The sequence below is a fragment of the Mobula hypostoma genome, chromosome 4 (assembly GCF_963921235.1).
Source record: "Mobula hypostoma chromosome 4, sMobHyp1.1, whole genome shotgun sequence".
Classification (NCBI taxonomy): Eukaryota; Metazoa; Chordata; class Chondrichthyes; order Myliobatiformes; family Myliobatidae; genus Mobula; species Mobula hypostoma.
This window is the reverse complement of record NC_086100.1, coordinates 26685955-27262670: the sequence shown is the minus strand read 5'-3', so window position 1 is coordinate 27262670 and position 576716 is coordinate 26685955. Positions and strand designations below refer to the sequence as shown.

The 576716-nt window shown below is 41.6% G+C and overlaps 3 protein-coding genes and 1 long non-coding RNA gene across 19 annotated transcripts in view; 2 read left to right on the top strand and 2 right to left on the bottom strand.

Moving 5' to 3' along the window:
• Positions 1-23533, bottom strand: part of LOC134345196 (F-box only protein 36-like) — a 73505-nt gene extending 49972 nt beyond the window's left edge. Inside the window, exon 1 of the mRNA XM_063045457.1 lies at positions 23196-23533. Within this exon, the coding sequence (XP_062901527.1) occupies positions 23196-23291 (96 nt within the window). The 5' untranslated portion in view covers positions 23292-23533. The remainder of the gene's footprint in view (positions 1-23195) is intronic.
• Positions 23534-23627: 94 nt separating this feature from the next.
• On the top strand, positions 23628-184867 carry trip12 (thyroid hormone receptor interactor 12). 15 transcript variants are annotated; one of them, XM_063045449.1, is made up of 46 exons: positions 23759-23961; positions 24564-24797; positions 25604-25650; positions 26670-26745; positions 57857-58019; positions 63197-63343; positions 63802-63915; positions 65193-65995; positions 66806-66911; positions 82776-82909; positions 83937-84020; positions 85130-85225; positions 85942-86093; positions 86879-86914; positions 87010-87105; positions 90708-90800; positions 91748-91909; positions 94475-94543; positions 106892-107057; positions 107584-107701; positions 108286-108442; positions 110617-110770; positions 115056-115284; positions 115898-116016; positions 116186-116384; positions 118177-118277; positions 121060-121234; positions 122738-122879; positions 127817-128008; positions 130264-130415; positions 131815-131972; positions 135245-135318; positions 139658-139857; positions 150289-150416; positions 151067-151218; positions 151872-152014; positions 158139-158295; positions 159770-159868; positions 159987-160101; positions 161461-161615; positions 167677-167841; positions 168314-168478; positions 169804-169917; positions 179404-179498; positions 182446-182549; positions 183444-184867. In XM_063045449.1, exons 6-46 carry the CDS (start codon positions 63246-63248, stop codon positions 183638-183640), a joined length of 6168 nt encoding a protein of 2055 aa, XP_062901519.1. In that variant the 5' UTR covers positions 23759-23961; positions 24564-24797; positions 25604-25650; positions 26670-26745; positions 57857-58019; positions 63197-63245; the 3' UTR covers positions 183641-184867. The 15 variants fall into 15 exon arrangements, with proteins under 15 accessions (XP_062901522.1, XP_062901514.1, XP_062901526.1 ...); XM_063045444.1 differs by lacking the exon at positions 57857-58019 and having other exon boundaries at positions 23755-23856; positions 24567-24797; XM_063045454.1 differs by lacking the exon at positions 57857-58019 and having other exon boundaries at positions 23758-23961; positions 110698-110770.
• Positions 184868-221681: 36814 nt separating this feature from the next.
• Positions 221682-551631, top strand: dner (delta/notch-like EGF repeat containing). 2 transcript variants are annotated; one of them, XM_063045439.1, is made up of 14 exons: positions 221682-222284; positions 350105-350407; positions 412506-412606; positions 420946-421112; positions 451068-451213; positions 479500-479598; positions 488810-488963; positions 493774-493887; positions 510651-510875; positions 517455-517577; positions 523362-523475; positions 545977-546108; positions 546764-547010; positions 549134-551631. In XM_063045439.1, exons 1-14 carry the CDS (start codon positions 222105-222107, stop codon positions 549243-549245), a joined length of 2217 nt encoding a protein of 738 aa, XP_062901509.1. In that variant the 5' UTR covers positions 221682-222104; the 3' UTR covers positions 549246-551631. The 2 variants fall into 2 exon arrangements, with proteins under 2 accessions (XP_062901509.1, XP_062901510.1); XM_063045440.1 differs by lacking the exon at positions 479500-479598 and having other exon boundaries at positions 221686-222284.
• Positions 379916-434570, bottom strand: LOC134345193 (uncharacterized). The gene is made up of 3 exons (XR_010017632.1): positions 434481-434570; positions 408395-408721; positions 379916-380046 (listed from the first exon to the last, which is right to left on the bottom strand). It is a non-coding gene; the product is annotated as an uncharacterized LOC134345193 (long non-coding RNA).
• Positions 551632-576716: the final 25085 nt, after the last annotated feature.

The window sequence follows — 576716 nt, the reverse complement described above, 5'->3', positions numbered from 1 at the left end:
ATAGGGATGGAACTGGACTCTCTCACGGTGGTGTCTGAAAAGAGGATGCTGTCTAAGTTGCATGCCATCTTGGTAAATGTCTCCCATCCACTACATAATGTACTGGGTGGGCACAGGAGTACATTCAGCCAGAGACTCATTCCTCCGAGATGCAGCACAGAGTGTCATAGGAAGTCATTCCTGCCTGTGGCCATCAAACTTTACAACTCCTCCCTTGGAGGGTCAGACACCCTGAGCCGATAGGCTGGTCCTGGACTTATTTCATAATTTACTGGCATAATTTACATGTTACTATTTAACTATTTAAGGTTCTATTACTATTTATTATTTATGGTGCAACTGTAACGAAAACCAATTTCCCCCGGGATCGATAAGGTATGACTATGACTAGCACAGAATTCAAAGGGTTAAAGCTCCAAATACCACCATGTCACTCTACCATTACAGTCTTTTATTCTTTGAATCCATGTCAACACTCTGTGGTCTGTGTAAAGGTTAAACTTCCTGCCAAGGAGGTAGTACTGGAGTCTGTCAAGAACTCACTTAATAGCCAGGCACTCCTTTTTATTGGCAGAATGCTTGGTTTCACTTGGGAGGAGTTTTCAGCTCAGGTAAAGGAGAGGTTGCTCTTCTCCAGGTTCTCCTTGTGCCAGCACTGCTCCAATGCCCATTTCTGAGGCATCCACCTGGACAAGGAATCATTTGTTAAAGTCTGGGCTATAAAGAACAGGTGAAGATTACATGTGAGCTTTAAGGGCTTAAAAAGTGTTCCTATACTCACTTGTCCACATCAGTGGGTTGCTTACAAACTTCTCAGTAAGTTTAGTCAGAGGTGTGGCTAGAGTTGCAAATTGGGAAATGAACCTGTGATATCACCCTACCAGACCCAGGAAGGTCTTCACTTCCTTCTTGATGCGAGAATGAGGACTGTTGCAGATCACTTGCACTTTGTCCACTTGTGCTCGAATCTTCACACATCTAATTTTTGTTGTTTGAGGGTGAGACCAGCAGCATGAATATTCCCCAGGATCCTGCACAAATGCTCCGGGTGCTCTGACCACATTTGGCTGTAGTCAACCACATCATCTAGACAGGCTGCACTGCAGTCCTCACAGCCTTGTAGCACCTTGTCTATCAGCTACGGAAGGTTACTGGTGCACTATGAAAACCAAAGGGGATCACTGTGAACTGAACCAGACCCAGTGGTGTGCGAAAGGCAGTGAGGGGTTTTGATTGGTCGTCCAAGGGAACCTAACGGTAACCTTCACTAAGGTTCAACATAATAATGTAGTTTGCTGTCAAATCCTTTCCAGTAGGTAATCACTGCTGGGTATAGGATAAGCATCAAATTAAAAAATGGCATTCATCTAATGGAGATCAATGCATACCCTCAGAGTGCCATCCCTCTTGGAGGTGATAAAGATATGACTGCTCCACTTGCTACTTGAAGGCTCGATGACTCCCAGCTCCAGCATGGTCTGAATCTCATCCTTCAGGGCCCCAAAGTTGCTCTGGCATCTATAGCAGTGTTGGTATAGTAAACTCTGGTTGTGTCTGATCGTGATGGAATATGTTTGGACCTTTCTCAGTTCTGGTCTCTGCTGGAACAGCTGTGGAAAGTGACCAAACACCGTCTCCAGCTCCACTGGTTGATGGTCATCAAGATGGAGAGGCCAACCTTCCCAGGCCCCTCCCAAGTCTCCATGTCCTCTTCCATGTCATCCTCAATGGGTACTTCATCTGTGCAAATATCAACAGAGGCAGGAGAACCAGATATTCCCCATGATTCCATTGCCAGTGTATCTTTCTAAGCCTTTTGGTTCCTCCCTCACACAGACTAACATTCAAGACAGGCAGAGACCATAAACTGGCAGTTGCTTTAGTTTTAGCATGAGTCATGTCAAAATATGAAATAACACTATCTACGCCTGGATTAACAAGGGATGTGATTGGCCATTTCCCTTCCTCAGTAACCCTCATATAAAACAGGCAAAACTCTCTCTAGAATCATGACAGCTGGTAGTTTCTCCAGCACATCTACTTTCATCAAGTATTTATGGTCATCCATCTCCATAGTGAGTTCTGTCAGTGGCTCAGACTTCCAGTCACCATGGACATATTGAATAGGTGTTTGGTAACTGTAGTCAACACCAAAACTAGGGGCATAACTTTTCTTAATAAATGACAGTGGACTATCAGAATCTAAAAGAGCTTTAACAGGTTTCCCTTTAACTTTGACAATTATAAACATAGGCTCTTTCCCCTCACATTTTGCTTGTTTTTCATTACCATACAATCATCATCATCATATTTTCCCTCTCTTGGTACATAGCACATACCTGACAATTTGGGCTTTTTGAGAGGACACACAGAGGACTTATGACGTGGCTGCTAGCAATGGTAGCAAATAAAAGTTTAAGAACAACCTACCAAGATTCTTTGCCCTCGATTCCCTCACTGCCCAGTTACCCTCGGAGTCTCTTGGAGAGTCAAAGTCACTGTTGCTTCGGAATGATAGCTTGATGCCCCCTTGTGGGCACTGAGGTACTGTAGGGCAAGTCAGGCCACAGTGAGTCCATCCACCGGTCCATGTTCTGGTGTCCGGAGGAAGAACCTGCAGCAGCTGCTCCAGAACAATGGCCTCACCAACCTCCCCTTAGACTTCTGCTCTGATCGATCCATCACCAATAGAGACACCACAGGCAATAATAGGTCTTTGTGGGCGACTCTCCTAGTGGTACAGTACTGGAACAGAACTGTTGACGATAGGTTTCTATTGAGATATCAGATTTAGCCGGAAGTGCCTTCTTCAGCTTAGGATAACTGTTGGATCTCTCTTCATCCAATGCAGTATAGGCTTTGAGAGCTTTACCCATCAGTAGTGGCACTAGTTGGCAGGCCCACTTCTTTTCTGGCCATTGCCTTATCCAGGCCATCCTCTCAAACCTGTGGAGATAGTTTGCAATATTGTCACCTTGTTGATAAGATGGCATCTTGGGATTGTTCTGCAGGCTTTGGAGTTCCTTCCTAAAAGCATTTTATCTCCTCTGCTGGGGAAACAGAAAGTCTTGGAACAGATTTTCTAGTGAGGGTTCAGAGAGTTTTGTTCTGGGCTGAAGTTCTTCCTCCTCTGAGGTCTCCGCCATTTCCCAAGCATCTGCTTCATTTTTTTTTGTCTTAAGAAGTTTCCCGACTTGGGACCGCAATCCCACTTTTCTCCAAATTGAACACTGTTTGTGACTGGCCATCCCACCGCTGCCACCATATGTTATGCTATGTGGGTATTGACCGAAGAAAAAGTTGCTTAGCTCTTTTGTACAAGGATGTTTATTCGGTACATCAAAAAAAATGAAACATACAAAACTTAATGAAAACAGCGAAAAGAAAACTGCCAATATTTACAAAAAGATATCTAACAGAAAACACAATAAATAGCTCCATACTTTGCCTGGCAGCTTGATCTTTCTCTCTCCCTTCTTCTGAGAGCAAACTGCCCTATTATTTATGCACTAGGACATACCATCTTTAATTATCCACAGAATTAACTTAAGACTACAAATGCTCCACCGTGTATAGTGGGAATGGCACCATAAAGCCAACCCATTATAAGAATGCATCGGCAAAAGGCATTGAAGTATGCACACTCAGTGCAATGACAACAGAATGACAAGGCTATGTGTGTGTGTGTGTGTATATATACCAAGCATTCTGTGACATATATACACATATACATCAATCGAAAGAAAAAAATAATTTAAATTTGGTAGCATTTGTAAAACCATGATTCGTCAAAACGTTCCCTAGTAGTTGACTTATTTTTTACATGGAAGTTCAAAATTCAAAATAAATTTATTATCAAAGTACATATATGCCATCATATAGAACCCCAATAATCATTTTCTTGTGGGGATACTCAATAAATTCATCATAGAATTACCATAATAGGATCAATGAAAGACCGCACCAACTTGGGCATTCAACCGATGTGCAAAAGTCAACAAACCGTGCAAATACAAAAAGATGGAAATAATAATAAATAAATAAGCAATAAATATTGAGACCATGAGATGAAGAGTCCTTGAAAGTGAGTTGATAAGTTGTGGGAACATTTCATTGATGGTGCAAGTGAAATTGAATTAAGTTATACCCTTTGGTTGAAGAGCCTGATGGTTGTGGGGTAATAATTGTTCCTGAACCTTGTAATTATAATACAACTTTATAATGTAATACTTACAGCCTCCAATCTTTTCATGCAAGTTTTACAGACAGTGATGTTATAATAAACAGTTGTGATTCAACAATGGTGTTTCAGGTATAGATGTTTGTTAAGACACGGGGGGGGGGGTAAGGTCCCATTTTTTAAAACAGTGGGACCGAATATTTTTCATCCAGTGATGTCTAAGGAACCATATAATCAACTGCAAGATGTCAACATTAATGTGGTATGTAAATCTGAATGGGCTGGGTTGCATTTTCAATGTTCCCTCAACTTTTTGAATGTACTACATGCAGGAGCAGTGCTGTGACACAAATATCCAGTAGTTATATGCATCTATATTAAACACCCAGTATTTTATATCTGAATATTTACGTTTCAACAAGATACTCCTGAACACCATGTTTGCCTTTTTGAGCTGATCAGAAATATTCAGCTCCAACGATTCTCTAGATGGATTTATTCCTTTCTGTTTTCAAGCCATTTGTCAGTAAGTTCAAGTTCAAGTTCAGTTTGTTACATAGAACATAGAATGGTACAGCATAGTACAGGCCCTTCAGCCCACAATGTTGTGCCGACTCTTAAACCCTGCCTCCCATATAACCCTCCCACCTTAAATTCCTCCATATACCTGTCTAGTAGTCTCTTAAATTTCACTAGTGTATCTGCCTCCACCACTGACTCAGGCAGTGCATTCCACACACCAACCATTCTCTGAGTAAAAAACCTTCCTCTAATACCCCCCTTGAACTTCTCACCCCTTACCTTAAAGCCATGTCCTCTTGTATTGAGCAGTGGTGCCCTGGGGAAGAGGCGCTGGCTGTCCACTCTATCTATTCCTCGTAATATCTTGTATACCTCTATCATGTCTCCTCTCATCCTCCTTCTCTCCAAAGAGTAAAGCCCTAGCTCCCTTAATCTCTGATCATAATCCATACTCCCTAAACCAGGCAGCATCCTGGTTAATCTCCTCTGTACCCTTTCCAATACTTCCGCATCCTTCCTATAGTGAGACGACCAGAAATGGACACAGTACTCCAAGTGTGGCCTACCGAGAGTTTTACAGAGCTGCATCATTACCTTGCGACTCTTAAACTCTATCCCTCGACTTATGAAAGCTAACACCCCATAAGCTTTCTAAACTACCCTATCTACCTGTGAGGCAACTTTCAGGGATCTGTGGACATGTACCCCCAAATCCCTCTACTCCTCCAGACTACCAAGTATCCTGCCATTTACTTTGTACTCTGCCTTGGAGTTCGCCCTTCCAAACTCACACTTCTCCGGGTTGAACTCCATCTGCCACTTCTCAGCCCACTTCTGCATCCTATCAATGTCTCTCTGCAATCTTCGACAATCCTCTACACTATCCACAACACCACCAACTTTTGTGTTGTCTGCAAACTTGCTAACCCACCCTTCTACCCCCACATCCAGGTCTTTAATAAAAATCATGATAAGTAGAGGTCCCAGAACAGATCCTTGTGGGACACCACTAGTCGCAACCCTCCAATCCGAATGTACTCCCTCTACCACGACCATCTGCTTTCTGCAGGCAAGCCAATTTGAATCCACCTGGCCAAACTTCCCTAGATCCCATGCTTTCTGACTTTCTGAATAAGCCCACCGCGAGGAACCTTGTCAAATGCCTTACTAAAATTCATGTGTATCACATCCACTGCACTTATCTCATCTATATGCCTGGTCACCTCCTCAAAGAACTCTATCAGGCTTGTTAGACACGATCTGCCCTTCACAAAGCCATGCTGACTGTCCCTGATCAGACCACAATTCTCTAAATGCCCATAGATCCTATCCCTGAGAATCTTTTCCAACAGCTTTCCCACCACAGACGTAAGGCTCACTGGTCTATAATTACCCAGACTATCCTACTACCTTTTTTGAACAAGGGGACATTTACCTCCCTCCAGTCCTCTAGTACCATTCCGGTGGACAGTGAGGACATAAAGAACCAAGCGAGAAGCTCAGCAATCTCTTCCCTCGCCTCATGGAGCAGACTGGGGAATATTCCGTCAGGCCCCAGGGATTTATCTGTCCAATGTATTTTAACAACTCCAACACCTCCTCTCCCTTAATATCAACATGCTCCAGAACATCAACCTCACTCATATTGTCCTCACCGTCATCAAGTTCCCTCTCATTGGTGAATACTGAAGAGTATTCTTTGAGGGCCTCGTTCACTTCTACAGCCTCCAGGCACATCTTCCCACCTTTATCTCTAATCGGTCGTATCTTCACTCCTGTCATCCTTTTGTTCTTCACATAATTGAAGAATGCCTTGGGGGTTTTCCTTTACCCTACTCACCAAGGCCTTCTCATTCCCCCTTCTTGCTCTCTTCAGACCCTTCTTAAGCTCCTTTCTTGCTACCCTATATTCCTCAATAGACCCATCTGATCCTTGCTTCCTAAACCTCATGCATGCTGCCTTCTTCCCCCTGACTAGATTTTCCACTTCACTTGTCACCCATGGTTCCTTCACCCTAACATTTTTTATCTTCCTCACCGGGACAAATTTATCCCTAACATCCTGCAAGAGATCCCTAAACATCGACCACATGTCCATTGTACATTTCCCTGCAAAAACATCATCCCAATTCACACCCACAAGTTTTAGCCTTATAGCCTCATAATTTGCCCTTCCCCAATTAAAAATTTTCCTGTCCTCTCTGATTCTATCCTTTTCCATGATAATGCTACAGGCCAGGGAGCGGTGGTCACTGTCCCCCAGATGTTTACCCACTAAGAGATCTGTGACCTAACCCGCTTCGTTACCTATTACTAGATCTAGTATGGCATTACCCCTGGTCGGCCTGTCAACATACTGTGACAGGAATCCGTCCTGGACAAACTTAACAAACTCTGGCCCATCTAAACCATTGGAACTGATCAGGAGCCAATCAATATTAGGGAAGTTAAAGTCACCCATGATAACAACCCTGTTATTTTCGCACCTTTCCAAAATCTGCCTCCCAATCTGCTCCTCGGTAACTCTGCTGCTACCAGGGGGCCTATAGAATACTCCCAATAGGGTAACTGTTCCCTTCCTATTCCTGACTTCTACCCATACTGACTCAAAAGAGGATCCTGCTACATTACCCACCCTTTCTGTAGCTGTAATAGTATCCCTGACCAGTAATGCTACTCTTCCTCCCCTTTCCCCCCCTCTCTATCCCTTTTAAAGCACTGAAATGCAGGAATATTGAGAATCCATTCCTGCCCTGGTGCCAGCCAAATCTGTGTAATGGCCACAACATCATAATTCCATGCAACACACATCAAAGTTGCTGGTGAACGCAGCAGGCCAAGCAGCATCTGTAGGAAGAGGTGCAGTCGACGTTTCAGGCCGAGACCCTTCGACAGGACTAACTGAAGGAAGAGTGACTAAGGGATTTGAAAGTTGGAGGGGGAGGGGGAGATCCAAAATGATAGGAGAAGACAGGAGGGGGAGGGATAGAGCCAAGAGCTGGACAGGTGATAGGCAAAAGGGGATATGAGAGGATCATGGGACAGGAGGTCCGGGAAGAAAGACAAGTGGGGGGGGACCCAGAGGATGGGCAAGAGGTATATTCAGAGGGACAGAGGGAGAAAAAGGAGAGTGAGAGAAAGAATGTGTGCATAAAAATGAGTAACAGATGGGGTACGAGGGGGAGGTGGGGCCCTAGCGCAAGTTAGAGAAGTCGATGTTCATTTGGATTCCAGACCTAATCAGTTCCCCTCTACCACCACTCTGCTCCGTCTAGCGGAATTAGTCCTTACTCTTAATAATTTCTCCTTTGGCTCCTCCCACTTTCTCCAAACTAAAGGTGTAGCTATGGGCACCCATATGGGTCCTAGCTATGCCTGCCTTTTTGTTGGGTTTGTGGAACAATCTATGTTCCGTGCCTATTCTGGTATCTGTCCCCCACTTTTCCTTCACTACATCAACGACTGCATTGGCACTGCTTCCTGCACGCATACAGATCTCGTTGACTTTATTAACTTTGCCTCCAACTTTCACCCTGCCCTCGTTTACCTGGTCTATTTCCGACACCTCCCTCTCCTTTCTAGATCTTTCTGTCTCTGTCTCTGGAGACAGCTTATCCACTGATGTCTACTATAAGTCTACTGACTCTCACAGCTATCTGGACTATTCCTCTTCTCACCCTGTCTCTTGCAAAAACACCATCCCCTTCTCGCAATTCCTCCGTCTCCGCCGCATCTGCTCTCAGGATGAGGCTTTTCATTCTAGGACAAGGGAGATGTCTTCCTTTTTTAAAGAAAGGGGCTTCCCTTCCTCCACTATCAACTCTGCTCTTAAACGCATCTCCCCCATTTCACGTACATCTGCTCTCACTCCATCCTCCCACCACCCCACTAGGAATAGGGTTCCCCTGGTCCTCACCTACCACCCCACCAGCCTCCGGGTCCAACATATTATTCTCTGTAACTTCCGCCACCTCCAACGGGATCCCACCACTAAGCATATCTTTCCCTCCCCCCCTCTCTCTGCATTCCGCAGGGATCGCTCCCTACACAACTCCCTTGTCCATTCGTCCCCCCCATCCCTCCCCACTGATCTCCCTCCTGGCACTTATCCGTGTAAGTGGAACAAGTGCTACACATGCTCTTACACTTCCTCCCTTACCACCATTCAGGGCCCCAAACAGTCCTTCCAGGTGAGGCAACACTTCACCTGTGTGTCGACTGGGATGATGTTCTGCGTCCGGTGCTCCCAATGTGGCCTTTTATCTATTGGCGAGATCCGACGCAGACTGGGAGACCGCTTTGCTGAATATCTACGCTCTGTCCGCCAGAGAAAGCAGGATCTCCCAGTGGCCACACATTTTAATTCCACATCCCATTCCCATTCTGACATGTCTATTCACGGCCTCCTCTACTGTAAAGATGAAGCCACACTCAGGTTGGAGGAACAACACCTTATATTCCGTCTGGGTAGCCTCCAACCTGATGGCATGAACATCGACTTCTCTAACTTCCGCTAAGGCCCCACCTCCCCCTCGTACCCCATCTGTTACTCATTTTTATGCACACATTCTTTCTCTCACTCTCCTTTTTCTCCCTCTGTCCCTCTGAATATACCTCTTGCCCATCCTCTGGGTCCCCCCCTCCTTGTCTTTCTTCCCGGACCTCCTGTCCCATGATCCTCTCGTATCCCCTTTTGCCTATCACCTGTCCAGCTCTTGGCTCTATCCCTCCCCCTCCTGTCTTCTCCTATCATTTTGGATTCCCCCTCTCCCTCCAACTTTCAAATCCCTTACTCACTCTTCCTTTAGTTAGTCCTGACGAAGGGTCTCGGCCTGAAACGTCGACTGCACCTCTTCCTACAGATGCTGCTTGGCCTGCTGCGTTCACCAGCAACTTTGATGTGTGTTCCTTGAATTTCCAGCATCTGCAGAATTCCTGTTGTTTGCATCATAATTCCATGTATGTATCCAAGCTCTCAGTTCATCACCTTTGTTCTTGATGCTTCTTGCATTGAAGTACATGCACTTTAGCCCTTCTACCTTACTACCTTTACACCCTTTATTCTGCTTCTCTTTCCTCAAAGCCTCTTTATATGTTAGATCTGGCTTTACTCCATGCACTATACTTGCAGTTCTCGCATGACCTTTATCCTCCTCCACCTCACTATCTGCTCTAACACTCTGGTTCCCCTCCCCCTGCAAATCTAGCTTAAATCCCCCCGGAGCAGCACCAGCAAACCTTCCCGCAAGGATGTTAGTCCCCCTGCAGTTCAGGTGCAACCCGTCCCGTTGGAACAGGTCCCACCTTCCCTGGAACAAGGCCCAATTGTCCAGAAACATGAAGCCCTCCCTCCTGCACCAACTCCTTATCCACATATTTAGCTGCATTATCGTCCTATTTCTAGCCTCACTAGCACATGGCACTGAGATTGCATCCCTGGAGGTCTTGTCCTTCAGCTTTACACCTAACTCCCTAAACTCTCTTTGCAGGACCTCCTCCTTCTTCTTATCCACGTCATTGGTCCTTATATGGACTACGACATCTGGCTGCTCACCCTCCCTCTTGAGAATACTGAGAACTTGATCTGAGATATCATGGACCCTGGCACCAGGGAGGCAACAGACCATCTGAGATTCTTGATCTCTCCCGCAGAATCTCTTATCTGTCCCCCTAACTATCAAATCCCCTAACACTACTGCTCTCCTCTTTTCCCTCCTTCCCTTCTGAGCTGAGGGTCCAGTCTTGGTGCCAGAGACGCGACCACTGAAACTTGTCCCTGGTAGGTCGTCCCCACCAAGTGCATCCAAAACGGTATACTTATTATTAATGGGAACGACCACAAGGGTGCTCTGCTTATTCTGTCTATTCCCATTCCCTCTCCTGACAGTCACCCAGGTACCTGCCTCCTGACTTTTAGGGGTGACTATCTCCCTGAAATTCCTATTTCTGCCTTTGCCTCACGAATGATCTGAAGTTCATCCAGCTCTAGTTCCCTAACTCGGTTTGTCAGGAGCTGCAGCTGGGTGCACTTTTTACAGGTGTAGCCATCAGGGACAATTGTGCTGTCCCTGACATACTGCAAACGGAGCATTCGACTGCCCTAACTGCTGCCTCCATTACCTACTTCTAAGGTAATTAGATTAATTAAAAGAGCTTACCCAGCCTTCCCTTACTGGGAGCAAGCTCGTCCTCAGCCGCTGCTCTCCAAAGCCTCTCGTGCCAAAGCCTTCCTACTCTGTCTCCCACTACTCCGTCACCCGCTCCATTAATCTGCTCGCTTTTAAAACTCTCCTGCTGTTCTCACAGGCCAACCTACACGCGCTTGCGCAGTCATGCCCCGTTCAAACTTCCGAAGAAATGACTTTTCCCTTCTCAATCTGCTCACTTTTTAAACTCTCCTGCTGTTCTCACAGGCTGACCTTCACGCGCTTGCGCAGTCGTGCCCCGTTCAAACTGCCGAAGAAATTACCTTATTTTATTGCTATTCAACAGTATACATGTACAGCATATTGCAAAATGAAACAATGTTCCTCCGGACTAAAGTGTACAACACAGTAAATATGACTCACACACACATGTAAAGTAATATTATCACAAATAAATAGATAAATAGTAAGTTGCATTTATGATACAAGTTAAAAAGTAAACAGTATAACGCTACTCGTGCTTCATATGTGATGAGACCTGTGTGGTAGCAGTGAGTTCAGTAGCCTGGGGGAAGGAGCTGTTTCCCATCCTGACAGTTCTTCTCTTAATGCTATGGTACCTCCTGTCCTGATCTTCACCTCCCCCAGCCTCCAACTTCCACCAACTCCCCAATCATCATGGACTCACCTTCACTACTGAGCAGGTGAGCAGGGCTCTGGGGAAACTCAGACACAGCAAAGTATTGGGACTGGACGATGTTAACTCCAAGGTCCCGAAGCAGTGTACAGCTGTGTCGAGTTCTCCAGCGCATTTTCAATCTGAGTCTCAGCCTGGAAAGGGTCCCAACTGTGGAAAACAACACGTGGGTCCCAGTATCCAAAAAGGGCCAACTGAAAGTCTTGAATAACTACTGTCCAGTGACCCTGACACACTTTATGAAGACCCTCAAGAGGCTAGTCCTGGCTCACCTCTGATCCCTGGTCAGGTCGGCCCTCAATCCCTGCAGTTTGTTTACCAGGAGCACTTTGGAATCGATGATGCTGTTGTCTACCTGATGAACGGAGCCTACTCCCATTTGGATAAGCAGGGCAGCACTGTGAGGATCATGTTTTTTGATTTTTCAACTGCCTTCAATACCATACAGCCCTCACTGCTGGGGAGAGAAGCTCCGTTCAATACAGGTTGGCACTTCTATTGAATCTGGATAATGGACTACCTGACTGCCAGACCGTATTTTGTGTGGCTTCAGAGCTGTGTGTTAGACATGGCTATAAGCACCACTGAGGGCCTACAGGGGACTGTATTGACTCCCTTTCTGTTTACCCTGTATACCTCAGACTTTAGATACAACACCAAGACATGTCATCTGCAGAAATTCTCTGATGACTCAGCAATAGTTGGGTGTATAAAGGGAGGACGGGAGGATGAATACAGGGCCTTGGTGGAGGACTTTGTCAAATGGTGAAAGCTGAATTATCTGCAGTTCAACGTCAGTTAGACAAAGGAGATGGTAATGGACATTAAGAAGCCTAAGCCTGCACTGTTCCCTATTACTATTGATGGTGAAGGCGTAGATGTTGTGTGGACCTACAGGTACCTGGGGGTGCTCCTGGAAGACAGACTTGAGTGGAGCACTAACACAGAGGCTGTGTACAAGAAGGGCCAGAGTCGCCTCTACTTCCTGAAGAAACTGAGGTCCTTTGGAGTATGCAGGCCTTTCCTTCATGTGTTCTACCAGTCTGTTGTCACCAGTGCAATCTTCTATGCAGTGGTGTGCTGGGGCAATGGCATCAACACGGGTGATGCCAACTGGCTCAATAAACTGATTAGAAAGGCTGGCTCTGTTATAGCAGTCAAACTGGGCACACTGGAGGCTGTGGTAGAACAAAGGACTCTACGGAAAATCCTGGCAATTCTGGCCAATGTTTGTATGCCACCTTGGCTGAACAGAGAAGCACTTTTAGTAATAGATTAAGACAACTGCACTGCTCTAAAGAGCACTCATATGAGATCATTCTTTCCCTCAGCCATTAGGCTCTATAACGAGCCAACCTATCGCCTGGGAAATGATGCCCCCCCTGTTAGACTGTTTGAGGTAACTTATTCTTAATTCTTTCTTACTTATCTTCCAATATTTATATACTTGTATATCTGTGCACTTGTAGCGCTACTGTGACACTGTAATTTCCTTCAGGATCAATAAAAGTATCTACCTATCTATCTACAACGTGCTCCCAAAGGCGTGCGCCTCAAATAGCCTCTGTCAACCAAGTCCAGCTCCTGGCCTTCACACATGACTTAGCTACTAAGCCCGGCGGATCCGTTCCTATCGACAGGAGAAGGGGAAAAGGTGGGTTACTGGTCTCATAAAACCAGTCGCTTTGGGAAGATGGGGCTTGTTAGCCATGGTTGGCTCATCTAGGAGAAGCAAAACTCTAATCTCAAACCTCCGCTGCCTTGCAGCTATACTCACTCATGAGGAAGGCTTCCAGAGTAGATCCTGAGGCAAAGATCTGGAGCTGGAGTCCCTAAGGCAGTCCTACATTGAGTTAAATGTTGACTGGCAACTCCTGCAACACTGCTGGTACCAAACTGTATCGATCTATGCTCTATCTATTCCTTTGGGTTCATCAGATGCTTGGAGAGGGGAAGCTTGCTACCTGGGCAACAGCTTGCTCTCCATATCGTATTGCCCAGGCTTGCTTATCTAGACAGCTAGGACACAATATCCACAGTCATCTCTGATCGACAGTGGCCCTCACCTCACAACATGTGACAAAAGTGCAAGTACAGTGCCGCTTTACCTACAGTTATCTTTAAGCTTTGGCAGTGGCTAACATTGACAGCTGAAAACTATATGCAGAGCAGAAATAATTATGGAGATTAATTAGTCAATAAAATTTAAAATATTGGGATCAATAACAAATTATAGAACACTGTAGATTAATTTAGGCAACAAGATTAAAAAGGATCAGAAGGACACACACAGTATGTCTTAAATACAGTCTGTTGAAGTTGCAGATAACTAGTGACGTAGAACACAAAATACTAGAGCAACAGGAACTCTTCAGACCCCATGTCTAAACCAGTTATGGCTTGAACTAATCCTATTTTAATGCACGTGGTTTATATCTCTGTATTCCCTGCCTGTTCATGTCTCTAAATGCTTCTTGAAAGTTGTTGTCCTATCTGCCTCCACCACTTCCTGTGGCAGCACATTCCAGGCACCTACTAGCTTCCGTGTAAACAAAAAGCATCATGCCTCACAAGTGTCCTTTAGACATTCCCTCTCATTTTAAAGTTTGAACTTAAGCCTCCTAGTGCATGACTTTTCCACCCTATGAAAAAAACTTTTGACTATATACTTCATCTATGCCTCTCATAATTTTATGTACTTTAATTAGGTCACCCTTCAGCCTCCTGTGCTTCAGAGAAAACAATCAAAGTTTGTTCATCCTTTCCTTATAGACAATAATTTACAAACCAGGTAACATCCCAGTGGAACCTGTTCTTCATCTTTCCAAGGCCTCCACGTTTCCTATAATGTGGTGACCAGAACTGTAGTGCATTTAGTATCTCAGTAATATTGCTTAAGTATTGTTTGTTTAAATAATTCATTATGGGTTATATGCAAGAAGTATATAAATGGAATATGGCATTATGCCACCACATCCTATGTGAGTGCCTCACTAAAAACAAAAGGAGGGGAAAAAAAACCAAGTAGACCAGTATCCTGGCTCCTGTGCTTTTCTTTTGATTACTTTCTGGTGTTACAAAGCATAACAACATTGATGAGAAACTTTAAAATGAACCCATCATGACTACCTACCTGTTGAAATGCAACATAGTTTTCTTTAGAAGGGGAGAGAGATGTTTGAGTTAAAAAAAGCAGAAAACAGATGAAATTAACAAGCAATGAGTGTGGCCATGGATTCATAAACAGTGAACCCGAGTGATAATAATAATAAATAAAGAAGAAAAGGCTGGCTACATCTGAAAGACAGATGTATTTGATTGCACAACGGAGAACTGGATGATGTATACTGAATGAATTGAACAGTATTTTGAAGCAAATGAAATAGCCGTTGAAAAATGAGTGCCAGTGTTGCTGAGTGCAATAGATGGAAGAGCATACAGTTTGCTCGGAAGTTTAAATGCTCCAACCAAACAGGATGAAATGAGCTTTGCTGTTACTGTGAATTTAATGCAGGAACAGTTAGAACTGAAACCACTGTTGATTGCAGAATGCTTTTGGTTTCATAATTGGAATCAAAAGGAAGGGGAGTCCAGTTCAGCTTACATTGAAGAAATTGTCCGAGCATTGTCAGTTCAATGATGGGTTTAATGATACACTGAGAGATTGCTTAGTTCATGGAATCTTACAAGAAAACATTCAAAAACAGCTCCGAACTGAAGCACAACTCACATTAAAACAGCAGTTGAAATTGCTGTATCAATGGAACAGCAGCCAGAGTTGCAGTCAAGATGAGAGTAAGTGAAAACAAAATTGTAACATCTAAACAGAAACCTGCTGGCTGAACAAACTGTGTTACTGTTGTGGCAAGAACTCACATACACCAGGCCAATGCAGGTTTAAAGGTGAAACTTGCATAAAATGCAACAAAGTAGGATATGTGCAAAGAGTATGTCAGGCAGACGAAAGTAAATGGACAGCACAGGGAAGAGAAAAAGCTAAAAAGACAAGCTGCAGTTTCAAAAAGAGCAGTAATCGCCATGCTGTTGATGAAAAATTCAATAATATAAGCATGATAAAGGAATGGGTAGCATTGAGATTTATATTGTAAAAATTAACAAGAGACAAGCAATATGGCTTACACTAGAAATGAACAGAAAATTAATGAAAATGGAATTGGACATGGTTCAGCTGCTTTAATCGTTACACAAAATAAGCTTGAGTGGCATTTCAAAGATACTGAACTTGAGAGCCACCAGATATCAAACTGAGAACTTATACAGGAGAAAAGATAACTCCTGTGAGGATGACATTTGTAATAATGAACTACCATAATCAACAAGCCGCATTGGGCTTGTATGTGGTAAAAATAGGAGGGCTAGCATTGTGGGGTTGTGATTGGCTGAGACAACTACAACATGATTGGAGATATATCCACCGTTTGCATGCCATATCCCCTGCAAAACAGTCAACTGAAAGCAAGTTAAGAAAGGTACTGAACGATGCCACAGCAGTCTTCAAGGATGGCAGTGGAAAACTCAACATATTGAGGATAAAATAGTGTTAAATGAAAATGCCACACCCAAGTTTTACAAAGCCCATCTGGTTCCTTATGCTGTCCATGATAAAGTAGCCAGTGAGCTAGATCACATGGAGGCTGAAAGAATTCTTTCCAAGATTGAGTGGAGCCTATAAGCAAAGCCAGTGGTCCCAGGAGCCGAGAAGAATGGGTCTGACAGGATCTATGGTGAATTTAGGGTCACCATCAACTCAGGACTGAAAATAGATCAATACCCTCTACCCAGGATAGAAGATACCTTTTGCAAACCTTTCCGTATGGAAACACTTCAGCGAAGTGGACAGCTGAGGCCTACCTACAGATGTAAATTGAAGAAGAGTCCAAAGTGTTTCTCACCATCAAGACTCACAAAGAATTTTATCGCTATAATAGGTTTATTTCTGGAGTAGCATCTGTACCTGTATTCTAGCAGAAAGCTATAGACCATGCATTGCAAGACTGTCCGGGCACTCAGTGTTACCTGGATGACATCATTGTTACTGGTGGGGACGATAAGGAACATCTCAAAAATCTCAAGACAGTGTTAAAAAGATTAGAAGATTATGGGCTCAGTGCATGATATGCCAAGTGTGAAACCCCAAAAGACACCGCACGGTCTCTGGTCTATATTTGCAACCCAAAATCGGGGGAAGGTGCAGCAGAAATTCTAGTTTCCCTATTTTACCAACACTAGGATGAATTTGCATTTGACAGGGGAAAGTGGGTGTTTGCTTTATATGGGGATTGAGAGTTGTTGTACCATCCAAGAGCTAAAGTGTTGAAGGGGCTAGTACATGCCAGGTCATCTAGGCTTAGTCAAAATGAAAGTGTTGACTAGAAGCTTTGTCTGATGCCCTGCGATAAATCAGCAGATACAGCAGCATGCCATGCACTGTTTGGGATGCCAACATGTTCAGAAGATACCAAGAGCAGCACCTCTCCATCCCTGGGAATGGTCTGCATTGCCCTGGCAGAGGATTCATGTGGATTTTGCCAGACCGTTCATGAGCACAAATTTCTTGGTAGTAGTGGATGCAGCTACAAAGCAGCCAGAAGTGTTCCCAATAGCCTCTAGTAAAGCCTGACACACCGTTGGTGTGTTAAGAAGCCTCTTCCCAAGGACTGGTGTTCCATCACACTTAATCAATGACAATGGACCACAATTTGTTACAGAACAGTTTCAGACATTCCTGAAAATGAATGAAATAAGACATATTAAATCTGCACTGTACCATCCAGCCACAATTAACTTGGTGGAAAGGTTTGTCCAAGTCTAAAGAATGCACTGCAAACAACGTCAGCAAAACAAACTACACTGAATCAGAAGATCACCAATTTCCTTCTTGCATATTGCAATACAGCACACTCTACAATCCACAACACACCAGCTCTGCTGTTCCTTGATTGTCTCTTGTCCTCATGCTTGGATCTTGTCAAACCCATTCTCAGGAGTATGCAGGACAAACAGCTGAGACAAATTGAGGGCCCCTAAAACAAGGAGGTTTGATGTTTCACTCCTGAACAAGCAGTCTTGGCAAGGGACACAAGAGATGATTAAAAGTGAGTACTTGGAAAGATTAAGGACAGAACTGGAGATTGTGTTTTATGTTATCTGGAGACAACACATCGATTAGTTGAAGACAGCAGAGTCAATTGTTGGAGAAGAGAGGTGTCCAAAGCTGTAGGAATCAACTCCGTGGAGGAGGCCCAGAACCTGAACCTGTTTCACAGCCATAAGTCTCACCTGCCAAGTAGTGATCCCTCGTCAGGAAAGATGTTTTCAAGTCAAGTCAAGTCATTTTTTATTGTCATTTCGACCATAAACTGCTGGTACAGTACACAGTAAAAACGAAACAACGTTCCTCCAGGACCATGGTGCTACAAGAAACAACACAAAACTACACTAGACTAAGTGATACAACACAAGGCTACACTAGACTACGTAAAACAACACAAAAACTACACTAGACTACAGACCTACACAGGACTACATAAAGTGAACAAAACAGTGCAGGATAGTACAATAAATAATAAAAAAGACAATAGGCACAGTAGAGGACAATTACAATATAATAATAAATGATGTAGATGTCAGTCTAGACTCTGGGTATTAAGGAGTCTGATGGCTTGGGGGAAGAAACTGTTGCACAGTTTGGTCGTGAGAGCCCGAATGCTTCAGTACCTTTTGCAAGATGGCAGGAGGGAGAAGAGTTTGTATGAGGGGTGTGTGGGGTTCTTCACAATGCTGTTGGCTTTACGGGTGCAGTGTGTGGTGTAAATGTCTGTAATGGCGGGAAGAGAGACCCCGATGATCTTCACAGCTGACCTCACTATCCGCTGCAGGGTCTTGCGATCCGAGACTGTGCAATTCCCACAATAGCAAGAAATTTTCCACAGTGGTTAAATCTTAAGGCCTATATAAGATGACTAGAGGGCACTATGTTACAATATTAGAGTTGTATTATACAGTATACTGTGTATGACTGGAGCAATACGTTACATATTTGAGTCCAGATGCATTCTATATTGAGATGGAGTTTATAGCTAAGCAGAGAGGAGTGTTGTGTATTTAATATTCCAGTAATATTTGAGTAATATTGTAAATATATTGTTTGATTAAGCATTCTTTATTTGTTTACATAATTCATATTGGATTATATGTAAGAAGTATGTGAATGGCATACATCATTATGCCACCACGTCATATTTGAATGCCTCACAAAAAAAAACAAAAACGAGGTAAGCTAGTATAGCAGCTCCTGTATTTTTCCATTGATTAGTTTCTGGAGTTACAAGACATAGCAAAAACTGCACACATACACCAAATGTGGTCTAACCAAAGTTTTATACAGCTGCAACATGACTCTCCAACTTTTGTACTCGGTCCTGGCCAATTCTCACCAGCCGTTTTTGTCATCTGCTCAAAAAACTCAAATAGATTTGTGATACAGGAATTCTTCTGTGCAAGGCCTTATTGACAATCCCTAATAAGCCTGTGTTTTTTCCAAATGCAAGTAAATCCTGTAGGGCTGATGTAAGGTTCACCAGACTATAATTTCTTGTTTCGTCTCTGTTGAGTTTCTTAAAGAAGGGAATAATGCTGGCTATTCTTAAGTCTTCTGGGACTTCAACTATAATTTATACAATTAGGCAAAACTGGAAAGGCAACAAATTATACAATATCTGTAGAGGACGAAAAAAAATCGAAGAATAGGTTGATGTTTTGGACTACACCCTTGCTGAAATATAAACCCAATTTTGTCGAGCACTTCCACTACATCTGCAAAAAGTGGGATTTCCCAGTGGTCAAGCACTTTCATTCCAATCCCCATTCCCGTTCTGACATGTCAGTTCATGGCCTCCTCTGCCACGATGATGTCACTGCAGGAGCAACACCTCACATTAACCTACAACCTAACGGCATGAACATCGATTTTTCCAACTTCCAGTAACTCCTGCCCCCCCCCATCCCTTTCCTCTTCTTCAATTCCCCACCCCGGCCTCTCACCCCTTCTCCTTACTTGCCTATCACCTCCTTCTCTCTCTTCTCCCACGTTCCACTCCCCTCTATCAGATTCCTTCTTCTCCAGTCCTTGACCTTTTCCACCTATTACCTCCCAGCTTCATTCCCCCTCGCCACCCATTTGGCTTCACCTATCACCTTCTAGCTTGTCCTTCTTCCCCCGCTCCTTTCCAGTCCTGATGAAGGGTCTCAGCCTGAAACGTTGGGTATTTACTCTTTTCCCTAGATGCTGCCTGGCCTGCTGAGTTTCTCCAACATTTTGTGTGTGTTGTTGATTATGCTAGTATGCTTGGGCTTGTTAAGATATAGAAAGAGGTAGTACTGAGACTCTCAAAGCAAATTAATGTGGATGTCCCCAGGGTCTGATGGGGTATACTCCAAGTTATCGAGAGAGATGAGATTGATGGGCCTTAAACAAGATTTTCATGTCTTCTCGAGCCTCAAGTAAAATCACAGAGCTGATCTTTTTTTAAAGAAAGAAAATAGAGATAATCCTGTAAACTATAGACTGGTGATTCTTACATCTGTGGCAAGGTGGCTATTGGACAGTTTTTCTAAGGATAGGATTGATCAATATTTGGAAAACCATGGTCTGATTAGGGACAATCAACATTGCTTTGTGCAGGATTTATCACGTCAAGCTAACTTGATCGATTTTTTTGAGGAGGAGATGAAGGTGATTCAGGACGGTAGAGCTGTGGTATTGTCAACATAGATTCTGGTAAGGCATTCGTCAAAGTCCATCAAGGCATACTGATACAGAATACTAAAATACACGGGATTCCATGTGACTGGGCCATTTGGATTCAGAATTGGCTTGTTAACAAGACAGAGGACAGTGGTTGATTGGACTTACTGGTGAGATGTCCACTTTGTTTCAGGAAGGCTCTTAGAATAAGCCAGGAAATTTTATCAATACACACGAAATGCTGGAGGAACTCAGCAGGTCAGGCAGCATCTATGAAAATGAATAAACAGGTTTATCCTACAAAATGCTTTGGATTTCTAGCATCTTCAGAATTTCTCATGTTCAGCAAATTGTAGTTTGGTGATTCTGACATTTGTGGATAAATTACTGAAAGATATTCTAAGGACGAGCACATATAAGTATTTGGATATACAGGATCTGATTAGGGATAGTCACCGTGGTTTTGTGCATAGTTTGTAATGTCAAGTCAAATTTTTAGATTTTGTTGAAGAGGTTCCAAGAATGTTGATGGAGGAAAGGAGCTGAACGTTGTCTACTTTAACTTTAACAAGGTTTTTACAAAGTCCTGCAAGGAAGGCTGGTCTAAAAGGTTAAGTCACTTGGCATTCTGGTTGAAGTAGCCAATTGGATTCACTGTTGCCTTAGTAGGAGAGGCTAGAGAGTAGTAGTAGATAGTTGCTTCTTTGACGGGAGGCCTGTGACTAGTGATGTACTGTATCAGTGCCGGATCCATTGTTGTTTATCATCACTGTTAATGATATTGATGATAGTGTGATAAATTGGATCAGAAATTTGCAGATGACACCAAGATTGGGGCATAGTAGACAGCAAAAAAGACCTTTAAAGTTTGCAGTGTGATCTTGATGAGCTAGTAAAGTGGTATAAAAAATGACAGATGAATTTTAATGCAAAAAAATATAAGATATTGCATTCTGGGAGTACAGACAGGGTAAGACTTATACGCTGAATGGTAGGGCTCTGATATGTGTGGTAGATCAAATGGAACTGGGAGTACAGATCAAAAATCTTTGAAAGTGGCATAGGTAGATAGGGTCACAGAACTTTTGGGACACCGGCCTTCATAAATCATAGTACTGAGTACAGGAGTTGAGATGTTATGTTGAAATTGTACAAGATGTTGGTGAGGCCAAATTTAGAGTATTGCGTGCAATTCTGGTCACCTACCTATGGGAAAGATATTAATAAGCTTGAAAGAATGTAGGGAAAATTTACAAAAAATGTTGCTGGGACATAGAAACTAAATTATAGGAGAAGGATAAGTCTTTATTCCCTGGATTGCAGGAGAATGAAGTGAGATTTGATAGAAGTATACAGAATTATGAGGAGTTTAGTTAGAGTGAATGCATGCAGGCTTTTCCCCTTCGGGCTGAGTGAGACTAGAACTAGATGTTTAGGGTGAAAGGTGAAATATTTAATAGGAATCCCAGTGGAAACTTCCTCACTCAGAGGGTGGTGGAAATATTGAATGAGCTACTAGTGGAAGAGGTAGATGCAGATTCATGAGTTTAGATGGGTACATGGATGGGAGAGGTTTGGAGTGATATAGTCCAGGTTCAGGCAGATGGGACTGGGGCGGGAGAAGATCAAGTCAGCATGGACTAGACGGAACGAAGGGCTTTCCTCTATGCTGGACTACTCTATGACTCTAAATAACTTGAATGAAAACGGAGATAGGTAGGTCGGTAAGTTTGCAGACAATATGAAGATCGGTTGTGCTGTGGATAGCAAAGAAAACTACCAAAATATATATAGCGTGATCATAGATCAGTTGCAGATGTGGGTGGAGAAATGGTAGATGGTGTTTAAGCCAGCCAAATCTGAGGTGTTGCACATTGGGAGATCAAATGAAAAGGAACAGTACATCGTAAGGCCGTTAACAGTGCTGTTGTACAAAGATATCTTGGGGTCTTTGACAATAACTCCATGCAACTGCACAAGTTGATGGGTTGGTAACAAAGGCATAAGGCATGCTTTCCTTTATTAGCCCAGCATTGAGCTCAAGAGACAGGAAGTTATGTTGCATATTTTAAAAACTTTGGTTTGGCTGGTTCATTTCTGGTCACCTAGAATGTGGAGGGTTTAGATAGCATGCAGATCTAGCTAGCCAGAATGCTGCCTGGATAAGAGAAATGGGCAAACTTGGATTATTTTCTCTAGTGGCGGAGGTTGAGGGAGATGTATTTGAAGCATAGATAGAGTAGACAACTATTCCTGATGAAAAGTCTCTACCCAAAGGTTGCTTATTCCTCTCCACAGACGCTCTCTGACTTGCTCAGCTTCTCTAGCATTTTGTGTGTGTGCATTGCTCAAGATTTCCAGCATCTGCAGAATATCTTGTATTTAGAGTAAATATCTGGTATCTTTTCCCGAACGTTGAAAAGTTTAATATTAGAGGTCATGCATTTAGGTGAGAGGCGGCAAGTTCTATGGAAATATGCAGGGCAAGTTTTGTTTTTACACGGGGAGTGGTGAGTGGATATTATGTAGGCTGAATGATTCGTTAAATTAGGTGCTTACCGAACTGGTTTACTCAGTTCAAAACCGTGGACCGAAGAGCCCTTTCTTGTTCAGTACCGTTTGTCCTATGCTAAACTTCGCTAGACTTAGAATAAATAGCATCGTTGAAATAGATTTTAACTCGGGGCGTAATTAATGCTATGAAACCAATAAAAAAACTGATTCACCAAAAGCAGATTCCAGACATTTAATACCGGGAAGAGGACTTCGGGGTCGAGAAGATGTGAAGTTGACATCGCCCCCAAACTTGCTGTATTGCACCAGGCTGACGCAATAAATCAAAGTCATTTGATTAATTCAACGTACCTCCTTTAACATACTCACCGATGAATTGGTCACCGAAAGCTGATAATAATCCTTACTCGGTGGTGGAGCTTGTGCGCTGATTTCAAAAATTGTGCCCTGCAATAAAGAGGCCATCTTGGACGCTTCTTATTGCCAGAGCAACGGCGTCGAATGTAAACAAGAGCAGCCACGACTAGTTTTACTTTACTCCGAGTTCGCGCAATGCAAATTCGTCAAAGCCGCATCAACAAACCTTAACGGTGCATTTTTTGCTTTTTGTGGAAAAGCTTTAACCGGACCGATTTAAAATACTATTTGCCCCACAAAAAAACCGACGTGTGCAACTGCCAACGTCAACTGGTCTCTGTGACGACCAATTTCCCAGGACGTGGGGGGGTCATGACCCCGCGCAATGATACCCCTTAAGGTGGGAGAGCAAGAAGAGTTAATTAATTGTAAATTATAGCTGATCGCAGGAGTATATTTTCCCTCAAAGAAAAAGGAAGGGAGAGTGTAATTCCGAGGTGGCAAACACGGAAAAGGAAGCCGGGAGAGTGAAGAAGGCGGGTTTAATTTTTTTTTGGAAGCCGTCACACGTATTTGTTCGGTTTGTGGGGCCCGGAAAGGAGTGACACCAGCTCCCGCTGGAAACAACGGGAAGGAGGCCCGGCGGTGGGGAAGGATACAGGCGCCACGGAGGGTGAGCGGGCGGGCCGGTTGGCCCAGTGGAGTCGCCGCGGTGCCCGACAGTTTAGTACAGGCACTGGGTGAGCTGGTGGCAGGCTGTAGAATTGGAACAAACTAGGTAATAATGTTTATTTCCAACAGCTGCAAAAAAAGGGGGGAGAGAGAGAAAGAGGTAAAAAGATGATACTGTGAATCCTTTATCATTACAGCAAAACAGTTCCCAGTTTTTTCCCCCCCTCCCCTCCTGGCACTAAGTATGAATTCCTCAGCCTTCTATCTCTTTCCAGGCTGAGCAAGATCTTCCCTGCCCCAACCACTGCCTCTAAACGTTGTTTAAATAATTGAATGCCGGGGGTGGCAGGGCTAAGTATGTCAGTTTTCTCTACTATTGTATCCGAGAGCGTTGATTTGTTTCACCCTCTGAAAATGAGTGAGCACATTTTGGCTTCTCGTTCTTTTTCCTGTTTATGGCGAGGATCATAGGGAAGAGGCCTGTGGCTGAGCCTTATCCAGAGTCCAAGGGACAAAATAGCCGTCTCTTAAAGTTGTTATTTCTTGAAGGTTTTTGTTATTTCCTAAGTATTTTCTTGATGACTTTCATTGTTTGTTTTGGGGAGGAGGGAAAGGCGAGGGGAGGAGGGAAAGGCGAGAGAGGGGCGGTAGAGGAAGTTTATTTTAATAATTTCCTCTTTCTCCCGCCCCCCTCCCTTTCCTTCCCAGCAGCACTTGCTGTTTGACGTTCACACATCCGGCGACAGCTGTAACTCCGACAGCGGGGATTGATGCTGAAACACAGGCCTGGACGCTGACACCCCACTGTCTTCCCCTTTTCCATAGTCTTTAAAAAATGCCTTTATGATAAAGGAATAGAGGCAGCTAAGCTCGAACCTGACAGGAACTATAGCTGCTTCAACCCACTCCCTGCTGATTGTTGGGCTTAAACCCCACTACGAGGTAGGCCGCTTATAACCATCACGAACGCTGTGAAATAAAAGACCTGTTGTCTAGGCCTGATTAGTAATATTTTCCATGGCCCAGTTTGGAGGACAACAATGACCCCATTCTACGCCTACTAATTTTGGCTTCATGGGTTAAAGATATACTTAGAAAAGCAACTTGTACATTTACAGCGAAGAATAGCGGTGGTGCTTTCCTGTGATATTTATCGATGACAATAAGTTAACCATTTCGTTTCTCCCATGGCGGTACAGTAGTTGTATATGTAGGCCGCAAAAATAAACAGGAATGGCTAGCGCATTTACGTATCTCCCATAAGCCTGTTTGTCTTAATTTCAACAAAGGCTGTAATACGTTTAGATTATTTATCAGGGATTTTATGTAGAGTATCAAAAGTTCTGTATGGTTTCATCAACGTTTGTTCAAACTGCAGCGCTTTCGTTTTCCTATATTTCGTTAAACAAGTGAGCTTAATTCAGTCTAGGGAAGTCTGCGAGTTTTGCCACGGATATTAAAGTATTTTGCGAGAACCTTTGCTATTGAATTTGCACTAAACGTTCAACCTCGTACTTTATCCACAGTTTAAGTAAGTTATTTCAAGAAAGCTTAACTTTTTGGCAGGGAGATGTACTATACTTCCTGCTGCTGGATTATTGTGCAACTGACAGCAAATTGGGGGAAATAGAGCTAATGTGTAATATTCAGACACTAAGGCATTTGTCTCAATCTAGGATACATTAGTTTTAAGATATATTTTTCCTCCACCTTGAAGTAAATTGTTTTTCCATACATTTTTTTTGTAGATTTTTTGGTACCTTACTATCTTGAATCCAGAGGAATGTTATCGAAGGTATTTTTCATTAAGTATATCATGACTAAGTTTGATCTGATTTTCCTTGCAGTTCCATGTTTAAATCTTCTTGTCTGTTGGGTTGGGGTAATAATTAAGTATTTGTTTTAAAAGCTTTGGTACTTGGGGGGGGAGGAATATAAACTTATTTTGCAAATCTACTTGTCTGCTGATTGCAGTGAAAATTCTATTATTAACAAGCAACTGATTAACACCTTATGTTAAAGCTTTTCTCATCATTTGAAGGAATAAGGGTTTTATTCAATATCATATTCTGAAGTAATTGATAATTCCCAGTATAGGTAGAGATGTTCCCTCATAGCATAGGTGTGAAAGTTTTTATTTATTGAGATACAGCATGGAATAAGCCTTCAAGCCGTGCCGCCCAGCAACCCCTGTTTTAACCCTAGTCTAATCACAGGGCAATTTACAATGACCAATTAACCCACCAATCGATATGTCTTTGGACTGTGGGAGGAAACCGGAGCACCCAGAGGAATCCCACATGGTCGCATGGAGAACGCACAAATTCTTTACAAACAGCGCCAGGAATTGAACCCAGGTCATTGGTACTGTAAAGCATTGTGCTAACCACTACACTACTGTGCTACTTACAATCTTGATATGCAAGAGACTTAAGGTGGTTTATTCTGCATTTCTTGTCCTTTATAGTGCAATATCTTATATGAAATTAAAATTGCTTTGATAGTTTAATAATAAGTTGAAATGTTGACCACAAAGATGAATAATCAAATCCTTTGATCATGGTTATCTGCAAAAATTCTTTTTACAGGTGTTTTTAATTATAAGGTGGGAAATGTGTAATTTAATTCATATTTCTGGAGATAAACTGACTTTTTATCTAAAAGGGGAGTAAATGTGAGTTGTTAGATTTATTTACAGAAGTTAAAACATGTTCAATGTTTGGTAAGGAGTACATGTACAATTTTTCCATTCTCATCTTATTCCAGATTGAAAAGTTTAAAATGGCTGCAACTTTTTTTTTCCTGTGCTTACAGGTCAGTTTCACGTGATGTTCCTGCTCAGGGTGCATTGAGGGTTATATAATCTGGCACTGATGTCCTTGCACAATTTGTAAGTAAACAGGGCTAAGATTTGTATTGATGGCCTGGAAGCAGATACATTACTTTTTAAATGTTGAATTCTGGGAATGTTATCATTCAAGAAAGAAACTGTTTAATGAGCTTAATTTGTCCGCCCTTCTAACTCTCAGTAGTAATGGGTGAAAAATCTGGTGAACCCAACAGTGCTTTGAAGCATAAATGAAAGATTAAACATGACTGTTGCCAATGACATCTTATTTACCAATACTGTTAATTTGGGTTCATGGAAGTCTAAATTACCCGCTACCTCCACCCAAGTAAAATAGAATTAATGTTAACTGGCCTGTGCTTGAGGGAATTCTGGGTGGAATTTGATTTTAAAAATGCATAATCCTCTAATTTTAAAAATGCTGGTATAATCTTTCATTAAAATTCATAATCTAAGTTGACATCAGACAGGTTGTCCTATGCTGAAGGCTCTTCTGGTCTAGAATTTGTGGATATATGGAAGCCAAATACAAAGGAAGACTGAGGTCATTTGGCATGCATTAATCTTGTGTTTCTGAAATATATTGTAACTTAAGTTCATTGTTTTAAGACATTTCTGTCATTACCTATCAAAACCTGAAAATTGCTTACACTGCAGATAACAGTTGTGGCAAGTGATTATGGATGAGAAACTTAAGATTGTTTAGGATTGAAATGATAATAGACTCATTCAGAACTTTGGAGGTTTACTGAGTGGAATGTATTTTGAATCTGAACAGAACCATTTCTAAAATTTCTAAATACTTGAGTTTTATTTTATATAATGTGGCTACTGGCTAATTAGAATTTGTACAAAACATAGCTAATTGAAGCCCCTTTTGTCCTTGCACTCCTAGACAAACAATACTAATTTAATTAGTTTTGAATCACAATCATTCTAGTTTTAGGGCAATGTGGTATTTTACAAATAGCAAGAATCTGCATAAATTACAATAAAATTGATGTCTATATTTACTTAAGGGTCAGTCTGGTTAGGAACCTAAAAAAAATCTTCTGATCAATTTTGAGAAAATGAGGGATCATCTGTCTGAATGTGAAGAAATAAGGTTATGCAGCAATTCATCAGATGTAGACTGGTGTAAAATGTCGGTGAAACTTTGTTATGGCTTGAATTTGCAACTTTTCTAACTATGTTTGTCATGAATAAGGGAAACCCATCAAATATTTTGCAAACTGCTTTTTGATTTTATTCTCCTAAGCGTCTTCCAATCTACCTTTTTTTAAAAAAAGCGCTTGGTATTGGGTTAATTGTTGAAAGAAGGTAATGAGAGGAATAGATTTTGATATTAGCACAGCATTTGAGTGTAGCATTGTGGAAGCTAGGGAAAATTGAAGCCATTAGAGGTCATGGGGAAAACTCTGTGCTGGCTAGATGTACCAAGTATAAAGGTTGAAGGCATTAATTGAAATGCCTCGTGTGTAAACTTGAAAAACTGCCAACGGTTTTAATATTTCACTGAAGTATTGCATGTTTCATAAGGAAATATTTCATATGAGCATGGCATCATATGCTGAAATTAGAAATAGCATATAAAATGCAATGAAATATTTGGTAATGATGCTAGGGGATTTTGTTAATTTGCATAATTGCATCCATGTATGTTAAAAGAATTTGGAGGAAAAAAGATATTAAAGCATAGTACTAAGTTGTGCTGTATTATGAAAGGACTGTTGAAAAACTAAAGTGACATCTGTAGGAAATGAGAAAGAACCAGTTGAGGAAACTTGATCTGTCATTTTAATATATGTATCAGAATATGAATGGAATTGATTAATGGAAAAGGTGTTTGCAAGTATAATCTAGCCAGCATAGATTTCAAAATGGAAAGCCTTGGTTAATCAACCTTGTATGCTTTGCAGACAGTATATGGATAATGCAGTAAATAATTTCTATTTTCCAAAAACTTATTAAAGAAATATATTGAATTTATAAAAGAATGGAGAACAAGCTGACTTAAGGCACAGTGTGTTAAGGAGAGCTATTCAGAAAAGCATCAAGTAGAAAAAGGATCATTTGAGGCCCATACTTTGCAATTTGCATTAGAGATAACAGCTTTGGACTGAAGAATATAATTCAGCTGATCAAATGGCACAAAAATGCCTGGATGTGGGAAATGGCCAATATTATAAAGGATTGCAACAGATGGCAAGGATGCATTAAATAAATTTCAATGGTCAGATTATTGAAAGCTTTTGAGCATGTATGAGGTGTTTTGGTAGGAAATGTGTCACTTTTCTGAAAAGTCATAGAAATGTGTGGTAGGATATCAAAGGAATTGGCATCTCAATGTACTGGACAAGGTAGCGAAACTGCTTTGTAGCCAATTTTTAACAGAAAACCATGCATTAGGATTTATTGGCACATGCAATTGATAGTTTGTACCATACTTTGTTTTGATATATTTGGAGGAATGGACATTGTTCTCTAGCCTCTATGGAAGGATTATGAAAATACTAGAGAATGCGCACTCAAAAACAAAAAGTGCAAGGATGATATTGTTAGAAAAATATATTCAAGTTTTGTTTTTGCACTGGTATAGAATTGTCTGAAGGAAAACTAAAAATATAAACAGCTTTCTCTGAGAGCAGGGGTTCCCAATTTAGGGTCTGGGGTCCACTGACCTCTTGGTTAATGGTAAAGGTCCAAGGCAGTAAAGGGTTGGGAACCTCTGGATGAAGGGCAGAACTACTGACCATCAAAAATACGCTATTGAAAATTTACACAAACTATGGAACTGAGAATATGGAGCTTGCTATTGCAGGAGGTAGTTGAGTCTAATGCATTCAGGGAAGGGTGGTTAAACAGTTGAGGAATGCATCAGTTGAATGGTGCAAAACATGAGGTGTACATGGAATAATTGGGCTGAATGGCCATATACAGTGTATCACAGAATGTGAATCTTTGTCCTGTTTCATGCAAATGGGTATGTGAAGAATACATGACACTCCTTCCTTGATGGGACTAACAGTGATTCAGCTTTTGACTGGTTTATCATGGTAGTTGTCACAATGAAGTTAAGAGAAAAAAATTCTCCTTTATTTAGGTATCCTTTCTGAAAATGTTAGGATGATGCTTTTATATGGAGTATTTAAAATGGGTTTCCCTTGTATGGATTAATATTGGTAAGAAATGGTGAAATTTGGAATTGTTTTGGGTGAAAGAAGTGGCAATGCAAAATTAACATTTGAAAATATGGCTTTGAAGCTGTTGGATTGAGTTGAACCCTGATGTCTTTTGCCCAGATTAAATGTGACTCCCATCCTGCTCGGGTGTCCTCACCAATGTAAGCTAATTGGGCTTAATGACTGCCGCAGTTCTGTAAGCTTATCAGTAGTATCAAACTACTACTGGCATTTAAAGCTAATGCAAATGAAATTTAATAGTGGAGGAAAATTCAATCATGGCTCAGAGAAATTGGATCAATATTTGGGTAGAGGAGAAGAAAAGACTGGTCTTTCAGCAATTGGTAAAGATCTGAAGTACTGCCATATGTATTAGCAATCTTTTTGAAAGAGAAAGCTGAACAATTATGTCAAGGCAACTAAGGATGGGCAATAAATTCAAAGAATGAAAATTGTAACTGCTAAATAGTGCTCCTGAAGATTTAAATCTTGTTTATAGGATTGTTTATCTACCCAGTCAACTGAGATGTTCCAAACATAATTAACCCTTCATTTACAACTCATTGAACAGTATGCAGTAAACAAATTCATTTACTGCTTTTGCCAAGTGGTTGTCTTACAGAGATAAATGACATACTGTTACTTCGAACATTGAAATATTTGTTGCCAGTTAATTAGTACTGCAGAAGCTGCTGGTAATTTGAGTTTTAATAATATTCTAAAACTATATGTAACCTTTCAGTGGGTAACTGAGACATGTATGACTAACATTTTCAAATGTTAGTCACACAGGTCACAGTTGGCCAGTTGAAAGGTTAATTAAAATATTGTGCAAGATCTGAAACTTTGTGGGTCTAATTGTTTAATTTATAAAGGCACAGCATACTGTAACATACAGGCTATATTCTTTCGTCTTATTTGAACTGAAGTATCCAGTGACCTGAGTGTGGGGGTTGAGATCAGATTTTAACCCCATAACTTCCCTTTATGATCTAGTTATCAGCTAGCACATGATGAAATATCTGGAGCTAGTACCTTTGAAATCATGCGCCTGATAATTTAACCCTTATAATTAAAGTTACATTGCTGTTACTTCAAACCTGAGACTAAAGCTAATTTTTCTGATAATAGTGCATTAAGAATTCAATGGTGAAACTAGCAAAGAATTTGTTCAAATTGTTTTCTACACTGGACTTAAGTGTTGTAGTTTGATTCTGAGCTTTGTGTTGTGTAGCAAGGGATTCAGCTTGATTTGTGCTTAAATTAAACACTAAGCTTCACTTCAGATATTATCCATAATCTGGTACTCTTGTATTTAACTAAACTTGAGAGTCTAGGAGGAAGAAAATTACATGTTATGTATAAGGGAAATAAAATTTGTGTTCTGGCTAATTGCATGCTGAATGTCCATGGTTTGCTTGTTGCTGGAGGCAGTGGTGATCTGAATATTTTACAATTTTTTTAATGTTTTTGGTTACCTACATTATCAGATTTTTGGCATGCCCGTGCAAAGATGTAATATTTTGAAAAGGATATTTGAGGGGATGGGTTTGGCAGTTGTGGAAATAGTGGAGGCAAGTGAAGGAAAGGTTGTCAGTACATTAGAAGTTAGTATATATATTTTGAAGTTTGCCTGGTTTCATTGCTTAATGGTCAATATGTGCAGTAAACCTAACTTTAACTGTTCGTTGGGCACCACTTAACTGAATAGTTAACCTGCTTTACAGTAGAATTTGAAATCCATTCAGGTACTGTGGAAGAAGTTTTAAAATTGTGAAACTTAATCTTTGTTTTTAAAAAAAAATAAATCAATCCATGCTTTTGTTAATCTGTGAGCCCGTATAGTCATGATTAAGAGTCTGTGTGGAAATCAAGCTAATTTATCAGTTCCAAAAACAGCAAACACAGGTTTTAAAATTTTAGATGTGATGTTATTTTCAGTGTATGTCCTAATAAATCCCCATCAACTGGCTTCTAAGTATGTAATGGACAAAATCAAAATTGGGTTTATTATCACTGATAAACATTTGTTTTTTGTGGCAGCATTACAGTAAAATATTACTAAAGGTTATAGTAAGAAATAATAGTGCAAAATAGTGAAACAGTTTTCATGGTCTCATGAACCATTCAGAAATGTAATGGTGGAGGGGAAGAAACTATTTCTAAAACATTAAGTGTGTGTCTTCAGGCTCCTGTACCTTTCCCTGATGGAAATAATGAGAAGAACTGGGTGGTGAGGGTTCTTAATAATGTAATTTTAGATGAGGCTTGTATTTAGTTTAGTTTGGAATGAGATGCACACTATGGAAGTATTGTGTGACAAATTTGGCAGTGGATTTTTGCCACATGCTCTACATATTGGGAAATATTTTCAGCTTAACCTGATTGTTAAAGCGAATGTTTTTAACAGAAAGCATTTTTTTCTCACATCTTTGTTAATTTTCTTCATGAAGAACCACTAGATGGCATGTAGCAGATACGATTAGATCAAAGGTGGAAACAGTGTAGTCCTCAACTTGAAAGGATAACTAGTTTGAGCTTGATCTGAGTGTTTCCTGCACTTGCTGTTTTTAGTTGAGCTTTCCAACAAATGCATTTAAAAAAAAAAATCACACAGGCACTAAGTGATGCATGCTATGCTTGTACGTGTCTCGTGATTTTTGTTCATCACATTTTGTTTTTATTCTCTTCGCTATCTAGTTATGATTTTTACTAATGCTAAACTTTTCAATCTCTTTGTAATAGTGCATTGAGTCATTTTCAAAATGTCTTTTCAGAGGCAAACTATTGTAAGTTTAGACCTGAAGACCTGAGGAAAATATTCAGTCAGCACCTGTGCAGTGAAATGGTGAACTTTCAGGTCACTCATCCTTCAGCTCCTGGATGAACAGGGATGGGGATGGAGGAACACAATTTGAGGGGTGGAAGGGGACATGCTGTAGATTGGAAAGCAGGAAAGGTGAAATGCTGGAAGATATGGTGCAGGATGAAAAGTAGATTAGGATATGGTGGGAAAGGAAACTATCGAGAGAAATTTAAAGGAATAAATTCGTTAATCTGAAGTGTTGTTGCTGCAATACGAAGGTAATAAACTGCCTTGTCAGAAGAGAGCATTGAATTGCCATAGAATAAAGTCGAAGTCAAATAGTCCTATGCACATCTATGTAAAAGGGCAATGAACATGCAGCAGTGTCAGAAGTACATAGTATCATATAAGCAACATTCATAAGGTTATCGTGTTGCGAAAGTGTAGTGATTAGGGTTGTTCTATTTGGTTCAAGAATCAAATGGCTGAAAAGAGGCTATTGAATATGGTGGTGTTGGGACCAGGCTTCTGTACCTCCTGTCCGATGGTGGTGATCTTTGGATTTTGTTTTCTTGAGAATCAGGTTTAATATCACTGGCATACATTGTGAAATTTGCTATTTTGTGGTAGCATTACGTAATACATTAAAACTATAAATTGCAATAGGAAATATATAAAAAATTAAGTAATGCAAACAAGAACAAAAAAAGGTAGTATTCATGAGTTCATTGTCCCTTCAGAAATCAGGAGGAGGAGAAGAAGCTGTTCCTGAAATGTTGAGTGTGTCTCCTCAAACTCCTAATGAAATGTGGTTCTGTCTTTGGAGCCCAGGATAGATCTTTAGAGATGTTAACACCTAGGGACTTGAAACAGCTCACACTTCCAACATCTGATTCCTGGATGAGGACTGGTGTGTTTTTACTGGACTTCCCCTCCCCACCCCAAAGTCTTACTGTTGAATGCAAGGTTGTTGCAACATCACTCAACCAGCTGATCTATCTCACTCCTGTATCCCTCATCACCATCTGAAATTCTGCCATGAGCAGATTTATAGATGGTATTTAAGCTGTGCCTGGAGAGTAGAGCAGTAGGCTGAGTGCGTATCTTTGAGCTGAGCCAATGTTGATTGTCAGCGAGGAGGTGTTATTTTTGATCCACACTGGATATGGTCTCCCAGTGAGGAAGTCAAGGATCCAGTTGCAGAGGAAGGTACAGAAGTCCAGGTTTGGGGGCTTGTTGATTAGAATTGAGGGTATGATTGTGTTGAATACTGAGCTGTGGTCAATATATAGCAGCTGTTGTCCAGGTGACCCAAGGCTGAGTGGAGAGCAGTGAGATTGCATCTGCTGTAGACTTATTGCAGCAGGTCCATTTCCTTGGGCAGGAATTGATCCTGGCCGTGATAGACTTCTCAAAGCACATCACCACGGTAGATGTGAGTGCAACTGGGCAATAGTAGTTGGGGCAACTTGCCCCTGCTCTGGAGCACTGATATGATTGTGACCCTTTTGAAGCAAATAGGCACCTCCAATTGCAGCAGTGGGAGACTGAAGATGTCCTTGAACCCTGCCCTACCAGGTTTTCATTGCCCTACCAGGTACACCATCAGGGCCTGATGTCTTGCGAGGGTTCATCCACTTGAAAGATATTCTGACATTAGCATCTGAGACATCACAGGGTGACCAGGTGCTGCAGGAATTTGCAGAGGTGTAGTTTTATTCTGCCTTTTACTGTGCTTAAAAAGCATTGAGCTTGTGTGGGAAGCATCACAGCCACTTCTGATAAGATTTGTCTTGTACGAAGTGATAGCTTGCAAACCCTGCCAGAGCTAACGTGCATTGGATTCTGTCTAACTTATATCGGAATTTTTTTTCCACCCTTTAAATAACCTTCTCTAGGTCGTACCTGGCCTACTTAGTTCTGGTATAGTTTATGTTCAGTGGTCTTAAATGCCACTGGTCTAGCCCTCTGCAGGTTACAAATCTCCTTATTCATCTACAGTTTTTGGTTTGTGTATGCTCGGTATGTTTTCGAAGGCACACACGTGTCTTAATGAAGTTGGTGACAACTGTGGCATATTCATTCAGATTTGAAGATGAGTCGATAAATATTGTCGAGTCCCCAGACTCAAAGCAGTCCTGTAAGCACTCATCTGCCTCCTTTGACCATACTTGGTCCTCACCACTGGTGCTGTGGTCTTTAGACTCTGCCTAGATGCTAGGAGTAGAAGTACAGCCAGGTGTTCAGATTTTCCAAAGTTCCTCTAGTACTGCAGTCTTGCTCTGAAGTCTACAGTTTTATTTTTCAGAGAATGTACATTTGCCATCAGGATAGTCTGGAGTGAGAGTCGAAAGTTTCTGTTTCAGTCACACTTGTAGACCTGCTCAGCTTGCGTGCTCCAGTTTTTTTTTGTAGTATGCCATGTAGATATTACTGATGGGACAGTGGAATCTGCCTGTGATATATTGGGTAGAGTCCAATACACTGCAACTTTGTGCTTTTCTGTGCATTTGAATTGCCATACCAGACTGTGATGCAACCAGTTAGGATACTTTCAAGAGTACATTTCCAGAGGCTTTCTGAAGGTTTTGGTGACTAGCTGAACCTCCTTGATGTCCAAAGAAAGTAAAGACACTGGTGTACATTCCTTGTGATTGTCTATATTCTGGGTGTGAGAAATGTCATCTGATATTATAGACCCAAGGAATTTAAAGTTGCTGACTTCATCTGCCACGTTTCCTATCTCTATCTGGTATGCCTCATCACGTGATTATTCTTTTTTTCCCTTGTGTTTGTGCTCTCTTCCTCTCTTTTCTCCCCCCACCACCACCACCACCCTGGCTCAACAAGAGTGGTGTCATTGGCTTATTTGTATAAGGCAGTAGAACTGTTAGCCACACATAGATGGAACAAAGGAACGGGCACAAATAATATGGCAAGTAGCTAATTAACTTGAGAGACTTAAGATGTGGTCCATAAAGTGAATGTACTTTTGTTATCCACATTGTAAAGAATATGTTGAGAAACAAGGACAGCACATTAAATTAAAAATAGTCCAGTTGAATTGCCTGGGGGGAAAAATGTTTGAGACTCGAAGTTAAGGTTCCTATGTGCTTGCAAAGGAATATGGATTATAAGTGTTAGTGCTGGTGGGGACATGGTTGATTGAGGAGGCCAGGATGTTTTGGTAGAGAGTCTTTGTTTTGAGAAGTATGGTAATATGGAGATGTTTCATCAAAGGTAAAGCTTACTGGGTCAAAGATGAACAGTATACCTGTCATCTGACTACATGTACAACTAAATGAAACCATGTACCTCTGGACCATGGTGCTCCCACAATACATACATCTCACACAGCACATAAACCAAAATAATACCATGAGTAAGCTAATAAAATTAAATTATAACGTATGTTAAGTGTGCAGCACAGATAAACAGTACAGTAAACAACTTGCTGTCCGAGTGATGAGACCTCTGGTGGCAGGGTATTCATTAATTTTACGCCCCGCGGGAGGACGCTGTAACCTAGTCTGGAATTTCTAGTCCAGATGTACCTGCACCTCCTTCCTGGAACTTTGAAATAAAGAAAACATAATTGAGTCATGACTGGATCATTTTGTGGTTGTTCAGGAAAATGTCATTGTGCACTGTGCTGTATAAAAATGTGGCACAGGAAATATAAAATGTGTTGGAATTATAGATCTAGTTTGGCTTCTGTGTTTGTGCATACTTAGACTTGAATATCAATAAAAATTTTTCATGTTTCCATGGTTCAAAAGTATTCAGGCAGACTTAAAAATACTTTCTCGCCATTTGATCTGTTTTACTTGGCTTGTGGTTCTCAAAGATGACTTGTCCTAAGGTCCTTTAACTTTTTAGTTCATGTATTATTCTTGAATATTTTTTGACTTTGAAGGCTGAGATGCACTGGGACTGAAATTGGACTTCTACAGTACGATAAGTTGATAATGAAGTGACATTAAGCATCTTTAATTTTCTTGCATTGAAAATGCAAAGCTAATAAATGATGTGACTGATAAGCTTGATAAATAACAGAATATTGTCCCAGTGCCTACTAGGAATAGAACAGCAATGGTGAGTAGAATTTCTGTATGCTGCAATAATTGGGCAAAAATAGTAGAATGTGCTCTTTTGTAAGCAATTACAAATCTATGACTTGGCTTATGCTTTGTATCTTTTAGGGTTGGATTATTCATTGATCCTTTGTTTATTTTGTACTTTGGTTTCAACAAGTAAAGCTAAGCAGTTGGAGTGACAGATACTTTCCTATCTGATATATTGTTAGAAAAGAGAGGATGACCAATCAAAGTTGTGAAATCTATATGAGGTAAAGATAGTCATGGGCGATACCGAGTTGTTACTTTTGAGTGTCATTTCTGCTTTCTAAAGTGTATTACTTGTAGTGTGTCATGCGCCATATGTGTGTGACAATGTTCTGTTATCTATCAAGATCTGCCAAAAGTTCATGCAGAACCTGTCTTTGGACTTTGGCACAAATACTGTGAGCTGGAGGCTGGGCACTGGCACGTGATTGTCTGCTACGCCACAGATGGGGTTTGCCTGTGAATCCAATTATCAGTGAATGGTTAAAAGGCTTGATTACATTTACTTGGAGTGCACAGAACGAAGCATTTTGATTTTTAAATTATTTTCAACTTTTTAAATCTATCAGGCATTTTAAAAAAATCTTCAGGTTTTTGACAATGGTGAGTTCTCAGTACTTTACAGGAGCAAGGCTGAAGTTTAGTATCCATTGAGGACCTCACCTCCCAGTGTCAGCATGATTGAAACCATGCATGTATACAATGATGGTATCAGACTGCAGGGGATAAGTTGAGTATTGTTCAGCTTATTGATTAGTGATGCATAAAATTATGAACCTGCATAGAATTAGAATTGAATTTAGAAAACACCCTTTGGCCCAAATCATCCATGCTAACCAACTTGCCAAACTCAGCTATTCCATTTGCCTGTATTTGGTCCATATCCCTCCAAAACTTATTGATGTACCTGTCCATATCTTTAAATGTCATAATATACTTGCCACCTCTACTCCTATCAGCTCGTTCCATATGTGCAGCATGTGGAAAAAGTTGCCCCTTGGATCCCTTTAATTTTCTTCCCCCTTCTGACTATGCAGTCTAGTTTTGGACTGACTCACTCTGGATAAAAGATTGTGGCTATTTATCTGATTTATCCCCCTCATTTTTTTTTTAAACCATTTTGAAGATCATCCCAACTCTCCAGGGCAATAAGCGCTAGCCTTTCGAGCCTCCTCTTGCAACTCAAATTCTTCAGTCCTGGTAATCTCAAATCTTTTCTATGTCCATGGTTGTTTAATGATATGCTTCTTACAGCTGAGTGACCAGTACTGTGAACAATATTCTCTGTGCCATAACAATGTCTCATGACTATGACATGAAACTCCCATAATCGGCATCCTGACTGATGCCTGTATACTTGCTGGTGTTGCAGAATTTTACATACTGTCAAAAATCAGTCATAGAGCACTACAGCACAGACATGTCACTCATCCCATTTCGTCTCTGAAGTAAAAGCAAGATAGACAAAGTATTGGTGGAATTTGTGTACGTGGATTTTCAGAAAGTCTGACAAGGTGCCACGCATGATGCTGCTTAACAAGTTAAGGGCCCATAGTATTATAGGAAAGGTGCTATCATGGATAGAGCTTTGGCTGATTGGCAAGAGGCAAAGTGTGGGAATAAAGGGAGTCTTTTCTAGTTGGCTGCTGGTGACTGGTGATCCACAGGGGTCTGTGTTGAACTGCTTTTTACATTATATGTCAATGATTTGAATGATAGAATTGATGGTTTTATGGCCAGGATTGTGGATGAAATGAAGATGGGTGGAGGGGTAGGTAGTTTTGAGGAAGTGGGGGGGGGCTACAGAAGAACTTGGACAGATTAGGAGAATGGGCGAAGAAGTGGCAAATGGAATACAGTGTCAGGAACTGTATGGTCATGCAGTTTGGTAGAAGAAATGAGAGGGTAGACTATCTTCCAAATGGAAAGAAAATTCAAAAATCTGAGGGGCAAAGGGACTTGGGAATCCTCGTGCAGGATTCCCTAAAGGTTGATTTGCAGCTTGAGTTGGTATGAAAGGCAAATGCAATGTTAGCATTCATTTTAAGAGGACTAGAAAGCAAAAGCAATGATGTAATTTTGAGACTTTATAAAGCAAAGGTGAGGCCTCATTTGGAGTATGAAGTTTTGGGGGCCCTTATAGAAAAGGATGAGCTGACCTTGGAGAGGGCTCAAAGGAGGTGCATAAAATGATTCCAGAATAAAAATGATGCATATGATAGGCATTTGATAGCCTGTACTCACTGGAATTCAAAAGACCCCATTGAAACCTATCGAATGTCGAAAGGCCTCAAAAGAGTGGATGTGGAGAGGATGTTTCCTATGGTGGGAGAGTCTTACGAATAGAACCTCAGAATAGAGGGGTGTCCTTTTGGAACAGAGATGAGGAGTTCTTTAGCAAGACAGATGAATCTGTGGAATTCATTGCCACAGGTGGCTGTGGAGGCCAAATCATTGGGTATATTCAAGGCAGAGGTTGATGGATTCCTGATTAGTCAGGTCGTGAAGGGATATGGGAGAATGCAGGAGATTGGGGGTGAGAGGGAAAAGGATCAGCCATGATAAAATGGTGGAGCAGCCTCAATGGGCCAAATGGCCTAATTCTGCTCCTGTATCTTGTGGTCTAAATTGGGCTTCACCAGCATCTTATAACTTCAACGTAGCTTCCCAACTGACCCTATCTAATTGTGATGCCACTTTTCGAGGGATTATTCCCAGATTTCTATTCTACTGCGCTCCTCAATATTCTACCGTTCACTGTTTTAAGTTTTACCCTGCTTTGACCTCGGAGTGCAACACCACACAATTGTCCACATCAAATTCCATCTGCCTTTCTTCAGCTCACTTTTCCAGCTAGTTTAGATTCCACTGCAAGTTTTAATAGCCTCCTTTGCTGTCCACCACGCCTTCAATCGTGCTGTCATCCACAGAGTTGCTAATCTACTTTACTACCATGTTATCATCCAGATTGTTGATATACATGTCAAAACAATGGACCCAGCACCACCACTAGTTATAGAGACAACTCCAGTCAGAGACGACTACTACTACTACTCTAGTTTCTCTTGCTAAGCTAATTTTGAATCCGATTTACTTCATCCTGAAGGCCAAATGACTGAACTTTCTTGATCTGCCTATATGGGGGACTTTGTCAATGGCCTTGCTAAAGTTAAAGTTTGTTATTGACAATGTGCACAGCCTTTTTGTGATCCACTTTCCTGATAACCACCTCAGAAACCTCAAGATTGATTAGACATGAGTTACTACACACAAAGCCAGGCAGGCTCTGTCTACCCAAATACTTGTATATTCTGTCCATTTGAATACCTTCCAATAATTTACCCACTATTGATATCAGGCTTCCCAGCCTCTAATTTCCTAGTTTATTCTTTGAGCCTTTCTTGAACAACAGAACAACATTACCTATCCTCCAGCCCTCTGGCACCCCACCCTGTGGTTAAGGACATCTTAAATATCTCTGCCAGGGCCCTGTTGAAGAAGACCAATTTAACCTCATCACGTATACCTTGATGTGAAGTTATAGTAATTTTTGAGAAGTTGGCATTCTTAAGGCTTGGAAATAACCATGCTGCATCAGAATTATTTCAGAAAGCCAAGTCTGCTTGTATTTCATTATACCAAATGTCAACATCAAATGCAGGTGAATTCCTAAATGCATGTCAGCAATAGTAAACTTGCTCTTTAAGTTTATTTATTGACATACGGTGCAGAATAGGCCCTTCCAGCTCTTTAAGCTGTGTTGCCCAGCTAATCCCTGATTTAACACGAGCCTAATCATGGGACAATTTACAGTGACCAATTAACCTACCAACCAATACTTCTCTGGACTTTGCAAGGAAATCCGAGCACCTGCAGGAAACCCATGTGGTCACGGGGGGTGGGGGGGGCGGTAGAGCGGGGTACAAAGTCCTTAAAGGCAGTGGTGGTAATTGAATCCAGGTCACTGAAGCTTTGTGCTAACCACTACACTACCATGCCATTTATTTGGTAATTATTAAGCTTTATCTTGCAGAGAGCTTCATTTAGGTGATTAAATCATTCACAACTTGGTAAAACCTGGTGCCATTGGTGTGAACAAAATAATCCTTTGAATGCATAGCTTAGAGGAATCAACTAATTTCTTCCACAGAATCATAAAAAAAAATTGATTCAGGTGATCAATGGGGCACATCTGTAGACTTTATTTGGAGTCCTGCAGGCCTACAAGTAACCATCCAAATACAATCCCAAATGTGATACTCAACTGCCCCTTAAAGCAGTGAATTTCTGACCTTGCAATCCTGACTGAAAAGATTTTTCATCTATTATCCTGATAATTTTAAATCTGTACCATGTTATTTGTTTATTATCCCCTTGGCGAAGAATGTCTTTGTTTGTTCTCTTGGGTCCTCGTGTTTATATATTTTAATTATATCTCCACTATTTCTGTTCCTGAGAAAACAGCCCAGTTGCTGGCCATGTGCAGTCAATTCCCCTCACATCTTAAGTACAAACACATTCTTGTGTAACCCTCGCCGGGCGCGTATACAAACTTGGTGGGTTAGCTAGCTCTGCCAACAGCGTAGTGACTCAGCACTGCGAAGGCCACCTTTCATAAACTATATATATCGAGGGTCTGTATGATTTGCAGTTCATCCGAACAGGAAAATAGTGTTGTTCTGATTAAAGAAACCTGTATTTGAGTGAATGCTGTGTAAATGCTGCCCATGCACAATTGTCGATTGGCAAGAAATAACAGATCGTACACAGCAGAAAAATTTACAAATTTCAGCTTTCACAAAGTTCAGAGGAAAGAGAAAATAAAAGGGCACAATACAGTTAAACCAGTCCAATGTGCACACAAGTGTTGGAGCTGATACTGGAATCCTCTTTTACTCGCATGCTGGACCCACAGTCTGTGTGAAAGCATAGGCCACATTCCGAAATTCCTTCGAAATCCATTTTGAACAACTCGCGCTCTCGCTCTGTCTTATTGGCCCTTCTGCCGTGGAGGCATTTACCTGCACAAAGCACTTTGTGCAGCGAGGATCTCTTTTCCAACGCATTCTGCAGCATCTTTCCTTCTATTCCACTCTGCAGCTCTGGCCAAAAGACCCCAAACTGGACTACTGTTCGTCACAAAACTCTCTCTGCCCCACTCTCTGGAACTTGCTCCCAATCCCACCATCCTGACACAACATTCCTAAGTTGAGCAACATGGTGTCGTTTCAGTAGCCGAAATCAAAGCATTCTACCAGCAGGACCCACTGTTTTTGTAGAAAAGTGCTGAAATGAAATAACCTGCAGCACAGTAGCAGAAATCTGAACCAAGGCATTACACTTGTAATTCATTTGTCTCATCAGTTAACTTTCATTTCTGGTGTGTATAGCTTACCGTGTTCAGACTCTCATCTCTAATTTCTGTATTTGTCAGGTGATATTGTAAATAGTCTTGAGGTTATTAGCTTTCAAAAAGTTGCTTTTTAAACCTTCCTGGCTCCTGAAATCGCCTTGTAGGACCTCATCCTACCCGTGTCATTAGTGCCAATGTGGACCATAACTTCTGATTCTACATATCCCCTTTGGAAGCTCCAGTCATCTCCTTTGGTAAAAGGAATGAAGGTTGATTATTCTGTTAATGGATCAAATTCAGAAATCGGGTGTGCAAAGGGACTTGGGATTCCCTAAAAGGTGAACTTATAGGCTGAGTTGGTAGTAAGGAAGGCAAATGCAATGCCAGCTTTAATTTTGAGAAGACTAGAATATAGATGGAATGGTGGAGCAGATGCTTCAGACTGACTGTAACATCGAAATAGTGACTGTTGTCTTCTCTTTTGCTGTGGAAGGAGTAGTATCTGTCTCTCCCTTGTTAGACAGCCTGTGAGATGTCAAAATGTTGGAGTGAACAGTTAGCTTGTGATGGATTGTAAACCATGGTCTTGTTGGGGGGCTTTGCTGTTGCTTGCATGGTGGCTGGTAATAATATGTTAGAATAACCTTGAAGGGTTGATGCTGCTTGTGTGTGGCAGGGGGATTTGGAGTTCTTGCATTTTTTTTTTCTGTCATTCACTCTTTGGGGTATCTCTGGAGGATGTCTGCATAGAGTAAGAATTTCTGGTTGTAGATTGTATACATTCATTGATATTAAATGTAACTATTGAGCTATTGACTTGATGGTGGAATTCTGCTCCCTTCTGTTATGGTGTCTGTGACTCAAGCATCAGGGCAAGGCTATACACCTTGGAGTCCAGCCTACTGCCGCAGAAACATATGCCTCTTTCCCTACTGAATGTCCTATTTTTGCTCTTGCCTTTCCTTCCACCCACTCCCACATAATGCAACTGAGCCACTTTCAGAGCCAGACTCCTCACTGTCAGGGATAATCTGTTACTGAATGAAATTAATACAGGACTCTTGGATTGCCCATTTGCTCCTTCTGGTCTGCCTGGCATTCAACTTTTAACCTTCTGTGTAATTCTATTATGATTACTCTATTATGGATTTATTAAGAATACCCATAAGAAAATGAAGATCGGGGGTTGTATATGATGACAGCAAGATATCAAAGTACGATCCCAATCAGCAAGAACAAATTAAAGGTAGGAGCAAATGGAGTGGATAAAGTGGAGATTTTGAGGCTTAAGCAAAGAGGCTTCAGTCAGAAGGCAAAAACAAAAAGTTGTAGGTGGTGTTCTCCCCCTTTTTACATTCTCTCAGTTAGAACAGTAGATTTGCCAGGCAGGATAGTGGAATTCTCCTCTTGTGGGGTGTGGGAAGGCAGGAAGACCTCCAGTGTCCCCGACATCCAGCTGCAACTTCTAACAATCTGCATTAAGGAGTTGGGGCTGGAACTGGATGAACTCGGGATCATTCGAGAGGCTCAGGGTGTGGTAGAAAGGACATGGAGAGGTAGGTACACCCAAGGTGCAGGACACAGGGATCTGGTGATAATCAAGAAAGGGTTTAAAGGGCCAGTGCGGAGTACCCCTGTGGCCAACCCCCTCAACAATAGGTATGTCATTTTAGATCCTGTTGAAGGAGGATGACCTAACAGAGTAAAGTCACAGTGGTCAGGTGTCTGGCACTGAATCTGACTTTGTGAAAGGAAGTTTGCGGCGGGGGTGGGTGGAGAGAAGAGACAAGCTCTGGTGATGGGGGATTCATTAGTTAGGGAAACAGGAAACTGTGGGTGAGAATGAGTTTGTTGGATGGTGTGGTGCCTCCCAGGTGCTAGGGTCTGGGACACCTTGGATAGTCCTCAGTATCCTTAAGTGGGAGGGTGAACTCTCAGAGGTAATGTTCCATGCAGATACCAGTGACAAGGGTAGGACGAGTGACTAGCTTCTGCCAAGAGTTCAGGGAGTTGGGTGTTAAGTTAAAGGGCAGGACTGCCAGGTTGTGATCTCAGGATTGCCATATGCTAGTGAGGCCAAAAATGGTAAAAATACAGTGGCTAAGTAATTGGTGTAGGATGGAGGGCATAAGATTTTTTGATCATTGGGCTCGCTCTTCCAAGGAAGTGGGACCTGTACCTAAGAGACAGTTTGCACCTGAACTAGAAGGGGACTAATATCTGAGTGGGAAGGTTTATGGTGCACAGTGGGGTTTTAAACTAGAGTTGCGGGGGGGGGGGGTGTAGGACTAGAGTGCCAGAACAGTTGGTGGCGAGGCTGTGGAGGCAGATGTTGATAAGACCTCAGACAAAGTGAGGAATCAAAAGGTTGAGCATGGTGTGACTGGTTTCCTGAGTTCCACATGTTTCAATGCAAGAAGTATCGTAGGAAAGGTGGATGAGCTCAGCATGGATCAACACCTGGAATTATGATTGTTGTAGTCACTAATGAGACTTGGTTGCAGGAGGAGCAGGACTGGCAATATGTTTTAGGGATGCAGGAGGGATTAAAGGAGGGGAGTTAGTCGGGAGAAAATGCCATGGTAGTGTTCCATCAGGACAGTCTGGAGAACTTGTCCAGTGATGGAACTGAGAAATAAGAAAGGTATTGGGGCTATATTACAGACCACGCAACACTCCTAGGGATTTGGAGGAACACATTTGTAGAGGGATCACAGACTGTTGCAAGAAACAAAGTTACTATAGTAGGTGATTTTTAACTTTCCACATACCAGAATCAGGTTTATTAACACCGGCATGTCATGAAATTTGTTGACTGGGGCTCCCAAACTGTAAAAGGACAAGATGGGATAGAGTTTGTCAAATGTTTAGAAAAGTTACCTTAATCCATACATAAGTCCCAGTAAGAATGTGCGATACTGGATCTGCTAATGGGGAATGAGACAGGGCAAGTGACAGAAGTTTGTGTAGGGCGGGGGTCCACATCCTTTTTTTTTTGCAAAGTGGACCGGTTTATTATTGACAATATTCTTGTGGGCCGGCTGACTGGGGGTGAGGTAGGGTTGCCAACGGACAAGAGTAGCAGTCAAATATGTTGTGTTTACCCCGAGGGGAAAAAACTACAATGACCATGAAGCCTTGCGCGGGCACCAGTGCGCATGCGTGTACATACCATTTTTTTCTACAAATTGTTTTTGGCGATTCTGTACGTGGGGGGGGGGGTGGTGGTGGTTAATCATGACCGGAATATCGGTGATAAGCGGCTAATACACTGAAGTTTGTTTCTAAAAGCGTTTATCAAACGCACTTAATAGTAAACACACATCGCATATTTTCCTTGCATGAATATAGTTATAAGTCAATTATCAGGGGAGGACAGGGGAGCTTGAAGTAAGTGTTGAATGAACTTCCAGTAGAAGTGGTAGAGGCAGGTTCGATATTATCATTTAAAGAAAAATTGGATAGGTATATGGACAGGAAAGGAATGGAGGGTTATGGGCTGAGTGCAGGTCGGTGGGACTAGGTGAGAGTAGCGTTCAGCACGGACTAGAAGGGTAGAGGTGGTCTCTTTCCGTGCTGTAATTGTTATATGGTTATATAAGTAAGTCAATAGCATCATAACATTTTAAGTAACGTTTGGATATTAAACACAGCACATATTTTCCCAGTATGAACATATAAAATCATTGCAACACGCCAATATTGCTGAATCATTGAGAGCCCTGGGCTGAATACTTGTTCCCTGCAACAAGACGGTGCTATTGAGGGGTGATGGGAGACAGCAATACTTGAAGGGGGGTCCTTAAGTCCAGTCTATTCCGCAATTTAGTTTTCGCTGCATTCATTGCAGAGATATGTTGGAAATGGAAGCAATGTTTTCATTGCTTTTGTGGCTATCTCAGGCTATTTCGCCTTGACTTTGATCTAGAATGCTGGCAGAGATGTTATGTCAAACATACTTTTCGGCCCACTGTCATTTGCCAACTTGAGGAGTTGATCTCCTTCCCACGCTGACATGGATGACACGCAGGTAATGACCTCGCGTGCATTCAAGCTCAACAGTGCGTGACAGGGAATGAGGAAAGGTGCAGCTGACTCATATCACCAAATCACATCACTTCCTTGCGGCTCGGTAGCACATGCTTTGCGGCCTGGTACTGGTCTGCAGCCCGGTGGTTGGGGACCGCTGGTGTAGAGGAACACTTTGCATCCAGTGACCACAATGTTATTAGTTTGTAGGTAATCATGGAAAAGGATGGGTGTGGTCCTCTGGCTGGGATTCCAAATTGGCAAAAGGCTAGTTTTGGTGGCATCAGAGGATCTGGCAAGTGTGGATTGGGATAGGCTATTTCTGTACTTGGTAAGTGGGAGGCCCTCAAAAGCAATTTTGTGAATATGAAGCTTGTATGTGCCTGTCAGAAGAAAAGTAAAGGTAACAAGTCTAGGGGACCTTGGTTTTCAAGAGATATTGAGGCTTGGGTTAAAAGAGAAAAGGAGGTGCATAGCAGCTATAGGCAGATAGGAACAATTGAGTTGCTGGAAGTGTCTAAGAAATGAAAGAACACTTCAAGAAATCAGAAGGGCTAAAGTGAGGCATGAAGTTGCTCTAGCAGACAAAATGAAGGAGCATCCTCAGGGATTCTACAGATGTTAAGGGTAAAAGGATTACAAGTGACAAAAATTGGTCCTTTAGAAGATCAGAATGGTAATGCATGTGAAGCGAAAACAGATGGGGGTGATCTTTCATAAATTATTTGCATTGGTATTTACTCAGGAGATGGACTCAGTCTGTAGAAGTGAGGCAATTTGGCATCAACTTCATGGATCCTGTGCAGACTATGGAGGTGTTTGCTATCCTGAGGCAAATCAGTGTGGATAAATCCCCAGGGCCTAACAAGGTATTCCCTCGGACCCTGTGGGAGACAAGTTCAGAAATTGCCAGGCCCTCAACAGAGATATTTAAGTCATCCTTGGCGACCAGAGAGGTACCAGAGGGTTGGAGGATAGCCAATGTTCAGTTGTTTTAAAAATGGCTCTAACCCTAATCCAGGAAATTACAGGCTGGTGAGTCTGACATCAGTTGTTGGAAAGTATTCTAAGGGATAGATAAGTATTTGGATAGACACGGACTGGTTAAGGATAGTCAGCATGGCTGTGTGCATGGTAGGCCATGTCTAACCAATTTTCGAGTTTTTTGAGGAAGTTACGAGGGAAGTGGATGAAGGTGAGACAGTGGATATTGTCTACAGACTTTAGTAAGCTGTTTGACAAGGTTCTGCATGGGAGGTTGGTCAAGAAGGTTCAGTCACTCAACATTCAAGATGAGGTGGTGAATTGGATTAGGCATTGGCTTAGTGGGAGAAGCCAGTAGTAGATGGTTGCCTCTGACTGGAGGCCTGTGATGAGTGGTGTGCCACGGGGATCATTGTTGCTTGTTATCTATATCAATGTTCTGGATGATAATATGGTTAACTGGATCAGCAAATATGCAGTTGACACCAAGATTGGGAGTGTAGTGGACAGTGAGGAAGACTATCATGGCTTGCAGAAGGATCTGCATCAGCTGGAAAAACGGTCTGAAAAATGGCATATGGAATTTATTGTAGACAAGTGTGAGGTGTTGCACTTTGGTGGGTCTTGCGTTGTGAACAGTAGGGCACTGAGGAATGTGGTAGAACAAAGGGATCTGGGAATGAGGGTCCATAATTCCTTAAGTGGCATCATAGGGAGTTAGGATCATAGAGAAAGCTTTTGGCACATTTACCTTCTGAACCAATGTATTGATTACAGGAAATGGGATGTTATGTTGAAGTTGTATAAGACATTGGTGAGCCCGATTTGGAGTATTGTGTGCAGTTTTCATTGCCTTCCTACAGGAAAGATGTAAATAAAGTTGGAAGAGTGCAGAGAAAATTTGCCAGGGTGTTGCTGTGTCTGGAGGATCTGTTATAAGGAAAGATTGAATAGGTTAGGCTTTAATTCCTTGGAACATTGCGAGGAGGTTTGATAGAGGTATACAAAATTGAGGGGTATCAATAGGGTAAATGTGAGCAGGCTATTTCCACGGAGGTTGGGTGGGACTACAGCCAGAGGTTGTTGGTTAAGGGTGGAAAGTGAAAGGTTTAAGGGGGAACATGAGGGGAAATTTCTTCACTCAGAGGGTTGTGAGTGTGGAATGAGCTACCAGCACAAGTGGTGCATGTGACCTTGATTTCATCATTTAAGAGAAGTTTGAATAGGTACATGAATAGTAGGGGTATAGAGGGCTATGGTCCTGGTGCAGTTAAAATGGTTTCTATGGACTAGATGACCCATAAGGCCTTCTGTGCTGTACTTCCCTATGACTCTAAAATTAACTTCAAACTTTGTTCTTCAGCTTTGAAAACTGGGATGTAAGCTGCTGGAGCCCGAGAATTCCTAATGGCTGTTGTACAGGTCATGAATGGTTCATGACTTCCCATGTGGCACAGAATGTACTTTATGATCAGTTGATCTGTCTAGGCATGCCTCATCTTCAAAGACAACATTATGTTGTTTAGAAACTTGACAGGGAATACTTGCAATTAGCAGCCTTCTTTCTGCCAACATCTGACTTTTAAGCCAGTCATCACATTTCAAGCCAGTGTGCATGCTGAGTCATTTCTAACCTCTCCTTTACTCTATCTCAAAGCTCTCTTGGCTTCCTGAAGAACACAATCTGAGAATCACTATATTCAAACAACATTATGCTTGAGAAGACTGCTGTTTAATTCCAGATCCTTTTTCCAGAAGAACATGTCAGATGATGCATGGTATCGGCCAAGCCATTTTCCAGGTTGCTCTTCGGAATGTTATGCCTAAAGTTAACTTGGAGTTTGCCATAGTTAGAGATCTGGGCTCTCCACTTTAGTGTTTTTTTTATTGAATTGTTAAAGTGGACTTCATACACCAATAGAAATATACAGTATCACATTAAGCAAAAGGATTTAATGTTTGGTGATAAGGTAAGTGAAAGATGATTCAAATTAGATTAGATTATGAGGACACTCAGTCCTCATTTATTGTCGTTTAGAAATGCATGCATTAAAAAATGATACAACGTTCCTCCAGAATGATATCACAAGAAAACACATGACAAACCAAGGCTAAAACTGACAAAAGCACATAATTATACCATATAGTTACAACAGTGCAAAGCAATACAATAATTTGATAAAGAGCAGACCATGGGCACGGTAAAAAAAAAGTGTAAAGTCCTAATAGACTCATCTCACACAGGCGGCAGAAGGGAGAAACTCTCCCTGCCATGAACTGCCAAGCGCCGCCAACTTGCCGATGCAGCACTATTGAAAGCACCCAACTGCAGCGGACTCTGAGTCCATCCAAAAACTTTGAGCCTCCAGCCAGCCTCTCTGAGCACCATCCTCTGCCAAGCACTTCGATCTTGCCCTGGCTGCCAAGCAACAAGCAAAACCGAGGACTCAGGCCCTTCTCCTCCGGAGATTCTGGACCACACAGTAGTAGCAGCAGCAAGGAAGCAGGCATTTCAGAAGTTTCACCAGATTTTCCTCCGTGCCCTCACATCCGTCTCCATCAAATCAGGATTGTGCATGGCACCTTACTTGACAAATAACAGACATCACCACTGGAGTGGCCACTGTGAGCTGCGTCGTGCCGCCATCTTCTCCTCCCTATATAACCCTAATGACTATTTTTCATGTGGCTTGGAGGATGAGTGGGTTGGTAATTCAATGAAGATTACTTTCTTATGTGCCGTTTTTGGAAGTGTGTTCTTAACCTGTGGTTGTAATCTGGGTTAGGAAAAAAGGATGGGTTTCTACTTGGCTAAGAATTTGTTTAACAGCCATCCAGTTGGAGATTATGCCATGTCTATTAGAGCTTAAACCTAGCACCTGCAGTTTTTATTTAGATACCTCATTCTGAGGTAGAGCTCAGTTAAAGTTGAGGTAGAGTAAGTTAAAGGAAATGAGAGAAGAAACTGTGGGTGAATTTGAAACCAAGGGGACAACTTTCTAAATCAGAGTTGCTTAACTATTAGCAAACTTGCAAAAGTGATGAACAAATAGAATGATACAATCTGAGACATCACTAAAGACCTGCATATCTAAAATTAGGATGGAAATTCTATAACTTGTATACTGATGAGGAAGTAAGTTTAATTATTCAGTAGCTTATTTACTTTTGAGACAGATCTTTATTTGGTGCTCTTCATGGAAATTCAACAGGGGAATTTTTTTTTCCCTGTCTGAGACTCAATACACCATGGAGACTCTCAAGAAATCTGCTTGATTTCTCCAGTAACTTGTCTTCAGTCAAAACATGGAATCCTGGGGAAAAGCAGTGCAGGTAGCTGCTAGGAAGGTACTTAGCTATAGAATCATAGAGAAAGTAATGCTGGTGACCGCCTAGGAAGATGTGTACATAAAAAAAAAAGACAGTTACGAGAGTAGCTGTGAAGCTAAATTTCTGACAATGAGGATTTATTATTTATTTAAAAGAACTCTTGAAATGGAGAAAGACTCAGAAAGCAAAGGGGATATGGAAGATGTTGTGCATGAAACAGTGGTATAGCTACAGCAATTGGGAAGACCAGTGGACTGCTGACTTTTATTCCAAAAAGGGTTGAGTATAAAAGTAGAGAAGCTTTACAATGATTAATCATGATGTGAATTGAACATCACAGTAAGTTCTGTTGTAATACACATTGGTTGTAATATGATTGAATTGTGGAACACTTGCATTACATGGGCTGCAGTGGTTATAGTGTGTTTAGGAAAATTTGTTTAAATCCATGCATTGAATGTAACTGTAACCTGTTCTGTTTGAACATCATTTCCTATAACATGAGGATTCTTAGGAAGATAACTATCATATTATAGCCAAACTCTTTGTACTGAATCCTTAAAATGTATATTATCAGCTACGACAATTCAGATCAGGTTAAGTAGGCATGGATCTTGCCTGGTCCCTCAGTACTACCAGTTTGGTTACAAAAGCATACATTCTGAGGTGTACAGTTCCTGGGGAGATTGAGGCAAAGAAGTCTCTTTTTCACACACCCCCTCATTCCCATTCTAACCAATTTTTACTAGCACACCACTGAGGGTCCTGACCAGCTCATCATTGGTACTGACATTGTAAGGCATACAGTTGCAAGACACTACAAAAGGTTGTGAGGACTGCTGAGAGGATAATCAGGTCTCTCCCCCACCATGGAGATATTTATCAGGAGCATTGCATATGCAGGGCCCTTAGCGTGGTCAGTGATCCCTCCCATCTGTCCAACAATCCCTTTGACCCCTACCATCAGCCAGAAGGTACCGGAGCGTTAGGACAAGATCTGTTGGGATGGGAAATGGGTTCTTCACCTGGCTGGCACTTCTAAACTCCCTGTCACCAGCCAGGTCTCATAATGTATGAAGCATCGGTAGTGTTACTGCATACTTTTTAAACTTGTCATAAATGCATATTTTTTGCTAATTATTTTGTGGTAATATTACTTGTGTTATAGGTGAGTTTTATGTACTGTTGTGCAATGGTCCAGAGGAACATTGTTAGAATGTATACATGTGTATGGCTCAATGACAATAAACCTGAAGTTGTTGATTGGTTTGTCCAATAAGGTTGAACAGGTTGTGTACTTCAGGCCGGATTGAAGTAGTAGGGCCTGGGCCCAAGAGCAGAAAATGAACCGACATTTAGCCAATTTAAGCGCTGAGCCAGATTTGAAGATTTTAAGTTGTCATGGCTGAGGGCAAAGGACAAACTGTTCGGCTTACCACCCTGGTGAACTGCCTGCTGCCATCGGGCTCCTGCATCGGCTGCAATACTGAACTGGCTTCTTGATTCTCTTTCGGGGTCTCTGTGGTTCATGATCTGTTGTTATTTGTTTGCACAAGTTGTTTTTCTTTTTGTACTGAGTGTACTCTGCAGCTGTGGCCTGTAGCCATAGATAATTGTCTCATCACTGAACTGGCTCTGTGACTGTGGACTTGCTTTCAGAAATTGTGGTTCATGTTTGCTTAACTTTTTTATAGCTTGCAAAATTTTTTTATAGTCATTGGATGTTTGTTTTTTTTCATAGATTGTATTGTTTTTTATTAGTTGACTGCAAGAAGATGAATCTCAAGGTTGTATATGGTAGACTTTGTTCTTCAAACTTTGAGTCTAGACTCATTGGAATGTCCGTTGATGTGATTGAGACAAATATTTTGGAGATCTGACAAGTTAAATGCTGGGAGGATTTTTCTACTGTGTGAATATGACTAAAATGCATATTTTCAGAATAAGGCAACACCCCTTGAAGACTAAAATGAAGAATAATTTCTAAGATGGCTGTCCTTTGAATTCTCTGCATTCAGAAAGCAGAATCTTTAATATATTCAAAACAGAGATGGTCTTAATCCAGGATAGTGGAAATATTGATCCTGGTGGAGCATTGCTTGTAGAATTCATTTCTTTTGGTGTTGTTTGCATGTTCTTTATCTGTAGCTTTGTATTAAATGTATGATCTTTGTCTTGTCAACCATTGGTAAAGAGAAAGTTGAGTTAATTTGTTCCTTTTTTTTGTGGGGTGGGGGAATATTAAGAATAGAACTCCAGGAATACTTTTTGTTTTCCAGCTGTGCTATATAGTAAGGAGGATTTCTTCTCTCCCCCCCCCCGCCCTCCCCAAATTATTCTAACTTCCTGATCATTGTGCTAAGATTACTTTGGTTTTAAGCATTCATGAGGTTGCGTAAATTTTTCTGACACTTTCTGGTATTGATACTTGCACTTTAATTTGGACCACTTCAAAATTTGTCGTCATAAATCACTGTCAGCCATGAGTTTGTTTTTCAGATGTTCTATGATCCAAGTATTTCTGGAGCTAGTTATTTTATTTCAGGCTTGCGGGCAGTTCTGTAGTTGAGCAGGGTTATCAAGATTCTACAAATCATGTCCTGTATTCCTTACTGTACAAGCTGAAATCAAACATGGTTTCAGAATGATCATGGATTTGGAATGGTTCATGTAACATTTGGAATGATTTTGGGAGCAATGGATAGTCATAGCAAAGGCAGAGCTTTCAATTGAATTATAATTACACCATTGAGGAGAGGAGTGAAAGCAATACACATCAAAGTTGCTGGAGAACGCAGCAGGCCAGGCAACATCTCTCGGAAGAGGTACAGTCGACGTTTCAGACCGAGAAGGGTCTTGGCCTGAAATGTCGACTGTACCTCTTCCTAGAGATGCTGCCTGGCCTGCTGCGTTCACCAGCAACTTTGATGTGTGTTACTTGAATTTCCAGCATCTGCAGAATTCCTGTCGTTAAAGGAGTGAAAGGATGGTTTTAAATAAATCAGTATATGTGCATATTCTTGCAACAGAGAAAGAGGGTCAAATTTAAAATTAAATGAAGGCAAGGCTAGTATTCATAGAAATATACATTAGATTTGGACCAGTTACTATGTATGAGGATAATGAGATAAATTAGAGAGCAATGAGATTATTATTGTGATGGGGTAGAGAGCTTCAACCCAAACTGAATTGGGGACTGAGTGAAAACATGAAACTGTTCTTTAAGAATATTGCTATGAAGGAATGAAAATAAGTGTTCAGAATGGAAGTATTAATACTTTGAAATATCAAAGTAATGACTTTTTTTTACAAAACTGGGGATATTTATTTGCCAATTTGGTGAATGATCAGGGAAAGTGAATCTGGTGCTGGGTAGGTGACTTTTGATCCTTGGTATTTTGCAGCTCATTGAAAAACAATGTTTAGATGAAACTGGACATAGAAGGCTTGTCATATTGTACTATCTATGTATTTGATAGTTCAGAAGATTGCAGGTTTATTATACAAAATTTGGTGTTGCATTGTGCACATGGTAACACTTCTAGATTAAGAAATTGGGGAATGCAATAGTAAAGTTTTGAGGAATTGAGACACTTGCACTGTGACATTCAAAACTCTACAATCTTGGAAATTTGGGAAAGAAATAGATAAATGAGATTACACAGGATGCATCAGTTTAAGAGCACAACATGGTAGGATGTTCTAAATAAGATGTGGGCACAATTTCTATGCTGCAAATCTGATTGTGATACAAATCTGGTAAAACCAAGTTTGTTGGTACCTTAAAGTTTGAGGAGGTTCATGGATGGGTGTACTTGCCAAAGGCCGAGGATATCAGAATCTTTCAGCCATGCTTGGTGCCAGATGGTAAATGTCACAAGGATCAAGCATTTAGTCAGATTTTGTCATCTCCTGGTTCCCAAGTTGAGAACTACAGATCCACTCTTAATTCTGTGCTGAGAAGTAGTGTTCTCGAAGATTAAGGGCAATATCCAACTTGCATATTCTAAGTTATGAAGTGAAATGCCATATTAATGTTTCATGAATGTTGGTATTCACAAAGTTTGACACTAAAAGCTAGGAGATATTTGCAGACTTGACTGATAGAAACTTTCAGGTTAGTGAGGTAAAGTAAGGACCAGCGTGTTTCAGGAGCTGATACCACTTTTAAAGCTTATCAACAGTTTGGACTTGGAAACCCATTGTTCAGATCTGTGGGTGGTAGCTGTTTTTTTTGTGTGGCTGGAGAGCTAGTATCACAAGGCTCAGAATTTGGTTCTTTGTTTAATATGCAAATGTGATAAATCAATCTTGGTGTGATCTTAAAAATTGGCTATGTGTTTGGCAGAGGGGTTAAGCTTTAATATTAATGAAGATTTTGTGATCGTTTGGCCTAAATAGCAAATAGAATTTAATCTGTGTGTAAGGAAATCCAACTGGGAATCTGCAACAAAGTATGAGACCAATACTGAGCTTTGTGGTAATAACTTTCCTTATTATTTTCTGTTCTCCACTGCATTCCACTCATTTCTTTTTTGACCAGTGTCAGGCTTCAAAATATTTGCGGAAATAACGTACTATTTCACATACGATGTCTTGATTGACCTTCCTTCACAAAATTTAGTCAAGGCAGTTAGATCTGACTGCAACAAATCCATGCTGATTGCCTTTAATTTGTATTTATAAATATAATTTTATGCTGCCATTCAATGTGATTTGAATAGTTCATGCACCACCTTAGTTAAATTAACTGGCCTTTTTTTTTACTTTTTTAACAATGGTTCAACATTTTTTTCACCTTTTTTCCATGCTTCCCCAACACTTGTCCTGCAGCCAAAAATGATTGAAAATGATCAAAATACTTGCCATTTCCTCCCTTTTTGTCGAGAAAAAGGTAATTGTCAAAGAACCTTTCCTCTGACCGTGCCACGGGGCCTATTATCTAATCAGATAAAAAAGCAGATTTTACCCATTTAGTCTTCTGTGCAAAAGACTATACTGACAGTACAGTAATCTGGCAGTATGGCAATAGGGTGTTGGTATAGATTTATTGTACTCAAGTCATTGGAGTGGTATTTGAATCCATAACTTGGTTAAGAAGGCTGCAATTTGATCCACAGCTGAGAGCATTTGTGCTGCTACCAATAAGGTTATGTTTGGAGGGGAAGATCTTGGACCAAAAATAGCATGAGCCTTCTCTACCTGTGATGGGATTTGAATAGGAGTGTAAGACAAAAAAAAATTGCTGATTTAATTCAGGCCATTTTGCATCTTAATTTCATTTACTCACTTTTCTCCATACTCTTAACATATAACCAGCAAACGTGTCTTAAATTTGAATTAATTTAGTGTAACTTGTACGTACAGAGATGAGCTAAATTTACAAAGTGAATGTTAAGGTGTAAATTAATAATGCTGCAAACAAGTAGGAGTTGTGGACTTTTGCTAACACTGACATTAGAAATTTGATGTAGAAACAGAACAAATTTGTTTGCTCTGCTAAAAGGGCCATCGGTTCTGTGTGACACATAGCTATTTTTGAGGCTCATTCTTAGGGTATGAGCTACAGGACCAAAAAGAAGCCATTGCCTTAAATGATAGGCATATGTGCTTAAAATGAGAGCCATCTTTTGTTGCTGAGGATGGATGTAGGGTGTGCTAAGGAATTTTGAGTTAAATAAATGTTTGTTTTAGCTCTTAGATGCAAGTTCTACTGAATAGATCCAGTTTGTATAAAATACTGTACTGGTGTTGAGGACCAGTAAAAGTTGGGACAGGACACTTGCTGAGTAGTTTCTAACTAGTGACTGGAAATGAAAGTAATACACACTAAATGTTGGAGTAGCAATTAAGATATAATTTGCTTAAGTAAACAAAGTGGTCCTGAACAAGGTTAACCATGTGAATTTTAGGGCTAGTGATTCATATAATTTGCTACAAAACAGACCAAATGGATTTTTATTGTAAGTATCTCCATGTCTATTTGCCATCATTTAATTGGGGCAGCTGATTGGGACAACTCCTTTATACACAAATTGAAAATAGCTGGGATTCCCTCCATTTATTTGGGACACAATGCCGCTCAATTGGGACAGAACACGATTGCTGAACAGTTTCTAACTAGCAAGAGACAATCTGCAGATGCTGGAAATGAAAGTAAAGCTCACTAAATGCTGGAGGAACTCAACAGGCCAGGTAGCATCTATGAAAAAGAGTAAATAGTTGATGTTTTGGACTGAAACCATTCAACAGTTCTGATTTTGTGTATTGCAGTTTCTAACTAGTATCAGTTGTGTGCATGTCATGTGATTATACACTACACCATGCTTAGACAGAGCACTTTTAAGTATAGTCAGATTTATGTGTTTGTGTTCAAAAAGCTGTGATTTTTGTCAGTTATTGAGAAATAAGCAGAAAGACAATTCAGAACCGCTTTGCTCACTGTGGTTTCAAGCATTCAGGTTTGGAGATGTGAGAAAATTATTTTCCTGTTTCAAGTTGGAAACTGAAGGATTTGAAAGTATTGACACGTTGTCTTGGATGTTATAATGAAAATGAAGATTTGGTGGATGTAACTATTGAAAGCATTGTTTGAAGGTAGTCCATTTTCTGCAGTAGGTGTCTGATTTTTCACTTAGTCGATCAAAATAATATGGCAGCACATTCTGGATATATTTTTCTGTCATTAACTACTAGAAAATGACTTTTTGTAGTAGTTTTGGTAGTCTAACTTGTTTTTCATTTAAATAGATAATTTGTTGCTCAGTTACAGCAGTTTGTCTTTTTTAAACCTTTTAACTATTTCCATGAAAATTTGGCTAATGGGGGCAGCTGGTTAATTGGGCCTAATTGAACTGGTCCTGATGAGTTCCAATTAACAATCTATGTATTAATTAACTATATTTTATCCAAGGACTTATGAACTGCAGCTGAGCACTAAAAGTGGCACATTTGAGGTACCCTTTATGTAAGATTTCCATCCAGTTCTATTTGACCTGGTTTACTGTCATGTCACAGTATTCATGTAGAAAAGTACACTTCGCCTGAAGTGAATTATGCTTGTTTTAGTTTGGGTCCTTTCACATTTCAGAGTAGAATGCTCTTCCTGACATGTAACAACTCTTCTGTTGTAAGCAGTTGCAGATTTCCGCTATAATGAAAAAAGCTTCAGTCAATATGTCTGTCACATTGTAAGTGTTTTTATTTGACTACAAGTTACTGGACATGACTGGAAATCATAATCATTATGTGCTGTGTCATATGACATAGGCGATCATAGTCTTTGACCATGATTGTTGTTAGCAAATTTTTCTACAGAAGTGGTTTTCCTTTTTCTTCTGGGCAGTGTCTTACAAGATGCGTGACCCCAGTCGTTATCAATACTCTTTGGAGATGGTCTGCCTGGCGTCAGTGGTTGCATAACCAGGACTAGTGATATGCACCAGCTGCTCAACCAACTGTCTACCGCCTGCTCCTATGGCTTCACATGACCCTAATCAGGGGGCTAAGTAAGTGCTGTACTTTACCCAAGGGTGACCTGCAGGCTAGTGGATGGAAGAAGCTCCTTGTACCTCCTTTGGATACACATCTTCACCTCGCCACCCAACTACTAGGTATACTCTACTGTCAAAACATCTGTGGAGAGGAGTGAATTGATGACATTCCATTAGAGCTAGGAGTAGAAACGTGTTAGAAAACATGCATTTGTAAGGAAGAGAGGGTGGAAAGAACAGAGGTGATGTTGATGTGTTATCACTGGTTTGGAGATTAATAAATTTAAAATTTATGTTGGTGAGGCAGGTGGAGTTTATTGTAGCTGATCTGCATGGATGAGGTATAAATGGGCAATAAGGATGGAGAGGAAGAAAATTGTTGGAACTGAGATGCAGAATTTGGAAGTTTGTATCTGTCATAAAAGAATACTGGAAATACTTGGGTCAGTCAGCATGTGTGAAGAGGGGGCAAAAACTTGAATAAACAGTTTTGCATCCTAACTTTTCCATGTTCTGATAAGTTAGTGTGAAACATTAACATTGTTTCTGTTTCTACGGATGATCCCTGATCTGATCATTTTCTTTCTATTTTAGACTTCTAATATCTGCAGTTTTGTGTACTTGGAAAGCCATTACTACTTAGTCACTCAGAAGTCTGAGAATGACTAACACACATCTGATGTGTTTTAAGATTTTGGTTTGGCACCTTCAGCTTGAGCTGCCACTTGTTTGACTTGGTAAAGGAATGGAGTAATTAGAATGGCAAACTGATATATTGCCAGTCCCTGGGTCATGTAAGGGTTCTGTATGTAAGCTGATTTTACTTTAAATCAGAAATGTCTATTTTCTGCAACTACCCATTTCGTATTATTCTAATGCCCTTGATCTAACTTAATTTTGTTAAATATTCTCCCAAATACTGCCTATAATTAAATGGAACATGTTTCTAGTTACTGAATACCATAAAACATATTTCATTATTATTTTGAAAAATGCTTTAAGAATCGATGGGAAACTCTAGTAAAACAAGATTACCAAAAGTCATATCATCTAAACCCGGGGAGCCTCTGTATGACCTATTTGAAAGGATGGATTACACCTGAACTCGAGGTGGGCTAACATTCTTGTAGGCAGGTTTGCTGGAGCTGTTGGGGAGGGTTTAAATTGGCAGGGGTGTGGGAACCAGATAATGAGGCTGAGGATGCAGCCAGTGGTAAACAAGTTACAAACTGCATCTACAAGGCTCAGGAAGGGCAGGCAGATAGGGTGAAATTGGAGTCAGTGGGACATGAAGTGTAACATGGGGGTAAAATCAAAATGTGAATACAGGACTGATGGTGAATGAATGCAGTATACAGAGTAAGGTAGTGCAATTGGAGATCAGCAAGTATGATGTGGTCATCAGAGTCGTGGCTGAAGGTGGTAATGTATCCCTAATATCCAAGGGTACACCTTGTATTGAAAGGACAGGCAGATAGATGATGGGGTGGCTCTTTTTTATATTAAAAAAAAAATCTAATCTTGAGGTTACATGGTATCAGAAGATGTAGAATCCTTGTGGGTAGAGTTAAGAAACTGAAAGGGTAAAAATACGCTGATGAGAGTTGTATACAGGCTTCTGAACAGTAGTCAGAATGTGGGATACTATGGGTGATAGCAAAGGCATGTAAAATGGGTAATGGAGGCTTCAATATGGAGTTAGATTGCAGAAAATCAGGTTGGTGCTAGATCCAAGGTTTGTATACTGCATACATACTTTAAGTACTTTGAATCTTTGATCCTAAGTAAGGGAATTTGTAGAATGCCTGCGAGATGGCTTTTTTGAAGGGTCTCAGCCTGAAACATCAACTGTACTCCATAGATGCTGCCTGGCCTGCTGAGTTCCTCCAGCATTTTGTGCGTGTTGTTCAGATTTGATTAGGGAGCTTAAGGCAAAGGAACCCTGAGGAAGCATTGATGTTAATATAATAGAATTTGCCCTAAAATTCAGATGTATCAGTATTACAGTGGAGGCAAGAGAGGAAATGGCCAAAGTTGGTTGGAAGGGGACATAAATAGGGACGACAACAAAACAGCAATGGTTCAAATTTCTGGGGACAATTAAGAAGGCGCAGGATAGATGTATCCCAAAGGTGAAGTATTCTAAAGGAGGATGAGGCAACTATGGCTGACATATGAAGTCATTAGACAGCATAAAAGCAAAAGAGGGTTTGTAATATAGCAAAAACAACAGGGAAGCTAGAAGATTGGAAGCTTTTAAAAAGCAACAGAAGACAACTAAAAAAGCCATTAGCAAGAAAAGAAATGTGAAGAGAAGCTAGCCAGTAATATAAGAGGATGCCAAAAGTTTTGTCAAATATGAGTAAGTGAAGAAATTGGATTCCATAACGCTGAAAAATGACGTGGAAAAGAGGTAGAGGGGTGGACAAAGAAATGGAGGGCAAACTGAATAAGTATTTTGTTTCAGACTTCAGTGTAAAGTTCAAAGTAAATTTATTACAAAGTACATATGTCACTGTATTCAAACCTGAGGCCCCTGCACCTTCCTGATGTCGGCAGTCAGAACAGAGAATGGCCTGGGTGGTTGGGTCCCTGATGATGGAGGCTGCTTTTTGTGACGATGCTCATTATAGATGTGCTCAATGGTGGGGAGGGTTGTACCACATATTTGCTAGTGGTATGCCGGACATGCAGAAGTGGGTGTTGCTTTTACTGAGAAGGTGATTGGGAAGATGAAAGGTCTGAAGGTAGATAACCTGGACCAGATGGTGTAAACCCAGGGTTCTGAAAGGGGTAAATGAAGAGATTGTGGAGGCATTAGTAATGATCTTTAAAGGATCACTAGATTCTGGAATGGTTCAGGAGGACTGGAAAATTGCAAGTGTCACTCCACTTTTAAGAAGATGGGAAGGCAGAAGAAAGGAAATTATAGACCTGACTTCAGTGGATGGAAAGATGTTGGATTCCATTATTAAGGATGAGTTTTTGGGGTACTTGGAGCTGTATGATAAAGTAGTCCATGGTCAGCATGGTTTAATTAAAAGTGAAATCTTCTCTGACATCTGTTGGAATACTTGGAGGAAATAACAGGTAGGATAGAAAGAGTCAGTGGATGTTACTTGGATTTTCAGAAGGCTGTTGACGAGGTGCTGCACTGGGGGGGGGATCTGATTGAAACGTATAAAATCCTAAAGGGATTGGACAGACTAGATGCAGGAAGATTGTTCCCGATGTTGGGGAAGTCCAGAACAAGGGGTCACGGTTTGAGGATAAAGGCGAAGCCTTTTGGGACTGAGATTAGGAAAAACTTCTTCACACAGAGAGTGGTGAATCTGTGGAATTCTCTGCCACAGGAAACAGTTGAGGCCAGTTCATTGGCTATATTTAAGAGGGAGTTAGATATGGCCCTTGTGGCTAGGGGGATCAGAGGGTATGGAGGGAAGGCTGGTGCAGGGTTCTGAGTTGGATGATCAGCCATGATCATAATAAATGGCGGTGCAGGCTCGAAGAGCCGAATGGCCTACTCCTGCACCTATTTTCTATGTTTCTATGAGTCTGCTAAACAAATAGAAGATTAGCAGACTGGCATGAGGCAGAGTGGGATTGAAGGAGGACTTTTTTCATTGGCTGCTTGTGGTGCTGTGCACGGTTGGTGTTGGGATCACTACTTTTCACATTATATGTAAAGGATTTGGAGGGTCTCAAGAATAATTAATGTATGTGGAGCATTTGTCTCTGGGACTGTACTTGATGGAGTTTAGAAGAATGGGGGGGTGGGATCTAATTGATACCTGTCAAATATTGAAGGTCGAATATTGAAAGGTCTAGATAGAATGGATGTAGGGAGGGTTTTTTTTTATATAGTGGGTGAGTCTCAGACCAGAGGGCACAACCTCAGAATAGATTGTCAATTTAGAACAGATGAAGAATTGCTTCATCCAGGGTGTAGTGAATCTGGAGTTCATTGCCACAGGTGGCTGGAAGCCATTGAGTATAGTTAAAGGGGAAGTTGATGGGTTCTTGATTAGTCAGAGCGTCAAAGATTATGGGAAGAAGGTGGGAAAATGGGGATGAGAAGGTTAAATCAACAATGATGGAATGGTGGAACAGACTTAATAGGTCAACTGGCTTAATTCTGCTCTTGTGTCTTGTGTTGTGTATTTGGTATGTTTATGCACAAACACAAACTCAGTGGAGTTTCAAACATTGTGCATTTTTGAGTGCTTTTCTGCATTCAAGTTTTGAATTTATTTCTGTTTTGCTGGACAGGAAACAATTTTTTCCACAAGCATAGGTGATATACACAAGAAGTATTTAATTCATTCTGATATTGATTTTAAGGGAATATATTGAAGAGGACACAATGCTTTGACTAATCTACTGTAATGAGACCTGTCATTTCTGACAAACCAGTCACATTAGTCCTTTGGTGTAATATTTCCTTAAGCGTGTACTTCTAATTTTTCTGGTTTAGCTTTTGTGGTGGGGCGTGAATCCACAATCTCCTGATGAAACACTGCTGCCAGCTGAATCAAGCTGATGTATAAACAAGCTATAGTTATAAACTATATTTTCTGCATTTATGTTTTAGTATGAATGATCTTAATATTTAAGATGCAAAGCCAGCGCGTCCAGATAATTAAAGTTGAAAGGTGAAGTCTTATAAATCTGACCCTGAACTTAAATACGGTAAAACTGCTGCCTAGTTGTTCAGTGCTGGCTCTAAACTCACTAGGATCCCATTCCCCTCTGACTTACAAACTTGCTGTGTCCTGCATCCTTAACTCAGTAAGGCCTAATTCCTATGTTTCTTTTAACTATTTGCCCTGTTTCTTCACCCCCTTTAAACTCTCTGGGCTTTCTTTCCTCGCAGCATTTTAAACTTGCCTGATTTGCTGAAAACCTCAGTAGGAATGGTATCAATATGTGTATAAATGAATACTCAAGAAAATCTGGCATGCTGAAGGTGCTGAGTTATTGGTGTTCATGGAAAGCTGGAGTATGAATTTCGATATTGGGTTGAAGCTTGCAAAATGGGCTTGTGAATTTAGGTACTTAATGTAGTGAAGAGAAATTCAGATTAGTTTAAAATTTAGCTATATCAAATTATAAACTGATTTTATTGCTACTAAGTAACTGAAGGTAAAATTATTTCATTACCCTATCTATTCTGACTTCAATGTTTATTTCAGTGAATGATAGTGTCTAGAAAGGGTATGTCCCTTCAGGAGAGAGGTGCCAATGTCCAACCGGCCTAATTACAATACAGGGGGGTCACTGCGACGTTCACAGAGGAACACTGCCGGGGCCCATCCACAAGACGAAACAGCAGGAGGAAGGCAAGTAAAATACATGATTTTTAAAACATCTTTACATACTGTCGTGGATTTTTGTATTCTGGCAAACCCATGGTAGTTGAAAACTCTTGATAGCCTGTCATAGGTACTTTTTTTTGACAATTACATTTTAAAGTGGACATGACCCCATTTGAGCTCTCATTTAGCATTAAATTGGCACTGTCAGCTCAACATACTTTATTAATGAAATGCCGAATGGTAAATAGGTAAAAGAAGCAGCACTCTTAATATTTAATCTGAGTAAAAGTTTTTAAGTGCACCATCTCAAGTAATATATTTTATTAGTACTGAAGAAATGAATTACAAAGGCAGAATTTCTAAATCAGTTTGGTGAAAATGATAAAAATAACTTTGACATTTCTTTTGAATGAGGCTATACAATCTGTCGTGTATTTGCAATACCTAACTGAGGAGTTGGTTTATTTGATTCTTTGCAACAGATCACAGTCAGAGGAGGGGAAACAGAAACAGATTCCAAGTAGTACAACCGCTAAAGCAACAAAATTGCAGTCAGACACAACCTCTGGTCAATCCAGAGGGCGTGTGTCGCGGAGGTATTGAATATTTTATTTTACAGCATAAATGTTCATGGCTTGATGTTGGTTTGAAATTAAAGTATATTGATGATCGGATGCCTTATTCCATTCATGAAAAAGGCTGCCTTTGATAGGAGCTGGGCTGGAATATTCACAGATTAGAAGTTTTTGGGCAGTTAGGTATTACAGTAAAGTATGCCACCCCATGGTTAGCCTACTACCATTAGCCACTTAAATATTGTTTGACTTTTTTCAGTTACAGTAAAGAATAACAATTACCATTACAACCTGCAGCTTATTGAGAAGAGGTTCTGGGTAATTGCAGTAATCTGGAATTTTTAAGTATCTTCTAAAAGTAGATCATCATGCTCTAGGCTTGGCTGTTTGTGTCACTTCGCTCACGATATGACCAGAACTTTTAGTAATACTACTTATCTAAATGTTGAAGTGTACTTTTCGAGGTAAAGCATGCAGTGAGTTCCTGACTTCAATGTTTAAATCTTTATTATTGCAGTATGGTAATGACAAATTTGATCTAATTTTCAATTTTTCTTGCCTGTGGTTTACTTTTGGCTTTGGTTTCTCCCATCACTTCCAAGTGCAGTCTCATATTGACTGGCATCCCAAGTCAATGTACCACCACTTCAAATATGAAAACTTATTTTGCGCCACTTCATATTTCCAAAAAGTAAAGCAGATATAGATGATTGTATCCTCAGAAAAACGTTGTGAAGGTGACTTGGATCTAATCCTAAGTTAATGTAAAATTGGGGCTTGTATTCTAGGAAATCATTTGACAAGATTTGGTTAAATTTGAGACTATTAATCACATACAAGTAAATGTACCTGTTTGTGAACAACTTCCTTACACCAGCAGCATAGGTACATTGTATACCAACAGTTATGGAAAAGAGAACATTATTTAAACAATTTTGACAAGAAAGAACACAGAACAGAAAATTTTAATCCATTTAAGTCCCAAGTGATCAAACTGGTCATAGTGTTGTGAAACTGTGGTGATTAGGATTTTGCTATTTGAAACGAAATAGCTGTTATTGAACCTGGATGTCGGATTTCAGGCCTCATGTAAGGTGGTAGTTGCAAACGCGTGTTAGTTCCATGTACAAACATTGTACTTTAGAATTTTGACATTTATATAGCAGAAGTGAAATTATTTTAAAAATTGTTTTAGAGAATTTGTGGTCTTTTTGTAGTCTGCCTGATGATGAGTTATTTGAGTTTATAAAGTTAAATGTACAAACAATGTTCTCTGGCAAATGTTATTGTATTTTCAGAAATTCCAGGAGTTGCAGTTCTTCATCAGTCGCATCTGTGCCACAGCAAGAAGATCGAATTAGGTCAGAGAGACCCAAACCAGGACAACCTAAAAGGGACAGCTCTAAAAGCAGCTTAAGAGGCGTGAAACGTGGTCCAAGTCCTGATCACAGCAGTTCAAACTCTACCTGCTCTGCGAAAAGATCCAAAGCACTTCAATCTAGTGAGAATCCTGCTGAAACGCAAAAACACAAGCTGCAAACTAAGTCCCCAAAGAAAAGGAAGCCTGTGCAGGATCAGATAAGGACTGCTCCAGCAGCATCAACAAGTAAGACCCAGAGCAGAAAACAGACTGGGTCTGCCAGTGCCTCCCCTTTTCAAAAAAGGAAAAAGATTGAATCTGCTGCATCTATCAGTGATTCTCTGGCTGACTCGTTCAGTGCTGAAGAGAGGTCTGCTAAACCAACCAAGCTGGCTTCAAAATCAGCGACCTCAGCCAAAGCTGGGTGTAGCACTATCACTGATTCTTCTTCCTCTGCTTCTACATCATCTTCCTCCTCTGTTGCTGTGCCTCAGGGAGCCAGGCTAAAGCAAGGAAAAGATCAGAATAAAGCTCGTCGTTCGCGCTCAGCCTCTAGCCCCAGCCCTCGCAGAAGCAGCCGGGAAAAGGAGCAGAACAAAACTGGTAGTTCCTCCAAATTTGAGTGGGCTGCTCGATTTAGCCCCAAAGTTAGCCTGCCAAAAGCAAAACTGTCACTCCCAGGGTCTTCTAAATCGGAGACTTCAAAGCCAGGGCCTTCAGGCCTCCAAGCAAAGTTAGCCAGTGAGTGGTTGAAATTGTTTTGATGTATACAAGTTAAGAAACGTGGTTAAATGTCCTGATATGGAGTCAGTCAATTAAATAGCTTGCTATCCAGATGGTGAGAAACAACTGAACATGCATTGCAGGTTCTAATCCATAATGAAATTGTTACAGGTATCAAATGTAAATCTTACCTACCAGTTGTGCTCCTTTGTGTATTTAAAGCAAAAGAAAAAGCAACATTCTTCTATGCCATGTGACTGGTATTTTTCTGCAGCCAATAAATTGCGGTTACATAATAGGAAAGAATTTACAAGAATTTCTTAATGCCTGTAACCCTTGTCTAAGTGTACCTGGGGTGGAAGAGAAATAGCATAATTCTGAGAGTATAACAGGACTTCGGCTAGATGGGGGGAAAAAAGTTTGAATATGGCCTTTTTCCAAGGTGGCAAATTTTCCCTCTATAATAGCTGCATTCCTGTCCCTGGCTCGTGCAGCTAGTTTGAAATGTTATGGTTAAACTAAGCATCATTGTTGTATCATAAATCAAGTTTTGATAAATTTAATTTTGAAAGGGGACTTAGTGCTCAGTTTACTCTAAAATAATGCCACAGGACCCATCTATTTATTTAAAAAAAGGGTTTCAGCATATCTTGTTAAAGTAGCAAATAAGCAGAAGTAAAATTGAAAGATTGCAGAATGTAAAGCCCCTTTTTTTAAAAAAAAAATTCAAAAGTTTTCATGACTTTGTTTTTGATAATCCGCCATCTGAATTAAATTACTTTCAGTTATTAGAAATCAACATGTACCCTTACTTTGAAATTTTTAAAGGTCTGAGAAGGTCTACCAAGAAGCGCAGTGAATCGCCACCAGCAGAGCTCCCCAGTTTGAGGCGGAGCACAAGGCAAAAGACCACGGGCTCCTGTGCTAGTACCAGGTAAATTCTTTGGAAATAAAGTTTTAGGTTGGAACTGCTTTAGTGCTACCATTCTGGTGTTTAAGATTTCTTATCCCAAATGTCTGAAATTTTGAGTCTTTTGAGGCAAGTTTATTGGATAGAAATAGGCTTATTTATTGTGCTGCTTTAGTTATTTGACTGTCAACCAAATTATCTGAATTGGTTTGATAATGAGATTTCCTATGGGTTATCCAGTGGCGTGGCTTTTTTTTAAATTTGTGAGGTTCTGCATGAATTAATTTACTCACCAGACTTGTTTGTTCAGCTGTCTTCAGGCCAAATTTGTCTCCATCTTCGATTCAAGATACTGGTCAGTTAATAACATTCGTAAAAGATTTGGAGTTATGAGGCAATTCTCTGCCTTGAATAATATTCTTAGTGCAAACCAAGGCCATATGGCCAAAATGTCTATTTAAATGACATAGAAGAGATGTTGAATGCATTAAATGTTAAATTGCCGTGTTGAAGTTGTTGGAATGGTGAGAAAGAATGGGAGAAAGCATCATGAGCATTAACTTCCACCTGCAGATTTCAAAAGAAGAAAGTTAATTTTTCAAAATAAAAATGGCGGAAAAGCGGGGGAAAAACATTGTCTACCTGTAATATTAAAGTAGATTTAATCTCAAATTGCTGTGAGACATGTATTTAGATTGGATATTGTGCACTGTTGAAGATTTTACCCATGCTTGCTGTAGTACTCTGGAAGGTAAAAAGTGAAAAAATGCAATGGCAAAACTTGGCCTTTGTCATTTGTCAGGATTGTAATAATTGTAAAGAACGATTACAATTGAGTTGGTATTATGGCATCTTAGTTTATTGATGGGTAGGTCCCACTAAAATATTAAGTGTGGTCACCACAGGTTTTTAAAAAAATTGCCTCTTTACTAATAAGCAACTGCCATGGACATTTTCAAATGAGCTACCAAAAAATTTCTTCCGGTACAATTGCTTGGAAGCAGCAATACTTGACAAAATTAGTTTTTCTAGATCTAATGGAAAAAACATTGACTGCAAACTGTAACCTTTCCTCTCCACAGCTGCTGTCTGAAAATTTTCAGAATTTTGGTTCTAATTTTATCAGTATCTTTTTCTACTCGTCCTTTGGAAGGGTATAGTTGTGATTGAGGTAGTGCAGCATGATTAATTTCTGAAGTGTTTGTTTGCCTTATGAGGAGAGATTAAGCAGGCTGGATTGTACTCTGCAGTTTGGAGAATGAGGTGATGGCATTGAAATTTACAATGTTAGCGTGGGGCTTGTCAGGATAAAATAGTTCATGATTCACCAGGCTGGTGAAATTTCTTCACCCAGAGGGTAATGGATCATTAATTCTCCAAAGCCTGCTTAGGAAGAGAATTTCAGTCACACATTTTTCAAGACAAAGGTCAACAGATTTCTAAATATTGAAGGAATTGGTGGATTGGGATTAGTAGAGGAAAGTGGTGTTGAGGTAAAATATCAGTCAGAATTTTTGTGAATACTTGATCAAGAACAAGGAGATAAATTACATGCTACGATTTCTAATGTCCTTGATATCAATTGAGTGGTTGCTAGTTGACTTGCAACATCATTTGAGTTTTTTCAGGTTTACTTGCAAAATGTTCAGACTAACTTCATAATTCTACTTGAACTGGTTGTAAATCTTCCTAGTAATCAAAGTTGTGTTCTTGAACTTTTTGCCTGAAATGCATGCAGGTTTTATCTGCTGTTGAAGAATTAAGCTGTCAGAGTGCAAACTAATTTATATTGCGGTTGCGCCAAAAAATTTACTAAATTTAGACCTTCAAGGTACCACCTGAAACTTTTTTAAAAAAATAATTTAAAATGTATAGACTGAGTGGGGAAAAGAGAATGCCTTTGATTTGTTTGACATGTTCACAATAACTGAAGCAATAATAGAAAGGGTTCCTGATGTCCAGGTCTCTAAAAGTTCAAAGTAAATTTATTATCAAAGTACATATGTCCCTAAACACTACTCTGAGATTCACTTTCTTGCAGACGTAACTGTAGAACAAAGTACAATAGAAGAGCTACATGCAAAGGCTGGCAGATTGTGCAAATACAAAAAGAAACAAGTAATAAAAATTAAGTACATTTCAAGTACTAATGTTCAATAGCATTGGTGCTTCTGTGCTACACTGTGGTGCATCCAGTCATGATACTCCTTATGATAGGAGTTTGTCAAAGTTTTAAATGACACGTTGCACAAACTTCAAAGAAAGTAGGGGTGCTGCCATGCTTACTGTGAAATGGCATTTATAAGCTGGTAAATATAAAAGTGCCCAGGAAGTTAAATTAACTGACCTTCTTTACCTCTGATCCCCTGATGAGGACCGGCTGATGAACCTACAGTTTCCTCTTGCTGTAGTCAATAATCAGCTCTTGGGTATGGCTGATGTTGAGTGAGTTTGACCAATCAGCCAGATTTTCATTCTTCTTCCTATATTGAGCTGTACTTGGCTCGAAGTATCTAGTGAGTAGAGCAGGTGGTTTACCTATGCTGATGGTGATTATGGATGAGATGTTGCTGCCAATCTGAGTTCTCAAGTGAGGAAATTGAGAGGTCTCTAAGAAGTATGAAAAATCATATCAGATGTATTTGGAGTACAGTGCCAACTATAATTCGTAAAAATGCATTGCAGTAGTAGAACCACAGTAAATGAGAAAATTAATTGCTTCCTGACAGCCTTGATCAGAGCTTGGCATTTTCATGCAAATGATAATTCCATTGTATAAGCCTACAGATAGATTGATGTGCCACCAAAAAGTTGGCTCCTTTTCAATTATGAAATACTTCAGAAAGTTCTTTAGTGAGCTTTCAGCTTGGGTTCAATGGGTATGTGGATTGTTTGAGGCTTCCTTCTATTAATTTGCTTTTTAAATTAGAAATCTGTTCTGAACCAGGGTAGTGCTTTTTTAAAAAAAAAAATCCTGATTTGACTACAGTAATTTGATGTAGCTTTATTAATATAGACAAAGGTGGGCATATCTCACACTACTGCTAAATTTAGTATTGTATTAAATTTCAATCTACCACCCAAGATGCATTTCAAAACTGTTGAAAGTGAAAGCTCGCATATTGGTTTGCTCTGAATCTGTTAAAATGTATCTTTTGGCATCCAAAAGTAAAAAGTGTAATATTGAGCTTCATTTAAGTTCTGGCAATCATTAAGGAGGGCTATGGTTCTGTTTGTATCACAAACAAGAGAAAATCTTCAGATGCTGGAAATCTGAGCAATACACAAAATGCTGGAGGAGCTCAGCAGGCCAGGCAGCGCCCATGGGGTAAAAAGTACAGTCGAAGCTTCAGGCCAAAACCCTTTGGCAGGACTGCAGATGGGGGGAAGGGAGAGAGAAACACCAGGTGATAAGTGACCTGGATCCCATCTAGCTCATCTTTCCCTTTTAACTGTACTTTTTTCCATAGGTGCTGTTGTCCTGCTGAGCTCCTGCAGCATCTTGTGTGTGCTTCTGTTTGTATCAAATGTTTTTACATACTTGTGTGATCATAGGAACAGTCTGCATCAGATATGATTAAATCTTGAAACAATAAAATGTATTCCATTGCATACACATTTGGATGAAGTTAGCAACCTACAACAGAACTGAAATTCTCCTGATAGATATTTAGTAACATGACCATATTTGTTTATGGACATCAAATTAATCTCAGTATTGCAGTTTTTGAATTGCTAAGTATCAACAAGTGGAAATCCTTAATGTTACAGCCTGTGGATATTCAGTTATGTGTGTAATTAAAACGGGCTGATATTGCTTCATACGTAGATAGAATCAACATGTATGAGGAAAATGTGCTAAAGAATTATGAACAGCCTTGATCTTGGTAAAACTTAGGCACAGAGTGGAAACAGTGCATTTCAATCTATGAAGGAATCTATATCTCACATAAGATTTAATGTTTACTGATACCATTTCCATAGTAACAATCTAGTTGTTAAGTTGTTTGGTGCAGGAATACAGGATTATGGCTTGCAAACCCTTGACTAGACAGAAATTAAATGAGCTAAAAAAGTAGTTTTATTGGAGAAGCTAGTTTGTTTCCTTCTGCAAAGTAACATTGATCTATGGTTATTTAGAGAAAAGCTGGAAGAATATTGGTTTCCATTAATAGCAAAATCCCAGAAACACTAGGCTAGGCAGGACTTGTTCAAAGACCCTTTATTATTCTGATGCTGCCTGTCTTGTTGAGTGTATCCTGCATTTTCTCTTAAATTGTAGTTATCTAGCATTTGCAATTTTTAGACTAATTTACCAGCCTTCTGGCAGGCCTGCATCTCTTGGACTTAGTTAAAAGGTTCAAAGGTCCAATTTAATGCCAGAAATGTATACAATATACATCCTGAAATACTTTTTTCTTTGCAAAACATCCACGAAAACAGAAGTGCCCCAAAGAGTGAACGACAGTTAAACGGGAGAATCCCAAAGTCCCCCTCCCAACTCCCCCTTCCCACATGGTGGTGAGCAATAATACCCCCTCCTCTCCCCCCCACCACCAGCAGAACAAAAAGTACACCAGCTACTGAGCTAGGCGATAGCAAAGACACAGACCTTGCAGTTACCCCAAAGACCATCGTAATTCATCTGGCATTTGGCAACCCACAGGTTCTCTCCCTGGCAAGGGAGAGGGAGGTGTCCCCCATTTTCAATACATTTTCATTTCATTACATGTTCATACTTTAATGGCAACTTTGTAGCCAAAACAGCAGCTTCATGGTTCAAATCCAGACACACATGAACAAAATGGAGTACTGTTTTGATTGGGTGGTGTCTTTTGATTGAAATGTGAAATTAAAGGTGAACTTTTTGGTAATAATTTCTAGTCACCATTATGAAAAGCACATAAATTGATACAATGTATCTGCTTTATCATTCATCAATATTTATTCCTTGATCAAGGAGTTTAACTTAATTAATTTTCTTCAATTCTGATTGCATATATAGAACAGTGGGGATGCCATGCAGGATAGTGGAATGCTTTCGTGGGATATGGGAAGGCAGGGATACCTCCATTGTCCTGCTGACTACACCTGCAGGAAATGTATCCAGCTGCATACGGTGTTAAGGAATTGGATCTGGAACAGAATGAACTCGTATTATAATTTGGAAGACTGGGGGGTTGATTAACAGGACTTGGATTCAAGATAGATGGTGACCGTCAGGAGAAGGGATAGCCAGCCAGTACAGAGTACCCATGACCATTCCCCTCAACGGGTATACACTTAGGATATTGAGGGTGGGAGGTGTCCTAGCATAAGGAAGTCACAGCAGTTGTGTCTTTGGCATTGAGTCTGACTTTGTGGCTTAGAAGGGAAGGAGGGAGAAGACGTGAACTGTAGTGTTAAGGGTTTGGAAAGGAGGTTCTGTGAATGAGACTGAGATTCCTGGATGGGTATGTTGCCTCCTATGTGCCAGGGTCAGGTATATTTCAGATAGAGTCCACAGCATTTTTAAGTGGGTGGGTGAGCAGCCAGTGGTCATGGTCCATATTGGTACCAAAGTCATGGGTAGGAAAGGTGCTGAGATCTTTCAAAGTGAGTTAGGTGTCTAGTTAAATGACAGCATCTCCAGGGGTGATCTCGGGATTGCTACCTGTGTCAAGTGGTAGTGAGGCTGGAAATAGGAAGATCATACAGGAGATGGTGCAGGAGGGAAGGCTTCAGATATTTGGATCATTGGGCTCTCAGGGAAGGTGGGATCTGTACAGAAGGGACTGTTTGTACCTAAACCGGAAGGGGACTAATCATTGTGGGAAGGTTTGCTGGAGTTGCCGTGAGGGATGGGGGTGTTAAAACTGGAGTTGTTGAGGGACAGGAACCAGAGTGCTAGAGCAGGTAGTGGTGGTGTGGGGAAAGATGTTGTTAAACCGATATGAAAAGTCAGGAATCAAAAGGTTGAGCATAGTGGGAGTAATGTTCTGACTTGTGTATATTTCAATACAGGGAGTATTGTAGGAAAGGTGGATGAGCTTACAGCATGGACCAGCCCGTGGAATTATGACATTGTAACTATCAGTGAGACTTGGGTGTGGCTGGGGCACGACTAGCAGCTCAGTGTTTAAAGAAACACAAGGTTGTGCTAGGTGATTTTAACTTTCCACATAGTGATTGGGAATCCCTTATTGTAAAAGGACTGGATGGGATAGTTTGTCAATATCTTAAGAAATCTTTCCTTAAGAGGCCCAAGTGGAGAGAGTGTGGTACTTGATCCTCTATTAGGGAATGAGACGCGGTAGGTGATAGAAGTTTGTGTAGGGAAAACTTTGCATCTATTGATCATTAATTATACCATTAGTTTCAAGATAATTGTGGAGAAGGATAGGTCTGGTCCTCTAGTTGAGATTCTAAATTGGAGAAAGGCTAATTTTGATTGTATCAGGATCTGGCAAGTGTGGATTTGGACAGTTTTTCTGGCAAAGGTGTACATAGTAAGTGGGAGGCTTTCAAAAGTGAAATTTTGAATACAGAGTTTGTATGTTCCTGTTAGAATGCAAGACAAGGACAGCAGGTTTGGGGAACCTTGGTTTTCAAGAGATCTTGAGGCCCTGGTTAAGGAGAAAATTTATATAGCAGGTATAAGCAGATAGGAACAAAGGAGGTACTTGAGAATAAGAAATGGAAAAGAACACAAATTGGGGCTAAAAGAGAGCATGAGGTTGCTCTAGCAGACAACCTAGGAGAGTCCCAAGGGCATCTATATATTAAGAGCAAAGAGATAGTAAGGGACAGAATTGGTCCTCTGGAAGATCAGAGTTAGCATCTATGCATGGAGCTGAAAGAAATGGGGATCTAAATTGGATTTTTTGTCTCTGCTTGGGAGACAAACAAAATCTATATAGAAGTGAGGCAAAGCAGTGGTGAGATCAAGGACCATATGCAGATTACAGAGGAGGATGTGTTTGCTGTCTTGAGGCAAATTAGGATGGATAAATCCCCAGAGCCTGACAGTGTGTTCCCACTGAACACCTTGTAGGAGGCTGGTGCTGAAATTGCAGGGGCCGGGGCCCTACTGGAGATAATTAAAATAGCCTTGGCCACGGGTGAGGTGCCAGAGGATTGGAGGATAGCTCGTGTTTAAGAAATGTTCTAAGAATAATCCAGAAAATTTATAGGCCAGTGAGCCTGAAAATTAGTAGTGGAAGGTATTCTGAGGGACCAGATTTAAAAGTATTTGGATAGAAAGAGACTGATTAAAGATGGTCAGCATAACTTTGTGCATGGTAAGTCGTGTCTAACCTATCTTGAGTTTTTTTTTTGGAAAAGTTGAAGTTAAGGCAGTGGAAATTGCCTGCAAGGATTTTAGCAAGACCTTTGACAGGTTCTCCCGTGGGAGATTGGTCAAGAAGGTTCAGTCATTTGCCATTAACAGTGAACTCTTAAATTGGATTGACTTTGGCTTCATAAGAGAAGGTAGAGAGTGGCAGTGGATGGTTTCTCTGGTGGCCTGTGGGATGCCACAGGGATTGGTACTGGTTCCGTTGTTGTTTGTCATCTATATCAATGATCTGGATGATAATGTAAACTGGGTCATCAAATCTGTGGATGTTAGCAAGATTGGGGGTGTAGTGGACAGTGAGGAAGACTCTAAGCTTGCAGCAGGATCTGGATCAGCTGGAAAAATGGGCTGAAAGAAGCCAGATATAATTAAATGCAGACAGAGTATGAGATATTGCCGGGGGACTTCCGGTAGCGCTCATGGAGTGAAGTCGCGTTCTTGACTCGCTCCATTACCTCTGAGTTTTTTTTTCTATGATCAGCTATACTTTAATTAACCATTAAGGTATCAACTCTTACAATACTTTGAATTAAATTGAACTCTCTGATAACTGGATGGAACTTAGATCTGCTATGTCTAAGAACGGGAAAGACGGCAAGGATGGTAAACCTCCGGTTAAACCGAAAGGCATGGATTTTCCTCCGACTGAATCACCGGTGACTTTGAAAGCTATATCGGAGTTAATTCAGAGGGAAATTTCAACCTCTGTTAGGGAGATGATTCGTACGGAAATTGCAGGTTCTGTTATGGACCTGATTCATACGGAGATCTCAATTAATCTCCAGAAAATTGCCGATTCAATCGATAAGATGCAAACATCCATTGTGGAACATCAGTCGGCTATATCTGATCTTCAAAAATCTGCGCAACAAAGTGAGCTTAAGATGGGGAAAATCGAAGAAATAATTAATGTAATGAAGAAGAAACTTGACTTTCTGACTTTTAAAAACTCTGACTTGGAATCTAGGATGCGTCGGCAGAATTTACGAATGATTGGGGTGCGTGAAGCTGTTGAATCTAACAACCCCATGAAGTTTTTTTCTCAACTTTTAAAAGATGCATTCCCTACTGTATTTCCTGACCAACCACCGCTACTGGATCGTGTTCACAGAATCCCATCACACTCGTCTAGGTCAGATAGACCTAGGCATGTTATTTTACGTTTTCATTACTTTCAAGATAAGGAGAGACTGTTTCGATTCGCTCAATCTAAAGGTTTTATTGATTTTTCGGATCTTAAGTTCCGATTCGTGGAAGATTTCAGTAAACCAATCTGGGACCAACGGGTTCGCTACAGATCTGTGATGTCGGAATTCTATAAGATGGATTTAAGACCAGCGCTGCTGTACCCTGCACGTCTAAGGATTCGCATGTCAGATGGAGTCCTTCGTTTTTTTGATTCTCCATCGGATGCCCAGAGTTATCTGGATCAATTGTCACCTTCAACATCTTAATTGCTATTTTTTAAAATTATCTCCGTTGATTGGAGGCTGTGAATTGGTTGGTTTTAACTTTTTCGTGCCCTATTTGGGCAGAAAAGTTTATTTTTTTGATTTCTTAATATGGTTGCTAAACTTTCTTTTTAACTGCGTCATTTCTTTCTTTTCCCAGGGGATTTTGGGTGGTTACTTCCTGTTTGTCATCTTACGTATTTCCTGTGTGGCCTTAAATTTTGTAGTTTTTTAAAAAATTTTATTTTGTTTTGCTTTTTATAACTAGTTTATGTTAATAATCTTATTTTTTCTTGTTTTTTTGTTTATTCATGGGTTTGGGGTTTATTGTGGTTTTTTTTTTAATATATATTTTCTGGCTTTTCTGTTGTGTGTGTGTATTTTAATTGAGTTACCTTTTTTTTTACTTTTTTACTGTTTTACAATTAGCTGATCTTTTTCATATTTATACCTTTTTTAGAGAGCGTATACCGGAAGTCATGGGGGTAGTTTTAGCGCTTGCTTCTTTCCGGCGGGTCTGTTTTAGATTTTGCCTTGGGGTCTTGGGGTGGGGGGTGGTGGGAGGGGCTTCACGTTTTAGTTTTTTTCTCTTTGGGCTATATACATTATTGAAGTACTGGTTGCGTCCTTTTTCCCGGTATCTTTTGTATGTTCTGTTTCCTCTCCGGGTTCGTGGGTCGAGCCTATCGTCAATCCCCCTCGATGTGGGTTGACTTTAGGATTTATGGAGTCTATTATTAATTTTGTCTCCTGCAATACTAACGGTCTTAATCATCCTATTAAAAGGAAAAAAGTTTTTAAAGTGTTCCGGAGACTTAAAGCACAAATTTTATTTTTACAAGAGACCCATGTACGGAGGGGGGACAGACTACGTTTTTTTAAATTCTGGAAGGGTCAACAATTTCATTCGAACTCCAATGCTAAGATTCGAGGCATCTCTATTTTTATAGATTCCTCAGTTACTTTTATACAACAGGATATTATTTCTGATCCGAATGGTAGATTTTTATTGGTTAATGGTTTACTATTTAATAAAAAAGTAGTTTTGGTTAATGTTTATGCTCCTAATATGGATTGTCCGGAATTTTATAAATCATTGTTTAATCAGTTTCCGAATTTGAACGAGTTTTCATTGATCTGGGGCGGAGATCTTAATACCTGTTTGTCTCCAGCTTTGGATCGTTCGGCTCCTTTACGGACCTTACCTAATAAATCTGCAACTTTGATTAACTTTTTCCTTTCTGATTCTGGGTCGACGGACATTTGGCGTTTTCTGCATCCTCAGGAAAAAGATTTTTCCTTCTTTTCACATGTTCATCATTCCTATTCAAGAATTGATTATTTTTTTATTGATTCTCGTCTTATTCCTTCAGTGATTAAATGTGATTATGATTCTATAACCATTTCGGATCATGCTCCACTTAAGCTTTCTATTAAAATTATGGCCAATGTACAAAATAATAGACAATGGCGTTTTAATTCGCTGTTGCTTCAGGATTGGGACTTTGTTAACTTTATGAATGAACAGATTGAGCTTTTTTTTACAATTAATCATACAGAGGATATCTCGGTTAACACTCTTTGGGACACTTTTAAAGCCTATATTCGTGGTCAGATTATTTCGTATTCTGCTGCTTTGAGGAAGAAACAGAAGCAGGAGGAGATGGCAATTGTGGACAAGATTAAAGAAATTGATAAGAAATATGTTATGGCTCCTTCTGAGGAGTTATACAAACAAAGAACTGAACTTCAAATGGAACACAGTTTATTAATATTGTCCTCGATTGTAAACCAATTAAAGAAAACAAGAAGTGAATTTTATGTTCACAGTGACAAAATTGGCAAGTTGCTGGCTAATCAATTGAAATCTAATTATGTTAAATCTCAAATCAATCAGATTTATGACCAAAATGATCGATTGATACTGGATCATGTGGGGATTAATCAAACCTTTTGTGATTTTTATTCTTCTTTATATCAATCAGAGTCTCCTCGAGATTCTAAATATATGAACGATTTTTTAGATAAGTTAGACTTCCCTAAGATTTCACAGGATATGTCTTCTATATTAGATACTTCCATTACTATGGATGAGATTAAGAATGTTATTTTTTCTATGAATCTGGGGAAAGCTCCTGGCCCGGATGGGTTTACCGTTGAATTTTATAAATGTTTTGCTTCTTTATTGATCCCTTGGCTCTGTAGGGTCTTTGAGGCTTCTCTGAAACTTGGTAAACTTCCTGAATCTTTTAATAGAGCGTCAATTTCTTTAATACTAAAGAAGGATAAAGACCCTGCTCAATGTGCATCTTATAGACCAATATCTTTATTAAATGTTGATTCTAAAGTTTTTTCTAAGTTATTAGCAAATGGACTAGAAAAAGTACTTCCTTCTATTATTTCGGAAGACCAAACGGGTTTTATTAAAGGTCGTTACTCTTTTTATAATATTCGTACATTGTTAAATATTGTTTATACTCCCTCACAAAATGTTCCTGAGTGTTATTTCTTTAGACGCCGAGAAAGCTTTTGATAGAGTAGAATGGCCCTATTTATTTAAGGTGCTTGAAATGTTTAATTTTAGCTTGAAATTTATATCCTGGATTAAACTGTTATATCATTCCCCTGTAGCCTCGGTCCGTACTAACTCTTTAAACTCACCTTTTTTTCCTCTCTTTCGAGGTACTCGACAAGGCTGTCCTCTTAGTCCCCTATTATTTGATATTGCATTAGAACCTCTTGCAATTGCTATTCGAGAATCTTCAAATATTACTGGGATAACTCGGGGATTAAAGTCCCATAAATTATCACTCTATGCTGATGATTTACTGTTATATATTTCTAATCCTGAGAAATCCATTCCTGCTGTTTTAGAGTTATTAGCACAATTTGGTTTTTTTTTCAGGTTATAAATTAAATCTTAGTAAGAGTGAACTCTTTCCGATTAATAAACATCTTCCCTTATATTATAAATTTCCATTTAAATTGATTGATAATTATTTTTCTTATCTTGGGATTAAAATTACTTGTAAATATAAAGATTTATTTAAGATTAACTTTTTACCATTAATAGACCATATTACTCAACTTTCATCTAAATGGTTTCCCTTATATTTAACTTTGATTGGTTGTATTAATGCAGTTAAGATGTTTTTTTTGCCAAAATTTTTGTGTTTCAGGCATTACCAATTTTTGTTCCAAAATCTTTCTTTGATAAAGTTGACTCTAAAATTTCTTCATTTATTTGGCAGAATAAGAATCCGAGACTGGGTAAAATACATTTACAGAAAGCTAAGAGAGATGGAGGTTTAGCATTACCTAACTTTAGATTCTATTATTGGGCTATTAATATTCGACATATGAAATTTTGGTTACTTGATCAGGATATACTATCTATTCCTAAATGGGTAACATTGGAACTACAATCTGTTCAGGGTTATACACTTGGCTCTATTTTAGGCTCCTCTCTCCCTTTTGATTCGAAACGCCTTAAGCAGGTCTCTAACCCGATAGTTAAATATGCTTTGCGCATTTGGTTTCAATTCAGAAAATTTTTTGATCTTAATCAATTCGGGTTAGTGATTCCTATTTTAGGTAACATTTTTTCCTCCCTCTTTTACGGATCGCGCTTTTCAAACCTGGAAGACTAAGGGTATTTTACGGTTTTTGGATTTATTTTTAGATGGTTCCCTTATGTCTTTTGAACAATTATCTGATAAATATAATTTATCAAGAATACATTTTTTTAGATACTTACAAGTTAGAAATTTCCTAAGTACTATACTTTCTTCCTTTCCAATGCTTCCTCCTACATATATTTTAGATTTGATAATTAACCTCAATCCATGTCAGAAAGGTGCATCGGCTATGATTTATAATATTATTATGAAACTTAGGAAAGCTCCATTTGATAAGATTAGGGTAGATTGGGAACAGGAATTGGGGCTTACCATTTCTGTGGATGATTGGGGGCAGATTTTACAATTAGTTAATACTTCCTCTATTTGTGCTAAACATTCCCTAATTCAATTTAAAGTGGTTCATAGAGCACATATGTCCAAAGATAAGTTAGCGCGTTTTTACTCGCATATTAATCCTTTTTGTGATAGATGTTCGGGGCAGATAGCCTCTTTAACTCACATGTTTTGGTCTTGTCCTACTTTGGAAACTTTTTGGAGAGATATTTTTAATATTATTTCTAAGGTATTAAATATAGATATCTCTCCTCACCCTATTACTGCTATCTTTGGACTTCCTAAAATTTCTAGTAATCTTTCCCCTTCAGCCCGTAGAATGATTGCATTTCTTACTTTAATGGCGAAAAGGTGTATTTTACAACATTGGAAAGAGCTTAATGCTCCAACTACCTTTTTTTGGTTCTCTCAGACGATTTTATGTTTGAATCTGGAGAAAATTAGAAGCAACCTTTATGATTCTTCATTTAAATTTGAACAGATTTGGGGACCTTTTATTCGATACTTTCATTTAATGTAATACATACCCTTCTTGTTTTTTTTCACTGTTTTTAAAGGAGGTCGGGATTGAGGACGTGATTTTAAGTTTAACTCTGTTTGGTTTCAAGTTAGCCCATTGCTTTGCTTTGCTTTTAGTTAGTTGCACGGTGGGTTTTTTTTTGGGATTTTTTTTTTCTTTTTTTTTCCATTGATATATATATAAAATTTAGTATACTATTATGTTATCTTGGTTTTTTATGTTTAAATTACATTGTTTGTAGTATTTTTTTTTGGTATTGATACCTTCTGGAATTCTATTATATTTTAACATTGTATTAATGTTTATATGGTTTACGTTTTTGTATACTTATTCAATAAAAAGATTTAAAAAGAAAAAGAGATATTGCCCATTAGGAGGGCAAATCAGGGCAGGACTTGCATGGTGGGCAGTAGGGCACAGAATGCTTCAAAACAGAGGTCTGGGAATACAGATCCATAGTTCCTAGAAAGTGACATCACAGATAGGGTTGTGAAGAAAGCCTTTGGCACTTTGGTCTTTGAATCAAATTGAGTGCAGGAGTTGGAATGTTGTGTTAAAGTTGTATCAGATGTTGGAGTGGTTAATTTGGAGTATTGTGCAGTTTTGGTCATCTACCTAGAGATAAGATGTCAAATCAATAAGATTGGGATAGTGCAGAGGAAATTTACAGGGATGTTGCAAGGACTTTGAAAACTTGAGGTTTCGGGTAAGGTTGAATAGATTAAGACTTTATTCCGTATTCTGTAGAAGAATGAGTGGAGATTTGATACAGATATACAAAATGGAAGTGGGTAAATGCAGGCTTTTTCCAATGAGGTTGGTTGAGACTAAGGGTTAAGGGCAAAAGGTGAAATGCTTAAGGGGAAGAGGGGAGAGTCTCTTTTAGAGGATGGTGAAATTAATGCAATGAGCTGCAGAGTAAATCGTGGTTGTGGGTTTTGTTTTCAACATTTGAGAAATTTGGGTAGGCACATGGAAGGGTATGGAGAACTATGGTCCTTGTGTGGGTCCATGGGAATAATAGTTAGGCATGGACAACATGGGCCAAAGCGCCTGTTTCTGTGCTGTAGCATCTAGCTTGGAAACCATTAATCTGGTCAAAATCATCACTGCATTGGCATACAACAGGAATTCTGCAGATGCTGGAAATTCAAGCAACACACATCAAAGTTGCTGGTGAACGCAGCAGGCCAAGCAGCATCTATAGGAAGAGGCGCAGTCGACGTTTCAGGCCGAGACCCTTCGTCAGGACTAACTGAAGGAAGAGTGAGTAAGGGATTTGAAAGCTGGAGGGGGAGGGGGAGATGCAAAATGATAGGAGAAGACAGGAGGGGGAGGGATAGAGCCGAGAGCTGGACAGGTGATAGGCAAAAGGGGATACGAGAGGATCATGGGACAGGAGGTCCGGGAAGAAAGACGGGGGGGGGGGTGACCCAGAGGATGGGCAAGAGGTATATTCAGAGGGACAGAGGGAGAAAAAGGAGAGTGAGAGAAAGAATGTGTGCATAAAAATGAGTAACAGATGGGGTACGAGGGGGAGGTGGGGCCTAGCGGAAGTTATAGAAGTCAATGTTCACTTCACTTCACCTGTGAGTCGACTGGGGTAATATACTGCGTCCGGTGCTCCCGATGTGGCCTTTTATATATTGGTGAGACCCGATGCAGACTGGGAGACCGCTTTGCTGAACATCTACGCTCTGTCCGCCAGAGAAAGCAGGATCTCCCAGTGGCCACACATTTTAATTCCACATCCCATTCCCATTCTGACATGTCTATCCACGGCCTCCTCTACTGTAAAGATGAAGCCACACTCAGGTTGGAGGAACAACACCTTTATATTCCGTCTGGGTAGCCTCCAACCTGATGGCATGAACATTGACTTCTCTAACTTCTGCTAGGCCCCACCTCCCCCTCGTACCCCATCTGTTACTCATTTTTATGCACACATTCTTTCTCTCACTCTCCTTTTTCTCCCTCTGTCCCTCTGAATATACCTCTTGCCCATCCTCTGGGTTCTCCCCCCCCCCCTTGTCTTTCTTCCCGGACCTCCTGTCCCATGATCCTCTCGTATCCCCTTTTGCCTATCACCTGTCCAGCTCTCGGCTCTATCCCTCCCCCTCCTGTCTTCTCCTATCATTTTGCATCTCCCCCTCCCCCTCCAGCTTTCAAATCCCTTACTCACTCTTCCTTCAGTTAGTCCTGACGAAGGGTCTCGGCCTGAAACGTCGACTGCGCCTCTTCCTATAGATGCTGCCTGGCCTGCTGCGTTCACCAGCAACTTTGATGTGTGTTGACTGCATAGGCATGATGTGTGCAGAATGCCACATTTCCTTCAATACAGTGTTGATTAGACTTGAAAGAAAAAAGCTGTTATGGCTGAAAAGAATTGTGGAGTATTCAAAGTTGACAAGGAAAATCCAGTTTTTAGTGAGTGTTGCTAAAAGGTTAGTCTGCAGTGCCTTATAGTACTATCAAATTCCTCTACAAGGCATTTAATCACTAATTCTGCACTATTTTGAATTGGCACTTAGAATCATGTTAAACCCAGAGAGATCTGCTGCTTAGAACTTTACTGATTTCTATTTTCTCGTTCCTACATTCGAATAGTCGGCGAGGCTCTGGCCTGGGCAAAAGAGGAGCAGCTGAGGCTCGCCGACAGGAGAAGATGGCAGATCCTGATAACAACCAGGATGGAGCAAATTCTTCTGCACGCACAGAAGATGTACCTCAAGGAGCATCAGGTCAGAAAGTTGTTCTCTATTGGTTTAAGGTATTGACTTGAATAAATCGCAATAGGTCTTTCCATGAGAGGGAAGCCATTCTCAATGCTTCCAGATTAAAAATTTGAACACCTGTACTTTCATTTGGTTTGGAATATGCAAAGTGATTTATGCTTTGCTTCAGTACATAATGCTAGTCTCAACAGTTTACTTGTAAATGTTTAAATATGGCATGCTATGGCCATTCCCTTGAAGCATTTGAGTCAGAGTAGGTAGTTGAGTAAAGTTTGAGGTTTTGGGCACCTGAAATTTTTTGTCTTAAGTGGCATATGTTCCCCTGTAACCCAAGTAGCCAATGAGTCTCCAGTCTTCCAGTGAATATTTTGAATCTTATTCTGTCATATGTTTTGAAACCTTTGGAATTAAATGTATCTGTTCACTATCCAAACATAAATCTTCACATTTATGATTACCTCATTCAGATTCTCTAAAATGGCTGCATTTCTTCCCCTGGGATTTGCATGTGAAAATCAGCTTTAATGAAATTTTTATAGAGGGCCAGAATATTCAGATTTTGGTCCATGTAGTCTTTTGAACACAATCTGGATGCTTATTTAAAAAGTTCTTTGTAATTACTCTTGCTCTTAACTCATGTAATTAGAGCATTGATTTTTTTGAAAAGCTGATTGCATACATGATAGCTAATATGCAGATTACTTATCAGAGGGAACAATTCATTTAGATGTTGACTCCTGTTGTGGAAGGTGAGCATGAACAGTAGATTGCCTTCAATGCTTGCAGTAGTATTTGTTAGAATATTTGAGATATTCATAGGATGTTACTGAAATGATTTATAAGTTAGTCATTGCAATCATTGTGAACTGTTGAATATATATTTTGCATAGACAGTAGGTTTTAAGTTGGAGCAATTGTATCCAGTTGAAGTGTTGTTGCCCATGGAAAACTTGTCTGCATCCTTTTAAATATTTTAAGAGCCTTCAGTGAAGTCTTGATTAGCAAAAAGTAGTGACTGTTTTATTCACTGCAGCTTCTAGTTCTGTGGCTGGAGCTGTTGGAATGCCAACCTCTGGGGAGAGTGAGTCTGATGATTCAGAGATGGGTCGATTACAAGGTAAGAAATCTTCCACTGTAATGTGCTGTTAAGGCTATGCACTTGTATTCATGAATTCACTTCTGTGAAGTCAGAAGATGTCCTTTCTTAGTAAACTTTAGGAGAAATTGCCCTTCACATATTTTGTTTGGGGGGAGGGGGTCTTTTATACAAATGGTTCAGTTGAAATACTTGTGGAATGTAATTGCTGTGCCTGAGAATAGGATAAGAGTCCATAATGGGAAAGGCATTGAGTTTTATAAGTATATTTGCATTAATATAAAGTGAGCTGTTCCTGAATTTGATCTTGAAGCTACAAAATTTAAACCTTGGACATGGCGGAAGATATTTTTAAATCCGCCATCTGGGCATCAAACTGACATCACAGTATTTGATTTTATTTTTTGTATAATTGGAAAATATGAAATTTTCCTGGCAGCATGATTTCTTCGTGCTTGATAATAGCTTGTGTCACCTTCAAATGGAAGACAAGTGAAAGAGCTCAGTTGCTGTCAGAGAATTATATTCCCCTTGCAGTGGAAAATGGTGAAATGTCTGTCTGCAGAGCATTTCATCACAGTCAATCTAGAGGCAGGAAGCTGGACATAGTAGTTGAAATGCCTCATAGTATTTGAGGTTTAGGTGGTGAAGACATTGTTATTGTGTTCCAACTACTTCATAGTGAAGTTTATAAATGTTAAATAGGAACTTGCCCTCTTTTCCATATCTTTTGACTATTTGTTCCAGTTTCTTTGAAGTTTCACTTTGTCTTCTCATAATTTTGGTTCCTCCACCACCTCCCAAAGCTGAAATAGTTGCAGCTTTGCTGTAAATACAACCTTGGGCTGATGTTGCTCATTATACACTGACATTTATATGTGGAAAGCAGGTGGGATTTATTTACACTAGTTGGGAAATGCATTATGCCTTGTATCTATTTTGTGTAATCTATATACTGCAAGGATTAATTTCCATAAATTTCTCGGCTTTTTCTTAGAAACTTGCTCAGTCGTATATTTTTCAAAACAAAAATCAAAATGGGTTGTAATCCTCCTAGAGTTCCCGGTGAACTGAACACTATTGTACTTGGAAAATGTTTTACCAGACCAAAGCTTGTCCTTGTCTTCCAGCTTTATTGGAGGCACGTGGCCTTCCACCCCACCTTTTTGGTCCTCTTGGTCCACGAATGTCCCAACTTTTTCATAGAACAATTGGAAGCGGAGCAAGTGAGTAACCACATGGATATTTAATTCATAGAATAATTTTACTATAAATTTGTCAGACTTCAAAAAAAGTTGTATTTTTGAGCCAACAGCAATGTGTAAGATACCCATCCTTGATTTTGCAACTTTTCATGTTTGTACAGGATGTATAACTTTTCCTTTGAATGTAAAGTCTCTGCTTCAATTACTCTTGGGTTAATTACTGCATGAACCAGATGCTGGGGAAATTTGTAGTTTACTCCAACAATGTACCATGGTGTTCAGTTAAAAATGTCCTATTCTGGCTGATGTAATTTCTTTCTTTAACATCATCCAATTTGCACACCAGCTACTCTTCTAAAAATTGTACATATTTAACAGATTGCTAAGACATTTCCATTTATTTTTTTATCTAATGGATTTGTATATTTTGGAATTGGCTAGCAATTTCAACTTGAAGCTTTCAATCTTACTATTTTGTCATGCCACCCATCTGCACACATGGCCAAGGTAATGGACAGTGTTTTGCAGTGACGGTGCTGCATATTGGTATGGTGTGGACTTGTAGCTTTACTTCAATCTGGATGGTTGAAAGAATTTTATTGCAGTTAATGTTACTAATTCTCCTCTGCATAACTAATCTGCTGTATTGAGAGATATGATCTTAAGGCAGCTACAAAATGCAGTTATAATACTAATTCAGTTACACAATTGCATTTGAAATTCATTTTATTTCTAAGGTTCCAAGGCACAGCAGCTTCTACAAGGTCTACAGGCTACTGGAGATGAGAGTCAGCAACTTCAAGCAGTTATTGAAATGTGCCAGTTGTTGGTAATGGGCAATGAAGAAACCCTGGGAGGATTTCCAGTGAAGAGTGTTGTCCCAGCTTTGGTTGGTATTCTGAAGTGTCTGGTTTTTTTTTAAGCTGTGTTACATTCAAAAACTGATGCCTCATTATTTGATTATGTACATTTACGTAACATCTTAAATATTGATTTAAATTCCAGGGTTTTCCAATTTGAGTTCAGCCCACAAGGAATATCACGTTAATGACTGTGGTTAAAGTTCTTGACATTTTTAGTTGTGCTGAGGAGCAGCTTTCATTTGTATCTATGTTAAGTTGTAACCCAATTTGAACTTTGTTTCATTTACAGTTTGCTTTTTGCACTCAGTTGGTTGTCCATCTGAACAACCAGTGTGTTAATGTCCAAACTCTGAAAGAGCATGACAAACCCTGGGTTTAATATAATGGGTGGGAACCTCCAAATAAAGGAGATTATTTTTGAGCAAAGTTGAGACATTAAAAAGTGAAGCAACCACAGCAGTTGTATTATGTGGGTGACTTGCTTTGAATGGCACATCTTCTAAATCTTGACCGGAAATAGATTTTGTGAAACTAAATATTTCTACTTGGAGAGGATGCAGGTTCAAAGGAAATCGAAACACTTCCCACTGGGAAAATTAGGAAGGCCATTTGTCAATTTTAAATCTATAAGAGTTTTTTGTTGGTTTTTTTTGTCACATTGTATAATTGAATGGTGGAGTAGTCCCGTTAAATAGCTTAATGTTTTTACTGTCCCTGGATATGTTGTCTCGTTCAGTTTAATATTTTGTATGCCCTTGATCCTTGAAATATATACATGAGCTATCATTAATAATTTCTTATTTCCTTGCAGATAACTTTGTTGCAGATGGAGCACAACTTTGACATTGTGAGTATTTTGTATTGCAAGTATTGGAGTAGTTGCTAAAATATTTCCCAAGCTTGTTCATTTATTAAAATGGTTTACCTGTTTTAATATGATAGATGAACCATGCTTGCAGAGCATTGACTTACATGATGGAAGCTCTACCTAGGTCATCGGCTGTGGTTGTTGATGCAATTCCAGTCTTTTTGGAAAAGGTGAGATAATTGGGCCAATTGCAAAAATGTCACTATTGGTTCCTTTTGTTGGTGTTCTATTCTTATACTGATATTAAAATGATATCTGATTTGTAATAGCAGGAAAATGTATTTCAGTAGTAATATTTTTAATTATGACCTTGACTGTTAGCTAAGGTTTAACAGTTGTGACTTAAGCCATTTTTAATTTGGGAATTCAAATGGCTTTCCCTTTTGGTGAAGGGAGTATTTTGTTACGAATAGTTTGAACAAACAAAGACTCCTAACTCTGCTTTCTCGTCCCCTTTCCTAAAACTACATTTTCAGGCCATTTGTTATTTTCTCTTGGCAAGTGTTGCAAATGTCAAATCTTAACTTTGTAATTAATTACCTTTTAACTGCTGTGAAATGTTTAGCATCTTTACAAGCTCCTGTTGATTTCTGAAAATCAGGAGTTTTCACTTTACATCAGCAAGCCACAATATGATGCTGACATTTTTATTTGCAACAAAATGATTTAAGCATTTTATTTCAAATTTAATTCTAAGTATTGCCACTTGACTGCCTCTGGCTTCTTTAATCCACCATTATGCTGTCAGTCAACAAAGTACCTGAATTCCCTCAATCTCTATCTCCCTGCTTTAAGAAACTTCTTACAGTGGTGTTCAACCTGCATGAAAAATATGAATGCATTTTGAAGATTTTCTAAATCTGATCTTGTTACATAATTTCAGGGATATTTTAAGAATATAACTAGTCAGGGGTTGAGTGCAAGAGTGGTGAGGTAATGTTGCAGCCATATAGAACCCTAGTTAGACCACACTTGGATCATTGTGTTCAGTTCTGGATGCCTCATTATAGGAAGGATGCTGAAGCTTCAGAGAGGGTGCAGAGGAGATTTACCAGGACGCTACCTCAATTAGAGAACATGTCTAATAAGAAAAGGTTGAGTGAGCTTGGGGCTTTTCTCTTTGGAAATGACTTGACAGGTGTACAAGATGAGAATCATCGATAGTAGCTAGCAAGTGACTTTTTTAAAGGTGGAAGTGGCTAAAATGAGAGAGCATAGTTTAAAGATGATTGGAGGAAAGAAGAGGGAGACATCAGGGTTTTTTTTGCACAGTGAGTAGTGAATGTATGGAACATGCTGCTGGGGTTGTAGAGGCAGATGTCTTCAGGACTTTTAAGATTTTCTTGGATAGAAACACGATGAAAGTGGGGCTATGTGGGACAGAAACATTAGATTGATCCTGAAAGGTTGGCACAATATTTTGGGCCATTTGGCCTGTAATGTGCTATACTGTTATGCTCTAGCAATGATACTTCCTCTCTGTTACAGATATTCTCTGAAAGACTTTATGCCATCTTGTTCTTGTGCCATGTGTCTTGGCAATTCAATCACCAATGTGGAAAAGTGACATTTAAATTGAATCTCAGCTGCTGTCTTTCTCCATCTTGATAGTGGTATTCTCCATGCTGTTAAATTCATTGGTTATTTTCTAATAATAGATTTTGTTGACAAGGGTTTTACACATAATTGAAAAGGTAATTTTGCAGTTGCCGCTATAGATGGGCAGTTTTATATAAAAAAAATTAACTTCATAACTTGTTTCTCTCCCAAAGGCTCATCACAGTTTCTGTAATTTCAGTCAGTGACCTTTGGCAGTTGATTTTTCTGATTACTAGTGAGTTGGCCATAATGGAAAACAGCACTAACATGTGTGTGCACATCTGGTACCAGCGTGAAAGGAATGGTGAAATGTATCCAATGCATGGAATGTATTCCTCAACAGTGATAGAGGGCACTGGCTTTCACTTTGAAGATGGTTAGTAGCCCTCAACAGAATATGAGCAAGCCAAGGACCAGGTGACCTCAACAGATTAGGGCCTAAACCATGGAATATCCCAGGTCATTTTCCCTGCTACAGGAGTCATCTTTTCATTTGGATCCACCAATCTTTGACATCTGTAAATTCATAAAAATTGGCAGACTGGTTATCAGAGTGTAAGGCTTTTCATGTTTCAAAGGTACATGTAATGTCAAATGTGTAAAGTAAACATCCTGAAGTGCTTTTTCTTTGCAACCATCCACAAACACGGAGAAGAGCCCCCAAATAATGAGTTAAATGTAGGAACCCCAAAGTCTCCCTCCCACGTGTAAGCAGCAGCAAAGCGGCGGTCCCCCTCCCCCACCAGCAGGAAAAAAAGCATTGATACCCCTCCTCCACCCCCCCCCAATAAGGGAGAAAGGGGTGTCTCAGTTTCACAGCGAGAGGGGAGTCATAACAAACAACAATGTTTAAAAAAAAAAAAATCCATTGTGTCACTTTTTCCGAGGTTTGTTCCCAAAGATCTTGGGTCTCTGGGCACACAGCCGGAGATCTTCCATCTCCCATGACACACGGATTTCCTAATGGGACACCGACCTTCGGTACGCCTGTCTCCAGAGCCATGAGATCCCGGGACTCTGAAAATGTTAATCTCTTAAGCCACATCCTTGGCATATTGAATAATGGCCAGTCATACTAAGATCATTAGTTTTCATATTCAGTGGATAAGGAATTCACAGCAACACACAAAATACTGGAGAAATTCAATGGACCAGGGAGCATCCGTGGAAAAGGTAAACAGTTGACATTTCGGGCCGAGACCTTTCATTAGTCCTGATGAAGGGTCTCTGCCCGAAAAATCGACTGTTTATTATTTTCCATAGATACTGCCTGGTCTGTTGAGTTCTACCAGCATTTTCTGTGTATTTGATTACCAGCATCTGCAGATTTTCTTTTGTGAGTGGAGTTCACAGGCTGAGTGTAGAATTTGCAGGCTTGGCCAGCATTTAATTACCCATCCTTAATTAGCCACAAAGCTGCTTGTGATCTGCCTTTTAAACTGCTGCAGTAATTTCAGAATTATTGGAATGTGGTCTGTGAACTCCTGGTATTGACTTTGAAATTTAAATCTACTTGTAAATTACATTTGGAATATTTTATTTTGAAATTGATGTTTCCAAGTGAACTGAAGGTTCAGTATTTTGCGTGCGTTAGAATCATTTTGCATTGCAATGGATGTATCATCTTTGCTTAAATCAACAGTTTGCCAAAAACTGAAGATGTACGATGGAAGTCAGTTCAAGAGCGTTACTAATTGAGTAATCATGATTGTTTTGGTTCACATTTCGTACTGCAGAGCACTTTTAAAGACCAGCTAAAATTTAAGTATAAAAAAAAATTGCTAACTGATCTGTCATTGGAAACTCTCGTAAACATTTTATGAAAGTAACTTACATCAAAGTTGCTGGTGAACGCAGCAGGCCAGGCAGCATCTATAGGAAGAGGCGCAGTCGACGTTTCAGGCCGAGACCCTTCGTCAGGACTAACTGAAGGAAGAGTGAGTAAGGGATCATTTTGCATCTCCCCCTCCCCCTCCAGCTTTCAAATCCCTTACTCACTCTTCCTTCAGTTAGTCCTGACGAAGGGTCTCGGCCTGAAACGTCGACTGCGCCTCTTCCTATAGATGCTGCCTGGCCTGCTGCGTTCACCAGCAACTTTGATGTATGTTGCTTGAATTTCCAGCATCTGCAGAATTCCTGTTATTTTTATGAAAGTAACTTCTATGTTTTCTAGCTTCAAGTCATTCAGTGCATTGATGTAGCTGAGCAAGCTTTGACTGCTCTGGAAATGTTATCTCGGAGACATAGTAAAGCCATCCTACAAGCTGTAAGTACTGCCATAAGTGTCTTTGGTGTGCTGAAGAAGATGTTACTGAAATTCTTAAATGACTTTATATCATGATAATGATGCTTGGCTGTAAACATAAGGCTAGCATCTCTTGGTTTAGCCAGAACTTGTGATCCCAGGTAATTTGCAGATGAGATTTTTGTTCTCATCTGAAAATTTTAGGATGGAAGGCCAATATGGGAAACCAATATATGTCAGAATTTGTATTGTAGCCAACTTTGTTACCCAATTTTCCCTCATTTTGAAATTACACAACAGTATCTCCACCACCTTTTGTAGTATGGATTGAACAGCTGAACACTTCAATCAAAAATAAAACTATGCTTAAACCTTTTTTTTAAACCCATGTGGAAACTGCACCAGGTGTTAGGAGGCTTCAGTTTTAGTAAAGTTTAATTTTGGTAATCTTACCAGTAATTGATCAACTATTTATAATGGTCTATAATTATACCATTGCATCATTGAGCCAAATAATCATGGAGAGAAAGGCAGCACCCAAGTCATAGAAAAATCTTGGAATTTTCCTTGATTTACCTTTTAAGTAATCAACTTGCAATAACCTGTTTTTGCCAAGGGGGACAAAAGCTACTCATTGTATCTGGAAGTGTGCATTTCCCTGTGGGGCATCTAAAGGACAGGAATAATTCCTTGGCTACAATATTTTGAAATACTAAAATAGAAATACTATAAGTAAACAAAAAGCTGGTGCAAGCAATTTATTTGTGTAACTAGATTAAATACTCCTTGCTTCATTTAAAAACTTCCACCTTGTCCTTTTTTGACTTGTCTTTCAGCAACCAACATTATATCCATACTTTTATCAAAACTTTTTGTTTTTAGAGTAAATGAAGTTTCAGAAGAAGTTTTGTGAATGATCTTTTACTTTTTTCCCAATCCCCTCTCAATGCATTTTATTTATTTTAAAGGGTGGATTGGCTGATTGCTTGCTCTACTTGGAGTTCTTCAGCATCAATGCACAGCGAAATGCTTTGGCAATTGCAGCAAATTGTTGCCAGAGTATTACTCCTGATGAATTTCACTTCGTTGCTGATTCATTACCTTTGCTAACCCAGAGACTGACTCATCAGGTATGAAAGAAGCATTTACTATTGCTAATGACAGATAAGACGTATCAATTTTATAGAAATTTTGTAATTTTGAAGAACAAGGAGTAATTTACAAAACCAAGCTACTGTTTGCTTTCTAAGCCTGAGACTCCATGCTTAAATTCCTACAGCTATTGGTGACAATTGGTGTTCTCCTGATGGATATCTTTTGATTAGTTTAGATTCCTCTCCCTTTTCAACCCCTCTTCCTACCAGTTAGTTTCTCACTCATTTCCAGAAAATTGCTTCCAGTCTGCACTTGTACCATTTTGGATTTTGTGTAGATATGTTGCTTTCAGTGGCATAAGTTCATGTGGTTTGGAAGTGAACAGGCTGCAAGTCACACCAGAGAACACTGATCAACTAATCTTCGAAAATTTAAAGTGAAGCAGGGTTTTTAAAAGTTCATTGATTATAAACTGAATTCTATTTATTATAATTTCTTAATCCATTTGCTCCAAATTCTGAATCAGTTGAGTCATGAAAGTCCTTGAGCTGCTGCAAAATGTCACCTGGTAGAAGACCAAGGGTTTTTGTCTAACATTTACCGAATGAAACTTCAAAATAGGTTGTAACTGGCCACTGTTTCTTACTTTGCAATTCATCATTTTATAATGTGCATTAAGGTCTTTGATAAAGCTGAATATCATAGTATGTTGAGTTTTATTTTGGTAATTCTAGTAGAGCTTCCACAATATATATTGTGGTTTTACCAAGGATTAATCCAGTAGTAAAGATACTGCAAAGCCCGTGAAGGCCACTAAAAGCAATATATCTACACTATAGGTTTTGTCTATCTCTTTTTTCGCCATTTATAATGAGGCATTGTGTCCCAGTTTTCTCTCAGGATGAATTAGATGATTATTTTACTTATTGGTCATGATAAAACAAGTGACATGGAAGAATGCTGTAGTGTTGAGGCATTTGGAGGAACAAACATTATGGAAAGAATAAATTTGGCATGCAGATTTATGAACTCTTAAACTATACTGGTTAAGTTTGACTCAAATAAAAGCTTTATTTGATTGTTCACTACAACAATTCTGAAGTTACAGGATTCAGTAAAGTAGATATCTGCATTTACTTTCCTGCTCAATTCATATCATAGGCAGTTGTCAGGAGGTTGATTGACTTGTGCTACCTCTGCAACTGACCTATCAAATCTTGCTTATTTCTAGTAGTGTCAAATTTCCTTTTTATGCATTTTGTTTCAGCGGCCAATTTTAGTAAATAGTTTGATCAAATAAACAATTTTTTATCCCTAGAGCAATTGTGGGTTTCTAAAAGCCAACAGCAAACTTGCTGGTTTCTTGATCATAATAGAATCCACTTGTGTTGGTGAGACGCATGTAACTTCATCCTCCCTTTTAAACTTAACTCTGTATTTTGAGTTTTAATATTCTTGTATCATCTTCAATGGACAAATTTAACACAACTAGTGACCACATTACCACCAGGTTCCCATTGGTGGGGGACACTTTTGACTCTTTCCCTTTTAAGAGAAAGAAATTTCTTCCCCCTGGCATTCATTTGAAAATGCATCGACAATTACTTGGTTAGCTCTGAAAGCGTAACTCGCAGTCTACTCAGTCATTCCAAATTGTTATCTCAATAGCATAGAACAAGACTCATAATCTGGTAACACACAAAATGCTGGAGGAACTCAGCAGGCCAGGCAGCATCTATGGAAAGTACAGTCAATGTTTCAGGCACTATTTTGGCCACAGACATCTCGCGAGTATTTAGCAGAGAATTTTCAGAACTAGACATGTATGCCAAAATTGTTTAGGTTGCTCACTCACTGGGTAATTGCTCACTAGCACTACTTGGGCATTCTCTCACTCAAAAGAATCATATTTCAGATTCAAGTATTTGCAGTATTCTACTGCCTACATGTAGAAGCATTTCTGTATTTAACCGATCATCTTCCTTGTCAACAAGAATTAAGTGAGATAGTAGGAATTCTGTGCTAAGTAGCTCTTTCTGGCTCTCATAAGCCTTTACAACATTTACAAATGATCCTCCCCTTTTCCTTGAATGAGTGGAACTCTGACATCTTAGAGAAAACAGTCTATTTGTCACTCCACCCACTCATCTTTAATGTTGACTCCCTCCACCATTAGTGGGATATTGCTCCTGCAAATCTACAACATGTCATGCAGCAATTTTCAAGACATTTACTGAGTACCACATGCAACCTGAGCCACCTGGGAAAATCAAATCTTGGGAAAAGTAGCACAGCAGAACAAGAAAATACTGCTGCTGTACAAGAGTCCTCCAGTTGGTTTGTCAACTTTGTGTGGAGCACCCTGCTACAAAGTAGTCAAACTTTGCCATTCATGTTCTTAAGGACAATTGGGAATTGTGATTGTAAGCCCTGCATGCTGAGTGAATGAAGAATTTCACTTTTGAAAGTGAAGCTTTGTCAGTTATTTCACTTTAATTTCATTTTGAAATTTTGGTCCTTTAAGAATGAAATCCTGTGAGTCAAAGTTTTGTAACTATAAATTAAAAAAAAATAAGAGAAACTTCCTTGTTTTTGATTAGGACAAGAAATCTGTTGAAAGTACTTGCCTGTGTTTTGCCCGACTGGTTGACAACTTCCAACATGAAGAAGTAAGATCTTTTATTTGACAATTTTATGGAATGCTGTTCAAAATAATGCTCTTGAGAAACACAAAAACTGTCATGTCAGACTTTTCAGTGTTGAGTAAAATGTCCATGGGTAAGAAAATTTATCTACAGAAGGCCATGGAAGAAAGAAAAGGAGAGGCAGCACTTCAGGGAGGCGATGAGCAGGCAAGGAGATGAGGTGAGAGGGGGGAAAAGGAATGGGAGAATAGTGAAGGAGAGGGGGATTGGCATTACCAGAAGCTCCAGGAAATCTATGTTCATGCCATCAGGTTGAAGGCTACTCAGATGAAATACAAGGTGTTGTTTCTCCAAACTAAGTGTAGTGACAGTAGACGAGGTCATCAATTGACATATCAGAATGAGAAGTGCAATTAAAATGGGTGGCCACTGGGAGATTCTAATTCTGGCAGATGTAGCACAGGTACGCAGTGAAGCGGTCTCCCAATCTGCGTCGGGTCTCACCAATTATACAGGAGGCCACACGAGGAGCACCAAACGCAGTATATGACCCCAACAGACTCACAGGTGAGGTATCGCCTCACCTGGAAGTACTGTTTGGGGCCCTGAATGGTAGTGGTTTAGGGGTAGGTGTAGCACTTGTTCCGCTTGCAAGGATAAGTGCCAGGAGGGAGATCAGTGGGGAGGGATGAATGGCCAAGGGAGCAATCCCTGCGGAAAGCAGAGTGGGGGTGGGGTGGGGAGGGAGGGAGGGAAGGACATGCTTGGTAATGGGATCCTGTTAGAGATGGCAGAAGTTACAGAGAATTGTGTGCTGGACACAGGCTGGTTGGGTGGTAGGTGAGGACAAGAGGAACCCTATCCCTGGTAAGGTGGTGGGAGGATGGGGTGAGAGCAGACATGCGTGAAATTGAAGCGAGTGGTTGAGGGCAGCATTGGAGGAAGGGAAGCCCTTTTTGAAAAAGGAGGACATATCCTTTGTTCTGAAATGAAAAGCATCATCCTGAGGGCAGATGTGGCAGAGGTAGTCATAGTCATACTTTATTCATCCCGGGGGAAATTGGTTTTCGTTACAGTTGCACCATAAATAATAGTAATAGAACCATAAATAGTTAAATAGTATTATGTAAATTATATCAGTAAATTATGAAATAAGTCCAGGACCAGCCTATTGGCTCAGGGTGTCTGACCCTCCAAGGGAGGAGTTGTGAAGTTTGATGGCCACAGGCAGGAATGACTTCCAATGACGCTCTGTGTTGCATCTCAGTGGAATGAGTCTCTGGCTGAATGTACTCCTGTGCCCACCCAGTACATTATGTAGTGGATGGGAGACATTGTCCAAGATGGCATGCAACTTGGACAGCATCCTCTTTTCAGACACCACCGTCAGAGAGTCCAGTTCCATCCCCACAACATCACTGGCCTTACGAATGAGTTTGTTGATTTTGTTGGTGTCTGCTACCCTCAGCCTGCTGCCCCAGCACACAACAGCAAACATGATAGCACTGGCCACCACAGACTCGTAGAACATCCTCAGCATCGTCTGGCAGATGTTAAAGGACCTCAGTCTCCTCAGGAAATAGTCGGCTCTGTCCCTTCTTGTAGACAGCCTTAGTGTTCTTTGACCAGTCCAGTTTATTGTCAATTCGTATCCCCAGGTATTTGTAATCCTCCACCATGTCCGCACTGACCCCCTGGATGGAAACGGGTCACCGGTACCTTAGCTGTCCTTGGGTCTACCACCAGCTCCTTAGTCTTTTTCACATTAAGCTGCAGATAATTCTGCTCACACCATGTGACAAAGTTTCCTACCGTAGCCCTGTACTCAGCCTCATCTTCCTTGCTGATGCATCCAACTATGGCAGAGTCATCTGAAAACTTCTGAAGATGACAAGACTCTGTGCAGTAGTTGAAGGCAGAGGTGTAAATAGTGAAGAGAAAGGGAGACGAGACAGACCCCTGTGGAGCCCCAGTGCTGCTGATCACTCTGTCGGACACAGTGTTGCAAGCACACGTACTGTGGTCTGCCAGTCAGGTAATCAAGAATCCATGATACCAGGGAAGCATCCACCTGCATTACTGTCAGCTTCTCCCCCAGCTGAGCTGGGCGGATGGTGTTGAACGCACTGGAGAAGTCAAAAAACATGACACTCTCAGTGCTCACTGGCTTGTCCAGGTGGGCGTAGACACTTTTCAGCAGGTAGACGATGGCATCCTCAACTCCTAGTCGGGGCTGGTAGGTGAACTGGAGGGGATCTAAGTGTGGCCTGCCCATAGGCCGGAGCAGCTCCAGAACAAGTCTTCCAGGGTCTTCATGATGTGGGAGGTCAATGTCACCGGTCTGTAGTCATTGAGGCCACTGGGGCTTTGGCACAGGGACGAGGCAGGATGTCTTCCACAGATAGGGGAATTGATAGTACAAAGTAAGCATGGTTTCCTTAAGGGAAAATCCTGCCTGATGAACCTGTTAGAATTCTTTGAGGAGATTACATGTAGAATAGATAAAGGGGATGCAGTGGATTTTGTATATTTGGACTTTCAGAAGGACTTTGACAAGGTGCCACACATGAGGCTGCTTACCAAGTTAAGAGCCCGTGGTATTACAGGAAAGTTACTAACATGGTGAGAGCATTGGCTGATTGGTAGGAGGCAGTGAATGGGAATAAAATTATCCTTTTCTGGTTGGCTTCCAGTGACTAGTGGTGTTCCACAGAGGTCAGTGTTGGGACCACTTCTTTTTATGCTTTATGTGAATGATTCAGATGATGGAATAGCTAGCTTTTTTGCTAGGTTTGCAGATGATACGAAGATTGATGGATGGGCAGGTAGTGTTGAGGAAACAGGTTGTAGAAGGACTTAGGTTAGGAGAATGGGCAAGAAGGTGGCAAATACAATGTTGGAAAATGCACGGTCATGCACTTTGGTAGTAGAAATAAATGTGCGGACTATTTACTAAATGGGGCGAAAATCCAAAAATCTGAGATGCAAAAGGACTTGGGAGTCCTTGTGCAGAACACCCTAAAGGTTAACTTGCAGGTAGAGTTGGTGGTGAGGGAGGCAAATGCCATGTTAGCATTCATTTGAAGAGGTCTGGAATACAAGAGCAGGGATGTGATGCTGAGGGTTTATAAGGCACTGGTGAGGCCTCGCCTTGAGTATTGTGAACAGTTTTGGGGCCACTCATCTTAAAAAAGGTGTGCTGGCATGGAGAGGGTCCAGAGGCAGTCCACAAGGATGATTCCTGGAATGAAAGGGTTATTATACGATGAACGTTTGATGGGTCTGTACCCACTGGAATTCAGAAGGATGAGGGGGGGATCTCATTGAAACCTTTCAAATATTGAAAGACCTAGACAGAGTAGATGTGGAAAGGATGTTTCCCATGGTGGGAGAGTCTAGAACAGGAGAGCACAGCCTCTGGATAGAGGGGCGTCCATTTAAAACAGATGTGGAGAAATTTCTTTAGCCAAAGGGTGGTGAATATGTGGAATTTGTTGCCACATGCAGCTGTAGAGGCCAGGTCACTGGGTGTATTTAAGGCAGAGATTGTTAAGTTCTAAATGGAAATGGCATGAAAGGTTACGGGGAAAAGGCCGAGAACTGGGTTGAGGAAAAGAAAAGGATCATCCATGATTGAATGGTGGAGCAGACTCGGTGGGCCAGATGGCCTAATCCTGCTCCTATGTCTTATGGAATTGAGAGAAGGGGATGACGTTTTTATAAGTTATGGGGTGGAAAGAGGTGTAGTCCAGGTAGCTGTGTGTCAGTGGGTCTGTAATAGGCATCAATAGACAAGCTGTCTCCAGAGATAGAGATCAAGAAGGGGAGGGAGGTGTCAGAAATGAACCAGGTAAGTTTGAGGGAAGGGTGGAAGTTAGAAGCAAAGTTGAAGTCAATGAGCTCTGCGTGGGTCCAGGAAGCAGCACCAATGCAGTTGTTGATGTGGTGTAGGAAAAGTTGGGGATGGACACCAGTGTAGGCTTGGAATATAATCTGTTCCACGTAGCCGACAAAAAGGTAGGATCACTGGGGCCATGCGTGTGCCCATGGCTACACTTTTGTTTGAAGGAAGTTGGAAGGCCCAAAGGAGAAATTAAGAGTGAGGACAAGTTCTGCTAGATGGAGCAGAGTGTTGATGGAGGGGAACTGGTTGGGTCTGGTGTTCAGAAAGAAACGGAGAGCTTTGAGACCTTTCTGGTTGAGGATGGAAGTGTATAGGAACTGGACATCCATAGTGAAAATAAGATGATGGAGACCAGGGAACTTGAACTCGCTGAACAGATTCAGAACGTGTGAAATGTCACAGATGTAGGTAGGAAGGGACTGAACTTTGGGGGGATAAGACAGTTGAGGTATGCAGATATGAGTTCAGTGGGACAGGAACAAGCTGAAACAATGGGTCTACCTGAGCAAGTGGGTTTGTGGATCCTGCTGAGTCTTCATTGAATCCACTTAAATTCTGAAATTTGAATAGAGCAGTTTACCATAGGAACAGGGTGTTTGGCACTCAAGGTCTGCACGAAACATTGACGAATTAAATTTCTGCTGTCTGTCCATGGTCCATGTCCCTCCATTCTCTGCATATTCAAGTCTTTTTCGTAGACTCTTAAAGGCCACTATTGTATGCTTCCACCACTACCAATGGCAGCCCATAGACACCTTCCACTTTGAGAAAGTTTTATGTAGAGTTGTGGGTCTTTGGATTTCTCTACCATAGAGCAATGGGTAAAGCCATTTAGTATGTTCACATCAGAATTTTCCTGATAGAAACAATGGCTCTGGTGATCAGGCAGGTAATGTATTTCCCCCGGGATCAATAAAGTATGACTATGACTAAAGTGGAGTATCAGCCGTGAATTTGAAGGATGGAGCATGCGTGTGGCCTGTGTGTCCAGCTTTAATTTTATTCATCTTCACAAGACCCTGCTGAAGTCCAGACTATTCGTGAAGCTTAAATTGAAAGGCAATTGGATTTGTTTTTTATACTTCAATTTTCTGAAATAAAATGGTGGTACCGTCACAAGAAATGGGGTGGAGGTGGCAGAAGGAAAGTTCCATGTGTCAGAATGAAAGCTTGAAGTGGGGGTGTAGGATTACCAAGTTGAGGCCTCTGCAGAAGACTGACTATTCAGTATAAGAGGTGATAAGTTTTTTAGGTTGAAATATTGATAAATGGCTGGGGATGAAATGTATTGGCAAACTTTAATATGACACATTCTTTCAAGCCTAATTTGCTGAACAGAATCAAGTATGATTCTTCACTGCTTAAATGAACTGCAATATGGGGAAAATCTGTATAAAGACTTCATAATAAAAAGCTTTGCATAGTTTGCATTTTGTTAATTTACCAGTTAAACTCCATGTTGAACAAGAAATTGAAATAAAGCCCACATATCAAAGCTACAAACATTCTGGCAGTAATGGTGTTTTTTTAAAAAAAAAAGTACAACTGCTGTAAAAAGTGTCTTGTAATTGTAATCAGTGTTAAAGTTATTATTCCAGTTCTAATGTGCTATGGGATCCTCATGTAGAATTTTGCTGCATCTTTCTTGCTTTTCTACTTGCATAACTAAAATGGTTCCAAGTGATATTTTTGGCAGCAATATTTGTTCTGTCTCAGTTTAGGCCGCATCACATGCCAGCTGGCTATGCCAAAGGTCTTTGGGTTCAAAGCTGTTAACTGTTTTTAAAAATCCAGAAATTAAATTTTTTCCATAAAATTTGCAATGATTTTGAATTAATATTGTAAGGATAGTGATTTTTGATTTCCGGTATTTAGCTTGAGTAGTTTTTGAACCACACAGGCCACACACATACTCCATCCTTCAAATTCATGGCTGATGCTCCACTTGAAATACACTACCAGCCTGATCACTAGAGCCATTGTTTCTATCACAAAAAATCTGATGGGAACATACTAAATGACTTTTCCCATTGCTCTCTATGGTAGAGAAATATCCACAAAGATCCACAACTCTACATGGAAACTTTCTCAGTGGAACATGTCTATGGACTGCATTAAAGTACAATGAGATCTAGGTGTCCTTGTTCAGCAGTCACTGAAAGTAAGCATGCAGGTACAGAAGGCAGTGAAGAAAGCTAATGGCATGTTGGCCTTCATAACAAGGGGAGTTGAGTATAAGAGCAAAGAGGTCCTTCTGCAGTTGTACAGGACCCTGGTGAGACCACACCTGGAGTGTTGTGTACAGTTTTGGTCTCCAAATTTGAGGAATGACATTCTAGCTATTGAGGGAGTGCAGTGTAGGTTCACAAGGTTAATTCCCGGGATGGCGGGACTGTCATATGTTGAAAGACTGGAGCGACTGGGGTTGTATACACTGGAATTTAGAAGGATGAGAGGGGATCTGATTGAAACTTATAAGATTATTAAGGGATTGGACATGCTAGAGGCAGGAAACATGTTCCCGATGTTGTGGGAGTCCAGAACCAGAGGCCACAGTTTCAAGAATAATGGGTAGACCATTTAGGACGGAGTTGAGGAAAAACTTTTTCACACAGAGGGCTGTGGTTCTGTGGAATGCTCTGCCTCAGAAGGCAGTGGAGGCCAATTCTCTGGATGCTTTCAAGAAAGAGTTAGAGTGCTTAAAGATAGCGGAGTGAAGGGATATGGGGAGAAGGCAGAAAAAGAGTACTGATTGTGGATGATCAGCCGTGATCACAGTGAATGGCAGTGCTGGCTCAAAGGGCTGAATGGCCTACTCCTGCAGCTATTGTCTATTAAAAATCCAGTAGAGGGTATATCTGACAACTTGATTGTTGCCTAAATTGAAGTTGACATTGTTAGTACTGCTAGGATATTTCCCTGAAACACTTGAGATTTCCTTTCTATCAATATAGAAAATGTGTTAAGCAGATTATGGAGATCCTGTCTTGGATTGCAGAGTGAGATGGAAGCCCTGTTCCTCCTGGATCACCCCCATGTAGAAAATAAGATTTTTAATCTTCGATGGTTCAATTACAACTCCCTGGAGCAGAAGCAATTGGATGTTTGGAACTGTTCAGAGCAAATGATTTTAATCCTCTTCTCCAATGGTGCTGAGAATTCAGTCCACAAGAGGGCAGTTACAGCTTTGCTTAAAATCTCATCTAACTTGTATTATTTCCAAAATAAGGCACTGATCACCCAGATTATATGCCCTTGTATGTGGAGTGATCTAAGAGCCCATTTTCTTCTGACTGCTGTTCAGCGTACACACTAGCTGGGGTGTACCCCCCCCCCCCCACCAATCATACCTAAAGATGATATTTCCAGAAGATTAAAAAACAATCTGAAATACCGAACAAGATGAAACTATAGACTTGATCAAGATGTTTCTGTAATTCAAACATACTGACTGTTTCATCAATAGTAATAGTTTTTGTAAATAAATTCAGTGAAGAATTGTGTTGCCAAAACACGGCACTGAACAGTGTACATTGGCTTTCAATAGTTTCAAGCAAAAGTGGATCCAATAGATACTTTTCTCGTTACTTGTTTTCTTCTGTGCATGCTACATTGACAATTGAATAAGGAGAACAGAATTGAGAACAAGATCAGTGATCTGTAATACTAGTCAAACTAATCGCCCTCTGTGTGCTCCATAACCTTCTGTTCCTTGTTTGTGTGTCAGTCTAAATGCCCTGTTAGTGGCTTTGGTATTTTAGTATTGTGTTGGGGCAGCAGTCTGAGAACAGATTCATTTTGGTAATTAAAGTGGGGTTAAAGTTGTTGTTAGTATTTGAGTGAGTAGTGTTGCCAGGCACTTGAGTACAAGTCATGTGCTCAGCTTGATTGAAATTATTTAATTTCTGGTGTTAAGTATTTAATTGCCACCTGGAAAGATGTTTGGATTTTAAGTGTTTTAGCACATCCAGCTTTCCTGCTGAGAAGTAGTAAGCTAACACCACCTGCATGAACTTCGATGGAATCTCAGTTAGCAGCAAGGTGGTGGGTGTGCAGGAGAGAGATCAGCTGGTTGGTGTCATCACAACAACCTTGTACTCAGTGTTGGCAAGACCAAGGAATTGATGGTGAGCTTCAGAAGGGGGAGTTTGGGAGAACACCCACCAATACTCATTGAGGGTCAGTGATGAAAAGTGAGTTAAGTTCCTGGACATGAGCATCCTAGAGAATCTTATTCTGGGTCCAGCAGATTGATGCAATCAAAATGGCACACCTTGTGCTATTTTGAAAAGATTTGGTATTTCACTAAAGGCTAGCTTATTTCTACAGAAGTGTTGTGGAGAGCATTCTGACAGGTTACATCATTGCCTGGCATGGATGTTCCAATGCCCAGTATCAAAAGATACTGCAGAGGGTTGGAGACAGGTTGCTTCATCGTGGGCACAACCCCCACTGTCAAGAAATATTCAAAAGCCTAAGAAGGTGACATCCTTAATTAAAGACCTGCACCATCAAGAACATGCCCTCTTCTCATTATCATCTAGGAAAGAGGTACAGGAGTCTGCAGGTCCACACTCAATGTTTCAGGAGCAGTTTTCTGTCTGCCAAAGAATTTCTGAACGATCCATATCCCCGTGCCACTGGCTGCAACACAAGCCCAAAGCATGATTGATCTGCCCCCATGCTTAACAGTTTGAGAGGTGTTCTTTTTATGAAATTCTGCATCCTTTTTTCTCCAAACATACCTTTGCTCATTGCAGCCAAAAAGTTCTATTTTAACTTCAGTCCACAGGACTTGTTTCGAAAATGCATCAGGCTTGTTTAGATGTTCCTTTGCAAACTTCTGATGCTGAATTTTGTGGTGAGGATGCAGGAAAGGTTTTCTTCTGATGACTCGTCCATGAAAGTCAGGTGTCGCTGCACAGTAGAACAGTGCACCACCACTCCAGAGTCTGCTAAATCTTCCTGAAGGTCTTTTGCAGTCAAACGGGGGTTTTGATTTCCCTTTCTAGCAATCCTACCTACCAGCAGTTCTCTTGGAAAGTTTTCTTGGTCTTGCAGACCTTAGCTTGACTTCCACTGTTCCTGTTAACTGCCATTTCTTAACTACATTACAAACTGAGGAAACGGCTACCTGAAAGCGCTTTGCTATCTTCTTATAGCCTTCTGCTTTGTGGGCATCATTTATTTCAATTTTCAGAATGCTAGGCAGCTGCTTAGAGGAGCCCATGGCTGCAGATTGGGTGGGACAAGGTTTGAGGAGTCAGGGTATTGATAAAGCTTTGAAATTTGCATCACCTGGCCTTTCCTAATGACAACTGTGAACAAGCCATAACCCGAACAAGCGAATTAAGGTCTGTGACCTTGGTAAAAGTTATCTGAGAGCTCAAATCTCTTGGGGTGCCTAAACTTTTGCATGGTGCTCCTTTCCTTTTTTTTTTACTCTAAAATTGTACAAAACAAAAATAATACACTAATCTTGCTTAAAATGTTGAAAAGAATGTTTCATCTTTAACTTAATAGCTTTTGGGGATCAGTTCATCTTCTACTCAACTATTCGCAGTAACAGAAATTTTGACCGGGGTGCCCAAACTTTTGCATGCCACTGTATATCAGTGATAGTAAATGTGATCCTGAGATTCTAATTGCATAAACTAGGGTGATGAATAATTTTAATGAATAAGTTATTGTGGATATTAACCCTAAGATGGTGCCAATAAACAGTGATTCTCTGGATTTCAGCTGCAGTAGTCCTAAACAGGAATATTTGATGATTCCTAGAGTTCCCAAAGATGCATACAGAGTCTCAGCCATGCTTAATTCAGTAAGCAACATCATTTTAGGCATTTAAGGAAAAAATAAATCCATTGATCCTCAAAATCGACAGATCTTGGATGACAGACTCGGGTTGTGAGTGTGGGTCTCATTTAAGAAAACAGAAGCGGTAAAGGTGCACTCTTTCTCAAAACAAATGAAATGCATGTGCCTTAGACTCCCCACTATCCTCCTGGCAAATGTCCAGTCTGGAAAATAAAATTGAAGATCTGAGGGAGATTGCAGTACCAGAAGGACTGTTGTGTACTTTGCTTTGCTGAAACATGGTTAATTTCTCTGCCATCAGATGAGTCTTTTAAAAGCACCGGAAGGGGAGTAGGCTTCATGATTAACTCATTGTGGTATACAGACATGGTTGTCTGTTCTGCTCACCCGACCTGGGCAGTTTAGTGGTCAAGTGTCGTCCATTTTATATGCTGAGGGAATTTTCTGCCATCATTCTGGTAACGATGTCAGGCAGGCACTGGAAGAACTGGGCAACAGAGTCAGAAATCAGGAAACAGTGCACCCTGCTGCCTTGCCAATCACTGTGATGAATATCAACCAGGCCAGCTTGTAGTCTCTGAAGAACTTTCACCATCCAACATGGCTCCTCTGGTTCCACAGATGATAGCACAGTTGACCACTGTTACATCACCATCAAGAACGCTTACTGTGCCATCCCATGCCCACACTTTGGAAAGTCTGCTCATCTGACTCTACTTGTACTCCTGGTGTGTAGGCAAAGACTAAGGACCACAGCACCGGTGGCGAGGATCAAGAAGGTATAGTCAAGGAAGGCAGAGGAGCACTTACAGGACTGCTTTGAGTCGGTGGACTGGGCAATATTCAGGGACTAATCCTTGAGGCTGAATGAATGTGCCACAATTGTCACCAACTTCAAGACCTGTGTGGATGAGTATATGCCTTTGAGAACATATTGGGCATTTCCAAACCAAAAGCTGGGGATGAACCAGGAGACTTGTGGTCTGCTAAGGGCTTACTGTGGCATTCAAGACCAGTGATCCAGAACTATAGAAGTCCATGTATGACCTATGAGAGGCTATTTTAAGAGCAAAAAAATAATTCTGATTGAGGTTGGAGAAGGAAACGGATGCACATCAGCTCTGGCAGGCTTTGCAGGCCAGTACTTTCTACAAAACAAATTCAAACATGATGAATGTCTTCATGCACAGATTAGCTCAATGCCTTTTTTGCCCATTTTGAAAGGGAGACTAAAACTGCACCTGTGCAAATTCCTGCAACATCTGGTGACTCATCTGTCTTGGAGGCTGATATCAGGACCTCTTTTCAAGAGGGTGAAACCTTGCAAGACATCAGGCCTGATGGAGTACCTGATTAGGCACTGAAAATCTGTGCCAACCAACTGTCAGTGTTCAGACATCTTGAATCTCTCACTGCTTCAGTTGGAGTTTCCCACCTGCTTCAAAAGGGCCACAGTCATACCAGTGCTCACAAAGAGCAGGTTGAGCTGCCTCAATGACTGTCACACAGTGGCACCCAACATCTGTGATGAGGTTGGTCATGGCTGGAATTAACTCCTGCCTAAGCAAGAATCTTGACCTGCAATTTTTCTGTTGCCACAGGAAGTCCACAGCAGATGCAATCTCATACTCTCTCTACTTGGCCTTGGATCCCCTGGACAATAGCAATACTTGTGTCAGGCTGCTGTTTATTAATTACAGCTCAAGTTTTCAACACCATCAATACCCTCAGTACTAAATCAGCAAGCTCCAAAACCTAGGGCTTTGTACCAGACTTTGCTTTCTGCATCGGGAGAACACAGTCAGTGCAGATCAGAAATAACATTTCCTCATTGACAGTCAACACTGGCACACCTCAAGGATGCATGCTTAGCTCACTGCTCTACTCTCCGCACCCAATACTGATGGGCACAGCTCAAACACCATCTATAAATTTACTGATGATGACTATTGAAGGCATACTGGAGTGAAATACGTCAGCTGGTCGAGTCGTGTCGCAACAAAAAGCCTTCCAATCAATGTCAGTAAAACCAAGGAATTGATTGTGGACTTCAAGCAGGTGAGCTGAGGGAACACACCCTAGGCCTCGGAGGGATCAGTAGTGGTAAAGGTGAGCAGTTTCAAATTCCTGAATGTCAACATCTCTGAAGATCTATCCTGGACCCCAACATATATTGATGCAGTTATAAAGAAGACACAACAGTGGGTCTATTTCATGTGGAGTTGGAGGAGGCTTGGCAGGTTATCATCTGGTAAAGGAGGGTCCATACAGAGGATCAGGGGAAACAGCTGCAGGAAGTTGCAAACTCAGCCTGGGCACTGGCCTCCCCAACATCTAATTCTTAGATCTCCAAAAATCACTTTCAAGATGCAAGGGTTTTTCCATTTGGTTGTTTGAGCAATTTATTTGGTTTCCTATTGACATTTGCAATTTAGTAATAAATGAATAGGCTGCTCAGCTGTATAATATAGTGTTAGAAATGTGTCCTTTTATAATTGCCACTAACATATATTGAGAAATGATTCTGCTGGTTGTGTATTTAACTTGTTAGGGTGGTGTAAATATAGGCCATAAGTGTTTGATTTATCATGCATGTCTAATATGCTGAGTGTATGGTTAAGTGATTTTTTTTTTCTCTCTGTTAATAGAACCTGCTGCAGCAAGTGGCATCCCGGGATTTACTGACAAACATACAGCAGCTCCTGGTGGTGACTCCCCCAATTCTCAGCTCTGGCATGTTTATAATGGTGGTCCGCATGTTCTCCTTGATGTGTTCAAACTGTCCTACCCTGGCTGTGCAGCTCATGAAGCAAAGTGAGTGATCTTTTCATTGGGAACAAACGATTTGCCTTTAAGTGTACTCAGAGAACTTACTAAGACATGTCATCATAACATTGGAATGCTTATCTGAACATAGGATATGTTTAAAATTGGTTTGTAGCTTGTGTTCTGAAGTGTCACTAGTTGAGTTGAGAGCTTATTCAAGCGATATCCTTTACAATAAAAGTAGTGAAGCGTTTGTTTCCTCTCATTCTTTGGTTAATTGAGCTGCAATTTTGTTTCAAATTGCATCTTTAACTGTAGTAGGTTCTGAAAATTGTTCAAATGTTGATAGGCATGCAAACAGGTAAATACTGTGCACCTCACTCTGAATGAGGACAGCTGGATAATTATTTTCAATAGTAAGGCTGATTGAAGCTGTGATGTCATAGCCACATGTACATTTGGGTCTTTCAACTCTAATTAAAAATGGACTGTGATGAGCGGGAATGGTGTTTTTGTATCTCCAGGCTACTATGAACTAAAAAGTAACAGCTGTTCTGTTTTACTTTTCCTCAAGACATTGCAGAAACACTGCGATTTTTACTTTGTGGAGCTTCAAGTGGCAGCTGCCAAGAACAAATTGATCTTGTACCGAGAAGTCCCCAGGAACTTTATGAGCTTACTTCTCTTATCTGGTGAGATGTTTTGTAGAATATTATGCGCCATTTCAATCTTGGCAACAGTTATTGCCCCATTGAAATTTAAACCCATTTCTTCAGTAATCTTGAGTATCCATGATTGCTTAGTTTTGAAGCTGATAGTGGTACTTCACAGTAAATTGCAATTTAAAATAATTGAGTTTTTAAAAAAAAAAATGCCTGTTCCATTCTGACTGCCACACAGCTACTTGTCCTTTTCCATAAAGAGGAAAGTGCAAGAATGTGGAATTAAGTGAATAATTTTTTTAAGTGAGGTGAGAAAGAGAACCAAAAAAGTCATATAATTGAAGAACCTCCTTCTGAGTTATACGCTTCCATATACTGAGTTATTTGAAAGAGCTGTGCATGTGATAGACAGGTGGTCACTAAAACTTTATTGCTTGTCATAACACTTTTTACTTTAACACTCCTGCTTCCTCACTTTTAATGATTTGCAAATGGATTCTATTGATACTGTAATTATATTTTCCTTTTTGTGTTTAATGTGGCTGTGCCAACAACATATGGATAACCATATAAAAATACAAAGTTAATTAGAATCTGGCATTTTTCTCTTGCAGTGAATTGATGCCTTGTCTACCCAAAGAAGGAATTTTTGCTGTTGATACCATGCTCAAGAAGGGAAGTGCACAAAATACAGATGGTGCAATATGGCAATGGCGTGATGACCGAGGTCTGTGGCATCCATACAACCGAATCGATAGTCGCATAATAGAGGTATAATATTTTAGTATATGGTATCAGCAAGGGGGAGGGATGAAAAGGAGTGGGTTGAAATGGATAGGATGTAAATAGTGAGAATTGCCATATCTTTATTGTTGTTCTACCATAGTAGTCAAGTGGTTCTACAAAACTGGCAAGCCTTAGATTTTGTCTGGGTTTTACAGCAAACAAATAAAAACTATCAGTATTTATTGAAGAGTAAATAGCTTGGCTTCAAGTAACTGACTCCGAACCAACAATTCTAGAATTTTATTCTTTTGGATCTTGTTGGAAAATTTTAAAGGATGCTTTCCTTGCCTGCCAAGTTCATTAATTTAAAGCAAACTTTCCCATGTATCTGTGGACCCCTCTACCTAATTTGACAGAATTAAATATTTAATTGACAGTCTCTGCTTCTAATGCAGGCATAAATCTGATGCTGGAAATCAGAATTGTAAGCATTAACGTTTCAGTGCGTTAAACTTTATGACAGTGTAAAGTAACTATCTGTACAGTTAAGGAAATGCATACTACTTTGATCACAAAACCTGTATGGAGAGCTACTATTCGCAATAAGTTCCATTGCATTAGCTCATTAGTCTGCTTAAGAATGATTTGCTGGCACTAGTTAGTGACAAATGGTTGTAATTTCAAGAGTATGTTCTAAAATTCAAGTCAGTAGGGGATAATACAATTTTATCAGCTATTAATAAAAATCCCTATCATTTGGTTTAACGTTGAGTTGATTATAACCCTTCACTATTGTGTCTTTAAATGTTCAGAACACCGGTTGTTGATTTACTGGTATATCACTTTACCAAGCAGCATTTAAAGATCTTGAAGATCTTGAGATTTTGAAGGTTTTCTTTTAAAAATGTCATTTGAAACCTTCACAATTCCGTTTCAAACTATCTGCTTTGCAGCTCATTTATTACAGAAAACCACATGGGACTAAAATGGCAATATTCAAATTGTTTTCTAGAAATTGGTTGTTACTAGCAAGCGTTGTGAATTATTGATCCGTTTCTTTGTGATTTTAAAATGTAACTACAGAAATGAAACAAAGTGCTGGTGTAAGTTAAGTGCTAAATTTGAATTTGAATTTTAAATCGATTTTCTTTAGCGTATCTCAGCTTTTAAATACTGCATTTGCCCTGGGAGCAAAAGGCAAATTTGGGCAAGTAAATATATCTAACCAAAGTGAAAATTTTGTAAGAACAGTGAAATTTTTGAGAATTTTGGGGAATAGAAAGCCTTCAACATTGAAATTCTCCTGAAATGTAGTTGCTCTAATTTGAGACACAAGTCGTGCAATTTGTGCATTTGAGTACCTATAAGCAACAATGTAATAAAGGCCATAATTTGAATTAAATGAATCTGGGAGAAAACTGTTTCTGAGGGGTACCTCTTAGCTCTTTGTCAAACTAGTGCCAGAGGATTGTTTCCAAAGCTTTTTCCAACTGTCCTTGTAGTGGTCTCACTACAATAGTAGTGTGTCTGGATTTTTGTGCTCATATTTATAGATTGAAACTTGAACCTCCATAACGTAATGAAGTTGAGATTGTTATCATTTGAGCTGCAGCTTGTCTTTTCCTTATTTGTTGTCACTAAATTATAAGGGTATAAAATTCCAGTTAACTTCAATATTCTTTAGTATAATGTCGAGAGCTATAGAATTTTGTCACCACGCTGTGTTTCATATGGGATGCCACAGTAGTGTAGTGGTTAGTGCAACACTATTACAGCTTGGGGCATCGGAGTTCAGAATTCAATTCTAACGTCATCTGTAAGGTATGTTTACCCCATAGAATGTGTAAGCTTTCTCCAGGTGCTCTGATTTCTTCCCACAGTCCAAAAACATAACAGTACATTGGTCACCGTAAATTGTCCATTGATTAGGTTAAATTGGCAATTCATGGCCGGCATGGTTTGGAGGGTTGATTCCATGCACATCTCAAAATAAATAAATATGCATTCCTATTAATGTATCAGACTTAACAAAGCGTATCTTTACATGCACAGGCATGTATATTATTTGCAGAGGGTAGATGTAGGAAGTAGTGAAGCTGAAATGTCTCTCAGTTGTAAGTATTGACCAAAGTACCTTGGACACACTGGCAAGCATTCAGATCTTAGGTCTGCAGTAATCTTTTTTGTATGCTTTGACAGTCTGTTCACATTGTTCACAGGCAGCCCATCAAGTGGGTGAGGATGAAATAAGCTTGTCAACATTGGGTCGAGTTTATACTATTGACTTTAACTCTATGCAGCAGATCAATGAGGACACTGGGACAGCCCGTGCTATTCAGAGAAAACCCAATCCATTGGCCAACACAAATACAGGTAAGTACTGCCTTGTGAATTTGACTTAAGCTTATCACTCAGGATGTAATTTAAACTTTTGAAAGTGCACTTGCATTAACTCGAATATTTTAGTCTCTAAAAATTCTTTGGCACATGAAATAGTTGAAAGTTGATTAGGAAACAATATCAATATGTATAACACTTTCCTGGAATTTTGGATAGTACATAGTGCCTTTACTCTATACTATAAGACCAGAGTGAGCCTTAAATCTGCAATGAATTGTAAATAGCTTGTATCAGTTTTCACCAAGGAGGGAGGACATAGAGGATATTGAGAGCAGTGTGAGGCTTCCTAATGTGCTAAAGCATCTTAAGGTCTATAAGATGCTATTGGGTCTTCTGAAGAGTATCAAAGTAGATAAGTCTTTTGGGTCTGTTGGGATATATCCCACATTTTTGAAAGGGGGGGGGAGTTGCTGAGGCCTTGGTAAAGATTTTTGTATCCTCACTGGTGACAGGTGAGGACCAGGAGGACTTGAGAAATTGCCAATGTTTTTCATTTGTTCACGAAGGAGAATAGGAATAATCCAGAACATTATATAGGCCAGTGAGCCTCCTATCAGTGGTAGGAAAGCTATTGGAAGGGATTCTTAGGGATAGAATTAGTGTGTTTGGGAATAACATGGCCTGATCAGGGACAGTCAGCATGACTTTGAGGAGGCCAGGTCTTGCAGACTTTTTGAGGTGATAAAGGTGATTCATGAGGGTTGAGAAGTAGACTTGCACACTGATTTTCAGGCATTTGACAAGACTAATCCAGGTTAAATGTATGGTATCCACAGTGACTTTGTATATTGGAATTGGGAGTTTGCTTGCCCGTAGAAGAAAGAATTGTAGGTCATTTGGCCTGATTTTAGTGATTAGAAAGATTATGAATGAGGTTTCAGGGTACTTGGAAGCACATGATAAAATAGGCTAAAGTCAGCATGGTTTTCTCGAGAGGGGTTCCCAACTTTGCGAGGACCTGGACCAATACCATTAAGCAATGAGTCTGTGGACCCCAGACTGGGAACCCCTACCTTAAGGGGAAATCTTGCCCTACAAATACCAGGCAGGATAGATAAAGGAAAGCTATTGGATGCTTTTTTCTTGGATTTTCAGGAGGCCCTGGACGAGATACCACACAAAGCTGCTTTACAAGATGAGCGCCCAGTCTTCCATACTAGCATGGATAGAAGATTGGCTGACTGGCAGGAGGCAGGGTGGAAGTGAAGGGACTTTTTTAGTTGGCTGCTGTGAATAGTGGTGCGCCACAGGGGTTCGTGTTGGGACCGCTTCTTTTCACGTTATGTGTCAGTGGTTTTCGTGGCAACATTTGTGGACAAATGCCAGTGGGTGGTGAATATGTGGAACTTAGTGCCAGATATCTCTGCAGGCCAAGTCATTGGGTATATTTTTAAGGTGCAGGCTAATAGTTTCTTGATTAATCCAGTTTCAGAGGTTACAGGAGAAGGCAAGAGAATGGGGTTGAGAAGGGTAATGAATCAGCCATGATTAAATGGCAGAGCTGACACAATGGGCTGAATGGCCCAATTCAGCTCCTCTGTATTATGGTCTAATGTAAGGAGGTGGCTAGTAGTAGAAAGGTTTTATTCTGGCTAGTAGTACATGAATAATGATTTGCAGTGGTTGATGCTGGGGCTTCTGTTTATATACAAGTTACATGAATGAAAATGGGGATGGGTGAGTGATAAAGATTAGTGGAATTGTGGACAGTGGAAGGCTGTTGAAGGTTACAGCAACATATTGATCAGTTGCAGGTATTGGCAGAGAAATGGCAAATAGAATTTCATCCAAGTTAGTGTAATATAGTGCATTTGGGGAGATCAAATGTAAGGGGGAAAGCCTGAAGTTAATGGCAGGTCCTCCAACAGCATTAATGTATACAACACACAAAATGCTGGAGATGTGCCTCATGCATGGAAAAGAGTAAACAGTCGATGTTTCCGGCTGAGACCCTTCATCAGCATTGATGTACAATTGAATCTTGGGGTCCAAGTCCATAGCTCACTGAAAATGGCCATGCAAGTATATGGAATGGTAAAAAGTTATATGGAAAACTTGCCTTCATTGGGCATTGAACATGAGATTACAGCAGCTTTATAAAATTTTGATTAGGTTGCACTTGGGATATTGTGTGCCATTTTATTTATTGAGATGTGGCATGGAACTGGTCCTTCCAGCCCTGCAAGCTGCTCCGCCCAGTAATCCCCCATTTAATTCGAGCCTAATCACAGAACAATTTGCGATGACCGATGAACCTACCAGTTGGTACGTCTTTGGATTGTGGGAGGAAACTAGAGCACCTAGGGGAAAGCCACACGGTCATGGGAAGAATGGTAAAACTCCTTGCAGACAGCGGCAAGAATTGAACCCAGGTTGCTGGCACTGTAAAGCGAGCGCTAACACAAAGGTACTCTGGTGCCCCAATTTTGATTGCCACATTGCAGGAAGGATATATAGAGGCTTTGGAAAGGGTGCAGAAGAGGTTTACACCCAGTGCTGGCTGGATCAGAAAGTATGTTCTATAAGGAAAGGTTGGACAAACTTGGGTTGTGATGAGAGGCGATCTGATAGAAGTTTATTAAATTGAGAGGCACAGTCAGAATCTTTTTCCTATGGTAGAAGTGCTGGCAGTGGAGGGGTTAGTGGAAGAGGCTGTTAGGAAAGGCACATTAATATGGAGAGATAATGGATTATGTACAGGCAAAATTTTTAGTTTGGTTCTGCATCCTGTTTGGTACAGACATTGTGGGCTGAAGGGCTTCATGCTGTGCTGTTCAATGTACAAAGTTATGATTAGAGGTCATGGTTGATAATTTACTCCAGTATTTGGTTAAATTAGTGATTTTTTTTTGTTCTGTTTCAAAAACCTTGTAGGCTGTAGATCTAGCGCTAGCTGAGAAAACATTTAACAAATAATGGAATTGCTCACCAAAAGAAGGCCATGCTTTCAATTGTGTCTCTGTAGGCCTGTTGGAAGAGTTGTTTGTCCTGATTCGCAGTCTTCCCTCCTTCCAACTTTGTAAAACTTTTCATATTTAAGAATTTTTCCTATTTTCCCTTTGAAGGTTTTGACTGCTGTGTATGCACATCAATAGGGAATGCAATTCATATTCCAACCACTTATTAGAAAGTAGGAAGATTTTTTCTTTGGGTTACTTCTGATTATACCCTTAAACCATTGGAGGGAAAAAAAATCTCTAAATCCTCCAAAAGTATCTTCTGAAATTAGACCAGATATTTCACACGTAATTGCAATCCTTCATACTTGGGATCATTTTTGTAAATTGCTTTATCCTCTCAAAATATTGCATTTCTAAAAAAAATTCGTGCCTAGAATTGATGGTCATAATGCTTCAGTCAGTTTGCTGTTTGATGTAGAGTTTTCTATAAATGAATAATTTCCTTGCAGGAATAGGAAGTGAGGAAACAGTTTAATCTGATTAGCACCTTGCCAAGATACTGCAGTACTGAAATTAGTTTTAAATTTGATTTCTGCATGTGTTTTAGTAGTTTCAATATTTGTATGAGGGAATGGGAAAGCCCTTGCATTAAGGATTTGTTAATTTGTTTTGTTTTATCTTTTTTTTTAAAGAGCTATCTGTCTTTAGTGTCCTTCCATATTGTAGTTCGGGGCTTTCTAGAACGACACTTAATGCCCTTTCATACATCAATAGCCTGGTTGTTATACAGTCCAGAGCAAGAACAAGAATATTTTTTCAGTAATAACTTGCAATCTCTACAGCTTTATTAGATAAATTCAATAATATGCTTTGGCAGAGATTTCTAGAGATTCGTGTTTTGTACTGTGACATTCTTGTCTAAAGAGACCCTTAAGAATCAGCATTCCTGATGCTCCTTTGGATTTATACAGCTTGCATTTAACTATGCTTAATAAAGTTTCTAATGTGTACAGGCTGAAAGATTAGGTTTAATTAAGCTAAGTCATTAGCTTAATTTGCACAGCATGGCAGGCTCAAGGGACCTGTTCCTTTGCTATTCCTTTATATCTTATTAAATCTCCAACTCTGGATTTAAGAAACTATGTAGTTGATTGAGGCAGATAGGTCATGCCAGCCTGCTTCGTACATGTAACTAAGAGACACTTGATGCTTCAGGAAGAGGTTGCTATTTTACCTTCATTCCTTGCCACTGAATAGAACTTTCCAGAATTCTGCAAAGTAACTGAACTATTATGAAGCTTGATGCAAATGTGGAAGCTGCCGGAGTAACAGTCTGATGTTTGATTTTCATTGCGTAGGTGGTCACTCTGAAACCAGGAAGGATGATGCACGTGCTCAACTAATGAGGGAGGATCCAGACCTGGCTAAATGCTTTATAAAGACATTATTTGGTGTGTTGTATGAAGTGTATAGTTCATCAGCTGGACCTGCTGTCAGACACAAGTGCCTTAGAGCAATTCTTAGAATAATTTATTTTGCTGATGCTGAACTTCTAAAGGACGTTCTAAAAAATCATGCTGTTTCCAGGTAGGTATTAATTGTAGACTCTTTTGTACTTCGCTATAATGTACACAACTTTTCTTTTGAACATTTCGGAATTGAGTATTGAACATTTGTGAGAAGACTAAGTATCCTACTGTTGAGTTTTATCCTTTTTTTAAAAAAAAGAGGACCAGTAATCAGAGATGTAGTTCCAATTTAATTGGCAAAATAACCAGAGGTAACACAACCTAGGGGATAAGCAAGGAACAATTTATATACAAGTTGAATGGTGCTGTACTGGAGACATAAGATATCTGAAATAGAAGCTGTGTTGGAAACCCTTATCAGATAAAGCAGCATCTTTGGAGAAAAACATTAAATGTATTCAGTATCCTTTCATCAGAGGTAGTGGAGTGGCTGAAATGGGCCAATACTTCAAGGTGTTAATTTTTAGGATTGTGAAATCATTTGCAAAAAGAATAATGCCTTTTCGTTTGGCTGTATGGCTGAATGACAATTAAACTTGAACTATAAAAGCTGGCATGATGGTGCTTCAATGTGGCTGTTTCTTAACCTCAAAGTAACAGGAACTGATGATGCGTTTGTTTCCTCTTCCTCCCTGTCCTCACCACCATATCCCACCACCAAAATCCAACAGCCACATCGCTTCCATGCTATCAAGTCAAGATTTCAAGATCGTAGTAGGAGCACTTCAGATGGCAGAGATTTTAATGCAGAAATTACCGGATATTTTCAGTGTTTATTTCAGAAGAGAAGGTTCAGAATTTTTTTTATTGCATCTTGTGGGCTTTATTCATGGGACTAATTGTTACAGATTAATGATCTTATTATTTTTGGGTTAAACACTTTAATTTCTACTCTTTTCTGTAATTAAAATTTGCAATCTTGAGTGAAATATGAAATAACTTCTGCATTTTGGTCAAAGGTGTAATGCATCAAGTGAAAAATTTAGCGGAGTCTGAGACCCTGTTGACCAGCCCTCCAAAGGCATGCAGTAGTGGGATTGCAAGTCTGGGTACAGCGGCTACAATTAGCACAGCCACAGCTGCAAGCAATACCATTCCTGATCTCGGATCCCCCAGCTTCCAAAGTATGGATGACTCTTTGGATTTGAGCCCCCAGGGGTAAGTTTGAAGTTTCTGCTTTCAAGTAGCAAAACATTCTTGCATTCCAATCAAGTTGGAACTTAATTGGTTCACAAATAGATTAATGATACTGGATATTAAGTAGATGAACTTAACAGTTTCTACCTATCCTTAAAAGCCTTAAATTTTGTTCTAAGCTTATTGAAAGCAGCACATGGTGTGGAGCTTACATTGAGTTGCTACTGGTTGAATCCTCATCGTTTCTGTGTTCCATACTTTATTAAACAATCCACCCACAGCAGGAAAGGTTTATTATGATCCTGGTAGGCATCATGTAAATCTGAAGTGCAATTAATTGCTAACAGAAACATGTGCTGTAAAACATCACCAGGTATTAAATTTTACTAAAGCTACTTGAGAAAATATTATAAGCTACTAGTGAAACCTGTATGTTAAGGTTCTATTTCGTATCTCAAGACTACCTAACGTTGATAAATAACAAACTATTCCGATCAGCGATGTGGAAGGTTAGAATCATCAGCATTTAATTTTAACTTGATATCGAAATTGACTAACATAAGCTAACAAAAATCTGCGCACACAAATTCACCCTTGGATTCATGTGTATGGTCAGTACTCTTTGCTGTCCAAATGACAGGCGCATTCTTTAAGGAAAATGTATTCTGTGTACCATATCTAAGCTTTTAAGGGTGGCACAAGGTTCACCATTTAATGCTTTTGGTGGAAATGCTGAGTGCCAACCCAGACTCCATGTACATTGACTTGCATTCCCAATGTTCAAAGTACATTTATTATCAAAGTATGTATGCAGGCTTGAGATCAATCTTCCTGCAGGCACCCACAAAAACAAAGAAACAAAATAGAGCCTTGTTTTTTTTTAAAAAAATCTCAAGGCCATCAAACGGCCAATGTGTGAAATAACAGTTTGTGCAAACAATGAAAAGTAGACAAATAACAATAACCAGAGTCAGTTCAGCACTGAAGCGCTCTGATCGAATTGCAATCTAAAGTAGTAAACAAAAACACAAGAAATATGAACTGCATAGTCAAAAGTGAGGCCACAACTGTGGAACCCACCAGCCTGAAGGCTATAGGGCAACAGCCACACCTAAACCCAGCCTAAGACATCTGTACATTCTGCCTGCCAGCAGACAGCACTGAACTCCTATTTTCCCTTTCTCGTCCTCAACAATTTTAATCGTACTTGGCGCTTTAATTGGAGCAGAGTAATGGAGCCAGCTACAGGTTTGTGTTCTGCCATTTGGTGCTGTGTACAACCCCAGCATGCCCATAGTTACACTTGGCTGCAGTGAATCCCCCAGAAGATTGCAGAAGTGCCAGATCACTCAGTCAGCCCAAAGATGCATTCTTAAAAGGAAATTGTAGGCTGCAATCTTCCGCCAGTCAGAAGCAGTATGTTCAGGAGAAGAGTATCCAATAGTTTTGTAATCTGTCTGCAGGATGTCACCTTTATCATTCTGTTCAACTAGTGAAGACAAAATGAATATATTACTGCTTTCGGAGTCAATGTATTAGCAGCTATAAGACGTAACTACTTTCTGTAATACTGGCCAAGACTCTGAGGAAACAAGTGCGTCGGTATCTTGGCAAGTACAAGCACCATAGAAGCTGTTAACTGATGATCTGCTTCATTGCCCTTGTTGTGGTTTACTATGATATTTTTCTATTTAAAAAATGCTCAATTTGCCTGGTGATTGTAAATGACATATTTGACTCTTTCTGATATGCATTGGAGTTTTCAGGAATGCTGCCAGGGCCACTTACAGGAATGTTTTTTTTCCCTTTCCAGGCGATTAAGTGATGTCTTAAAGAGGAAGAGATTGCCAAAACGTGTAACCAGGAGGACAAAGTATTCACCTCCAAGAGATGATGATAAAATAGACAATCAAGGTATGATTCTTAGATGGTTGTGGTCTACTTATGAAAATGGCAATTTTATTTTGCTATTACAGGTTGCGTACTCCTTATCTAAAATGCAAAAAGCTCAATTTTTTGAGCACTAACATAATGTCACAAATGGAAAACTCCACAGGGTGCTGGGAAGGTTCCCAGATGACGCACAGGTCTCTGTGCACCACAGACAGTTCTGAGAAGTGACCTCATAGGTAATGAACAATGGTACAGTGGACTTTTACCACTGTACCATTGAGAGCATACTCACCAATTGCATCTCAGTTTGGTATGGCAATTGTCCCGTATCGGACCGCAAAGCACTCCAGCATGTGGTGAAAACTGCCCAGCAGATTATTGGCACCCAGTTGCCCACCATTGAGAACATTTACCATAAATGCTGCCTGGGCAGGGCGAAAAGCATTATCAAAGATGCATCTCACCCTAACCATGGACTTTTAACTCTCCTCCCATCCGGTCGGCGCTACAGGAGCCTCCACTCCAGCACCAGCAGGCACAGGAAGAGCTTCTTCCCTGAGGCTGTGACCCTGCTGAACCTCACATCACAGCGCTAAGCAGTATTGCACCCATATTGTACTGTCTCAGTACTTCTATATTTGTGTGCTGTAGTACCTTTTTTATTTGCAGTTATTTTGTAAATAACACTATTCTTTGCATTTCTGGTAAGATGCTAAATGCATTTCATTGGCTTTGTATCTGTACTCGGCACAATGACAATAAAGTTGAATCTAATCTAATCTTGGTGAAAAACAGAAAAATGGTGCATAAGGCGAAAAATGAAGATCTCAATCGTGTACGGACAGAGTGAACACGTGCTTAATGTGATGATCATAAAACTAGCAAAGATCTATAACGGCGATCTAAAAATTGAAGGCAATTGTGAATATTCAACAGGCTGGCTACAGAAGTTTAAGGAAAGGCATGGCATTAATTTTTTTTAAAGAATCTGTTGATCGCAAAGCTGCAGAGAAATTTGCCAAGATCACGAATGAAAATCTCAACAGAAAAAGTCTACAATGATTGTTCTTGTACCCTAAATAAAACTTAAGCAAATACTGTACAAATACAGTAATGTAACCTTTTAATCAAAACACTGCATCATGGGTGGAAACTGAAAGGCTGGCTTTGTTTGTTGCTCATTAGATGATTCAGGTATTCTCCTGTTGCTGCTTTTGTTACCCTGCACATTATGTTTTCATGATATTAATGGTATGTAATCATTTTTACTGTTAAGTATGTATGTGATGAACAAGTGTAAGACAAAGATGAACAAGTGTAAGACAAAGACTGCTTACTGGTAGCACAAATTAAGAGTTGGAAATGATGGCGATCCTTGGCTATCATTATATATTCCAAAATCTGAAACTCCTCTGGTCCCAAGCACTTTGGATAAGGAGTACTCGCCTATACTGTGTACATAGTAACAAATATGTGGGTAAGCAATTCAGAATCGGGTTTAATATCACCAGCATATGTTGTGAAATTTGTTAACTTTGCAGCAGCGGTACAGTGCAGTACATAATATAGGAACACATGATAATATAATTTACATGACAATTTTGAAGGAAGTGACTGGTTTTGAAGTTAGCCAAGGATTCTGAATTCTACTTTTGTAAATAGCACTTGCATTTGTGGGATTAACAAATGTGAAATATTCAGAACTGAAATAATTTTGCTGTTTATCCATTTAAAATACTGCATAATTTTGCTTTCTACACTGCATTTTCTAACTTGTCCACTTAACCAATCTACCTTGCATTTCATTTTCCCACCCAGCATTGTCATCAAATATTTCATGAAATCGTTATTCATTAATGAAATAGATGAGGACCTACAGAAATGACAATAATTTGCTAATATGCAAATAATGTATTTATTGCCCTTTTAAACAATCCCCTAAATTATCCACAGAATGTTACTGCCAAACTTGATAAGTGTTAGCACTATCCCATTGTTTCATATTACAACACTTTTGTATGACATGTTATTAAATGCAACTATAAAATCCAAAGTGCATTGATTCCCTCTTTTACATCCTGAAGTCCCTAGGTTTGTCACAAGACATAAGAGCAGAATTAGGCCATTCAGCCTATTGAATCTGCTCTACCATTCCATTATGGCTGATCCCAGATCCCAAGTCATGTTTTGTTTATTTACATTGATTTTTTTGTACTTAATTTTTGGCACTGCACAAGTCCTTAATAATCGATTCTTGCATTTTCCTGACAGTTGACCGGTGTATAGTATACATGAAGGATAGTAGCTATATCTGTGACTGTTTTGCAAACTGTTCAAAGGTATATTTGAAAGTCAGTGTGTTAAATTCTAGCCAATCATGTAATTTTTAATTTCAAAGACGAGGTTTGTAACTTTTGTGCGTGAGTTTTTTTTTGTCCCAGTGTGGGTGGATTATGACTGTTGGTTGGGTTTGTGAACTTGTTCATGTACTTCAGAGTATGCTGCAAGTTTTCCATCTTTGGTTTAGTTGAAAGATATGAAAGCTGTATTAAAATTTGTTTTAATCAGATCAGATTATTTTACACCAGATCACCAATGGACTGTTGAAATGCTGGATATCAGTAGCTGTTTTGGTTGTACTTGGGCAGAGTTTAAAATTAGGCTGCAATGTTGTTGAAAGCACTGCATAATTTCATAACTTCACTAATTCATCTTTGAAGAGAAGTTTGAACTTTAGAAAATATCTCTATAATGGAATCTTGTGCATCTTACTACCTTTTACCAGCTTCTGTTTTTCTTACAGCAAAGAGCCCCACAGCTGCCCAGTCTCCCAAATCTTCCTTCCTTGCAAGTTTGAATCCAAAAACGTGGGGAAGGTTAAGTACACAGTCAAATAGCAACAATGCTGAACCAGCACGTACTGCCGGAGTAAGTGGCATTGCACGGGTCACCTCAAAGGATACAATGTCAAACAACAGGTATTACTCTATAAGAAATGTGCAGGAAACTAACTTTACATTGTCTCAGATTGTAGAGTTAAAATAACCCGACACTTTAGTTCTTTTAAGTTTGCTTTATTTGGAAGTTTGCTCAACAGTACTGTTATTGGCCAATTTAATTTGTATGGCATTAAGTTTATTAAAGTGATTGGATTCCAATCTGTAGTTACACGATGTGCATAATTGATAACCAGATGTTTAGTATATATTCCAGGTAATAGCTGTATTGATAGCTGTGAAATTTGTTTTCTAGCACAGAGTGCAGTTTCCTAAACCAATGTCTCTCATTCAAACATTCACTTATTTCGGTGCTGGAATGGCCTTAATTCCCCAATTATTTAATGCTATTTGCTGTCCGAATTCAACATTTCAAAATCAAGCTTATCAATTGTATATGAAATTGTTTTGTGTCTGCAGTACAGTGCAAAGACACAAAATTTACTATAAATCACCTAGAGCAAAAGAAGGTACTTGTTCATGGAGCATTCAGAAATATGAAGGTGGAGGGGAAAAAACTGTTCCTAAATCATGGAGTATGAGTCTTCAGCTCCTGTATTTCATCCTTGGTGGTAGTAACAAGAAGAGGCTATGTCCCAAATGCTGAGTATCCTTAGTGATGGATGTGAGCTTCTTGATGCATTGCCTCTTAATGTTCTCAATGGTGGGGGAAGTTATACATAGAAACATAGAAACATAGAAAATAGGTGCAGGAGTAGGCCATTCGGCCCTTCGAGCCTGCACCGCCATTTATTATGATCATGGCTGATCATCCAACTCAGAACCCAGCCTTCCCTCCATACCCCCTGACCCCTGTAGCCACAAGGGCCATATCTAACTTCCTTTTAAACATAGCTAATGAACTGGCCTCAACAGTTTGCTGTGGCAGAGAATTCCACAGATTCACCACTCTCTGTGTGAAGAAGTTTTTCCTAACCTCGGTCCTAAAAGGCTTCCCCTCTATCCTCAAACTGTGACCCCTCGTTGCAGCGATCCTGTGGATTGGAGCCTCCATACCAGGTGGTAATGCAGCCTGTCAGAATGATCTATATAGCATCGCTGTAGAAACGTGCAAGAATCCCTGGTGACATATCACATCTCCTCAAGCTTCTAACAAAGTAGAACCGCTGGTGTGCGCCTTATGATTGTATCATTGTGCTGGTTCTAGGACAGATTCTGAGATGTTGACATCTGTGAACTTGATGCTGCTTGTCCTTTCCACAGCTGACCCCTCAATGACTGCTGTGTTCTCCTGACTTTGTTTCTTTCAGTTCTAGCTTTGCATGAGCACTCTACATAGGTCCATGTACTAGCAGTTGGATCTTGTAAGAATATTCAGATGTTGTCATTTATTACTGTTGCTTCTGAGGCAAATTTTATATATAGGGGTAGAAAAGATGAAGCTATGTGCCATTTTATTTTGTTGATTGTGTGGTACCTTGCAGATTTTGCCATTTGTATTTTGAACAAACACTTGCCTTTCAGAGAGAAGATAAAAGTGTGGATAAAGGAACAAGCCCATAAATTTGTTGACCGTTACTTCACCTCAGAGAATGTGGACGCAAGTAATCCTGCACTGAATGTACTTCAGAGACTTTGCTCTGCCACTGAACAACTAAGTTTGCAGGTGTGAATCAGTTTTTTTTGAAAACCACTAAATAATTATTTAGTTTATAGACTATAACTTAGAGATTTTAACTGGATGTCTTGGTGTCTGGCATTCATATGATAGATTGAATTCTTTATATAGTAAAACTGGGCTAAGTTGTAATCGTTGGTCTCCATGCCCTGGTTCCCCAACATAACATTGCTTAACAGGCAAGAATTGTCCTGTCATCTCATTTCTCTTGACTGCAAGAGGTGTTGAACACTTTCCATCCTTTGTACAAAAAAATCTATTACTTCAATTTAAACTTCTAATTAACTAGATGAGATGAAGACGGGTAGGAAAGTTGTAAAGAGGACACAAGACTACAAAGAGATTGATATTTTGCATGAGTGGGCAAAGGTCTTGCATATACAGGTTTCCCCCACCATCCGAAGGTAGAGCGTTCCTATGAAATGGTTTATAAGCCGGAATGTCGTAAAGTGAAGAAGCAGTTACCATTTATTTATATGGGAAAAATTTGTGAGCATTCGCAGACCCCAAAAAATAACCCCAAACAACTACCAAATCATACCGAATAACACACAAAACCTAAAATAACAGTAACAAATAGCAAAAGCAGGAATGATGTGATAAATACATAGCCTATGTAAAGTAGAAATACTTTTTTACAATTATTGCTGCACTGTTCTCCGTAGCGAAAATCTCACATGCTCTTGGCAGAAACACTCTCTCCAGTAACCTTTAAGCTATGAAGCTGCCAAATCATACCAAATAACACATAAAAATACCCAGCCTATATAAAGTAGAAATAATGTATGTACAGTATAGTATCACTTACGGGAATCGGGAAGACAGCGCCAAGCACACTGATGGTGTGTTAAGCTGAGTCATCAGAGGTTGGGGTGGTGCAGTGGTCCCCACCCTCCAGGCCGCCGACCAATACCGATCCATGAAGAATGCAGCGGTACAGCGGTGGCCGGGACATACCCAGCATATCTTTAAGAAAAAAGCTGAAATAAACAAGCTAATTGATTAGGTGCCACCCGACAGGTAAATGTCGGCCCAGATCAGAGGCGACGCAATCAGCAATCGCCTCTGAGCTGGGCTGACATTTACATGCTGGGCGGCACCTAATTAATTAGCTTGTTTATTTCAGCTTTTTTCTTAAAGATGTATTGGGTGCGTCCCGGCTACCACTGCATTCACCGTGGCAAAGTATCGGTCTGCAGCCCGGGGATTGGGGTGGTGGGACATTGGGGTGTCTTCTCATCGTCGTCTGTTTCCATCAGGGCATGCAGGTCATCTTCTATGTCTGTCTGCCTGCCTCGATGTCGAAGGTCGAGGTTCGTCGTCTGCTGTGGCTGATGTGGAAGGCTTGAAAAACGACAGTATGCTTGACTGCTTATCCTCGCACATTTTTCTGTCATCTCACGCAGTTGCTTCACGTTCAGTTCCTGGACGACTTCACTTTCGGTCTATTCGCTACTGCATTCGGTTTCGATTGCTATCCTTTCCTCTTCCAATTGCATCAGCTCTTCATCTATCAGTTCTTGGTCCTGGGATGCCAAAACCTCTTCAACATCATCTTCGTCAACTTCCACAAGCCAAACTCACTTTGTCCTTACTTCGTTCACCACAATCGAAATGTTTAGTTATGTCTAGTTTTACGTTAAGTGTAACGCCCTTATGAGCTCTTTTAGGCTTTTCCGATACCTTAGAACTTAGCTTGCTAACGGCTGCTCACAGACACGTGTTTAAGCATTGCTGGCTAGAATGCAGTTCCAGAGGAGGAGCTTGACTGCTCGGGGCGCACGCTGCTTTTTTCGTAACACTGAAAACACCTTCTGTTAGCGAAAACAGGTAACTAATGTAGGTCTTTCATAACAGCGAGGTTTCATAAAGCGAACGTTCGAAAAGCGGGGGACACCTGTAGATCATAATCGGGGGGGTAACTTTTCTTGCATTAAACTGATAAGTAAGCATATTATCTAAACAAAAATGAGTGCAGAGCTCTGAAATGGAGGGTTCTGGATGTCGTAGAAGTGATTGCAAAAGGCTTTGCAGATTTGGCTAGTAGTAGGAAAACGTATTAGAAAATTAATGTAAGAATGGAGAGGTCATGCTTTGTTTTTGAGGCTTGTGTCTACTGGGCTACAAGAAATTTAGAAATAGAGATTAATTACTTTATTTCACAGCCTTCCAAATGTTGGTAGGAACTTGTGTATATGAAATCAGATGGATGTAGGATTTAAAAGGTTGTGATAGGTGATTATAACTTCTATCACATTGGCTGTAAATGCTTTGCTTCTAAGTGATTAGATGGAGGCAGAATTTGTAAAGTGTGTCCAAGAAAGTTCTTCGCAGCGATATGTAGATGCCCCTACTTGAGAAAAGGATGCCTTCAACTTCTGCTTAGGAAAAAAGGCTGGGCAAGTGGATCACCTGCCAATGCAGGAGTGCTTTGGGCCAGTAAGCATAATTCAAGATTCTCTGAAGATTATTGGACTGGTCCTCAAAGTCCTAAATTGGGGGAAGGCTAATTTCACTGGCATTAGACAGGAACTTTCAAAGTTGATTTGTGGGTAAAGGGATGTCTGGCAAGTGGGAGGTTTTAAAAGTGAGACAAAAAGAGTTCAGGGATAGCATGTGTCTGTTGAAGTGAATGGAAATGATGGCAAAATTGGGGAACCTTGGCTGATGAGAGATATTAAGGAGATTTGGTCAGGATAAAGGAGAGATTGTATATGTGGTATAGGCAGCTGGAATCAAGCAAATCCCTTAAGAGTATGCAATGTTGGTATACAGAAATTTGGAGGGAAAAAGGGACTACGAAACTTTCTGATAAGAATCCTGAAAGTAAACTACAAATAAAAGGATAGCTAGATAGACAGTGGGTTTCCTTGAGGATTAATGTGGAAATAGGTACGTGCAGCCATGGGAAATGGACCAGGTCTTAAGTGAATACCTCATATCTGTATCTACTGTAGAGAAGGACATGAAAGCTATTGAGTCAATGGGGGCAGAATTTGTAAAGTCAATATCCTGAAATGCATAAAGATGGATAAATCCCCAAGGCCTGATGAGGTGTATTCTAGGGTATTATAGTTAGCAGGGTGGAATCGTGGGGGTAAGATTGTCAGGGTCCTTGCAGAGTTTTGTGACAGTGGTCACCACTGGTGAAGTTGCTGAAGTTGAAAGGTAGCTAATATAAAGTAGTGTAGCAGAGGTTTTCTAGGGAACTGCAGTCTGGTGATCCTTGTATCAGTGGTGGCAGTTTGTTGATGGCTTTCTGAGATGTATTTGGAAAGACAAGGACTGATTGAGATTATGTAGTAAAGGTTAGTGGGAAGTCATGTCCCATGAACTTGGGTTTCTTTTGAAGAGATAACCAAAGGACTTGAGGGCAGGGCAGGAAATGTCAAGTGAACTTACAAGGTTTTTGACAAATGGTTTGCCTGTCTTCAGCGGCTGAGACATTGAGTACAATACTACAAAATATGGTTAGGCCATGCTATAGATGTCTAAAACTGGATGCTTAAGGTGAAGGAAAAGATTTTTAAAAAGTGGATCTGAAGGAATACATTTTTCATTGGTTTCTAGAATGAGGGGCCAGAGGAAGTGGTCGAGGCAGGAACAGTAGCAACGTTTAATTGGCGTCTGGGCAGGCAGTTGAATGAGTTAAGCATAGAAGGATATGAAATTAATTCAGGCAAGTGGGATTAGTATAGATAGACATGACTGGTTAGCATAGATAAAGTGCTGTATTGTCAGAAGGTTAGAACACATGGAATCTAGGGAGAGTTCACCAAATGGATAAAAAATTGGCTTGGTGGAGTGAGTCAGTTTTTCTTCTGATTTGGGGGTGAATGGTGGTGTGCCACAGAGATTGGTACTCGATCCTCTTGTATACATTAATAATTTGTATGAGCATTTGGGTAGCATGATTAGTAAACTTGCTAATGATCCTGAAGTTAGTAGAGTGGATAGTGAATAAAGTTGCTTAAGTTTATAGGATATTGGGGAAAGAGGGTGAAGGAATGGCAGATGGAATTTAGCTCAGACAAGTGTAAAATAATGCTTTTTTGGAAGTTAAACCAGGACAAAACATCCAAAGCAATTGGCAGGGCTCTGGGAAGTGTTAATGCCGGTCTTCCATACAACCTTGCCGAGGCCTGCGCCCTGGAGAGTGAAGACTTCCCAGGCGCAGATCCATGGTCTCACAAGACTAATGGATGCCTTTAAAATTTTATAAATGAAGCTAATTGGCATACAACTAGTAGGTTCTATGATGAATATCCTTCAAAATGACAAAGCAGAGTTGATAAAAATTAAATAGAAGTTTGAGTAACTTAATGTCTTGGGATAGGGAATGGGTTTCAATGGTAAAAGGTTTCACCCAGCTGATGCAGCCATATTAGACTGTTGCTTCTGATCTGATTCCTGCAAAGTCCATTTCAGTTTGTATATTTCAATGCCGATTCCATTTCTCTTAGAATCTACCTGGTTCATATAATTCTAAATGTCTACAGGGCTTTAAATTTCATCTCAAGAGTGTAACATTAGACTCCCGCCCCCCCCCCCCCAGTTGCTTCCTTGATTGTTTTGCAATCAGGCCTTTGCTCTATCTACCCACCTATTTCCTCTGAGTGTCATTTGTCCAATGCTATACGTGATGCATATACTACACGTTTCACCTTTGCCTTTGATCAAGTCTAAAGCTGAAACTTTGATCTCATGTCACATAATATTAATTTTAAGACAGATTATTTAATGAAAGCACGCTATGAGGTTGTCTAAGAATTACGTAAATCATGAATATTTGTATAAAATGTGTGCTAGAATAGCATTTGCACTAAATTTTTGAAGCAGTTTTGTTATAATTGATATCTTACAATGTTTTAACCTTCCTCTCTCTTCTCTCTTCCTCCCTCCCTCCCACACCTCCCAAATAAAAGGTGGATGGAGGAATTGAGTGCCTTTTAGAAATCCGCTCAATAGTCTCAGAGTCTGATGTGTCGTCCTTTGAAATTCAGCACAGTGGTTTTGTAAAGCAATTACTGTTGTATTTGACGTCTAAAAGTGACAAAGACCTTGTGAACCGACATGTCAGATTGAAAAGGTTTCTTCACGTATTCTATGGTTGTCCTGTAAGTGGTAACTCTTGATTTCATACATTTATTTTTTCCCTTCTGACAAATCTTGCCGATTTGATAACTAGTAATACCAGATCTAGTTCTGTAAGATCATCAAACTGATGAGTCGCTCAAAAAGCACTTCAATTTTTCATTACAGTGTATATATTTAAATTTCAGAAAGGTTAAAATTCTTTATGAACCATCTTGACATCAAATAGTATTAGTCAAAAACTTTGTAAACAATTTTGAACCTGAAGCACCCAAATGTCTTGCGGTGTGTGGGGAACAGTTGCCACAAAAATTAGAACAGTTTATATAAAAAAAAGGGCTGCAAGAACATTCAATGTAAATGGGTATGGGTAGTAGGGAATATAGCCATGGAATCAGAGCAGGTGCAGTGGAAGTACCGTCTGCTTACCACTTTTATCATATTCTTAAGTTGATTATTGCTCAGGAAACAAATAGTTGGAGTACTGTACATCTTGAAGTTCAGTAGTCATATTATAATCTGTGATTGTATACTCTAAAGGAAGATGCTGTTTTCTTTGGGTGACTGATCAGAGTTGGAAGTTGTCCTTTCATCCTTGCATTTCCTATGTAACCCATGACATTGGTTATATTAAAAGCTGTTTCCTCTTTACTTTATGGATTTGCTTCTATTAGAATATTTGACAATGCCTTTTGGCCTTGAAGATTAATTTGTTCAACCAAATTAACCATTGCAGAAATAGGGCAGGGGTTAGAAATTCTCACATCTCATCCCAGCTAGTTACACTTACCTATGCCTGGAATTTAATATAATAGTTTCACTATTCTATTGGATAAGTAGAATTGCAATGATATTGGAAGGTCTGCAGCATTCAGGTCCTACGATTTACTGAAGCAAGGTCCATGCCACCAAAACTTACGAACTTCTCTGGCAGTTTGGCTACAGATTGTATTACCTACAGGATAGAGTACAACATATAATTACTGTGATAGCACTTCTCCCTTTTAACCTCTAGCCAGTAATATCGTGCTTATTCTTCAGTGGTAATTTTCATGCTGCATGTCTCACTTTGATATATCTTGTTCATTGTCGCTGTATCAAAATCTTAGATTCACTGCTTAAAGATGTCATTGGAGTGCTGCAGAGAGGTAAAACTAAATTATTCTTCATGTCAAAGCAATTGGTGTCTCAACTTTTAAGGGAGATTATAAGTAACAATTTTTTTTGGTAGATTATCTTGCCTCCAACTAAGTAAATTAGCTGTCAATTTAATGTAATTTATTCAGGTACATCAACAAATTAACCACCAGGAGCAGTATTTCCAATAAGCACTCATCCAATTATTTGCTGTCTCAGCTCTCCTAAGTTCTGTCCCTACCAAATGAAATAAAACAAGAGAAAAACGTAGTTTTAAAAACTATTGGTCTCGAGAGGAAGTCAGTATCTTTATTAATCGCTAAATCCTGGTAACTTTTTCTGGAGCACTTCACTTTAATTTGGTCTTCAGCGGTGCGTAAGCAATTGTATGGTAAATTTTGCTTATGAGAGGAGAAAAGTCATGATTTGGTGAAGTTTTGTTGATTTGTCTTTGGCCAATGAATGTGAGGAGTAAGAGGATCAGAGGATATGAGGAATTTTTTTCAACAGATCATTTGAATCACCAACATGAGGTTATGGACCAAGTGCTAGTAAATGGGATTTGTTCATTTGGATAATTTGGTGGCATGGGCATAGTGGGCCAAGAAGCCCATTTTTGTGCTGCTTGATACTGATTCTGAACATGAGATGTTTCAAAAACTTTTTGTATAATTGCAGAATAGATCTAAATATATAGATGCATTGCCATTGTGTTAATAGTTATGTTGTCTGCACTATTATAAACCTGTTATGTTGCCAATGCTGAAAATATATCTGCCTATAATAGACTTAAAAAAAAGATCCAACTGATAATTATTTCTTTTGTTGGAAGCTGGCTTATAATGTAACGTGTTTAATCGCTCTCCAACACTAAATGATATAAATTGTGCACACAGATTGAAAGCTCATTTTCCAAGTAGCATCTCTGATATAGGTCTGTTAATCAGTTCTATCTCAGAGGTTTTGCTAAGAGAAATTCTGCTGACCAAGCCACTATTTGCAGAATGCCTTGTGCTGAATTAAGCTTTGGTGTCATTTGCCTTTACACATTTAAAGTAAGGAGGAAGGAAAAAATCAATTTTCCAAACCTGGATGAATAGAGATAATTCTCAGGATTGCTATGTATTTTATCTCTTTGCAGCCTCCAGGAGATGAACCTCTTGGTAGACTTGAACCACTTGGAAACGGGCCATTGCTGGCATTGGTGCACAAAATGAACAATTGTCTGAGTCAGATGGAGCAGTTTCCAGTGAAGGTGCATGATTTCCCAAGTGGTAATGGAACAGGAAGCAGGTATGAATAATAAATAGAAGTATCAAGAATTTAAAGGTGTGGAAACTGCATTTTTCACTCTGTTCCCTTGCTGTCTCCACCAACCTGCAGGCAATCTAAAAGAAAGCCAGCCATTGTTGAGAAACATTTACAACCTTTAAGGTTAATATCCCTGGATTACAGCAACTTAATTTTATGATTCGGATATTAGAGATTGATCTTTGGGTGTGGTTTGATTTAACTAAATCATGGAAGTCCTATGACTGGGTGTGTGGGTTTTGCTGGAGTGTTTGGCATATCATGGTGTTGTTCCATACCAACTTAAAAATGAACTCAATCTGAACTTTATTTAGCTCCAAGCTGAAATAGCATCCTGTTGCTGTAAGTTTTAATGAAATGGGAAGCTATTTCCCCTATTAATTCCACACTAGATCTCAGTGACAATCCTACTGGTTTTATTTCCGTGTACTCTTGCTATATGTCAAATGGTGGTGTAGTGGCATCAGCATCAGGTGAAGGGTCACGGGTTTGAACCCATCCTGCCCCCTGCCCACTTTCCATCCATGCTGGGTTGATCATCGAGCTGGCAACTCGGCCTTGTGAAACAAAACAGACAAATACTCAGGAAATGGCAAAGAAAATGCCTCCCAATGCACCACAGTTTGCAAAAAGGAACAACTCTTGCTATATGTTTATTGTAGGCCAATCAATATTAATTTTTGATTTATTTTGGCATTAACCTATATTGAAGAGTAATTTACTGAAGTCACCTTGCCAGTCGTGATGTAGAACCAGAGGAAACACAAGCAGTCACACCAAAATGTAAATTTTGCACAATGTCATCATGCTGCACCTAGTGAAGAGGTTCTCTTGGAGTTCAAAAAAAATAACTAATATTTGGAGCCTATGTCAATGTTACGTGTTTGGGTAGATTATGTCACTGTTACCCATTTTAACTTCTAATTGTCCGAGGCTAAGTTAGCCTTCAGTTATAAACACCTGAGACTTTGCAAATAATACTGGAATCCAGAGCAACGCACAATACTGGAGGAATTCAGCAGGTCAGGTAGCATCTATGAGGGGAATAAATAGTTGGTGTTTTGGGCTGAGACCCATCATTGGGTTTCAGCTGGCCCTCAATTATTTGGAATTTTTGAGACTCATGTATATAATCAGCATCGGATAATATAGTGATGGTTTTTGAAATAATGTAAGCTTTTACTTTCAGACTCTATCCTGCACTGCTCATGTACATGTTTACATTCGACCTCTGCATTTAACCTGCTACTCTTGCATAAATCTTTCCTGATTGGGGTGGGGGGCCAGGGCAGTGTAATAGTTTTAGTTGCCTGTGTATCTCTGGAAGTTAGTTTTCCTTTTCCATGACAATGTACTTTCATTTGATTCTTTCTTTCATCAGGGGATCACAGGCTCTGAAGTTCTTCAATACACATCAATTGAAATGTCAGTTACAGAGACATCCAGACAGTACCAATGTCAAGCAGTGGAAGGGTGGTCCAGTGAAGATTGACCCATTGGCTTTAGTACAGGCCATTGAGCGTTATCTTGTTGTCAGAGGTAATGGCTGTTTGATATGAGTTGAGCAGTAAAATTTTCTTTCAATTATGTTGTGGTGTTGGCAATAATGTTCAAATTTTACCTTGGATTAAAAATCTACTGTATTTTGTCAAACAATCGAGGCTTTGTCTAATTTACACCAACCTGGACATTTCACTTAAATTGGCTTAACTGTCTGGGACAAATTAATTTTATTTGAAAATATTTAAATATCATTAGTTGGACTCAATGTTTTAATGCCACCTTATTTAAACCTTAATTTAAGATTGTTTATCATTCCTCAGTTCACAAGTGTAAAGAATCCATTTTCCAATTGACTTGGCTTAACAAAATTAACTTTTAAGAGTCCTCAATTAAAATAGCAACACTTAAAAAGCTAGGCTAGAATTGAGGTTATCTGTTAAGTTTTATTTTGTCAAGGTGCAGCTTAGAAGCTGAAGGAAATCAATTCACTATTGAGAAATGCAACATGTTTTCAATCACCCAGCTGATTTGTGGCTTTGCTAAAAATCTGAGTACAGACCACATCTATTATAGATGAAAAGCAAAAGACACCAACGCTCTTGTCTACTTTATACTGGAAGTGGATAAAAGTGAGCTGGATTGACTTTAAAGGAAGAATGAACCCCAGTGGCTTGTTATGAGGAAAGCAATGTCACTAGTATAGATAGTAATCTGCCTATAAAACATCAGGAATACTTCACAAAAGTAGATCAAGCATTCCATTTGAAATTTTGATTTTATTTTGCTCAGATGTTAACTATTCATCTTGCAAAGAGAAGAATGTTAGAAAAACAAATCTTAATGGTTGAAGGCAAAACAGATTGAAGAAAAGGAAGAAAACAGATTGCATGTTTAAAGCAAGGGCAGAGGAAAGATGAGAAAAAATTGCCAATGCTTCAAAATTTTGCTTGTGTACTGAAGAATGACCAAAAAACCCTATTAAATGTGATATAAAAGTAGATTAATTTAGGCCTATTTGTCCTGGGGTTCACGGACATCTTGGTTATTGGTAAGAGGTGCATGGCATAAAAAAAAGGTTGGGGACCTGCATTAGTCTGTCATTTCTTCTGACATTTATGTCTCAAAGGATGTGTGTGTGTTTGTATAGATATAGATAGTTAAAATTTCCCAGCATGGACTTTGGAATGGATAATTTTGACAAATCACAATTTTTTTTCTAGGTGACAACAACCATTATGGTTGAGGCAAATATTGTGAATAGGATTCAAGACGGTTTCAAGTAACCATGGAAGTGCCTTTGAAATTAGCGTTGGGATGCCAAATTTAATTGTAAATGGTCAGAGAAAAATGTACAAGACAAATATTAAAAACTGTGGTTGATACAGTCAAAAACATATTAAGAAATGGTATCTTTAGTTAAAGAATAGTAGGTGCTATATTCTGGAACTAGTGCCGTGTTCATTTTGAAAATATAGGTTCAATAGAAATTAATGTCATGTGAAGAAAAAGAAAGAAATTCTTATTTTCATAATGGGAAATGTGAAAGTTTTAATACTAGAAGACCCAAATGCATGGTGTACACTTGAGTTCCGCATTATAGGGAAGCTATTAGGAGGGAGTGAAATATAAATTTGCTCTGCTGCCTTGTGTTAAGAAATAGAAATACTTGAATTCTTGGAGTTATTTCCATTAGCTACATGCAAATTTTGTGGTAAAAGCTGGGCCTTGAGCCATTGAGGAGTTGCAGGTTATGCTTCCTTCATATACCGGCATGTTCTGTTCAGTTACCTGATGAGGTAACTGTAGCCATGGCCAGAAACAGATGTCGTCAGGTGGTACTCAACCTTCATAGTATTTTCAACCACTACACTCTCCAGTTGGCGGGTCAGCAGTGGTAGCCAAGTCACTGCCTATTTGCTCCTGACTTCCAGCTCAACTCCTCTCACCTGCTTCATATTCAGTAAGAGACTCTTTCTGCTTCCCCTCCATCCTGTGAGCTGCTTGGTTCTTGCTCTTCTCATTAAGGCCCGGCACAGCCTCCATGCTGACCTTGCCGGGGAACCCTCTACAGCCAATCTCCACAAGGAATAGCCAAATCAACCGTTCTTTGTTCTTGCACTCCTCTATTGAGGACTGGTACTGAAGGGCCTTCCTCTTGTGAGCCTCCTTGCATCCTTCCTCCTCTGGTACTATGAGCTCCACCAGGATGATTTTCTTGTGTTTGGTGGACCACAGTATGATGTCTGGCAAAGTGTGGTTTGCATGGCTTCTGGGAACTGCAGCTTCCTCCTCACGTTGATCTTCATCTCCCATGGTTTGACAGTTTTCAGCAGATCAGATTCGGGCCACTTTGATATGACTGGCGTGGCTCTCTCCTTGATGAAAATGATGGCCTTGTTTGCCCCTCTGCCGGGTGGTCTCTTTTTACACCTCTGCTGCTCCAGTGTGTTAGTAAGAGACAGCAGGACCTTGTTGTGGTGCCACGTATACCGTCCTCATGTTAAGGCTGTTTTGCATCTTGACAGTATGTGTTCCATTGAACCCCGCTGACCACAAAGCTTGCAGTTTGAGTCCTCTCTCAGCCCCCATGTGTGCAGCTGTGACGGTGTAGGGAGAGTGTTATACACGGACTGTGGGAGGAAAGCAATGCAGAAGGGTTCCAGTTACCAAAGCTCTGCCAGAGTGATCTTGTACTTGGGAAGATCACCTTCCTTCCAGACGCCCTCGTGACCCCAATTCCACTGCCTTTCATCCTCGTGGTTCCATACCTCTGCCTGGACCATGTCATGCCTATCCCTTGCATTTGCACTCCCCCATTGTTTGAAATGTGCAGAACCAAGGCCTTGCCATCCCGGGCATGGGTTGCCAGTGATGTCTGTCAATTGCAGGGAGCTCACTGTAAGATCTATGGCCGAGTTGGAGACCTAATTTTGTCTTAATTTTGTTGTGACTCTTGCTTAGTTTATTAGCTTGTTATCAAAACCCCCCAATGTCAATACAGCTCTACACTTTGCCACCTTGAACTCCTCCACTACCATTGAAAGTGGCAGCTGTAGCCAGCCTTATCTTGTGTAGAGCCCCACTGAACTTAAAAAAAAAATCTCTGCCACCTTAATGAGGTGCGAAGTTCGGCTGATGGAGAAAGCGTAGAGGAATGAAAAAGAATAGAAGGTAAGTAAATATTTAGAACTGTTGGTACTTGTGCTTTTTTTTTGCACTATAGTGGTCATGATTTTTAATTGCATTTGTGTTCTCTATTGTGCTGGTCTGAAATTCTGGAGCTAATATTGACATTTTTCTGATTCAAGGGTATGGAAGAATACGTGAGGAAGATGAAGATAGCGATGATGATGGCTCAGATGATGAAATTGATGAGTCATTGGTGAGTTTCTCTTAGCTGGATCTTACAGAAGTGTTTATCATTGTCAGCTTATTCTATTAAAACTAATGGTTACCTGTTAAATGTTCACTTACAAAATCAGTTTGTTTTAGAAAATATATATTTCTATCTACAAATTTACTTTATTTGATCACAATATAAAATTTTCTCATAAAAAGAGAGAAACGTTCAACCAATATCCAAAAGAAGCCATCAAATGCTTAAATTTATGTTGTATGTCCATCTGAGTATATCCATCCACATTTCCATGTATTGCTTTCCGCTGCAAATTCAAGCACCATCCAAGCTTTGGAGAATGTTACACCATTATATAACATTTACCTTTGCTATGATTATTTTCTACTGTTGAATAATTCTGTGTGATTTATTAAGGATTGACTGTTTTATTTAGTCTCAATTGGCTGAATAGATTGGAACAAGCTGTTCTCTTGTTATTGTTCCTGGTTGTGTTGTTTTTTTTTTAGCTATTACCTCGTACTGGAATGTGATAACGATTGATAATTTGTTAAACAGTCTACTCTTGCAAAATCTTAGAGCTGGAAGTTAAAACTCAGGAACTTGAGTTATGCTTGAAGAGGCATGCAGTTTGGACATTTAAATCAATTTATAAATTGAAATTATATCCATTATGAAATATCCTTTATATTAAGCTTTCTCAGAATATTGTTTCACAGAGAAAAAGGTGTAAAAACAATAACTCTAATTCTTGTCCTTGTGTTTTCATACTTTACATGAAAGTACAATTTGCAGCTTTGGCATTGATCTTTAAACCTGAACAGGAATAGGTCACACATCCTGCTTTCAAGCTTGTTCTCCCTCAGCCATGACCATAGCTGTCTGTGCCCAGGTACTGATAAGGTATTATTCAAAGTACTAAAATCTAGAATACTCCAAATATCAACCACATGGGGGGATGGATGGAAGAGAATTTTCTCAAATCTCTACCCTTAATCCTCTGGTTGTAAATACCACTTTCTTCAATGCCTACCATTTCTTCGATCCATGCTGCTAATCTGGTTTAAAGGTATATTTTATGTCGAAGAAATGTATACATCCTGAAATGCTTTTTCTTCGTACCCATCCAAGAAAACAGGAGTGCCCCAAAGAATGAATGACAATTAAATGTTAGAACCCCAAAGTCCCCCCAGCTTCCCCCCCACCAGCAAACAAAAAAGCATTGCCACCTGCCACTTGGCACTCAAGTGTGCAGCAAAAGCAACAGCAAAGACACAGACTTGCAGTACTCCAATGCTATGCATTCATCCGGTATTTGACATACCACAGGTTCTCTCTCTCCCTAATAAGGGAGAAAGATATCTCTGTTTCACAGTGAGAGGGGAGACATAACAAACAACTCGCTAGTTTATGATGTTAAAAGTCCATTGCGTCGCTTTTTCCGAGCTCTGTGTCCAAAGATTTCAGGTCTCTGGGCACACAGCCAAAGATCTTCCAGCTCCAACGACACACTGGTCCAAGACACTGACCTTCGATCTGCCAGTCTCCAGAACCCCAAGATCCTAGGCCTCCAAAGGTGAGCTGAACTCTTAGGCTGCGCCCTTGGCATGTCAGATAACAGCCAGTTGTAACACCCCCAAGAGCGGGTCCCATTCCCGCAAAGAACCAAAGTCAGCGTGTAACTCCAGGTCAGTGTCTTCAAAAGAAACCTGAAAGGGAAAAATAGATATTAAAGATGGAAATAGAACTGTTTCCAAAGATGCAAACAAAGGAGTCACCGTTTAGTGCCATCTTGACTAAGCTCTTGTTTATATTCATCAAGTCGCCACCTGCTAGCCCCTACCTCCATTGAACTACTTCAGCTCCAAAAGAATACAAAACTGGCCCTTCCAGTCACTGGTAGCTGAAATTCCTCCAGGTAATGTATTGATCAATTCTATAAAAATTTTGCATTATATTTAGTGTCCCAAGCTACTGAATGCTGCTTAACCACCTCATCTGTATGTTTCTGTCTTCAGGGATTTTTGGACATGTACAGTACACCCAGGTGTCTCTGTTCCTCCATACTTCCTAGGGTTCTTCCATTTGTTATTTGTATTCAGGTTTTATTAGTTCTAGCATTATTGATCTCAGTTTTCAGGGTTAAATTCCATTTGCCATTTCTGTCCATTTCTCCAATTTAACGTTGATCTGTTGCCATTGATGACCTTCATCAATAGTTCAATTTAATTATTAGAGCATGTATACAATATACATCCTGAAATTCTTGTTCTACATGGGCACCCATGAAAACAAAAGTCCCCAAAAGAATAAGTAACAGTAAAAACCTTAGAACCCCAAAGCCCCCCCCATGCACAAGCAGCAGCAGCAAAGCAACGACCCTCCATTCCCCCAGTTCAGCAAAAAAGAAGCATCAGCACCCACCAAGCAGGCAATAGGAAAGCCCCCAAGAAAGACCATGATCTGCAGTATAACAAAAACTAATTTTTCAGCCGATAATTTGACACACCACAGGCTCTCTCCCCTCCCCAATAAAGGCACAGAGAGGTGTCACCTTTCACAGCGGGAGGGGAGACAGAAACAACTTTCTGATTAATAGTGTTGGTCTGCACATTGCTTCTCCCCCCAGAGTTCTCTAACTGACAAATCGGCAGCAAACTCTTGCCCCCACCAGCAAGAGAGAGCAAGTACGGAGCCCCAGACAGCTGATCTGATGTTTCGTTTTCTCCCACGATGCTTCACTCGATTCCGCTGGCATCGAATCTGCTCATTCCCAGGACCGCAAAGCCTAAAAATCCCAAAGCTACGCTAGTCTTCTCGACTATACCCTTGGGATATCAAAAAAACTGCCACAAAGGACCAAAGTTTGAGTGTAGCTCTGTCAGTCTTCAACAGAACCCTATCCACTTTGAAAAGGAAAAAGACATTAAAGGTAGAAATTAAGCTGTTTCCACAGATGAGCTTGAAGTTGTCGCTGTAGAGTGCCAACATAGCTCTGTCCATTATCAACAATATTAAACTGCAGGTCATTTGTGAACTTGCTAATTGTTTGTCCTACATTCTTATCTATATAACTAAATTATCTACATGTGCTGATCTTCAAGTAATCTAACCAGACGAATCACACTTACACATTTCCATCAATTTACCTGTCCTCATGATTTTCCTGCCACCCACCTACATGAGGGAATTTACAGCAGTCATTTTAACCTGTTAGCCAGCATGTGGGGGGCGGGGGGAGAAAACAAAGAGTAACCATGAGGTCATAGGGAGAGTATTCAAACACCACAGTCAGGGTCAAACCCAGGGCATTTGCTACAAGGCAGCAGAACTAACTGCTGTGCCAGTAGCACAGACCTTATGTACACGGTTCTCACTGTGAATGCCTTTGAAAGTGTTTAAATCTTGTATGTTTTCATATTTTAAAATCAATCTAAACTTTATTTACACCTTCCATTTAAAAGTAAGTTGTTTCCCATGATGGGGGAGTCTAGTACGAGAGGGCATGACTTAAGGATTGAAGGGCACCCATTCAGAACAGAAATGGGAAGAAATATTTTTAGTTAGAGGGTGGTGAATCTATGGAATTTGTTGCCACGGGCAGCAGTGGAGGCCAAGTCATTGGGTGTATTTAAGGCAGAGATTGATAGGTATCTGAGTAGCCAGGGCATCAAACGTTATGGTGAGAAGATGGGGGAGTGGGACTAAATGGGAGAATGGATCAGCTCATGATAAAATGGCGGAGCAGACTCGATGGACCAAATGGCCTATTTCTGCTCCTTTGTCTTATGGCCTTACGGTCTCATCTGTCAATTATATTGCTTTCACTAAACTTGCTGTCTAAGAATTCTTCTGTCAAGCTGATTAATTTGTTTAACTTGCCTGTAAGTAGAATTGCCCAGTAGGTGGGATCAGATTCCAAGTTATGCCAGAAAAGGGAGGAATAGATACCAAAGAAAGCATTGTTAGCATTTTTTTTTGGTGACTGAAGATGCCATTTCTTCAATGCAATCAATGCAAAGTCCTGACCAATTAGCTGTAGTTGCTACCTTTGCCTTGCTGCAATCTAAATCTGTGCTCTATTTTCTATCCCAATACTTGCAACTCACTAAGCTCAATGCAGGTTTTTTTAATTACATGGCATAGGTATGTTCTAGCTATTGCACTGTGTATCATGGTTTATAATTGAACACTCACAATATCCTTGATGCTACTAAATTCAGCATACTTAATACTTAATGTACAAAGGAATAAATCAATAGTTTTTGAAGTTTAAGTTACTAGGTCAACGAATGATTTTTATTCTTGAAGCAACTGTACTTTAGAGGATGAGTATACTAAACCTTGGCCTTTATTTTTATCCTAGGCTGCCCAATTCTTGAATTCGGGGAGTGTAAGGCACAGACTACAGTTTTACATAGGAGATCATTTGCTACCTTATAACATGACTGTTTACCAAGCTGTCAGGCAGTTCAGTGTGCAAGCTGATGAGGAAAGAGAATCCACTGATGATGAGAGTAATCCATTAGGAAGGGCAGGGATATGGACAAAGACCCATACAATATGGTATGTATGAAGTGCACTCATTGCATGCAATGAAATTTATTCTAATAAGGTTGCATGCTTCCTTTGTATCAAAGCAATTGTAAAAGCATTATTCCACTTCTATGTAACTTTCACAGAAAGTAATTGTATTTTTTTTGTGTAATTGTTTCTTTCTTTCTTTTTAAATCTTTTTATTGAGTAAGTATACAAAAAAGGTAAGCCATATAAACATTAATACAATGTTAAAGTATAATAAAATTCCAAAAGATAACAATACCAAAAAGAAAATACTACAAACAATGTAATTTAAGCATAAGAAACCAAGATAACATAATAGTATACTAAATTTTATATATATCAATGGAAAAAAAAGAAAAAAAAACCCCCAAAAAAAACCCACCGTGCAGCTAACTAAAAGCAAGGCAAAGCAATGGGCTAACTTGAAACCAAACAGAGTTAAACTTAAAATCACGTCCTCAATCCCGACCTCCATTAAAAACAGTGAAAAAAAAACAAGAAGGGTAAATATTACATTAAATGAAAATATCGAATAAAAGGTCCCCAAATCTGTTCAAATTTAAATGAAGAATCATAAAGGTTACTTCTAATTTTCTCCAAATTCAAACATAAAATCGTCTGAGAAAACCAAAAAAAGGTAGTTGGAGCATTAAGCTCTTTCCAATGTTGTAAAATACATCTTTTCGCCATTAAAGTAAGAAATGCAATCATTCTACGGGCTGAAGGGGAAAGATTACTAGAAATTTTAGGTAGTCCAAAGATAGCAGTAATAGGGTGAGGAGAGATATCTATATTTAATACCTTAGAAATAATATTGAAAATATCTCTCCAAAAAGTTTCCAAAGTAGGGCAAGACCAAAACATGAGTTAAAGAGGCTATCTGCCCCGAACATCTATCACAGAAAGGATTAATATGCGAGTAAAAACGCGCTAACTTATCTTTGGACATATGTGCTCTATGAACCACTTTAAATTGAATTAGGGAATGTTTAGCACAAATAGAGGAAGTATTAACTAATTGTAAAATCTGCCCCCAATCATCCACAGAAATGGTAAGCCCCAATTCCTGTTCCCAATCTACCCTAATCTTATCAAATGGAGCTTTCCTAAGTTTCATAATAATAATATAAATCATAGCCGATGCACCTTTCTGACATGGATTAAGGTTAATTATCGAATCTAAAATATATATAGGAGGAAGCATTGGAAAGGAAGAAAGTATAGTACTTAGGAAATTTCTAACTTGTAAATATCTAAAAAAATGTATTCTTGATAAGTTATATTTATTAGATAATTGTTCAAAAGACATAAGGGAACCATCTAAAAATAAATCCAAAAACCGTAAAATACCCTTAGTCTTCCAAGTTTGAAAAGCGCGATCCGTAAAAGAGGGAGGAAAAAATATGTTACCTAAAATAGGAATCGCTAACCCGAATTGATTAAGATCAAAAAATTTTCTGAATTGAAACCAAATGCGCAAAGCATATTTAACTATCGGGTTAGAGACCTGCTTAAGACGTTTCGAATCAAAATGAAGAGAGGAACCTAAAATAGAACCAAGTGTATAACCCTGAACAGATTGTAATTCCAATGCTACCCATTTAGGAATAGATAGTATGTCCCGGTCAAGTAACCAAAATTTCATATGTCGAATATTAATAGCCCAATAATAAAATCTAAAGTTAGGTAATGCTAAACCTCCATCTCTCTTAGCTTTCTGTAAATGTATTTTACCCAGTCTCGGATTCTTATTCTGCCAAATAAATGAAGAAATTTTAGAGTCAACTTTATCAAAAAAAGATTTAGGAACGAAAATTGGTAATGCCTGAAACACATATAAAAATTTTGGCAAAAAAAACATCTTAACTGCATTAATACGACCAATCAAAGTTAAATATAAGGGAAACCATTTAGATGAAAGTTGAGTAATATGGTCTATTAATGGTAAAAAGTTAGTATTAAATAAATCTTTATGTTTACAAGTAATTTTAATCCCAAGATATGAAAAGTAATTATTAATCAATTTAAATGGAAATTTATAATATAAGGGAAGATGTTTATTAATCGGAAAAAGTTCACTCTTACTAAGATTTAATTTATAACCTGAGAAAAGACCAAATTGTGCTAATAACTCTAAAACAGCAGGAATGGATCTCTCAGGATTAGAAATATATAAAAGTAAATCATCAGCATAGAGTGATAATTTATGGGACTTTAATCCCCGAGTTATCCCAGTAATATTTGAAGATTCTCGAATAGCAATTGCAAGAGGTTCTAATGCAATATCAAATAATAGGGGACTAAGAGGACAGCCTTGTCGAGTACCACGAAAGAGAGGAAAAAAAGGTGAGTTTAAAGAGTTAGTACGAACCGAGGCTACAGGGGAGTGATATAACAGTTTAATCCAGGATATAAATTTCAAGCTAAAATTAAACATTTCAAGCACCTTAAATAAATAAGGCCATTCTACTCTATCAAAAGCTTTCTCGGCATCTAAAGAAATAACACACTCAGGAACATTTTGTGAGGGAGTATAAACGATATTTAACAATGTACGAATATTATAAAAAGAGTAACGACCTTTAATAAAACCCGTTTGGTCTTCCGAAATAATAGAAGGAAGTACTTTTTCTAGTCTATTTGCTAATAACTTAGAAAAAACTTTAGAATCAACATTTAATAAAGATATTGGTCTATAAGATGCACATTGAGCAGGGTCTTTATCCTTCTTTAGTATTAGAGAAATTGATGCTCTATTAAAAGATACCGGAAGTTTACCAAGTTTCAAAGAAGCCTCAAAAACCTTATAGAGCCAAGGAATCAATAAAGAAGCAAAACATTTATAAAATTCAATGGTAAACCCATCAGGGCCAGGAGCTTTCCCCAGATTCATAGAAAAAATAACATTCTTAATCTCATCCATTGTAATGGAAGTATCTAATAAAGAAGACATATCCTGTGAAATCTGAGGGAAGTCTAACTTATCTAAAAAATCATTCATATATTTAGAATCTCGAGGAGACTCTGATTGATATAAAGAAGAATAAAAATCACAAAAGGTTTGATTAATCCCCACATGATCCAATATCAATCGATCATTTTGGTCATAAATCTGATTGATTTGAGATTTAACATAATTAGATTTCAATTGATTAGCCAGCAGCTTGCCAATTTTATCACTGTGAACATAAAAATCACTTCTTGTTTTCTTTAATTGGTTTACAATCGAGGACGAGAGTAATAAACTGTGTTCCATTTGAAGTTCAGTTCTTTGTTTGTATAACTCCTCAGAAGGAGCCATAACATATTTCTTATCAATTTCTTTAATCTTGTCCACAATTGCCATCTCCTCCTGCTTCTGTTTCTTCCTCAAAGCAACGGAATACGAAATAATCTGACCCCGAATATAGGCTTTAAAAGTGTCCCAAAGAGTGTTAACCGAAATATCTTCTGTATGGTTAATTGTAAAAAAAAGCTCAATCTGTTCATTCATAAAATTAACAAAGTCCGAGTCCTGAAGCAACAGCGAATTAAAACGCCATTGTCTATTGTTTGGTATATTGGCCATAATTTTAATAGAAAGCTTAAGTGGAGCATGATCCGAAATGGTTATAGAATCATAATCACATTTAATCACTGAAGGAATGAGACGAGAATCAATGAAAAAATAATCAATTCTTGAATAGGAATGATGAACATGTGAAAAGAAGGAAAAATCTTTTTCCTGAGGATGCAGAAAACGCCAAATGTCCGTCGACCCAGAATCAGAAAGGAAAAAATTAATCAAATTTGCAGATTTATTAGGTAAAGTCCGTAAAGGAGCCGAGCGGTCCAAAGCTGGAGACAAACAGGTGTTAAGATCTCCGCCCCAAATCAATGAAAACTCGTTCAAATTCGGAAACTGATCAAACAATGATTTATAAAATTCCGGACAATCCATATTAGAAGCATAAACATTAACCAAAACTACTTTTTTATTAAATAGTAAACCACTAACCAATAAAAATCTACCATTCGGATCAGAGATAATATCCTGTTGTGTAAAAGTAACTGAGGAATCTATAAAAATAGAGACGCCTCGAATCTTAGCATTGGAGTTCGAATGAAATTGTTGACCCTTCCAGAATTTGAAAAAACGTAGTCTGTCCCCCCTCCGTACATGGGTCTCTTGTAAAAATAAAATTTGTGCTTTTAAGTCTCCGGAACACTTTAAAAACTTTTTTCCTTTTAATAGGATGATTAAGACCATTAGTATTCCAGGAGACAAAATTAATAATAGACTCCATAAATCCTAAAGTCAACCCACAACAAGGAGGATTGACGATAGGCGCGACCCACAAACCCGGAGAGGAAACAGAACATACAACAGATACCGGGGAAAAGGACGCAACCAGTACTTCAATAATGTATATAGCCCAAAGAGAAACAAACTAAAACGTGAAGCCCCTCCCACCACCCTCCGCCCCAAGACCCCAAGGCAAAATCTAAAGCAGACCCGCCAGAAAGAAGCAAGCGCTAAAACTACCCCCATGACTTCCGGTATACGCTCCCTAAAAAAAAGGTATAAATATGAAAAGGATCAGCTAATTGTAAAACAGTAAAAAAAATAAGTAAAAAAAAGTTAGCTCAATTAAAATACACACAGAACAGAACAAAAGCCGGAAAATATATATTAAAAAAAACCACAATAAACCTCAAACTCATGAATAGACACAGCAACAAGAAAAAATAGGATTATTAACATAAAGTGATTATAAAAAGCAAAACAGAATAAAATTTAAAAAAAACTACAAAATTTAAGGCCACACAGGAAATACGTAAGATGACAAAAGGGAAGTAACCACCCAGAATCCCCTGGGAAAAGAAAGAAATGACGCAGTTAAAAAGAAAGTTTAGCAGCCATATTAAGAAATCAAAAATAAACTTTTCTGCCCAGATAGGGCACAGAAAAGTTAAAACCAACCAATTCACAGCCTCCGATCAACGGAGATAATTAAAAAAAGGCAATTAAGATGTTGAAGATGAAAGTTGATCCAGATAACTCTGGGCATCCGATGGAGAATCAAAAAAACGAAGGGCTCCATCTAACATACGAATCCTTAGACGTGCAGGGTACAGCAGCACTGGTCTTAAATCCATCTTATAGAATTCCGACATCACGGATCTGTAACGGACCCGTTGGTCCCAGATTGGTTTACTGAAATCTTCCACGAATCGGAACCTAAGATCCGAAAAATCAATGAAACCTTTAGATCGAGCAAATCGAAACAGTCTCTCCTTGTCTTGAAAATAATGAAAACGTAAAATAACATGCCTAGGTCTATCTGACCTAGACGAGTATGATGGGATTCTGTGAACACGATCCAGTAGCGGTGGTTGGTCAGGAAATACAGTAGGGAATGCATCTTTTAAAAGTTGAGAAAAATATTTCATGGGGTTGTCGGCTTCAACAGCTTCCCTCACGCCGATCATTCGTAAATTCTGCCGTCGCATTCTAGATTCCAAGTCAGAGTTTTTAAAAGTCAAAAAGTCAAGTTTCTTCTTCATTACATTAATTGTTTCTTCGATTTTCCCCATCTTAAGTTCACTTTGTTGCGCGAATTTTTGAAGATCAGATATAGCCGACTGATGTTCCGCAATAAATGTTTGCATCTTATCCATTGAATCGGCAATTTTCTGGAGATTAGTTGAGATTTCCGTATGAATCAGGTCTTTAACAGAGCCTGCAATTTCCGTACGAATCATCTCCCTAACAGAGGTTGAAATTTCCCTCTGAATTAACTCCGATATCGCTTTCAAAGTCACCGGTGATTCAGTCGGGGGGAAATCCGTAACTTTCGGTTTAACCGGAGGTTTACCATCCTTGCCGTTTTTCCCGTTCTTAGACATAGCAGATCTAAGTATCATCCAATTGTCGGAGAATTCAGTTTAATTCAAAGTATTGTAAGAATTGATGCCTTAATAGTTAATTAAAGTATAGCTGACCATAGAGAAAAAAACTCAGAGGTAATGGAGCGAGTCAAGAACGCGACTTCACTCCATGAGCGCTACCGGAAGTCCCCCAGTAATTGTAGACCACATGACACCCAGCGAGAACCAGCTGCCATCTTTCCAAAGACCCACCATGCCAGGACGCTAATGCTAATTTGTTCAGTGTTGATCAGGAAAATGCTTTTTATTTGACTGAACTGAACAAGAAAACCTGAAGTGCTGTAAACCACTGGCAGTCTTCTTTGACTCCAGAGATCTTAATGCTAATTTGGACTATACATGTACAACCCCATTCATCTGATGAATCTGTACTTTGAAAAGTGCATTGGAGGTGAAGGCTGTTCAGTTGGTGGGAAGGTATGTCGGATTGTTAGAATTCAAGTGGTGAAAGAGAGAAGTCAGAAATTGAGGGAGTCCTGAGGAAGTGCTGGAGGTGAGGAATTCAGGATGAGTGTACAAGACAGTGAAGCCCCAAGTGGATAGAAAGAAAGTAAGAGTGAATTATGGGAGAAAAATGAAGCTAGCAACCAGCAAAAGGTTTGGATGGCAAAGTAGTGCTTTCTTGAACACAGAATTGAATAAATATTAGATTTGAAAGGAACAACTTGTTGCCATAACATGAAACATTCCAGTTTCATTCCATTTACAGGAAAACTTGCAAATCTTACATGGTATATTTCTGCTTCCGGAACGCTTTCCATAAAGTGCGTGAAGAATTATTCTACAGGTTCTTCCCAGTTTAGGAATGCCTGACTTATTGACAGCCTATACATGCAAACAAGCATTTGTAAGGTCTGAAAAGGTTCAAAGGTGCAATTTAATAGCAGAAATGTATACAATATACAACCTGAAATGCCTTTGCAACCATCCTCGAAAACAGAGGAGTGCCCCAAAGAATGAACAATGGTGAAATGTTAGAACCCTGAAGTTTCTCCCCAGCTCCCCCCACGCTTAAGCAGTAGCAACAATTCCCACTCTCCCCACTGGCAAAAAAAAAAAGCAAGCATCGGTACCCACCACCAGGCACTCAGGCATGAGCAAAGAAACAGCAAAGACACAGACTTGCAATTACAATAGACAATAGGTGCAGGAGTAGGCCATTCAGCCCTTTGAGCCAGCACTGCCATTCACTGTGATCATGGCTGATCATCCACAGTCAGTACCCTGTTCCTGCCTTCTCCCCATATCCCTTGACTCCGCTATCTTTAAGAGCTCTATCTAACTCTTTCTTGAAAGCATCCAGAGAATTGGCCTCCACTGCCTTCTGAGGCAGAGCATTCCACAGAACCACAACCCTCTGTGTGAAAAAGTTTTTCCTCAACTCCTTTCTAAATGGTCTACCCCTTATTCTTAAACTGTGGCCTCTGGTTCTGGACTCCCCCAACATCGGGAACATGTTTCCTGCCTCTAGCGTGTCCAATCCCTTAATAATCTTATGTTTCAATCACATCCCCTCTCATCCTTCTAAATTCCAGTGTATACAAGCCCAGATGTTGCATGATTGGAGCAAATGACAGTCCAGCCATCCTGGGAATTAACCTCGTGAACCTCTGCTGCACTCCCTCAATAGTAAGAATGTCCTTCCTCAAATTTGGAGACCAAAACTGTACACAATGCTCCAGGTGTGGTCTCACCAGGGCCCTGTACAACTGCAGAAGGACTTCTTTGCTCCTATACTCAACTCCCCTTGTTATGAAGGCCAACATGCCATTAGCTTTCTTCACTGCCTGCTGAACCTGCATGCTTACTTTCAGTGACTGATGACCAAGGACACCTAGATCTCGTTGTACTTTCCCTTTTCCTAACTTGACACTATTCAGATAGTAATCTGCCTTCCTGTTCTTGCCACCAAAGACTACATTGTTAGCCTGGCATTCGATATACTACAGGTGCTCTCTCCCTAATAGGGAGAAAGGGGTGTCTGTGTTTTCACAGCGAGCAGGGAGACGTAACAAACAACTCACTGGTTCACGATGTTAAAAGTCCGCCACGCCACTTTTCTCTGTGCCCAAAAACCGGGGGACACAACCACAGAGATTCCGACTCCCCTGACGACACACAGGTCTCCTGTCATGACACTGACCCCCTATCCACCTGTCTCCAGAGCCCCAAAATCCTAGGCTTCCAAATATGAGCCGGAGTCTTAGGCAGAGCCCTTGGCATACCAAACAACAGGGCCGATTATGAAACCCTGAGAGCGGGTCCCATTCCCGCAAAGAACCGTAGTCAGTGTGTAACTCCGGGTCAGGGTCTTCAAAAGAACTCAAAGGGAAAAATAGAGAGATTAAAGATGGAAATAGAGCTGTTTCCGAAGATGCAAGCAAAGGAGTCGCCATTTAGTGCCATCTTAACATCACTCCGTCTTCATCCTGGGATACATTTGCTGGCAGCTGCAGACAATTTCTGCTGTGCAGGAACTTGATTCACAACAATCATTGTCTTCCAGAGAAATCCAACCAAGTCAAATGCCCTGGGTTAATTATGCATTGCCCGTTGTTGGCCTATGTCTCCAAGTATATTGCCATGCAGCTGCTTTTCCTAATTGTGAACCATAGTGGTTATGAGTAGTTCTCAGGAATGGAAACAGGACATAAGGACTTCCAATATATCATAGAATTAAGTCGATTGCAGATCCCATCAGGATTCTGTAGATGGAGATTAGAATACTTTTTAACTGAATGGTGTACAACTGAAATTTTGGGCACTTAAAAAGTCTTTTGTTAAGTTTTATATCAACAGAAAAGTGAGGGAAGGAATCAAGTTTGCATTTCTCCCTGGGAGAAGATGATCCTGCTTGGAGCATGGATGAGCAGTGTTGTGCGGTGTGAGAGTGACTTCATGGTTCACCAAGAACTGTTTTAGCATCATTTTATTTACTTATAATGGGCATGAATTTGTTTGAGAATCTGGGTGAAAGTTGACTGAGTTTATAGAAAGGGGAAGAAAGCTAGTTGATGTTTTGGTTTGGCAGGTGCTACAATGTGTAGCAAGCATAATGGCATGATTAGTCTTAAGTGCTGTCTGTGCATTTGAGAATAGGCCTTTCAGAAATGCCTTAATTCAGGATGAAAATCTGGCAGGAATGTGTTCAAGCAATGCAACTGTTAGTGGTCAATTATATTAACTTCAGCAGTTTCAGTGCATTTATAAACCTACAGCACAATACAAGCCCCTTGGCCCACAGTGCTGTGCCTAACGTGTATACTTTAGAAATTACCTAGGGTTACCCATAGCCCTGAATTTTTCTAAGCTCCATGTACCTATCCAGGAGCCTCTTAAAAGACCCTATTATATCCGCCTCCCCCAGTCGCTGGCAGCCCATTCCATGCTCTCACCACTCTGTGTTAATAAAAAAAAACTTGCCCCTGTCATCTCCACTGTACCTACTTCCAAGTACCTTAAAACTGTTGCCTCTCGTGTTAGCCAAGTTAGAAGTGGGTAGTATTTTTAATGTGGGTAAGATGCAGCTGAGATAAGGTCACAAAAAATATTTGTAAAAAGGCTGCTATCCAGCAAACCTTTTTTGATGGCAAAGAAAATCTCTGCATTGCACCTGAAATGTTCTGACTCATTTTGTGCTCTTACAATCTTTACTCACCATCGTAATATGAATAAAAGCAGAATACTGGCAATATATCACAGTTCAGTCAACATCTGGAGAGAGAACAATTAATCTTTAAGGTTAGTGAACTTTGTTCAGAATTGGAAAAACAAAACAAGTTGCAGAGAAGAGATGGGTGGAGTATGGTGGGAGTGGGGGGTCCAGGAGAAGATGAAGGGAATGTCTGGGAGAGAAGTGGAGACCAAGAAACTCTGGATGACACAAATATATCAGCATTTGGTCTGGTGCAGGTATAATTGGAGGAAGATTAATGGATGTGAGAGGGGGTGGAGTACCAGATCTGAATTGCAGAACTCAGCAGTGACTTATTTAGGTTATGATGGGTGTTAGGTTGCACAGACTATTCTGGAAATATGCGGTATCTGTGGAGAAAGATAATAAATCTAAACAGTGTTTCCTTTAACAGATGACCTGAGTATTTTGATCATTTGCAGTTTTTTTCAGTTTCAAAATTTGCAGTAATTTGCTTTTGGGTAGATTATTACATTCTTTCTTTAATAGCCTATATTCTGTATAGCTCTGTCAGCAAACGTGCTTTTAAGATTAAAGACCTAAATTAAGGTTTTGTCAAGCTGCTGAGCAAGCCTTTGTTAGTTAAGATAGCGAACAAGTGGAGCAATATAATGACCTTTTTCATTATTTGTTGTTCCTTCTCATGAGAACTGAATCTGGGCTTCTGTTAAACTGAAATTTTTTAGTGAGCCCTGTATAGGCCCATGTTCTGTCAAATATGGGGCCAGTCTCCCCTCAACATTTACTACATTACTTTTAATTGCCACACATGATGGTCCACATTCTCTGAAATGGTCTATTTTAAATAGGTACAAGCCTGTTAGAGAAGAAGAAGAAGGAACGAAGGATGCAGTTGGTGGGAAAAGAGGAAGAGCTCAGTCTGCACCTACAAAAACCTCCCCCAGAAATGCAAGGAAACATGATGAACTGTGGCATGGTTAGTATTCGGGATACAACATTTCAAAACTGAGAAGCAGCTAAGTAGTAGTGTTCTTCTGGGCAAACAAATGCGTTAATGTGGTGATTATTTAGGCACTGCATTGATTTAATGCACATTTTATAGTTTTGTGTGAACAGCTTCTAAAAAGAAATGGTGAATAAAAATGCTGCTCTGTGGTGCATATTCATTTTCATCCTCAGCTTTAAATTGCTGTCTCTGACTTCTGCACCAATTTATGGTGCATTGCATTGGGACCCAGTTTAACATGTTCTGTTTTTTCTTTAACAGTAGCTCTCTAATATTTTTGCAGTAGCTCTCTAGTATTTTCCTCATTCTTAAAATACCACAATTCTCTCCCATTTCTTCAATATAATCCACATTTTCATTATGAAAATTACTCCTCTCTCACCTCTTTGATCCTATAGTTTTTGCCATCTTCCTTGAAAGAGTCTTTGTTGTCAAGCATGTTGTCACACTTCCAAGCTTTAGCAAAAACACTTAGCAGGAAGTCTTCTGCTCAATAATTATATAGTATTTTGTTACATGCAAGTTGAAGCAAGGTTATGCAATTCACTATGTGCAGTGAGGAAATGGCCTCCACTTGCATCAAAATTAAAATTGAACTGTATAACTCTTTTTGTATCTAGACGGTGTGTGTCCTCCAGTGGGAAATCCTTTGGAAACCTATCTGATTTCAGTTCCTCCTGATGGTATAACATTTGAAGACCCATCACTAGATGTAATTCTGCTGCTGAGGGTCCTCCATGCTATCAGTAGATACTGGTATTACCTGTATAATGTGAGTACCACATCATATCAATAGAAACAGATGCTAGAAAGCGATTGGAGTAAAAATCTAATGTACTATCAAGTCTGAATGTTCAGCGACTCTGAAATTAGCAATAGTTTTTCCATGTATGCTTTGAGTTATCATTAAAAGACAAATGATGCATACTCAGCAAGTCAATTGGCATCTGTGGCGAGAAACAGAAATTAATCTTATCGTTAATGTTTTGTCAGAACTTGCATTTCATTTGACCTTATGTGGATTGTAGTAGTGCTATTGTTTTGGTGAAACCTACATTCTCCAGTACATTTTCCTATTTTATCCAGAGCCATGTAATGAGCTAAGCAAATGAATGGATGCATCCAGACTTCTGTACAAATGTTAACTGCTCATGACAATCATTCAAAAGCTAGTGATAGAATCTAGTTACTGCAATTGGATCAAGCTTCTGAGTGCATCTATGTAGTTTCATCCCTGAAATGCGTGATTCATTTTGTGGAAAAGTAGTACTTAATAATTTTTATAAATTGTGCTGTAACTAAAGAACCATCCTATTCTTTACATCTCCTAAACATGCAATTGATATTTTAAAGTTTGCATTTTTTCATGTAGCATTGAAATTCATTTGTACATTTGTCAAAATATCTTAAATTTGTTTCTTACAGAATGCAATTTGTAAAGAAATAATTCCAACTAACGAATTGATCAACAGCAAATTGACTGCAAAAGCTAACCGCCAACTTCAAGATCCTTTGGTTATTATGACAGGAAATATACCAACATGGTTGACAGAGTTAGGGAGGACCTGGTATGAAATGAACCTGCTGCTTTTTCTTCTGACTAGATCAAATGGAACTTCCAGTTCAATAAATAGATGTGTTTTATGCAAAGATTAAGCTATTTTCTGGTTAAAACTCTGGAATCTTTACCCATATCATCTGTTAGAAAATCACACAGCTTTCAAAATATTCAATGTGCCAGAGAAAAGTATTAAGAAAATTCTATTGTGGGAAGTATTTTCAACTGAAGGAAATAGTATCTGCCTGATCATGTTGCTATAAAGCTATATTTTTTCATCCTTGGTTCTTTATTACAGCATGAGGGTCCATTAAATTATCTGACCTGTTCCACAAGTGCACAAAAATATCACTTAACATCAGTTGACATTTTGTTAATTGTGTTGGGGCTGGTAGAAAATGAGGTGTTGCATTTTGGAAGGAGCAATCAGGGAGGGTTTTACGCTCTGTAGAGTACTGAGGAGTGCAGCCAAATAAAGGGATCTGGGAATACAGACTCATAATTCATTGAAAGTGGCATCACAGGTAGCAGGGTTGTAAACAAAGCACATTGGCCTTCATAGACCAAAGTATTCAGTACAGCAGTTAGGATGTTATGTTGAAGTTAAAATAATGGTGAGGCCAAATTTGGCGTACTGTGTGCAGTTTTGGTCACCTACCTACAGGAAAGATGTAAATAAGATTAAAAGAGTACAGAGAAAATTTACAAGGACATTTGTGACTGGAGGACCCGAAAAAGGATCTAGTGCTTTCCTGACGTATATGACAAACAAACTCATTTTGGGCTTCGGCTGAGTACAAGTATCAATTATAACCAACATTTTGATGACAAACTCTGCCATCTCCATCAGCGATGGTGCCTGGGCATGTCAAGTCTGGTGGTATTTATACCTCGTAATCTGTCCCTCCCTGATTGGTTACTCCTGAACTCCTGAATTAGAATTTAATTGTAAACAAGGTGGGAGAGCGGAAACCTGATTGGATGAGGACTAACCAATCAGGAGGGATAGACTATGGGGGTATAAATACCACTGGGCTAGACATTTTAGCTTTCTTAAGGGGTACAGGGTTTTTTTTTATATATAGGATATGAGGGATAAGCAGGAATAGGGTACTGGGATGGCCAAAGAGGGGAGAATAAAGTGTAGGTTAGGGGGTGTGTGTGTGATTGGGTAAAGGGATTTAGAATCTAAGTCTGTTGCACACTTTGGAGGAGAAGGTGGCAGTAATGTACCATTAAGCTGGATGCCAACCGCCGTAAAACAAGACGGAGAAGAAGAAGCGCCCAGGCATCATCCCTGATGAAGATGGCAGAGTTTGTCATCGAAATGCTGGTTATCTAGCTGGAAACCTGAGGATAGTTTATTGGAGGACCTGAGTTATAAGGAAAAATTGAATAGGTTAGAACTAGAATGTAGAAGATGGGTGGAGATTTGAGAGGTATACAAAATTAGGGGTATAGAGTAAATGCAACCAAGTTTTTCCATTGAGGTTGGGTAAGACTACAACTAGAGGTCATGTTTTAAGGGTGAAAGGTGAAATGTTTAAGAAGAACCTGAAGGGATACTTCACTCAGGGTGTTGAGTGTGTGGAACGAGCTGCCAGAAGAAGTGGTGGATGTGATTTTGATTTGAATGTTTAAGAAGTTCAGATAGATACATGAGGGGAGGAGTATAGAGGACTATAGTAGGGGAGCAGATTAATGGGACGAGAAGGTTTAAATGGTGTTAGATGGGTTGAACGACCTGTTTCTGTGCTGTAGTTTTCTATGACCTATGCAGTTCTTGTCATTAGGAATTACGGTCTCTACTGATTTGAAAACTATATTCTCGCTATTTAAGAAAGGAGGGAAAGAGAAGGGAGATGATATTTAATATAACATAAGTAACCAGAAAAGCTTTTTCATGAAGAATTACTAACTGGGTTCCCAAAAATGAGAATAATAGGATTGATAGTGTTGATTTTTTGAAGTTCAAAATATTTGAATAATCCAATAGACGCTTTAATGATTATAATCAGCGAAATAGGTATGGGTGAGTCATTTGTGGTCTGGTCAGACTTTCAGAAGGCCTTTAATAAGGTGTGACACAGATTATCCATGAAAACCTGAGTACACTGTATTGGGGTTTACATATTTTCACAGTGATTGAGGATTTGATGCAAAACAGAAAAGTGTAGGGATTGCATCATTGTTCAGTTGGGAGGCTGTAGCCGGTAAAATGTCGTAGGGATTGGTGCTAGAGCTCCAACTGTAATCTGTGTTCATGATTTCAATGAGCATAAATTGCAAAATATATTTACTGCTACAGTATGGGGTGGGGGTGTGGGATGTGGTGGTGACTGTTGAAACATCCACTTTTTTTTTTACAGGGCTGGATAGTGTAGATGTGGAATTGATTCTCCCCCCACCAATCTCGTATTTTACCCAGGGTCAATGTCTCAAATTAAGGGGTTTGTTAAGGGCAGAACTGAGGAGTGATGTTACTCGAAGTATAGTGAATAATTTCTGACAAGTCTTTGCAAGTTCAGTCATGAATTAATTGCTTCAGGTGTGATAGAATCGGAGGGACAAGAGGGGGAGGTGTTGCATTGCTTGTCAGAGAAAATATTACAGCGGTGCTCTGGCAGGATAGATTAGAGGGCTCATTTAGGGAGGCTATTTGGGTGGAATTGAGGAATGGGAAAGGTGTTGTAACTCTTATGGGGGTGTATTATAGACCAAATGGGGAGCGAGAATTGGAGGAGCAAATTTGTAAGGAGATAGCAGATATTTGCAGTAAGCACAAGGTTGTGATTGTGGGAGATTTTAATTTTTCACACATAGATTGGGAAGCCCATACTGTAAAAGGGCTGGATAGTTTGGAGTTTGTAAAATGTGTGCAGGATAGTTTTTTGCAGCAATATATATAGAGGTACCAACTAGAGAAGGGGCAGTGTTGGATCTCCTGTTAGGGAATGAGATAGGGCAGGTGACGGAGGTGTGTGTTAGGGAGCACTTCGGGTCCAGTGATCACAATGCTGTTTAGTTTCAATATAATTATGGAGAAGGATAGGTCTGGACCCAGGGTTGAGATCTTTGATTGGAGAAAGGCTAACTTTGAGGAGATGCGAAAGGATTTAGAAGGAATGGGTTGGGACAGTTTGTTTTATGGGAAGAATGTAATAGAGAAATGGAGGTCATTTAAAGGTGAAATTTTTGAGAGTACAGTATCTTTATGTTCCTGTTAGGTTGAAAGGAAAGGTTAAAAGTTTGAGAGAGCCATGGTTTTCAAGGGATATTGGAAACTTGGTTCGGAAAAAGAGAGATATCTACAATAAGTATAGGCAGCATGGAGTAAATGAGGTGCTCGAGGAATATAAAGAATGTAAAAAGAATCTTAAAAAATTAGAAAAGCTAAAAGAAGATATCAGGTTGCTTTGGCAAGTAAGGTGAAAATAAATCCCAAGGGTTTCTACCATTATATTAATAGCAAAAGGATAGTGAGGGATAAAATTGGTCCCTTAGAGAATCAGAGTGGACAACTATGTGTGGAGCCAAAAGAGATGGGGGAGATTCTGAACAATTTCTTTGCTTTGGTATTCACTAAGGAGAAGAATATTGAATTGTGTAAGATGAGGGAAACAGGGAAGCTATGGAAACTATGATAATTAAAGAAGAGGAAGTACTGGAGCTTTTAAGGAATATAAAAGTGGATAAGTCTCCGGGTCCTGACAGGATATTCCCTAGGACCTTGAGGGAGGTTAGTGTGGAAATAGCAGGGGCTTGCACAGAAATATTTCAAATATCATTAGAAACAGGGATGGTGCCGGAGGATTGGCATATTGCTCATGTTGTTCCATTGTTTAAAAAGGGTTCTAAGAGTAAACCTAGCAATTATCGGCCTGTGAGTTTGATGTCAGTAGTGGGTAAATGGATGGAAAGTATTCTTAGAGATGGTATATATAATTTTCTGGATAGACAGGGTCTGATTAGGATCAGTCAACATGGATTTGTGCGTGGAAGGTCATGTTTGACAAATCTTATTGAATTTTTTTGAAGAGGTTACTAGGAAAGTTGACGAGGGTAAAGCGGTGGATGTTGTCTATATGGACTTCAGTAAGGCCTTTGACAAGGTCCCACACGGAAGGTTGGTTAGGAAGGTCAGTCGTTAGGTATTAATATGGAAGTAGTAAAATGGATTCAGCAGTGGCTGGATGGGAAATGCCAGAGAGTGGTGGTGGATAACTGTTTGTCAGATTGGAGGCCGGTGACTAGTGGTGTGCCTCAGGGATCTGTACTGGGTCCAATGTTATTTGTCATATACATTAATGATCTGGATGATGGGGTGGTAAATTGGATGAGTAAGTATGCAGATGATACTGAGGTGGCGTTGTGGATAATGAAGTAGGTTTTCAAAGCTTGCAGAGAGATTTAGGCCAGTTAGAAGAGTGGGCTGAAAGATGGCAGATGGAGTTTAATGCTGATAAACGTGAGGTGCTACATTTTGGTAGGACTAATGAAAATAGGACATACATGGTAAATGTTAGGGCATTGAAGAATGCAGTAGAACAGAGGGATCTAGGAATAATGGTGCATAGTTCCCTGAAGGTGGAAACTCATGTGGATAGAGTGGTGAAGAAAGCTTTGGGTATGCTAGCCTTTATAAATCAGAGCATTGAGTATAGGAGTTGGGATGTAATGTTGAAATTATACAAGGCATTGGTGAGGCCAAATTTGGAGTATTGTGTACAATTTTGTCACCGAATTATAGGAAAGATGTCAACAAAATAGAGTACAGAGAAGATTTACTAGAATGTTGCCTGGGTTTCATCGCCTAAGAGAGAAAGGTTGAACAAGTTGGGTCTTTCTTTGGAACGTAGAAGATTGAGGGGGGACTTGATAGAGGTATTTAAAATTATGAGGGGGATAGATAGAGTTGAGGTGGATAGGCTTTTTCCATTGAGAGTGGGGGAGATTCAAACAACAGGACATGAGAGTTAAGGGGCAAAAGTTTAGGGGTAACATGAGGGGGAACTTCTTTACTCAGAGAGTGGTAGCTGTGTGGAACGAGCTTCCAGCAGAAGTGGTTGAGGCAGGTTCTATGTTGTCGTTTAAAGTTAAATTGTCCAGCTATATGGACAGGAAAGGAATAGAGGGTTATGGGCTGAGTGCAGGTCGGTGGGACTAGGTGAGAGTAAGAGTTCGGCGCGGACTAGAAGGGGTGAGGTGGCCTGTTTCCGTGCTGTAATTGTTATATGGTAATTATATTTGAGTTGATATTAGATACAAGGGAACTGAGGGATTTGGGATAAGTGCAAGTAAAAGCTACTGAGGTGATAATGAGCTATTGGAGTGATGCAATGTGAAAAGCTGATTGGCCTACATCTGCTGTATTGTATTCATTGTATGGCTTCATTATTCTTGGCTTGTATGTTCTAATTTAAATGACATTTGTCATTTTATGTAACAGTGAAATCTGGTACAATTGTTGCTCACTCTGGTATGTAACCTAGAAGTTATCGTTTTGAGCCATTACCTCTATCTAAATGGAGAATTTTTTTAAGGTGGCTTCAGCCAAAACAAAAAATAAGCATAATTGATGCATTTGCTTAACAACTTTAAAGATGTCTTTGACCTTGTTTAATTGGCAGAAGAATTGCTGTCTCCAAAGACAATTTGAAATTGATGTTTCTGGTCTCCCAAGTTCCACAGGATATGGTGAAGTTCATCATTGGTAGCAGCAATTTTAAGCTTTTGTTCTGATTACTTTCCTGAAAGCTGCATGAATCTGCTGTGCTTTTGACTTTGCAGCAAGTTTGAACATCAACTGCTATATTCCAGTTCTGATTTCATATGCCTTCATGTCATCCATGAATATTTGCAGCACTCACAATATGGTTAAACTAACATCTGATAAACTTCATTGGTGTTCAGGACACTAAATCAGTTATCAATGTGTTGGCATTCTATTTTATCTAAGAGTGAAATGAGCCTGCAAAAAAACATTTGAGCAAATCTATCTTTACGAGTAAGGGTAATGTATTAAAAATAAGTATCTTGTTGCCATAACAATGAAGAATGAGTTGACTTGCATGACTTGTAATTTTTCTAAGTGCTTAAACAGGTTACCAATCATTTTATTTTTATTCTTCAAGCCCATTCTTTTTCCCGTTCGACACTCGGCAAATGCTTTTTTATGTGACTGCATTTGATCGTGATAGAGCCATGCAGAGGTTATTGGATACAAATCCAGAAATCAACCAGTCTGATTCCCAGGATAGCAGAGTTGCTCCCCGTTTGGATAGGAAAAAGGTAATCTGATACACTTACTACAACTGTAATGTGGATATGTATTGGGCATTTCATCTTGTTATTAAGAATACAGGTAGTTGCACTTTAGTTTTCAATAGTCTGAGAAAATTTGAAATACTTCTGTTAAAGAACTGGAACAGTAAAGACTAAGCTAGCGCCATTGGAGACTGGTGCACTGATATTCATATGGTGACTGAAGATCAAAACACAAATTCCGATGGGAGCTGAGCAATGAATAAACCAAAGTGGAAACTAATTACTTTCTTCAGCTATAGTGGGAGAATCTAGGACCAGAGCGCACAGCCTCAGAATAGAAGGGTGTCCTTTTAGAACAGAAATGAGGAATTTCTTTAGCATGTGGATGGTGAATCTGTGGAATTCATTGCCACAGAAGGCTGTGAAGGCCAAGTCATTGGGTGTATTTAAAGCAAAGGTTGGAAATATTCTTGATTAGCAAGGGCTTCAAAGATTAAAGAGAGAAAGCAGGAGAATGGGGTGGATTATAAATCTGCCATGATCAAATAGCGAACAAGGCTTAATGAGCCTTCTGCTCCTGTGTTAAGACCCTTGTTATTGGGGGAGGCAAACTTAAATACAGCAGCACACATCAAAGTTGCTGGTGAACGCAGCAGGCCAGGCAGCATCTCTAGGAAGAGGTACAGTTGACGTTTTGGACCGAGACCCTTTGTCAGGACACAAATACAGCAGATTGAGATGTATTCACATTCTGTGCTAATTGATATTAATATGCATACTGTGGGTATTCTATTCTCCAAAATAGTCCATTACAATTCAGTAGTACTTGTTCTTTTGTTTGTTAACTATTAAAGCAACTACAGTCAGGTAAATCTTTGGGTTTGGTAGAACATAAAATTGGGTCTCATTATAGGTATTTATTGGAAAACTGATCAACGGTTATACAAGTCATGGGGAAAATAAACATCCATATATAGTTTGAGGATCTTTTGCATTGTTCTTCATGCTGCTGCTTTGTAATTGGGTTACCTTGATTGTTGTCATACCAGAGTGATTAATTCATTAAACTTCATGCATTGCTCAAAAGAGGTTTGAGTGGCAGAATATAAGTTCCCCAGGTTAATGGTTGCATTACTTATCATCCAAGCATCAAGATTTTGAATTCAATTTGAACTTTTCAGCTTGTGTTTTAGACAAAAATTTAGAATTGCAACTAGTAAATTGTCTTCAATTTATATGAGACATTAGAGATTCTTTATTTTATTCATTGAACTAAGGTTTATTGGACATGAATAAGAATGGGGTTCGCTTCAGCTCACCACATCATGAAATCCGTCAAATCGTTCAACTATATGAATGAGATTATGCTGATTATTATGGAAGTGTGCACCAGCACATTATTAAATTCTTAAGAGTCAAAGCAATTTTAAGTGGTATAACTTTTTGGAAAGTAAGTTGAATGCAAATTTTTCAGTTCCAACTTTTATCTCCCATGCAGCGTACAGTGAATAGAGAAGAGCTGTTAAAGCAGGCAGAATCGGTGATGCAGGATTTGGGAAGCTCCAGGGCAATGCTGGAGATACAATATGAAAATGAAGTAAGTACATTATGTCCTATTGAAATCTAATTTCTCATTTAATATTGCTGTTAATATATTTAAATACTGTTAATGTACGGCTAAGCTTCAATTACAACTTAAAACTAATTCTTTGCAGGTTGGCACAGGTCTGGGACCGACATTGGAATTCTATGCACTTGTATCTCAGGAACTGCAGAGAGCTGATCTAGGTCTATGGCGGGGTGATGAAGTTACATTGTCCCACCCTAAAGGTACATTTGGTCATGTGAGAAATCTCATTCTATTTTGCATGAATATATAATGATCAGACATTTTAATAACTTGAATTATTTAAATATCCTAAAATAAGTGTGGCTTAATAGTATAGTAGAGGAATTTTGTGCTTAAGTGGGCCCACGATGTGAGCACGTGAGCAAATATGAAAATCAACAGCTTTGGAGTTGGAAATGATGCTGCTTCTGCAGTTGGTCAAGAGTCCTGGTGAATATCTTTTTTCCTACTGGGAATGAGGATTATCATTATCGGCTTTACATCTGAAGCAAATATAAAGCTTAGTACATAGACAACTTAGTCTAAATGTCCATTCTTGATCTGAAATAAAGCTGCTAACGGAACTGCAGGCCACATTTGTGGTGGCAAAGGGGCTGTTGACATTTCAGGTTGAGACCCTACATCAGGACAGTGTAAGGAGATGCGGTGGTGGGAGGTGGTTGTGAGGAAGTATCTGGAAGGTGATAGGTGAATCCAGGTGAGGAGTTGTTGATGGACAGATGGAGCCAGGTGGGGGACGGATGAGGATGGTAACAGTGACTGGGAAGTGACTGGTGGAGATGAGAGATGCGAATTGGAAGATGATAAGTGGAACCAAAGGGATGTTGGGAAGGTGGGAAGCTGAATGGGTTCAGTCCATGGGTGAAAGGCCTAGTTGGGAGAAATGAAAGAAACTGGAAAACAGGGTTGAGGGGTGCTCTTGCTCTCATTCTAAAATGCATGTGCAGTTCAATTTAATGGCGCAGCAGTGATTTATATAAATTTTTCATTAAGATAACTTTACACAAGCATTTTGCTCCTAGGCTGCCAAGTGTGCAATAAAATTTGAGAAATTAATTTTTCTAGTGAGGTATGATTAGATTACCTTTTGTCTTTTATAAAAAAAAATCAATGAAGAGACCAGTGTTGTACATGTACTGTAGGTATGTCAACAATGTTCAATGTAATGGAAGCAGAATCTCACTGCATTAAACTGTCAACAACCAATAACTTGGTTTTCCTTTGCAGCATCTGTTTACCAGCCACCAGATCATGCAGTATTCCATTTTCGAAATCTTTACCTACTCAACTATATCCCTATGGCACAGAAGCTTAATTTTTTGTTTATGAATGCGATATCCAACTGACATCTAGCAGGTTTCTAACAACTGAAAATTTTTAAGCATAATGTTTTAAACCTTTCTAAATTTTTATGGCTTCCCTCAAGTTTGTTTTAAGAATTGGTGTTACACAAATATTATCAGAGCTGCTACAGACTCCGTGATCCTGTAAATATTTTTTTGGGGGGGGGGGGGAATTTAAAATTAATTGTCAATTTACAAACTTAATTCTGCTGTTAGGCAACCAAGAAGGGACCAAATATATCCATAATCCACGTGGCCTCTTTCCTGTTCCTTTTGGAAGAAATACAAAGCCAGCATATGTAGCCAAAGTGAAAATGAAGTTACGATTTCTTGGCAAGTTCTTGGCCAAAGCAATCATGGATTTTCGATTGGTATGTTATTTTGGTAACTTTGCATGAGTCAGCTGTTAAATAAAGATTGTTTAATTTCAATAAAATGTGTTAATACTTGCGTAGATTTATACAATATTTTTCTGTTCCGTCTAAAGCCTGTTCAAATTATTTTGAAACTAATACTTGAAAGATTTTGGTTTCTGACATTGACTTGTATTTTAAGCTGAGGTGAATCTTGTGTTTGGGTAGTTTAAGACGTGGATCATGAAAGGGAAGTGTCACTTACAGAGTTGATAGATTGGCAAATGTTTGAGGAGCATTTGGATGAATTATTGTTCTGAAACTAAAATAAACTGGAGAGATATATTACCTGCAGTTAACTAGGGATGATACCACATCCAAAGAAAAGATTTGAAAATTAGCCCAGAAAAATGTAAACATGAGAACAAATCAGTTTAGAACATGAGCCAAGAGATTAATTTAGGGGAAAATAGAGTACTCACATAAACTTGCAGAGATCATGAAAGCTGATTGTAAAGCTTTTACTAGTTTTCAACAAGATGCCACATAAGGGATTAATTGTGGAAAATTAAAGCAAAGTGGGATCAGCATAATGTTTTCACCATGGCTGGAGCACTGGTTGGCTAGCAGGAAAAAGTGGGAATAAATGAGACCTTGAGTGATGGCCTGTGACTCGTGGGTAATGCAGTTCAGTGCTCACTCAGCATGTGTTAAAGTTTAGAATAAGGGAATTAAATGTAATATCTCTAAAGTTACAGGTGCAGGGCTAGGGTGTCAGATGCAGCGAAGATCAAATGTTTTGGATGGGTTGAGTAAGTAAACAAATAAGATGCTGTGTATTGCAGAAAAATGAAGTTATTCACTTTCGTAAAAAAAAAAAGGCACATGGTTGTATAAATGAGATCAGGAAAGGAGAAGGTGCAGCAAAACTTGGGTGCTGTTGTAACCCATTTATAAAAGAAAGCATGCTGCTGTAGTGGGGCAATTAAAATCACATAGTATATCAGCCTTTATTGTGGGATAAACTGAGTTCAGGTACAGGGATGTCTTATCACATTTGTTATCAGTTATTGGTGAGGCTACAAGCTGGGTGCAGCTTCAGTCTCTTATCAAGGGAGATGGAGAGAAAGCAGTAACAGGATACTTTATTACCGTGGTCATATTCAATGACAAAGCAGACCCAAAGGACTTAATGTTTTTGTTTTCTATCTGTCCTGAATTTTGGATTCAATGTGGAAATGGTGGTCACCCTAGCTAGGGAGAAAAACTGGGTCCATTAGAGCAAGTTTCTCCTTGGGTTACAGAAAATGAATAGCTGCTGAAGTTTGTGGATCCATTTTGTGATTCTCACTTGAGCTGTATTGAAAGAAAAATGTATGCCTGATCATTTTTCTCCATTTTGCAAAAAATCTCCAGTCGATTGCGCGTGTTAAAACTGATCATTGTCAAAGTTATCTCATACGTTTTCTGTTCTCCATTTATCTTTTACAACAGAAGAAAAATATTTCCTTCCCCCACCCAAAGATCCACATACTACAAGAGATCATAGAACCATAGAAACTACAGCACAGAAACAGGCCCTTTGGCCCTTCTTGGCTATGCCGAACCATTTTCTACCTAGTCCCACTGACCTGCACACGGACCATATCCCTCCATACACCTCCCATCCATGTATCTGTCCAATTTATTCTTAAATGTTAAAAAAGAACCCGCATTTACCACCTCGTCTGGCAGCTCATTCCATACTCCCACCACTCTCTGTGTGAAGAAGCCCCCCCTAATGTTCCCTTTAAACTTTTCCCCCCTCACCCTTAACCCATGTCCTCTGGTTTTTTTCTCCCCTTGCCTCAGTGGAAAAAGCCTGCTTGCATTCACTCTATCTATACCCATCATAATTTTATATACCTCTATCAAATCTCCCCTCATTCTTCTGTGCTCCAGGGAATAAAGTCCTAACCTATTCAACCTTTCTCTGTAACTGAGTTTCTTAAGTCCCGGCAACATCCTTGTAAACCTTCTCTGCACTCTTTCAACCTTATTAATATCCTTCCTGTAATTTGGTGACCAAAACTGAACACAATACTCCAGATTCGGCCTCACCAGTGCCTTATACAACCTCATCATAACATTCCAGCTCTTATACTCAATACTTCGATTAATAAAGGCCAATGTACCAAAAGCTCTCTTTACGACCCTATCTACCTGTGACGCCACTTTTAGGGAATTTTGTATCTGTATTCCCAGATCCCTCTGTTCCACTGCATTCCTCAGTGCCTTACCATTAACCCTGTATCTTCTACCTTGGTTTGTCCTTCCAACGTGCAATACCTCACACTTGTCAGTATTAAACTCCATCTGCCATTTTTCAGCCCATTTTTCTAGCTGGTCCAAGTCCCTCTGCAGGCTCTGAAAACCTTCCTCACTGTCTACTACACCTCCAATCTTTGTATCATCAGCAAACTTACTGATCCAATTTACCACATTATCATCCAGATCATTGATATAGATGACAAATAACAATGGACCCAGCACTGATCCCTGTGGCACACCACTAGTCACAGGCCTCCACTCAGAGAAGCAATTCTCTACCACCACTCTCTGGCTTCTTCCATCGAGCCAATGTCTAATCCAATTTACCACCTCTCCATGTATACCTCACGACTGAATTTTCCTAACTAACCTCCCATGCGGGACCTTGTCAAAGACCTTACTGAAGTCCACGTAGACAATATCCACTGCCTTCCCTTCATCCACTTTCCTGGTAACCTCCTCGAAAAACTCCAATAGATTGGTCAAACATGACCTACCACGCACAAAGCCATGTTGACTCTCCCTAATAAGTCCCTGTCTATCCAAATGCTTGTAGATTCTGTCTCTTAGTACTCCCTCCAATAACTTACCTACTACTGACGTTAAACTCACCGGCCAAAAATTTCCCGGATTACTTTTCGATCCTTTTTTAAACAACGGACAACATGAGCCACTCTCCAATCCTCCGGCACTTCACCCGTAGACAGCGACATTTTAAATATTTCTGCCAGGGCCCCCGCAATTTCAACACTAGTCTCCTTCAAGGTCAGAGGGAACACTCTGTCAGGTCCCGGGGATTTATCCACTTTAATTTTCCTCAGACAGCAAGCACCACCTCCTCTTCAATCTGTACAGTTTCCATGGTCTCACTACTTGATTCCCTCAACTCCATAGATTTCATGCCAGCTTCCTTAGTAAATACAGACGCAAAAAACCTATATAAGATCTCCCCCATTTCCTTTGGTTCCGCACAAAGCCGACCACTCTGATCTTCAAGAGGACCAATTTTATCCCTTACAATCCTTTTGCTGTTAATGTACTTGTAAAAGCTCTTTGGATTATCCTTCACTTTGACTGCCAAGGCAACCTCATGTCTTTTTGCCCTCCTGATTTCAAGCCACCTCTTTCTCAGCCCCTTCATTCACTCTTTATCAGCATTAGAAACATGAGAATGTTTTAATTAGAAGAACTAACAGAAAATGAAAATAATTATTTTTGTCTTGTCAGCTGGTGGTCTAAAATTCATGTTTCCAATTTTGAGACAATAAGAATGTTAAAGGCGAAAACTCAAATAAGCTATTTGCATGTGTCTATACACCTTTCATTATTATGGCTGATCTTTTACTTCAGCACCAATTTGCTGCACTGACTCCATATCTGTCAATTCCCTTAAGTCCTAACCATCTGTCTTGAATGTGCTCCATCACTGATGTTCCTCTTGGATAGGGAATATTAACTAAAGATTTCTGTCGTAAATGGCCTATCCCAGTGGTCCCCAACCACCGGGCTGCGAGGAAACGATATGATTTGGTGATATGAAACGATATGAGTCATCTGCACTTTTCCTCATTCCCTGTTATGCACTGTTGAACTTGAATCCCCACCCCCCCCACCCCCGTCGGCCGGCGCAAGAATATCGTCAGTATTAAACTGGTCTGCGGTGCGCAAAAAGTTGGGCATCCCTGGCCTATCCCTTAGACACTCTTGCCAGGGAGGACATAAGCCTAGACATGCCTTTGAAGAATTTTCTATATTTCAATGAGATTATCTCTCTGATCTCTCATATGAAACACTTGTCACTGGATGAACATTTGCTGCATTTGATAATATAGCAAGTCTATTCTTCCTTGGGTGGGAAGATTCAACCTGTACGTTACACCAAATAAGGCTCCTGCAGGTCAGCATAATCAATGTGATTTTTCCCTTGAATGAACTCCTTAGCTAATACTTAGTATTCATCTTTTAGTTGGCTGTAAAATTAAATGTTTGTTTAATGGAACGTGAACAGAAAAATACTTAAGGTATTCAAATTTATTGCATTGGCTTGCAGTGTACGAAACTGAACACAGGAGGGCAAGCAATAGCATATATATAGTAAGCTCTGAATATGATTTGTAAAATGGAAAGAACCAAGCAAGAGAGGTTTAATATCACGAGGAAAATTCGGTTTCTCTCTGCTTATTAGAGACGTATGATTTGTAGTTGCTGAAAATGTTGAGCAGCACACAGTGCTGGAGGTACTCAGGTCAGAGGCATGCATGGAGGGCAATAAACAGTTGACGTTTCAGGCCAAAATGCCCCACATGCTGAGTTCCATTTTGTATGTGCTCTCTGCTTGTATTGTAGCCTGTTATTGCAGGTTCCTGCAAAATTCTGTTTTATGTGGACATAATACACAAGTTGAATTTTTCTCTGTGGATGTTAATTATTTTGTGGAGTTATTGAAAAATAATGTCCCATTAAAATAACGTAATATAAGGGAAGATTAAGTGGTTTAGTAAAGGAAACAAAGCGTATTTCAATTGGTTATTCAGACAAGTTAGGTGAACGAGATTTTTCTTATTTATGGCACAACTAAAGGAGTAATCTGGCAACAACTTACAACCTGAGATTTTAAAGTTAGTCTGTAGAAAGTGTGATGCAACTGAAATTTACTAAGAATATTTTAAGGCATTAGAAGTATTGGTCCAGTTCTAACTAACTGTCAACTTAAAATACTGCCAAGTGGACAAATGAATATAATTTACTGCAATATATCAGCTTCAAGATATTTAATTTGAATAAAGATCCATCTGTAATATTTAAATGAAGTACTTTACTCTTCGAAATATTCAGATCTTAGAATTTAAATGTGGTCATGTTTTGAAAGATATTTTTCCCAGTCACAAATCCTTGGTGTGACAATAATTGCTTTATACAATTGAATACACTTAAGTTTAAACTATATGGACTGCTTAATGTTCTAAAAATCTGATTTCTAGCTGAATTAGAATAACTTTATACTTTATACTCTTTATACTTTATTGTCGCCAAACAATTGATACTAGAACGTACAATCATCCGTAATGATTACTAATTACTGATTACTAATGTAATATGTGGCAGATATGAAATTCCAATGGTATGCTTACATAGACGCTTCAATTAGTGAGATTCCATTTTTTTTTGTTCTGGTGTCTTGCCGTTTAGATTTTAAAACAATATTTGTGTATTTATTTAGCGGTAGTATGGAATAAGCCCTCCCAGCCCTTCGAACTATGCCATCTAAACAACCCCAATTAACGCTAACCTAATCATAGGACAATTTACAATGACCATTTAATTTACTAGTACATCTTTGGATCATGGGAGGGAACCAGAGACCTCAAGGAAAACCTACGCATTCCACAGGAAGGATGTACAAAGACTTGGGAATGTCCCAAGCTGCGTAGCATCATTTTAACTGAGACAGTACTGTGGCTTATTACGATGCTTATTGCAAAGTGCAACATTGAGTACTGGTGTACTTTCCCCACTGCAATGCAAACCATATTCAAGAACTAAAGTTAAATCAAGTTTATTAATATTTAACTGTGTACATGTATACCACCAAACGAGACAATGTTTTTCCTGACCAGGGTGTAAAGCACATAATATAACATAATGACTCAGGGAATTAATAATTAAATCTACAAATGAATTATGCATAAGAATAGTGCTATTGAAATTGTTTTTAACTTTTGTTTATTGCTAAGAACTAACTGAATTTCCTCTTTCATGCTTTGAACAGTTGGATTTACCTCTTGGCTTGTCTTTTTACAAATGGATGCTTCGGCAAGAAAGTTCCCTTTGCTCCCATGACCTTTTTAACATTGATCCAGTAGTCGCAAAATCAATTTGCCACCTTGAAGATATTATAAAACAAAAAAAGAAATTGGAACAGGATAGATCACAGGTAAGAATGAAAACTGTAAAATTTCCCATTTTGTTACAGACTGCCTGCACCCTTAACATCTTAAACCTTTAAGCAATAAGATACTGTAACTGGACAAAAATTATAGTGCTAAAATATACTACCTGTACATGTATGATAGAATTAGTCAGGAAGTGGCATTGTATAAATACCGTGCCAAGTGGCTAGCACAAGGAGGTGATAGCAATTTAATGCTATGCTGTTCCTTAGTGTCACTTGCATAAAAAATGCATACTGTTGTTAGAAAATGGATCATGTTCTAGTGGGTGGAAAGCCCATTTTATTTGTCATTGCCAATTATACTAGGATTTTTCTCTAGGTGTCTTCCTTGTTTGTTTTGTGTTAAATTTTCTATTCATTGGGGTCAATTAAGACAAGTGTAACAAGTATGGGTGTTGAGGACACTTCAAATGCTTTAATATGTTTAATATTATCAATGTATATTTTTTGATAGAGCAAAGAATGTCTTCAACAGGCTCTGGAAAGCCTTAATATGAATGGCTGCTCTGTTGAAGATCTGGGTCTGGATTTCACACTACCTGGGTATGCAAATGTTGAACTGAAAAAGGGAGGGAAGGACACAGTTGTTACCATACATAATTTGGAAGAATACCTCAGGGTATGTACACTGGTTTCCATTTGCTTTTAATATTTTCTATGATGTAAGGTACATGGCAAGATTCAGCTTCATTCAGTGACAAAATTTCACTGCTTTTGTATACAAACACGTACAACTGATGCTATTTAAAAACTATTCGCTCTAAATACAGTGTAGTGTCTAACAACCACAGAAGTCACGCATGCAACTGAAGCGAGTTAGAAACTGTTCGACAACAGTCCTGTCACAATTAAGCAGCATAGTGTCCCAAATAAATGGGAATCCCGGTTATTTTCTTGATTAGTTTTTGTTCTTTAATATTTGTCACAAATAAGTGGTAGCCCATGTTTAATCAATGGCCTAATTAACTGGAATCTATTTTTTGTGGTTATTATTGCCTTCCTGTTATATTTTCAGATGTCTCAGATATAATTTTAATGCCTATTATATTGTAATTTCCTGTTCGATAGCATGTAATGTACCATTTGTGCTATTGTACCAGTTGCACATGCACAGAGTGGCATCAGTTAACTGGGCATCTTTTAATTTTGTGCATGTCCAGTTTTTAAAATATAAAGTGTTGTGGTCCAACTTGGTTCCCCATTAAGCTTTCCATGATCATTTACTAAGCTATTTGCATTAAAACATTTTCCCCAACCTGTTTGCCATTAGTTATTTGAGAGCAGCTTTAGAAACCATTAATAGTTTCAAACACTCAACTAGGTAGTGTTGTGTTCAGATCGATCAATGAAATCTCATTCTACAAATGAAATTATTCACTTGCATGTCTTTGTGGATTTAATTCTTCTGAGTATTGAGTTGCTTGTCTAAGTTAATATAATTAATATGGATCTCCATATTTCTAGTTTCATTCCAATAACTCTGATCTCTAGCTTAATCTCTCTTCTAGGCATATGCAAAATAACATTCTGGTAACTGTTCTTTGCAATTTCAGGCACTCCATTTTAAAATTACCAATACTTCACAATCTATGCAATACTTTCTCCTCTTGTTGCAAAGTCCTAAATTTGAATGTTTCATCCTAATTGTTTACTCATCATCATTCTTTGCTTGCTGACCTATGTGGTTCCTGATAGTCTTTTAACCTTTGTCTAGGCATTTTACATTCCCGTACTGCTCACTGTTATTAATTGAAGCATCTTGGACCAACATTCTGGAAGCTCCCCCCACTTGCTTTCCTCCCCTTAATCTTCTATTTATAAGCAGAACTGTCAATTATTGCCTATCTTCAGGGTCTCCTCATCACTGTAATTTGTCTTTACATTAAAGATTCATTATCATATACTGTGCTGCAGCAAAACTGAAGATGTATTTATTCCCTATAGCTTGTGGTGTACTGGACCCTGAATGAAGGAGTTTCCAAGCAGTTTGAATCATTTCGAGATGGATTTGAGTCTGTTTTTCCACTCCATCATTTACAGTATTTTTACCCCGAGGAGGTTAGTTTCTAAGTCATCTACTTATCAAAAGCAACTTCACCTGGAACTATTTTAAATGCATGCGAGTAATAAACAGTTCCTGAAATAGTAAAGTTCATTCTGGCGCTCCGAATTGATCCTGTATTATTTTGCTTAAGGTCTACTAATTTAAAGGTGTAGCAATTTATTATGTCTAAATTATTTTAGTTCATAGCTATTTTAAAAATTATTTTGTGAACAATAGAGAAAAATTAAATTGATATCTTTAAGAATACAGTGAATACTTGAATATTGGTTGGAGATGTGAAAGCATTGCGCTGTTGTGAAAAACCAGCTGACTGCTATTTTTGAATTTGCTATAATTGCTGTAGAAAAATATCACATTGGATTATGAATGTATTGATAATTAAGTTTTTACAGATAGTAAATTGTCATAAGCGTCAGCTGTTGCAACACATTTTATTGTTATACAAGCCTGTGGTGATTACTTTGCCTTAATGCTATGGCTGAGTGATCTAAAAGATTAGGTGGTATTTTATTACTTAAAGCAACTATACTTTGAGGTGATGTCTAAACTATACAAAATCATTATTTAAGCTTTTCTGTAACCTGTCCTCTGAAGAACCAATAGATAGCAATAGAGTATAAGTCGATCTGTCCCAGCTCTCTCTCTCTCTCCCAAGCTTGCTATAATGATGTGCCGCACCTTCAACTAGCTCCCAGCAGAGTCGAGTGAAGAGACCTCCGAAAGAGCTTCCTGCTGAAGTGGAGCTTATTTACAGGATAAATGGTATAACCCAAGCTGCTATCATCGAGCTTCCTGCTGAAGTGGAGCTTATTTACAGGATAAATGGTATAACCCAAGCTGCTATCATCGAACTGGAAATGATAGCTTTGTGTGTGAATATTTGAAGGCCAAGCTGCAAGGCATTGACTCTTTTCTCTGAAATGTAGGCAACACTGGGCCTTGGTTCCTTACCTACTTTCTGTTGCTGTACAGTGCTATCTGATAACAGTAAAGATCTATGATGAGACTTCGCCCTCTTGCCAAATCTTGAGAAAAGCCTGTCATTGATCAAAGATATTATGGAATTCACCAATACAGTCTTTATTATACAAGGGGAAATGACGTTTGGTCAAGACTTAAAATTCAGTATGAAGCTCATGTACAATAGACTTGATGCAGACTGCATCTCAAGTACTGTACCCTTGCGATCCAGGTCAAAGCACTGGAGCAATGCTACCATTATCTCTGCAGACTCCTCCAAATCCACTTGTAGGATAAGTGAAAAAGTATCAGGAGTTTCTCCCAGGCCAATATCCCCAACAAAGAAGCTCTAATTATGCTCAGTGACCTTCAGTGGGCAAGGTCATGTCTCGAGCAATGCAGTTTCCAGGTCAACAGGAAACTCAAGGATAGAAACATAGAAAACCTACATCACAATACAGGCCCTTCGGCCCACAAAGCTGTGCCAAACATGTCCTTACCTTAGAACTACCTAGGCTTACCCATAGCCCTCTATTTTTCTAAGCTCCATATATCCATCCAGGAGTCTCTCAAAAGACCCTATTGTTTCCGCCTCCACCGCCGCTGCCGGCAGCCCATTCCACCCTCTCACCACTCTCTATGTAAAAACACAAACAAAAAACTTACCCCTGATGTCTACCTACTTCCAAGCACCTTAAAAATATACCCTCTCGTGCTAGCCACTTCAGCCCTGGGGAAAAAGCCTTTGACTATCCACATGATCAATGCCTCTCAATATCTTGTACACCTCTATCAGGTCACCTCTCATCCTTTGTCGTTCCAAGGAGAAAAGGCCGAGTTCATTCAACCTATTCTCATAAGGCATGCTCCCCAGTCCAGGTAACATCCTTGGAAATCTCCTCTGCACCCAGAATTGAGCACTACTCCAGGTGGGGTCTGACCAGGGTCCAATATAGCTGCAACATTAACTCTCTGCTCCTAAACTCAATCCCACGATTGATGAAGGCCAATGCACCGTATGCTGCCTGAACCACAGAGTCAACCTGCGTAGCAGCTTTGAGCGTCCCATGGACTCGGACCCCAAGATCCCTCTGGTTCTCCACACTACCAAGAGTCTTGCCATTAATGCTATATTCTGCCATCATATTTGACCTACCAAAATGAACCACCTCACACTTATCTGGGTTGAACTTCATCTGCCACTATTCAGCCCAGTTTTGCATCCTTTCAATGTCCCGCTGTAACCTCTGACAGCCCTCCACACTATCCACAACACTCCCAACCTTTGTGTCATCAGCAAATTTACTAACCCATCCCTCCAGTTCCACATCCAGGTCATTTATAAAAATCACAAGGAGTAGGGGTCCCAGAACAGATCCCTGAGGCACACCACTGGTCACCAGCCTCCATGCAGAATATGACCTGTCTACAACCACTCTTTGCCTTCTGTGGGCAAGCCAGTTCTGGATCCACAAAGCAATGTCCCCTTGGATCCCATGCCTCCTTACTTTCTCATAAGCCTTGTATGGGGTACCTTATCAAATGCCTTGCTAAAATCTATATACACTATGTCTACGGCTCTACCTTCATCAATCTGTTTAGTCAGATCCTCAAAAAATTCAATCAGGCTCGTAAGGCACGACCTGCCCTTGACAAAGCCATGCTGACTATTCCTAACCATATAATGCCTCTCCAAATGTTCATAAATCCTGCCTCTCAGGATCTTCTCCATCAACTTGCCAACCACTGAAGTAAGACTCACTAGTCTATAATTTCCTATCTCTATGCCCTTTCTTGAATGAGGGAACAACATCCGCAACCCTCCAATCCTCCGGACCCTCTCCTGTCCTCATTGATGTTGGAAAGATCATTGCCAGAGGCTCAGCAGTCTCCTCCCTTGCTTCCCACAGTAGCCTGGGGTACATCCCATCCGGTCCTGGTGACTAATCCAACTTGATGCTTTCCAAAAGCTCCAGCACATCCTCTGCTTTAATATCTACATGCTCAAGCTTTTCAGTCTGCTGCAAGTCATCCCAACAATCACCAAGATCCTTTTTCCATAGTAAATACTGAAGCAAAGTACTCATTAAGTACCTCTGCCATCTCCTCTGGTTCCATACACACTTTTCCCACTGTCACACTTGATTGATCCTATTCTCTTGCTCTTCACATACTTCTGGGATGCCTTGGGGTTTTCCATAATGTTGTCTGCCAAGGCCTTTCGTGGCCCCTTCTGGCTCTCCCAATTTCATTCTTAAGCTCCTTCCTGCTAGCCTTGTAATCTTCTAGATCTCTATCATTACCTAGTTTTTTGAACCTTTCGTCAGCTCTTCTTCTTGACTAGATTTACAACAGCCTTCTTATACCACGGTTTCTGTACTGTACCATCTTTTCCCTGTCTCATTGGAATGTATCTACACTGAACCCAACACAAATATTCCCTGGACATTTCCCACATTCCTTCTGTACATTTCCCTGAGAACATCTGTTTCCAATTTAGGCTTCCAAGTTCCTGCCTGATCAAGTCAAGACAAGTCAAGTTACTTTTTACTGTCATTTCGTCCATAACTGCTGGTACAGTACACAGTAAAAATGAGACGACGTTTTTCAGGACCATGGTGCTACATGAAACATACAAAAACTACACTGAACTATGTAAAACAACACCAAAACTACACTAGACTACAGACCTACCCAGGACTGCATAAAGTGCATAAAAACAGTGCAGGCATCACAATAAATAATAAACAAGACAATAGGCACAGTAGAGGGCAGGAGGTTGGTGTCAGTCCAGGCTCTGGGTATTGAGGCGTCTGATGGCTTGGGGGAAGAAACTGTTACATAGTCTGGTGGTGAGAACCTGAATACTTCGGAGCCTTTTGCCAAATGGCAGGAGGGAGAAGAGATTGTATGAGGGGTGCGTGGGGTCCTTCATAATGCTGTTTGCTTTACGGACACAACGTGTAGTGTAAATGTCTGTAATGGCGGGAAGAGAGACCCCGATGATCTTCTCAGCTGACCTCACTATCCGCTGCAGGGTCTTGTGATCCGAGATGGTGCAATTTCCGAACCAGGCAGTGATGCAGCTGCTCAGGATGCTCTCAATACAACCTCTGCAGAATGTGGTGAGGATGGGGGGTGGGAGATGGATTTTTCTCAGCCTTCACAGAAAGTAGAGTTGCTGCTGGGCTTTCTTTGCTATGGAGCTGGTGTTGAGGGATCAGGTGAGATTCTCCACCAGGTGAACACTGAGAAATTTGGTGCTGTTAACGATCTCTATGGAGGAGTTGTCGATGTTCAGCAGAGAGTGGTTGCTCCGTGTCCTCCTGAAGTCAACAACCATCTCTTTTGTATTGTTCACATTCAGAGACAGGTTGTTGGGTCTGCACCAGTCTGTTAGCCGCTGTACCTCCTCTCTTTATGCTGACTCATTGTTCTTGCTGATGAGACCCACCACGGTTGTGTCATCGGCGAACTTGATGATGTGATTCGAGTTGTGTGTTGCTGTACAGTCGTGGGTCAGCAGAGTGAACAGCAGTGGACTGAGCACACAGCCCTGGGGGTCCCTGTGCTCAGTGTGATGGTGTTGGAGATGCTGCTTCCAATCCAGACTGACTGAGGTCTCCCAGTCAGGAAGTCTAGGATCCAGTTGCAGAGGGAGGTGTTCAGGCCCAGTAGGCTCAGCTTTCCAATCAGTTTCTGAGGAATGATTGTGTTGAATGCTGAGTTGAAGTCTATGAACAGCATTCGAATGTACGTGTCTTTTTATGTCCAGGTGGGTGAAGGCCAGGTGGAGGGTGATGTCAACGGTATCGTCTGTTGAGCGGTTGGGACAGTACGTGAACTGCAGGGGGTCCAGTGAGGGGGGCAGCAGGGTCTTGATAGCCTCATGTTTCCCCTTACTCCAATTAAACGTTTCCCTAACTTGTCTGTTCCTATCCCTCTCCAATGCTGTGGTAAAGGAGATAGGATTGTGATCACTATCTCCATAATGCTCTCCCACTGAGCGATCTGACACCTGACCAGGTTCATTTCCCAATACCAGATCAAGAACAGCCTCTCCTCTTGTAGTCTTATCTACATATTGTGTCAAGAAACCTGCCTGAATGTGCCTTTATATTAAAAAAAATTCCACCCCTTCTAAACCCCTCACTCTAGGGAAATGCCAATAAATATTTGGGAAATTAAAATCTCCCATCACAACAACCCTGTTATTATTACTCCCTTCCAGAATCTGTCTCCCTGTCTGCTCCTCGATGTCCCTGGTATTATTGGGTGGTAATGTATATAATAAAAAAAAAACACCCGGTAGAGTTCTGAGTCTTTCCTATTCCTAACTTCCACCCACAGAGACTCCATAGACAACCCCTCCATGACTACTACTTTTTCTGCAGCCATGACACTATCTCTGATCAACAGTGCCATGCCCCCACCTCTTTTGCCTCCCTCCCTGTCCTTTCGGAAACATTTAAAGCCTGGCACTTGAAGTAGCCATTCCTGCCCCTGCACCATCCAAGTCTCTGTAATGGCCACAACATCGTAGCTCCAAGTGCTGATCCACGCTCTAAGCTCATCCGCTTTATTCTACTCAAGGTTCCACACAGAAGGTTAGTTAGGAAGGTTCAATCGTTAGGCATTAATATCGAAGTAGTAAAATGGATTCAGCAGTGGCTGGATGGGAGATGCCAGAGAGTAGTGGTGGATAACTGTGTGTCAGATTTCAGGACAATGTGTAGCGGTGTGCCGCAGGGATCTGTACTGGGTCCATTGTTTGTCATATATATTAATGATCTGGATGATGGGGTGGTAAATTGGATGAGTAAATATGCAGATGATACTAAGATAGGTGGCATTGTGGATAATAAAGTAGGTTTTCAGAGCTTGCAGAGAGATTTAGGCCAGTTAGAAGAGTGGGCTGAAAGATGGCAGATGGAGTTTAGGTGCTACATTTTGGTAGGACTAATCAAAATAGGACATACATGGTAAATGGTAGGGCATTGAAGAATGCTGTAGAACAGAGGGATCTAGGAATAATGGTGCATAGTTCCCTGAAGGTGGAATCTCATGTGGATAGGGTGGTGAAGAAAGCTTTTGGTATGCTGGCCTTTATAAATCAGAGCATTGAGTATAGGAGTTGGGATGTAATGTTGAAATTGTATAAGGCATTGGTAAGGCTAAATTTGGAGTATTGTGTACAGTTCTGGTCACCGAATTATAGGAAAGATGTCAATAAAATTGAGAGAGTATAGAGGAGATTTACTAAAATGTTGCCTGGGTTTCATCTCCTCAGTTACAGAGAAAGGTTGAACGAGTTGGGTCTTTATTCTTTGGCGCATAGAAGGTTGAGGGGGGACTTGATAGAGGTGTTTAAAATTATGAGGGGTATTGATAGAGTTGACATGAATAGGCTTTTTCCATTGAGAATGGAGGAGATAAAAAAGGACATGAGAGTTAAAGGGCAAAAGTTTGGGTGTAACATGAGGGGGAACTTCTTTACTCAGAGAGTGGTAGCTGTGTGGAATGAGCTTCCAGCAGAAGTGGTTGAGGCAGGTTTGATGTTGTCGTTTAAAGTTAAATTGGATAGATACATGGACAGGAAAGGAATGGAGGGTTATGGGCCGGGTGCAGGTCGGTGGGACTAGGTGAGTGTAATAGTTTGGCACAGACTAAAAGGGCCGAGATGTCCTGTTTCCGTGCTGTAATTGTTATATGGTTATAATACTCCTCGCATTAAAATAGACACATCTCAAACCATCGGTCTGAGTGCGTCCCTTCTCTATCACCTGCCTTTCCCCTGTCACTTCAGTTCGGTTCCCACCCCCCAGCAATTCTAGTTTAAACTCTCCCCAATAGCCTTTGCAAACCTCACCGCCAGGATATTGGTCCCCCTCAGATTCAAGTGCAACCCGTCCTTTTTGTACAGGTCACACCTGCCCCAGAAGAGATCCCAATGATCCAGAAATCTGAATCCCTGCCCCCTGCTCCAATCCCTCAGCCACGCATTTATCCTCCACCTCATTCTATTCCTCTACTCACTGTCACATAGCACAGGCAGTAATCCCGAGATTACCACCTATTGAGGTGCTCCTTCTCAGCTTCCTTCCTAACTCCCTGTAGTCTACTTTCAGGACCTCCTCCCTCTTCCTACCTATGTCGTTGGTACCAATATGTACCATGACCTCTGGCTGTTCTCCTTCCCACTTAAAGATATCGTGAACATGATCAGAAACATCCCTGGCACCTGGGAGGCAAACTACCATTCACGTTTCTTTCCTGCATCACAGAATCGCTTGTCTGACCCCCTAACTATAGAGTCCCTATCACTGCTGCCATCCTCTTCCTTTCCCTCCCCTTCTGAGCCACAGGGCTCAGGATGAGCCCTGAGCCAAGGATGTTTGTAAACTCACTTGACTTGGCCCAGCAGAGCTAAGTCCAATACTGACATTATCTGTCACATTTCCACCTACAATACTGGAGTGGAAACTGACAAAAAGAGTGTGATATTGAGATGTTTTGGTACTCTTTCTGGCTAGCAGGTCTTAATGATTATCAATTTACTACATTTAAGAGTTGTACATTTGCTTGATTTCATATTACTAAAGCATCAACCAAGACTGTCACAAAATATCATAGTTTGTAACTTATGTGGAGATTTACTGCCATACTCCATCACTGTCGTGTGTTGCATTTGTAACTCTTTTCTGCTGTGATTAGACTATTGATACAAGGATTCCTTGTAGGACGGTAAGTCCACCCTGAACGAGACAGAATTAATCTCTGGATCCAGTCATTCCCCATGCTTCCAGCAATTTGTGTAAATCGAGAGATGAGTGCTGGAGTCAACTGAATGATATGAACAAGACAGCAGTCCTTTTTACAGATGGTTTTTCTTACATGTACTAACCCCAGAAATCTGCATTTTATTGACTCTGGAATCCTCCTCGTTCATGAACGGGGTTAAAACCTAAATCTCTTTGAAATCAACTGAGCTGTAGCACTTCCAAATAAAATTGGTGACTGGTGTAAAAAGCAACTTTTAAATGTATAGTTAACTTGCAAAAGCATTTAGAAATCTAATTATCTTAGACATGGCTATTTCAGCAGTCCTTAATTATCTGTGCTATGCTACTTCAAAATTTACTTGTTGCTCCTTGCTGTCTACATATGGCATTCTGAGTTGTTGGAAAGGTCATGAAATGTAATCCAGCAAGGTATGCTTGCCAAAGAGCTATATATCTCAGCTGGTGAGTTAGCTGTGTGCTAAAGGAACCCAAAGCCATTCACTTCATCCTCTACCCTCACATCCCTGTTTCGCAGCCTTTTTTAATTTATACGGTGTTCTATTTTTAGAGTTGTGATTTGATCCTGACCTTCCCTGTGACAAAATGTTGTTACAGAAATGTGAGGAGAATTTGTAGATGTGTGTGTTTGGATTTTCAGTTGGCAATTAACAAGGTGTCATCTAACAGGCTGGTTACAGCTTCATGGTTTTAAGGGAAATGTGGCATGTATTAAAGGTTGCTTATTGTTAGAATACAGATTAATTTTTTCATGTTGGCAAGGTAAAATAGTTGGGCATAATCCATACTTGGCCCTCAATTGTTTACAACTGTAGGGAGGGAGCGTAAGGAATCCAAGTTTGCTGATTTCACAGATGCAGCTGGAGGGCATACTGTGATGAGTATGTTCAGACTCTGAGACTGGTTATAGATAGATTGAGTGAATGAATGAAAACTTGGCCACTAGCGTCTAATTTGGGTAAGAGTGAAGTTGAACATTTTGACAGGAGGAATCTGAAGGCAGATTGTTCTCTAAAAGGATAAAGATTGCAGATGAGCAAAGTTCAGACGATTCTGTGTCTTGGTGCATGAATCACAAGAAATTGGCAGGTACAGTAGGGAGTTGGAAAAGCAAATGACATATTGGCCTTTATTGCAAGGTGGCTCAAATTTGGAACTGGGGACGAATTGCTTGGAACATGCTGCCGGAGGCATGGGGGTAGTGAAAGCCGATTATAAGAATTTAAAAGCTGTTAGATTAGGCACATGAATGTGTAGAGATTGGAGAGATATGGACACAGTGTAGACTCATACTAGTTTACTTACATTTAACTAGTTCAACACAGTATTGTGGGCTGAAGGGACTGTTCCTGTGCTATACTGTTCTACGTTCTAAAGTACTTCTGCAAAATTTCCCCAGTCCTTTACACCAACTATTCAGTGGACTGTTACCTATTCAGCGACTGGAAGAAATAATTTTGTATTTCCTTGCCAAGGATTTTTCAGATTTTAATCTTTTGCGGGCTTTTTGACATATCCTAACTTCTAACTTCCTGCATTCTGGCCAACCCATAGAATCAATTTTGTTCCACTGAGTTTAATGTCATAGTCCTCACCCAACGAACAACAGGTGTGACCTTGCTGGAGCAGAAATTGTGATGTAATGTTCAATAACGTACTTTAATTAGCTTGAAGCTCATGTATCCCTGCATCATGTGACATTTTTGTTTTGACTTGTAGTTGGATCAGCTACTCTGTGGCAGTAAGTCTGAAGCATGGGATGTGAAGACCTTGATGGAATGTTGCAGACCAGATCATGGATATAATCATGACAGGTATGGGTGTTTCGCCTGATTGTCTCCGCCATCAGTTACAGCTTCGGAAGTTGAAGGCAATGTCAGTACTACTACTAGAGTGAAGGCTGTTCTTGCCACTGTCACCTCATTAAAAAATTTAACAAAAAGCATAAAGAAATGCACAAGTATTTGTTATTCCTGTTATATGCAACATTATAGTGAGCCCTAAGTGGTCTTTTCATGTTTGATTTAAAAAAAACATCGAAGAGGACTAAATTATTATCTTATATCTCCCATTTTTAGTTCTGGAATTAGCATTGATTTGGATCATAGAAACAGCTGTTTAAGTATGTGCCAGTTTTTGTTCCACAGAAGCTGCTTCCCAGCTCTTTTGTAGAACTCCAGCAACAAGTCTCCCTCTCATACTTAAGTTCCCCCTTGATTGCATCAATGCACTTCACCTCAACGACATCAACAAGTTCATTGTAAAAACTCAGAATAAAAAGGATCTTCATAAATTCCATATTGCATTCATTATGAAGCATCTTGCATTTCTAAGCTCTAGTTCTGGTTTTGGTTAAGTTGAAACTCGTCCATATGTACTCTATTATATCTTGTTACCTAAACTTGACAAGAGCCATTAGCTTATTTAGTCCTTACTAACTTAGTTTGGGTCATAGTTTTTGCACCACCTCTGTGCTTCCATCCTTACAACAAGAAACAAGAACTGTAAAGTGCCTAATTAAAGTTTTAAATATTGTTAATGTGATTTCCTGCTTTTCAATTTTTTCCCCTCAGGAACTCTATCCAATATGGTTTTGTTTTCATCATCATTAAGCTCTATTGAAATTAGCTTTCTCTGTACAACCAGCAACTTTGGTTTCTTTACCCTTTTTAGAATGTTGTCCAAAGAAATGTGGAGATTCTTTACTGCTCGTGTTGCAGTTTATTACCTTGCAGTTGATTTTAAGGAAGTTCACTTGCCACTTAAATGCCCAGCTTTAAAGTTTAATCATGTCTTCTGTGCTGAGGAATTTCTTTAGTCTGAGAGTGGTGGATCTGTGGGATTCTGCTGTGAAGGCCAAGTCATTGGGTATACAGTGGATTTTGGTTAATTGGGCCATCAGTTATTTGGGACACTATGCTGCTTAATTGGGCCAGGAGACTGTTGCTGAGCAGCTTCTAATTAGTGTCATTCGTGTGTACATGTGAGGCTGTTAGACACTACACCTTGCTGAGAGCGAACAGTTTTTAAATAGTGTCAGGTTGGCAAAAAGTAATAGAAAAATTCAGAACTGTTTTGCTCACTGTGGTTTTGAGTATTCAGGCTTGGAGATGCCAGAAATGGCCAGGAGTCAAAATGACATGATTTCAGTACTTCAAATTAGGAACTATGAAGAATTTGAAGGTATCAACAATCATCTTGAATGTTACAATGATAGTGAAGATTTGGAAGATGCAACCGTCGAAAGTGTTGTATGAAGTCGGTCCATTATCTGCACTAGGTGTCTGTGCTGATTTTGTTCATTTACAGTGTTCAAAAGAACATGGCAGAGTACACTGGATGAATTCCTCCGTCGATAACAATGAGGAACAAATACAGTTTTTTGTACTGTAGAGGTATTTGTAGTGTTCTAATTTGTTCTGTATTTCGTTTAAATAATTTGTTACTCAGTTAAATGGCAGTTTGTCTTTAATACTTTGTAACTATTTCTATGAATCTTCATCTAATTGGAGCAGCCAATTAATTGGGTCAGAATGTGCTGGACCTGATATGTCCCAATTAACTGGAATTCTCTGTATTTAAAGGGGAGGTTGATGGGTTCTTGATTAGTAAGAGTGTCAAAGGTTTCAGAGAGAAGGCAAGAGAATGGAGTTGAAAGGATATAAATCAGCTGTGATCAATGGTGGAGCACACTCAATGGGCTGAATGGCCTCGTTCTGCTCGTGTTTTAATTTCCTCTGTCACTTACTAACTTTGAAATTGTGCTTTCAATTCCTGAGTCCAGATTATTAGTAAACAGAAAAATAGTGCTCCTTGTACTCTACCATTTTCAACCTTTGCTGATGCAACCGTTTTACCAATTGTTAGTGGCACAGCTCCATTGTTCCTTGTTCAGTCCTGACCTCCTGAAGTTTGCTCATTTTTCCTGTAACTGCAAGGGTTTTAACGAGGTGCTCTGGTTCTGTAGCACACCGCAAAGGCACATAAGTTGGTAGGATAATTGGTTATTGTATATTGCCTGTGGTGTGTCAAGAATTGATGGGAATGGAGGCAGGATGAAAAGGTGTTAGTGTAAATGTGTTTTTCATGGTCAGCGCTGACTCGGTGGAATGTAAGATGTAAGGCTTATTTCTGTATATAATTCAATTTTTGTTTTCCTGATTTTTTTTTTGGTAGCCAGATTGAGATTTATTCTGTTAACCTTTCGTATTCTATCTTGAATCATAAACCTACTACTTGGCCCCATTACAAAGACCTTTTAGAAACTAAATATAGTAGATCCCAGTTAACTGGGCCATTGGTATGTCTTTGATTTATGTATGCTGTTTTCCTTGTATGTTTTTAAGCTAATTGGACTATAGTTTGTATGTAGCATCATGGCAGAGGAGTCGTCCTCAACTCATCTCTCTGCAGGGCAAATGTTACAAGGATGCTGAGCATGTCAAAATTAGGGTAAAGTGAGGTTATTTTATGTTTGAATTTGTAGGAAAAAAATTGGCATCTAACAAAAGCCTTTATATTCAAAGAAACAACAGTTTTACCTTTCCCAGTTTATAGAGATGGCATGCTCTATAAAAATACCTGAAGTGTATGTTACCTTTTAGTCCTTATGAATTGGGTATAACTGAGATCAGAGCAGTATAAGTTGCAGTGTCTTGTGATCGTACAAAAGAACTCATTTGCATCTCATCTGTAGTTATTTCTGAAGGAGACAGTGTAGAGGCAAGTTGAACTTAATCCAAATTGTTTTTTTTATTCCAGTCGTGCAGTGAAGTTTCTATTTGAAATACTTAGTAGTTTTGACGGTGAGCAACAAAGACTGTTTCTTCAGTTTGTTACTGGAAGTCCCCGACTTCCTGTTGGAGGTAAGCTTACTTTTGACACTTATCGTGTTGTGTTTCAATTTCGAGGAAACATCAAGATGTCATTGTTGTAAACATTCAATTTAAAATTCTTGTTTGGGCTACTACGTGTAGAAAATCTGCCCATTTACTCAGAAAATAAGAGGCCATGAACATAGGTCCAGCATATTGCACTGATGGAATGCTTGGCCCCTACCTGCCTATTACTGTGCCTATTTCTACCTCCCATATTGTCAATGCCATGATTCCCCCTGCTGCATCAACGCCTTTGTCAGTTCTAGACTTGATTTATTCAGTCCACGTTGGGGGCATCTTCAAAACAATCTTAAGCATGAGCTCACCCAAAATTTATGCCTTTATCATTGAATCAATACTATCTGGATCTATATTGGCTTCTGGTTTAACAATAGAAAAATTGTTAGGCTCCCAGTTTCTCATAGCACCTACAACTATAATCTGCTTTAGGTTAAAAACTCTGTCTCTAATAAGGTTATGTATGCAGCTTTGGAGTGAAACTAGAACATTCAGTCTTCTGGCTGAGTACAAAGGAAAACAAATCTAATTTACCAGTAGAAGTGTCGTCTTGTGCTCAGTGTTCAAAGATTGATCCCACCTTCTGTAATCTAATGCATTCCAGAATTTATGGATCATTCTGTTTTCCTTCTCAGTTTGATTTAGCCAAATCATGTAGAATAGGAAAGACAAAATAACCAAAAGGTTTTACCTGTTATAAGGGGGCTTGATGTCTTGGGTGTGTGTGTAGGTGTGTGTGTGTGTGTAGATAGTTCAAGCTTGTGCTTTAGCTTCAAGAACTGCTTAAACCTTAAATATGATTGTTAGATTCATGGCAGATTTGAGTTCGCACTGTTGAAGCTAATACATTTTTGTGTTTTGTAGGGTTTCGAAGTTTGAACCCTCCGCTGACCATTGTCCGCAAGACTTTTGAGTCTACAGAAAATCCTGATGATTTCTTACCCTCTGTAATGACCTGTGTTAATTATCTCAAGTTGCCAGATTACTCCAGTATCGACATAATGCGTGAAAAACTTTTAATAGCTGCTAGAGAAGGGCAGCAGTCGTTCCATCTCTCCTGATCACAGCATCTGAATCCTCAAGCTGCCTGTTACAACAAATGAGAAAAATCATGATTTATTTTCTAAGTGTATCACTGCATCAAGGCAATGTGTACAGCGTACTTGTTGTAGAAATGGCTTGGTATGCTACAATTCTTCAACAAAAAGACATAGATGGTATATTTATTAAAATAGCCCCTACGGACTGAAATTGATAAAACACCCCAAAGTTAATGCAAGATTTAAACAAATAAATTCTTAAATAAGTTCTTGTTAATTTAACAATTATTTGGGTGCAGTTTTTAAATTGCTTTTTTTTTTGCTGTGTGGTATTCAAATTCAAAGGAAAGGGATGTTTATCTTCCAGGATGACGGAACAATAAAATGTCACTGTGCAGTTTGATATTGGTGTGTATATCCATCTGGAGCCTATATTTCTGGTGATTTTTTTTGTTTCCAAAGATTAATATGTACAAACATACAGAAATGACTCGCTTATACCTTGCATAAAATAATTTAACCTCTGGTTAGTGTCATTTGCATTTTTCTTGTCAATCTTCACCTTCATCTTCTGGTTTGTCTTTTTACGTTTAACTCATCTGCACTTGTGTGATGTAACATACGGTTCTGATTTTGTGTGATGTTTCCTAATCCCACAACATAACAATAGGTTAAGCTAAGAGCTTGAAGATTTCGTCTTTTCTTAACCTACTTCAACCTCAATTGTATCATAGTCTAAAATTTATTCCTCTTTACAATATTCAGATTCTAGTGCTTGCCTTTAGTTTTGTTGCAAACAATAGGACTGTTGGCAGAAGCCTTTAATCACACACTAGAATTGTTTACAGAATGATTTCAGGCAACAATTCTCAACAATGCTGAGGAAACTTTCTCCTTTTAACCACCTTAAATTTGGTAGTTTAAACCAATGTTGAGCTGGTTAGGCTGTTATTTAAGGGGCTGGTAGCTTTTCCAGTTGGTGTAAAACTTTAAAAGTTCTACTTGCTGTTATAGTTGGACAGTTGCTTCATCTTGTTTAATTTACCTTGTAGTTCAATTAACTGTTTTTTTTGCACTGCTAGCTTTGAACAAAAGTAATAGTTGAGCTCTCTTGGTTTGATAAGGATAGTGCACCCTGTAAACACTGCTCTGTCCAACTGTTCATGTGCTGGTTTCTGAAATCTGCAATAACTACTCATCAGGTTAATGTTTTTACCTGAACATAAATAAATAAAATGTTTGACTCAGTTTTTGTATAATTATTTTGTATCAGCAACCAAACTTTTCTGATTCAGGGATAGTGCCAAAGTGTCTTTTTTAATTAAAATTGTGTTGGAGTTTGAGTAAATAAAAGTGGAAATATTTGATGTGGTTGTGATGCTTGGAGGACTATTGGTTTCAGTGGCCCTCTTTTTGTAAAAATATCAAATGTTTAAAAATTTATCCTTCGATAGTGTGGAGAATTAATTTGAGGGATCTGGCCGGGAGAAGTTGGTCTAACTTGGAAAATAAATTATTTCCATTAATAAATAACCAAACATTAAAATGGTTTGATTTTATAACTACTTTGCTGGCCTTCACTCTGTCTGCCTCTAACTCCTGGTCACTTTAGCTTGATGCTCAAAAATAAGTTTGCATAATTTCGGGCTTACTGGTTGCAAAGATGGTGAGAGGGAAAAAAATTAGAATAATTTGAGCAGAACCTTCCATTTCTCCTCTGCCTTCTCCCAGAAAAGACAGTTTCAGCATGCTTGCTGGCTGTGTAAATATTTCAGTTGTGTAGCTACATTAATGGCTCACAATATTATAACCAGAAAACCTCACCTATTGGCTGAGTTACTTTGTAACCATGGAAATTGTGAAATAAGATGCCTGTGCACTGACCAGTCTTGAAGGGGAGCTGCTTGGGGGTGCTCAGCAGGTCAGGCAGCATTACTGGAGCAATGGGATAAAGTATCCTGATGCAGGATCCTCACCTGAAACAACAATAATTCCTTTGCTCCATAGATGCTGCTATCCACTGGGTTCCTCCAGCAGTTTGTTTTGCACAAGGCAAATAGGGTTGAGAGGGATGATCCTCAGTAAGTTTTAATGAATTGTTTAGAAGTTGAGATAATATCCAACATTTTATCTTTAGTATATCTATAGATAAATAATTCAAATAGGCTTTTACTGCATTACTCATTTGATCTTTGTTACAGTTTCATCATTTTGTGAAAATCACTGTTTTATGCTTGCAGAACAAAAACATGCTGCTAACTTCAGCCACTTATTTGTTGCTTCATCCCATAGTGTGCTTGTTTTATCCGCCTTTTTAGTTCTTGTTAGTGTATGAATATTAAAAGCCTGAAATGGCATCCTCCAAACCTGAGTAGGTATTGAATATCTATCAAAAGGTGCGTTTTTAAAATCTTCGTTAAAAGTACGAACAATAACCAATACCATGTCAATTTGACTGAATAGCATACTTTAATTAGATATAGGACTTTTTCAACATGAAGTCATCTGCATTTAATGGCAAGATTACACTACCCGCCCTTTCCATATGCAACTATCTGTTGTGGTTATAGAAGAGATGCACTGAGTCGACCCTGCAGTGAGCATAAAACTTCCTCCATACTGGATAACATTCAAGAACTTTAAATCATGATGGTTCCATACAGTGTGAGAAGAGGCCATTTAGTCGCTAGAATGTTTTCATTATAGTTCTGGAAACCTATTTCTGCAATTCTGTTTTTCTACCTCGTTTCCATCTTTTCTCAATGAAAGGAATTGATCCAATTTCCCTTTGAATACTTTACAAATTGCAATTATGCAAAACTGGTTTCTGATTGCACGTGATGCACGGAAGGGAAAATGTATAAAACAACTATCTGTTTTTCAAACCGATATTCATGAATCTATCATGATGTAAAATACTTTTGTGTATACCCAAAATTTGGTTTAATCTCAAAACTTAAAAGTTTTTACTTATAAGATGTTAATTCATAGGAAACTTTAGGGTTTAATGTGTACAATTTAGCTGGCACTGTGACTCGATTGTTTACTGAAACAGCTGTGTAAGATACCTTTTTCATGTCTGCATTGTGAAGTGAATTGGCTGAAACAGTTCTGGAATAAGTGGAACAATGAAGGCAGCCATGAAAACTAGTTGGCATCTGTTGTTTTGAAAGAAATTCTTCTCTGGGTCTTTCTTACTGATGCTTAGTGTCATGAAAGACGGAAAAGGTCAAACCTTTTTCTGAACAACTTATTCAATAGCTGGATTTGAAAGGGAAAACATGAAGGTTGTGTTTTTACCCAGAGAGATAAAACAGGGTAATGTAATTAATCCGTCTACTATTCAAAAGTATTGTGCATCTTAACTTGGTTGGATACAATAAACAATGTTGTGAACTTATTAAGGTGTTGGCAATTGCATTGCTTATAGTCATTAATGGTGAGATCAGCTTAAAAACCAAGCTTGAATTGGATTGTTGTTGGATTTAGAACACTTGTAAGACGGTGCTGATGACCAACAGCGACATTTTGTAGGCAGTTCACAAAAATACTAGACACTCCAGTAGATATTCTGCTGAACTGCGATCACTGCAGTCCTCAACCTGTCATTTCCCTTTGAGGGATGGATTTTTGAACTGACTGAACAAACTAATGTTTTTGCGATCTCTTGGGGGATTCAGCGAACTGGACTCGAGTGCTGCTGGGGCGAGACGCTGTGTCAAAGCCTAATGACGGAAGACGAACCTACGCTCAGCTCCACTGATCCACGACAAGGAGTCAAGGAAGATTAAAACCATCAAGCTAGTGTGGAAAAGGAACAGGTGTTCAGCCTGTCTGCTTGACCAGCCTCTTCCCTCCTCTCGCTGCTACTGTCAGGCAGTAGTGCAGGAATCTTGTATCCCATACCACCAAGTTTGGGATCAGCTGTTGTCCTATGACCATTGGACTCGCTCAGTCTCAGTGAAGTATACAGTCTTCACTCGCCTCACTGCTGAGTTGCCTCCGCAGCTGTGGACTCGATTTCAGGGATTCTGCAGTTCATATTCTGTTTTTTTTTTACCCTTCGTGTGATTTTTTTTGTCCTCTTTTGCTATGCAGCAGTCTTTTTTTTTCATGAATTCTATTGTTTTTTTGAGTGCCTACAAGAACGTGAATCACAAAGTTGTATATGCTATACATACTTTGATAATAAATTTGAACTTTGAAGCTGCAATGAATTTTTTTGTGATGCTTGTGCTAGATCATCTTATGATTTTGGGAAATTTGGATGTATAATTTTTGAATTTAGAATTCCTTATGAACCATGAACCCAATCTGGTAACAAGTGGCATCTCAATTTCAAATGTGTATTTCATGCATGCAAGAGAGGTGATTTTAGTTCTAAGTTTAGGTATTTAAATTTTTAAAAATCTGCGCATCATTGTCCTGTGTCCTAACAAATTAATTTGATATCTCATTCAATTGATGTCCCATAGAAATGCTTAGTTTATATTGTTACCGCAGTTAAAATTTTTAATCAGTCCTAAATTAAAATTAGGCAAAATCAGCATTGTTGCAGTACGAGAAAGCAATATGACATCAAAAGGTCCTCAGGCTTTGCCGTATCTCTGCTTCCTTCGAGTGAAAAATCGACCTATAAGGCATTGATCATACTGCACTTGGAATTTTGTGAGCAGAGTAAGTTCCTTACTGAGGAAAGGGTGTGCCAGTGTTGGAGAGGTTCCAGTGGAGCCTCACAAGAACTATTCTGGAAATGAAAGGGCTAATGTATGAGGATGTTTAATGCCTCTGGGCCTGTACTCAGGAGTTTAGAAGAATGAAGGGTGATCTTTAAACCAATTACTGAATATTGAAAGGCTTAGATAGAGGACATGGAACAGATGTTTTCAATAGTGGGAGCATCTGGGAACTGAGGGCTCAGATCAGAATGCAAGGACATCCCCTTAGAGCAGATGAAGAATTTATTGACCCAGTGGTTGGTGAATCTGAAATTCATTGCAACAAGTACTTGTGGAAGCCAAGTCATTAGATTCATTTAAAGTGGAAGTTGATAGGTACTTAATTAGTCAGGGTGTCAAAGGTTAAAAGGAGAATGGGGTTAAGAGGGATAATGAATCAGTCATAATGGAATGGTGCAGTAGACTCGATTGGCATAATTCCGTTTCTACAGTGGCATCCAAAAGGCATAAAGTTAAAGATGACACATTTCTTTATTGTTTTAAGCAAGATGTTTTTTTAACTTCGGTCTTTTACAGTTCCAAAATACTGTAACAAAAAAGGAAAAGGGCCCGAAGCAAAAGTTTGGGCACCCTGCAGGGTCAGTACTTAGCAAGTATCACAGCTTGTAAACGCTTTCTGTAACCAGCTAAGAGTCTTTCGATTCTTGTTTGGGGGATTTTTTGCCCAATTCTTCCTTGCAAAAGGCTTCTAGTTCTGAGAGATTCTTGGGCTGTCTTGCATGCACTGCTCTTTTGAGGTCTATCCACAGATTTTTGATGATGTTTAGGTCGGGGGACTGTGAGGACCATGGCAAAACCTTCGGCTTGTTCCTCTTGAGGTAGTCCATAGTGGATTTTGAGGTGTGTTTAGGATCATTATCCTGTTGTAGAAACCATCCTCTTTTCATCTTCAGCTTTTTTTGCAGATGGTGTGATGTTTGCTTCCAGAATTTGCTGGTATTTAATTGAATTTATTCTTCCCTTTACCAGTGAAGTGTTCCCCGTGCCACTGGGTGCAACACAAGCCCAAAGCTTGATCGATCCACCCCTGTGCTTAACAGTCGGAGAGGTTTTTCTTCATGAAATTCTGCACCCTTTTTTCTCCAAACATACCTTTGCTCATTGCGGCCAAAAAGTTCTATTTTAACTTCATCAGTCCACAGGACATTTCCAAAATGCATCAGGCTTGTTTAGATCTTTCTTTGCAGACTTCTGATGCTGAATTTTGTGGTGAGGATGCAGGAGAGGTTTTCTTCTGATGACTCGTCCATGAAGGTCAGGTGTCGCTGCACAGTTGAACAGTGCACCACCACTCCAGAATTCTGCTAAATCTTCCTGAAGGTCTTTTGCAGTCAAACGGGGGTTTTGATTTGCCTTTTTAGCAATCCTATGAGCAGTTCTCTCAGAAAGTTTTCTTGGGTCTTCCAGACCTTAACCTGACCTCCACTGTTCCTGTTAACTGCCATTTCTTAATTACATTACCAACTGAGGAAATGGCTACCTGAAAATGCCTTGCTATCTTCTTATAGCCTTCTGCTTTGTGGGCATCATTTATTTTAATTTTCAGAGTGTTAGGCAGCTGCTTAGAGGAACCTATGGCTGCTGAGTGTTGGGACAAGGTTTGAGGAGTCAGGGTATTTATAAAGCTTTGAAATTTGCATCACCTGGCCTTTTCTAATGATGATTGTGAACAAGCCATAGCCCTAACAAGCTAATTAAAGTCTGTAACCTTGGTAAAAGTTACCTGAGAGCTCAAATCTCTTGGGGTGCCCAAACATTTGCATGGTGCTCCTTCCCTTTTTTTTTCACTCTTAAAATTGTACAAAACAAAAATAATACACTCATCGTGTTTAAAATGTTGAAAAGAATGTTTCATCTTTAACTTTGACTTTTGAAGATCAGTTTATCATCTTCTCACTTAACTATTCACAATAACAGAAATTTTGACCAGGGGTGCCCAAACTTTTGCATGCCACTGTATGTCTTGTGAATTAGGTGCTCAAGCAGCAAGCATCCTTCGGCTGGATTTCAAGTTTAGTTATCATTGAACTGCACATGAATATAGCCAAATGAAACTGTTCGTCCAGGTCCAAGGTGAAAAACACTACACAGCACATATAGTTACAATTTCAGAAAAATATACTCACAAAGAAAATAAATAATATAGCCCAAGTCTTTGAGCTGTAGATTGTTGGCAAGTTGTCCTGGTCCAGCTTCTTCCACTGAGAAAGCACTGGAGGGCAGCACTGAAAAGGAGGGATCAGCGCCCAATCCAGTACGGAGTCTAGCATGCTGATAGAGGCTCCTGCTCTGGACAACTGCATGTAGCATAGGCTTCGTTGTCACCACAACCAAGGCAACACAGCTCCCTCACCACCAGTGAACAAGATTTGCATTGTTCTACATTAACAATGTCTAACAGTATTTGATTATGAGAAAAAGTCCAAGAAAATTACTCACTTGGCTTGATGGACTGCACAATGATACAATTCCAGGCAACAACACAACAATGGTATATAATAAGTCCAGCTCCATCACTATCGAGCAACGTGGTGATGGGGTGAACCTGCAGTACGTGGTGTTCTTGGTATCCAGCTTGTGATTATTTAAAAAAAAAGACAGGACAAACAAATATGCCTTGGATGGGACGTGGAGTGGCTGCTATATCTGAGTGCCATCTTACCGGAAATTGTCATTCCTCAACTAATCTACCTCTAGTCAGTAGATGTTGGAGTACACTTGCCATAGTTTGTGCGGGGGGCGGGGGCCCTAAACGGGAAGCTGCGATGACAGGATAAATGGTTTACACTAAACATTCGAAAGAATTTGTATTCTCCATCATTTTTCCAGGATCCCAGTGAAATCTCTCGTGTCTGCATTTACAAGTGTACTTGAATTCCTTTCAATACAGCATGTTTTCTTAACCGCCTGCTGTAGTTTTAGCCCAGCTTTTCTCACTTGTGTACAGGATCAGAATGATCTTTATGAATGCCAACTTTTCTCAGTCCCTCACCTTTTTAGAGAGAATGTCACACTTCATAATGTATCTTGCTATCTAATTGTTAAACAATCCAAATCTGGCTGTGACTTTTGTCTAGTTCACCACACTTTGTTTTATTAGCAATGTTGGATATATTCAACTCGCTATGTACTTTTAAGTTGTATGTGACAGAGTCATATTCACAGAGCCTTTTGCTACTCCAGTTCCTGACCTGAAAATGGCCGTATTATTATTCCTGCTGTATCTTGTCCATGAAGAACTTATTAATTCATAGCCCCCTTCCCGTAAATCCTGTTTTACCAACTAACCTTATGAAAATCCGATCCCCGTTGGATTGTGATCAAGCATAAATTTGGAGTAGCTTGTACTGTTCCCCATCACAGGTTGGTAATTATCTGGTCTGTTAATCCTATGTTTGTTCTTGGTGCTTTAGTATCAGTTATATTTGTTACTTTCCATTCTCCAAGGACCAGTCTTACCAATTTAAAATTTCAGACAATCGCATCCGGTATATCATAGATGCCTGGATAGGTACATGGAGCTTAGAAAAGTAGGGGGCTATGGATAACCCTAGGTAATTTCTAAAGTATATGCTCAGCACAGAATTGTGGGCCGAAGGGCCTGTATTGTGCTGTAGATTTTCTATGTTTCTATATACTTTATTGTTGCCAAACAATTGATACTAGAACGTACAATCATCACAGCGATATTTGATTCTGCGCTTCCCGCTCCCTGGAGTACAAATCGATAGTAAATATTAAAAATTTAAATCATAGATCATAAATAGAAAATGGGAAGTAAGGTAGTGCAAATAAAAACCGAGAGGCAGGTCCGGATATATGGAGGGTACGGCCCAGATCCAGGTCAGGATCCGTTCAGCAGTCTTATCACAGTTGGAAAGAAGCTGTTCCCAAATCTGGCTGTACGAGTCTTCAAGCTCCTGAACCTTCTCCCGGAGGGAAGAGGGACAAAAAGTGTGTTGGCTGGGTGGGTCGTGTCCTTGATTATCCTGGCAGCACTGCTCCGACAGCGTGCGGTGTAAAGTGAGTCCACAGACGGAAGATTGGTTTGTGTGATGTGTGGAGACACTAAGTCCTGACGAAGGGTCTTGCCCTGAAACATTGACTGTACCTCTTCCTATAGATGCTGCCTGGCCTGCTGCGTTCACCAGCAATTTTTATGTGTTGCTTGAAATTCCAGCATCTGCAGATTTCCTCGTGTTTGCGCTAACTCCGCCAATTGCTTTGTTATCCCTATTGTACCTTGACTCCCTCACTATTGTTAAGTTGTTTTGCGGCCAGCTGTGAACACTTTAAAAGTATTCATTTAATATTTGCTACTTTTAAAAATTTCTGCCTATAGCGGTGCCATTATTTTTGCTTTAGACCTAAAGAATAATAATAACTTATGTAATGAGCACTTTTCATACAAATGATGTCATTCAAAGTGCTTTACAATTGGGATAAAATGCAAACATGAAAATGAAAGATAAAATTGTTAATTAAAAGCAAGATTAAACAAATAGGTTTTGAGCTGGTGTTTAAAAGTGTCAACTGAGTCTGCACCTTTACAGGATGAGGCTTTGAGTTCCAGACTTTAGGAGCGTAGCTCAAGTAAGCTGACCTGCCAATTATCTTTTGAGGGAGGTTGTTTACATTTAGGGGACCTGAGAGCTAAAGCAGGATTATACAATAAAAGTGATTCTACTTTGTACTCCAGTCCCAGACCATTGAGAGCTTTTGACAACAAGCAAGAGAACTTCAAAACCAATTCTAAAAGTTACAGGAGGGTACTTTTGTAAAGCACTTTGAATGACATCATTTGTATGAAAAGTGCTCATTACATAAGTTATTATTATTCTTTAGGTCTAAAGCAAAAATAATGGCACTGCTATAGGCAGAAATTTTTAAAAGTAGTTAGGATGGAAGTGATATGCTCCCTTATCCTGGTTTTGGTTAAAAGTCTAGCAGCACAGTACTGAATGAGTTGAAGTTTGTCAATAGATTGCTTTGGAAGGCCAGGAGAAAGTGCATTGCAGTCATCTTGTCTATTTGATATAAGGGCACAAGTTAGTTTTCAGCATCATTATGTGAAAGTACCTTTCAATATTCCTTTAGTGTAGAAATGTCACTTTATGTGGGATTTAAAATTCAAATCTGAATCAAGGATTATACTTAGGCTTGTTACTTCTTGAGGATCCAAGTTTATCAAGAAGTTTAGCTCTTGATTTTTGGACCATCTAAAGGTATTTCAGTTTTCAAGTCAAGTCAAGTCAAGTCACTTTTTATTGTCATTTTGACCATAACTGCTGGTACAGTATGCAGTAAAAATGAGACAATGTTTTTCAGGACTATGGTGCTACATGAAACAATACCAAAACTACACTGAACTACGTAAAACAACACAAAAACTACACGAGACTACAGACCTACCCGGGACTACATAATGTGCACAAAACAGTGCAAGCATTACAATAAATAATAAACAAGACAATGGGCACAGTAGAGGGCAGTAGGTTGGTGTCAGTCCAGGCTCTGGGTATTGAGGAGTCTGATGGCTTGGCGGAAGAAACTGTTACATAGTCTGGTCGTGAGAGCCCGAGTACTTCGGTGCCTTTTGCCAGATGACAGGAGGGAGAAGAGTTTGTATGAGGGGTGCATGGGGTCCTTCATAATGCTGTTTGCTTTATGGATGCAGCGTGTGGTGTAGATATCTGTAATGGCGGGAAGAGAGACCCCGATGATCTTCTCAGCTGCCCTCACTATCCGCTGCAGGGTCTTGCCATCTGAGATGGAGGGGAATTGGCAACTTCACATTTAAAACTTTTTATGCACATTTTACTGAATATTTTGTTTCTGTGCACAGATTCATTCTTAATTTGTAGCATAGGCAAAAATCTCTTGCTGTATCTTTGCTTTTCGTGCTCATTCACTTCTGTCTCTTCACTTCCAGCTCTTGCAGCTCTGACTTGTTCTCTCACTCGTTTGATTGTTTCTTCTTTCATGTTCCTTGTATTGGATACAGCATCCAGACAAGTGGCCCAGTAGATAGAAATGGCAAGTGAAAATGAACAATTGTTATTCCACCTTCAGGGTAGAGACTGCAAAACAATAATAACAGGAGAAATTATTTGAAACTGATTAGGATTTAGACACTTGAAAGGCTGGAGATCGTACCTTGCATCAGACATCAAAACTGAACAGTCAATAACTGCACCAAAGTGTGTTTCTCAAAGCTTTAATTGTTTAGATGTAACAATGTATAAAATCCAGTTAAAAGCGGGGGCTTCTTAGAGTTTATTTTCTTGACGAAAGGCAGTTCAGTTGTGGTTATTTTACTCAGCTTATCTCAGTTAGTTGGATATTCAGTGATATAGATAACATAATAATTTGGCCAATTGGTGTCCTTTTAGTTTTTATCCTCTATCATGACTGCTGGTACACTGTGTCCAGTGTTTGTACTTGTCCCTGAATACACCAGGCCAGACTTAGCAGTATCAAGAGATGAACAAACTACAAGCTCAAAGTGCCCAAATTATGAACAGATGAATACACCAATCAGCATGCTTTGTGATTCAAAACTATTGACTTTGTTTGACCATCATGATTTTTCCTGCTGTAACATCTTTAATAATGGCTTCAATAAGATGATAGATTTTAAGCCAACTGGCCTTTAGAACATAGAATAGTACAGCACAGTACCGGCCCTTCGGCCCACAATGTTGTGCCTACCCTCAAACCCTGCCTCCCATATAAGCCCCCAACTTAGATTCCTCCATATACCTGTCTAGTAGTCTCTTAAACTTCACTAGTGTATCTGCCTCCACCACTGACTCAGGCAGTGCATTCCACGCACCAACCACTCTTTGAGTAAAAAAACCTTCTTCTAATATCCCCCTTGAACTTCTCACCCCTTACCTTAAAGCCATGTCCTCTTGTATTGAGCAGTGGTGCCCTGGGGAAGAGGCGCTGGCTATCCACTCTGTCTATTCCTCTTATTATCTTGTACACCTCTATCATGTCTCCTCTCATCCTCCTTCTCTCTAAAGAGTAAAGCCCTAGCTCCCTTAATCTCTGATCATAATGCATACTTTCTAAACCAGGCAGCATCCTGGTAAATCTCCTCTGCACCCTTTCCAATGCTTCCACATCCTTCCTATAGTGAGGTGACCAGAACTGGACACAGTACTCCAAGTGTGGCCTAACCAGAGTTTTACAGAGCTGCATCATTACATCGCGACTCTCAAACTCTATCCCTCGACTTATGAAAGCTAACACCCCATAAGCTTTCTTAACTACCCTATCCACCTGTGAGGGAACTTTCAGGGATCTGTGGACATGTACCCCGAGTTCCCTCTGCTCCTCCACACTACCAAGTATCCTGCCATTTACTTTGTACTCTGCCTTGGAGTTTGTCCTTCCAAAGTGTACCACCTCACACTTCTCCGGGTTGAACTCCAACTGCCACTTCTCAGCCCACTTCTGCAACCTATCAATGTCTCTCTGCAATCTTTGACAATCCTCTACACTATCTACAATACCACCAACCTTTCTGTCATCTGCAAACTTGCCAACCCACCCTTCTACCCCCACATCCAGGTCGTTAATAAAAATCACGAAAAGTAGAGGTCCCAGAACAGATCCTTGTGGGACACCACTAGTCACAATCCTCCAATCTGAATGTACTCCCTCCACCACCACCCTCTGCCTTCTGCAGGCAAGCCAATTCTGAATCCACCTGGCCAAACTTCCCTGGATCCCATGCCTTCTGACTTTCTGAATAAGCCTACCGTGTGGAACCTTGTCAAATGCCTTACTAAAATCCATATAGATCACATCCACTGCACTACCCTCATCTATATGCCTGGTCACCTCCTCAAAGAACTCTATCAGGCTTGTTAGACACGATCTGCCCTTCACAAAGCCATGCTGACTGTCCCTGATCAGCCATGATTCTCTAAATGCCTATAGATCCTATCTCTAAGAATCTTTTCCAACAGCTTTCCCACCACAGACGTAAGGCTCACTGGTCTATAATTACCCGGACTATCCCTACTACCTTTTTAGAACAAGGGAACAACATTCGCCTCCCTCCAATCCTCCGGTACCGTTCCCGTGGACAATGAGGACATAAAGATCCTCGCCAGAGGCTCAGCAATCTCTTCTCTCACCTCGTGGAGCAGCTTGGGGAATATTCCATCAGGCCCCGGGGACTTATATGTCCTAATGTATTTTAACAACTCCAACACCTCCTCTCCCTTAATATCAACATGCTCCAGAACATCAACCTCACTCATATTGTCCTCACCATCATCAAGTTCCTTCTCATTGGTGAATACCGAAGAGAAGTATTTATTGAGGACCTCGCTCACTTCCACAGCCTCCAGGCACATCTTCCCACCTTTATCTCTAATCGGTCCTACCTTCACTCCTGTCATCCTTTTTTTCTTCACATAATTGAAGAATAACTTGGGGTTTTCCTTTACCCTACTCGCCAAGGCCTTCTCATGCCCCCTTCTTGCTCTTCTCAGCCCCTTCTTAAGCTCCTTTCTTGCTTCCCTATATTCCTTAATAGACCCATCTGATCCTTGCTTCCTAAACCTCATGTATGTGCTGCCTTCTTCCACCTGACTAGATTTTCCACCTCACTTGTCACCCATGGTTCCTTCACCCTACCATTCTTTATCTTCCTCACCGGAACAAATTTATCCCTTACATCCCGCAAGAGATCTCTAAACATCAGCCACATGTCCACAGTACATTTCCCTGCAAAAACATCATCCCAATTCACACCAGCAAGTTCTAGCCTTATAGCCTCATAATTTGCCTTTCCCCAGTTAAAAATTTTCCTGTCCTCTTTGATTCTATCCTTTTCCATGATAATTACAAAGGCCAGGGAGCGGTGGTCACTGTCCCCCAGATGCTCACTCACTGAGAGAGCTGTGACCGGACCCGGTTCATTACCTAGTACTAGATCTAGTATGGCATTCGCCCTGGTCGGTCTGTCTACATACTGTGACAGGAATCCATCCAAGCTCCTGCCTTGTGGGTACTTCTATGATGAAAGGAGTTGTATTTACCATTTTCCAATCTGATGGTATCTTAGCTAATATTAATACATTTAAGAGTCGTGGCACACATCAAAGTATATGTGGAAAAGTTAAGACAATAAGACTTAATGCATAAATCAGAGAATCAGTTCTGATGAAGACTCTTCAACATGATATATTAACTTTTTTCTTCACATCAGTGTTGCCCGACCGGTTGAGTTTTTCCAGCATTTTCTGATTTCATTTCAAACAAAGTAAGTAGCTAACATCAAAGTATCAATAAATCTAATGGTGTACATTCAGGAAGAGGAACAGTTAAATGGATAAATTTAGTAGGTGGGAGAGACTTTGCTTAACATATTCATTAGATTATTACATATTATCACATTTTGAAATGGAAATTCTATGAATGTGACATTTAGATTCTAGCAAGATCTTTGAAGAAACACTGCACTTTCAATTAGTGCACATTGGATAAACAGGCTCAGAATGAATAGAAAGCTTCTGAAGCCAATTGAATATTGATTAGCTACACACATTAAAGTTGCTGGTGAACGCAGCAGGCCAGGCAGCATCTACAGGAAGAGGTATAGTCGACATTTTGGGCTGAGACCCTTCGGCAGGACTGATATTGATTATTGAATATTGATTACGTCAGGAAAAGCATAGAGTACCCGTGAATGGAGAAGCATCAGCATGGCAAGAGGGACTTATGTAGTGCAAAATGGAACAGAACTTGGGGCTAATACTGATAGGTTTTATCACAAACATGATAAAGTCTGCAGGTGACAGACAAAAGAAAATCTGCAGTTGCTGGAAATCCAAGCAACACACACAAAATGCTGGAGGAATTGAGCAGGCCAGAAGCACCTATGGAAAAAGGTAGAGCCAACGTTTTGGGCCAAAACCACTCGGCAAGACTTCTGCAGGTGCTTGCAATAAATGCTGCCTGATCTGCTGAGTTCTTCCAGTGTCTTGCGATAGGTTTTATAACTGATTTGGAGCTAGGAACTGAGCAAAGTTATCTCACTCCAATAAGGTCCAATAAGGTGCAAGCTCATAATGAGGTAGATCGTGAGGTCAAGAGTCCCATCTTATCACCTTTGCATATTCTCCTTTCCATGCAGGTTTAGAAACTGTATTTCTTTGAATTGATGTGGGAATGATATATTCAAGACAAGCTGCAAATCTATTACAGTGTCACTGTAGTTTTTGTCTAAAAATAGATTTTAATCAACACTCAAAGGAAGTGCTTTGAGCTTTTAATATTTCTGTGATTATATTGTGTTCTGCTTTATTGTTGGGCACGTGGCAAAGTGGTTAAGATGTTCATCTACTGACCTGAATGTCACTAGTTTGAGCCTCAGCTGTGGCAGCGTGTTTGTGTCCTTGAGCAAGACACTTAATCACACATTGCTCTAGTGTCTGTGCGAGGAATGGTGCCCCACACAGACTTCCAATCTGCGCCCTGAAAGGCATGAAAATGCCCGACGCAGGCCTCTCATGGTCTGAGTCGACGTGCCCCCTCCCCTCTGCTTTATTGCTCAAGCGAGAAAAGTGCACAAGTGATTCTTACTCTCCTGTCTGCTTCTGGGACCAGGACTACCTATAGCAAGCGTCTAAAGACTCTGGCATGATACACCAACATTGTCTCGTTGATATTCTCCAAATTTATCCCCACTAACTACTGGGAATTACAACAGAGGAGCATTCGGGATGGTATTGAGAACTTCATCTCCATATGTCGGGAGTAACCTTGCTTAACAGACGAAAGGAATGCAGCAACTCACAATCTATCCCTCCCTCCACTCACCTGTCGCTTCCCTTCAGGCATTTTCTGCCCCACCTGTACAAGAATCTATTGTTATCTCATGGACCTTATTATCCACCCAGAACCTAACAAAACTTGAGCAGAGGTAGTCAACCTCGATCCGAAGGGACCTGCTAGGAAGTAGAATACATTCTACATTAACATAGCTTATTTTCATGTTTTGTATATAATCCACCACAGCTCTAAAAAGGCAACAGGCTGATTAAAAATATAATGTAATGCTGCAATGAGACCACTCTCAGCATGAAGGAGCAACACCTCATGCCCACATAGCCTTCAACCTGAAGGCAGAACGTTGGCTTAGAACATAGAAATCTACAGCACATTACAGACCCTTTGGCCCACTAAGTTGTGCCGACTATGTAACCGACTCTAGCAACTGCCTAGAATTTCCCTACCGCATAGCCCTCTATTTTTCGAAGCTCCATGTAGAGGCTCTTAAAAGACCCTGTTGTATCCACCTCTACCATTGTTGCTGGCAGTGCATTCCACACACCCACCACTCCCTGTGTGAAAAACTTACTTCTGACATCCCCCTTGTACCTACTTCCAAGTACCTTAAAACTATGCCCCCTCGTGTTAGCCATTTCAGCCCTGGGAAAAGCCTCTGCCTATCCACATGATCAATGCCCCTCATTATCTTATACACCTCTATCAGGTCATCTCTCACCCTCTGTCGCTCAAAGAAGAAAAGGTTAAGTTCACGCAACCTTTTCTCATAAGGTATGCTCTCCAATCCAGGCAACATCCTCGTAAATCTCTTCTCTACTCACTCTATAATATCCACATTCTTCCTCTAGTGAGGTGACCAGAACTGAACACAGTACTCCAAGTGGGGTCTAACCAAGGATAGCTGTAACATTACCTCATGGGTCTTGAACTCAATCCTGATTTCTCTAACTTCAGGTAATTTCTCCTCCCTCCATTTCTCTTTATCCATTCCCCATACTCATTACCCTCTCTCACCCCTTTTCTTCTCCTTACCTGCCTGTCACCTCTCCCTGGTGCCCTCCCCCCTTCCCTTTCTGCATGTCTACTCTCCTTTTCCATCAGGTTCCTTTCTTCAGCCTTTTACCTCTTCTACCTATCATCTTGCAGCATCCCCCCTTCCCTCACCCACCCACCTTCTCCCTCACCCCTCACCCACCCACCTTCTCCCTCACCCCTCACCTTCCCCTCCACCCACCCACCTTATTCTAGCTTCTTCCTGCTTCCTTACCCATTCCAATGAAGGGTCTCGGACCAAAATGTTGACCCTTTATTCCCTTCCGTAAATGCTGCCTGACTTGTTGAATTCCTCCAGCATTTTGTGTGTGTTATTCTGGATTTTTTCCTTATTATCTTTTTGCGCTACTTATTTAATTTAACTTTTAAAATATGTACTTACTGTAATTTACAGGTTTTATTATTATATATTATAATGTACAGCTGCTGCGAAACACAAATTTTATGACATATGCCGGTGATATTAAACGTGATTCTGATTCTGATCTTGATTTCCAGCATCAGCAGAATTTTGAGTTTAAAAATATAATGTGTCTTTTTGCTTGGTCTTTAAAAAAAAGATAATTTAAAAAAGTTTATTCATTTACGGGATGTGAATGTCACCAGCTAACCAGCATTTATTGCCCGTCCCTAGTTGCCCTTGAGAAGGTGGTAATGAGTTGTCTTCTTGAACCGCTGCAGTCCCTGAGGTGTAGGTACACCCACAGTGCTGTTAGGGAGGGAATTCCATGATTTTGTCCCGGCGACAATGAAGGTATGGTGATATGTTTCCAAATCAGGATGGTGAGTGATTTGGAAGGGGGTATTTCCAAGTGCTGGTGTTCCCAGGTATCTGCTGTTCTTGTCCTTCTGGATGGTAGTGGTCATGGGTCTGGAAGGTGCTGCCTTAGGATCTTCTGGCAAACTAGCTGCAAAAGTATCTGAGAGCTAATATCTGAAGAGTTGGAAATGACCCGCACTGACCTGTATAGACCAGAGCTATTTACGATCACTGATAATATCAGAGACTGCTTTCAATACTTCTCTCCAGCACAAGGGGGCACTAACCTCTTACCTATTAAGCATTGATTACTGCCAGCTGCAAGAAAGTTCATTCCTCTCAAAGCCAAGATCTTAATTTTCAAATCAGTTACAGTGATCTCCATCAATGACAGTTTTTTTTTGCATTATTATATTTTGCGTTGTAGCTAAGTATCAGGGTTAGGACCAAGATTTAGAAGATGAAAACAAGAGTTCAGTCCCTGTACCTCTCCCACCATTCAGTATGTTAGAATCAGTCATACAGCATGGAAACTGACCTTTCAGCTGTACCTACGCTAATCCCATTTCTCAGTACTCAGCCCACACAACCTTCCATGTCATGCTCATCCAAATACTTTTCAGATACTGTGGGAATACCACCAGCCCCTCAGTCAGTGTGTTTCACATTTCAACCACTCTTGAGTGAGGGAGAATAATCTTCCCACCCTTAAACCTATGCTCTCTGGTTATAGACAATTCTGCTAAGGGGAAGTGTTTCTCACTGTCTACCTACTGTGCCCTCATAATTTTGTATATTCTAATCAGATCCCTCCCAAGCCAAATTAGCAGTGCAACCATATCCTTGCCTTGATCGCCCCTGTTCTGAATCCTGATTCCACGAGTTGACAACAGAAATGGCAGATACAGGTTTGATTGCAACATTTAAGAGAAGTTTGGAAAAGTACATGGATGAGAGGGTCATGATCCAGGTGTGGGTCGATGGGACTAGTCAGGATAACAGTTCAGCACGACATAGATGGGCTGCAGGGTCTGGTTCACAAGACAAAGGAGCTGAAGTAGGCCATTCGGTCCATTGAGTCTGCTCTGCCACTCCACCATGAGCTAAACTGTTCTCCCATCTAGTTCCAACTTCCGGCTTTTTCCCCATATCCCTTGATAACCTGACTAATTAACTAATTTCCCCATATCCCTTGATACCCTAACTGGTTCCGTGTTGTAGTGCTCTATGGCTCTACGGCTCTGACTCTAATTCAATTTGCACAACTTAACTCTAATTCTAACTCTGACTCTAATTCAATTTGCACAGCTTGGCTCCCTGTCATTAAAGAACATGAGCTGGCAAAGGACATCCATCCTCGCAGGTCTGACTTCTCAGTAGCTGGAGCAATTGCTTCTGCTTGGCCTATCGATGCTTTTCAAAAGGAAAATCAAATACGTCCTTGACTTTCGACTTTCTACTTTCTACAGAATACAACATCTTTTTTGCATTCACCTTGTCATTTAACTCTTTCCATTAATATTCTGCATTCTTTCCAAGATGAACTTATTCTCATTAAAATGTATCACCCAGAGTTTATCCAGCACCCAACTTTTGGTCCAGTTTGGGTTTCCTATAGCAGTAGTATTCATCCCCCTTTCTACTGCAGCTGTTTAGTATAGAGGCAGCATTCCACTGGCATTTTCATTAAATGTTGTACATGAAGGACATACTTTAATCAACCCCTACGTCCTTTATTAAACTTAGCAATTTACAATTAAAACAATACACAGATCTACCTTTTTCTGTCCAAGAGGGATAATCTCTCACTCTCTGCAATTTTGCCCACTCACCTTAAGTTATCAATGTCACTTTGTAATTATTTTGCTGTAATCTGCACAACTAATATACCAGCAAACTTTGAGATGTTGGTAAGCTTCAATATTACCTCCTTCTGTGTTTGAATTTATTAATACATTAAGTATTGAGACCCAGTACTGAAGGTTTTGGAATACACTATCAGCTACTTCAAATTTCCAAGTTGAGATATTGTTATATGTAGAAAACCTTCCATACAGCAGCATCACAGACACATGGCATCATACAGTCAGTGGCCACTTTATTAGGTACATCTGCTCATTAATGCAAATATCTAATCAACCAATCATGTGGCAGCACCTCAATGTATAAAAGCATGCAGACATGGTCAAGAGGTTGAGTTGTTGTTGAGACCACACATCAGAATGGGGAAGAAAGAGACTTTGAATAAGGAATTATTGTTGGTGCCAGATGGGGTGGTTTGAGTACTTCTCGTCCCTTGGGATTTTCACAGACAACAGTCTCCAGAATTTACAGAGAACATGCGGAGAACAAGAAGCATCCAGTAAGAGGTGGTTCTGTGGGAGAAAATGCCTTGTTAATGTGAGAGATCAGAGGAGACGCTCTTCTGCTCGTTCCTGTTGTAACCACGTGTTACAATAGTAATGTACAGAAGAGCATCTCTGCACACACAGCATGTCAAACCTCGAAGTGGATGGGCTACAGCAGCAGAATTCCATGAACATACACTCAGTGGCCACTTTATTAGGTACAGGAGATACTTAATAAAGTGGCCACTGTGTGTATGAAGTAATGAATCTGCTCTTCTTTTCTCAGAGTCTTCACGGTTCTAGGATCATCCAGAGCAGAAAGACAACCTTTGACTTTTTTTCTGTATTAATTCACTAAACGATTGCAGCACAGTAAAGTTGGGGTTAGGGGTAGGCTTTTGGTCCTGTTGCAATATTCAAATGTCATCCTGCCAGATTGTAACAAAGGAAAACTAAATTTGACCTTTTCAACCTGCATACAGCCATTACCAGGGTTGATGCCACCATCTTCCTCCAGGGGGTTCCAATCCTTTTTATCCCATGGACCAATACCATTATGCAAGGGGTCTGTGAACCCCAGTGTGGGAACACCCGCAACACCTTCCTGTTGTCATTGTGACCTAATATGTCTGGTTCCATTCTTATCTATTCAATCATATTTGAGAAATTATCTTCAATGACTTTTCTTCTTGTTCTTTATGAAGAAATGGGACGCCTCCTAGCTTTACCTCACCACTCTCTCTCTTGACCTATTCACCGTCTCTAAATGGCAAGACCATGTCTCCCACATTCAGCACAGGAGCAGTGGGACCATCCCCAGCCAATTATTGGGAAAACAGAGGACACTGGACCAGATTATACTTGACCCTGCCCATTACCCATGCTCATTACAAACCCTCTTTCCACACTGCACAAATCCTGTGACAGAAACATAGAAATATAGAAAACCTACAGCACAATACAGGCCCTTCGGCCCACAATACTGTGTCAAACATGTGCTTACTTTAGAAATTACCTAGGGTTACCCACCGCCCTCTATTTTCCTAAGATCCATGTACCTATCCAGGAGTCTCTTAAAAGACCTTATCGTATCCGTCTCCACCACTGTCATTGGCAGCCCATTCCACGCACTCACCACTCTCCATGTAAAATAAACTTACCCCTGCCGTCTCCTCTGTACCTGCTCCCAAGCACCTTAAACCTGTGCCCTCTCATGTTAGCCATTTCAGCCCTGGGGAAAAGCCTCTGACTATCCACATGATCAATGCCTCTCATTATCTTATACACCTCTATCAGCTCACCTCTCATCCTCCGTCGCTCCAAGAAGAGAAGGCCAAATTCACTCAACCTATTCTCATAAGGCATGTTCTCCAATTCAGGCAACATCCTTGTAAATCTCCTCTGCACCCTTTCTATGGCTTCCACATCCTTCCTGTAGTGAGGCGACCAGAACTGAGCACAGTATTCCAAGTGGGGTTGGACCACGGTCCTACGTAGCTGTAACATTACCTCTCGGCTCTTAAACTCAATCCCACGGTTGATGAAGGCCAATACACCGTATGCCTTCTTACCACACAGTCAGCCTGTGCAGCAGCTTTGAGTGCTCTATGGACTCAGACTCCAAGATCCCTCTGATCCTCCACACTGCCAAGAGTCTTACCTTAATACTATATTCTGCCATCATATTTGACTTACCAAAATGAACCACCTCACACTTATCTGTGTTGAACTCCATTTGTCACTTCTCAGCCCAGTTTTGCATCCTATTAACGTCCCGCTGTAACCTCTGACAGACCTCCACACTATCCAGAACACCCCCAACATTTGTGTCATAGCAAATTTATTCACCCATCCCTCCACTTCCTCATCCAGGTCATTTACAAAATTCATGAAGAGAAGGGGTTCCAGAACAGATCTCTGAAGCTCACCACTGGTCACCAGCCTCCATGCAGAATATGACCCATCTACAACCACTCTTTGCCATCTGTGGGAAAGCCAATTCTGGATCCACAAAGAAAGGTCCCTTTGGATCCCATGCCTCCTTACTTTCTCAATAAGACTTGCATGGGGTACCTTATCAAATGCCTTGCTGAAATCCATATACACGCATCTGCTGCTCTACTTTCATCAATGTGTTCAGTCACATCCTCAAAAACTCAATCGGACTTGTAAGGCACAACCTGCCTTTGACAAAGCCATGCTGACTGTTCCTAAACATATTATGCCTCTCCAAATTTTAATAAATCCTGCCTGTCAGGATCTTTTCCATTAACTCACTGAAGTAAGACTCATTGGTCTATAATTTCCTGGGCCATCTCTACTTCCTTTCTTGAATAAGGGACCAATATCTGCAACCCTCCAATCCTCCGGAACCTCTCCTGTCCCCATGATGGTGCAAAGATCAATGCTAGAGGCTCAGCAATCTCCTCCATCACCTCCCACAGTAGCGTGGGGTACATCTCATCCGGTCCCAGTAACTTATCCAACTTGGTGCTTTCCAAAAGCTTCAGCATATCCTCTTTCTTAATGTCTATATGCTCAAGCTTTTCAGTCCATTGTAAGTCATCCCTACAATCGCCAAGATCCTTTTCCGTAGTGAATACTGAAGCAAAGTATTCATTAGGTACCTCTGCAATCTCCTCTGGTTCCATACATACTTTTCCACTGTCACACTTGATTGGTCCTATTCTCTCATGTCTTATCCTCTTGTTCTTCACATACTTGTAGAATGCCTTGGGGTTTTCCTTAATCCTGCTTGCCAAGGTCTTCTCATGTCCCCTTCTGGCTCTCCTAATTTCATTCTTAAACTCTTTCCTGCTAGCCTTACAATTTTCTAAATCTCTATCATTACCTAGTTTTTTGAACGTTTTGTAAGATTTTCTTTTCTTCTTGACTAGATTTTCAACAGACTTTGTACACCATGGTTCCTGTCCCCTACCACCCTTTCCCTGTCTCACTGGAATATACCTATGCAGAACGTCACACAAATATCCACTGAACATTTGCCACATTTCTGCTGTACATTTCCCTGACAACATCTGTCCCAAATTATGCTTCCAAATTCCTGTCTGATAGCTTTATATTTCCCCTTACTCCAATTAAACACTTTCCTAACTTGTCTGTTCCTATCTCTCTCTAATGCTATGGTGAAGGAGATAGAATTGTGATCACTATCTCCAAAATGTTCTCCCACTGAGAGACCTGACACCTGACCAGGTTCACTTCCCAATACCAGATCAAGTACAGCCTCTCCTCTTGTAGGCTTATCTACATATTGTGTCAGGAAACCTTCCTGAACACAGCTAACAAACTCCACCCCATCTAAACTCCTTGCTCTAGGGAGATGCCAATCAATATTGGGGAAATTAAAATTTCCCACCACGACAACCCTGTTATTCTTACACCTTTCCAGAATCTGTCTCCCTATTTGCTCCTCTATGTCCCTATTACTATTATGTGGTCTATAAAGAACACCCAGTAGAGTTATTGACCCCTTCCTGTTTCTAACTTCCACCCACAGAGACTCCGTAGACAACCCCTCCATGAAGTCCTCCTTTTCTGCAGCCGTGACACTATCTCTGATCAACAGTGCCACGCCCCCACCTCTTTTGCCTCCCTCCCTGTCCTTTCTGAAACATCTAAAGCCAGGCACTCTAAGTAGCCATTCCTGCCCCTGAGCCATCCAAGTCTCTGTAATAGCCACATCATAGCTCCAAGTACTGATCCATGCTCTAAGCTCATCCGATTTCTTCATGATGCTCCTTGCATTAAAATAGACACATCTCAAACCATCAGTTTGAGCGCATCCCTTCTCTATCACCTGCTTATCCTCCCTCTCACACTGCCTACAAGCTTTCTCTATTTGTGAGCCAACTGCCTCTTCCTCTGTCTCTTCAGTTCGGTTCCCACCCCCTAACAATTCTAGTTCAAACCCTCCCCAGTAGCCTTAGCAAACCTCCCTGCCAGGATATTGGTCCCGCTTGGATTCAAGTGCAACCCATCCTTTTTGTACAGGTCACGCCTGCCCCAAAAGAGGTCCCAATGAGTCAGAAATCTGAATCCCTGCCCCCGCTCCAATCCTTCAGCCACGCATTTATCCTCCACCTCATTCTATTCCTATACTCACTGTTGCGTGGCACGGGCAGTAATCCCAAGATTACTACCTTTGAGGTCCTGCTTCTCAACTTCCCTGTATTCTATTTTCAGGACCTTCTCCCTTTTCCTACCTATGTCGTTGGAACCAATATGTACCACGACCTCTAGCTGTTCACCTTCCCACTTCAGGATATCATGATCATACGGAACTCTAGTGACGGCGCAGACTCGAGAGTGTCTGGGCTGTGTGTGGCAGCCAGGATTCCAGTTATTGCCTCCTCACTGTCTCTGAAGATATTGAAAATGACTAAATTGTTCTATTTTTAATAAAATCTTAAAAATTTCAAAATCAAGAAAGAATAAATGTATTTTAAATCAATGATATATAGTTAAAGACAGATGAACACGAAACAGCAGTGGAATAAATTCAACACATAACTCTAATAGCCAGGCCCCCTGGCATTGGGTGTTTGATGTTTTTCTAGGAGCAGGTTCCATGGTGTTTTTCTGTTTTGTGGCTGCCTGCAGGAGGGCGAATCTCAGAGTTGTATTCCATGTGCATACTTTGATGATAAATGTACTTTGAATTTTAATAGCCTTTACAAATTAGCAATCCTATTCAAAGGAACAGAGATAAACACTGTCCAGGACTCTGGGGATAAACAATAAGATGAAGGGCTAATTTTGTAGAATGTTTGCAGAAAGCATTAATAAAGTAAATCATACCACAGTGTACAGTTTGTCAACTAGTTTCTCAGTTGTATGTGTTTTTTTTAAAGGTGAGATTTACTGAGGGTTCCATATTTGTCTGGACATTGTTTCCATGAGTTTCTCCAACCGTGTCATCATATCTTCAGGTATATCAGAATGGACTTGGTGCAGGCGTCTAGCTGAGGATCCTATTTATATCAGGAGAACAAATGAGGCCAAACTGTTCCCGTGAGATCCACAACGCTTGGATAGGCATATTTATGGGAAAATTACAAGTGTAAAGGATGGTTAGAGGCTAATCTCGTGGCTCAGGTTTCTTTTGTCCTTGAGACGTGGGTGATGCTGACAAGACATTGTTTACTTTTCTTTGTTCAGAGGATGTGGGCGTCACTGACAAGATCAGCTTTTCTCACCCATATCTCACTGTCCTTGGAAAAAGCTGTGAGCCATTTCTTTGTATTTCTGCTGTCCTTGTGGAGAAGGAGAGCTCCTCTGTTAGCACAGAGTGAACAGGAAGGCAGTTTTTACATCATGAGTCAGCAGCAACAAAGAAGCAGTAACATATGTATTTCTGAATTGTGACGGTGTGTGGCTTAGAGGAGAGCTTGAAGTGCTGATTGCCCCCAGAGCCTCAAATAAGTCCACATGCCCAAACGTCTTGGTTCACAGGACGACATTTCAATTGGAGTAGGAATCAGTGAGGTCAGATTGTTTTCAGCACCTCTACACAGCCGATGTGTTGGGACACCGAGGCAACTGAGGTCAGACTATGTATACTGCTTGGCTGAAGTCACCAGCACAAAACTTAGCATGGACAAAAACTGCTGAGATCACAGACACTGACCTTAACCAGGGTGTGAGTTATAGGGCTTTCCACCCTGGCTCTCATTGGAGTATCTGAGGTCTCCCTTTCACTCAAAGTACCGGTTCAGCAGGCTGTCTCCACAAACATCTCCCCCACCTTTTCAATTGTCCCCTATATCAGCTGCCCAATTCCTACATTACATTATCTTCACAATTCACACCCCCCCCCAATAATTGTATAACTTATTTATGGTTGGGTGGGTCATACACAAGAGTAATCTTCTCTCCAAATCCAACACCAACCCTCACCTTGCCTCTGACTTATTTCTTTCACAGTATCTTCAATAGTAGGATACTGTGGAGAACACTTTAGGTTTGGGTGCAGAGGGGTATCAGAACATCTTCTGTAGGCCTCCTTAAAATTTGCCCCACAATGGTGTAGAGATGCTTATTCTTACTGCTCAGGAGAAAAGCCTTGGGGGATGGTCATGTTCTAGGAGGGTGTGTGACTTGGTGAGGAACCTGCAGACAGTATGTTCTCATGCACCCTCTACCCTTGTCCTTTTCAAAGACACATGCCAGAGATTTGGGAAGTGCTGCCAAAACAGATTTGATGAGCTTCTGTTGTGTTTGAGATCAACGGCTCACTTATCAGCCACTGTGCATTGATAATGAATTGAGTGGATGCCTTGTGTGGAGGATGAGGTGCCAGTCAAGTAGATTACTTTATTAGGTTTGGAGTGAAGCTTGAAACAGTAGTCTTCTAGCTAAATGGAAAGTCTTCCATTGCACTACTGATTTGCGCTTGCAGATAGTGGAAATCCCTGTAAGAATCAGGAAGTTTGTTTGCCACCGCGGGAAGCTGTCTCTGTCCTGTATTTACCAGCAAGGCGTTGTTTATTTAGTTAGTTAACGATACAATGTGGAGTAGGCCCTTCTGGCCTTCAAGCTGTGCTGCCCAGAAACCCCAATAAACCCCAACCTAATCATGGGACAATTTACAATTAACATCCTTGGGCTGTGGGAGGAAACTGAAGCATCTGGGGAAAACCCGAACATTCCACAGAGGGGACGTACAGAGACTCCGTATGGAATGGCTTTGGAATTGAACTCTGAACTCCCGAGCCACAAGAGCATCTAACCACAGCGTCACCCTGGCGCCTAAGTAAGAGATAAGTAGTTACAGTTGGTCTGATTAAGATTCTAGTTAAGTCAGAAACTTCAATTCGGTAACTGGGTTTAAGCTGAGTGCGAGAGTGGACCTACACTGTAGAAAAGACCAGGCAGGAGGTACAACATTTTGTACAATTTTAGAGTGGAAAGAAAGGAAAGGAGCACCATGCAAAAGTTTGGGCACCCCAAGAGATTTGAGCTCTCAGATAACTTTTACCAAGGTTACAGACCATAATTCGCTTGTTAGGGCTATGGCTTGTTTACAATCATCATTAGGAAAGGCCAGCTGATGCAAATTTCAAAGCTTTATAAATACTCTGACTCCTCAAACCTTGCCCCAACAATCTGCAGCCATGGGCTCCTCTAAGCAGCTGCCTAGCACTCTGAAAGTTAAAATAAATGATGCCCACAAGGCAGGAGAAGGCTATAAGAAGATAGCAACGCGTTTTCAGGTAGCCACTTCCTCAGTTCGTAATGTAATTAAGAAATGGCAGTTAACAGGAACGGTGGAGGTCAAGTTGAGGTCTGCAAGACCAAAGAAACTTTCCGAGAGAACTGCTTGTAGGATTGCTAGAAAGGCAAATCAAAACTCCTGTTTGACTGCAAAAGACCTTCAGGAAGATTTAGCAGACTCTGGAGTGGTGGTGCACTGTTCTACTGTGCAGCGACACCTGCACAAATATGACCTTCATGGACGAGTCATCAGAAGAAAACCTTTCCTGCGTCCTCACCACAAAATTCAGCGTCTGAAGTTTGCAAAGGAACATCTGAACAAGCCTGATGCATTTTGGAAACAAGTCCTGTGGACTGATGAAGTCAAAATAGAACTTTTTGGATGCAATGAGCAAAGGTATGTTTGGAGAAAAAAGGGTGCAGAATTTCATGAAAAGAACACCTCTCCAACTGTTAAGCACGGGGTTGGATCGATCATGCTTTGGTATTGTGTTGCAGCCAGTGGCACGGGGAACATTTCACTGGTAGAGGGAAAAATGAATTCAATTAAATACCAACAAATTCTGGAAGCAAACATCACACCATCTGTAAAAAAGCTGAATATGTATAGAGGATGGCTTCTACAGTAGGATAATGATCCTAAAAACACCTCAAAATCCGCAATGGACTACCTCAAGAGGCGCATGCTGAAGGTTTAGCCACGACCCTCACAGTCCCCCAACCTAAACATCATCGAGAATCTGTGGATAGACCTCAAAAGAGCAGTGCATACAAGACGGCCCAAGAATCTCACAGAACTAGAAGCCTTTTGCAAGGAAAGATGGGTGAAAATCCCCAAAACAAGAATTGAAAGACTCTTAGCTGACTACAGAAAGCATTTACAAGTTGTGATACTTGCCAAAGGGGGTGTTACTGAGTACTGAACATGCAAGGTTCCCAAACTTTTGCTTCAGGCCTTTTTCCTTTTTGTTATTTTGAAATTGTAAAAGTAATAAAAAAGTAATCCTGCTTAAAACATTAAAGAAATGTGTCATCTTTAACTTTATGCCTTTTGGAAATCAGGTCATCTTTTACTCGCTTAGCTATTCGCAGTAACAGAAATTTTGACCAGGGGTGCCCAAACTTTTGCATGCCACTGTATTATAGAAGTACATATACAGAATGTCATCATACACAACCCTGAGATTCCAAATGTTAATATCCCTGTCATCCATTTTACCTCTGAGAATAGCAGCAGTGTTTCTCTCTATTAGGGTCATATCGAAAAGTCTTCTGACGCCTCTGGTTCTTTCTCACAAGTTGGGGAAGACAGGTTTCAACACTTTAGCCTAGATTTTGCAGCCTATTCTTGTCCAATTCTATTTGTAGAGCCAATAAAGTTAACTGTTTAGTAAAAACAATTTGAACCTTGCAGTGGATAACAAGCTTAATCATACGAGTGTAGCCATTATTTCTTATTCACCTCTTCAAGAGTGCCCCAGGATAGGGTGAAGTAGCTAGTGACAGATTTTCTTTTCCTGTATAATCACTTGTAAGGTGAAACTAGCTCATTTACAGTAAAAGTAATTAAGTACTCCTTCAAGGCTGAGAACATAATGTACTTTGATTTTTATTTGGAATAATAATCAGATTTAAGCATTGTACGGATTGAAATAATAGATTCATTAATTGTAGGGGAATATTTTTCACATAGTTTATTAATCTTATTAGAATTCATTTGAAAGTTTCTAAAAATATTGCAAAGTAAACATGGCAAGTAATTTAGAAATTTTATAAAATATCATACTCCAATAACTGGAGGTTTGAGAGAAAAAAAATCAAGAAATTAAATGCATTAGTGTTAAACAACTGGTGCGTATCACAGGCGCTGGTTATGTGACCACCGACGCCAGATAATCTCTGAAGAGTATTGATAAAGGCTGGGATCACCTGTCTTGTAAAGACACTGCCGAGAAGAAAGCAATGGCAAACTGTTTCTGCAGAAAAATTTGTCCAAGGACAATCATGGTCATGGAAAGACCATGATCACTTACATCATATGGCACTTACTGAATGAACAAGTGCTAAATAATGTGACTTCCGTCCACTTTGCTGTCATTGCTTTGCTTTCATTCAAGTAAGAACCAATTTAAGATGTTAAATCAACAAACAACTTTGGTGAGTGAAGGTAGCTGTATTTAAAATTGTTGAGTTCCATCAGCTTGCTATTGTGAAGTGTATGAACATGGCTCCATAGTCAAACAGCAAAGACTGAGACTAGATGAGTGTTGTAGACGTGTGTATGGCAGAAAGAGGTCAAGACACGTGATAGGCATGAAAACTAAGTCCTATCATCAGAAATAAAGGTGCTACGATCTGAAATCAAAAACGGCCTTTGGACAAAATGAATTTATTCCAAAGATTTGATTGCATTTTAGTAAATTTTGCAAATGTAAGATCCTCCGCTTTATTTATGGAATAAAATGGGGAAATAAAACAATAACCTTCGTAAACCACTGCTTGAACCCCAGTGACACTATTGATTCTGCTCTTTAGGAACAAGGTCAAGACAAGAAGTCTAGATCTTGGAAAGGATGGAAATCTCAGAGAGGAGCTACTTGAGTCTTGTGAAGTTATTCTCCTGGGCCAATGAAGTTTGAGAGGAAATTTGGCAGACTGTTCAAAATTATGCACGACTTTGGTGACATGATTAAGAAAACTGCTTCATGTGGCAAAAAAGAATCACCACTCAAATGATACAACTTACTTGAAGAATGACTATTACATAACAGAGGGTAGGAATAAATGGGTGTCTTTCAGGCTGATAATACATGGAGTGCCCAATGGATTATATTTTGACACTATTATTGATTTGGAGTGAACTGGAGTGTCATGAGGAAACATTTTTTACATGGATTAGGTTTGCTGCTGTGATCTGCATGACGAACAGTGACGGAGATTTATCATATCATTCAACACAGAATTTAAGGGAAAACATTTACCGGACTATAGTGAAAGAGCAGTGCAGTGGATGTAATTGGACAAACCCATCAAAGAACTACTATAGATCACTGAGGTGAATAAGTCTCCTTTGTACCATATCACGGTATACATTCAATATCAATTCATTCATCTCAGAGCGGCAGCATTAGAATCAACAAATAAAAAGGCGTACTTTTTACAGAATTCAGCACCACCAGACCAGCCAGAAATTATGTTATTCTGTTTTAAGTTTTCCCTCAGCTGAAACCAAAACCCAAGCTGCCTGAATGTTACATATTTAGCAAGTTTATCTTAAATTAAGCAAATTGGATAGACAAAGGAACGAATGCCAGGTGGATGTTTTAGGGATTAAAGTGTAGCTAATATATAGAAGTTAGTTAATGGGGAGGGAATGAAGAGTTCAGACAAGTGAGGATTCCCTTGATACAGAAGAATGCAAGAGTCCCATCTGCTCACCTATTTCACTGTTACCTTTTCTCTCACCTGTTCATTGACTCTGTTAATCAGCACACGTGATACAATATTGTTGTTGTCATGGGACACGTGGTTAATAGAAGTGAAGAAATGGCAACTCAGCATTCCAAGTGCGACTGAGGGATGTAAAAGGTAGGGTGGCACTGCGATATTAATTAAAAAGCCATCATTGCAAAAATAGGTCTTACTTATTGAGAGATGCAGTGTGGAATGGGCCCCTCTGGTCCTTCGAGTCACGCTGCCCAACAACCCCCAATTTAACCCTAACCGAACCACAGGATAATTTACAATAACCAATTAACCTACTGATTGATATGCCTTTGGACTGCGGGAGGAAACTGCAGCACCCAGGGAAAACATGCATTCCATGGGGAGGACATACAGACGCCTTACAGAGGATGCTGGGATTGAACTCTGAACCCTGATGTCCTGAGCTCTAAGAGTATCGTGCTAACTGCTACACTACCTTGGCATATATTCAAGTGTATCCTTGAAGATTCTTAAAGTGAGCCTGTATGGAAAGAAAAAGGATAGTTATTTGCCAGTGTTGTACTACAGACAACCACTCGTCAATGAGAAAGAGAAGAACAAAAAAAATAGGCAAATTACAGAGAGAATTAAGACTAATATACGTACCTATAGCAGTAGGGCAAAACTGGTCAATGGGCATTCCACCATTTACATCCTACCAACCCAAAAAAGTCCCATTTGTCCTGACCCTGTTCTTTTCTATGTGACACACAGTCTTCAGTGTTTGACAGAAGACGGTAGAGACAGCAGATGCTGGAATCTGGAGCATAAACAAGTTGCGGGTCAGGCAGCATCTGTGGAGGCAGAGGAAGGCTGATGTTCAGGGTTCAAACACTGCATCAGGACTTGAGAGCTACACAATGGGAGATTTAGAGGGAACCCAAGGATTTTCTTTACTATGGTTGGAATCTAGAATACACTGCCTAATGGGGTACTTGAATCAGTGACTCTTACAATGGTAAGAAGTACCTAGATGAGCACTTGAATTGCTAAGGTTTAGAAGGCTACAGGCCAAGTGGTATCATATGTGATGTGGGTGTGGATGCAGCCAGTCAGAGAGTCTGTCTCTGTGCTGTATGGTTCAATGAACTGATTATCCTGTTACCCACTCACACTGCAATTTACAATATTGAATTAAAGCACTGGATGGTCTTTGGCACAGAGAGAAACCAGAAGATTTGAGGGAAACTCTCAGCCACGGGGAGTAAATGCAATCTGCACAGATGCACACCCATATTGCTGAAGCAGTAGCATGCTATGCCACTCTGCCACCCTGTTGCGTATGGTGTTGCCTGAAAGAAATGCCTGAGGTATGGTGTACATTCTTTAGATTTGGGTGCAGAGATTGTGATCATGTTGCTTAATGACAATATAAATGGATATAAGAAAATAAACAAAAAAATTAAGGAGGGTTAGCTCCATGACTCCACGCTGATTAAAGTGTCACACCAGATTAAAGCAGAGCAGAAAATGAACCGGTATTCTTCTCCATGCTAGCCAAGGCCCCACCTGAGCCCGTCCCATCTGCTGGCAGTTAACCCATCTCTCTCTCTTCTCACTACCTGTGTCAGGCGGGAGGTGCAGAGTCTTGGATCCCACACCGCCAGGTTTGAGAGCAGTTATTCCCCTGCGGCCACTGGGCTGCTTCACTAGCCTCAGCGGTGAATGGACTCAGCAGCTTGTGGAATCACTCTCAGAGCCTCTGCAGCTCATGTTCTCTGTATTATTTTCTTATTTTTTTACTATTTGCATAATTTGTCCTCTTTTGCACATTGCATGCTTGTCAGTCTTCAAGCAGTGTGTTTTTTTCTGTGTATTGTATTGCGGTTCTTTGTTCTGTGGCTGCCAGCAAGAAGATCAATCTCAAGGTTGTATATGCTTTTAGGTAATAAATTTAAATTTTGAACTTAATACAGAATTAACATAAGTGTATGGTTGATGAGCACTCAGGGGCCAAATGGTCTGTTTCTCTCCTCTATCTTTCTATGATTCTATGACAGTCTTTCAATTCATCCAGCATTGCATACCACACATTGAGTTACTCCCTGCATGCCAATGACCTTGTCTTTCCGTATAGTAAAAAAGATATTATTGCAAGGTTTATACCACAAATGTGCCAGAATTATAGACTAATTAACAAAGTCATCTCTTGGATATAAATTGCAAATCTAATTAGTTTTCAAATCTTCTATTATAAAATTGACATTTTTAAATTTTAGAAGATACTGCAGCATGCAACAGTACGAAAGAAAATTGTAACTGAACTCTTTGAACATGTTTTTAAGATAATAAATTCATATTGAGATTCAAATTTCCTTGTGTGTTTGAGAAAGTTTGAGCCAGCTTTTTCTTCCTAAATGAGAGGAAACTGTTAACCATGTTCACTATACTGCATCCAGTACTCAGTGATTTGACTGCTATTACTAATTGAATTGACTTGTATTCCTTTAAACTTATTGAGTTACATGAAATCCATACAATACTTTGATCAGTTCTTTCAAATTCATTTGTCTGACCTCTAATATATTGGCCTCCGCATCATATCAATCCACCACAAAGGTCAGAGTTTTATTTCTTTGTGGTTTCATGCTGTCACAGGATTGTTGCAGTGCAGAGGAGGCTACTCAGGGTCACGGAGTTGTATGGCACAGAAACCGACCTTTTTTCACCCCTCATCATTCACTTGTGTTAGGTCCATAATCTTTGCAGGTTGCAGTTCAAGAACAGCCTGGTGTGTCCTTGAATCTACTCCCGAGTTATAACTGTCCCCTCTGTCCTGCCCTCATCCCATAGCCATGCAAGTTCTTTTCTTATCAGATACTTACCCAATTCTAAATCTTATAAATCTTGACCTCTGTTAATGGGAATGAATACTTTATAATGACCTATGTTGTCAATTTCCTTTGGAATTTTAAATATCACTAACGGTCTCACATTTCTCAGCTCCAAGGAGAATGGCTACAGCTTCTGCACACAACTACCCTGTGTGGTCCTTCATTCCCCGGAACTGTTTTGGTAAATTTATTCTGGACCCTCTGCAAAGCCTTAACATTATTCCTAAAATGTGTCACCCAAAATTGGACACTGTACTCCAGTTATGGCCAAATAGATGTTTAAAAAAATTCATCACTGCTTCCTAGACCTCCCACTCAATTCTCTATATTGAAAGCCCAGGATTCCATTTGCTTTTTAAAAATCATATTCTTAATCTATGTTCAAGAAACAATGCCAATGTATCCTCATCTCTCTCTATTCCTTTTCCCTCTCAGAATCATGCCTTCAGACTGATCCTGCCTTTTGTCTTTTCTCCCCCTTCTAAAATGTAAACTTCCACATCCAGTCAGTGGTAACTGCTCAGAACTTCCAGTTGCCATCACATTTGTTCTCCTTCCCTTCACTTTAGCACAGCTCAGTAAGGGTTCATGCACTGTCTCAGTGGCTTTCTGCACAGTGAGGTCCAGCATGTAATTGAGCAAGATACCTCATCCTGCATCTGGCTTCATGCAGACTTCACAGCTTTTGCATTGGATCTTGCCGGTTCTGCAGTGAGTTGTCCACCTCTGATGTTGGCTTAGTTTTTCCTTTTTCTTAGGAATCTCTGAGTGTTTCTGGACTTTCCATTTGTTTTATGGTAGTTCTGGCCTCTCCCTGTTGATATCCACTGCCCTGTCGGCCACTCCCCCCCCCCCCACACAAAGCCTCCCTGCAACATGAATCTAACACGTTCCCTCATCTTCCTCGTTCAGAAGAAAGGTCTTTGATCTTAAACATTAAGTCAATTTTCTCTCCACAAAAGCTAGCTGACTTGCTGAGTATTTCCTGTATTTCTGTTTTTTATTTCGGATTTCCAGCATTTTTGATTTTAACACTCCACATTTCTTAGCATCAAATTTCATGGAGTCAGAGTAAAAAGCATGGAAATAGGTCTTTCAGCTCAACTCACCCACTCACCAAGATTTCCATATAAGCTCACCATGTTTGGTCCACATTCCCTTGAGACCTTTCCTATCCACGTACCTGCCCAAGCATCTTTTAAATGATGTCAATGAACCTGCCTCAACCACTCATCCACTATCTGTCTTCCCATTCCCACAGACTCTTCTTTATCTTTTTGAAGACCATTATTCTTCACCATTTGTCTAACCTCCAAGATGGGTTTTGGTGCTCATCTTTATGACTTCAGCCATCCCTTTCCTACAAACTTACAAGATCTCAGCTCATGGCTCTTACACACCCTTTAGTTTGATTAATCCATCCTTGAAGCAACAGACCGGGTCCTTAGCTCTCAAATCCCATCCTATAACTCCCCTGTCACTTTTCCTTCTTTAAAATGCTCCTTGAAGTATGGCTCATCAGACTCAATAAATATTGAACCTTGATCATAGTTATACTATCTGCTCTTTCATCCCAATTATCTCACCTCAATTCATTTTTTGCTTCTCATTGAGCCTTTGTTGGATTTAAGCATCAAATGGAGCAACAAATAATTTGCAGGAGGAACTCAGTGGGCTATGAAGCATCTGTGACAGGAAAGAGGAAAGGTGTACAAGATAATGAGAAGCATTGATAGACAGAAGCTCATCTGGGACTGAACCTTGTTGTTACATATCTCACTTGGTTTCACTTTGCAGGAGGTGATTGCAGATATTAAGGAAGAGGATGTGCTGGAGTTTTTGAAAACCATCAAGTTGGATAAGTCACTGGGATCGAACGGGATGTACTCCAGGCTACTGTGGAAAGCGAGGGAGGAGATTGCTGAGCCTCTGGCGATGATCTTTGCATCATCAATGAGGACGGGGGAGGTTCCGGAGGATTGGAGGTCTGCAGATGTTGTTCCCTTATTCAAGAAAGGGAGTAGGGATAGCCCAGGAAATTATAGACCATAGAAAGGGTGCAGAGAAGATTTACAAGGATGTTGCCTGGATTGGGAAGCATGCCTTATGAGAATAGGTTGAGTGAACTCGGCCTTTTCTCCTTGGAGCGACGGAGGATGAGAGGTGACCTGACAGAGGTGTACAACATAATGAGAGGCATTGTTCGCGTGGATAGTCAGAGGCTTTTTCCCAGGGCTGAAACGGCTAGCGTGAAAGGGCACAGTTTTAAGTTGCTTGGAAGTAGGTACAGAGGAGATGTTAGGGGTAAGTTTTTTACGTAGAGAGTGGTGAGTGTGTGGAATGGGCTGCCGGTGACAGTGGTGGAGGCCGATACAATAGGGTCTTTTAAGAAACTCTGGACAGGTACATGGAGCTCAGAAAAATAGAGGGCTATGGGTAACCCAAGGTAATTTCTGAAGTAAGGCCATGTTCAGCACAGCTTTGTGGGCTGAAGGGCCTGTATTGTGCTGTAGGTTTACTATGTTTCTAAAGAAGTAGTCCACCTATGCCTGCATGGTTTTAACCCAAAACACCAACAATTAATTTCCTCCCACAGATGCTGCTTCACCTGCTGAGTTCCTCCAGCACTTTGTCTGTTAAGAGTTAAATAATATCCTCAACAAGTGTAACAGTTCCCTCCCCAACAATTTTTTCCAAAAGCTCTAAATGATCTAAAATAACAAGGAAGGCTGATTGGTCATTCTTCCCATGAATTATGTATGCTCATCATGGACTCAATATTAAGTCCTGTAAATGCTATGGAAGAACATCTATACCTAGACCTTACATGAAGTATCATTAACTGCATACCATTTAGGTACACCAGTGGGTAACTGAGTCACAGGGAGCTGAATTATTTCTTGAACAACACAAGAGATGCTGCAGATGTCAATTGTCCTGATGAAGGGTCTCAGCCCGAAATGTCGACTCTTTGCTACTTCTTGACATGCTCCCAATATTATCCCCATATACCATCACATTAGATACCATGTTTAGATACAAGGCAATAGCCTGGTGAGTTATGGCCAAACTAATGAGCAACTGGCCCCATCCAAATCTGATCTTGAGTCAACGCTGTGAACAGGTAACTGCCAATGATAATAGAGATCAGTTCCTTGAAAAGATAAATTAAACAACAACTCCAACAGTTATTGGAACGATCTCTAAATGAATCGCCCTTAGTATCAGTATTGCTCTGGCATTTTAATTTGAATTATGAAGTAAAAAAAAAGGTCCGACATGGGCTATTTAGTCACAGATTGTCCATTACTGGTTGAAGGTCCATCTGAATTCTCAGCTGCACTACTGGATGAAAGGTGACTCCCTTAAGGACTTCAACTACCTTGTGAATGACCCTCCTGAGCTATGGGGGCAACAACAACCTCACTCAGTTGAGGCTTGGTATGCATTTTCATCTGGGAGGCCAATACTGTCGATCCAGGTCAAATCCTCCCTTTTCTGAACCAACAAACTGTAATCTGTGAGGACAGGCAGCAACACCTCTCTCAAAGTCATCCTCAACTTCAGTGCCTCTGAAGGCTGAGGAAATCTGGCATGTCCTAAAGACCCTCACCAATTTTTATGGATGTGCCATTGAAAGCATCCTCTCCAGGTGCATCGCAGCTCTGCCCAGCACCAGAAGAACCTGCAAACGGACGTGGGCACAGTTCAGTCAATCACGAAAACAAATGACGACTCCATGGACTCTGGCTACAATTCTCCCTGCTTCAGAAGAGCAGCCAGCATAACCAAAGGCCCCTCCCACCCCAGACATTCTCTCTTCCCTTCCCTTCCATTAGGTAGAGGCCACAAAAGCTTGAAAACATGTACCACCAAACACAATGACAGCGTCTATGGTGCTGTTACATGGCCCTTGAACTGACCTCTTCTACATTAAAGATGAATACTTCTCCTCACCATCTACCTTTCCATAGCTCTCCCAGCTTATTGTCTACCTGCACTGTGACGGTAACCCTAACAATTTTCCTCAAAGTACTTATGTCTATATGAATGGTTTGCTACATTTTTCACTGTAAACTAATACTAACTTAACTTTGGTTTGTTAAACCAAAATTCAGAAATTAGAAATCTAGCATCAACAAAGTAACTACTGGTTTGTCATAAAATTCCATCTAGAACACTAGAACAGAGCTGAGGACCAACTTCTTTAGTCAGAGGTTGATGAATCTGTGGAATTTACTGTCACAGACGGCCATGGAGGCCAAGTCATTAGGTATACTTACAACGGACGTTGATCATTTTTGTTTAGTTAGGGCGTCAATAGATTATGGGGAGAAGGAAAGAGATTGGAGTTGAGAGGGATAATAAATCAGCCATGATAGAATGGCCTAATCTGCTCCAGTGTTTTAAGCAAATCTCAAGGTTGTATACAGTAATTTATACATTATTTGTTAATAAATTAAATGCATCTTTATTTATGATGTTCTGCAGAAGAAAATCTGCCATCCTTCCCAAGTCTGGTCTATATGAGACTCCCTACTCAAGGTGCTCGCTGTTTGAAGAGACCGAAGCATTAAATTCTAGTTTTTCTTTATCCTGCGGTTGAGTATTAAAAAATAATCGCTATCCCTCAACCCCAAAACAAATGCTTTTTTAAAAAAAACTAACTGAAAAGCCAGGAGAGGTAAGTCGCTGGAGGATCAGCACCCGCAGCTAGTGGACTGTTGGTAGAGGGGGCTCGTTGTCAATATGACCGCGAACAATGATAATCTGGGTCAGTGTCGGGGCGGGGGCGGGCCAAGCGAAAGGTTTTAAATAACGGACGAAAGAAGCGAGAGGAAGCTTTTTGGAATTCACTGGTGTCCGTGTCCCGCTCGTGTGTGACTGCGCTCGGTTATCTCCGCCTCTGCTCCTGTAACCTGCAGCAACCCTCCGTTCAGTGAGATCTCGACCAGACAGCTGAGTACACAGCCCTTTACATCACAACAATCCTAGCGGACAAAAAACAGTCCCAGGTCTTAGAGAACACATTCTGGACGCGAGAGCGTACCGAAACCGGGCTGACCCAGCTTCTCGTCACCCGGCCGGCGTTAGGAACCGGTCCTTCATAGCCCGCAGCGCAGATCCGTCAGCTCAGCCAACCGCCGGGAAGCTCACCTTGCTCAGAGAAAGAGAGAGGGAGAGAGGGAAAGGGTCCTCACTCCAGCCCCGGTGGAAATGCCGGCTCCCCTGCTGTTCCTGTGCACCGTGGTTCTGCTGTCCGCCGCGAACGCCGCCCCTCCGAGCCCGTGTGCCGGCCGACCCTGCCTCAACAATGGCACTTGTCTAACTTTCCAAGGGCAGCCGACGTCCTACAACTGTTCCTGCAGCCCCGGGTTCGCGGGCCAACACTGTCAGGTAAGGGTGAAGGGCCGATGTGGTGGGAGCTCCCTGCAGGTGTTGGCTGTTGGGTCGGGAGCGGGGTTGGCGATGATCCCAGGGCTGCCATTCTGCACGGTCGGAAAGTGGAGGTTGTGAAGATAAGGCAAGCCCGGCGGCGGGGTGGTTCCGCGGTGTTCAGTGAGAGAACCGAGCCACCAGTCCCGGGTGCACCTGGTTCGCACAACAGCATCAGAAAGCGGCGGGAATCCGAGGGCTGGGAGAAAGACACTCTCAACCCCGCAATAGTCACAGACTTCCATGCCCCGGACCGACTCAACCCTCCGACCCTTCACCAATCTCTCCCGACCCCGCACCAACCCCCACCCCCGATCCCCATAATCACTTCGACCCCGGACTAATAACCCCAAACCCGACCCAGCACAAGCCGCGTTGCACGCTGAGTGCGCAGTGTGGCGGAGAGTCACCATTCGCGGGGCCGGGGCTGAGTTCCGTGAACAACTTTGATGAACAAGGTGATTCAATGACAGCGGCCGACTCCCCCTTCGCTCCCCACACCGCACGCCGTCCGCTTTGTCCGGACCTTCCTTGGAAATCGACGACTCCGACAGCTGGAGCTGTCGACGCCCCGCTCTTCGCTCCCCCGCCGGCGCCGAGCTCCATCCCTCCCGCTAACTTGTTAATAGATAACTCCCCCCCACCCCACCCCACCCCCCACACCCCACCCCACCCCCCACACACACAGGCTCCGGCTAGCGGGGCGAAGCCGGCCTCATGGTATCAGGGGTCCTCAGCCGAATATGCACACCTCCGCTAGAATGAATACGCGTGTTTGGAGACGGCAGGTTTAGTCATTTGATTTGGGAACGTATCGAGCCGCGCTTTGAAGTCTCGGTCACTCACCTCATCACAAATTGGGACTGTTGGAGCGATGTGCAGGTGAACGAGGGGCCCAGCAGCAGGGTCGCTTCCACTAAATGCCAGCATGTTGCCCCATTTGTATCCTCTCCTCATGTTCTCCGTGAACCCCTTTCCCTCCTACAATCCTATCCCTAATCCTGCCTCTCCCACCTGCCACAATTCCACCCGCTCCCCGTTCCGCATTTTCCATCCAAGCCCTCACTTACTCCAACTCCTCCCGTATCCCTTTCCTCTGCTTGAATGCATTCTTTCTTTCTCCTCTTCCCCTCTTTCCTGTTATCTTTCATCTGCCCCCATTCTCCTCACCCACTCCCTTCTCCTCCATTCCTTTCCATTCTTACTCTCCTTTCTTCTTCTGCTCCTCCTTTTTCCTCTTCCCCTCTGCCCACCCTACCCTACCCCCTTCTCCCATCTCCTCCTTATTCATCTTCCACTCTCCACCATTTCCTTGTCCTCATCCTGTCCATCTTCCACGTGCCTCCGCATCCATTGCTATTCCACTTCCTTCACCCTTCTATCCCAGACTCCTGCTCCTTTCCTGTCATTCCTACCTCCATCTCTCCCCTTCCGCCATTTCCCCCATTCCTCCATCCGTTGATGCTTTATCTTCCTCCTCCTCTCACTTCCTCCTCCTTCCTTTCTCCTTTCTTTCTTGCTCTTCTCCCCTCTCCTTTTCCCTCTGCATTCTTCCCTCCAACAGTCTTGGCTTCTTTCTCCTTCCCCAACTCACTATTTCTTCTCCGCTTCCTTCATTACCCTCTCTCCTTCACCCCTTCCTCCTTTTTAACCTTCTCCACTTCCAGCCCTCCTCACCCATCCTTGCACAACCACCATCTCCCAAAGAACTGAAGTTCTATCCCAGCAGTTCCAGAAAAAATACACCTTTAACTACTGTGGAAGATGCTAGTGTGAGAGATTGGGTTGATTGGGAATTGAATTGAGCTGTCAGAGATCATATTCTCCAGTGCCTAGACTGAATATTCTCACTGTTTGTAAGGAGGATCTAGACTGGAGTCAATATACATCTTGGAGTGTGAATACTCAGTAAGTCAAGGTTCCAGAATCTAGATTATTGGTCCTCTTGTGTTGAGTTAAGTTAATGCAAATTGTCAGTTTATTGGTTTTGCAGATAAATGAAATTGTGATGATGCAGCTAGTTCTAAATCACTGTTCTAATTCATTGTCTAAATCTCCCAAAATTTGAAGCAAAGGTGAATTGGGTAACCTAATAACTATCTGCCACAAATAACTGGCAGCCAGTATGGTGACTGGTTTTCTGCAATTAATCATATCTGGTTACTCTTGGTGTATTAAGTTATTAACTTGGCAATAAACTAATATTTGGAAGTTAATTTGCAGGATCCTTTCATTATACATGCAGATTTTAATTATACAAGTGATTGCAAATATATTTATTTTTTCATAGTTTTTTTTATATTTTCTGATTAATTTCCCCTTCTCTCTACTCTCCACTGATAGCAGAGCTTTGACAATGCATGCAATAATTGACTAAAGAACCTTACCACATTGAATACAAGTTTTGTTAACTGTAGACATTACATCTGCTCTGGTTCTCTATCATTACCCATGTATAAATGTGTATAGTACAGCAATTACTAATATCAGGTACTCTGTGCATTTCTGATCCTAGCTCAAAGGAAGTCCATTACATTAGCACTTGTCAGTGGTCTTCATGTGGGTAAGCACAGTTCATTGTTAAGTAGGGTGTGTGAGAAGGGTGGGATATGAGTGATGAGGTTGTGCAAAACCAATCACAATAAATATTTATACTGTAATATTACCCAATGTTATCTAGAGCTCCAATCTCCAACAAGAGAGTTTCCATTGTGCATGCAATCTATTGTAAGCCTATTAATAATGTAGTAATTTTGCCATAAATTTTATAAGTTCTTTGTCTCACCCCATCACCCCACTCTATTTCCTGAGTGATTTTGCACCAGGCTAAAGTCCACAGGTTATATTTTTCCAACAAATCTCCATACTTTTTAACTGCTTCCCCAGAATAGGAGAATATATTGAATAATCCTCAGTGTGGTTTCTGAATGGGCCAAGAGACATGCTGAGCTCGTTCACTTTATTAACTTTGCCTCCAACTTTCACCCTGCCCTCAAGTTTACCTAGTCCATTTCCGACACCTCCCTCCCCTTTCTAGATCTTCCTGTCTCTATCTCTGGAGACAGCTTATCCACTGATGTCTACTATAAGCCTACTGACTCTCACAGCTATCTGGACTATTCCTCTTCTCACCCTGTCTCTTGCAAAAACGCCATCCCCTTCTCGCAATTCCTCCGTCTTTGCCGCATCTGCTCTCAGGATGAGGCTTTTCATTCCAGGACGAGGGAGATGTCTTCCTTTTTTAAAGAAAGGGGCTTCCCTTCCTCCACCATCAACTCTGCTCTCAAACGCATCTCCCCCATTTCACGCACATCTGCTCTCACTCCATCCTCCTGCCACCCCACTAGGAATAGGGTTCCCCTGGTCCTCACCTACTACCCCACCAGCCTCCGGGTCCAACATATTATTCTCCGTAACTTCCGCCACCTCCAACGGGATTCCACCACTAAGCACATCTTTCCCTCCGCCGCCCGTTTTCCACAGGGATCGCTCCCTACACGACTCCCTTGTCCATTCGTCCCCCCCATCCCTCCCCACTGATCTCCCTCCTGGCACTTATCCTTGTAAGCGGAACAAGTGCTACACATGCCCTTACACTTCCTCCCTTACCACCATTCAGGGCCCCAGACAGTCCTTCCAGGTGAGGCGACACTTCACCTGTGAGTCGGCTGGGGTGATATACTGCGTCCAGTGCTCCCGATGTGGTCTTCTATATATTGGCGAGACCCGACGCAGACGGGGAGACCGCTTTGCTGAACACCTACGCTCTGTCCGCCAGAGAAAGCAGGATTTCCCAGTGGGCACACATTTTAATTCCATATCCCATTCCCATTCTGACATGTCTATCCACGGCCTCCTCTACAGTAAAGATGGAGCCACACTCAGGTTGGAGGAACAACACCTTATATTGGGTCTGGGTAGCCTCCAACCTGATGGCATGAACATTGACTTCTCTAACTTCCGCTAATGCCCCACCTCCCCCTCGTACCCCATCCGTTATTTATTTATATACACACATTCTTTCTCTCTCTCTCTCTCCTTTTTCTCCCTCTGTCCCTCTGACTATACCCCTTGCCCATTCTCTGGGTTCCCCCCCACCTTGTCTTTCTCCCCGGACCTCCAGTCCCATGATCCTCTCACATCCCCTTTGCCAATCACCTGCCCAGCTCTTGGCTCCATCCCCCCCCCCCCCGCTGTCTTCTCCTATCATTTTGGATCTCCCCCTCCCCCTCCCACTTTCAAATCTCTTACTAACTCTTCCTTCAATTAGTCCTGATGAAGGGTCTCGGCCTGAAATGTCGACTGTACCTCTCCCTAGAGATGCTGCCTGGCCTGCTGCGTTCACCAGCAACTTTGATATGTGTTGCTTGAATTTCCAGCATCTGCAGAATTCCTGTTGTAGACATACGAAATAATGGAATTTGGATTCACTGTCAGGTTTTATCATGAATCATTTAAGTTTGGGAAATGTTTACCAATTTAATAGTCTCCTTTTTTGTTTAGGGCCAATATGAATTAATATTGGTTTATAAAAATAAAGACATATTCACAGTTCCATAATAGATCTTTCATGAGTGCTACTTTGAAAACAACAAAGGATTTAGGGAATAGAGAAATGAACTACCTGTACCGTTTTCATATTGCTCTATGCCCATCTCTAGCTTGAAGACGTTAGACTGAGGTTTGTCCTTTAGGGTCTGTCTGTTCTGGGTTTTAACATGTGCCATTGGTAAACAATGTAATCTTTTGCATCACAGACTGTTCACTCCCTGTGGTGTTATTCTGTTTTGTCATGGTATCAAGTTTTTCATATTTTGGGCCATGACTTTGATTGCTGCACTGGGCAGGTACAATGTAGATTTGCTGCTCAGTAGGTGAAGTTCACCTTTGTTTCAGTCCTTGAGCAAGAATTTATAACCTCTCTCTAGACTCTTGAAAGATGATAGAAAGTTCTCTTGAGGAGAAATAAAAGTTGAAAATGAGAACAAAGCTATTCTTGGGAGAAGCAAGTTCAAAATTTGAATGTGGACTGAGAGGATCAATTAAAAAGTGGTGGAATTTTGGATGGGTCATCTATTAGTTTCCAACACAAAGTACATTTTGAGCTTCTTTGTACTGTGGTAGAGAGGCACAGCTTAGAAGGAGACCTGACGGTGTCTTCAGTGACTACCTCTTTCTTAAAGAAGGAAATACTTAGTATTATTGGAAGATATACAAGTGTAGCTTCTCAATCCTTTCCCTTAGGCTGATGTAGTATCGGAAGGCCATAACTGGAGCAAGTTCCTTCCGGGGAGTCGGAATGGAAGAAGAATTTTAAATCTCTTCTCAGAATTAAGACTTTTCCATCTGATTTCTAAGATCAGGTGTGGCTAAGCACAGATCCAATACCATATTCAAGTTTGCTGTCATAGGCTAAATCAAAAGTGGTGATGAATCAGCATATAAGAGGGAAATTGAAAATCTGGCTGAGTGGTACCGTAACAACAACTTCTTACTCAGTGTCAGCAAGACCAAGGAGCTGATTATTGACTTCAGGAGAAGGAAAGCAAAGGTCAATGTGCCAGTCCTCATCAAAGGGTCAGAGGTGGAGTGGATCAGTACCTGAAAATGCTTGGTGTTATTATTTCTGAGTTCTGTCCTGGGCCCGGCTAGTAAGTGCAACCATGTTGAAAGCATGGCAGCACCTCCTACTTCCTTAAGAGTTTGCAAAGATTCTGCATGACATCTAAACTTTGACAAGCTTCTATAGATATGTAGTGGAGAGTGTATTGACGGACTGCGTCACAGCCTGGTACGGAAATATCAATGCCCTTGAATGGAAAATCCTACAAAAAATATTGGATATGGCTCAGTCCATCATAGGTAAAGCCCTTCCCACCTTTGAGCACAGCTACATGAAGAGTTGTTGCAGAAAAGCAGCATCCATTTTCATTGACCCCCACCACCCAGGGCACGCTCTCCCCTCATGGCTGCCATTAGGAAGAAGATACAGGAGCCTCATAACTCACACCACCAGTTTCAGGAGCAATTATTAACCATCAGGCTCTTGAACCAGTGGGGATAACTTCACTCAACTTCACTTGCCCCATCATTGAAATGTTCCCATAACCTATGGACTCACTTTCAAGGACTCTTCATCTCATTTTCTCAACATTTATTGCTTATTTATTTATTATTATTATGTTTATTTTTGTATTTGCACAGTTTGTTGTCTTTCACACCCTGGTTGAATGGGGAGGTTGGTGTGGTCCTTCATTAATTCTATTACGGTTATTGTTCTATTATAGATTTATTGAGTATGCCCATTAGAAGATGAATCTCTGGGTTGCATATGGTGATGTATATGTACTTTGATAATAAATTTACATTGAACCTTTTGAACTTTGAACAACAATGGTTCAGTTATCCCATATGGAACAGTCTGAATAATTGAAGACTGCATTTAGTTCCAGAGCCAGAAAGCTTCTGTTGCTTTATTTGTTATGTTCAATGTCAATAGTACAGTAGCATTTAATTTATTAAACTCTGGTTCCAATGAACTGACCTTATTATAAATCATCCATTGTGAATATTTCATCATCTCTTTGTCTCCATGGCATTGCACATTTTGTCCTGATAATTACACAGAAAGCTTATTTAGTGAGGTATAATCCATGTTGCCAAGTTAATCTGCTGTTGTATTTATTAATTACTTCAGTATAAATTTATATATAAAAATTCAATCACAATTAAAACCTAATGCTCAGTGACATCTAAGACCAACTAAGTTGCCTTCTGCTTATCATGAGAGATTCTCATGAGTGTATAGGTAGTTAGTGAAGGCATGTGGTGCACTCAGTTTTTGGGTATTGAAAATTATTTGAGTATTGAATATTTTTGCTCCATCTAAACTCCATTGCTGCATCTCTTGTGAATTTTATGGTGAAATATTTCAGAATCAGTTTCAATATCACTAACATACAGTACGTTGTGAAATTTATTGTTTTGTGGCAGCATTACAGTGCAATACATAAAATATTATAAATTACAACAAGAAATATATAATAAAATTGAATTATGTAAGTAGTGCAAAAAGAAAGCAAAAATAGTGTGGTAGTGTTCTTGAGTTGGTTCATTGTCCGTTCAGAAATCCAATGGTGGAGGGATAGAAGCTGTTCCTTAAACATTAAGTGTTTGTCTTCAGGCTCCTGTATCTTCTCCCCAATGGTAGCAATCAAAAGGGAGCAAGTCCTGGGTGATGTGAGGTTTGGGTGTCCTGAATGCTGGATGTCACCTTTTTGACGCATCGCTCTTTGAAGATGTCCTGGATGGTTGGGAGGCCGGTGCCCATGATGGGGCTGGCTGAGATTGCAATGCTCTGCAGCTTTTTCTGATCCTGTGCCGTATCCCATCTATACTAGACGTGATGCAACCAGTTAGAGTGTTCTTCATGATATATCTATAGAAATAGTTTGAGTTATGATAGGCATAGAACAATTTTTATTAAAAATCTTAATGATTATTGAAAAGTCAGAACCCTAAAGACCTGGTTTTCAATCAGCATGTCCTCTTTGATCCTGATATCAAAGTCTGTAATAAACCTTTGCTTGTCTTAAGCTACCCTACTCAATTTTTGTGGTCAGGATAAGACGTTTTCACAAGGAGAGCTATTGTGACACAGTCATCACATAGATGAGGAAACTATTGTTCATATTTCATATTTATATTTCCCACAATTGGTAGAATTCTTACTGGTCTTGGCCATTCATTATTATACCGGTTAAGAAAGATATTTGGGAAAGGGAGTTTTTACATCAATGAATCTGTGCAAGGAAACTTAGTAAAACATGTGCAGAATATAGATCATATGCCAAGATGTGCATCATATCCTGTATTTTTATATAAACACACTGTTTTAGCACATTTACACTCAGTGGCCACTTTATTAGGTACATCTGTACATTTGGTTGATAATGCAAATATCCAACCAACCAATCGTGTGGCAGCAACTCAGTGCATAAAAAGCATGCAGACATGGTCAAGAGGTTCAGTTGTTGTTCAGACCAAACATCAGAATGGGAAAGAAATGTGATCTAAAGGACATTGACTGTGGAATCATTGACGGTGATAGACAGGGTGACTTGAAATATTGTTGGACCATTTCAAGCTAACAGGAAGGCAACAGTAACTCAAATAATCACAACGGTGGGTAGGTGAGCATCTCTGAATGCACAACATGTCGAACCTTGACATGAATGGGCTATAGGAACGGAAATTCACAAACCTGAATTTGGTGGCCACAGGAGCTACCTAATAAAATGGCCACTGAGTGTATGTACCATTTGTAATGAGCATCTGGACCCATCAAGAATCTATATGTACGGGTATGGAGGCCACTGCAAGTATGCTGTATATTTTATCAGCTTTGTGCAGTACATTCATGCAGAAGCTCTGGATGAAGTATGAGTCAAGCTTAATTTATGGTCAATTTCTTTCCTTTTAATGGGCGTGCACTGCATGTATGGGACAGTGGTTAAATTATTGAACTAGTGTCCAGAAACCTAACTTGCTGATGGAGGGACGTAAGAAAAGGGTCTGAATCCCAACGTGGCAGTATGAGAAATTAATTTCAAACAACAAAGTCACTCCAATAACTCCAGGATAAAAAAAGGTAGCAAAGAATTACTAGATTGCCATGAAAGCCCTGTGGTTCTCTGCCTCACTATAATTCTTCAGGGAGTGTACTTTTACTCCTCATGTATATGAAGGATGTAAGTAATAAAGTCAATTCAATTCGATCCTTACAAAATCTGTTTTAGAAGTAACTTCAGACCACCAGTGAACCCTAAATGTCCTCAGTAAATCACAGGGACAAACAATACCTTGTTCCTCCTTTTGGTGGCCTCTGCATCCTGTGAATGGATAAGTAAATAAGTGTTTGAAATTGGCATTGAGTCACCAGTGGAAAGACAAGAGTGAATTGTTATCTGTTGCCACAATGCTGCAAGTATACAGCTGGTTAGAAAGATCAGGCTTATTTATTTTAATTTGCAGCTCAGGCGCTGTGATCATTGACAAATCAATTCATGCAAATGGAATTATGAAGCCTTGCATACAGCGACCATGTACCACCGCAGAGCCCCGGGCAGGAGGCATGGCAACCGTTAGCTCAGTTCAACCCATTTTAATGCCAGAGGGTTCCTTCCTAACCCAGAGTTCGGGCATTCAGATCTACGAAAGCTAACATGAAATTTATCTCAACAAGCCAAAGGCGTTATGAAGGAGCAAAAGGAACTTATCTTCATGTAGACAAATACTCGAAATACTCTGTAGCTACAAAAGAGGGCAAAAAGTCTAATTGAATATCAGCTCCTGGCTCTGCTGGGTTGGAGTCTAAAGTGAAAAAGCTATTAATCAAATGGGCAGAACCTTGTTTAGACTGCAGTTGGAAAAACAAGTTGAGTTTTCAACAACAAACGCAGGGAAAGATTTTATTTTATTCAGCGATACAGTGTGGAGTAGGTGCTGCCTGCCCTTCGACCCACACTGCCCCAGCAACCCCTGACAAACCCAACTAGACCTAACCTAATCACGGGACAATTTACAATGACCAATCAACCCACCCAGTATGTCTTTGGACTGTGGGGGTGGGGGGAGCCGAGGACCCCGGGGAAAACCCAGGCATTCCACGGGGAGATGTACAAACTCCTTACAGGAATTGAACTCTGAACTCCACAAGCTGTGATTGCTTCGCACTAACCACTACACTAAGATTAATTTGGTTCTCCTGAATGTACAATGCCGATTCTAGGGCTTAAAGGAATCAATTGTAAATAGAGTACAGAAACAGGTCTTTTCAGCCCATTGAGTCAGTGCCAAACTATTAATTCGCCCAGTCCTAGGTGTCATATATCCACTCTTCATCCTAATTAATTTAGAAAGCTGAGGGGTGATAGTTCAATGGACGGAGCAAAATGGGAGAGTAGATATGAGAAACTCCTGGTTGGGAGTTATCCAGAACAACAAGGAGTGATCTTGAAAGCTAGACCATTCGTACAGGAATAAGGGGAATGGGGAACTTGCCACTGCCGCATCCCTCATATGATTAAGCATAGTGGATTGATAATAATTTTCAATAATGTGATTGATAGATTTAAAGTATGGTCTAGGTGGGTAACATGAGTGTTGAGGTTTAAATGGTGCTATGAATCATTTGACTAACTCTTCCCATGCAAGGTTTGACTGACTCGTCTGATTTGCTCCTCTCTCTGTAACTTATTCATAGGCTTCCAGACGGAGACGCACATTCAGCATTCTTCAATCATTTAATATCTATTTTGAAAGCATAGGGGTAGTGTTTGGTACATCACTTAATTGTGCCAAAGATTACTGATCAGAGTTTAACCGATCATGCCAGCATTGAACTCCAAGATCCAAGTCCCAGAGCTGTATTAGCATTGTGCTACTGTGATGCTCCAGGGGTTTGAGGTTTTTTTTTCTAACCTTGATTATTTATACCAAGTTTGTGTCAGAGAATTGTTTCAGCACAATGAGAAGCCATTCAACCTTTCAAGTCCATGCTAGTTCCTCTCAGTCCCATTTTCTCTTATTTTCTTTAGTTCAGTTAATCAATTTCCCTCAAGTGCCTGTACAATTCCCTTTTGAAAGCTCAGATTGGATGTGCACTCAATGGCCACTTTATTAGGTACCTGTTCGTTAATGCAAATGTGGCAGCAACTCAATGCATAGAAGCGTGCAGACATGATGTAGAGGTTCAGTTGTTTTCAGTCCAAACATCAGAATTGAGAAGAAATGTGATCCAAGCAACTTTGACTCTTTGACTGTGGAATGATTGTTGGTACCAGACAGGGTGGTTTGAGTGTCTCAGAAACTGTTGATCTCCTGAGATTTTCACACACAACAGTCCCTAAAGTTTACAGAGAATGGTGCTAACAACTAAACAAAAATACCCAGTGAACAGCAGTTCTGAGGGAGAAAATGCCATTTTTAATGAGAAAGATCAGAAGAGAATGGCCAGACTGGTTCAAACTGACAAGAAGGTGATAGTAACTCAAGTCACTACATGTTATAACAGTGGTGGGCAGAAGAGCATCTCTGAATGCACAACACATTGAACCTTGAAGTGGATGAGCTACAGCAGCAGAAGACAATGGACATTCACTCAGTGGCCATTTTATTGGTACTTCCTGTACTTAATAAAGTGGCCATTGAGTGTATTCTGTTCACATAAATATTTAATATTAAAATACAGCCATAATCATAAAACTAATTCCTTACCTGATGAGTAACCAGTCTTGTAGCTGGTTGAAAAAAACATGGTGAATGTAAGATAATGATGAAACTAGATTTCATACTTGATGGACACCTGTGGGTTGGATAACCTATATCTTAATCTTTGACATCTCGCAGCACATTCTCCGCAGAGCGGGCTCCAGCTGATTAAGTAGGTGATTGTGGGGGTGGTGTAGAGGGGAGGATTGATTCAAGAGAAGAAAAAAAATAGTCTCTGATTACATTTCACAGATCAGCAGAAGCTAAATGTTAGCTGTTACATTTACAGGTGACCGTACAGTCTGAACTACAAGTGATTAAACATTCCTTTAATGCTTAAGTGACTTGCTCTGTCCTTTATTACACTAATAAGATAGTGATTGAAAAAATGCTTATTTACGATTCTATTCCTGTTAGCCTAAGGAAAGGGTTCTATAAATGCAAATATGCATATTTCCATTTCATATGTGGAACATTACCAGAGCATCAGATTATAATATCTCACATCAATAATTGTCCTTGATCAAAGGAAACATATCGATTTGAATCCTGTTGTATATGTGCTGAAGTGACCCTATCAAGTGTGACTGCTAATTAGAAAAGATTTCTAACCATTTTACAATGCAAATAAGGTATTGCAATGTCTTGATGCCATAAACTGCGCGCAATAGCTTATCATGTGAAAGTCACGTGTAAGAGCTATGCAAAGAGGATAGGCGCATGGTTTAAAAAACAGCTATTCATTGTGTGAAAGGGGATATCATCTTGGAACTTATCCTGCTACTCTCATGCAACTTTTAGCAGAGTATCATGCAACGAGAAGCCTGGTAGCACAAAGCCTCCTGGGTCACTGCTCCTTGCTTTCCGCTGGACAGGCAATTTTAAAATCTACTCTTGCATCTAAAGTTGAATTAAATTAGTGGCAATGCAATTGCTTAGCTGCCAGTATCATTGACAGTAGGCATCCATGGAAATACTCAAAGAGAGATCTGAAGTTAATTTTAGTTAATTCTGCACCAATTTAAGGGCCATTTCTTGCCATTCCATAATATTGATTGTTGTGCCATGTGGTAGCAGATCTCAGAGCAACTTCCAATCACTCCTCCTTACAGACAATTAAAATGAGCCATGTTCTCCTATCCAGTTAACACAAGCTTGCACTGAAATTGTGCTTTCTTTTCCAAATGACAAGAGTAGTAAAGCAGTTGTTGAAACTAAAATGTGATAAATCCTAAGACCTGATCTACCTCCGAGAGTTTTGGAAGACTTTAGAGATAGTAAATTCTCTCATTGCTATCTTCCAAAATTCTACAGAATCTGGAATTGTTTCTCTGACACATAGGATAGTAAATGTTACCACATTGTTTAAGAAGGGAAGGTGAGAGAAGACTTTGAATCTGACCTGTCTCCCTAATGACAGAGATGGGGAAGATGCTGGAGTCTATACTAAAAAGTAAAATATCAGTAAAGATAACCTTGTAAGGAATAGTAGGGCTGAGCATAGTCAACATGAAACAATTAAAGGAAAAATATAACTGTTTACTCTACAGGAGTTCATTGAGGATATGACATGAAGGGTGAACCAGGAGGTATTGTTTGTTTGGAAACACTGACATTTTGGCAGCTGGCTCCACAGAGATAGAGATTAGCTTTATTTGTCACACGTGCTTTGACATGTCATCACGTGCAGTGAAATGCATTGTTTACATTGAATCAAATCAGCAAAGATTGTGCTGGGCAGTCGCAAGTGTTGCCACGCATCCGTGCCAACATAGCGTGCCCACAGCTCCCTAACCCTAACTGCATGCCTTTTGGATGGGAGAGGAACCTGGAGCAGCCGGGGGAACCCACGCATTCACGGGGATTACCTACAAACTCCTTCAGGCAGTTGCGGGAGTTGAACTCTGCTGGGTGATCGCTGGCACGGAAAGGTGATGTGCTAACCGTTACGCTACTGTGCCGCCTGCTACACGCCTTCGTTGCTTCAGAGTGTAGGGCATTTGTGCGGGTAGAGGTGAGGTCCAGATTCTGGGTCAGGTGTGCAATAGAGCCAGGCTTGGGACACCGGACTGCGGGTAAGTCTGTGGCAGGAGTCAAAGTCAAGAACATGGGTAGGTTTGAAGTTGGAGCCAGAGTCCAGTGACTGAAAAAGCTGAAACTTACTAGCTTTTATACCCTATTCCCTTCAAACTCATTGGGTCAAAACAAAAGTTTATTATAACCACAGAATATCAGGTATAAAAGTACATGTGGTATTAACATCCAAGTTTAAGGTTGTCATAGCCAGGGGTGCTAGTGGGGATAAGCTTCCACTACTCATTAAGTGCTCCCAATGGCATGCACCTCAAACAGTCTCTGACAACCAAGTCCTGGTTCCTGGCCTATACATGTGGCTAAGATACCAAGCCCAGTGGAATAATTTCTACTGACAGGAGAAGGGGCAAGGGCGGGTTACTGGTGCTTTCATACCAGTCGCTTTGGACAGATGAGGCTTGGCAGCTCATCTAGGAGAAGGAAAACCTCCACTGCCTTGTGGCTATACCCACTCATGGGGAAAGCTTCCAGAGTAAACCTAGAGAGAGAAATATCCAGAGTTGGAGTCCCCAAGGCATTTGGACGTTGAGTTCAACGCAGACTGGCAACTCCTGTGACGGTGCTTGTGCCAAACTGTACCGGTCTCTGCTGTTCGTTTGGGTTAGATTATGAAGACATGCAGTCCTCTTTTATTGTCATTTAGTAATGCATGCATTAAGAAATGATACAATATTTCCTCCGGTGTGATATCACAAAACACAGGACAGATCAAGACTGAAAAAACTGACAAAACCACATAATTATAACATATAGTTACAACAGTGCAACAATACCATAACTTGATGAAGAAGTCCATGAGCACAGTAAAAAGTTCAAAGTCTCTCAAATGTCCCACATCTCACGCAGACGGGAGAAGGAAGAAAAACTCTCCCTGCCATGCCCAACCACAGTCCGACTCTGAGTCATCCGAAAACTTCGAGCCTCCGATTCAGCTCTCCAATACCGAGTACTGAGCGCCATCTCTGTCCGAATGATTCGACCTCAATCTCAGTCGCCAACAGCAGGCAAAGCCAGGGATTTTGAGGCCTTCCCTCCAGAAGATTCCCGACCGTGCAGTAACGACGGCAGCGAATAAGCGTTTCAGAAATTTCTCCAGATGTTCCTCTGTGCTTTCACATCTGTCTCCATCAAATCAGAATTATCCACGGCCCCTATTTAACGGATATGATATCATTTTTCACCGGAGGGCTGCACACGCGTGGCGCGCTGCTCTCTCTCCTCCCGCCAGGGTTCATCTGATGCGTGGAGTGGGGGAGCTTGCTACCTGGGCAACAGCTTGCTCTCCATATCGTACTGCCCAGGCTTGCATATCTAGACAGCCAGGATGCAATATTAATAGTCAATCCCGACCGACAGAGGCCTCAGCATCCAGTTTTCCAGAAAATCCCTGACCTCAAATCCTGAGGGTGGTGGATTATCAGAGCCTCACATTATTTGGATTTTCAGAAAGTTTTCAACTGGTCCTACAGAGGAAGATGGTGAAGAAGGGCAGAGTACACCAGGATGGGAGTGGTATAATGACATGGACTGAGAAGTGATCATTGGACAGGAACAAGGAGCAGGAATAAGCAGATTGTTCTCAGATTAGTTGGCCGTGTCAAATGAGGTCTGGCAGAGCCCGCCATAGAATAGTGCTGGGTCCAAGCTATTCACTCTATCAATGATTTGGCTGAGGATTCAAGTGTCATATTTCCAACGTTACTGAAGATTTACAGCATTAGGCAAGATTCTGAGTAAGGAGGAGAATGTAACAAGTTTCAAGGAAGTACAGAGCTGAGCGATTAGGCAAGAATATAGTCGATGGAATATAATATTTATTTTATTACTTCTTTCTTCTTGTATTCACACAGTTTGTTGTCATTTGTACACTGGTTGAATGTCCAAGTTGTTGTGGTCTTTCATTGAGTCTATTCTGGTTATTATTCTATGACGGATTTATTGAGCTTGCCCGCAAGAAAATGAATCTCAGGGTTGTATATGGTGACATATATGCACTTTAATGTGAAGTTATCTGCTTCAGGGTATAAAATGAAAAAAAATGTTTTTTGTTTACATAGTGAGAAACTTGGTAATGATGACATTCAGAGGGACCTAGATTTGCTTTTAAACATGTCACTGAAGGTCATCTTGTATATTTGCAGCAAGAAATTAGGAAGGCAAATGGTAAATTGGCTTTTTTTCAGGAGTAAAAACTTCTCACTAGAAATACAACAGACTTAGCAAACTGCACCTGGCGTAGTTTTGGTCTCCTTACATAAGGAGTATACACTATCCTGTAGGGAAGGCTGCAAGTATTCACTAGACTGGCTCCAAGAGTGGCAGGTTTGCTGTATGAGAAAAGATTGAGTCGATTAAAGGCTGATTTATACTTGTGCGTACGGGCTACGCCGTAGGCCTGATTTATACTTTTGCGTAGCTCTACGCCAAAGCGAGCATGCGTAGTTGTGTCTGCGTCGCTCTGCAATTCACCGCCAAAATGCTGGTTCGCGGTGGGGTTTCTATGCCACTGTGTTGAGTTTCTTCGTGAGAGACATGGACGAGGAAATGCATTTCAAATATTTCTGGATGTCGGCAGGTAGATTTGACGGTTTGGTTCATCGTCTCCAACCATTGATTTCGCATCAGTGTACAGACATGGCAGAGAAAAGCAACAGGAAATGCGATGCTCCCAAGTGGACCAATCACAGTTGTTGCGGTCTGCGTTGCCGCGACGCGTGAGTTACATTGTTGGGGAGGTGCGCGTCACCCTACGGCATAGGGTATGTGGTGCCTACGCCGTACATTTGACACACAAGTATAAATCAGCCTTAACCTTGTGCTTATCAGAACTGATAAGAATGATGAGGAGATCTTTTGTAATTTACAAAACGGTTACACAGCAGAACAGACTGGATTTGGGAAGGATTTTCCCCTTGGCTAAGGAGGGTGGAACCAATGGTCACAATCTGAGAATGCGGAACTGAGCAGAGAAATGTCTTCATGTAGAGGGCGATAAATCTTGGAATTCTCTACCTTGAAGAGCTATAGAGACCTAGCCTCTGAGTACACTCAAAACAGAAACTGAGAGATTTTTGAATATTAAAGGAATTAGGAGATATGAAGTTATGCAATATTAGCAGTCATTTGGAGAAGACTAGAGTATAAAAGCAAGGATGTAATGCTGAGGCTTGAAAAGACATTCGTCATATGACATTTGGAGTAGGTGAGCAGCTTTGGACCCCATGTATAAGGAAGGATGTGCTGACATTGGACAGGATTGAGAGGAGGTTAAGGAGAATGATTCCAGGAACAAAAAGAATAATATATGAAGAGCATTTGACAGCTTTGGGCCTGTACTCGCTGAAGTTTAGAAGAATGAAGGTGGAGAGGGGGATCTCATTGAAACCCATGGAATCTTGAAAAGGCCTAGATAAATTGCACATGGAGAGGATGCTTCCATTGGTAGGATAGTCGAGGACCAGAAGACACAGCCTCAGAATTCACGGCTATCTGCTTAGAACAGGAATGAAGAGGATTTTTTATGCCAGAAAGTGGAATTCATTGCCACAGACATCTGTGGAGATCAAGTTATTGGATATATTTAAAGCAGAGGTTGATAGATTCTTGGTTAGTAAGGGAGTCAAAGATTACAGGGCGAAGGTAGGAGAATGGGGCTGAGACGGAAAATAAATCAGCCATGATCGAATTGCAGAGCAGACTCAGTGGACAGAATGGCTGAATTCGGCCTTAATACCTTAAGGTTTTACATCACAGGGGAATGATTATTGAGGCAGAAGATCATCCATGATCTTGTTGGATAGTGCAGCAGAGACAGGGTCCACCCCAAGCTCTGCTTTCTGTGTGGCCATTGTAATGGCAAGAGTGTTTGAACCATCTGAACAAATCCTTAGGGCCAAATCTGCATTACAGCCTCCAGACGAGCTCAGCTGCTGAAAGGAAAATTAAAACTTCAGATTCAATTATTGCTTATTACTTGAACTGTTTGAAATCCTTACAGTAGCAGTTGATGTACACATGTCTGGTATTTCAGTTTCCAGTCTGAGAATGTCTCTCCAATCCCTCATTGTATAATCAACTGGAAAATCAGACTGTGAATAAATGGAGCTATGATAAAATGGAAATAATCAGATGTTAAATTCATGAATTTTAATCAGGTTTCATCTTTTAAGGAACTGGAGCAATCACATCCATCCATGAAGATATCACATCATTTTTGCATTTGAAATGCTATGGTTGGAATCATGATTCATTTGCCATGTTTTAAGAGAAAACAGGATGAGAAATTTGCCAAACACACCATTAGTAGCATTCCAGGTGTTATGCTCTGCAACTGAAATTCACTGCATTCAGTCGATAAAACCGTAAAACCATAAGACACAGGAGTGGATTTAGCAGATTCAGCCTATTGAGTCTGCTCTGCCATTCCATCATGGCTGATTTATTATCCCTCTTAACTCCATTCTTCTGCCTTCTCCCCATTACCTTTCAAGCCCTGTCTAATCAAGAAATTATCAACCCCTGCTTTCAATATACCCGATGACTTGGCCCCCCCATAGCCATCCATGGCAATAAATTCCACATGTTCACCACTCTCTGACTAAAGAAATTCCTCCTCACCTGTGTTCTAAATGGATGCTCCTCTATTCTGATGCTTTGCCCTCTGGTTGGAGACTCATCCGCTATAGAAAACGCCCTCTCCATATCCACTCTGTCCAGACTTTCAATATTTGACAGGTGTTAATGAGATTCTTCAACTCCCCCACCACCAATTCTTCTAAACTCCAGTGGGTACAGGCCCAGAGCCATCAAATGCTCCTCATATGTTAACCTTTTCATTCCGAGAGTCATTCTTATTAACCACTCTTAGATAAGGGCCCAAGACTGCTCATGCAGTCTGACCAATGCCTTATAAGGCCTCAGCAATACATCCTTGCTGTTATGTTCTAGTCCTCTTGCGAAATGAATGCTAGCATTATTTTGCCTTCCTGACCACTGATTCAACCTACAAGTTAGCCTTTAGGGAATCCTGCACAAGAGCTCCCCAGTGCCTTTGCACCTCTAATTTCTGAATTTTCTCCCCATTTAGAAAATTGTCTGTGCCTTTATCCCTTCTACCAAAAAGCATGACTAGATATTTCTATACCCAATATTCCACTGGCCACTTCTTTGCCCGTTCTCCTAATCTGTCTTAAGTCCTTCTGCAGAATCCCTGCTTCCTGAACACTGTTTGCCCCTCTACCTATCTTAGTATCGTCTGCAATCTTGGCAACAAATCCATCAATTCCGTCACCCAAATCATTGACATACAATGTGAAAAGAAGCGGTCCCAACACTGACCCCTATAGAACTTTACTAGTCACTGACAGTCAACCAGAAAAGGCCCCCTTTATTCCCACCCTTTGCCTCCTGCCAGTCAACTAATCTTCCATCCATGCTAGTATCCTTGCTGTAACTCAATGGGCTCTTACCTTGTTAAACAGCCTCATGTGTGGTGCCTTGTCAAAGACCTTCAGAAGATCCATGTAAACAACATCCACTGACCTGATGTAGGGTCTTGGCCCAAAACGTCGATAGTTTATTCATTTTCATAGCTGCTGCCTGACCTGTTGATTTCCTCCAGCAGTTTGTGTGTTGCTGTGGATTTCCAGCATCTGCTGGATCTCTTGTATCCGCTAACCCTCCTTTGTCTATCCTGCCTGTTATTTCCTCAAAGAATTCCAACAGATTTATCAGGCAAGATTTCCCTGATATAGGCTGACTTTGACCTATTTCATCATGTACCTCCACGTGTCCTGAAATTTATCCTCATTAATGGATTCCAACATCTTCCCTACACTGAAGTTGAGGCTAACTAGGTTATAAATTCCCCTTTTCTGCCTCTCTCCTCTCTTAACTAGTGGAGTAATATTTGTAATTTTTCAATACTTTGGAACCATTCATAATCTAGATAGATAAATAGATACTTTATTGATCCCAAAGGAAATCGCAGTGTCATGGTAACATTACAAGTGCACAGATATGCAAATATACCAATATTAGAAGAGAAGTAAGAAAGAATAAAAAATAAGTTACCTCCAACAGTCTAACAAGAGGGGGGTCATCACTTTCCCAGCTATAGGCTGACTCATTGTAGAGCCTAATGGCAGAGGGTAAGAATGACCTCATATAGCGCTCTTTGGAGCAGTGGAATTGTCTTAGTCTATTACTAAAAGTGCTCCACTTTTCAGCCAAGGTAGCATGCAGAAGGTGAGAGACATTGTCCAGAATTGCCAGGATTTTCCATGGGGTCCTTTGTTCTACTATAGCCTCCAGTGTGTCCAGTTTGACTCCTATAACAGGGCCAGCCTTTCTAATCAGTTTAGTGAGCCGGTTGGCATCACCCATGTTGGAGCCATTGCCTCAACACATCACCACATAGAAGATTGTACTGGCAACAGCAGACTGGTAGAACATGTGAAGGAGAGGCCTGCATAATCCAAAGGAGCGCAGTCTCCTTCGGAAGTAGAGGCGACTCTGACCCTTCTTGTACACAGCCTCTGTGTTAGTGCTCCACTCAAGTCTGTCATCCAGGTGCACCCCCAGGTATTTGTTAGTCATCAGCATAGTAACAGGGAACAGTGCAGGCTTAGTCTTTCTGAAGTCCATCACCATCTCCTTTGTCTTACTGATGTTGAGCTGCAGATGATTCAGCTTTCACCATCTGACAAATTCCTCCACCAGGCCCTGTATTTATCCTCCTGTCCTCCCTTTATATACCCAACTATTACTGAGTCCCCAGAGAATTTCTGCAGATTCCTGACAGCAGACTAGTTATTCCTGAAAGATCACTGCTACTGCCCCCACCATCTCTTCAGGTACCTATCCCAGAACCCTGGTTCATCTGGTCCAGGTGACCTTTCTGTTTCAGACCTTTCATCTTCCAGGCACCTTCTCCTTAGTAATAGCAACAACATTCACTTCTGCTCCTGCCATTCTGACGTACTGCTTTTGTCTTCCACAGTGAAAACTGACAGAAAATATTGAGTTCACCCGCCATTTCTTTTTCTCCTGTTACTAACTCTGCAGCATCATTTTCCAGTCCCAAACCAGGATGTCAATATATCTGGATGTCTCTTTCACGTCCACAGAATCTCCTGTCTGCATCTCTAATTGTGGTATCCCCTATCACCACTGCACTCGTCTTCTAATGCCTTGCCTTCTGATCCACAGAGGCAGACCTAGTGCCAGCCACTGAGCTGCTGCAGCTTCCCCCAAGTAGGTCACTTCCCCGCCCCCCCCACCCCACCAAGTGTATAAAGTAGTATTCTTATTATTGTGGGGGACAGCCACAGGGATAGTTTGTACTGACTGCCTTTTCCCTCTCCTCCCCTGACAGCCACCCAGCTGCCTTCCTCCTGCAGCTTGGGGGTGACTACCTCCCTGCAGGTCCTATCTATCACCTCCTCATTCTCCCGTATGAGCCTAAGGTCATTCAGTTATTGAACCTAACGTTTAGCACTGCTGTGTTGCATACATAGCAGCATGAACTGGATGAACTTATAGGCCATATATCTTTATTCTGATTTTATTGCATAATTTTAGGCTCTGGTCAGGGTGATTAGAGATTTCCTAGTGGTGTCCTCAAATTAATTGCTACAAATTACTCAGAAACCCAGGCATAGGAGAAACTTGCCAACATATTCATTCCTAGGATGTAGTTGTCACTGGAAAGCTAGCACTTGTTGTCTACCTTTTCACTATCTGCACTGATCCTGTCTGCACTATAGATTCTCCACTTTGTCAGAACATTTCAGCAGGCAGGTGAAAGCCATTGGCATGGGTGGGCCTAGAGAAAGGCAGGTTAGAGATGTCAAGCCTCACTCCTCGAAAAAGTGATGGTCATCAGCCCCAATATATTTTTTTCTTCCAAAATTTTAGTTACATGAGTTTGGGAGTTCAGATCTAAAGTTCAGAAGTGTAGATGCTCCACATTAGACTCGTAGGTATTTACAACTCTGAAGGATTTCATTTAGTCCATTGTCTACTTATGGACAAAAATGAAGCTAGTGATATTACTTCCAGCCCTCACTCTACCAGCCTGTAGTTGATGGCTTTGTGGTCAAGTTTGCAGATGGTACAAAGATAGGTGGAGGGACAGGGAGTATTGAGGAAGCAGGAAGTCTGCAGAAGGACTTGGACAGATTAGGAGAATGGGTAAAGAAGTGAGAGATCAAATACAGTGTAGGCAGTATATGGTCGTGCACTTTGGTAGAAGTGTAGACTAATCAATAAACGGCGAGCAAATTCAGAAGTCAGAGGTGCAAAGGAGCCTGAATATCCTAGTGCAAGGTTCAAAGAATAAAGACACATTTATTATTAAAGAATGTATAAATTATACAATTTGAAATTTGTCTGCTTACAGGCAGCCACAAAGTAAGAAACCCAAATAACCCATTGTAAAGAAAGAGCGAAGCACACACACATCATGCGGACAATAGAAGCAAGCCAACAAGTTTCTGAACCAGAGGCTCAAGCCAAGGTCCCCAGCTCATCACACTAGCTGGGCAGAAACGCACAACAAGTGGGTCAGTCACTGCCTCGGCACTCTTGAATAAGGAATGAACATTTGTGGGAGAGTGAGTGAAATCAGCCTGACGCTCCCCTCCATACCTGACATTCAGGGTTCCAGTCTACCTGGGCAGACATTTAAATTGTCCAAGCACTGGGTGTGTGTTCGTCCATCATCGACGTCGATGAGACTAGCACGTGAATTGGATTTAAGTGAGGGAGAGTTGCGCACAGTCAGCCTCAGTCTCTCTTCCCAATTCCCATCTGGATCCAGTGGCAAGACAGAGTTGAGATGGCTAGAGATGGGACTAGGCGCAGTGGATGACCAGGACGTCTTCTGTGTCTGCTCTACGTGTTCCACGACGCTTGCAGAGACCGCCTTCTTGACCGTTGGACTCGTCCGTTGGTCTCGTCCGCTCAATCCGCCGGAGTCTGTCTTCACATGCTGGGATAGACAACTCCCTATCTCACCGAGGGTTTGAGACCAGTCGGCTACCCTCACCTGGTTTAGCCGGCTTGTCGAAGCCGTTGCCCGGGGTGTGGCCGCTGTTGCATGCAAACAGCTACGGGGAGACGGGGAGCCACAGGTGAGAGCTGAGTGCCAGGTGGGGACCAAAGGTGGACAAACCGCCTTGAAAAGGACACGACATGTTCCCCCACCAGAGGTGCTACCCCTCCCTGACGCCCCATACACCCTATTCTAGGACCTGGGTCCTGGTGCCACGATACGCTTGGGCCTCCTAGCCTGAAGCCATTATCAATCTCACCAAATTAGCTTGGCGCTTGAGTGATCCAACTAGGTTAGGTGGATGGCATCGAAACTCTTCTGCATCAGCTCTTCTCCAAATTGCTCACTCCATCTACGACAGTGATACCAATTCCGTCTGCAACCCCGGCTCGAACAGATCGCACCTCACAATGCCCCAGCACGGCTCATCCCCTGAAGTCAAAAACAATGTTAGCATTCATTTCTACAGGACAGGAATATAAAAGCAATGATTTAATGCTGAGGCTTTATAAGGCATTGGTCAGAATGTGCTTGGAGTATTTTGAACAGTTTTGGGACCCTTATCTAAGAAAGGATGTGTTAACATTAAAGAGGGTCCAGAGGAGGTTTACAAAAATTATCCTGGGAATGAAAGGGTTAATGCATGAAGCGTGTTTGATGGCTCTGGGACTGTGCTCGCTGGAGTTTAGAAGAATGAGGGGAAATCTTACTGAAACCTATTGAATATTGAAAGACCCAGATAGGGTGAATGTGGAGAGAAAGCTTCCAGTAGTGGGGGAATTTAGGACCAGAGGGCACAGCCTCAGAAAAGGAGGAGGTCCCTTTAGAGCAGTGATGAGAAGGAATTTCTTCCACCAAACGGTGCTGAACCTGTGGAGGGCAAGTCATTGTATACACTTAAAGTGGCTTTGTACATTCTTGATTAATCAGGGTGACAAAGGTTACAAGGAGAAGGCAGGAGAATGAGGTTGGATGGGCTAATAAATCAGCTATGGTCCAATGAAGGGGTAGACCTGTATTGTAAATCAGGCTTTCCCTTAGGGAAATCCTTCTCTGTGCTGACCATTGACAAGTGAGGAAGCCCACATGACCAGTTCTCACTCGCACTACTAATGCCCCCATTAGAGGCGCCACCCTGCCTCCCAAAACTAGTATTTCACTATACCACAGCAACGCCTGAAAACAAAACCAGCACTGCCTTCTTTATGCATTGAATAATTGCTCTATGGTGACTTTAGAACTGACTACTAAATGTTAACATTAATTGCCACAGGAAAAGTGAATAGTTTATTTCAGCTCAACATAAGAGTCTTTCTGTGATATAATGTACAAGACACCAGGAGTGGAACTAAATTAGATCCAAGGAACATTTCAGGGAGCAAACTGCAGGGTTCTACTTTGGTATCTGCTCCTGATATTGGCTTCAGTACTTGGACTGTCCTTGTGATAATGAGCGAAGGTTTGTCAAAGTGCATAAAAAGCTCATGGTTATAATACACCTCGTACTTGAATATTTTTTAAACTTAAATCTAAATAAGAATCAGCATCAGGTTTCTTATCACCGGCATGTGATATGAAATATGTTAACTTAGCAGCAGCAGTTCAGTGCAATACATAATCTACCAGAGAGAGAAAAATAATAATAATAAATAAAATAAAATATAATAATAAATAAAATAAAATATAATAATAAATAAACAAGTAAATTAATTACATATACTGAATAGATTTTTAAAAAGCAGAACTACTGTATATTTTTTAAAAAGTGAGATAGTGTCCAAAGCTTCAATGTCCATTTAGGAGTCAGATGAATAAGAAGAGAAATGCTAGAAGTACTCGTCAGGTCAGGGAAGTTCTGTGGAAACAGAAACACAGTTAAGAACCATTGATTTGAATCACTAAACACCCATTGTTCTGTGTTTCTTGACCTGCTCAGCATTTCCAGCATTTTGTGTTTTTATTTCATTCTGGAAAAATTTAACTGAAGCACTGGAAGTTGTCACAAGTTAAAGTGTGCAGTAATAATAATAATAAACAACATTTCCCTAAAGCAAGCGAAAAGAAATGAGACCCTGAAAAAAATGTCTTCACGGGATTGGTTAGCTGCGTAGAATGTGAACACTTGGCCATATATTATTAATTCCAAAATTGTTCTCATTCTGCCCATTGATTGCAAGTGGCCTAATACCAACCAATCTACGTGTTCTGAGTTAGGACTTAACTATCAATGTGGCCGTGGTGCAAAGCTGAGTCCAAAAATCAGGAAAATCCAGATCAAAATACCATGCCAAAGATTCAATAGAAACACAAGTAGGACTGAGTTTGTGAGACAAATTGCCCGAGCCTGGTGCACAAGTTGCTCACATCTGCACTAATATACCAGCCACCATGTTCAACAGTTGAACTCAGTTGAGCTCTTTTCTATAGAAATGTGACGATTAAAAGTGACAAAGTCTTGTACCATTATGAAAAGTAGAATTTATGTTTCTAGTTTTGTGGGAATATGAAACCAAGAGTCTTCAGTATAAGAATCTAATAAGGAATTCAACAGATTGGTGTTAGCAGGGTACCAGTGCCATGTGGAATGGTGGTGGAGTGAATCCCTCAGGTGTATTTTTGAAGATGTGAGACAGATACTGTAAGGAAAGAGTTGGATTTGATTCCTCCTTGGTATGTGCTGAGGTGTGTAACACAAAATGGAAGTCTGCAAGACAAACAGTGTCAGCTTGGAATGTGGTGATAGTTTGGAGATTGCATGGAGGTTAGACACTGCCAAAGAATGTTTTCCTCCTTACAGACCTGTTGCTTCCATTTCTAAGTTATGTGCCTAGGCCTAAGGTCTGAAAGTCACAAGGGTCAAGAAGGCACAGGAGGGTAGCCCAAAGGGATGGAATAGTACTGGGATTAAAAAGTTACATCAGATTTTTGAAGGGTATAAAATGAGCACATTCTTGGTGCGGTCGGGAAATCTTCTCTTAGTCTGGGCCACTGGAGAAAAAGACAAGGACAGGGAGAGGGAGAGGAGAGGGAAAAGTTGTTGGTGACTTGTGGTTTCTTCTGGCAGTACATTACCTGTCGTGCTTTAGTAATTGGTTGATAAGTATTATTGTCTCTTGTACTACTTTGTTGACCATTTTTCTTTCTTTCTGCATTTTATTCTTTATACAACTCTAATAAAGTAATTTCTTATAACCCTTAACACTTCTACAGTACCTTCTTTGCCGATATTTCTTGCTGCTGATTCTGAAAAGAACAAGAACGAATTTTAAAGTATTTTGTTACAGCTACATGAGGGGGAAAGTTCTAGAAAGATTCTGTATGTTGCTGGAGGAAGTTCATCAGCAGAAAAAGTAAATAAAGCAAGTGATCTATTTATGCAAAATAAACTTCAGTGTAACATTGTTGGCTTCTTTGGTATTAAAAATAGTACTTATCCTTACATTATTTAAATGCTTGTGAGATGTTCCTGCAACAGAGCATACCTTTTAAAATACACGAAATGCTGGAGGAATTCACAGGCCAAGCAGCATCTATGGAAAAATACACTGCCGACATTTCGGTCCAAGACCCTTCGGCAGGATTTCCGGCTGCTGCAAATTTTCTCTTCTTTGTAATTGAGTATCTTTTAAAATCTCTCTTTTTAACGATAAGGGTGAATGCAAGGAACATGACAAATTTTATGAAATAATTCAATGAGCTGGATTTAATTTATAACTTTCAAAGAACTGGACAATGAAAGTACATTTGCAGATAACTGCTAAATTATTGAAGTGTAATTGTGGACTGAACAGGAATAGCTCATTGTGAAATATGGGAACAGATCCCATCCACTGTGTCTGAGTGATGTTGATACAACACCAATCAAACTACTGTATTGGTTCCCCTTACACCTCCTAGATTTGCGATCAATAGAAACATTCGTAATTTAGGTAATTTGTTTGAATGCCTCAGCACAGTACTATGATCTGCTTTCAATCTGAGAGAGCAAACATGCAGACTGCAATATCTAAGACACTGTAGAAGCACAAAATTGGCTCGAAGTGGTTACCTCGAACCCAAGAGCTTTCCGCCTCTTGCTCCATGTATTGCTTCCTCTGATGACCTGTTTGAACTAGTGGAGCTACTAGCAAGGTCGTGGGTTAGCTTATTCACAATTTTACACATGTAAAAACATACCATTAGAACTCACTCAGCACGTTAGACAACAGAAATGGAGTTAATCTTTCAGGTTAATGATCTAGAGTTTCTTTCAGCGTTTAATATTTTACTCCACATTTCCAACCTCTGCCAATGTTCTTTTTGTTTGTAAAAAAATTACTTTGTTGGATGACCATGGCTCCTGTGGTGTCTTCCACAATAATTTTGCTCCCAGGTTTCCTGAATTTGATTAGCTCAGATCAAGAAAGACCTTGAGTTCTTGTTCTAGAGGTTTTTATCTTGTTGGAGAGTGATGTTAGAGCAAAGTCTATGGAGAGTAGTGGACAGAGCCCAGTCCATCACAGGCAAAGCCATCCCCAACATTGAGCACATTTATGAGGAGCGCTGTCACAAGAAGGTAGCATCCATCATCAAGGGTCTCCACCATCCATCAGGTCCATTACCTACACCATCAGGAAGAAGGTTCAGGAGCCTTGGGTCACACACCACTAGGTCAGGAACAATGATTACCCTACAACCATATCAGGCTTCTGATCCAGCATGGATAAATTCACTCACCTCAACTCTGATCTCACGACCTACAGACTCACTTCCGAGGACTCTACAAATTTTGCTCTCAGTATTCTTTTTAAAATTTGCACAATTTGTCTTCTTTTGCATTTGGTTGTTTGTCAGGCTTTGTTTATATATAGTTTTTCATAAACTTTATTATATTTCTTTATAATAAAGTTGCAAGAAAATGAATCTCAAGGTGACATAGATGTAATTTGATAATAACATTAATTTTATTTTTTTGAAGTTATATTCTGATAGATGATCTCTTGATCTTCCAGTCTAACTTGCCTTGGCCCTTGCACCTTATTTGTCTGCCTACACAGTACTCTTTTCTCTAAACGTAACATTATATTTTGCAGTTTGTTTTCCTCCTCCTTATTGTCTCAAATATTCTTTCAGCTTGGCATACAAACAAAAGCTTTTCATTGTCTCTCAGTACACATGACTGTAATATTCTAATACCAACAACAGCGGTGAGGATTGTTATGTGAATCAAATTGTTAAAACTAAATTAGCAGCACGAAAGATTTTTAAAAAAAAGTTTCATATTGTGAAAATGATTGACGACACAATAATGCAAGAAAATCCAACATCATGACGAGCAAAGTGTTGTTTTTTATTTGTATTATTGGCTCTGGTTGCTAAGCAACATGAGCACCTCTCTGCTTCTTGCATTGTTTTGCTCAGATCTGGAAGGATGTGGAGAGAAAAATAGAATCTGTGTAGTTGTAAAGAATTGTTCTTCAAAGGCTCCTTTTACAAGATTTAACTGTCCCCATGTATGAATAATAGTTTAAAGTACATTTCAGTGATGAACAGTTGGTCCTTGAAGATCATTGCAGACACTGCATGCCACATATAGAGCCAGGGTATAAATGTGCATCGATTGTGTGAAGAAGCAAAAGAATCATGGGAGCAAAAGAACTGAACTACAAGGAAATAAGTCCATTAACGTCAGAAGTCTTTTCAAATTCCAAATATTCTGTGAGATCGTGACAGATCTGTGATCCACCGATCTCAGATTTAGAATTAACCCCTAAATTCCATATGTAATTTTAGTCAGTCTCTGCTGCATTCTCTCTAAGGTGAATACAGTACCCCTGTGGCGTGGTGCCCTGAAGTATTCACAATACTCCAGGAGTGGGCTGACCAAGACATCATACCAGGACCTCTGCTCACTTCCATTCTGATCCTTTATAGATAGCTAACACTCTTGCCATCTTTGATTTAATTTTTGCGATTGCCCAAGAGATTTTAGTAATTTCAGTACATTTGCTCCGCCAGCCCCTTGGGGCTAAATGGCCTTTTTATCTGTTGTAAATTATATGATATATTTTACTGCAAAGCATGAATTTTCTGTTTAGATTTAGATATGATTTTAAATGAAATAATTTTTCTGCTCTTTTGAGAGTGGGTGCTTATTGTACGAGTCACCCATGACTGACATTTCTCTGATGCTAGGGCTTTCAAAGTAGAACCATTAATCAAAACATTCTGTAACATAATCAGAAAGAGTTTGATATAAACATAAATAATTAAACAAGATCACTGGTAAAACTGATCTGATAGTGTATTTTGTTACAAAGATATTCGTGCTGAATTGCTGAAGACAAGATTTCACCTTTAAGCAAGCTGATGAACCCCACTTTGTCGATGTGTGGAGAAGGTGTAATTGTAAATGCCAATGAGAAATATCTTAAATAGAGATTTAGGCCACAAAAATGTTGCAAAGCAAATGTGTGATCTCACCTTGAATAAATTAGTTCTGCCATTCCTTTCTCTGGTGAGAACATATGTTTGATTCGAGGTTTTGTCACACATCTGATGCGAGTCCTGAATAAAGACGCAGTATGATCCAAGATGGTGTCAGGGCTTACTTCCTCCTGCAAAGAGTGACATCAATGCAGAAGTCCCTTCCTTACAAAAAGCAGTAGAGGCTAAATGGTCAGATGAAAATATGCAAAAAAAGATTCAAAGATTTTAAAGCCAGGGCTTATATAGACATGTAATCAAGTTTGGTGATCGAATTCATGGATCAGCATAACCTAATTAGTTTGTGGTACACACTGAATGACCCTTCTTCTGTACAAACACTAACACCTCTGTAACAGCGACTGTGAAATGGGTGACATCTGTCTGTCCCTTGTTAGTGAGAACTGTCGAACTGTCGGCTAACTAGTTTTTACTGGAAGCAGATCATGCCTTCTCTTTGGGTGCTTTGCTGTTGTTTGGTGGGTGGTGGACGTTGATGCTTTTTGCTGAAGTGGGTGGGGGAGGAGGAGGGGAGGTGTTGCAATGATGTCTGCTGCTGCTTGTGCAGGGGAGGGGAGAGGTGGCTTTGGGGTTCTAATGTTTTTCTGTCATTCATTCTTTCGGGGTTCTTCTGCTTTTCATAGCTGTCTGCAAAGACCAAGTATTTCAGGTTGTATACTGTATACATTTTCTGATAATAAACAGAACTATTTGAACCTGAGTGAGGGTGAAATGTACATTTTAGGAGGAAGAAGTCTTTGAGGTGAGAAAATGAATACCTTGTTAAGGATACAGACTTGCAGCCAACAAGTATGGTTACTAAGGTATGGTAGCAGGTATTGAATTGAATTAACTTTATTTCTTACATCCTTCACATACCTGAGAGTAAAAACCTTTACGTTATGTCTCTGTCGGAATGTGCAATTTACAGTAATTTGTAATAAATAGTATGTAAAACAGGACAGTCAATATAACATAGAGGTACAATTGCACCAGTGTGAGTTAATCAGTCTGGTAGCCTGGTGGAAGAAGCTGTCCTGGAGTTGTTGGTCCTGGCTTTTATGCTGCGGTACCGTTTCCTGAATGGTAGCAGCTGGAACAGTTTGTGGTTGGGGTGACTCGGGTCCCCCAATGATCCTTCGGGGCCCCTTTTATGCACCTGTCTCTGCAAATGTACTGAATAGTGGGAAGTTCACATCCACAGATGTGCTGGGCTGTCCACACCACTCTCTGCAGAATCCTGTGATTGAGGGATGTACAGTTCGCATACCAGGCAGTGATGCAGCCAGTCAGGATGCTCTCCATTGTGCTCCTGTAGAAAATCCTTAGAATTTGGGGACTCATGCCAAACTTCTTCAACCGTCTGAGGTGAAAGAGGTGCTGCACACAGCCGGTATGTACAAACCACATGAGATCCTTTGTGATGTTTATGCCGAGGAACTTAAACCTGTTCACCCTCTCAACCCCAGATCCACTGATGTTAATAGGGGTTAGCCTGTCTCCATTCCTCCTGTAATCCACAGCCAGCTCCTTTGTTTTTGCAACATTGGGAGAGGCTGTTTTCTTGATACCACTGTGTCGGGGTGATGACTTCTTCTCTGTAGGCTGCCTCATTATTATTTAAGATTAGACCAATCAATGTAGTATCGTCAACAAGTTTAATTAGCAGATTGGAGCTGTGGGTGGCGACACAGTCATGGGTATACAGAGATTAAAGGAGGGGGCTTAGGACACAGCCCTGGGGGGCTCCTGTGTTGAGAGTCAGAAGGGCAGAGGTGAGGGAGCCCACTCTTACCACCTGCCGGAAATCTGACCGGATGTCCAGGATCCAGCTGCACGAAGTGGGGGAAGGCAGAGGTCTCCGAGTATGGTTACTGAGCAGGAGTTGATTTCAGCATATGTTGGGCTGCTTTACAGTACGGAACTTCAATACTTGTAGTCACTGTTAAGAAGAAAATGCAAACCAGTCCTTCTATAGAACCTCAGAAGTGGACTGATGTGCAGTCTGGGAGAGGTGTGAGAGGGCCTGGAACACCTAGGTATTTCCACTGCCAAGTAAATATCCTGGGTGCAATTGGGAGCTTACTGCAAGGAGAATCAGGAATGAGCAAGCTGATCCTGCAATGAATAACTTGTAATGCTGTCCTTACATCTTATGCTATTCCTATTAATGCCAATGTCCCAGGCCGCCTATTAATTTGTGCTCACGTGTACAGAGTGTCAGCTCTTCTCAATCTCTCTGCTTTTCTGTTAAAGAGTTTAATTAGGTGGTTTACTCAGGTAGTGTGTTACACTGCCTATAATAACAATTACGGCACGGAAACAGGCCACCTCGGCCCTTCTAGTCCATGCCGAACTCTTACTCTCACCAAGTCCCACCGACCTGCACTCAACCCATAGCCCTCCGTTCCTCTCCTGTCCATATAGCTGTCCAATACTATCAATATTCCTACCACTATGGAGACTCATCTAAAATATTTTGCATCCAAATCACTACAACTATTTCATGCCTTGCAATTTACAAATATTTGTCAGGTTGGCAGAAAAGGTCTGACCTACTTACGTCTGAAAGATTAGGTTGTCTCCTCCTCTGACAGCAATGGGGATGTTTGTATCTTGCCCACTCTTTACCCTCGTTGTCTGTTCCTAATGTTGTGTGCTCAGCCATATGATCAGTTCCTGACAGGGAATCTATTCCACATTCTCTTCACTGGCTGGCCCGTTTCGCTGCTGGTATCTTGTTGCCCGGGCTAAGACTGCTAGGTTCCACAGTGAATAGTGTGTTTTGGATAATTTGGCCATGGCTAAGCTTTATCAGTCTACTGATTTCTTGTTAACTGTAAATTATCCTTCAGCCTTTAGGATTTATTGCTTCAAAGTATAATGGAAAACAAAAGTAATCCAAGCTTCTTTGCACTGCTGCACCCTTTATTCAAGAAAGTTTTTTTTGTGTTTAACCATTTGGAAGTTGAGAGGATAATTCTATATTCTGAGATCTTACTGTTCTATTCTAGCTCTTATTTCGGCTTCTTCCCCCTTCATTTTCAGTGCTGATAAAGGGTCTCGGCCCAAAACATTGACTATTTGTTCCTCTCTATGGATGCTGTCTGAGCTGCTGAGTTCCTCCAGCATCGTGTATGTGTGTGTAAAACTCTGTTCTTATATTATACCCATTGAGCACATCTACACGAAACACTGTCATAGGAAAGCAGCATCTATCATCAAAGATCCTCCCCACCCAGGCCATGCTCCTTCTTGCTGCTGCCCTCAGGCAGAAGGTGCAGGAGCTTCAGAAATCACACCACCAGGTTCAAGAACAGTTACTGCCCCTCAGCCATCAGGCTTTTGAACAAAAGAGGATAATTACATTCATCTATTGAGATGTTCACACAATCAATGATCTCATTTTAAGGACTCTTTATTTTGTTATTTTCATGTTCTTGTTATTTATTGCTATTTATTTGTAGTTGCATTTCAACAGTTTGTTGTCTTCTGTGACCTTGCTCTTCCATTGATCCTGTTTTCAGTGACTATTCTATAGATTTGCTGAGTATGCCAGTAGGGAGAAAAGAATCTCAGGGTTCTATGTGGTGACATGTATATACTTTGAACTTTAATCATTTTCTTGTAATCTTGGCAGCTCATTGATATTCAATATATTAATGTACTCTACATCAACACCAATTTCCTTCAGTAAAGCTCATGGAAGCCTAAAAAATGTCCGAAAGTACCTGCAGGAGCAGTATCAAACACAATGAACACCAAATGACAAGAGGCAACATGAGGGCCAATAATTAAATGTTTGACCAAGGAAGTTGCTTTTGAGAAGAGTATGACAGAAGGGGAATTGAGGATGTTTAGAGACGGAACTCCAGAGTTAAGAGATTCATCAGTTGAAGCCAAGGTTGAAAGTTCAAACTACATATATTAGCAAAGTATGTATAAATTATACAAGCTTGAGATTTGTCTGCTTAAGGATTGTCCACAGACTTCTTACCACCTGTCTGATAATTGCAATGAGAAGAGGGCATGTCCTGACTGATGAGGGTCCTTAATGTCGGAACCAGGTGAAACAAGAAACCCGAAGTAAAACCCAATTTAAAAAAAAGACTAACTCCCAATGCGCAGAGAAAAAGAAACGAAAACACAAATCATACAAACAATAAAGCAAGCATCAGCATTCAAAATGAAATTGGGTCCATAAACCCGAAACCTAGAGCAGCTGGAACAGGCCCATAACTTCAGTCTCAGAGTGTGATTAAAATCACAGAAGTGGGAAAGGTGAGAATTGGAGGAATGCAGGAATCTTGGAGTTGAATTGGAGAGCACAGGATAGGCTTCGTTCAATAGTTAATGCAAGATAATGTATTTCTTGTCAGTTTTTTTAAACTTAAATATAGAACTCTTCCTTTACAATTTATTTTTGAGGATAATTTGGAAACTGTAATTGTGCAAATTGCCAACCATTTTACTTTCTATTCCCACTCCTTGGATTTAGGGGTGGGACACCATTGCTTGTCTCCGCCCCCACCCCCCAGCCCCCAGGATGGCCCAGGATCTTCTGGCCTTGAGGCATCACCAGAACGGAGGACCTCAAATTATATAATGAGTTTAGTTGGAGCAGTCATCCGTGCAATCTCCTATTGTGGAAATTACTTCTATAAGTAAAACCTTTTATCAAACCATTTTTCCAGCTCTCTTCCAGTTCATATGTGGCACCATTGATATCCAAATGTGATTAAAAATAACTCGGTCTTTACAAGTGCTGTCACTGTTGTTGAAATCTGAAAACCTTAGGTCAGTATTTCTTTTCACCTTCCCAGTTTCTTTCATGTTCTAATTGACTGGCTGAAGCAATTTCTTGTAGATCAGTTAAAAGATTTCTAAACATTTTCTCCCAATTAAACTCATCAAAGTCTCTACTAATTTGTACCGTCTCACTCAGAGTCTCTAATGTATGCCAGTCTCCATAGAGAAATGCACCAGGCACGATACCCGACCCGGAGTGTTCAATTTCACACATCAAGGAAACAGTATAGAAACAAACAACAACTTCTGGAAGAACTCAATGAATCAGGCAGCATTTGTGGAGGTAGAGAGGTAGTCAACACCTCGAGTCAAGAACCTGCACCAGGACTGAAAGTGTAGGGGGGAGGTGGCCAGTATAAAGAGGTGAGGGGGAGTGGGGTGTCAGGAGCTGGCATGCAATAAGTAGAACTAGGTGAGGAGGGGTATGGTGGGAAGATGGACCCAGGTGGGGTGGGGGGGAGGGCGAGAGGGGAAATGGAGGTAAACACAGAGGTTAGAAGGTAAGAAGCTCAGAGACGCTGGCCTTGACCCTGCCTTGTGCAACTGGATCCTGGACTTCCTGTCAGATTGCCAGCAGGTGGTAAGAGTGGGCTCCTTCACCTCCACCCCTCTGACTCTCAATACAAGAGCCCCTCAGGGCTGTGTACTAAGTCCCCTCCTTTACTCCCTGTATACCCATGACTGTGTCGCCACCCACAGCTTTTATCTGTTAATTAAATTTGTTGAAGACACTACATTGATTGGCCTTATCTTAAACAATAACGAGGTGGCCTACAGGGAAGAAGTCATCTCTCTGACACAGTGGTGTCAAGAAAACAACCTCTCCCTCAATGTCACAGAAACAAAGGAGCTGGTTGTGGATTACAGGAGGAATGGAGATAGGCTAACTCCTATTGACATCAGTGGATCTGGGGTTGAGAGGGTGAACAGCTTTAAGATCCTCAGCATAAACTTCACTGAGGACCTCACGTGGTCTGAACACACCATCTATGTGGTGAAAGAGGCACAACAGTGCTTCTTTCACCTCAGATGGTTGAGGAAGGTTGGTGTGGGCCCCCAGATCCTAAGAAATTTCTACAGGGGCACAATTGAGAGCATCCTGACTGGCTGCACACTGCCTGGTATGGGAACTGTACCTCCCTTAATCGCAGGACTCTGCAGAGAGTGGTGCGGACAGCCCAGAGCATCTGTAGTTGTGAACTTCCCATGATTCAGGACATTTACAAGGACAGGTGTGTAAAAAGGGCCCGTAGGATCATTGTGGACCCAAGTCACCCCAACCACAATCTAATCCAGCTGCTACCATACGGGAAGCGGTACCACAGCATAAAAGCCAGGACCAACAGGCTCCGGGACAGCTTCTTCCAGCAGGCCATCAGACTGATTAACTCACACTGATTTTAGTGTATTCTATGTTACATTGACTGTTCTATTTATTATAAATTACTATGATTGCACATTGCACATTAAGACAGAGATGTAATGTAAAGATTTTTACTCCCCATGTTTGTGAAGGATGTAAGAATTCAATTCAATGCTGTTTCGGGAGTCAGATAGGCAAGGAGGGTAATAAGTTGAATCAAATAAGGGAGGGATTATGAGCTGATGGAGCCAATGGAGGAGAGAATTGAACACACAGTGGTAAAATGTGTGAATGATGGGCAGATGGAACCAAAATCAGAATTGGAATTAGCTTTATTATCTCCGGGCTGATGGGCGACCTTAATGTTGGAACCAGGTGAAACGGGTGGACCAGAAAGAGACAGAAAGGAACACGGGTGGGAGGCATGGGTGAAAGTTTAATTTTTATTCATTTATGGGATGTGGGCATTGCAGCTAGTCCAGCATTAGTTGCCCTTGAGAAGGTGGTGATGAGAATGGAATGCTGGACCATTTCAGAGGGCTTTAGAGTCAACCACTGCTGTGGGCCTGGAGTCACATATAGGCCAGACCAGGTAAAGACAGCCGGATTCCTCCCCTAAAGGACATTAGTGAACCAGATGGGCTTTAATGACAATCGACATGGTTTCATAGTAATCAGATATTTTTTTGATTGATTTCAAATTCACCCTCTGCCATGGTGGGATTCGAACTCATGAACATATATACCCACCGTGTAACCGGCTCTCTGGATTACTGATCCAGTGGTGATTACCACTATGCCAAATCTTCTCGATGCTCACATGTTATGGACCATCCAGACTGATTATGAGGTACTATTCTTTACTTTGCATAAGACCTCACCGTTTGGAGAAGGACAAAGACAGGCAGGTTAGGGTGAAACTGGGGAGGGAGCTGAAATGGCCTGCAAACGAGAGCTCAAAATGGCCATTGTGGACAGAGCACAGGTGTTTTGCAAAGCGGTCGCCTCGTCTGTTTTGCATTGCTGATGTGGAGGAGGCCACAACAAGAGTACGTTATTACAAGGTCAGAAGAGGTACAAGCAAACTTCTGCCTCAGCTGAAAGGGCTGTTTGTGCCCTGGGAGAGGGGTGAGGAAGGAGGTGTATTGACAGGTGTTGCATCTGTAGCTCTGTAGGAGAAAGTGCCTGGGAAATAGAATTAGAATCGGTTTATTATTGTCACAAGTAACAAGATACAGTGAAAAGCTTGTCTTGCATTTTCATGCAGATCAGATTGGGATAGAGCAAGGTAAAACAATAACAATGCAGAATAAAGTCTAACAGCTACAGAGAAAGTGCAATGCAAATAAACAATAAGGTGCAAGATCATAGTGAGGTAGATTGTGATTGAAAATTAACAACTATGTAAGATAGTGAGGGAGAGAGATGAATGGGGAGGGATAAACAAACCAGAGAGTCACAAAGACGGTGATCTCTGAAGAAAGCAGGAAGGGTAGTGGAGGGGAAGATGTAACCAGTGGTGGGATCATATAAACTGGTGTAAATGACAAAGAATGACGTGCTGGATGTGGAGATTGATAGGATGGAAGGTAAACACCAAGGGAACTTTTCTGTCTGTTGGGAGGCAGGTTGTGAACGGTGTGTGGGAAACAGAGGATCTATGGGCAAGTGGTCCATCAACCAGAGCACAGGTGCAGCTATATTTCCTCGAAAGGAGGAGTTTCAGATGTCTTGGAATTTCAAGTCTCAAACAGAGACAGAGAAACTGAGAGAAAGGAATGGTGACCTTACAAGAGACAGGGTGGAAGGAAGTGTTGTCCAGATAGCTGTGGGAGTGAGTGGGTTGATAGTGGATCCTGAGATGGAGACAGAGTGATTCAGAAAAGGGGCAAGAGGCTTCAGAAATGGTCATGTGAAATTGAGGATGGGTGGTAGTTGATAAAATTGAAGAATTCTGCTCAAGTGCAGGAGGCAGCCTCGATACAGTCATTGATGTAACGGAGGAAGAGTTGTGCTGGGAATAATGCCAGTGTAGATCTGCAACAAGGACTCTGCCTTGTAGCCAACAAAAAGTCAGGTATAGCGAGGGACATGCTCCAGATTATAGCATCGGCAGCCTCCAGGTTTCTATTTCATAACATTCGATACCTCCTTGAGCAGGATGTGCATTTGTTTCAAAAATCTATATTGATCATAATATAGCAATCTAACATTACAAAATAGTGAACCAGTCAATGCTATAAAAATGCCCTGCCACTGCAAGAAACAGTTTAAGGTATTAGTTGTCCTTCTGGATAAGAAGCTTACGGGCTAAAGTCACAATCCAAAGACTTGAGCATTTACTGCGGTGCATGAGATGTTGCCTTTCTGATGAAACTTTAACCCAAAGCCCCATTGCTCTCTCTCTGGTGGAGATGTGATCCCATTACACAATTCATTGAAGATTAACATGGCCCCAATAACCTGTCCAATATCCAACCCTTCAACAACATGGTTAAGTAGATTAAAAGATTAGTATTATGTGTCACATGTACATGGAAACATCGAAATGCGTAGTTTTTGTGTCAACAACAAACGCAGTCCGAGCTGTGCTGGGGGCAGCCTGCAAGTGTCACCATACTTCTGGTGCAAACATAACATGCCCACAATTTACTAATCCTAACTTGTACGTCTTTTGGAATGAGAGAGGAAACTGGAGCACCTGGAGGAAACTCGTGCATTCATGGGGAGAACACAAACTCCTTACGGCCTGTGGCAGGAATTTAACCCCAATCACTTTGATTATTATAACATTGCAGTTTGCTGGAGCTGAATAAATTATCAGTTTCCTACAGTAGGACCAAAACCTCATAATTACTTCATTAGCAGTTACTTGCTTTGGTACACCTTAAGGTTGTGATTGGTGATATAGTGATACAAGTGTTCTATTTCAATCTGTTATGCGGTTACTCTAAATTCTCATTCCCCAGCTGTCAGACAATTTTCTATTGTACACACTATTTTGTACTTCAAATAAGCAAAATAGGGGGTGAATTGTGTGATTTACAAAAATAAACACACATTACAAGCTTGCTGCTTTTCAGGTTTGAGAAGTATTTAGTGATTTAAGAGTTTTTATAGATGGACTAAAATCATTGGCTGAAGATGGAATCCTCAACATTTCTCCATTTTGTTGGCACAGCATATTTTTTTTAAAGCTGGTACTTAAGATGTCTGTGCTAAAGTATCTCCTGCTATACAGTATATCATATACTATCCAGTTTCTATGTTCATGTTCTAGAGCAGGGGTTCCCAACCTAGGGTCCACGACATAAAAAAATTTGGGAACCCTTGATCTGGTGAGAAGAAAGTAAGAGCTGAAGGTGAGAGTCAAAGATATGAAGATATTATCTAGACATTTTTGAATTATGATCATTGCAGGGCAAAAAGCCTGCATTGATCTAAAGATTTGACACAGGTTGAAACTAAAATCATGTTGTGGCACCTCTATGAGAGATTATCTAATCATTCTCTCACGCCGCTGTTGTGGGAGTTTGTTCACAAATTGGCACATTACAATTCCCTAAGTTACACCAGTGACTGCACTTCAAAATATAATTGGCTATGAAGTGCTAAAGGGTAATCAGAGCTAATGAAAAATGCTATATAAATGTCAATTTTAAAAATGAAAAGCAGACATAATTGTCATGAAAAGCAACAGCAAATGGTATAATTTATCTGTCGACTTTGATTTGGCAAATTTGGTGGAAAGTTTCTTGGCTTCTTTAGCTACTTATGAACAAACCTGTCTGAAACTAAACCAAAGAAAATGAATTATTTTAGTGTGGTTACACAAATATTGCATACCCTGCATTGCAACTTTAGTTGGCTATGTTCAGAATAAACCCGAGAAGGCTATCACAGCATAAATATTGCAAAAAATGTTTATAACTTAGAGAAATGGCAGGTCCACTGTTTCCAATTAATGTTAAAGATGCATCTTGTAACAATGCACTTGAATTAATCAATTTCCTCTCCTGTATCTGAGGTTTATCCAGTGTAGTTCTCTGGCATATTGAAACCATTAATCTCAGACCGCAGTGCCCAGTTACACAAGCACTTCTGTAGCTACATTCTGTCTGTCTGTTAGTTTGTGCCTCTCTTGCTCCCAGTAGATTGCAGACCACAAAGGTTTCAGAGTCTGTGAACAGCTTCTAATTAGAGTAGTTTTATGACACACAGCCAAGTAATTAATGACACTGTCCAGCTGTCAATTATTTCCTGAGATCCAATCTGTTCTTTCCAGAAATAACAAAACCTTTATTAGTGAGAACATTCAGCAGACCTGGCTAGAGGCTTCAATTGGTTCCAGTATAATAACACTTCCCTGAGACTTTTCTAACCTGCTGTTGAGAAGTGACAATGATATACATTCATAAAGCATATGAACTGCAAGACTCGTTGAGCCTTTTCCGCCATTCAATAAAGTTATGGCTGATCTGACCCTGGTCTCAGCTACACTTTGCCGCCTGTTCCCCATAACCCTTCACACCACTAAATTGCAAAAATCAAATTGAGGTGGCCTTGAATACAATCGGTACCTCAACCTCCACAGCATTCTGGGGTAGAAAACATGAAAGGTTTATCAGCTACTAAGAGAAGAAATTCCTCTTCACAGGCATCTCACTGGCTCTCCACTCAGCCTTTCACCATCTGCACAATGGCAATACCCAGGTTAGAGTGCTGTTTATTGATGACAGCTTCATATCCTCAACACTATCATATCTTCAGTACGAATCAATAAGCTTCAAAACCTGGACCTCCATCCCTCCCTCTGCAGCTGGATCCTTGACTTCCTCATCGGGAGACTGCAGTCAGTGTGGAACAGAAATAACATCCATTCCTCACTGGCAATCAACACCAGTATACCTCAAGGATGCATGGGTCGCCATAAGACATAGGAGCAGAATTAGGCCATTCAGCCCATCGGATCTTCTCTGATATTCCATCATGGCTGATTTTTTTTATCCCTCTCAACCCCATTCTCCTCACTTTGATACCCTGATTACTGAAGAATCTATCAACCTCTGCCTTAAATATGTCCAATGTCTTAGCCTGCACAGCCATCTGTGGCACTGAATTCCACAGTTTCACCATCCTCTGGCTAAAAAAATTCCACCTCATCTCTGTACTAAATGGATGACCTTCTATTCTGAGACTGTGCCCTCTGGTCCTAGATGCCCCCCTCCCCGAGGAAACAGCCTATCCACATACACTTTATCCCGATCTTTCAATATTTGATAGGTTTCAATGAGACTCCTCCCTCATTCTTCTAAACTCCAGCGAGTACAGGCCCAGAGCCATCAAATGCTCCTCATATGTTAACTCTTTCATTTCTGGGATAATTCTTGTGAATCTCTTCTGGAACCTCTCCAATGCCAGCACATCTTTTCTTAGATAAGGGGACCAAAACTGCTCACAATACTCCAAGTGCAGTCTAACTAATACCTTATAAAGCCTCAGTATTACATCTTTGCTTTTATATTCTAGTCTTCTCAAAATGAATGCTAACATTACATTTGCCTTCTATACCACTGACTCAACCTGTAAGTTAACCTTCAGAAAATACTGCACAAGGGCTCCCAAGTCCCTCTGCACCTCTAATTTTTGATTTTTCTCCCCATTTACAAGATAGTCCATGCATATATTACTTATGCCAAAGTGCATGACAATGCAATTCCCTACATTATATTCCATCTGCCAATTTTTTACCCATTCCCCAATCTGCCTAAGTCCTCTGCAGACACCCTGCTTCCAAATCATTGACATACAATGTGAAAAGAAGCGGTCATGACACTGTTCCCTGCGGCACACGACTAGTCACTGGCAGCCAACCAGTTTATTTCCACTCTTTGTTTCCTGCCAGTCAGCCGATCTTCTATCCAGACTAGTATCCTTCCCGTAATACCATGGGCTCTTATCTTCTTAAGCAGCATCGTGTGCAGCACCTTACCAAAGACCTTCTGAAAATCCAAATAAACAACATCCACTGACTCTAAAAACGCAAACAAGAGGAATTCTGCAGATGCTGGAAATTCAAGCAACACACATCAAAGTTCCTGCTGCGTTCACCAGCAACTTTGATGTGTGTTGATCCACTGACTCTCTTTTGTCTATCCTGCCAGTTATTTCCTCAGAGAATTCTAACAGATTTGTCTGGCAAGACTTCTCCTTAAGGAAACTGTGCTGACTTTAGCCTGTTTTACCATGTGTTTCCTGTGTTTTCTTGTGATATCATTCTGGGGGAACGTTGTATCATTTTTTAATGCATGCATTTCTAAATGACAATAAATGAGGACTGAGTGTCATCTTAATCTAATCCTATCTAATGTACCTCCAAGTACCCCAAAAGCTCATCCTTAATAATGGATTCCAACATCTACCCAACCGCTGAGTTCAGGCTAACGTGCCTGTAATTTCCTTTCTTTTGCTTCCCTTACTTCTTGAAGAGTGGAGTGACATTTGCAATTTTCCAGCCTTCAGGAACCATTCCAAGCTCTAGCGATTCTTGAAAGATCATTGCTAATGTCTTCACAGTCTCTTCAGCTACCTCTTTCAGAACCCTGGAGTGTAATCAGAATCAGGTTTAATATCACCACCATATGTTGTGAAATTTGTTGTTTTTGCAGCAGCAGTTCATTGCAATACTTAATAACAAAAACTGTGAATTACAGTAAATATATAAATAAATTAAATAAATAGTTCAGGAATAGTGAGGTCATGTTCATGGGTTCAATGTCCATTCAGAAATCTGATGGCAGAGGGGAAGAAGCTGTGGATGAATCATTGAGTGTGTGCCTTCATGCTCCTGTATCTCCTTCCTGATGGTTACAATGAGATGTGGGCATGCCCTGGGTGATGGAGGTCCTTAATGATGGATGCCAACTTTTTGAGGTTTCACTCCTTGAAGGTCTATGGAGGTTAGTGCCCATTATGGAGCTAACAGAGTTCACAACTTTGTGCAGCTTTTTTTCAGTCCTGTGCAGTAGCCCCTCCCCACCCCCATACCAGACAGTGATGCAGCCAGTTAGAATGCTCTCCATGGTACATCTACAGAAATGTGTGAGTGTCTTTAGATGTCATACCAAATCTCCTCAAACTCTTCTTTATAACTGCATCGATGTGTTGGGCCCAAGATAGATCCTCAGAGATGCTGACACCCAGTAACCTGAATTGCTCAACCTTTCCACTGCTGATCCTTCTATGAGGACTGGTATGTGTTCCCTTAACTTGCCCTTTCTGAAGTCCACAGTCAGTTCTTTGGTCGAGTGCAAGGCTTCAACGCCACTCAACTAGCTGATATATCTTGCCGCCTTGTCACCATCTGTTCCCAGGTAACTTACCTACCTTCAGATTTTACAGCTTCCCAAGCACCTTCTCCTTAGTAACAGCAATGGTTCTCCCTTCTGCCTCTTGATACTCTTGCATTTCTGGTGTTCTGCCAGTGACTGATGCAAAATACCAAGTTCGCCCACCATTTCTTTGTCTGCCATTACTGCCTCTCCATCATCATTTTCCAGTGGTCCAATACACCTACGGCCCCATCCTCAGCCCTATCACTCTGGTTCCTATGCCCCTGCCAAATTAGTTTAAACCCTTCTCAACCGCTGTAGCAAACCTGCCTGCAAGGATATTGGGGCCCCCTTGGGTTCAGGTATAACACATCCCTTTTCTGTAGGCCATACCTTTCCAACGATCCAGAAATCTAAAACTCTGTCCCTTGCACCAACTCCTCTGCCAAATCATCCCGACACAGGCGGCAATCCAGAGATTACTATCCTGGAGGTCCTGCTTTTCAGCTTTGTGCCTAGCTCCCTCTATTCTCTCTCCAGTACCTCCTCCCTTTTCTAGCTGTTCACCTTCCCCCTTTAGGAAGCTGTGGACCCAATCTATGTCATCCCGAACCCTGGCACCTGGGGGGCAACTGTTTCACATTTACAAATACTGCTTTCTGCTCTTCTAATTATGGAATCACCATGTCACTACTGTACTTTTCTTCTCCCCACCCCTTTACTTTTCTGAGCCACAAGAGGCAGGGGCCTGATTTCTGCAGATTCCTTCGGTAGGTCATCCTGTCCAACGGTATCCAAAGTGGTATACTTATTATTGAGGCGAACGGACACAGGGGTACTCTGCACTGGCTGACTATTCACATCCCTTCTTCTGACAATCACGCAGGTACCAGCCTCCTACAACTTCGTGGGGAGGGGCTACCTCCCTGTAGCTCCTATTTACCATCACCTCACTTTCCCATATGAGCTGAGGTTCATCCAGCTCCAGTTCCAGTTCCTTAACATGGTTTCTAAGGAGCTGCAGCTTGATGCACCTCATGCAGATGTAGTTATCAGGGAGTCTGGAGGTATCAAATTTCCCTCATTTCAGATAAAGAACGTGCCATTATCTCTGGGTGTTTTCTCCGTGCACTAGCTATGTACTTACAGAGAATAATACTTACAAGGAGCTTTCTTACTTGCTTGTTTAGAACCTCCACCTATGCTTGCCCAAGCCTGTCACATTGGAATGTAAAAGGGATCTTTATTAAAAGGGAGAGAGGAGAAGATGGCGACGCGACGCAGCTCACAGCGGCCGCTCTGGTGGTGATGTCTGTTATCTGTCAAGTTGGGTGCCGTGCACAATCCTGATTTGATGGAGATGGACACGAGAGCACTGAGGAACATCTGGTGAAACCTCTGAAATGCCTGCTTTGCTGCCACTGCTACTGTGTGATCCGAAATCTCCGGAGGGAAGGCCCCGAATCCTCGGCTTTGCCTGTTGCTTCACAGCTGGGGCGGAGTTGAAACACTCGGTGCTCGGTATCGGAGGGCTGGTCGGAGGCTCAAAGGTTTCAGACGGACTCAGAGTCCGCCGCAGTCGGGTGCTTCCAATGGTGTGGCATCGGCAAGTTTGCGGCGCTTGGAGGTTCATGGCAGGGAGAGTTTCTCCCTTCTACCGTCTGCGTGAGATGATGAGTCTATCGGGACTTTGAGACTTTTTTTTACCGTGCCCATGGTCTGCTCTTTATCAAATTATGGTATTGCTTTGCACTGTTGTAACTATACGTTACAATTATGTGGTTTTGTCAGTTTTAGTCTTGGTTTGTCTTGTGTTTTTATGATATCATTCTGGAGGAACATTGTATCATTTTTTAATGCACGCATTCCTAAATAAGGGTCTAATCTAATCTAATATCCCATTCTTCTCACAGATATTGGGGGTAAGGTATTGATGTGGATAGAGAATTGGTTAGCAGACAGGAAGCAAAGAGTGGGAATAAACGGGACCTTTTCAGAATGGCAGGCAGTGACTAGTGGGGTACCGCAAGGCTCAGTGCTGGGACCCCAGTTGTTTACAATATATATTAATGACTTGGATGAGGGAATTAAATGCAGCATCTCCAAGTTTATGGATGACACGAAGCTGGGCAGCAGTGTTAGCTGTGAGGAGGATGCTAAGAGGATGCAGGGTGACTTGGATAGGTTGGGTGAGTGGGCAAATTCATGGCAGATGCAATTTAATGTGGATAAATGTGAAGTTATCCACTTTGGTGGCAAAAATAGGAAAACAGATTATTATCTGAATGGTGGCCGATTAGGAAAAGGGGAGGTGCAACGAGACCTGGGTGTCATTATACACCAGTCATTGAAAGTGGGCATGCAGGTACAGCAGGCGGTGAAAAAGGAGAATGGTATGCTGGCATTTATAGCAAGAGGATTCGAGTACGGGAGCAGGGAGGTACTACTGCAGTTGTACAAGGCCTTGGTGAGACCACACCTGGAGTATTGTGTGCAGTTTTGGTCCCCTAATCTGAGGAAAGACATCCTTGCCATAGAGGGAGTACAAAGAAGGTTCACCAGCTTGATTCCTGGGATGGCAGGACTTTCATATGATGAAAGACTGGATGAACTGGGCTTATACTCGTTGGAATTTAGAAGGCTGAGGGGGGATCTGATTGAAACGCATAAAATCCTAAAGGGATTGGACAGGCTAGATGCAGGAAGATTGTTCCCGATGTTGGGGAAGTCCAGAACGAGGGGTCACAGTTTGAGGATAAAGGGGAAGCCTTTTAGGACCGAGATTAGGAAAAACTTCTTCACACAGAGAGTGGTGAATCTGTGGAATTCTCTGCCACAGGAAACAGTTGAGGCCAGTTCATTGGCTATATTTAAGAGGGAGTTAGATATGGCCCTTGTGGCTACGGGGATCAGGGGGTATGGAGGGAAGGCTGGTGCAGGGTTCTGAGTTGGATGATCAGCCATGATCAGAATAAATGGCGGTGCAGGCTCGAAGGGCCGAATGGCCTACTCCTGCACCTATTTTCTATGTTTCTATATATTTGTTGCAGGGAATTGCACCACATCTTTTAACAGGTACATTCAACAAAATGGAATTTAAAATTGAGGGCTCCAAAATTGAAAGGAATATCTGACAGCTGCTGGCAACTGGACCATTATGGGCATTACAGATGAAGCTAACCTTTATTGACCATTCCTTTTTGCCTCTTGAGAAGGTGGCAGTGCCACTGAACGGTTACTGACACCACTTGAGAGAACAGTTTTTGACTCAGTCATGTGAGCTGGGTCTGGATCTGGTGAATGTTCACAGAATTACTGCCAGTACAGCTGCAAGATCCAGCACATTATGCTTTCTGTCTCAGAAGCATGCAGAATCTGTTTTTGTTCAAAGATTTTGAGCTCTGCTTGCAAATTCAGAATACCAAAAGGTTAGACATGGCTCTTTCTGCACTTATAAAATTGTTGATACCTTTTGAAATCTTAACAAGACTTAACTTATGGGAGCACTTGAATTTGCACCATGTGGAGAATAATCAAATATAGAGAATTTTGGGATGTGGAATTTCATCAATTCTTCCTTTAAAAGTCTTGAAGAATCTTCTTTCCCAGGAAATTTAACTTGGAGGATACCAGAGGATGTCTGATCAGTTTATTACATTGGGAAATTTGGAGATTGTCCATTGTATCTGATGATGACAGGAAACTTGAGTTTTTAAAGTGGTAAAACTGTTGCACTGGGGTAGTTCCACTCTCAACCTCAGAAGTTCAGGTTCAGTGGCACGACAAGCATGACAAACTAGTGTCTTTCATGGCTGCAGCAGATAACCATGGTGCCTTTTGTGCCTCGTCCTGCCCTTCACTCTCCACGGACCATTGCAGCATTGACTTCCTGGCCATTGGATCTCACTGTGGATCTCATCCTCCCAGTCCTTCACGTGCTAGGGCTGGCATGTCCCTATCTCACAGGGGTATGAGGCCGCTGGCTAGCCTCACCTGGTTTAGCCTGCCTGTCAAAGCGGTGTACCATGGTGTGGCTGGTGTCACATGCAAACAGTTACTTGGAGCCATAGGTGTGAGCTGAGTATCTGGTGGGGACCAAAGGAGAGTGAGAGTGAGCTGCCCCAGAATGGACATGACAAGCCCCTGCACCAAAGGAGCTACCCCTCCCTGGACAACCCATACTCACCTCATTGGGAATATTACTGTATATATATATAAAGCATATCTTGTACAGTTATGTATCTATATGAGGCTGTGACCCTGCTGAACCTCACATCACAGTGCTAAGCAGTATTGCACCCATATTGTACTGTCTCAGTATTTTTATATTTGTGTGCTGTAGCACTTACTTTTTATTGGCAGGTATTTTGTAAATAACACTATTCTTTGCATTTCTGGTCAGATGCTACCTGCACTTCATTGGCTTTGTGTCTGTACTCGGCACAATGACAATAAAGTTGATTCTAATCTAACCTAATATGTGTACATGTATGTGCAGATACACCTTTTATATTTGAAGTAAAAATTCAAATAATTAGCTTAAAATTATCAGCAGTGTATCTATTTAAATGTAACAATATCCCCTGTCCTATGAAAAGTTTACCTTGTAGAGATTGGTATGACAGCCAAGTGTATTAAATGATCAATTATTTCAATCAACTAAGGAACTTGGGCAGAAAAGTGGTTGGTCAGACCACACAACTTCAGCCTCCAATTTCAATCTATATTTGCTAAACAACCAGTCTGTAAGAACTGTTTTGAAGGGGCTAGCTTCATTAGTCACAGTACAAAAACAGTCCCTTCAGCAGCCATCAAGCCCCTAGTCATTTGCACTTAGTCGCATGTCTGAGAGAAGGATGCCCATCAAGGCTGTAACTTCGATATAAAATATCTTTCAAAAATCACCAACAAGATAAATGGAGGATTATTTTGCATTAAATTTAATGATTTAAGACTGCAGAGTATTCCTTGGAAACAAATCTAAAAAGGGAAGCATTAGGAAACTGAAGCAGAGCGGCTGCTATTTAAAGCCCCTTAATATTTACATGCTGTCTGCTTTGATATTTTCAAGACCACCAACCTAGGCAAGGAAATTCAACATTTGAAACTCTTACTGAGAGTTTAACTGAAAACGTTTTTAATTCTGTTTCAATGTGTCACAATATCATAGCAGTTAGCGCGGCGCTGTTACAGCTCGGGACATCTGAGTTTGGAGTTCAATTCCGGCGTCCTCTATAAGGACTCTCTGTTTGTCCTGGCCGTGGAGTGCACGTGTTTTGCCCACATGCTCCAGTTTCCTCCCACAGCACAAAGCTGTTCGTTGTAAATTATCCTGGTGATTAGATTAGGGTTTATTTCAGGTTGTTGGGGGTTTCTGGAGTAGTACAACTCAAAGGGCCAAATGAGCCTATACCACACTGTATCACTAAATAATTAAACATGCAATCGTCTTGTTTTGTTTTAAAATGTCATCAAAGAGTCTCACAAATTTCTATGGGTGTACCCTGGAAAGCATTCTAACTTCTTCCCCTTGGCTCAAAACATTGACTGTTTTGGCTGAGATTGGCAATCTGGCTGAGTGGTGCTACAACAGTAGCCTCTTACTCAATGTCAGCAAGACCAAGGAGCTTATTATTGAGGTATAGTCCAGGTAATTGTGCCTGACCCCCTGAGTTCCTCCAATGTTTGTATGTGTTGATCTGGATTTCCAGCATCTGTAGAATCTATTGTGCTTAGGATTTAGTTTCGATGTGTTTGGAGTCCTAAGGCAGTTGCCTAAGACCTAAAAAAAAAAATAGGATCAGGAGGAGTAGGCCAATCAAACTCCAAGTTTATTCAACCATCCAGTAAGATTACGACTGATCTAACTTTCCTCATCCACTTTCCTGTCTAATGCCCATAAGCCTTGATTGCCTTGCTCGTTAAAAATAGAAGTATCTCAGCCTTGAATACAATTAGTGATCTCAATGACTAGCGTGCAGTAGCATTTACAGCCACTGTGATGAGTTGCTTTGAGAGGTTGGTAATGAAACATATCAACTCCAGCCTTGGATCCACTCCAATTTGCCTACTGACTCAACAAGTCAACAGCAGATGCCATTTCATCGACTACAGCTCAGCATTCAATACTATCGTCCCCTCTAAACTAATCAGTAAGTTCCTGGACATTGGCCTGAACACCTCCTTGTGTAATTGGATCCTCGAGTTCCTCCCCTACAGACCCCAGTCAGTTGGGATTGGCAACAACATCTCCTCTGCGATCTCTGCCAGCACAGGTACACCACAAAGCTGTGTGCTTAGCTCCCTTCTCTGCCCAATTTATACTGTAATTATGACTGTGTGGCCTAGCACAGCTTCAATGCCACATTTAACTTTGCTGACACTACCACTGTTGGCCAAATCAAAGGTGGTGACAAATCAGCATATAGGAGGGAGATTGACAATCTGGCTAAGTGGTGCCATAACAACAACCTCTTACTCATTGTCAGCAAGACCAAGGAGCTGATTAATGAGGTATAGTCCAGGTAGTTGTGAGTATCAGTGGGTTTATGAAATATTTCAGTAGTTAAACTGTCTCCAGAGATAGAGACAGGGAAATTAAGAAAGGAGAGGGAGGCATCAGAAATGGGCCAGGTAAATTTGAGAGCAGGGTGCAAGTTGAAGGTAAAGTTGATGAAGTTGATGAGCTCGGCGTGGGTCCAGGAAGCAGCATCAATGTAGCGTAAGAAGAGTTGGGGAGTGAAACCGGTGTAGGCTTGAAACATACTGTTCCATGTAGCTGACAAAAAGGCAGACATAGCTAGCACCCATGTGAGTGCCCATGGCTACACCTTTTGTTTGAAGGAAGTGGGAGGAGCCAAGGGAAAAAATTATTGAGAGTGAGGACTAGTTCTGCCAGATGGAGGAGAGTGTTGGTGGAGGGAAGCTGGTTGGGTCTGGAGTCCAGAAAGAAGTGGAGAGCTTTGAGGCCTTCCTGAAAGGGGATGGAGGTGTATAGGGACTGAACATCCATAGCGAAAAATGAGATGATCAGGGCCATGGAACTTGAAGTCATTAAAAAGATCAAGAGCATGCGAAGCGTCACGGATGTAGGTAGGAAGGGAGCAAACCAGGAGGATAAAACAGAGTCAAGGTATTCATATATGAGTTCAGTGGGGAAGGAACAAGGAGAAACAATGAGTCTACCTGGACAGGCAAGTTTGTGGATCTTGGGTAGGAGGTAGAGACGGGAGGTGTGGGATAAGGGAACTATGAGGTTGGTGGCAGTGGATGGGAGATCTCCAGAGTTAATAAGGTCGGTGATGGTGTGGGAGACAATTTCCTGGTGCTCCTTAGTGGGGTCCTGTTCGAGGTGTAAGTAAGAGGAGGTGTCTGAGAGTTGTCACTGGGCCTCAGCAAGGTAGAGGTCAGTATGCCAGACTAATACAGCATCTCCCTTATCTGCGGGTTTGATGGTGAGGTTAGGATTAGTGCGGAGAGAGTGGAGAGCCGAGCGTTTGGAAGGAGTGAGGTTGGAATTGGAGAGGGGGGTGGTGAAGTGGAAATGGTTGATGTCTCTGCTGCAGTTGGCAATGAGAAGACCAGAGCAAGCAGGGTGGGGTGTCCAAGAACAGGAGGAAGACTGACGATAGGAGAAGGGGTCATCAGTGCGGGGTGGAGAGGCCTTCCCAAAGAAGTAGGCCCAGAGATGGAGGCCACAGAAAAAGAGCTCAGCATCATGGCGGGCATGGAACTCAGGTGTGGGCACAGGGGGACAAAGGTGAGGCCCTTACTAAGGACAAAACGTTCTGCCTCAGAGAGTGGAGGGTTGGAGGGAATTGTGAAGAGCCGGCACAAAGGAGAACTGGGATCAGAGGGGGGAAGAAGGTTGGCAGTTGTCTGAGGAGAGGGGAAGGCTGGGGGTTTCAGGGAAGGTGGGATGACACGAAGATGGAGTTTCTGAAGGCTCAAGAGCTGGAGGTGGGATCTGAGAAACATAGGATTTCAAATTGGTGGTGGGGGAAGGGGGCACGGGGGTTCCAGCGGCAGTGCATCAAGTCTCAGCCTGGAGGTGCTGTTGGTCAAGGTCCAGGCTAGAGTTGGAGTTAGAGGTTGCTCAGTAGGCACTTTAAAGGTGTCCGGGGTCATTGGAACTCACATTGATGGCGGTGGAGTCTGGGTTCTGAATCTGCTCAGGATTGTTCAAACTGCTGAAGTCAGCAGCAAGGGCCATGGTCTTGGGACATCTGTGGCTGCCAGCATTGGAGACGGTAGGTTCTGTCACCTTAGATGGGCCATCCTCCGACCCTTGCTGGATGTGAGGTCGGGAAAGAACCAGCACTAGAAAGCATGGGTCCAATGGAGGATAAAGTATCGGACAGGTCCATTGCAGGCAGCAGAGGGAGAATCACAGAGTCCTGGGAGCAACTGGGCTAGGACAGCAGGTACCTCCTCATGGCAGAAAGTGTGGTGCGTAGAGCGTGGCAGGAGAAGCAGTGAATTGAATGCAGGTACCTGGGGTCCTCAGAGTCTTTGAATTGAGAAGCTTAAAAAGTGACCTGGAAGCCATGTGGCACAAGATGGCGGCGAAGCCATGTTGCCAGGAAGGATACATGGGTCTGGGTGAGCACATGGTCAAAAAGTCAGGGGACAGCAGAGATCACAGAGGGGGAATGATGAAAGAGGGTTTCAACCCTCTCTCTGAAATTATTGTTGAAGACAAGTCAATGAAATTATTTAGTATGTTTGGTATTTTCTTTAGATATAGTTAGAGGAAATATTAACTGTTCAAAAAAGCAATTTCAAAAGTAGGCAATTATTCATTTATTTGCAGAATGAATATTCATTTCTGCAAGCCATTTTCTAAAGGCTCTGCATTAGATTTCCTCACTATATATGTAGTGGTTACTTGAAGATAAACCAAAACCACTGAGACACTGAGTCAGGAATTGACGTTGTATGACGCACTCAAAAAAGCATCTTTGATCCTTTATTATGAAACTGTCAAAGATATTAGTGATATTAGAAATTAGCATAACCAAAATTAGCAAAATATCAAAATAAGTGGAACAAGAGTAATCAGCGGTCAACCAAAAAAAAAATACCATCCCCGGCTCACTCCCTATCAACTAACCTAAACTAACTAACTAGGGCAAAACGTCCATATGTAACTGTACTCATTTGCATCTACCGTGCCCCAACCCATGTGACAAATTACCGTAATTCTTAATGAACTTGCAACCCAAAATACAATAAAGACAGAAAATAGATACTTGGTTCCCGCATCCAAGCCCCGAACTATCACACTATGATTAGAACTACATATTACAAAAATTGGAGAAATGAAATCCTCAAAGATAAACATTTTAACATTTATGCAAATATCCTCTTTCTTTTTTCTTCTTCCAGTCAAGTCATGTAAAAGTCATCTAGGCCAGAGGTTACCAGAACTTAGCCCAGTGCAGAGTGATCTTTACCATCACACTCTGTCAAGTCAAAGTCATGAAGATTCTAGAGCTGTAGCTCCTCAAACCTCTGCCTCCCGTAGAAGACAGATCTTGGTTACAGACCTGTCCAGACAGCTGGTATTAGTCTTGATGCACAGCTGTGCACAAATCCTCTTCTCTCTGGAAAGACTTGAATGACTCTTCCCAAGATCCATGAGTTTTGTGGCGCTGTGTCATCAACTATAAGTGCAATGTCTTTCGGGGAGAAATTGTGCTTTATACCTGACATTTCTAATGTTCCCGTAACTGTGGTAAGTATTCCATGACCCACCGTTTCCAAAACAATCTTGACATGTATTGGACCCACTTCTATCTACAGCAAACATAAACGTCTTCCCTTTTGGAACTCTCCTGGTGGTAAAGATGGTGAGGTCTTCAGAAGCAACACATGGTTGAGTGTTAGTGCTTCTAAATCATTGGGATTGAGGATACCTTAATAATTGCACGATCATTGATAATAGCCTCTACTTCACAAAGGACTGTGTGGAAACCTCCTTCATCCAGATACTATACCTTCATGGTAGAATTGAGGACCTTTCACACAGACCTGACCACCAATCCCTCCTATGTTCCTCCATGATGTGAACCAGCCGGGGGGGGGGGGTGGTTGTTAAAATCCACTTAATTCCTTTCTGAAGAAGGACATCACTGATCTGTGAGTGATTCCACTTCTCAATGGCTTCTCTCAACTCACGCTCAGCTCCAACAAAGTTTGTCATATTATCAGTGCCTAGTTCACAAACCTGTCCTCGTCTTGCTATAAAGCATCAAAGTCTATTAACAAAGGAATCTGTGTCTAAAGGAGATGTCACTTCAATGTGAACAGCTCTTATAGCTACACAGGTAAATATGACCCCATACCTCTTCAGTGTACTCCTTCTGCACTTCATTTCAAAAGGTCCAAAGTAGTCCACTCCTACACGTGTAAATGAAGTTCATTTAGACAGACCCTGTTCAGAGGTAGATCTGCTGTGTGCTGGCATCTTGGAGCTCCATGCAACTGTCGACAAACAACACACTTAGTCAGGATATTTGTTATAGCTGCACTAATACTGGGAATTTTGGCACAACCTGGATAACATGTGGTTATGGCCACCATGTCCCATGTCTTAATGCACAGACCTCAGAATGATGTCTGAGATATAGAAACATAGAAACATAGAAAATAGGTGCAGGAGTAGGCCATTCGGCCCTTTGAGCCTGCACCGCCATTTATTATGATCATGGCTGATCATCCAACTCAGAACCCAGCCTTCCCTCCATACCCCCTGACCCCTGTAGCCACAAGGGCCATATCTAACTCCCTCTTAAACATAGCCAATGAACTGGCCTCAACAGTTTGCTGTGGCAGAGAATTCCACAGATTCACCACTCTCTGTGTGAAGAAGTTTTTCCTAATCTCGGTCCTAAAAGGCTTCCCCTCTATCCTCAAACTGTGACCCCTCGTTCTGGACCTCCCCAACATCGGGAACAATCTTCCCGCATCTAGCCTGTCCAATCCCTTTAGGATCTTGTACGTTTCAATCAGATCCCCCCTCAATCTTCTAAATTCCAACGAGTACAAGCCAATATGGAGATCCTTTGCCAGTATAACAGGATGTTTGGACACTTCAGGCATGGCTGTCCTACTAAGCTGTTCGCCAGCACCCAAGACACCATCTTTAATGAGCAATGGATTGAGGTTGAAAATATGGGTGTTCCTTTTCACACTTTCTTCCCTTTGAAAACTTGAGAATTCATCTGGAAACCTCTTCCTTTGGCAAAACCCAATGATCTCCATTTCAGCCTTTCTGACCTCCTCCACTGAGAGGCAACTTTAGCTGATCTGACATTTGGCCTTCTCAATTTCTCTCTCCAAAGAATACCCTTGTTGGTTTTCATCCAAGTCAGAATGAGAAAGAGCAATGCTCAGTTGCTTTCTCTTCCAACTAAGAAACGAGAGCAGGTTCTTAAATTTAAGAATCCAGGCACTATCTTCCTCAAATGGGTCCAAGATGAGAAGTGCTCAATTATATGCATTACCTCATACACCTTCTCTTCAGTCTGCATGGCATTCATTGTAACACTCCTCGAGACTTCGGAATCATCTATCTGGAGCTCTCCAGAATAACTGGGATTCACAGGCCATTCCCTTTCAGTCTGAGGAAGATACTGAGGCCCTGACACCCAAATCTCATTCTGCAGGAGTGTTTTCACCTTCAATCCTCTGGAGGCCACACAGGGGGCTGTTTGAAATGTTGCCATACCTCCATTGAGATGCTTGTGAGACCTTCAGAATTTCTGAAACCTTGTTTGCAATGAAGGTTCAGAACATGGAAGTTTCATTTTTGATATACTGCACTTCAGCACAGAAGTACAATGTGCAATAACTGAGTTATGAAGATGCATGTGCAGTTCTTTCCTCAAGAATGTGTCCATGTGGCTTGCATTTGTAGCAGTGATGAACTCCATACAAGGGATGGAAAATCACTTCAATGGGGCTACCCTAGAAGTTCCCATGATAGAAGCACTCTGAACCCGAGAGCACGTGTTGTACAGCAATATGTAGGTCACTGCTCCAGACCCATAATCGTTTGCATCTGTGAGGTGGTGCAGCAATAACTTCCACAAAATCCAAACAACCAACCACCTTGAAGTTCCAGCTGGCAGAGTGCTTGTCTGCTCATGAGCAACCGATATTGGTATAGTATCATCCTAGCCAGGCTCTTTCATAGATAGATCTTGCAGGATCTTCTGAGCAGATAGCACCACCGGGCTCAAGATTCCTAAAGGATCACAGGTAGAAGTAACTGTGGAGGAGAACTCCCTTCTGATAAATGGTCTATCTTAGATTGTGATCTTAAACTTAAGGTAACAAAGTGAGTGCTCCATTGCACACCCAGTTCTTTCTCCATTGATGATGTATCTTCATCCAAATCCATAACCTTTCTGTTTTTTGCTCTTTGCTCTTCTAATACCACAGCTAGCACACTGTGTACTGCGGAGGGTATTCTGACTGGCTGCATCACTGTCTGGTATGGGGGTGGGGGAGGCTACTGCACAGGATTGAAAGAAACTACAGAAAGTTGTAAAATTAGTCAGCTCCATCTTGGGTACGAGCATCCATAGTATCCAAGACATCTTCAAGGAGTGATGCCATTAAGGACCCCATCTCCCAGGACGTGCCCTATTCTCACTGTTACCATCAACAAGGAGGTGCAGAAGCTTGAAGGCATGCACTCAGTGATTCAGGAACAGGCTCTTCCTCTCTTTCATCCGATTCCTAAATGGACATTAAACCCATGAACACTACCTCAATTTAAAAGAAAATTCTTTGTTAAGGGCAGTTCGTGCCTTACGAGCCTGATTGAATTTTTTGAGGATGTGACTAAACACATTGATGAAGGAAGAGCAGTAGATGTAGTGTATATGGATTTCCGCAAGGTATTTGATAAGGTAACCCATGCAAGGCTTATTGAGAAAGTAAGGAGGCATGGGATCCAAGGGGACATTGCTTGTGGATGCAGAACTGGCTTGCCCACAGAAGGCAAAGAGTGGTTGTAGACAGGTCATATTCTGCATGGAGGTCAGTCACGAGTGGAGTGCCTTAGGGATCTGTTCTGGGACTCTTACCCTTCGTGATTTTTATAAATGACCTGGATGAGGAAGTGGAGGGATGGGTTAGTAAGTCTGCTGATGACACAAAGGTTGGAGATGTTGTGGATAGTGTGGAGGGCTGTCAGAGCTTAGAGGTTACAGCGGGACATTGATAGGATGCAAAACTGGGCTGAGAAGTGGCAGATGGAATTCAGCCCAGTAAGTGTGAGGTGGTTCATTTTGGTAAGTCAAATATGATGGCAGAATATAGCATTAATGGTAAGACTCTTGGCAGTGTGGAGGATCAGAGGGATCTTGGGGTCCAAGTCCATAGGACACTCAAAGCTGCTGCGTAGGTTGACTCTGTGGTTGAAAAGGTGTACGGTGTATTGGCCTTCATCAATCGTGGAATTGAATTTAGGAGCCGAGAGGTAATGTTGCAGCTATATAGGGCACTGGTCAGACCCCACTTGGAGTACTGTGCTCAGTTCTGGTCGCCTCACTACAGGAAGGATGTGGAAGCCATAGAAAGGGTACAGAGGATATTTCCAAGGATGTTGCCTGGATTAGAGAACATGCCTTATGAAAACAGGTTGAGTGAACTCGGCCTTTTCTCCTTGGAGCAGCGGAGGATGAGAGGTGACCTGATAGAGGTGTATAAGATGATGAGAGGCATTGATTGTATGGGTAGTCAGAGGCTTTTTCCCAGGGCTGAAATGGTTGCCACAAGAGGACACAAGTTTAAGGTGCTGGGGAGCAGGTACAGAGGAGATGTCAGGGGTAAGTTTTTTACTCAGAGAGTGGTGAGTGCATGGAATGAGCTGCCGGCAACGGTGGTGGAGGCGGATACAATAGGGTCTTTTAAGAGACTTTTAGATGGGTACATGGAGCTTAGTAAAATAGAGGGCTACAGGTAAGCCTAGTAATTTCTAAGGTAGCGACATGTTTGGCACAACTCTGTGGGCCGAAGGGCCTGTATTGTGCTGTAGGTTTTCTATGTTTCTATGTTTTTGCACTATTTTTAATTTAACTATTTAATACACATAAATATACCTACTGTAGTTGATTTACTTATTTTTTTCTATAGTCTCATGTATTGCATTGTACTGCTTCCACTAAGTTAACTAATTTCATGATATATAATGGTGATATTAAACCTGATTCTGATTCCATGTCCGTTGCTTATCGGCCTTGTGAGCCAAATGCTGTCCTTAGCACAAATGGATACAAGGCCATGAAAGGGAGACACCACTTCTTCTTCAGAAGACACTGACACAAGGCTGTCATCAACGTAGAAGCAATGCAAAACCTTACCAGCATCTCACAGTTGAACTGTCCTTCATTGTCTCCTGCGCATGTCCAAAGACCAAAGCTGGCAGTTGGCACAGCTTGGAGATGACGTTGTTCCAAAGAAATGTACCACCATTCTAAAGTCCAACGTATCTTGGCTGATGTCACCATCAGGCCACCAGAGAAACCTCAGCAGATCTGCATCTTCTGCTGGTACTTTAACCTGATGAAACAGATAATTCAATATCTGCCATGATGACTCAGCTATGATGACAGAATCCTACGAACACAATTCCACCCCAGAAACAGAGCTGAATATCACCAAGTGAAGTATTTAGTCAGCTGTCATTATTGAATTCATTTTACTAAGACCATGCAAATTATGATTTCATTTAGTTAATTCTAGCTGCTTTAAAATGGGTAACCACCCATCCAGCACTTAGAATATTGAATCAGGTAACACAACTTTGGATTAAAGTTAGAGGTTCTGGATGACAAAATTCATTTCTCCTATGGGAGTCTTAACATTGTCCTTTTTATCTTCAGTTAATTCTTTCATCATGAACTTCAGCTTAACTACATAGTTTGCAGTGTGCGGGAGCTACAGTCCTTCGTGATTGCCTTGTGTGAGTTGCTAGCTGTTAGGCAACGTTCACACTCCAGACTACTGCTGTGAACAGCATCATTTACAAGAAAATTGTGTTGTAGTAGGAGGTGATTTAAATTTTATCACCTTATCAATAACTTTTTGAACAGCTGGTCGAGGAGCGGGTGCAAGTCGTTATCATATAGCCTGCATTATGTTGGACTGTCTGTGCAGAAGTTGTTCCAGATGAGCATATGATGGAAGTATCTTGCCACACGTCAAATTAGCTTTTCCTTGCATTGCTGTGTAGGCATTTTGAGTTGTGGCAATCTGGTCTGGTGATTTGTCAAAATTTAAATAGTTTAAGCAATTACTTTACTCACAGAATATGTGCATAAGGTTATTGGTTATTTCTCTCTCAATCAAAGCAGAATCATAGGCTAAGTAATGAATTAGCATCTCATAAACACAAAATAATCTGCAGATGCTGGGGTCAAAGCAACACTCACAACACGCTGCAGGAACTCAGCAGGTCGGGCAGCATCCGTGGAAACCATCAGTTAACGTTTTGGGCCGGAACCCTTCATCAGGACTGAAGAGGGAGGGGGCAGAGGCCCTATAAAGGAGGTGGGGGGAGGGTGGGAAGGAGAAGACTGGTAGGTTCCAGGTGAAAAACCAGTAAGAGGAAAGATAAAGGGGTGGGGAAGGGGAGGTGATAGGCAGGAAAGGTGAAGAAGGAATAGGGGAAAGCACAATAGATAGTGGAAGGAGGCGGAACCATGAGGGAGGAGGTAGGCAGCTGGGGGAGGGATCAGAGTGAAACAGAAATGGGGGAAGGGAGGGGAAGGGAATTACCGGAAGTTGGAGAATTCTATGTGCATACCAAGGGGCTGGAGACTACCCAGACGTTATTGAGGTGTTGCTCCTCCAACCTGAGTTTAGCCTCATCATGGCAGTAGAGGAGGCCATGTATGGACATATCCGAAGGGGAATGTGAAGCAGAATTGAAGTAGGTGGCTACTGGGAGATCCTGTCTGTTATGGCGGACGGAGCGGAGGTGCTTGACGAAGCGGTCCCCCAGTCTGTGTCGGGTTTCACCAATGTAGAGGAGGCCGCACTGGGAGCACTGGATGCAATAGATGACCCCAACAGACTCATAAGTGAAGTGTTGCCTCACCTGGAAGTACTGTTTGGGGCCCTGAATGGTGGCAAGAGAGGAGGTGTAGGGACAGGTGTAGCACTTACGCTTACAGGGATAAGTGCCGGGTTGGAGATCCGTGGGGAGGGACGTGTGGACCAGGAAGTGGCAGAAGGAATGAGCCCTGTGGAAAGTAGCGAGAGGTGGAGAGGGAAAGATGTGCTTAGTGGTGGGGTCCTGTTGAAGGTGGTGGAAGTTGCGGAGGATAATGTGCCAGATCCGGAGGCTGGTGGGGTGGTAGGTGAGGACAAAGGGAACTCTGTCCCTGTTGTGGTGACGGGAGGATGGGGTGAGGGCCAAAGTGCAGGAAATGGAGGAGATGCGGGTGAGGGCATCATTGATGACGGCAGAAGGGAAACCACGATCCTTAAAGAAAGAGGACATTTGAGATGTCCTGGAACAGAAAGCCTCATCCTCGGAGCAGATGCGGTGGAGACGGAGGAACTGGGAATAGGGAATGGCATTTTTGCATGTTACAGAGTGGGAAGAGGTATAGTTGAGGTAATTATGAGAGTTAAACGGGCTTATAAAAGATGTCAGTGGACAGTTTGTCTCCAGAGATAGAGACCGAGAGAACGAGAAAGGGGAGAGAAGTGTTCGAGATAGACCAAGTGAATTTGAGGGCTGGGTGGAAGTTTGAAGTAAAGTCAATGAAATTGACGAGCTCAGCATGAGTGCAGGAAGCAGCACCGATGTAGTCGTCAATGTACCAAAGGAAAAGTTGGGGAGCAGTACCAGAATAGGTTTGGAGCATAGACTGTTCCACATAACCAGTGAAGAGGCAGGCATAGCTGGGGCCCATGCGAGTGCCCATAGCTACACCCTTGGTCTGAAGGAAGTGGGAAGAGCCAAAAGAGAAGTTATTAAGTGTGTGTACCAGTTCTGCCAACCGGAGGAGGGTAGTGGTGGTGGGGAACTGGTGAGGTCTATTGTCCAGAAAGTAGCGGAGGGCTTTGAGGCTGTCTTGATGGGAAATGGAAGTGTATAAGGATTGGACATCCATAGTGAAAATGAAGCAGTCGGGACTGGGGAACTGGAAGTTATTGAAGAGGTAGAGGGCATGGGATGTATCCCGGATGTAGGTGGGGAGGGACTGAACTATGGGTGACAAAATGGAGTCCAGGTAGGCAGATACAAGTTCAGTGGGGCAGGAGCAGGCAGAAACTATGAGTCTATCCGGGACAGTCAGGCTTGTGGATCTTGGGGAGGAGGTAAAACCGAGCAGTGCGGGGTGTGGGAATTATGAGTTTAGTGGCTGAGGATGGAAGGTCTCTGGAGTTGATAAGGGCAGTGATGGTGCGGGAGATGGTGGTTTGATGTTTTTTGGTGGGGTCCTGTTCCAGGGGTAAGTAAGCGGAGGTGTCAGAGAGCTGCCGTTTGGCCTCAGTGAGGTAGAAGTCTGTCCATCAGACTACTTCAGCACCACCTTTGTCTACGGGTTTGATGGTGAGGTTGGGATTAGTGCTGAGGGAGTAGAAGGCAGTGCGTTCAGAGGGAGTAAGGTTAGAACAGGAGAGAGGAGTGATGAAGTTGAGACGGTTGATGTCTCAGCGACAGCTGGAGATGAAAAGATCGAGTGCAGGTAGAAGGCCCGGGCGGGGTGTCCAGGAGGAGGAGGAGGGTTGGAGACGGGAGAAGGGGTCATCGGTAGGGGGAGAGGAATCCTTGCCAAAGAAGTAGGCAATACCTTTCCTGCCTATCCTCTCCCTGCTCCCCCTCCCCCACCCCCACCCCCACCCCTTGATCTTTCCCCTTACTGGTTTTTCACCTGGCACCTACCAGCCTTCCTCCCACCCTCCCCCTACCTTCTTTATAGGGCCTCTGCCCCTTCCCTCTTCAGTCCTGATGAAGGGTTCCGGCCCGAAATGTTGACTGATGGTTTCCACGGATGCTGCTCGACCTGCTGAGGTCCTCCAGCGTGTTATGAATTAGCATCTGTTCATTACAAAACTATCAGTTAGCATCATCATTGTATACCATAGAAGGAAGCTATTCAGTCAGCTGAAGCTATATTGTTAGGTCTTATCTGGATCACTGTCTTTAGTTTAATGCACCACACCACAAGTATGACAAGTCTCACATTCATCATTAAACTATTCAATGGCATGATAGCATAGTACCAGTGACCTGTATTAATTCCCAGTATACTGTATCAATTTCTGCCACTGCCTGTAAGGAGTTCTCCCTGGGTTTCCTCTGGGTGCTCCAGTTTCCTCCCACAGTCCGAAGACATACCGGTTGGTAGGTTAATTGGTCATTGTAAGTTGTCCTGTGATTAGGCTGGGGTTAAATTTGGGGATTGCTAGGCATGTGGGGCTTGAAGGGCCGGAAGGGCCAATTCCGTGTTGTACCTCAATAAATAAAATAAACAAACACAGATTCACGAATTTTTGGGTCTTATCAGAGTAATTTCCAAGGATTTGATTTTGTCTGAGCTTGAAAAGTTGAAGGATGATCTAAGGAGATATTTGAAATATTTAAAAGGGCCGATGTAGCAAAACTGTTTCCTTCAGTAGGTCAATCTATTGCAAAGGCTCATCATTTTATGATTAGAACCAGGCTATTCAGGAATTTCCGGGACATGCACTGAGGAAAGAGAAGCTCGAACATCTTGCAGTGACGGGAAGATTGATGGAAGAAAAAGTCATGGTCGACAGCGCACGATGTGCATGAGTTGCATGAAGGGTCGGACAGGCAAAAGTTCTAAAGAGCTGATAAAAATTTCTCAGATTCAAGATAGATGGAAGACCATGATTGCCCACAGCAGATAATGAAGAAGATGAATCAGGAGCTAAATCAGTAAACAGTCCTCACAAAGGGGTATTAGAAATCTGGAACTTTTTCTCCATTTGACTGTGAGGTGATTATTATGATATTATATTGAGGCCTTTACTCAGTAAAGCAAGTGGGATTGAAATGAAGCTGAACTTTGATCAGATTAAATGGTAGAATATGGGTAGAGGGGGGTGGACAGCCTGTTCCTATGTTCAGTGTAAGATTTTGTGGTTATGATAATCTTCTGTTCCCTTTTTCTGTACAACCTAAGATCATCTTTGATTTCTGGCAGCTAACAAGCATTGGCACGGAGTTTTTATGTATCTGTTTGTCACAAGTCCCAGACCTCCTCCCACATGTATAGGCATTAACCATCTCCCATTCATTCTACAATCTTGCTGCTATAGATAAGTGAATGAGATTCAACTTGTTTACATTTAACTGCATCTGGCAATGTTCGTAAATTTATTACAAGGGTGTGCTGTATCCTTGTTTCGGAGGGAGTCACTTCAATTTATGTAGCAGTGCGATTACTTGAGTCAAGTATGGTGTTCTGCTAAGGAGTTGCCTATTGGCAGTTCCAGAAGAGGCTGATCTGGGACCTACATATTCTGAGGGGCTTCCAGACCTCACATTCCTGCCCCCTCCACCACTTGATGATCCTTACAGGGTTTAATCCGGATTGTTAGGGTGGATTCCCTTAAGAGAGCCTGCTTATGCATGACATTGTTTATCATGGAGAGGCTGGTGCGTGGGCAGTCACCACACAGTTCTTGACAGATCAGAGCTGTGTCCATGGAATGCAAGATGACCGGGGACCCTTCACTGATGGTATTCATCACTCTCAGGAGCTCATAAGACCCTCCACTATGAAGAAAAGTCCATGATCCTTGTAGCAGTCAGTTCATGTACCTTCAGATGAGCCGGGCAATTTTCTTCAGCTTCTTGCTTTGAAAGGGTTGAAATGTAAAACTAACGTGAATCTTATAGTGATGAAATGGGTGAGATACCCTGCGCTTTCTCTTGGTGTTGATACCATGTTGTAATGTAACAACTGTAAATAATAAAATAAGATTAAATAAGATTCAAATTGTACAGACAAAATGTACATGGAAATTGTTGGGACTAGAGGAGATATAAATAACATTGAATAGGTTAGAATTTTATTCCCTAGAACATAGAAGATTGAAGGGAGATTTGATAGAGATATACAAAATTATGAGGGGTATAGATTGGGTAAATGGTATTTTCCCACTGAGGTTCGGTGAAACTACAACTAGAGGTCATGGGTTAAGGGTGAAAGGTGAAATGTTTAAGGGGAACTTGAGGGGAAACTTCATCACTCAGAGGCTGGTGAGAGTGTGGAGTGAGCTTCCAGTGCAAGTGGCAGATGTGATTTCAATTTAAATGTTTAAGAGAAGTTTGGATAGGTACATGGATGGGAGGGGTATGGAGGGCTGTGGTCTGCGTACAGGTCAATGGGACTAGGTAGTTTAAATGGTTTTTCATGGACTAGATGGACCAAAGAGCTTGTTTCTGTGCTGCAGTTTTCTATGACTCTATGACTCTAACTGCCCTCGGGCGAGTGTCATTAGAGCATTGAACATGATGTCAAACTGGCATTGAAGATTATTTTCCATTCCTTTCTAGTCCAAATGTCCTAGCATGAAATTTCATAAAGTTACGTTCAGGATAAACACCAAACTAATACTGTAAGTAGTGTGTAACACATTCAGTTATGGGTTGAGTTGTTCTCTGATCTTGTCAATTTACTTGCAAACGTTTCATCACCATACGAGGAGGCATCATCAATGCGCTGTTAATTGTGTGTCCTCCAAACGCTTGGCCTTTATATACTTATCAATCAGCTAATTGGTTGTCATTTTGGAAACTTTCAGTTTTCTTATTCATTCAAACTATAGGAGCAATGCAGGTATTTACTTCTCATCCCTGATTGCCCTTGAACTGCGGCTTGTAGGTTTGGAGCCACAGACAAGACCAGTGAATTAGATGGGTTTTACTGTAAGCGCAGTAGGTTTGTTGTCTCCATTACTGATGCTCAATTCTGTCCCCAAATTATTGTGTTACCTAAATTTGAATTACCAAGCTATTGTGCTTAGATTTGAACTCGTATCCCTGAATCCTTAGTCAGGCCTCCAGACTGATGGTGCATAAATTTAACCATTGTGTTGTCAGACATCTTCATGGCAAACTGACAGCCAATTTTGCACCACCCCTGGTTTTCTTTACTAGTTGTGACATGAGCTGCCTAGCTGACAGTAGCTTGGTTTTGAATGACTGTTAAACACCAAGTTTACCTCCTCATTTATATACAAATTTAATATTTGGACAGCTAGCTCTGTGTATACAGAGTATCTGCATAAATAGTGAATACTCAGTGCTGTTTCATAACCTTTATAAATAGAAATAATACTTGGAGAGTCATTTCTATTAAGTGAAGAAAATTTCTCTTTTCACTTAACCAGAACAGAGTAGTAATGCATAATTTATACTTTCATTTAGAAAGGTTACTGCAGCTGCTATTGGATTACTGTGAAAATAAGAAAGCAGGTCCCATCTTTTATTTCATTTATTTATGCAGAGATACAGCGTGGAACAGGCTCTTCCGGCCCAACACGCCACACTGCCCAGTAACCCACCCAACCTTAGTCCATTCGCAGGACCATTTACAATGGCCAGTTCACCTACCAACCGTGGGAGGGGACTGGAGCCAGAGGAAACCCATGTACTGATGGGGAGAACGCACACACTTCCTACGGGCGGAGCTGGGGCTGAACTCCAAATTCCGAGGCCCAGAGCTTTAATAGTGTTATACCACTGCAGTGCTCCCAGATCTTGTTAGTCTTATGATAGGTAACTAAATGTAATCTCTTTAGAATTATACACCCAGCATATTATGCAGTCTTTCAGAAGCTATACATGCTGAATACAGTTCTTCAATAAATATTCATGAGCTTGCAAGTAAAATTGATATATACTAATATAATGTAGATTTTAGGCTTGACTTCTGTCAATATGGCACCAGTGACCAATGATAACATCTTGCAGACAGGCTACAAAGCTACTAAATACTCTTCTAAATGCACTTCTTTTTCTGACTGCGATTGATTGCAGCCGGTAATTTCTCTTTTAAGGATACATTTTTGAGCCAACAACATGATCTGGCACTTCTGCAATCTCCTGAGCGATCTGGTGTGATTGAGAGTGGAAGGTTCAGCTATATCCGTCACTTGGGGTTTACACTGTGTCGATTCCTAATGGCAGAACTTGAAGCCCTGTTCGGCTCCATTACTCTATTATGCCGACTAAAGCACCGAGCAAGATTAAAATCGTTGAGGACAAGAGCCATGAACGAGCAGGTGTTCAGCGCCGTCTGCCTACATTCGACCAGTCTTTTCTCACTAATGTGGGCGGTGGGAAGGTGCGGTCGCCCTAGTGCTGAACGTGCTGTACACCTGTGGGCTCACTTTCACGGTCTCTGCAGTTCATGTTCCTTGTGTTTTTTCTTTACATCTTTTTTTACTATTTGCACAATTTGATCAAGGTGCTTCAACGCTGAACTGACTCTGCAGCTGTGGCCTGCAACCATGGGAACAACGCTGAGGTCAACCGCTGGTGGAACACTGAGGGCCACTGTTGCCATGGCGCCGAGGGCCATCGTCGCCACAGTGCTGGGGACAACCATTAACACAGTGCTGAGGACTCACTTCAGGGCATTTTGCGGTTAATGTTATTTGATTACTTTTTATTGTTTGCGTGATTTGTTCTTTCTTCACACATCTGGTGTTTGGTCTTGTGTGGGGTTTTCTTTAAACAGATTCTGTTATTTCCTTTTATGTGGCTGCCTGCAGGAAGACAAATCTCAGTTGTATAATTTATACAGACCCTGTTAATAAATATACTTTGAGCTTTGAAATTAATATATAACAAAATCTATATAATATATGTATTAGACACATTATTTAGAGTACATAATAACCTACTAAATCTCTTCATAAATTTTACAAATAGAATGCTACAGAATCCTTATTTATTTATTTTAAAATTTACTTATCGAGATACAGCATTGATTGAAGAGCTACAGAATCCAGGCCTCTGTACCTCCGTCTGCAATTGAATCCTCGACCTCCTAACCGGAAAACCGTTAGACAAGCTGTGCGGATTGGTAATAATATCTCTTCCTCACTGACCATCAACACTAGTGCACCTCAGGGATGTGTGTTTAGCCCACTACTCTATTCTGTCTATACTCATGAATGTGTTGCTAAGCATAGATCAAATACCTTCTATAGAGTTACTGATGCTACAACCATTGTTGGCAGAATCTCAGATGGAGATGAGAGGGTCTACAGGAGCAAGATGTATCAGCTAGTTGAGTCATCTTGCAGCAACAATCTTGCTCTCAACTTCAGTAAGACCTGATTGTGGACTTCAGAAAGGGTAGGATGAGGGAACACAAACCAGTCCTCACAGAGGGATCAGAGGTGGAGAGAGTGAGTAATTTCAAGTTCCTGGGTGTCAAGATCTCTGAAGATCTAACCTGGTCCCAACATATCGACACAGCTACAAAGAAGGCAAGACAGCGGCTTTATTTCATTCGGTGTTTCAGAGGATTTGGTTTATCACCTAAAACACTTGAAAACTTCTGCTGATGTGCCATGGAGAGCATTCTGACTGGCTGCATCTCCACCTGGGATGGAGGGGCGAGCTACTGCACAGGACTGAAAGGAGCTACAAAAAGTTGTAAAATTAGTCAGCTCTATTATGGTTACTAGCATCCATCGTATCCAGGATGCCATCAGGCAGTGGTGCCTCAGAAAGATGATGTCTATTATTAAGGACCCCCATCACCCAGGACATGCCCGCTTCTCATTGTTACCATCAGGAAGGAGTTACAGAAACCTGAAGGCACACACTCAGCTTCTTCCCCTCTGCCATCCGATTCCTAAATGGACATTGAACCCAAGAACACTACCGCACTTTTTTTTTCTGTTTTTGCTCTATTTTTAAATTAATTAATATACTTATTTATTTACTGTAATTGATTTATTTTTTAAATATTTATCATATATTGCATTGTACTGCTGCCACTAAGTTAACGAATTTCACAACATAAGCCAATGATATTAAACCAGATCTGAATAGACCCTTCTGGGTCTTTGAGCCATGCCACCCAGCAACCCTAGATCTAATCCTAGCCTAATCACGGGACAATTTACAATGATCAATTAACCTCTCAACCAGTACATCTTTGGACTGTGGGAGGAAACCAGAGCACCCAGAGGAAACCCACGTGGTCACAAAGAGAACGTACAAATGCATTACATGCAATAGCGGGAATTGAACACAGTTACTGGTACTTTAAAGCGTTGTGCTAACCATGCTGCTCCTTATGAATATACAGATAAATTGAACCATTTAAATGAGATCAGGAAAGACAATTTGTTCATGCAATGGACATTCTTTCACAACAACTTACATGGAGAGAACTAATTTTCTTGTTCCAGCTGTAGGTTTCTGGAACAGCTGAGTAAGTGTAAAGTCGTATCTGTGGATCAATTTCCTCAAGTAATTTGAACATTTACAAATCAAAAAGTTTACGCCGTCAAACAGCTTATCGATTAAGCAACACTGAAGGGGATCATTTTATTATTATCAATGCCAGCAGTAATTGTAAATGACCTGGTAAATATAATTACTATGAAATGCTTTGCATATTATGCTGAGTGTATTGTTGTAAGAGAACTTATTTTGTCATTGTTGTTACCGTCAATAAATTCTAATGACTACCTCCCAAATAGCATCTGGACAGTTGATTCATCAATGACAATAGTGCAAATAGATTTGTTATCACATGTCGATGTCCTTGTTTTTCATATAAGCGGGAAATTATAGACCAGTGAGCCTGGCATCAGTAGTGGGAAAGTTATTGGAAGGTATTCTAAGGGACTGGATATATGAGTTACGGATATATGGACAGTTATGGATTGATTGGGAATAGTCAGCATGGCCTAATGTGTGGTAGATGAAGGCAAGGTAGTGGATGTTGTCTACAAGGCATTTGAAAAGGATCCTTTTCTGGTTGTCTGCCAGTGACTAGTGGTGTTCCGCAGGGATCAGTGTTGGGACCACTTCTTATGCTCTATATAAATGATTTAGATGATGGAATAGATGGCTTTGTTGTCAAGTTTGCAGATGATACAAAGATTGGTGGAGGGGTAGTTAGTGTTGAGGAAACAGGTAGGATGCAGTAGGATTTAGACAGATTAGGAGAATGTGCAAGATAGTGGCAAATGAAATACAATGTTGGAAAATGCATGGTCATGTACTTTGGTAGTAGAAATAAATGTGTGGACTATTTTCTAAACGGGGAGAAGATACAGGAATTTGAGATGCAGAGGTACTTGGAGACCTTGTGCAGAACACCCTGAAGGTTAACTTGCAGGTTGAGTCGGTGGTGAGGAAGGCAAATGCCATGTTAGCATTCATTTCAAGAGGTTTAGAATACAGGAGCAAGGATGTGATGCTGAGGCTTTATAAGTCACTGGTGAGGCCTCACCTTGAGTATTGTGAACAGTTTTGGGCCCCTCATCTTAGAAGAGATGTGCTGGCATTGCAGAGGGTGCAGAGGAGGTTCACAAGGATGATTCCAGGAATGAAAGGGTTATCATACAAGGTACGTTTGATGACTCTGGGCTGTACTCGCTGGAATTCAGAAGGATGAGGGGGGATTTTATTGAAAGCTTTCGAATGCCTAGACAGAGTAGATGTGGAAAGGATGTTTCCCATGGTGGGAGAATCTAGGACAAGAGGGCACAGCCTCAGGATAGAGGGACACCCTTTCAAAACAGAGATGTGGAAAAATTTCTTTTGCCAAAGGGTGGTGAGTTTGTGGGATTTGTTGCCACACGCAGCTGTGGAGGCCAGGTCGTTGGGTGTATTTAGGGCAGAGATTGATAGGTTCTTGATTGGTCAAAGCATAAAAGGTTACGGGGAGAAGGCTGGGAACTGGGGTTGAGGAGGAGCTAGGAAAAAAATGATCAGCCATGAGTGAATGGCGGGGCAGACTCGATAGGCCAGATGGGCTAATTCTGCTCCTATGTCTTATGGTCTAATGGTCTTATGGTCCCATATGGAAGGTTGGTCAAGAAGGTTCACTCACTTGCCATTCAAGATGAGGTTGTAAATTGGATGAGACGTTGGCTTTGCGGAAGAAGCCAGAGAGTGATAGGATATGGTTGCCTTTCTGACTGAAGGCCTGTGAATAGTGGTGTGCCACAGGGATTGGTGCTGGGTCCATTGTTTGTCATCTGTATCAAACCTGGATGATAATATTAACTGGATCAGCAAATTTGTGGATGACACCTTAGACTGAGGATGTAGTGGACAGTGAGGAAGACTATCAGAGCTTGCAGCAGGATCTTGACCAGCAGGAAAAATAGGCTTAAAATGAAATACAAAATTATGTGGGGTATAGACAGATCCACAACTGCAAGCAGGCTTTTTCCACTGAGGTTGATTGGGACTGCAGCTAGAGGTCATGGGTTAAGGTTGAAAGTTGAAAGGTTTAAAGGAAACTTCTTCAGTCAGAGGGTCATGAGCATGCGTAAGTGGTGCATACGAACTTGATTTCAACATTTAAGAGAAGTTTGGACAGGTACATGGATGGTAGGGGCATGGATGGCTATGGTCCTGATGCAGGTTGATGGGAGTAGGCAGTTTAAATGTTTTGGCATGGATTAGAAGGGCTGAAGGGCCTTTTTCTGTGTTGGACTTCTCTATGACTGTGACTGTATATAAAAGAAATACGTTTCAACATTACCACAATGTCCATGCCTCATTAGATAGATAGATAGATAGACATACTTTATTGATCCTGAGGGAAACTGGGTTTCGTTGCAGTTGCACCAACCAAGAATAGAGTATAAATAAAGCAATATAAAACCATAAATAATTAATTAATAATATGTAAATTATGCCAGTGGAAATAAGTCCAGGACCAGCCTATTGACTCAGGGTATCTGACCCTCCAAGGGAGGAGTTGTAAAGTTTGATGGCCACAGGCAGGAATGGCTTCCTATGACGCTCTGTGTTACATCTCGGTGGAATGAGTCTCTGGCTGAATGTACTCCTGTGCCCAGTGGTGTAAATGATGTTACACGCCGACGTTGGGTTGGCAGAGGGAGGGACTTGCTCACTGACCTATTCCACTAGAGATCTGTGCTTAGTCATTTAATTTTCCTCAGTTATTTATGGTATTTTAAGACACCACAAATATTTTGCTGCTTTAAATCTATTTGGACTCATGTTACAGATGGGAGGCATTCCCACACTAATAAATGGTTAAAATATTGCTTCCGTGTACTTACAGTGGAAAGCAGGCTGATTTACCTCTGCTCTCACAACACTTACTTTCTTGAGTTGAGATGTTTCAAACCCACTGGAGCCAATGCAAGTGGTGAAGCAGCTCCTTTAGCTGTGGAATTGAGACACGAGGGACCCTAGACCAGAAGGCAGATGGTTCCTGGAAATACATTGGCCATCGTTGAATCTGTTAGATTTTCTCAAGGTCTGTGGTAAAATTGGTTGTAAACAAGATCCTTTAAAAGATGTATAGAGTAGGTTAGGGTAGGTAAGTTGTGAACATGTTATGTTGGCATTGGAAGCATAGTGACACATGCTTGTCCTCAGCACATCCCTGGACTGTGTTGATTATTAACTCAAGCAAACATATTTCACTGTAAGTTTCAATGTACATTATAGATAAAGCTAATCTTATCTAATCTTATAAGCTTTGTGCGTTTACCTGATTCTTTAACTGTGTAATTTTGGTTGTATCAAAGCTTATTATATTACCTCACTTTATAATATGATGACTACTCTTTTCACTTTCTTGGTAGTATTTGGCCCTCTCGTCTCGTACCTTAACGATATAACATTGGCTTAATCATGTTTTTTTTTTGCTGGATGTCTAGGTTTCTTGTCTCTGAATCAAAGAGATATGAAATCCAGTACCAGAGTGGAACTTGATAATGTGATCTAGGATCGACTGTCTCACAGTGTGGACAGTGTGGAGTATTACCAAGTGCCATGCTCCTTCTAATAGAATTTCATTGTGGCTGCACTCCATGTGCAGGATAACATTCAAAAGCAGTTAGCGCTTTTAGACAAGTGCAGAGAAATTGTCTAGTCTGCAGAGATGTTTCTCTCTCCAAAAAATAAGCTTCTTACATAGTCATCTCACTTGTTTTTGTTGAATGCAAAATGTCTGTCACATTTTCTAATTAATTCCTCAATGAAATTATCTTTACAGGATATTCAAGAAGCATCCTTTAAATCTTCCCAAGTACTAGTAGTTGAAGGTCAACAACTAATATTAGATGGTTTTGCACTAAGAACTGTTCTCTGTGTTATATCTCAGAGGAACTTGCTCAAAGTTCAAATTCAAAGTAAATTGATTATCAAAGTATAATACCATCTGCAACCTTGAGTTTCATTTTCTTGCAGGCACCCACAGGTAAACAAAGAAATAAACCGCACACAGCAACGGCCAGCAAACCGTCCAGTGTGCAAAAGAGGATAAATTGTGTAAATGTTAAAAATGTAAACAAATAATACTGAGATCATGAGCTGCAGAGTCCCCGAAAGTCTGCCTGTTTCTAAAGAAAATGTCACAGTGAAATGAGGCTGACATTTTGAGCTTTCACAAATAAAATACAGGTCAGGCCACATTTGTGAGAAAAGAAACAGTTAACGTCTCAGATTGAAGGTTCTTCATCAGAATTCTTTTATTCAAAAAGGTGCCCTTGTTAGTCTGAATCACCAATTATTTCCGAATATCTTAGTGAGGGAAATCAACAATACCTGAACTTGGGCCAAAGAAGGGAGGAATTCATTTCATGCACTGGAAAACCAATTGCTCATAGTTTAAAACTTGAAGGGAAAAGGTAACGGTGGGTGGTGATGGTGGTAGTGGTGTGATCTCAGTTACCCATTCAACAGCCAAGTACTGGAAATGGCAGGCAATCCTCTTAACCTTTTCAGTAATAGTGAAAATCTACTATAGATGGCAGGAGGAAGAAAGAAACTAATGGCAAGGGTTGGATCTTTTCTACCTCTACTGCTCAGCCAGTAGCATGGATGTCCAATTTTCAGTATCGTGGTCAGATGAGTGAATTGGAAACCAATCCAGTATTCCAATAGTCATGCAATTCTATTTAATCAGAGAGAGGCTCCTCAGCTTATTTCCAAAGTGTAAATCAATGAGAATGTATAATGGTATAATGTTCAAATTTGTAAGTGACAACAAACAGCGTGTGCATGCAGTGTGAATAATTCGCTTCTCCTGTATGTTGCTATAGTGTCTTGAATGACCTCTACAAAATTTTGCATTCCAAACTCCTTTATCAAATAAACAAGACCCAAAGAACTGACTGTGCTTATTAGGTCAATGTCCTACATTATCAATAACTTTCACGGCTTTCCTAACAGCACTTTAACAATGAGAATCTGCCATCCTATATAGGTCACTGAAAATTTGGTAGAGAATTCATGCGTAATTGCTCCTGTTGGTACAGACACATTTGAAACTGCTCCATGCCTTATTTTCATAAAAGTGGGCACAAAACCAAATAAATACTGTTCATATTATCAATATTAATTTCTAAATATATAGTAAAGCTGGCTGTTCAATTTTTAGTTTTTGGCCTGGGCACATGTAACCCCACTTATAAATATGATCTTCTTTTTCCTAATATTCATTTCTGACCTAGTCTCCTCTTCCTCCTTTGCCTAGGATGTTGTTATCTTGAATGATGTTTCTGTTGGATAGGTTGTCCTCTGTTAGTGCACTAATGTGCTCATTTTGTAGGTGTTGGACTCTAGATTATTGGTGTTAGCCAAGCTAGATCCTCTTCTCGTTTGAAATCCAGATGTTCTCGCTGCAGTCAGAACTTCATAATGATCATGGATGTGTTGGCCCAATTTGCTATCTTCCCCATTGGATAAATCTTGTCTGCAGGCTGCACCTCTAGATGTGCTTCATGTCGCATTTCACTGATAAGTTTGAAACAGTGTTTGAGTGTTAACAGAAATATCAAATTTGTGAGACTTGTAAGTTGGTACCAATTTTCAAATTTGACATGAATTTGAAGGGGATGAAGGGAACTTTGTTTCACAGTAGGTTGTTATCTAGGGAGGTGTTGGCCGAGAGGTTTCAATAAATATTTAGCCAGAGGGTGGTGAATCTATGGAATTTGTTGCCACGGGCGGCAGTGGAGGCCAAGTCATTGGATGTATTTAAGGCAGAGATTGATAGGTATCTGAGTAGCCAGGGCATCAAAGGTTATGGTGAGAAGGCGGGGGAGTGGTACTAAATGGGAGAATGGATCAGCTCATGATAAAATGGCGGAGAAGACTCGATGGGCCAAATGGCCGATTTCTGCTCCTTTGTCTTATGGTTTTATGGTCTTATTTAATAATTTGTTGCACAAGGGAAAGCTAACATGATGCCTATACTTAACTGCTCAAAATATCTCCAGGGAACTGAAGACCAAAAGGGTTAACATTGATGGTGAGAAAACTAATGGAATCTCTATTAGAGAGACTATAAGAACATAACCATGTTAACACCTAGTCAGTGCAGACTTCAAAAAGCTGAGTTGCATCATCAGTGATATAACCTGGGATCCTAGGGTGTTTCAGGTCTTTCAACATCATACACCCTCACCAGGGTCAATCAGGCCCAGCTTGTGTCCCAGCAGCATTGGTCCACGGGTCACACCTCCTGATCCATTGCCATCTGGAGGCTCACTCAAAAGCCCCTCTGACAGTCCCGATGGCTCTTTCCTTTGCAGCCCCCCCTAATGCCAAGGAGAGCGTAAGTTTTGTATTGCGAGCAGCCAGCAGAACCTCTATAGGCTTGCATCATGCCCTCCATTCTTGTCTCTGGCACTGCTCTACCAGCTCCAGGTGTTTGGCTCTCTTGTACTCGAATACCTCCTCAATCGGACCTTCCCAAGGCACTGTCAGTTCTAGCATGAGTACCTGCTTCGAGGCTTGTGTGAGAATGACCATGCCAGGCCTCAGTGATGATGATGACGATGTGATGATGCCAAGGAACTTTAATTGCTTGCCAATTTTGACTTTCAGTTGCCAGTCAGACACTGTGCACTGATATAAGTTATCTAGATTTTCAAGGGGCCATTGATAAGATACCCCACAATAAACGATTAACACAAAGGTATAGTAGCCTGGAGATAAATGATGGAGAGGACGAGTAAATTGTAACTAATCACGGAGGAAGAATGGGAATGAGTTTTGCACAAAGGTCACTACTGGGACCACTGCTTAAACTCTGAGATCAAAAATATTAACTTTAAATTTGTTGGCAATACCAAATTTGTTGGGTAGAGGGTTGAGGTTGTGGAGTGGTTGGTTGTCAATGCTGAGGTAACTGCAACAAATAAGAGGACCCTAATATGTTTGCAGAACAGGCAAATAATGGCCAAATAAAGTTCAATGCAGATTGAATAATATGGTAGCAAGATGAAGTGAGGTCACTTGTAAGGCGTGAGAAAAATGGATCTTATAGTACTAATATAGCATTAAATAAAATTGTGCCAGGGATGAGTAAGGCAGTTAAAAAAAAGCAAATCACAAGCATTACTTCTAAAATGATAGAATTAAAATTTGTGGAAGTCACTTATTCAACTTTGGTGAGACCATACTTGACATAATGTATACATTCCTAGTCAACATGTTACACTAAGGAAATAGAGGCATTACAGAGACTGCAGGGAAGGTAGCAAAACATAAAGGATATACATATCAAAAAAGGATGAACAATCTAGTCCTTTTCTTCTTAAGAAGACTGAGGGTTGACTTACTGGAAGTCTTTAAAATAATGAAAGATTTGATAGAATGGATACAACAGAGTGTTTCCACCTTCAGGGAAGTGCCTAACTAGAGGTCATCAATATAAGGCAATTCACCAACAATTCCGTTAATAAATTCAAATGCAATATCTTTGCCCAAAGAAGGGTAAAAGTATATGAAGTGTTTGAAATAAATGGTGAAGAAGCAGTTTTTAAGGCTTGGGTTCCCAACCTGAGGCCCAGGACCTCTTGCCGAATGGTATTGGTTCATGGCATAAAAAGGTTGGGAACCCCTGATTTCAGGGAAGGTCAACAAGTATATGAGGGAGTGGGAAATAGAGGGCTGTGTTGATAGATTTAGTTACAGAAAGTAAAGATTAAATACCGGCATGGACTGGATAGGTCATATATAGTGTTTCTTTGTCATTATCTGTGCAATCGAGCATTATGATCTGTAATGTGCAGTCTGAGTGAAAATGGTAGCTTTCAAATGGAAGATGCACATTTATCTGAAGTGAAGAAAATTTCAGAGCCATGAATTCAGAGTGGAAAAAAGTTATTAATGAGCTCATATACACTGGGCAGAATGGCTCTCTGCTTTATACTGTTCCATGATCCTATAATTATCTTTCAGTGAGCATTAAGTGTTTCAAAACCTACAGCAGATTTACACTGCATGACGTGAATGAGTCCACATGTGAGTTGTTGTTATGCTTAGATACTGTTGGTTACTGTCTGTCATTGTTGTTATACCTTTGACTCTATGATAACTCCATTTATTGCGGATAATATTTTACAGGTTTGCAGTTTTCTTCACTAGGTTTCCAGCCTGTGGTTTCTGTAATGCTTTTCCCTTTGGGGAAGGGCAACGTTTATATGTTTTCTTGACTTTCTTTTGTGCAATGGAATTTGTGAGCTGTCTCTCTCTAATTCATACCTCAGTTCATCTGAGATATGACGTTTACTGAAGGTAAGGCACCATCCAAATGACCATAAGACATAGGAGCAGAATTGGGCCATTCAGTGTTTTCATCATGGCTGATTTATTATCCCTCTCAACTCCATTCACCTGCCTTCTCCCTGTAACCTTTGACACCCTTACTAATCAAGGACCTATCACCTTCCATTTTAAACATATCCAATGAATTGGCTTCCACAGCCATTTCAGGCAATGAATCCACTGATCCACCATCCGCTGGCTAAGGAAATTCCTCCTCATCTCTGTTATGAAAGAACATCCTTGAATTCTGAGGTTGTGCCTTGTGGTCCTAGACTCCCCCACTCCACGTAGCTCTATTTAGGCCTTCCAATATTCAATAGGTTTCAATGAGATCCCCCTCATTTTTTTAAAGTCCAATAAATACAGGCCCAGAGCCATCAAACACTCCTCATGCGTTAACCCTTTCATTCCTAAGATCGTTCTTATAAGCCTCCTCTGGACCTTCTTCAATGCCATAACATCTGTCCTTGGATAAAGGGCCCAAAACTGTTCGCAGTGCTCCAGGTGCAGTCTGACCGATGCCTTATAAAGCCTTGTCATTACATCCTTGCTTTTAGGGGAGGTTCAGGTAGAGTCAGTGTCAAAACTATCAGGTAATCATTTGGTAACAATTCAGAATATAAGATTTTCACATCTTCATGGATATTCTTAGAAACTTTTCAAACCTCTGGTAACGATAGATCAATGAAACGCTGAGGTGGCTAAATTGCTGAGTATAGGTGTGTTCATGCCAACTCTGTTGCCTTTTTATTCTGCATTGAAAAGATTAGCAATCCCTTGCAGAGTAATGCTCACGGGATGAATCAAATGCACCAGATTAGTAAAGAGAAATGGCTGAGCAGGGAGACAACCTGTACATGCGATGCTGTGCGCTTCAACAGCGCAACATCTGGCCATAGTTACTACACTGCACCAGAGACAGACAGGAAAAGGTTCAAGCTTTAAATCATACCTTAAAACAAAAAGCAAGTCGGATACAGACCAGTTCATCACAGGCGAAGCCGTACCACCATTGAGCACATTTACTAAGGAGTGTCACAAAAACGCATCACCCACCATCAAGGATACCCATTATTCAGCCCATGCTCTCTTCTCGCTATTACCATCGGGCAGGAAGTACAGAAACCTTAGGACCCACACCACCAGGTTCGGGAACAGTTGTTACCCTTCAACCAGGTTCCTGAACTACTACTACTACGTCGACTCAGGCCTAGGGGGCCGGCGTCGGGCATATGGAAGGTTCCTGAACTATTGTAGATAACTTCACTCACTTCACCTCTAAACTGATTACACAACCGAACAGACTCATTTTCAATTACCCTACAACTCATGTTCTCAACATTATTTATTTATTTATCTGCATATTTTGTTATTTATTTGCACATTTTGTTTTCTTTTGCATATTGGTTGTTTATCAGTCTTTGTTTTTGTATAGTTTTCATAAATCTTACTGAATTTCTTATTTTCCTGTGTATGCCCACAAGAAAATAGATCTGATGGTAGTATATGGTGACATATAAGTACTTTGATAATAAACATATTTTGCCTTTTGGCTTTAACAGTTGTGAAAGTATAACACGATATTACTGTTCAGTTTTTGCCTCAGAATCACCTATTTTGTCATTAATCCTTTCTCCCTTCCTCCTTATCTCAAACATTTCTTTTTGGATCTCTTCCCCTTACAGCTTTTTTCTCTGTATCTTAAAATCTGTTTACCTCTAACGTCTCTCAGTTCTGCTGAAAGATCATCACGTTAAAACGTTCACTATTTTTCTCAACGCCAGTGTTGCCTGGCACACCGAGCATTTTTCAAAACTTTCTGGCTTTATATCGAATTCTGAGCATCTGCTGCATTTTGCTCCTCCAATCTTTTCATCAAGCCTATTCATCATTTCACTGGAAGGGGTCCACCATGTCGGACCAGACACAGCGAACAGCAAGCCAGTGATTCTGCACAGGTGCAGAAAATGGAACACATTAGGGTTCAACTGACCTCACACTCTACCCCCGATTTCACCACTCATAAGACCATAAGACATGGGAGCAGAATTAGGCCATTTGGCTCATCAAGTCTGCTTCACCATTCCATCATGGCTGATCTATCATTTCTCTCAACCCCATTCTTCTGCAGATCGGAAATGACATCTCCTTCTTGGTGACAATCAACACTGGTTCACCTCAAGGGAGCATGCTCTGTTTTTCCTACACCCACAGCTGTGTGGCTAAGCACACATAGTTGTGTCAATAACACAAGTATTGTTGGGAGACTTTCAGATGGTGACCAGGGAGGCATATGGAAGCAAGATAGATCAACTGGTTGAGTGCTGTTGCAACAACAGCCCTTCACACAGCACCAGCAACACCAAGGAACTGATTGTGGACTTCATGACGGGGAGGTTGAGAGATCATACACTGGTCGTCATTGATGGTATCAGTAGTTTCAAGTCCCTGGTTATCAACATCTCTGAAGATCTATCTTAGGCCCAACATATTGATGTAATTACGACAAAGGCATGAGGGCGGCTGTATTTCAGTAGCAGTTTGAAGAGACTTGGTATGTCATCAGGACTCCCGCAAATTTCCACAGTTGTAGCATTCTAATTGGTTGTATTACAGTGTGGTATGGAGGGGCCACTGCACAGGATAACAAAAAGCTGCAGAAAGTTGTGAACTCAGCCAGCTCCATCATGGGCACCAGCCTCCCCAGCATCCAGGACACCTTCAAAAGGTGGCATCCATCATTAAGGGGCCCATCACCCAGGGCATGCCTTCTCAGTGCCACCATCAAGGAGGAGCCTGAAGCAACGCACTCAACTTTCTTCCCCTTCGTCATCAGATTTCTGAAGGGATAACGACCCCACGAACACTACCTCACTATTTTTTCTCTCTCTTTATGCACTATTTATTTAATTCAATTTTTTTTTAATATAGTGGATTCTGGTTACTTGGGATACATCGGCAACAGTACATTTTGGCCCAATTAGCCAAAGTTTCACGGAAATAGTTCGAAAGGTCATCATCATGGCTTGACTTCACGAATGAAGATTTAGGAAGGGGGCTGCTCACGTCTGCTGCAGGCTCACTGGTAGCTGATGAGGCCAATACAGGACAGGCAGGTCCGGCCACAGCAGCTGCAAGAGAAATTCTGCTCTGGGTTTGGTGCTGCTGTGACACGGTTCTTCCTCCTTCTCCTTTTGTCCTCAATGCCAGCCCTGTGTACGTTCTCAAAGGAAAAGACAGACTGGTGAATGGTGTGTCTCCAGGCCTCACGATCGGAGGCTAGGTTAGACCACTGGTGATGGTCAATGTGACAGGCACGAAGGGATTTCTTCAGAGAGACCTTGTACCTCTTCTTTGGTGCCCCTCTGTCACGGTGGCCAGTGGAGAGTTCATCATACAGCACAATCTTGGGCAGGTGATGATCCTCCATCCTGGAGACGTGCCTTGCCCAGCGCTGCTGCGTCTTCAACAGCATGGCCTCGATGCTGGTGACCTCCGCCTGTTCGAGGACTTCGATGTTGGTGATGAAGTCACTCCAGTGGATGTTGACGATGGTGCGGAGACGGCGCTGGTGGAAACGCTCAAGGAGTCGTAGGTGGTGACGGTAGGTGACCCACGACTTGGAGCTGTACAGGATGGTGGTCGGTACAATGGCTGTGTACACGCTGATCTTTGTGCCTTTCTTCAAATGCTTGTTGTTCCAGACTCTCTTGTACAGCCTGCCGAATGCGCTGTTTGCCTTTGCCAGTCTGTTGTTAATCTCTGTCGATCTTGGCATCTGACTAGATGGTGCACCCCAGGTAGCTGAACTGGTGGACTGTCTTCAGCTCTACCTCACCGATGGTGATGCGGGGAGGGTGGTAATCTTCCTGAGGTGCGGGCTGATGGAGAACTTGTCTTCTTCAAGCTGACTTCCAGTCCGAAGAGCTCAGCAGCCTCTGTGAGGCAGGATGTTACACGCTGCAGGGCTGTCTCTGTGTGGGCAACAAAGGCAGCATCGTCGGCAAAGAGTAGATCTTGGATGAGTTGCTCCAGTGTCTTGGTGTGGGACTGTAGTCGCCTCAGGTTGAACAGGCTGTCATCAATGCGGTATCGGATGTAGACACTGTCTTCATCATCAAGGTCTTCTGTGGCCCTTTCGAACATCATGCTGAAGAAGATGGTGAAGAGAGTCGGCACGAGGACACAGCCTTGCTTTCCTCTGTTGCCTATTGGGAAGGGTTCTGAGGGGTCGTTGTTGTGTCTGACTTGGCCACTCTGATCTTCATGTAGCTGATGACCATGCTGAGGAACTTTGGGGGGCATCCCAGTCGTTCCATGATTTGCCACAGACCTTCCATGCTCACGGTGTCGAATGCTTTGGTAAAGTTGACAAACGTCACGTACAATCCCTTGTTCTGTTCCCTACATTTCTCTTGGAGCTACCTGAGAACAAATACCATGTTGGTGGTGCTCCTGTTGGCTCTGAAGCCACACTGGCTCTCTGGGAGGTGTTCTTCTGCAATGATGGGCAGCAATCTGCTCAGGAGTACTCGCGAGGAATTTTCCTGCGATAGAGAGAAGAGTTATCCCCCGGTAGTTGGAGCAGTTGGACTTCTCCCCCTTGTTCTTATACAGGGCGCTGATGACTGCATCACGGAGGTCATGGAAATAGTTTGAAAGGTATGAAAAAGATAAACTAATGTTTAACTGAATACCAAATTGTGTATTTAAATGACACACAGAACAAATTAGAATACTGCCACTACTACCATAGCAGTATAAAACTGTTTATTAGTTCCTAATAGTTATCAATGGAGAAATTCAATCAGTGTATGTTGCATGTTCTTTTTGACTGTTAATGAATAAGAGCAATGCAAACACCCAGTGCAGATAATGAACTGCCTTTATACAATGCTTTTGACAATTGCATCTTTCAAATCTTCATATTCATTGTAACATTCAAGATGATCATTGATAACATCAAATTCTTCATGTTCCTTACTTGTGGAAGTAGTGAAATAGTTTCCTTTTTGCTCCCGGACATTACTGGCCTGAATGCTTGAAACTGCAGTGAGCAAAGCAGCTCTGAATTGTCTTATTGATTTTTCTTGCCAACTCAGTGACAAAAAATAATTGCTTTTTGACAACAGGCACACACAACTGATGCTTTTTAAAAACTGTTCACTCTTATCACGATGTAGTGTCTAATGGCTGTTCAAGTGCATGCATATGACACTAGATAGAAACTGTTTGGCAACAGTCTCCTGGCTCAATTAAGTGGCATAGTGTCTCTCAAATAAGCAAAGGGAACTGAGCTATTTTCTTGATTAGTTTTTGTTCTTTAAGAATTGTCCTAAGTAAGTGGCTGCCCCAATTAACCAGAATCCTGTGTATAAGCTTATTGTAATGTATAGTTTTTTTTGTTATTATTGTAAGTATTGTAATATACTGCTGCCAGAAAACAACAAACTTCATGACATATGCCAGTGATATTAAACTTGATTCTGATTCTGCCTTCTCCCCATATCCTTTGATTCCCTGACTGATCAAGAATCTATCAACCTCTGATTTAAATATACCCAATGACTTGACCTCCACAGCTGTCCATGGCAATGAATTCCACATGTTCACCAACCTCTGGCTAAAGAAACTCCCCCTCTTCTCTGTCCTCCACTTTACACTGACCAAAGCTCGTAGACATGAATGGGTGCTCTGATCTTTGTTTTCAAAAAGTAGAAGTGGCATTACCCGGTTTGTTTGTTTTTATTTATTTGGATTAACAGTTTTTCAATTAATGTATGCCAAGTAAGTATGTTTTGGGTGACTGTACCTCTATAAAACCCAGGATTCTATATGCTTTAATAAACACGTGATCAACCAGCCCTTTCATTCTCAATGAACTATACACACACTCAGTGGCCACTTTATTGGATACACCTGTACACTTGCTCATTGATGCAAATATCTAATCGGCCAATCACATGGCAGCAACTTAATGCATAATTGCGTGCAGGCACGGTCAAGAGATTCAGTTGTTGTTCAGACCAAACGTCAGAATGGGGAAGAAATTAGATCTGAGTGGCTTTGACTGTTGGTGCCAAACGGCGTGGTGTGAGTATTTCAGAAATTGTTGACCACTTGGAATTTTCATTCACAACGATCTCTAAAGTTTACAGAGAATGGTGCAAAAAAAAAACCCCATAAAAACATTCAGTGAGCTGCCGTTCTGTGGGGAAAACAACTTGTTAACGGGAGATGTCAGAGGAGAATGGTCAGATCTACTCAAGCTGACAAGAAGACAACAGTAACAGAAATAACCATGCGTTACAACAGTGGTGAGCAGGAGAGCATCTCTGAGCACACTACGTGTCAAACCTTGAAGTGGATGGGCCACAGCAACAGAAGACCATGAAGATACACTCTGGCCACTTTCTTGGGTGCAGGAAGTATTTGATAAAGTGGACTCTGAGTGAATGTTCCCTATTGAAGGTACCGGAATGCCTGATTATAATCTAAGTTTGTAGGCAGGCGTCAACCTGTCTATCTTTCTGATGAGTTAGCACCACTGTTAAGTGTTTGAGTAATGAAACATTACATGATATATTGTACTCCTACCATCTAATATTTCCAATAGTAAATTCTAATCTTCAGTTGCTGATTTTGAGTGGCTACACGGTTCTGTTTTGCTGCGTCAAACTAATGGAAAGATAGGATTTTCATGTCGGTTTAGGTAGTAAAAAGTCTTGAAATAGTTTCATGAGCAAATTAGAGAGATTATTGAAGGGAAGACTATTTGTTGAAGTAGCAAAAACAACTGAAGGATCACAGATGTTCCTGCAGTATGTTACGCTTTCACACCTATTCAAGGCAACACTGCAAATGAAGCATTCTGAAAATAAAAGATACTTGCTTTTCGTAAGTACAACATGTTGTTAGTCAGCTTTGAAAGCTGTTGGAATTTCTTTGAATGTGATGAGGAAGCTTTTTTTTTGCAGTCAGTCTTGCATTTTTTTTAAACTTAAGTCCTAATGAAGGGTCTTGGCCCCAAAATGTCAACTCTTTATTTCTTTCCATTGATGCTGCCTGACCTGCTGAGTTCCTCCAGCATTTGGTGCATCTTAACTCTGGATTTCGAGCATCTGAAGAATCTTGTGTTTATTTTTTTTTGCAGGTCAAACACAAGTATTGCCCTCCTAAATGTCAGTAAAATACTGAATAAAGATAATATAGTGATGTTAAAAAGTTCAGTTAATTATATTTGTAGATTAGAGAAGTCTATAGCTACCTATACTCCTTTTGGTGATCCTAGCATTTTTTACGTGTTTTAACAATGAACCTTCCTGTCATGAAGTTTTGTAATGTTGTTGCATGTGAGTGGATGTTAAATACTTCTAACTTTTGCCGTTCTCCTTTGCAGTGTGAAACTTTGATGACTTGGTCAGACTGTTCAAGTTGAGATTTAAGATCAACTCCCAAGCTAATAGATTTTTTTTCAAATACTTAATTAAGTCTGGAACTATAAAGCCACTAGATTTTGCAGTGACTTATGAAATTGCTGGATTATTGTAAAAACTCAACAGATTCACTAATGCCCTTCTGTTTTCAACTAGTATGTGCATTGTATTAGATGTATCTTCCCTTGAAAGCATTGACAACCACACAACTCTTGTGAAGACTCCCTTCACATTGAGAGTACCACATCATCATATTTAGTATAAGTGGAATTGTGCTTATAAAAGATCTACCAGCTCCAAGCAAGGTATCATGAGATAATGTGGGCCATCAGTAGCAGGCAGAGAGTCATGGTGCCTCTGTCCAGAAACAGGACCATAGCGAACTGCTGTTTTACCTAAAGCAACACACAGAAAATGCTGGAGGGACTCAGAAGGTCAGGCAGCATCTATTGAATAACAGTCAACGTTTTGGGCTGAGTCCCTTCTATAGGACTAGAAAGGAAGGGGGAAGATGCCAGAATAAAAAGGTGGGTAGAGGGGAAGGAGGATGTCTAGAAGGTGATAGGTGAAGCCAGGTGGGTAGGAAAGGTAAAGGGCTCCATAGATGCTGCCTGACCTGCTGAGTTCCTCCAACTTTTTGTGCATGTCACTCTGGATTTCCAACATTTGCAGAATTTCTCATGTTAGTTATTTTACTTAGATCTATTGGCTTGCACCAGGGACATTTACAGCCTCAAAGCCTGGCATACCTTTCATTCTTTCATTACCATTAAGACAGGAGAACACTTTTAATTCAATGAGTAGGAGAGAAAGGTATGTCAGGAGCAGTACCCAGCATACTTAAAGATAAAACCACAATCTTGGTGAAGTTGCAACATGGGATAACATTTGTGCTAAATGGCAGGCAATGGACGAAGCTAAATGATCCATGGGCACCTGATCAGATCAAGGATCTTTGGTCATCTAATCACAAATTATAATGGGAGGGAGTAGGAGAGCCCCCAAAAACCTTCCCAGTCTCAGTGATGACAGCGAAGCATCCCGAGTGCTGAAACCAAAGATGAAGCCCTTTCCCAGTAGTGCTGAGCAGGAGACCTGTCATATCTTTCTCCCGAGATCTCCGCCATCACAACAGCCTGCCATAAGCCAATTTGATTCACACCAGATGATATCAAGTATGGCCAGAAGCAAAGGCAATGGGCCAGAGGACATCCCAGTTGTAATAATGAAGAGCTTTGCCCCAGAACTTTGCTCACATGTCAAGCTGTTCCTGTGCAGCTACAACACTGGCATCAGCATTGTCATCATGGAAAATTGATAGGACTACTTGGGTGATGCTTCGTCACCAACGTCCAGGTTTGGTTTCACTCAGGATCACTCAGCTGCAAATTCAACATCACCTTGGTCAAGGTGCTGGATTCCATGGGAATGACTGCCCTTGCTTAAATCTGGCATCACAGGATCCCTGTAAAGCTGAAGTTCATGGGTGTGAGAAGAAAACACTCCCGAAGATGTTTGTAGCTCAAATAATAGGAAATGTTGTGGTTGTTGGAGATGAATCATCTCAACCTCAGGCCATTGTGGCAAGAGTTCCTCAGAGCAGCGGTCTTTGCTCAACCATGCTTCAATTGCCTTCCTCCTATTATTTGGACTCAGGTGGGGATATTTACTTATGTATTTATTTATTTAGAGATAAAGTGCAGAATAGGCCTTTCTGGTCCAGCAACCTCCGATTTAACCCTAGCCTATCGTAGGGCAAATTTCAATAGCCAATTAACCCACTAACCGGTACGTCTTTGGACTGTGGGAGGAAACCAGAGTGCCTGGACAAAACCCATGCATTCCACGGGGAGGATGATGGCGTCGGAAATGAACTCTGAACTCCGACACCCCGAGCTGTAGTAGCGTCACCGTTGTACAATGTTCATTCTACTCCCAGTTAAAGTAGCTCATGTAAGCATGCAGCAATACTTGGGCAATATCCATGCATAGGCAAGTAACTCAAAACCAATGACCATCTCCAACAAGGGACAATTGAACCATCAATCATTACAATCAATGGCATTATCATTGCCAAATCCTCCATCATCTACGTCCTAGAGGACTACCATTGATTAGAAACTAAATTAAACCAGTTACTTAAACACTGTGATGACAACAGTAGGCAGAGACTGAAACCCTGCAGCACTGGTTGGCAGTGTAGCACAGTAGTTCGCATAATGCTATTACAGCAACGGCAGCACCTATTCATTTCCACCGCTGTCTGTAAGGGATCTGTGCATTCTCCCCGTCAATACGTGGGTTTCCTCCGGGTGTTCCAGTTTCCTCCCACAGCCCAAAGACATATGGGTTAATTGGTTAATTGGACACAGTTTTAATTAGATTATGAGAACACTCAGTCCTCTTTTATTGTCATTTAGAAATGCGTACATGCATTAAGAAATGATACAATGTTTCTCCAGCGTGATATCACAGAAAAACAAGACAGACCAAAGACTAACACTGACAGAACCATATAATTATAACATATAGTTACAGCAGTGCAAAGCAATACCATAATTTGATGAAGAACAAACCATTGGCACGGTAAAAAAAGTCTCAAAAGTCCCCAAGTCGATCGACTCCCGAGTCCCTGATAGCATTCAGCAAAAGGGAGAAACTCCCTGCCATAAACCTCCAGGCACCGCCAACTTGCCGATGCCTTGGAAGCAGCCGACCACAGCCGACACTGAGTCCGTCCATCCGAAAACTCCGAGCCTCTGACTAGCCCCTCCAATACAGCCTCCCGAACGCCATCTTCTGCTGAGCACCTTCGACCTCACCCTGGCCACTGCAACAAGCAAAGCTGAGGATTCGGGGCCTTCTGCTCCGGAGATTCTGGTTACCACACCGTAGCAGCGGCAGTGAAGCGGGCATTTCAGAAGTTTTCCAGATGTTCCTCCGTACTCTCACGTCCATCTCCATTAAATCAGAATTGTGCACGGTCCCCTACTTGACAGATAACAGATATCATTCACCGGAGAAGCCGCACGCACTGGGGAGGCATGGGCTCATTGGGCCAGAATTATCTCTAAATGAAAAACATAAATAAGCATCACCAGGCTATGAGCTTTGTTGGTCTCAGAAATCTCTAATATGAAGTAATGCTTTCACTCATGAATGGATGCACATGTTGGATTATTGCTCAGAAACGTATACCAATATCGGAAATTGGTAACGTGTGGAGTTACGTGAGTTTTGTGGAGGAGGATGGAAATTGACAGAGTTAGGACCAAGAAGATGATAAATACGGCAGCAGCAGGAGTAGAGGGGAATAATCTGACATTTCCTGAGGAATCGGGGGGAAGGGCCGACTAGGTTACTACACGGTGAAATGGGGAAAATAACGAAGGAGGACTATCACTGACAGTGGTGAACAGGAGTGGAGAAATGTGAGATTGAGAGCTGGTTATCTGGATGAAGATGGAGGAAGAGAAGAGCAGTCCAACGACTGGGGACATGACCAAGGAGTGAAAAGGAATCGGATGATGAATGATAAATAAAACGGGGAGACAGAATGAGTTCCAGACAGTAGGATGAAAAATCTTTAGAACTAGAGAGAATTGACTAAAATAAGAAGTATAAAAGCAATCACAGTGACAGGACAGAAAGTTAATGGTGGTCACTGAGGATCTCATTACAAACTGGACCTTCTCCAGGAGAGGATCAAACCAAGCAATTATAAATAAGCAGATTCCTTCTTCACTGGAAGGGTACCAGGAATGAAATGTTTCAGTTATCTTGAGGGATTGGAGAAGTGAATGGAGCTGGTGTGTTTGGAAGGACTTGGATAGAATTAATGAATCTGTTTCAAACAATAAATAGTATAATGAGGGAAGTTGAAAACTTTTTTTTCATCAGCTAGTTGTGACCTGTAATGCAGCTGAAAAGTGTGGAAGAAGCAGGTGATACAGTGATCTATATCTATTTAAAAAGGGATGATAATTTCAGGAGTTTGGAGAAGGAGCAAAGGAATGAAACATATTGATAACTCTTTCAGAGGGCTGTCACTGACACAAGGGGCCGATTGATCTCCTACACAGAATAGAAACATGGGATCATTAGCCTTGAAACTGGACCACAGGGTGTTGTTTATTTTAACGCTACAGAATTGAAAACATACTTTTTAATAAACAGTGGAAAGAATTCTGATGATTATCAAATTGTTCTGCGTCACTCTGGCAACCTGACCAGTACTTTCCAGCCTCAGTCATACATGCATATTTCAAATGATTTTGGCATCAAGCCCATATCAAATTGCATTATTTTGTTGTTAGAATGTAGACGCTGATGTTAAAGGTGGTATATGTTGTCCATTTCCAGAAATATGGAGGCAGTTGGCCAAATTTGGTTTTGGATTCAGACCAGGTATGGGCAGGTGATTTTCTTCTGCTAAAGACACTAGTTATCAGAATTTCTGGTGGTCTCACGCTCATCATTACTGATACAAAGATATTTTTCCAGATTTGTTTACTTATCTGAATTTAGCTTCCCCTATCTGCTGTGGTGGGTTTCAAACTTGTATCTCCAGATCACTGATGCAGACCTGGGGTTCATTCAGAACTGCACTGTCCTTTGCAGTACTGGGGGTAGAGTAAATGAAGGTGACCCAGGACAACCACCATGAAGTTTTCCCAAATCAATGTGATCTTTGCAGTACAGTGGTTGTTTGAAACCCCACTTAAGTACATTAGGGGCATTTAAGAAACTTTTAGACAGCACATTGATATAGAAAAATGGAGGACTATGTAGGAAGGAAGGGTTAGATTGATCATAAGAGTACATTAAAAGGTTGGCACAACATTGTGGGCTGAAAGGCCTGCACTGTGTTGTGATATTCTATGGTCAATGTACTAACCTTTGCATCTTTCACACCTCCGATTCACAAACACAAACATGCTCAATCTCCACCCTCCCCTCCCCAGCTCTCCGAGTTCACTCTGACCCTCAGTTTGAGGCCCACAACTTGCCAGTCCAACAGCCTCGCCACTTGTATCTTTTAATCCATATCTCTAGGCTGTGTCCATTTGCAGTACTCATTCTAAATCCTTCACTAACTTGTATGCTGTGGGCTGCTATGACCCCTGATCTCCAAGACCAAGCACAGCGAAGATAATCTGAAAATCAAATAAAAAATGCAGATACTGGAAATCAAAAACAAATACAGAAGGTGAAGGAAGCGCTTATCAAGTCTCTGTGGAAAGAGAAACTGTTAGTATTTCAAGATGACCAGAACTGTTGAAATGTGTTCTTCCTGAAATGTTAGCTATTTTTGTACAAATCTGCTATATATCTCCAGCATTTTCTGAATTTTTTAATTACAAAAAATATGAGGTTAAGATTGAAATTTTCCATGGTTGTCAGAAATAAACTGAACCAGCACAAAAGGTCTTTCATGGTCATTTAAAACAGTTGACATTGGAAGCCAGGCTTGCTTACAAAGCAAGCCCCAGAATGAATTCACTGGTGCACAGTATTTCTGCTAACTGCATCTTCCTACCCGTAATTTATATAGACAATGAAATGCAGTCCATTTGGTTCAGGAAACATCATGTGTTTTTGAATTATGAAAGTTTTAATTAAGGATTGAACCAAAGCTTTGCTTTGGAAAATTTGTGCTCAGATTTGCTGAATCTGTCTGGTACTATATATAACAGTAAAGCCTGTATTTTGGTGCAGTTTTCTTCCCTGCCTGCCTTCTCTGCTCCCAACTCCACAAGGCATTAAACAGCAACATCAGCAGCATTCTTTCAGCCTGTGTCTGCCGTCCCTTCCTTTGAAGAACTCTGAATGCTGCAGAAATGTCACAACGTGACAGTAGCTCGATACGCCTCCATGGGCAAAATCTCTCATTGTGCAACGTAATCACTTTTAGCCTTCCAAAGAGTACGCTCGTGGGAAAATATATTCCCAAGATCTGTAAAGGAACACTGAAAGCTTGCAAAGTCTGCATAATGATGGATAATGAAATGGCGTATAATAATGCATGTGGTGGATGCCGAGAACCAATTACCAAGGTGATGTTATTTGAGTGATTATGGGAAGAAAGTAAAACTATCACGTGTGGCTATTTAGAATGTGCTATTTAGAAAATTTGTATAGATCACTGAGAGATGTTTCATCTAACATTCAGTCAGTAGGGGGAGTTTTGAGAGCTAATCAGTGGGCTCCCAGTGCTGGTGCAAGCGGCTTGGCCAAGTTTTTCATGGTGAAGCCCAATTAGTATGAGCACAAAGAGCTTTTCTCTCAGAAACATCAAGTATTGCAACACTCATTGTTCAAAATTCAAAGGAAATTTATTAACAAAGTGCGTATACTGTACGTTACCAAATACTACCTTGAGATTCGTTTTCTTGCAGGCATTTACAGGGAAAAAGAAAATATAATGGAGTTTTACAAAAAAAGCTACTCATAAAAGACAAAGATTGACAAACAACCAATGTGAAAAAGAAGACAAGCTGTGCAAATAAAAAATAATACTGAGAACATGAGTTGTAACAAGTCCTTGAAAGTGAGTCTGTAGGTCATAGAATTAGTTCAGTAGTGGTGAATGAAGTTGTTCTTACCTGTTCAGGAGCCTGATAGTTGTCGAGTGATAATTGTTTCTGAACCCGGTGGTGTGGGACCTAAGGCTTCTGTATCTTCTGCCTGATGGTAGTAGTGAGAAGAGAGCATGGCCTGGATGGTGGGTGTCCTTGATAATGGATGCTGTTTCCTTGTGGCAGTGCTTGATGTAACTGTACTTAATGGTGAAGAGGGCACTGCCTGTGATGGGCTGGGATGCATACACCACTTTCTGTAGCCTATTCCATTCCTGGGCATTGGTGTTTCCATACCAGGCAATGATATCACCTCTGTACAACTATAGATAGAGGTTTGTCAAAGTGACAAATCTACGCAAACCTCTAAGAAAGTAGAGGTACTGTGGCACCTTGCTTGTGATGACGTTTCTGTGCTGGTCTCAGAACAGATCCTCTGATATAATAATGCCAAGGAATTTGAAGCAACCGATTCTCCCTACCCTCGTTCCCCAATTGGGGACTGGCTTATGGACCTCTGGACCTCTGGCTTCTTCCTGCTATAGTGGATAACCAGCTCTTTGGTTTTGCTGATGTTGAGTGAGAGGTGGTTCTTGCGGCACCACTCATCTTGATCTTCAGTCTCCCTCTTGGATACCGATTCATCACCACCTTTGATTTGGCCAACAACAATGGCGTCGTCAGCAAGCTTAAATACGGCATGGCAGCTGTGCTCAGCCCCACAACCATGAGGGTAAAGTGAGTAGAGCACAGGGCTAAGCACGCAGCCATGTGGTGTTCCTGTGCTGACGGTGATTGTGGAGGAGATGTTGCCAGTCTATCCTGACTGTGCAAGCGAGAAAACTGAGGATCCAGTTACACTGGGAGATGCCGAGATCCAGTTACACTGGGAGACGCTGAGGATCCAGTTACACTGGGGAAAACTGGGGATCCAGTTATACTGGGGGAAACTGGGGATCCAGTTACACTGGGAGACGCCGAGGATCCAGTTACACTGGGAGACGCCGAGGATCCAGTTACAGTGGGAGATGCCGAGGATCCAGTTACACTGGGAGGCACTGAGGATCCAGTTACACTGGGAGACACTGAGGATCCAGTTACACTGGGGGAAACTGAGGATCCAGTTACACTGGGGGGGAACTGTGGACTCAGTTCCACTGGGGGGAACCGGGGATCCAGTTCCACCGGGGGGAACCGGGGATCCAGTTACACTGAGGGACACTGGGGATCCAGTTACACTGGGCGACGCTGGGGATCCAGTTACACCGGGGGAAACCGGGGATCCAGTTACACCGGGGGAAACCGAGGATCCAGTTACACTGGGAGATGCTGGGGATCCAGTTACACTGGGTGACGCTGAGGAACCAGTTACACTGGGTGACGCTGAGGAACCAGTTACACCGGGGGAAACCGAGGATCCAGTTACACCGGGGGAAACCGAGGATCCAGTTAAACCGGGGAAAACCGAGGATCCAGTTACACTGGGGGAAACCGAGGATCCAGTTACACTGGGAGATGCTGGGGATCCAGTTACACTGGATGACGCTGAGGAACCAGTTACACCGGGGGAAACCGAGGATCCAGTTATACTGGGGGAAACCGAGGATCCAGTTAAACCGGGGGACGCTGGGGATTCAGTTACACTGGGGGACGCTGGGGATCCAGTTACACCGGGAGATACTGAGGCCCAGGTCTTGGAATTTAGCGATGGGTTTTGAGGGAATGATAGTGTTGAATGTTGAGCTGTAGTCAGTGAAGAGCATCCTGATGTATTCATCTTCATTGTCCAGGTGATAGTATTTACAAGTATAGAGAATGACTTCAGGATTTTACCCTGGGGCTCTGGAAGTACTGCTGCTGTTCCCAGTCCTAAGGAAACAATTTTCACACTTCTGTAAACCCACCAGCTTCTCACCTTCTGGGATTTACTAGAAGTGCATTCACAGCAGATGTTCTGCCCAGACATCCATTAAAATAGCTTCAGAGCGCTCTGTGCTTTATGGAATTTATATCTGATTTGCACACTTCACAAGGTTCATACCTAACATGGGAAGGCATCTCAACTGTCCAAGGAAGCAACAGCAAACAATAGCATAATAAAAGAGGACTTTTGATTCCCAGTAAGTCAGATTTCCTCCAGTCAGGGAGAAAATTACAACTCTTCCCTTGCATGTACAGCGAGAATAACTATCTGTCACCCGGTTCGGATATGGCCCAAGCGCGGAGTGAGGGACACTAACCGGGACGATAGTTCACAGACTTTAATGCAAACGGTGTTAAAGGGAAAAGAAAACAATAAACGTTAGGCCAAGCAGGGCCATTAACTAAAACTCTCAAATGGAAAACGAAGCTTACACTGCAGCTGAGAAGAGAAACTAAATATTAAACGAATACTACTAGTCATCAGAGTCAGTTGTCTCTACAGTCCAATTTCTCAGGCAAGGCTGAATGCAAACAGAAAGCGAAGCGTTGCTGTGCTGTGTCCGAGTCTTGGCAAGTACTACAATGACAGGTATGGAGTTACATACTATCACAATGAAATAATAGTTAGTTGACACGTGCATATTCGCAAGTACAAATCCCATATCTACTGCTCTGCTGAATCTGTGGTTGTGACACTATCACAATAACTACCTCAGCACTGAGTCTGTGGGACTTCAGGTAGTCTATATGTGGCTTTTTAGGCTTTATATTCATGGGTTAGAAAATTGATCCATGTGCTATTTGCTGATTGTTTCCCTTCATTATTTAGTTTGACCTCGCCCGAATTTCACATTTCTAGTGAAACGTATTAGAAAAATGGGCCAAAACCTTTGGGTTTTAATGTGTGGTTTAAGCAAAGTCTGACCTCAAAAACAACATTAAATTCTGGTGAGTTCTTCTGAGGGATACGTTGTTAAAACCACTGAGACCAAGGTATCAATGTCTTGCTTAATAACAATGCTTCTGATGCTGCGTCAGGTTTGGATTTTGTATCAATCTGCACGGTATTCTGTTTCTCAAATCCAGTTTCTGAGAATGATATAGCTTCCTGGTCTGAAAATGGTTCTCTGATGTACCCGCAGCCTTGATTCACAACTAACCTACAGACATAATTGCGTTCTTCGGAGTTTGAGCCTGATCTTGATATTTTCTGTAGCTTATGAATCTTTCTCTTACTTTATCTGCCCTGAAGCTTAAACAGAATGAAAGCTTTTCAAAGTTAATTTTATGCTTGGATATTCAGAAATCAGATTATAGCCAACTATTTTTGTAGAGTTGTTTATTTTATGGGTATAGTTGCACATCCCAATTAACGAATTACCTGTAATCTGTCTAAAGAGCTGAAATTTGTTATTATGATCTTTAATGTAATAAAACAGTAGATTTAAAAAAATCAAAATTATTGAACACATCTGATGGCACATAAAGGAGCCTAAGATATAAAATACATATTTCTTTTCACTTACAGTACATAATTCATTTCATTTACAGTACATATTCATTTCACTTACAGTACAGATTCATTTCATTTACATTGAAGTATTTACCTGGCCCTCTGCCAGTGTCACTTTCCACTTGACTGGTAGGGTTTGTGTGACAGGAACTTGGGATAAAATGTTACTGAGACTTGTGACATCTTTAAGGAGCGGTGTCTCAGAAAGGTGGCGTTCACCACTGAGGACCCCCACCACCCAGAACATGCCCCCTTCTCATTGTTACCATTAGGAAAGATGTACAGAAGCCTGAAGACACACACTCAACAATTCAGGAACAGCTTTTTCCCGTCTGCTGTCAGACCTTTGAATGGACATTGAACTCATGAACACTACCTCACTACTTTAAAAAATTCTTGTTTTTACATTACGTATTTTAATTATCTATTAAATACACACATACTTACTGTAATTATTTTTTTCCTATATTTATCATGTATTGCATTGTACTGCTGCTACAAAGTTAACAAATTTCATGACATACGCGGGTGATATTAAACCCGATTTTGATTCTGATCTCTGCTTCTGTGCAGAAGCACCAGATCCCTATTCTGTACTATCTGGCGATAGTAAGATCAGAATCTGACTGGCAGATTGCCAGTTTGTGCCAACATTGTTTGACTTCAGAGATAGGTGCTTCCAAGAAGGTTGAGCTATCATCTAGTACTTCACATCTACCATCTTACTAAATCTCTCCTGGGTGCATGTATTTTCCAAAATACTTCTGTCCTCTTATCTTGTCTGTTGCTGTGATACTCTTGTCACATATTTTAAGTCTGTTTTCATCAAGGAAATTTAGCTCCTTAATGCTGCTATTCAAATGTCCCCTCATAAACAGCTATCGTGACTTACTCATTCAATTATTCAATATGCTTTTTCATAAAGAATTAAGTTTTCACTTCACCAACTGAAACAGGCAAGATAAGGTTTTCAAGCAAAATGAAAATTCCAAATAGTAATAGTTTACACTAAAGAAAATAAATTTACACAGTGTTAACATTTTTGTGTTCTAATACCTTCAGAAATGTTTACATTGCCAGTATCAGCTGGAGGTTTTTCAGCTGCAGTAATTCCAGCCGTGTTTCATCCTGCAGCGTGGATGGGCCATGGTAGTGTAGTGGTCAGCACAGTGCTTTACAGTACCAGCATCTCGGGTTCAATTCCCACTGGCATCTGTGAGGAGTTTGTATGTTCTCCCCGTGACTGTGTGGATTTCATCTGGGTGCCCTGTTTTTTCTCCCCCACAAGCCAAAGATGTACCGATTGGTAGGTTATTGTTGATTGTAAATTCTCCATTGATTATGCCAGGGTTAAGTCAGGGGTTGCTGGGTGGTGCAGCTTGAAGGGCCACAGAAGGGCCTACTCCAAGCAACACACACAAAATGCTGGAGGAACCCAGCAGGTCAGGCTGCATCTGTGGGGAAAAAAAGTATAGTTGACGTTTTGGGCTGAAACCCTTCAGTAGGACTGGAGGAAAAAAGCTGAGGAGTAGATTGGAAAGGTCGTGGGAGGGGAGAGAGAAACACCAGCCGATAGGTGAAACCTGGAGGGGGAGTGATGAAGCAAAGAGCTGGGAAGTTGATTGGTGAAAGGGACAGAGGCCGTGGAAGAAAGAAAAAGTGGGGAGGAGCACCAGAGGGAGGTGTTGGCAGGCAAGGAGATAAGGTGAGAGAGGGAAAAGGGGATGGGAAATGGAGAAGGAGGGGGGCATTACCAGAAGTTGGAGAAATCAATGTTCATGCCATCACATTGGAGGCTACCCAAATGGAATATAAGGTGTTGTTACTCCAGCCTAAGTGTGGTCTCATCATGACAATGGAGGAGGCCATGGATGGACATATCAGAATGGGATGTGGAATTAAAATGGGTGGCCACTGGGAGATCCCACTTGTTCTGGCCTACTCTGCATTGTATCTCAATAAAATAAAAGCGTAAATATACTTCTAGGGCAGCAAGCCAAATGGTAAGGGTGCTATATACTTGACTGTAAATTTAAGAAACAACGAGTGACACCTTGGGGAGTGGTTGTGATGGTTGAGTTATCATGGGGATCTCGTTCATGTCTTGCTCACCATGTGTGTTTGCAATGTGACTTAAGCCTGTACCACCTCATCTGAAATGTTATCATCTGTCAGCATGGAGGGGACAAAAGATGTAGAAGTGATTAAAAAGATATCACAGAGCCAAATGACAGAATGCTGCTATAAATCTAATGTGCTTGAATTCTATTTTATTAGATACGCCTAAACACCTGCACTTTAATGCAAATATCTAACCAGCCAATCATGTGGCAGCAACTCCATTCATAAAATCATGCAGACGTGGTCAAGAGGTTCAGTTGTTGTTCAGACCAAACATTAAAATGTGATCTAAGTGACTTTGACCATGACATGATTGTTGGTGCCAGACAGGGTGGTTTGAGTATCTCAGAAACTGCTCATCTCTTGGCATTTTCACACACAAAAGTCTCTAGAGTTTACAGAGAATGGTATGAAAAAAAAATCTAGTGAAAGTCATTTCTGTGAGTGAAAGCACCTTGTTAATTAGAGAGGTCGGAGGAGAATCGCCAGATTGGTTTGAGCTGACAGGAAGGTGACAGTAACTTAAATAACCATGCGTTACAACTCTGAACATACAACACAACAAACCTTGAAGTGGATGGGTCGCAACAGCAGAAGACCATAAACAAGAATCCTGTACCTAATAAAGTGCATAGGTTGAAGCTTATTACACTGCATGCATTGTGCAAGATGGGGCAGGTTGTGTATAATTCAGGCCATAGAAACTGGTCATGTCACTCAGTTCTTTTCTGCTAGTGTTCATGTTCCATTTTTCATTATAATCATTGTTTTCTAACTTTTCAGTGTGCTTCCTCTCAAATGCACCAGTGTCATCTACCATCACAATGGGGCTCTTCAAAGCTTTCTATTTACTTGAGAAAACCCCAACTTATTCAGTCTTTCTTGATAATTGCTTTAGGGTCCTTTAACATCCTTTTAAGTCTTTTTAAAATTTTCTTTTGTGTTCAAGTACTTTTGCTACATACAGACCAAATAACTGTTTGCTATCCATGTTTCTGCAGAAACATAACATTATCTCTTTGCTTTTACATCCTATTCCTGACATTTCTGACAGTTCAGTTTCCAGAGGGTTTTGCAGTTAAATCCTGGCAAGATGAATAGGCGGCTTGATGGTCTCTGATGACAGCACTGAACTCAGTGCTAGCTGTTAAAACTTGCCTGCACTACACAGCCCAAATGGCGCATCACCTCCACTTGCAGGAATAGGTAGAAATAGACTGTTAAGGATGTGCTTTCTTTCTGAGAATTGATGCAAATACTGGTGATGAGGTAACAGCTGTTCACTCTGATAACATCCTTAATTTCATGGAAACTTTCTTGTTCTGCTTATACTGCTTTTTACAGGCATGTCAGATGTGCGAAATCCTTCTATAGGTCAACAGCACAAACAAAGCACCATTCTCGTATAAAAACTGTGGTTCTGTACCTTTACCACCTGTCACAAGGTCTCTGTACAGAATGTATATACTCTGGAAATGACCTGGGAATATTCTAACGCAAATTCAGGGAAAATTAATGTGAATAGATTAATTAAAGTGATACTGCATGTCTAAAATGATTTCTGTTAACCAACTTTGGACCTGCTATGAAATAAAGAAGTTCCAGAAACATCGTCTTTAATTAGCATAATTTAATTATATGTAATTATAAGAGTAGGTGACATTAGAATATCATTTTTATATTTAAACTGCACTGCCAAATCAAATCCAACCTAAAGTGTCCTTTGCTTAGTGTCTCTTCCTCTGTGTGGAAGCTGCAGTGAAATCGTAAACTTATGCCCATGCATAAGAGCAACATAATTAATTTCAGCATTGTGTAATTAAATGTAAAGTAAACGAAAGGAGTGAAACACTATTGACGATTTGCAGCTAGTGTTTCAGATAAGAATTCTGAGCGAAGGACTATGACCTGAAATATAAATTGTTTCTTTCTCCACAGATACTGTCCGAATAGCTGAGTGTTTGCAGCCTCTTCTCTCTTTATTTCAGATTTCCGGCCTCTGCAGCTTCTTTTTTTTCAATTGTCTGATCATTCCCAGGTCGTTCTATGCCATTTGGAAAATGTGGCCAGGTATTTTCTGTTGGTATTTTCCTATCTGCGCCACACACGATGATGCTTTTCAGGTTAAGAGTTTCTCTGAAAGGCTTCAAGGGAAGATGGATCATGTTTATCCAATGGAGCCTATTGTTTGCCATTCCTGGGACAATGTGGTCAACCCACCACAGTCCTCCGCAGTACTGGAATGGAAGAGCTACCTACATCCTTGGGGCAGAACCTCCTGCCCTGACAAGGTACCATATCCCTCCTAACAACCATAGATTTCCGGTCCCATTATCCCCAAGAAAAACGCCTCACCCAAATCATCTGCGTCACCTTTGATATTCAAACATTAATGCCACTCCTTCCCCTGATTCCAAGTCATTGTTGAAACCCCATTCCCCCCCCCCATGCCCCTGTCCCACCCAGTGCTCAAATGCTGGTCTACAGGTCGAAGCAATCTCATGGCCTCAGCTTTGTGAGGACAGGTCTGAATAGTACACTTCCACTTGACAAAACATCCAATCCCCGGTGTTAGATGAGATTTTGGGTGTATTTGGCGGCTCACCAATAAAATAAGACAAAGTTGAGGGGGAAATCTTTCCTGACGAATCTGTAGGAATTCTTTGAAAAAAATAACAGGCAGAATAGACAAAGGAGAGTCAGTGGATGTTTTTCACTGGATTTTCAGAAGGCCTTTGATAAGGTGCCGCACATGAGGCTGCTTAACAAGCTACAAGCCACAGTATTACAGGAAAGACACTAGACTGGCTGACGGCAGAAGGGTAAGAGTGCCATTAAAGGGGGCATTTTCTGGTTGGCTGTGGTGACCAGTGATGTTCCACGGGGGTCAGGTTGTGTCCGTTACTTTTCAGATGGAAGATGGAATTAATAGTTCTGTGGCCATGTTTGCAGATGAGACAAAGATGGGTGGAGAGGCAGGTTGAGGAAGTAGAGAGTCCACAGAAGGTTTTAGATAGATTGGGAGAATGGGCAAATTCAGAAATCAGAGAAGCGAAGGGACTTGGGAGTTTTAGTGCAGGATCACCTGAAGGTTAACCTGCAGGTTGAGTTGATAATAAGAAAAGCAACTGCAATGTCAGCATTCATTTCAAAAGGACTAGAATATAAAAGTAAGGATGTAATGCTGAGGCCTTATAACACATTGGTCATGCTACATTTGGAGTATTGTGACAGATTTGGACCCCATATCTAAGGAAGGATGTGCTGGCATTGGAGATGGTCCAGGGAAGGTTTATGAGAATGATCCCAGGAATGAAAGGGTTAGTGTGTGAGTAGTTTTTGATGGCTCTGGGCCTGTACTCACTGGAGTTTAGAAGAATGAGGGGTAGTTCATTGATATCTATCAAATGTGGCAAGGCCTAGAGAGAGTGGAGATGGAAAGGAAGTTTTCAATAGTTAGAGTGTCTAGGACCGGAGAGCACAGTCTCTGAGTGCAAGGATGTCCTTTCAGAACAGAGATGAAGAGGAATTTCTTTAGCCACAGAGTGCTGAAATTGTGGAAATCATTGCCACAGATGAGTGTAGGGTCATCATTATGTATATTTATGGTGGAGTTTGGTAGGTTCTTGATTAGAATGCAGGAAAATGAGGTTGAGAGTGAAAATAAATCTGCCACGATTGAATGGCAGGGCAGACTCAATGGGCCAAATGGCATAACCCTGTTCATATGTCTTGTGGTCTTAGGGTCTTATGGTCTTGTTGGGAAAGGCAATGGAAATCTAAATTTTTCATCATCAAATTTACAGAAAACAATTCAAACTCTTTTCTTTTATTGGCTAAGTTTATTGTGACATAATCTATTTTGGCTACAGATATTAAGGTCCTAAACGACAGGCAACCAAACAGAACTGAAATACAAAACACCCATGATTAGTTTTATTGGCACATAGATTCAGAAGGACTAAATGGTCTCCTCCTGTCCTGTTCCAATGGGACTGTTCCCCAACACAATGCGTACCTCTGTCAGACTTGTATTGACCTCTGCACCTTGGGTTTTATGAGCTTCAATGATAGGGTGAGTACAACTATCAGCTGATGGAATGAGACCCATCTAGTGCAGCCAAACACTGAAGGATTCCTATCTTTTATTTTATCTGATCTTTATCCTTCTGTGAACTCAGTGTAATTTATTTTGTATTCAGATGTCCCACTTCTACGACATTTTCAGTATCATCTAAAGCTATTTTTGCTATGCCCTCTGGAGAAGGACAACGCATCAAAGACTTCTGGCAGTGCTGGCGTTTGGACACCTAGTCTGTTGCTTGTGTTAATTCAAATTTTTAAAAAAAATCTTTCCTTTCACGGATGATGACAATCATAGAAATGTTACAAGCAGTGCACTGAAAATTATTTAAGTATTCAGAATTAATGTGTTTGACTATTTAACAGCATGTTCTCTGTGACTGATTATTTTCCCTTCAATCTGTAGAAATAAATAGCTTGGCATAAATCAGCAAAAGGCTGCCTAACTGTGTTTAAAAAAAGGTTCCTGGATAACTAAACATTACACCAAGGAATGATTTACAAATTACAGCGTGAAAACTTAGATATTTTTAATTATTTCGAGGGACAGGCCCTTCCAGCTCAATAAACCATACCACGACACCCAGCAACTCACCTTTTTAACCCTCACCATATCATAGGACAGTTTACAATGATCAATTAACCTACTAACTAGTATATCTTTGGGCTGTGGGAGGAAATCCACACGGTCATGGAGAGAATGTACAAACCCCTTACAGATTTCGCCGGGATTGAATTCCAAACTCCGATACCCCGAGCTGTAAATGGCGTTGCGCTAACTTCTACACTACCACGACGACAATCCAGCATATTGTCTTCCAAATTTAAACATTTAAGTTATTTTATGGGGAACTTATGATGTGGTAGGACTGCAAACTTTTCTGAAAAGTTTAAATCTGATCTTAAATAAAAATCTATAATGCTCAAGCTGAAGATGGCATCGCCTGAACTGAAGTTGTATTTCTCTTCCTGATTGATGTCCATGCAGGTTTGGGAAGCTGTGAAAACTAGGGAAGGTCTTCTTAACAGACAACCGTGTGCCTTGAAGCTGTGTCATCTAAATTGTTACTGAATTAGGAGAGGAAAATCAGCATGAGTGATGGAGAAGTAATGGGAATTTTGTAAAAACTAAGGAGAAAGATGTATAGCTATTGCAGTACAGAGGTTGTAAAGTGGGATTCTGAGCTCGATAGTGATAGGATTTTGTGGGTAGTGGAGGATAATCCCTTTTCACGAGAGGAAGAGGGGATACTGGAATAAAAATATTTATGAATTTAAAATATTCATGAGAGCCAAATAAAAATTATATGGGCATGCTTTGCCCTCATTTTGGGCAAGCTTTGTTAACGTGGATAAGGAGAAAGTCCTCTATACACTTGTGATAATGTTAAGAATTAAAGGCAACCACAAAATACCCGCTATTTGGGAAGAATTGAGGTTTAATTTAGTGCTGGCAGTGGGAAACAGCACTGGTAAGACAGTAGACATAGCTATGAATGCTCTAACCTATAAAACGTGTTCTCTGCAGGAAACTCAGGGTTAGCCATGTGAGATAAACATAAAAATAGTTAGGAACAAAAATATCTGCAGAATAATTAGGCCGCACAATCTTGAATTTTAACGCATCAGGAGAGTGATGGACTACTCTCCACTTTCCTGGATGAGTGCAGTTTTATGACGATTAAGATCTTCCGTGCCATCCAGGACAAAGCAATACCACCCTAAACATTAATTCCCTCCTCCACTGGAAGACTTTAGAGACTTGATACCTGACAGCAAAGCCAACTGCAGTAGAGTGATTCCAGTGGAGATAGTCTAAAATCCAGAATTGAAAAAGCACAGTTGTTGAAATAACTATGAAATTCATAAAAACCCAATTCATAAATAATGTTTGGAACTTAGGTTGTGTCAGGGCTGTTTACTTCAGTGCGGCATGGTTAAAAATGGACAGTTCAGTGAAACATGATTGTGCCCATTTTCAGATTAATTAATGTCACTCAGGAAATTCACCTGAGCAGATTTTGAAGTGTGTTATACTTGCAGGCCTTCATTAGATATGTAACAGGCCACTGCTTGTGTGCAAGGTTCCTTTCAATTAATTGTGAGAAAAACTAAGCCAAGCCTCCCTAAGAGAAAACTATCACTGCAAACTCTTGAACAATTTGGAGGTGCAGAGGGACTTGGGAGTCCCAGTGCAGTATTCCTTAAACTTCTTAAAGGTTAACTTGCGGGTTGAATTGGTAGTTAGAAAAGAAAATGCAATGTTCGCATTCTTTCCAGAGGACTAGAGTATAAAAGCAAGGATGCAATACTGAGACTTTATAAGGCATTGGTCAGATAATATTTGAATATTGTGAACAGTATCTAAGACCCATATCTAAGAAAGGCTGGCATTGGAGACGGTCCAGAGGAAGTTTAGGAGATTCAAGGAATGAAGGGTTAATCTATGAGGAGCATTTGACGGCTCTTGGCCTGTACTCCCTGGAGTTTAGAAGAATGAGGAGCTGAGGGAATCTCACTGAAAACTAGTGAACATAGAAAGAAAGGCCTAGACAGAGTGAACAAAACGAGAATGTTTCCAATAGCGGGAGAATCTAGGACCAGAGGGCAGAACCTCAGAATAAAAGAATAACACTTTAGAAACATTGACGAAGAATTTCTTCAGCCAGAGACTGGTGGATTAGCGGAATTCACTGCAAGAGACAACTGTGGAACCAAGTAGTTGGGAAAATTTAAAGCAAAGTTCTTGATGAGTAAGGACCTCAAAGGTTATGGGGAGATGGCAGGAGAAGGGGGGTTGAGAGAGAAAATAAATCGACCCATGATGGAGCAGACTCAGTGATCTGAATGAGCTCTATGTCATATGTTTTTGTGGTCTTATTATGTCTTCATGGTGACCTGACGGACTAGTTCCACAAGATATCCTAGACTCGTGTTTTTCTTGTGGGGAACCACCCCTCTAGCACCAACTGACACCCTGATTCCACTGATCTTCTGCCAAGCTCCCCTACTGCTCTGACACTGACCTCTAACTTCCAGTGCTCAAACCTTCTAACCTCACACCAGATTCCTCCTCCCCATAAATCACCCCAACAATCTTTCCATCCTCCCTCACATTCCTTCACCCCCTAATACAATTAATGAAGCAAACTTACAAATTCATCTACCCCCAAGCTAGTCATTGACTCAGTGTGCCTCTGATATCCACCTTAGGCAAGTCTTCATGGAGACAGGAAAACTGAACGACCCCTCCCAACCTCCTCACCAACCCTACCCCACTACAAGCCACTTACCTTCCTGGTGCCCCATCAATCCTAACCCAGATTCCGCTAAGCTTTCAACTGCCAGTCTCCCCTCATCCCACTCCTATAGACATGCCATCCTGGTCAGGCAGCACAGTTCCTTTGCCCATTCAGTAACAGTGGGTCTATGGCACTACTGATGTTTGCAGGTTCTGACACATGATTGGGACATCCTTGGGAAGGTTGTGGGTCATTAAAGTTTCTTGACGAGAATTCCTCGTGCATTGCAATCATCATACTGAATACGTATACAAAATTAGAATGACTTTTGTGCGTCACAGATCCCAACGAGGTATTAGATTGCATAGAGGGTGAGGGAGTTTAAAAGCAGCGAGTGGGGACAGTCAGTACATTTTGCATGCCACAGTTCCCAAGAAGATGTTGGATAGCATAGAGGGAGAGTGTTTAAAAGAAGTGAGTGGAGGCAGTTAGTACATTTTGACTAGCTTACTGTCATATTTCATCTTTCCAGTCCTTATGGTTTTTTCAGTTGCCTTCTGTTGTTTTAAAGTCTTCCCAATCATCTAACTTCCCACTAATTTTTGCTATATTGTAAGTCCTTTCTTTAGCTATTATGCTGTTTTTGACTTCCCTTGTCAGCCCAGGTTGCCTCATCCTCCCTTTAGAATACTTCTTCATCTTTAGGATGTATCTTTCCTGCACCTGCCAAATTTCCCCCAGAAACACCAGCCATTGCCGTTCTGCCATCATCCCTGCTAGTGTCCCCTTCCAATCAACTTTGTCATGCTTCACTCTCATGCCTCTTGCTGTTCTGCCGTCATCCCTGCTAGTGTCCCCTCCCAATCAACTTTGTCATGCTTCACTCTCATGCCTCTTGCTGTTCTGCCGTCATCCCTGCTAGTGTCCCCTTCCAATCAACTTTGTCATGCTTCACTCTCATACCTCTTGCTGTTCTGCCATCATCCCTGCTAGTGTCCCCTCCCAATCAACTTTGTCACGCCCCACTCTCATGCCTCTGTAATTCCATTTACTCCACTATAATACTCATACATCTGAATTATGCATCTCCCTCTCAAACTGCAGGGTGAATTATATCATATTATGATTACTGTCTCCTAAGGGTTCCATTACCTTAAGTTCCTTAATCAAATCCCATTCAATACACAACATGCAGTCCAGAATAGGTGATCTAAAGTGACTCAACCACTAGCTGCTCTAAAAAGCCATCTCAACAGTATTCTACAAATTCTCTTGGTATCCAAAATCAGCACCAACCTGATTTTCCCAATCTATCTGCATATTGAATTCCCCATGACTATTGTAATATTGCCCTTTTGACATCCCTTTTCTATCTCCCATTGTAATTTGTACCCCACATTCAGGCTACTGTTCAGAAGCCTGTGTATAACTCCCATTAGGGTCTTTTTAGTCTTGCTATTCTTTAACTCTAACCAAAACGATCTTACATCTTCTGAACTATTGTCGCCTCTTTCTAAGGATTTGATTTCATTTTTTTTTACCAACAGAGCCGCCCCACCCCCTCTGTACCCTCTTTAGCCAGAGGGAGGTGAATCTGTGTAATTCATTGTCACGGGCAGCTGTGGAGGCCAGCTCATCAGGTATATACTTAAGGTGGAGTTTAATAGGTTCTTGATTGATCAGAGTGTGAAAGGTTACGGGGAGAAGGCAGGAGAATGCGGTTGCGAGGGAAATGGATTAGCCATGATGAAATGGTGGAGCAGACTTGATGGGCTGAATGGCCTAATTGAGCTCCTGTGTCTTATGGTCTTATGGTCTGCTGCAATAATTACCTCTTATAACAATGATTGGTGAGTCAGAGAGAGATCTGTATTTACCAACAAGAGCCTTTATTATTTAAACTAACAAGTGCATGAATTCATACACTAAATATCTTGTGTGCACACCCGCTAAGTGTCCCTGACTCTCCTGAATAGTCAAAGAATAAAAAGGTATTACTCGGGCAAAGGAATCTACACTGGCCAGGCATTCCTCATATTCCCGATTTACTCACCACGTGTTTCACGCAGGGTTGCTCACGCTTGTATCTGCAATGGTCGTTCTTTGAAGTTACTGCTGCCAGCACACACCAACCATCCACTTTTATATCCATTCCTCATCAATTCAAATATTGCATTCCAGTGTCTTTGGCCACAAGTCATGTTTCTGACCTCTAACACCTTGTTATTGGCTCTGCTCCAAGCCAGCATCCATTTATTTAGAATAGATTAGATTAGATTCAACTTTAATGTCATTGTGCCGAGTACAGGTACAAAGCCAATGAAATGCAATTAGTATCTGACCAGAAGTGCAAAAGAATAGTACTATTTACAAAATAACTGCAAATAAAAAGTAAGTGCTACAGCATACGAATGTAAAAGTACTGCAATAGTCCAATATGGGTGCAATACTGCTTAACGCTGTGATGAGAGATTCAGCAGGGTCACAACTCAGGGAAGAAGCTCTTCCTGAGCTTGCTAATGTAGGAGCAGAGGTTCCTGTAGCGCCTACCAGATGAGAGGAGAGTAAAAAGTCCATGGTTAGAGTGAGATGCATCCTTGATAATGCTTTTCGCCCTGCCCAGGCATCGTTTATGGTAGATGTTCTCAATGGTGGGCAATTAGGTGCCGATAATCCACTGGGCAGTTTTCACCACCCGCTGGAGTGCTTTGTGGTCCCATACGGGACAATTGCCATACCACACTGAGATGCAGTTGGTGAGTATGCTCTCAATGGTACAGCGGTAAAAGTCCGTCAGTATCCTGGGACAGGTGAGCTTTCTTGATGCTCTGTAGGAAATAAAGCCACTGTTGCGCCTTTTTGATCAGGATGGAGGAGTTCAGGGACCAGGTGAGATAATCGGAAACGTGGACACCAAGGAATTTGAAGCTTGATACACGCTCCACTACAGCTCTGTTGATGTAGATGGGGACCTGAGTGTGGCTCCTAGCATGTCTGAAGTCCACAATAATCTCCTTGGTCTTCTGGGTGTTAAGGGCCAGATTGTTATCGGCACACCACGTGGCCAGGTGCTGGACCTCGTCCCTGTAGGCCATCTCGTCAGCTCCTCTGATCAGGCCAACCACTGTGGTGTCATCTGCGAACTTGATTATGGAGTTAGAGCCATGTACAGGAACGCAGTCATAGGTGAAAAGGGAGTGCAGAAGCACACAGCCTTGTGGCACGCTGGTGTTCAGGGTGAGAATGGAAGAGAAGAGGTTGTCTAACTTAACTGATTGGGGTCTGTTAGTTCGAAAGTCCAAGGTCCAATTGCAGAGGGATGAGCTGATACCAAGCTGGTGAAGTTTGGCGATCAGCTTGGAGGGGATCACAGTATTGAATGCCAAACTAAAGTCAATGAACAGCATTCTGACGTAAGAGTTGGGGCTGTCCAGGTGGGTCAGGGCAGAGTGAAGTGCCATGGAGATGGCATCCTCTGTAGACCTGTTGGTGCGATAGGCAAATTGATGGGGGTCCAGGCTAGTGGGCAGACAGGATTTCAGATGTAGCACTTTGCAATGATGGGCGTGAGTGCAACTGGGAGGAAGCCATTCAGGCCCATGGCAGTGGAATGCTTTGGCACTGACATGATGGTGGCAACCTTGAAGCTTGTGGGGACAACTGCCTGTGCCAGGGACAGATTGAAAATGTCCGTGAAGAACCTGGCCAACTGCCCTGCACAGACTCTGAACACACGGTCAGATATTCCATCTGGATCCCGTTGATTAATGGCGGTGGCACATGTGTATCATGAGTTTCAGTGTCTTACTGGATTTACTGCCCTCTTCCCATCAAATGATAGTTGATAATTTAAGGCTCTTTGTTCTCAATCAGCAATGAGCTCGAACACTCCAGGCAAGCACCAACTCCAACACTCATTATCCTGCATGTTATATCCAGCCAAAGAACATCCCACAAATAACTCCTTATTTGGAAATGATCTCCAGTCCAGCAGATTACCTTGAGTATTATTGTGTCTTCTTTAAAACATTGATCAAGCCAAGCATGTCAAGTTCACAAAATGGAGAATAGAGTGTCTTCACAAAATGGCTGCCTCCATCCCCAAGCACGCAGCAACAACAAAGACAATTAAGCTGCCTGTCTGCTTCCACTGTCCTTGATTCATTCGAATTCACTGATTTGTAGACTGTCAGTCTTTCTGGCCAATAGGTCTAAAGGAATTCCTCCTCATCTCTGAACTAAATGGACGTCCCTCTATTTTGAGGCTACACCCTCTTATCCTAGACACAACACTATAGGACACATCCTCTCCACATTCTCTCTATCCAGGCATTTCATCATTCAATAGGTTTCAATAAGATTTGCCCCGCCCCCCTCCCACACCCATTCTTCTAAATTCCAGTTAGTACGGGCCTAGAGCCATCAAACATTCATCATATGATGAACCTTACATTTTTGGAATCATTGTTGTGAACCTCCTTTGAATCCCATCTGATGGCAGCACATCCCTTCTTATATAAGGGGTCCAAAACTGCTCACTGAACTCCAAATGAGGCCTCATCAGTGCCTTATAAAGCCTTAGCATTACATCCTTGTTTTTATAGTGTTGTCCTCTTGAAATGAATGCTTCCATTGCATTTACCTTCCTCACAGCACACTCAACCTGTAAGTTAACTTTTAGGGATCCTTCCAGAAGACTCCCAAGCCCCTTTGCACCTTGGATTTTTAAATTTTCTGCCCATTTAGAAAACAGTTTATGCTTTTATTCCTTCTTCCAAAGTGCAGACCATACATTCCCCTGCACTATATTCTATCTGCCACTTCTTTACCCATTCTCCTGATCTGTCTGTGCCCTTCTATAGCCCCCCGCTTCCTCAACACTACCTGCCTCTCCACCTATCCTTATATCATCCATAAACATGGCCACAAAGCCATCAATTCCATCATCCAAATCATAGACATAATGTAAAAAGAAGTGGTCCCAAACCAACCTCTGTTGAAAGATTGGAGCAACTGGGCTTGTATACACAGGAATTTAGAAGGATGAGAGGGGATCTGATTGAAACATATAAGATTATTAAGGGATTGGACACGCTAGAGGCAGGAAACATGTTCCCGATGTTGGGGGAGTCCAGAACCAGAGGCCACAGTTTAAGAATAAGGGGTAGGCCATTTAGAACAGAGTTGAGGAAAAACTTTTTCACCCAGGGAGTGGTGGGTATGTGGAATTCTCTGCCCCAAAAGGCAGTGGAGGCCAAGTCTCTGGATGCTTTCAAGAAAGAGATGGATAGAGCTCTTAAAAGATAGCGGAATCAAAGGTTATGAGGATAAGGCAGGAGCTGGATACTGATTGTGGATGATCAGCCATGATCACAGTGAATGGCGGTGCTGGCTCGAAGGGCCAAATGGCCTACTCCTGCACCTATTGTCTATTTTCAATAACACCATGGGCTCTTATCTTGTTAAGCAGCCTCATATACGTCACTTTGTCAGAGGCCTTCTGAAAATCCAAGTACACAACATCCACTGATTCTCCTTTGTCTATTCTGCCTGCTATTTCCTCAAAGAATTCCAATAGATTTGTCAAACAAGATTTTCCCTGAAGGAAATCATGTTGACTTTGGCCTAATTTTATCATGTAACTCCAAGTACCCTGAAAGTTCATCCTTAATTATTTACTCCAATAGCTTCCCTACCTCTAAGGTAACCTATAATTTCCTTATTTTTGGCTGCCTCCCTTCTTGAAGAGTGGAGTGACATTTGCAAATTTCCAGTCTTCCAGAATGATTCCTGAATCTAGTGACTCTTGAAGAGTCATTACTAATGCCTCTACAATCTCTTCAACCACTTTGTTCCAAACGCTGGAGTATAGACCACCTGTTCCAGATGACTTATCCACTGTATCTTCAAACCTTTCAGCTTTCCAAGCACCTTCTCCCGAGTAAATTTATAACCAATTTCTTCCACTTGAGTGACTTCACAAGCATGTGATATTTCCTCAGATATCCTTTGAACACAAATAGTTTAAAAGCATTTTCAGAGATGTAGATCAGTAATGTTGTAGAGCTAACTTTTGAGTGCATAAAACTCTTCCACATCAGTTATTGATATGCTAAATTATATTATTCATCTGCTTCTGCAAGCTGCCTTGAACTAAGCAACTTTAGAGTCAGCTTGTCTGTTTGAAACAACCTGTTGTCTTATTCTCTGCTGTCGAGCAATAATAAAGCAGGTGTAATGACTTCAAAATACAGAGTCTATTCAAGCTGCTTTCCATTTATATTTCAAGAACTGGAGGCTGGCTTCCATTTACAACTAGAAGTTAAACAAACTGTTAGTTGGAAGTTTACTTACATCTGTTTTTGATCTTAAAAAAGCAGCTGCTTTTGTTTAGATAGGAAGCTTAGCAAACATGAGATTGAACAAATATCTATTACAGATGGTTTGCTAGTGCTGCACTGTTTGGGGTGTGTGTTTAAACTAGAATTGCAGGGGGATGGGAACCAGAGTGCCAGAACAGATAGTGGAGTGGTTGTGGAGAAAATGTTGTTTAGCCTGCACCCAGAGTCAGGAATCAAAAGGTTTGAGTATGGTGGGTCTAATGTTCTGAGCAGCATTTATTTCAAAGCACATGGAATTTTGATTATGTAGCCATTAGTAAGACTTGGTTGAAGGAGGGGCAGGACTGGAAGCTCAGAGTTCCAGGGTTTCTTGCTTTAAACCTGATAGAGCAGGCGGGATCAAAGGGGGAAGGGTAGTATTGCTAGTCAGGGAAAATGTGATGGCAGTGCCTAGTCAGGACAAACTGGAGTGCTCATCTAGTGAGATTTTATGGGTAGAACCGAGGTATAAGAAAGATATGACCACGTTAATTGGATTATATTATAGACCACCCAACAGTTTGCGGGATGTAGAGAGATTGCAGACTGTTGCAAGAGACATAAGGTTGTGATTGTAGGGGATTTTAACTTTCCATACATTGACTGATACTCCTATACTGTAAAAGGGCTGGATCGGAAAGAGTTTGTCAAATGTGCTCAGGAATATTTCCTTAATCAGTACATAGAGGTCCCAACTAGAGAGAATTGACCTCCAATTAGTGAATGAGACAGGGCAAGTGACAGACGTTTGTGTAGGGGGAATACTTTGCATCTGATTATCATAATGCCATTAGGTTCAAGGTAATTACATAAGTGGATAGGTTTGATCCTTGTGTTGAGATTCTAAACTGGAGAAAGACCAATTTTGATAGTATCAGAAAGGATCTGGCAAGTGTGAATTGGGAGAAGTTGTTTTCGGGCAATGGTATATTTGGTAAGTGGGAAGCCTTCAGAAGTGAAATTTTGATAATAACGAGTTTGTATCTTCCTATCAGATAACAGATAGCAGATTTAGGGAACCTTGGTTTTCAAGAGATATTGAGGACCAGGTTAAGAAAAAGAAGAAGATACATAGCAGGTATAGGCAGGAAGGAACAAATTAAGCACTTGAGAATTATGAGAAATGCAAGAGAACACTTAAGAAGGGCTGAAAGAAAGCATGAGGTTGTTCTTGCAGGCAAGGTGAAGGAGAACCCTAAGGGATTCTACAGATATGTTAAGAGCAAAAGGATTGCAAGGGACAAAATTGGCCCTTTGGAAGATCAGGGTGGTAATCTATCCATGGAGCCAAAAGAGATGGGAGTAGTTTTTAATGGATTTTTTGCATCCGTATTTACTCAGGAGATGGACACAGAGTCTATAGAAGTGAGGCAAAGCAGCAGTGAGGTCATGGACATATTACAACAGAGGAGGTGTTTGCTGTCTTGAGGCAAATTAGGGTGGATAAATTCCCACGGCCTGACAAAGGGTTCCCTTGGACCCTGTAGGAGGTTAATGCAGAAATTGCAGTGGTCCTAGCAGAGATATTTAAAACATCTTTAGCCACGGATGAGGTGCCAGAGGATTGGTGGATAGCTAATGCTTTTCTGTTCTTGAAGTCAGACTGTAAGAATAAGCCAGGAAATTAAAGGCCAGTGAGCCTAATATCAGTAGAGGAAATTTATTCGTAGGTACTTTGAGGGGCCGGATCTATAAGTATTTGAACAGACAGGTACTGATTAGGGTTAGTCAACATGGCTTCATATGTGGTAAGTTATGTCTAAATGTCTAAGCAACCTTATAGGGTTTTTTGAGGTTTTTCCAGAAAAGTTGCTGAAGTCAAGGCAGTGGGTGTTGTCTACATGGATTCTAGCAAGGTACTTAACAAAGTTCCACATGGGAGGTTACTCAAGAAGGTTCAGTTGCTTGGCATTCAAGATGAGGTAATAAATTGGACTGGGCCTTGGGTTTATTGGATAAGCCAGAGAGTGGTCGTAGATGGTTGCCTCTCTGACTGGAGGCCTGTGGCTACTGGAGTGCCACAGGATCGGTGCAAGGTCTATTGTTATTTGTAATCTACGTCAATGATCTAAGTGATAATGTGGTAAACTGTATCAGCAAATTTATGGATGACACCAAGACTGGGGATGTAGTGGACAGACAGGAAGATTATCAAAGTTTGCAGTAGAATCTAGACCAGCTGGAAAAATAGGCTGAGAAATGACAGATGAAATTTAGTGCAGATAGGTGTGAGCTTTGCACCATCTAGGGTTGGTCTTGCACTAAGGAGTGTGCTAGAACAGAGGGATCTGGGGATGTGGGAATACAGATCCATAATTCCTTAAAAGTGGTGTCACAGGTAGATAGGGTGATAAAGAAAGCTTTTGGCACATTGGTCTTTATAAACCAATGTATCGTTTACTGGAGTTGGGATGTAATGTTGAAATCGTATAAAACGTTGGTGAGGTTAATTTGGAGTGTTGTGTACAGTTTTGGTCACCTACCTACAGGAACGAAGTAACTAAGATAGAAAGAGTGCAGAGAAAATTTACAATGATGTTGCCAGAACTTGAGGACCTGAGTTAAAGGGAAAAGTTGAATAGATAAGGACTTTATTCCCTAGAATGTAGAATATTGTGGTGATATTTGATAGACTTATACAAAATTGTGAGGGGTATAGATAGAATAACTGAAAGCAGGCTGTTTCCACTGAGGTTCGGTGGGACTACAACCAGAGAACATGGGTTAAAGGTGAAAGGTGAAGTATTTAAGGGGAACAGAGGGGAAACTTCTTCACTCAAAGGATGGTGAGAGTGTGGAATGAGCTGGCAACAGAAATGACGGATGATTTCAGCATTTAAGAGAAATTTGGGTCGGTACGTGAATGGGAGGGGTATGGAGGGGTATGGTCCAAGTGCAAGACAATGGGACTCGGAAGATTAATGGCTTAGCATGGACTAGATGGGCTGAAGAGCCTGTTTCTCTGTTATAGTGTTCTATGACTATAAACATTAAAAAAAGGATGTGAATGGAAAGAAATCAGTTGGAGTCCGGGCAGCTTTGTTGCACATGGAGGGGTAATGGAACACATTGTCCTGGTATGACAGGATTGACATTTGGGAACAATCTGGTGGTCCAAGCAGGAAGAACGAGGGAAATTGTTTATATCGTGGCTTCACAAGTTTGTAATATCCCCAAGGCAAGGAGGTTAATTTGAGGTATTGCCATTGTTATAATAGTCAAAGGTTTGGTGATTGCTTTGCAGAACACTCCTGTTTCATCTGTCAGAGTGATCCCAGTCTACCAACTGCCTCTTGCTGTAATTGTCCATCCTGCTCTCACTCTTATCTCTCTTTCTGTAGTTTTCTACGCTGGTCTAGCAAAGCCTGACATAGCCGTGGAACAGCTGTCTCAGCTACCTTGGCATCTAGCAGCATTTGGGACTCAATATTGAATTTAACTATTTGAAATAACTCACTTTTCCTTTATGAAAATTCTCTAAATCTTGTGCAGGTGATGAAACTACAATATTAACATAGACATTGTCTGCCTTGCTGGGTATTTCCAGCCTTTTCCTTTCGGTTTCAAGCTTCAGCATCAGCTCTAACCTACGTTTCACAGTTTTTCAACACGTCTCCTTGTTTTCATATCAAAAAGAATTGTGTTTTTTTTCTTTCCGATGAATCTATTAACTAAATAGTTCTGATCCCGTGGACAACGCTAATACTGTCAGATACAGCGAGTGTTCACCTGATTATGTACAGGACTGGAATCCAGTGTGGTCTTCAGCTGCTGCAACCCATCCACTTCAAGATTCAATGTGTAATGTGTTCAGAAGTGCTCCTCTGCACACCACTGTTATAGCGTGGGGTTATTTGAGTTGCGCCCGGTTTCTTGTCAGCTTGAATCAGTCTAGCCATTCTTCGCTGATCTCTCTCATTAACAGAACTGCCCCTCACTAGATTTTTTCTTTAGGTTCTTCACACCATTCTCTGTGAACTTTAGAGAATGCGTAAAAATCCCAAGAGATTAGCAGTTTCTGAGATACGCAGATCACCCCGTCTAGCACCAACAATCTTCCCACAGTCAAGGTCACTTAGATTAGATTTCTTCCCCATTCTGGTGCTTGGTCTAAACTGAACCTTTTGACCATGTCTGCATACTTTTATGCTTTGAACTGCTGCGACATGATTGGCTGATTAGCTATTTGCATTAACGAGCAGGTGCACAGGAGTACCTAATAAAGCGGACACTGAGTGTATATTCTAATTGTCTAGCCAGTTGTTTCCCATCCTCTATAAACTTAAAACCAATTTGCTTTTTCCTTTTTCCCTGTTCAAATGATGGATTGTAGATCTGATTAACACTGCAGGCTGTCTACCTCCTGACTATTTCTGGCATTTCTGTCCTTAAGTGTAATGCAGGAAATGTGGAACCCATTTGAGCACAAACGGAACAGTCCCTCACTACTGTATAGACGGAACAGTCCCTCAACACTGCACAGACAGAACAGTCCCTCAGTACTGTACAGGCGGAACAGTCCCTCACTACTACACAGACAGAATAGTCCCTCACTACTACACAGACCGAACAGTCCCTCACTACTGCACAAACGGAACAGTCCCTCACTGCTGTACAGACGGAACAGTCATAGTAGTAGTAGTCATAGTCATACTTTATTGATCCCGGGGGAAACTGGTTTTCGTTACAGTTGCACCATAAATAATAAATAGTAATAAAACCATAAATAGTTAAATAGTAATATGTAAATTATGCCAGTAAATTATGAAATAAGTCCAGGACCAGCCTATTGGCTCAGGGTGTCTGACCCTCCAAGGGAGGAGTTGTAAAGTTTGATGGCCACCGACAGGAATGACTTCCTATGACGCTCTGTGTTGCATCTCGGTGGAATGAGTCTCTGGCTGAATGTACTCCTGTGCCCACCCAGTACATTATGTAGTGGATGGGAGACATTGTCCAAGATGGCATGCAACTTGGACAGCATCCTCTTTTCAGACACCACCGTCAGAGAGTCCAGTTCCATCCCCACAACATCACTGGCCTTACGAATGAGTTTGTTGATTCTGTTGGTGTCTGCTACCCTCAGCCTGCTGCCCCAGCACACAACAGCAAACATGATAGCAGTGGCCACCACAGACTCGTAGAACATCCTCAGCGTCGTCCAGCAGATGTCAAAGGAGCTCAGTCTCCTCAGGAAATAGAGACGGCTCTGACCCTTCTTGTAGACAGCCTCAGTGTTCTTTGACCAATCCAGTTTATTGTCAATTCATATCCCCAGGTATTTGTAATCCTCCACCATGTCCATACTGACCCCCTGGATGGAGACAGGGGTCACCGGTACCTTAGCTCTCCTCAGATCTACCACCAGCTCCTTAGTCTTTTTCACATTAAGCTGCAGATAATTCTGCTCACACCATGTGACAAAGTTTCCTACTGTAGCCCTGTACTCAGCCTCATCTACCTTGCTGATGCATCTAACTATGGCAGAGTCATCCGAAAACTTCTAAAGATGACAAGACTCTGTGCAGTAGTTGAAGTCCGAGGTGTAGATGGTGAAGAGAAAGGGAACAAGACAGTTCCCTGTGGAGTCCCAGTGCTGCTGATCACTCTGTCGGACACACAGTGTTGCAAGCACACGTACTGTGGTCTGTCAGTCAGGTAATCAAGAATCCATGACACCAGGGAAGCATCCACCTGCATCGCTGTCAGCTTCTCCCCCAGCAGAGCAGGGCGGATGGTGTTGAACGCACTGGAGAAGTCAAAAAACATGACCCTCACAGTGCTCGCTGGCTTGTCCAGGTGGGCGTAGACACGGTTCAGCAGGTAGACGATGGCATCCTCAACTCCTAGTCGAGGCTGGTAGGCGAACTGGAGGGGATCTAAGTGTGGCCTGACCATAGGCCGGAGCAGCTCCAGAACAAGTCTCTCCAGGGTCTTCATGATGTGGGAGGTCAATGCCACCAGTCTGTAGTCATTGAGGCCGCTGGGGCGCGGCGTCTTCAGCACAGGAACGAGGCAGGACGTTTTCCACGGTACAGGAACCCTCCGGAGCCTCAGGCTCAGGTTGAATACATGGTGAAGTACTCCTCATAGCTGAGGGACACAGGCTTTGAGCACCCTGGTACTGACACCATCTGGTCCTACAGCCTTGCTTGGGTTGAGACGTTTCAGCTGTCTTCTCACCTGTTCAGCTATGAAGCCCACCATGGTGGTTTCGTGTGGGGAAGGGGTATAGTCATGAGAGCAGGGTGAGGGACTGTGAGGAGGGGTAGGAGGGGAGAGTGGAATATGTGTTGGTTGGGGGCCGACAACAGATGGCTCGTGGGGGATGGGCAGGGGTCACAATGTCAAATCTGTTAAAGAACAGATTAAGTCCCTCACTACTCTACAGATGGAACAGTCCCTTACTACTGTACAGACGGAACAGTCCCTCACTACTGCACAGACGGAACAGTCCCTCACTACTGTACAGACGGAACAGTCCCTCAACACTGCACAGACAGAGCAGTCCCTCACTACTGTACAGACAGAACAGTCCCTCACTAGTGTACAGACAGAACAACCCCCCGCTACTGCACAGACAGGACAGTCCCTCACTACTGTACAGACCGAACAGTCCCTCACTACTCTACAGATGGAACAGTCCCTTACTACTGTACAGACGGAACAGTCCCTCACTACTGTACAGACGGAACAGTCCTTCACTACTGTACAGACAGAACAGTCCCTCACTAGTGTACAGACAGAACAATCCCCCGCTACTGCACAGACAGGACAGTCCCTCACTACTGTACAGACGGAACAGTCCCCCACTACTGCACAGACAGAATAGTCCCTCACTACTGCACAGACGGAACAGTCCCTCACTACTGCACAGTCAGAACAGTCCCTCAGTACTGTACAGATAGAACAGTCCCTCACTACTGTACAGACGGAACAGTCCCCCAGTACTGCAGAGATTGTACAGTCCTTCAGAACTACACAAGCATCTCACCTAACGTGTGTACAACTCAGTTATGCAGAGAAATAACACTGCGCCTGTATGGCACAGAACTCTGTGTAGCTCCTGCACTGGCTGTGTATTACATTGGAGAGTAAGCCTAGGTTTATGGTTTTGAATGTCTGGGCTTGTCTGTATCTGATTTCTTGCATGCATTGCTGAAATCTGGCCTAATGCACTGAGCAGAGCCATGAAGTGAATGGAGGATAACTGTATAGATCTTCTCCTTTTAATGAAGCAAGCTTGTTAGGTTGTATTTTTAGAACTGGAAACTTTGGAAGAGACGCAGAGTTCTAACTCTTATACTGCCATGATTTTTTTTATTCTGTTATTTTGAAAGATAAATTTATTCTCTGCAGTAAAGTAACTTCACACATGCTTAAATTCTGTAAAAGACTGGTTTACTTTCAACTGTGTACCACTTAGAGAGTTAAAATCAATTACAATGCCTTGAGGAGGCATTTTGCTGTGTTGCCGCAGACTGGGTTTAGTAACATTTTCATGCTGTGAATGTAAACTCCCAATTTAACATATACAAATTTTAGTATTGCCTTTTAATAAAAAGATCTTCATAAATTTTTGTCAGTTTATGCTTTTGAACATGTACTGTTGACTCTGAGGCTTCCTCAGAGGTAGAATAGTCCCATCTGTGCCCACGTGATGGTTGCCACAGCGATATCAGTCGCATGGCAGAACTGGAAGCTGAATCATACAGATGACCTTGCTTTGTTAAAGTGACTTCTCACAATGCAACCCAGCTCAATCAATGGCAGGTTGCTGCAGATAAAATGGACTCCGTGGTTTCTCTTGTGTACAATTCCTCCAGATGAACAGAAACTCGAGTGTCTAACTATTATAAATGTAGACTCATGCCCTTGGTTACGATGCCAGTGCGACCTTACTAAGATTTACTTACACTTAATTGGATCTGTAATAATCTGCAAACTGTGAAACAGAGGGAAAGCGTGGAAGAGAAATAATGGGAGGAAGCAGGGCACAAGAAAATAGAGAAATTGTGTGCAAGGCTCCAAAAAAAACATAATTGAAGGAACTCAGACGGGGAATTGGAGCAGAATATAGTTAATGGAAGATAAAGAAATCAGGAGAAAGGAAAGATCAAGCAATATAAGAGAATGAAAAAGAATGAGTGCTATTTAACCTGCGCTTGGTGCTTAAATAAAATTATGTTTTGTTTGTTGTTTAAGGTTAAAATATTTTGAATTCATCAATCTCACTTAACGATATATTCAATAGCAAAATTAATTTAAAATAATTGATACTACCGAGCTGACCTTCGTCAGGGCAGGGACAACATTTTTATACTAGTGTTAAAATTAGGAGCAGAAGACATTATATTTTCCTCACAACGCTCTTATTTTCAAACTGGTGACCAGCTTTCTGTAACGTCAAACTGTAATATTAAGTGAGATTGGCTGAAAAACAGATTGTATGAGAAATATTTCATGTTAGTGGGTGATGGAAGGTCATAGAATTAAGTGTTGAACCTTGCATACAACCATCACAAGCTTCTTATGTATTTTTATTGTATCAGGAAGGATGTAGTAGAACTAGAGAGAGCACATAAGAGATTCTCAAGGATGCTACCTGGAATGAAGAGTTATAAGCAAGAATTGGATAGGCTGGTTTTACTCTTACTGAAAGGTTGAGGATTGATCATATAGAGTTTTACAAAATTGTGGAGCCATGCATCATCAGAACCTTTGTCTTAAGGTAGGGGGTTCAAGGATTACGGGGCCCATGTTGAAGATGGGAAGGGAGAAGTTTAAGGGATTTCTGAGGAGTAATTTCCCCATGGAGTGTGGAGAGTATTTGGAAAGAACTGCCAACAGAGGTAGTGGAACCAGATGCTATTACAATGTTCCAAAAGCTTGTGGAGAGGTACATGGATAGCAAAGAAGTGGATGGATACTGGGGAAATGGGATTAGTGTAGAACAGCCTCATAGTTAGAATGGAAAAGTAGGTGAAAGGGCCCATTTTGGTGCTATATTTTTCTATAATTCTATGAATCGTGTAACGTCTCTATGCTATTGATGATAAACCAACATGACAGCCTTAGAGAATTGGTCTTCTTGATTTAGAATGCCAGGCTGACAGTTGAATCATTCATTCTCTTAACTCTATGAACTCATCTTCAACTCTTAACAATTTGATTTGTCACTCTTTACAAAGGTTAAATCATCCATGATTTTGCTGCATCTTTTTTGCAACAACACTGCACCCCCCTCATCCTCTGTCATTAGAGAACCCACAGGCAATCCTCAACAGAACTTCTTTTCCCACTCAAACTGATTCCAAAGGATTCAGAGTATATTCATTATCTAAGTATGTATGCAGTACGCATCCCTGAGATTCATCTTCCCCACGAACAGCCGCAAAACAAAGAAAACCATGGAACCTGTTCAAAGAGAAAACAGACTCTCCCCATGTGCAAAAACAAAAGAGTCGTGCAAACAGCAACAAACAAGAAGAGGGAGAAACGCAGAATATAAAACCTGGCAGCAGTAAGCGGGAGGCAGTAGACGGTTCACGGTTCATGACAACTGGTATTCCCAACAAAGGTGCTTTGAGCTAAGCTGTTCTCTCCTTCATTATTAGAGTTTTCCCACTTCCTTTCTCTTTCTTTGTAGACTTCCAGAATATAAAGTACCTAAAATATTTAGTTCCAATCCCTGAATCATCTTCCAACTGCATCTCTGTTATGGCCATCAAATCAAATCCCTTTTTTAAAATCATTTCTTTAAATTATATTTTTTATATCCATTGGTTACCCCTAAACACATTGATCTTACAGTTACCACTACCTATGTTACTACTATGCAATTTTACATTGTATATTCTCTTGAAGTTTCTGAATTTCCTCTTCTGGAAGTTCTTCCCAGTACTATCTAGTTCTGTCCTTTCTACAGCCCTAGTTATTCTGTTCACAAGGATACAAGTCCCAACCTGATTTAAGCGAAATCCACCCCAGTAAAACAGCTCCATATTTCCCCAGTGCTACAGCAAATGGTTCATCAATTAAATCCCATTTCTCCTATACTCAATTCTGAAGTAGGCACTCAGCCATTCAATCTTGTTGACCTAGTAATTGTTTCATGACTCACTGCCATTCCACTTTTTAACGTAGACACTAGCTGCTCATTGTCTGACAGGAGAACCTCTTATTAGGTCCTATCTATGTTGCTATGTAGGGCACTGAGATCTGAATCCTTCCCCTCCCTGCTCAATGTCCTCTTCACCATTTTCAGATTGGTGAGCTGTAACTAATGGAATACTTCCGTATCAGTGCTGGAGCTCCTTAAATAAAGACACTGGGTGTATTGAAGCTATATTTATAGACAATACATCAGTAAGTAGGAAACCAAATTGTGAAGAGAGTGCAGTGAGGGAGTAAAAATTTGACAGATGAATAATGTGGAAATATGCAAGATTATCCTCTTGAATAGCAAGCATAGAAATTAAATATTGAGTAGAACAGTGTTTAAATGGAGACAATTGCTTTATGGAGAGAGATAGTTTTAATTCATGAAACTGAAAAAAGCTGGCAAGCATCTAATACAAGTAATTAAGAACTCAAAGACCTTTGTTGCAAAGGGGGTAGAGTGCAGCAATAGGGGAGACTTGCTACAACAGTGTGGGACTCTGGTGAAGCCACACCTGGGTGTGGTGCATGCAGTTTTTGTCTCTTTATCTGACAGAAGTTTACGTTTATTTTACAGGCAGTTCGAAGGAAGTTTATTTAATTCCTGGTCTGAAAGGGTTTGATTATGTAGGATGCCGGTTTAAGATGGCCCTGCAGAAGTTCAGCGACTACTTGTTGGTGGCCAATGAAACAGAAAGCAACTAAATACTTCGCTATTCGTACTTTTTCTGGTAAACGATCGCTGCAAACAGTGGTCTCTGGCTTCCCAGTCGGAGCTGAGCTGAACCGCCTTTACAACCTGGCATTTTTGCAGTGTGGGTTGGGGTCTCGGAGAAGCAGGACGGTTGCGTGTCCAGGTCAGAGTTGCTGGGGCGGACTTGGAAGGAATTCCACACGGTGGAGCTGATGTGAAGTAAAGTCGAGGAAAGATCTGAGTTTTGATTGACTTAAGAGCTGAGCTGAATTGAAAAGGTTGGGCACTGGCTGAATCAAAATGGCGGAGCCCAAGCATGAGGGTGAATTGAAGTGGCAGAGAGTGAGGAACGACCCAGGTTTTGGTCAATTTAAGCACCGGGTGAGAGTGAAATGGTTAGGGTGACAGGATTGAGGGCATGGGATGGTCCATTTCGGCTCACTGTTTTATGGGGCTTGCTCATCTCTGTGCTGGACTGAGACTTTGACCTGCAACTCGTGGACTTCTGGATCAGCTGCGGTGACGCCTGGCTTTGTGAACTTCAGTTCTGAATGCTGTTTGCTTGCTTTTACTGTCTGCACAATTTGTTTTTTTTTCTCTCTCTCTCTGCACACTGGGTGTTTGATGGTTTTCTTGTTCTTAATGGGTTCTGTTGGGTTTCTTTGTTTCATGGCTGCGTGTAAGGAGACAGATCTCAAGGTTGTATAAGGTATGCATACTTTGAGAATAAATGTACTTTGAACTCTGAACTTTGATTGAGCTGTACTCATGGGAGCTGAGAGGAATGGGAAGTAATTTTATTGAGATTTGTAATATCCGAGGAGATGGACTTGGATGCAAAGAGGTTGATGCCCAGGGTGGGAAAATTTAGAACTTGGGGGGGGGGGGGAGGGGTGAGTTGCTTCACAAAAATGAGTTATCCATTTAAGGCAGAGATGATAAACAATTTCATCTCTGGGTGTTGTAAATCTTCTTATTTTCTACCTCAGAGAGCAATGGTTACTTAATTAATACAGTAAAGTCTAGGAGAGAGAGAGAGAGAGAGAGAGAGCGAAGGAGCTTTTGATCTCTTAGGGGCTGAGCAAGCAATATGGGGAACTGAAGCCAATTGAGATCATCTGTAATCCTATTGAATGGCAGAACAGATTTAAAGCCTGTAATCCTACCTCTATTTTTTATTGTCTTGGGTTCTTATTTATTTTGTTTTAAGTATTATGTTTTGTAACTCCAAAACATAAAATTAATTGAAAGAAAATCTCAGAGCTGGGGATAAATCGTTTACATTTAGTTTTACTTTTAGTAAGGCACGCACTTATGACATGGTGACGTAATGATGTATGCCATTCACATACTTTTACATATAACCTGTAACGAATCATGTTAGTAAACAACAAATGCTTAATCAAACAATATATTTGCAATATTATTCAATCACTACTGAAATATTAAATCACAACAACTACTAATTGCATTTCATCTTATTTGCACTGGATTACTGCGCGAATGAGTATAAGGAAGTAGTCAGAAGTTTAGTAGCCATTGAATAGACAAGTAGTTGGAGGCAACTGAAAGAGTGGAAGCAATATCAACATCACTGGAGAACTGAAAGACGGGCAGCACAGTAGCGTAGTGGTGAGCACATCGCTTTACAGTGCCAGCTTTCACCAGACAGGGTTCAGGCCCTACCGCTACCTGTAAGGAGTGTGTATGTTCTCATGGTGACCACATGGGTTTTCTCTGGTTGCTCCGGTTTCCTGCCCCATACCAAATATGTACGGTTAAAGTTAGGGTTAGTGAGCTGTTGTGTTGAATTGTCACCGCTGGAAATCATGGCGACACTAGCAGGCTGCCCAGCACAATACTCACTAATTTGATGTGACACAAACGATAGCTAATAAAATAATTGTAGTCATTCCCTTCAAACTCCTGGCTCTGGCTGTACAAACATGTTCAAGGATACATGTGGATTTCACTGATCCATTTGTGGTAAAGATGACCATGATTGGAGCAACACACGCAAGACGCTGGAGGAGCTCAGCAGATCAGGCAGCATCCATGGAAATGAACAGTCAATGTTTTGGGCCGAGACCCTGATTGTAGCAGATACGTATTCAAATGGGATAGAAACAGTTCCCATGGATACGTATGCATTTCGGGTGATGTTTTTAAAGTTGAAGGTAATCTTCATTACACGTGCTCTTCCACAGTTGCTTGTAACTCATAAAGTACTTGAGGAACTCAGCAGGCCAGGCAGCATCTACGGAAAAGAATAAACAGTTGAGATTTTGGGCCAAAACCCTTCATCGTGGTGATTTCCAGCATCTGCAGATTTTCTCTTACTTGTAACTCTTGCTCAATTTGTCAAATGGATAGTGAAGAAGAGCGTGCAAAGAATACAATGGATATAGATCAAAGTTTAAAGTTCAAAGTAAATTTTATTATCAAAGTATATACATGTCACCATATACAACCCTGCAATTCATTTTTTTGTTGGCATTCTCAATAAATCTATAGAATAATAATAACAGAATCAATGAAAGACCACCCAAATAAGATATTCAACCAGAGTGCAGAAAGCAACAGACTGCAAATACAAAAAAGAGGAAATAATAACAATAAGTAAATCAGCAATAAATACCAAGAACATAAGATGAAGAGTCCTTGAAAGTGAGTCCAATGTTTGTGGGAACAGTTCAGTGATGGGGTGAGTGAAGTTAATCCCTTTGGTTCATGATGGTTGAGGGGTAGTGACTGTTCCTGAACATGGCGGTGTGACTCTGAGGTGCTTGAACCTTGTTTCTGATGGCAGCAGCGAGAAGAGTAGCATGGGACCCTGATGATGGATGCAGCTTTCCAGTGGCAGCTTTTTGTGTCAATGTGCTCAGTCGTTAGGAGGGCTTTATCTGTGAAGGACTGGGCCGTATCCACTACTTTTTGTAGGATTTTCCGTTCGAGGAGATTAGTGTTTCCATACTAGGCTATGATGCAGCCAGTCAATATATTCTCTACTACACATCTATAGAAGTTAGTCAAAGTTTTAGATGTCAGGCTGAATCTCCTCAACCTCTTAAGGAAGTAGAGGCGTTGCCATGCTTTCTTCATAATTGCACTTACATGCCGGGCCCAGAACAGATCCTTTGAAATAATAATACCTAGGAATTTAAAGTTCTACCCTCTCCTTCTCTGATCTTCCAATGAAGACTAGCTCATGGATGTCTGGTTTCCTTCTCCTGAAGTCTATCATGAGCTCCTTGGTCTTGCTGACATTGAATAAGAGGTTGTTGTTATGCCAGTACTCTGCCAGATTGTCAATCTCCCTCCTATATGCTGATTTGTCACCATCTTTGATTCTGCCTACGACAGTAGTGTAAGCAGTAAACTTGAATATGGCATTGGAGCTATGCTTAGCCACACAGTCATAGGCGTAAAGCAAGTAGAGTAGGGGGCTACGCACACAGCCTTGTGGTGCTCCTGTGCTGAAGGAGATCGTGGAAGAAATGTTGTTGCCAATCCAAACTGACTGGATTCTGCAAGTGAGGAAATCCAGGATCCAATTGCACAAGGAGATATTGAGGCCAAGGTCTTGGAGCTTATTGATTAGTTTTGAGGAGATGATGGTATTGAATGCTGAGCTGTCATCAATCAGTTGCAGAGAAATGGCAGCTGGAGTTTAACCCAGCCAAATACGAAGTGTTGCACCTTGATAGGTCACGTGCAAAGAGACTGTAACCCATGTTGCCACTGTTAGGGCAAGATGCTCAACAGTGTTGAAATTGACTACACAGGTGTATAGGGTGGTTAAGAAGCTGTCTGCGTGCTTGCCTTTATTAGTCAAGGCATTGAGTTCAAAAGTCAAAAGTCAGGAAGTTATGTTGCAGCTTTATAAAACTCTAGTAAGGCCACATCTGGAGTATTGCATACAGTTCTGGTTGCCACATTATGGGAAGGATGTCAAGGCTTTGGAAAAGGTGCAGAATAATGAAAGGTTGGACAAACATGGGGTGCTTTCGTTGGAGTGGCAGATGCTGAGTCAAGATCCTATAGAGCAGAGGTTCCCAGCCTGGAGTCCATGGACCCCCTTTGTTAATGGTAGGGGTCCATGGCTTGAAAAGTTGGGAATCCCTGATCTATAGAGCAAGCATTTGAGATGAGAGTGGATAATTTCAGAAGAGATGTGAGGGACCAGTTTTTTATACAGATAGTGGTGAGTGTCTGGAATGCACTGCCTGAAGTGGTGTTAGAGGCAGAACTGTGAGAGACTTTTAAGAGACATTTCAATAGGCACATGAATGTGAGGAAAATGGAAGGATATGCGCATTGTGTAAGCCAGGGGTCCCCAACCTTTTTTGCACTGCGGACCAGTTTAATATTGACAATATTCTTGCGGACCGGCTGACCCCGGGGGGGGGGGGGTGTAGGGTTGCCAACAGACAAGAGTAACAGTCAAATACATTGTGTTTACCCAGAGAAAGACTACAATGACCATGAACCCTTGCACGGGCACCAGTGCGCATGCGTGTACCTGCCGATTTTTTCCCTGCAAATGGTTTTTGGTGATTCTGTTCGGGGGGGTGGGGGGGTGTTAATCACGACCCGAATATAGATGATAAGTGGCTATTACACTCAATTTCGTTTCTAAAAGGGTTTTTCTAACGAATTTAATATTAAACACACAGCGCATATTTTCCTCACATGAATATAGTGATAAGTCAATTATCAGGGGAGGACAGGGGAGCTTGAAGTAAGTGTTGAACGAACTTCCAGTAGAAGTGGTAGAGGCAGGTTTGATATTATCATTTAAAGAAAAATTGGATAGGTATACGGACAGGAAAGGAATGGAGGGTTATGGGCTAAGTGCAGGTAGATGGGACTAGGTGAGAGTAGTGTTCAGCACGGACTAGAAGGGCCGACATGGCCTGTTTCTGTGCTGTAATTGTTATATGGTTATATAAGTCAATAGCATCATAACATTTTAAGTAACGTTTGGATATTAAACACACAGCACATATTTTCCCCGTATGAACATATAAAATCATTGCAACACGCCAATATCGCTGAATCTGTGGGAGCCCTGGGCTTGTTTTCCTGCAACAAGACGGTGATGGGAGACAGCGATACTCGAAGGGGGTTCCTTATGTCCAGTCTATTCAGCAATTTAGTTTTCATTGCAGAAAACTCCGCTTTGCAGAAATATGTTGGAAGCAACATTTTCAGTACTCTTGTGGCTATCTCAGGATATTTAGCCTTGACTTTGATCCAGAATGCCGGCAGAGATGTTATGTCAAACATACTTTTCAGCCCGCCGTCATTTGCAAGCTCGAGGAGTTGATCTCCTTCCCGCTCTGACATGGATGACACGTGGTTAATGACCTCGCGTGCGTTCAAGCTCAACAGTGGGTGTGACAGGGAATGAGGAACGGTGCAGCTGACTCATATCGCCAAATCATACCGATTCCTCACAGCCCGGTATCACGTGCTTTGCGGCCCGGTACCGGTCCACAGCCCGGTGGTTGGGGACCGCTGGTGTAAGCAGAAGAGATCAGCTTAGTTATCCATTTGATTACCTCTTTAGCTGGCTAGGCACAACATTATGGGCTGAGGGGCCTTTTCCTGTGCTGTAATGTTCTATGTTGTATGAATAGAATTAAGGTTGCTCATGCAGCTCCTCTTCACCCAGGGTCAAATGGGTTGGTGAAAAGGACGGTCAAAAGTGTGAAAATTATGACACAAAGTGAAATTAAGAATTTAGGAATTTGCATGTTGCTACCAGAAAGCTCCACACATGCTGCAGGATAGGCAGCGTTAACAATTGATGCGCAGGCATGATTTGGTGAACTCAAGCGTACTGTATTGTGTTACAAACAAGTGAAGGAGAAGAAACACAGGATGAACTCCAGAACTCATGGTCGTCACTTTGAAGGAGATGGCCCTGTATCGTCTGAGATGTAACACCAGGAATGTGATCACCAGGGCAAATCACTGATTACATGAAATGCTGGAGAAACTCAGCAGGTCAGGCAGCATCTATGGAGGAAAATGAACAGTTGACGTTTTGGGCTGAGACCGTCCATCAGGTCGCAGCCCAAAATGTCAACTGTTTATTTCCCTCCATAGATGCTGCCTGACCGGCTGAGTTCCTCTGTCATTTTGTGTGTGTTGCTCAAGATTTCCATCATCCTCAGAACCTTTTGTGTCATTGAATGTGTGAGACCAGTTTTGTTTGAGTCTCTTCTCTGTCATCAGATTTCTGAATGGACATTGAACCCACGTTGACTACCTTACTATTTTTTTTCTTTTTTTGCATTACTTATTTAATTGAATTTTATATGTACTTCTTATTGTAATTAATAGTTTTTTTATTACTATGTATTGGAATGTCCTGCTACTGCCAAACAACAAATTTCATGGCCTATGCCAGTGATATTAACTCTGATTCAGATTCAAATGACAAGCTCAAGATTTAGTACCTTCAGGACCACCGAAGATCTGTCACTGGCACAGTGGGATGGCACAATGGAGCAGCTAGTAGTCCTGCAGCTTCACTGCTCCAGTGATCTGGGTTCAGCCCTGACCTTGTTCTGTCTGTGTACAATTTGCATGTCCTCATGGTGATAGTGTGAGTTTCATCTGGTTGCCTGCCTTTCCCCCTGCATCTGAAAGATGCGCCGTTTTGGTGGGTTTGGCCGTTGCTACTGTGTGGTAACCGGAATCTCCAGAGCTGAAGGCCCCGAAATCCTCGGCTTTGCTTGTTTCAGTGGCCGGGGAGAGGTCGAAGGCGCTCAGCAGAGGATGGTGCTCGGGAGGCTGTATCGGAGAGGCTGGTCGGAAGCTCGAAGTTTTCGGACGGATGGACTCAGGGTCAGCTGGGGTCGGCTGCTTCCAAGGCATCAGCAAGTTGACGGTGCCTGGAGGTTTATGGCAGGGAGTTTCTCCCTTTTGCCGCCTGCTATCTGGGACTCGGGAGTCGATCGACTCAGGACTTCGAGACTTTTTTTTTTACTGTGCCCATGGTCTGTTCTTTATCAAATTATGGTATTGCTTTGCACTGCTGTAAATATAATTATGTGGTTCTGTCAGTGTTAGTCTTTGGTCTGTCCTGTTTTCTGTGATATCACTCCGGAGAAACATTGTATCATTTCTTAATGCATATATGCATTTCTAAATGACAATAAAAGAGGACAGTGTTCTCATAATCTAAATTAGCCACTGTAAATTGCTCCTCATGTCTAGATAAGTGGTAGAAATTGTAGAGAGTTGAGGGGAATCTGAGGAGAATAAGAAAAATTGCACTATTATAGGATCAATGCAGATGGTGCCCCATGGTTGCACTCAATGGGCCAAAGGACCTCACTCTTCATTGTATAACTCTATGTATGTTACAGTCATTCTGTACAGTCAGATCAGGCATGGTATAACCAGACATTTCCTTCCCTTTGACTGAAACCAAAGGATGAAACACCAGAGATCAGATGCCACAAACAAATGGAGATGCATCAGTGCAAATTTGACTGCCATTTGTAATCTGGAAGACAGCCTCCAGTTAAATTGAAATTGTACATGGGATATAAAAAAATACTACAGCTGCCAGAAATCAGTCATAAAAACAGAAATAATGAGCATGCCAGGCAGCGTATATGGAGAGAGAAACAAATGTATTTTCAGTTTTGAGCATCGCTACCTATTCAGTTTTGTTGTCAATGTTGGAAAGAGTCAGAATGCAATTTTTTGCAGGTTTTCATTCAGACTAAGGGATGAGAGACGTGATAACCGAGGAAGAGCTTGGCAGGAGCTATTGTATTATGATCGATGCCTTCTAGTGGATGGATGTACAAACTAAAAAATAGATTCATACACAGGCCTCTACTCATTTTAAACATCAATATTGCTTTTTATTTTTATGCATTGAATGATTCTCTAATAATACATTAGTTAACCTTGTTCTTCGGTAGAAATCGTCTCAGCCTACTGCTTGACAGATGCCTCATCAGCGGATGTAGTCTCAGCACTATCATTAACACCTCAGCTGAGTAATTCTTCTACCAGCATCGAATGGGATGATGGAACGGTGTTTTGACATGCTAAAGCCTTGCGTCATGCAGAGCTATGACTAAAAGAACTCTTTCTCTGATGACTACCTTAGAAGCTGTGTTGTCAATGGGAGGTATTCAGCTCAGGAACAGACAGAAAACTGGAGGCAAAATTAGTCCCAAACTGCTTCCCAGTGAGCATTTACACAGAAGCATCAAAGATGCCTGGGAATATGCAGGTCGCTGCTACTTTCAATTGGGAATGTTGTGCATATTACAATACATGTATTTTGACTGTTGAAGGGAAGTTAATGCATATATAAGTATTTTCAAGGCTCGACCCACACTCTTGTGGCTGGAAAAGCAAACCTAACTCCAACAGGATGAATAAGCATAAGTAATCCTCGTGGTCTTTTTTTTTGTTTCCAGGATCGAATAGATGAATGTGCAAGCAATCCCTGTCACCATGGCAACTGCAGCAGCCACATTGATGGCTATGTTTGTATTTGTGAAGAAGGCTATCAAGGTGAAAACTGTGACCAGCCTCCACAAAGTACTCCTGCCCCTGTCTGGACACAGTCTACGCCGCTGTCATGGCAACCGGAGCCAGTCTCAACATCTATGTTTCCCAATGCAACCTTGTCCACGTCCTCATTGCAAACAACTACGTTGTCCTCTTGGCAGCCAGCAAAGGGGCATATTGTTGCAAACCTAACTTGGGACCTCGAAGAGGTAAGGAAACTTCATGCTAAATTCAATACATGTGGAATTTCTGGTCAGGATTATTTCTTGAGACACATGCTCGCCTTGTGCAAAACATAATAATATCCTCTCTCCAGTTAACACAGGCAAATTCCAGAACCTAATACCCAGAAAGGGTGTTTGTACTGCAGATTCACCCAGTGATGGCTTTCTGTACCATTGTACCGTTTTCAGAAATGGATCCAGCTGTTTCCCCACTTGAAAGAAAGCCATCTACCAGTATACATTAAGATTAATCTGTTTATCAGGGATGCTGTAATTGTGCACTCAAGTAAATGATCAATGTAAAATGAAGCAAGGACAAAAGGCAATCTTCATTTTAACGAAGAATCTCTAAATTATAATTTAAAGGAACTGGATATACAACAGCACTTGACAGGAGTTAAAATCCACAGAGAGGGTGCAGATGAGATTTAACGGGATGCTGCCTGGGTAAGAGAACATGTCATATGAGGAATGTTTGTGCGTGCTAGGGCTTTTGTCTTTGGAGTGACAGAGAATGAGGGGCAATTTGATAGAGGTGTGTAAGATTGTGAGAGGCATAGATAGAGTGGACAGTCAGTATCATTTACCCAGGGTGGCAGTGGCCAATACCAGAGACATCCATTTAAGGTGAGTAGAGGAAAGTTTAGGGGAGATGCAAGGGGTAGTTTTTTCTTACACCAGAGCGTGATGCCTAGAACGCACCGCAGAGTGTGACTGTAGAGGCAGGTATATTGAGGCATTTAAAAGATTCATGAATTAATGAAAAATAGAGTGATATGTGTTATGTAGGAGGCAAGGGATAGATTGATCGTGGAGCAGTTTTATAAAGGTTGGCACAACCTCATGGGCTGGAGGGCCCATACTGTTCTATATTTTATGTTTTTGAATCACAATTAGAAAGCAGGTACTTAATCAGTCATGCAGATTTCTCTCAAGAGGTTGATGGAAGCAATATTTCCAAGACTAGAAAACCAGTTCCTCACCACTGGGTACCTACTTACTAATCATTATACAATGTTTAAAACCTGTAGCTGTTTGCATAGTCCAACATAGTTTTACACAGTCCAACTTTATCCCATCGCCTTTCCATGATTCTTAATCAAACTCTTTGTACCAGCCTCCCAGCTAAGTATTAGGAAGATCAATTGGGTTATTGGTCACTGCCACATATTATATCCCCTTCATCAGTTCCCTGACCACTAATAACACTCTTAATAGCACCAGTCAATAACCTTGATATCTGAACTTAATAAATCCTATCCTTCACCAAGATCACTCAGTTTCTACATTGTTTGTGTGTGTCTCTGCTGCAGCCCACCTGCTCATCCTGCCCGTGGATCTGTCTCCTCTCGCAAGCCCTCCTCATCAGCCTTCCACTATCCACCCTCCGCAAACTTAATAATCTTAAACTCAGTTGCCACTGCGTCTGTCATCCATTTTGAATGTTACTAAATTTTAATTCTTGTTTTCAATTATCAGTTCCAGCTGCACTACTTCTGAGATCTCAGCACAGCTCCAATCCTTCCTCAAAGAGCATTAGTGGACTACTGAGATTTTGCAGTAATCATGTAGTTTTGTTACAATTCTAGACCTATTTGATTAACTGAATTTAAATATTACAGCTAAAGCAGGGAAATCTGAAGCCCAGTCTCTGAATTATCATTCCAAGTTTCTGGATTTCTGTGCAAGTAATTTAACCACTCCGTTAAATTTATCAGGACGGCTAGTTGTCACAGTGGTGTCATGGAGTCATGAAATCATAGAGACATTTATCATGGAAACAAGCCCTTTGGCCCAACTGGTACATACCCACCAAAAGGCCCCACCGAGCTAACGCCATCTGACAATGTTTGTCCTATAACCTTCTAAACCTTTCCAACCCATGTACTTATCCAACTGTCTTTTAAAAGTTGTTAGTGTACCTGCCTCGATCAGTTCCTCTGGCAGGTTATTCCACATACATACCACCCTCAGTGTAAAAACAGTTTAGATTATGAGGACACTCAGTCCTCGTTTATTGTCATTTAGAAATGCATGCATCAAAAAATGATACAATGTTCCTCCGGTATGATATCTCAGAAACACAAGACAGACCAAGACTAAAACTGACAAAAACCACATAATTATAACATATAGTTACAACAGTGCAAACCAATACCGTAATTTATTAAGAACAGACCATGGGCATGGTAAAAAAAAATGTCTCTAAGTCCCGATAGCCCCAGCATCTCACACAGACGGTTGAAGGAAGAAACTCTCCCTGCCATGAGCTTCCAGTGCCACAAACTTGCTGATGCAGCATCCTGGAAGCACCCGACCACAGTCCGACTCTGAGTCCGTCCGAAAACTTTGAGCCTCTGACCAGCCCTCCGACACCGAGCACCATCTCTGCTGAGCGCTTTGACCCTGGCCCCGGCCGCCAAGCAACAGGAAAAGCCAAGGATTCAGGGCCTTCCCTCCCGAGATTTCAGATCGCACAGTAGCAGCGGCAGCGAAGCAGGCATTTCAGAAGTTTCACCAGATGTTACTCTGTGCTGTCACGTCTGCCTCCATCGAATCAGAATTGTGCATGGCCTCCTACTTGACGGATTACAGATATTCATCACCGGAGAGGCCGCGTCGCCATCTTCCCCTCCTCCCCTCAAGTTCCTGTTAAATCTTTCCCCTATGCTCTCTGGTTCTTGGTTTTGCAATCTTGGGAAAAAGACTGAGTGTATTCACACTATTTTATGCCCCTCACATTTTCATACATGCCTTCTAAACCTAGTTAATTTTCAAGCAGAAAAAAACTGCTGGAGGAACTCAGCAAGTCAGTCATCACCTGTGGAAGCAAAGGGATAGTCAGCATTTTTGGTCATGATCCTCTATCAGGACTGGGTCTTGGGTCTTTTATACCTTGCTATCTTTCCTTCTACGCACAGTAAGCAGAGTACAATTTGTAATAGCACATACTGTAGCCCTTTAATGTAGTGAGATAGTTCAAGGTACATCACAGGAGGGCACTGGGAAAACCACAACCACAGTACCATGTAGATCAGAGATCCCAACCTGGAGACCATGGTCGCCTTGCTTAATGGTATTGGTAAAAAAGGTTGGGAACTCTTGATGTAGAGCATTATCTCCCTAATTAGGATATTCATACTTTGGGAGCAGCTTAGAGAAGGTTGACTAGATTAGGGCCTGGCATACATGAGTTGTCTTACTAGGAAGGACGATTGGACTTTAAAAAGAGTGAGCAGCAACTTAACTACAGAATACGATCAACAGGACAAATGCATAAAAGCAAGAATGGTCAGGATGAGAACCAGTTTCTTCCCCCAGGCTATTAGGCTTCTGAACTCCCAGCCGCATCGTAATCGAAATGTCACTGGTTAATCTGTTCTGTACCTTAAAATATTTAGTATTAATGCACTTTAGTTTATTATTTATGTGTGATTCATCTGTAGATTTTATCCTTACCTTCATAAGTTATCGTGTGTTATGTGTACTACTGTGCTTTACCCCCTGGTTCGAAGAAATGTTGTCTCCTTTCTATATACATTATATGGTTAGATACATTATATACATGTTAAATGACAATAAACTTCACATGACTTGACACTTGATGTGGAGAGAATTATTCCCTTTATGGGAGAACCTAGAACAATGCTTCTTTGCTCAATTTCCTTGCTTCTGTTAGTCATTGTATTGCCTCCTCCAAGAAGCACATCCTAAAGTGAGGCAATACTTTACTTTATTGTCGCCAAACAATTGATGCTAGAGTGTACAATCATCACAGCGATATTTGATTCTGCGCTTCGCACTCCCTGGAGTACAAATCGATAGTAAATATTAAAAATTTAAATTATAAATCATAAATAGAAAATAGAAAAGGGAAAGTAAGGTAGTGCAAAAAAACCGAGAGGCAGGTCTGGATATTTGGAGGGTACAGCCCAGATCCGGGTCAGGATCCGTTTAGCAGTCTTATCACAGTTGGAAAGAAGCTGTTCCCAAATCTGGCCGTACGAGTCTTCAAGCTCCTGAGCCTTCTCCCCAAGGGAAGAGGGATGAAAAGTGTGTTGGCTGGGTGGGTCGTGTCCTTGATTATCCTGGCAGCACTGCTCCGACAGCGTGCGGTGTAAATGAGTCCACGGACGGAAGATTGGTTTGTGTGATGTGCTGCGCCATGTTCACGACCTTCTGCAGCTTCTTCCGGTCTTGGACAGGACAACTTCCATACCAGGTTGTGATGCACCCTAGAAGAATGCTTTCTACGGTGCAGCTATAAAAATTAGTGAGGGTTTTAGGGGACAGGCCAAATTTCTTTCATTTTCTCAGGAAGTAAAGGCGCTGGTGGGCCTTCTTGGCAGTGGACTCTGCTTGGCTGGACCAAGTCAGGTCATTTGTGATATTGACCCCAAGGAACTTAAAGCTTTTGACCTGTTCCACTTGCGCACCACCGATGTAAATTGGGTCATGCGGTCCGCTACTCCTTCTGAAGTCAACAACCAATTCCTTCGTCTTGCTGACGTTGAGGGATAGGTTAATGTCTTCACACCATGCCACCAGGTTCTTAATTTCCTCTCTGTACTCAAACTCATCATTACCCGAGATATGGCCTACAATTGTTATGTCATCAGCAAATTTATATATTGAGTTTGATGGAACCTTGGCTACACAATCATGGGTGTACAGTGAGTACAGCAGGGGGCTGAGTACACAGCCTTGTGGGGCACCGGTGCTCAGAGTGATTGTAGAGGAGAGCTTGTCCCCTATTTTTACAGCCTGGGTCCTGTCTGTGGGAGGAAGTTGAAGATCCAGCTGCAGATCTGAGTGCTAAGGCCCAGGTTCCGGAGCTTAGGAATCAGTTGGAGCATTAGAAAAAACTTGGTCTCCACTCCATTAAAACTCTGGAGTCTTCAAACAAAAGTAACAAACTGTACATCCTGAGATTTGGCTTAGTAATTAAATGTCCAAAAGTCTACCAGGTACTCTGTTCTCATTCTGTTACACCCAGGAAATCTATTCTGGATACACAATTAGACCAGACACTTAACCGTGTATAAGGTTCTAATGTACATCATTTAGAGGGACACAAAACATCCCCTCTATATTCTCTCCACAAGTTCAGCTTATGAATGGTATTCATAATCCAATTGCTGTGCACATATGTACTTCTGCATTTCCACTGAGGCAACAAGCAAGATACTGGAGGAACTCAGCAGGTCAGGAACAATCCATAAAGAGAAATGGACAATCATCATTTCGGGTCAAGTTCTTTAACTGGTTGATAGGTCTAGATCAGGGGTCCAGTCCTGATGAAGGTTCTTGGCCCAAAATGTCGACTGTTTACTCTTTTCCACAGACGCTCCCTGACCTGCTGAGTTCCTCCAGCATTTTGTCTGTGTTACTTGGATTTCCAGCATCTGCAGATTTTTTCATGTCTGTTCACAACCTGCTGTCCACGGGCCCCTTGATTAATGGTAAGGCTACTGGCATAAAATAGGTTGGGAAGCCCTGGTCTAGATGAAGGGTCTTGACTGTCCATTTCCTTCTATAGATACTGAATTCCTCCAACATTTTGCTTTCTGCTCCAGGTTCTAGTATCTGCTGTCTCCTATGTCTCTCTTTCCACTGAGGCAGGCAGGCTGTGAAAATCTGCAACTGCTTCTTGATGGCATAGCATTATTCTGTGCTGGAATGTGCCTCAAGGTCGTAGCTCTGACCTGGTTGTTGTCTTTTAGGTTCATAGGGATGGTTTTGGGGGCAGTGGAGGCATTTAGGGGACAGGTTTAGATTTAGGCACAGGGACGATTGGAGTTAGACGTAAGGGGCAGTAAATGAAGAATCAGAGCAGGGGCCAAAGTCCCGGTCGGGGCACTCTGTGGTAGAAGGCATGATCCCTGTAGACGGATGTCAGGTAGGGAGGTGCTCAGTTTCCACTAGCCCATCTTCAGAGTGAAAACATATTTCCAGTCTTCAGACTACATACTGTTCTCATTCTTGTAGTCCAGGGTGGTCTCTCATTCACAACTGTCCTTTGTGCATTCTGTCCTCTGCTTGCTTATTCATTCTCTGTTGTAGCATTTTGCCATCTTGGGTGCAGTAAATACCTTCAGTGGTTTAATTGTTCCATTTAATATCGGAGAATATATACAGTATAAAACCTGAAATTCTTACTCTTCACAGACATCCTCAAAAACTGAAGAGAATCCCAAAGAATGAATGACAGGAAAAGCATTAGAACCCCAAAGCCCCCTTATCTCTCCCCCCCCCCACACACAAGCAGCAGCAAAGATTTTGGTCATGTGTTTGGCTGTGCCTCTTCCTAGGGATGCTGCCTGGCCTGCTGCGTTTGCCGGCGACTTTGATGTGTGTTGCTCAAAAATCTTAAGTCAGACAAGTCACCTGGTCCAGATGGACTACATCCCAGAGTCCTGAGAGAGGTCGCTGAAGAGATAATGGATGTATTGGTCATGATCTTTCAAGAATCACTTGATTCTGGCATGGTCCCAGAGGACTGGAAGATTGCCAATTAGGCCAGTTAGTCTCACCTCAGCGGTTGGGAAAGTGTTGGAGTCCATTATTAAGATTGAGGGTTCGATCTACTTGGACACAAATGATAAAATAAGTCAAAGTCAGCATGGTTTCTGTAAAGGGAAATCTTGCTTGACAAATTGGTTGGATTTCATCAGGAACAGGAAATAACAAGCAGGGTGGACAAAAGAGAGGTAGTGGATGTCATTTACTTGGATTTTCAGAAGGTGTTTAATAAAGTGCCACACATGAGGCTGCTTAACAAGATAAAATCCCATGGTGTTACAGGAAAGATACTGACATGGATAGAGGAATGACTGACAGGTAGGAAACAGTGAGTGGGAATAAAAGGGGCATTTTCCGGTTGGCTGCCAGTGATGTTCCTCAGAGGTTGATCTTGAGACTGCTGCTTTTCACATTGTTTGTCAGTAATTTAGATACTGGAATTGATGGCTTTGTGGCAAAGTTTGCAGATAGGTGGAGGGGTAGGTAGTGCTGAGGAAGCAATGTGATTGCAGCAGGATTTAGACAAACTGGAAAGAATGGGCTAAAAAGTGGCAGATGGAATACAGTGGGAAATGTACGATAATGCATTTTGGTAATAGGAACAATAGTGCGGACTATTATCTAAATGGAGATAATTCTGAGCCTTTAAGACACTAGTCAGGTTGGACTTAGAGTATTGTCAACAGTTTTGGGCCCCATATCTCAGAACGGATGTGTTATCATTGGAGAGAGTCCAGAGGAGGTTCAGGAGGATGATTCTAAGAATGAAGGGGTTAACATATGAGGAGTGTTTGGCAGACTTGGGCCTGTACTCACTGGAATCTCATTGAAACCTACTGAATGTTGAAAGGACTAGATAGGGTGGATGTGGAGAGGATGTTTCCTATGATAGGATATCTAGAACTAGAGGGCACAGCCTCAAAACTGAGGGGTGACCCTTTAGAACAGAAGTAAGGAGTAATTTCTTTGGCCAGAGAGTGGTGAATCTGTGAAATGCTGTGCCACAGACTGTGGAGGCCGAGTCCGTGCCTATGTTTAATGTGGAAGATGATCGTTTCCTGATTGGTCAGGGCATCAAAGGACATGGTGAGAAGGCAGGTGTATGGGGTTGAATGGGATCCGGGATCAGTCATGATGGAATGGCAGAGCAGACTCGATGGGCTGAACGGCCTAATTCTGCTCCTATATCATATGGTCTCATATGGTCTATCTTCTTTGAATAAACTGTCTATAATATCAACCTCTTCCCCTTCTATGCCATAGGTCATTTTTAATGCTGTTGCTGCAGCCACTTTATTCCCATTCCCAATGAAAATGGCATCCTGACATTTAAAGAAATAAATTCTAATATTCATGGCAATCCTTGAAAATCGCCTTGAAGGAAGCCAGCATCAAATTTTAACAAAGCAATGTTCTGCAACCATTCCCTGCATAGTAAGTTTTCATCATTTTCTTTCTGGTTAGTGGTATGGTTCAAAGTTCAAGTTCAAAGTAAATTAAATATCAAAGTATACGTATATATAATGTCACCATATGCAACCGTGAAATTAATTTCTTGTGGCATCCGTTAATCTTGCGAGACCATGGATCTGTGCCTGGAAAGTCTTCACTCTCCAGGGCGCAGGCCTGGCTAAGGTTGTATGGAAGACCAGCAGTTGCCCATGCTGCAAGTCTCCCCTCTCCATGTTGTCCAAGGGAAGGGCATTAGGACCCATACAGCTTGGCACCAGTGTCGTCGCAGAGCAATGTGTGATTAAGTGCCTTGCTCAAGGACACAACACCTTCCCTTGGCTGTGGCTCGAACTCATGACCTGCAGGTCGCTAGTCCAATGCCTTAACCATTTGGCCACATGCCCACTTTCTTGTGGACATTCACAGTAAATACAATGAAACACAATAGAATCAATGAAAAGCCACACACAAGCAAATTTGGACAAGCAACCAATGTGCAAAAGACAACAAACTGTGCAAATACAAAAAGAAATACAAAATAATAATAATAGATAAATCATCATCATTTTGTGTCATGTCAAATAGATAAATTAGCAATAAATATTATTGAGGAATTGAGTTGCAGAGTCCTTGATAGGCTATGGAATTGGTTCGGTGTTGGGGTGAGTGAAGTTATCCACACTGATTCAGAGGAGCCTGATGGGGGTCATTGATGATGGATGCTGCTCTCCTGCATGTAGATGTTGTCAGTGGTGGGGAGGGCTTTATCTGTGATGGACTGGGCTGTATCCAGTACCATTTATAGGCTTTTCCATTCAAGGGCACTGGTGCTTCCACAGTTTGAAACTTCTGCTGCAGTAGTTTTATTTTAACTTCCAACACTGAAACATTGCCCTGCTCCGTACCACTCCATGTTGTTGCAAGCTCTTATTTAAAATATGTCCTGCCTTCGGTTTAGCTCCAACTTGGTGTCTTTGTGAAACTTACAGCTTCATCTGGTAATAGATTTCATTGCTCAAACTTGTCACAGAATAAGGATATTTTCTGCCAAGGATATTAAGTTGTCAACAATATTTCCTTTTGTTTATAAAACCTTCCACTTATGATGTTATTTTGCTAATTCTCAATGTCATTTTCATCAAAAGCACACATACAGTACATACAGATTAAGATGTGGAGCCGCTGGATTCATACAACACTCAGACAGACATGTGTTCCCTTAACCAAGTATTGTCCACCCATTTTGATTTAAGCAGGCAGAAAACTGAAAAACAAGCCACCCAATTTTCTTTTTATTTTTCATTATTGACTGAATGTGGACAACACTGGCATTTATTGTCCTTCCCTAATTGTCCTGAACTAAAATGACAGTTAAAAGCCAACCACGTTAGTTGGTCTGGAGTCCTTCATGAAGCAGATGAAGGACGGCAGATTTTCTTAAATGAAGCACATTATACAACAAGCAAGGTTTCTATGGCAATCCAGTTATTTCATGCTTACTACTACTAAAATTACTTTTTAAGAACTTGGTGTTAATATGATTCTAGATTTTAAGTTCCCCCAATGCTTTCATGGGTTGAAGCTTATATTTCTGAATCACTGGTCCAGAAATCTCACACCTAGTCCAGTAATTTACCCAGTGCTTTACCTCAGCCAATCGTGATAGACGATCTGTTTATTTCAGAGGTCAATATGTGAAACTTGTTATGCTGTGTTGTTTCATTTTCCACTGTCATTCCATTGTGGTACAATGTATTAATAAAATGACAGGGCATGCCTTGAAAAGGCTGATTAGCATAGTATAGAACAACTTCAAACCCTATTAGACAAAACGAAACATTTTTCTAATTAAATATTTCATTTTTTAGGTGTAAGAATGACCTTTACATTCCTTTTCATATTTTTGAAACTATTGAACAGATTTAGTAAAAATCATTAAATTTATTAAAAATTCATTAAAAAATGAATGCCAAGAAAGATGAAGTGGCAAAGGGCCATTTATACTGTAGCCATACCTAGATTAAACATTTCCTAGCTGTCTGAAGTGGTGATATATTCTGCAGTTTACATGCAGAGGTCAGCAGCATTAGCAGATGGCATTATTCTAAAAGCCAGCTGGTGAATTAGACTGCCATGCATGCATTTAAAATGCCTGGAGTTAGCTAACTGCAAGCCTAGATCATCCTGGTTTCCATATCTCAGTTCTAAAACACAGAATTGTAAGCAAAATTAAAGCTAAATTGTCATATTGTATTAAACTATGTTAAGATTTCAGAACAACAATGTGTATATATATAAAAGGAAAATAGAACTTGTGTACTAAAATAATTTACTGCCTGTTACGCCACTTTAGGGCACCAATGAAGGTCCTCCATCTCTGTCTGTTCTTGACCCTCTTCTTTTGTGCCCCAAGTGTGGTTCAGGGTCCTTATTTCTGGCTCTATGGTATGGCATCAAGTTATCTTTGGGCACGTGGCCAAGTGGTTAAGGCATTGGACTAGCGATCTGAAGGTCATGAGTTCGAGCCCCAACCGAGGGAACATGTTGTGTCCTTGAGCAAGGCACTTAACCACACATTGCTCTGCAACGACACTGGTGCCAAGCTGTATGGGCCCTAATGCCCTTCCCTTGGACAACATCGGTGTCGTGCAGAGGGGAGACTTGCAGCATAGGCAACTGCTGGTCTTCCATACAACCTTGCCCAGGCCTGCACCCTGGAGAGTGAAGACTTTCCAGGCGCAGATCCACGGTCTTGCAAGACTAACGGATGCCTTTACTTTAACTTTGGTCTCCTGTGTTTCTGCCACCCTTCAGGGGTCCAATGAAGTGCTGACTTGATGATGGAGTTGGCCTGTCTTCTCATCACATGCCCAATCCATCTCCAACATTTCCTCATGATGATTGTGGCCAAAGCACAAGGCCAACGTGGCTCTCCAGGTTGTTGAGGCCTTCAAACCTACAACAATGTTGGGGTTCCCTTAGAAGCCAGTAAAATAAAGGGAAATAAATATTGTAATAATCATTCTACGCAACCTTGCCGTTACCTGTCATCCCATGAGCCTCTGCATACAACACATGTTTCTCCACAACTTCTGCCATCTCCAAAGGGATCATACCTCCAACAAGTTTTTACCTACTCCCCCCCACACACTTTCTGCAGGGATTGCTCCCTCTGTGATTCCCTTGTCCATTCATCCCTCCCCAACAATCTCCCTCCTGGCACTTCTTCCTGCAAACGGCCAAAGCACTATACCTGCCCATTCACCTCCATTCAAGGCCCTAAACAGACCTTCCAGGTGAGGCAACACTTCACTTGTGAATCTGCTGGGGTCTTCATTTATGTCTGGTGGTCCCGATGTGGCCTCCTTTACATTGGTGAGACCCATCATAAATTGGGAGATAGCTTCATCAAGCACCACCATTAGCAGAACTTACCGGTGGCCATACATTTTAATTCCGATTCCCATTCCCCTTCCGACATATGTCAATCTGTGACCTCCTCTTGTGCCACGATGAGGCCACTCTCAGGGTGGGGGAGCAACACCTTGTATACTGCGTGGGTAGCCTCCAACCTGATAGCATGAATATTAATTTCTCCTTCCAGTCAAAAAAAAAATTCCATCCCCCTCCCCACTTCTATTCCCCACTGTGGCCTCTTAACTCTTCTCACTTGCCTATCACCTACCTCTTGGTCCCCTCCTCCTTCGATGGTCCACTCTCCTCTCCAATCAGATTCCTTCCTCTCCAGCCCCTTACCCTTCCTACCCACCTAGCTTCACCTGTTATCCTTTAGCTATCTTCCTTCCCCTCCCCCCATATTTTTACTCTGGCATCTTCCCCCTTCCCTTCCAGTCCCTGAAGAAGGGTCTTGGTGTGAAACGTCAACTGTTTCTTCATTTCCATAAATGCTGCCCGACCTGCTGAGTTCCCTCACATTTTATGTGTGTTGCTTTGGATTTCCAGCACCTGCAGAATTCCTCATGGTTAAAATATTGCGATCCTTAGCTGACAGGAATGCAAAATATGAAGGTGAAATGTGCTTACAATAAAAGGAAGAAGCAGTTAGTGATTTTACTTCACCAGTCTGTCATTTTTATATATAGATCCCTCAAAATATTACACGTACTGCAAGTAGTCTGATATATTACATATGTAGACTAGAGCCTCAAAGGATTCAAAGTGATCTGGCCAGGGCAGAACTGCCAGTGCATATTTCTCCCTTTACTTCTTCAGTGCACTGAGACAGTGGGACAACTCAAAGAGCCTAGGAGTAACCAGTGACTTTGCCAATACACATTCCTCACCAAGCACGTCCAAAATCCAGTCACCTATTGCTGATTATAGGAATTTCCTGTTGAAAATCATTGCCATATTCCTACATCATAACTCTCATTATTCAAGTGAGGTAAATCTCAGCCACAACACGTGCACAATATGGGCTGGTTTCCAGTCACGTGCACTGCTCGGTCTTGAATCCCTTTCTGTTGATAGTCAAACATCCTAAGGCTTACGATGTTGAATTTCTACCCAAGGTGAGCTTTGGAATGCCTTACATTTGTAAAACATTCCACAGAAATGAGGCCTGACGTATAAAATTATCTGCAAGGGGAGGGCTTTGGACTTATTTATCTTACGCTCATCACCAGCAGAGTTATAGAGGTGTATTTGACAAGACGAATGGAGAGTTATGGGAGATACCCTGAGAACAGGTGGTTTATGGACATAAATGTGCATCAAGAGACGGTAAAGATGAGTGAGAGAATCTGCAAAGGATTCCACAAGCAGTAGTGTCGCAGTTACCTTGCCATCGATTACCAATCAGGGTTCGATTCCCACCACAGTCTGTAAGAAGTCTCCCTGTGCCTATGTGGGTTTGCTCCGGGTGCTCCGGTTTCCTCCCACATTCCAAAGATGTACACAGTTCAGGTTACTGAGTTGCAGGCATGCTATGTTAGCACCGGAAGTGTGGTGATACTTGTGTGCGGACCTCAGTACAATCCTTGCCGATCTGACTTGATGCAAACGACGCATTTCACTGTGTTTCAATGCTTTGATGTATATGTGCCAAATGAAGCTAATAAAGTTAATAAAACATTGTATCCTATCCCAGGACCTGTGCATCCTACCCAGAACTTTGTGAGGTACTGTCCGCTAAAACTATGGAGTTGCCAAAACCTCTCTTCATCCGCCTGTAAAAGCAATGCCTGCACGGACTGTTCAAATAGACACAAAGCTCCACCAACTGGGCACATTTTCATAAGATAATTGATATAGTTTGCTGCAGAGCAAGTTAAAGATGCGCTTTGGTGGAGTGCTCCTTCTCTTCCCAATCCTATTACAGAATGAGTTGAAGAAAAAACTTAACTTCAGAGGTAGCCTCTTTCAAAGACTAACTTGACAGATTAACTGCCAAGTCCCTGGTGTTCTGAATGTACTTACTGCATAATGCATACAGTACTAGGTCACTTACAAATTCTGAAAAAGTCTCTCTTGTGTATTTTATATTTCAAAAATATTTGAGTTATATAATGTTGTTTGATTAATCATTCTTTGTTCTTAACATAATTCATTGTAGGTTATATGTAAAAGTACGTGATCAGCATACGTCTTTACACCACCACATCATACGTGTGTGCCTCACTAAATTAAAAAAAACTAAACATATACACTTCTCTCAGCTACGTTGTTTTTCTTTTGAATAACTTCTGAAGTTACAAAACACAACAGTCTGTGTAAAAGAAGACATCCCTTTACTTGCAGTGGCAAACGACTCATTTAATTGCTCACCTTGCATGTTTAAACAGAAGCCTCCAACAGCATAGCTGGCAGTGGATTTCAGTCTTTGAGACGGTCTGTATGTATCTGGGTGAATGTTCAAAGTTCAAAGTAAATTTATTATCGAAGTACGCATATGTCACCATGTACTACCCTGAGATTCATTTTCTTAGATATTCACAGTAGAACAATGAAGTACAATAGAATCAACTAAAAACTCCAATGTACAACAGAAGACAATGTGTGCAAATACAATTAATAATAATAATAATAAATGAATCAATAATACAGAAAACATGAATTATAGAGTCATTGAAAGTGAGTCCATAGGTTGTAGAATCAGTTCAGAGTAGAGATGAGTGAAGTTATCCACGCTGGTTCAAGACCCTGATGGTTGAGGGGTGATAACTGTTCTTGAACCTGGTGGTGTGGGACCTAAGGCTCATGAACCTCCTTCCCGGTGGCAGCGGTGAGAAAAGAGCATGGCCTGGATGTTCTTGATGCTGGATGCTGTTTTCTTGTGGCAGCGCTCCTTGCAAATGTGAGCAATGGTGGGGAGGGCTTTTCTTGTGATGGATTGTAGGCTTTTCCATTTTTGGGCATTGGTGTTTCCATACCGGGCTGTGATGAAACCAGTTAGGAAACTATCCATTGTACATCAATGGAAGTTTTTCAAAGTTTAAGACGATATGATAAACCTCCTCAAACTTCTAAGAAAGCAGAGGTGCTGCAGTGCTATTTTTACTAATGGCGCTTACCTGCTGGTCCCAGGAGAGAGACTCCGAAATGAAAATGCCAAGGACTTAAAGTTACTGACACAGTCCTTTTCCAGTCCCCTAATGAGGAGTGGCTTACTGAACTCCAGTCTCTGCCTCCTCTAGTCAATAATCAGCTCTTCAGTTTTGCTGACATTGAGTGACCTGCTGTTGTGGCATCACTCAGCCAGATTTTCAATCTCCTGATTCATCACCAACTTTGATTCAGCCAGTGAAAATAGTGTCGTCAGCAAACTTAAATGTGGCATTGGAATTGTGTTTAACCTCACAGTCATAAGTATAAAATGAGTAGAAGAGCACACAGCCTTGTGGTGCACCTCTGCTGATGGTGATTGTGGAGGAGATGTTGCCAAGCCGAACTGAATGGGGTCTGCAAGAGAGCAAATCGAGGAACCAGTTGCACAAAGAGGTATTAAGGCCTAGACTTTGGAAGTTATTGATTAGTTTTGAGGGGATGGTAATTGTTTATATGCAGTAATTCCATATCCCAATGTTTGTATAGAAATGAGACCAAAGACCATGGCGGGGTAATTGGTAAAATAGACATAACGTTTCGCCAGTATTGAAAGGTGTTTTGGGGGTGTCTTTTACCTGAAGTTGTGATGCCAGTATCAGATTCTTGAAGCACATTTTAAACACTTGTCAAACAAGTATATAAATTAGTCTGTTAAAAATGTCAATGGATTTTTTTTACAGTTTTCTTTCTTGTGACAGGACAGTAATGGATCTGTTCTACACAACATATAACCGTATAACAATTACAGCATGGAAACAGGCCATCTCGGCCCTTCCAGTCCGTGCTGATCTCTTACTCTCACCTAGTCCCACTGACCTGCACTCAGCCCATAATCTTCCATTCCTTTCCTGTCCATATAGCTGTCCAATTTAACTTTAAATGACAACATCAAACCTGCCTCAACCACTTCTGCTGGAAGCTCGTTCCACACAGCTCCCACTCTCTGAGTAAAGCAGTTTCTCCTCATGTTACCCCTAACCTTTTGCCCTTTGACTCTCCACTCATGTCCTCTTGTTTGAATCTCCCCCACTGTCAATGGAAAAAGCCTATCCACATCAACTCTATCTATCCCCCTCATAATTTTAAATACCTCTATCAAGTCCCCCCTCAACCTTCTACGCTCCGAAGAATAAAGACCCAACTTGTTCAACCTTTCTCTGTAACTTAGGAGATAGGGATCTGTACTGGGTTGAATGCTGTTTGTCATATATATTAATGATCTGGATGATGGGGTGGTAAATTGGATTAGTAAGTATGCAGATGATACTAAGGTAGGTGGAGTTGTGGATAATGAAGTAGGTTTTCAAAGCTTGCAGAGAGATTTAGGCCAGTTAGAAGAGTGGGCTGAAAGATGGCAGATGGAGTTTAAAGCTGATAAATGTGAGGTGCTACATTTTGGTAGGATTAATCAAAATAGGACATACATGGTAAATGGTAGGGCATTGAAGAATGCAGTAGAACAGAGGGATCTAGGAATAATGGTGCATAGTTCCCTGAAGGTGGAATCTCATGTGGATAGGGTGGTGAAGAAGGCTTTTGGTATGCTGGCCTTTATAAATCAGAGCATTGAGTATAGGAGTTGGGATGTAATGTTGAAATTGTACAAGGCATTGGTAGGGTCAAATTTGGAGTATTGTGTACAGTTCTGATCACCGAATTATAGGAAAGATGTCAACAAAATTGAGAGAGTACAGAGAAGATTTACTAGAATGTTACCTGGGTTTCACCTCCTAAGTTACAGAGAAAGGTTGAACAAGTTGGGTCTTTATTCTTCGGAGCGTAGAAGGTTGAGGGGGGACTTGATAGAGGTATTTAAAATTATGAGGGGGATAGATAGAGTTGATGTGGATGAGGCACACCATAGAGACTGGCCTCCAATCTGACAAATAGTTATCCACCACTACTCTCTGGCGTCTCCCATCCAGCCACTGCGGAATCCATTTTACTACTTCAATATTAATAACTAATGATTGAACCTTCCTCACTAACCTTCCATGTGGAACCTTGTCAAAAGCCTTACTGAAGTCCATATAGACAACATCCACCGCTTTACCCTCATCAACTTTCCTAGTAAACTCTTCAAAAAATTCAATAAGATTTGTCAAACTTGACCTTCCACGCACAATTCAATAAGATTTGTCAAACATGACCCTTCCTCAGTCTGCATGCAGCACTGCCAAACAAAGTTTTGTAGAAGAAATACTTCACTGGACTCCAAAGGAATATTGAAAATCAGAATAAAATGCAAATGCTGAAAATCTGAAATGAGATCAGAAAATGCTGGAAGTACTCAGCATGGAAAGTGCCAAAGTTGAGGAGAGTTTGGTGGAGTCAGAAGGCAGGTTATGGAGTTCAGAATGGATTTGTCCCTTCAAATTGCAAAGGAGAGAATATTTTCTGGTGGAAGAATCCACTTGGAGCTGGTGGATATTACGATTCCATCTTATTGTACGAGAAGCCCATTTCAGAAAGAGTTTGTGAGAAGAACTGTAAAAAGATCCAGAACTGAGAAACCAACGGCATCAATTGGATAGTTAGATATTTATAGTGGTATATCCAAGTTTGGTGTTGGCTGTGGTACGACAGGAAGCTTCCTACAAACTGATAAGGATTTAAATGCTATTCTCCAGGAAAGAGAAGGTTCTGCAATGACCCAGTAGAAGACTTAAGGGAGTCAATAGTGTTATCATGAAGGTGATACCACTTGCAGAGAGATCCAAAGGCATGGATTATAAATCTGAAGTTAAAACAGTAAATGCTGGAAATATTCAGCAGGGCAGACATCATCTGTGGAGATATGTCCATAATTACATTTAGTGGCTCATAAATCTAATAAGAAAACAAGAAAAAACCTCCACTCTGAGAACAGAATTGGAACTTGCTACTGTGTAGAGGGCTAATGGAAAGCAAGATGATTAAACAAGCAAGGATGTTATCGAAGAATACAGTGAAAGGATGAGATGAAGTATTGTCAGAAGAGGTGTTTTATCATTGCACAGACCTGTGGGGCTGAGATATTTGTTTTGTTTAATAACAATTGTGAATACCCAAGGCTCTAAATAATTCCAGCTAGGGGAGAGTAAATAGTAAATAGATGCTGTTGCAAATAGCATTTTCATTTGTTTTCCATATGCTCTGCTTGCAATTAGACGAGAATTTAATGAGTAACTATTTTTAAGATCCTACTGCTTTTTCTATTAAATTTGAAATTCTAAAATATTTCCAGCTTGGCAAAATTGACATTTTGCAATATAACCTGCACACAATTTTTCTTTTTTCAGTGTTTCTGCTCAAACACTAAAGATAAAATGACCCTGCTTTATTTCCAGAACCTCCCCATGGGCTTTATACAAGTGCAAGTCGTGAAAATTGTCATTAGCAATAGATTCATCCTGAAGTTGTACCTAAACTAGGGGGCGTGACCTGTCTCATTAATTAGCACAACAAGGATCACAGAAACCCATGTTACGCAGAACTCAAATAGCATCGAGATCTCTGTGATCTTCTGTGCTAATTTCAGACCAGCTGCCTATAGAAAGCCAACATGATCCAGCAGAAACATCTATACAGAAATTATGCATATTTGCTAATCCAAATAATCCATATAGTGTGAACGAGAGCTCCGTTATGTGTTGCTTTTGAATTTCTATCATTATAGAATAAGTTGCCAGAATCAGGTTTAATATTTATCTAATTATTTAGCGATACAGCACAGAGTAGGCCTTTGGGCCCTTTGGCCCATGCTGCCCCAGCAACCCCCCCCCCCCAACAAACACAATTAACCCTAACCTAATTTAGAATGACCAGTTAACCTGTCTGGTGTGTCTCTGGACTGTGGGAGCAAACCGAAGGACCCAGAGAAAGCCCATGCATTCCACTGGGACGACATGCAGATACAGAGACTCCTTCGAGAACAGCACTGGAATTTGACTCCAAACTCCAGAACACTCTGAGCTTTAATAGTGTTGAGCTAACTGCTATGCTACTGTGGCATCCAATATCACTGGCATATGTGGTGAAATATGTGGTTTTGTACACTAAAGACTATTTAAGGTTTTGGAAAGAGAATGGAGATAGCGAATACATACTATGCTTTGTTGTGGAAGAGGGCAACCTCTCTGTCCACACATTCTGGGGGTGAGTTGGTAGGAGCTGAAGAGTAAAGACCTTTTGATCATGAGACTTAGGAATAGAATTAAGCCATTCGTCCCATCAAGTCTGCTCTGTGATATGCTTTTAGCATTAAACTACATAACTTATAAAGCTTGTAAAACATTTATTTAATAACCTCATTTGTCTCCTTTTGCTTCTATCTCCTGTACATTGGCAGTTTGTATTAATGACCTTCACTGCAGAATTGAAGTGGAATTTGTCCCTAGATCCTTTTGGTTTTTGCATCGTCAATCAACAACAGATGTTGGCTGTCAGCAATAATAAGCAAGTTACTTTTGGGTTGCCTTAACACAGGGGAGATCAGTTTTTATTGTTCAGGTATGATGCGAACGGTGCATTTCTAATGGCATTACTCGGTTAATGCAGAGTGTCAGCTTCCACCTTTTGCCGCCACAGATGCTGTTTGACTTCTATTGCTCTGCGTTTTTTTGTACAGAACAGATTTTCATCACGTTTCCTCACAGTCTGTTGAAGATGGGCACGACATCCCATTCAATTTTCTTGTTGATTCTGGGCCAGTCAGGAGAAAAACGTGTCCAAATAAGTAAAATAACCTTGGAAGTGATCAAAGACATCACTTGAAAATTGTCATTTTGCTGCTAAACTTGGATAACAGAGGTAGAAGTTCAATCGCATGGTTCATATCTTTTGTTACTGCATTATTCATCCCCATCTGTGTGCAATTTCTATTGCAATTCGGCCCAACTTGTGCAACTTTCCAAGTTGAATAATGCAGTGAATACAACAGTAGCATTAAACATTGTAAATGCATGTTTGATACTTGATGTGTCTAAATTAGCTGTGCTTAAGCAAAAGGGCACTGGGTGATGTGCACTTTCCCCGCTATCACAGTATAGCAACACTATGATTGTTTTGCATTACAATGGACTTTGTGCTTTTGTTCTAATCTTTTCTGATATAATTTTCTGTAATTTATGTTCAGCTTATGTTTTCCTTGTGAATGCTTTGTCTCTGATGCTGTGTGCCAGTGATGCTGCTGCAGCTAAGTATTTGTTGCACCTATGCATTGCACTTGTACGTATGACTATAATCTTTATTATATACAAGCAATGTAGTCTGAGAGTGGGTTGCACAGCCTATAGTTACAGATTTCACAGGGATCTCAGCCCTGTGGTTCGATGGGGACAGACCTCACTGCACTCTACAAGGTCGCAGATCGATAACTATCAGGGCTTTAGCTATTCCACCAATATCTGAAGCAGAGTTGAGGACCTTAAAGCAGCATTCTCTCCTGCTGTCCTGAATGGTTCTCTGGTGTGATGGTATTGAGTTTGCTGACCACAAAGTTCTGAACTCAAACAAAGACCTTAACGCTATCGGATATAAATAGCCACGAGGTACTTTCACTAAAGCAAAGATTATACTGTATCTACCCCAATCTTCAATAGCTAGTTTACTTCCCTGTTTATTCTCTACGATGACTTTAGCTGCCAATACCCGCTCTTTGAGCGCTGGGTCGCCTCTTCCTGCCAAGGAGAAGATACTTCCAGCTAACATGTTGACTAAAGATGGCACTGGTGTACATCAGCAACTCTCTGCAGGCTGCAGGAATTTCTACCAGTTTTCCTCTTAAATATACTCCTTTTGAGCTACTTTCACTGCAATCTGCAGCATGTAAATTTCCTCTTAAGAACAGACTACAAAATTACATTAATGATCTTCAGATCTCACTTTCGACGGTTACATCCTGAGCAGTTAAGCACGGCACCTTTAAGGGTCAAAGCCAAGGCCACGGCCGAAAACATGGCAGGAGAGCCGGGATTCAAAACAGGCTGAAGCACAGGGGGTTGAGCCAGTCACTCAAAAGTAAGATTGACTATCTCAGGGCAAGGCTGCTATATCAGAGGAGAATGAGGCAGATCTCAATTGCCTGTTGCATTGAGACTTGGTTAACAGTGAACACGTTGGGCGCAGCTATCAGACCAGAAGATCTTACAATTTTCAGAATGGATTGAATCTCTAATTCTGGTAAGGAAAGAGGTGCTGACGTGTGCTCTTTAGTCAATTCTCTTTGGTGCATGGATGTTGGGTTATGTTGACTTCCTGTTCCCTGACTTAGAACATCCAACGATTGAAAGTGGAGCATTCTACTTGCTTTGGGAGCTCCCAACCGTGATCCTGACAGCAGTTTACATACCACCTGTGGTAAGCCATGTATATAGGTTGTAACTGGGTTACCTGTCTGGACATGCCTGGACACACCCCTCTGCTGACTGCTCCTGTGGCTCCTCCCATAGACCCCTGAATAAAGGCAATTGTGTCACTGCTCCTCCCTCAGTCCAGGACAGACATACAGCATGGACATGGATCCATTTTACTGTTAATAAAAGCCTTTCAGTATTTACTCTACTTCCAGTCATTTGGAGTAATTGATAGTGCATCACCACCAACGGCCTATTATAAGCAAGCACTCACAAAACTGCACAATGCTGTCTGTAAACAAGAAACGGCCTATCCTGGCGCATTTCAGCTTATAGTTGGTGACTTTAACCTGCTTGAAGAAAACCCTGTCCAATTATCACCAGCACGTAACCCTTTGCACCAGAGGTCCCAACACACTAGATCACTGCTACACTACGATAAGGAATGCCTATCGTTCCTTCCCGAGACTGCACTGTGACAAATTGAATCATTTGACTGTGCTCCTGCTACCCGCAAACAGACAGAGCCTAAAGAGCACGGCTCCAGAGATCAACACAGCCAAGAGGTGGTCGTGAGAGGCTGAGGAATGGTTACAGGATTGCCTTAAGTCAGTGGACTGGGCCATGTTCAAGGACTCATCTGAGGATCTGAATGACTACACCAGAGTCGTTATAGACTTTATTAAGACAGTAGTGGATGAGTGTGTCCCCACAAAATCATTTGGGGTTTTCCCCAATCAGAAGCCCTGGATGAACAATGAAATCCAGAACCTGCTGAGAGCCAGGTCAGAGGCATTTAAGCCTGGAGATCAAGAATGCCAAAAGAGATGCAGGTATTATCTCCAGAAAGCCACCTCTGGGGTGAAGTGGAGATTCTGGACTAGACTGGAATCAATGAGAGATGCTCAACAGCCATGGCAGGGTTTGATTGCCGTAACCTCCTACAAGGTCAAACCTTATGACACAGGGGACAGCGGAGCTTCGCTTCCAGATGAAGCTCAACGCCTTCTGTACTCACTTTGACCACCAGAACAGGGAGAAACCATTGCACACCCCCATGTCTCCGGATGATCCTTCGGTCTCAGTATCTGAAGATGATATACGGGCTGCCTTCAAGAGAAGGAATCCAAGGAAAGCATCTGGTCTGGATGGAGTACCTGGCCTGAAGACCTGTGTTGACCAACTGGCTGGTATATTCACCGATATTTTCAACCTCTTGCTCCAGCAGTGTGTGGTCTCCATCTGCTTCAAGCAGGCTTCAATCGTACCTACTTATCCTGTGGTGGGAGAGTCTAAGACTAGCGGACACAGCCTCAGAATAGAGGGGGATCTTTTTAGAAGGGAGATGAGGAGGAATTTCTTTAACCAGAGAGTGGTAATTCTATGGAATTCATTGCCACAGGCAGCTGTGGAGGCCAAGTCTTTGTGTATACTTAAGGCAAGAGGTCGATAGATTCTTGCTTGGTCAGGGCGTGAAAGGATATGGGGAGAAGGCAGGAGATTGGGGCTGAGAGGAAAATTGGATCAGCCTTGATGAAATGATGGACCAGACACGATGGGTCAAATGGCCTAATTCTGTTCCTATATCTTATGGTGTTGTGGTCTTATGGTACCAGTGCCGAAGAAGAGTGTGGTAACATGTCTAAATGACTATCGCCCAGTGGCACTTGCATCCACAGTGATGAAGTGTTTTGAGAGCTGCTGTTGAAGCATATCAGCTCCTGTCCAAATGGTGACTTGGATCCGCTTCAATTCACCTACCGAGGCAACAGATCTGCAGCAGATTCTATTTTGTTGGTTCTTCACATAACGCTGGAACATCTGGACAGTAAAGATGCATACATCAGGATGTTCCTTATTGATTACAGCTTAGCATTTAACACCATCATCCCCTCAAAACTAATCAGTAAACTCCAAGACCTGGGCCTCAATACCTCCTTGTGCAATTGGATCCTGAATTTCCTCACTTGTAGATCCCAGTCAGTGCGGATTGGCAAAAACATCTCCTCCGCAATCTCCATCAGCACAGGAGCACCACAGGGATGTGTGCTTAGCCCCCTATTCGACCCGCTTTATACCTATGACTGTGTGGCTACGTACAGCTCCAACACCATATATAAGTTTGCTGATGACACCACTGTTGTGGCCCATATCAAAGATGGTGATGATTCAGCATGCAGGTGGGAGATTGAAAACTCGCCTGAATGGTGCAATAACAACAACCTCTCACTCAACATCAAAAGACCAAGGAATTCATTTTAGGCTTCAGGAGAGGGAAAGCAGAAGTCACTGAGCCAGTAATCATCGGAGGATCAGAGGTGGAGAAGGTCAGTAACTTTAAATTCCTGGGTGTCACTATCTCAGAGGACCTGTCCTGGACCCATCATATAAATATTATTGCAAAGAAAGCATAGCAGTGCCTCTACTTTCTCAGGAGTCTGTGGAGGTTCAGCATGTCATTGAAAACCATGGCAAACATCTGGTGAAAAGAGTGCTGACTGGCTGCATTACAGCCTGGTATGGGAACACCAATGCCTTTAGCAGAAAATCCTACAAAAGGTCCAGTAGATCATGGGTGAAACCCTCCAACCATTCAGCACATCTACATGAAGCATTGCAGTAGAAAAGCAGCATCCATCATCAGAGATCCTCACCACCCAGGCCATGCTCTTTGCTCACTGCTGCTATCAGGTAGAAGGTACAAGGGCCTCAGGACTCACACCACCAGGTTTCAAGAACAGTTACTTCCCCTCACCATCAGGCTCTTGAACAAAAGGGGATAGCAACACACCTTCAAGGACTCTGCTTTCTTGTTATTTCATACTCGTTTATTGCTATTTATTTATATCTGCATTTGCACAGTTTGTTTACAGTTAACAGTTCCTGATGTTTACAGTTTATAGTTACTGTTCTATAGATTTGCTAAGTATGCCCGCAAGAAATGAATCTCAGGATTGTATGTGGTGACATGTATGTACTCTGATAATAAACTTTACTTTGAACTTTAACAAAATAGTTTAAAACACAGTTTTAAACTATGTTTAAAACCTGATGGCATGAACATTGACTTCTCTAACTTCCGCTAATGCCCCACCTCCCCCTCGTACCCCATCCGTTATTTATTTTTATACACACATTCTTTCTCTCACACTCCTTTTTCTCCCTTTGTCCCTCTGACTATACCCCTTGCCCATCCTCTGGGTTCCCCCCCTTATCTTTCTCTCCGGGCCTCCTGTCCCATGATCCTCTCATATCCCCTTTGCCAATCACCTGTCCAGATCTTGGCGCCATCCCTCCCCCTCCTGTCTTCTCCTATCATTTCGGATCTCCCTCTCCCCCTCCCACTTTCAAATCTCTTACTAACTCTTCCTTCAGTTAGTCCTGACAAAGGGTCTCGGCCTGAAACATCGACTGTACCTCTTCCTAGAGATGCTGCCTGGCCTGCTGTGTGCACCAGCAACTTTGATGTGTGTTGTTGTTTGTTTAAAACACAGTTCATTCATTTTCAGTGATACGCATTTAAATCCAAATACTGTTCTTAAAATACATTTAAAGTTTACAGAGGATTTTTATCTTAAACATTTCCAAATTACTAACCTTTTCTAAAACACAAAGGATTTCCAAAACACAGGTACAATACCTATAAACTAAAAAGACATACAGAAACCAACTATGCAGACAAATGAACCATCCGTCGCAGAAATCAAAGCCAAAGAAATGGATTCTCGTTCGCCCCTTGTTTCCGTCATGCTTCTTGATGTCCTTTACTCCATTCCTAATAAGCCTGAACTGCTGTCTGTATTTATACAGTTTCTTTGCCACTTGGGTGACTTTGCACACACGTGATATTTCCTTAGATACCCTTTTTATACATACAATCTAAAAGCTATTTTTTTGGGACACAATTCTCAGCTCCTACAATTAATGCTGTAAAACTAACTTCCTTGAGTACTTAAAACTTCTAACATTAATAGATCAATTATTGATATGCAAAGTAATATTATCCATCTGGTCTGTAAGCTTCCTTGAACTAAGCAACTAAGTCAGCTTTGTCTGTTTTGAAACAAGCCATTGTCTTATATTGCATCTCTCTGAGCAGCAATAAACCAGGTGCAGTGAACTACATCCTGCTTCTACAGACAGAGCATCTGCTATATACAGGTCTTGTTTTACAAAGCTGCTCTAGAGACGGTACTTGGTTTTAACTTCAAACTGATTACTGCTTGCTATTTACATTTTAAGAACTGAAGACTGGCTCCCATTTATGACCAGAAGTTTAACAATATTAGTTGAAAGTTTACTCGCACCAGTTTTGATCTTTCAAGTGGCAGCTGCTGTGTCCAGAAAGCAAGTTTTGCAAAAAAAAAAGCAAGAGGCCCCCGGCCCAGGAAGTGATTATCCATCACACTAGGTCTGTGAGCATTGGGAAATTTCTGCTGGCATCCACCTGAAAAACATCCAAGCTAATTTCAGTAAACTATACTCCCATTCCAAATCCATCTAGTCATCCACTACTGAATGTCTCCAAAATGTACATTGACTTTTAGCAGTGGCACTTTCCCTTTAAGATTTGCATTACGAACTCAGTCTGTGTTGCTTCCTTTTAGCTGGAGTGCAAGACTCCTGAAATTACTCAAAGTAGTGGAATGCTTGTACAAAAAGGTGATTAGAATTGTTTATGCAATTAAATGATTGAATGAGGTCTACACGAGTTTCATCTTTGATAGCTCCAGGGCAGAATGGTGCCAAGTCTTCAGCTTTACTTCTTTATCACATGGATTCTGGAACAAACAATTTTCTGCCCCACAATATCATTTCAATACCTATTTAGTGCTAATTACCCAGGGGAAATAATTATTTCCTTTCTGTTGCAAATTCACAAATGCTGTACATTTGGAATAATTCCTTTTGGTCAGGTTTTTTTTACCAAAGCATAAATGCAAAACCCTAACAGAAAATCTTCAAAGGTTGACAGCATCTGTTATGGCTGCATGCACCAGCGACCCGTCTCTGCTTTGTACTTCATCGAGCCAATGGGAAACAATTCATTGGCAACATCTGTCAGAAGTGTCATCCTTTATTCCCATTTGGTGAATGTGTCAGGCTACAGTGCTGTGTCCAACTCTAATTAGGTTGACTGTGAACACTCTCAATACCTGGAGGCTTGCTTTTATTGTTACTTCTTAATCTCCAGAACCTGCCTTTGAATGTAAGTTTGGATAAATTGCCAAGAATTGTGATTTCAAATGCCTGTTAATTTAAATATCCATTTGTGCTCATTCTCCCAACTCTGAGCCCTTTTTGGACTAACTATCCATGATGCAGTTGCTGTCACATTTGAGAAATATTCCAGTTTCTTTTCTTTGGACCTAAATATAGAACCTCACATTTTTCTTCCTTTTATTCCATCTGCCATCTGTTTACCCAGTTTGTATCTTTTTGCCGGCTCTTTGTGATTTCTTCAGTGCTGTCTGACATTATAAAATCAGAAAACACTGTTATTGTGCACTTGGTCCCTTCAACCAAATAGCAACGTGGATAGTACATTTCTGAGGCCGTTGGTCATGGAAGTTGTGGTAACTTGCCAAACTCAAAATGATCTATTTCAATGATTCAAAGCACTTCTTTTATCAAAAAAAGTATTGCTCACATCATACACCGGGGTGTTCTCTACAGTTGCCTGATGAGGTAACCGTAGCCTTTGGCCAGAAGCAGATGTTGTCAGGTAGTGCCCAACCTTCATCGAGTGTTTCCACCCTTAACCACTACACTCTCCAGTTGGCGGGTCAGCAGTGGTGGTCAAGTCACAGCCCATCTGCTCCTGAATTCCAGCTCAACTCCTCTCGTCTCCTCCATGTCCAGCAAGAGGCTCTTTCTGCTTCCTCCCCCATCCTGCCAGCTGCTTGGTTCTTGCTCTTTTCACCAAGGCCCAGCGTAGACAGCAACCTCCATGCCGACCTTGCCGGGAGCCCTCTACAGCCGATCTCCATGGGGAATAGCCATGTCTGCCATCCTTTATCCCTGCACTGCTGGACTAAGGAATGTTACTTCAGAGTCTTCCTCTCGTGAGCTTCCTCACATCCTTCCTCCCATGGTATTGTGAGCTTCAAGGTGATTTTCTTGTCTTCAGTGGACCATTGTATCATGTCTGGTCTAAATGTGGTTTGCACCACCTTCAGAAACTGCAGCTTCCTCCCCACATCGACCCTCATCTCCCATGATTTGGTAGTTTGCAGCAGATTGGATTTAGGCCTCTTTGATATGACTAGCATGGCTCTTTCCTTGATGAAAATGACTGCCCTGTTTGCCTCTCTGCTGGCTGGTCTCTTTCAGTGTGTCAGCAAGGAACAGCAGGACCTTGTCGTGGTGCCACCTATACCTTCCTTGTGTTAAAACTGTTTTGCATTCTGGCAGTATGTGTGCCAGTGAATCCTGCTTTCGTCAGGTGAACTGTTTTTGAATTGGTTGTTCAGGGTCTTGATCTCACTTCTCAGGTGGTGAATCTCCCTTTCCTTCCTGCTTGGTTGCCGCAATGGTTTAAGATCCCATTGGGCCAAATTGCTCTTTAGCAAAGTTGAACACAATGGCTGCGAGGGAGTCAATTTTCCTGTAGACAGGTCCTGCCAATGTCGCTTCCAAGATGCGATCCAGGTTGTCATCGAACTGCTCCTGAGACACATTGGCTGATGATCCAGGCCATCTGATCCTCTTTTTCCTTGATGAATGGATTAGAACGTCTGAGGGGGCACTCACTTGGTCCCTTCTTTGGCACTGGGGCAGCTCAGGTGCAGAGAGATCTTCAGCTCTGTGGGGTGTTTTCTGGCTGGAGTTCTCCATCATCTCACCGGATGTTGTCCATGCATTGCATTTCCGTTGCCTTCGTTCCACAACTGGACCTGCTTTGGTGTACCTTGAGGCCTTTGATTGTTTTTGTGGATTTTACCGCAATGGCACTTTGTAATGAATGCCTTCCCAGTCAGCGTGGTTTGTTTGAGCCTTCTCATTATCTTATTTCCAATCCTGGCCATTACCGTTATGTCCATCCTATTGAGTCTCTCATCCTCCGCCCCTCTTGGGAGAATCTGGGGGTATTGTGTACTTAGTTCATCCGAAGCTTGTATGGTGCCCTCTTGCGAGTGCGGCATACAAGTTTGCTAGCCTTGTGTGCCTGTGCCAGTCTTTCCTGGAGGTCAGCTGTCTTTCCAGCATCACCACCTTTTCTTGGTTGCCATCTAGTCTTTTCTGGACGTCACTGGTGAACCAGCTCTTGCTTGCATCATGTGCCAGGGTGCTCTCTTCAATTACCTGATGAGGTAACTGCAGCCTTTGGCCAGGAGCTGATGTTGTCAGGTGGTACCCAACCCTCATAGAATGTCCCCCCATGAAGGAATGACCCTGAAATTCTTTATTTCTTTCATCCCAAGACACAATTTTCTCTTGAGGGAAGATCATGGAAGACACTGCTGTATACTGCAGGATATTGCATTTCATTGGCTTTGTATCTGAACTGGGCACAATGACAATAAAGTTGAATCTAATCTATTCATCTAATCTAATCTAGTCTAATATAATATTGCCCAGTAACTCCTGTGATCAGAGATTTTGTGTGTGTGTGAATTTAGAGAAACAGAGAAGCACGAGTTGTATTTTCAGCTGTGTTTCAAGGTGCTTTATCATCAGAGAGAGAAATTAAAATCTCGATCTTGAACATACTGAAAGTTTAAAATGTTCTGTGGAACTTCTAAACTTTTGATGAGTTTACTATACAGACGTACCTTGGGGGGAGCTGCAATGCATCATTTGACCAATTCTGACATACCATTTAAACTATAGAAGTACAGATGTTCAAGTAATTACTTTCTGAATTGACCTCTTTTTGAGAATTTATAATGAAGGTCAATTGTAATTCAGAGGGAATTGTGCCCTTCACCACAATTCCTCAGTTCATAAATGGATGTAGTGCACACCTTATCAAATGCTTTGCTGAATACACCACATGTACTGCTCTTCCTTCATCAATGTGTTTAGTCACATCCTCAAAAAATGTCAGGTAGCTAGAAGGTTTCAATAGGACCATCGAATGTCAGAGAAATGTATACAATATACATCCTGAAATGCTTTTTCTTTGCAAACATCCATGAAAACAGAGAAGTGCCCCAAAGAATGAACAACAGTTAAACATGAGAATCCCAAAGTCCCCCCAGCTGCCCCCCTCCCACGTGTAAGCGGCAGCGAGCAACAATCCCCCCTCCCCCCCAGCAAAATAAAAGCATGCCTGCTACTGAGCACAAGTGTGAGCTAGGCGATAGCAAAGACACAGACTTGCAGTTACCCCAAAGACTATCACATTTCATCCAGCATTCGACAACCCACAGGTTCTCTCTCTTCCTAATAAGGGAGAGGGAGGTGTCCCCCATTTTTACAGCGAACGGGAGACATAACAACAACCCACTGAGTTACGATGTTAAAAAGTTCGTTTCATTGCTTTTTTCATGTCTGAAGATCGCAAAGATCTTCGGACCCATAGCGGAAGATTTTCCAGCCTCCCTGACAACACAATGACACTGACCCTTGATCTGCCTGTCTCCAGAGTCCCAGGATCTTAGGCTTCCAAATACGAGCCGGACTCTCAGGCTGAACCCTTGGCGTGCCAAACAACGGCCGGTCCTGAAACCCCGAGATCAGGTCCCATTCCCGCAAAGAACCAAAGTCAGCATGTAACTCCAGGTCAGGGTCTTCAAAAGGACCCTGAAAGGGGAAAAGAGACATATTAAAGATGGAAATAGAGCTGTTTCCGAAGGTGCAAGCAAAGGAGTTGCCATTTAGCGCCATCTGAACTCCGCCTCCAACAAGTATCAACCCCACATGCTGAAAAAAAATAATTAGATTATGAAGACATGCAGTCCTCTTTTATTGTCATTTAGTAATGCATGCATTAAGAAATGATACAATATTTCCTCCGGTGTAATATCACAGAACACAGGACAGACCAAGACTGAACAACTAACAAAACCACGTAATTATAACATACAGTTACAACAGTGCAACAATACCATAACTTGATGAAGAACAGTCCATGAGCATAGTAAAAAGTTCAAAGTCTCAAATCTCCCACATCTCATGCAGACGGGAGAAGGAAGAAAAACTCTCCCTGCCATGCTGACCACAGTCTGACTCCGAGTCATCTGAAAACTTCGAGCCTCCGATCAGCTCTCCGACACCGAGTATTGAGCACCATCTCTGTCCGAACGATTCGACCTCAGTCTCGGTCACCAACAGCAGGCAAAGCTGGGGATTTTGAGGCCTTCCCTCCGGAAGATTCCCAACCACGCAGTATCAACAGCAGCAAACTGGTGTTTCAGAAATTTCTCCAGATGCTCCTCTGTGCTTTCACGTCCATCTCCAACAAATCAGAATTTTCCATGGCCCCTATTTAACAGATATGATATCATTTTTCACTGGAGGGCTGTGCACGCGTGGCGCACTGCTCTCTCTCTCTCTCCTCCTGCAAATGGTAACAAAAAAATGAGCAAAAAAAACGCAGAGTATAAAACACAAAATTGAAAGAGACCAGGCATATTCAGTTCAGCTCAGTGTTCTTATCTGCAAGCATCCCCAATTCAAAATTGCCCAAAATAGCAACAAAAAAGTGACCAGAAACCAGAAACACACCATAATGTGAATTACAGTCCAATCCACAAACCACATTGATTAAGCTTTGCCCTAGACCAAGAAATGTGGCTCTGTCCTCTGACAACATTGAGGAAGAGAGAGACCAGTCGAACGCAGGGACCTTCTTTCAGGAGCAGCAAGCAAGAGGGAGAGAGAGAGACCAACGTACGCAGATATCTTTCTCCGCAGCAATGAGAGAGAGGCTGGCAGATGCACTGAGTACCCACTCTCCTTCCGCATTTGCCTCAATGATTTCAATCTTCCTCGTTGCTTTAATTAGTGAGATCAGCAAGAAATGGAGTCAGTCAGGGGCTCACGCCCCATCTCCACGCTTTTTGGCCTCGAGGCCGCACGCTTTGCTCGAAGCCTCTCTGAACGCACTTGGAGACACCAAAGTGCCAGGTCGCTCAACCAGCCTGAAAACGCACCACCAAAGCATAGATTATGGGCTCCAACAGTCACGAGTAACTCCCACTCAGACACTGGTCAACGTTTCTCCTTTGCAAAGTAAAAAGCTGAAGTACAGACACTGCAAATCTAAAAAAAACAGAAAATGCTGGAAATAGTCATCAGGTCAGGCTGCATCTGCAAGAAGAGAAGCAGAATCATTGTTTCAAGTTGGAGACACCAGGCCAAACCCAAAAATGGAGACAAAAGAAGCTTGTTAAAACTATAGGGACAATGAAGGAAAGGGACGGCCTTAATAGGGTAAATCTAGTAGCAAGACCAATGGCACGATAGTATAGCGGTTAGTGTAACGCCTTACAGTGCTAGCTAACAGGGTTCAATTCTGGCCATTGTCTGTAAGGAGTTTGAGTATTCTCTCCATGACTGTATGGGTTTCCTCCAGGTGATTCAGTTTCCTCCCACATTCCAAAGCATATGGGTAAAAAGTTGCGGGTTTGCTATATGGGCGCAGGAAGCACGGCAACAATTGTGGGCTGCCCCCCCCTAACACATCCTTGGACTGCATTGGTTGTTGATGCAAACATCAGATTTCAGTGTACTGCATGTTTCAATGTACATGTGAAAAAATCTTTCGTCTGTCATCTAGATGTGATCCTGGGGATAAACTGTAAATGATGTTTTAGTATCAACGAGTATTTGAGAGTAGAGAGAGAGAACACAGACAAATAGAAATCTAGAGTAAAGGACATGAGAGTTGTGAACTGCAGAGGAAGAGAATGAGTGATGCAGGCCAAAAGCAAATTACAGATTTCAGTCTGAACTCCAATCTGAAGCATTGACTCTCTTCTCTTCCGACGGATGCCGCCTGACCTGTTGAGTGTTTCCAGCACTTTGCTTTGTTTTCATCCTTTGTAATTCCTCTGGCCCTTTGTTCTTTATGTCATGCCTAATCATTTCAATTATTCCTGCCATTTGCCCTATTACAGACCTTTCTTTACATTCCTTTTTTAACCCCAGTTTCATAATCCTCAAGCAAAACAAAAACTATTTGAAACCCGTTACATCCGTAATATTTGAAATCTGTCACATCCAGGTGTGCAGAGGGTCTTTCCTACAGATTCTAGGACCAGAGGGCACAGCCTGAGAATACAAGGGCATTCCTTTAGAACAGAGATGAGGAGGAATTTCTTTAGCCTGAGGGTGGTAAACCTGCGGAATGCATTGTCACAGACGGCAGAGGAGATCAAGTCATTGGGTATAATTCAAGTGGAGTTTGACGGGTTCTTGAGTAGTAAGGGTGTCAATGGTTATGGGAGAAGGCAGGAGAATGGGGTGGAAGGGGTTAATAAATCAGCCATGTTAGACTGGCAGAGCAGACTCAATGGGTTGAATGATCTAATTCTGCTGTCTTACGGTCTTATGGTCTTATGCCAGTTCCCAGGAAATATCACATTGAGACATTCACTGTGCTCTCACTCTACAGTTGATGCAAATCTTGCTGAATATTTTTCATATTTCACCTGCCATCGGCTAACAGAATCCACTCCAAACTCGGTAAAAGGTGTTGACCAAAACACTGCCTGTCCACTTCCCTCCACAGATGTATTCTGACCCACTGAGTTCCTCCAGCATTTTGGGTGTTGCTCCAGATTCCAGAATCTGCAGTCTCTTGTGCTTCTAGAAAATACGTACTGCTGGGAAGCCTTTACTGATGCAACAGAAGCACTGCGTCAGTCATTTCCAAGATGATACAACAGCACTAAATTAATTTTACAATCAAGTTGGCGACTAGCAGCTGCGATGGTTTCAAATTTGCACATTAAAATTTTTGCTATTGAAATCCAACATCATAAAGGTGATGATCAGTAAATCAATTGTGAGCATCAGTGCTAGTAGTGTGGAGAAGAGACAATGGAATATTGTGCCAACTGGCATAGTAACTGTTCAGACTGAAACACATGGGAAAAAGTCAGAGCAGCCATTGACAGCCCCTTATCAGCCAAGGAGCTGGAGATAGCATGGTTCAAGTGAGTCTTGAAGAACAGTTTATTGTATAGCAAACAATGTTAATTGACTCAGAAATCCAAATAAAGTGGTGGGGGGTGGGGATCAGAATCTGCAGCAACACACACAAAATGCTAGAGGAACTCAGCTGGCCAGGGAGCATCTAAGGAAAAGAGTCCAGTCGATGTTTCAGGCTGAGACTCTTCGGCCGGACAGGAGAAGAGAAACTGAGGAGTAGATTTAGAAAGTGGGGGGAGGGGAGGGAGAAACACAAAGTGATAAATGAAACCTGAAGGGGGAAGGATGAAGTAAAGATCTGGGAAGTAAATTGGTAAAAGAGACAGAAGGCCATGGAAGAAAGAAAAGATGGGAGGAGCACCGGAGGGAGGCGATGGGCCGACAAGGAGATGAGAGGGGAAAGGGGATGGGAAATAGTGAAGAGGGGAGGTGGTGGGGGGCATTACCAGAAGTTCGAGAAATTGATGTTCATGTAATCAGGTAGGAGGCTACCCAAACGGAATATAAAGTGTTGTTCCTCCAACCTAAGTGTGGCCTCATCATGACAGTGGAGGAGGCCATGGAGGAGGCCATGAATGGACATATCAGAATGTGAATGGGAAGTGGAATTAAAATGGGTGGCGTCTAGGAGATCCCACTTTTTCTGGCGGACGGAGCGTAGGTGCTCGGTGAAGTGGTCTCCCAATCTATATCATGTCTCACTGATATACAGGATGCCACACCAGGAGCACCGAACATAATAAATGACCCAAACAGACTCACAGGCGAAGTGTCGCCTCACCTGGAAGGACTGTTTGGGGCCCTGAATGGAGGAGGTGCAGGGGCAGGCGTAGCACTTGTTCCGTTTGCAAGGATAAGTGCCAGGAGGGAGATCAGTGAGGAGGAACAAATGGACAAGGGAGTCACTTAGGGAGCAACCCCCGTGGAAAGCAGAAAGTGATGGGAGGGAGGGAAAGATGTGAGTGGTGGTGGGCTCCCATTGGAGATGGCGGAAGTTACGGAGAATTATGTGCTGGACATGGAGGCTGGTTGGGTGGTGGATGAGGATGAGGAACCCCATCCCTGGTAGGGTGGTGGGAGGATGGGGTGAGAGCAGACGTGCGTGAAATTGAAGAGACGCGGTTGAGGGCAGCATTGATGGTGAAGGAAAGGAAGACCCTTTCTTTGAAAAAGGATGACACCTCCTTCATTCTGGAATGAAAAGCCTCATCCTGAGAGCAGATGCAGCCGAGGCGGAGGGATTGACAGAAGGGGATGGCATTTTTACAAGTGACAGGGTAGGAAATGGTATAGTTCAGGTAGCTGTGAGAGTCTGTGGGATTATAATAGATATCAGTGGATAAGCTGTCTCCAGAGCTACAGACAGTGAGATCGAGAAAGGGGAGGGAGGTGTCGGAAATGGACGAGGTAAATTTGCGGGCAGGGTGGAAGCTGGAAGCAAAGTGGATGAAGTTGACGAGTTCAGCCTGGGTGCAGGAAGCAGCACCAATGCAGCCATCAATGTAACATAGGAAACGTGCAGGACGGTCACCAGTGTAGGCTTGGAACATGAACTGTTCCATGTAGCTGACAAACAGGTAGGCATAGCTGGGATCTATGCGAGTGCCCACCGCTACACCTTTTGTTTGAAGGAGGTGGGAGGAGCCAAAGGAGAAATTATCTAGGCAGGAGAGAGTGATGGTGGAGGGGAACTGGTTAGGTCTGATGTCCAGAAAAAAAAAGCAGAACTTTGCGGCCGTGCTGGTGGGAGACGGATATGTACGGGGACTGGACATCCATTGTAAAAAAATATAATGGGACCAGGGAACCTAAAATTATTGAAAAGACCCAGAGCATGAGAAGTGTCACGGATGTAGGTAGGAAGGGACTGAACTGGGGGGATAAAACAGAGATAAAGCAGATATGAGTTCAATGGAACAGGAACAAGCTGAAGCAATGGGTCTACCTGGACAAGTGGGTTTGTGGATCTTGGATAGGGGCTAGAAAGGGGAGGTGCAGGATGAGGGAACTATGAGGTTGGTGGCGGTGGATGGGAGATCCCCAGAGTCAATAGGTTGCTGATGGTGTGTGATACGATGGCCTGGTGTTCCTTAGTGGGGTCCTATTCGAGGGGTAAGTAAGAGGAGGTGTCTGAGAGTTGTCACTGGGGAAAAGGGGAGACGGGAGTTCCAGCAGCAGTGCATGAAGACCCAGCCTGAGGGGTCAAGGCTGGAGCCAGAGTTGGAGGTAGTGCAATCAGTACTTTGGAGGTGTTCAAGGTCGTTGGAACCTGCATTGATGGTGGTGGAGTCCGGGTTTTGAATCTGCTTTGGATTGTTACAGCCATTGAGGTCAGCGGCAGGGATCATGGTCTGGAGATGTCCAGGCCTAACGGCGTTGGAGTCTGCAGGTTCTGTGGTCTGTAGACAGGTGATTCTCCGATACTAAGCAGGACATGAGAAAATCAAAGAACCAGTGATTGAAAGCATGGATCCGGTGGAGGATAAAGTACTGGACAGGTCCATTACAGGCAGCAGAAAGAGAATCCTGGAGTTGTAGAAGTGACCAGTATAGGGACGCCAAGGTGCCTCCTCTTGGTGGAAAGCATGGTGCGTAGAATGTGTTGGAAGAAGCAGTCAACTGAATGTGAGTACCTGGGGTCCTCAGAGGGTCCAAATCGAGAAACTTAAAAACAAACCTGGAAACCATGTGCTACAAGCTGGCAGCAAAGATGTGTTTCTGGAAAGGAGACATGGCTGTAGTAGCGGGTCTGGGTAAGCATGTGGTCGAAGAGTCGGAGAGTAGCAGGGGTCACAGAGGGGTGCAGTGTGAGCAGGATGTCCCAGTGGCCACCCATTTTAACTCCACTTCCCATTCCCATTCCAATATGTCCATCCATGACCTCCACCACTGTCGTGATGAGGCCACACTTTAGGATGGAAGAACAACACCTTATGTTCCATATGGGTAGCCTCCAACCTGATGACATGAGCACTGATCTCTCGAACTTCCGGTAACGCCCCCCAAACCCCCCCTCCATCCCTCCTTCATTATTTCCCACCTCCCTTTCCCTCTCTCACCTTATCTCATTGCTCGTCCATCACCTCCCTCTGTCTCTCTTCCCCTCTTTTCTTTTTTCCATGGCCTTCTATCTTTTTCACCAATCAACTTCCCAGCTCATCACTTCATCCCCTCCCCCTTCAGGTTTCACCTATCACCTTGTGTTTTTCTCTCCCCTCCCCCCCCCTTTTAAATCTACTCCTCAGTTTTTGTTTCTCCAGTCCTGCCACAGGGTTTCAGCCCGAAATGTTGACTGTACTTTTTCCCATAAGATGATGCCTGGCCTGCTGAGTTCCTCCTGCTGAGTGTGTGTTGCCTTGGATTTCCAGTATCTGCAGATTTTCTCTTGTTTGAAACTGCAGCAACTTTGCTCAGTAAAAGCAGACAAATTTCTTCAGAAAACTCAGTGGTTGAAGGATAGTTGCATCTAAACTATGTGAAAACAACCAGGCCAATAACAACATTGTGATCAGCTGATCAACTCTACACAGCTTTGCCATAATACTGTCAAAATGTCTTCGAAAATACTAAATATGAGATTTTTAAACTAAAAGACAGTCATTCAATAGGTTTCAATAGATACATTTAATGTCAGAGAAATGTACACATTATAGTCACGCGCAAACGTGCTACTAAAGAAACACATGGAGACAGAGGGAGCTGAACTCAGAATGCCTTTACTGATCAAAATCACGCACTTAAATCTCCCCTCCCATGGGCCCCTGCGACCCGCGGGGCGGACGTGACGTCAGACTGTCCCCGGGAGGTCCGCCCTGAGTGGGTAGTTCCAAACGCGCTACCGTGTGTCTGCCCGCGGCTCCCGATGGCAGTTCGAGTCCCGCGTGTGCGGGCCGCCACACCACCCCCTAGAAACTTCCATCGGGGGAGTGGAGCCCCCAGTCTGTGTGGCTTGCCTGGGGGTCCGGCCTCGCCGGCGCGGTGCGGGTACCCTCACTGGTTGCTCGATGTCCAAGTGTGCCGGTTTGAGGCGGTCCACTGTAAAAGTCTCTTCCCGGTCACCCAACTCCACGACACACGTGGTTCTGTTGTGCCGGATCACTTTGAAGGGTCCCTTGTACGGCCACTGTAGAGGTGACCTGTGCATACCCCTGCAAATAAAAACATACTCACAGTCTCGGAGGTCTTTAGGGGTGAAGGATGGCGTGGGACCATGCCTGGAGGTCGGGACCGGTGCCAGGGCCCCTACCTTGTCCCGCAGCCTCGTTAGCACCGCTGCTGGAGTTTCTTCCGCACCTCGGGCCTCTGGTACGAACTCACCTGGGACCGTCAGGGGGCGCCGTAGACCAGTTCCGCCGAGGAGGTGCCCAGGTCCTCCTTGTGGGCTGTGCGGATGCCCAGTAGCACCCAGGGAAGCTCATCTGTCCAGTTGGGGCCCCTGAGGCGCGCCATCAGGGCCAACTTGAGATGCCAGTGGAATCGCTCTACCAAACTGTTGGGTTGGGGATGGTACGCTGTGGTGTGATGCATTTGGGTGCCCAGGAGCTGCGCCAGTGCTGTCCACAAACCAGACGTGAACTGCGCCCCTCTGTCGGAGGTGATGTCCGTTGGGAGGCCGAACCTGGCGATCCAGTTTGCAGTGAGCGTCCTGGCGCAGGACTCTGGACATGTCTGTGAGCAGTACGGCATCCGGCCATCTGATGAACCTATCTACCGTGGTAAAGATATACCTGGCGCCCAGGGAGACTGGCAGGGGGCTGACAATGTCCATGTGGATGTGTTGGAACCTCCTGTGCGTCGGCTGGAACTGCTGGAGGGGAGCCTTCACGTGCTGCTGGACTTTAGCGGTCTGGCAGTGTACGCAGGTCCTGGCCCAGTGTCCGACCTGTTTGCGCAAACCGTGCCAGACGAATCTGTTCTCTCCCAGCTTGATGGACGCCCGGATGGATGGGTGGGCCAGGTCGTGCAGCATGTCGAACACCCAGCACCTCCATGCTGCTGGTACCACGGTCGGGGTTTGCTGGTAGATACGTCACACAGGAGTTGATCTGCTACCAGGCCAATGGAGACGTCCTCCAACTGGAGCCCCGAAACAGCGGTGCGGTAAACCAGGATCTCGGTATCCGACCGTTGTGCTTCCACCAGTGCTGCGTAATCCATTCCTGAGGACGATATGCCTACTGAGTGGAGGCAGGGGTGAGACAGTGTGTCGGCAACGACGTTGTTCTTCCCTGCGATGTAGCGGACATCTGTGGTGAGTTCTGAAATAAAGGACAGGTGCCTCTTCTGCCGAGCCGACCATGGGTCTGATACCTTGGCCAGTGCGAAGGTGAGGGGCTTGTGGTCCATATACACGGTGAACTCCCTTCCCTTGAGGAAGTACCGGAAATGCCGGGCAGCCAGGTAGAGCGCTAGCAACTCACTGTCGAAAGCGCTGAACTTCACCTCTGGTGGCCGTAGGTGCCGGCTGAAGAAAGCGAGTGGTCACCACTGGTCCTCGACGAGCTGCTCCAGGACTCGCTGAACTGCGCCATGTCAGTTGACTCTGTGGCCCAAGAAATCGATCTCTGTCAGTCCAAACTGGCACTTTGCCAGATTGATTGCCAGTCCGTGGTCGCTCAGGCACTGGCAGAGCTGGTGCAAATGTGCCACGTGCTCTTGGTGCGAACTGCTGGCCACCAGGATATCATCCAAGTAAATGAAAACGAAATCCAGGCTGCGTCCCACCGAGTCCATGAGCCTTTGGAAAGTTTGGGCTGCGTTCTTGAGACCGAAGGGCATCCTCAGGAATTTGAACAAGCCGAACGGGGTGATGAGGGCTGTCTTGGAAATGTCGTCAGGGTGCACCAATGTAGCCACACGCAAACGTGCTACTAAAGAAACACACGGAGGCAGAGAGAGCTGAACTCAGAATGCCTTTACTGATCAAAATTGCGCGCTTAAATCTCCCCTTCCATGGGCCCCTGCGACCCGCGGGGCAGATGTGACGTCAGACTGTCCCCGAAAGGTCTGCCCCGAGCAGGTAGTTCCAAACGCACTACTGTGTGTCTGCCCGCGGCTCCCGATGGCGGTTCGGGTCCAGCGTGTGCGGGCCACCACAACGATATACATCCTGAAATTCAAAGGCAAAATTCTACCTTCTGCTTATGTCAGCAGTATTGTCCGTTCATTCATTATGTGCCGTGTCGTATGACATGAGTGATCAAGGTCTTTCCATCACCGTGACTGTTCTTGGCAAAGGTTTTCTGCAGAAGTGGTTTGCCATTGCCTTCTTTAGGGCAGAGTATTTAGAAGACGGGTGACCCCAGCCATTATCAATACTCTTCCACGATTGTCTGCCTGGCATCAATGGTCGCATAACCAGAATTTGTCATGTGCTCCAGTTGCTCATGCGAGCATCCACTGCCTGCTTCCATGGCTTCAGTGACCCTGATTGGGGATAACAGATGCTGCCCCTTCCCCAAGGGTGACCTGCAGGCTAGTGGAGGGAAGAACCACCTTACTCCTCCTTTGGCAGAGATATATCTCCACCCTGCCACCCAGTAAGCAATGTAAAGGCTCCAAAATTAGCAAATGGTCACGGCTAAATTGGCAATGTTACTTACAGAGTAAGGCCAGTTGTCAAGAGAACTTAAATATCAAACTTACACATTATCACAAAAGTGAAATTGTGCTGATGAGACAGATCAGCTAGTAATAGTAATGGTATTAGTAGCAGTAGCAATAGTAGTAGTAGCAGTAGTAATAGTAGAATTAGTAGTAGCAATAGTAGCACTAGCAATAGTAATAATAAAATTGTAGTGAACACCTTGTTTACTATAACCAGAGTGAATCAGAGTCAAACATCACCACGGATAAGTGTCATCAATGAAGGGGTTTATTATTTGGAATGGCAACTGAGGGAACTGTAAGTTGGCAAATCCCATGAGCACAATATAAATGATCTTCCAGACCAAATGTAAACATCTGAGCACAGCGAGCCATGTAATAGGCAGAATTTCTGCTTGATCGTGCAGGAAGAAATTAGTTTTTGGCTACAGATTTGAGAGTATGTGAGAGAGTTGCCTGTCAGTTTTGTTATACCCTTCTTCCCCCACAATCAGAACTGTTGACTTTGGTGGAACCAGATGTCCCACAAGGGTATAACTTGGTGGTTGATTTCTTCCTTCTTGTAAGTGTGTCATGTCTGCTTCCAACGGCACCTTCCAGCCTGCACGTGCAGGCACTTCCTAGTCACCAGCCAGCTAATAGGATTCACCTGCCGCTCGTTCCTGACTCATCACCTGCAACCTATTTAGCCCCAGTTCTCATCCACAATCCTTGTTCGGTGGGCTGCTGCTGGAAGCTGGCTGTGTTTTGCTTGATGCGTGAGTGTGTTTTGGAACCTGTTGAGGGAAAGAGAGTGGGGAAGGAACGGAAATTGCTGGGAGGGGGTCGTGTGGGTCCGGTAATGGCGGACAAGATAAGAGGTGGGGTTGAGGGAAAGAAAGTGGAGAAGGAGAGGGATAGAGACTTGGGACCAGAGGTAGGCAGCTGGGGAGAGGTGGATTATTGTGAAGGGAGAAATAAAGGGAATGAGGAGGTAGTGAGGGGTCGGATGAATAAAAACCAAGACAAAGGGAATAAAAGAATAAGAAATGATGGTGGAGAAAGCTCTGAAAGTGAGGAAGATGAACAAGCTCAGAGAGGAGGTGTTGTCATAATTAGGTTTAATGAGAAGGCTCAGGGACATATGAAGAAAATTAACCCGTTTGTGCTAACAACAACTCTGACAAATAAGATAGGGGAAATAGTATTTGCAAAAGTCCTTAATGATGGCAACTTATTGGTAAGATGTGCGAATGAAGAACAACTTGAGAAAGCACTCAAGCTAAAAGAGATAGGAAACTGCAAGGTGGAATACACTGGGAGGGTGGGAGCACAAAACAGTGGTTGTAAAGGAGTGATCACAGGGATACCAATGAGTATAAATATGGAGGAGATAAAGAGGAATATCAAAGGAGGGAAAGTAATGAATGTTCAAAGACTGAAAACAGCAAAGGAGGGAGTGAAAAAGGAAAGTGAATCAGTCTTGATTGAATTTGAAGAAGAAAGAGTGCCAAGGAAGGTGTTCCTGGGTTTCATGAGTTACCCAGTAAGGGCGTATGTGCCAAAGCCATTGAGGTGCTATAATTGTCAAAGGTTTGGACACGTGGCTAAAAACTGTAAAAGGCAGAGGAGATGTGCTAGATGTGGGGGTGATCATGAATATGGAAAGTGCGGAACAGGAGTTCAACCAAAATGCTGCAATTGTGGAGGAGCTCATAATGTTGCATATAGTGGGTGTGAGGTTGTGAGACGGGAGACTAAAATTCAAGAAATAAGAGTGAAAAGAAAGATCACTTATGCAGAAGCTGTAAGAATGTCAAGAGAACAGAATAATGCTCCTAATGAACAGGGAGCAATAGGGATACGAGAGATGCAACAAAGAACAAATGACAGGATTTATGTAGACAAAAAGGCTCTAGTAACATTCATTGCAGGAGTGATTAATAGTACTGCTGAGGTAAAGTCAAAAAGTGACAAAATTCAGCTGGTGGTAAAAGCAACAGTAAACCATTTAGGATTAGTAGGACTGACATGGGAGGAAGTGAGGGAGAACCTCAGTAATCAGTCAAGCCAGGAAGTGTCATGTGTTGGTTAATACTAATTATGGTGATTCTTTTACAATGGAATGCAAGGAGCTTACTGGCCAATAGCCAGGAATTCAAGCACTTTATTAAAGAAATGGTTATAAAACCGGATGTAGTGTGTATTCAGGAAACTTGGTTGAAACCAACTTTAGACTTTGTGGTATATGGGTATACAATGATAAGGAAAGATAGAAATCTAGGGGGAGGAGGGGGTTGTGCTATGTTAATCAAGCAAGGTATACCATATAGGGTACTGGAGAAAGGAGATGATCAGGAATACATAGTGGTGGAAGTGTGGGAGAGAGGGGAGGGAGTGGTTATAATTAACTACTACAATCCATGTAAAAGGTTGGATTTGGACAGCCTATTAAAGATACAAGGACAAAACAGACATAAAGTAGTGTGGTGTGCAGATTTCAATGCTCATAGCACAATATGGGGGGATCAGATTACAGATCCAAATGGAAAGGTAATTGAAGATTTGATGGAAGAAAGGGATTTGGTGTGTATGAATGATGGTAGTGGCACAAGGATAGATATAACAACAGGAACTGAGTCAGTGTTAGATATTATGTTAGTATCTAATACCTTGGCTGGCATTAGTAACTGGGGAGTCTGGACTGCTTCAACAGTAGGCAGTGATCACTACCCAGTTTTGTGTTCAGTGGGTGAAAGAGTTGAAGTAAGACCAGGTGGCGGAACCCCAAAGTGGGTGTTTGAAAAAGCTGATTGGGGTAAGTTCCAGAAGTTGAGTGAAGAAGGGTTGACAAAGATTGATATTTCTGGAAATGTAGATGAATTAAACAGTCAGGTGACTTCAGCAATTATCATGGCAGCAGAAGGGTCTATACCTAGGAGTAAAAATAGGATGAATAGAAAACTGGTACCATGGTGGACAGAGGAATGTTGTCAGGCTGTAAAAAACAGAAATAGAGCATTCAGGCTAGTTAAAAGAACCCATAATATGCAGCATTTGGTTCAATATAAGAAAGCACAGGCAGTGGTGAGAAGAACTATACGTAAAGCTAAAAGGGCAAGTTGGAGGAGTTTTTGCGACAAGGTAGGAAGAACAACACCTGTGGGAGAGATATGGGGAATGATTAAGAGGATGGGAGGAGATAGAAGGGAATGGGAATATCCAGTAATGATATCTGAGGAGGAAACTGCGGTCTCCAGTAGGGATAAGGCTGAGGTCATGGCCAAGTCATTTGTGCTGATACACAGTTCAGAAAATTTGTCTGAAGAAGGGAGAAGAAGGAGGGAAAGAATAATGAGCCAACACCCAGGTGTGTTAAGCAGGAAGGAAGGAACAGATGATATAATTGATGATCCATTTACATTAGCAGAAATGGTGAGAGCAATAAAGAGATCGAGACCAACCTCCCCAGGGAAAGATCTGATATGCTCTGTGATGCTAAAAAATCTAGGAGAAGGAGCGCTCTTGAAGTTGCTGCATTTTTATAACAGAGTGTGGGAGGAGGGAAGATTACCAAGTGCATGGAAAGAAGCAGTAGTAATTCCAATAAGGAAGCCTGGCAAGGATCTGTCAAAACCCACTAGCTACAGACCAATTGCATTAACATCAAGTATATGTAAGATAATGGAAAGGATGATAACAGAAAGGTTATCATATGAGCTTGAGAAAAGGGGAATGCTGGCAAGTTATCAGAGTGGTTTTAGAAAGGGAAGGAATTCCATGGACTCAGTGATTATGTTAGAGACTGAAATAAGGAAGGCCCAGGCAAATAGAGAGTCAGTAGTGGCAGTGTTCTTTGACATTGAAAAAGCCTATGATATGATGTGGAAGGAAGGATTATTAATTAAACTATATAAGATGGGGGTTGGTGGGAGAGTTTTTAATTGGATTAAAGATTTTTTGTTTGGTAGAAAAATTCAAGTTCGGATTGGATCAGAATTATCAAAACAGTACATAGTGGAAAATGGCACACCTCAAGGTAATGTGATTAGCCCGTTACTTTTCATGATTATGATCAATGATGTCTTCACAAAGGTACCAGTGGATATAGGTAGGTCACTGTTTGCGGATGATGGGGCCTTGTGGAAAAGAGGCAGGAACATGGACTATATAATCAGGAAACTACAAGAAGCAATTGATGAAGTGATGGAGTGGGGTTATGATTGGGGATGTAGATTTTCAGTAGATAAAACTCAAACTGTATTTTTTTACCAGGAAAAGGGTTGAGGTAGGGAAGAAGTTAAGGATGTATGGAGTTGAATTAGAAAGGGTTGCATCATTTAAATTTCTGGGAGTTATATTTGATTCACGATTAACATGCGCAGACCATATCAGGAAAGTTGAGGAGAAATGTAAAAAAGTAATAAATGTGATGAGATGTTTGACTGGTAGGGAATGGGGAGCAAGTTGTTCAGCTTTGAAGAGAATGTATGTGGCTTTAAGATCTGTATTGGATTATGGAAATACAGTATATGGATCAGCAGCTAGGTCTCTTATAAGGAAACTGGATGTGATTCAGGCTCAGGCCTTGAGAGTGTGCAGTGGGGCTTTTAAAACGTCACCAGTGTCAGCCCTACAGGTAGAAATGGGAATAATGCCTTTGGAACTAAGAAGGATGCAACTGATGGTAAACTACTGGGCTAACTTGCAGGGGCACAATGATTCTCACCCTACTAAAGGAGTGTTGCAGGAGTGCTGGGAAAATGGGAGGTTTCAGAGGGATACCTATAGTCGGGTAGGGAATGATATCGCGAAAGAATGTGGAGTGTTTGATCTGAGGATAAGTCCTTCAGTAGTTTATCTGGTTGTGGCTCCATGGAAGCTTGTATGGCCTGACATAGACTGGCATTTGTTAGAGGTAAAAAGGAAAGAAAGATATGAAACAGATTTGGTAAATGCATTTAACTGTCATGTGATGGAAAAGTATAGTGATTATACTCACATTTATACAGATGGTGCGAAGGAACCTGAAACAGGAGTGACAGGGTTTGGGGTGGTAATACCAGCAAAAGAAATTGGAATCAGCAGAAGAACATCTAATAAGTTAGGGGTGTTTACAGTGGAGATGCTGGCAGTGTTAGTTGCGTTGCAATGGATGCAGAAAGCCAGACCATCCAAAGCATTGATATGTTCAGATTCATCCTCAGTTCTAGCAAGTTTAAGGTCTTTTCACACAAACAGTCGGCAAGATGTACTTTATGAAGTCCTTCAGTTAGTTACAAGAATTGCAAATCAGGGAGGTCAGGTAAAATTTCTATGGGTTCCAGCACATGTAGGGGTGAAGGGGAATGAGAGGGTGGATGAGTTGGCAAAGAGGGCGTTAAAGAAAGAAAATGTGGAAATGCACATTAGTATCAGTAAAGCAGAGGTTAAGTGTGTAATCTGGGAAAAAGTCAACCGAATGTGGCAAGAAAGATGGGACAGGGAGGGGAAAGGGAGGCATTTATATCAAATACAAAAGAGTGTTGCAGTTACTAGGGTAGGTAATGGAAACAGAAGAGAGGAAATTGTGTGGACTAGGTTAAGGCTGGGGCACTGTGCATTAAACAAAACATCGAAAATGATAGGGAAACACCAGACAGGATTGTGTGAGGAATGTCAGGAAGAGGAGTCAGTAGAACATGTAGTTCTGAATTGCAGGAAGTATGGGATACAGAGAGAGATGATGAGAATTAAATTAAGGGAGTTGGGGATGCAGGAATTTACATTAAAAGGGTTGCTGGGCATGGGTGAGAGAGCACAAGTCCAGGTATTTTTAGCGTTTTTAAGGGGTACAGGGGTTTTTTATAGAATATGACGAATAAACAGGAATAGGATACTAGGATGGTCAAAGATGGGAGGGTGAACTGTAGGGGTGTGTGTGTGTGTGTGTGTGTGTGTGTGTGAGATTGGGTGAAGGGATTTAGAATGTATGTCTAGTGCACATTCTGGAGCAGAGGGTGGCGGTAATGCACCATTAAGCTGGATGCCAACCGCCGTAAAACAAGATACAGACAGACAGACAATCCTTGTTCACTCATCGAAATGGCTGGCCTCAGCCAGCTGCTCCTGGCTTTCACTCTCTCTGTGTAAAGTTTACCTTGTTGCCTGTTGTGTTTAGTTTCCGTTCTCTGTTGTTTTGTGGCCCCTTGTGGCTTGTTATTAAAGCGAACTTTGACTGCTGTGTCATGTTTGCCGCTCTGCTTTTGGGTAAAGCCTCCTCTACAATTCCTGACAGGATGAGTCAATCATGCGGATGTTGTGGATGATACAAAGATGGGTGGAGGGGTAGGTTGTGCTGAGGAAGCAATGCAATTGCAGCAGGACTCAGGTAAATTGGAAGAATGGGCAAAAAAAGTGGGAGATGGAATACAGTGTTGGGAATTGTATGATAATGCATTTTGGTAAAAGGAACAACAGTGCGGACTGTTATCTAAGTGGGGAGAAGGTGCAAACATCCTCGTGTAAGACTCCCAGAAAGTTAATTCACAGCTTGAGTCTGTGGTAAAGAAGGCAATGGCAATGTTGGCACTTATTTCAAGGGGAATAGAATATGAAAAACAAGGAGATAATGCTGAAGTTTTATAAGACACTAGTCACGCTGCACTTGGAGTATTGTCAACAGAAAGGATGTGTTGTCATTGGAGAGAGTACGGAGGAGCTTCACAGGCACAAGGAAATCTGCAGATGCTGGGAATTCACTGGGATGATTCTGGGAATGAAGGGGTTGACATATGAGAAGCATTTGGCAGCTTCGGGCCTGTACTCACTGGAATTTAAAAGAATGCATGGGGATCTCCTTGAAACCTACCGAATGTTGAAAGGACTAGATGAGGCGGATGTGGAGAGGATGTTTCCTCTGGTGGGGGTATCCAGCGCTAGAGGGACAGCCCAAGATTGAGGGGTGACCTTTTAGAACAGAAGTAAGGAGGAATTTTTTTAGCTAAAGAGTGGTGAATCTGTGGAATGCTCTGCCACAGACTGCAATGGAGGCCAAGTCCATGGGTATATTCAAAGGTTGATAGTTTGCTGATTGGTTGGGGCATCTAGGGATATGGTGAGAAGGCAGGTGTATGGGGTTGAAAGGGATCCGGGATCAGCCATAATGAAATGGCGGAGTGGACTTGATGGGCTGAATGGCCTTATTCTGCTCCTATGTGTTGTGGTCCAATGGTAATCATCGACTGCCCCAGCAAAGTTTGCTCACGTAAAGAAAGTCATCTGCTCTCACGACCACACTACCTGGGAGCAGCAGAGAACCATCGACCACCCATCTGTCTGCCCTTCTCATCCAACTCTCCTGGCAACAACTCTGCGCCAGTCAACCTCCTCCATCTGAGCCCCGGATTCCTGGGCTTTACTGTCCTAGTGTGTCGTAACTTCAATCTCCAGCCCTCTCTATATTCTATGCACCGGGCCCAAGATTGCCTTCCTCATCTCTCTTTTGAGTGGGTGAGTGCTGGCTTGAGCTGCTGCCAACTAGAACACTAAAGCCACCATTTGCAACAAATATCAGGATTTCACCACTGAGATGCAGTGGGCTTTCAACCATCCAGGAAGCGGAAGGGAAGCAGTGAATCTGACACCGCCTGCGTCAAGACTCACGCTCTGTTGGATTACACTGTGAAACTCAGGACCCTCGCGGCAGAGTGCAGCTGGAATGCGGAAGTGCCGCTGCACCATTACCGTCAACCCTCTCAGAGCACTTGAAGGAGGAGCTGTCTAACCAGGAGATGCCCGCTGACCTCGAAAGCCTTAGCACTCTGTCTCTGCATATTGACAAGAGCCGTATGGAATGACCTACCTGATCACCAGCAAGAAACCCAGTTCCGCTTCCAAAACCACTTCAGGATGCAGGACTCTGCTCACCAATGCCTTGGGCCGTGGACAATTCTGATTTGATGAAGACAGACGTGAGAAGCAGAGGAACATCTGGAGAAATTTCTGAAATGCCTGCTTCACCGTGGTTGTTACTGTGCGACCAAGAATCTCCGGAGGGTAGGCCCCAAAATCCCCGGCTTTGCCTGCTGCTGGCGACCGAGGCTGAGGTCGAAACGTTCGGATAGAGATGGTGCTCGGTACTCGGTGTCGGAGGGCTGATCAGAGCTCGAAGTTTTCGGACGACTCAGAGTCGGACTGTGGTTGGGCATGGCAGGGAGAGTTTTCTTCCTTCTCCCGTCTGCGTGAGATGTGGGACTTTCGAGAAACTTATTGAACTTTTTTACTGTGCCATGGACTGTTCTTCATCAAGTTATGGTATTGTTGCACTGTTGTAACTATATGTTATAATTATGTGGTTTTGTTAGTTTTTCAGTCTTGGTCTGTCCTGTGTTTTTGTGATATCACACCGGAGGAATATTGTACAATTTCTTAATGCATGCATTACTAAATGACAATAAAAGAGGACTACGTGTCCTCATAATCTAATCTAATCTCCCTTAAATCCCCTGGAGTGAAAATCAGTGGAGAAACAGTTTATGCACCTACTGCAATGCAGTCAACCACCAACATTTCAAATCTCTGCCTGGCCCCTCGTTCCAGCACTATAGCCCATCTCATTCTCTGTCCTCCTCCACACCCTGATGAAAGGTGAGGTAGAGATGATGGGCTGACTGGTTCGATTCTGCTCCTACATCTTATGGTCTTAACACCTGTCTATGAAAAATGGGACGATAAAGGCAAGATTTGGAAGACAAGGATTTTTAAGAGTTACGCAACACACATCAAAGTTGCTGGTGAACGCAGCAGGCCAGGCAGCATCTCTAGGAAGAGGTACAGTCGACGTTTCAGGCCAAGACCCTTCCTCAGGATGTGTCCTGATGAAGGGTCTCGGCCTGAAACGTCGACTGCACCTCTTCCTAGAGATGCTGCCTGGCCTGCTGCGTTCACCAGCAACTTTGATGTGTGTTGCTTGAATTTCCAGCATCTGCAGAATTCCTCTTGTTTGGATTTTTAAGAGTTGCTCAGTTGGAGATTGTTACTGATATGAGGAAGGGAAGCGGCTACTCCCTGTGGGGAGTTTGTACGTTCTCCCCGAGACCACATGGGTTTCCTTCGGGTGCTCCCGTTTCCTCTCACAGTCCAAAGACGTAACAGTCAGTAGGTTAATTGGTCATTGTAAATTGTCCTGTGACTAGGCTAGGGTTAAATCTGGGTGGTGTGATTTGAAGAGCCAGAAGGGCCTATTCTGTGCTGCATTTTAATTTTTTTTTCTTTATTGCCATTGTAGGTCAGCATGCATAATTGATTAGTTTTTGTTACATTGGGGTCACAGATTTCCATCAGCTTCTTTGTCGCTCTTTAAATTCTCCTCAGGAAGCACATGGAGCATTAGGAAAGGCGTTGATCGGATTGAGTACACATAGCAATGCCTAGATATGTTACTGAGCTTGTACCCTGCCTTCCCAAATGTACAACCTGACACTCCACTGCAGCATCTTTGAATGTGAGGAGGGGTTCCAGTGGGGAGCACTTTCCTCACAAGTCAGGGAAGTTATTCATTTCCGAAGGAATGCACACTCTGAAAATCAGTGGAGTTGTTAAAATCTTTTTTTAAATTTTGTGCATCTGTGAATGCAAAGGTGTGGTAAGTGCTTCACTTCCTTCTCAGATGTTGCCTAAGTTGTGAATGACCATTAAGTGGAGGTGTGATGACAAGAACAAGTGCTGGTGCAGGCTGCAAGGTCTTTTCCCAAGGCTGTGAGCCAGAGAGTGAGCGGACATGGTGTGCTAATGTGCATGTGCCCTTGAGGGCCCATCGGCATCAATATCCCGTGGTGCCCTCAAAGTGTAAACTATGCATTACGGGCTATCACATGTACAATGCCTCATGCTGACCGACAAGCACTGGAGACTTTACAGACAGATGATCAGTTAAGTAATTCTACATCTTAATAATAAGAGATTATGCCCTGCTCTCTAAATATTAAGATGCAGAACTTAAGGCAACTGCTCGGCATGTGACTGGAGGAAATTGCAGGGGTGTGGACACATCACAGGAATCAGCCTCCCCTCTGTCTATAGTCCACACTGCCTCAGTAAAGCAGCCAGAGTAATCGAAGACCCCACCCACTCCAGACATTCTCTCTCCTCTTTTTCCCATCAATCAGAAGATATAAAAGCCAGAAAGCACATACCACCAAGGTCAAGGACAGCTTCTAGCCCACTGTTATCAGACTCTTGAATGGACCTTCTGTACGATAAGGGACTCTGAACCTCACCATCTACCTCATTATGATCTTGCATTGTACCGTTTACCTGCACTGCACTTCTTTTGGCAGCTTTTACACTTCTCCATTGTTATTGTTTTACCTTATTCTACCTCAACGCACCAGGTAATAACGTGACCTGCAAAGGCAGTTTGTGAGACAACCTTTTCACTGTGTCTTGGAACATGTGACAACAATGAAGCGATACCAATGCCAATACTGATTACAATATCCGTACCAATACTGATACCAATACCATACTGATATCGATGCTGATACCAATACCACTACCAATACTGATACTTATACCAATACTGATACCGATACTGATACCAATACCACTACCAATACTGATACTTATACCAATACTGATGCCAATACCAATACCAATACTGATACCAATACTGATACCGATACCGATACTGATACCGATACCAATACTGATACCAATACCAGTACTGATACCGATACTGATACCGATACCAATACTGATGCCAATACCAATACCGATACTGATACCGATACTGATACTGATACCAATACCGATACTGATACCAATACCGATACTGATACCGATATCAATACTGATGCCAATACCAATACTGATACCAATACCAATACTGATACCAATATCAATCCCATTACCGATACCAATACTGTGATACTGATACCAATGCCAATACTAATCCACTACCAATACCGATACCAATACAAATACTGATACCAGTACCAATACTGATACTGATACCAATACCAATACTGATACTGATAAAAAATACTGATACCAATACCAATACTGATACCAATACCAATACTGATACTAATACCAAAACCAAATCAATACCAATACCAATATCAATACCAATACCAATACTAATCCACTACCAATACTGATACCAATACCAATAAGCCCTCATTGCAACAGTGCATTATGCTAGTAAGAGACCATTATACTACTACAGATTACAATTTTGTCTTCTAGGTACAGAAAGCCATACAGTACTTTCAGAGGGACAATCCGTCACCACTACCTTTCTTCTTTCCTTCCTTCCCAATTACATGCATATGACCCGTACATCTTTGGAACGTGGGAGGAAGCCTGTGCACCTGGAGGAAACACATGCAGTCACAGGGAGAACGTACAAAATCCTACAGACAACGGTGGAATAGAGCCCTTGGTACTAGCACCGTAATAGTGTCACATTAACTGCTATCTTACCATGCTACCCCAAAGAGATTCATGTTTTAATACTGAGAATTTCAGTGATCTCTACTGTAGATGTCTCTAACAGCATGAAACTGAAAAAAAAGCAGCCCACCGCCAATGCTCATCCATTTAAAAGAAAGATAGACTTGCAGTTATTGCTTTCTTGGAAATGTTCAAAGTCAGGAGGGACCTTATTTAAGCGTATAAGAACAACACACACAAAATACTGGAGGAACTCAGCAGGGCAGGCAACATCTATGGAAAAAAGTACTGTTGATGTTTAAGGCATAAACATGTGTGTTGCTTGGATTTCCAGCATCAGCAGAATAGTTTATAAAGATCCTAAAGAGACACGATAAGGTAGACATTCTCAGTAGTGGGAGAGCTATGACCAAGGAGCCATAGTTACAAAGTAAGGTACCAGTCACTTAAAGCCGAGTTGTTTCCCTCAGGACCTCTGGAATTTTCTGCAGCTGGATTTGATGGAGGACAGATCATTAGACAGATTTAAGGTGGAGATAGATAGTTGAAAGATTTGAGGGGTTGAGGGTTATAGGGAACCAGTACAGGAGATGAGTTGAGAGAAGCATAGTTCAATCATTGAATGGCAGGACAACTTGAGGGACTAGGTGTTCTTGTCTCATGTCCAGAACCTTGAATAGTGTAGTGTGAGTTCAAATCCCACCAGGGCAGCTGGGGAATTTAATTACTGGAATTAAAAAAAAATAAAATGAATAGAGCTACTATCAGAATTAGTGACCATAAAATTACCAGACTATTAAAAACACAAGGGCTTACTAAAATCCCTTAGGGAAGGAAATTTGTGGCCCTTAGCCAATCTGCCTAATAATATGGTTCCTGATGTACAGCAACATGTTTGAGTCAAAAATGGCAACAATACCAGACTTTCTAGTGATGGTCACGTATTGTTAGCAAATACTGAAATTAGTTACTTTGTAATCCATTTACTTTGATTTTTACCCCATATTCGTGATCCTCAGTTACTGTCTGCATTGCTTGAAGATATATTTTGTTGTGCTACGCTAATTAGTGTATGACTATCTAGGGAAACATACCGAGAAATTGAATTGAAACATCTGTTTCAGTATGCCATGTGTATCTGATGTTTCCAGTGGTGTGTCACATTGACAATTGCATCCTCAAATATAGTTGCGAATGTACAGAGATAGAGCAATACATCATCTGGGCTGCCTGGTGGAACGCTGTGCAGATTACTCCAGTCGTGAAGGTTGCTTACCTTGGAGTGTTAATGAAGCACATTCCCAAATGATAAGCTTTTGGCAACCTCCATTAAATGGATAGAGGGTTTATCAGGTGTTTCGTTATCCACTGAAAATATTTGCTTGAAAATCAACAAATTTAGCTGCTTGGATAGAGAAGAAATTCTTGCACTAATTGCTTGTTAACCCATTCGCTGCTGAATCAGGATCAGGTATAATATCACTGGCATATGTCGTGAAATTTGTTACCTTAGTGGCAGCAACACAATGAAATGTGATAATATAGAAAAAAGTAAATGAACTACAGTAAATATATATATATATATATATACACATAGCTAAATTAAATATAGTGCCAAACAGAAATAATAAAAGTGAGGTAGTGTTCGTGTTTTCAATGTCCATTTAGGAATCATACGGCAGAGGGGAAGCTGTTCCTGAATCGTTGAGTGTGTGCCTTCAGGCTTCTGTACCTCTTTCCTGATGGTAGCAATGAGAAAAGGGCATGCCCTGGGTGATGGGGCTCCTTGATGATGGATGTCGCCTTTCTGGGGCATCACTCCTTGAAAATGTCTTGGATACTATAGAGGCTAGTACCCGAGATGGAGCTGATGAATTTTACAACTTTATGTAGCTTCTTTCAGTCCTGTGCAATAGCCCCCACCCCACCCACCCATACCAGACAGTGATGCAGCCTATTGGAATGCTTTCTACTGTACATCTGTAGAAATTTTAGGTGACAAATCAAATCTCCTCAAACTCCTTAATGAAATATAGCTGCTGTCTTGCCTTCATTATAGCAGTGTCAATATCTTGGGTGGGACCAGGTTAGATCCTCAGACATACTGACACCCAGGAATTTTAAATTGCTCACTCCCTCTACTTCTGATCCCTCTACGAGGATTGGTTCATGCTTCGTCGTTCTACCCTTTCTGAAGTCCACAGTCAGTTCTTTGGTCTTACTGATGTTGAGTGCAAGGTTGTTGCTGTAACACCACTCAGCCAGCTGGTATATCTTGCTCCTGTACGCCCTCTCGTCACCATCTGAGATTCTGCCAACAATGGTTGCTTCGTCAACAAATTTATAGCTGGCATTTGAGCTGTGCCTAGCCACACAGTCAAGGGTACTGAGAGAGTAGAGCAGTGGGCTAAGCACACACCCCTGAGGTGTGCCAGTGTTGATCGTCAGCGAGGAGGAGATGTTATCACCAGTCCGCACAGATTGTGGTGCTCCGGGTTAGGAAGTCAAGGATCCAGTTGCAGAGGGAGCTACAGAAGCCCAGGTCCCATAGCTTATCGATCAGGACTGAAGGAATGATAGGGTTCAACACTGAGCTATAGACAACAAACGGCATCCTGACATAAGTGTTTGTGTTGCCCGGGCGATCTAAGGCCATGTGAAGAGCCGTTGACCAATTGTGGCAAGAGGCAAATTGCAACAGGTCCTTGCTGAGGCAGTAGTTGATTCTGGCCAACACCAACCCCTCAAAGTGTTTCATCACCTTAGATGTGAGTGCTACTGGACAATGGTCATTAATCAGCTCACACTGCTCTTCTTGGGCACAGATGTAACTGTTGCCCTTTTGAAGCAGGTGGGAACTACTGATCGTAGCAATGAGATGTTGAAAATGTCCTTGAATACACCCGCCAGTTGGTTGCACAAGTTTTAGGAGCCTTACCAGGTACTCCTTTGGGGTCTGCTGCCTTGCGAGGATTCACCCTTCTGAAAGACAGTCTGACATCGGCCTCTGAGTCAGAGATCACAGGGTGCATCAGGGATCTTCACATCTGTAGTTATATTCTCCCTTTCAAAGCGGGCACAATAGGCATTGAGCTCGTCTGCTAGTGGAGCATCACTGCCTTTCATGCTATTGGGTTTTGCTTTGTAGGGAGTAATGTCCTGCAAACCCTGCCAGAGTTAATGTGCATCCGATGTCACCTCCAACCTCACTTGGAATTGTTTCTTCTGTCTGGAAATAGCCCTCCGCAAGTCATACCTGGTTTTCTTGTATAAACCCGGGTCGCGAGACTTAAATACCACAGATCTAGCCCTCACCAGAAGAAGAGCCTCCTGGTACATCGACGGCTTTTGGTTTGGGAATATACAGCAAGTTTTCATAGGCACATTCATCCACACAGGATTTAATGAAATCGGTAGCAACACATCCAGATTTAAAGATGAATCCCTGAATACGGTCCAGACCACCAATTCAAAGCAGTCCCGTAAGCGATCCTGTGTTTCCCTTGTCCATACCTTCTTGGTCCTCACTACTGGTGCTGCAGTCTTCAGTCTCTGCCTATACTCAGGAAGTAAAAGTACAGGCAGGTGATCAGACCAAGAACCAAGAGGACCTTGTTTCTTTAGTCAGGAGACACAGAGGAATAAGATAAACTCTCTGGGCATTATTATATTCTTGAAATATCCATGGTTCCTCAGAGTACTGAATATACTGCGTGTCTCCTCTCCTTGGTGCTGCCCTCCAGTGTTCACTCCTGGGAAGACAGGCAGGATTGTGTTCGTCTGCGGCTGCACTCTCGCACGATGAGGGACTGCTGTGTGCTTGTTCCTGCAGCAACGTGGCTCCAGGACAACATCCCCTGCACCATCAATCTTCAGACCATGCCACCCAGGGACTTGGGCGACATTACTTCTTTCAGACTGTCTGATTTTGTGCAATCGTGACTCTATGTGCTATGTACTGTGCGTGACTGTTGGTAATGTGTTGTGCTTCTTGGATTCAGAGGAATGCTGTATTGTTCAGCCGTATACATATGTATTGTTGAATGGCAATTAAGCTCGAACAAATGTCATATCGCAGTATACATTTTTGATTCTGCCTCGGGCGTGCTTTGCCTTTGGGAAAAAATTGGCTTTTGTCAGAGTTCTGCATGCTCAACTTATGGTTTTGAGTTTTCCTTGGTTCTGCGAAATTTGACAGATCCATTCCTTAGGTGGTTCACCACCTTTAGATGGTTATTTGGCAATTCTCACGTACCTGAGTTGAATATTGAAGGTCCTCCCTTATCACAATGTCAGGCACAGCTGGCCATATTTGTGATTGGGTTGCAGACACACATGTGAGGAATTTTAACATATTCAAGAACGGAGGATCCATTTTCTTGTTTTATTGTGAAGTCTACAAATTTTTTTGCAAGATGCCCATCTCCACAACAGGCTTTTATAGATTGTTTTTAATGCAGGGGAACATCTTAATGCCTCACAGGACATTTATTAATGAAACAAAGCCACAATAGACTGGTAAAAAAAGTTGATCAAATAAATTTGAGAGAGCGCGGAAGGTTTTTTTTAATGTAGTTTGAGATCTTATCGTTTGGGGACACAGTTCATGGTGGAAAGCTGAAAAGTGTGAAAAGCTGAAAAGCTGAAAGAGCCTGTCATTTGAGGAGAGCAGAAATTTGAGGACTATAAAGCTGGAGGAGATTTCAAAATAGGTTCAGGTCTTGGAAGAATTTTAGATCAAAGAAATTTAAAAATTAAGGCAAATGTGTTGATGAATATTTATTATAGGCGAAAGCATTATGGGCAGCAAACTTTTAAATATCTATGACAGGTGCAAGATGAAGTGCAGTGTCTGTGACCTCTTTCATTCTTCTACTTACAAAGGCAACTCACAAAGGTAGAGTTTTCTGCAGTTTGAAGATTATAAACTCTCAGTTAATGGAAGTGACCAGTATTAATGATATCTCAAAAGCCAGGTGTCATATACAGTCCATACAAGTACTTACATTTGATATACTGCAGGAAGTCTGTCAGGAGAGCAATGTATTAGTCAAGACAGCAAGTAGCAAATATGCTATTGGTTTCAACATCAGATCAGGTCAGGTGCAGGTGGAATTTGACAATGGAAGAATGCAAATTTGGTGTGGTGTACAAATAGTTGTCAATAATTTTGTTGTTAATTAGGGTATATAGCAAACATTAACTTCAGCAACTAACTTCAGCAACCAATCTTTAGAGCTGAACATGGATTATAGGTTAAATTTAAAATGCAGCCCTGTGTCCTGGAGCTATGGACAGCAGTTAATTGAAAAATCAGAAATGCTGATTAACATTCATTTTGGGTGTCTGGAGTGTGGGTGCGAAAAAGAAAGTGTGAAAATCATTTGTAATTCAAAGGAAGCATTGTAGATGCATCGTAACCACAGAACTGTCCTTTGATCTTCAGCGTATAAAATGTCACGTAATAGTGCATTGAACAGACCTGCTCCTCCGAAAGTGTCTCAATGTGATGCCTGCTACTTGTTTTTGGTGAATAAAACACTTCTGTATCCACTAGCTTCGGTCTCTCTGGTGACGTTGTTCACGTTACAACAGAGAGTAGATTGGGAGGAAAGATCAAAGTACATTTATTACATTTATTACAAAGTACGTTTATTATCAAAGTCACCATACACCGAGAAATTGAGATTCAATTTCTTGCAGGCATTCACAGTAGGACAGAGAAATACAACAGAATCACTGAAAAACCACACACAAACAAAGACTGACAAATAAACAATCTGCAAAAGAAGACAAACTGTGCAAATAAAAATCTATAAATAATACTGAGAAAACAGAGGCAGTGGCTTGGAAACGAAGACCCTGGTTCAATGGCTACTCTTGCAATGGTCTTGGCCACAAGTGGGACAGTAGTCCACAAGAAAAAAATTGTGGTGGTTTGAGATTGCTTTGTGAACCCACATGGATTGAATGGCCCAAATAGCATTCTATGTTGTAGAGCGGTATGAAATATAGTGAGCAGACTACGATCGTGCATCCTAAGCCATCTCCCCAGAATGATCTGGTGCCGTCATAAGTCTGCCATAATCATCAAAGAGTTGAAATTGATTTGAGTGCTTTTTAATAATTATTCATTAAATTATACATTAACTTTAAATATTTTATTTTTATTGAGATACAGCGCAAAGTAGGCCCTTCCAGCCCTTTGAGCCATGCCACCCAACAACTCTCGATTTAACCCCAGTCAAATCAGGGACAATTTACACTGACCAATTAACCTGCCAACTGGTACATCTTTGGACTTGGGGGGGTTGGTGGAGGGGGAACCGGATTACCCAGAGGAAACCCACGCAGTCGGGTCACCTGTACTATAAAGCGTTGTGCTAACCACTACGTGACCGAATATATTAAATCACTGTTAATTTTTGAAACATTAAGATGCGGAGAAATTAATAAAAATCAATAAAAAGCTTGGATAAATGTAAACAACACATACAAAATGCTGAAGGAACTAAGTAAGTCAGGCAGAATCTGTGGAGGAGCATAAACAATCGTTGTTTTGGGCCAAGCCCGAAATATTGACTATTTTCATTAGGTTTCAATAGGTACATTTATGTCAGAGAAATGTATGCAATATACACCTGAAATTCTTTTTCTTCGCAAACATCCACAAAAACAGAAGAGTGCCCCAAAGAATTAATGACAGTTAAATGTTAGAATCTCAAAGCACCCCCCAGGTCCCCCTCCCCACCAGCAAAAAAGCATCAGCATTCCTCACCATGCACTCAAGTGTGCAGCGAAGCATCAATAAGGACACAGACTTGCAGTTCCCCAAAGACTACTCGTTCGCCCAGGAATTCAACATACCACAGACACACTCTCTCTCTCTCTCTCTCTCTCTCTCTCCCTAATAAGGGAAAAAGAGATGTCCCCATTTCACAGCGAGAGGGGAGACATAACAAAAACAACTTACCAGTTTATGATGTTAGAAGTCTGTTGCATCGCTTTTTCCGAGCTCTGTGCCAAAAGAACTCGGGTCTCTGGGCACGCAGCCAGCAACCAGCTCACTGCTTTCGACCTTCTGTGTACTCCCATGACACATCAGGTGACGGCGGCACCAACCTCGAATCCGCCCGCCTCTAGATCCACGAAAATCGGCACCTTGAAGGTACGCTGGTCTTCCAAGCCGTGAACTTGGCATATCGAGAAATGGCCGGTCATGAGGCCCTGAGAGCGGGTCCGATTCCCGCAAAGAACTGAAGTCAGCGTGTAACTTCAGGTCAGGGTCTTCAAAAGAACCCTGAAAAGGAATAAAAGAGATATTAAAGATAGAAATAACAAAACGATAGTAAAGATAGAAATAGCAACAGATAGAATATTTCCCTCCGTAGATATTGTTGACAAGGGATTTTGTAGTTTTCAAACATCTGCAGAATCCTTTGAGTCTCAGATTGGCAAAACTCTCCTATTGAAAAAAGATCAATGGCCTTGTTCATATGAATTTGGCCTTAGTGGTATGCTGTCAATGAATAGAAAAAGGTACAAAGGCCAGATGCAAAGTGTATCTGTTGCCTTGACTCAATAGGTTACAGACTGGCCCTGTGTTTGTGTCCTGGAGCAGATTGAAGAACCTTACTACAGTGCTTAGGTGCAGATGCCAGGATCACTCTGCAGCTCTCTACAGGACAGTTGGTCACCCATCATGGTAAAGCAGGCCGATAGCTTTGTTATTTCCAGTAATTAGCTGGAGGAAATTTCTGCTTATCCATTGCCGGACTTTTGAAAGGTCTGAACACTTATATATATATAGGCATCCGTTAGTCTTGTGAGACCATGGATTTGCGCCTTGGAAGGTTTCCAGGGCGCAGGCCTGGGCAAGCTTGTATGGAAAACCAGCAGTTGCTCATGATGCAAGTCTCCCCCCCTCCACGCCACCGATGTTGTCCACGGGAAGGGCATTAGGACCCATACAGCTTGGTACCGGTGTTGTTGCAGAGCAATGTGTGGTTAAGTGCCTTGCTCAAGGACACACATGCTGCCTCAGCCAAGGCTTGAACTAGCGACCTTCAAATCACTAGACGAACAGCCATCACTTAGCCACATGCCAAGTCTGAACACTATACAGCAGACAACCATCAGAGTTTTCTGAATCTTCCTGAAGATTGTGTGGCGCAGTTAGTACAGTTTCACCATTGATCCAGGCCCAATCCTGAGCACAACGTGGGCGGAGTTTGCACATCTTCCCCGGATTCCCCGGATTTCCTCCAGGTGCTTCAGTCATCCCGCACACTCCAAAGGTGTGCCAGCAGGTAGGTTAACTGGCCACTGTTATCGGTGTATGTGAGAAGTAGAATTTGGAAGGGCATGTTGGGGATGTAGCAGGAATATTATATTCCAAAAAAGAAGAAATTTTCGAATGGAAAAAAGATGCAACTGTGGTTGACAAGAGAAGTCAAAGCCAAAGTTAAGGCAAAGGAGAGGGCATACAAGGAAGCAAAAATTAGTGGGAAGACAGAGGATTGGGAAGTTTTTAAAAGCTTACAAAAGGAAACTAAGAAGGACATTAAGACGGAAAAGATGAACTATGAAAGAAAGCTAGCAAATAATATCAAAGAGGATACTAAAAGCTTTTTCAAATATATAAAGAGTAAAAGACAGGTGACAGTAGATATAGGACCGATAGAAAATGATGCTGGAGAAATTGTAATGGCAGAGGAACTGAATGAGTATTTTGCATCAGTCTTCACCGAGGAAGACATCAGCAGTATACCAGACACTCAAGGGTGGCAGGGAAGAGAAGTGTGCGCAGTCACAATTATGACAGAGAAAGTACTCAGGAAGCTGAATAGTCTAAAGGTAGATAAATCTCCCGGACCAGATGGAATGCACCCTCATGTTCTGAAGGAAGTAGCTGTGGAGATTGTGGAGGCATTAGGGATGATCTTTTAAAAGTCGATAGATTCTGGCATGGTTCCGGAGGACTGGAAGATTGCAAATGTCACTCTGCTATTTAAGTGGGGGGGCAAGGAAGCATAAAGGAAATTATAGACCTGTTAGCTTGACATCGGTGGTTGGGAAGTTGTTGGAGTCGATTGTCAAGGATGAGGTTACAGAGTACCTGGAGGCATATGACAAGATAGGCAGAACTCAGCATGGATTCTTAAAGAAAGGTCCTGCCTGACAAACCTATTACAATTTTTTGAGGAAATTACAATTAGGCTAGATAAGGGAGATGCAGTGAATGTTGTGTATTTGGATTTTCAGAAGGCCTTTGACAAGGTGCCACTCATGAGGCTACTTAACAAGATAAGAGGCCATGGAATTACGGGAAAGTTACGTACATGGGTAGAGCGTTGGCTGATTGGCAGGAAACAGAGAGTGGGAATAAAGGGATCCTATTCTGGTTGGCTGCCGGTTACCAGTGGTGTTCCACAGGGGTCCGTGTTGAGGCCGTTTCTTTTTACATTGTACATCAATGATTTGGATTATGGAATAGATGGCTTTGTGGCTAAGTTTGCTGACAATATGAAGATAGGTGGAGGGGCCGGTAGTGCTGAGGAAACAGAGAGCCTGCAGAGAGACTTGGATAGATTGGAAGAATGGGCAAAGAAGTGGCAAATGAAATACTATGTTGGAAAGTGTATGGTTATGCACTTTGGCAGAAAAAATAAACTGGCAGACTATTATTTAAATGGGGAAAAAAATTCAAAGTTCTGAGATACAACGGGACTTGGGAGTCCTCGTACAGGATACCCTTAAGGTTAACCCCCTGGTTGAGTCGGTGGTGAAGAAGGCAAATGCAATGTTGGCATTCATTTCTAGAGGAATAGAGTATAGGAGCAGGGATGTGATGTTGAGGCTCTATAAGGCATTGGTGAGACCTCACTTGGAGTACTGTGGGCAGTTTTGGTCTGCTTATTTAAGAAAGGATGTGCTGATGTTGGAGAGGGTACAGAGAAGATTCACTAGAATGATTCCGGGAATGAGAGGGTTAACATATGAGGAACGTTTGTCCGCTCTTGGACTGTATTCCTTGGAGTTTAGAAGAATGAGGGGAGACCTCATAGAAAATTTTGAATGTTGAAAGGCATGGACAGAGTGGATGTGACACAGTTGTTTCCCATGATGAGGGAGTCTAGTACGAGAGGGCATGACTTAAGGATTGAAGGGCACCCATTCAAAACAGAAACGCGAAGAAATTTTTTTAGTCAGAGGGTGGTGAATCTATGGAATTTGTTGCCACGGGCAGCAGTGGAGGCCAAGTCATTGGGTGTATTTAAGAGATTGATAGGTATCTGAGTAGCCAGGGCATCAAAGGTTATGGTGTGAAGGCAGGGGAATGGGACTAAATGGGAGAATGGATCAGCTCATGATAAAATGGTGCAGCAGACTCGATGGGCCGAATGGCTGACTTCTGCTCCTTTGTCTTATGGTCTTATGGTCCTGTGGAATAAAATGGGACTTGTGGAAGATTAGTGTATGGTACTGTGCAAATGTCTAAGGCACATGTAAAAAAAATCTGTAAAGCGAAGATGCTTTCAAGAATAATGAAATTGAAAGTTTCTACATATCAAAATACTACAAAAGAGCAGTAAACAGTAAAAAAACTAAATCAAATAAATATTTGGTGTGACTACCCTTTGCCTTTAAAACTGCATCAATTATCTTAGGTACACTGTCGTGCAGTATTATGAAAAGAATATCGGCTGGTAGATTCTCCAAGCATCTCGGAGAACTTGCCACAGTTCTTCTGCAGACTTTGGTTGCCTTGCTTGCTTCTGTCTCTTCGGATAATCCCAGACTGCCTCGATGACGTTGAGATCAGGACTTTGTGGAAGCCATACCATCTGAAACCATATAGAAAATCTAGGGTGTTTAAGGCTTTTGTGCAGTTCTGTAAATGGGTCCATGGTAGTTGCTGTGAACTCAAGGAGCCAAAGGGCTGATCTCGATGACTTGTGCACCTCTGATGAACTAACCAGATTAGTCTGAAAGTACAATTTGTCAACTAGCTTTAAAATTTACATAGCTAGAAATATCTTTAAGGCACTGCTTAACAATTTTAACTTTTCTTTATCAATCAGATCATCAATGCTTCAAATTTTCTCTGCGGGAATAAAAGCTCCAATGAATCAATTTGCAGTCAGCCGTCTTTACTTGAAATACCTGAAGAGAGTGCAGTAAGGTAAGGATATTTCTGTTCAGTTCTTGTTAAATGCATTTGGCTAATCAAGTTTGTGTAGTAGTTATTCTTCAGCATCTTTGTTCGGCTACACTTAAGCCATTGATGGATCAACTTGTTGTCTTACTCACATCAGATGACCAACAAGAGAAACATAAGAACTGAACAAGATAGGAGATCAGGCGTCCCTTTAGCCACTTAAGTCTGCATTTCAGTATAATCCCAGCATTAAATAAATGGGAGTTTTAATTCCTATTGTCATCTACATGTTAAAGTCAAAATCAAGTTTATTGTCATATCAGGGGTGGCAAAGCTACGGCATGTATGCCCAAGATGGCACATGCTCAAATTCTTTTTGCCATGTGGCATGTAATGTTGCCCCTTGGTTCTTTAAATCCCAACCATAATAATAAGATACATGATGATTACCCTTGCTGCCAAATGAAGCAGCAAATGATGTTTTAGAAACTGGGAGCAGTGAGGTGTTTTCCGTGGAAGCATTTCATGTCAGCTAGACAGTTGCAAGAACACGTAACATTGGATGAGACATTTTGAAATACCTGGTGTACACATCATTATATGGATAGTGAACATTTGGTCCAGTTGGCACTGGCTTCACTCTGTTTATGGTTTCCTTCTGTTGTTTATGAGTGAACACTGGATATTCAGTAATAATAATGGTAAATACTGTATGTAGATTGGCACTGCCATAAATACTCATGTGAGTCACTGTTTTCAATGATGAACATGGTCAAGTCTAATTATAGGAGCAGACTTACTGTTGAAACTAGTGCTATATGCATCACTGCTAAAGCATCCAAATACAAGCCAGATATAAACTATTTGTCATTGTTAGTGCAGCAACAAAGGTCTCACTGAGAGTAAAATGTGTTTATTTTCCTTTCATGTTCATATTTCTTATGTTATTTATGAGATACAGTAACAATACTATTTAGAAATTATGTTCTTTTTCAATTGTCCTTTTAAAACTTTAGTAACTTTTGAACAGGTTTTCTAAAATGCTTCATTTATTTCAAACTTCTAAAATAGTAAACTTTTATTAAGAATAAAATAATGAATACACATAAATAAGCAACGAGACACATCCTTTTCCCCTTAAGAAAGTCCATAACTCTTGTTACTAGTTCATTAATCACTGATAATCTCTGCTCAAAATTACTATGGTATGAGAGAGAAGTTTTTAGAAGATTGTTGTTAATTTGGGCACACGCTCTCAAGTACAAGTATGAACAAGTACAAGGAAAAATTTGCAACAGCAGCACAGACACATAACATCACATTAGCAGCATTCACAAGAAAAGCATAAATTAAACATAAATTATACACCATTTTTACAAATCAGAAAAACACATTTAGAACAAAAAGTAAATTTGATTTTAGTGATAAGTGATCAGAATGGTCATGGTGTTGCTAAACTGCAGTAGTTATGAGGGTTTTGTTGGTTGGTTCAAGACCCCAGTAGTTCCATAGTTCAAAGTTTCAATGGCTTAATTTAATATCACAGAATGTATACAATATACAACCTAAAATTCTTACTCTTTGCAAACATCCACAAAATAGAAAAAACCCCAAAGAATGAATGACAGAAACATCAGATCCCCAGAGCCACCCTCTCCTCTCCTACACACAAGCATCAATAAAAGCACTGACCCTTCCCTCCCCCTCCCTGACGTGCACCAGTAAAAGTACCAAACCCCTCTCCCCCTCCCTGACATGCACCAGTAAAAGCACCAAACCCCTCTCCCCCCCTGACCTGCACCAGTAAAAGCACCAAACCCCTCTCCCCTCCCTGATGTGCACCAGTAAAAGCCCTAAACCCCTCTCCCCCTCCCTGACTTGCACCAGTAAAAGCACCAAACCCCTCTCCCCCCCTGACCTGCACCAGTAAAAGCACCAAACCCCTCTCCCCTCCCTGATGTGCACCAGTAAAAGCCCTAAACCCCTCTCCCCCTCCCTGACTTGCACCAGTAAAAGCACCAAACCCCTCTCCCCCTCCCTGACGTGCACCAGTAAAAGCACCAAACCCCTCTCCCCCCACCATCCAAGCAATACCAAAACCCCGAAAAAGACCTTGATCTAGAGTCCTTCAAAAATCTGCAGTCCATCCCCACACTTTGGTATCTCAGACAGACTCTCCCTCACTAGCAAGGCAGAGAGTTGTCACTCCTGCAACAAGACAATGGGAGACCAGCAGCTAGCTGTTTCAATGTTACTATCCTCCACATCGCTTCTCCGAGTTCCCTGACTCAAGGACTGATAGGCGCTTGGTTGAAGGGATGCAACTTGAACTTGGTGGTGTGGGGCTTCAGTCTTCTGTACCTCCTGTCTAATGGTACTCTCAGAAAAAATGGTATGGTCCAGAAAGTGGGGATCTTTGATGATGTTGCTTCCTGTAGATACTATCAATAGTGGGGAGGAATGCGCCTCATATTCAAGGCAGAGTCCACTATTTCCTGCAATCTCTTACATTTCTGTGCAATTGAATTGCCGTTTCAGATGGAGATGCTGTCAACAGAACACCTGCAAAAGTTTGATAGAGTGTTCAGTGATAATCTGGATCTCCCTAAACTCCTAAGAAAGTAAAGATACCAGCTGGATTTTCTTATTATTACATCTGTGTGCCAGGCCCAGGACAGGTCATCTGATATGTTAACGTCCCGGAATAGAAAGAAGCCGTCTCCAACACCAATCCTCAATGTAGTGGCAAATGTTTGCCCTCCTTCCCCTTCCTGAACTTCATTTCTAAAAAGTCCAGGCTTAGATTTTACAGTGTGCCTTATTTCCACTTCCACAATCAGCAGAAGTGTTGTTCTATCTATCTGATCAGTTCTTGGTAAAGTATTGAGGGCATTAAGCAAGTCACCATTTGCTTGCAACACTATCATTCCCCTTATGACTTAACTTGTACTACATTTATCATTCTGTTCAATATATTTTTAAAAATCCTCTCATAGCCTGGTCTGGTTCCCAGAAGTATATTCATAGAGCTATACTATAACTTCTACTCCGAGTTCAGTTAAACCTATTGGGGAAAGTTAAATCTAGTCAAGACTTACAGATCTAAAATTCTTTTAAGATCTTCAAAATCTGGGTAAACATTATAAATGTTATAAAACACAATACTTCTCCTTTCAATGGCATATCTTAACTGCCTTGGGTTTGAAAAGTGCTCTGTAAATAAACTTAAGCAACAGACAAAATGCAGGAGGAACTCAGTAGTCCAGGCAGCTTCTATGGAAAAGAATACAGTCGATGTTTCAGGCCGATACCCTTTGGTAGGACTGGAAAAAGTGCTGAAGAGTAGATTCAAAAAGGTAGGGGTAGGGGAGAAAGGAACACCAGGTGACAGGTGAAACCTGAAGGGGGAGGAGATGAAGCAAAGAGCTGGGAAGTTGATTGGTGAAAGTGATACAGGACTGGAGAAGGGGGAGCTTGATAAAAGAGGACAGAAGGCCATGCAAATAAACTTGCTTGTTGCTTGCTTTCTGATAGTATCATCCATGTCCAAATAAGTTTGTATACTCTATGTCCACAAATTATTCAACTTATTTCATCCTTGTCCTCATTTTTTACAGAAAAGTTTATTGAAGAGAAAGATCTCTGAGCTTATTAGCACCATGAAAAGTTCTTACTCTAGTGAACAGTAGTCTAGAGATTTGCAAATTCTGCAGAAGTTCTTCAGAGAGTGCAATTAAGTAAATTGTGTCCTGTAAATTTTCACAATATATGTTACTAATAATAAACCTGATTCTGATTCTGATCCAATAGCTAATGCACATTTCAAATTATAATTAGAATAATCATGCAAGATGTTTCTTTCACAAATCTATGTTCACACAATCTGATCCACTGAAAATTTTCAAAGTCTGCTTGCAGTCTCACATATGGATCCTAATAATTTCCTGCCAACAGATATAGACAAAATGGTCTCTTAGTTGCCTGATTCCCTTCCTCTCCTTCCTTAATATGCAAAGTGACATAAACAGTTTTGCAATCTAAAGGAACGAATCTTACAATCTTCAGAAGGTGATAATAGTTGATGTCAGCAGTATTCCCACTGACTTCCTTTAAGTAACTGGGATATGAATCATTTGATGTTGTGTATTTGTCAGTCTTCAGTGCCAATATTTTCTATATTACTTTAATTTATTTTGATTTTGGCAAGCCTTGCCCCTGGTTCAATATAACTTCCCTTGAATAGCTATGATTCTCTCCTCTTCCTTTAACATAAATATTGATAAAAGTAATCATTCAAAATTCCTGCCATTGCTTAACCTCCATTTATAGTCATAGTCATAGTCATACTTTATTGATCCTGGGGGAAATTGGTTTTCATTACAGTTGCACCATAAATAATTAAATAGTTGAAAAATCATAAATAGTTAAATAGTAATATGTAAATTATGCCAGTAAATTATGAAATAAGTCCAGGACCAGCCTTTTGGCTCAGGGTGTCTGACCCTCCAAGGGAGGAGTTGTGAAGTTTGATGGCCACAGGCAGGAATGACTTCCTATGACGCTCTGTGTTGCATCTCGGTGGAATAAGTCTCTGGCTGAATGTACTCCTGTGTCCAACCAGTACATTATGTAGTGGATGGGAGACATTGTCCAAGATGGCATGCAACTTGGACAGCATCCTCTTTTCAGACACCACCGTCAGAGAGTCCAGTTCCATCCCCACAACATCACTGGCCTTATGAATGAGCTTGTTGATTCTGTTAGTGTCTGCTACCCTCAGCCTGCTGCCCCAGCACACAACAGCAAACATGATCGCACTGGCCACCACAGACTCGTAGAACATCCTCAGCATCGTCCGGCATATGTTAAAGGACCTCAGTCTCCTCAGGAAATAGAGACGGCTCTGACCCTTCTTGTAGACAGCCTCAGTGTTCTTTGACCAGTCCAGTTTATTGTCAATTCATATCCCCAGGTATTTGTAATCCTCCACCATGTCCACACTGACCCCCTGGATGGAAACAGGGGTCACCTTAGCTCTCCTCAGGTCTACCACCAGCTCCGTAGTCTTTTTCACATTAAGCTGCAGATAATTCTGCTCACACCATGTGACAAAGTTTCCTACCGTAGCCCTGTACTCAGCCTCATCTCCCTTGCTGATGCATCCAACTATGGCAGAGTCATCCGAAAACTTCTGAAGATGACAAGACTCTGTGCAGTAGTTGAAGTCCGAGGTGTAAGTGGTGAAGAGAAAGGGAGACAAGACAGTCCCCTGTGGAGCCCCAGTGCTGCTGATCACTCTGTCGGACACAGAGTGTTGCAAGCAGACGTACTGTGGTGAACTGTACTATGTTACTTATCCATATCTTGGAGTCACACTCTCCAAGTTTGACCACTCTTCTTTTCATCCCTTTCAGGTTCCTTTTGTGACTATTATTTTCTGTTTTGATATTTTTTTTGGTACTTTATATTTCTCCTGCCTGTGAGGAGCTCTTTTTGCCGTTTTGTATGATTTTACTTATAATTTATTTTACCTCTTATTTTATGCCTTACATTACACAAAATTCTAACTGAGCAGCTCTAGTCCCAAATAGTTATTTTCTTGTTGCAGTTGTGTACCCGCCCGACTGCAGGCAGATGAGTGGGGGAGTTTCTAACAGAGGTCACACTGCTCTGGGCCAGTATGGTCAATGAGCTGTGTTGAAAGCTGAGAATTGGTCAAAGCTCAGAGGATTAGTAGCATTTCTTCATTGAGGAGCACTCTTACTATGTTAAGGATGACCAAAGAAGAAAATGTGAAGTAGAAGCAGGGGAGGCCATCCGGATCCTTCTGCCTGCACCACCAGTCAACAAGGTTATTAGAATCAGAATCAGGCTTATTATCACTGAGATATATTGTGAAATTTGGTGCTTTGCAGCAGCAGTAGAGTGCGAGACATGCGAATTACCAGGTAACAGAAAATAGATAAATACTGAAAAAAAGATGACAATAACGTAATGTTTATGGGTTCACAGACCATTCAGTAATCAAGCGGAGGGAAGGAAGCTGTACTTAAAATGTTGAATGAGGGTATTTCAGGCTACTGTGCTAATGAGAAGAGGGAATGTCAAGGATTGGTGAGGGTCTTTAATGTTGCATGCCTCCATTTTGAAACACCATCTCTTGAAGGTAGTTAGCTAATCCATTATGTTTAGTCCTGCACTAACCCCATATCTCTTTATTCCCTCAGTATATAGTGATATATTGATCATTGTATTGAATCTACTCAGCAACACCATACACCTTAAGTGGAGAACTCCAAAGATTCACTGCTTTTTAGGTGAAGAGGTTTATGCTAATCTCTGTCCTAATCTCTGTCTCTCTCACCCAGTTATAGATATATCAACCAGGGGAATCAGCAATCACACCTCTATCATAAATTCCTCAGAGAATTTTACATATTTTAATGTTACTGTTTGAACCTCAAACAATTAAAGCCTAATACTCCCCTGGTGCTTAATTCTCTTCATAAATGTTCATCCCCAGAATCAACCTTGATTGAAATCTCTGTACCACAGCGTCTTGTTAGGAGGGAACACGGACTATTCCAGAAGCTGTCTCATCAGGGTTCAGTAATATTAATCCCATATATCACTCCTTTATTCCACTCAGGTTCTCTTAAATAAAGGCCAATATACCAAAGTCAAGTTCAACTTTACTATATTGTAATGGAAATAAATACTCAGGGTATAGATTCCATGAAAATCAGCTTTTTGCAGCAGAAGTACATTATTTACGTCCATGATGAACAAACATGATGTAAACTTGAATTAACATAACTTACATGACAAAACAAAACTAAAATAAACATAATGACATTAATGTAAGTTGGGAGAAATATAGTCCATGATAGAATTATGGTTTTACAGGTCAGTTCAAGAACCTGACAGCAGTGGGGAAGAAGCTGTTGTTGAACCTTGAAGTGTAGCTTTTCAGGCTTCTGTACCTCCTTCTCGACGGCAGCAGTGAGAAGAAGGCATATCCCAAATGGTGACGAGTCCATAATAATGCAGGTCACCTTCCTGGGACATTGATTCTTTAAATATCCTCAGTGGTGGTGAGAGCTGTCCCATGATAGAGTTGTCTGAGCCCACCACCTCTGAAGCCTCCTACGTTCCTGCGCATTGCAGTTCTCGTTCCAGGCCATGATGCAGCCTGTCTAAATGCCATTTGCTGTCCTGATTGCTTACTGCATCTGCTCATTATTTTCCATTCATTCATGTTTAAAAACATCCAGGTCGCCCTGAGCAGCAACACCTTTCAATCTCTTAAACCTACTGTTTTTTCCCCTACACCAAACTGGATCCCTCACATTTATCCCTTTATATTCCATATAGTATAACCTGGTCCAAACATTTAATCTGTGTAGATTTCTCTGAACCCTCCTGGATAATGATCTGCATTGTGACTCACCTTGATGGGAATGGGAGTGCTGTAACCCTGTGACTTAACAAATTCTATTAATTGTTCGAAACAAAAACACCCTGAATGGTGTAAATCTGAAATATGATGCAAATACTCATCAGACCGGGCAGCACTTGTGAAGGAAGATTCTCTGTTAATATTTTAGGTCAATGACCTTGCATCAAAAATAGGAAAAAAAATTGGAGATCTGACAGGTAATCAACATAGGCAATAAAGAGCGAACGAAGGACAAAACAATGGGGAAAAAGGCAGGAGAGATTCCAAAACATCAGATCTCTGAATGGTCGACACAGCCATAAACACTCCTTCATTATTGCCTTTTTTGGACTATTTATTTATTTTGCAATTTAATGTAATGTTATGTTTTTGCACTGTACTGATGTTGCAAAACACCAAATTTTACATTATATTGACAGTGATGATAAACCTGATTCTTATTCTGACAGTATTGTTAACTGTTCCTCTCCCCACGACTGACATGGTGAATCTTTCTGTCTTTATTTTGCGCTTAAAAAGCATAAAATCTGCAGATCAGAGCAGTAATATTAGAAATGACCCCACAAAGGGCATTAGACCAAAGATACACAGAATCCTGTTTTGAGACTGTGCTATCTTTCTCATACAAAGAGTATGGGATGTCTTTTTAACTCAACTGGAAGATTAAATATTTATGATTCTTTTAATAGCATGGATTCCTATTCGGACTGACAGAGGGTTCCAGTGTGTGGTTTCCCGGATCTACAGTCGTGTGGCTTCAGTTTTCATGATCATTTAAAAGCGATGCAGAATGTTCTGTAAAATGAAAGCTGCATTTCTTCAAAGCAACATCCTTTTAAGTAAATTCTTCAGTCAAGTATTTGTCACTAACTAAACTCACTTACAATCCGATTTTACCTTCCAGGATTAAACTGAATGGGATAGTTTCATCTGTTGGATTTTGGGAAGTCACAGAAGCTGAATTTCAACAGTGCAATATTTCAAATGGAAAAATCATCTCACCGTTGCCCACTGTGGATGGATATGTTCTTTTGGAGGAGATAATGTCTATGGGCAGCAACTACTTTATTGGTAAGGTGATTTAAAACTGGTCTGCCTTCCATTTCTATCCTTCGTTAAATGAGAGTGCCTAGGGTGTGACAAACATAAACTTTTTTAATGCTAAGAGTTGTGAGGATCTGCTAATCACTGCTTGTAGGGACAGTGAAACTGACATCAGTCGTTTCTTTCAAAGGAAATCGGTACCTGAGGGACACAACTTGTTGTGTTGTGGGCAAGAAGGAGGGAGATTGCTCTACTAGGAACAAGTATAGACTCAACAGATCAAATAGCCTTCTTCTACACCATAACAATTATACGTTTCTAAAATCTGACGCACGGCATCTCTGACAAAGTAGCAATCCCCCTTTACAATATTGAAACATCAGTTTAGATATTGTGCCCAAATCTTCAGATTCATACTCAATCCTTCTGTTCAGAGATGGAAGTAAGCAATGAACAAAAGAGATTCTGCAGATGCTAGAAATCTTGGGAAAAACACACAAAATGCTGTAAGAACTCAGCAGGTCAGGCAGCATCTATAGAGAGGGATACACAGTTGACGTTTCAGGCTAAGGTCTTTCATAAGATATAGGAGCAGAATTTTGCCCATCAAGTCTGCTCCGCAAAGCTTCATGTCAACTTCGAGGTGTGCGTTACCTCCAGATATAATTCTTGCCAAATTGCACAGCGCGGAATAATTGCAATGTGCAGCAAGGCCATGTTTTAAATATTATTTTTAAATAACCACATTAATTAGTTTTAGTAATGTCATTTTTCCATCCCCAGCTCACTGTTGTAATTAGGCCATTGCCCGGGGATTATCTTTTCTGGGCTCTGATTGGCATTTAAAAAGGAGCAGCTATTTTTGCTCCTAATAAATTGCTGCAGAGGCTTTATTATAAGGAGAGTTAATATCTTCAACTTTTTATCTTTAAACTAGATAGCTTGATCTGTGGAATATTCTGCATTATGGCATTCATTTTAATATTGTTAGTTTTATAAATGTAATTGCTTGCAGAAAAGTTAATAATTCTGTTCCAAAGAAGTGAAATTTAATGCATATTAATAACATTAATTAGAAAACACACACATGCTGTGATACTGCATCAAGCTAATTAATTCCCATCGAGAATCCTCTGCTAAAAGTTCTGTACCAGCAAACTGGTATCATCTTGTGAAAGAGAATTGGTCTAAGATAATCTTCAAAGTGTTGTTAAATATATTGTATATTTTGAAAGTAGTAGTCCATATAGAATATAAATTAGAATGCAATGAACATTTAGTTCATCCAGTGAGAATACAATGCTAAAATCAGAGTTTAGATCAGTGTGAAGAAAAAATTCTTTGCAGTTTAAGCCCAGTTTCTAGAGTTTAGATGAATAAGATTCAGCCATATTAAACCAGATGAATTTTGAAGAGGGCTTGAGAAGTTGGGTGCGAAAAGGACGCTTTCCTTCATGAGGAAATCTCGGACAAGTGGGCATAGTTTCAGAATAATTGCATCATAGGGAACTTACAATACAGAATTAGGTCAAGCAGTCTGCTGTTCTTGTGCTGATTAGAAAGAAATGCCTTACAAGGCGCAGATTGGAAGTCTGTGTGGGCCGCCACTCCTCGCACAGACACTAGAGCAATGTGTGGTTAAGTGCCTTGCTCAAGGACACAAACACGCTGCCACAGCTGAGGCTCGAAGCAGGGACCTTCAGATCACTAGACAAACGCCTTAACCACTTGGCCACGTGCCCAACACATGGATATGAGCCAAATACAGGCAAATGGGACTAGCTTATTTGGCAATCTTGGTCAGCATAGATAATTTGGGCTGAAGGGTCTGCTCTTATACTACGTTACTCTATGAATCTACAATTTTCCATTCTTTGCAGCATCTTTGTAAAACTCCCCTGCACCCATCCCTTTGAGCACAACCGCATCTTCCCTGTCTTGTTTTTCTTCAGCAGTCCCTTATGATCGAGGGTGAATTGCTTTCGTTTGGTTTCCAAGGTGACTGATGAAGGCAATGTAGTTATTGCAGACCCTTTCACAGATGGGGACAAGCCACATGGCTTGTGAGGCGGAGCATTCTTCCTGCTGTTGTGGTTGAGATTTTGTGAGCTCTCAGTGCATGGGCCATGTTTTCAATAGCATTCCAATTGGCCCTTCTCCATGACAGGCCAGGGATTTCTCAGGAATGTCTGATGTCTGAGATTGAGAACCTAAGATAGAATGTTACAATTTTCAATTGTTCTTACTCGTGTAAATATTTTGTATATATTGCTATTTTTATAAACAAACTTACCTCCAGAAGTGTGTGTTTCCTATTTACTTTACTTTACTTTATTGTCGCCAGACAACTGATACTAGAGCATACAATCATCACAGCGATATTTGATTCTGCATTTCATGCTCCCTGGAGTACAAATCAATTGTAAATAGTAAAAATTTAAATTATAAATCATAAATAGAAAATAGAAAAGGGAAAGTAAGGTAGTGCAAAAAACAGAGAGGTAGGTCCGGATATTTGGAGAGTACGGCCCAGATTCGGGTCAGGATCTGTTCAGCAGTCTTATCACAGTTGGAAAGAAGCTGTTCCCAATCTGGCCGTACGAGTCTTCAAGCTCCTGAGCCTTCTCCTGGAGGGCAGAGGGACGAAAAGTGTGTTGGTTGGGTGGGTTGTGTCCTTGATTATCCTGGCAGCACTGCTCCGACAGCGTGCGGTGTAAAGTGAGTCCAAGGACAGAAGATTGGTTTGTGTGATGTGCTGGGCCGTGTTCACGATCTTCTGCAGCTTCTTCTGGTCTTGGACAGGACAACTTCCATACCAGGTTGTGATGTACCCTAGAAGAATGCTTTCTACGGTGCACTCCCTGCCTTTTGTCGATACCTAGAGCCTCTGGTGGCTGATTGAGCACCTAGTGTAGAACTATGTGAGTAGATTTTCTCATAAAGGGTGTAGCGACCAGCAACATGAGATAAGACAAGCACTACACAGGTGTTACAAAATGCAGTGCTTGCTTCAATTCAAATTAGCAAGGATTGTGCTGGACAGCCTGCAAGAGTCACCACACTTCTGGCAGTAAAATAGTATGCCCACGGTCATTAATCCTAACCGTATGTCTATAGACTGCACCTCACCGAATACAATTGTATTTAGTATGTATGTTCTTCTCTTGTTGCATTTCTTCAGATGGCTCCATGGCAGAATGAACCTTGTTTGCACCTCTCCAGGTGCGTTACCTCTCACTTCTCTGAACTAAATTCCATTTGCGTTTCTTCTGCCCAATCAGCGGAATATCTTCCTCAGCTTAACCTTTCTTTCTCACAAGGAATATTTGTATCCACTACAAACTTTAATCATGCCTTCTGCATCTACATCTATATAAAGCCAAGGGATTGACTAGAGAGCCCAGTGGAACTTCTACTGACCATGGAACTTCCTGACAATGTCATCTATTCTGCTTTGCAATCTGTCAAAGAACCAATCTTGCAAACGTTTTGCCATACACTCTTCTTCTATGGGCTTTTTCTATATGAACCAGCCATCTATGCAGCTCCTTATCAGATCCTTGGGTAACTGTTCTCCACACCTCCAGCAACACTCCTGTTCTCAGAGCATTGCAAAATTGTAGTCAGTGCTTCTGCGATTTATTCCTTGGTTTCTTTTAACAAGTTTGGATATATTTCATCCAGGCCTGACATTTTATCAGTTTTTAAATAAGATAACCCCCTTGATGCCACCTTCAACTCATCGAATATTTCACTTGCTTTCATCGTTACTGAAACATCAGCATCAATCTCTTCATTTCCAAAGCTGTACCCATGAAACATTTCTGGATTTTCTTTGGTATTACTTGTCAATATTTTTTCATACACTCTCTTTACTTTCCTAATCTCCCTCTTAATTTCTGTCCTACACTTTATAAGGTCTACTAGATTTTCTGCTGTCCTAGACCTTCACCGACTCACTTGTTTGTTATGTGCCGTGCCGTATGATGTGGGCGATCATGGTCTTATCCATGAGCATGATTATTCTTGGCAAATTTTTCTACTGAAGTGGTTTGCCATTGCCTTCTTCTGGGCAATATCTTTTCAAAACCCCCAGCCATTGTTAATACTTTTCAGAGATTGCCGGCCTGGCGTCAGTGGTCGCATAACCAGGACTTGTAATATGCACCGGCTGCTCATTCGACCATCCACCATCTGCTGCCATGGCTTCACGCGACTCTGATCGAGCAGCTAAACAGGTGCTACACCTTGCCGAAAGATGATCTGCAGGCTTGTGGAGGGAAGGAGCGCCTTACACCTCCTTTGGTAAAGACGTATCACCACCCTGCCACCCACTTCAGTGAAAATCTTTCCTTTTATTTGCCCTGTTCTAAGGGAATCATCCATAATGGAAACGAGCAAGATTTTTTTGTCTGTCTGTGGGCTGCAAATATTCCTTAACAGAGAGATCAAATTGTGACTAAGGGAAGATCAGGGTTTATGGGAACTGGCAAGAAAATGGAGTTGAGGCTTGGATGGCTTATGAAAGGCCCAGAAAGTTCCATGATCTCCCTGAACTGTTGGCAGTTCCTTTGAGAGAATGCATTAACAGGGAAAGTATAAAGCTCAGTCAAATTGAATGGAGACATGGAGACACGGAGGCAATAAACAGTGATTTAAAAGAAAAATTTCTTTTCCTGCTTCTTCTCATCAGCCATTACTAGTAAATCTGATATGTACATGAGGATTTATTTGGGTTGTGAGAGAGCCCATTGTGGAAGCCAGCAATGCAGACTTTATACAATATAAAAGTTTTACAAGCTCATATCTGCTGTATTGTGTAAAATGCTCTTTATGACAAAGCGACCCTACATCAATTAGGGGAATTACATGTAAAACATTTTGCACAACTCCGAGAGATTATCTTAAAACACTGTAAAACAAGAATAAGAATGACACAGGAAGCGATAGCATATTAAGCTGAGGAAAGCAGAGTTCAGGAATTATTACTATCCTATTAAAACACTAAGAAGCTAAGGGGCAATGGGATTTAGTAACTTCTTTTATGTCTGCTTTGAAAGGGAAAATGTAACTGGAGACCCTGTGATTTCTGTCCTGGAGGCCGATGTTAGGCTGTCGTTAAGGAGGGTGAACCCTCATAAGGTGGCAGGCACCATTGGAGTACCTAGTAAGGCTCAGAAAAACTGTGCCATGAACTGGTGGGAGTATTCAAGGACATTTTCAACCTCTCACTGCTACAGTCAGAAGTTCCTACCTGCTTCAAAAAGGCAACAATTATACCAATGCCTAAGGAGAGCAGAGTAAGCTGCCTTAGCAGTAGCTGGGATGTGGACTACAGATTACATTGGGAAACAGAAAAGGCGTGTCAAAAGGGCAATGTTATGATAGTCGTGGGAGATATTAACATCCAGGTAGATTGGGAAATCAGGTTGGTAATGGATCTCAAGAGACTGAGTTTGTTGAATGTTGATGAGATGACTCTTTAGAACAGTTTGTCATTGAGCCTAAGAGGGGATCAGCCGTACTGGATTGGGTGTTATGTAATGAGCTGAAGGTGATTAGGGAGCTTAAGATAAAGGAACCCTGAGGATGCAGAGATCACAATGTGATTGAGTTCAACTTGAAATTTGATAGGGAGAAAGTAAAGTATGATATAACAGTATTTCAGTGGAGTAAGGGAAACTACAGTGTTATGAGAGAGGAGTTGGCCAAAGTAAATTAGAAGGAGATGCTGGCAGGGGTGACAGCAGAGCAGCAATGGCTTTGAGTTTCAGGGAAAATGAGGAAAGTGTAGGATAGATTTAAGACACTAGCAATGTGTCAGGTGTTGAAGGAGATGAGGGAAGAGAAGTAAGTGCAGTTACTGTTACAAGGGAGGAGGTGCTCAAAAATCTGAAAGACCTAAAGATGCATAAGTCACTTGTACCAGAAGAACTGCACCCTAGGGTATTGAAGGAGGTAATGATAGAGATTGTGGAAGCATTAGTAATGATCTTTCAAGAATCATTGGACTCTGGTATGATGCCAGAGGACTGGAAAATTGCAAATGTCATTCCACGCTTTAAGAAAGGAGGGAAGCAGCAGAAAGAAATTATAGACCTATTAGTCTGACCTCAGTGGTTGGGAAGATGTTGGAGTCAATTGTTAAGGATGAGGACATGGAGTACTTGATGACACAGGCAAGATAGGACAACTTCCACATGGCTTCCTTAAGGGCAAATCTTGCCTGGTGAACCTGTTGGAATTTTTTGATGAGATTACAAGTAGGATAAATAAAAGGGATGCTGGGGATGTTGTATATTTGGATTTTCCGAAGGTCTTTTACAAGGTGCCACACATGAGGCTGCTTGCCAAGTTAAGAACCCATGGTATTAATGGAAAGTTACTGGCATGGTTAGAGCATTGGCTGATTGGTAGGAAGCAGTGAGTGGAAATAAAAGGAATCTTTTCTGGTTGGCTGCCAGTGACTAGTGGTGTTCCACAGGGATTGGTGTTGGGACTACTTCTTTTTATGCTGTGCATCAATGATTTAGATGGTGAAATAGATGGCTTTGTTGTCAAGATGATATGAAGATTGGTGGAGAGGCAGGTAGTGTTGAGGGAATAGGATGGCTGCAGAAGGAATTCGATAGATTAGGAGAATGGGCAAGAGACTGGAAAATGAAATACAATATTGGAAAATGCATGGTCATGCACTTTGATAGAAGAAATAAATGTGCAGACTATTTTCTAAACAGGAAGAAACCCCAGAAATCTGAGATTTTACTTTAAAGTTTGTAGTTTAATTTATCGAAATTACTTTTTTAAGCCTTCTTTGAGTGATCCAATTTTTTTACTTTGGAAAAATAAAGGTATTAATTCTTTTTTGGATTTATTTAAAGAAGATATATTGATGTCTTTTGAACAATTAATTGATAAATATTTCCTTTCATACTCACACTTTCTGCAATACCTTCAAGTTAGACATTTTTTACAAAAATATCTAAGTAATTTTCCTTACTTATTGGAGGCTGACCTGTTAGATAGTATTATGAGTATGAATCCTTTGATTAAGGGTTCTATTGGAAGAATTTATAATTTATTATCACAATGGGATAAGCGTCCTTTATCTAAGACTAAACAGGATTGGGAAAAGGAACTTAATTTGACTCTTATGATGGAGGATTGGATGTGGATTATGAAGTTGGTTAACACTTCTTCAATTTATGCTAGCCATTCATTGATTCAATTTAAAATTGTACATCGTTATCATTTGACGAAGGAGAGACTTTCTAAAATCTTTTCTAATGTTGATAGTCATTGTGATAGATGTAAAACTGAGATAGCTACACTGACACATATGTTTTGGTCTTGTTCTATATTGGAACAGTTCTGGAAGTCGGTTTTTTCAACAATTTCTAAAGCACTTAAAATTAATCTACAACCTAGTAAATTAACTGTGCTTTTTGGAATAATTCTTCAAAATATTCATGGTATTTCTGTGTCTGACCAACATGTTATTGCACTTGTTACACTGATGGCTAGGAGAGCCATTTTGTTGAAGTGGAAGGAAACATCAGCTCCCACTTTGTCACAATGGTTCTCTCAACTGATGCTATGTCTTAGTTTGGAGAAAATTAGAAGTCGAACCTTTGAACCTTTATTTGATTTTGAGAAAAGATGGGGCTCATTTGCTCGTTATTATCATTTGAGCTAATTGATATAATTTTTCCACGATCTAATTGTAAATTTTTTAGTATATTTTCTTTTCTTGCTGGCGGTTTGGTGTTTATTTTTAGAAGCTTTTTGTATGACGCATGACTCCAGGGTTGTACACCTAATGGGTTCTTTTTTTCTTCTCACTTTTCTGCTTAGTAGGTTTTTTTTGTTATCACAATTTTTTTTCAATCTTTAAGATAATGTCATTTTTGAGACATTGTAAGTGTTGTTACTTCAATGTACTCATGTTATTTTTTTCTGTATAATATAACAATAAAAGATTTGAAAAGAAAGAAATACAATGTTGGACAGTACATGGTCATGCACTTTGATAGAAGAAATAAATGTGCAGACTATTTTCTAAATGGGAAGAAATCCCAAAAATCTGAGATGCAAAGGGTCTTGGGAATCTTTGTGTGAATACCCTAAAGGTTAACTTGCAGGTTGAATTGAGAAAGGAAAAAGCAATGTTAGCATTCATTTCAAGAGGTCTAGAATATATGAGCAGGTATGTGATGCCAAGGTTTTATAAGGCACTGGTGAGGCCTCACCTTGAGTATTGGGAACAGTTTTGGCTCCTCATCTAAGAAAAGATGTGCTGCCACTGGAGAGGTTCAGAGGAGGTTCACAAGGATGATTCCAGGAATGAAAGGGTTATCATATGAGGAACTGATGGCTCTTGGCCTGTACTCACTGGAACTTAGAAGGATGAGGAGGGATCTCATTGAAACCTTTTGAGTGTTGAAAGGTCTAGACAAGGTAGGTGTCAGAAAGGATGTTTCCCATGGTGGGAGTCTTGGACAGGAAGGAACAGCATCAGGATAGAGGGGTGTCTATTTAAAACATAGATGCAGAGTAACTTCTTTAGTCGGAGGGTGCTGAATTTGTGGAATTTTCTGCCTCAGGCAGTTGTGGAGGCCAGGTTGTTGGCTGCATTTAAGACAGAGAATGATAGGTCCTGGGTTGGCCATGGTACCAAAGGTTACGGGGAGAAGGCCGGGTGGTGCGGCTGAAGAAGGGAGAAAAAGATCAGCCATGACTGAATGGCAGAGCAGATTCGATCAACCAAATGGCCTAATTCTGCTCCTATGTCTTATGGCTCCTATGACTATCACCCAGTAGCATTCACATTTATGGTGATGAAATGCTTTGAGAGGTTGGTCATGGCTAGAATGAACTCCTGCCTCAGCAAGGACCTGGACCCACTGCAATTTGCCTATCATCACGATAGGTCTACAGCAGGCACAATCTCAATGGCTCTTCATGTGTACTTAGATCACCTGATCTAAGAACACATGAATACAAACAACTATGTCAGGATGCTATTCATTGACTACAGCTTAGCTTCTAATACCATCATTCCCACAATCCTGATCAATAAGCTACAGCACCTGGGCCTCTGTTCCTCCCTCTGCAATTGGATCCTCAGCTTCCTAACCAGAAGACCACACTCTGTGTGGATTGGTGATAATATCTCATCCTCACTGATGAGCAACACTGGCGCACCTCAGGGGTGTATGCTTAGCCCACTGCTCTGCTCTCCCTATATCCACGACTGTGTGGCTAGACATATATCAAATACCATCTATAAATCCTCATAGAGGGATCAGAAGTGGAGAGAGTGAGCAATTTCAAGTTCCTGGGAGTCAAGAGGATCTCTGAGGATCTAACCTGGTCCCAACATATAGATGCAGTTCTAAAGAAGGCAAGACAGTGGCTATATTTCATTAGGAGTTTGGAGAGATTTGGTTTGTCAACTAAAACACTCAGGAAGGCAACATTCAATGTTAAGGACCCCTATCACCCAGGATATGACCTCTTCACACTGTTACCTTCAGGAAGCAGGTACAGAAGCCTGAAGCACACACTCAGTGATTCAGGAACAGCTTCTTCCCCTCTGCCATCTGATTTCTAAATTGACATTGAACCCATGAACACTACCTCACTTTTTTATATATATTATTTCTGCTTTTGCACTATTTTTTAATCTATCCAATAAACATACTGTGTGTATATATACTGTATAAATACACACACTTTCTGTAATTGACTTCCTTATTTTTTATATTCTTTTCCTTTCTATATGATCATGTATTGCATTGAACTGCTGCTGCTAAGTTAACAAATTTCACCACCCATTCCAGTGATAATAAACCTGATTCTGATTCTGATTCTTTGGAAAGATATAAATTTTGTAACGGGTTTATATCTACACTCTGTGGACACATTATTAGGTACACCTTAGGAATCCGGTGGGGTTTTCTGCATCTGTAGCCTATCCATTTCAAGGTTTCATATGTTGTGCATTCAGAGATGCGTTCTGCACATTACTGTTGTAACACTCACAACAAGCTGGAGGAACTCAGCAGGTCGGGCAGCATCCATGGAAACGATCAGTCAACGTCTCAGGCCGGAACCCTTCGTCAGGTCTGAAGAGGGAAGGGGCAGAAGCCCTATAAAGAAGGTGGGGGGAGGCCTTCCTGTCAGTTTAAACCAGTCTGACCGGACAGTCACTCACTGAATTTTTTTTTGCTTTTTGCACCATTCTCTGTAACTCTAGAGACTGTTGTGCGTGAAAATGCCAGGGGATCAGCAGTTTCTATGATACTCAAAACACCCAATCTGGCATCAACAATCATTCCATGGTCAAAGTCATTTAGATCACAGTTTTGCCCATTCTAATATTTGGTCTGAACAACAGCTGAGCCTCTTGACAATGTCTGCATGCTTTTATGAGTTGCCGCCACATGATTGGTTAATTACATCTTTGCATTAAGGAGCAGATGTACAGGTGTGCCTAATAAAGTGACCACTGAGTGTATATAATGTGTGCTAGCACTTTGTAGCCAGCCAAGCATTTCTGCATTATGGCCACTTTGAAAGAAAACATGGCTGTTGGTTTTCACAAGACACTGACCAGGTATCATTTTAGTAATGTTGGTGGAAGCATTAATACTTGAAAATGATATTACCTCAGTTCTAATGTGTGTCAGCTTTCACTCTTGCACTCATCTGTCTGGGAAATGGTCTGATTTTGGTGTAAGTGTGGTTTGCATGGTTGACTTGGCGATAGCAGGTTGCGCTATAGTCAAAAGTAAATAAGACTCAATTTCTCGCCAATTAAAGCGTGGAGCAAGTTTGAAATCAAGGAGAATGAGAGTGGAAGGTGAACAGGTGTTGAGCGCTATTTGCTTGCATTTAACTGGTCTCCCTCTCACTCTCACTCGCTCCTGCTGGAGGAAGGTGCCGGGGTCTAGGGGGAGGTTTGATCGGTGCGGTTTGTGGATTGGACTCATTTTTAGAGGACGCTTCAGTTCATGTTACCTATGTTTCTGGTTTCTAATTACTCCTTTTTAGTTTGCACCATTTTGATCAGGGCAAACTGGCTGTCCAGCCTGTAGTCACCAAACGACGCATCACTAAATTGAACTAAACTGAACATTCCTAGACTGTTTTAAAGCTCTACGGTTTGAAGTTTCTGTGTGTTGTTCATTCTTTTTTGCCGTTAGCACAATTTGTTCTTATTTTTCTTTTACGGGTTGAGTGTTTGATGTTTTCTTTGAACGGGTTCCACAGTGTTTCTTTGTTTCGTGGCTGTCTGTGGGAAGACGTATCTCAGGGTTGTATACTGCATACATATTTGATAATCAGTGTACTTTGAGGTCAAGCTTATTGTCAGTGTTCAAGTATTTGTATATACACATGGAAGTATCACAGTTACATAGCATCAGATACACAGCATTCACAAGAAAATGTGACATAAATTACACAAGAAAGAACACAATTAGAACAAAAAGAAAACAAAGTCAATTATTGTTGAAAGTAGTCAAAATGCTCATAGTGTTGGTACACTGAGTTAGTGATTAGAGCTGTGCAGGTTGGTTCAAGAACTAAATCTTTGAAGGGAAATAGCTGTTCCTGAACCTGGTAGTGGGGGGCTTCAGGCCTGTGTACCTTCTGCCCGAAGGATCATGCCCAGGAAGATGGCATGATCCAGAGGATGGGAATCTTTGATGATAGATGTTTCCTTTTTGAGGCGGTGCTTCATGTAGATACCTCTGATGTGGGGAGGGATGAGCCAGTGACTTATTGGGCGGAGTACACTACTCTCTACAGCTCCTTACGTTCCTGCATTCCTGCGAATGCCATCACCAGGATTCAGGTTATTGAAAGGAATGTCCATGAGTTCTTATATCTTACAAAAAAAGTTTAAAAAAAAAGAGCCCCCAGCTTATCCCTTAGATCTGACTCCCTGGTGATGTTTGCTAGGTTACAATTTCCTTTGCAATATTCTACACATCCCTGTCACTGATGACATACTGTCTAGTTCCCTGTGACCAATGAAGTAACCCAGGTCTATAAAAACAGTGAGATAACTTTGATGTTAAAAATGAACATTACAGTCAGCTGGGTTAAGCTCAGAGGGAGAGAACATCAAAAGCAACACAACATGATATATCTCCACTCCAGAGTCTGGCAGTCAGGCTGACAGTACTTTTATCTCAAGTCCAGGGCAGGCAATCCTCCTCATTATCATTATGGGAAATTGATTTCCAGAGAAAAGATCCAATAATGTACCAGATATTAGTCAGGTGTGCGGCATATGCGTTTTGTTATTAAAAAGCAGCTATTTCACTAGAATAGTAACTAACGGGCGTGAATTCAAATCCTATCAGAGCTAGAAATTTAAAAATTGAGCAGTTAAATAAATGTAAAATGAAAATCTAGGATCAATAATTTGATTCTGAAGTAAAGAAATAATCATAAAAATTCACTTGATCCACCAAGCTTCTTAAGAGGAGGGAAGTATTCTTTCCTTCTGATGTGCCCTGTATCTGATTTCAGACTCAAGTAAGGCAAACAATAGATAATGCCTCCTAAAGTGAATATTTACTTCAATGGCGATTAATGGTGTGCAGTACATAGAACACATACAGAACAATACAACGCAGGAACAAGTCATTCAAGTCACAGTGTCTGTGTCAAACATGAAGCCAATTTAAACTGAATCTCATCTGTCTGCATCTGATCCATACTCCAACGTTCCCTGCATTTTCATGTGTCTATCTAAAAACCTCAAACACCATTACCATATCTGCTTGTCACAACAGTATCCCATTCTGTGTAAAAAGAAAACACTTGCCCTGTCATATCATCTAAGACCAAGAAAGTAGAACATGTCACTCCAGTTCTCAGATCCCTACACTGGCTTCCCGTCCATCAGAGGACTGACTTTAAAATATTACTGCTGGCTTATAAAGCACCGAATGGTCCAGGACCAAAATGCATCTCCGATCTCTTGCTGCATTATGAACGTTCCCGACCTCTCAGATCGTCTGGGGTGGGTCTGCTTACCGACCCCAGGGTCAACACTAAATGTGGTGAAGTAGCTTTTAGTTACCATACTCCATATATCTGGAATAACCTTCCGGAGGATCTAAAGTCTACTCCAACTTTAAACTCTTTTAAATTGAGGCTTAAAACTGTTCTTTTTGCTGTAGCTTTTAATTAGAATCTCCCGCACTGTAACGCCTGTTCCTTTATTTTTGTGTGTGATTTTATTCTCTTTATATTGCCTGAAATTTGATGTTTGATTTTTATATTTTGTTTTATGTAAAGCCCTTTGAACTGCCTTGTGTTTGAAAAGTGTTGTACAAATAAACTTGCCTTGCCTTGCCTAAACTTTCCCACTCTCACCTTAAATACATTAGTATTTGAAGATGCTGGCCTTCGCAGAATATGTGATAAATAAGTGGAAGCAAGCCATCCTCCATCAGAAGGGACTGCCTAGAGAAAAGATAAATAAAATATGCTTTAAATTATTTACAGGGCTGACTTAAAAGAATTTCTATCCCTCAAGAAAAGGTATTCTTTAGAAACCTGGAATAATTTTCCATTCATACACACGGGACGCACACTTCTCCCCTTTATCGCCTCCAGACACATGCAAAGCTTCTCTGTTATATGCAAAAGATTGGTTATATCTGGCCTGGGTATATGCATTGGGTGTGAGAGTGCTTCCATCTAAACAAAACTATTATCTGCCTTGAATAAACAATTCTATCAGGCTCCAAACAGTGAATGATTTTTTTAAAAATCACAGATGCTGGAAATCTGAAATGAAAGCAGAAAATGCTGGAGACACTCAGCAGGCCAGGTAGCATCTGAACAAAGAGAACCAAATTTATCAGTTCATGTCAAGATCCTTTTTCAGAACTGACAAAGATTCTCAGACCTGACTGTCCAATTTTCTCCTTAAGCGCTGCTGAGTTCCTCCAGTGCTTTGTGTGTTGTTCCTGAAACATTATTGATTCTTTTTCTACAAATGTTACCTGACCTGATGAGTGCTTCCTCTCCTTGGGGTATCCATTCCCCAGCGGTTGTGTTTCCCTGCATAAGATGGCTGAAATGTCTGAGAGATTTGAATATGTTTATGAGGGTTAATATTATTTAAAGGCACTGTTATTGTAAATCCACCATATTAAATGCTGCATTGCCCATCAAACAGAATCGTTAAAGATAACAATAAATCGCTTAACACTGCTCTTTTCATACAGTTTACATCGAAAATGCTCACATAAAACTCAATGCAGACATCCCGTAATCTTTGACAAAGAGTTGGAGCAGGATGGAGCTTTACTGGTGCAGAGAAGATAAGACTCATTAAAGCAAAGTTGAGAGGATAAAAGAAAATGCACATATTAACCCACTGATCCCATAACATTTGTGACGAGGACTAGGCAAGAACGGTAAGGACCCAAGTGCCGGAGTATCCGAGACTAGACTCGAGATGTGATTTTGAGATTGAGATAGGACAGGGTTCTTGACTAGGTGCTAGACGAGAATCCAAACGAGACAGAGATCCAAAGCCACAATCGCAGATGCTTGAGGGCTGAACCTGAGTTCAGGTGCTCTTTAAATATTAAACTACCGGTGCCAAAACTTGGCTGCCAATTGGAGGAGTGGGCCTGAATTTTTAAAGGGGCCACACCAGCTATCCATTCTTCAGAGAAACTGAGCGTCTAAACCCAGGAAGCTGGTGTGGTCGGGTGCATACTGTAACAGCATTACTGCCAGTTATATAGGGCCAGGTTTAAGGCTGTCCTGATATTAGTATATGCTCAAATCATTCAGGGCCCAGTCAAAAATGAAGAGTTAAAAATTTAACAGATTAAGATCATGCTTTTAAAGTTAAAACTTGTAAGGTTATATCTGCACACAGTCAAAAGGCATTTAAACCTATGCAATTAGTGGTCAAGTTCTGCCTTTCATTTCAAAGGGACTATTGTACATGCATTATTAAAAAGTGGTACGAGCTCAGCAGGCTAACTCTCCAGCCTGAGAGCTGGCATCTTCAGAAATTTGGATAGTGTCCAGCTGGTAGGCCGGAAGATGTCACCAGTATTACCAGCCTGAACACAGCTGGGAAATACAGACAAGTCCTGGTACAAATATAACTGCCTCCAGCTTTGAGCAAAATGGGATTCTGATGATAATCATAACACCAGCCATTTCAGTACAAGTGCCAATTTGGCACATTCCAATAGTGTAAATGAAGATAATCGAATGAAGTTGTCTGTTAAAAAGAAAGGTAGCGCACATTATTTGTTTGAACATGTTAGATTTTTAGATTATGAGGGCACTCAGACCTCGTTTATTGTCATTTAGAAATGCATGCATTAAGAAAATGATACAATGTTCCTCCAGAGTGATATCACAGAAACACAGGACAAACCAAGACTAAGACTGACAAGACCACATAATTATAACAAATAGTTACAACAGTGCAAAGCAATACCGTAATTTGATAAAGAACAGACCATGGGCACGGTAAAAAAAAAAGGTCTCAAGTCCCGATAGCCTCATCATCTCACGCAGACAGTAGAAGGGAGAAACTCTCCCTGCCATGAACCTCCAAGCGCCGCAAACTTGCCGATGCATTGGAAGCACCCGACCACAGCCGACCCTGAGTCCGTCCGAAAACTTCGAGCCTCTGACCAGCACCAAGCACCAAGCACCGAGCACCATCTCTGCTGAGCGCTTCGACACCGCCCCGGCCGCCGAGCAACAAGCAAAGCCGAGGACTCGGGGCCTTCCCCTCTGTAGATTCTGGATCACACAGTAGCAGCAGCAGTGAAGCAGGCATTTCAGAAGTTTCACCAGATGTTCCTCCGTGCTCTCACGTCTGTCTCCATCAAATCAGGATTGTGCACGGCACCCTACGTGACAGATAACAGACATCACCACCGGAGTGGCTGCTGCGAGCTGCGTCACGCCGCCATCTTCTCCTCCCATGTTCTGGAGCTTGTAGGGATAAAATCCTAATCCTTCCAGCTAGGCCTCAAGCCGAGGTGTCGCCTGTTTACAGTCACCTGTGGGAAAGGCATCGGAGGTGGAGCATTGCAGTATCAGTGCTTCTCACCCACCTACCCCCCACCACCCCCCCCCGAGTTCACTATATTTTTTTTGTGTGACTGTATGTTACTGATATCTTAAATGTGCTATATGTGCCTTGTGCTGTGTGTGACTGTTGATACTGTGTTTTGCACCTTGGCAAATGCTATTTCATTTGGCTGTATTCATGGATATGGTTGAATGACAATTAAAGTTGAACTTGGACTTGAACTTCCATGCTGTTTGAAATTCATTACTTGCAAATACTGGGCAAAGTGCCTGTCTACCCATTTCACTTTTGATTTGCTCTCAATTATCCAAAGTTCTTCCAATGATTTAAGTCAATAGTTACTGCTGGAATTGCAGTTTTATTACTGTCAGTAAACCCTTAAATTGATGCGATAAACTTATTTGTAATACAAAGCAGTGCAGAAAGCTAATGTAGCAGCAGCTGGCAAAGAGTGATAGATCTGTTTAGCTTTCCATTGCATTAGTCAACAACCACCATGAGTGCTTTTTGAATTTTCAGCAAAATTTAAAATTGTGGAAAAGACACATGCACAAACAGAAAATAAAGCATATCGCTCAGGTCACACGGTACACACAAGGTTTGCATTTATCTAGTGTAAGCACAAAGGTGCATCGGCAAAGTTGTTACCTCATAATTCCAATGACTGGGTTCAGACCTGATGTCCAACTACCAATGTAGAATTTGCAAGTTCTTCTTTGACTGCATGGGCTTCTTCTGGTTTCTCCCACATCGCAAGGGTGTGTTTGTAAGTTATATTATTCCTAGCCTGCAATCTGTGAGCGGTAGAATCTGGTGGAAACCAATGGGAACATGAGAACAAAATGCCATTGGAGTAAGTTGGTGCTTGATAATCAGAACAGGATCAATGGAGTGGCTCCATGTGGTACACTCGGTGGCCACTTGGTTGGGCCCCTCCTGTACCTAATAAAGTGGCCACTGAGTGTTTGTCCGTGGTCTTCTGCTGCGGTAGCCCGTCCACTTCAAGGTTTGACGTGTTGCACATTCAGAGGTGCTCGTCTGCACACTGCTGTTGCAACGCATGGTTACGTGAGTTACTGTAGCCTTCCTGTCAGCTTGAACATCCCATCCACATCCTCCATCTGCACGGGTGCACCACAAGGCTGTGTGCTTAGCCCCCTGCTCTACTCGCTTTACACAGTACGTATGACTGTGAGGCTAAGCACAGCTCCAATGCCACGTTTCAGTTTACTGACGACTCCACTGTCGTTGGCTAAAGGTGGAGACGAATCAGCGTACAGGAGGGAGGCTGAAAGTCTGGCTGAGTGGTGCCACAACCAGACCCTCTCACTCAGTGTCAGCAAGATGAAATAGCTGATTATTGACTTCAGGAGGAGGAATCCAGAGGTCCATGAGCCAGTCCACATCAGGGATCAGAGCTGGAGAGGGTCAGCAACTTTAAATTTCTTGTTATTATCACTTCAGAGGATCAGTCCAGCTTGTAAATGCCATTGCAAAGAAAGCACAGCAACCTCCTCTTCTGTAGAAGTTTGTGAAGAATCAGCATGATATCTAAAACTTTGACAAACTTCTACAGGTGTGTGGTGGAGAGCATATTGATGGTTGCCTCACAGCCTGGTATGGAAACACAAATTCCCATGAATGGAAAATCCTACCAAAAGTAACGGATATGACCCAGTCCTTCATGGGTGAAACTCTCCCCACCATTGAACATATCAAGCTGGAGCGCTATCACAGGGAAGCAGCATCCATCATCAAGGACCACCACCACCATGGCCATGCTCTCTTCTCACTGCTGCCATCAGGAAGAAGGTTCAGAAACCTCAGGATCCACACCACCAAGTTCAGGAACACTTATTACCCTTCAGCCATCAGGCTCTTGAACCAGAGGGGATAACTTCACTTGCCCCATCACTGTATAGTTCCCACAACCTACGGACTCACTTTCAAGGACTCTTCATCTCATGCTCTCAATATTTATTCATTGGTTTGTTTATTTATTTATTTGTATTTGTGCAATTTGTTGCCATTTGCACATTGGTTATTAGTCTATCCTGTTTCACTGATTCCGTTGTGTTTCTTGTACTCACTGTGAGTGCCCACAAGAAAATGAATCTTAAGGTTGTACATGGTGACATATATGAACTTTGATAATAAATTGATTTTGAATTATGAACTTTGAACTAATCTGGCTATTCTCCTCTTATCTCGCACATTAACAAGGCATCTTCGCCCACTGAAATGCTACTCAAGAATGTGTGTTTTTTTTTGTTTTTCACACCATTCTCTATAAACACTAGAGGCTATTATCTGTGAAAATCCAAGGAGATCAGCAGTTTCTGAGATACTCAAACCACCCTCTCTGACACCAGCAATCATTCTACGGTCAAGGTCACCGAGATCACATTTCTTTCCCATTCAGATATTTGGTCTGAACAACAATTGAACCTCTTGAACATGTCTTTACCAGTTTTTTTTTGCGGCGACCAGGAACAAGACTGCCTACTCATCAGGAACTAGTTTTAGGATTACGTCTGTATTTTAGCACATTAAATATTTATGTGAACAGAATACAGTAAATGGCCACTGAGTATATATGTTCATGGCCTTCTGCTGCTGTAGTCCTTCCACTTAAAGGTTCAGTGTGTTGTGCTTTCAGAGATGCTCTTCTGCATTCCACTGCAGTAATGTATGGTTATTTGAGCTACTGTCACCTTCCTGTTAGCTTGAACCAGTCTGGCCATTCTCTTCTGACCTCTCTCATTAACAAGGCATTTTTTCCCCACATAACTGCTGCTCACTGGATTTTTTTTGTTTTTTGCACCATTCCCTATCAACTCTAGAGATTGTTGTGCGTGACAATTCTAGGGGGTCAGTATTTTCTGAGATACTCAAACCACCCTATCTGGCACCAACAATCATTCCACGGTCAAAGTCACTTAGATCACATTTCTTCCCCATTCTGATGTTTGGTATGAAAACAATTGAACCTCTTGACCACACCTGCATGCTTTTATGCAATGAGTTGCTGCTAATTGATTGGCTGATTAGATATTTGTATTAACAAGCAGGTGTACAGATGTACCTGATAAAGTGGCCATTGAATATATAGCACCATAGCATCATTCTTGACCATAAACAACTAAATATTACAACCAACCAAGTATTTTTGAAGTATTGAAAGTAAACACAACATCGATCTATGTGTTGCAAATTCTCATATGCAAGAATGTTTCAACAACAAGATGCTAATGTTGTTAATTGAAGGATAAACATTGGCTATTATATCTGTAGGTAACTTTACTGCTTGTCAGGAGATTTCTTACAACCGGTGTAGGAGTAATGTGTGATCCAAAAGATGGCTATTCTGAAGGTACAATACTCCATGAAACCACAAAATATAGGAGCAGGATTAGGCCATTCGACCCATCAAGTCTGCTCTGCCATTCAATCATGACTGATTTATTATCCCTCTCAACCCCGTTCTCCTGCCTTCTCCCCATAACCTTTGCCGCCCTGACTAATCAAGAACCTATCAACCTCTGTTTTAAATATACCCAGTAGTGTACTGATATATCAGTCTGGAATCTGATACATAAGTCCCTGGAGTAGGGACTCAAAAAGATGTGAGCTATCAACAAAGCCGTGACTGACTCTCATTCATCATCCCTTGTCACTTGCTACAATTCTACTTATGGAGAAAATACTGCAAAACCTACGCAATTTTTCGAATAATAAGTATAGATTTAAAACATATTTTTTTGTTATTAGGAAGACACACCAGCATGATTGAGATTTGTGGTGCTTGTCCCTGGATGGATTATTGATGTGGTGTGTTGCTAAATCCAATATTAATCTGCATGCTGTAACACTCAGAGGTATCTTTAGGGTTTCGGTGAAATCATAAGGATATCCTTAATGTGATAAGGGCTCAGGTACACTTTCTAGCTAATCCACCCCTCCCCACCCCCCACCCCGGCTTTACACCACCCCTATGACACATCTAACCATTGATTTGAATGAATCCATGAACCTACAAGAATAAGGTTAGTGAGGTGGTTTTACTGCTTTTGTTAATGTCAACACTTCATTAACTTCCATAAATTGAATGCAATTGAGTTTCATTTCCATTTTTCATTAACAATCTTTAAAGTTAATTGAAATATTTTCAGCAGTTTTGCCACTGTATATCTTAGATCTTATGAGAAACTCGGAAATAATGTTAGAGGTCTCCCGACAGCACAAGTACCTTGTGGCCAGGCTGGGTGTTCCATGGGTGAGACTTTAGTTGATGGTACTTGGGCTTTGGTTGCCTCTCATGGACCACTCCATCTTAAGCAATGTTGTGATGTGAACAAAGTCACCATAGAGATACTGAAGCTAATGGATATAGAAGTGTTTTATTCAGCCAAAACAAGCAACAGGCATCATATTGAGACACTCTTGGAAGAAGAGGCCTGTTCGACCCAATATTACATCATATTTTTATATGCTAAAGATCATGACAATTATGTAATAACAATGTATCTTCAATGCTTCCTTTGAATTACATACAAACACCTCCTTCTTCCCACCCACACTTCAGACACCCAAAATGAATGTTAATCTCCACTGTCTCCAGACTGTATTCATGCACATGTAGGCATCTGAGGTCCCATTGTTCTGAACTGTTTTAAACTCAGTCTGCAATCCACTTTCAAATCTGAAGGTTGGTTGCTGGTAAGATTAAGATTTGCTATATACCCTAACTCCAGTATGTTGTTGTTGTTGTTCGTCCATCGTACGTCGATGAGGACCTCGACACCATTATTGATAGTGTCGAGACTGGCGCGTGACTTGGATTAAGTGAGGGAGAGTTGCACAGCGTCAGCCTCACTCTCTCTTCCCAATTCCCATCTGGATCCAGTGGCAAGACAGAGTCGAGACGGCTGGAGATGGGACTAGGCGCAGTGGATGACCAGGATGTCTTCTGTGTCTTGTCCTGCTCTACACGTTCCATGACGCTTGCAGAGACCACCTTCTTGACCGTTGGACCTTCCATTGGTCTCGTCCGCTCAATCTGCCGCAGTCTGTCTGCGCATGCTGGGATAGACAACTCCCTATCTCACCGAGGGTTTGAGACTCATCGGCTACCCTCAGTATACTCCAGTATACGCCCTCACAGGCATCAGGAAGGCTGATGGGACATTGGAAGCCACAGGGCCATGATATGGAAATGCAACCACAATTGTCCTGCAAGAGATGAACAGGGGACAGGAGTTGAGTCCATCTTGTTCTTGCCCGTATCTAGTTGGGCTGGGTTTGTTTTCCCTGGAGCAAGGTAGACTGAGAGCTGCTCTAATAGGGGTCTATAAAATTTGGCGAGACATAGATAGGAATAATTTTTTTCCCATGGGGCACATATAAAATAAGAGGGCATATGCTTAAGACGAGAGAGCGAATATTTAAAGGGAAACAAAGGGTAGAGAGTTGGATTATGTAGAATCTTTGACAGGTAGAGGTGGTGGAAGGAGATACAATAACAACATTTAAGAGGCATTTAGACAGGCTCACATTGGTTGTGAAAAATCTAACAAGCAATTAATTCACCTACAGTTGCTACCTATGACCAACATTTATCTTTCAACTAGTGTCATTAATATCTGCTTGTTATAACATCCCTGCTTATGTGACTAGCTAAGGTACAGGAAGGCTATGGACCTAATGCAGAGACATAGGTAGTGAATGATCAGTATGTATATAGAACATAGAATATAGAACAGTACAACACATTTCAGACTTTTCAACCCACAATATTGTGCTGACATTTTATCCTACTCCAAGATCAATCTAACCTTTCCCTCTTACATAGCCAACAACAGAAATTCTGCAGATGCTGGAAATTCAAGCAACACACATCAAAGTTGCTGGTGAATGCAGCAGGCCAGGCAGCATCTCTAGGAAGAGGTACAGTCGACGTTTCAGGCCGAGATCCTTCGTCAGGACTAACTGAAGGAAGAGTTAGTAAGAGATTTGAAAGTGGGAGGGGGAGGGGGAGATCCAAAATGATAGGAGAAGACAGGAGGGGGAGGGATGGAGCCAAGAGCTGGACAGGTGATTGGCAAAAGGGATATGAGAGGATCATGGGACAGGAGGCCCAGGGAGAAAGACAAGGTGGGGGGGGGGGAACCCAGAGGATAGGCAAGGGGTATAGTCAGAGGGAGAAAAAGGAGAGTGAGAGAAAGAATGTGTGTATAAAAATAAATAACAGATGGGGTACGAGGGGGAGGTGGGGCATTAATGGAAGTTAGAGAAGTCGATGTTCATGCCATCAGGTTGGAGGCTACCCAGACGGAATATAAGGTGTTGTTCCTCCAACCTGAGTGTGGCTTCATCTTTACAGTAGAGGAGGCCGTGGATAGACATGTCAGAATAGGAATGGGATGTGGAATTAAAATGTGTGGCCACTGGGAGATCCTGCTTTCTCTGGCGGACAGAGCATAGGTGTTCAGCAAAGCGGTCTCCCAGTCTGCGTTGGGTCTCGCCAATATATAGAAGGCCACATCGGGAGCACCGGATGCAGTATGTCACCCCAGCCGACTCACAGGTGAAGTGTCACCTCACGTGGAAGGACTGTTTGGGGCCCTGAATGGTGGTAAGGGAGGAAATGTAAGGGCATGTGTAACTCTTGTTCCGGAGGCCTCTTACATAGCCCTCCATTTTTCTTTAATTAATTGATGTGTCTATCTAAGAGTGTCTTACATGTTCCTAATACATCTGTCTCTACCACCGCATTTGGCAGTACATTCCACACACCTACCACTCTCTGTGTTTAAAACGATCCATTCAGAAGTTTTTTAACGGTGGAGTCGAGGCTTCTTTTGAGCCTGGTGATGTGTGATTTCACATTTTTGTATCTTCTGTCCAATGGAAGGTGGGGGAAGAGGAGAGGATGTCAGGGGTGCAATTATGTCGGTTGCTTTTCCAAGGCAGAGTGTAGGTGGAGTCCATGGAAGGAATGATGGTTTTCATGGTGGACTGAGCTGTGTCCACAACTCTCTGAACTTTATTGTGGTCTTGGGCATAGCAGTTGCCATACCAACTCTTGTGGTAACTGCTCTAATAGAAGTCTATAAGATTTGGAGAGATATAGATAGAAAGAATCTTCTTCCCGTGGTGGGCACATATAAAATAAGAGGGCGTATGTTTAAGATGAGAGAGTGAATATTTAAAGGGAAACAAAGGGTAGAGAGTTGGATTGTGTAGAATGTTTGACCAGTAGAGGCGCTAGAGGGAGATAGAGTAGCAACATTTAAGAGGTATTTAGACAGGCTCACATTGATTGTGAAAAATCTGACAAACAATAAATTCACCTATAGATGCTACTTATGACCAGCATTTACCCTTCAGTTAGTATCATTAATATCTGGTTGTGAGTCTAGCCAAAGTACAGAAGGCTATGGGCCTCTGATGATTCCAGCGAGGCTGCTTTCGATGGTGCATCTATAAAGACTGCAGAGGGTCAATGGGGACGTGCTGAATTTCTTTAGCCTTCCAGCATCCATGCCAGACACTGACGCTTATTGGATAATGAAGGGCATCACACCTGCTTTTTCTCAATGGGCCCTGATGTAGGCAGGTTTTCTCATTTCCACTACAAACTTGATAATGATGTTTCTTTATCCATTCATGAGACCATTTATTTCCAATCCCCAACCTCTCTTGAACGGAATTGTTTTCTCAATCTTTCCAAAAGACCATATGATAGCCTGGCCCAGAAAGTTAGATCCCATGGGAGCCAGGGCAAGGATTGACTTGACTGCCAAGGACAGGGGCTGATGGTGGAGGATTGTTATTCAGGCTGAATGCTTGTGACCAAATTTGAGCCACAGGGATCAGTGCTGGGTCCACATTTTTTTGCTATTTATATTAATGATTTGGATGAGTATGTAGGTGTCATAAGAAGTAAGTTTTTGTATATCACCAAAAGTGGCAGTATAGTTGACAGTAGAACATAAGATCCTGTTTATGGATACTGTTCTTTAGATTTGCAAGGTATCCCTGCAGGAAAAGTAATCTCAGGGTTGTATGTGGTGACATGTGTGCACTCTGAAAATAAATTTTACTTTGAACTTTGAACATAGAAAATTATCTAAGATTACAATAGGATCTTGATCAAATGGGCCAGTGGGACATGGAATGGCATTTGGAGTTTAATTTACATCATTGTGAAGTGTTCCTTTTTGTTAAGGCAAACCAAGACAGGACTTTCATTGTAAGTGGTAAATCTCTGAGTCATGTTGTAGAACAGAGAGATCTAAGGGTACAGGTATATAGTTCCTTGAAACATGATGACATGGGTCAACAGTATGTTGAAGAGGGCATTTGGCATGCATGCCTCAAAGTTCAGGATACTGAGAACAGGAGTTGGGATGTCAGGTGGCAGTTGCATACGCCTCTAATTGTGCTACTATGGGAAGAATATAATTAACAGCAAAAAAATATGAATGTTAACAGGACTGGAGGGGTTGAATTGTAAGGAGAGGCTGGATCGGTTGGAACTCTTTTCCTTGGAACATTAGAAGTTGAGGGGTGATTTTGCAGAGGTTTATAAAATCATGGGGAACATAGATAAGGTGAATAGCCACAGGGTAAGGGAGTCCAAAACTAGGTCATAGATTTAAAGTGAGAGTGGAAAGATTTAAAAGGGACCTGAGGGACAACTTTGTCACACAGAGGGACAAGCTGCCGGAGGAAGATGTATACCATTTAAAAGGCATTTGGATAGGAAAGGTTTATGGGGATTTGTCCCAAATGCAGGCAGGTGGGACTAGCTCTGTTAAGTATCTAAGTCAGTTTGGGTAAGTTGGGCCAAAGGTTTTTTCTCCCTGCTGTCTAACCATGACTATGTGACTCTTCGTTCTGTGTGTGTGGAGTCATCTACAGACCAGCCCTAGTAATGGTGGTGAATTTCTTCCCTCCAGCAGTGTGTTCACAACAATTAGTAATTTAATGGTCATCATAACTGATCTTTTTATTTTCCAAATTTATTTACAATCGAGGTGGCATTTAATGTCGTTTCTGGATCAGTGGTTTTTAGCCAAATAACCTAATCAGTATATTACTGTTATGTATGCATTGTGACAATTATATCAGAATTTTTTTAACTTAATGAGGTATGTGGTTCCTTGTGCACTGGGGCAAATTCTGCCCTAAAAATCTGACAGACTATTTTATATCTCCAATTTCTAACTCCCTTTGAACTCATTCATTTGCTCCTCTTGATTCCACAGGGAAGGTTTTTTTGTTTAATTCAAGAACATATCATTCGACAGCAGCCATGGCAGATACTCACAGGGATCTTGAGCCCGCCTGGACCCAAGCTTTGCCACCTCACGAGGGAGCCAATTTATCAATGTGGTCTTTTAAAAGTTGTGTAGAAAATGTATTTGGCCTAGATAAATTTGCTTACATTAGGAGTTCCAATTTATATATTCTGGGTCAAGATGAATACTGATCGGATAATGGATGAATGTATTTCAAAAACTAAGTCATGAGCTATTGCTTTATTTGCTGTCAGTTCGTGTTTTTCAATCAGTGAGCTTCAGTGACTTTCAGTCTACAGCCTGGTGAATAAGGGTCCACATGAAACCATGAGAAAGAAATAACTAACTTTAACACAATACTGTGCAGCAGTTTTTGTCTGCGTCTGGGGAAATTAGCACCTGAGATTTAGTATTGCCCGAGCTTTAAAGTATCTGTACTACCATAGTTCGTATTTACAGAAACATGCTCAGCCTCATCTTCCTGCAACAGCTGTCGGGAGAGCAGGAGGCATAGATTGTGGTGCTTCACATTATGAGAGACATCAAGATGAAGTTTATCGTCATCTGACTGTACATAAAGTATGCAGAACTAAACGAAACAATGTTCCTCTGGACCACGGTGCATTCACAAAACATATGTATAATCGCACATAGCACATAAAACAAAATATTACTGTAAATAAGATCATAAAATATAATTCAAATGCACATAGTGCACAGCACAGGTAACCAGCAAACAGTACAGTGCACAGCTGGCTGTTCTAGTGACAAGACCTGGGCAGTGGCAGCATATCTATTCGTCTCACAGTCTGAGGGAAGAAGCTGTTACCCCGTCTGGCAGCTCTTGTCCTGACACTTCTGCACCTCCTTCCTGATGGCAGGGGGTCAAAGAGATTGTGGGATGGGTGGTAGGGATCCTCAACGATGATTTGGGTCCTTTGTCTACAACAGTCCTGGTAAATGTCACAAATAGTGGGAGAGGGAGACCCCAGTGATCCTCTTGGCAATTTTTTTTCTTTTTTTTGGCGTATGCATCTGTGCGTCTGCGTCTGCGTGCGTGCGTCTGTGCGTGTGCGATGTTGGCGGGACAATGTATTTTTCATGCCTTTACAAGGCGTGGAGCAAGAGAGAGAGACTGTGTGGCGCGCCACTCCTCACACAGATATTTCGCAGTATTTTTCCCTTTATTTTACAAGGTCGACCCGGCACGGATGGAAAGCGTACTCGGGAGCGGACCTGGCTGGGTTTGAACCCGGAAACCTCCATTCCACAGTCTGGCGCTGATGTCATTGCACCACCAGCCGGCCCCTCTTGGCAATTTTAAGTATCCTCTGTAGGTTCTTGGGGTCCGAAGCCTTGCAGCCTCCATATCGCAAAATGATGCAGACAGGCAGGACAGTCTCAGTTGTGCTTCTGTAGAAGTGTTAGAATGGGGGCAGCAAGCTTTACATACCTTAAAATCCTCAGAAAGTGGAGATGCTGCTCTGCCTTCTTGACTAATAAAGGGGTGTTATGGGTCCTGGTTAGATCATCCATTATGTGCACACCAAGGACCCTTGTGCTCTTCAGTCTTCTCACGGTGGTGCCATTGTTGTGCAATGGAGTGTGGTCGACCTGCGCCCTCCTGAAGTTCACAAGCATCTCTTTCATCTTGTCCATGTTGAGAATCAGGTTGTTGTTCTCACACTATTTTACCATCCTCCCTACCTCCTCTCTGTATGCCGGCTCATCATTGTTGCTGATGAGCCAACCACTTTGGTATTATCGTCAAACTTGATGATGCGGTTTGAGCTGGATCTGGCAGTGCAGTTGTGCATTAGCAGCATGAACAGCAGTGGGCTGAGCACACAGCCCAGGGGTGGGAGGGAGGCACCAGTGCATAACGTGATAGTACTTGAGATATTGCTGCTAATTTGGACTGACTGGGGTCTTTCCATCAAGACATCCAGGATCCAGTTACTAAGAAGGGTGTTTAGTCCCAACGAGGACAGTCTACCCACCAGCCTCTGAGGGGTGATTGTGTTAAGCCCTCAGCTGAAGTCGATGAACAGTGTCCTGATATATGAGGCATCATTTTCTTGGTGGGGCAGGATGGAGTGTAGCACCAGAATGACGACGACTGCTTTGAAACCTGCAAGGACAGTGAACTGTTTCAAAGAGGGTTTTTAGATGTCTGTTAAGACCTCTGTTAGTTGGATTGCACAGTACCTCAGCACCTGACCAGGTAAGTTGTCCGGCCCACAGCTTTGCGTGGGTTTATCTTGTCCAGGATCCTCCTCACCTTGGCTGTGGCCAGACAGAGTGCCTGTTTCTCAGGGAGGAAAGGGGGCTTTCCTCGAGGTCACTTCCTATATTTCTTCCTATTTGCCATCAACTAGAAAATGTAAGAAGGATGGGGAAAGGTGTTCGCAGAGACCTAGCTCATTACATCAATTCTACTGAATTTTAGACGTTTTTTTCCACCCTACTGTTTCCATCCTTCTCATAAATCTAACTAATTAGACCAGAATGAAGTGTACGAGCTTGTCAGGGATGAAAAGAGGCTAAATTATCTTCCAGCCTCTGTCTAGACTCCTCTTAATAGCTCATTCTAATGAAGAATCCCAGATAGAAGATTACATCACAGTACACGATTCTCCTAAAGCTGTTTTCTTTGACAGCCACATACAGGAACTTCATATCTAATCAAGAACATAATTACTTAAAAATATTAAATTGGTTTTCTAAGGTAATGGAAACTGTTGGGTTGATGGGATTGTAGTATTTTTTTGTAAATGAGGGTTCCCTTGAGAAATAAATTATCATTTCTTTGACATCACATGAATTTGATAAGTTTATGTGGTATGTTACCTGTATCTCACTTCTATTCATGTGCATCTTCTGGATTAACCAATAACATAGAAATTGTATTCCTCATGGTACTAATCATCATCATCATCATCATCAGGTGCCATGCCCAGTTTGAGCTTTGACTGCCATGGCCCACACACTCCTGTTTTGGGTCAAGTGGATCAATTCATTGGTATTCATTTCCAGTTCTCTGTCTGCTGTCTCCATCATCATTTGTCTTTGTCCTCCTCTTGCTTTCTTCCCTTCAATCTTTCCCGTAATTACCGTGCATTCTAACTCCTCTTTCCTAATCACATGTCCAATGAAGTTACGTTGCCTTTTCATGATCTCATACATTATTTCTCTTTTTGTGTTTGCTCTGTTCATGACATCCTCGTTAGATATTTGTTTCGTCCATGATATTCTTTGCATCCTCCTAAAAAACCACATCTCTGCTGCTTCAATTCGTTTCCTCATGTTACTAGATATTGTTCAACATTCTGAGCCATATAACATAACTGGATAAACGTAACATTTCCGTACTCTGAGGCAGGTTGTCATGCCTAGTTTAGTATGTTATGTGGTACTAATATTAGCCCAAAATATTGTTAACATTTCTTCTTTAATTTTCAGAGGTATTCATAAACATTTTGATCTCCTAACAACTTTGACAGTTGGTTCAGCTTGGGATATGGCTTAGCCAACTGCCAAACCCTCCCTGTATTGTTAACAATCAATGAGGCCTAGTGTCAAAACCAGTTTCTTTGAGCAAGATCACAGTAGGGAATATAGAACAAAAGGACAGGTTTGATGTATACTGAGCGGTGACTAATTGTGTCCCTCCACCTACATTAGAGGCAATTTGAAACAGAAATGTAACCTACCAATCAGCACATCCATAGGATGTAGGGAAATAAATGCAGTCATGGGGAGATAATGCAAACTCTTTGCAGGTCAGGATTAAACCCGTAAGGCAGCAACATTATCAGCTGTGTCACTGTGTAATTCAATTCTGTTCCACACTGTTCAAAATATTGGTGAGAGAGAGTTTAGTGTGGAGTATTGTATCCTGTTATAGACCTGTAATCCGTAGTTGTATTGTATCAGAAGTATATTGAGAGTAACCTAGGTACCTGGTCTCACCGATCACCTGCCAGCTCGTACTCCTTCCCCTCCCACACCTCCTTATTCTAGCTTCTGCCCCCTTCCTTTCCAGTCCTGATGAAGGGTCTTGGCCTGAAACTTTGAACTGTTTAATCCCCTCCATGGATGTTGCCTGACTTGCTGAGTTCCCCCAGCATGCAGTGTGAGCTACTCAAGAGTAACTCTGCATCAGCACAAAATAACGCCAATGAAGGAGTCGAGCTCTGTTGCAAAGAGTACTGTCATGGAAAATATGTCAGATCAGGAGGGCATTATATCGAAATTGTTGACTTGGCTATTTGGAAACATTAATTTTACAGAAATTCTGATAAAAGATAATTGAAGATGAAACTATATAAAGTGAATGGCAATTATTGTACTCTTTGGCTAGTATGGGCTGTTACCGTGCTGTATCTTTAAATCAAATAAATTAATGATTCATCTGGATCTAAAATCTCGTTTAAGATGATGTCCTTTATGTCACTTGGAGGTCATGTTGATGGTAATTTTTTAGCATTTAAATGCATTTTGTTAAAATAGATTTTTATGATTGTGGAAAACATCTTGTTTAAGACTTCTTGCCCTAATTTTTTCCCCCTCAAGTCTTTGTGAATGATTCGGCTACTAATACGACATTAGCCCAGAGGCTGAATGTGACAGTTAAAGCCAGTATCTGCATGGAACAAGAGAGCAACCAGGATGGCCTCCAGTGCTCTGGAAGAGGACGGTGTACCACCAAGCCTTCCGAGGTGAGTTGGAACTCCTTCTGCATTGCTGGATCACTACAAACCGTATGCTGCAGTACCTCGAGTGCAAAGGTAGACTGGATTATTTCCAGACCACAATAAAGCTTTCTGTCTGTTCTATTCATGCACTGTTCATTTGGCCCACTCTTTTTTATTTCTCCACCTACATTGTCCATCGTTTGCATTCCAAGATTCATGACTCAAGTTTATTTGTCGCATGCTCAGTGAAATGTGTCCTTTGCATTAGCAAACAACACACCCGAGGGTGTACTGGGGGCAGCCCGCAAGTGTCACTACACATGCTGGGGCCAACATAGCATACCCATAATGCTCAGCAGAACAAGACAGAACACAACAAGCAACAAACAACAACAGAAAAAAACAAGCCCTGTTTCTTCCTCCCACTCACGCACATACACAGTCCTTTAAGCCCAAGACAGGCCACCAACTCCAGCCTCTGACAGACACAGAATTAGGCCTGCAAACACCAGGCTTCAACCTTTGCAGTGGACTCACAGGGAGTCGCAGGCTTGGCTCTGGCCAAGGGGCCTCAATGTCCGAAATTCCAGTTTGTCTTCGGGCCTCGATCCTAGGACGCACCAGTCACCGAACACCAGGCCTTGAAATCCAGAGTCTCCAATGGTAGAAACCTGAACACTGGTTCTCTCCCTTACAAAGTCAACTAGTTATATCAATTCTTCATGTGTCTCTTTATTTGCTATATTCTTCAATCTTCCAGCAATTTAAATTTGATCACTCTTCAAGTGGTTGAAGATCACTGACAGGTGGGGCTAGAAATAGCTATTTCCTTGCTATGACATGCCCTGCCCTCTCATTAATTCACTCACACCATCAAAATATCCTATTTTATTTTCCTATTATTTCAGTAATATTCCATTTTCCATGACTAAATACATTGATGAAGGAAGAGCAGTAGATGTAGTATATATGGATTTCAGCAAGTCATTTGATAAGGTACCTCATCGAAGGCTTATTGAGAAAGTAAGGAGGCATGGGATCCATGGGGACATTGCTTTGTGGATCCAGAACTGGCTTGCCCACAGAAGGCAAAGAGTGGTTGTAGACAGGTCATATTCTGCATGGAGGTCGGTCACCAGTGGAGTGCCTCAGGGATCTGTTCTGGGACCCTTACTCTTCGTGATTTTTATAAATGACCTGGATAAGGAAGTGGAGGGATGGGTTAGTAAGTTTGCTGATGACACAAAGGTTGGAGGTGTTGTGGATAGTGTGCAGGGCTGTCAGAGGTTACAGCAGGACATTGGTAGAATGCAAAACTGGGCTGATAAGTGGCAGATGGAGTTCAACCCAGTTAAGTGTGAGGTGGTTCATTTTGGTAGGTTAAATATGATGGCAGAATATAGTATTAATAGTAAGACTCTTGGCAGTGTGGAGGATCAGAGGGATCTTGGTGTCCGAGTCCATAGGACGCTCAAAGCAGCTGCGTAGGTTGACTCTGTGGTTAAGAAGGCATACGGTGTATTGGCCTTCATTAATCATGGAATTGAATTTAGGAGCCGAGAGGTAATGTTGCAGCTATATAGGACCCTGGTCAGACCCCACTTGGAGTACTGTGCTCAGTTCTGGTCGCCTCACTACAGGAAGGATGTGGAAGCCATAGAAAGGGTACAGAGGAGATTTACAAGGATGTTGCCTGGATTGGAGAGCATGCCTTATGAAAACAGGTTGAGTGAACTCGGCCTTTTCTCCTTGGAGCAACGGAGGATGAGAGGTGACCTGATAGAAGTGTATAAGATGATGAGAGGCATTGATCGTGTGGATAGTGAGAAGCTTTTTCCCAGGGCTGAAATGGTTGCCACAGGAGGACACAGGTTTAAGGTGCTGGGGAGCAGGTACAGAGGAGATGTTAGGGGTAAGTTTTTTACGCAGAGAGTGGTGAGTGCATGGAATGGGCTGCCAACAACGGTGGTGGAGGCAGATACGATAGGGTCTTTTAAGAGACTTTTGGATAGGTACATGCAGCTTAGAAAAATAGAGGGCTATAGGTAAGCCTAGTAATTTCTAAGGTAGGGACATGTTCAGCACAAATTAGTGGGCCGAAGGGCCTGTATTGTGCTGTAGGTTATCTATGTTTCTATGTTTCTATTTGACCACCTGTACCGTTCAATTTCCCCCACACATAATTTGAATTACATTCACATACTTTTTCATGTCAAACATAAATATATTTGTTTTGATGTAGCTGCAAACCAACAAAATTGTATTAACATAAATTCAATCACCCCTACAATGAGATCAGTACAGAAAACTGTTAAGTTACAATTTGAGAAAGGCTATTTGAAGTATTTTGAAAAGCATTAAAACATGCAATGGATATTAATTCCAGCTCTGATTTACTGCGTGTTAATCTTACCCAGTTGTAGTCATTGTAATGCAAAATAAGTGGCAACCGAGTGAGTTACTTTTGCTCTTATTGTAAAGTGAAAGAGATGGCTCATTGAAAAAATGTTGGCATCTAGTTTACCCACCAATTTTTCCCTGGTAAGTTGGATCTACTGCAGATGTCTCGTTCAGAAACCTAATTTTATAACATGCTACAACCTGATATGATCACTGTGCAAAGAGCGATGCAAACTAAAAACAATAATAATTATTTATACAATGTTAAGTTTCATTCTCAACGATAATTCTTACCTAGATTTACGAGGTGACACGTGTAATTCCCTTACAGATTTGCTTCATCAGATTCAGTTCATGCCTGAACCATATAATTTTGTCACCAGACTCAGTTGGGGACATTCACATAGCAATTAAGAAAATGTATCCCTTAGATTGCTGGATGCAAGCGAAGAGTAAGTGTACCATTGTCCCAGTTGATGTCACTCAAGTGTGTATAAACTGAAAAAAGAACGCTTCTGGCATTAAACACAATGAATAAAAATATGTGAAAGTGTTTAAAAATCAGAAAGGAAGAGAAAATCCTGTCAATGCAGAGTGGGATGGACAAATTTATTAAGAGGTTAAAAAGAGACCAACATTTAGATCAAAGGATAAACAACCTACAGAATGAAAAGGAAGAAAGAGTGATGGAAGAGAAAGAAACAGGGATAAGATATTTTCCACTCATTCAAGGCAAGGTAAATCCTAAGGGCAGCAAGGAGGTGCAGTAGTTAGCACAATCGCGTTACAGCACCAGCGATCACCGATTGGGTTTTGATTTCAGCAGTTGCCTTTGAGTTTGTACATTCTCCCTGTGGTTGTGTGGGCTTCCTCTGGAAGCTTCGGCTTCCTCCCACATTCTAAAAATGTACGATCAAGGTTAGTGAGCTGTGGGCAAGCTCTGTTCTCGCTGGAATCGTGGCGACACTTGTGGGCTGCTCCAGCACATCGTAAATGATGACGCATATTTCACTGTATATTTTGATATTCCAATGTACACGAGACAAACAAAGCTAATCTTTAAAGTTACCGTTTTCATTTGAATATTAATTCAACCCATTCCCTATATCAGTGGGAGCATTTTATTGGAAGATGGTAGGAGATGTGTGAAGAGTAGACATTGGATAAAATGTAGGGATTGCACAACCTAAGATCCTAAGACCATAAGAGCATAAGCTATAGGTGCAGGATTAGGCTATTTGGCCTTTCAGCTCTGCTCTGCCATTTCAACATGGTTGATCCAATTTTCCTCTCAGCCCCAATCTCCTGCCTTCTTCCCGTATCCCTTCCTTCCCTGACCAAACAAGAATCTATCAACCTCTGCCATAAATATACATAAAGACTTGGCCTCCACAGCTGCAAAGAATTCTGCAGATTCACCACCATATGGCTAAAGAAATTCATCCTCATCTCCATTCTAAAAGAATGCCCCACTATTCTGAGGCTGTGTCCTCCGGTCTTAGACTCTCCCACCATAGGAAAACATCTTCTCCACATCCACTCTATCAAGGCTTTTCACCATTTGATAGGTTTTAACAAGGTCACCCTTCATTTTTCTGAATTCTAGTGAATACAGGCATCAAACGCTCCTCATATAACAAGAGAATCAATCCTGGAATCATTTTTGTAAACCTCCCTTGAACCTTCTCCAGTTCCAGCACATCCTTTCCAAGATAAGGAGCCCAAAACTGCTGACAATCATCCAAGTGAGGCCTCACCAGTGCTTTATAAAGTTTCAAAATTACACCTTTGCTTTTATATTCTAGTCCTCTTGAAATGAATGCTAACATTGAATTTGCCTTCCTTACCACAGACTCAACCTACAAATTAACCTTTAGGGATCCTGCACCTCAGTTTTTTGTAATTTCTCTCCATTAGGAAAATTGTCAACCCTTTCATTTCTTCTACCAAAGTGCATGATCATATACTTTCCGGCACTGTATTCCATCTGCCATTTCTTTGCTCATTCTCCTGATCTAAGTCCTTCTGTAGCCTCTCTACTTCCTCAAAACTATCTACCCCTCCTCCTACCTTCATATCAGCTGCAAACTTTGCAACAAAACCATTAATTCCATCAACCAAATCCTTGACATATAATGTAAAAAGAATCAGTCCCAACTCAGGCCCCTGTGGAACAACACTTGTCAGCTGTAGCCAACCAGAATAGGCTCCCTTTATGCCCACTCTTTGCCTCCTACCAGCCAGCCACTCCTTTATCCATGCTAGGATCTTTCCTGTAATCTTTCTACACAGTGGTTAAGTTGCTGGTCTAGCAGCTAGAGTTTTGGACCATTAATGATGCCTGTGTTTGAAACGCACCTTGGCACATGGGGAATTAAAATCTAAGTAATTAAATTCATGTGGAATTTTGAAAAGAAAGGTTAGTCTCAGAAACATGACTTATCAAAATCCACCTGCAGAGAACAAAGCTTTCCACAATATATCTGAGTCACACCTTGAGAATTAGGCTATTCAGCCCATAAAGTCTGCTCTACAATTCTATCATGGCTGATATATTATCCCCCTCAACCCCATTCTCCTGCCTTCTCCCCATAATCTTTAATACCCTTACTAATCAAGAACCTATCAACCTCCACTTTAAATATACCCAATGAGTTAGCCTCCACAGATGTCCATGGCAATTAATTCCACAGATTAACTACCCTCTGCATAAAGAAATTCCTCCTCATCTCTTTTCTAAAGGGAAATCTTTTTATTCTGGTCCTAGATGCCACCCCCCAACTATATGAAACATCCTCTCCACCTCCACTCTATCTAGGCCTTTCAATATTCAATTGGTTTCAATGAGATGCCTCTCTTCCTTCTAAACTCCGGAGAGCCATCAAACACTCTTCATCTGAGGCTTAGGATTTGCCACCTTTCCCTCCAACAACATTCTCCCACCACAACCTCAGTCACACCAACAGAGCGTTGGTCTCCTGTTATCATAACATTCATTCCTTGCCAACTCAAAGCTTTCCCAAAGAGTCATTGACTGTTCCGGCTCTGCACCCCAAAGGCAACCTTGTAATAGATCAGGGGTTCCCAATGTTTATTATACCATGGACCCCAACCATTAACCAAGGGGTCCATGGGCCCTGCATTGGGAACCCTTGTAATAGATCAGGGGTTCCCAATGTTTATTATACCATGGACCCCAACCATTAACCAAGGGGTCCATGGGCCCTACATTGGGAACCCTTGTAATAGATCAGGGGTTCCCAATGTTTATTATACCACGGACCCCAACCATTAACCAAGGGGTCCATGGGCCCTGCATTGGGAACCCTTGTAATAGATCAGGGGTTCCCAATGTTTATTATACCACGGACCCCAACCATTAACCAAGGGGTCCATGGGCCCTGCATTGGGAACCCTTGTAATAGATCAGGGGTTCCCAATGTTTATTATACCATGGACCCCAACCATTAACCAAGGGGTCCATGGGCCCTACATTGGGAACCCTTGTAATAGATAGGGATGGTCCCTTCAAGATCAATGGGATATCCACTTTCTAGCTATTTGTCCAAATTACTTTGTGAAAAATAAGCAGACATTTATGGAAGAGATAAGATTATTCCATTAACAAATTAAAAAGAAAAGAGAACAATCAAAAGGAACAATTAAACCATTTTGATTGGAAAACAATGTGAAACGACACTAAAAGTAAGAAATATTGTATAACCTAATAAGACAATAAGAGCAAGGATGTCTTTCTACATTTATACAGGATGCTGGTGAGGTCACATCTGGAGAACAGTGGGTGCTTTTCGTCTCTGTACCAAAGAAAAGATCTACCTTCCTTAGAGAGGGTGCAATGAATGATCACCAGACTGATTCCTGGGGAAGGTGGGACAGTGGTATAAAAGATAAAGATTAGCTTTATTTGTCATATGTACAGTGAAACATACAGTGAAATCCATTGTTTGTATCGATGATCAATATAGTCCAAAGAGGTTCTGGGGGAAGCCAGCAAAAGCCATATACTTCCACTGCCAACAGAAAAAAAAACAACTACCTCCAACATCTCCCCTAAATTTCCTCCACACACCTTTAATAGGTCTCCTCTGGTATTGGCTATTGCCACCCTGGGTGAAAGGTACTGGCTGTCCTCTCTATGTATGCCTCTCATAAATTTATACACCTCTATAAAATGTAACAGCATTGATACCTTGCACTGCCAACTGCACAATCTTGCAAAATGAAGGCAGCAGATGGTGCTGGCGGAGACTAGCAAAGAGAGCTAGAGGCTGGAGTCCATGAGACTGAGCCCTAAGAGCAGCAGGTGTAAGCTGTGCCAAAGCCATGCTAATGTCAGACACATCTCTGACAGCTGGTGAAAGGCAGACCTCACTTTATTCAAACTCTGAAGTGCAAAGACAGAGTACAAGCCCATCATGACACAAGCTGATCAGGCCTTTTTCTCCATTTGTTCTCTGAGAATCAGACTCATAGTTCTTTGTTTTTAGAGAGGCTCTAAATTCTCTCTGTGATTCCAGGATCTTATGTTGTTTCATTGTTTGGTCAGGACTTAAATCACATTTCCACGCCCCTTCTCCTCCACTGAGTTAGTATCATATTGATATCCCAGACCAGGTCCAGCCCAGTTCACCAGATCCTTGTCCCATTGCAGTTGTTAGAATAACAATCTCCATTTTCAACTTCATCAATCATGGAACATTCCATTTATTAATACTGAGCCCAATTAGGTATAAAGGAACATGGAATTGTCTGTTCCATAGCATTTTCCCATCTGGGTCTCCTGATCAAGTCTTACTACATACTGTAGGTATTTCTATTAACCTAGATTTCTACATATACTCTATTATCATGATAATGACTATTTCTTTTGCCCATTTTTGAGACATTGGATGCCATGGGAGATATTTCAGAGTGGATCCATTGTTCATTATTTCATTACAACAGGTGGCCACTGTCAGTAGCCTGGTGTTCCAGCAAAGATGAGCAACTCCTCAGTGAGAATGAATGAATATTGCTTTGCAGCATCAGTGCTTTTATCTCATGAGGACCCAGTTTCAGTCTTGTAGTTATGCCTATGCCTAATTGTCATCATTCCTTCTCAGAACAGTTGCTAACTCATAATACCAAGATCAATACTTGGAGATTTACTCTTTCAGTTAATCTTTTGCCTTTCATTTTATGTTTCTCTTCTTTTATCTCAAAGAACACCACCATCAACCACCCTCATACGTGACAAGCTTCAAAAGTTTGTTCTGACTGAAAACACTACCCATTCTACTGTTCCGGGATTATTGTTTTTAACCCTTTGGTGAGCACAAACTGGACGAGGATGAAAGTAGCAATTACCACTGGAATGCCTCCAGTCAAAACACATATGCTCCTCTCTCATCTGAGCAGAAGGCACAGGGAACTTGTAAACAGAGAAATCTCCCTAAAAGAGAGAGATAGAGATTATAATAGTCCTGCAAGATCATAGGCCCCAGTGATACCTGAGCATCCCTCTCCATAATCCAGTTGTTACCTGAAAGCAAAATGCACCAACTATCAGACAAGGGAGCCCAGATAACAGCTGGTTATCACTCACATGCTGCTTTTCAGGTCCATTTGCAGTAAGTATAAGGATCAAGGCTGAACTTGATTCACCATATACATTTACACATATTAGGAATTTTCTTTGGTGTGTTGGTCAGGACACGGCATGAAACAGTAATGAGGTAGAGTTGCTAATGGGTTAAGATGTAGAAGAGCTTATCAAATTGATAGCTTTGTAATGGTGGTTAGACAGAGATGCAGAAAGGATGTTGTGAGCACTGGATGCAAGGCACCAAATGGCTTCCTCACCTGGTAGAGTTGTTTGGATCCCTGGTATGGTGAGCAGCCCTTCTCCTTACTTTCCCCACCACCAGCCTTCACACTCAATAGATAATCATTTTGCAGCCTCATCATCAGACATATCATACCCTTCTGACCCTCTCAGCAGCCTGAAGGGACTATTCCCTCTGTCACTCCCTGGTTTTCTCTTCCATCTCCGCCAACTGCTCTCCTTATGGCGAAGTAGAGACTGGAATCATATGGATAACTCTCAGTTACGCTTTGTAACTCCAAAATGTAAAGAACTAATTGGAAGCAAAATAAGCGAGCCGACAGAGGCAAATCTAACTTAGTTTACTTTCAGTGAGGTGCACACATATCACATGGTAGCGTCATGATGTATGCAATTCACGTATTTTTATGTATAATCATGATAAATTATATAATCAATAAAGAATTCTTAATCAAACAACTTATTTACAAAGTTACTCAAATATTACTGAAATATTAAACACACAACACTCTTCTTTTGGCTTCTTCACTGTATGTTGACCCAAACTTATTCTTCATATCTCCTCTGCATTTTCCCTCTGTATTTTTTCTCTCATTTTCCTGTTCCAAGGAGATCATATGTTCACAATGTGAGCCTGCCTTGTGGAAAATCCCGAACCATTCCCTCTGTTTCCCGGCACTGTCTGTTCCAGCTAAGACAATGGGCAAGAACGGTCAGGATGGGAAACAGTTTCCTCCCGCAGGCCATTAGGCTTCTGAACTCCCTGCCACATCTCATTCAGAGTGTCACTGGTTAATCTTTTCTGCACCTTACAATATTTAATTTATGCACTTTAATTCATTTATTTATGTGTAATCCATCAGTAGATTTCATCCTTACTTTCATAAGTTATTATGTGTTATGTGTACTACAGTATACAGATGAACCCTGATTCAGAGAAACAATGCCTTGTTTGAATGTATATGTGTATATAATTAATTGACAATAATCTTGACTTGATGACAATGATTCATTAACATTATTGATAATGTTGCAGCATTAGCCTTATGGCCTTTTTAACAACGTAAGTTTAGAGCATTGTCTATGTAATACTGCATCAATTGAATCAAGAAAAGACCCTGCTAAATCTTCTGTGATAAGTCATTGCAGAAACTAAAAGAAACATACCGCAATCCATTTAATTGTGCCGGTGCTGCTATTTATAACACGTTGCTTGGAGATCTGTGCAGTCGATCTTTGCCATGCATTGCTGAGACAAGCAGTTCAGAATTAAGGCTCAGAACATTTGATCATCATTTTGTACTCTGTATTTGGCTACAGAAAGTAGGACAAGAGAAAGATCTTTTTTATATAGTGCTGCTCAAGGCTCCATGGGGGTATTCATGCCAGAATAAGTGACTCCTAAAATGCTGGTGGCACATTATGCTGGTGCCCACAGGTGGTCTGACCTGCAGCGGCTGGTGTACATTCTGTAGTAAAGACTTTTTCAAATGGACCTGGAGGAAAGCTCCAATGTGCAATGCAGTAATGGACCAAGCCTTGGTGGGATGGCTTTCCAGGCCCACGATCACCGCCCGCGATCTGCCCCTCAATCTCACTTACTTGAGTGGAGGCGGAGGGTGCGACTCACCTAGCCTCCGCACGGCCGCATCCTGCAGCTGAGCGATGTGAACGCAGCGACAGCGGTGCCTCGGCAGCCGCTGCACCCTGAAACGTCTCTCTCAGACTAAAGCTGAGGGCGAATCTTTCCCAGCTGCGAAGTTTGTTACTGAACGCAGCAGTGTGGTACACAAACAACTAAATATTGGAGGCTCCACTCAGAACTGCTGGCAGCAACGCATAACCCGGCCCAGTGCCATCACCATTGCGTTGTTCTCTTCTTTCCAATTAGGGCATCGGAAGCCAACAACTGGGAACAATACAAAATTACATTGTTGTAACGTTGCCAGGTTGTCCTGCATTCTGAGATCGTAGGTATGATACAGTGTTTATGTAAGGAAAGACGCCAGTGTTTTAACTCATAACCTTTAGAAAGCTCAGGATCGTTTTGCTGGTGAAGGTGGAAATCCCAACCCTCCTGCCAAGTGTTCACTGGAAGTTTCATGTCCCTGGTCTCCATATAGGCAGAGCATCAAATTTATGTAGTTTCCCTTCTGCCCTCTGAACAAGTGCCAGCTCCAAGGTTTCACTCATTTCATCGCAGATGAGTGGCTACAAAAGAGACAGGTTTCAAGTTATTTACACTTTTTCAACTAACTGAGTTAAATTAATCTTTGTGTCTTAAATTCTTTAATTTTTTTTATTTTGAAAATGTTTAGTACATTTCAATCTTCTAATAGTGTAGTTATTATTTTATTCATTGAGACACAGTGTGAAATAAAAAAAGGTATGGGATAGGCTCTTCCAGCCTTTCGAGCAACCCCCAATTTAACTCTAGCCAAATCACAGGACAACTAACAATAACCAATTAACTTATCAAATGGTATGTCTTTGGACCGTGGGAGGGAACTGGAGCACCCAGAGGGCACCCATGAGGTAACAGGGAGAATGTACAAACCCCTTGCAAACAATGGTGGGGAATTAAGTCAGGTCGTGTAGGTGCTTTGAGGATTCCTTAGTGATGAAGAGCAAGAGGATAAGACGTGAAAGAATAGAACCTATCGAGTGTGACAGTGGGAAAGTTGTATGTAACCGGAGGAAATAGCAGAGGTACTTAATGAATACTTTACTTCAGTATTCACCATGGAAAAGGTTCTTGGTGATTGTAGTGATGACTTGCAGTGGACTGAAAACCTTGAGCATGCAGATATTAAGGCAGAGGATGTGCTGGAGCTTTTGGAAAGCATCAAGTTGGATAAGTTGCTGGGACCGGATGAAAATGGCTACTGTGGGAGGCAAGGGAGGAGATTACTGAGCCTCTGGCGATGATCTTTGCATCATCAATGGGGACGAGAGAGGTTCCGGAGGATTGGAGGGTTGCAGATATTGGTCCCTTATTCAAGAAAGGAAGTAGAGATAGCCCAAGAAATTATAGACCAGTGAGTCTTACCTCAGTGATTGGTAAGTTGATGGAGAAGATCTTGAGAGGCAGGATTTATGAACATTTGGAGAGATAATATGATTAGGAATAGTCAGCATGGCTTTGTCAAGGGCAGGTTGTGCCTTACGAGCTTGATTGAATTTTTTGAGGATGTGACTAAACACATTGATGAAGGAAGAGCAGTAGATGTAGTGTATATGGATTTCAGCAAGGTATTTGATAAGGTACCCCATGCAAGGCTTATTGAGAAAGTAAGAAGGCATGGGATCCAAGGGGACATTGCTTTGTGGATCCAGAACTGGTTTGCCCACAGAAAGCAAAGAGTGATTGTAGACAGGTCATTTTCTGCATGGAGGTTGGTGACCAGTGGTGTGCCTCAGCGATCTGTTCTGGGACTCTTACTATTTGTGATTTTTATAGACCTGGATGAGGAAGTGGAGGGATGGGTTAGTAAGTTTGCTGATGACACAAAGGTTGGAGGTGTTGTGGATAGTGTGGAGGCTGTCAGAGGTTACAGCGGGACATTGATAGGATGCAAAACTGGACTGAGAAGTGGCAGATGGAGTTCAACCCAGATAAGTGCGAAGTGGTTCATTTTGGTAGGTCAAATATGATGGCAGAATATAGTATTAATGGTAAGATTCTTGACAGTGTGGAGGATCAGAGGGAACTTGGGGTCCAAGTCCATAGGACGCTCAAAGCAACTGCGCAGGTTGACACTGTGGTTAAGAAGGCATATGGTGTATTGGCCTTCATAAATCATGGAATTGAGTTTAGGAGCCGAGGGGTAATGTTGCAGCTATATAGGACCCTGGTCAGACCCCACTTGGAGTACTGTGCTCAGTTCTGGTCGCCTCACTACAGGAAGGATGTGGAAGCCATAGAAAGGGTGCAGAGGAGATTTACAAGGATGTTGTCTGGATTGGGGAGCATGCCTTATGAAAACAGGTTGAGTGAACTCGGCCTTTTCTCCTTGGAGCAATGGAAGATGAGAGGTGATCTGATAGAGGTGTATAAGATGATGAGAGGCATTGATAGTGTGGATAATCAGAGGCTTTTTCCCAGGGCTGAAATGGTTGCCACAGGAGGACACAGGTTTAAGGTGCTGGGGAGTAGGTACAGAGGAGATGTCAGGGGTAAGTTTTTTACTCAGAGTGGTGAGTGCGTGGATTGGGCTGCCAGCAACGGTGGTGGAGGTGGATACGATAGGGTCTTTTAAGTGACTTTTGGATAGGTACATGAAGCTTAGAAAAACAGAGGGCTATGGGTAAGCATAGTAATTTCTAATGCAGGGAAATGTTCGGCACAACTTTGTGGGCTGAAGGGCCTGTATTGTGCTGTAGGTTTTCTATGTTTCTATGAAGCTTGAAGTAAAACCTACCATTTTAAGTTAAAGTTTGCTTCCTTTGAGTATGCATTAAGCCTCCAGTGGTGTACAGTTTCCTATACTCAGTGGCCAGCTTATTGGGTACCTCCTGTACTTAATAAAGTGGTCACTGACTGTATCTTTATGTTTCTTTCTGCTGTTATAGTCCATCAACTTCAAGTTTCGATGTGTTGTGTATTCAGAGATGCTCTTCTGCACACCACTGTCGCATCGCATGGCTACTTGAGTTACTGTCACCTTCCTTTCAGCATTAACCAGTCTGGCCATTCTTCTCTCACCTCTCTCATTAACACTGTGTTTTCACCCACAGAACTACCACTCACTGGATGCTGTTTTGTTCTTCACTCGAGTCTCTGTAAACTCTAGAGACTGTTGTCTGTGAAAGTCCCTGGAGACAGGCAGCTCCCCAGATATTCAAACCACCCCATCTGGCACTAACGATCTTTTGATGGTCAAAATCACTTAGATCACGCTTCGTCCCCATCCTGACGTTCGGTCTGAACAACAACTGAAAGTCTTGAAGTTCAAATTTAAGTTATGTTTATTGTCATTCAACTGTACACATGTACCGCCAAATGAAATAACGTTCCTCTGGATAAAGGTGCACAACACATTTAATACATAAAGTAATATTACCACTAGTAAATTAACAAATTCTAAGGTGCATTTACGACACAAGTTAAAAAGTAAACAGTGTAATGCTACTGGTGCTTCATGAGTGATGAGACCTGGGTGGTGGCAGAGAGTTCAGTACCCTTACGGCCTGGGGGAAGAAGCTGTTTCCCACCCTTATGGTTCTTGTCCTACAGTACAGTACCTTTCGCCTAATGGTAGGGGTCAAAGAGATTGCTGGATGGTTGGGAGAGATCATTGACAATGCTAAGGGCCCTGAGTTCTCAGTGCTCCTGTTAGATATCTCTGAAGAATTTCGGAGCTGTATACTTTGATATAAATGAACCCGTGAACCTTTGATGGGTGGAAGAGAGATCCCAACAATCCTCTCAGAAGTCCTTGCAATCCTTCATCGTGAGTTGTGGTCAGAAGCCTTGTAATTCCTGTAGTAGACGGTGAGGCAGCTGGTCAGGACAATCTCGATTGTGCTCCTGTAAAACTGGTTAGAATTGGGGGTGGGCAGAGGGCCTCACTCACCTCAACCTCCTCAGGAATTGGAGGTGCTGCTGCGCCTTCTTGACAAAAGGGATGGTGGTGAGGGACCAGGTGAGATTGTTAAGTGCACTTCCAGAAACTTGGTGCTCCTGTCTCTTACTGTGGAGGAGTCGTGTATGTGCAGTGGGGAGTGGTCAGATTGCACCTTTCTGAAGTCTACAATCATCCCTGTAGTCTTGTCCACGTTGAGACTCAAGCCGTTGTGCCTGCACCATTCAACAGCTGCTCTAGCTCCACTCTGTCCGCTGTCTCGTCGTCATTGTCGATGACACTGTGTGTCATCAGCACACGTGGTTTGAACTGGAACTGGCAGTGCAGTCAAGAGCCAGCAGCGTTGACATCAGCGGGCTGAGCATGCAGCCCTGGGAACCGCCAGTGCTCAGCATGTTGTAGCTCGAGACGTTTCTGCCATCACGTATTGGTTGTTGCCTTTCTGTCAAGAAGTCCAGGATCCAGTTACAGCGAGAGGGGTTAGACCCAACGAGGGCTGTTTACCCACCGGCTTCTGAGGGACGATCATATTAAATGCCGAGCTGAAGTCGATGAACAGCGTCCTGGCGCGTGTGGTACCATTTCAAGATGCGACAGGACAGAATGGAGTGCTGAAGCTATGACATCATCAGTGAACCGATTTGAACGACAAGTAAACTGGGAAGGGTCCAATGTCACGGGAAGTTGGGATTTAATACAATCCATAACCAGGTGCTCAAAAAACTTCTTTGTTGTCAATGTCAATGCCACTGGACAGCAGTCATTGAGGCAGATCACCATCTCCCTTCCCTTGAAACCTGAGAGGATACTGGACTATTCCAGAGAGATGTTGAAAATGTTTATTAAAACCTCTGTTAGCTAAGCTGCACAGGTACGTACATGTAATCAGGCCCTGCAGCTTTACATAGATTGACCCTTATGTGATTGTAACCCACAAAACCTGTATTCCTGACCATTTGCTTTCACTCCTTTGCATACCAACCTATCTACTTCGGAAATGAGGAGGGGAAAGGGATTTTCAATAGCTGAGGGAGTTTGTTCTCCTGCAGTTGGCATAAGAGGATGGAATGTGATGTACATAGACAAAGTTAATTAGTTAGTTTTTTTTATTAAGTGCAATTGTGAACAATAGCCAGATCAGAAATGCTGATCAAGACAACTAGTTCCCAAAGAGAACTCTGACAGGCCAATTTGATGATTCACTACTGCTCAGCGATAGAACACAAAAAAATCATATGTACAATTAAAAAATAGTAGAAATACTGGAGTCATGACGATCATGATGAGGTTTGCTGGAGAGAGACATTTATACACATGCTGCCCTCCATAATTCAAAGAGATTGAAGGATAAGGTTGCAATGAGAATATGAAAGGGGGCTAACAGGAGATCAAGTGAAATACATCTTTTTACAAGCCTTTGGCTAGAGCTGGCAAGATTTGGGTGAATGAAGTCCAAGAATTCCTGTCAGTTCTGCCTCTTGCCTGTCCAGAATGAAGAAGCTATATTGGCAGAACAATTCTGTATCCATTTCACAAAGCTTAATTCATATGACAATCACTCCAGAGGATGAATGTCAGATCACCACGAAAGCCTCTTTTCAGTTTTGATGCTGCCACCGTGATTCAGCTCCTAATAACCAAAGAATCCCGTCATGAGTTTTGTGACAATCAAACAGGTGATTTTTTTTTGTCTGAGAGCACGTACAGACATGTTTTAATATCTCTGCACCGTCAGGAAGTTTTCTAGGTGACAGCAGTGTGAATCTCCAGTCACCAGCTCCATTCGCAAACACGCATGTCTCAACGACAATTTGGATGATTCTATAAGAGATAAAGAAACGTAAATTTGTTAATTCCTAAAAATGGGAAGAATGATTGTGATATAAAATCTACCATCTTCATACATACAGTATGTAGCAAGAAGTACAGTTTGCTAACTTTATGTCATTTGATCATTATAATGGCCATAATGGTTGTTCGTCCATCGTTGACGTCGATGAGGACCTCAACACCATTATGATGGTGTCAAGCCTAGCGCGTGATTTGGATTTAAGTGAGGGAGAGTTGCGCAGCGTCAGCCTCACTCTCTCTTCCCAATTCCCATCAGGATCCAGTGGCAAGACAGAGTCTAGACGGCTGGAGATGGGACTAGGCGCAGTGGATGACCAGGACGTCTTCTGTGTCTTGTCCTGCTCTACACGTTCCACGACGCTTGCAGAGACCACCTTCTTGACCGTTGGACCTTCCATTGGTCTCGTCTGCTCAATCCGCCGGAGTCTGTCTTCACATGCTGGCATAGACAACTCCCTATCTCACCGAGGGTTTGAGACCCGTTGGCTACCCTCGCCTAGTTTAGCCGGCTTGTCGAAGCCGTTGCCCGGGGTGTGGCCGCCGTCGCATGCAAACAGCTACGGGGAGCCACAGCTGAGAGCTGAGTGCCAGGTGGGGACCAAAGGTGGACTAACCGCCCTAAAAAAGGACGTGACATGTTCCCCCACCAGAGGTGCTACCCCTCCCTGACACCCCATACACCATAATATACAGCTTATAATATGCATAGAGTTGAATTGCTGGATGTATTGGCAGGAGGCCAGTAGCTCTGATATTTACATGTATAAATTACATATAATAAACTGAGAGCATGAACATTAAATTCCCCAACTTCAGCAAAACTGCTCCCTCTGTCCCTTTTCTCTCTCCTTCTGAACTAACCAATTCCTTATACACTCCACCCATTTCATCCGCCTACTCCTCGCACATCTCTCACAGAGAGGGGTCCTCCCCCTACTTGTCCCTCCCACGCTATTCCAATTTACCCTCACCACTCCCATCACTTGGTTCCATGCTCTACCTTCCTTCTCCTATCTCCTCCAGCCCTTTTGTCGCCTCCACCCATCACCTTCCAGCTTTTGTTGCTATTCCCACTCACCCCTCCTCCATCAGCCTATCAGCTCTCCCCGTTTTATCTCCCTTCTATCCTTCATTTAAGACTGGCATTCCCAACCTGGGGGCCACGGACCCCTTGGTTAATGGTCGGACTCTATGGCATAAGAACGGTTGGGAACCCTTGATTTAAGATGAAAATGACATCTCGACCCGAAATGCCAACTGTCCATTTCCCTTCATAGATGCTGCCTGACCCGTTGAGTTGCTCCAGTATATCATGTGTCACTCTAGATTCCAGCAGCTGCCACCTTTCGTGGCTCCAGGCAGCTCATATGAGTTAGGTGTAGAAAAATGGCACTGTGGAAACAGTGAGGAACAGTACAACACGAGGAATTCGGCAGATGCTGGAAATTCAAGCAACACACATCAAAGTTTCATCAAACCCTCCGACTCTCTGTCCCTCTGACTATACCCCTTGCTCATCCTCTGGGTTCTTTCCCCCCCTCCCCCTTTTCTTTCTCCCTGGGCCTCCTGTCCCATGATCCTCTCGTATCCCTTTTGCCAATCACCTGTCCAGCTCTTGGCTCTATCCCTCCCCCTCCTGTCTTCTCCTATCATTTTAGATCTCCCCCTCGGCCTGAAACGTCGACTGTACCTCTTCCTAGAGATGCTGCCTGGCCTGCTGCGTTCACCAGCAACTTTGACGTGTGTTGCAGGAATAGCACAATCTGGGATAAGAGAGCAGTGGATGCAAGCATCTATGTCCAGGATGATAGATAGAGCAATCTAGTTGCAGGCACAAATGCATTGACAGCAGAGCAGCTGGGGTTCTGAAACAGTCTACAATGGAGAGTATGAAGTTGGGCAAAAAAATAAAGCCACACAGCCTAGTGCTGGGGGATGTTTAGAAAAGTGGTTTAGCTGAAGTATACGTTTATTGCGGGCTAAGGCAAGCAAAGTAATGGTGTGCGGTGTAGCACTGTGATGAAGTGATGTGGCAGTCAAGAGAACGTGATATTGCCAGATGTAGCTTTGCAAATAGAGTGGACAAGATTAATAAATTATTTACCTTCAGAGTGATGAAAAGCTTATTGAAGATATTCTTAGCCTGTTATGGATTCACAGTGAAGACTTTTTCAGTGAAACCTGGGCATATGTCAACAAGTGAAGCAGTGAATAATCATAAGACCATAAGATGCAGGAGCAGAATTAGGTCTTTTGGCCCATCAAGTCTGCTCCACCATTCCATCATGGCTGTTTTTTTTTTATCCTTCTCAATCCCATTTTCCTGCCTTCTCCCCATAATCTTTGGCACCTTTTCTAATCAAGAACCTATCAACCTCCGCTCTAAATATACCCAATGAATTAACCTCCACAGCTGTCTGTGGCAATGAATTTCAAAGATTCACCATCCTCTAGCTAAAGAAATTTCTCTTTGCCTCTGTTCTAAAGGGATGTCCTATTCTAACCTGTGCCCCCGGTTCTAAACCTCCCTCCCACCCCTTCTCCCAATATAGGAAACCTCCTATCTACGTCCACTGCGTCTAGGTCTTTCAATATTCAAAAGATTTCCATGAGATCACACCTTGTTCTTCTACACTCCAGTAAGTACAGACGCAGAGCCATCAAATGCACCTCATATGTTAACCCTTTCATTCCTGTCATCATTCTTGTGAGCCTCCTTTTGACCCTCTTCAATCCCAGCACATCCTTCCTTGGATAAGGGGCACAAAAATACTCACAATACTCCAAGTGTGGTCTGACCAATTCCTTATAAAGGCTCAGCATTACATCCTTGCTTTTATATTCTAGTCCTCTCAAAATGAATGCTAACACTGCGTTTGCCTTCCTCACTAACATTGCATTACATGGCAACAAGATATTGGGACAGAAGGTATCAATTCCCGAAGGCAGTTATGAGATTGAAAAAGTGACCTGCAGAGCAGAGGGATGAGGATTGGACGGGGTGAGGTGTCCAGGAGAAGCAATGTTTGCTGTCTAGGACCAGTAGAAAACAACCACAAGAATAAAAGACCAAATAAAGGATGCATTAATGATTCAGCTGTTTCAGAATAGTGGAACTTTTCACAAAATTCAGAAATATGTTTCTTATCATTGACATATGTTGAGAAATTTGTTGTTTTGTGGCAGCAGTACAGTGCAGTACATAAAAATTGCTATAAGATACAATAAGAAGTATATTTAAAAATAAATAAATAGTGTAAAAACAAAGGAAAATAGTGAAGTTCACAGACAGTTCAGAAATCTGATAGCAGAGGTGAAGAAGCTGTTCCTAAAATCACAAAGAGAAAATCTGCAGATGCTGGAAATCTAAGCAACACACACAAAATGCTGGAGGAAGTCAGCAGGCTAGGCATCATCCGTGGAATAGAGTAAACAGTCGACGAGACCCTTCATCAGGACTGGAGAAAAAAAGATGAGAAGAAGATGGGGGAAGGGGAGGAAGAAATACAAGGTAGCAGGTCGTAGATGAAACCGCGAGGGGGGAGGGGTGAAGTGAAGAGCTGGGAAGTTGATTAGTGAAGGAGAAAAAGGGTTGGAGAAAGGGAAATCTGATAGGAGAAGATAGAAGACCATGGAAGAAAGGGAAGAGGGAGAAGCGCCACAGGAAGGTGATGGGCAGGTAAGGAGGTAAGGAGATAGATGGAACTGGGAATGGTGAAGGTGGGGAGACATTACTGGAATTTCAAGAAATCGATGTTCATGCCATCAGATTGGAGGCTACCCAGGTGGAATATAAGGTGTTGCTCCTCCAACCTGAGCGTGGCCTCACCGCAGCAGTAGGGGAGGCCGTCGACTGACGTGTTCCTAAAATGTTGAGTGTGTGTCTTCAAGTTCTTGTACCCCATCCCTGACAGTAGCAATGAGAAGAAGCAGAGTCCTTAACGATAGATGCTGCCTTTTTGAGACATTGCCCCTTGAAGATGTTATCACTAGTGGGAAGACTAGTGCTCATGATGGATCTGGCCAAAGTTACAATCCTCTGCAGCTCTTTCCAATCCTGCGCATTGCCACCTCCGTACCAGACAGTGATGCAAACGTTTAGAGTGCTCTCCGTGGTACATCTGCAGAAATTTGCTAGACCGTCTCTTCAGATGAAAAGCATAACTCAGTTTGAAAAGGATAAAATAACTAATTCACAGAAGCTTTAGAAAAACCTGTGTCACTGCAATAGAGTCCACATCAAGATGAAATCAACGGGCTCAGCATAAAATGCTGCTTTGAGATGTTACTGATTGGCTCTAGTAAAGTCAATGCCAGGAAGCTGAAGTTAAGTGAGAACAGAGGAAGAGCTCAGTGTTTTGTCATGTACAGAACTGCTGAATAGACTGAATTAGGTGCTGAATGGATTGAATGCTTTGAGGGAGTTGGAAAGTTCTGAGGGTCCTCTGAGGCATGATTCACCCATGTGCCAATCCATGCAGTATAATCAGAGTGGAAGAGTTCAGACTGAAGACTGTCTCACTCAAGAAATGCTTTTGCAGCTTGAGTGCTTAAAGTCCGAACAAGATCTGCGAGGGAGCTAGGGTGTCAGGAAGTGAGAAAGCAGAGTCACACAGGCAGAGAGCTTTAAAACACAGCCATAACAGATGATTGTTGGAACTGGAGAAAAAAGTAACTGCAGATTCAGATGTAGAGTCTCCAGCCTTCACCTTCCCATCTACTCACCCGACCTCATCCGCCTCTCATTTTGTCCTGCCTCCATTTATCATCGATCTGCCATTGCCTCTGAACTCCACTCCTACCTACTACAACCTGGCTACCTATCCTGTCTTAGTCCACCAATCGGCTTGAACTCTTGCCTTGCGTCCTATCCCCTTTATACTATTCACCTCACCTCTCCAATCTCGATCTTGATGTAGGATTTAGGCATGATATGTTGGCAATACCATCTCCCTCATAGATGCTGCTTGACCTGCTGAATTCTTCCAGCAGATTGATAGTTGTAAATGAGTTCCTACCACCTAACTGTACTGAGTACAATGGTAATTACAACTAATGTAGTTTATGGTAAGAATTATCAGCTCATGTGATAACAACAATGTGGTCATTTTAGTGCTCACAGGTGACCATTAAGAGTAAGTAACATGGGTTTTTCAAAGTCAAAGACAAATTCAGTTACTACTGAAGAACTGGATGTGAGACTAGGTGTGTGTGCTTCCCTGGGGAAGTGACACATTGGAGTTATTTGTGCCTTGTCTAGATACTTCAGAGGTACCAAATGATCACATGAACTCATAGTTCATTTAATTTCCAATTGCATTTTAATATTTATAGTCAACCAATTGTATAATTTCACATGTGTGAATATTTTAATTAATTTATGGGATTTGAAATATGTATAATGTATAGAGTCTTAGAGTTGTACAGAACATAAACTGTCTGAGACCTGATAAGGCCCACATGTCAATGTTGACTACCAAGATACCATCTATACTAATCCTAGTTAGCAGTACTTGATCTGTACCCCACTATGCACTGACATTTCAGGTTCTCTTCCAGATGGTTTTTGAATACTATGAGAGTACCAGCCTTCACCACCCTCCCAGGCAGTTTCACATTGCAACTGCCCTCTGGGTGAAAATATTCCTTCTCAGATCCCCACAATGCCTCACCTTTAACGTATGCCCAACGGCCTTAGAGACTGTCACAGGAAACATTTCTTACCGTATCTTATTTACTCCGCTTATAATTTTGTATACCTCTCTCAGGACTCCTCAGATTCTTCAAGAAAAACAAGCCTATTCTATCCATTCTCTCCTCTTAACTGAATCATTGCATCCCAGGCAAATATCCTGCTAACTCTCTGCACCCTTTCCAATGCAATCACATCCTTCCACCAGAACCCCTAACTGTGGTTTAACCGATGTCTTATAAAGCAGCACTAAGGCCTCCCTACACTTAGAAAGTCAAAACAAAACACAGCAGTCACTGGAAATCTGAAACAAAGGCAGAAAATGCCAGAGTAAAAAAAACAGATCAGCAGGTCAAGTAGAATCTGTGGGAAGAGAAATGGTTAACATTGATACATTTATTCAGTAGTTAGCATTCTCAATAGAGCAGCCTGCAGACGCTCTCCCCTGTTATGTCCTGAGTAGTTTGTAAAAGAAGTACAATTCTCCCACTGTTCTAATTATGTTCTTTCTTGTAAAATATTGCATTTGATTTACATTTATGTTTTTTCTTATCAATGCTGCTTATGTGATGCTGCTGCCAGTTATGTTTTTCATTGCACCTGTACTTGTGCATATGACAATAAACTTGGCTTTGACTTTGAACAGCATTTTCTACTGCATGTTCTCTTTCTCGTTTCCCACACATCCACCATGTTTCTCTATTATGTAGGTGAGAGAGTATAATCTAGGTTTTGTGCTGTTGGCTCATTTCTGATGGGAATTAGTTTGAAGCTAACTAATGGAATTGCATGAGATTCCTTCAAGCCAACTATAAGTAGGACAGTGTTCAAAGTTCAAAGTAGATTTATTATCAAAGTAATATATGTCACCATATACAATACTGAGATTCATTTTCTTGTAGGCATACAAAAAAAACACGATGGAATCCATGAAATGCCACGCACAATAGGATGAGCAAAAGAACCAATGTGCAAATGACAAAAGCTGTGTAAATAAAAAAGAGAAATAAATAAAAATATGGAGAACATGAAATGAACAGTGCTTGAAATTGAGTCCATAGGTGGTGGGAACGGTTCAGTGATGGGGCGAGTGAAGTTTAGTGAAGTTATCCCCTCTGGTTCAAGAGCCTCTTTGTTGAGGGGTAATAACTGTTCCTGAACCTGGTGGTGAGGGTCCTGAGGCTCCAGGACCTTTTTCCTGATAGCAGCAGCAAGAAGGGAGCAAGGCCTGTCTGGTCAGTGTCCCTGATGATGGATGTTGCTTTCCTGCAATAGCACTCTATGTAAATGTGTTCAATGGTAGGGATGGACTGGACCATACCCAGTACTTTTGTAGGATTTTCCATTCTACAGTATTGGTGTTTCCATACCAGGCTGTGATGCAACCAGTCAATATACTCTCTAGCACGCATCTATCGAAGTTTGTCAAAGTTTTAGATGTCATGCCAAATCTTCATAAACTCTCAAGGTAGTAGAGGCACTGCCGTACTTTCTTCATAGTTGCACTTACGTGCTGGGCCCAGGTCAGGTGCTCTGAAATAACACCGAGGAATTTAAAGCTGCTGACCCTCTCCAGCTCTGATCCCCTGATGAGGACTGACTTATGAACTTTCAGCTTCCTACTCCTGAAGTCAATATTTAGCTCCTTGGTCTTGCTGACATTGAGTGAGCAGTTGTTGTTGTGGCACCACTCGGCCAGACTTTCAATCACACTTCTATGCTGATTTGATTCAGCCAATGACAGTGGTGTTGTCAGCAAGCTTAAATATGGCATTGGAGCTGTGCTTAGCCTCACAGTCATAAGTATAAAGTGAGTAGAGCAGGAGGCTAAGCACCCTTGTAGTGCACCTATGCTGACGGAGATTGTGAGGGAGATGTTGTTAAAAATCTTAACTGACTGGGTTCTGCAAATTAGAAAATTGCACAAGGAGGTACTGGGGCCAAAGTCTTGAAGCTTATTGATTGGTACCTAAGGGATGATAGTATTGAATGCTGACCTATTCAATGCTATCATCCCTTCACAAAATATGTAGCATGCAAGTTGCTCCCCACTATTGCATACTCTCATTTCATCAACGATATGTTCTGGCAACTACAGCATACTCTTCCCTCCCACCCCCAACAAAATGACACCTTTGTCAAAAGTCCTGGTGCAGCAGCTCCCTGTACTGTTGCTGTCTGGTTTGGTGCAGCATCCTCTAACAATATACGAAGACTACAGCAAACGGTTAGGTCAGAAGAAAAAGTCATGACTGCAAATCTACCATCACTGCAGGACTTCTGTGTCTCCAGGACAAAGCAACAGGCAGGAAAATATTGAGCTATATGTGTGGTTGTACTTTCTGATGCGCTCCCTGTTTTTCAGTTGTTTCCATATTTATTAGTGTTAACTCCTGACACTGAGTTCCATTAATTTGCAGATGTGGTGCAATGTAAGTTTTGACTGCCTCTGCCTGGAGAGACCACCCAGGGTTATCTGCATGCTTAGAGCAAGTAAACCATATCTCCTGTTAGGAGATTGCAGCAGTGCCCACACAATGTCCCAGCCTCTGAATCCTTTGATAATCTTTTTTTCACCCTTATCCTCGAGCATGAGAGGACGACTGGCCTCTCATTTACTTACTTCGTTTTGTTATGTCGGGTTATATAACTGTCCACATTCCTGGCTCCATTTTCATTTCTCCAGCAGATAATAGAACAAGATGCTTTGTAGCTTGAATGACTTGGCCTTCAGATATTGAATGCATTTCTGAAAACTCACTAAAGTCAATAAATCCTTTCAATGAACATAAAAGTTCTAATCAAAGATACTTACAAAGTATCAGTTAGTATTCTGCAGTGTCATTTTTTATTGTTCATCATGAATCATTGAAAGTGAAAATTACCCTGTAATAGTGAAAGAGATAAGTTCCTCCTCCAGTGCTAACAAACAGTAATATACTGGTGCCTCATAGAACAAATCCTATGCAGTCCTCAGTGTATCTGCACAGCTCTGCAAGTTTTCTTTCTGAATCATGACCTTTAATTTTCCATTCTCTGTCATACAGGCTGCAGCAGAGTCGCTGTCCGCTATTGCATCCTCTCATTTCATCAGCAATAGGTGTTGGGAACCAGAGTATCCACCCCCTCCACACACCCCCCCCCCAGACACACACACACACACACACACACACACACACACACACACACACACACACACACGCACACACACAGACACATGACACCCCTGTCACAAGTAAGAGTCCTGGTGCAGCAGCTCCCAGACACCCCCTATACCCGGTTGCTGACTGGTTTGGTGCAGCATCCTCTCATAGTACATGAAAACTGCAGGTCATTGCCTACAGTCTACCATCACTGCAGGACTTGTACGTCTCCAGGGCAAAGAAGTGGGCAGGAAAAAAAAATCTTAGAAGTCAGAATCAGAATCATGTTTAGTACCAGAATTTTGATGGTTTCCAGCAGCAGTACATTGCAACGCATAATGATAATGATAAACCTATAAATTGCAATGAGAAGTATGTATTAAAATAATAAATAAAAATAATTAATGCAAAAAGAGAGTAAAAAAAGGTATGGTTCATGGTTTCATTGTCCATTCAGAATCTGTAGTTAATCCAATCAACCATCCTGGTTAGCTTGCCCCACCCCCTCTATCTATTACACTTCAAACCACTTTTTATAATGTTGTTTACATTGTAACCACAGGCTGGTATTTACATTTTTTTGCACACTTTATTCCATATCGGCACACATCACAGCCACTTCTAAATGAATGTAGATGTATTAATCTTTGAGGTAGATAGTCATCTGGGAAAATGAGGAGGGTGAAGATGGGGGATATTTCCAGAGTGTTTGCATTTCCATCCCTGTCTGTTCCTGATCCCTTACAACAGCTTGTCATACTCTTCCCACTGGGAATGCTGTAGGGCATCACTAAATAAAAAGTTTTGAGGAACGATGGATCACCCAAATAAGCTTGCCAGGGTAGATGCTGGGGTTTTACACTACTGGGAGAATCTTGAACAAAGTGGTATCACTACAAGATACAGGGCCGGTAATTTAGAACTGAGGAAGATTGAAATTTCCTTTTGCTGAGTAAGGTGAATCTCTGGAATTCTCTGCCCCTGCAACAGATGGAATTTGATTGTTAGAATTATTTAAAGTGGAGGTGGGTAAATATTTGACTGATTAAGAATATGGATACATGGTCCATGGGGTACAAATTACAATGGGAGATAGAAAAGGCATGTAAAAAGAACAATGTTATGATAGTCATGGGGGATTTCAATATGCAGGAAGATTGTGAAAATCAGATTGGTGCTGAAGTTTGTAGAATGCCTACGAGATGACTTTTTAGACCAGTTTGTGGTTGAGCCCAATAGGAGATCACTATTTTGGATTGGATGTTGTGTAATGAACATTGATTAGGGAGCTTAAGGTAAAGGAACCCTTAGGGGAGAGCGATCAATCATAATATGATAGAATTCACCCTACAGTTTGAAAGGGAGAAGTTAAAGTCAGATGTAACAGTATTATAGTGGAGTACGTAAAGGGAATTACAGAGACATGAGAGAGGAGCTGGCCAAAGTTGATTTGAAAGGGACACTAGCAGAGATGATAGCAGTACAGAAATGGCAGGAGTTTCTGGAGCAAAACATAAGACACATGATAGGTACATCCCAAAGATGAAGAAGTATTCTGAAGAGAGGATGACCCAACTGTGGCTGACAAGGAAGTCAAAAACTGCATAAAAGCAAAAGTGAAGGCATATAATATATACATCAATGACTTAGATGACAGAATCAGCAGCTTTGTGGCCAGTTGGTGGACAATACAAAGATAGGTGGAGGAACAGGTAGTGTTGCAGAAGCAGGGAGACTGCACAAAGACTTAGACAAATTGGGAGAAGAGGCAAAGAAGTGGCAGATGGAATATAGTGTAGGGAAGCGTATGGCCATGCAAGATGCAGACTATTTTCTGAATGGGGAGAAAATTCAAAACTTAGAGCTGCAAAGTGACTTGGGAGTCTCGTGCAGGATTCCCTAAAGGTTCACTTGCAGGTTGAGTCAGTGTCACAGAGATAAATGCAGTATTGGCATTTATTTCAAGAGGACTAGAATACAAAAGAAAGGATGTAATGTTGAGGCTTCATAAGGCATTGATCAGACCACACTTGGAGAATTGTGAGAAGCTTTGGTCCCTTTATCTAAGAAAAGATGCCCTCGTATTGGAGAGGGTTCAGAGAAAATTCATAAGAATGATCCCAGGAATGAAAAGGTTAACATATGAGGAGTGTTTGATGGCTCTGGGCCTGTACTCACTGGAGTTTAGAAGAATGGAGTGGGGGGGGGGAGGTGGGTGGAATCTCATTGAAACCTATTGAATATTGAAAGGCCTGGATAAAGTGGATATGGAGAGGATGCTTCCTGTAGTGGAGGAGTCTAGGGCCAGAGGGCACTACCTCAGAAAAGAGGGAGGTCCAGTTTGAACAGAGATAAGGAGGAATTTCTCTATACAGTGTCTAATGTATCTGCGGAATTCATTGCCACAGACGGCTGTGGAAGCCAATTCATTGGGTAAAGTGGACGTTGATAGGTTCTTGATTAGTCAGGGCATCAAAAGCTACAAGGAGAAGGCAGGAGAATGGAGTTCAGAGGGACAATAACTCAGCTATGATGGAATGGCAGAGTAGACTCAATGGGTTGAATGGTCTAATTCTGGTCTTAAATTTCAACCTAATTTGACATAGATTTTCAGCAGCTAAAATGAAACATCTGTTGCTTTTCTTAAACATATATCAACTAAAATTTAAGAGATGGGGCACTTTCATCATTTCCAGAAGCTTTAACAGGATATCTTGCTAGTGATGTTTTGGTGTTAATGCACCGTGTAACATTAACACTGTGTAAAATGAAGACTAAGCTGAGGTAACTAAGAGTTTCCATTGTTACTCCTAGTGCTCCTTACACTTTGCTGACACTTTTTAAGACTGCTGTCTTTGATTTTCATTTGCCACATTATTTGCATTTAATCTACAGCTTTTCTTTGCCTTTTCCTTTAGTCTTATACCTTCAGTTTGTGTTCACCAAGGCTTCCAGTTGAATTGGAGTAGGCAGAAGCAATGTCTGTTCACTTACGTCATTTTTGACGAACATTTCTTTTCGACTTTGGCATACAGCACTTGGCATTCCTGCCAGGAAACATTTTGGTACATAAGCGCAGCCAAGAAAATATGTGGTCTATAAATCCCAGCAGAGTAGAGCATGTGTCTTGAAAATGTTTGCAGGTCGGATTCATATATAATGAAGCAAATAAAGAGCCACAAGAGAGTTTTGTTGGAGCCTGATATTGACTTAACTGATTTCAGATGTTTGTTCATATTGGCCACTCAGAATTTTCCTCACTAACTCCGTCCCAGATGAGCAATTCCTTTAAAATGACTGCATTTCCTACATTTTTCTTGTGGATGCATAAGTAGATACTGTATATGTTGGAGATAGTCAGAGCTCTTAGTCATCCAACCATCAAGTGGTCTCCTACCATCCTCCAGAACTTTATGTCAATTTTAGTCCAGTTCCTAATTCATGAAGAATCTTGGAATCCCACCCCATATTAGAATCTCTGAGGAGGTGTACAGTAGTGAGGTAGATCAGCTGATTGGGCGGTGTTGCAACAACAACCTTGCACCCACCTTCAGCAAGACCAAGGAATCAATTGTGGACTTCAGGAAGAGGAAGTTGGGAGAACACATAACAGTCCTCATTGAGGGCTCAGTGTTAGAAAAGGATGAGCACCTTCAAGCTCCTATTCATCAACATCTCAAAGCCTCTGTCCTGGGCACAACACATTGATGCAATCACAAAGAAACCGTGCCAGTGGCTAAACTTCATTAGGATTTTGAGGAGATTTGGAATGTAACCAAAGTATATTTATACAGATTTACAGAGGAGAACATTCTGACTGGTTGCATCACCACCTGGTATGGAAAGTCCAAAGTTCCAAAACAAACAAATTTCATCCTGGAAACTATAGACAGGTGAGTCTCATGTCAGTGGTAGGGAAGTTACAGGAGAGAATTCTTAGGGATAGGATTTATGAGCATTTGGAAAGCAATGGCCTAATTAGGGAGAGCCAGCATGGCTTTACGTGGGGCAAGTCATGCCTTACTAACAAGATTGAGTTTTTTGAAGAGGTGTCGAGGGTGATTGATGAAGGTAGAGTTTGGATGTTGTCTATGTGGTTTTTAGTAAGGTGTTTGACAAGGTCCTCATCCAGAAGATTAAGTTCCATGTCAAATTGGCCACTTGGATTCAGAACTGCCTTGCTCTTAGTAGACACAGTGTGGTGGTCGAAGGGATTTATTCTAGCTGGAGGTCTGTGATAAGTGGTGTTGCACAGGGATCTGTACTGGGTCCTCTGCTGTTTGTGATGTATATAAATGACATGGATGAAAATGTAGATGGGTGGGTTAGTGTTTGCAGATGATATGAAGATTGTTAGTGTTGCGGATTGCGTAAAAGACTGGCAAAGAATACCACAGGATATAGATCAGTTGCCGATATTTGCAGAGAAATGGTGGATTGAATTTAACCAAACTAGATGTGAAGCATTGCACCTTAGTCGGCCAAATGGAGAGACAGGACACTATTAAGCCAAGACCCTTTACACTGCTGATGAGCAGAGGGATCTTGGGGTTCAAGTTCATAGCTCCCTGAAAATGGCTACAGAGGTTGATAGGGTGGTTAAGACGGCATATGGCATAGTTACCTTTATTAATCAATGCACTGTGTTCAAAAGTTAGAATGTAATGCTGTAGCTTCATTAAGCTCTAGTTAGGCTGCATCTGGAGCATTGCATACAATTCTGGTCACCTCGTTATTAGAAGGATGTCAAGGCTTTGGAGAGGGTGCAGAAGAAGTTAACCAGGATGCCGCCTGGATTAGAGGATATGAGCTATAATGAGAGATTGGACAAACTTGGGTTGTTCTCTCTGGGGGAGCAGAGGCTGAGGTGAAATCTGATACAGGTTTATAAGATTATAAGAGACATAGATAGAGTAGACAGACAATATCTTTTCCCCAGGGCTGAAATGCCTAATTCCAGAGGTTATGCATTTAAGGCAAGAAAGAGTAATTTCAAAGGAGATGTGAGGGCAAGTTTTTTACACAGAGAGTTCCGGATGCCTGGAATGCAGTACATGGGATACTGGTAGAGTCAGATACTGTAAATGCTTTTATGAAATGTTTAGATTGGCATATGAATGTGAGGAAAATGGAGGGATATGGACATAGTATAAGCAGAGGGAATTAGTTTGGTTGGTCATTTAATTACTAATTTAATTGGTTCGGCACAAAATTGTGGGCCAGAGGGCCTGTACCTGTGATGTACTGTTCTTTGTTCTACGTTCTGTCAGTAACAATAAATTTGATTCTGATTCTGAAAGCATATCACTCAAGTGGCAGTCATTTCATTTTTAAGACAATATTCATTCTGAGCAAACCTTACAGTGTTTCAGTAGAAAAGTGCATGGTACTTCTGTGACAAATAGTATGTTTTACCCTACACATTTTCTGTAACAAAATGAGGTATTGAACGGCTGCAGAATTTTGTGCCATCTCTGAATTTCTGGAAGCAATTCAGAGGGCACAGGATATATACATCCCAAAGAGGAAGACGTATTCTAAAGGAAAGATGACACAACCATGGCTAACAAAAGAAGTCAAAACCAACATAAAGCCAAAGAGAGGGCATATAATAGAGCAAAAATTAGTGGGAAGTTAGAGGATAGGGAAGCTTTTAAAACAAACAGAAGGTAACAAAAAAAAAAGTCAATAAGAAGGTAAAGATGGAATACAAAAGTAAGCTAGCCAATAATATTAAACAGGATACCAGAAGTTTCTTCAGATACATAAAGTGTAAAATAGAGGTGAGAGTGCGTATCAGACCGCTGAAAAACAATGCTGGAGAGGTAGTAATGGGGGACAATGAAATGGCAGATGAACTGAATAAGTATTTTGCGTCAGTCTTCACTGTGGAAGACACTAGCAGTGTTGTGGAAGTTCCAGGAAAATTGCAAATGTCACTCCACTCTACAAGAAGGGAAAGAGGCAGAAGAAAGGAAACTGTAGGCCAGTTAGTCTGACCTCAGTGGTAGGGAAGATATTGGAGACAATTATTAAGGATGAAGTCTCAGGGTACTTGGAGGCAGATGATACAATAGGTCACAGTAGGTATGGTTTCCTCAAAGGAAAACCTTGCCTGACAAATCTGTTGGAATTCTTTGAAGAAATAACAGCAGAATAGACAAAGGAGAACTAGTTGATATTATGCAATTGCTTACAGGCTACAGGCCTATGGTATTAGAAGAAAGATTCAAGCATAGATAAAGCAGTGGCTGATTGACAGGAGACAAAGTCTGGGAATAAAGGGAGCCTTTTCTGGTTGGCTGCCAGTGACTAGTGGTGTTTCACAGGGTTCTGTGTTGGGAAGTTTCTTCTAACATTATAAACTAATGGTTTGGATGATGGAATTGATGGTTTTGTTGCAAAGTTAGCAGAAAATATGAAGATGGGCAAGAGGGACTTAGACAGATTAGGAGAATGGGCAAAGAAATGGCAGATGGAATACAGTGTTGGAAAGTGTATGGTCATGCGCTTTGGTAGAAGAAATGTAAGGGTTAACTATTTTCTAAATGGAGAGGTAATACAAAAAAACTGAGGTGCAAAGGAATTTGGGAGGTCTTATACAAGATTCCCTAAAGGTTAACTTGCAGGTTGAGCCTATGGTGTGGAAGGCAAATGTGATGTTGGCATTCATTTCAAGAGGACGAGAATATAAAAGCAAGGATGTAATGTTGAGACTTTATAAAGCACTGGTGAGGCCTCACTTGGAGTACTGTGAGCAGTTTTGGGACCCTTATCTTAGAAAGGATGTGCTGAAACTGGAGCGGGTTCAAAGGAGGTTTACAAAAATGATTCCAAAATTGAATGGTTTATCATATGAAGAGAATTTAATGGCTCTGCATCTGTATTCACTAGAATTCAGAAGAATGAGGGGTGACCTCATTGAAACCTATTGAATGGTGAAAGGCCTGATAGAGTGGATGTAGAGAGGACGTTTCCTGTGGTGGGAGAGTCTAAGACCAGAGGACACCAGCTCAGAATAGAGGAACATCCTTTTAGAACGGAGATGAGGAGGAATTTCTTTAGGGTGTGGTTTATCTGTGGAATTCATTGTCACAGGCAGCTGTGAAGACCAAGTCTTTATGTATATTTAAGGCAGAGGTTAATAGATTCTTGATTGGTCAGGGCACAAAGGGATATGGAGAGAGGTCAGGAGATTGGGGCTGAGAGGAAAATTGGTTCAGCTCTGATGAAATGGCAGAGCAGACTCAATGGGCCAAACAGCCTAATTCTGCTCCTATATGTTGTGGTCTATGGTCTTCTGAATGCCAAGAGTTGCCAGCTCACACTTGTAGATTGCAATAGAGTTACTGCTTAAGTATGTGATTGGGCTGTGACTACATCTCCTCCCAACCCCCATTCTGATAGCTATCCCTGTAGGGTTCCTGCCTTATTCTTTGGATGTTAGCTTTTACTTATTCACATCTGTTCATTGGATAATATCTGGATTCCATATCATGTGTCACTGTAGAACAGGGGTTCCCGACCATTTTTTTTTGCTATGGACCAATACCATTAAGCAAGGGGTCCAGCAATGTCAGGTTGGGAACCCCTGCTTTAGAAGATGCTGCTCAAGAACAAAACATGCTGATCCCTTGGCTTCTTTTGCCTCTGTCTCGTTCTTATTCTCCATTCTCAAGTAATTCTGTAGCCATCAGCATATAACCATGTTTAATGTCTCTGTTGAAAACTGTAATTAACATTCTGCAGGCTTTATAATGAGAGATTACAGTAGGCCTCATCCATTTTCATAGCTGGAAGAGGCTGGCATTGACCCTTAAGGTGGTTCGTTTGTTCTCAGACTTGCCAAGAGAGCCATTTCTGGAGCAAGATCTTTATCAATTCATTGGCACAGAAAAACTGGGTGACGTGTGTCAAGAGATTCGACAGCAAATCTTCCAGTCAACTTCTGCAGAGCACTGAGAAAATTAATGACTTCCTTTCAAAGATAATAGCATTCATACACATTGCTGCCCATTTCTGCCTCACTAATGTATGTCATTATCCACAAATAACAACTAATAGTGCAGTCCCTCCTATCTAATGTGGCAGGACATATTTGAGCATGATTAATTATACTGTTTCTCACGAGAGTTATCTTCTGATCTATGAATAAGAATTATGTAAGTTTATCTCCTCCCCCACCCCCATAATTTTATGAATAGCTGAAAGATATATTGCAATTCACAGATTCGTTTAATGGACTCTAAAATATGAATTCTGAACCTGAATGGTTTCTAAGCATCTATAGCACATACCATTGGAAATACAGCCTTTAATTCACTCCTTAGTAGTCACTATGTATTTTGACATTTACCTAAATGTTCCTTTGACATAATCTGCTGCAAGGTTGTCTCCAAGGACATCTTCTTACCCTTGCTTGTAGCTTTGTAGCTGATGAACTCATTCCATCCATGACATGATAGCAGGTGTATGTTTTCTGCCATAGTGTAGAAAATAAGGCAAATCGTTCTGTGCTTACAATGGCAGTGTTAACCTGTTATTGACAAAACATCTTTTTCACCTTCATTTTTCTTCAGAACATGAACAACAATTTGTCGCTTGGCCAACAAAAATTAGACACACTCAGAGCCCTGAAGGGTCTTTGCCCGTCACATCGACTGTTTACACTTTTCCATAGATGCTTCCTGACCTGCTGAGTTCCTCCAGCATTCTGTGTGTGTTGCTTTGGATTTCCAGCATCTGCAGAATTTCTTGTGTTTCAGACACACACATTTCTCTATCGCCTGAAACTCATTCATTTCTCCGTTGTTATTGACCATATTGGTGGTGAGACAATGTCAGTTTTGGAAAGCTGAGCATGAAACCTATCTGTTGGAAATGAGAGTTCCCTCCTGAATGCAGACTTTGATGCTGTTGAGTTATGTATGTGGAAATGTCTGTGCTCACTTCATAATTTAGCCTTATTTAGAATTCACATCGGTGTAAGTAAGCATCAGGGATTGTTCTATGAGATATGTCTTGTGCTTTCTATTGAACTTTCTGCCCCTATTTGAATTAGGAATAAGGGGAAGTCAATGAGTTGACTGAAGTTGTTTAGGATTGGTTTGCTCTGGCTTCCTGCCCCGTCCAAAGACACATCCGGTAGGTTCATTGGTCATTGCAAATGATCTCATGATGAGGTTAGGATTGAGTCAAGGTTGTTGAGGGTTGCTTGGCGGAGCAGCTTGAAGGGTTGGAAGAGCCTATTCCGCGTTGTAGTGCTCAATTAAATAAATAAATAATGTGCTATGTAACATTATGGGGTTCCCAACTCATGATGTGTTATATCATAGTTTAGTAGTAAACAATCGCTTAATGACTAGAAGATTCTATAATTGCACATTATGAATAAAGACTATATTTCTTTACTCATTATATCATACAGATTTTTATTATCACATAATAATAATATTGTCTAATCATTATACAGCCAGCACATTATCAGTTTTTTTTTGTTATTACTGGACGTTTCCATGGTCTTAATTTGACATTTCCTTATTGTTTCTGATTTTTAGGCTACTTTGAATTTGTTTTCAATACATAAAATAAAAAATATTAGTCAAGAAGGTCAATATGCTCGAACTATATTTGTCGACCCCAGGACTGGTACCTTCCAGTGGTCTCAGCTCCTTTCAGCTCAGCAGGAATCCAGCTACATTGCTACCTTCAGCAAAGATGCCAAGATGTTTCAAAGGGAATCTGAGTGAGAGAGATGTTGAGAGGCAAGGTTTTAGTGCATGAATTGCAGTTCTTGACCCCAGGCAGGTACAGACAGGTTTGCCTTTTGTGACATAAGTTAATGGAGAATTTATGCACCGAGATTTTGGAAGGTGGTTTGTCCAGAGAGCTGCAAAGCCTACACTCTTAATTTATTTCCTCATTAAAAACAACAGCAAAAAATGTCCAGTGCATTTCAGCAAATTCATGATGTCACTGACTGCATATATATGTCAATGTGAAGATAATTTTGGGTCTAATGAGTGACCAAATTAATGTTGCAATTGCTTGGTAAGCAAAAAGCACAGAATCATTATGAAGTTGCAAGAGGTTCAATAGAATGTGACAAGATTATGTGCAAGATCGACAGGCATTAGCATTGAATAAAGTCCAGCTAAATCAGAAACTCTTACAACATGCAGTTTTGACCATTGTATTGTTAAATGATCTCCCTTTTCTTCTTTGCTTTAACAAGATCATCTTCTTCCATGTCTGTTCTGGGTCCTGGAGGCTCACACACAGCCTTAAGCTTAGAGGCTCCATTCCAACTGATAGTACTCCACACTCTTGTGCCCAGAGTCCCAAAGTGCAGTACCACTTCCAGTTCAAACTCATTGTCAACCCTAACTCTGCATTAAAATAAACACATACCACCAATATAAAAAATACACTGCGGTGGCATTTTAGTGCAGTACTGGGGGGGGGGGGGGTGCTGCACTGTTGAAAAGATTTACTTTAAGACATTAATCTATGTCACTGCATTATTCTCAGGTGGATGCTTAAAAATAATATGCCACTATTTTTGAAGAAGGGAGCAAGAGAGTTATCGATGATGTTCTAGCTAGTATGCATTCCACAATCACTGTCCATTGATGTTTGTGTGATCGTGCTGTGTGTCAATTAGTTGTTGCTGTTCCTAATGATGGATGCAAATGGTTTAGAGACATGGAGTCATTGAGAAGTACAGCACAGAAACAGACCCTTTGGCCCATCTAGTCCACGCCACAACCATTTAAACTGCCTACTCCCATCGATCTGCACCAGGACCATAGTTCCCATACCACTATTATCTATGTACCTATCCAAGCTTCTCTTAAATGTTGAAATCAAGCTTGCATGCACCACTTATAGTGGAAGCACATTCCACACTCTCTCATTTACCCTATCTATACCACTCATGACTTTGTACACCTCTATCAAATCTCTCAATCTTTTATGTTCTAAAGAATACAATCCTATCCTATTCAATTTTTCCTTATAACTCAGGTGCTCCAGACTGAGCAACATTCTTTTAATTTTCTCTGTACTCTTTCAACCCTTGTTTATATCTCTCCAGTAGGTAGGTGACCAAAACTGCACACAATACTCTATATCAGGCTTCACCAGTGTCTTCAACATAACATCCGATCTCCTGTACTCAATACATTGGTTTATGAAGGCCAATATGCCAAAAGCTTTCTTTACAAGCCTTTCTATGAACCTTTGAATTAATTAATTCTTTCAATTAATTATGGATCTGTATTCCCAGATCCCTTTGTTCTACCACACTCCTCAGTGCCCTGCCATTCACTGTGTAAGACCTATCCTAGTTGGTGCTACCAAAGTGCAAAACCTTGCACTTATCTGCATTAAATTCCATCTGCCACTTTTCAGCCCATTTTTTCCAGCTGATGCAGAAACCTCTGCAAGCCCTTGAGATCCTTCCTCATTGTCCACTATACCCCCAATATTGGTGTCATTGGCAAACTTGTTGATCCAGTTAACCACATTATCATCCAGATCATTGATATAGACGACAAACAACAAAGGACCCAGCACCGATCCCTGTGGCACACCACTAGTCCCAAGCCTCCGCTTGGAGAAGCAACCCTCTACTACCACTCTCTGTCTTCTCCTGCCAAGCCAATGTCTAATCCAGTTTACTACCTCATCCTCAATACCATGCAACTGGACCTTCTCGACCAGCCTCCCATGTGGGACCTTGTCAAATGCCTTATTAAAGTCCATATGCATTGCTTTCATCCACTTTTTGGGAACTTCCTCACAAAACTTTATAAGATTGGTTAAACATGATATACCATGCACAAAGCCAAGGTGACTATCCTTAATCAGTCCAAATACTTATATATCCAGTCCCTTGAGCCCATTTATATTAGTTTGTGGTGTTCTGAAACATAAGTCTTTCATTTTTATCAATAATTTATAGAAGTGGATTGATTGCACTTGTTCTTAGGTTAGTTTTGTGTCCCTACATTCCCATGTATTGGAACAAACCAGGAATGGTTTTGTAAGGAGAAAAGCAGATTGCTGGATGAACTCAACGGATCAAGCAGTATCTGGATAGGGAAATGGACAACCAGTGTTTCAGATTTGTTAAGTTTAAGGTTGAGGCAAACATCCCAGAAACAAATTCAAGCAGTATCAGAGGAGATTCGGGGAGGATGAACCTGTAAGTATGGTGCATTTAGACAACAATGTGCAGAGGCAATTTGGGAAGTGAATCAGATCAAAATTTCAAAAAAAAATCTCACAGTGCTCCAAATAAAAAGGAATGAAGTGATTAGAAAATGATCTTATTCACAGATTAATGAAAATACAAGATTGCCCATTGCCTCTTGAAGGACTGTGCTAATGATAGCTTCTCTTACTGCAGTCTTTGCAGTCTTTAATATGATTCCTGCAAAGAACATCTTGCCTGGTGAATGAATTATGAGCTTTAGGAAAGAGGGTAAAATATTTCCTTCTGTGTAACGATACAACTACTTACTCTCCATGAAGAAAAAAAGACTGAACAAATCCAATAAATAGTTTGGCAAGTTGTACCTTGCCCACCCCTCCTTGATCCATCAAAAATGTTAATCTCGTAAAAACCAATTATCAGATAGTACACAAAAAGGGACACAGGTTGACTGGTAAAATTACCGTGCAGTTTAATATGTCTTGTTTGTACATTGTATGATGGATTAATTTAGCCCATGAGAAGGGCATTGTTAAATGTCATTGTCCAAGCTGATAATGTAAAATTTATTTAAACATTCTCAGAACATCCATATAGAAATCTGGTGGTTAACTTATTTATGTGCTGTAATCTACCCCTTAGAACTATTGTGATACTCTAGTTATTTTGCCCAACACTCTTTGTAAATCTAATGTTTCTTTGCAACATCCAGAATTGAACATTGTTCAACTACTATCTTCTAACCACTATCTTGAATAAGTGAAGCAAAATTACATTCCATTTATGTTCCACTGCTGTGATTGTAAAGGTTAACAGTCTGCTTGCCTTTAGATTTTTTTTTACCTGACTGCTGCATTTAAGATTGTCACTGCAATAATGTTTTTTAGGTCACCTTCTTTTGCGAATGTGAGGAGGGACACATTGGGCTATTCTGTGAAGAATTTGATGGTTGTCATAACATCCAGTGCCTGAACAATGGTACCTGTTTGGACATTAAGGAGGGAAACAACTTGAGGAATTTCACCTGTGTCTGCCCACCAGGTAAGCATAATTAGCTTTGATCATCAGGGTGCCAAATTAAACTTCAGTGAAACACAAAACCAAATTCAGATCCTATTTATGAAACTCAGCACGTCATCGGTGTTTTTTTCCTTATTCATTCATTGAATGTGGGAACAGCTGAAAAGGCCGTCACTTATTAACCATACCTAATTAACCTTGAATTCAGTGGCGTGTTGGGCTGTCTCAAAGGACAGCCATTGATTTAGGGCTGGAGATATATACAGACTAAACTATAGGTTCATTTGTTCGTTATGTGCCGTGTCGTATGACATGCGTGACGATGGTCTTTCCATGACCATGATTGTCCTTGGAAAATTTTCCTGCAGAAGGGTTTGCCATTGCCTTCTTCTGGGCAGTGTCTTTACAAGATGGGTGACCTCAGCCATTATCAATACTTTTCAGAGATTGAAGTCATAGTAACAAGATAGGGGAGGGGAGGGGAGGGGAAGGACAGGACATAAGACAGTGTAGCACAGCTTCTTTAGGACTTGAAACACAGCCATCTTGTAGAATGTGTTAAATCAATAGCATGTCATTAAAAAGCTGCACCATTCTTCTGAAAAAATCCATTAATGTCACTACAGTACAGTAAAACAGAGAATCTTCATCGGAGAGCTGGTCTTCGCATCAGTCAAAACCACTGGGAAAAGATTGCTGAGATTATAAATAGATGATGGTGAAATATAATTGGATGAGTATCAATTAAACAGCCTACTATGATGTTAAGAAGATATATCAAATGAAGGGCAAATATTGGAAAATATTTCAATGCAAAATTCCTTATGGAAAGAATTTGCTACATTCATCATTGCAAGAAATCTCTCAAATTTTAAAAGAGATAGTTAAGTCCTAAGGTTGGTAAATTATGGTTAACAGATACCCGACATGGCTTTTCTTGGTTTGTAAAGGTATTTCAGTAGTTTCTCAGAGGGACATACAACACAGAAACAGGCCCTTCAGCCCATCATGTCCATGTCAATCACCAAGTACTTAGTTACACTCATTCATTTATCAGCTTCTGTGCACAGGCAATTCAAGTGTTCCTCTGGATACTACCTGAATGTTGTGAGAGTACTTGCCTCCACTTCCCTCTCAAAACAGTGCCTATTTTGTTCTGAAATTTATTACCATTGTTCAGTGTGAGCTGGATGTTTTTTCTCTATCCACAAGCCTGAGACATAACGATAAACATAGGCTGGGCACAACCATGAGGAACGTCACTGTATTCTTCCATTCTGCTAAAATATTCTATCATTCTCTCTACTTTCTGACCTTTCCTCTCAGCCGATTGGATGGGTACTTGAAGGAAAGTAATTTGCACAGCATTGGGTAAGTAGTGGGGAATGGGGCCAACCTGACCCCATTACTGGTAGGGCTGGGATTCATGATCATCAGAAGAAAAGTCCAGTGGTTAAAGTCATAGCTTCCACAGTAGTTTGTCAGGACAATATCCTGGAATCACACATTAAAGATTAAAGATAACAATTTGCTTTATTTTTTTTAGATTATGAAGACACGTAGTCCTCTTTTATTGTCATTTAGTAATGCATGCATTATGAAATGATACATTATTTCCTCTGGTGTGATATCACAAAACACAGGACAAACCAAGACTGAAAAATCTGACAAAACCACATAATTATAACATATAGTTACAAACAGTGTAACAATACCATAACTTGATGAAGAAGTCCGTGAGCACAGTAAAGTTCAAAGTTTCTCAAATGTCCCACATCTCACGCAGACGGGAGAAGGAAGAAAAACTCTCCCTGCCATGCGGACCACAATCTGACTCTGAGTCATCTGAAAACTTCGAGCTCTGATCAGCTCTCCGACACCGAGTACTGAGCGCCATCTCCGTCCGAACAATTCAACCTCCTCCTCGGTCACCAAAAGCAGGCAAGGCCGGGGATTTTGAGGCCTTCGCTCCGAAAGATTCACGACCACACAGTAACGACAGGGCGTTTCAGAAATTTCTCCAGATGTTCCTCTGTGCTTTCACATCCATTCTCCATCAAATCAGAATTGTCCACGGCCCCTATTTAATGGATACAATATCATTTTCACCGGAGAGCTGCGCACACACGGCGTGCTGCCATCTTCTCCTCCCACCCATTTGTCACAGTACATTGAAACGTACAATGAAATGCATCACTTGCATCAGATCAAACCAGATAAGATTGTACTGGGTGCCCGCCAGTGTCACCACACTTCTGGCGCCAAACTAGCATGCGTACAACTCACCAGGCCTAACTGTACATCTTAGCATGTGGGACAAAACCCATGTGGTCACAGGGAGAACATACAAATTCCTTACAGAGAGTGGTGGGAATCAAACCCTGATCTTACAGTTAGTGCAGTAAATTGTTACACTACTGTGCCGCCATTTTCCACTGGCTCACCACCATAAGGTCAGAAGTGGAATGTACAAACGTTTGTACATTGATGATGAAATAATGTTAAATTCCATGGGCAACTCCTCAGAAAATATTGGAGAAGCCAGTTACTTATATATTTATTTGGAGATAGAGTGCAGAATTGGCCTTTCTGTCCCAGTGAGCTACACCATCCAGCAACCCACCCCGTTAACCCTGGCTTAATCACAGAACAATTTACAATGTCCAATTAACTGACTAACCATTGTGTCTGTGGGCTGTGGGAAGAAACCAGAGTACCCGGAGGAAACCCATGCACTCATGGGAAGAATGTACAAACTTTCTCATGGATGACGTTGGAATTGAACTCCAAACACTGACACTCTGAACTGTAGTAGAATCACACTAATTGCTACGCTACTGTGCTGCCCTAATAACTTAATTAAGCTGATTGGTAAAATTGAGATCAATTTAGATTATAAAATGAATAGATTTTTATTCAGTTAAAGTTCACAAAAGTTATAGAATGGTTACAGCACAGAAGGAGGCCATTTGGCCCATTGAGTCCATAATGGTTCTCCTGTATATATCAGCAATCCCACTAAAGCCTCCCTTATCCACTGCAGTAGATCTGCTAATTCTTTCCCAAACAAGAGAAAATCTGCAGATGCTGGAAATCCAAGCAACACACACAAAATGCTGGAGGAACTCAGCAGGCCAGGCAGCATCTATGACAGGGGTCGGCAACCTTTTTGCCTCTGTGGGCTGGATTGCGTATTAATGAGCGGACGGTGGGCCAGATAAATGCCATAAAAAACTTGAAATATGGGAATTATCCATTTAAATACATCTAGTTATGTTTTGCCTCAAATTAATGAATAACGCATGCTAGAACATCATTTGTGCTTAAAATGATGCCAATTAGTAATCAAAGAGGGGGCTCAGTTTATTTGCAATTTATTTCAATCAAGGCATCTTTTGAATCTATTAAAAGGACACAAGGAATCTTTAAACATAAAACGTATGAACATGATGCATTGAATGGTGATAAATTAAGTATAATAAAAAAGAAAATTTTAATGCAAACAGTTGATAAATCAATGTGAACCTTGATGCTGTTTGTTACTTGAAAACTTCTCAATATTGGGTGTCAGACTTGTTGATACAAGAGCAAGACATTATCTAGATTTGACAAACTCCCCATCTGTGAAAGGCTTCATCTTTTCTGCAATACGTTTTGAGACTTCGTAGCTGGCACGGGTATGTCCTTCATTTTCACTGCTTTTCTTAGCAAAAAATGACATTTGTTTTCTGAAACTAGCCTTCATTCGCTCAACTTCATCTTTCCTTGCTTGCACAGTAAACTTGTTAAAATTTCCACTATGGCGGGTCTCATAATGTCGCCTGATATTTGCCACCTTCTTCACAGCAACATTTTCTAGCAAATGAGACAAATTGGTTTCCCAGCTTGCTCGATGAAGAAGTAATCTAGTGTTCAAGTGTCTTGGAAATTTTGGCACTGTGTCTACCTTCCTGCGTTTTGCATTCACTGCCATTGGAATTTTTTTCTTTGATTTTATTTCGAAACGCTAGTTAGTCAACAAGTATCGTAGCACTTGTAAATATCTGGATATTTAGCGTGGATTTCTTGTTAAAACATAGTGACACTGTTTCTGTTTACAAATTTGAACGATCCCATCAGAAAACCTACGCGTGCATGGAGAGTATCTAGTACATATTAACAAGGTAGTCTGCCTTCCCGTCATTTGTATTTACCAGTGTTTGATTTGGAACAAAAAGGAACCTGGGGCCAGTGTAACAAGACGCCATGCATGTCCATCAGTGTGGTCGCGTGAAACACTCAGAATAAGGAAAAATGGCTCGTGGGCCAGATAAGCATAGTATCCCAATATTTGCTCGCAGGCTAGTCAAAATACCTTCGCGGGCAGTAGGTTGCTTACCCCTGATCTACGACAAAGAGTGCAGTCGACGTTTCGGGCCACGACCCTTCATCAGTCGTGATAAAGGATCTCAGGCCCGAAACATTGACTGTACTCTTTTCCATAGATGCTGCTGGCCTGCTGAGTTCCTCCAGCATTTTGTGTGTGTTGCTAATTCCTTCTTTCCAGATATCTATCCAGCATTCATTTCGGCACAGAGCTATCTCCCAAAATAATGTGCTATCAGTTATCTGGAAATGTAAGTAATACAGAAGTAAATTGTAACATGTCAGGTGAGACAACGGTCAAGTTAAATAACAGGATAAACAGTTTTAGTGACGTTGCTTGAGTTATAACGTTCGGCATGTAAATAGTTGCTTTCCTTACAAGGAAATATTGAATAACTAATAAAAATAAAATTCTTCTCTGCTGTGAGAGGCAGTTATATTCTTTGGATATTTTCTGTGTTACCAGGTTACACAGGGGAACTGTGCCAGACTCAGATTGATCATTGTGTCTCTGAGCCCTGTGAAAATGGAGCCACCTGCATAAACAGAGAAACAGACTATAGCTGCCTCTGTCTAGAAGGTAAGCTTCCAACACGAGCAGTACGTCTAATGTTCCTCAGTGGCGTGTTTGGGTAATGAAGGCCCAAGGCGGACTGCCCTGGGGTTGAGTGGGTGGCTGGGAGGGGAGGAAAGCGGTTTGTTGTAGTGCTCTGCTGAACACAGTAAGTCTGCTACGCTGGCGTCAAAATGGGTGGTGACACTTGCGCGCTGTCCCCAGCACATCCTTGGATTGTGTTTCGCTGTACATATGAGAAATAAATAAATCTGAATGTGAGTGACCCTCCCTATCCCCAGGTACTTTGCCAAAGTAAGAACTGAGAACCGCAATTCATTAAACATACATGAAATTTCATTCGAATCCGGGTGGGAAGATTTTGAAAAGCTCAAAAAATAGATATTGGAAATCTGAAATCAAACAGAAAATGAACAGAAAATGTTGGCAGCACTTCACAAGTTAGGCAACAACTGTGTGGAGAGATACAGAGTTAAGTTTCAGTTCAAAGACTGGGAAGCAGAGAAAAGAAGAAACTACAAGTAGTTTGTTTTTCTCCTGATTTTCTCTCTGGAAATGGAGGAAATACTAAGCCTCCCAGGCATGAGTTCTTGCTCTGCATTCAGCAATCCTAGATTCTTCACTGTCTATGTGCACCCTTTCCTCATCAACCAGGTAACCCAGTTTACAGTTTATTCCCATGTGGTCTCCATTTACCCTATCAGAGACATTCCCTCTCTCCACCCCCTCTTATTGCCTTCCACTTCTGATGAAGAGTTTTTGACCTGAAAGGTTAATCCCATTCCTCTTCCCCCAGATGAGGCCTGGCCTACTGACTGTTTTTTTTCGCAATAAGTTCTGTGCTTGTTATTTTAATCATCAATAGTAAGCATCTTAATGTTTAGCACCTCTGGAAAGATCAAACTCCAATAGAATGGGAGGGTCCTGGGCCCTTACAATCCATCCTGGCTCTTCAGAGAGCAGATTTTTCATTCCCATTCCAACCAGTTTCTTTCCCCTGAATTCTCCTGACCCCTGCATTTTTTTTTTACCTTATCAAAAACCATGATTCAACCTGCTTGGGTTGTTTAGCAAGCAAGGACACTTGATTTGGAACTGTAAGTCATTCAATTGTTTCAGGTATTTGGGTAAATCATGAAATACTTTCAAAATGCTATCAAGGTAAATTTACGGTGGGATGCTGCAAATACTAGGTACTAATGATCAAATACTTTAGCAGTGTTGGCTGAAGAATAAATGTAGGCCAGGATCTGAGGAGAGTTGTGCTGGCTGCTTAAGTTTTATATTTCTAAAGAAAATGGTGTTGATTTTTGAAAACTTCTTTAATAAGAATAGGAATTCACAGTGAGAGGCAGGGAAGAAGATTTGATAAAGACGCTGAGGGAAATCAAATGGAAGGATGCATTGAATAAGTGTGTGATCAGAGGGAAAGAGACAGGGTTAGTGACAGAAATAATGATAGAAGAAAGGTAGAAAGGTTTGGGAGTTGGTGAGTAAATTAAGCAAATTCAGCCCATATAAAAGAGCTAGCACTTGTTTCAGATGATTTCCAGGGAAACCTGAATGTTAACCTAAACCAGTATTTTTCAGGCTATTTTTCAAGTAAAACTAATATTTTACTTACTAATTCCTTCCGGGAATATCACATGGAAAAAAATCTAAACGTTGCACCCGTTGGTGTAGTGGCACCTACACCAGAATTCGAGGCGAGTGGTCCTGGGTTCGAATCCAGCCGGCTCCTTTCCACTCGTGTTGGGTTGAGTGTCAAGCTAGCAACTCGGCCTCATTAAAAAAAAACAGACAAAAAAATTCTAAAGAAACAGCAAGGTTGCTGCCCAATGCACCACAAGGCGTGGAAGGGAACACAGAAACAAAATCTGAACTACAGGAGGGCTTGAGATACATTTTCTCTCAAGCTCCAAATCTAATACAGTTTGATGACTTGCATCAAATGGTAAAGAGACAGAGATAACCTTAGAAACAACTTGGAAAGAAACAAGAGAGGTTATATATTGTGCGCAATGGTGTAGGATATTAAAATACAAAATGACTATCTTTGCACTCTTGACTAAACTAACTTTCTATAGATTTATTTAACACATTTACTGAGAGTGCAACAAAATACTACATTTCCCACCTGCCTTGTCCATCTATCAATCTAGCCCTTAATTTCATCGTGTTTTTTTTTGGAAATCCACAGTCAAACCAAAAACTGTTACATATTTTGATTGACTTTTGGATTCCTGAAAAGAATCTTCGAGGAAATCTAAGCATAAGAGATTCTGCAGATGCTGGAAATCTTAAGCAACACACACACAAAGCTGGAGGAACTCAGCAAGACATGCAGGTGAATGAACAGTAGACATTACGGGCAGAGACCTTAATGAATCCTGTTTCAGTCCCAATGAAGGGTCCCAGCCCAGAACATCAACTGTTTATTCCCCTCTATAAATGCTGCCTGGCTTTCAGAGTTCCTCCAGAATTTTCTTTGTGTTGCTTGAGGAAATCTAAACATTTTAATCTATAATCAGACAGATGTTTCAAATCTGTTTCTTGACCTTATACATCTAGTATGGAGCTATAATTTTTAGGCTTTAATTTGCAACAAGCCAACATCTGGCCCCATTGACGAGTACCAGCTGAGCAGCATCAATCTGTAATTGGTACCCAGTAATTGTAAATCAATGGTAATTACTTGCATTCAATTGATGTAAGATTGGGAAAGCAACATCTCCTTTCAAAAGGAGAAGTAAACATCACACCAAATCAGAAAGCAAATAAACCAATAGCGTACACAAATCTTGGAAGACAATTGATTAAAATAACATATATCCCGGGTATCAGAAGCTGCATTATTCTTCATAGTCATAGTCATAGTCATAGTCATACTTTATTGAATTCATTTCTTCCCTGCTACCTCTCTAGACACTAAGTTCCTGATCTCAGAGGCTCTGAATGTACAGATCATTATCTTCAGGAGGCTGAAAGCCAGCCTAAGACTAAGCCTTGGTTTTCATTAATGCTGTTTTAGTGGGCAGCTCATCACAGACCCTATAGATTTTGTATCAAATATTAATTGTCATTCAACTATATAAATGTATACAGCTAAATGCAACAGCATTCCTCCAGGCAACACACATTAAAGTTGCTGCTGAACGCAGCAGGCCAGGCAGCATCTTTAGAAAGAGGTACAGTCGACGTTTCGGGCCGAGACCCTTCGAGACCCTGATGTGTGTTGCTTAAATTTCCAGCATCTGCAGAATTCCTTGTGTTAGCATTCTTCCAGGACCAAGTTACAAAACACATACATTTGGGCAACACACACAACACATATAGTTACAACAGCATGTATAGTCACAAAAATAATATTGTCACAGATCCCTGAGTGATATGGTCTGAAGGCTGATGGTGCATGGGATGTAAAGCATGTAGCAGTTCTGCTGGGTCAACCGTAGATGAAGATCCAGCTTGTCTTGCATTTGCACCATTTGTTGGACACACAGAGATCACTTCAACCAAGTGTGCCACTAACTTACCAGAAGCCTGGTTACGTATAAGGGAATTATCACCTGTTTTAGACACATGGGATTCTGCAGTTGCTGGATATCTTGAGTAACACACATAAAACGTTGGACGAACTCAGCAGGTCAGGCAGCATTCCTTATGAAAGGTCTCAGTCTGAAATGTCGATTGTTAATTTCCCATGGATGCTGTTGACATGCTGAGTTCCTTCGGCATTGTGTGTGTGTGTGTGGTCCCTGAAAAATAACCTAAACCGGTAATAGTTTGGATATCTTTCAAAACCTTCAATCCCTCCGACCAAGGAATATTGCATGGCACAGAATCTAGCCAAAGAAAAGGAAAAGCGTTAACCCCGACTTTTCCAAATTCTATTCACTAGCTACTCTGCTCTTAGAAGTAGACATTTTAACTTCTGTCATATGTCAGGATTTCTCTCTTGAAGTCAGAAGTTTGTAATTTTGAGCAATATAACCACATTTTATAATCTAGAATGGTATTCCAATGCAGTCATAGAGAACCACTACATTGTTAGCTGTGGTGAGATGTTAGATTTAGATTTAGATTAGCTTTATTTATCTCATGTGCATCAAAACATACAGTGAAATGTATCATTGGCATTGAATCAAATCAGCGAGAGTTGTACTGGGCAGCCCACAAGCGTCACCACACCTCTGGCAGAACTCAGCAAGCCCACAATGTGCTAACCCTGACCCGTACATTTTTATAATGTGGAGGGAAACCAGAGCACCTGGTGGAAACCTACTTGGTCACATGGGGAGAACAAACAAACCCATTACAGACGGCAGCAGGAGTCACACCCCAATCGATGATCGCTGGCACCGTAAAGTGCTGTGCTAACGGCTGTGCTACTGTGTCACCCAGACAGAACCGACTCCTGACTTTATCTAACAAATAGAAAGCAATTCTCGAAATATCATGGCCAAACACATTGTGTCCATCACTGGTCCCCGAGTCCCTTATCTACTTTCTGGTCTTCGTGCAATGTTGCTTGATGTCAGACGAGTGCTGCAATTTCATATTTGGTTGGGAAAGCTATTATATTATTTATTTACCATGTTTAAATTGTATTCTCTAAGACAAAATTATAAAATACTTACTGTATTTTACCCATCTACATCAACGGAGCTGTAGGAGCAACAGCACCTTTATTTCCTGTGGAGCATCAAGAAAGCTCACCTCTGTCCCAGGATACTGACGGACTTCTACCACTGTACCATTGAGAGCATACTCACCAACTGCATCTCAGTGTGGTGTGGCAATTGTCCCGTATCAGACTGCAAAGCACTCCAGCGTGTGGTGAAAACTGCCCCGCGGATTATTGGCACCCAATTGCCCACTATTGAGAACATCTACCATAAACGCTGCCTGGGCAGGGCGAAAAGCATTATCAAGGATGCATCTCACCCTAACCATGGACTTTTTACTCTCCTCCCATCCAGTAGGCGCTACAGGAGCCTCCGCTCCCGCACCAGCAGGCACAGGAAGAGCTTCTTCCCTGAGGCTGTGACCCTGCTGAACCTCACATCACAGCACTAAGCAGTATTGCACCCATATTGCACTGTCTCAGTACTTTTATATTTGTGTGATGTAGCACTTACTTTTTATTCGCAGTTATTTTGTAAATAACACTATTCTTTGCATTTCTGGTCAGATGCTAACTGGATTTCATTGGCTTTGTATCTGTACTCGGCACAATGACAATAAAGTTGAATCTAATCTAATCTAAATACTGTTTGAGTTAATTTGCATTTTCCACTACAAATCAGTCCTAGCAAGCCTGGAGTCTAATAGCTGCATCTGACACAAATGTTAGCTAGATCATCCAAATAAATTTCATGCATCAGTAAGGACAGATATTTGCAATGTTTATAATGGATCCCTCTGGACTTTATAACATCTGGGCCCAATTTTTAATAATTATATAAAATTCATTTCTAACTCGCTATCCACAGAAGGGCAATTTGTTCAATATTAGATCCTGAAAATATGTGATATGAAGAACAATAAAATAAAAAGCGGTAAGAAATCCCACTTCTTATCACTTTGATGATTGAAGGGAGCAAAACTTAAGCAATTTGCAAATTGCAACCAAATTCCAATTTTGAATTACACTCAGAATAAGAATGTATTTATATAAGGCCTTCTGTGAAGGCATGCTCATCCCAATAACTTTACAACCAAAATCTACAGGTTGCTTCTGAAATTTTGACTTCATGAGTATATAGAGAAGCAGTGAAGAGTAAGGCCTCTCAAATAGCATAGAACAGAAGAGCTAGAGCATTTTTAAAAATCTGATATTAGAGTGATAAATAATTCTCTGAGCGTAAAGCACTGGGCATTTTGTTCATGTCTGACAGTGCACTTTTGAAGCAATGTACAATTTCAGTTGTTTGTTTATTTTTTTTTAAATGCTTTTCAAGTATTTCTTTCAGTGTGCAATTGAAATCCAAAATCATAACTGATTTGGCCAGTGATGTTTGCCAGTGTCTTTTGAACATGGAGTCATAGAGCATGGAAATACGCCCCTCGGCCTACCTGGTCCGAATCAACCAAGACACCTATCTAAGTTAGTCCCACTTGCCTGCATTCAGCTCATATCTCTCATTACCTTTCGTATCCACACCCCTGAACAGTATGAGTTTTAAAGTTATTAGTGTATCTGCCTCAACCACCTCCAAAGACAGCTCATTCCATACAGTATACAGACTAATCTGGATGAAAAAGTTGCCCCTCATGTTTCACCTATGCTCTGTACGCCAGAGAAAGCAGGATCTCCCAGTGGCCACACATTTTAATTCCACGTCCCACTCCCATTCTGATATGTCTATCCACGGCCTCCTCTACTGTAAAGATGAAGCCACACTCAGGTTGGAGGAACAACACCTTATATTCCGTCTGGGTAGCCTCCAACCTGATGGCATGAACATTGACTTCTCAAACTTCCGCTAATGCCCCACCTCCTCCTTGTACCCCTTCCGTTATTTATTTATATACACACATTCTTTCTCTGTCTCTCCTTTTTCTCCCTCTGTCCCTCTGACTATACCCCTTGCCCATTCTCTGGGTTTTTTCCTCCCCTCCCCCTTTTCCTTCTCCCTGGGCCTCCTGTCCCATGATCCTCTCATATCCCTTTTGCCAATCAACTGTCCAGCTCTTGGCTCCATCCCTCCCCCTCCTGTCTTCTCCTATCATTTTGGATCTCCCCCTCCCCCTCCCACTTTCAAATCTCTTACTAGCTCTTCCTTCAGTTAGTCCTGACAAAGGGTCTCGGCCCGAAACGTCGACTGTACCTCTTCCTAGAGATGTTGCCTGGCCTGCTGAGTTCACCAGCAACTTTGATGTGTTTTGCTTGACTTACTTTCCAGCATCTGCAGAATTCCTCGTGTTTCTCCCCATCCGCTTAAACCTATGCCTTCTACTTCTTCATTCCCCAACCCTAGAAAGAAGACAATGGGCTATCACCCTACTTACGCCACTCATAATTTGATACATCTCTCTACAAGATGTATTCTCCTGCATGTCTCACTCTCCAACAATTCTAGCCTGCTCAACCTCTCATTCTTAGTCTCCTGAGTCCTGGCAACATCCTTGTAAACCTTTTGTGCAATCTTTCCAGCTTAACAGCATCTCTCCTACAACAGGTGACCAAAACCAAATAAAATATTCCAAATGCAACTCCACCAGTCTCTTGAACATGGATAACCCTATTTTATTAAACCATGTTAGCTTTGGTCATTGGGTCAGTCTTCACTATGGAAGATTCCAGCAGATTCCAGAAATTGGAGACCATGAGGGGGCAGAAGTGATCTATTACTAAAAAAGTGCTTGGAAACTGAAAGATCTGAAAGTAAGTCAACTGGAGCAGACGGACTACCCCCCACCCCCCGGGTTCTGAAAGAGGTAGCTGAAGAGATTATGGAGGCATGAGTGAACAGAAATGTGGAGGGTATCCAGTGAGCATTTGTTTGGGGTTCTAGACAGGTTTGTCCAACTGAGGCAAAGAAAGGACAGCAGAGTGAAGGAAACATAGGTGACAAGAGATATGGAATATCAAGCAAGAGGAAGAAAGAAGCATATTTAAACATAGAAACATAGAAAATAGGTGCAGGAGTAGGCCATTCGGCTCTTCGAGCCTGAACCACCATTCAGTATGATCATGGCTGATCATCCAACTCAGAACCCTGTACCAGCCTTCCCTCCATACCCCCTGATCCCTTTAGCCACAAGGGCCATATCTAACTCCCTCTTAAATATAGCCAATGAACTGGCCTCAACTGTTTCCTGTGGCAGAGAATTCCACAGATTCACCACTCTCTGTGTGAAGAAGTTTTTCCTAATCTCGGTCCTAAAAGGCTTCCCCTTTATCCTCAAACTGTGACGTTTAGGAAGCAAGGATTAGACCAGGCTCTAGAGCATTACAAGGTAGGCAGGAAGGGTAAAGTTTTACGGTACTTGGAGAGACATGATAAAGTAGGCCAAAGTCAACATGGTTTCCTTAAAAGGAATTCTTTCCTGAAAAAATCTGTTAGAAATCTTTGAGGAAAAACAGGTAGGACAGACAAAGGAGAGGTAGTGGATGTTGTGTACTTGGAATTTCAGAAGGCTTTTGACAAGATGCCACAGATGAGGCTGCTAAAAGAGCCCATAATATTACAGGGAAGATATTAGGATGGATAGAAGATTGACTGACTGGCATAAGGCAAAAAGTGGGAGTAAAGGAGGCCTTTTCTGGTTGGTTGCTAGTGACTAGTGGTATTCCGCAGGGGTTCGTGTAGGGACCCCTTCTTTTCACAATATATCAATGATATGGATGACAGAATTGTTGACTTTGCTTTCAAATTTACTGATGATATAAAATTATGTGGAGTGGCAGGTAGTGTTGAGGAAGCAGGGAATCTGCAGAAAGAGTTGGACAGATGAGGAAAATGGGCAAATGTAATACAGTGTGGATAAGTGTATGGACATGCACTTTGGTAGAAGGAACAAAGGTATAAATTATTTTCTAAACAGGCAGAAAATTCAAAAATCAGAGATGCAAAAGGTCTTGGAAGTCCTTGTGCAGGATTCCCTAAGGATTAACTTGTAGATTGAGTTGGCAGTAAGGAAGTAATTTATAATTATTATTTTTTTGTTTTGTATTTGCACAGCTTGCTGTCTTTTGCTAACTGGTTGTTTTCCCATCCAGCTGGGTACAGTTTTTCACTGATTCTATTGTGTTTTACTGTGTTGCTGTGAATGCCTGCAGGAAAAAGAATCTCAGAATTGTATATGGTAACACATATGTACTTTGATAATAAATTTATTTGAACTTTGCTACTGACGATGAAAGGGTTAATGTATGAGGAGTGTTTAATGACTCTGGGCCTGTACTCTCTGAATTTTAGAAAAAAATGAGGGAGATCTCATTGAAATCTACCAAATATTGAAAGGTCCTGATAGAGTGGGCATGGAGAGGGTGTTTCCAATAGTGTGAGAGTCTAGGACTAAAAGGCACAGCTCACAGAATAGAGAGATATCCATCTACATTGGAGATGAGTAGGAATTTCTTGAGCCAGAGGCTGGTGAATCTGTGGATTGCTGTTCCACAGACTGCTGAGGAGGGCAAGTCATTAAAAGCGGACCTTGATAGATTTTTAATTTACAAGGGTATCAAATGTTACAGGGAGAAAGCAGAATAGGGTTGAGAGGGAAAATTAATCAGCTATGATTGAATGTTGGAGCTGATCAGTATGCCGAATGGCCTAATTCTGTCCCTGTGACTTACGGTCAATTAGTGAATTCCACTCCATTAAGGCAGCACACTGATGCTGGCTAGCTGAAGGCTCTATTCAGAAATAGGGGAAGTGTGAAACAGTAAATGGAAGATGTGTTAACTTGAATTGAGATAACAAAGTTTAGGGAAGTATGGGAGATGTAATGTTACATTTTTAAAGTGGTTTTGCAAATGTAGTGGCAGAAACTCATTTTCTGAGATGTCGTGTAATGAGTCTGAAAAAAGTCCTTGTCTAACTGAGCAGCCATTAATTGTACACAAAACATCTGCTCATCTTATTATTTCACACTTCACTAAGATGATTACAGCTACAGCAATTTAGGAATGCAAGTACCAAAAAGTGGTTGAATAATTCTGTAATCATGATGAAGACAACCCATTTTGAAATTGGGACCTGAATGTGTGTTTCTGTCTGATAACGTAATGTTTTAGCCGCTGTTAAACTCTGCTACCCAGTTTCTGAAATGCTCAGCTATTGCACCAGTCCTTTAATAGGATTGTGCAGCATTCAAGCAGATTAAGTCCTTTTTTTTTCATTTAACAAATTTGTTTCAGTTATCAAGATGGCTTGGTAATTGGATTCTTTATAAGTTGCAGAACTGCAGAAACTGAATTATGGATTATCTAGACGTAGACACAAAGAAATGTGAGAGATTAAAAGCAACAGTAAGAATTTGTATTTATGCTGCTGCCTTAATTTTGAAACTGATCCCATAGCACTTTACATGGAAAGAAAACATTGGGCACTACTGTAAATTTTGGGGACGCAAGGGGAAACAGCCAAAATGCTGATCAAAGAGGATGGTCTTAAAGGAGGAGACGGAAGATATTCCAGACAGTGAGCCCCTTGCAGGTGAATGTATAGTTAACCCCCAATGAAGAAATGGACAATGGAATGCAAAAAGATCTGGAATAAGAGGAATAAGTGCTAATTTGATTTGAATTATTGCACAAATATTATAAAATAATTCATAATTCAATATGGTACTATAATAAAATCTGGGTGAGTAACACAACAGAGTTATCTAATTTGATTTTATAGCCTATTTAGCTATTCATACAGCAGTCAAATCAAAAACAAACAATAATTAAGAAAAAACAAAATTATGTTGTAGTTTGAACTTATTCTAATTCCATAAATGTAAAATTAAATAAAAGGGCAAAACTTTACACACATATTGGGGGTAAGGTATTGGTGTGGGTGGAGAATTGGTTAGCAGACAGGAAGCAAAGAGTGGGAGTAAACGGGACCTTTTCAGAATGGCAGGCGGTAACTAGTGGGGTACCGCAAGGCTCAGTGCTGGGACCCCAGTTGTTTACAATATGTATTAATGACTTGGATGAGGGAATTAAATGCAGCATCTCCAAGTTTGCGGATGACACGAAGCTGGGTGGCAGTGTTAGCAGTGAGGAGGATGCTAAGAGGATGCAGGGTGACTTGGATAGGTTGGGTGAGTGGGCAAACTCATGGCAGATGCAATTTAATGTGGATAAATGTGAAGTTATCCACTTTGGTGGCAAAAATAGGAAAACAGATTATTATCTGAATGGTGGCCGATTAGGAAAAGGGGAGGTGCAACGAGACCTGGGTGTCATTATACACCAGTCATTGAAAGTGGGCATGCAGGTACAGCAGGCGGTGAAAAAGGCGAACGGTATGCTGGCATTTATAGCGAGAGGATTCGAGTACAGGAGCAGGGAGGTACTACTGCAGTTGTACAAGGCCTTGGTGAGACCACACCTGGAGTATTGTGTGCAGTTTTGGTCCCCTAATCTGAGGAAAGACATCTTTGCCATAGAGGGAGTACAAAGAAGGTTCACCAGATTGATTCCTGGGATGGCAGGTCTTTCATATGAAGAAAGACTGGATGAACTGGGCTTGTACTCGTTGGAATTTAGAAGATTGAGGGGGGATCTGATTGAAACGTATAAGACCCTAAAGGGATTGGACAGGCTAGATGCGGGAAGATTGTTCCCGATGTTGGGGAGGTCCAGAACGAGGGGTCATAGTTTGAGGATAGAGGGGAAGCCTTTTAGGACCGAGATTAGGAAAAACTTCTTCACACAGAGAGTGGTGAATCTGTGGAATTCTCTGCCACAGCAAACTGTTGAGGCCAGTTCATTGGCTATGTTTAAGAGGGAGTTAGATATGGCCCTTGTGGCTACAGGGGTCAGGGGGTATGGAGGGAAGGCTGGGTTCTGAGTTGGATGATCAGCCATGATCATAATAAATGGCGGTGCAGGCTCGAAGGGCCGAATGGCCTACTCCTGCACCTATTTTCTATGTTTCTATGTTTCTATATAAGGCTTTTGTGAACAAATTGGAGCACTTAAATTAGAAATCTTATTGAAATGAGATCCGCAAATTGTTGGGAGTTCATTTTCGGTATAAAATTTATCTATGTACTGTCCTCTACCAAAATAATCTCCAATATTTGGGTCAGTGTTCATATTTCTTTTATAACCATGTGTTCTAATTCTTCACCATCTTTCTTGACCGCTCTGTTGTCTCTGGGTTCCCAGACGTTTGTTTGCTAACCACTCTGCAAAAGGGTTAAACTTTCTCAAGTTAGGTATAAAGAGGAATTCATGAATTATGTTTAAATTCCACTAAGTATTCCCATATCTCTGTGATGAAATAATGTCTTCAAGAGGAGAGAGTGAAAATTGACCAGTAATAAAACAACTGCTGCAAAGTTAATGGACCGAACAACATAAGGAGATAGAGCAGACAGCCAGTATCTTTTTTTCCCCATAGTCGCAATGTCTAATGTCTGAGGGCATGAAGGCATATATTTAAGGTGAGAGGGAGAGAGCTTAACTGAAATGTGTGGGACAAGTTTCTTACACAGAGAGTTCTGGGTGCCTGCAATGCGCTGGCAGGTGAGGAATGTGGAGGGCGATATGACAGAGACAGCTAGGAGGCTCCTAGTTGGGTACATGAAGATGCTGAGAATGGAGGGATATGAACAGTGTGTAATCAGAAGGTATTAGATGTCATTATCTTAATTAGTTTGATGTAATACTGTGGGTCAAAGGTCCTGTTCCTATGCTGTACTGTTCTATGTTCTAACCTTTAATGTTCATAAAATCTACAGTTTGTGCAATAAGTACCTGGACATTTAAAGCCAAATATTAATGCCTCTGGTATAACAGTGTCAGTGCCACATGGCTGGCATTGCACTATCTCCATTAAACTTGATTAGCTCTGAGGATATTTGGGATGTTTTGAAAAGATGTAAAAGGTGCTATTTAAATATGAGTGCATCTTGTATTTAAATACAAGAGCAAGAGAATAACTAGGCAGCGGGTAGGCCCACTCAGGAATAAAGGAGGGAACGTGTACTTGGAGGCAGAGGATGTGGGTGAGGTTCTACCTGCATCGGTATTTACTAAAGAGAAGGGCGTGGACGTGGAGATCATTGTGGAGCCTACTAATTTGCTAGGTGTTTTAAGATAAACAAGGGGGTAGTACTGGGTTGCTTAAAGAATATTAAGGTGGATTAGTCCCCATGACCTAATGGGATTTACTCCAGGTAATTGAGACAGGCAAGACATGAGAATGCTGGGACCTTGACCAATATCCTGGAGGACCAGCGAGAAGCTAATTATTCAAGAAGTGAAATGGGGACAATCCTGGAAACTACAGCGAGTCTCTTGTCAGTAGTAGGGAAGTTATTGGTGGGGAGGGGGGCATTTAGAGACAGGATTTATGAGCAATTGGAAAAAATGGAGACAGCATGGCTTTGTCTGGAGAAAGTCATGTCTTAATAATGTGTTTTAAGTTTTTCACGGAAGTAATGAAGATGATTAATGAAGACAGAGCTGTAGATGTTGTCTGCATGGATTTTAGTAAGGTGTTTGACAAGGTCCCTCATGGAAGACTTTTCCAGAGATTATCCATAGGATACACAGTGAATTGGCTGTTTAGATTCAGAATTGGTTTGTATAGAAGACGGAGGGTATTGGCTGATAGCATTTATTCTTGCTGGAGGTCTGAGACTAGTGGTGTTCTGCATGGATCCATACTGGGACCTCTGCTGTATATGATATATACAGTATAAATGACTCGGCTGAGAATGTGGGTGTGTGGGTTATTAATTTTGAAGATAATACAATTAGAATCATAGATTCATTGAAAAGTACAGCACCGAAACAGGCCCTTTGGCCCATCCAGTCCATACCAAGCTATTTAAACTGCTTGCTCCCATCAACCAGCAACAGGATCATAGTTCCTCATACCCCTACCATCCATGTACCTATCCAAACTTCTCTTAAACATCGAAATCGAGCTTGCATGCACCATTTTGAGCTGGCAACTCATTTCACACACTCACCACCCTCTGAGTGAAGAAGTTCCCCCTCATGTTCCCCTTAAACTTCTCGCCTTTCACCCTTAAAACATGACCACTAGTTGTAATCCCTCCCAATCTCCCAATCTCAGTGAAAAAAGACTGCTTGCATTTACCCTATCTGTACCCATTATAATTTTGCGTACTTCTATCAAATCTTCTCTTAATCTTCTACATTCCAAGGAATAAAGTCCTAACCTACTTAAGCTTTCCTTATAATTCAGGTCCTCCAGACCTGGCAACAGCTTTGTAAATTTTCTCTGTACTCTTTCAACCTTTTTTACATTTTTTTTGTAGGTAGGTGACCAAACTGCACACAATACTCCAAATTAGGACTCACCAATGTCTGATAAAACTTCAATATAACATCCCATCTCCTGAACTCAATACTTTTATTAATGAAGGCCAGCGTGCAAAATACTTTCTTTACGACCCTATTTACCTGTAATGCCACTTTCAATGTGTTACCTACCTGAAATCCCAGATCCATTTGTTCTACCACACTCCTCCGTGCCCGACTGTTCACTGTGTATGTCCTATCCTGGTTGATCCTACTGAAGTGGAAAATCTTGCACTTGTCTACATTAAATTCCCATCTGCCATTTTTCAGCCCTTTTTTCCATCTGGTCCAGAACCCCCTGCAAGCCCTGACAGACTTCCTCACTGTCCACTACACCCCAATAATTCATAGATTTGCTGATCCAGTGAACTTCATTATCATCCAGATCAATGATATAGATGACAAACAACAACAGACCCAGCACCGATCCCTGTGGCGCACCACTAGTCGCAGACCTCCAGTCAGAGGCAAGGCATCTACTTCCACTCTCTGGCTTCTCCCACAAAGCCAATGTCTAATTCAATTTACTACTTCATCTTGAATGCTGTGTGACTGAACCTACTTGACTAACCTCCCATGTGGGACCTTGTTAAATGCTGTGTTAAAGTCCATGTAGACAACATCTACTGCCTTGCCTTCATCAACTTTCCTAGTAACATCCTGGAAAAACTCTATAAGATCGGTTAGACATGACCTACTACACGCAAAGTCATGTGGACTATCCTTAATCAGACCATGTCTATCCAAATACTTATATATCCAGCCCCCTGGAGTACCTTCCAATAACTTCCCTACAACTGAGGTCAGGTTCACTGGCCTATAATTTCTTGCTTTATTTTTAGAGCCTTTCTTAAACAGTGGAACAGCATTGGCTATCCTCCAATTCTTAGGTACCCCACCTGTCACTAAGTGTAATTTAAATATCTCTACTAGGTCCCTGGTAATTTCTGCATCCCCCCCTCCCCCACAGGGTCTGAGGGAACACCTTGTCAGACCTGGGGATTTATCCACCCTATTTTGCCTCAGGACAGCAAAAACACATCCTCTCTGTAACTCCATGAAATTGGTGCCACTTTACCTTATTTCTATTGACTCTGTATCCATCTTCTGAGTAAATACAGATGCAAAAAATTCTTTTAAGATCTCCCTCATCTGTTTTGTCTCCACACAAGGATTACCTTTCTGATCTTCCAGAGGAACAATTTTGTCCCTTACAATCCTTTTGCTTTTAACATATCTGTAAAGCCCTTAGGATTCTCCTTCACCTTGTCTGCTACAGCAACCTCATGCCTTCTTTTAGCTCTCTTGATTTCCTTCTTAAGTGTTCTCTTGCATTTCTTATACTCCTGAAGTACCTCAATTGTTCCTACCTGCCTATGCCTGCTAAGTACCTCCTTCTTTTCCATAACCAGGGCCTCAGTATCTCTTGAAAACCAAGGTTCCCTAAACCTGTTATCTTTATCTTTTATTTTGACAGGCACATATAAGATTTGTACTCTGAAAATTTCACTCTTGAAGGCCTCCCACTTATCAAGTCTACCTTTGCCAGAAAACAACCTGTCCCAATCCACACTTGCCAGATCTTTCTGATAAGATTAGTCTTTGTCCAATTTAGATTCTCAACCCAAGGACCAGACCTATCCTTTTCCATAATTACCATGAAACTAATGTCATTATGATCACTAGATGAAAAGTGTTCCCCTATATAAACTTCTGTCCCCTGCCCTGTCTCATTCCCTACTAGGAGATCTAGTATCACACTCTCTGTAGTTGGAACTTTTATGTACTGATTAAGAGAACATATCTAACCAGCTCTTTCCTATCCAGCCCTCTCACAGTATGGGAGTCCCAGTCAATATGTGGAAAGTTGAAATCACCTACTATAGCAAGCCTATGTTCCCTGCAACAGTCTGCAATGGCATACAAATTTGCTCCTCCAAATCATGCGAACTGTTGGGTGGTCTATAATATCCCCCTAATGTGGTCATACCTTTCTTATTCCTCAGTGAAAGTATGTGAGATCTCCTGAAATAATACTCTGAAACAACATTAATTGGAAGTGTTCTTATGAGGTTGGTTATTAGTTGACTGATAGGTTGGAGACAGAACATGGCAATGTTCTGTAGTTTCTGCGAGTGAGTGACTCAATAAACCAAATGTGATGTGTTTTGTACAACTAACGGCTGAAACCTGCATAAGTTTAGTTCCAGCAAACAAGGTGTAATTTCTCCCTGCAGTATCATATTAAACCTGACAGTATGTATCGCTTTGCAATTTACAGATGGCTCACACTCCACCTACAGTGAATTACAGCTGAACATTTAAACTCATGATGAAGGCCCATTTCCGTCTAATGTGAAAAATATAGGATTGTATTTGGATTTACTGCTCCAATATGTCATTCAAACCACAAAAGTTTCAGTGAACAGAATTTATTTGCTAACTAAATCAAGTTGTTTAATTCTTCGTGGTTGCAATTCAATAGACTACACCTGCTGATATCCTGAAAAACTTAGCTTTTTGCTTTTCTTGTGCAATGAATTCAGACAATGGGGACTTCAGGGCCTTCCTGCAGGCTAAAATTTCTTTGTCTATTGCTTTGTGTCCTAAAGCATATCTTTGGAGTAAATTCAGCAACATCCATTTATTCAGATATATGGAATACCCGAGTGAAGTTAATTGTGAAGGAAGAAACTGTAAGGAAATTCACTAAACGCACACCGTGTGTCACTAACATGTTTACCTTTGATTTACACTGCAGGTTTTACCGGCCCCACATGTGATCAGAAGATTGACCCTTGTGCCTCGTCACCCTGTCAGAACAATGGGACGTGCTTTGCAGATGGCACATCATATAGTTGTAACTGCAGTCCAGCCTACACTGGACCAGTTTGTTCTCAGCTGATCGATTTCTGTGCCCTTAATCCCTGCTCCCAAGGCACTTGCCGCAGCTTTGGAACGAGCTACAAATGCCTCTGTGACCCAGGTATGGTACATGCTCCTCAACCATCTTTGACTTTGCCTTCTCTTCAGTAAGGATGTCACACTCGCAGAGTGAATACTTCTATCCCAGGATAGAACTGGTCTTCTGTTTGGAGGATATTACCTCCAGGATAGGCACAGAGAATTGAGTTAAAGGCAGCAGACGTGGTCACACTGTGACTCTGTCAGTGTAATATAATGTAATATGTATATAAATATAACATGGCAACCAATGTACAGGTATAATTTAACCCATGCTATAGAGATGGGCGTTAACAAAGTGCAAAAGTAGATGATTTAGTCCTTCGGTCATGCAAGAAATATGAATTATAAAGCCGGCTCGACACCCAAGCATTAGGTCAAAGTACAAATTATGTACAGTACAAGCTTCATTTGGAAAAACTCTAGAGATGTTTTTCCCAAGGTCGACTCATCTGAAGGAAAAGGTTCTTGAGAAATTCTTCCCCAGCCTCATAGGTAATGCAATGAATGCTGTGGTTGAAAGGGTATGGAAGGTACATTTCCCCCACCGCCCTAAATCCATGTGTGATATTGGGTGCCACGGTAGTGTAGCACTTAATGCATTGATTACAGTTCGGGCGTCAGAATTCGAAGTTCATTTCTGGCGTCATTGGTAAGGTGTCTCTGTGGAACACAAACGTTTTCCTAGGCTTCTCCGGTTTCCTCCCACAATCCAAAGACTGGGTAGGTTAATTAGTCATTGCAAGTTGCCCCATGGTTAGGTTAGGGTTAAATCAGGATTGTCGGTGGTTGCTGGAGCAGCATGAATCTAGAACTGGGACACTAGGTAAGACTGGAAAGGCCTACTCTGCACTGTATCACTAAATAAATAGTATCTAGCTCATGAATCATTTTTTTAAAAATGCTTTTCAATCATGATTCGAATGTACAACTGCAGGTTTTACTGACCCCGCATGTGATCAGAAGATAGACCCTTGTGCCTCGTCACCTTGCCAGAACAACAAGCCCTACTTTGCAGATGGCACATCATTTTGTTGTAACTGCAAGAAGCCTACACTGGGCCAGTTTGTGCTCAACCGATTGACCTTTTGTGCCCTTAATCCCTGCTCCCATCGCATCTGCCACAGGGTTGGAGCCATTTACAAATGACAGCAATTTTTCTCCTTCATCCCAATAATTTTAAGCATTTAACCTCCTTTGCTTGCTCCATGCAAATCCATATTGTTACATATGTCTGTAATAAGCAGCCAATGAACAAAGCTGGTCCTGTGCCCAACAGCAGGCTAACAATCTACCTAGTCGACCAGGTAACATGCCAAGGTGTTGGATTGGTTGTAGAAAACACTTCACCGTGGATTTTATCTCGAGCAAGAATTCTGACTGAAATAGGTCATGAATCTAGAAACTAAGTAAGACTGTCACTATTAGGTGAAACAGTTGCATTTTAACTACATTCACGGAGCAGTAATTGAAAACGTTAACTTTAGCTTGTTAGTCCCATGGCAGAACCAGTCATTATCAATCCTAAGTAAGGTACAAGGCTGTGATCTACTTGAGCAGCTCAGTGACTAGATACAGTACTCTACGTATTGTCTCAGTAAGGCAGCTCAACCCTAATTTCAAGGGAACGGCCTAAATTTAGCACCAAATTATATTAGTTTCCCTCTGCTGTCAGATTTCCGAACAGCCCATGAACCCATGAACACTAATCCACTATTCCCTTTTGCACTATTTATTTATTTTGTAGTTTGTAATATTTTTGTCTCTCTGCGCTGTACTGCTGCTGCAAAACAGCAATATAAGACAGTGATAGTAAATCTGATTCTGATTCTGAATTTATGATCTCTGATTGGGAGTAATTTGGGCACGACCCATCCAGCAAACTGTCTTTTGCAAAAGCTCCTTTCTGGAAAGCACTATAGCGCTATTAAAACAAAAACTTCACACCATCTTAAAAGATTCTTCCCCCGGCAGCTAATCTGATCAATCATTCTCCCCTCCTATCTATTACCTCGGTCACTGCACAACCATTTTCATAATGCTGTTTGTATTGTAAATACAGGCATGTATTTATGTGCATTTTATTCCATATCAATATGTTAACGACCAACTATATTATAATTTCTCATTCTTTGTAACTGTAGAATATTGTTGTTTTTGTTCCATGTTGTGCCAACACACTACTGCAAATTCCTAATGCATGTAAATGTATATGGGGAATAAAGGTGATCCACTGATCCTTGCTCTTTGGTTTTGGCTTTGTGCAATTACATAAAGTCAGTGTGAATGAATTTTCCCACACTTGGCACCTCTCCCAATTTTTTGTTCATATCAGTATTAACTCAATGTCCATGTTTGAGCTAAGGCCTGGTCAAAGTTGTCCTTATTGAGTCTCAAGTGCTAAATCATACCATGTTTGGCCTGACAGCGAAGCCATTCAGTGTCCAAGCAGCGTAGCGAGGTTCGTTACTTTATACATATGTGTTCTATACCTCCAGTTACTGATGTGAGAATGAAGGAAAATCGGCAGATACATCACCCAGTGCTGAGTCCATCCTTGTGGCCAGCTCCTTACTGAAGTGTTGGAGTAAGAACAGGGTGAAGGGAATAATTAACCGAGAGCACCAAGTAAAACTTGTGCATGAAGAAATTGAGAATATAAAAAACGTGCATTCTTCGTGTTGCATAGAAATTTTTTTTTAATGAATCATGATATTTGCAGGGAAAGAACCTATTTGGCTCATTGAGCTAATTCCCTACATGATCAATTCAGAAAATTCCAACCTCCAGCAGTTTCCCTGGAATTCTTTGCTCCCTTAGCCATCAATCTATTTCTGAAGCCTGCATATTATCTCAATCATCCAGGCACCAACCCAGAACCTAACTATAATCTAACTTTGATGTATAGAATGCTAAAATAAGCAATGGCAACATTATTATAGTTCATTAGTTAATATTGGAATAGGAGACAATATTAACAAACAGATGCTTGACATGTCTGTATGACATTCTATTGCTCATTATTTTGGCAGAACTATCATCTCAGAATGCCGTACAATTCATTTATTCATACTATTAATTGTTAACTAATGATACAGTTAGGAAAGGAGAAATAGGAAATTAGTCATAATTACAAAAGCAGCATAAATAAATCATGGCAAAGGTTGTCACAGACATATTTTGCGAGCATTTGTTGCGCTGTTTTGTTTTTGAGTAGTTTATATAGCGCACTGCTCAGCAAAAGAATCATCTTTTCGGCTAAGGAAGCTTTTATCTGAAATACCACCCTCTCTGTTTTCTGTTGACATTTTCCGATGTTCTTGGATATGGCTTTACCCATGGTCACGCGGAGGAAACACAGATATGACTGTGTATGTTCTTTAAACTCCCTTTCTGAAATTGCGGTGGAGCCAAATTTCAGGAGAGTTTGATGTGCAGACCTATGACACCGTGACTTTAACACATATGGCTGTGACAATACTGTGTTGTATGTACACCTCCTTCCCCATTGTGTAATCATATTGTAACTTAATACTGCCATCTATTGACCAAGCTGTGGTGACATGCAGAGCTGAACTTTGTACTTTTTTGTTGTATTTCCAATATTTTTTATATTGTAACTTTCATAAAATTATATGATGGCAACCAATGATCACAGTAGTAGACAAAATAAGTTTTCCTGGCATTAAGTCTAACTATTATGAGCAAATATACTGTCAACTCACTGGTGTGTAATGAGGCCACACTTGGGTTAGAGGAACAACACCTTATATTCTGTTTGGGTAGCCTCCTACCTAATGGCATGAACACCGATTACTCGAAAATCCAGCAACACCCTTCACCATTTCCATCCCCTTTTCCCTCTCTCACCTTATTTCCTTCTGGTGCTCCCCCCACCCTCTTTGCTTTCTCCCATGACTTTCCGTCTCTTTCACCAATCAACTTCCCAGTTCTTTACTTCATCCCCTTCCCTTCCAGGTTTCACCTATCACCTGGTGTTTCTTTCTCCCCTGCCCCACCTTTTAGGACTACTCCTCAAAGCCTTTTCTTCTCCAGACCTGCCGAAGTGTTTCGGCCTGAAACAGCAACTGTACTCTTTTCCATAGTTGCTGCCCGGCCTGCTAGTCCCTGCAGCATTTTGTGTGTGTTGCTTGGATTTCCAGCGTCTGCAGATTTTCACTTGTTTGTAGTGTGGTAATTTTAGTCATTTATTTTGTATGTTGACATACAGCTCCTTGGAGCTGTGCTGTGTTCTCAACTTTGAATGTTCTGAGCGCTGGCATTAAATTACTAAAAACCCAGATTTTATCTTTCTTTTTTTCTTCTTTTTCAATCTTTTTATTAGTTTCATAAAGAAATAAACATGACATAGTAGTAGTACGAAGTTATTGGGAATACATCGTTATAATTAACATGAGTGATTATAAAGCCAAATAATATTTAAATGATAAAACTCCCAATCATATAGGATACCAATGAATAATATAGAACAAAGAAAAATATCTAAACAAAAATCATGAAAAAGGAAAAAAAAATAACCCCCCCAAAAAAAAACTAATCTAAACAGATTTAACCAACTAAACTAACCAACATTACAGAGAAGTAAAATAAATTTGGAAATGGTCAAATTACATCATATGAAAATGCTGAATAAATGTTCTCCAGTCTTTTCGAATTTAATGGAAGGGTCATAACACTTCTAATTTTTTTCAAATTTAAACATAACATAGTTTGTGAAAACCAGTGAAATATGGTAGGAGGATTAATCTCTTTCCAATTCAGCAGAATGGATCTTCTAGCCATTAAATGCAATCATCCGACGAGCTGAAGAGGTTAAATGATTTGATTCTAACATTGGTAATCCGAAAATAGCAGTAAGTGTATGTTCAGAAACGTTGAAATAACATCAGTTAGTCCTGACGAAGGGTCTCGGCCTGAAACATTGACTGCGCCTCTTCCTAGAGATGCTGCCTGGCCTGCTGCGTTCACCAGCAGCTTTGATGTGTGTTGCTTGAAATAATATCAAAACTATCTTTCCAATATTTTTTCAACAAAGGACATGACCAAAACATGTGAGTTAAAGAAGCTATCTCGGAGTGACATCTATCACATATAGGATTTATATAAGAGTAATAACGAAATAATTTATCTTTGGACATATGAGTCCTGTGCACTACTTTAAACTGTATCATCGCATGTTTAGCACATATAGAAGATGAATTAACTAATTGAAGAATTTTTTCCCATTTTTCAATCGGTACAGTAATCTTAAGTTCCCTTTCCCAATCAGTTTTAATTTTATTAGATACATCAGGACATAAATTCATAATTATATTATAAATAATTGCTACAACACCTTTCTGAGAGAGATTTAAATCTAAAAACCCAGATTTTAATGTGTTGATGATTGTGCAGCTTTTAATTCTGAGCCTACATTAACTCATCCCATTAATAGATACATTCACGCATCTCCCATTTTTATCCGCTAAATTTCCAAGTTCCAATCAATGCCAGGGCTTAGAACATTCCAAACTGAGAATACAGCACTGCTCCAACAAGTCTGTATACTTACATACAAAATAAATGACTGAAGTTCAAAGTAAGTTTTATTATCAAAGTAGGTATTGTATACTGCCAGATACAACCCTGAGATTCATTTTCCTGCGGGCATACTCAGCAAATCTATGGAATAGAAACTATAGCAAGGTCAAAGAAAGGTCAACCAGACTGCAGAAGACAACAAACTGTGCAACTGCAAATTTAAATAAATAGCAATAAATAATGAGAGCATGAGATAATAAGATAAGGAGTCCTTAATATGAGATCATTGGTTGTGGGAACATTTCAATGGTGGGGCAAGTGAATCTTTTATTCAAGAGCCTAATGGTTCAGGGGTGGTAATTGTTCTTGAACCAAATTTTAGCACTAGCAATGTGACATACATTTGCCCACAATAGGTGCATTTACTGCCAGAAAATTGTCTTTCTTTTTCTAACTGAATAGCTAGCCAATTAACAACAGAGACAATTATAAGAAAATAATTTAGTGAATAAAATATTGACAGAGTTCCATTGTTTTCGTACAATAAATAGATTAGCAACCATTGCACCCAAAGCCATGAGTTCAAATCTCATTATAATAGCTGAGCAATTTAAATTCAAGTAATTAAAAGCTAGTTTTTGCAGCAGTAACCATAAAATTAGCATATGGTTGTTAAAACCCCATCTGATCTACTAATGTCCTTCAGGGAAGGAAGTTGTCCATCCTTGCTTAATCTGACTCCAAACCCACCAGCATGTGGTTCACTCTCAACTGCTTCCTCAAATCAAGAGCAATTAGAGACGGATAATAAAGTAACCACTTCAAGTGATTCTGCGAAGGATGAGATTTTTTAAACGGTATGTTAATTTGAGCAGCCTTTGCTTAGTCCCTAAATAGTGCATTTCTGCCGTCCACAGGTATTGGTGTTTATCTCTGAATAATCTATGTATTGTTAAGGTGGGTGAGATGATGTCCCTTTCTCCTTAGGTTCACCTTCACTTGTGGTTTGCGGCAATCATTTCATGGTATAATTTAAGCATGAAGCCTTTGTTCTCCACAGGTTACCATGGTCTGTACTGTGAGGAGGAATATAATGAGTGTCTTTCAGCACCTTGTCAGAACTCAGGCACCTGCAAAGACTTGGTAAATGGTTATGAATGCCTGTGTCCTGCTGAGTATGCAGGTAGGTCAAGGGAGTCTATGTCTTGAAGGGACGTGACCAGTCATTGAATACGTTCTCTTACACTTGCAGAAGAATGCATCTCTAACTCATGAAGGAGTATTATTTCACAGAGAATTAACCTCTTGATTCGGGTCATAAATGCAGTATAGATTTGAAGTTGCTCCTGTTACTACCATCAGGGAGGAGGTACAGGAGCCTGAAGACACACACTCAATGTTTAAGGAACAGCTTCTTCCCCTCCGCCGTCAGATTTCTGAGCAGACAATGAACCAACCCATGAACATTACCTCACTAATTTTGCTCTCTTTTTGTACTAATTTTATATATATACTCATTGGGCTGCAAGGCCCTATTACCATGCTAGATCTCTAAATAAATAAATAAATAGTTCGCATTTAGTTTGAGGAAAATGCAGCTACTTTTGAGCTTGATACCTGGGGTGATGCAGTTGGAGTCAAATCTGGCTTCCGTTGGAAGGCTTTCTCCTTTTTCCAGGGCCTTTTTTTTGTCTGCTTCCTTTGCCAATCTGCAATTAAAAACGATGTGGAATTACGGTGAAACAGATGAACAGGAAATATACTTGTTTCTGAGTAAAGTGCCTATGTAATGTTTATAGAGGCCTGACAAGTTTTTCCCTGTGCAAATATAAATGTAGAACAGGAAAGGAGACAAAAGGGTAGGATTAGGGATTAGCATGTGTCCATCATATTCAAATACAGTGGATTCAGGTTATTTGGGACCTATCAGGGCCAACATATTTTGGCCCAATTAAGCAGCTGCCCCAATTAGCTGAAGTTTCATACAAATAGTTAAAAAGGTATAAAAATAAAAATATATAAATATAAAATTAAAAAAAATAATAATATGATAAAAGGTCAAACTACCATTTAACTAAGTAACAAATTATGTATTTAAATTAATTACAAAACAAATTAAAACATATTCAGTATTACTGCAGTACCATAAAACTGTATTAGTTCTTAATAGTTATTGATGGATGTGACTGTGTTCTTTCAATTGACTGTAAATGTACAAAATCAGTGCAGACACCTGGTGCAGATAATGGACTGCCTTCATACAATTTTCGATGATTACATCCTCCAAATCTTCATTTTCATTGTAATATTCAAAGTGATTGTTAATTCCTTCAAATTTGTCATAGTTCCTAACTTACTGAAGTAGTGAAATAATTTATTTTTACACCCTGCTGTTTCTGGCATCTCCGAGTCTGAATGCTTGAAACCACAGTGAGCAAAACATTTCTGAATTGTCACACTGCTTATTTCTCGCCAACTATAAGTGACTGATATCACTGATTCTTTGAACACTAGCACATACAACTGACGCTATTTAAAAACTGTTCACTCTAAACATGGTGTAGTGTCCAATGGCCACACAAGTGCACATGTCTTGCGCTAGTTAGAAACTGCTCTGCAATAGTCTGCTGTTCCAATTAAGCGGCATAGTATCCCAAATAAATGAAGGAAATCTTGGCTATTTTCTTGGTTAGTTTTTGTACTTTTGGAGTTGCCCCAAACAAATGGCTGCCCCAATTAACCAATAGCCCAAATAACTGGAATCCACTGTGTACATATGTATATGTTATGTATTGCACAGTAATGCTGCAGCAAAACAACAAATTTCATGACATGATATTAAACCTGTTTCTGATTTGAAAGCTGTTATGAAGTTACATTAGATGTACATAGTAGAAGCAGCCTGTCCCATGTATCCCTATACAGCAATGATTCTGGCCAATTTCTGTTATGGAAAGACCAGTGATTTTCCCAGGATGATGGAGAGCTGAAGGAAGAATTGCTAATCTCCAGGTCACATTTACATATCCACAGTGAAATGAAAAGCTATATTAACTCAAGCCCCATCTTGCTAGATGGGAGAGAACAGAAAGAAGTTGGAAGAGTGTTATCAATCAGAATCAAAAATTTTAAAAAACAGGAAAATAAACAATACACAGATCTGATTAAAATTCCTGAGTCATGTTACATGTTATCTTGACAGGAACAATGAGAGAACTCAAGAGCTTGTATCTTGGCAAATTTCCCTTTTATCCGAAGCCAGCAGTAGGATACGTTCTCAGCAGGGGTCAGCAGGCTCTGTGCAAACCAGAGATCAAATGTGCAATATTGCCTAACATCATGGCTCAGCTCCCCACTAAGGTCTTGGAATAAATAGATTCAGTTAAGCAATTGAAGTCAGACTGCAGTTGGAGCCCATTTTTTTCTATATTTCCTCTAGTAAACATTGCATTGTAATAAGATTATTTTCTTATATTAGTCGACTTTTCCTTTGCATAATCTTCTCAGGTATTGTGTTGGCTGAAGTAAACTCAGTAGGTTACAATAATCTAAAATGCTGCCTCCAAACTAGCTACTGCTTTCCCAGCACCCAACAACAACGACAGCTTTTCCTCTATCCAATAGGCAACCTTCCCAAGCCAACACTATCGTCTACCAACCATAATCATCAGGTGGAAGCCATCAGCAATTGTATTGCAAATTATGATTACTCTTGAGCAATCTGCATACTGAGTAATGCACAATAACGGCTTTTTATCAACCTCTGTTCATCCTTTCATCACTGACATTTATTCCATTGTCAGGTAACCCGTTTCTGTATGCATCATACTGCCTGCCCGGCAGCAGTTAAGTAAAATTAAGATTTGACCAACATTGCATAGAATGGTAGCTAGGAATTATTGTGACCGCTATCCAACAGGCACCCCTTGTCAATCAGGCTGAGGAAGGAGGAAAAAATCTTGGTCAGAAGCCAAGGATAGTTGACTACATGCTATCCTGTAAGGGAGAAATATCCAAATATATAATGATGCCATATTTAACTGATACCTGAATTCTCACAACGCAATATCTAAAATCATTTCCTACTTTTCCAATGTTTTATCCTTTCCTTACCTCTGCCAGTTTCTTCTAATAATTTATCCCTGTCTGAGAACATACATTTTCCTTCTTTTGGGCCTGAGAAATTTTTCAAAACTTAAAAATACACATTGAAATGCATGAGTAGAAATGCTGCATGGATTCGACTAGATGGGAGACAGGACGTTAATCTGCAAAAACTCACCAAAGGTTAGCTGCCAACTCATTAAACTAGGTCTCTATCAACTCCAGAGTTTGTCAGGTAACCCAGTCAGGGTCAGAAATTCTGGTAATTCCTTTCATGAGAGCTCAAATCAAAAAGCTGGAAGTGGAGCAGGTTTCATCCTGCTAAATGCTAAAGTGTACCAGACGTGAAACAGTTAATAAAAACTAATTTAAAAAGGGACCTGCAGTGCTGGAAATCTGAAGCAAAAACAAAATTCTGGAGACACTCAGAATGCCGGATAGCTCTGGTGGGTAGGGAAACAAGATTACGGGTTCAGGGCTGACCACCTTCTTCAGAACAGGGAAAGCGAGAGAAAAAAGATAACTTCCATTGCAGGGAAAGTTGGGGCAAAGGAGTGGGGAAATCATAGAACAGAGGAAATACCTCTGAAAGGGTGAGACCAAATGAATAAGTGTATAAACCAACTTATTCTCAGAAACGTGAGAAAGCCTGCAGGTGCTGGAAATCCAAAGCAACACACACACAATGCTGGGAGATCTCAGCTGGTCAGGCTGCATCTGTGGGAATGAATAAACAGTTGGCATTTCAGGCCGAGACCCTTCTTCAGAACCCGCAAGGAAGGTGGAAGATGCCAAAATATAAAGGTGGGGGGAGGGGAAGGAGGCTAGTTACAAGGTGATAGGTGAAGCCAGGTGGATAGGAAAGGTTAAAGGGCTGGAGAAGAATGAATCTGATTGGAGAGGAGAGTGGACCATAGGAGAAAGGAAAGGAAGAGGGGACACGGGGGGGGGGCGGGGGGGCGCGGTGTGATAGGCAGGAAAGAAGAGGTAAAAGGTCTGACTGGGGAATAGAAGAAGAGGGGAGAGGGAGGGGAAAAATTACCTGAAGGAGAATCAATACTTATGCCATCAGATTGGAGCCGACCTGGATAGTATATAAGGTGTTGTTCCTCCACCCTGCAGCTGGCCTCATCTTGACACAAGAGGAGTCCATGGACCAACATGTCAGAACGGGAATGGGAATCAGAATTAAAATGTTTGGCCACTGGGACATTCCCTTTTTGGCACATGAAGCGGAGGTGCTCAACGAAGCAGTCCCCTAATTTACGACAGTTCCCACCAACGTAGAGGGGGCTGCATCGGGAGCACCAGATGCAACAGATGACCCCGGCAGGTTCACAGGTGAAGTGTCGCCTCACTTGGAAGGACTGTTTGGGGCCCTGAATGGAGGTGGGGAAGGTGAATGGGCAGATGTAGCACTTTAGGCCACTTGCATGTGGGGAGGGATGGATGGACAAGGGAATCGCAGAACGAGCAATCCCTGCAGAAAGGAGGGAAGGGGGGAGATGAAGATATTTTAGGTGGGACAATCCCTTTGGAGATGCTGGAAGCTGTGGAAGATTATGTGCTGGATGCAAAGGCTCGTGGGGTGATAGGTAAGGACAAGAGGAACTCTATCCCTGGTTGGAAGATGGGATGAACGTGGATATTTGGGAAATGGAGGAGATGCAGGTGAAGGGCAGCATGAATAGTGGAGGAAGAGAAAATCCATTCTTTGAAGAAGGAAGACATCTCTGATGTCCTGGAAAGGAAGACCGCATCCTGGGAAGAAATATGGCTGAGGCAAAGGAACTGATAAAAGGAAATAGCATTTTTATAGGAGATAGGGTGGGAAGAGGTATAGTCAAAATAACCATGGAAATCTTATTCAAGCTCTTTTCCAGCTCTGACAAAGAGTCTAAGCCCTGAGATATCAGCTCCATTTCTCTTTCCGCAATGCTATCTGCCCTGCTGAGTGTTTACAGCATTTTCTGTTTTTATTATTTCAGATGCGAAGCAAGATTATGATATGTGGATTTTCAGTTGTACAGCTTCTATAGCCACAGGAGCGAGAAGCTAGCTTTGCTTTGAAAACTTCCTCCTAGTCAAATTCAACAATGCCTGCTTCATCCTAAATCACACACGCTCCTGTCCCAGTATTGCCTTTGTTCTATAGCTGACTTGCGATGCCTGCAGGCACTAAAGTGCTGGTCGTTGTTTTCCAATCCCTTTTTTGGTATTATTCCTCGTAATCTCTGAAATCTCATCCATGCTCATAAGGCTCCGAAGACCTCTGTGTTCCTTCAAATTCTGGCTTGTTGCACACTCTTATTAATCTGCCATTAGTTGCAGTGTCTCCAGCAGCCAGTGCTCTAACCTCTGGAATTCTCCCTCTCAACATTCCCATCTCTCTGTTGCCCTCTGCTCATTTGAGATACTCCGAAAATTTTCTATCACCTAGCTATCCCCTTTGATATTCCCTCTGATACATCTTGGTATTAAGTATAGTTTAATAGCTCCTTGTGAAACAATTTAAAACATTTTGCTATTTTAAAGGCATTTTACAGTACTGTGCAATAATCTTAGGCACATATATATAGATAGGATGCCTAAGACATTTGTAAAGTACTGTATCAAGTAAATGTTTACTAATATACTGATATTGTTGCTTCAGGGCAAATAAAGAGCATAGAGATGGACGCCTTTCCACCACGTGCTTGAAATCAAATCAAAATTAACCTACTCAAGAAATTATATAAAAGAAACAGCTAGCAGTACTATGCAAAGGTCTTAGATGCCCTAGCTCTATATATATATATCTAACATTTTTGCACAGTACTGTATAAACTGCAATTTTTTTTGTAAAGGTGTTATTTTCTTCCAGGTATCCACTGCGACCTGTACAAGGATCCTTGCGCCAATGTCAGCTGTCTGAACGGAGGCACCTGCATCAACAAGGAACTAAATACCACCTGCATTTGTGCACCTGGATTTTCAGGCAAGTAGTAAAGAACTGTAGAATTACTCACTTTAGGGCCTACACAGCTCATCTTTAGCAAAGATTTGTGAAGGAAATTCATCTAATTAGAAACCAGCTTTAAACTTTGCACACACTCACCACTCTCCATATGGACAACATCCACTGCCTTGCCTTCATCCACCTTCCCGATAACTTCCTTGAAAAACTCCGTAAGATTGGTTAGACATGACCTACCATGCTGACTTCAGTCCATGTCTATCCAAATACTTTTATATCCCGTCCCTTAGAATACCTTCCAATAACTTTCCCAAAACTGATGTCAGACTCACTGGCCTATAATTTCCTGGTTTCTGTTTAGAGCCTTTTTTAAACAGCAGAACAACATTGGCTATCCTCCAATCCTCTGGTAACTCCCCTGTTGCTAAGGATGATTTAAATATCTCTGCCAGGGCCCCGACAATTTCTGCACTTGCCTCCCAGAAGGTCCAAGCCACACCTTGTCAGACTCTGGGGATTTATCCACCCTGATCTGCCTCAGGATAGCAATCATCTCCTCCTCTGTAATCTGCTCAGGGTCCATGAAGTTGATACTGCTTTGCCTCACTTCTATTGACTCTGTATCTATTGACAAGGTATTCTACAAGTATGTGAAGAGCAAGAGGATAAGACGTGAGAGAATAGGACCAATCAAGTGTGTCAGTGGAAAAGTGTGCATGGAACCGGAGGAGACAGCAGAGGTGCTTAATGAGTACTTTGCTTCAGTATTCACTACGGAAAAGGATCCTGGTGATTGTAGGGATGACTTACAGCGGATTGAAAAGCTTGAACATATGGATATTAAGAAAGAGGATGTACTGGAGCTTTTGGGAAGCATCAAGTTGGATAAGTCACCGGGACCGGAAGAGGTGTACCCCAGGCTACTATGGGAGGTGTGTGAGGAAATTGCTGAGCCTCTGGCAATGATCTTTGCATCATCAATGGGGACGGGAGAGGTTCCGTAGGATTGGAGGGTTGCGGATATTGTTCCCTTATTCAAGAAAGGGAGTAGAGATAGCCCAGGAAATTATAGCCCAGTGAGTCTTACTTCAGTGGTTGGTAAGTTGATGGAAAAGATCCTGAGAGGCAGGAGTTTGAAAAGATCATGCATGGGAGGCTGGTCAAGAAGGTTCGGTCACTTAGCATTCAGGATGAGTAAATTGGATTAGAAACTGGCTTTGTGGGAGAAGCCAGAGAGTGGTAGTAGAGGGTGGCTTCTCTGACTGGAGGCCTGTGACTAGTTGTGAGCCACAGGGATCGGTACAGGGTTCTTTGTTGTTTGTCTTCTATATCAATGATCTGGTTGATAATGTAATTAACTGGATCAGCAAATTTGCGGATCACAGCGAGACTGAGGGTGTAGTGGACAGTGAGGAAAACTATCATGTCTTGCAGAGGAATCTGCATCAGCTGGAAAAATGGGCTGAAAAATGGCAGATGGAATTTAATGCAGACAAGTGCAAGGCTTTGCACTTCAGTAGGAGCAACCTGGATAGGTATTACACAGTGAACAGTAAGGCACTGAGGTGTGTGGTAGAACAAAAGGATTTGGGAGTACAAGTCCATAATTCACTGAAAGTCGACATCACAGGTAGATGGGGTTGTAAAGAAAGCTTTTGGCACATTAGTCTTCCTAAATCAATGTACTGAGTACAGGAGATGGGACGTTATGTTGTAGATGTATAATACCTTGGTGAGGCCTAATTTGGAGTATAGTATGCAGTTTTGGTCAGCCGATGACAGGAAAGATATAAACAAGGTTGAAAAGGTGCAGAGAAAGTTTACAAGGATGTTACTTGCCCTAGAGGACCTGAGTTATAAGCAAAGATTGAATAGGTTAGAACTGTATTCTTTAGAATGGTGAAGATTTAGAGGAGATTTGATGGAGGTATACAAAATTATGAGGGGTATAGATAAGACAAATGCAAGCAGGCTTTGTACACAGGCTATACAGAGGGACAGTTGAGGAACAGTGGAAGTCTTTCAAAGAGATTTTTCACAGTGCTCAACAAAAGTATATTCCAGTTAAAAGCAAGGACAGTAAGGGTGGGGAGAGCCAGCCTTGGATAACTAAGGAAATAAAAGAAGGCATCAAACTAAAAGCTTGTGCATACAAAGTCGTCAAGAGTATAGAAACATAGAAACATAGAAAACCTAGAGCACAATACAGGCTCTTTGAACTCCATCTGCCACTTCTCAGCCCAGTTTTGCATCTTATCAATGTCCCGCTGTAACCTTCGTCAGCCCTCCACACTATCCACAACACCCACAACCTTTGTGTCATCAGCAAGCTTACTAATCCATCCCTCCACTTCCTCATCCAGGTCATTTATAAAAATCATGAAGAGTAAGGGTACCAGAACAGATCCCTGAGGCACTCCACCGGTGACCGACCTCCATGCAGAATATGACCCATCTACAACCACTCTTTGCCTTCTGTGGGCAAGCCAATTTTGGATCCACAAAGCAAGATTCCCTTGGATCCCATGCCTCCTTATTTTCTCAATAAGCCTTTCATAGGGTACCTTATCAAATGCCTTGCTGAAATCCATATACACTACATATACTGCTCTACCTTCATCAACGTGTTTAGTCACATCCTCAAAAAATTCCATCAGGCTCGTAAGGCATGACCTGCCCTTGACAAAGCCATGCTGACTATTCCTAATCGTATTATACCTCTCCAAATGTTCATAAATCCTGCCTCTCAGGATCTTCTCCATCAACTTACCAACCACTGAGGTAGGACTCACTGATCTATAATTTCCTGGACTATCTCTACTCCCTTTCTTGAATAAAGGAACAACATCTGCAACCCTCCAATCCTCCGGAACCTCTCCCGTCCCCATTGATGATGCAAAGATCATCACCAGAGGCTCAGCAATCTCCTCCCTGGCCTCCCACAGTAGCCTGTAGTGGGAACCTGGAAGACTGAGAAAACTTTAAAAAGCAACAAAATACCACTAAGCAAGCAATAAAGAAAGGGAAGCTAGATTATGAAAATAAACTTGCCCAAAACATAAAGACAGACAGTAAAATTTTTTATAATTATATAAAGCGGAAAAGGGTGGCTAAAGTGAACTTAGGTTCCTTGGAGGACGAGAAGGGGGAACTGATATTGGGTAATGAGGAAATGGCTGAAGCTTTGAATGATTATTTTGTGTCAGTCTTCATGAGGGAGGACGCATCTAACATGCCAAAGAGAGATGCTTTGGATGTGATGTGAGGTGAGGACCTCAATACAATAGCTATAATTAAAGAGGTAGTGCTGAGCAAATTTGTGGGCCTGAGGATAGGTAAGTCTCCTGGTCCTGATGGAATGTACCCCAGGGTACTGAAAGAAATGGCAGAAGTTATAGTAGAGGCTTTGTTGATAATTTATCAAAATTCTTTGGATTCTGGGCAGGTGCCGGTGGATTGGAAGATGATGAATATCATGCCACTGTACAAAAAAGAATGTAGGCAAAAGGCAGGTAACTATAGGCCAGTGAGTTTAACATCTGTAGTTGGGAAAATACTTGAAGCTTACATTAAAGAAGAAATAGTGAGGCATCTCGGGAGAAATGGATCCCTCAGGCAGATACAGCATGGATTCAGCAAAGGCAGGTCCTGTTTGACAAACTTACTGGCGTTCTTTGAGGATATAATGAGTGCAGTGGATAGAGGGGAACAGATGGACATTATTTACTTGGATTTCCAGAAGGTGTTCGATAAGGTGCCACATAAAAGACTTGTCAATAAGATGCATTGAGTCAGGGGTGATGTATTAGCATGGATAGAGGATTGGTTAACCAATATAAAGCAGAGAGTTGGGGTACATGGGTGTTAATCTGGTTGGTAATCAATGGTGAGCGATGTACCACAGGGGTCGGTGCTGGGCCCACAACTGTTCACAATATACATTAACGATCTGGAAGAGGGGGCCGAGTGTATGTGTCTAAGTTTGCCGATGACACTAAATTGAGTGGAAAAGCAAATTGTGCAGTAGATACGGCGAGTTTGCATCTGCAGAGAGATATAGATAGGTTAAGTGAGTAGGCAAGGATCTGGCAGATGGAGTACAATGTTGGTTAAATGTGAGGTCATCCACTTTGGAAAGAAAAATGAAAATGCAGATTATTATTTAAATGGTAAAAAATTTCAGCATGCTGCTGTGCAGAGGGACTTGGGAGTGCTTGTGCATGAATCACAAAAGGTTGGCTTGCAGGTGCAGCAGGCTATCAGGAAGACAACTGGAATGTTGGCCTTCATTGCTAGAGGGATTGAATTGAAGAGCAGGGAGGTTATGCTGCAACTGTACAGGGTATTGCTGAGGCCACACCTGGAGTACCGTGTGTAGTTCTGGTCTCATTACTTGAGGAAGGATATACAGGCTGTAGAGGCGGTGCAGAGGAGGATCACCAGGTTGTTTTCAGAGATGAGGGGGTTAGACAATGAGGAGAGATTGAGTCGCCTGTGACTGTACTTGCTGGAATTCAGAAGAAAAAGAGGACATCTTAGAAAAGGATGGCTAAGATGGAGGCAGGAAAGTTGTTTCCATTGATAAGTGAGACTAGAACTAGGGGACATAGCCTCAAGAATCAGGGGAGTAGATTTAGGATGGAGATGAGGAGGAACTACTTTTCTCAGAGAGTGGTGAATCTGTGGAATTCTCTGCCTAATGAAGCAGCAAAGGCTACCTTAGTAAATATATTTAAGACAAAGTTGGATAGATTTTTGCATAGTAGGGGAATTAGGGGTTATGCGGAAAAGGCAGATAGGTGGAGATGAGTCCGTGGCCAGATCAGCCGTGATCTTATTGAATAGCGGTACAGGCTTGAAAAGAACCAACAAGATGTTCACTTGTATTATTTTTTGTGAAACGGTGATCAGGGAATTCCGTAATAAACAGGTAGCACTTCTCACAAGATTTCCTTTGCATTACCTTCTCAGGCAACGTGTTGGCTGAACTCGGTAGGCAAGGCTTATGTGCAACACTATCTCCAAATCAGCTACTGCTTTCTCTGCATTGAAGAGCAAATTTGCATGCTTTGTATAAGATTGTGGGCAATAGATGCAGGTGTAGGTCGCCTGGTGTCTCAGCCTTTGGCCTTGACTGCACTTTCCTGCTTATCCCCCGCCCCCCCCGCAAGAATCTGACTCTGCTGTAGACCAACTATCTGCTTGTCTTTGCAATGAACATATGTAATGATTCAACCTCTACTGCTCTCTGAGATAGAGAACTCCAGGAATTCAAAACCCAACTAAGGTGAAATTCCTCATTGTCTCCACCTTAAATGGGTGACTTCCTGTTCTGAAGCTGTTCCCCTCAAGTCTTAGATTCCCTCAGAAAGGAAAAATCATCTCAACATTCATCCTCACAGGACTTCTCTGAATCAAATACTCTCCAATAGATCATTTCATTCTTCAAAACAATATTTGCCCAACTAGTTCAAAACAAGACAACCTTTTCATCCTTGGATTCAATGTATTGAACCTTCTCTGAACTGTCTCCAATCCAAATATAACTCTCTTTAAAGGATAATAACAAAATTATATGTAGCACCCCTGGTTTGAATTTATCAATCCTCTCTGCCATTGTAACAAGAATTCTCTGCATTTCTACATTCACCATTTTTACAACAAAGAGCAATGTTCCATTGCTTTATTTGTATTGAGGAGTCATATAGTCCTACAGCTTGAAAACAGACCCTTCAGCTCATCTCATCCATGCTGAACAAATTGCCCATCTAAGCTAATCCCATTTGCTGACGCTTGACCAATTTCCCTCTAAATCTTTCCTATTCAGTTCCTGTCCAAATGTCTTTTAAGCATTATTACCATTTGTGCCTCAACCACAGGACAACGTTGTGTTTCGCGTACACGGACACAGATCCATCTCCATGTCAGTTTTTGTTTTGCAGTCTTGCTCCATTGAAACAATATACTGTCCTCTCATTTTTTTATCAGCATGGATAATTTCACATTTCACATTTGATGAAGGATGCTTTTTTTTTAATGACAGTGCTCCTTGTAGACATGCTCAGTGATGGAGTGGGCTTTGCCCTTGATGGATTGACTATATCTACCAAGTTTTCTAGGCTGTTCTGTTCTTCAGTATTGGTGTTTCCGTACCAGGTGGTGATGCCAACCAGTCATAATTCTCTCCATTGTGTATCTGTAGAAGTTGGTCAAACTTTTAGATGACATGCCAAATCTGCACAAACTTCTTAGAAAATAGAGGCACTGCTATGCCTTCTTTGTACCGTACATGCCAGCCCCAGCATAGATCCTCAGATATAATGCCAAGGAATTGAAAGCTATTGACACTCTCCACTTCTGATCCCAAATGAGGACTGGCTCATGGACCTCCGGTTTCTTCCTCCTGCAGTGAATATCATCTCTTTTCATTTGCTGGCATTGAGTGAGATGTTGTTGTCGTGGCACCATTCAACCAGATTTTCAGTGTCCCTCCTGTATGCCGGTTTGTCACCATCTTTGATTCAGCAAGCGACAGTAGTGCCGTCAGCAAATTTAATTATGGCAGTGGAGCTGTACTTAGCCTCACAGTCACAATTATAAAGCAGGTAGAGCAGGGAACTCTACACACAGCCTTGACAATTTGAAAGATCACAGCCAAATACAATCACTATCTCTGCAGCTATTTCTCTCGAGACACCAGCATGCAGAGCATCGTGCCCAAGGGAATTGTCTGTGGTTAGTCCCATAAATTTGCCTTGTAGCTTTTCTCGGATAATTATAATTGTTTAATGCTACTCTTTCTCTTTTGGTCTATAGATATTCTGCTATTATATCAGTGCGTTTAGTATCTTGTCTGTAAAGACAGGTACAAACTATCTGTTCAAAATCTCTGACATTTCTTTATTTCTCATTATTAATTAGCCAGAGCCATTTTGTTTTAGCTTGCTTGCAGATACTCACTGTCGCAATTCATTGCTGGCTTACTTTCATAATCTGATTTCTTTTTATTGTTTCTGAGGTATCCTTTATTGCTGTTTTTTTTAATTTTTGAACCTACTATTAATCATTACAGCACCATATGCCTTTTCTTTCAGTTGGTTTATCATTCGTAATTTCCTTGTTTAGCTACAGAGAGATGATCCTTCATTGTGGGTCTTTGGAACATATCACATTTTAGACTTATGAAGTAACTCCTTATTTTATGTCTTTTTATTTCATATCTTCCTTATAATCTATTTTCCCAGCCGATTCTGCATTCATGGCCTTTATTTCAGTTTAAGGCAGAAGGCACAAGCGTCACACTGTGAATCTGATATGAAATGCTTTAATGTGAGAATGCTCTTCCCTAGAGACTCCTTGCCTATAAGATGATTAATTAATCCTTGCTTATTTCACATGACATGATATAAAATGGCCTGTTCCCTGCTAGTTCCACTCGCTATTGTCTAAGAAGAAGCCACAATGCACCAAATATATGATTCCTTAAGGTAATCTTTGCCGATACCATTTGTCCAGTCTGTATAAAGATTAAAATCAACCATGATTCCTTTATTTTTTGATGTTTGGTTTGCTCTACTTTTAGCTACTATCAGATGGACCTACAGATTATCTCTATCAGTAATTTCTTTCCCTTATTATTTATTATCCAAACTAATTACACATTTTGATTTTCCAACCCAGAATTACTTTTCACCACTGTGCTGATCTAATCCTTTATTGGCAAATCTAATATGTATCCAGGTCTGTTGGATGTTGGCTAGAAATGTACCCCTAGTGTGTACACCTTAAATATTATATGCAGAGCATAATGCACTTTGTCTTACCATGTCCTTTACGCAAACCATTATCTTCAGATAATAATCAACTTATAAAGTTATGAGGATCTAAAACTGAATTGAATTTATCTAGTAAAAAACTTATTTGTGAAGCTTATTGAGAATAGCTGATATTCTGATACAATATATTGCTCAGACAGTGTAAAGTGTAGAAAATAAATATTCACCTGCAAATAGATAATGCACAAGTCCAATATTACAAGAGGTATTTTATCCAAGATTATCCAAAAAACTGATCAATTGATTCCCAGCATTATCATAGCTGACAGGTCATGTGGTTCTTTCCCGGCTACAATGTCACTCTGAATGCTGTATTTCAGTTAGCCTCCTCCCCTTTCATTTTTACCCAATGCTGGTTGTGACAATGAGGAAAATGTTTAATGTAACAGCTCTCATACCAGTACCATAAGCACGCCAGGCTGTAGCATATTGAGTTAACCCAAACCCTACCAAAGAAACAAATGGGCATGAATCTACAAATAGAATGACAAGGGCGTCTTGGCTCATGAAGCACAAAGCTTGCTGATGTAAGATTGTAATTTGATTTCCCAAGATAAAGATCACCAACAATAATGGGGACAAAGAAAGGGCAGATGAACTGAATGGGTACTTTGCATCTGCCTTCACTGTGGAAGACACTGGCAGTGTGCCAAAGGTCCGTGAGTGTCAGGGAGCAGGAATGAGTGCCATTGCTATTACAAAGGAAAAAGTGCGAGGCAAACTGAAAGGTCATAAGATTGGTAAGTCACCTGGACCAGATGGACTACATCCCAAAGTCCTGAGAGAGATTGCTGAAGAGATAATGGATGCATTGGTCATGGTCATTCAAGAATCACTTGATTCTGGCATGGTCCCAGAGGACTGGAAAATTGCAAATGTCACTTCACTATTTAAAATGGGAGGAGAGCAAAAGAAAGGAAATTATAGAACAGTTAGCCTAACCTCAGTGGTTGAGAAAGTGTTGGAGTCTACTATCAAGGATGAGGTTTCGAGGTACTTGGAGACTAATGATAAAATAAGTCAAAGTCAGCATGAATTCTGTAAAGGGAAATCCTGCCTGACAAATCTGTTAGATATTTTTTCGAGGAAGTGACAAGCAAGGTGGACAAAGGAGAGACAGTGGATGTAATTTACTTGGATTTTCAGAAAGTATTTGATAAGGTGTCACACATGAGGCTGCTTAACAAGAAAAAATTCCTATGGTGTTACAGGAAAGGTACTGGCATGGATAGAGGAATGGCTGATAGGCAGGAGGCAGCGAGTGGGAATAAAGGAGGCCTTTTTGGGTTGGTGCCAGTGACTACTGGTGTTCCTCAGAGGTCAGTATTGAGACCACTGCTTTTCACATTGTTTGCCAATGATTTGGATAATGGAATTGATGGCTTTGTAGCAAAGTTTGCAGATGATACGAAGATATCTGACCCTTGGAGGGTCAGACACCCTGAGCCAATAGGCTGGTCCTGAAGTTATTTCATAATTTACTGGCATAATTTACAATTTACTATTTAACTATTTATGGTTCTATTACTATTTATTATTTATGGTGCAACTGTAACAAAAACCAATTTCCCCCGGGATCAATAAAGTGTAACTATGACTATGATAGGATCTGCCATGATGGAATGGCAGAGGAGACTTGATGGGCTGAATGGCTTAATTCTGCTCCAATGTCTTATGGTCTAATAATGTTGCACTGAGCACAGAGTTCAAAGTGTGTACAGCACATGTCTCCATATGCTACCGTGAGATTCATTGTCTTGTGGGCATTCACAACAGAACAAAGAAATACGATGGAATCAATGAAGAACAACACACAAAGTTTGACAAACAATCAATGTGGAAATGAAGGCAAACTATGCAAGTACAAACGAAACTAAAAACAATAAATAAATAAATGCATCCGGAGAACATGAGTTCAGAGCGACTGAAAATGAGTCAATAGGTTGTGGAATCAGTTCAGAGCTGAAGTTGTTTATGCTAGTTCGGGAGCCTGATGACTAAGCAATAAAGACTGTTTTAAACATAGTGGTGTGGAGCCTCCTTCCCAAAAGCAGCAGTGTACAGTAGATCGGATTATGTTGGACTAGATCGGATATTTGGCCCCGCCAATTCGGTGCTAGCATTTATGTATCTCTTTCCCATCTTTCCTCAGCTAAATCCATTGGGGTCACACACTATTACCTTCTCCCTCATGTACCTGTCCAGCCTCCTCTCTACTATTCACTTCACTCTCTCCCTGCAGTAGTGAGTTCTGCTTTCTCATCCCAGATGCTGAGGGAAAATAAGAGAGGACAAAATGAGGGGAGGTGGGCATACCAAGAGCAATTTCTGACTAACAGATCCCAATCAGTTAAGTTAGACAACCTCTCCTCCTCTACTCTCACCCTGAACACCGGCGTGCCTCAAGGCAGTGTGCTGAGCCCTCTTCTGTACTCCCTTTTCACCTATGACTGCATTCCTGTGCATGGTTCTAACTCCATAGTCAAGCTCGCAGACGACACCATGGTGGTTGGCCTGATCAGAGGGGATGACGAGACGGCCTACAGGGACGAGGTCCAGCACCTGGCCGCGTGGTGCGCCGACAACAACTTGGCCCTTAATGCCCAGAAGACCAAGGAGATCATCTTGGACTTCAGGCATGCTAGAAGCCACACTCACGTCCCCATCTACATCAACGGAGCTGTAGTATAGCGTGTATCAAGCTTCAGATTCCTTGGTGCCCACATTTCCTTTTCTTTTTCAATCTTTTTATTAGTTTCAACATCATACACATTACAAAAAATAAGCATAAAGCGATTGAGATTGTATTAATTAATAATAATTATATTATAAAAGTATACAGTCAAGTAACACATAGGTTAGTAAACCTCCCAAAATCTCACAAATTAACAATAAAATATGTAAAGGGTATACATAAAATACAAAAATATCGTAAAAAAAAACAGAAAAAGAAAAAAAATATATCCCCTCAGATCTCACCTGGTCCCTGAACTCCTCCATCCTAATCAAAAAGGTGCAACAGCACCTTTATTTCTAACGGAGCATCAAGAAAGCTCACCTCTGTCCCAGGATACTGATGGACTTTTACCACTGTACCATTGAGAGCATACTCACCAATTGCATCTCAGTGTGGTACGGCAATCGTCCTGTATCAGACCGCAAAGCACTCAAGCGTGTGGTGAAAACTGCCCAACGGATTATCGGCACCCATTTGCCCACCATTGAGAACATCTACCATAAATGCTGCCTGGGCAGGGCGAAAAGCATTAATAGGGATGCATCTCACCCTAACCATGGACTTTTTACTCTCCTCCCATCCGGTAGGCGCTACAGGAGCCTCCGTTCCTGCACCAGCAGGCACACGAAGAGCTTCTTCCCTGAGGCTGTGACCCTGCTGAACCTCACATCACAGTGCTAAGCAGTATTGCATCCGTATTGTACTGTCTCAGTACTTTTATATTTGTGTGCTGTAGCACTTACTTTTTATTCGCAGTTATTTTGTAAATAATGCTAATCTTTGCATTTCTGGTCAGAATAACTGCATTTCATTAGCTTTGTATCTGTACTTGGCACAATGACAATAAATTTGGATCTAATCTAATTACAAGCATGAGAATGGAGAATAGGAGGAGATCAGAATGAAGGAGACATAAATGAAGGAAGGAAAGAAGAGGCAAAAAAATGGCAACATGCACCCGATTTACTTCGAGGAATGGAAGAGGGCAGATTTTCCCGCTTGAATTTCTACTCTGAACCGTGCCCAGATGATCATTCTCACCAAGGGCAGGTTCTGAAATCCATCCGGGACTTGTACAGAGGGCAGTCGTGATGAACATACAGGGAAGGCAACGATGAACATTTCTGGTACCAGCTAGGCTGTGTTAGTTTAGCCTAATTCACCTGGAAAAAGATGAACCTTGGAAAGAAATGGGACAATTTCAAGAGCAAATTAGATAACTGCAAGTTGCATTTCCTGCAATCTTTTGAAGTTGACAAGTATATAGATTCAAGGGCTCATCTGGACATTTCTTAAATGCTGTCAGTGAATCTGCTTCAGCCAATATCTCTATCAGTGCATTTCAGGTACTTACCATGGTCTGTGTGACAAAGTTCCCCTCAGATCCCTCTATATCTCCTATCTCTTACATTAAATCCCTATTATGCCCCTGGATTTATTCACCTCTACGAGTAAAGGTTTCCTGCAGTCTGCACCTCACATAATTATTTACATCTCAGTTATGTCCCCACTTAACTTCCTCCACTCTGAGGGACCAGGCCGAGCTCCTTTCAGTCTGCTCTCATGACTGAAATGTTTCATCTTGGGCAACATCCTGTTGGATTCGCTCAGTACCCTCTTGAGAGCAATCACATCTTTCCGTTAAAGTTCCAGTTTTCTCTCCTACTGTATGGAGGCCCAATCAGCAGCAGGAGCAGAGCACTTCGACGAGGTTACTCACAGGTAGGTGAAGCTTCTATAAAAGGAGAGCTTCACAGGACATTCTGAGGCCCAATCAGCAGCAGGAACAGAGCACTGCAAAGTAAATAAAAGTACAGAAGGGGCAAGCAGGGCGGCCATTGTTGGGAGTAGGAGTGTCAGGCCTTGACTCAAGAGGCTTCAACGAGAAGAGACTGAGGCCAAAGAAACAGGTTGGAAGGGTTAGTTTTTCCTTTCATTATTGCTGATTTGGTCTTGGTTGCCTGTTGTACAGTGCAGGCAGGATGGCAGATATGGCAGTGGAATGCTCCTCCTATAGGATGTGGGAATTCATGGGACCTGATAGTCTCCCTGATGACTACACCTGTGGGAAGTGCAGCCAACTCCAGCTCAAGAAAGACTGCATTAAGGAGCTGGAGTTGGATAAACTAAGGATCATCTGGGAGGCAAAGCAATTGATGGATATGACTTTTGAGCAGGTGGTTATTCCCAGAGTGCTAAACTTGAGGAGTAGATGGATGAACATCAAGAGAGGTAAAGGGAGAAGAAAGTCAGTGCAGTGTCCTCTGCGGCCATTCCCCTCAGCAACAGGAATACGTCTTTGGATACCGTTGAGGGGAATGACCTATCTGGGAAAGCAGCAGCAGCCAGACCAATAACACTGCAGTCGACTGCGAACCTCAGAAGGGGATGCGGAGCAACAGTCATAGGGGTCTCGATAGTTAGGGGGACAGTTAGGAGATTCTGCTGCAACAAAACAGACACCAGGATAGTGTGTTGCCTCCTGGGTGCTAGGATTCAGGATGTCTCTGATTAGTTGCAGGATATTCTTGATGGGGAAGGTGAGCTGCCAGAGGTCGTGATACATATTGGTACCAAAGACCTAGACAGGAGAGGGGTAGGGGTCCTGAGCAGTAAGTTTAGGGAGTTAGGAAGGAAGCTGACGAGCAGGACCTCCAAGGTGGTAATCTCCAGATTACTCCCAGTGCCACGAGCTAGGGAAGGTCACAACAGGAAGATAGCGCAGAGGAATGAGTGGCTGAGGAGGTGGTGCTGGGGGCAGGGTTTCAAGTTCTTGGATCATTAAAATCTTTTCTGGGGAAGGGGTGACCTGTACAAGTGGGACTTGTTGCCACTGAAGTAGAGGGGAACCAATATCCTGGGACGGAGGTTTGCTAATGCTATTGGTGAAGAGTTTAAACTAGATTTGTAGGGGGGTGGGAGGCAGAGGACGGGGCAGTTGGCGCACAAGTAGTGACAGCTTGTAGGGAGTTTAAGAGGAAGGATAGGCAGATGTTGGAGCAAAGATGCTGTCGGCCAGATGGTTTGAGATGTGTCTATTTTAATGCAAGGAGAATCATGAGCAAGGCGGATGAACTTAGAGCGTGGATCAATCCGTCGAACTATGGTGTTGTCTCAGGGGCAGGAATGGCTGCTGAGTGTGCCAGGCTTTTGATGTTTCAAAAAGGACAGGGAGGGAGGCAAAAGAAGTGGTGGAGTGGGATTGCTAATCAGGGACAATACTACGGCTGCAGAAAGGGAGGAAGTCATGGAGAGATTCTCTACTGAGTCACTGTGGGTGGAAGTCAAAAACAGGAAGGAGGCTAGTCTACTTGGTGTTTTATAGACCCCAAGGTAACAGAGACATCGAGGAGCAGATAGGGAGGCAGATTCTAGAATGGTGTAATAATAATAGGGTTATTGTGATGGGTGATTTGAACTTTCCTCATATTGACTGGCATCTCCTTAGAGCAAGGAGTTTAGACGGGGTGGAGCATATTAGGTGTATTCAGGAGGGTTTCCTGATGCAGTATGTGGATAAGCCAACCAGAAGAGAGCTGTACTTGATCTGGCAGCTCTACACACCTGGTGCAGATGTGGCCGTCCGGGAGGCTGGGAGTCTCCCGGACTTCCCTCATCTGACACTCAGTACAGAATACCGGCCTCACAGACATACTTCCTGTTTCTATTCCTCACAGGTAACTTACCTCGCCTCAACCTGTTATCGCCAAAGCCCGAATGAGCCAAAGCCCTACCACTCTGCCTCAGATCACTCCGTCAATGACTGCTCCTTTGATGACCGCTCTGCTAGGCAGTGTCTCCCTTTTAAGCCTGAACCGTCCCTGCTATTTAACTCATGATTCGTGCTCCAGTTATAGCCGCTGATAGGCCACGTACAATGGACTAATGCTCTCAAAGCTCCCTTTTTAAATGACCACTACCGACCTGCGAGAAATTCCTCTCGGTAAAGCTCTGTTGACGGTGCTGATAGGCCACGTACAATGGACTAACGCTCTCAAAGCTCCCTTTTTAAATAACCGCCGCCAACCTGCGAGAAATCCCTTTTGGTAAAGCTCAGTTAATGCTGCTGATAGGCCACGTATATTCTCACGGGTAGATCTGTTAGAGCTGTTGGAGTTAGGGTTTAAACTAATTTGGCAGGAGTGTGGGAGCTGGAGTGAAGGGACTCAGGAAAGGACAGATGGTAAAAAGGTAACAATAGCATGCAGCTCGACTGTCAGGCAGATGATAGGACATAATTGCAGCCAGTCAGTGCATTACTCAAAGTGTTATATCTCAATGCACAGAGTATAAGAAATAAGGTGGATGATCTTGTTGCACTATTACAGATTGTCCGATTTGATGTTGTGGCCATCACTGAACCATGGCTGAAGGATGGTCATAGTTGGGAACTGAATGCCCAAGTTACACATTGTATCAGAGGGATAGGAAGGTAGGCAGAGGGAGTGGCATGGCTCTGCTAATAAAGAATGGCATCAAATCAGTAGAAAGATGTGACTAAGGATCGGAATATGATGTATCCTTGTGGGTTGAGTAAGAAACTGCAAGGGTAAAAGGACTCTGATGCAGTTATATACAGGCCTCTCATCAGTATCTGGGATATGGACCACAGTTTACAAGGGGAGATAGAAAAGGTGTGTCAAAAGGGCAATGTTATGATTGTCATGGGAGATTGGGAAAATCAGGTTGGGAATTGATTTCAAGAGAGTAAGTTTGAATACCTACGAGATGGCTTTTAGAGCAGTTTGTTGTTGAGGGGATCAGCTACACTGGATTGGGTGTTATGTAATGAACCAGAGATGATTAAGAAGCTTAAGGTAAAAGAACCCTTAGATAGATAGATAGATAGATAGATAGACAGATAGATAGATAGATCTATCTTGACGAAGGGTCTCGGCCCGAAACGTCGACTGTACCTCTTCCTAGAGATGCTGCCTGGCCTGCTGCGTTCACCAGCAATTTTGATTTGTGTTGCTTGAATTTCCAGCGTCTGCAGAATTCCTCATGTTTACGTTTGTAAAAAGATAGATAGATAGATAGACAGACATACTTTATCGATCCCGAGGGAAATTGGGTTTCATTACAGTTGCACCAACCAAGAATAGAATATACAAACGTTTGTAAATATAGCAATATTTATAGACAGGAGACAGTGGAGACAGTGATCACAATATGATTGTGTTCAACTTGGAATTTGATCGGGAGGAAGTAAAGCCTGATGTAGCAGTTTTTCGGTGGAGTAAAGGAAATTACAGATGTATAGAAACATAGAAAATAGGTGCAGGAGTAGGCCATTCGGCCTTTCAAGCCTGCACCGCCATTCATTACAATCATGGCTGAGAGAAGAGCTGTCCAAAGTAAATTGGAAGGAAATGCAGGCAGGGATGACAGCAGAGCGGGAATGGCTTGAGTTTCTGGGAAAAATGAGGAAGGTGCAGGATTGATGCATTCCAAAAATTAAGAAATACTGAAATGGCAAAATAGTACAACTGTGGCTGACAAGAGATGTCAAAGTTAATGGAAAGCAAAAGAGAGGGCATACAACAAAGCAAAAATTGGAGGGAAGACAGGATTGGGAAACTTCTAAAAACCTACAGAAAGCAAGGAAAAGAAGCATTAGGAGGTAAAAGATGAAATATGAAAGCAAGCTAACAAACTATATCTAAGTGGATAGTAAAGGCTTTTTAAGTATGTAAAAAATAAAAGAGAGATGAAAGTGGATATGGAACCACTAGAAAATTAGGCCAAAGAAATAAAAACAGGGGACAAGGAGATGGCAGATAAACTGAATGAGTATTTTGAATTCACCTTCACTGTGGAAGACACTAGCAGTGTACCAGATGTTGAAAGGTGTGCAGGAAGTTACTATTACAAGCGAGAAGGTGCTCAAAAAACTGAAAGACCAAAGGGTACATAAGTCACCCGGACCAGATGAACTACACCCTAGGGTTCTGAGATGTAGCAGTAGAGGTTGTGGAGGCATTAGTAATGATCTTTCAAAAATCATTGGACTCTGGCACAGTGCCAGAGGACTGGAAAATTGCAAATATCACTCCACTCTTTAAGAAAGGAGGAAAGCAGCAGAAAGGAAACTATAAACCAGTTAGCCTGACCTCAGTGGTTGGGAAGATGTTTGAGTCAATTGTTAAAGATGAGATTATGGAGTACTTGATGACACAGGACAAGATAGGACAAATTCAGCATGGTTTCCTTAAGGGAAAATCTTACCTGGCTAACCTGTTGGAATTCTTTAAGGAGATTACAAATAGGATAGATAAAGGGAATGCAGTGGATGTTGTATATTTGGACTTTCAGAAGGCCTTTGACAAGGTGCCACACATGAGGCTACTTACCAAGTTAAGAGCCCATGGTATCACAGGACATTCGCTGTTTGGAAAGAGGCACCAAGTGGGAATAAAAGGATCCCTTTTCTGGTTGGCTGCCAGTGACTAGTGGTGTTCTGCAGGGGTCGGTGTTGGGCTCATGCACTTTGGTAGTAGAAATAAATGTGCAGACTATTTTCTAAACGGGGAGAAAATCCAAAAATCTGAGATGTAAAGAGACTTGGGAGTCCATGTGCAGAACACCCTAAAGTTAACTTGCAGGTAGAGTTGGTGGTGAGGAAGGCAAATGATTGTTAGCATTCATTTCAAGAGGTCTAGAATACTAGAGCAAGGATGTGATGCTGAGGCTTTATAAGGCACTTGTGAGGCCTCACCTTTAGTATTCTAAACAGTTTGGGCTCTTTATCTAAGAAAAGATGTGTTGGCATTGGAGAGAGTTCAGAGGAGGTTCACAAGGATGATTCCCGGGAATTAAAGGGATATCATACGAGAAACGTTTGATCGCTCAGGGTCTATACCCACTGGAATTTAGAAGGATGAGGGGGATCTCAGTGAAACTTTTCAAGTGTTGAAAGGCCTAGACAGTGTAGATGCGGAAAGGATGTTTCCCATGGTGGGGGAGTCTAGGACAAGAGGGCACAACCTCAAGATAGAGGGATATCCATTTAAAACAGAGAGGCGGAGAAATTTCTTTAGCCAAAGGGTGGTGAATTTGTGGAATTTGTTACCACAGGGAGCTGAGGAGGCCAGGTCATTGGGTGTATTCAGCTTGATAGGTTCTTGATGGAGACGGCAGCAAAGGTTGCAGAGAGAAGGGGAAAGATGATTCAGCCATGAATGAATGGCGGAGTAGACTTGATGGGCCAAATGGCCTAATTCTGCTCCTATGTCTTATGGTCTTATCTTTCTGTCACATGTATTCATATACGTTTCAACATTTTCTGCAAAAGTTTTCAAATATCTTTTCATCCAATGTGAACTCAACACACTTGGAGAATGCAATAAACGTATGGAAAGAGAACTGGAGGAGTTGGAATGCAAGAAATTTGTTAATGATAGTGCTGCCATTGCATTGGCACAACAAGACAAGAATTCGTGCCGCTAGCAATTAAACTGCAGCTACACAAATTTCTCCTGGAACTGTTAATTAATTGGCTAACAGTGTATCATTCTCCTTGCCATGGTCACACATCATGACACCTGAAGTACACTCTACCTCTCTGCGTGTTACTGTGTACTAAAGACATTTATAGTGTTTGCATTACAGGAATCAAAAGCAAGTTATGTGGACACTTACTGTTAAGATGCAAATGATACCAATGCCATGACCAAGAGTTTCCACTTTGTACTGGCCCTGCGGGGTACATGTTTTGCAGAACAATTATGCTCATTGTCTATAATTATATTCCTTCCTTAAATTTCCACTTAAGTGAGAAAGTAAATGACCGTGGCTGGATAGAAGCCGGGTGGGAGGAGATTCTAATGGAAAATAAATACCAGCATTTTATTGTTTCGAAAGCTGTCATCAAGTAGCACAATAATTTATTGATTTTTGAGAACAGCATGGAATAGGCCCTTCTGGCCCTTCGAGCCTCACCACCCAGCAACCCCTCGATTTAACCCTCGCCTGATCACAGGACAATTTACAATGACCAATTAACCTACCAACTGGTACGCCTTTGGACTGTGGAAGGAAACTGGAGTACCCAGAGGAAACCCACACTGTCACAGGAAGAACATACAAACTCCTTACTGGCAGCATTGGGAATTGAACCAACCACTACACTACTGTGCCACCCCTGCACTTAATGCACTAGGTCAGCAATTTTTTAAAACTTTTAATTTTGCATTTAAAATCATTTCCAGGATTAATAAGTGATAACCCATTTTAAAAGGACTTAATCATATGAAACATTTTTATTCAGTCTGGTCCACCGACCAATTAATTTTAAATAACAGAAATAGCCACACTCAGGTTGGAGGTACAACACCTTATATTCTGTCTGGGTAGCCTCCAACCTGATGGCATGAACATTGACTTCTCAAACTTCCGATAATGCCCCACCTCCCCCTCGTACCCCATCCGTTATTTATTTACATACACACATTCTGTTTCTCCCTCTCCCTTTTCTCCCTCTGTCCCCGTCACTATACCACTTGCCCATCCTCTGGTTTTCCCCCCTCCCCCTTTTCTTTCTCCCTAGGCCTCCTGTCCCATGATCCTCTCGTATCCTTTTTGCCAATCACCTGTCCAGCTCTTGGCTCCATCCCTCCCCCTCCTGTCTTGCCCTATCATTTCAGATCTCCCCCTCCCCTTCCCCCTCCTACTTTCAAATCTCTTACCAGCTCTTCTTTCAGTTAGTCCTGACGAAGGGTCTCGGCCCGAAACGTCGACTGTACCTCTTCCTAGAGATGCTGCCTGGCCTGCTGCGTTCACCAGCAACTTTTATGTGTGTAGCAATGACTTTACCAGTCTGGTTCCTGGGTAAAGTCTCTCTCATATAGAGAGGAATGAGAGGTGACTGAGTTCAACAGGGTAGAGATGAGAGGAAATGTCACACAGCTGAGGAGTCTAAAACTAGAGATCACAATGTCAAGGTACGGGTTTAGCCATTTAGACTGAAATGAGGAAAAGTTTCTTCCATCAAACAGAAATATAGCTGGTTATAGACAGGGTAAATGCCAGCAAGGTTTTTCCTACTATGGGTTGGATGAGACTAGAACTGGAGTTCATAGGTTAAGGATGAAAGGTAAAATATTTAAGGGGAACCTGTGGGGGAATTTCTTCACTCAGAGCGTGATGCAAGTGTGCAACAAGCTGCCAGCAGAACAGGTGGACGCAGATTCAATTTCAACATTTAAGAGAAATTTGGATTCGAGATTCAGATTCAATATTGCTTGATATCATTTCCAGTGCACAAGTATAAAGGAAAACAAAATAATTGTTGCTCCAAATCTGATGCAGCACAAAAATCACAATAAGGTACAAAACACAATAACAATAAAAAGGCACAATAGATATAAATACCTAAGTAGCTTATATACATAAATTGATTGTATGCCCATGAAGCAACACTAGGCACAGGAGTGTCTTGTCATAAGGTGACTGACAGGAAATGATAAAGTCTTGGTTGTTAGGACTGTGCGTGAATGGGAGAAGCATAGAGGACTGTGTTCCATGTGTGGACCGAGGGGATCAGGCAGAATAACAATTCAGCACAGACTTGATGGGCCAAAGGGCCTGTTATTGTGCTGTGGTACTCTATGACTCTATAACAGTGGAACTCTATGTCCCAGACAGATGTGATAGACTGTAGAATGGGAAGGCAGTGCTGAGGCTGAAGACAACCATGTTGAATGGCAAAGCAGGCTCAGGGGCCTAAATGGCTTACTCCATGTTATACAGGTGTCCCCCGCTTTTTGAACATTCGCTTTACGGAACCTCACTGTTACGAAAGACCTACATTAGTACCCTATTTTCGTTTTCAGAAGGTGTTTTCAATGTTACAAAAAAAATTCAGCGCACGCCTCGAGCAGCCGCTCTCCCCAGATTCGGAACGGCATTGCCTTAACACGAGCCTGTGAGCAGTCGTTTGCAAGATGAGTTCTATGGTGTCGGAAGAGCCTGAAAGAACTCGTAAGGGTGTTACACTTAGCGTAAAACTAGACATAATTAAGCGTTTCGATCGTGGTGAACGAAGCAAGGACAAAATGAGTTTGGCTTGTGGAAGCTGACAAAGATGATGTTGAAGACGTTTTGGCATCCCATGACCAAGAACTGATAGATGAAGAGCTGATGCAATTGGAAGAGGAAAGGATAACAATCGAAACCGAATGAGTAATGATAAAGTACGACTTTAATTTTGAAAGGGTACATAGGTTTAGGGGATATTTGCAAGATTCTTTGAGTCCTTACAAAGAACTGTATGATGGAAAAATGTACGAGGCTCTGCAGTCAAGCAAGACTTCCACATCAACCACAGCAGACGACGAACCTCGACCTTCAACATCGAGGCGGGCAGTCATAGGAGAAGATGAGCTGCCTGCCCTGATTGACGATGAGATGACACCCCTGTGTCCCACCACCCCAACACCCAGGCCACGGACAGATATTGTACCGATTCGTGGAGAATGCAGCAGTAGCTGGGAGGCACACAGCACATCTTTAAGAAAAAAGCCACAATAAACATTCTAATTAATTAGGTGCCGCCCCACACGTAATTGTCGGCCCAGATCAGAGGCGATGCAATCAGCAATCGGCACTGATCTGGGCCGACAATTACGTGTCAGGCAGCACGTAATTAATTAGCAAGTTTATTTCGGCTTTTTTCTTAAAGATGTGCTGAGTGCGCCCTGGCTACCGCTGGACCCCTGCGTGCTTTGCGGCAATTTATGGGTTGGTGGCCCGTAGGGTGGGGGCCACTGCACTACCCAACCTGCGACGACACAGCCTAACACACCATCATCAGTGTGCTCTGCGCTGTCCCGATTCTGGTAAGTGATACTACACTGTACATACATTATTTCTACTTTATATCAGCTGTGTATTTTTACATGTTATTTGGTATGATTTGGCAGCTTCATAGTTTAAAGATTACTGGAGAGCGCTTGCGTAAGATTTTCTGCCGACGGCGCTTGCGTGAGATTTTCGCTACGGAGATCTGTGCCGGCAATGATTGTGGAAAAGTATTTCTACTTTATATAGGCTGTGTATTTATCATATCATTCCTGCTTTTACTATATGTTACTGTTATTTTAGGTTTTATGTGTTATTTGGCATGATTTGGTAGGTTATTTTTGGGGCTGCGAACGCTCACAAGATTTTCCCATATAAATAAATGGTAATTGTTTCTTCGCTTTACAACATTTCGGCTTACGAACCGTTTCATAGGAATGCTCTACCTTCGGATGGCGGGGGGAAACCTGTATATTAAAGTTCTAATGTTATGGCTTTCACTCTGTGGCTCATCCTGTAGCAGTTTCAGTGAGTGGTTCTCCAAAATTAACACTGGAAGGTTGCTGCTTCTTTTGTATTCCGCGTCAGTAGCAGAGGAAATACAGTTATCTAGGAGGAAATACAACTGATCATGCCAAGCCAAGGGCCGAACTGAGATGAGAAATGAATTCAAATCAAGAGTTTAGATGTAGGATTGCTACAGAGACCAATATTCATACAATTCCTTCACCTTGCTTCTCCTATTTCAGATCTAGATGTCAACTTTTGAGTTATTTACATGTCCAAGCCTCTTAGTTCCTGTTGTTGTGGCAGTAAATTTCTGTTCTTTGATTTATAACTGAATAATTTACTTTTCCGCCGACATGACAATACTGGCACTTAGAGAGGTCCAAACCCAATGGAGTTTGAATATTTCAGGTTATTCAATGCATGGAGAGTAAAATATACCCATTTCTCTGAGACCAAGGTGAACAATTTAAAAATGTACAGTATGTCGACCATATTTATCTCCTTAGATGAATAAAACCTCAGTCCAAGGAAACATCACACCTGGAGTCCATGCAGACATCACCATTATCTAGAAGGTCTGGCTTTCCAAAACTTTCTCCCAAATCTAACCAACTTTCCTGCTGTCCTTATACTTGTTTAGGTGAGGTATGTGAGGCCAATGAAAATGAGTGTGAGAGCAACCCTTGCCATAATGAAGGAACCTGTGTGGATGAAGTAAATGGTTACAGTTGCCACTGCCCACACGGCTGGGTTGGTATTAACTGCGACGTCCGTAAGTACCTCACAGGTGTTGTGTTGTTCCGCTCTCATTAGGAGTGTATGTTGACCATACATGTTCTTCTTGGATCAAAATAATCTAATTCAGAAGAATCAGCCCACCTACTGCCTGTCCAGTTATAAACTCAAGAATGTTCATCCGAAAGATAGAATTGTTTGATATTAGTCATAGTAACTCTTTGTGTAAGAGCAGGACTTCTGATTTTACCTCACGTATCAATCCTAAGAATGATAAGCTATCCACAGTTCAGTACACACCTGACACCAGTCAGCAACGATAGAGATGTTTTTATTATTCACTCCTTTGGAGATAATCACAAAGCAAGTTTACAGAAAGTTTTGAAGAGTAATAATTTGAGAAGTTGCAGTCTTGGATTTTTACCCAACTTTCAACAGACAATCCTTCATCCTCTTGTAATCACAGTACCAGTATCAAATTGCATTCTGCAGTTATGATCTTTACAATGAGTCAATGAACTATAACTTAAAACAAAACACATTGTCAAATCCTTCATTTAAGATCACTTACTTCTCATCATTTAAAAAAATGCATCTCCTTTTGCATTGTTTTATTAAGTTATGCTGTTTAATTATATATTCCTTCGGTTACTAGCCTTTGCCTTGAAATGTCCGTATCCATTTATATGCAGACCTGGAATGGAAATCTGATCAGATGGCAGAGAGCCTGAATACAATGCCTCGTCACTCCCTCTACATTATCATCGGAGCCCTCTGTGTGGCCTTTGTTCTGATGCTGATTATTTTAATTGTGGGCATCTGTCGTATCAGCCGCATTGAGTACCAGGGCTCTTCCAGACCATCTTATGAGGAGTTCTACAACTGCAGGAGCATTGACAGCGAATTCAGCAATGCAATAGCTTCAATCCGACATGCCAGGTAGGGACACTTAGCAATGATCATCATGATGGTAGCATTAACTAACAATACTGTTGTTTCCTCCTCCCACTCACCTTCCCCAAACAACAGAAGCTCAATTATAATGCCTCTGTTTCTCAATCTATCAAATAGTTATCCACCTCCAGTTTAAATGATCCGTCTTCCACCACCTGTAAGTGCAGAGAATTCCACCATACTCTGCCAAAAGGAATTTCTATGTATCTCTGTTTTTGGCCTGTTATGCTGTTGTGGCCATTAATTCTTATAAGAGGGAAGGAGACCTTTGTAGAGCAAAAAAAAAGGTTCAGTGGAATGGAAAATCTCTTTTAAACTGCCAAGGTGGAAAAAGATTATTTTTAATACCATCTGATACTATAATGAGCATCACCTTTTGCACTACGTTGACCGATGAGAGCCACAGTAGTGTAGCAGTTAGCAGAGTGTCATTACAGCACCAGCGACCCAGTTCAGTTCCACCACTGTCTGTAAGGAATTTCTCCCTGTGACTCTTCACGTTTTCTCCGGGTGCTCTGGTTTCCTCCCACATTCCAAAGACGTACCGGTTAGTAGGCTAATTTGTCACATGGGTGTAATTGGGCAGTGCTGGCTCATTGGGGCAGAGGGGCCTGTTACCATACTGTTAACTATTAACCATACCCTTATCATGTAGCTATGTCCCCTTGTTCGACACTCTCCCACTAGTGAAAACATCCAACTATCTACCCTGTGAAACTCTCTTAGGATCTTACAGTATATGATTAGATAAGATCACTTCATGTTCATTTAAACCACTAAGAATACAGACCCAAATTATTTAATCTCTCTTGTTAGGACAACCCTCTCATCCCAGGAATTAGCCTTGTGAATTTCTTTTCCACTGCTTTCAGAGTTATAATATGTTTTTTTGGGGTAAGGAGACTAACATTCTACATAGTGTTCCAAGTGGAGGCCTCACCAATTCTCTGTACAATTGCAACAAATCCTTCCTATATTAAACTCCAACATCCTTTAAATGAAGACCAAAATGTGTTTGTCTTCTTAACTTGCCAGCTAGCCTTGTGTGATTCATGGACAAGAATACCCAGATCTGGATCCCCCTGTACTTCATTCACGTATCATCTCTCTTCGTTAAGATCTTCCTCGCGTTAAACTCCATTTGCCAGCCTCCTGCCCACTCACTCAATCTATCTATGTCCCTTGAGGATCAGTATCTTTATTGCAACATGCCTTTCTGCCTATTTTCATATCATTGGCAGATTTAGAAACCTTACATACTGCTCCTCCCTCTAGCTTATTAATGCAAACACTGAACCAAGAAGCTCACTAATTTCCTTCTTCCAGGCTGAAAAAGAGTCATCGATTTCATGCTCTTTTTTCAATGAGACAGCCAGTTTTCAGTCCATTCTAGCACACTTCCTCTGATACCAAGGTCTTTTAATATAAGCCCCAGCCTCATGAAATGCCTTTTGGAAGTTTACAGACTCGTCTTATCAGCTCTCTGTATTACGTTCTAAAGAATTCAAGCAAATTTGTCAAAAATGATTTGCCTCTCATAAAATTAATGTAGTTCACTTTCTTCCTTGATTATAGCATCTTGCCAATAATAGGTGTTAAACTAACTGTTCTGAAGTTCTCTGTCTTCAGCCTTTCTTCTCTCGTGAACAATTGTTGGATACTGACACAATCATGGCAGTGCACTATAGCACCAACTTTTCCATCATTCCTCGTATTTAAACTCCCTTTCTTTTCAATTTTACTCTGAATTGTAAATAATTATCACATCTAGGTTTCAATAAGCACACTTAATGTCAGAAAAATGTATACAATATCCATCCTGACATTCTTTTTCTTCACATAGAATCTACCAGATAATGTTACCAATGACTGGTAGCCACAGACAGGGAGAATCACAATAATGATCTAATAACGTCCTGTACTATTAATCACAACACAGTCAAGTAAATTATAGCAAAGATTTTTTAGATTCTGGATACATACGGAACTCTATGTTTTTACAGCTACCCATGAATTTATGAAGTTTTGTATTTGTTAATTGTTCTGATGACAGTACAAATCCTCAGACTCTCTCTCTCTCTCTCTCTCACCATCTTTAATCACTTTAGGTTTGGTAAGAAGGCCAGACCAGCGATGTATGATGCAACCACTGTGGCCTATGAAGATTACAGTCCTGATGATAAACCACTGGTCACTTTAATCAAAACGAAAGATTTGTAAAGCACAGCTCATCTTTTATGGGTATAAAAAGGGAAGGTACTAACGCAGACTGATTCGCACAAAAAAATGCATACAAAAACGCACGTACACATACATACACACACAGAAACACAAAAATACACATACACACACACACACACACACACACACACACACACACGAGCTAAATATTTTTAAGACAGAAACAGCTGAAATATTTAAGAGATTCGCTTAATGGGCTAATGGTTGTTTTCTGGTAGTTTGTTATTTAAAAATAGTTTTATGCAGAATATTTGAATTGGAAGTGTTTGTGTTTCTAAACTATTTGTTATGTTAATGAAATATATTTTCAATGTGGCTACTGATCTTAAAGATATTTATCTTATTAGATTGTGAAATATTCACAGAAATCTCTAAGCTAAAGAGTCTGATTGTTTGTATATTTGTGTTTTCCTGTCTCTGTGAACTAATATTGCACCATAGTTGGTAGTAATTTAGATTTGTTTTTGAACTCATTTTATTGGGAGAGTGGAGCATGCAGAGGCTTACAACACTACCTTTTTAACTCTAAAACTTGAGAACGAACAGGGTCCAAAACACTGGGGTTAAGACCTCTACATGGATACTGTGTAGGTCTAAAGGGACCTGACACTGTCCAAAGTGCAAACACTGAAAATTGTCACCAAATTGATAATCTCATTCAGAGCAGCTGGAAGAGTAACTAATGGAGAAATGGCACAGTTTTGTAACATTCCCCTAAATTACTGTACACCAGAGAGAGACCATGCTGGACCCAAGATTCATGTGAATCTAAAAAAAAGAAACATGATATCTGTTTAATCAGCACTCTATTAGACTCAGGGCCATTTTCTTTGCCGATTTCCCAACCCCCATTCTCTCAAGTTATTAAAAAAACACATGCAGAAAAAAAAACAAATTAATTCTAATCCTTTGATAGTATTTGACAGTTATGTTGGGTTTCTGATGGTGAATTACTCCATTTACATAATTATCAGCATCAGCTTAATTGTATTTGCAGAATGCTTAATTTCTACACACTTGTACTCTTTATAGGAAATTTAACTTAAATAGCAAAACTCATCATCAAAATCTTCTTGAAAATTCTGTTACAAATATTTATTATCATGAACTACTTGCTGCTGCTGAGATTTTCAATTAAAAGGCTCTTTTAAAATGGCCCATTAGCAATGGAATGTGCTTAAATGAGTTAGTGACCTTGACAAGAGAAGCAAGTTGAACCAATAGCTGTAGCATGTGTGATGTTAATGTACTCCTATTATACAAGGCTAATCATACCCCCAGCAACAAAACAGCGCACAGTGCATTGACAAAAATATGTTCTATTATTCAGTATTTGCAATCTAGGTCAACAGGGTATTAACTAGACAGTTTTGTATTCCAGTGAGCCTTTTACAGGTGATCTAACACTCCAGTGAAGAACTGGTCCAACAGTTGCACATCATAAACACTAAAGGTTCTGGACCTGCAGATGCTAGAAATCAAGAGTAACACCAACAAAATGCTGGAGGAACTCAGTAAGTCAGGCAGCATCTACAGAGAGGAATAAAGAGTCAATGTTTTGGGCCGAGACCCTTCATCAGAACTCATCGACATTTCGGGCTGAGATCCTTCATCAGGCCTGTAACGTCAACCCTCCCTACAGTAGATGTTGTCTGACCTGCTGGGTTCATCTGGTACTTTTTGTGTTCTACCCAACAGTAGCACTCTCACGTTACTATACAGGAAAGAAAGATGCTATCAGTCTCTAAGCCTTTGCAATAATATATGCAACCTGATCATTTTATAAACCTACAAATTAATCTAATGGTGTTAAATTTTCACTTTCTATTTCCTTATAATTAAACAGCAAAGTTGCCTACAAAATAATTCAACCCTTTAACATTAATGGGAACTTAGCAGTTTTTTATAAAGAGGCAAGGATGTTGGGAGAGTCACTCTTTAGGGGCTAGATTTTAGTATTGGGTATTGTAATGAAACCAGAAGCAGTCTATGGAATGTAAAACTTCTGTGCATTCATATTAAAGCTGCAGTGAGGTTTACGAAGTGATAATGTACACTTCAAGAAAAAGGATTTTGCTTGATGCAAGTTAAAGACTTTGGTATAAGCTTCTGTTTTTTTCCTGCTGATGTACTATCTGTACTCTTTCTGTCGTTTTTTGCTCTTTTGTAGCTTGTATTTTTTTGTGGTGGATGGAGCAGGGCTGTTTGTTGGTGTGTCGACCTGTAACATGTGTCTTGAATTTCTAACTGCTCATGCTGAACAAAGCCTGAAGTAGACTCTTGTTTGATTTGCTCCAGTAAATTCTGCATCAAAGCTGTATGTTTAATGAAACAATAAAGCTCTTACACAAAACAACACCCTATTAGCAATACAATGACTCCTGTAGTCTCAGTTTATTGGTGTTTTTAATTATTACCATTGAGCAGTTAAACGTTGCACACTACCGACATAAATTGTAATTTGCTTGAGAGCACATATTGAGAATACACAGACGAGACACTCCATGAGTTTTCATTTATTGTTGTTAATATACAAAGAGTACGTCACTGTGCGAACACAAGAGATTCTGCAGATGCTAGAAATCTTGAGTAATATACACAAAATGTTGGAGGAACTCAGCAGCTCAGGCAGTGTCTATGGAGAGGAGTAAGCAGTTGGCATTTTGGGCTGAGACCTTCATCAGGACGTCGATTATGTGCAGTTGCTTTTCCAATGTCCAATGACTTCCTCCCTGAGATTCCATGCTACCCCAGGCTAAAATGCAGAGTGACTGCAGAACTACTTCCTTCTCTCTGTACTATTCTTCATATCTGCGGCACAGTTATCGAAATGCCCTTACAGTGCCAGTGACCTGGGTTCAATTCCGCCTCTATCTGTAAGGAGCACATTCTCCCTGTGACCGCATGTGTGTATTTGGGCGGCATGGGGTCTATGGGTCTGGAGGGCATATTACTGAGCTGGGTCTCTAACTACTGTAAAACAATAATATATCCCCTCTTGTCAGCATTCCTGTCCACGGTCAGTACCAATTCTTTCCCATGACAACTACCTCCTGCCCAATGGAAATTAATAGCATATTGAAGGGTGATTTATAATACATATGTCATCCCGTTGAATATGCAAGCAAGCTGGTCTCCAAGTTTGTGTAGTCATGTGCAGAATGTTGAAGCCATTTTCTTCAATGGCAAACATTGGCCCAATCCTGTGTAATATGCACCTCTTTCCTTTTACTGTTGACTTCAGAATTTCCCTCTAGCTTTGGAGAGGACAGCGTCCTCGGAAACTGACACTCTGCAGGTTGTCCCTGCCACATGTATGCTCACAACTATTCGTTGAGGGTCAATGATAAGGGAACTCCCTAAGTGGGCCTCACATGCTGTGGTATGCTGTACAGTGCATCCTGAGAGAGAATGGATTCCTCTAGGGAACCATCTTATTGTTGGGGGGTGGTTGGTGTAGAGGAACTCAAACTACACCTGCTGAAATGAAAGACAGAGGCTAGGTTGTCACTAAATAATATTCCTGATCTTCTCAGAGTTTGATCTTGATAATGTGGAGTCAGTGGCATTTACTGTCTAATCCTGTCATCGGCCATCTGGAAGGCTGAGAGGGATAGGGCAGAGCCAATTTGATTCAGGGGCTGTCTGTTGCACCTTACATGATAGTCCATCTCCTTCGCACATCTCTCTGTTCAAGTGATGATTAGAACAACCCTACATGTAACCCTACAGGTCACCTATTAGATGTGAAGGATTCAGCAGGATCACGACAGGACGGGTACATCACATTGCACACAGGTTGGCGTTATAAATTCCGTAAGGCCATCAGACATAAGAGCAGAGCTAGGCCATTGGGCATGTAGAGTCTGCTCCACCACCCCATCATGGCTGATCTATTAACCCTCTCAACTTCACGCTCCTTCCTTCCCATTTGATGCCCCAACTAACACTGGCAGCCTACAATTGAGTTGTATCACTTGGATATGCATGAAACCAGGATCAAAAATAACTGACTTCCAGTTTTTGTCCATCCTGAATTAATTTCCCTGCTGTTTATGTCCATGACCATGGTTTTGTTACGTCTAAACCAGACCATTCAGTGTCCTATTGGCCTGCTTCTCAAATTCTTTCTCCGTAAAATTGATCTCAACCAAATTGTCTGCTCTGTACCCTCTGGCCAACACCCACTAACGCCGTGCTTGTGGACTAACAATGGTACCAACTCCAGTGCTGGCTTTAAAATTCTCAACCGTGTTTTCAAATCCCTTCCACAGCCTTGCTGACTCCCGGATCTTGTATTGTCTCCAGCCTTCCAACCCTCCGAGATCTCTACACTCCTCCAGTTTTGGTCTCTTGCAGCTCTTACTTTTAATTACCTGGTTAATCTGTCAAGAACTCACATTCTTTAACTAGAACTTGCTGCCTCCCCAGTTCTCTCTCCATCATATAGGTGCTCGATACAACCTGTCTTTATAACCAATGTGCGGCTTGGTGTCAGATTCTGCATGGTAACACTCCTGCAGCACATTTTAGTCATTAACCATGTTAACAGTGCAGTATTAATGCAAGTTATTTTATGATATAAACACCGGCACTCCCATTAGCAACTTTGATTTATTTTCTCGTGTGCAAGCATTTCTCCTTTAATTTGATACAGACTGTAGCCATGATTGGTTAATAGCACATGAAACTTTTCAACCTTTAGGGTGGTATATACTGGGCTTGTATTTTATCTAGTTCCACTCGCTAGCAATCAAACTGGATATAACAAACTTTGAACAGTGTTATTTGTGGACCTGATAATTACAATCATAGTGGAGGAGATTTATATTTGGAAAACTGGTGACCACTAATTCACAAATCTGTTTCAAGGCCTGGATCTCTTTAATGTGTAAAGTATTACTGTGGATGCTTTGCAGCTCTGGACTAGTACAATATCCTGTGCTTCTGAGGCTTATATGTTCATTAAAATTGCAAGCAAGGTGCAGCCAGGGTTTAGGGAGAGAGGAGTTACCATAATGAAGAATGGAGTTCAAGCCAATAGCAACCTAGGTTACTCCTGCGGAGCCTTGCAAGAAGCCTCATCCCCCTTAAGCCCACAAATATAATTTTTTCCCTTGTGCAATTATTTCAGCTTAAACTAAGAAAAGCTTAGTTGGCAGTTAGAATGAGGCAATTAAGGCTGGGGTGTAGATAAATGACTAGTATAGTACTGTGCAAAGGTTCTAGGCACATATATATACTGCAGCTAGGCTGCCTTAGAATTTTGAACAGCACTGTATCTATCTATTTATTTGTCTTGTTATCTATTTATTTATTTTATTTCTTACATGCAAGGGAGTAAAAATCCTTACATTTCGTCTCAGTCACAATGTACAAGCAATAAGAACGGGAAATGTGGGAGGATACTGTCCAAACACTAAGATTGTAAACATAAACAACAGGAATTCTGCAGATGCTGGAAATTCAAGCAACACACATCAAAGTTGCTGGTGAACGCAGCAGGCCAGGCAGCATCTGTAGGAAGAGGTGCAGTCGACGTTTCAGGCCGAGACCCTTCGTCAGGACTAACTGAAGGAAGAGTGAGTAAGGGATTTGAAAGTTGGAGGGGGAGGGGGAGATCCAAAATGATAGGAGAAGACAGGAGGGGGAGGGATGGAGCCAAGAGCTGGACAGGTGATAGGCAAAAGGGGATACGAGAGGATCATGGGACAGGAGGTCCGGGAAGAAAGACAAGGCGGGGGGGTGACCCAGAGGATGGGCAAGAGGTATATTCAGAGGGACAGAGGGAGAAAAAGGAGAGTGAGAGAAAGAATGTGTGCATAAAAATGAGTAACAGATGGGGTACGAGGGGGAGGTGGGGCCTTAGCGGAAGTTAGAGAAGTCGGTGTTCATGCCATCAGGTTGGAGGCTACCCAGATGGAATATAAGGTGTTATTCCTCCAACCTGAGTGTGGCTTCATCTTTACAGTAGAGGAGGCCGTGGATAGACCGCGTAGAGCTTTGAGACCTTCCTGATGGGGGATGGAAGTATATAAGGACTGGACATCCCCCATCAGGAAGGTCTCAAAGCTCTACGCTTCTTTTTGGATTCCAGACCTAATCAGTTCCCCTCTACCACCACTCTGCTCCGTCTAGCGGAATTAGTCCTTACTCTTAATAATTTCTCCTTTGGCTCCTCCCACTTCCTCCAAACTAAAGGTGTAGCTATGGGCACCCGTATGGGTCCTAGCTATGCCTGCCTTTTTGTTGGGTTTGTGGAACAATCTATGTTCCGTGCCTATTCTGGTATCTGTCCCCCACTTTTCCTTCGCTACATCGACGACTGCATTGGCGCTGCTTCCTGCACGCATGCAGAACTCGTTGACTTTATTAACTTTGCCTCCAACTTTCACCCTGCCCTCAAGTTTACCTGGTCCATTTCTGACACCTCCCTCCCCTTTCTAGATCTTTCTGTCTCTGTCTCTGGAGACAGCTTATCCACTGATGTCTACTATAAGCCTACTGACTCTCACAGCTATCTGGACTATTCCTCTTCTCACCCTGTCTCTTGCAAAAACGCCATCCCCTTCTCGCAATTCCTCCGTCTCCGCCGCATCTGCTCTCAGGATGAGGCTTTTCATTCTAGGACGAGGGAGATGTCTTCCTTTTTTAAAGAAAGGGGCTTCCCTTCCTCCACTATCAACTCTGCTCTTAAACGCATCTCCCCCATTTCACGTACATCTGCTCTCACTCCATCCTCCCACCACCCCACTAGGAATAGGGTTCCCCTGGTCCTCACCTACCACCCCACCAGCCTCCGGGTCCAACATATTATTCTCCGTAACTTCCGCCACCTCCAACGGGATCCCACCACTAAGCACATCTTTCCTTCCCCCCCTCTCTCTGCATTCCGCAGGGATCGCTCCCTACACAACTCCCTTGTCCATTCGTCCCCCCCATCCCTCCCACTGATCTCCCTCCTGGCACTTATCCGTGTAAGCAGAACAAGTGCTACACATGCCCTTACACTTCCTCCCTTACCACCATTCAGGGCCCCAAATAGTCCTTCCAGGTGAGGCATCACTTCACCTGTGAGTCGACTGTGGTGATATACTGCGTCCGGTGCTCCCGATGTGGCCTTTTATATATTGGCGAGACCCGACGCAGACTGGGAGACCGCTTTGCTGAACATCTACGCTCTGTCCGCCAGAGAAAGCAGGATCTCCCAGTGGCCACACATTTTAATTCCACATCCCATTCCCATTCTGACATGTCTATCCACAGCCTCCTCTACTGTAAAGATGAAGCCACACTCAGGTTGGAGGAACAACACCTTATATTCCGTCTGGGTAGCCTCCAACCTGAGGGCAAGAACATCGACTTCTCTAACTTCCGCTAAGGCCCCAGCTCCCCCTCATACCCCATCTGTTACTCATTTTTATGCACACATTCTTTCTCTCACTCTCCTTTTTCTCCCTCTGTCCCTCTGAATATACCTCTTGCCCATCCTCTGGGTCAACCCCCGCCTTGTCTTTCTTCCCGGACCTCCTGTCCCATGATCCTCTCGTATCCCCTTTTGCCTATCACCTGTCCAGCTCTTGGCTCCATCCTTCCCCCTCCTGTCTTCTCCTATCATTTTGGATCTCCCCCTCCCCCTCCAACTTTCAAATCCCTTACTCACTCTTCCTTCAGTTAGTCCTGACGAAGGGTCTCGGCCTGAAACGTCGACTGCACCTCTTCCTACAGATGCTGCTTGGCCTGCTGCGTTCACCAGCAACTTTGATGTATGAAGATTGTAAACATAATTGTTCTGTATACATGTGTGTCCAGTCAGACACACAATCAGATCAGTGTGTATTGATCAGTCTGATGGCCCGGTGAAAGAAGCTGTCCCGAAGTCTGCAGGTCCTGGCCTTAGTGCTGTGGTACCATTTGCCAGATAGTAGCAGCCTAAACAGTTTGTGGTTGGGGTGGCTGGTATCCCCCATGATCCTCTGGGCCCTTTTCACACACCTGCTGCTGTAAATGTCCTGAACAGAGGACAGTTCACATCCACCGATGTGGGGCGGAGAGCAAGTTTGTAAATCTGGCAGCAGTGAAGGATGTTGGAAATGGTGAGAGTGGAGCGCTGTGGGAGGGGTGTGGGACAGGTGGCAGAGAAGGAGCGTCAGGGGTAGGGGGTGGCACGGGTCCATTAGCTGGGTACAGTCCTCCGTAGTAGTCCCCTGCAGTGGTGTGACCATGGATAGCCTGCCGCGGGGGTGAAAGTCATGTGTCAGTTTGCCTTCACGGTGAAGGCGAACGGAAGGCAAGGGCAGGATCGAGCGGCAGATCAATTGGGAGCTTCTGATGACGCCATTCCACAAGTTTACTGTAACCTGACTGCTCGGAAAACAAACCAGTTACCGGAATTGAGTCCCGGGTAAGTGGCAGCTGCTTAGCGAGATGACCCGGGCATCGGTACCATTTGGTCAGCAGTCGAAAAGGGGGACATGGCTCAGGCGGAGAAGACAAAACATGCTGCGGTTCCTCCATTACTGAGAGAATGGCCTAGGTTGGAGTTGAGGGACCAGATCCTATACCGGGTCACGTCATCTCCGGACCGACCTTGGTGTTACCAGCTGGTTCTGCCTGAGAAGTACCGGAGCATTGTGTTGAAGCCACTTCGTGATGATCCTGAACATTTGGGGGTTGAAAAGACTTATGGATTGCTCAGAGACCGGTTTTACTGGCCCCGAATGAAGTTGGAGGTTGAGGAGTACTGCAATTCGTGCATTCAATGTATTCGGCGAAAGACGCTGCCTACGCGGGCAGCTCCCTTGACCCACTTGCAGAGTGGGGGGCCCCTGGACCTGGTGTGTATGGATTTCCTGTCAATAGAGCCAGATGCCAGCTACATGGTAAATGTCTTAGTCATCACAGATCACTACACTCAATATGCGTAGGCTTTCCCTACCAAGGACCAGAGGGATTCCACGGTGGCCAAAGTGTTATGAGAGAAGTATTTAATTTAATATGGCCTCCCTATACTGATCAGGGACGGGATTTCGAGAGTAGGCTCATCCATGAGTTACTGAGGATGCTCGGAGTCAAAAAGTCGAGGACTACTCCTTATCATCTGCAGGCTGATTCCCAGCCCGAGAGGTTTAATATGACTTTGCTAGACATGCTCTGGAGATCAGCAAGAAGAGCAGGTGGAGTCAACATACTGGACATCTGGTCCACAGTTACAACTGTATCCGAAATTAAGCTACCGGGTAGTCGCCATATTACCTGATGTTTGGGCACGAGGCGAGGTTGCCCATTGACCTTTGTTTTGGGACTGAAGAGGGTCACCTACCAAAGAAGACATATCTGAAGTATGTGTCTGATATGAGAAGGGAGCTGAAAAGGGCTTATGAACTAGCTGGGGCTGCGGCTGCTAAGCAGGAACAAGGAATTAAGAGGAGGTACGATCAAAAGGTGAGGCTCTCCCAACTGCTGGGTGGCTATGCCCTGTGTGGTGGAGAGTCAGGTGCCAAATGTACCAGTTTTCCGGGTGAAATCAGAGGATGGGAATGGGCCTGTCAAGATTCTCCATCGGAACCACTTTCTGCCTCTGGGACAAGAGGTGCAGGTTGACCCAGAGCCAGACCTGGAGCCTACACCTAGTAAGAGGACTCTGCGGTGACACTGGGCGACTGCAGGACCAACGACGGAGAGGTTAGGCCGGGCCCTGCCCCTGAGTGGGATACTGATTCGGAGGATGAGGACATGGAGGTGTGGTATATGCTGCCTTTTGCTAACTCCCCACTGATTGAGGAAGAGACTCCCAACCCTTCTCACGCTGTCAGGTGAGATCGGTGGCGGGGGGGGGGGTTGGAGAGTGCTATCTGTGGAAAGCCTGGGTTGCAGCGGGACCCAGCATGGGATGAGGCAGGGCTTAGCCAGGGGACAGAGGGCTCCAAGTTGTCGGCAGGCACGAGTGGAAGGCCAGTGGGGGTTGGGGGGGGGCCTTCCCAGGTAGACTAGAAGTATCCCTAGTAGGGTCAGAACATGAAGAGGTAGATGAGGGGGTATGGAGGTCTTACAGAATCAGGAGACCACTGGATAGGCTGGCCTATGTAGCACCGGGGGAACAAAGTGTGGCCCCTACTGCCTTGGGGAGCTACATCACTGCCGTTTACACCCGGATTGGACTTTGAGTTTTGCGGGAAGGGTTGGCAAATTATCTGAAAGTCATGAGGACATGACTAAATTTGGTGGGAGGAGGAGTGTAACACCCTGGGAAAGGTTTCACTGCTAATGTAACGGTTCCTCTATAGCTGCAGTGTGTTTGGGATATGACTGGAGATAACGGGGGCTTTGGAATGTGCAGCGTCCAATGAGGGGAGGTTCTTCTTTCTTGTGTGCCCAAGAGTGAGGTACTCATGGGCTTTTGTTCGGTGGAAGATGGAGAGAGAAGATGCCTGAACGGAGGGGTCGTAGACTGCAGGACTGAGTGGATGTGGAATGGGGTCGGGAGTCGAAGACACCCAGGGGAAATCGATGGAGAATGAACAGCTGGGAAAATCATGAGCTCTAACGTGCATATTGGATGATTCATTAAAATAGGCCCTTTTCTTTTTGTTTGCTTTTCTAACCCTCTAGTCAAATTAAGAATTACAAAGCTGAATCGTTTAATTGCATATGGTGTACTGTTTGTTATTTCGTGGTACTGATTTGTAACAGGGGAAAACATCACACAGCATCCACACAAACGAGATTTCATAAGTTTGGTGGGCCGGAGAGGGTCTGCCCCTAGACTAACGGCGCCGGCCAAACCTTGGGTTACACTTCTATTCTACAGTTCATTGCTTCAGAGTTAGGCTTAGTTCCCATAGTCATCATAGTTATGTGGATTTAACACTACCTCAGAAACAATAATGTTATTCACATAGTGTAGTTTCACTGTCACACTAATTAGTATGGTTATGCCTAACCATTGTTTTTTCAATTATGTTAAGAAGACGCTTTAATATAAAATTCCTGAAAGTAGTTCAGAAACACTGCTGCAACTAATTTGGTGTGAATCAGCCCAAAGTGTTAACTGTTTATTCCACTCCATGGATAACTGCCTGACTTGTAGTGTTCCTCCAGCATTTTGTGGGTGTCTAGATTTCCAGTATCTGCAGTACACCTTATGTTTAAAGTTTCAGTAATGATGTTTTCCAGAGTACTGGATACTCTCCGCTATGATCTTAATCAAATGTGCTCACCAGCACATTCCAGAGCTTATAGAGTGTACAGTCCAGCTCACCCACATAAAATCTGAGTCCCCCTCACTCTGTGCTCCACCTTGTCAGTGATGGTAACCCAGTGAAGTAACATTGACCACAAGAGATGCTATGCTTTCAAGCAAAATAATAATTGGAGACATGAGAGATGACAGTTGCTAGAATCTGGAATAATGAATGAGATGCTGGATCAGGCGGCATCTGACGAGGGGAATGGACAGTTGATATTTCAAGTTGAATATTTCCTCTTCCCCTTGCAGGTGGAGGACTAGCTTTGGGGAACAAGAAGATTAGAAGACACTCCTTGTAGAATTCTTAAACCCTGACCTGCTCCTGTAGCTATTTTGTGCATGTGGCTCTTCCAGGTCACAGTCTAGTCAATAGCAACCCCCCCACCCCGCCAATGGATGTTGTTAGAGATGCTGTGATCATAATCAGTGAAGCTTCTGTTATAGAGTCGTAGAGAAGTACAGCACAGAAACAGGCCCCGGAGCCCATCTAGTCCATGACGAAACCATTCAAACTGCCTGCACAGGGACATAGCCCTCCATATCCCTACCATCAGGTACCTGTCCAAACTTCTCTTAAATATTGAAGTCAAACTCAAATGCACCACTTGTGTTGGCAGCTCATTCCACACACTGACAACCCTCTGAGTGAAGAAGTTTACCCTCATGTTCCCCTTAAACTTCTCACCTTTCGTCTTTAACACATGACCTCTGGTTATATTCCCACCCAACTTCAGCGGTAAAAGCCTGTTGCATTTACCCTATCTATACCCCTCATAATTTTGTATACCTCTATCAAATCTCCCCTCAATCTTCTACATTCTAAAGAATGCGGTCCTAACCTAAGTCCCTATGACCATAAGATATAGGAGCAGAATTAAACTATTTGACACATCAAGTCTGATCCACCATTTCATCATGGTCTTTTCAATTTTTCCTTATAACTCAGGTCCTCCAGACCCGGCAACATCCTTGTGAATTTTGTCTGTGCTCTTTCAACCTTATTTACATCTTCCCTGTAGGTAGGTGATCAAAATTGCACACAATACTCCAAGTTAGATCTCACCGGCTTCTTAAACCACCTCAACATAACATCCCAACTTACATTGATTTATGAAGGCCGATGTGCCTTTATGGCCCTATCAACCTGTGACACCACTTTCAACAAATTATGGACCTGTATTCCCAGATCCTTTTGTTCTACCACACACCCTACTATTCACTGTAAGATCTAATCTACTGAAGTACAAAACCTCGCAATTGTCTGCATTAAATTCCATCTGCCATTTTTCGGCCCATTTTTCCAGCTGATGCAGATCCCTCTGCAAGTCATGATGGCCTCCCTCACTGTCTACTACACCCGCAATCTTGGTGTAATCCACAGATTTGCTGATCCAGTTGACCACATTATCATCCAGATCATTGATATAGACGAAAAACCACAAAGGACCCAGTGCCAATCGCTGCGGCACACCACTAGTCACAAGCCTCCAGTCCGAGAGGCAACCCTCTACTACCACTCTCTGGCTTCTCCCACAGAGCCAATGTCTAATCGAATTTGCAACCTCATCCTGAAAGCTGAACAACTGAACCTTCTTGACAAGCCTCCTGTGCGGGACCTTGTCAAATGCCTTACAGATAATATCCACTGCCTTGTCTTCATCCACTTTCCTGGGAACTTCCTCAAAAAAGATTGGCTGGACATGACCTACCACGCACAAAGCCATGCTGACTATCCTTAAGCAGTCCATGTCTATCCAAATAGTTTTATATCCCATCCCTTCGAATACCTTCCCATAACTTTCCCACAACTGATACCAGACTCACCAGTCTATAATTTGCTGGTTTATGTTCAGAGCCATTTTTAAATAGTGGAACAACATTGGCTATCCTCCAATCCTCTGGTGCTTCTCCTGTCACTAAGGATGTTTTAAATATCTCTGCTAAGGCCCCGGCAATTTCTGCACTTCACTCTTGTAGGGTCCGAGGGAACACCTTGTCAGGCCCTGGGGGTTTATCCACCTTTATTTGCCTCAGGGTAGCAAACACCTCCTCTTCTGTAATCTGTATAGGGTCCATGAAGTAGATGCCACTTTGTCTCACTTCTATAGATTCTGTATCCATTTCCTGAGTAAGTACAGATGCAAAGAATTTGTTTAAGACCTCTCACGTGGATTACACATATAATTACCATTCTGGGCTTCCAGAGGACCAATTTTGTCCCACATAATCTTTTTGCTCTTAACATATCTGTAGAATCCCTTAGAATTTTCCTTCACCTTGACTGCTAGAGCAACTTGAAGCCTTATTTTAGCCTTCCTGATTCTTTCTTAAGTGTTCGCTTGCATTTTTGTACCCCAAAAGCACCTCATTTGTTCCTACTTGCCAATAGACGCTATGCTCCTTTTTTCTCTTAACGAGGGCTTCAATATCCCTCAAAAATCAAGGATTCCTACACTTGTTATTCTTACCTTTTACTCTGACAGGCACATACAACCTTTGTACTCTCAAAATTTTGCTTTTGAAGGCCTCACACTTACCAAGTACACCTTTGCCAGAAAACAGCTTGTCCCAGTCGACACTTGCTATATCATTTCTGATACCATCAAAATTAGTCTTTCTCCAATTTAGAATCTCAACCCGCAGGCCAGACCTATTTTTCACATATTTGCTTTGAATCTAATCGCATTGTTGTCATTGGGTGCAAAGTGTTCCCCCACACAAATTTCTGTCGCCTGTCCTATCTCATTCCCTAATAGCGGATCCAGTATCACATGCTATCTCAATGGGACTTCTAAGTACTGATGAAGGAAACTTTCCTGAACACATTTGACAAACCCTTTCCCATCTAGACCTTTTACAGTATGGATTCCCGATCAATATGTGGAAAGTTAAAATCACCTACTATCACAACCTTATGTTTCTTGCAGCAATCTGCAATCACTTTACAAATTTGTTCCTCTAAATCCCCAAGACTGTTGGGTGGTCTATAATATAGCCCCATTAACATGGTCATACCTTCCTTATTTCTCAGTTCCACCCATCACACCCCACTAGCCGAGTTCCCCAGTCTGTCATGGCGGAGAAGTACTGTGACATTTGCACTGACTAGTAATGCCACCCCTCCTCCTTTAATCCCTCCTGCTCTGTCACGTCTAAAACAACAGAACCCCAGAATATTGAGCTGCCGGTCCTGCCCTTATGCTACCAAGTCTCATTAATGGCTACAACGGCATAATTCCAGGAGCTGATCAATGCCCTAAGCTCATCCACCTTTCCTATGATACTTCTTGCATGGAAGTATAGGCAGCTCAGAACACTAGTCACTCCACAACCTTTTGATTCCTGACTTTGAAGTCTTACCAACAATCTGTCTCCACAATCTCTCCCCTAACTGTTCTGGCTTTCTGGCTTCCATCCCCCTGCAACTCTAGTTTAAACCCCACCGTGCAGCATTAACAAACCTTCCCACTAGGATATTAGTTCCCCTCCAGTTCAGATGCAAACCATCCCTTCTGTACAGGTGCCACCTTCACTGGAAGATCGAAAAATCTTGTGCCCTCCTTCTCAGGATTGGTAGCAATCCTGAGATCACAACACTGGAGATTCTGCCCTTTACTTTAGCACCTAACTCCCTGAACTACCTGTGCAGGACCTCAGCACTAATCCTGCCCATGTCAGCAATGCCCACATAGACCACAACCTCTGGCTGTTCACCCTCCCAATTAAGAAAGCTGAGGACTCAATCTGAGATATCACGGACCCTGGCACCCAGGAGGCAACATACCATCTAGGAATCTTGTTCTCACCCACAGAACCTCCTGTCAGTTCCCCTAACTAACAAAGCCCCAATTACCACAGCAAACCTCTTCTCTCCCCTTCCCTTCTGAGTCATAGAACCAGACTCAGTGCCAGAGACCCGACCACTGTGAACAAAATTAGAGCACAGAGAAAAAAAAGAGTATGATAGGGGTTTGTGGGCAAAATATCTACGACCAAGTGATGACCCCTCAGTTGACATCTCATCATTGACTTGATGCAGGAGTCACCTTTTATCTTACTGCAGGCGAAAAGAATGTTGGTTGTGTTACGAGAATACACATAAAATTAAGATGTTTGCTGGCCTGGGCTAGCATCAGTGGCATCAGCAGTTGGTCTGCCACCTGCCCTCAGGGGAAGGAGAGATAAGGAACAATGGAGCAGCGTCTGGAGATGTGTAATGAAGGGATGTGGGAGGGAGAGCTGTCTGGAGCGGCTCCCCCCTTTGAACCCTGAACTGTTTGAAGTGATGGACAGGCGATACCCCAGCAGGGGGATAAAAAGGGGACAGGTTCGCTAAGACAGACACACACGCCACCCGAGGTAACGAGACCCTGGAAGCGGTACGCTTCTCACGAGTGGTGAGAAGTACCGGACAACGACAAGGGTGGAAAGGTACGATCAGCGGGAACCCGGTGTGTGTCCGCCCTTGCCTGGGTGCCGGGTTCACTGCAGAGGATCGACCGCATCTGGAGGAGGGGTCACAGTCGGTGACCTCAGGTGACATCACCAAGGACCCGCCCAAAAGCTGTTTGTGAGCCATCTCGCTGGTCTGTGAGCCATCCCGCTGGTCTGTGAGTGAAGCCGTTCTGAATGATGAGTTGTTCCTATTCTATCTCTCTCTTCCCCCACGTTGTCCACCGCCATGGCAACGATTACTGCGAACTGAACTACTAAACTGGACTGAACTTTGAGTCATTTTGAAATTGGTCATTTACCCCTAGACAACGATAGAGCTTGATTGATGCTGTTATCTTAATTCTGTGCACATGTGTGTTTATCATCACTGAACTGTTGCATTTGTTATCCTTTCGATTACTGTGTTGCTTGTTTCTTTAATAAAACTTTCTTAGTTCTAGTACTCCAGACTCCAACTGAGTGATCCATTTCTGCTGGTTTGGCAACCCAGTTACGGGGTACGTAACATAAGTGGGGGCTCGTCCGGGATTTTGAACGCTAAATTTGGGACGGAGTAAATTGATTGGGTTAAAATTCCCGAAAGAAAGAAAAGACAAACAGCAGAAATGGAGGTTGAGGAATTTATAAAGGCGCCGACCTTGGAGGCATTAGAGGATGCCAGGAAATCGGAATTGATAGCTGTGGCAAAACGGGTGAATCTTGCTAAGGTGAAGTCGACAATGAGGAGAGAGGAGATACACAGAGCTATTGTAGAGCACTATGTATCTAAAGGTGTGTTTCCCCAAGGTGAGCTGGGGGAGGTGTCTATTGAAAAACCTGCTGGAGACGCGGTACAGGTACAGCTTGAAAAACTGAGACTCGAGCACGAGTTCCGGGTACGGCAGTTAGAAAGGCAGGAGAAAGAGAGAGAGGTAGAAAGGCAGGAGAGGGACAGACAGTTGGAGAGAGAAGAGAGAGAGAGGGACAGACAGTTGGAGAGAGAAGAGAGAGAGAGGGACAGACAGTTGGAGAGAGAGGAGAAACAGAGGGAAAGGGAATTTGAGCTGGAGAAGTTAAAGATAAGGGCCGAGCAGGGGCTCGTGCCGAACCAAGGTGGAGGGTTCCGGGCGACCCAGGAGGTTAGGCTGGTTCCCCCATTTGACGATACCGATGTGGATCGGTACTTTCTCCATTTCGAAAAAGTGGCCATAAGTCAGGAATGGCCGAGGGATAAGTGGGTTGTCTTACTTCAGAGTGTACTGAAAGGGAAGGCCCAACAAGCTTACTCCGCTTTATCCGCGGAAGATGCCCAGAAGTATGAGGTGGTGAAGGAGGCCATCCTCAGGATTTATGAGTTGGTCCCGGAGGCATACCGGCAGAGGTTCCGGAATGCGAGGAAGCAGTGGGACCGCACGTATTTGGAGTTTGCTCGTGAGATGCAAACATATTGTGAGCGTTGGTGCGCCTCGGAAGGGGTAGAGGGGGATTATGACAGACTGCTGCAGCTGATTCTGATTGAGCAGTTTAAAGGTTGTGTCCCTGAGGGTATGAGACCCTACCTCGATGAGAAAGAGGCAGCCACGTTAGCCGCAACTGCTAAGTTAGCGGATGAGTATGCGTTGACGCATAAAATGAAGGTTGCCCCGAGTAAAGGCTACCAGAAGGGTAGTCAGGACGGCGGGGAGAGTCCGCCGGAAAAGTCAGAAAGTAAGCCGGGGACTAGTGAAAAGGATAAGGTAGACCGGGAGCAGTCTGGTCGGAAGTCTCCTGGGGTCGTCTGTTATAATTGTGGGAAAGTCGGACACTTTGCGTCCAGGTGCTTTGCCCCAAGGAAGGAGACGGGGAAAGGAAAAGCGGAAATTTTGAATGGCTGTATCGAGCTGTTAAGCGAACCGCTAGGGAAGGACAGGTCTGAAAAAGTCCAGGAAGGGCGCGAGAGGTTTATCTCGGCCGGACTGGTGTCAGTGAAGGAGGGGTTAAAACCAGTTCCAGTGCGGATCTGGAGAGACACGGGAGCGTGTCAGTCACTAATACTGAAGAGTGTATTAGAGTTTAGCTCAGAGACCCAGACTGGGGAGGTAGAGGTCAAAGGTGTTGGGGAAGGGACAGAGTCAGTCCCTTTGCACCAGATACATTTACAGAGCAACCTGGTCTCTGGACTAGTCACGATCGGGGTGAGGTCCGAATTACCGATGAAAGACGTGGAAGTCTTGCTCGGTAATGACATCGCCGGAGGAATCGTGTTCCCAGTCGTGAGATTGACGGGTCAGCCTGCCAGCATGGAGGCCCCGCCCGCGATGGTGAATTTGGCTGAAACATTTCTGCCAACCTTGTATGAGACAGGGTGTAGTGAGATAAGAGGTAGTGAGGGAGCTGGGACGGACGTAGCAGTAGCCAGGAAAGAATTTGTGCAGACGCAGGAGCAAGACGAGGGGCTGATGGTTTTTGCCGAGACCGCTCTCTCTGACACAGCCTTGACAAGCTATTGTGCGGATGAGGAGGTGCTAAGGAAGAAAGGGAAATCAAGGACAGTATCCGCAGATGAGGAGTGGGGGGTGGTGCAAAAGAGTTATGGGGATGAGGTTTTTAACATGGCCCACGAGGTACCCCCCGGTGGACATTTTGCGGTGCTGGAGGAAACAGTTGGTGGAATCATGAAAGAGAGTTACCGGCTGCCCAGGGGGAAAAATGTTATTGATCATGACCGACGCGAACTGAGACGGTCACCGGCTTTTGATATGCTAACAAACCTAGTCGGTGTTAGCGTGGAAATCAATGAAGCTAGGGGCCCCTTGATAAGAGGAAAAAACCATTTTGAAAAGATTAGGATGGGATCGGTCAGATGGGAGAAGGCTATTGTTTTGGCCAGGTCTACTGATAAGGTCTCTCCCTTAATCCCCGAAGGAGTAATTAAACGACTCGCACCCATGTGTTTGATTGTCCCGAGGAAATGCAAAGAACTGGGACGTTGGGTTATGTCTGTTACAATAGGGCAGCCAAGTAAACAACACCCATATTTTTCGAGTAATTCAGTGACTAAAGGGCTGATGAACACAGAGGTGTGTATTGGCAATTTAACACGGCTGTCTGAAGCCAGCTTGATACTGAACCTTGAAAAAAATGAATTCGGCCACACGAGAGTCACTTACCTGGGAATTGTGGTGACACAGGGGCAGCTGGCAGCGATGCAAGCTGCAGTGCAGGCTATCGCTGACCTCCCAACCCCGACAGACAAGAGGGCCCTCAGAAGGCTCTTGGAGATGGTGGGGTACTGCAGGAAGTTTTGCAATAACTCTGCGGTCAATACCCGTCCCCCTCCTACTAAGCCCTTGCGAGAGAAAACTGAGTCGGAATGGGACGACCCTTGTTGTTGTGGTCCGGGACAAAACCAAATGAGAGGTTACATTGGTCGCAATTCATCAGTGTTTTTGGCCACTATGAAGTTTGCTGAGTTGGAGCCTGGTCTAAGGGATTATTAATAACACGTGTAAAAGGAACAGAAAATGTGATGACTGTCTGTCAAGGTGTTGACAGCTTCAAATTCTCTGTATTAGCTAAAGAACTGTTAAAGATGTATATTGTGTATGTATCAGATAATGTAGTCATGTTTGTAATTTTTACCTCCCAGTAAAAATCCTTAAAGGGGGGAAGTGTTACGAGAATACACATAAAATTAAGATGTTTGCTGGCCTGGGCTAGCATCAGTGGCATCAGCAGTTGGTCTGCCACCTGCCCTCAGGGGAAGGAGAGATAAGGAACAATGGAGCAGCGTCTGGAGATGTGTAATGAAGGGATGTGGGAGGGAGAGCTGTCTGGAGCGGCTCCCCCCTTTGAACCCTGAACTGTTTGAAGTGATGGACAGGCGATACCCCAGCAGGGGGATAAAAAGGGACAGGTTCGCTAAGACAGACACACACGCCACCCGAGGTAACGAGACCCTGGAAGCGGTACGCTTCTCACGAGTGGTGAGAAGTATCGGACAACGACAAGGGTGGAAAGGTACGATCAGCGGGAACCCGGTGTGTGTCCGCCCTTGCCTGGGTGCCGGGTTCACTGCAGAGGATCGACCGCATCTGGAGGAGGGGTCACAGTCGGTGACCTCAGGTGACATCACCAAGGACCCGCCCAAAAGCTGTTTGTGAGCAATCTCGCTGGTCTGTGAGTGAAGCCGTTCTGAATGATGAGTTGTTCCTATTCTGTCTCTCTTCCCCCACGTTGTCCACCGCCATGGCAACGATTACTGCGAACTGAACTACTAAACTGGACTGAACTTTGAGTCATTTTGAAATTGGTCATTTACCCCTAGACAACGATAGAGCTTGATTGATGCTGTTATCTTAATTCTGTGCACATGTGTGTTTATCATCACTGAACTGTTGCATTTGTTATCCTTTCGATTACTGTGTTGCTTGTTTCTTTAATAAAACTTTCTTAGTTCTAGTACTCCAGACTCCAACTGAGTGATCCATTTCTGCTGGTTTGGCAACCCAGTTACGGGGTACGTAACAGTTGTCAGTCACACCTTTATTAGGCAGCTACTTTTAATAAAAATGGATGCTGGATCGGGACGCATCTCTGGACTGCACCTAACACCAGCTAGGATTGTGACTGGAAGGAGTGACGGGTTGAGAAGTCAGCAGATTTTCTTCTGCTGTGAGACCAAAAGCTTCCTGCTGTTGTGTTAAGTTACCCTTTCACTATCCGCTGGCAGCACACAACAGCACGCTGAATAGAAATTTGTACAGCAATTAAAGATTGTCCATGACATCTGTTATGTACATGAAATATTAATATTCAGTTCACAATTGATGCCGTTATTTCTTTGGCTTGTTTACAAATACTGCAATACTGCTGTAAATTCTAAGCAGAAACCTGAAGACAGTTGAATAACGTCGCAGAAAGGAGCAGTTTTTCTAGACGAAAAATCCATGTCCCTTTTTTTCTTTCTCTTTTTCTTTATCTTGCCATTCTAGCCCTGTTTGAGTTAAACTAGTATGTACAAACTAATAAACTTTTCTCGGGCTTCCATCTTCATGAATCCCTGAAGATGGTAGTTTGTCATTGAAATGTCAGCTTCAATCGATACCTGAACCTGACTAGAAGCGCGAGAAGAGTTTATTCGACGTACATGCTGGGAAAGCTCTACATCATTTTTCAGTGTGTACAAATGTTAGCAGCATCTAGAATCTCTTATCCTGGGGTGTGTCAACTGGTTCACCTGTTGACATGTCTGCTCCACATGATTAAAGTCCTTGGATATGTTGCACAGGTTCCAGTAGAATCCTCATTCTCACCTTAATCCTCTGGATTATTTTATTTTGCTGAAAATACTGAATCTGAGATAACTTCTACACTAAGTCAGACGTGAATATATTTTTAATCCCTGAAGACGTAAATGGATATGGAAAAATGACGGATGTATAGACTTAGGTCAGAGATCTGTCATGATTGAACGGAGTAATTCCTGGTAATGTCTCTGTGTCTTAGCCTTTGGTCAATTATCTTGAAGTGTAAAGTTTACACTTATGACTTGCAAAGATTCTCAAGTAGGCTTTAACTTTGACTGCCATCCATCACCAGCAGACGTCCTTCCTCTGCACTGATACTAGAAACTGGCAAGAATTTCACAGGTTTCCTGACCTGTTGGCAAGTCCTGTCTTGGCCCAGTCCTGACAAGCCTATGACTGGTGAAACAAGGCTTGTTGCAAATCTCTTGGCCTGTAGCTCCATGACAAGCTTTGGTCATTGAGACCTTCCTGTCCCAGTTCTAACAAAAAGTCCTGTGGCACCTGCAATTTTTCTTGCCAGCCCTATGGATCCCCTAGTCACCACCTGGGGAACAGAGAAGTCTGAACAGAGAACTATATGGGCGTTGTTTTTTTTTTCCTTTCGCTCAAGCAGCCAATAATGTGCTGTACTTTTCTATGACTCTAATTGAGAAGTGATGACTCAACTAATTTACTCAAGAGAACCTTTGAAAATGCAGGGACAACCTAAGGAAGGTTGAAACAATGGCTAATTTCCTGAACATTGCACTCTGAGTCAGTTCCTCCTGGGGATGAGGATAAAACTAAAACAAATTTGTGCCCTCTACTTACCCTCAGTTGTACTAGTTGTTTTTCTGTGCCTGTTCTGAATGCCTCTCATATGGGACCAGGTCACTGGCCTGGATTTAGCTGAAGTATTGAACAAACGCTTTTCAGGATTGTAGAGAATGAAATGCTGCCATTTGGCCAATGACAACACAAGAGAAGGCTGTCATTAGTTCAGCAGAGATAGTAGTGTGAAAGGGTCTAGTCTGAGAGTGGCCTCCAAGTACCCATCTCTTGGGGAATCTAGAGGATGAAAAAAGTTAATAAAATCCACATCAAGGATTTCACAATATATTCGTTTGCTTGCTTTGGATTTGCGACAGAAATGGACAAAACATCCCCAGACTAGAAAAAGGAACCGTTTTCCATCCTGTAATTAAACCCAAAAGATCTCATGTGCCCCTTTCAATTTCAAAAAATTGAAATTTTTGACACAGCAGCAATCCTCAGGCAATAGCCTCCTGCTTCTATTTGTCATATCTGGTAAGTTATTGATTACCTTGATCAATTCCTTTAGTGCATCTAACACTAATGCATGATAATTGGTACTAATTTCCCTCATAATGATAAATCTGTGCAAGAAACCTCCCAAGAACAATTTCTTTGGTCCTGCTGTTATTCCATGATGAATTCAATATCATTAAAATCCTTTCTAACAAACAGATGTGGCTGTTAAGTCTTAACCAGAAAGAGAAATAGAACCAAAACATTGGAGGTGGAATATCCTGAAAATAAGTGAACTGTTACTTAAATTGCTGAAAAGATCAAATCAATATTCAACTGAAAGGAAGACTGATAGTGACATTTCCCAGATAGCTTCCCTGATGATTTAATAAGCTTATTAACTTTAACATCCAATGACTTGGTTACATTTAAAGTCGGCACTTAAAACAGAGGCAAAAATAATTGGGGAAAGAGCAGATTAAAACATTATGCTGAAAGAAGATTGAGTCTTCATTATTAAATATACAAATACAAATGTTTTGTTTGCAGTTAATTCTGTTCCATCAATTTGTCTCCTCCCTACTGAATTAATCAATTTATAATAACCCCATAATTCAAAGCATCCAAATTAAACTTATTCAAGACCAACTCTGTTTCCAGGGTAACACATGTAAAATGAACTCAGCATGTTAGGCAGCACCAATGGAAAGGAATAAACAGTCAATGTTTTGGGCTGAGACCCTTCATCTGCTCTGGATTTCCAGCATCTGCATAAGCTCTTATGTTTCTGTTTCCAGAGGTAGGTTTTCATTTTGCTGATCATGAGTAAAACTGGTGGCATGGTAGCATAGCGGTGAACACAATCACCTTATAACACCAGAAATCAGGGTTCAATTCCAGCTGCAGTCTGCAAAGGTTGTACTTTCTCCCTGTGACTGCATTGGTTTCCTCTGAATGCTCTGATATCCTCCCACATTCCACAGACATACAGGTTGGGGTTAGTAAGTTGTGATTACGAGATGTATAAAATCACTTGTGGGCTGCCTCCAGTGCAATCCTCACTGATTTGATTTGACGCAACACAACACATTTCACAGTATGTTTTCATGTTTCGATGTATATTTGACAAATAAAACTGATCTAATCATGTAATCACGATAGCTGATCTTGGAGATGCAAGGGACTGCTGTAAACTGGAGCAGAAATCGAACTGCTAAAGGAACTCAGTGGGTCAGGCAGCATCTGTGGAGGCAGAGGGATAATTGGCATTTCAGGCCACGACCCTGAATCAGGTCAGGTTCCTCTGCCTTCACAGCTGTTGCCTCATCTGCTGAGTTCCTTCAGCAGGTTGCTTAACTCTCTGTGACTAAATAAAGCAGAGCTGTTTCTTCATAGTGTGGTGGAATCCCCTACCAGTTTCATACCTAACAAGCATGTTGAAAACATTACTAACTTAATTTGCATTTTATTAAAGAACAACCCAGTCCTGAATTTATCTAAAAAATACATAGATTGGTGCCTTCAGAACCTGAATCAGGATTAATATCACCGGCATATTTCATGAAACTTACTAATTTTGCGACAGCAGATAAATATAGAGGAAAAAAAACTGAATGACAGTAATTGTGTGTGTGTATATGTGTGTGTATATATATGTGTAAATTAAATAGTTAAATAAGTAATGCAAAAACAGAACTAAAAAGTAGTGAGGTAATGTTCAAGGGTTCAATGTCCATTTAGGAATTAGATGGCAGAGGGGAAGAAACTGTTCCTAAATCACTGAGTGTGTGCCTTCAGGCTTCTGTCCCTCCTTCCTGATGGTAACAATGCAAAGAGGTCATGTTCTGGGTGATGGGGGTCCTTAACGATGGACGTCACCTTTCTGAGGCACTGCTCCTTGAAGGCATCTTAGATACTACAGAGGCTGGTACCCAAGATGGAGCTGACTTACTTTTACAAATCTTTGCGGCTTACTTCGATCCTGTGCAGTAGCCTCCCCACCACACCACCCCTATCGCCATACCAGATGGTGATGCAGCCAGTCAGAATACACCCCACAGTACATCTGTAGAAATTTTTGAGTGTTCTAGGTGACAAACCAAATGTCCTCAAACTCCTAATGAAATATAACTGCTGTCTTGCCTTCTTTATAGCTGCATCGATATGTTGGGACTAGGTTAGGTCCTCAGAGATCTTGACACCCAGGAAGTTGAAATTGCTCACTCTCTCCACTTCTGATCCCCTTCTGAGGATTGGTATGTGTTCCTTCATCCTGCCCTTTCTGAAATCCACAATCTTTGGTCTTACTGACGTTGAGTGCAAGGTTGTTGCTGTATCACCTCACAACTAGCTGGTATATCTCATTCCTGTACACCCTCTTATCACCATCTGAGATTCTGCCAACAGTGGTTGTATCATCAGCACATTTATAGATGGAATTTCTGCTTTGCCTAGTCACACAGCCATGGGTGTAGAAAGCAAAGCTCAGTGGACTAAACACACATCCCTGAGGTGCACCAGTGAGGTGGAGATTTTATTACTAATCCACACAGATTGTGGTCGTCTTGTTAGGAAGTCAAGGTTCCTGTTGCACAGGGAGCTACAGAGGCCCAGGTCTGAAGCTGTTCAGTCAGGAGTGTAGGAATGTTGGTGTTAAATGCTGAGCTATAGACAATAAACGGCATCCTGACATAGGTGTTTGTATTGTCAAGGTGATCCAAGGCCACATGGAAACCCATTGAGATCGCATACACCATAGAACTATTGTGGTGATAGGCAAATTGTGGAAGCAGGAGTTGTCCTTTTAAAGCAGGTGGAAACTTCTGACTGTAGAGAGATTGAAAATGTGAGAGATTGAAAACTCAACCTTTTGTGCTACTCATATCATACAATGTCAACAATAAATCCTTCAACTAATCTCAACCCAGTGTTTGCATTGTCCCATCACCTTAAAGAAACACCGGCTCTCTCAGACCATTGATGTTAGTTATGTAACTTGGTTCCTTCCCAAGCAAAGTGGTATAAATTCAGATCTCCTGGCTCTGTCCTTCAAAACTGCACGAGACAATTATCCACATGACTTTTCAATGGTCTGTGTGTCTAGACATGTTTCCACACTGTCACGACTAAACTTTAATATTCGTTATTCTACAATAGAGTATGCACATACAATTACAGATTCTACATAACCCATGAGAAACCTTCCACTGATGTACGCTAGTTATTTTTCCAGTAGGAATTCAACAGTAGTCCAGCATATCTAAGTGCTTTACATTAATGGGGAAAAGAAATGTGAGTGTGTGTAGTTAAATTCAGTTCTCCCTTGGTATGTATTTTTAACACAATGAATAAACAAGAATAATGATTTACATAGTTCCTTGTCAATGATTTCCTTACATTTCTATTGTTATTTTCCCAATTGTTTCAACAATGAATTCCAGTATCGCAACAGGCATGCACTAACTTAAATAAATTACAGAAATCTCCAGCTAGCAAATTGCTTTATCATTAGAAATAAAAGCTGGGAAATGGTTGCCGGGTGTGCTCTCAGACAGGCACTTTCATTGAAGACACTAATCCACTTATTTCAATTTATTTTAAATGGGTTAACACTTCCAACAAAATAGCAGGAAAAGAAATTTAATTGGATTGTGTTAAGTGTTTATATGAAACTTTGTCGATTACCTTTCCGATTTTAACCAACATCAACTGTATGTGATAATTTAGTCGCACGATCTTGTTCAGCCCAATAGCAATTTTTCCAGTATTTCTGCTTTTATCACTGCCTGTTTAATTAAAATTTAAAAATTGATTGAAACAGAAAGGCCAAATCCAAAATATGATAATACTAATTGAAAATCATTTTCTATGTCCAGTTTTCTTTCCCCCTCACAACCATTTACTGTTAGCATTGTACTTCATTCCTTGAAATGTAATGATTATGAGGAATACAATGCAACTTTCATTACTTTAAATCTTGCTTTTCATTAAACACGTTTTTTCTTGACTGTTAATCTCAAGAACTGTTGAAGGAAGCTGTTAAAATTAATGCTGCTACAAGGTTGAATTAACATCAGTGCGTGTTATTAGGAAGGCTGCTGGTGATACAATTTGCCAGAGTAACTGCTACTACACAGTATCACCTTGCCGTCAAGCTCAGAATAGATCATAAGTCAAGATAATGGAATTTTCAATCAATGTCTTCATAGGCAAAGCAATTCTGTGAGAGGTAGACAAACTAAATTACAAATGAAGGGAAGTTTTGGAGAAGAATACACCTCATGAGCTTTGTGTAGCTATCATTAAGGACTCCCAACACCCAGGTCATGTTCTTTTCCTATTACTCTCATCAGGGAAGTACAGGAGCCTGAAGGGACATTCTCCACATTTTAGGAACTGCTTTTTTATTCCCTCTGCCATCAGATTTCTGAATGGTCAATGAACCCACCCATGAGCACTACCTCATTATTTTTGTTCTCTTTTTGCATTACTTAATTTAATTTTAAATATATATTTCTTATTGTAATTTATATGATTTGTATGCATTGCACTGTACCGATGCTGTGAAGCAACAGATTTAACAATAGACAATAGACAATAGGTGCAGAAGTAGGCCATTCAGCCCTTCAAGCCAGCACCGCCATTCACTGTGATCATGGCTGATCATCCACAATCAGTATCCTTTTCCTGCCTTCTCCCCACAACCTTTCACTCTGCTATCTTTAAGAGCTCTATCTAGCTCTTTTTTGAAAGCATCCAGAGAATTGGCCTCCACTGCCTTCTGAGGCAGTGCATTCCACAGAACCACAGCCTTCTGTGTGAAAAAGTTTTTCCTCAACTCCTTTCTAAATGGTCTACCCCTTATTCTTAAACTGTGGCCTCTGGTTCTGGACTCACCCAACATCGGGAACATGTTTCCTGCTTCTAGCGTGTCCAATCCCTTAATAATCTTACATGTTTCAATCAGATCCCCTCTCATCCTTCTAAATTCCAGTGTATACAACCCCAGTCGCTCCAATCTTTCAACATATGACAGTCCCACCATCCCGGGAATTAACCTCGTGAACCTCTGCTGAACTCCCTCAATAGCAAGAATGTCCTTCCTCAAATTTGGAGACCAAAACTGCACACAATACTCCAGGTGTGGTCTCACCAGGGCCCTGTACAACTGCAGAAGGACCTCTTTGCTCCTATACTCAACTCCCCTTGTTATGAAGGCCAACATGCCATTAG

Bases quoted from the DNA above. Each gene is read 5' to 3' on its own strand.
- trip12 (XM_063045452.1), top strand. From the start codon at position 63,246: ATGTCCAACCGGCCTAATTACAATACAGGGGGGTCACTGCGACGTTCA. The intron at 63,344-63,801 runs GCAAGTAAAATA...TCTTTGCAACAG, and splicing joins GACGAAACAGCAGGAGGAAG to ATCACAGTCAGAGGAGGGGA. The intron at 139,858-150,288 runs GTATGTATGAAG...TATTTTAAATAG, and splicing joins ACAAAGACCCATACAATATG to GTACAAGCCTGTTAGAGAAG.
- dner (XM_063045439.1), top strand. From the start codon at position 222,105: ATGCCGGCTCCCCTGCTGTTCCTGTGCACCGTGGTTCTGCTGTCCGCC. The intron at 222,285-350,104 runs GTAAGGGTGAAG...TTTTGTTTCCAG, and splicing joins TCGCGGGCCAACACTGTCAG to GATCGAATAGATGAATGTGC. The intron at 523,476-545,976 runs GCAAGTAGTAAA...ATACTTGTTTAG, and splicing joins TTGTGCACCTGGATTTTCAG to GTGAGGTATGTGAGGCCAAT.